General features: G+C 43.0%; 5 protein-coding genes, 2 long non-coding RNA genes and 1 pseudogene across 9 annotated transcripts in view; 4 read left to right on the top strand and 4 right to left on the bottom strand.

Annotated features, from left to right (window-relative positions):
• LOC115147125 (solute carrier family 12 member 2-like) overlaps positions 1-43,652 on the bottom strand; it is a 184,194-nt gene extending 140,542 nt beyond the window's left edge. The window contains exon 1 of the mRNA XM_065004603.1: positions 42,583-43,652. Within this exon, the coding sequence (XP_064860675.1) occupies positions 42,583-43,185 (603 nt within the window). The 5' untranslated portion in view covers positions 43,186-43,652. The remainder of the gene's footprint in view (positions 1-42,582) is intronic.
• A 7,167-nt stretch (positions 43,653-50,819) lies between these two features.
• On the top strand, positions 50,820-69,508 carry LOC115120765 (diacylglycerol O-acyltransferase 2-like; annotated as a pseudogene).
• Positions 69,509-99,790: 30,282 nt separating this feature from the next.
• LOC135562349 (uncharacterized) lies at positions 99,791-102,828 on the top strand. Of its 2 annotated transcripts, XR_010459867.1 has the most exons (3): positions 99,791-100,176; positions 101,278-102,323; positions 102,507-102,828. It is a non-coding gene; the product is annotated as an uncharacterized LOC135562349 (long non-coding RNA). The 2 variants fall into 2 exon arrangements; XR_010459866.1 differs by having other exon boundaries at positions 101,278-102,828.
• Positions 102,829-121,954: 19,126 nt separating this feature from the next.
• Positions 121,955-313,275, bottom strand: LOC115147124 (mitogen-activated protein kinase kinase kinase 1-like). The gene is given in 21 exon segments (XM_065004604.1): positions 121,955-125,805; positions 135,911-136,042; positions 141,693-141,835; positions 142,115-142,246; positions 142,687-142,849; positions 143,226-143,378; positions 158,635-160,009; positions 188,420-188,612; positions 190,339-190,430; positions 191,059-191,180; positions 193,188-193,430; positions 193,712-193,901; positions 206,590-206,671; positions 209,405-209,529; positions 210,464-210,615; positions 212,493-212,609; positions 216,804-217,004; positions 217,490-217,711; positions 237,108-237,258; positions 312,767-313,112; positions 313,115-313,275. Coding segments are annotated over 21 exon segments (4,626 nt in total). The 5' UTR covers positions 313,257-313,275; the 3' UTR covers positions 121,955-125,655.
• On the bottom strand, positions 203,566-206,583 carry LOC135562375 (uncharacterized). The gene is made up of 2 exons (XR_010459879.1): positions 204,635-206,583; positions 203,566-204,297 (listed from the first exon to the last, which is right to left on the bottom strand). It is a non-coding gene; the product is annotated as an uncharacterized LOC135562375 (long non-coding RNA).
• Positions 313,276-343,170: 29,895 nt separating the features above from the next.
• Positions 343,171-399,495, top strand: LOC115147123 (interleukin-6 receptor subunit beta-like). Its single transcript, XM_029689137.2, has 16 exons — positions 343,171-343,408; positions 350,176-350,250; positions 350,551-350,844; positions 360,124-360,265; positions 360,451-360,605; positions 360,695-360,849; positions 361,272-361,431; positions 361,619-361,701; positions 365,855-366,092; positions 375,924-376,124; positions 376,315-376,416; positions 377,369-377,512; positions 377,755-377,895; positions 381,123-381,219; positions 381,489-381,570; positions 396,706-399,495. The coding sequence occupies exons 1-16, from the start codon at positions 343,381-343,383 to the stop codon at positions 397,339-397,341; spliced, it is 2,733 nt and encodes a 910-aa protein (XP_029544997.2). The 5' UTR covers positions 343,171-343,380; the 3' UTR covers positions 397,342-399,495.
• Positions 399,496-419,585: 20,090 nt separating this feature from the next.
• On the bottom strand, positions 419,586-493,414 carry LOC115147122 (pro-neuregulin-1, membrane-bound isoform-like). Of its 2 annotated transcripts, XM_029689135.2 has the most exons (8): positions 491,976-493,414; positions 451,027-451,165; positions 446,696-446,754; positions 432,445-432,547; positions 432,083-432,209; positions 428,989-429,086; positions 425,016-425,216; positions 419,586-423,311 (listed from the first exon to the last, which is right to left on the bottom strand). In XM_029689135.2, the coding sequence occupies exons 1-8, from the start codon at positions 492,688-492,690 to the stop codon at positions 422,606-422,608; spliced, it is 2,148 nt and encodes a 715-aa protein (XP_029544995.1). In that variant the 5' UTR covers positions 492,691-493,414; the 3' UTR covers positions 419,586-422,605. The 2 variants fall into 2 exon arrangements, with proteins under 2 accessions (XP_029544995.1, XP_029544996.1); XM_029689136.2 differs by lacking the exons at positions 432,445-432,547; positions 446,696-446,754.
• A 75,382-nt stretch (positions 493,415-568,796) lies between these two features.
• On the top strand, positions 568,797-570,973 carry LOC115146979 (purine-rich element-binding protein gamma-like). The gene has a single exon (XM_065004565.1). It carries the CDS (start codon positions 569,027-569,029, stop codon positions 570,053-570,055), a length of 1,029 nt encoding a protein of 342 aa, XP_064860637.1. The 5' UTR covers positions 568,797-569,026; the 3' UTR covers positions 570,056-570,973.
• The last annotated feature ends 5,743 nt before the right edge of the window (positions 570,974-576,716 follow it).

Consider the following 576,716-nt stretch of genomic DNA (forward strand, 5'->3'; position numbering starts at 1 on the left):
TAAAGGGTCTGAATACTTATAGAAATGTATTATCAGTTTATCATTTTTTTATGCATTTGCAAAAATGTATTAACCTGTTTTTGCTTTGTAATTATAGGGTATTGTGTGTAGATTGATGACGATTTTTTTTTAAAGTACATTTTTTTAATAAGGCTGTATCATCAAAATGTGCAAAAGTCAAGGGGTCTGAATACTTTCCGAATGCACTGCATGTTTGTCACTGAATGACACCTAATATTAGATAAATGGAACCGGAGTGAACAAATAACATTTCGATAATTCATTAATGTATTTTATAAACAAGTTATGCAACTCCCAATGCCCCTGTGTGTAAAAGCAATTTCCCCCTTATACTAAATAACTGGTTGTGCTACTTATAGCTTGTTGATCGGTCTCTCACGTCGCTGTGGAGACATTTTTACCACTCTTCCATGCAGAACTGCTTTAACGTTTTGAGCTGCTTGTTTCAGGTCCTGCCACAACATCACAGTAGGGTTTAGGTTTGGACTTTCACTAGTTCATTTTAAAACTTCAAATGTGTTGCTTTTTTTGCCAGACATAACGTCCAAAAAGTTCAACGTTTGACTCATCTGTCCATAGAACCTTCACCCAGGAGTCTGAAGATTATCCAGATGCTTTTTTGGCAAGAATGAGTCTTTGGACTATATGTGTACCGTTATGTTTGGCGAAAACCAAACTGCATTCCACAGTAAGAACCTCATACAACATGGTCAAGCATGGTTGTGGTAGTGTGATGTTTGGGGATGCTTTGCTGCCTCAGGACCTGGATCATTGAAGGAACCATGAATTCTGCTCTGTATCAGAGAATTTTACACGTCAAAATGTAAGGCCATCCGCCAGTGAGCCGAAGCAGTGAGCATTCAGCAATACAATGATCCAAAACACACAATCAATTCTACATTAGAATGGCTGAAAAGTAAAACATTTAAAAGTTTTGGAATGGCCTAGTCAAAGTCCAGACCTAAAACCCATTGAGATGTTGTGGCATGACCTGAAATTAGCAGTTCAGCGACTCATGGGATTTTTAGCATGAAAGTAGTTCTTCATGAAAGAGTGGTCCAAAATTCCTACACAGCAATGTGAGAGAATGATCAACAACTACAGGAAGTGTTTGGTTGGAGTCATTGCAGCTAAAGGTGGACTGATAAACTACAGGAAGTGTTTGGTTGGAGTCATTGCAGCTAAAGGAGGCATAACCAGTTATTGAGTATAAGGGAGCAATTACTTTTTCACACAGGGGCATTGGATTTTGAATACCTTTGTTTATTAAATCAATAAAATAAGTATCAAAATGTTGTGTTATTTGATCACTCAGGTTCCCTTTATCTAATATTTGGTTTTGGTTGAAGGTCTAAAAATACAAAGTGTCAAAATAAAGAGAAAATCAGAAAGGGGCTTTTTCACGGCACTGTTGAATGTTAACAGATAGTGAATTAAATTAACCAATGATGATATATTGATAGAGCAGGTGGTCGGAGTGTCAATTACATTGAAGATGCTAATCCCTGTGCACATTATAGGCTAATTCTGTCCTAATTGAGCATTTCATGGGAACAATCATCCCATTATGGGCAGCAGGTAGCCTAATGGTTAGAGGCAGGTAGCCTAATGGTTAGAGGCAGGTAGCCTAATGGTTAGAGCGTTGGTCCAGTAACCGAAAGGTTGCTAGATCGAATCACCGAACTGACAAGGTAAAAATCTGTCGTTCTGCCCCCTGAACAAGGCAGTTAACCCACTGCTTCTAGGCCTTCATTGTAAATAAGAATTTGTTCTTAACTGACTTGCCTAGTTAACAAACCTCCAAACTAGCTTCAATGCCATATACAGTGCCTTGCGAAAGTATTCGGCCCCCTTGAACTTTGCGACCTTTTGCCACATTTCAGGCTTCAAACATAAAGATATAAAACTGTATTTTTTTGTGAAGAATCAACAACAAGTGAAAGTATTCGGCCCCCTTGAACTTTGCGACCTTTTGCCACATTTCAGGCTTCAAACATAAAGATATAAAACTGTATTTTTTTGTGAAGAATCAACACAATCATGAAGTGGAACGACATTTATTGGATATTTCAAACCTTTTTAACAAATCAAAAACTGAAAAATTGGCCTAATCAAGCATTGCTAAGAGATGCTGGCAAAAGCAGAAAAATGCTGTTTGAATGAATGCTTACGAGCCTGCTGCTGCCAACCACCGCTCTGTCAGACTGCTCTATCAAACCATAGACTTAATTATAATATAATAAAACACACAGAAATATGAGCCTTAGGTCATTAATACGGTCAAATCCGGAAACTATCATTTTGAAAACAAAATGTTATTCTTTCAGTGAAATATGGAACTGTTCTACAATGTGTTGGCGCCGACAGAGATGGCCGCCTAGCTTTGCGTTCTTAAGAAACTATGCCGTATTTTTGTATTATTTCTTATACATTGTTACCCTAGGAAATCTTAAGTCTTATTACATACAGCCAGGAGGAACAATTGGATATAAGAGCAACTTCAGATTACCAACATTATGACCAGAAGCGGATCCTGGACTTTCTGATGCGACGCCCCCAGGCCGTGCATGCCTGCAACTCAATCATCAAGTTTGCAGACGACACTACAGTGGTAGGCTTGATTACCAACAACGATGAGACGCCTACAGGGAGGAGGTGAGGGCCCTCGGAGTGTGGGGTCAGGAAATAACCTCACACTCAACGTCAACAAAACAAAGGAGATTATCGTGGATTTCAGGAAAGGGAGCACCCTCTTATCCACATCGACGGGACAGTAGTGGAGAAGGTGGAAAGTTTTAAGTTCCTCGGCGTACACATCACGAACAAACTGAAATGATCCATCCACACAGACAGCGTGGTGAAGAAGGCGCAACAGCGCCTCTTCAACCTCAGGAGGCTGAAGAAATTTGGCTAGTCGCCAAAAACACTCAAACTTTTACAGATGCACAAACGAGAGCATCCTGTCGGGCTGCATCACCGCCTGGTACAGCAACTGCTCCGCCCACAACCGTAAGGCTCTCCAGACGGTAGTGAGGTCTGCACGACGCATCACCGGGGGCAAACTACCTGATGCCATAGGAAGGCCAAAAAGATCATCAAGGACAACAACCACACGAGCCACTGCCTGTTCACCCCACTATACTCCAGAAGGCGAGGTCGGTACAGGTGCATCAAAGCAGGGACTGAGAGACTGAAAAACAGCTTCTATCTCAAGGCCATCAGACTGTTAAACAGCTTCTATCTCAAGGCCATCCGAGTGTTATTGGATGTAATAAATGTATCACTAGTCACTTTATATAATGTTTACATACCCTACATTACTCATCTCATATGTATATACTGTACTCTATACCATCTACTGCATCTTGTTTACATAACCTACATTACTCATCTCATATGTATATACTGTACTCTATACCATCTACTGCATCTTTATGTAATACATGTATCACTAGCCACTTTATATAATGTTTACATACCCTACATTACTCATCTCATATGTATATACTGTACTCGATACCATATACTGCATATTGTTTACATAACCTACATTACTCATCTCATATGTATATACTGTACTCTATACCATCTACTGCATCTTGTTTACATAACCTACATTACTCATCTCATATGTATATACTGTACTCTATACCATCTACTGCATCTTGTTTACATACCCTACATTACTCATCTCATATGTATATACTGTACTCTATACCATCTACTGCATCTTTATGTAATAAATGCATCACTAGCCACTTTATATAATGTTTACATAACCTACATTACTCATCTCATATGTATATACCCCACCTCTTTAAGGAATACCTAGGATAGGATAAAGTATCCTTCTCACCCCCCTTAAAAGATTTAGATGCACTATTGTAAAGTGGCTGCTCCACTGGATGTCATAAGGTGAATGCACCAATTTGTAAGTCGCTCTGGATAAGAGCGTCTGCTAAATGACTTAAATGTAAATGTAATATACTGTACTCTATACCATCTACTGCATCTTTATGTAATACATGTATCACTAGCCACTTTAAACTATGCCACTTTGTTTACATACCCTACATTACTCATCTCATATGTATATACTGTACTCGATACCATATACTGCATCTTGCCAATGCCGTTCTGTACCATCACTCATTCATATATCTTTATGTACATATTCTTATTCATTCCTTTACACTTGTGTGTAAAAGGTAGTTGTGAAATTGTTAGATTACTTGTTAGATATTACAGCATGGTCGGAACTAGAAGCACAAGCATTTCGCTACACTCGCATTAACATCTGCTAACCATGTGTATGTGACCAATACAATTGTATTTCTATCGAACAGGTGGCAACCCTAAGTCTAAATATTGCTGTTACATTGCACAACCTTCAATGTAATGTCATAATTATGTAAAATTCTGGCAAATTAATTACGGTCTTTGTTAGGAAGAAATGGTCGTCACACAGTTCGCAACGAGCCAGACGGCCCAAACTGCTGCAAATACCCTGACTCTGCTTGTACAAAGCGCAAGAGAAGTGACAATTTCCCTAGTTAATATTGCCTGCTAACATACATTTCTTAAACTAAATATGCAGGTTTAAAAATATACTTGTGTATTGATTTTAAGAAAGGCATTGATGTTTATGGTTTAGGTCCATTTGCGCAACGATTGTTCTTTTTTCACGAATGCGCGTTTGTTAAATCATCACACGTTTGTCGAAGTTGAAGTAGGCTCTGATTGGATGATAAATTAACAGGCACCGCATTGATTATATGCAACGCAGGATAAGCTAGTTAGCCTAGTAATATCATCAACCATGTGTAGTTAACTAGTGATTATGTGAAGATTGATCGTTTTTTGTAAGATAAGTTTAATACAAGCTAGCAATTTACCTTGGCTCCTTGCTGCACTCGCGTAACAGGTAGTCAGCCTGCCACAACAGTCCCCTCGTGGATTGCAATGTAATCGGCCATGATCGGCATCCAAAAATGCAGACTACCGATTGACATGAAAAGTTGAAATCGGCCATGCAGATTAAATCGGTCGACCTCTAGTCTCTAATCATTCAGGGGTCTTGAGTCCCTTGTAGAAACACAGTTCAGTCTAAGGAAGTGGTGACAAAGTACATCAGCGTATCGACATTCTAGTGTGTATGAGGAACATATTGTAGTCTAGACTAAAGACAATAATATTTGTATAGATTGGGGGGTAACAGGGCTAGGTGCCTGTGGATATGTGTGGGGACATTTATAGAATCCAGTTACCGTGCAAGTTAAACAAATTAATCTGTGTGTTTGAATCCGAACTCAGTCCTTAAACCTTGATTGCACATTTAATTCCCCTGACAGAGTGGGTATGGCCAATGAGTCAGACCAGTAAATCTGAATCCTGTTTTAACTCCCCATTTCCCTAGACGTTAGCATTTATGGAAAAACAGATCACATCTCTTGTTCCTTCAGACATTTAAAAAATGGTCAAGCTCTCCCTTGGGTGCTACGATAACAATTGCCCGTTCACTTTGGTATTCTACTACAGTATGTGTTGTGCAGACATATTTTGGTAGCTAGCTACCAAGGGAAGAAAATATCAAAAGTCCTAGGTTCCAGAGATATGTTAGCTATAGCCTAACAGCCTACAAATAAATAAAACAAATGTGAAGTTGTTTTAGGGCAAGGCAAATAATTTCAACAATCAAGTGCTGCTCGATGATAGAGGTGTAAAAAAGTTGTAAATAGTATAAAACTGAATGTTCTCATCTAAGGAATGGCAGCAACCACATTGAAAAGGGTAGCCTACTTCTACCCAGGCTCAAGTCCTAGACCTAACCAAGAATTTTGTATTATCCATGTTGCTAGGCAACGAGTGGTAGCAGCAGCCATTTGCATGCCACAGTCATGGAAGTTCAACAATAATCCCTTTTTTGGCATCAGCGACCTGAACAGCTAGATGAGGGACAATATTTTATTTTTTTAAACCACTAGCGCATGTCACTGGTTCCATTTTGCAACAATGTAATCAAGGTCTGCTGCTCTTGCATAACGCCACAGAGTGTAAAACAGGAGAACGACTAGACCCCTTGAGTGATGGAATGTGACCTCTCGGGTCTGGAGCACCCCAGGAGGCACTTTCTCATGTGACCATCCATCAGATTCATCTCTTTCAACATCATTTACTTGGGCCAAACTACTTCCCTATGCCTCTACCACTGATAACCAAGTTCGCAAAAGTCAAAAGAGTATGCACAAGAGAAATGCTCTCACTTGGGACTGAAGGGCCTACATTATATGTGGTCCGAAAGCAAACCAACAATCGTAATGCCATATAGACCATGAACTGAAACTCAAGACAAGCTGATTGAGATTTAGGGTCCAGTGTAAACCCTCTGGGTCTTGTGAAATTCCCAGCCTTGGTTTATTTTTCAAGCCCAGTGCAGGGAGGCTTGCGGGCAACCCCATAGGCCAACTTCCTCATTCCACATGTTATCTACCCTATCTGACCAATGTGACTGTAACTAGAGCCAAGGGGCGCCATCAACCATATTATCAGGATTAAAACTAAGGTGCAACAGAAATCCTCAATTCAATTGCATGTGTTAATTAAAATATTAGCACGACTAAACTATGTGGAATTGTTTTAAAAAGGTCATACCAAGAATGTTTTTGCAATTTGATTTGGAATTTTAAGACCCCTTGAAGTAGCTAGCAGGCTAAATCGCCGAGACCCCAACCAACCTCTCTACTCACTGGACCCTTTTGATCACTCGACTAAGCATGCCTCTCCTTAATGTCAATATGCCTTGTCCATTGCTGTTCTGGTTAGTGTTTATTGGCTTATTTAACTGTAGAGCCTCTAGTCCTGCTCACTATACCTTATACAACCTATTAGTTCCACCACCCACACATGCGATGACATCTCCTGGTTTCAATGATGTTTCTAGAGACAATATCTCTCTCTTCAGCACTCAATACCTAGGTTTACCTCCACTGTATTCACATCCTACCATACCTTTGTCTGTACATTAAACCGTGAAGCTATTTTATTGCCCCCAGAAACATCCTTTTACTCTCTGTTCCAGATGACCAATTCTTATTGCTTTTAGCCGTACCCTTATCCTACTCCTCTGTTCCTCTGGCGATGTAGAGATGAATCCAGGCCCTGCAGTGCCTAGCTCCACTCCTAGTCCCCAGGCGCTCTCTTTTGATGACTTCTGTAACCGTAATAGCCTTGGTTTCATGCATGTTAACATTAGAAGCCTCCTCCCTAAGTTTGTTCTATTCACTGCTTTAGCACACTCTGCCAACCGGATGTTCTAGCTGTGTCTGAATCCTGGCTTAGGAAGACCACCAAAAATTCTGAAATTTTAATCCCAAACTACAACATTTTCAGACAAGATAGAACTGCCAAAGGGGGCGGTGTTGCAATCTACTGCAAAGATAGCCTGCAGAGTTCTGTCCTACTATCCAGGTCTCTACCCAAACAATTTGAACTTCTACTTTTAAAAATCCACCTCTCTAAAACAAGTCTCTCACCGTTGCCGCCTGCTACAGACCACCCTCTGCCCCCAGCTGTGCTCTGGACACCATATGTGAACTGATTGCCCCCCATCTATCTTCAGAGCTCATGCTGCTAGGCGACCTAAACTGGAACATGCTTAACACCCCAGCCATCCTACAATCTAAGCTTAATGCCCTCAATCTCACACAAATTATCAATGAACCTACCAGGTACCTCCCCAAAGCCTTAAACACGGGCACCTTCATAGATATCATCCTAACCAACTTGCCCTCTAAATACACCTCTGCTGTCAACCAAGATCTCAGCGATCACTGCCTGCATCCGTAATGGGTCAGCGGTCAAACAACCTCCACTCATCACTGTCAAACGCTCCCTGAAACACTTCAGCGAGCAGGCCTTTCTAATCGACCTGGCCGGGGTATCCTGGAAGGATATTGATCTCATCCAGTCAGTAGAGGATGCCTGGATATTTTTTTAAATGCCTTCCTAACCATCTTAAATAAACATGCCCCATTCAAGAAATTTAGAACCAGGAACAGATATAGCCCTTGGTTCTCCCCAGACCTGACTGCCCTTAACGAACACAAAAACATCCTATGGCGTTCTGCATTAGCATCGAACAGCCCCCGTGATATGCAGCTGTTCAGGGAAGCTAGAAACCATTATACACAGGCAGTTAGAAAAGTCAAGGCTAGCTTTTTCAAGCAGAAATTTGCTTCCTGCAACACGAACTCAAAAAAGTTCTGGGACACTGTAAAGTCCATGGAGAATAAGAACACCTCCTCCCAGCTGCCCACAAGATAGGAAATACGGTCACCACTGATAAATCCACCATAATTGAGAATTTCAATAAGCATTTTTCTACGGCTGGCCATGCTTTCCACCTGGCTACTCCTACCCCGGTCAACAGCACTGCACCCCCCACAGCAACTCGCCCAAGCCTTCCCCATGTCTCCTTCTCCCAAATCCGTTCAGCTGATGTTCTGAAAGAGCTGCAAAATCTGGACCCCTACAAATCAGCCGGGCTAGACAATCTGGACAATTTCTTTCTAAACTTATCTGCCGAAATTGTTGCCACCCCTATTACTAGCCTGTTCAAACTCTCTTTCGTGTCGTCTGAGATTCCCAAAGATTGGAAAGCAGCTGCGGTCATCCCCCTCTTCAAAGGGAGGGACACTCTTGACCCAAACTGCTACAGACCTATATCTATCCTACCATGCCTTTCTAAGGTCTTCGAAAGCCAAGTCAACAAACAGATTACCGACCATTTCGAATCTCACCATACCTTCTCTGCTATGCAATCCGGTTTCAGAGCTGGTCATGGGTGCACCTCAGCCACGCTCAAGGTCCTAAACGATATCGTAACCGCCATCGATAAGAAACATTACTGTGCAGCCATATTCATTGATCTGTCCAAGGCTTTCGACTCTGTCAATCACCACATCCTCATCGGCAGACTCGACAGCCTTGGTTTCTCAAATGATTGCCTCGCCTGGTTCACCAACTACTTCTCTGATAGAGTTCAGTGTGTCAAATCGGAGGGTCTGCTGTCCGGACCTCTGGCAGTCTCTATGGGGGTGCCACAGGGTTCAATTCTTGGACCGATTCTCTTCTCTGTATACATCAATGTCACTCTTGCTGCTGGTGAGTCTCTGATCCACCTCTACGCAGACGACACCATTCTGTATACTTCTGGCCTTTCTTTAGACACTGTGTTAACAACCCTCCAGGCAAGCTTCAATGCCATACAACTCTCCTTCCGTGGCCTCCAATTGCTCTTAAATACAAGTAAAACTAAATGCATGCTCTTCAACCGATCGCTACCTGCACCTGCCCGCCCGTCCAACATCACTACTCTGGATGGCTCTGACTTAGAATACGTGGACAACTACAAATACTTAGGTGTCTGGTTAGACTGTAAATTCTCCTTCCAGACTCACATCAAACATCTCCAATCCAAAGTTAACCTCTTAAGTCGACCCTCTACTTTTTTGAACATTCTGTTAAAAATCGCGCAACATTTCAGCGCCCTGCTACTCATGCCAGGAATATAGTATATGCATTTGCTTAGTCTGTGTGGATAGAAAACACTCAGACGTTTAAAAAACTGGTTAAATCACTGCTGTGGCTTTACCAGAACGGCATTTACATCGAAAAGCACAGGAAAAACTGATCACTGAAAATGGGAAAATATATCCATGCGCTACTTGAACCCATTGATAAACGTGAACCACAATTAATTGACTGAGGTTGCAGTACCTACAGCTTCCACACGGTGTCTAGAGTCTTGTCATTTCCCTTCGAGTTTTTTCTTGGTCAAACACATACAGGACACCGTATCTCCTCCGGTCTAGGACCGGATATTTTCGTTGAGTTTCTAGCCGGACATTTTTCCAGACGGACAGCTAATGATCTTTACATCGCCTCCTGATGAATTTTATCGCTTATTAACGTTTACTAATACCTAAAGTTGCATTACAAACGTATTTCGAAGTGTTTTGTGAAAGTTTATCGTCGACTTTTTGAATTTTAAAAATGACGTTACGTTTGAAACGATGTTTTTTCGTTTATCACACAGTCTACATATAACGATATCTAGGCTTTATATGGACCGATTTAATCGAAATAAAGACCCAAATAGTGTTTATGGGACATCTAGGAGTGCCAACAAAGAAGATGGTGAAAGGTAATGAATGTTTTCTATTTTATTGTGCGGTTTGTGTAACGCCGAAATGCTAATTATTTTGTTTACGTCCCTGTGGGTCTTTTGGGGTGTTGCATGCTATCAGATAATAGCTTCTGCCGAAAAGCATTTTAAAAATCTGACTTGTTGCCTGGATTCACAACGAGTGTAGCTTTAATTCGATACCCTGCATGTGTATTTTAATGAACTTTTGAGTTTTAACTAATACTATTAGCATTTAGCGTAGTGCATTTGCATTTCCAGAGCTCTAGTTGGGACGCAAGCGTCCCGAGTAGAAGCAACAGGTTAAATCTAGAATTGGCTTCCTATTTTGCAACAAAGCATCCTTCACTCATGCTGCCAAACATACCCTCATAAAACTGACCATCCTACCAATCCTCGACTTTGGCGATGTCATTTACAAAATAGCCTCCAATACCCTACTTAACAAATTGGATGCAGTCTATCACAGTGCAATCCGTTTTGTCACCAAAGCCCCATATACTACCCACCATTGCGACCTGTACGCTCTCGTTGGCTGGCCCTCGCTTCATACTCGTCGCCAAACCCACTGGCTCCTATCATTGCTATGCAGACGACACACAATTAATCTTCTCCTTTCCCCCTTCTGATGACCAGGTGGCGAATCGCATCTCTGCATGTCTGGCAGACATATCCGTGTGGATGACGGATCACCACCTCAAGCTGAACCTCGGCAAGACGGAGCTGCTCTTCCTCCCGGGGAAGGACTGCCCGTTCCATGATCTCGCCATCACGGTTGACAACTCCATTGTGTCCTCCTCCCAGAGCGCTAAGAACCTTGGCGTGATCCTGGACAACACCCTGTCGTTCTCAACTAACATCAAGGCGGTGGCCCGTTCCTGTAGGTTCATGCTCTACAACATCCGCAGAGTACGACCCTGCCTCACACAGGAAGCGGCGCAGGTCCTAATCCAGGCACTTGTCATCTCCCGTCTGGATTACTGCAACTCGCTGTTGGCTGGGCTCCCTGCCTGTGCCATTAAACCCCTACAACTCATCCAGAACGCCGCAGCCCGTCTGGTGTTCAACCTTCCCAAGTTCTCTCACGTCACCCCGCTCCTCCGCTCCCTCCACTGGCTTCCAGTTGAAGCTCGCATCCGCTACAAGACCATGGTGCTTGCCTACGGAGCTGTGAGGGGAACGGCACCTCAGTACCTCCAGGCTCTGATCAGGCCCTACACCCAAACAAGGGCACTGCGTTCATCCACCTCTGGCCTGCTCGCCTCCCTACCACTGAGGAAGTACAGTTCCCGCTCAGCCCAGTCAAAACTGTTCGCTGCTCTGGCCCCCCAATGGTGGAACAAACTCCCTCACGACGCCAGGACAGCGGAGTCAATCACCACCTTCCGGAGACACCTGAAACCCCACCTCTTTAAGGAATACCTAGGATAGGATAAAGTAATCCCTCTCACCCCCTCCCCTGAAAAGATTTAGATGCACTACTGTTCCACTGGAGGTCATAAGGTGAATGCACCAATTTGTAAGTCGCTCTGGATAAGAGCGTCTGCTAAATGACTTAAATGTAAATGTAAATGTAATGTCATCTACAAGACCCTGCTAGGTAAAGTCCCCCCTTATCTCAGCTCGCTGGTCACCATAGCATCTCCCACCTGTAGCGCACGCTCCAGCAGGTATATCTCTCTGGTAACCCCCAAAACCAGTTCTTTCTTTGGCCGCCTCTCCTTCCAGTTCTCTGCCGCCAATGACTGGAACGAACTACAAAAATCTCTGAAACTGGAAACACTTATCTCCCTCACTAGCTTTAAGCACCCGCTGTCAGAGCAGCTCACAGATTACTTACTGCACCTGTACATAGCCCATCTATAATTTAGCCCAAACAACTACCTCTTTCCCTACTGTATTTATTTATTTAGCTCCTTTGCACCCCATTATTTCTATCTCTACTTTGCACATTCTTCCACTGCAAATCTACCATTCCAGTGTTTTACTTGCTATATTGTATTTACTTCGGCACCATGGCCTTTTTTTGCCTTTACCTCCCTTATCTCACCTCATTTGCTCACATTGTATATAGACTTATTTTTCTACTGTATTATTGACTATGTTTGTTTTACTCCATGTGTAACTCTGTGTTGTTGTCTGTTCACACTGCTTTGCTTTATCTTGGCCCGGTCGCAATTGTAAATGAGAACTTGTTCTCAACTTGCCTACCTGGTTAAATAAAGGTGAAATAAAATAAATACAAATATATACATATGTGTGACCAACCAGCTCGATTTGGTTATATGTAGCAACATAATGTTGTTGATCCATCCTCAGTCTTCTCCTATCACAGCCATTAAACTGTTTTAAAGTCACCCGAGTGGTTTCCTTCCTCTCAGGCAACTGAGTTAGGAAGGAAGCCTGCATCTTTGTAGTGACTGGGTGTATTGATACACCATCCAAACTGTATTTAATAACTTCATATTCAATGTCTGCTTTTCTACTTTTACCCATCTACCAATAGGTGCCCTTCTCTGCGAGGCATTGGAAAAGCTCCCTGGTCTTTGTGGTTGAATCTTTGTTTGAAATTCACTGCTCGTGGGGTACAGAGGTAGTCATTCCATGCAACCTATTATGCGACTTGTTTCGCAACCTTCTGGCTTTATTTTGGCTTGCCATAACAAAGGGGTTCAATACTCAGACATTTCAGCTTTTCATTTTTTTTTTATTACATTTTTTAAAAAATTATAAAGACAGAATTACACTTTCACATTATGTGGTATTGTGTGTAGGCTAGTGACACAAAATCTCAATTTAAACCATTTTAAATTCAGGCTGTAGCAACAAAAAACAATAACTCAAGGGGTGTGAATACTTTCTGAAGGTACTGTAGGCTACCTCATACCATGACTGGTTTATAGGAGTAGGCTATATTTCTGAAATTCCCTCCTAAGCTGCCGGCTGAGTGCAGAGCAGTGAGAGACTGAATACCATTGGAAAATAATTTATTTTATTCATTTTATCATATGGCTGCAGCTTCAATGGGTAATCTACACTTCTCTAATGTAAATCACAAGAGGCTACATCCCTAATGGTGGGGTGAGCACACAAACCCATTAACACAGTGATTTACTTTGATGGCTTACTGTTCCTGAAACAATCATCTTTGATCTGACTTTATGAGTGTCCAGATGAGAGAAAAAACTAGTTGAGATGCACCGTCACGAAGCGAAGATGACATTTTCTGGATTAACAAGCCAATTCAAATGTATTTAGCTGGATATTTACAAGAGGCAAAGGCGATTTTTCACAGGTTCTTTTTAGAGCGACATGCCACGGCGCCACTGGTTTAAGGCGACACAAGCAAGCGCTCTGGGAAATGGGAGGGGTGCAGGCAATGCTTTTATTGATTGGATTGTAGGAGCTGGGACAGTCGAGGTATGGAGACAAGTCAATCATGACTAAAAGCAACATGAATCATACTGGGTGAGGAGGTTCGGGAAAGTAGGGAGCAGCAGATCAAACCATTTACTGTTTCATGAATAATTTGTGGCTTTGCCTGACACCGACCTTAAGCTATTTGGTGAAATACAGTTGCGGACACTACATTCGTCTTGGTAGCTTTTCAATTTCTTAACGTTAACCAGATTGGGCATTTTCAAGTTGTTACACTTCTAGAATAAATACATGACTCTGCTTTGTGGGTAAATGCATTACTAACCGTTTGCTCTTTCTACCATTTTACATGAAGTAGCCTAATTCACTTCAGTTGTTCATGCGCAGTAATATGAATCACTTCTATGAGCCTGTGTATGATGAATGGCAAACACACTGCCTGTGGTGTGACAATTTATTACTTTAAGTGACAAGTGACACAATAGAGTCCATCATTGTGGCTGCACTAGGTTTATAGGGAGGCATATTTTGCCCCAGTAGACTGATAAGGAGCTTGGATCACAGGTAATGCAGTCCCAAAGACAATAAAGAGATCTAGTGACCTAAAGTTCTCTGTGGCAGAGTTCAGTTTTATTGTAACATGCACAAGTACAGTGAAATGCCTTTCTTACAAGCTCATTGCTAAAACAGAAAAAAGTCCAAAACATTTTTTTTCAGCATTAATTAAGCATTATCTGGTTATTTACTTCCAAGTGAAACATTGCCTATTTGATCATTAACAATGAAGTTATCCATTGCATTTGAATACAACTCTGTCTAGATATTTTCGTCTACCAACTTATATTGCTCTGGCTGGAGAACAGAGATCTGATTTGTCAACAGTGAATTACGCAAAGCTACTGATGGGTTCTGATATCTTGAAATATACTTATACCTTTCACTGAGGGGGTAATTTATAACATTTACATTATGTCCGGATATGTTATTGTTAGCCATCAGGGATCCTATGGTAGGAGGAAAGACAGCGTCTGGTACGAGTCAACATGATAGCCGTGAGTTGGGGAGGAGTGAGCACTTTGGGGTAGAGGTCAGGTCAGATGAAGTGAGGAAGAACAGATATCACTAAGGTTCTGTCTAGCAACAGATATGCATTGGCTGTTCAGATGTGGAGGAGGAGACTCAGCCTAGGAGAAAGGGTTTTGTTACGTTACAAATTGTTACGTTACAGCCTAGTTTTTTTCCTCTCATCAATATACCCCCAATGCCCTCTATTGACAAAGCAAAAACAGGTTTAGTCATTTTTGCAAATTTATTAAAAAAAAAAAAAACTGAAATATGACATTTACATAAATATTCAGACACTTTTCTCAGTATTTGTTTAACTACCTTTTGGCAGCGATTACAGCCTTGAGTCTTCTTGGGTATGACACTACAAGCTGGCACACCTATATTTGGGGAGTTTGATATGATTTGACTCTCCCACTCTTCTCTGCAGATCCTCAAACTGTGTCAGGTTGGATGGGGAGCGTCGCTGCACTGCTTTTTTCAGGTCATACTGGGGTTATTCTGTGATTGCTGAGGGAAATGTTTAATTGAATCCATTTTAGAATAAGACTAACGTAACAAAATGTGGAAAACGTCAAGGGGTCTGAATACTTTCCGAATGCACTCTATAATGAATAGCCTAATAGTTTATCAAAATATTAAGCTACACGTTGTGATCTGTTGCCTCAGGCTCATTGCTCAAAACAGTTTTTTGATGCTAGTGGTTGTATTAATTTGGGATCAATCGCATCCCACTGTGTTTAGAATATTTATTTCTATCACAGAATAGATCAACTTTTGTACGATGTGGTATAGTAGATTGACATAGGCTGGTGCTTTTGCTGTTCATTAGGTCTAATCATCTTGTTACTTGAAGAAAAGTAAATGGACTGTTCTTCTAATATCTTCCATATGCGCCTCAGAATTGTTTAAGGACGCAGTTGCATCCCCAATGTGTCGGTCTTCAATAGTAACCTGTGGTGAAAGACCCGATCACGTGACGGAGAGCCATGTGAGTGAGAAGTGCTTCAGTAGGCAGCCTGGAGAAGGGAATTATAATGATTACATTCAGCCCACGGGCACAACGGCCACAGAAGGCATGGATGTTTTAGGGGCATTACGGCCACACAAAAGGGGATGCTGCTGGGAAATGTTGAGGCATTATCAAGTGCTTGTCAAATTGAATGAGAGACTGATGAAGTGTGTACAGCCTGCACAAAAAAAAAAGCAGAGCTCATGCAACCTTTTTCAAATCATTAGAGTCGCAGTCATGCAGCCTTAATGTATAAATGTATAACAATCACAGTGGTCTAAGGCACTGCACCGCAGTGCCATTAGAGATTCTGGTTAGAGTCCAGGCTCTGTCGCAGTCATGCAGCCTTAATGTATAAATGTATAACAATCACAGTGGTCTAAGGCACTGCACCGCAGTGCCATTAGAGATTCTGGTTAGAGTCCAGGCTCTGTCGCGGTCATGCAGCCTTAATGTATAAATGTATAACAATCGCAGTGCCATTAGAAATTCTGGTTAGAGTCCAGGCTCTGTCGCAGTCGGCTGCGACCGGGAGACCCATGGGGCGGCGCACAATTGGCCCAGTGTCGTCCAGGTTAGGGGAGGGTTTGGCCGGCAGGAATGTTCTTGTCCCTGACACGGTTGCCAGGTGTACAGTGTTTCCTCCGACACATTGGTGCAGCTGGCTTCCGGGTTAAGTGGGCATTGTGTCAAGAAGCAGTGCGGCTTGGCTGAGTTGTGTTGTGTTTGAGGACACACGGCTCTCGACCTTCACCTCTTCCGAGTCCGTACGGGAGATGCAACGATGAGACAAGACTAAATACCAATTGGATACCACGAAATTGGGGAGAAATAGGGGTAAAAGTAAAGAAAAAACAATAATCGGAACATAACATTTGTATCACAACTAAAGTTACATAAATAACTAAATTAAGCATACAGGATTAACTGTTTCTTTGTTAACAGCTCAACACAGAATTGCCGCATGTGCACACTCCCTCAAATTGTATGGAGAAAATATCCTTTCTATTTTATTCAGCTATGTTCAATTGTATTCTTCATATTATAAAATAATATAAAATGCAACGGAATTCTGTCTGCTAAATGAACTAATGTAGCCCACAGCCATGTGGCATAACCAGATCAGGGTCTAACATAAGGATAACTATTATGTTATGTCTATTTCAGAAAAGCATACTCCACGTTTCTTTAGACCGGTCCAAAATAATCAATGCATTTATTGTGATGGTGTAGGCTAAATTACATGGCTATAGAAACAGTTTACTCCAAATGGAAAAATGTTTTTCAAGAAAAACAAGAGTTTCTATTGGACAAATACTACTTTGTAAACAATGTTTTAGTTGATATCTAGCCAGTTCAAATAATGACCATTATCAAATAGCTGACGTCTTAACTTTAGCTCATTTGGATTCATTGTTACAGGAAAATAACTCACAACAGCCAGATAATTTTTTAACTTGGACACTGTCTCATGGGCCTAACATTATATCCTAATTTGACTCTGGTGCAGGTCATCTGGTCCTTAACATTACCGCCTCTGGTAAACACACACTATATCAAATAGATTATGTTTGTCTGTCACATGCACACGATACAGAAGGTGTGAAATGGTTACATAGTATTTTGTTTAGACATGTAACGTAAACTCACCCCATTCCGTACAAATGTGCGCAATCGCAATATTCAAACGAAGCTTCAAAGAAAACGAATGGGACTGTAGCGACTGTGTTGACTTCAAAATCTGGGGTGTGAAATACGTTTCTTTTCATGTGTTGATCGACATGCTAATGGCTATATAGTATTGGAGAAACAGAACCCCCGTAACATCGTGATGTGTCATGTCATGTCGTAACATACAGCACGCTTATAGCATATTTCTGTCTTACAATCTCTCTCCACCAGATGTAGCACTTTTCTCATCCTTTAAAAACAAGAAATGGACAGTGACGGGGGTAAGGGGGGAAACCTAGTCATTGTTTGCGTCATCATTGCATACGATCATCATTCTCAAAGCCTCTGTTTACTTCTAAGATCACTTTAGCATCGCCCTAAAAACACGATTAAAATTCAACACAAACCTTCAAATAGGTATGTAATGACACATTATATGAAAACTATTATATGAAAGATCGAGTGAAAAAAAACTATTTTCCCACACAACATCTCTCCTTCTCACTATCACGCATTAGTGTCGCTTCCCCACCCGCCATTTTTAAAAAGACCCGACGGGGCTCATTGCCTTCTTGAATCATGCAGAAACGGACAGCGTGGTGGTCATGTAATTGATTCTGTTGGAAAGGGGAGAAAATGTGCTTTACAATGGTATTGACATTACAGTTGATCTGCAAGTATTACGTTTTTGTGGTGCTAAAATAAGATCAATTGTATGTGTTTAACACGATTTACAAACGTGAGTGAGTTTATGTTAGCTAGCTAGCTGAACAATAACCCATCACTACCCTCCATTAATCTACAGGTAGCTAAAGCTAACCAACGAGGTTCAAACTAACATAAGTATTCAGACCCTTTGCTATGAGACTTGAAATTGAGCTCAGGTACATCATGTTTCCATTCCCTTGATCATCATGTTTCTACAACTTCATTGAAGTCCACCTGTGGTCAATTCAATTGATTGGGCATGATTTGGAAAGGCACACACCTGTCCTTATAAAAAGGTTACAGTTGACAGTGCATGTCAGAGCAAAAACCATGCCATGAGGTCAAAGGAATTGTCCGTAGAGCTCAGAGACAGGATTGTGTCAAGGCACAGATCTGGGGAAGGGTACCAAAACATGTCTGCAGCATTGAAGGTCCCCAAGAACACAGTGGCCTCCATCATTCTTAAATTTGAAGAAGTTTGGAACCACAAAGACTCCCTAGAGTTGGCCGCCCGGCCAAACTGAGCAATCGTGGGAGAAGGGCTTTGGTCAGGGCTAACAGAGCTCTATGGTTCCTCTGTGGAGATAGGATAACCTTCCAGAAGGACAACCATCTCGGCAGCATTCCACCCATCAGGCCTTTATGGTAGAGTGGCCAGACGGAAGCCACTCCTCAGTAAAAGGCACATGACGGCCCGATTGGAGTCTGTCAGAAGGCACCTCAAGACTCTCAGACCATGAGAAACAAGATTCTCTGGTCTGATGAAACCAAGATTGAACTCTTTGGCCTGAATGCCAAGCGTCACGTCTGGAGGAAACCTGGCACCATCCCTACGGTGAAGCATGGTGGTGGCAGCATCATGCTGTGGGGATGTTTTTCATTGGCAGGGACTGGGGGACTTGTCAGGATCGAGGGAAAGATGAACGGAGCAAAGTACAGAGAGATCTTGATGAAAACCTGCTTCAGAGCGCTCAGGACCTCAGACTGGGGCGAAGGTTCACCTTCCAACAGGACATCGACCCTAAGCACACAGCCAAGACAACGCAGGAGTGGCTTCAGGACAAGTCTCTGAATGTCCTTGAGTGGCCTAGCCAGAGCCCGGACTTGAACATCTCTGGAGAGACCTGAAAATAGCTGTGCAGCTTACTGCCATACTTCTTCCTGTGCATCCTGGAAAATTGTGTTTTGCGCTTCGCCAGGAAGTACAGGAAAGATGTGCACTGGCTGACCCATGGGATGACTATAGGAAGCACTAACATGTGTCCTACAATTTGTCGTGTGGCATTGTGTAAGGAACCCGTGTGGTCATCCCCACTTGCTGTGTCGAGGATCAGGGACTGCTATCCTGATCATAGTACACTGGCTTCCTTCATGGACGTTGATGTGGGCAGATCCCTACAACAACCGCAACTGTACCATAGAGGCTCCCCAGGGGCTACTGCTGCCTGCCCCCACATCCATGTGAAGTGATATTCATTAGGGGTTTCCAGCTAAACATATTGTTCTTCTGATGTAATCAGCAATTGAAGAAAAAAAAATATTTAAAAAATACACGGACAAAACAAAAAAATATATAGTTCGGCACACAGAAACTATAGGCCATGAGTGACTTCAAATTTGTGACGTCAAATCTTTGTCTAGGACCCACAAGGTCCCTCAGGATAGATTTTGGAAAACTTCTTCTCATTAACCACAAGTCCAAATAAGACCATTCGGTATGTAGGCCCATAGCATTTCTCAAAATAAGTTAAGAACTGTACTAAGGGATTGATAAAATGGCTGAGAAATCGATGAATCAGGAAATCAGAATTTAAGTGTACATTTAAATCCTTTGTAAATCCCCTTCACAGTGGCCTATCATCAACTTGAAACTTGTTTGGGTCTTCAAATATAGTGGGCAAAAAAGTAATTAGTCAGCCACCAATTGTGCAAGTTCTCCTACTTAAAAGATGAGAGGCCTGTAATTTTCATCATAGGTACACTTCAACTATGACAGACAAAATGAGAAAACAAATCCAGAAAATCACATTGTAGGATTTTTAATGAATTTATTTGCAAATTATGGTGGAAAATAAGTATTTGGTCACCTACAAACAAGCAAGATTTCTGGCTCTCACAGACCTGTAACTTCTTTAAGAGGCTCCTCTGTCCTCCACTCATTACCTGTCTTAACCTGTTGAACCTATGGGGGCGCTGTGTCATTATTGGATAAAAAGACGTGCCCGTTTTAAGGGCAATATTTTGTCACGAAAAGATGCTCGACTATGCATGGAATTGACAGCCTTGGAAAGACAACTCTGACGTCTCCAAAACTGCAAAGATATTATCTGTGAGTGCCCCAGAACTAATGCATCAGGCGAAACCAAGATGAAGTTTCATACAGGAAATGCCCCAGATTCTGAAGGCGATGTGTTCCAATGTCTCCTTATATGGCTGTGAATGCGCCAGGAATGAGCCCGCGCTTTCTGTCTATTCCCCGAGGTGTCTGCAGCATTGTGACGTGTTTGTAGGCATATCATTGGAAGATTGACCATAAGAGACTACATTTACCTGGTGTCCCGCCCGGTGTCCTGTGTGCGTAATCTGTAGGTCCATGCGCGTTCCATTTCTTCAGAACAGAAAGTAAAATGCCACGATGGATTTTATCGTCGATAGATATGTGAAAAACACCTTGAGGATTGATTCTAAACATCGGTTTGCCATGTTTCTGTCGATATTATGGAGTTAATTTGGGAAAAAAAGTTTGCGTTTTAATGACTTTTATTTATTTTTTTCTTACCCAAACGCGATGAACAAAACGGGGCGATTAGTCGACACAAATAATATTTTTTGTAAAAACGGAACATTTGCTATCTAACAGAGTCTCCTCATTGAAAACATCTGAAGTTCTTCAAAGGTAAATGATTTTATTTGAATGCTTTTATGGTTTTTGTGGAAAATGTTGCATGCTGAATGCTAACGCTAAATGGTACGTTAGCCATCAATACTGTTACACAAATGCTTGTTTTGCAATGGTTGAGAAGCATATTTTGAAAATCTGAGATGACAGTGTTGTTAACAAAAGGCTAAGCTTGAGAGCAAATAGATTCATTTCATTTCATTTGCGATTTTCATGAATAGTTAACGTTGCGTTATGGTAATGAGCTTGAGGCTGTAGTCACGATACCGGATCCGGGATGGCTCGACGCAAGAAGTTAATGGCACCTGTTTGAACTTGTTATCAGTATAAAAGACACCTGTCCACAACCTCAAACAGTCACACTCCAAACTCCACTATGGCCAAGACCAAAGAGCTGTCAAAGGACACCAGAAACAAAATTGTAGACCTGCACCAGGCTGGGAAGACTGAATCTGTAAACAGCTTGGTTTGAAGAAATCAACTGTGGGAGCAATTGTTAGGAAATGGAAGACATACAAGACCACTGATAATCTCCCTCGATCTGGGGCTCCATGCAAGATCTCACCCCGTGGGGTCAAAATGATCACAAGAACGGTGAGCAAAAATTCCAGAACCACACGGGGTTGATGATCCAGAAGAAGATTGGGAGAATGTCATATGGTCAGATGAAACCAAAATATAACTTTTTGGTAAAAACTCAACTCGTCGTGTTTGGAGGACAAAGAATGCTGAGTTGCATCCAAAGGACACCATACCTACTGTGAAGCATGGGGGTGGAAACATGCTTTGGGGCTGTTTATCTGCAAAGGGACCAGGACGACTGATCCGTGTAAAGGAAAGAATGAATGGGGCCATGTATCGTGAGATTTTGAGTGAAAACCTCCTTCCATCAGCAAGGGCATTGAAGATGAAACGTGGCTGGGTCTTTCAGCATGACAATGATCCCAAACACACCGCCCGGGCGACAAAGGAGTGGCATCGTAAGAAGCATTTCAAGGTCCTGGAGTGGCCTAGCCAGTCTCCAGATCTCAACCCATAGAAAATCTTTGGAGGGAGTTGAAAGTCTGTGTTGCCCAGCAACAGCCCCAAAACATCACTGCTCTAGAGGAGATCTGCATGGAGGAATGGGCCAAAATACCAGCAACAGTGTGAAAACCTTGTGAAGACTTACAGAAAACATTTGACCTCTGTCATTGCCAACAAAGGGTATATAACAAAGTATTGAGATAAACTTTTGTTATTGACCAAATACTTATTTTCCACCATAATTTGCAAATAAATTCATTAAAAATTCGTACAATGTGATTTTCTGGAATTTTTTTCCTAATTTTGTCTGTCATGGTTGAAGTGTACCTATGATGGAAATTACAGGCCTCTCATCTTTGGGAGGGGAGAACTTGCACAATTGGTGGCTGACTAAATACTTTTTTGCCCCACTGTATTACCACTATGAACCATGTTGACTTTGGCATTGACATCTTAAAAAATAAGGAAACTATCAAATTCACATTTTTTACTATGTAACGCTAACACTTAAAAAGATCATAACACATTTTTACAAATTAATAAAAATTGAAAAGCTGAAATGTCTCTAGTCAAGAAGTATTCTACCCCTTTGTTATGGCAAGCCTAAATAAGCTGCCAAAGTTCATTTATTGAATAATTATGTAAATGAGATATTTCTGTATTTCATTTTCAATCAATCAATTTGCAAAATGTTCAAAAACATGTTGTTTTCACTAATTATGGGGTATTTTCTATAGATAGGTGAGGGGGTAAAATAGTGAATCCATTTTGAATTCAGACTAACACAACATTTGGAATAAGTCAAGGGGTATGAATACTTTCTGAAAGCACTGTATGACTCAGAACAGATAGTGTAGGGCTGCTCAAATGTTGGCCTATAGAGAAAATGCTGAGATACATATGGGAATAAAACAGGACACTAGGAGCTAAAAACAAGTACCAGTAAAATAGAGTTATGTACCCATGTCGCTCATCTGTTATTTATTCAAAACCATGAAAAAGGATTCAAATGTTCCCATTAAGTGAGCATTGAGTCTTGGCACATTTTGAGCGATGATTTTAAAAAAGCGGGCAAAGCAGAGTTGAATTCTACTAAATCTGCTCGGTGTGCCAGCGCTTCTGAAATTCACACCACCGTACGAGTCAGAGGACATCATCTACATGGGTGACGTAACACAAAGAGCAGCTTTCGACAACAAAGAAAAAGCCATCAGGATGATTAGCTGGGCAGAGGAAACTGTAGTTGGACGTGCCAAGGCAAAGATGGCCTCCAAAAACTGATGAAAGCAATCAGATTTCACACCAAGCAAAGTTGACCTCCGGAAAGGGAGACTTGGATAATGACGAATCAAAATAAAATAAAGAAGAATTGTGTGCACACAGCCGAAACAATATGATACAGGGCTAGGCCTCGTAGACATATGAAGCCACCATCAAATCTGCCTAATGATTTAAAAAAAAAAATTATAATAAAGGCTAATTAAAGAACAGGGAAGGGCCTGGGAAAAGTAAACAGAACTTCAAGGAAACCTGATGTGAGAGACATTTCTGGGAAGAGTGCTCAACCAAATCGTGTGTGCTGGCCTCAGTGGCCACTTCGTAATGAATGCTGTGGTTTATCAGGTGTCCAACAATTGACGAAACAACTCTCATCCAAAAACAAATAACACTCCAATTAACATCAGCATTCGTGGAGCGGCCTGTTCCCACACTGCAACCCCAAACTGCATTATAGAACAAAACACCCACTGCCTGCATCCCGCCCTTAGGTTCCAATTTGGCTTCGCTAGAGACAGCTTGGTTGGGTTCCATTTTATAGGTGACCCTTGTGCAAGGGTGAGCCAAGCCCATTTTTAAACAGGAAATTTGTATTTTTCCCCCTCATACCTGCCTAATACACTGAAAACAAAACCTGTCCAAACCCCTGTAATTGGCCAACAAGGTTTCACCTTGAGCTGAGTTTAAGACCGTCCCCCATTTTTCCTCCGCTTCATAATGAGACTCTACAGAAGTGCAATTAGCAGTCGCCATACCACAGCTCTACGGCTGTTGACAGGTGAACTTTGTGCAGAACTAGAGTTCTAGATGGATAACCATATACTGTACACTGTGTGTACAAAACACTACGATGCCTTGGAACGGGGTATGGTGGAAGGTGCCAGGCGCACCGGTTTGAGTCAAGAACCGCAACGCTGCTGGGTTTTTCATGCTCGACATCCTGTGTGTATCACGTATGGTCAACCACCCAAAGGACATCGAGCCAACTTGACAACTGTGGGAAGCATTGGAGTCAACATGAGCCAGCATCCCTGTGGAACGCTTGACACCTTGTAGAGTCCATGCCCCGACGAATTGAGGCTGTTCTGAGGGCAAAATGGGGTGCAACTCAATATTAGGAAGATGATCCTAATGTTTTGTACACTCAGTGAATAGAAGAGCTGCTTAGACGTCAGAGTGTGTGGAGTTAATGGTGGCTGCTGCCACACCAAAGCTCTCCAAGAGGATCTGGGAGCATCCCGTGTTGTGACGCAGTGACAGATGACAGTGTTGATTAAACGGGCAGACTTCCTGTTCATGTTTATTTGCGACCTCCCACAAGTGTACACACACACGACATTACTGCATCAAACTGTGCTAGACTACCCATATATGGTTGCACGCCCCAAATACATCCCAGCTGTATTTGCTGAATGCAACACTTTGATTTCATCAATGGAAACTAGAACTGGGCGAAAAGGACAAAAATCCATATAGCAATAAATTGCCTCAATTTGATAACGATAAATAGAACAATAGGTTTGTAACAATGTGCACCACAGCTTTTTTTGTATTACCCTTTGAACTACCACCTCCATGGTTGTAACCATCAATTGTCCCATTAACCATCTTATTTCATTTCAAACTTCTCAAGGCTACTCATCCTAATGACATCAGCAAAATTCCTGCAAGAAGTCATGATCGGTGTCCATTTTCAGTTTATAGTCCCAGCTCTAATGGAGAACAAATGGAATGTGTGTGCCCACTTCAATGTTCAAATTTGTGACCCGTTCCAGAAAAACTAAGCATATGTCGCGGGTCACTACTTCACAGGAGAGCCATTTGAATGTACTTTCTTCTTTTTTATAATCAGAAATGCCTTTCTCAAACATGTGAACTTTCATGTGCCTTAAGTTAATTTCACTGTGGTCCCAGTCGTTCGGTCCATGTCATCTTCTTGAAATCATGCACGAACTCGTGCAGCTGGTGATCAAATTCCTCCCGGAGATTGGTCAAGAGTTCATCCATGAAATCAGCTGTAGCTGCCAGGACCCTGTGGAGAGTATGAAAAGAGGGGGGGACATTATGAGTGTCTGGAGAGCAGTGTGCATGGTGAGGAAGAAGGTAAACAGAAGAGAGGAAAGGGGATCAAAGTAGTCTGAAATTATTTGTATTTATTTACCTCTGGGACAAGCTGGTGGGCTTGGCGCATGACGTTCTCCAGATCTTGAGATGTCTTCAAACATTTGCAATGCCTTTAATAGTGATGTGTCTAGGACCGAGTCTGCAGCTCCTTTGTCCCTTCTCACACCACTGCTGCTCTGTAGCATCGCTGAGGAGCAAGCCAGTGGAGTAGGTCTCCCTTCTCCTCAAATCCCTGCTACTGCTCTGTAGCATCGCTGAGGAGCAAGCCAGTGGAGTAAGTCTCCCTTCTCCTCAAATCCCTGCTACTGCTCTTTGGCATCACTGAGGAGCAAGCCAGTGGAGTAAGTCTTGGAGGTGGGCCCAAGATAGAGCTTCCCAGGTCCTGCATTGAGATCGTTTGTAATTCTGCACTGCAACTCAGTAGGCTGGCTGCAGAGGTAGTGCTTGGGGCTGGTGAACAGGCAGTACTGGGGCACAGAGAACAAAACCAGGTGCTGTCTCCATTCACTCGTGTATTTAGTACACATATCCAAAACATTAATGAACATCAAATAATCATTAACCGAGACTACAACATTTGAAACGTTTGAGCAGAGTATGCCTGGCCTAACGTTAGCTACTCAACTCTGCTCAAACATTTACACTAGCTGGACCTTACTACCAAACTGTGACTTGTGTTACCAATGTGGAAAGCTTATGATTTTCTTTCTATGACAAAATGTTTGATCAAAAGTTAATTTGGTTGGCTTGCACGAGTATGCTGCTAAGCTAGCTAGACACTAGCCAGCCAAGTAGCTAGCTCTAGCTGGCTAACTATTGTTAGCAAAACATGACTACTCTTTTTGTCGACAAATATAGAAAATACAACATACCCCATCCTTTCGTGAAGAAGGCACGTTGCTTTCAGTCTTACATGCTTCCCATGCCAGCAGCAACATTTCTGGATTAGCCTTTCCAACCGCAACTCCACTGCGGCCCTTGTTTCTTTGAAGAACTTGTTGCAAACCCTACCCCGCCTTTTCACACGTGCTTGGGTCAGACCCCAGCTTCTCCGCAATCTCCCTCCATGAATTGGCATTTACATTCTGCTCTTTGTATAATGCATGGCTAGAATCGTACTGGTAAAGGTACTTTTGTAACGTCTCGGTCAATCGATGCTCAAAGTTGTCGTTCGCCATGTTGAATCCACACTGAGTATTAGGCTGAATCGACAAGAAGCAAAAACTCACGTCACCCCTACAGTTGACCAAAAAAATTACTAGTGCCCGAACAGCGGACAAAAACCCTAACCAAACTCCAAAATGTAGTAAAATGTCATCATAACCAAATTGTTTCGGTTGGGGAGCATGTAGACACCTTTAGAAGGCTAAGAGAGTCCTGAGTACCAAGCCATTAGCGACCTGATGATTGTTAGGGAGTTGGGTACTACCAACGTATGGCCAGAGTGCAGAAGAGGAGTTTCCCGTGACTCAGTTACATGGAATTTTACTGCGGTTGACTAGTGGTGTGGCAGTAATACGGTCACTACAAGAGCCCATGGTAAGATTCATCTTGGTCTAACTATACTGAACAAAAATATAAATGCAACCATTTCAAAGACTTCACTGAGTTACAGTTCATATAAGGAAATCAATTTAAATGAATTCATTAGGCCTTAATCTATGGATTTCACATGACCGTCAGATGGGCTGTCATGGTTACACGTGGTCTGCGGTTGTGAGGCCAGATGGACATACTGCCAAAATCTCTGAAACAACATTAGAGGCAGCTTATGGTAGAGAAATGAATATAAAATTATCTGGCAACAGCTCTGGTGGACATTCCTGTAGTCAGCATGCGAATTGCGCACCCCCTAAAACATCTGCTGCATTGTGTTTTGTGGAGAGAAAAAAAGCACTTTTTTTACACCTCTTTTCTCCCCAATTTCCATCGTCTCATCGCTATAACTCCCCAACGGGTTTGGAAGGCGAAGGTCAAGTCATGCGTCCTCCAAAACATAACCCGCCAAGCCACGCATCTTAACACCTGCTCACTTAACCCCGAAGCCAGCCACATCAATGTGTTGGAGGAAACACCTTTCACCTGACGACCGAGGTCAGCCTGCAGGCGCTCGGCCCGCCACAGGAGTCGCTAGAGCGTGATGATCCAAGTAAAGCCCCCCCGGCCAAACCATCCCCTAATCCAGACGACACTGGACCAATTGTGTGCCGTCATATGGGACTCCAGATCATGGCCGGTTGTGATACAGCCCGGGATCGAACCCGGGTCTGTGTGATGCCCTCTAGCACTGCGATGCAGTGCCTTAGACCTCTCGGGAGGTCCTAAAACTGCAAATTTTAAAGTGGCCTTATTTCCCTCAGCACAAGGTGCACCTGTGTAATGATCATGCTGTTTAATCGGCTTCTTGATATGCCACACCTGTCACTAACAGGGACGTAAACAAATTTGTTCACAAAATTTGAGAGACAAGTTTGTGCGTATGGAACGTTTCTGGGATTTTTTATTTTTGCTCATGAAACCAAAACTTTACATGTTGTGTTTATATATATATTTTTGTGTATATCAAAATTCTCTTTCTGGTGCTCCTTACATTCTGTTTGGGGCCTAACATTTAAGTCGGGAGCAGTGCGTGTTTGTGGGAGAGAGTCAAGGCATTAACTGCAGTGTTTTCCCCTTGTTGGCACAATGCCATGCAGCTATGCATGTATATTCCTTCCTCACATTCCTCGATGCAGTATTCTATTATACAGTGAACAGTGTAAAGTTAAATTCAATATGTGTTGTATTGAGTAGAAGTGTGACTATCAGTGACAGGTTTTAGCGTAGCACAAGTGCATAACGTTTAGAAAACGTGAACAAGTGTCCGGGGGACGGGACGAACAAGATGCTAGGCCACTGAATCCCCCCCCCTTGGTATCACAATACTACTCGATATCGTGATACTTGGCCTGGTATCGTATCATTACTCAAATGTTGGTATCGTGACAACACTACTTACTTAGATAACTAGCAAGAATTAGCACATAATTATTTTTATGCTAAAGAAATCACAAAAAAAAATACATTTATTTAACTAGGCAAGTCAGTTAAGAACAAATTCTTATTTTCAATGACTGCCTAGGAACAGTGGGTTAACTGAATGGGTTAACTGAATGACAGATTTGTACCTTGTTAGCTCGGGATTTGAACTTGCAACCTTTCGGTTACTAGCCCAACACTCTAACCACTAGGCCACGCTGCCGCCTCTACACTCTAACCACTAGGCCACGCTGCCGCCTCTACACTCTAACCACTAGGCCACGCTGCCGCCTCTACACTCTAACCACTAGGCCACGCTGCCGCCTCTACACTCTAACCACTAGGCCACGCTGCCGCCTCTACACTCTAACCACTAGGCCACGCTGCCGCGTTCAGATCTAAAATACTTCTTATTGTAATTTCAGCACTCTGATCCGTAGCTACTTTTCTCTGTTACTTTTCTTGGTGTAGCCAGCCTACATTTATCTGCAAAATGCAAGATTAACTTTAAGCAAAACCTTAGGAAATGTAGCTGGCAACATTCCTTCTATGATATACATTAGAAACATGATAGTCATGCATCGTTTTTGCCAAAGATAGATGAAAAGGCTAAGCTCATTTACTTGTGTGGTTGCCAGCCAAATAGCGTTGAACTTGTTGCCATCTAATGAAAATGAAGCTGTCTGATGAATGTGTTGAACTCATGTATTTCCTGTGAAAGAAAACTGTAGCTGCCAAACTATTGAAGCAAAAAAAAAAACACAAAAAAACCGTGACTTTCAATTTAAAATGCGACCCGTCAATACACAGCTGGACTCACATGCTCCCGCTTTCACATGCTCCCGCTTTCACATGCTCCCGCTTTCACATGCTCCCGCTTTCACATGCTCCCGCTTTCACATGCTCCCGCTTTCACATGCTCACACTTTCACATGCTCCCGCTTTCACATGCTCCCGCTTTCACATGCTCCCGCTTTCACATGCTCCCGCTTTCACATGCTCCCGCTTTCACATGCTCCCACTTTCACATGCTCACACTTTCACATGCTCACACTTTCACATGCTCACACTTTCACATGCTCACACTTGCACATGCTCCCACTTTCTCCTGTTGTGCTTTTTACAAACACGTGACTGGCTCAACTGTTCTGGGGAACAACGGTAAGCTTCATAATGTTAAATAACGTGACAGGTGAAATGAAGAATGTGATCTGCTCTGTCTAAAGTAGCTACAAAAAACAATTTTGAAAGTTTTTCAATAAATTGTTTCAAATGGTATTGAAAAAACCATCCCCTTGACTATTTCCAAATACCCCGGTATACCGCCCAAGCCTAATGTGACCAAAATCGTCGCACTTAAAAGGCCATGTAATTTCAGAAGACTTATCATGTCAAATAAGGGAGTATCCAATCATTCAGAACATGATTAATTTGGCTGCATAGCATACAATTAAAAAATATATATAAAATGTTGAGTGGGGTGTCACATCACCTGGGGTGGTCTCCCCACCACCAAGGGCTTCCTAGTTGCGAGCATGGAAACGCCTGACTGGGAATTCCCTGGGGGACGCAACGCTCTATTAATTTGGCCACTTCTTAAAGAGAGTCCCTGCCGACTCAACACTCCACAGAGGAAGGGGGTCAAGACTTCGCACTACGTTAACTAACTGCCAAAGGGATTGGTCAGCGTCTAACAACATGAGCCAAAGGGAACACAAAAGTATTGGCACACAGCATCACCATCCAAAGAATGTATGAGAACAAAAGCCACATGCTGACATGATTGTAATTGCATTGTAACAGAGTGATGGCATGGGCATTTTGCAGACTTTGTACACCACTTGAACTTCATAGAAACACTCAAGAAGTTGTAATCAGAGCTATAAGGTAATTGCATCCAAAGGCTTTAAACATTGACAAAGGTTAGCCAATACCACAGGCTTACTTACTGTAAACTGTTCTCTTTTCTCTGGGCCGTGTTCAAATTGCATTAAAACATCTAACTGGGACATAAATAGATATTACAGGCAGACATGTCTACTCCATGCCTGGTCCCCCACTACTAAGGCCAAGAAGCCACACAGTACTGACTCATACTATAGTTGGAAGTTAGCTGGCCTGTTTGGGCTCTCGTCAACTTTGAGCCCCCAACTGTAGTTGCAATAGGAAGACGTCAATATATAACACCACAATCCACTTCCTGCTTGGCCGCCCGGCACTGAATAAATCTGCCCTGTCAGGGTTTCTACTCTGGCTGGTCAATATAACAAGTCGCATGCGGCTATTGCTGGGTAATGGGTTCAAGGCCCAATAAGAACAGTAAAGGCTACAATCTACCCCACCCCAAAAAAATGGGTGGCAGCAGCAATATAAGAAAAGGGCCACATTACAAATGCAGAATGATGTCCCTTTTTATTCATTTTCAATGGAATCTGCAACGGCCATTGGTTGCGTCACAGAGTTTGTGTGTGGAACGGAGCCCGTGTGCCTAGCAATGGTCAGGTAACTTTGCAGTCTATCACTTAACAAGTCCCCTTTTAGCAACACTAACGATGGCTAATTGGGTGACTGATGATTTCTGAGCAAGTCCACAGGCACAGATTGATTGGCTACACTGGAATTTCCATTTTGCGTTTTCAATCCTTAGTTCGCTCTACTGATAAAAGGGAAAAACATTTCAATGGTAGTAGTGGGACCTCGACTTTGAAGCGACAGGCACGAACTGACTGAATTTGAAAGCCGACTTTGAAGCGACAGGCACGAACTGACTGAATTTGAAAGCCGACTTTGAAGCGACAGGCACGAACTGACTGAATTTGAAAGCCGACTTTGAAGCGACAGGCACGAACTGACTGAATTTGAAAGCCGACTTTGGAAGCCCGACTTTGAAGCGACAGGCACGAACTGACTGAATTTGAAAGCCGACTTTGAAGCGACAGGCACGAACTGACTGAATTTGAAAGCCGACTTTGAAGCGACAGGCACGAACTGACTGAATTTGAAAGCCTCCTCTGTGGCACACAGCGAAAGAGGAAATCAAATATAGCAAAAAGGGGCCGGAATCATTGATGTTGATTGACTAGAACATAAGGCATGTGGACAATTATGTTATACTAGGAGTATCAATACAAGTCATTCTACGGTGGTAAAATATGTTTAATATAGTCCATCTGCATACAATAGGGCTGCTCTTCCAACTACATGGCATTGGACCATTAGGATGCTACTTTTCATTAAATCCATGGCTGTCTGAACACTGTCGCTCTCTTGATACCAATCGATGGAGCATAGGAGGGGTTGGCCTTACTTTATGCTATTTTAATTTTATAAAGTCTGTAATAGAGGTCGACCACTTATGATTTTTCAACGCCGATACCGATTATTGGAGGACCACAAAAAAGCAGATACATAAAAAACGTCCGATTTTAAATCGGTATGTATGCATGTACACACACACACACACACACACACACACACACGGTCCTCCAAAAATCAGTATCGGCTTTTTTTTGGTCCTCCAATAATTGTGTGTGTGCGCATGCATGCATACATACACATTTTATTAATTATTGGGAGGACCAAATAAAGCAGATACCGATTACAGTCGGACCATATATCTGCTATCTGAGCAGCTAACCGATCGCTGCAGCTGTACATAGTCTATCGGTAAATAGCCCACCCAATTTTACCTACCTCATCCCCATACTGTTTATATTTATTTATTTTTCTGCTTTTTTGCACACCAATATCTCTACCTGTACATGACCATCTAATCATTTATCACTCCAGTGTTAATCTGCAAAATTGTAATTATTCGCCTACCTCCTCATGCCTTTTGCACACAATGTATATAGACTCTTTTTTCTACTGTGTTATTGCCTGTTAATTGTTTACTCCATGTGTAACTCTGTGTTGTCTGTTCACACTGCTATGCTTTATCTTGGCCCGGTCGCAGTTGTAAATGAGAACTTGTTCTCAACTAGCCTACCTGGTTAAATAAAGGTGTTTCAACTAGCCTACCTGGTTAAATAAAGGTGTTCTCAACTAGCCTACCTGGTTAAATAAAGGTGTTCTCAACTAGCCTACCTGGTTAAATAAAGGTGTTCTCAACTAGCCTACCTGGTTAAATAAAGGTGAAATAAAACATTTAAAAATAAAATAATAAAAATACACACATGCATACATAAAAAATAATGACAATTACAACAATACTGAATGAACATTTATTTTAACTTAATACATCAATAAAATCAATTTAGTCTCAAATAAATAATGAAACATGTTCAATTTGGTTTAAATAATGCAAAAACAAAGTGTTGGAGAAGAAAGTAAAAGTAAAGTATTGCCATGTAAAAAAAGCTAATGTTTAAGTTCCTTGCTCAGAACATATGAAAGAGTCTTCAATATTCCCAGTTAAGAAGTTTTAGGTTGTAGTTTATAGGACACTCTCTATACCATTTGTATTTCATATACCTTTGAATATTGGATGTTCTTATAGGCACTTTAGAATTGCCAGCCTAATCTCGGGAGTTGATTAGGCTTGAAGTCATAAACAGCGCTGTGCTTCAAGCATTGCTAAGAGCTGCTGGCAAACGCAGTAAAGTGCTGTTTGAATGAATGCTTACGAGCCTGCTGCTGCCTACCACCACTCAGTCAGGCTGCTCTATCAAATCATAGACTTAATTATAACATAATAACACACAGAAATGCGAGCCTTAGGTCATTAATATGGTCAAAACCGGAAACTATAATTTTGAAAACAAAACATTTATTAATTCAGTGAAATACGGAACAGTTACCTATTTTATCGATCGGGTGGCATCCATAAGTCTAAATATTTCTGTTACATTGCACAACCTTCAATTTATGTCTTAATTATGTAAAATTCTGGCAAATTAATTACGGTCTTTACACAGTTCGCAACGAGCCAGGCGGCCCAAACTGCTGCATATACCCTGACTCTGCTTGCACAGAGCGCAAGAAAAGTAACATTTCCCCTAGTTAATATTGCCTGCTAACATGCATTTCTTGTAACTACATATGCAGGTTTAAAAAATATATACTTGTGTATTTATTTTGTGTATTGATGTTTATGGTTAGGTACATTTGTGCAACGTAAGTGCTTTTTCCGTAAATGCGCTTTTGTTGAAGTAGGCTGTGATTGGATGATAAATGAACAGGCGCCGCATTGATTACATGCACGTGACAGGTGGTTAGCCACGCAGTCTCCTCGTGGATTCCAATGTAAATCAGCCATAATCGACATCCAAAAAGGATGATTACGATTTGTTATGAAAACTTGAAATCTGCCTTGCCAATTAAAATCGGTCTACCTCTAGTCGCTAAGCTTCGGCTTAAGCCTTCTGTTCATACATGCAGAAAAATGTATCATCTATATTTATAGGCCTAGTCAAAGGCTAAATTCAATGTGTCAAAGTATATTTTACCAGTGTCCGGTTACTGACAACTGCCGATGTACAAATGCAGCATTTGGCCAAAATGCCACATGTTCAACTGATGCCGCCAGGACAAAAATAGTGACAAGTTCAACAATATGCTGACTAAGGCCGTTTGGAATAGTCGAAAACAACACTTCCTCGCTTTTTGCACATCTGAAAAGAGTTGGATTGGTGAAAGCAGTATAGGATGGACACCTTCCTTCACTTATTCATTCACATACAGATCAGTCATTTACCTACTTCAAGAAAGGGAGGAAAGAGGGACGTGTTCATATATTCAAAACAGGATGTCAAAATGTCTATGGTAATGTGTTGTGCTGCTGGGATACATATCAAAGCTGGGAAAAGGAGACGACGACCGCAGATCAAACAGTATAAACCAATAGTGGAAATTAAGGAGGGGAGGTTGCACTACTATAGTAGGAAACTGACTAGAATAGATTTTCAGTCTGGGAATGAATTAACCATTACTCCTCATGTAGTCTATTATATACTGGGTCACAAGAGCACACAATTTCCCAAAAAGGACACAGTAAAAGCTAGCATGTTGCAGGTTGTTGCTTTATGTGTTAAGCTGTTCGTTAAGTTAAATATACTGTTCCACATGTCTTATGAAGATCATAACTGTGTACTCTACATACAAGCTGTAAGGCTTACAGGTCCATATGGGAATAGTCTCCACCCATACTTGCAGTTAGAATGGACACCACAAGAACATTACAGAAAAAATATTACCCAAAATGTAGGGATTGAGAGGACATTGATGGAATGTGGGAACTAAAACACATCTGGAGATGTGGAGTCAAGACAGTTAAACTTGAGCGTCTTCCCTTGTGTCCGTCGGTAATGGCGCCCGCCTCCTTACCATGATGTCTGAGACATAACAGACCCTGGAATGTCAACATGGTTGCGTTGTTTTTTCTTCTCCGTCTTCCAATAAGTTGAACAGAACGATAAGGAGAGCTCAGGGCTGGCATGCCATCTCAATGCCAGGCGCATGCCAGGGAAATGGTGTCAATGCTAAGCAGAAATGCTCTGGAATTGAGAGCTACGTTTGTGGTATTATTAGAGGCGTGTTTCAAATAGAGAAGGATTTCCGTAGATTTGCTGACCAAATGAAAGGGCTGCCATTGTGGACACAAGCCAGTGTGCCTGGGATCGCTTTGTCATGGTAAACTGACTACATCAGTACTCTGCTAAACCCATAGGCTACTAGACATTAAAATGATATACATTTTAAACAATCACTGTCAAAATGTCAGATAAGGTACTCTAAATTAAGACAGGATTAACTATTTGAGAACATAATATTACAAGTTGTCTAACATCAAAAGCTGGAAGTGGGTGTGTCTTGACCGACCACACCAAAAGCCAAGCAAAATGTCTTCAAGCCAATAACAAATGCCAATAGAAAAATAACTTACAGCATAGCTTAACCAAAGCAACAATGATTTGAGTGACTAAGTATGAGTAGTGTACATCAGATGGCGTACATCAGAACAGATAAAAAATATCTTTGAACTTGCAGCTCATCTATCTATCCTCTTGGCTCCAAGAGACCTGCACACACACTGAGAGACAGGAAAAAGTTTCTCAGAAATAGGTAAACCAGAGGGCTGGTAAATACAGTTGAAGTCGGAGGTTTACATAGACCTTAGCCAAATACATTTTAAACTCAGTTTTTCACAATTCCTGACATTTAATCCTAGTAAAGCACATATCAAGGGCCACTCCGGCCCGCAAGAAGGTTTTTACGGCCCTGGGATGATCTTGATTTATTATTAGAACCGGCCCGCAGCAAGCCGGCAGCCCGCAGATCTTTTACACGCACCAATACTACATTTCCCACAATGCAAAGGTGGCACTGAGCAGTAGGCTGCTTCATTTCAATATTTATTGGCACAGCAGTCGTCAGCATCACAGCAAAAATTAACTTTCAGGATGGCAAAACGGAAGGTGGATACTGAGAACCGGGGTTTCAAACAAGGTGGAGTCGGAGTATATGTTCAAGGTAGCTGGAAAAAACCTGTGTGTCTTCTGTGTGGAGAAAACTGAAAGAGAATATAATCTGATGACAAAAACAAGAATCAGCCCGGCCATTTGGAACAAGTCGGGATTTCACTGGAAAAAAAACTGCAGATTAAAGTTTGGGGGACAAAAACAAGTTTGCCAAAAGGCAGAAAACGAGGCCTCAAATCTCTTCTGTCAAGGCCAGTTTTATTTTGGCAGAAGAGATCCATTGCCCGGCCATTTACGGAGGGGATTTCATCAAAAACTGCATGATTAAAGTTTTTGCCCAAAAAAAGGCAACTCTTTTAAATGTGATCTGAGCAGAAACACCAAGAGTAGACCAGTTGTCCATCAATCTAAAAGAGCAGCTTGTGAAAAAGGAAAGAATTGCATATTCCTTGGCTGTGGATGAGAGCACCGACATTTCTGACATTGCCCAGTTGTCAATTTTCATCCGCGGAGTGGACTCCAACCTAAAGCGTGACAGAGGAGTTTTGGCTTTTAACTACGGGGCATGATTTTGTATGAAGAGGTGTCAAGATGTGTAAATGAGATGGAGCTGCCTTGGGAAAAACTTGGGTTTGACAACCGACGGAGTCGATGTGTGGACACAGGAGCGGACTGGTGGCGAAGATACGGGAAAGATGCAAGAGGAAAACGCGACAGGTGAGCTGACAGCTTATCATATCATACACCAGGAAGCGTTGTGCGGTAAAGCCTTGAAAATGGAGCATGTAATGAGCATCATCACGCGCACAGTTAACTATCAGAGCCAAAGGTTTGAATCACCGCCAGTTCAAGGCATTTCTGACGGAGTTAGAAACGGAGCATGGTGATTTGCCTTAACAGAGGTGCGATGGCTAAGCCAGGGAAAGGTCAAAGATGTTTCGAGCTTCGTGAGGAGATTTGTCTGTTCTTGGACAGCAAAGGGAAAGACACAACACAACTCCGAGACGAAATGTTTCTGTGTGAAATGGCTTTTCTGTGTGACATTACGAGTCATCTGAATGCAATAAACTTGCAGCTGCAGGGTGGATCGTGTCATCTCTACAGTACAGTGAAGGCATTTAAAACCAAACTGACTCTGTGGGAGACGCAGATGCGGAAAGAAAATTTGAGCCACTTTCCCAGCTTTAAGCTCTCTACCAGTCGTTCCCAGCACACAGTTGGCTGATAAAATAGGTATGGCTGAGTCATTTGCTGACTTTGAAGCACAAAAAGCAGGTTGGAACTGCTTAACCCATTTGCTGTTGACGTGGAAAGCTCACCACCAAACCTCCAAATGGAGTTGATTGACCTCCAATGCAATGATGCACTGAGGGCAAAAATGCGGCAGTGGGTGCTGCGGAGTTCGCCCGTTTCCTCCCCGGCACAATGCCCCACGCATCCAGGCTGACGTTGTCTATGTTTGGCAGCACATACCTGTGTGAACAACTGTTTTCTTTGATGAACCTGAACAAAACATCACACAGAAGTCGACTTACTGCTGAACACCTCCACTCAATTCTGAGGATTTCTTCAGCTCAGAGCCTTACCCCGAACATTGATGAACTTGTGGAAAAGATGGGACACCACCAAGTATCACCCTCAACCTCAAACAAGTGAACATTACTGTGCAATCCCACATTTACTGCATGATTTTTACTTAGTATTTCAATCCACCATATTTTAAAATATTTCAAGTTTTAAAAGTTAAAATTTTTATTTGTTTTCACTGCATGTTACTTCTCCTTAAACAAAGTGTTGTTTTTGATTAATAGATTTTTGCACTTTATTTTTTGTATTTCAATCCAATTATATTTTAAAAATATTTCAGTTGAGTGGATGATAGAAAATTGCTATTATTGTTTTTCTTTGAAGTAAATTTAGCCCACTTTTGCTAAAATAGAAAATATAGTCTACTGATGGTGCCTTGAATACCGGTTTCTTTCATTTAATGTTCATGTTATGGGGATATTTATATAAAGGAAATTTGTCTTTTGTGTCTGTTGAAAATTAAAGATTACTGACAGAGCCATAAGAAAATATTGCTTTATTTATCTGATCATATTGTAATATATTTGTTAGGTTTTCAGTAGGTTCAATTAGGAGAACAGTCCGGCCCTCGTCTTGTAGCTGATTTTTTTTATTTGGCCCTCCGTCCATTTGACTTTGACACCCCTGTAGTAAAGGATCTGTCTTAGGTCAGTTGGGATCACCACTATCTTAAGAATGTGAAATGTCAGAGTAATGAGAGTGATGTATTTCAGCTTTTAATTTCCTTCATCACATTCCCAGGGGGTCAGAAGTTTACATACACTCAATTAGTATTTGGTAGCATTGCCTTTAAATTGTTTAACTTGGGTCAAATGTTTCAGGTAGCCTTTCACAAACTTCCCACAATAGGTGCAGTGATCTATGAGCTGCTCTGACAGCTGGTGCTTAAAGCTAACGAGGGAGGTAAGAGTCTCTAGCTTTAATGATTTTTGGAGTTTGTTCCAGTCATTGGCAGCAGAGAACTGGAAGGAGAGGTGGCCAAAGGAAGAATTGGCTTTGGGGTGACCCGTGAGATATACCCGCTGGAGCACGTGCTACAGGTGGGTGCTGCTATGGTGGCCAGTGAGCTGAGATAATGGAAGGGCTTTACCCAGCAGAGACTTGTAGATGACCTGGAGCCAGTAGGTTTGTCGACGAGTATGAAGCAAGGGCCAGCCAACAAGAGCATACAGGTCGCAGTGGTGGGTAGTATATGGGGCTTTGGTGACAAAACAGATGGCACTGTGATAGACTGCATCCAGTTTGTTGAGTAGTGTTGGAGGCTAGGCTACATGAGGTGTGATACTAACCTTACAGGACTATGGACTAGACTACATGAGGTGTGATACTAACCTTATAGGACTATGGGCTAGGCTACATGAGGTGTGATACTAACCTTACAGGACTATGGACTAGACTACATGAGGTGTGATACTAACCTTATAGGACTATGGGCTAGGCTACATGAGGTGTGATACTAACCTTAAAGGACTATGGACTAGACTACATGAGGTGTGATACTAACCTTATAGGCCTATGGGCTAGGCTACATGAGGTGTGATACTAACCTTATAGGACTATGGGCTAGGCTACATGAGGTGTGATACTAACCTTATCAAAACATATAGGCCTATGTGCTAGGCTACATGGGGTGTGTGACTGATTCGAAAAAGGCTTTGTTTCTTGCCTTATGCTGGGAATCATTCACAAGTGATTTGCTAATATTGTCACCCACCACAATATTCTTGATTTAATCTAGATCTTTAAATATACTAAATAACATGTGAAATTTGTTTTGATTTAGAATGGAACATTATCATGCACCAAATGAACCATGGGGGAAAACAAGTGCATCTATGCACTTAAATAGTGAATGGAGGATGCTTTTCCTGTGGTTCATTTTCATGCCAGCCAGGTAGGCTATACTCATGTTGTAAAGATAAACAATGCTTGATATTAGGAAAGTTGAGAAGTAAATATAGTAGGCCTAGCCTATAGAAAGCCGATGGGATCCTCCTCTTTTTAATAGAGGCCATCACTCGGATCTCTCACGCAATTGCATAGCCTATGAAAATGGTGCACCTCATATGAAGTTTTTGATTACATTTGCATTGATGTCAGAGTGATTAGAGGGACAATAGAGTGCTGAGTACCAGGCAATTAGCAAGTTTGGGTGGCTACTAATGACCATCAGAGCTTGGAGAGCCCAATTAGCGCAACTAAACGGTTACGTGAAATTTGACTGCCTTCATGACTCGTGACCGCCAGTGTGGCAGTAATACTGGTCACCTTAACAGCCCTAACCACAGGTGGACTCCAATCAAGTTGTAGAAACATCCAGCATGATCAATGGAAACATGATGCACCTGAGCTCAATTGAGTCTCATAGCAAAGGGTCTAAATACTTATGTTAATTTTTAATACATTTGCAAAAATGTCTAAAAACCTCTTTTCACTTTGTCATTATGGAGTATTGTGTGTGATGAGGTAAAAAAAAAAAGTAATACATTTTAGAATATGGCTCTAACGTAACAAAATGTGGAAAAGGGGAAGGGGTCTGAATATTTCCCGAATGCACTGTGTTCCCATGAAACTGTGATAAAAAAAATTGGCCATGCAGACGCAGCTGACATTTCACTGGTAAAACGTGAACAATTATCATTCACAAGTGACTGATGATGCCATGGCCCATTTTGAAGTTAGGCATGCCTAACTTAGTTACATTGTTTTTTTACCCTTATTTTACCAGGTAAGCTGACTGAGAACACATTCTCATTTACAGCAACAACCTGGGGAATAGTTACAGGGGAGAGGAGAGGGGATGAATGAGCCAATTATAAACTGGGGATGATTAGGTGGCCATGATGGTATGAGGGCCAGATTGAGAATTTAGCCAGGACACCGGGGTTAACACCCCAACTCTTATGATAAGTACCATGGCACCTGTTTAATGTCCCCCTACACCGGGCAATGTCCCCAATCACTGTCCTGGGGCATTGTGATATTGTTTTAGACGAGAGGAAAGGGTGCCTCCTACTGGCCCTCCAACACCACTCCCAGGAGCATGTGTGTGGGCATAGGCAGATGTTGCAATTGGAGGATGTATTGTATCCATATTCGATAATGGTGTATTCATCAATTGGCTAAATCTGTCAGTACAAACTTTGAGGGGGTGGTGCAAAATATTTTTGTTAATGTAGCCTACACTGTCCTGCAAAATAATCTTGTTATCAGCGATTGGGTATTTTAAATGTGGTCACCCTACTCAAGTGGGAACTGTCAGATACACAGACATATTGCTTGGTAAACAAATGTGTTTTTGCTAAGGCCTAAGTGAAACATCCTATTGATTGTCAATTCCTGTAGTGACTATTTCCTACTTTGTGAAAAAAGCGTTCACTCTGTTTACTGAACTGTGCGTTCTCTGCGCCGCTTAAGCTGACATCCAAATTAGAGGTTGACGGATTTAAAAATCAGCATTGGGCGATTAATTAGGGCCTATTTTTCCATAAGAATCGGTAATCAGCCTTTTTAGATGAGGATTACAGCCTATTACAATGCAATCCACGAGGAGACTGCGTGGCAGGCTGACCACCTGTTATGCGAGTGCAGTGTCAAAAGGACCTTGTGGCTGTAAGGAGCCAAGGTAAGTTGCTAGCTAGCATTAAATTTATTGTATAATAAAACAATCAATCTTCAGATAATTACTAGTTAACTACACATGGTTGATGATATTACTAGGTTAACTAGCTTGTCCTGTGTTGCATATAATCAATCAGTTCATTTATCATCGAATCACAGCCTACTTCAAATTCGTCAAATGGGTGATTTAACAAAAGCGTATTCACGAAAAAAGCACAATCGTTGCACAAATGTACCTAACCATAAACATCAATGCCTTTCTTAAAATCAATACACAGAAGTATATTTTTTCAGTTCCGTATTTCATTGGAAGAATAAACGTTTTGTTTTAGAAATGATAGTTTCTGGTTTTGACCATATTAATGACATAAGGCTCGTATTTCTGTGTGTTTATTATATTATAATTAAGTCTATGATTTGATATTTGATAGAGCAGCCTGACTGAGCGGTTGTAGGCAGCAGCAGGCTCTTAAGCATTCATTCAAACAGCACTTTACTGAGTTTGCCAGCAGCTCTTAGCAATGCTTGAAGCACAGCGCTGTTTATGACTTCAAGCCTAATCAACTCCCGTGATTAGGCTGGCAATACTAAAGTGCCTATAAGAACATCCAATAGTCAAAGATATATGAAATACAAATGGTATTGAAAGAAATAGTTAACACGTCATAATTCCTATAATAACTACAACCTAAAACTTAACGGGGAATATTGAAGAACTGGGAATATTGAACCACCAGCTTTCATATGTTCTCATGTTCTGAGCAAGGAACTTAAACGTTAGCTTTCTTACATGGCACATATTGCCCTTTTACTTTCTTCTCAAACACTGTGTTTTTGCATTATTTAAACCAAATTGATCATGTTTCATTATTTATTTGACACTAAATAGATTTTATTTGTGTATTAGGTTAAAATAAGTGTTCATTGTTCATTCAGTATTGTTGTAATTGTCATTACAAATATATAAATAAAAATTGGCCGATTAATCGGTATCGCTTTTTTTAGTCCTCCAATAATCGTTATTGGAGTTGAAAAATCATAAACAGTTGACCTCTAATCCAAATGCTCTGTTACCACACTATTCAAGTACAACGAATACGTGTATCCTATTCACAGAGTTTCTATGCGCAAAACTCCTTTCCACACATTGCCTTCTCACCAATGTTAGGCAAAATGAGCCACTAAACAATATAGGATTGACAGCAACAATGTCAAAATTAGAACTAAATACAGAAAGCTGGCTAGCAAAAAGAAAGTTGCCTTCAAGACAACTGCGAAATCGGAAGAAAAACAACGAGGTCAAATCATGACGTCGGTGTACTTCAGATCGGAAAGTCGTAGCTCTGGAAAGAGGTTTCCCGCCTCGGAATTCCGAGTTGCTTGACCATTCAAAACACATGTTCGCAGTCGGAGCTCGTTTTTCCCCCAGTTGTCTTGAACGCACGGAAGTCGGAGATGTCGCAGTTCCCAGTTGTTATGAACGCAGCACCTGTCCAAGCAGGCGCTATGGCTCTAGCTTCCGTTTCAAAAACATAAATTCGCGGTTGCTTACCTTGTCAAGTTCGTCGTGCAGCTCCGAAAGGGTGGGTCTTATCAGCTTGTCCCCCAGCGGAGCAGCACTTTGCCGGTAGAAATCTATGTTAGGCACAGCATCGATGGTGTTGTGGCCAAAAGTCCTCAGGTAGTAGGTGTTTGTATGGGTGTCGTAGTGGTAGTGATGCTGGCCTCCTGTCGAAGAATGCAGGCTGCCCTCGCTCATTACGGTGTCTCCATTCTGGAAGCCTTCAGCGGGCACTACTTCTGGTGGGCTCGCTCCACTGGGATCCATAAAGTTCACCACTCGGAACCGGCCTTTTGCCTCACCACCCGCCGCTGGCTCCGAACCTTCGGGGGTGGCTTTGTCGCCAGATGCAAGCGTGGAATCAGTGCTGGGCGTTTTATCAGCGGCGCTGGCTTTGTCGCCAGATGCAAGCGTGGAATCCGTGCTGGGCGTTTTATCAGCGGCGCTGGCTGCTTCAGCCACTAGGTCCACCTGGAACCGACTCGAGCTGGGTGTCGGGCCGGCGGGCTCCAAACCGGTATCCACGGTCAGTCCCTCATTTTCTGGCGCCTGTTTCTCTTCCTGAACGGGAGGCGTGGAGAATGGCGCTGACATTGCAAATATTACTGATGAATGGACGAGCTTGCAGAGACAAACCTAGCTAGCTAAATGTCCAGCACAACTCGTGTACAATAGCAAAGCTACACTGCTGCTAAAACCAAATTATTTCCGACATAAAGTTAGCGAACACTCCTGATAACACCCAAGTGGAGGAAGACCGTCTGGATATTCGCTCCAACAGAAACGCAGTGCATCCGAATTGAGAAAAGGTAGTCCAGACATGCGGAGAGCTACGAATGGAGAAGGATGGCTTGCTAGTTGCCTCACTAACGTTATATACACTACAGAGGAAAAAGGCATCAACTTTCAGCCCTGGCAAACGAATCTTCAAAACGCTTCACGGTACTCTCGCTTTCAGCACACTTGTCCGAAAGTGAATCAAATCCGCGGTGTTATGTTTTAGAGTGGATGCTGCATTGACCTTGGTGCAACTCCTCCTAGACTCCCGTTGCATCCTCACTGCAGTAAGGCATTCAGATACCGACTGGTAGCATGAGTTCCAAACGGGGGGTAAGAGCTCGCGAGATTTCAGCTCATCCTTTTTAAAAGGGGGAAGGCGTGTTATTTAAAATGTTTCCTTATGCAAATGATGTACCAGAAACAGTTAAAGTCTGTAGTTGCGGTGGAGAAACAGTTATGCAATCAAAAAAGCAACCAAAAAGATGACCATTAAATTAAAGTTGCCTACCATACATTATGATAGAAACTATTACAAGTTTGAAGTAGTGTCAATTCATACAGTGTAATTGACAGGATGTCCAGAAAAAAACGTCGAATTTTGCCTGATCTTATTGCTATGTAATACTTTGAGTCAGATACTTTTTTTCAGTTCAAAGTTACTTTAATAGTCAAACATATCATTATGGTGTAGTTAGTCATTTGTGGCTTATTTTTCCAATTTATTTTATGAAAAGATATACTACTTGGCAGATGTGCTTAGAACTTTTGATGGAATGCCTTTAATGTAAACAGTATGTGGAGATGAGATGTAGACAGCCCAGCCTTTCATTTTCTAAGCTCTTGTCATGATGTGTAGTTTTGTAGATAATGGTTTGTGCCTAAACTTTAAAACTCATCCACCTGTTTGTGATCATGACAATGGAGAGGGCATGTTGTAGCCTCTAGCAAGATAAAGATCTGTAGTATTACACTATGCCAATCAGTAATTGGTCTGTGTTTGGAGGTTGGCCAGGTCAAATGCACCATGTTGTACTTCTTGTTTTTCACCAACTCAATTAGGAGCGACCCTAAATGTACTGTACATCTTGAGGTTCATTGTAGTAACTTTTGTCCCAACAACAACAAAACTATTCAGATAATGGTTCAACTAGGCCTAATCTCTGTTGTTTGTAGTCTAGATACAGGAGAAACAAAAAGATCGCATTACTGTGTGTTTTCTTGTAGGCCACATTACTGATGCAAAAGGATCTTAGAGGGCTGTCAGGGGAGTGGCTGTCCAGGGCTCATTGTTGTGGGTGTGTTTAGTGTTACATGCATAGATCATATTTATATCAATGGATCGTCAGCAATGTGTCACCACACCACTAATTCCTGATTAGTCCCCTCCCTACAACACACTCTACCCTCTCCAAGCCAACCAAACATTTGTGGTAACACTTTACTTAAAGGTATAATGCATTTTCTGTGAACAATTGTTTTTAATTGGGCCACAAAGGCAACACAATTCATTAAAAAAAACAAAAATGTCCCTTTTTGAGCAACAAGTTCTTCAGAGCTCATATGATCTGCTGTTGACTTAACTCCAGCAGCTAATCCCCTATCTGCACTGCATGGTACACTGCTATCCTCTGTCCATCATTTGGCGATACTGTACAAGAATACAAGATTTCCACTTCAAAGGTCTGGAAGTCCACCTGTAGTAGGGTAGTTGGAGATCTTCCTGCTGCTGTGTGAGCAGATCTTGGCTCTTGGTACGGCAACATCTTTGCTCAGCAGTGTTAAGGCCAGAGGTCAGATCCACCAGTAAATTTATTCTCCTTATTACCCGGCTATTCTCTAATCCTGTTAATACAATTATTTACAGCCCAGGAGCTCATTACATTGAGACCAGTAGCCAGGCCAGGCAATGACAGCCACTCACTCTGTCTGCTAACTAGCTCAGACACTCAAATAAGTCTGCACTGGTCACACAATTGAATTATAACAAATTAGCTTTGGACGTTGAGGTGGGATGAGATACGTGCCTGTCAATTAGAATGCCACAGTGATGTTGGCTTAATACCCATAAAACTCAGCGGTCAAACACGGAAATGGTTCCAGTTGTTTTTTCACCATTAATTTTTCATTTTAGAAACATTTCAAATTAAGTCTGTTTGCTGTAGGCTTACCTTGGTGTGGCATTGTGATAACTGTATAAATCTCTCTCTGACATTTATCAGTATTGTAGCAACCCGCACAGACAGCTGTGTGTTAGGGTACTAGTGGGTTGTGTTGTATTTTCCAGTGTTCGCGGGGTCCGACATGCCAATCAACCTGCTATCTGCCAATCACAGGAATGCCTGGAATGTTCTGATGCCGGGTATCCTGGCGGTTGGCGGAGTGGTGTGGAGGGGGGTTGGGCAGGGGGATGGAGCATTGGTAGTTAAGACCAGGTTTAGCCATTGTTCTCACTCCTACGTCTGGGCTTCACAAGAGAAGGTTTGTGGGGTATCTTTCATTTATTTGGCGTGGGCTACGGCCAAACAGTAGCCTGTGTAAAGTTGGGGTAATAAACCATCAATTCATAAATTCAATTCTCAGTCTGGACAATTGTTCCTTTATGATCTAGTCAGGTCATTACAGTATATTTTGTCTCTATTTACTTTCAATTTTAAAATGCTAATTCGCATTAAAGTAGACATCATGCAAGACTATAAATCTTGAGTCATCTCTCTCCGCTCTCTCTCTCCCTCCCTCTCCATGCCGCTTTTCACACAGACCTAACCCCACCCTCTGTCACTCAAGGAGCGCATTTGTTGAGACATGAGTATGAGACACTTACATTCAGTCTGCATGGTCACTTCAGCACATGTAACAATGTGGATGACAACAGTGCTGTTTCCACTTTGCTTCTTAATATAAATCCACAAGCGTTCTATAATTAGTATTAGTACATCTGGAAACGCCTAGTAAGTATTTTCTTAACAAGTTGTAGCTAAGTCATGTTAGCCACTAATGCTAATCGCAATCTATGTACTGAGTCAGAGCAAGCGTAGCTAGCTATACAGCCTGATACCAGTGATGGTGGAGGCCTAAGTCAGCATGTTGTTTGTGCAAATGTATCTTCTAAATCAAAGTGGAATAGGCAAAGCATGAATATGTTAGCTTACATGAAGTAGTAGCTAAGAGAAAACATTTAATGTAGCCAAAGATGAACACTGCTACCCTGTCACAATAACTCCTCCCTGGCATTTTCATTAATTGTCATGTCAAACAATGTATTCAAAGTGCCCACTATTATCTTAGAATAATTATATTTTTGACATTATTCCAAAAGTTTCATCCAAGTGTTTTGATCGAAATTGCAAGGAAAGTCTCAATTGCAACATTTGGTTCAAAATAAGGCCTAGATTTTTTTGCTCATATCGTGCAGCTCTTCGTGGAAATGATCTTAAAAGACTACAGGAAATGCAGAAATCAGTTGCAGTGTAATTGAACAGTATAAAACAATCAGAATGGCGAGAGACTCATTGAAATCACTTAGAATGTATGTGTTGCCACCCTAACATCACTCACTACTCATAAAAGCAAATGTATATATTTTATTATTCATAAACATAAAATACTTTTGAAAATGTGGAAAATTCTGTGATATGATATTTTGGCCATATCGTCCAACCCTAATGGGTATAGCAACCAATGTTTTGGTATGCAATGCCTTCTTCAGGGTTTCATGGTAAATGCTTGAACCAGGTGATGGAGACAAACAGTGCAATTAGTTCAGCCAATGAACACATAGTCATAGTAATTAAGGTAATGAGGGATGAAAAAGTGGAACTGTTACACATAATTTACACCATGTCAAGATGTTGAATACATGGGGAAATTGACATAATCTTGGTAACATGATTAGAAATAGAATACATAATGTTATTATCAACAATTATTGTTACATTTCATTTACTTTCATATTTTTTTCATTATTTAATTTCATATTTTTGGTTCAAACAATGCATAAAGAGCATCATCAACATGAGGAACATGATATGCGGTGTGGGTTGAACTGTTAATAGAACGGACCTGAGATCAAATTCAATATTCAAACCACTAGGGGTCAGTGTTTTTAGGGAGGAGATTCAGTGGGCCTCCCTCTGTAGAAGGGTCTCAATGTTACCTCTCCTTGATGTGGTAAAATGCTCAATAGCTATGTATTTGAGGGAGGAGATAGGATGGTTAGCTTCAACAAAGTGGGCTGCTAGGGTCCGTCATGGTCTGGGACGGTGTGTCACAGCACCATCGGACTGAGCTTGTTGTCATTGCAGGCAATCTCAACGCAGTGCGTTACAGGGAAGACATCCTCCCTCATGTGGTACCCTTCCTGCAGGCTCATCCTGACATGACCCTCCAGCATGACAATGCCACCACCCATACTGCTTGTTCTGTGTGTGCTTTCCTGCAAGACAGGAATGTCAGTGTTCTGCCATGGCCAGCGAAGAACCTGGATCTCAATCCCATTGAGCACGTCTGGGACCTGTTAGATCGGAGGGGAGGACTAGGGCCATTCCCCCAAGACATGTCTGGGAACTTGCAGATGCCTTGGTGGAACAGTGGGGTAACATCTCACAGCAAGAACTGACATCTGGTGCAGTCCATGAGGAGGAGATGCAATGCAGCTGGTGGCCACACCAGCTACTGACTTACTTTTGATTGACCCCCCCCTTTGTTCAGGGACACATTATTCAATTTCTGTTAGTCACATGTCTGTGGAACTTGTTCAGTTTGTTGCAGTTGTTGAATCTTATGTTCATACAAATATTTACACATGTTAAGTTTGCTGAAAATAAATGCAGTTGAAAGTGAGAGGATGTTTCCGTTTTTGCTGAGTTAATATCAACACCTTTCTTGTCAATTTTGCTGATGTCAGTTGTAAGCAGCACATTTACCACTGCATTCATTCTGCACCCCAGGAGGAAATCAGGTGGGAGAAACAGAAGGTAACAAACACAGTCCAACACTTTTAGTAACTAAGTCTAGAAAAAGTGAAGGAAGCAGCATGTGGAAAATGGGTAAAGGTAGGGTGGATTTAAAGAGATAAGATGGAGAGTTCAAAAGTGTCTGAAGTTGAGGGACCATGGGACAGGCATAGCGTGGAATAAGTGGTAGCTAGAGGGATGGTTGGCCATGTGATAATAGAATATAGAATTAACATAAAATGGGGGTGCTGATCAGTTTCTGCACCCCTTTTAGGTCATTTTCACACAGATGAGAATCTTCCCGCTAGCCATGATTAGCTGAGTTAATGGATGGGCTGGACATGCCGAGAGATGAGTTCAGATTGATCTGCTTTGTAGCACACTTCTTGTATATAACATAAGCTGGTAAGTATGTAAGTAATCTTTTCTAACGCGGCTTTAAATAAAATACATCACGTAGAACTGCAAAAGTGTTGAGCTCCGCTTTCTGGAGGACTGAGTGTTGAAATAAGTGGAATTAGAGTATGATAGCTAAGGAGAATTCAGGTGTTTGATTGCAAATATGCAGAGGGAGTCGAAAAGAGAACACACAGAAGGCTGTTGCATTAAACACCTGTTTCCGGATTACATCTTCAAACTAAGGGCAACCATGGCATCCGTGACAGAGGGGGAGAAGGGTCCATCCATGTATACAGGTAATAGTCTAGCTAGCTACATTTTCAAATATGAAACGTTTCTGTTAGCTAGTTAAAGCGTACTGTTAGCTAGTGTTACGTGTATGATCTGTGTAGTAATATTATTGCATTGCTAGTTATAGCCTAATGTTAGCTAGCTAGCTACCATTGAACCTGGTTGGTTAGCTAGCTGTAGATTCATGTAGGGAAGTAACATTATGAGTTTGGATTATGGTTAATTGTTTAGCTAGCTAGCTGTGTGTTTAAACAAAAGATTCCACTATGCAAGTAACCATTTCACTACACCTGTATCCTGTGAATGTGACAAATACACTTTTTATTTGATATAGTATGTGTTTTCCAGGGTAGCCTAGTGGTTAGAGCGTTGGACTAGTAACCGAAAGGTTGCAAGTTCAAATCCCCGAGCTGACAAGGTACAAATCTGTCATTCTGCCCCTGAACAGGCAGTTAACCCACTGTTCCTAGGCCATCATTAAAAATAAGAATTTGTTCTTAACTGACTTGTCTAGTAAAATAAAGGTAAAATAAAAAATAAAAGTACAGACTCAGACGAGGAGACAGGGATAAGGTAGCCAAGGTATCTATTGAAAAGCAGGGGGAAATGGGGTGCAGGCCAGGGGGAGTTTGGGCATGTAGCAGGGAACCAGGAACTGAGGCTGTGGCCGGGGCAAGTGAAAAATACTCCCAGCGTATGTGGATATTTAGCACCCTAACAACCATTCATTCGGATTTAGAAATGTACATATTTAGGATTGTATGTTTTTGTCGTCTCTGTTGAAAGCGCCCGGTCCATCTGGTGAGGAATTCGACAAAAGTCTCTTGTTTCACCACCTGTCACGGCCGTCGAAAGAAGTGGACCAAAGTGCAGCGGACATTTTCCTTTTATTTAAAATGTCGCCAACAAAACAAACGAAGAAACAACCGTGAAGCTTACAGGGCTATAGTGCCACTAACAAAAGTCAACTACCCACAATCAAAGGAGGGAAAAAGGGCTACCTAATTATGATTCACCATCAGAGACAACGATAGACCCTGATTGAAAACCATACCCGGCCAGAACATAGCAACAAAGAAACATAGAAAACAAAACAGAATGCCCACCCCACATCACACCCTGACCTAACCAAATAGAGAAATAAAACGGCTCTAAGGTCAGGGCGTGACAGTACCCCCCCCCCCAAAGGTGCGGACTCTGGCCGCAAAATCTGAACCTATAGGGGAGGGTTCGGATGGGCATCTACCCGCGGTGGCGGCTCTGGTGTGGGACGTAGACCCCGATCCACCTCTGGCTCTGGTTCGGATGAGGCTTCGTGCCATGACTCATCACTGGAGGCTTCGTGCCATGACTCATCCCGGGAGGCTTCGTGCCATGGATCATCACTGGAGGCTTCGTGCCATGACTCATCCCGGGAGGCTTCTTGCCATGGATCATCACTGGAGGCTTCGTGCCATGACTCATCACTGGAGGCTTCGTGCCATGACTCATCACTGGAGGCTTCTTGCCATGGATCATCCCGGGAGGCTTCTTGCCATGACTCATCACTGGAGGCTTCGTGCCCTGGATCATCACTGGAGGCTTCGTGCCCTGGATCATCACTGGAGGCTTCTTGCCATGGATCATCACTGGAGGCTTCGTGCCCTGGATCATCACTGGAGGCTTCGTGCCCTGGATCATCACTGGAGGCTTCGTGCCCTGGAGGCCTGGCTCTGGAAGCGGACACAGGATACACTGGGCCGTGGAGGCGCACTGGAGGTCTCGAGCGTAGAGCCTACACAACCCGTCCTGGCTGGCACGTGCGGGATGCAGGCACAGGACACACTGGGCTGTGCAGACGCACTGGAGCCACAGTGCGCAGAGCCAGCGCAGGATATCCTGGGCAGTAGAGACATAGTGGCGGCCAGATGCTCAGTGCGGATGCTGCCTGTAATTCATAGCTTCTGGTTGGGGTATGTACGTGAGGTCACTGTGGGAACGACATCATCGGTGCACTTATTGATGAAGCCAATGACAGATGTGGTTCTCCTCAATGCCATTGGAGGAATCCCGGAACATATTCCTGACTGTGCTAGCAAAACAGTCCTGCAGCTTAGCATCTGCTTCATCTGGAATTATGGTCAGATTTGCCAAATGGGAGGGCGAGGGAGAGCATTGTATGCATCTGTGTGTGTGGAGTATAGGTGGTCCAGAGTTCTTTTCCCTCTGGTTGCACATTTAACATGCTGATAGAAATTTGGTAAAATTGTTTTAAGGATCCCTGCATTAAAGTCCTCGGCTACTAGGAGCGCCGCCTCTGGGTGAGTGTTTTCTTGTTTGCTTATGGCAGAATACAGCTCATTCAATGCTATCTTAGTGCCAGCCTCTGACTAAGATAGCATTGAATGAGCTGTCTTCCACCATAAGAACACATTGAATGAGCTGTCACACATGCAGCTAACTAAAATATATGGAAATGTCTGCTCTACCCAAAATTACAACCAACAAATTTCAGCATTACCTCAAAAATGGAAAAGGCAAGTGGATGGGAGAAAAATAACTTGTCTGTTGCATTAAAGACCAAAATTGGTTAAAGAAAGTTGCGATAAATAAAAATGCATACATAAAAAATTGACAGCTGTGCCATACAGATTGCAAAGTAGTAGGAAGACATTTTCAATGTACCGATTCCATGACACATGGTTTATGAATTGATACGCAAAATAACACAGAATTCAAAACAATATATATTATCGCAGATCCAGGAATGGTTGAAGTGCAACATTTACCTGGAGGTAACTCTGCAGATAGCACTACTGGGAGATTTTGAAAAGTCAGACAATCGAGCAATAATATAATAATACCTTTAGCAAATGTGTTGGTCTTTCATTTACAATCTGTAGAAACTACGACAATAGAAAGGTTCAGAACTTTTGTGAAACATCACAGCACAGTTGATAAATGTGACTCGTTTCAGGAAACTAGGCGTATGTCACAGGAGAGCCGTTTGAATGTAAGCTTTTTTTAATCAAAATGTGTTTGTCAGAAATGCCTTCTGGAACATGTGAGCTTCATGTGCCTTAATAACAAACTTGTATGCCATCTTTAAATACAATGCAATTGTTAAATTACGAGCCTAGTTGGTTTACCCACAGAAAATGGGAGAAACCTTCACGCTAGCCATGATTGGCTGAGATAATGAGTGGGCTTGACATGCGGATAGACGAGTTCAGATTGGTCCGCCATATTTGAGCTGGTCAGTATGTGTAGGTAATCCTGTCTAAAGGGGCTCTAAAAATATATATATATTATGTAGAACTGCATAAGCGTTGCTCTCCACTTTCTGGAGGACCGAGTTTTGAAATGAGTGGAGTATGATAGCTAAAGAGATGGAGAACATACCTGTCTCTGGATTACATCTTCAAGGGCAACCATGGTATCTGACAGGGAGAAGCATCCATCCATGATGTAAGATAGTCTAGCTAGCTGCATTTTCAGATATGACATGTTTTTAATTTCGACAAAGTTGTTTTCATTTCAAGTTAAAGTGTAATGTTAGCTATCTAGCTTTGTATCTCAGAGCCATTTGCTGAAAAGGATGGGACACCACCACGCAACACACCCTGTAACCTTTCTCACGCCAAGTCTCGTCCACCAAAATAGCTCTCTGCAGCTGCCACCACAACCTACATTTTCTGTGACTTAAGTTCCATCCCTGCAGTACAGTTGATAACTAATGCTATAAATGCAAAAAATCCAATGTTACTGAAGCATACATGTATATAATTTAGCCTATCCCTCTGTACTACACACACCACTCAGGATCCCACCCCCTTGACCCATCTTCCTCTACTTTCTTCAATGCCTCAGCATACGACAACTTCTGCAATACTTTAACCCTGGAAACCTCAACCTGCCTCTCTCGCTTCAGACATTTCTGATCCCCAGCCCTACAATTTACACATACCACTACTTTTTCCAGTACTACATATTTCTGTCTCATGCCCTTCTGCAAACTTCCCACACCTAGGAACCTCCCTCCTACCCACTGCTGCCACATAGGAACCTCCCTCCTACCCACTGCTACCACATAGGAACCTCCCTCCTACCCACTGCTGCCACATAGGAACCTCCTTCCTACACACTGATACCACCTAGGAACCTCCCTCCTACACACTGCTACCACATAGGAACCTCCCTCCTACACACTGCTACCACCTAGGAACCTCCCTCCTACACACTGCTACCACCTAGGAACCTCCCTCCTACACACTGCTACCACCTAGGAACCTCCCTCCTACACACTGCTACCACATAGGAACCTCCCTCCTACACACTGCTACCACATAGGAACCTCCCTCCTACCCACTGCTACCACATAGGAACCTCCCTCCTACCCACTGCTACCACATAGGAACCTCCCTCCTACACACTGCTACCACATAGGAACCTCCCTCCTACCCACTGCTACCACATAGGAACCTCCCTCCTACACACTGCTACCACATAGGAACCTCCCTCCTACACACTGCTACCACATAGGAACCTCCCTCCTACACACTGCTACCACCTAGGAACCTCCCTCCTACACACTGCTACCACCTAGGAACCTCCCTCCTACACACTGCTACCACCTAGGAACCTCCCTCCTACACACTGCTACCACCTAGGAACCTCCCTCCTACACACTGCTACCACATAGGAACCTCCCTCCTACACACTGCTACCACATAGGAACCTCCCTCCTACCCACTGCTACCACATAGGAACCTCCCTCCTACACACTGCTACCACATAGGACCCTCCCTCCTACACACTGCTGCCACATAGGAACCTCCCTCCTACACACTGCTACCACATAGGAACCCCCCTCCTACCCACTGCTACCACATAGGAACCTCCCTCCTACACACTGCTACCACCTAGGAACCTCCCTCCTACAAATTGCTACCACATAGGAACCTCCCTCAAACACACTGCTACCACATAGGAACCTCCCTCCTACCCACTGCTACCACATAGGAACCTCCCTCCTACACACTGCTACCACATAGGACCCTCCCTCCTACACACTGCTGCCACATAGGAACCTCCCTCCTACCCACTGCTACCACATAGGAACCTCCCTCCTACCCACTGCTGCCACATAGGAACCTCCCTCCTACACACTGCTACCACCTAGGAACCTCCCTCCTACACACTGCTACCACATAGGAACCTCCCTCCTACACACTGCTACCACCTAGGAACCTCCCTCCTACACACTGCTACCACCTAGGAACCTCCCTCCTACACACTGCTACCACCTAGGAACCTCCCTCCTACACACTGCTACCACATAGGAACCTCCCTCCTACACACTGCTACCACCTAGGAACCTCCCTCCTACAAATTGCTACCACATAGGAACCTCCCTCCTACACACTGCTACCACATAGGAACCTCCCTCCTACCCACTGCTACCACATAGGAACCTCCCTCCTACACACTGCTACCACATAGGAACCTCCCTCCTACCCACTGCTACCACATAGGAACCTCCCTCCTACACACTGCTACCACATAGGAACCTCCCTCCTACACACTGCTACCACATAGGAACCTCCCTCCTACCCACTGCTACCACATAGGAATCTCCCTCCTACACACTGCTACCACATAGGAACCTCCCTCCTACACACTGCTACCACATAGCAACCTCCCTCCTACACACTGCTACCACCTAGGAACCTCCTCCTACACACTGCTACCACCTAGGAACCTCCCTCCTACACACTGCTACCACCTAGGAACCTCCCTCCTACACACTGCTACCACATAGGAACCTCCCTCCTACACACTGCTACCACATAGGAACCTCCCTCCTACACACTGCTACCACATAGGAACCTCCCTCCTACCCACTGCTACCACATAGGACCCTCCCTCCTACACACTGCTGCCACATAGGAACCTCCCTCCTACACACTGCTACCACCTAGGAACCTCCCTCCTACACACTGCTACCACCTAGGAACCTCCCTCCTACAAATTGCTACCACATAGGAACCTCCCTCCTACACACTGCTACCACCTAGGAACCTCCCTCCTACACACTGCTACCACATAGGAACCCCCCTCCTACCCACTGCTACCACATAGGAACCTCCCTCCTACACACTGCTACCACCTAGGAACCTCCCTCCTACAAATTGCTACCACATAGGAACCTCCCTCCTACACACTGCTACCACATAGGAACCTCCCTCCTACCCACTGCTACCACATAGGACCCTCCATCCTACACACTGCTGCCACATAGGAACCTCCCTCCTACCCACTGCTACCACATAGGAACCTCCTCCTACCCACTGCTGCCACATAGGAACCTCCCTCCTACACACTGCTACCACCTAGGAACCTCCCTCCTACACACTACTACCACATAGGAACCTCCCTCCTACACACTGCTACCACCTAGGAACCTCCCTCCTACACACTGCTACCACCTAGGAACCTCCCTCCTACACACTGCTACCACATAGGAACCTCCCTCCTACACACTGCTACCACATAGGAACCTCCCCCTCCTACCCCCTGCTACCACATAGGAACCTCCCTCCTACCCACTGCTACCACATAGGAACCTCCCTCCTACACACTGCTACCACATAGGAACCTCCCTCCTACACACTGCTACCACATAGGACCCTCCCTCCTACACACTGCTGCCACATAGGAACCTCCCTCCTACACACTGCTACCACATAGGAACCTCCCTCCAACCTCTGCTACCACATAGGAACCTCCCTCCTACACACTGCTACCACATAGGAACCTCCCTCCTACACACTGCTACCACATAGGAACCTCCCTCCTACACACTGCTACCACCTAGGAACCTCCCTCCTACACACTGCTACCACCTAGGAACCTCCCTCCTACACACTGCTACCACCTAGGAACCTCCCTCCTACACACTGCTACCACATAGGAACCTCCCTCCTACACACTGCTACCACATAGGAACCTCCCTCCTACACACTGCTACCACATAGGAACCTCCCTCCTACACACTGCTGCCACATAGGAACCTCCCTCCTACACACTGCTACCACCTAGGAACCTCCCTCCTACACACTGCTACCACCTAGGAACCTCCCTCCTACCCACTGCTACCACATAGGAACCTCCCTCCTACACACTGCTACCACATAGGAACCTCCCTCCTACCCACTGCTACCACATAGGAACCTCCCTCCTACACACTGCTACCACATAGGAACCTCCCTCCTACCCACTGCTACCACATAGGAACCTCCCTCCTACACACTGCTACCACATAGGAACCTCCCTCCTACACACTGCTACCACATAGGAACCTCCCTCCTACACACTGCTACCACCTAGGAACCTCCCTCCTACACACTGCTACCACATAGGAACCTCCCTCCTACACACTGCTACCACCTAGGAACCTCCCTCCTACACACTGCTACCACCTAGGAACCTCCCTCCTACACACTGCTACCACCTAGGAACCTCCCTCCTACACACTGCTACCACATAGGAACCTCCCTCCTACCCACTGCTGCCACATAGGACCCTCCCTCCTACACACTGCTGCCACATAGGAACCTCCCTCCTACACTCTGCTACCACCTAGGAACCTCCCTCCTACACACTGCTACCACCTAGGAACCTCCCTCCTACAAATTGCTACCACATAGGAACCTCCCTCCTACACACTGCTACCACATAGGAACCTCCCTCCTACCCACTGCTACCACATAGGAACCTCCCTCCTACACACTGCTACCACATAGGACCCTCCCTCCTACACACTGCTGCCACATAGGACCCTCCCTCCTACACACTGCTACCACATAGGAACCTCCCTCCTACACACTGCTACCACATAGGAACCTCCCTCCTACACACTGCTACCACATAGGAACCTCCCTCCTACCCACTGCTACCACATAGGAACCTCCCTCCTACCCACTGCTACCACATAGGAACCTCCCTCCTACACACTGCTACCACCTAGGAACCTCCCTCCTACACACTGCTACCACCTAGGAACCTCCCTCCTACACACTGCTACCACCTAGGAACCTCCCTCCTACACACTGCTACCACATAGGACCCTCCCTCCTACACACTGCTACCACATAGGAACCTCCCTCCTACACACTGCTACCACATAGGAACCTCCCTCCTACACACTGCTACCACATAGGAACCTCCCTCCTACACACTGCTACCACATAGGAACCTCCATCCTACCCACTGCTACCACATAGGAACCTCCCTCCTACCCACTGCTACCACATAGGAACCTCCCTCCTACACACTGCTACCACCTAGGAACCTCCCTCCTACACACTGCTACCACCTAGGAACCTCCCTCCTACACACTGCTACCACCTAGGAACCTCCCTCCTACACACTGCTACCACATAGGAACCTCCCTCCTACACACTGCTACCACATAGGAACCTCCCTCCTACCCACTGCTACCACATAGGAACCTCCCTCCTACACACTGCTACCACATAGGACCCTCCCTCCTACACACTGCTGCCACATAGGAACCTCCCTCCTACCACTGCTACCACATAGGAACCTCCCTCCTACACACTGCTACCACCTAGGAACCTCCCTCCTACAAATTGCTACCACATAGGAACCTCCCTCCTACACACTGCTACCACATAGGAACCTCCCTCCTACCCACTGCTACCACATAGGAACCTCCCTCCTACACACTGCTACCACATAGGAACCTCCCTCCTACACACTGCTGCCACATAGGACCCTCCCTCCTACACAGCTACCACATAGGAACCTCCCTCCTACACACTGCTACCACATAGGAACCTCCCTCCTACACACCGCTACCACATAGGAACCTCCCTCCTACACACTGCTACCACATAGGAACCTCCCTCCTACCCACTGCTACCACATAGGAACCTCCCTCCTACCCACTGCTACCACCTAGGAACCTCCCTCCTACACACTGCTACCACCTAGGAACCTCCCTCCTACACACTGCTACCACCTAGGAACCTCCCTCCTACACACTGCTACCACCTAGGAACCTCCCTCCTACACACTGCTACCACATAGGAACCTCCCTCCTACACACTGCTACCACATAGGAACCCCCCTCCTACCCACTGCTACCACATAGGAACCTCCCTCCTACACACTGCTACCACCTAGGAACCTCCCTCCTACAAATTGCTACCACATAGGAACCTCCCTCCTACACACTGCTACCACATAGGAACCTCCCTCCTACCCACTGCTACCACATAGGACCCTCCATCCTACACACTGCTGCCACATAGGAACCTCCCTCCTACCCACTGCTACCACATAGGAACCTCCCTCCTACCCACTGCTGCCACATAGGAACCTCCCTCCTACACACTGCTACCACCTAGGAACCTCCCTCCTACACACTACTACCACATAGGAACCTCCCTCCTACACACTGCTACCACCTAGGAACCTCCCTCCTACACACTGCTACCACCTAGGAACCTCCCTCCTACACACTGCTACCACATAGGAACCTCCCTCCTACACACTGCTACCACATAGGAACCTCCCTCCTACCCCCTGCTACCACATAGGAACCTCCCTCCTACCCACTGCTACCACATAGGAACCTCCCTCCTACACACTGCTACCACATAGGAACCTCCCTCCTACACACTGCTACCACATAGGACCCTCCCTCCTACACACTGCTGCCACATAGGAACCTCCCTCCTACACACTGCTACCACATAGGAACCTCCCTCCAACCTCTGCTACCACATAGGAACCTCCCTCCTACACACTGCTACCACATAGGAACCTCCCTCCTACACACTGCTACCACATAGGAACCTCCCTCCTACACACTGCTACCACCTAGGAACCTCCCTCCTACACACTGCTACCACCTAGGAACCTCCCTCCTACACACTGCTACCACCTAGGAACCTCCCTCCTACACACTGCTACCACATAGGAACCTCCCTCCTACACACTGCTACCACATAGGAACCTCCCTCCTACACACTGCTACCACATAGGAACCTCCCTCCTACACACTGCTGCCACATAGGAACCTCCCTCCTACACACTGCTACCACCTAGGAACCTCCCTCCTACACACTGCTACCACCTAGGAACCTCCCTCCTACCCACTGCTACCACATAGGAACCTCCCTCCTACACACTGCTACCACATAGGAACCTCCCTCCTACCCACTGCTACCACATAGGAACCTCCCTCCTACACACTGCTACCACATAGGAACCTCCCTCCTACCCACTGCTACCACATAGGAACCTCCCTCCTACACACTGCTACCACATAGGAACCTCCCTCCTACACACTGCTACCACATAGGAACCTCCCTCCTACACACTGCTACCACCTAGGAACCTCCCTCCTACACACTGCTACCACATAGGAACCTCCCTCCTACACACTGCTACCACCTAGGAACCTCCCTCCTACACACTGCTACCACCTAGGAACCTCCCTCCTACACACTGCTACCACCTAGGAACCTCCCTCCTACACACTGCTACCACATAGGAACCTCCCTCCTACCCACTGCTGCCACATAGGACCCTCCCTCCTACACACTGCTGCCACATAGGAACCTCCCTCCTACACTCTGCTACCACCTAGGAACCTCCCTCCTACACACTGCTACCACCTAGGAACCTCCCTCCTACAAATTGCTACCACATAGGAACCTCCCTCCTACACACTGCTACCACATAGGAACCTCCCTCCTACCCACTACTACCACATAGGAACCTCCCTCCTACACACTGCTACCACATAGGACCCTCCCTCCTACACACTGCTGCCACATAGGACCCTCCCTCCTACACACTGCTACCACATAGGAACCTCCCTCCTACACACTGCTACCACATAGGAACCTCCCTCCTACACACTGCTACCACATAGGAACCTCCCTCCTACCCACTGCTACCACATAGGAACCTCCCTCCTACCCACTGCTACCACATAGGAACCTCCCTCCTACACACTGCTACCACCTAGGAACCTCCCTCCTACACACTGCTACCACCTAGGAACCTCCCTCCTACACACTGCTACCACCTAGGAACCTCCCTCCTACACACTGCTACCACATAGGACCCTCCCTCCTACACACTGCTACCACATAGGAACCTCCCTCCTACACACTGCTACCACATAGGAACCTCCCTCCTACACACTGCTACCACCTAGGAACCTCCCTCCTACAACACTGCTACCACATAGGAACCTCCCTCCTACACACTGCTACCACATAGGAACCTCCCTCCTACCCACTGCTACCACTAGGACCCTCCATCCTACACACTGCTGCCACATAGGAACCTCCCTCCTACCCACTGCTACCACATAGGAACCTCCCTCCTACCCACTGCTGCCACATAGGAACCTCCCTCCTACACACTGCTACCACCTAGGAACCTCCCTCCTACACACTACTACCACATAGGAACCTCCCTCCTACACACTGCTACCACCTAGGAACCTCCCTCCTACACACTGCTACCACCTAGGAACCTCCCTCCTACACACTGCTACCACATAGGAACCTCCCTCCTACACACTGCTACCACATAGGAACCTCCCTCCTACCCCCTGCTACCACATAGGAACCTCCCTCCTACCCACTGCTACCACATAGGAACCTCCCTCCTACACACTGCTACCACATAGGAACCTCCCTCCTACACACTGCTACCACATAGGACCCTCCCTCCTACACACTGCTGCCACATAGGAACCTCCCTCCTACACACTGCTACCACATAGGAACCTCCCTCCAACCTCTGCTACCACATAGGAACCTCCCTCCTACACACTGCTACCACATAGGAACCTCCCTCCTACACACTGCTACCACATAGGAACCTCCCTCCTACACACTGCTACCACCTAGGAACCTCCCTCCTACACACTGCTACCACCTAGGAACCTCCCTCCTACACACTGCTACCACATAGGAACCTCCCTCCTACACACTGCTACCACATAGGAACCTCCCTCCTACACACTGCTACCACATAGGAACCTCCCTCCTACACACTGCTACCACATAGGAACCTCCCTCCTACACACTGCTGCCACATAGGAACCTCCCTCCTACACACTGCTACCACCTAGGAACCTCCCTCCTACACACTGCTACCACCTAGGAACCTCCCTCCTACCCACTGCTACCACATAGGAACCTCCCTCCTACACACTGCTACCACATAGGAACCTCCCTCCTACCCACTGCTACCACATAGGAACCTCCCTCCTACACACTGCTACCACATAGGAACCTCCCTCCTACCCACTGCTACCACATAGGAACCTCCCTCCTACACACTGCTACCACATAGGAACCTCCCTCCTACACACTGCTACCACATAGGAACCTCCCTCCTACACACTGCTACCACCTAGGAACCTCCCTCCTACACACTGCTACCACATAGGAACCTCCCTCCTACACACTGCTACCACCTAGGAACCTCCCTCCTACACACTGCTACCACCTAGGAACCTCCCTCCTACACACTGCTACCACCTAGGAACCTCCCTCCTACACACTGCTACCACATAGGAACCTCCCTCCTACCCACTGCTACCACATAGGACCCTCCCTCCTACACACTGCTACCACATAGGAACCTCCCTCCTACTCTGCTACCACCTAGGAACCTCCCTCCTACACACTGCTACCACCTAGGAACCTCCCTCCTACAAATTGCTACCACATAGGAACCTCCCTCCTACACACTGCTACCACATAGGAACCTCCCTCCACCCACTGCTACCACATAGGAACCTCCCTCCTACACACTGCTACCACATAGGACCCTCCCTCCTACACACTGCTGCCACATAGGACCCTCCCTCCTACACACTGCTACCACATAGGAACCTCCCTCCTACACACTGCTACCACATAGGAACCTCCCTCCTACACACTGCTACCACATAGGAACCTCCCTCCTACCCACTGCTACCACATAGGAACCTCCCTCCTACCCACTGCTACCACATAGGAACCTCCCTCCTACACACTGCTACCACCTAGGAACCTCCCTCCTACACACTGCTACCACCTAGGAACCTCCCTCCTACACACTGCTACCACCTAGGAACCTCCCTCCTACACACTGCTACCACATAGGACCCTCCCTCCTACACACTGCTACCACATAGGAACCTCCCTCCTACACACTGCTACCACATAGGAACCTCCCTCCTACACACTGCTACCACATAGGAACCTCCCTCCTACACACTGCTACCACATAGGAACCTCCCTCCTACCCACTGCTACCACATAGGAACCTCCCTCCTACCCACTGCTACCACATAGGAACCTCCCTCCTACACACTGCTACCACCTAGGAACCTCCCTCCTACACACTGCTACCACCTAGGAACCTCCCTCCTACACACTGCTACCACCTAGGAACCTCCCTCCTACACACTGCTACCACATAGGAACCTCCCTCCTACACACTGCTACCACATAGGAACCTCCCTCCTACCCACTGCTACCACATAGGAACCTCCCTCCTACACACTGCTACCACATAGGACCCTCCCTCCTACACACTGCTGCCACATAGGAACCTCCCTCCTACCCACTGCTACCACATAGGAACCTCCCTCCTACACACTGCTACCACCTAGGAACCTCCCTCCTACAAATTGCTACCACATAGGAACCTCCCTCCTACACACTGCTACCACATAGGAACCTCCCTCCTACCCACTGCTACCACATAGGAACCTCCCTCCTACACACTGCTACCACATAGGAACCTCCCTCCTACACACTGCTGCCACATAGGACCCTCCCTCCTACACAGCTACCACATAGGAACCTCCCTCCTACACACTGCTACCACATAGGAACCTCCCTCCTACACACCGCTACCACATAGGAACCTCCCTCCTACACACTGCTACCACATAGGAACCTCCCTCCTACCCACTGCTACCACATAGGAACCTCCCTCCTACCCACTGCTACCACCTAGGAACCTCCCTCCTACACACTGCTACCACCTAGGAACCTCCCTCCTACACACTGCTACCACCTAGGAACCTCCCTCCTACACACTGCTACCACCTAGAACCTCCCTCCTACACACTGCTACCACATAGGAACCTCCCTCCTACACACTACTACCACATAGGAACCTCCCTCCTACCCACTGCTACCACATAGGAACCTCCCTCCTACACACTGCTACCACCTAGGACCCTCCCTCCTACACACTGCTGCCACATAGGAACCTCCCTCCTACACACTGCTACCACATAGGAACCCCCCTCCTACCCACTGCTACCACATAGGAACCTCCCTCCTACACACTGCTACCACATAGGAACCTCCCTCCTACACACTGCTACCACCTAGGACCCTCCCTCCTACACACTGCTACCACATAGGAACCTCCCTCCTACACACTGCTACCACACAGGAACCTCCCTCCTACACACTGCTACCACCTAGGAACCTCCCTCCTACACACTGCTACCACCTAGGAACCTCCCTCCTACACACTGCTACCACCTAGGAACCTCCCTCCTACACACTGCTACCACATAGGAACCTCCCTCCTACACACTGCTACCACATAGGAACCTCCCTCCTACCCACTGCTACCACATAGGAACCTCCCTCCTACACACTGCTACCACATTGGACCCTCCCTCCTACACACTGCTGCCACATAGGAACCTCCCTCCTACACACTGCTACCACATAGGAACCCCCCTCCTACCCACTGCTACCACATAGGAACCTCCCTCCTACACACTGCTACCACATAGGAACCTCCCTCCTACACACTGCTACCACCTAGGACCCTCCCTCCTACACACTGCTACCACATAGGAACCTCCCTCCTACACACTGCTACCACATAGGAACCTCCCTCCTACACACTGCTGCCACCTAGGAACCTCCCTCCTACACACTGCTACCACATAGGAACCTCCCTCCTACCCACTGCTACCACCTAGGAACCTCCCTCCTACACACTGCTACCACATAGGAACCTCCCTCCTACCCACTGCTACCACCTAGGAACCTCCCTCCTACACACTGCTACCACCTAGGAACCTCCCTCCTACACACTGCTACCACATAGGAACCTCTCCTAACCACTGCTACCACATAGGAACCTCCCTCCTACCCACTGCTACCACCTAGGAACCTCCCTCCTACACACTGCTACCACCTAGGACCCTCCCTCCTACACACTGCTACCACATAGGAACCTCCCTCCTACACACTGCTACCACATAGGAACCTCCCTCCTACACACTGCTGCCACCTAGGAACCTCCCTCTTACACACTGCTACCACATAGGAACCTCCCTCCTACCCACTGCTACCACATAGGAACCTCCCTCCTACCCACTGCTACCACCTAGGAACCTCCCTCCTACACACTGCTACCACATAGGAACCTCCCTCCTACCCACTGCTACCACATAGGAACCTCCCTCCTACCCACTGCTACCACATAGGAACCTCCCTCCTACACACTGCTACCACATAGGAACCTCCCTCCTACACACTGCTACCACATAGGAACCTCCCACCTACACACTGCTACCACCTAGGAACCTCCCTCCTACACACTGCTACCACCTAGGAACCTCCCTCCTACACACTGCTACCACATAGGAACCTCCCCCCTACACACTGCTACCACATAGGAACCTCCCTCCTACACACTGCTACCACATAGGAACCTCCCTCCTACACACTGCTACCACATAAGAACCTCCCTCCTACACACTGCTACCACATAGGACCCTCCCTCCTACACACTGCTACCACATAGGAACCTCCCTCCTACACACTGCTACCACATAGGAACCTCCCTCCTACACACTGCTACCACATAGGAACCTCCCTCCTACACACTGCTACCACATAGGAACCTCCCTCCTACACACTGCTACCACATAGGAACCTCCCTCCTACACACTGCTGCCACCTAGGAACCTCCCTCCTACACACTGCTACCACATAGGAACCTCCCTCCTACCCACTGCTACCACATAGGAACCTCCCTCCTACCCACTGCTACCACCTAGGAACCTCCCTCCTACACACTGCTACCACGTAGGAACCTCCCTCCTACCCACTGCTACCACCTAGGAACCTCCCTCCTACACACTGCTACCACATAGGAACCTCCCTCCTACACACTGCTACCACATAGGAACCTCCCTCCTACCCACTGCTACCACATAGGAACCTCCCTCCTACCCACTGCTTCCACATAGGAACCTCCCTCCTACACACTGCTACCACATAGGAACCTCCCTCCTACCCACTGCTACCACATAGGAACCTCCCTCCTACACACTGCTACCACATAGGAACCTCCCTCCTACACACTGCTACCACATAGGAACCTCCCTCCTACCCACTGCTACCACATAGGAACCTCCCTCCTACACACTGCTACCACATAGGAACCTCCCTCCTACCCACTGCTACCACCTAGGAACCTCCCTCCTACACACTGCTACCACCTAGGAACCTCCCTCCTACACACTGCTACCACATAGGAACCTCCCTCCTACACACTGCTACCACATAGGAACCCCCCTCCTACCCACTGCTACCACATAGGAACCTCCCTCCTACACACTGCTACCACATAGGAACCTCCCTCCTACACACTGCTACCACCTAGGACCCTCCCTCCTACACACTGCTACCACATAGGAACCTCCCTCCTACACACTGCTACCACACAGGAACCTCCCTCCTACACACTGCTACCACATAGGACCCTCCCTCCTACACACTGCTACCACATAGGAACCTCCCTCCTACACACTGCTACCACATAGGAACCTCCCTCCTACACACTGCTACCACATAGGAACCTCCCTCCTACACACTGCTACCACATAGGAACCTCCCTCCTACACACTGCTGCCACCTAGGAACCTCCCTCCTACACACTGCTACCACATAGGAACCTCCCTCCTACACACTGCTACCACATAGGAACCTCCCTCCTACACACTGCTACCACATAGGAACCTCCCTCCTACACACTGCTACCACATAGGAACCTCCCTCCTACACACTGCTGCCACCTAGGAACCTTCCTCCTACACACTGCTACCACATAGGAACCTCCCTCCTACACACTGCTGCCACATAGGAACCTCCCTCCTACACACTGCTACCACATAGGAACCTCCCTCCTACACACTGCTGCCACCTAGGAACCTCCCTCCTACACACTGCTACCACATAGGAACCTCCCTCCTACCCACTGCTACCACATAGGAACCTCCCTCCTACCCACTGCTACCACCTAGGAACCTCCCTCCTACACACTGCTACCACATAGGAACCTCCCTCCTACCCACTGCTACCACCTAGGAACCTCCCTCCTACACACTGCTACCACCTAGGAACCTCCCTCCTACACACTGCTACCACATAGGAACCTCTCTCCTAACCACTGCTACCACATAGGAACCTCCCTCCTACCCACTGCTACCACCTAGGAACCTCCCTCCTACACACTGCTACCACCTAGGACCCTCCCTCCTACACACTGCTACCACATAGGAACCTCCCTCCTACACACTGCTACCACATAGGAACCTCCCTCCTACACACTGCTGCCACCTAGGAACCTCCCTCTTACACACTGCTACCACATAGGAACCTCCCTCCTACCCACTGCTACCACATAGGAACCTCCCTCCTACCCACTGCTACCACCTAGGAACCTCCCTCCTACACACTGCTACCACATAGGAACCTCCCTCCTACCCACTGCTACCACATAGGAACCTCCCTCCTACCCACTGCTACCACATAGGAACCTCCCTCCTACACACTGCTACCACATAGGAACCTCCCTCCTACACACTGCTACCACATAGGAACCTCCCACCTACACACTGCTACCACCTAGGAACCTCCCTCACACACTGCTACCACCTAGGAACCTCCCTCCTACACACTGCTACCACATAGGAACCTCCCCCCCTACACACTGCTACCACATAGGAACCTCCCTCCTACACACTGCTACCACATAGGAACCTCCCTCCTACACACTGCTACCACATAAGAACCTCCCTCCTACACACTGCTACCACATAGGAACCTCCCTCCTACACACTGCTACCACATAGGAACCTCCCTCCTACCCACTGCTACCACCTAGGAACCTCCCTCCTACACACTGCTACCACATAGGAACCTCCCTCCTACACACTGCTACCACATAGGAACCTCCCTCCTACCCACTGCTACCACATAGGAACCTCCCTCCTACCCACTGCTTCCACATAGGAACCTCCCTCCTACACACTGCTACCACATAGGAACCTCCCTCCTACCCACTGCTACCACATAGGAACCTCCCTCCTACACACTGCTACCACATAGGAACCTCCCTCCTACCCACTGCTACCACCTAGGAACCTCCCTCCTACACACTGCTACCACATAGGAACCTCCCTCCTACACACTGCTGCCACATAGGAACCTCCCTCCTACACACTGCTACCACATAGGAACCTCCCTCCTACACACTGCTACCACATAGGAACCTCCCTCCTACACACTGCTACCACATTGGAACCTCCCTCCTACACACTGCTACCACATAGGAACCTCCCTCCTACACACTGCTACCACATAGGAACCTCCCTCCTACACACTGCTACCACATAGGAACCTCCTTCCTACACACTGCTACCACATAGGAACCTCCCTCCTACACACTGCTACCACATAGGAACCTCCCTCCTACACACTGCTACCACATAGGAACCTCCCTCCTACACACTGCTACCACATGCCCATAAGCTTGACACCTGTAACAACGTAATGCATTTGGCACAAAAACTCATTCGGATGTAGAAATGATCCCGTATATCACTTTGTTGTGCAAAGGCTAAACATCAAAACTCAAAAGAACAGACAATGATTATTTTGTTTCACCACAATGCAATTACCACATTCGGACACTGGGGAGGTTGAAAGGACACTTGAATGTACCCTGGATACCCCATAACACCACCACAATTTTGGAGTGAGGTTGATATGGTAGAAATTGTTTTTAGTACTGTCCAACACCCAGACGTGGATCCACCTGATATCCTCCATTACCAACCACCCTTCAAATTTTCATTATATCTACAGCTACTGTTGTTCTCATGTTATCATTATCTGATTAGAACGTGTTCTTGCTCTATCATACTGGGCACATAATGAGATACACAGATCTTCCACTCCCAGAGGTGTCCTCTTAAACAGATTATCTTCGGTTATGATACCAGTATTGTTACTATAACTTGCACTGTAAATGATTGTACATGACTGTTTTTCCAACGTGTTGGGTAGTGGAAGTGATAGTTATCTGCAGCCTCACTTGATCTGTGATCAAAGTGTGTTCATGCAGGGTACTATTGCTATCCGGACAGTTGTGCTTCTCCTAGAGTTACACTGTGAACAACTTTGGGAAAACCCCAGAAAAGGTTGCAGGGATAAAACAGGAAAAGATTTCCTGGAGAATATCAGTGTTCTGCTAACGGTCCCCTTTTTAGGTGTATCGGGTTGATGGTGTACCTTATGGTTACCTCTGTGGCTGCTGCCTTCTATCTACTTCATATGGCAGGTAAATGACCTGCGCACACCTAAAAGAGGGGGCAGAAACTGGAAAGTGTGGAAGTATGTTAGGGACTACTTCACAATTAAGTTGGTGAGGACTGGAGTTGGACCCAAACAAGTACTACATCTTAGGGTATCATCCATATCTTCTTGATGTGAAGGGTCTTGAGTCTTGGAGCCTTTGCCTCTTTCACCACTGAGGCCTGTGGTTTTCTGGCCGTCTTCCTTGGGGTGTGTTCCTGCCTCTGCATACTGGGTGTGCACTTCAAAATCCCCCTCTACAGGGAATATGTTTTGGTCACAGGTGGTTGTCCAGTCAGCAAGCCCAGTCTCAAGCACTTTTTGTCTAAAAGTGGGAAAGGCAATGAGTTGGTGATTATTATAAGGGGTGCTGCAGAGCCTATGTCTGCCTGGGGTCAATACTGTGGTTATAAAGCAGAGGAAAGGCTTCATCAAGGTGGCCCTGGAGTTTGGGACTGGCCTGGTGCCCGTCTACTCGTAGGGGGAGAACCATCTCTTCTACCAGGTGAACTTCTCAGAGGGCAGTGTGTATTGGAGGTTACAGCAACTCTTTAAGAAGATCATGGGCATTGCCAGCTGTCCGTTTGTGGCTGAACGCTGGTTTTAGATGCCTTACCACTGCCTATCATCATTGTCATGGGTAGTCTTATCCCAGTGCCAAAGCGGCCTTTCCCCACTCAGGAGGAAGTGGACCACTATCATGGCCTCTACATGGAGGCCCTGGCCAAGCTCTTCAATGAACACAAGACCAGCTGTGGACTGACAGCCATGAGCTGTTTGATCATATAAACCAATCATTTAGACTGTTCCCACAAGGCCAATGTGAATGACGTGATTTGTCATGGTGTCCTTCTCCACTTTAACGAACGCATTCCAGCTCAGGATCTGATCCAGTGATGTCCCAAGCATTAATCCCTGGATCCACCAAGCAGCATGGCTATTGGCTAATAGCTTTTCACTGCATTTACAGTAAGAAAGACTACAAGGGAACAGTTGCATGTGCTTTATTTGCAGCAATAATTTAACCATGAATCTACAGTGCCTTGCGAAAGTATTCGGCCCCCTTGAACTTTGCGACCTTTTGCCACATTTCAGGCTTCAAACATAAAGATATAAAACTGTATTTTTTTGTGAAGAATCAACAACAAGTGGGACACAATCATGAAGTGGAACGACATTTATTGGATATTTCAAACTTTTTTAACAAATCAAAAACGGAAAAATTGGGCGTGCAAAATTATTCAGCCCCCTTACGTTAATACTTTGTAGCGCCACCTTTTGCTGCGATTACAGCTGTAAGTCGCTTGGGGTATGTCTCTATCAGTTTTGCACATCGAGAGACTGAAAGTTTTTCCCATTCCTCCTTGCAAAACAGCTCGAGCTCAGTGAGGTTGGATGGAGAGCATTTGTGAACAGCAGTTTTCAGTTCTTTCCACAGATTCTCGATTGGATTCAGGTCTGGACTTTGACTTGGCCATTCTAACACCTGGATATGTTTATTTTTTGAACCATTCCATTGTAGATTTTGCTTTATGTTTTGGATCATTGTCTTGTTGGAAGACAAATCTCCGTCCCAGTCTCAGGTCTTTTGCAGACTCCATCAGGTTTTCTTCCAGAATGGTCCTGTATTTGGCTCCATCCATCTTCCCATCAATTTTAACCATCTTCCCTGTCCCTGCTGAAGAAAAGCAGGCCCAAACCATGATGCTGCCACCACCATGTTTGACAGTGGGAATGGTGTGTTCAGGGTGATGAGCTGTGTTGCTTTTACGCCAAACATAACGTTTTGCATTGTTGCCAAAAAGTTCCATTTTGGTTTCATCTGACCAGAGCACCTTCTTCCACATGTTTGGTGTGTCTCCCAGGTGGCTTGTGGCAAACTTTAAACAACACTTTTTATGGATATCTTTAAGAAATGGCTTTCTTGCCACTCTTCCATAAAGGCCAGATTTGTGCAATATACGACTGATTGTTGTCCTATGGACAGAGTCTCCCACCTCAGCTGTAGATCTCTGCAGTTCATCCAGAGTGATCATGGACCTCTTGGCTGCATCTCTGATCAGTCTTCTCCTTGTATGAGTTGAAAGTTTAGAGGGACGGCCAGGTCTTGGTAGATTTGCAGTGGTCTGATACTCCTTCCATTTCCATTTCAATATTATCGCTTGCACAGTGCTCCTTGGGATGTTTAAAGCTTGGGAAATCTTTATGTATCCAAATCCGGCTTTAAACTTCTTCACAACAGTATCTCGGACCTGCCTGGTGTGTTCCTTGTTCTTCATGATGCTCTCTGCGCTTTTAACGGACCTCTGAGACTATCACAGTGCAGGTGCATTTATACGGAGACTTGATTACACACAGGTGGATTGTATTTATCATCATTAGTCATTTAGGTCAACATTGGATCATTCAGAGATCCTCACTGAACTTCTGGAGAGAGTTTGCTGCACTGAAAGTAAAGGGGCTGAATAATTTTGCACGCCCAATTTTTCAGTTTTTGATTTGTTAAAAAAGTTTGAAATATCCAATAAATGTCGTTCCACTTCATGATTGTGTCCCACTTATTGTTGATTCTTCACAAAAAAATACAGTTTTATATCTTTATGTTTGAAGCCTGAAATGTGGCAAAAGGTCGCAAAGTTCAAGGGGGCCGAATACTTTCGCAAGGCACTGTAAATACCTCATTGATACACTGCATTTCATAACAAACAGAGACTGATTGTATGACTTAGGATTTATAACGAAATACTGTGCGTACATGTTGAATACAATCAGACTTTGTAATCCACCACCCCAGACCATGGTGGACCCTTCACCTCCAAATCGATCCCGCTCCAGTGTACAGGCCTCGGTGTAAGGCTCATTTCTTCGACGATAAACACAAATTAGACCATCACCCCTGGTGAGACAAAACCGCGACTCGTCAGTGAAGAGCACTTTTTGCCAGTCCTGTCTGGTCCAGCGATGGTGCGTTTGTGCCCATAGGCAACGTTGTTGTAGAGTATCTTCCCAATACACACAACAAACAAAAGCTGTGAGAAATGAACAAGAACATTTTTTTTTATATCACAAGTTACAAACAGACCCTGAGTTTTTTTTGTTGCCCTTTTTCATGGTATCCAATTGGTAGTTACAGTCTTGTCCCATCACTGCAACTCCAGTATGGACTCGGGAGAGGCAAAGGTCAAGAGCCGCGAGTCCTCTGAAACACAACCCAGCCAAGCTGCACTACGTCTTGACACAACACCCACTTAACCTGGAAGCCAGCTGCACCAATGTGTCAGAGGAAACACCGTACACCTGGTGACCATGTCAGCGTGCATTGTGCCAAGCTCACCACAGGAGTCACTAGTGCGTGATGGGACAAGAACATCCCTACCAGACAAACCCTCCCCTAACCCGGATGACGCTGGGTCAATTATACGCCGCCCCATGGGTCTACCGGTGGTGGCCGGCTGCGACAGAGACTGGACTCAAACCAGGATCTGTAGTGGCACAGCTAACACTGCCTTAGACCACTGCGCCACTCAGCAGGCCCAGGAACCTGAGGTTTTTGTCCATTGTACCTTCCCCACTCCCCTTCAATATCAGCACATATTGAAGAGACAAGACAAGGACGAAAATAAAGAAATGTTGAGAATGAAAGGTTTGCTTGGGTGTTCTAAAATGCGGTCCTCGATTTCAATGACATTGGTGAGGTGGGAAGAGAGGCTGCAACGGCTCTTTGCGTATTGCAGCACGGTTAAAACCAGTTGACATCATAACAGATTCAGCTGGAATAGGAAATGGTTTCCCCTCCACACACTCCAACACCATTATACATCTAGGGAGACCACTGAATTTGTGCCAGTGATCATTGTTTTTCCAACTGGAGACTCCTATTGGTCAATTTTTTTTAAAGAGCAGTCTGTATTTAGTGATGGATTAAATATTTGTCATGCATAGGCTTCCTACAGAGAGGCCTATAAGTGCATGGAAGATTTCATCTGGGGGGATAAAGTACATTTCCTTCCCAAGCAAAGTAGAAGGTTTGAGTCTGTAGAACTTCGTAGCTCAACACTTAAATGTCATAGAGATCTCTCCATATGCATCGAAGTCGTGTCTTTCATGTGCATTTTGCAGCTTGTTTCTAGCATAAAGCATTGTTATACAATGAGTTTACAAAACATTAAGAACACCTTCCTAGCATTGAGTTGAACCCCCCTTTTGCCCTCAGAACAGCCCCAATTTGTTGGGGGCATGGACTCTAACAAGGTTCGAAAGCCTTCCACAATTATGCTGGCCCATGTTGACTCCAGTGCTTCCCACAGTCGTTGGCTAGATGACCTTTGGGTGGTGGACCATTCTTGATACACACGAGAAACTGTTGAGCGTGAAAAACCCAGCAGCTTTGTAGTTCTTGACACAAACAGGTGCGCCAGGCACCTACAGTACTACCACACCCCGTTCAAAGACTAACATTTTTTAGTCTTGCCCATTCACCCTCTGAATGGCACACATACAAAATCCATGTGTCAATTGTCTCAACCCTTAAAAATCCTTCTTTAATCTGTCTCCTCCCTTCATCAACACTGATTGAAGTGGATTTAATTGAAGTGCCATCAATAAGGGATCATAGTCAGTCTATGTAATGGAAAGAGCAGGTGTCCTTAATGTTTTTTTATACTCAGTGTAGATCGCTTTATTTAATCAGAATCCTTTCGTTTTTTCAAAACCTCTAAGCTAACAAGGGCTATGTATGCATTTTTGCCATTTTTTTAACAAAAAAGTAGGCTATGGCATATCCTCACATAGGCCTACCCCCTCAATTCAGGCGCTGGTTTTAACTGAACACACCAAGCCATTCACAGACTCAGAGGTATTTAAGGAGTGGTGACATTATTGGAGGAATTGGCCTACACAGAACAGGCCTACCTCTACTAGAATCTGGCCTGTTGAGAGGTCATTAACTCTGATAAAGAGCCTTATCATGGACAATGAAACATGTTGGATGGCCAGTCCTTGCATTCATCTACGTTTGTTTATGTGTAACTGTTGTTTTTGTCACACTGCTTTGCTTTATATTGGCCAGGTCGCAGTTGTAAATGAGAACTTGTCCTCAACTGGCCTACCTGGTAAAATAAAGGTGAAAACAAACAAAAAATAGCTTTGTCTATGATTTTGAGATTGATTTAATTTCTCCGGCCTCATCCCTCAGGTTTTTACCGATGTGTTGAGTTCGAAGCTGATCCTAGATTAGCACTTAGCAATAGCGTCTACCTAGAGTGCTGGGTGGGCTTTCTGTCATCAGGGATAGGGCTCCTGAGTGGCGCAAATCAAATCAAATCAAATTTTATTTGTCACATACACATGGTTAGCAGATGTTAATGCGAGTGTAACGAAATGCTTGTGCTTCTAGTTCCGACAATGCAGTGATAACCAACAAGTAATCTAACTAACAATTCTAAAACTACTGTCTTATACACAGTGTAAGGGGATAAAGAATATGTACATAAGGATATATGAGTGAGTGATGGTACAGAGCAGCATACAGTAGATGGTATCGAGTACAGTATATACATATGAGATGAGTATGTAGACAAAGTAAACAAAGTGGCATAGTTAAAGTGGCTAGTGATACATGTATTACATAAGGATGCAGTCGATGATGTAGAGTACAGTATATACGTATGCATATGAGATGAATAATGTAGGGTAAGTAACATTATATAAGGTAGCATTGTTTAAAGTGGCTAGTGATATATTTACATCATTTCCCATCAATTCCCATTATTAAAGTGGCTGGAGTTGGGTCAGTGTCAATGACAGTGTGTTGGCAGCAGCCACTCAATGGTGGCTGTTTAACAGTCTGATAGCCTTGAGATAGAAGCTGTTTTTCAGTCTCTCAATAGCAGTCTAAGGCACTGCATCTTAGTGCTAGAGGTATCACCACAGACCCAGGCTGTGTCACAACTGGTTGTGATTGGGAGTCCCATAGGGTGGTGCACAATTGGCCCAGTGTCATCCGGATTAGGGCTTGGCTGTGTTCGGCCGCCATTCTAAATAAGAATTTGTTCTTAACTGACTTGCCTTGTTCAATAAAGGTGAAAAAAATAGGGCTGGGCAGCAGGCGCTGTGTCTAATATTGCTCTCAGATGGTTTCCCTCTGGTGTATTTCTGTCAGGGTGCTGGTCTAGAGGCAGGTGGTGGCTAGCCATGCATGCGGTCACTGATTTCATTGCTGAGCTGAACACGGATTACCGCTTCATGAGGGAAGTAGCAGGGTACAGGGAAGCAGCAGGGTACAGTAGAGCCGGGAGCTAAATTGCCTTGGTAGTCTATGAAAGTGGAGGGAAACTGACATAGTGTTGTTGATGTTTTTTTTATACATTGAGCATGGTCTGGATTATGTTTTCCATTTTCCTATTTTTTTTAAATGAAAGGGTCTATCAAACAAAAGTGATTTAGGATAATGAGGGAACTCTTCTCCACATCTCTCTCTACTGGTTGTCTTTGAACACGTGGAGCCTTGTCAGCATAACCATCTCTTTCACTATCATTCAACAACGATAAAAGGAGCATAAAAGACTGATCCCTCAATCCACTGGTGGGTTAGGGTTATATATATACTGTACTGGCTGTAATACATATGAATTATAACAAATTCATTATTAAACATGATCTATGACACTCAAGTGGAGTGCTGAAGCACTGCGTACTGAATTAATGGGGCTGTGCCATGGGGAAAATTAGCAGGCGCTTCCCAGTGGTTGACATGCATAACCTTTGCGGGATTCAGGAAGTCATTCCAGGAGCGGGGAGGAGAGTTGGTGGTGCACCCCTGCATTCTTGATCAATATTGCTAAGCAACAACACTTCACAGCCGAGAGAGTGAAGAAGCCAAAATGAATAATACATTTGTCTTGAGAATATACTCAGAGTAATCCGTGGGTAGAACACACTACTACAGTTAATAGGCACTAAGGGGGAATTCTGATCCGAGTTAAAACTTATTTGGGATAGGGGGCAGCATTTTCACTTGGATGAATAGCGTGCCCAGAGCAAACTGCCTCTTACTCAGTCCCAGATGCTAATATATGCATATTATTATTAGTATTGGATAGAAAACACAATGAAGTTTCTAAAACTGTTTGAATGATGTCTGAGTATAACAGAACTCATATGGCAGGCAAAAACCTGAGAAGAAATCCAAACATCCAAATCCTTGCATAACTTGGCAGAATTATTATCTTCCTCCTTAAAGCTATTACTCGTCTCATCACTATAGGCACCAAAAACAGGCTACCTAAGTACGGCTCTCAATCAGAGCCAACGATAGACAGCTGCCTCTGATTGAGAACCATACCAGGCCAAACACATAGAAAAAGAAAACCTAGACCTACAACATGGAATACCCACCCACATCACATCCTGACCAAACTAAAAATAGAAACATACAAAGCAATCTACGGTCAGGGCGTGACAGATTCACATCATCTTCTTCATGATTAGGTGTCTTCTAACACCTGAGAATCATTCATATTCTCTGGTGAAGATGATGAATTAGCAAACAATTGGAGTATTCTTGGAGTATTCTTAATTCTTAATTTCGTCCAATAACCTCTGCCAGACATACTTTTGAAGTCGGAAGTTTACCTACACTTAGGTTGGAGTCATTAAAACTTGTTTTTCAACCCCTCCAGAAATTTCTTGTTAAACTATAGTTTTGGCAAGTCAGTAAGGACATCTACTTCGTGCATGATACAAGTAATTTTTCCAACAATTGTTTACAGACAGATTATTTCACTTATAATTCACTGTATCACAAATCCAGTGGGTCAGAAGTTTACATACACTAAACTGACTGTGCGTTTAAACAGCGTGGACAATTCCAGAAAATTATGTTATGGCTTTAGAAGCTTCTGATAGGCTAAATTGACATCATTTGAGTCAATTGGAGGTGTACCTGTGGATGTATTTCAAGGCCTACCTTCAAACTCAGTGCCTCTTTGCTTGACATGGGGAAATCAAAAGAAATCAGACCTCAGAAAACAATTGTATGGTTCATCCTTGGTAGCAATTTCCAAATGCCTGAAGGTACGATGTTCATTTGTACAAACAATAGTACACAAGTATAAACACCAAGGGACCACGCAGCCATCATACCGCTCAGGAAGGAGACATGTTCTGTCTCCTAGAGATGAACATACTTTGGTGCGAAAAGTGCAAATCAATACCAGAACAAAAGCAAAGGACCTTGTGAAGATGCTGGAGGAAACGGGTACAAAAGTATCTTTATCCACAGTAAAACGAGTCCAATATCGACATAACCTGAAAGGCCGCTCAGCTAGGAAGAAGCCACTGCTCCAAAACCGCCATAAAAAAGCCAGACTATGGTTTGCAACTGCACATGGGGGACAAAGATTGTACTTTTTGGAGAAATGTCCTCTGGTCTGATGAAACAAAAATAGAACTGTTTGGCCATAATGACCATCATTATGTTTGGAGGAAAAAGGGGAAGGCTTGCAAGCCGAAAAACACCCTCCCAACCGTGAAGCACTGGGGTGGCAGCATCATGTTGTGTGGGTACTTTGCTGCAGGAGGGACAAAATAGTTGGCATCATGAGGAAGGAATAGTATTTGGATATATTGAAGCAACATCTCAAGACATCAGTCAGGAAGTTAAAGCTTGGTCGCAAATGGGTTTTCCAAATGAACAATGACCCCAAGCATACTTCCAAAGTTGTGGCAAACTGGCTTAAGGACAACAAAGTCAAGGTATTGGAGTGGCCATCACAAAGCCCTGACCTCAATCCTATAGAAAATGTGTGGGCAGAACTGAAAAAGTGTGTGCGAGCAAGGAGGCGTACAAACCTGATTCAGTTACACCAGCTCTGTCAGGAGGAATGGGCCAAAATTCACCCAATTTTTTGTGGGAAGCTTGTGGTCAGTTGTGGTCAGTAGTTGTGGTAAGTAGTTGGATGTTGTGGTCAGCTGTAGTGGTCAATAGTTGTGGTAAGTAGTTGTGTGGTTGTGGTTGGTGGTTGTAGTCATTAGTTGTGTGATTCAGTATTTGTGTATTTCAGTAGTTGTGGTTAGTAGTTGTGTGGTCAGTAGTTGTGGTCAGTAATTTTTTTGGTTGTGGTCAGTGTAATATTCATTTGTGTAAACATACTGAATTGTAATTGGATGCATTTTACCGCCATATCATACTGTGCTATGATTGGTTAAGACCACCCAGATGGCTAGGTCATGGTCAGTTGATCATGGTTGGAGACACGTGAAGATGCCAGTTGTAGCTAGCTAATAAAGAGTTACGTTAACAAATATCCTGTAGTACTGCATTTTATTATTTTGTACAAAGCGTGCAAAACAAGACAGTCAGTAGTTATGGTCGGTAGTTGTGTGCTTGTGTTTAGTAGGTGTGGTCAATAGATGTGGTTAGTAGTTTTTGTGGTTAGTAGTTGTTTGGTTAAGGTCAGTAGTTGTGGTAAGTAGTGGTCAGCAGTTGTGTGCTTCTGGTCATTAGTTATGTGGTTTAGTAGTTGTGTGCTCGGTAGTTGTGATCAGTGGTTGTGGTCAGTAATGATCAGTTGTTTTCGTAAGTAGGTGTGTGGTTTAGTAGTTGTGGTCAGTAGTTTGTGATTGTGATCAGTAGTTGTGGTCAGTAGTTGTGTGGTTCAGTAGTTGTTTATTTCATTAGTTGTGGTTAGTAGTTGTGTAGTTGTGGACATTATTTGTGTGGTTCAGTAGTTGTGTGGTTGTGGTCAGTAGTTGTGTGGTTGTGGTCAATAGTTGTGGTAAGTAGTTGTCTGTGGGGGCACTAGAGAGCGTGCTATGGCGTAGATGTGCTTTGCTAGAACTCCGCTCCATTTTGAAACAAATTAGTATTTATCTTAACCTCTCACGACCTATAACTTCAAACAAATATGACAAAGGGAAAAGGCACCAAAAAGGGAGCGCTAAACAAGATAATTTGAATGAGATAGACAACGAACCAATTTCAACGTCGCCAACCCACGAGGAGTTAGCTGAAGAGGCTAGCTTCCAAGAGTTCCCCACAGAGCCTACGCAAAGTGACATACTGGCTGCCATAAACTCACTAAGCAAGAAGGTGGACACAAGGTTGGCTGATATCTCAAAGAGTATTGGGACTTTGGCCGAAACTGTGAAGGCAACTCAGAGAAGGGTGCATGAGGTTGAGCAGACGACAGTCGATCACGAGGCCAGGCTACAGGACATAGAGAAACAGTGGGCAACGTTCAAAAATGACAACAAAACCCTGAAAGCCCGACTGGAAATGCTCGAGTCGCATTCAAGACGCCAGAACTTCCGAATATGTGGCATCCAGGAGGACACTGAGAAAGGGAAACCCACTGAATTTGTCTCGGAGCTGATACCGGCCCTGCTGGGGAGTGAACACTTCAAAACGGCCATCCTGATCGACCGCGCACACAGATCTCAGGCAACGAAGCCGGCCAAGGGCAGGCCACCAAGGCCATTCATTGTACGGCTGCACTATCCCCAGACCAGGGATCTCATCCTCAAGCTGGCTAGTCAAAAGTTCCCCCTTAACTTCAACGGAGCCAGGGTGTCTTTCTACCCAGATCTTACCTTGGAGGTGAGGAACCAACGGAAAGAGTATGATGAGGTACGCAACAAATGCAGGGCGGCCAACATCCGATATGGATTCCTCTTCCCAGCCCAGTTTAAGGTGACAGTCGAAGGATCAACACGTACGTTTGACAACCCAAAAGAGGCCGATCTGTTCTTGACAAGCAAGCTCCCTGGCTGAGGATACAGAACGGCTGTGTCAGCCGGCTAAATGACCAAATACAGGCCAGGAATATGTTTGGATTTCCGGCCTATGTCTTTTCGATTAGAAGATCAGAATTTGGGACTTATGATTGGTGAAGTGTTGTGGCTAATAAAACATTGTTTGGCACATCATGTTTTAGCACCACTCACCCCCTAACGTGAGAGTTAAGTGTTAAGTGTTATTTAATATTAGCGTATATGCGGAGCATCTACAGACGACGAGTTAATTCAAGCTGTATGTCTAGACACCCTAAGGTTTGTGTGTTAGCCAAGGAGTGCTTCGTTTGGGGAAGTCACTCAGTAAAGGGACGGGAGGGGGGATGGGGTCTGTGTTTTATGTTCACATTTATTATTAGTACAGGTGGCATGACAAGCTCCCGCACGGCGGGACGTTTTTCTTCTGAGTTTTGTATGACAGCAACAATTTGCTCTAAAATAAGAAATGCCACATAGTGACAGAGCACAGAGTAGACCAGGTGGAATAAAGATAGTCAGCTGGAACTGTAATGGCTTAGGGCATGTGGTGAAACGAGCTAATGTTTTTTCTCATCTTAAATCACTGGGTGCTGACATAGTGTTTCTTCAAGAAACTCATATTAAACGCTCCGCTCAGGCCAAGCTACGAGTCGGCTGGATCGGTCAGATATACCAGTCTAACTTTGATGCAAAAGCGAGAGGGGTAGCAATCCTGATAAGGAAAAACATTCAGTTTGTTTACTCATCCTCGATTTCAGATCCTAATGGTCGGTATATTATTGTGGCTGGTACACTGAATTCGAAACCAGTAACCTTGGTCAATTTATATGAACCCAACTTCGATGATCCATTATTTTTTCAAATGGTATTTAAGGACATCCCAAATATCTGGGATACAAGTGTTATTGTTGGAGGGGACTTTAACTGTCCGTTAGATCCTCTTTTAGATAAACAGCTATCAAGGTCACTTCAACAATCAAATGCCAGTGTCTGTCTAAATACATTGATGACAAACCTTAACATTGTCGATATTTGGAGACGGACGCGCCCAACAGACAGGGATTACTCTTTCTTTTCATCAGTTCATAAATCATATTCCAGAATTGACTATTTTTTGTTGGATTCCAAACTAATTTCAGCAGCTGAGTCGGTTACCTATCACCCTATTCTAATTACGGACCACTCTCCTGTGTCCATGGTGCTGAAACTCGACAACATGTCGACAGGTCGGCGACCGTGGCGCTTAGACGCATACCTGCTGAAAGATGAGGCTTTTTGTCAGTATTTGAAGGAGCAGATTGCCTTTTTCCTCGGAACTAACGACACAGGGATGTTGACGACTCCACCCTTTGGGAATCTCTAAAGGCTGTGATTAGAGGTTACATTATTTCTTATACATCAGAGAGGAAGAAACGCGCCAATACTAGGCTGAGAGAAATTGAAAGAGAGTTAGGGGAAGAGGAGAACGTTTTTAGGACGAATTCCTCATATAGAGTCCTTGAGAAGATCACAAAGTTAATATATGAATACAATACCATCCTTTCGAAACGGGTGGGCTCTTTACTTGCTAGAACACAACAAAGTTATTTTGAACTGGGTGACAAACCACATAAATTATTAGCAAGACAGCTAAGGCATGTACAGGCATCTAGAGCCATTCACAAAATAAAAGACAAGAAGGGTAAAATAGTAACAGATCCGCAGGATATTAATAAATGCTTTGCGCAGTTTTACTCAGAGCTATACCAATCAAAATGCGATGCTACTGATCCACAAACTATGGAACGCTTTCTCGCTGAATGTGAACTTCCTAAACTAGACAGGGGGGCAGCTTCTGCACTCGATGCAGGGATAACTTTAGAGGAAACTAACACAGTGATAGCACCATTTCCAAACAGCAAGGCCCTTGGGCCCGATGGATATGTAATAGAATTCTATAAGAAGTACTGCGCCAGTCTATCTCCACTTATGTTGTGAATGTTTAAACAATCCAAAGAAAATGCCAAACTCCCTCAAACACTGTATGAGGCTACAATAGCACTGATCTTGAAAAAAAGATAGAGATTCCATGGAGATGTCGTCTTGTCGCCCCGTGTCGTTACTCCCCATAGGAAACAAGGTGTTGACAAAGATATTGGCAAACCGATTGAAAACATATATTTCAGACATCATACACCCTGACCAGACAGGTTTTATCCCGGGCCGACATATATACTACAATTTGAGACGCCTTTTCAACGTAATGTATCACGATCATAAGGTTGAGGCAGTGGTAATAGCTCTTGATGCAGAGAAGGCGTTTGATCGGATTGAGTGGAAGTATATGATGTTGGTTCTGGAGCACTTCGGGTTCGGAAAGGAATTTATTAATTGGATAAGAATTATTTATGCACACCCAATGGCGTCCGTGGTAACCAATCCAGAAATGTCGCAGTCATTCCGCTTGTTCAAGGGGTGCCGACAGGGGTGCCCTATTTCGCCTGCTCTCTTCGCTATAGCCATGGAACCCCTTGCTACTCGCATTCGGGCATGTGCCGATATAGCTTATGTTAAAATAAAGGACACACAGCACAAAATGTCCCTATATGCAGATGATGTTCTTTTGTTTTTGTCCAAGCCTAAAACTTCTATGCCACCCTTACTTAACTTGATAAACACATTTGGCTCCTTCTCTGGCTACAAGATAAACTGGCAAAAAAACGTGAGTTGATGCCAATATCACAGCCTGTGCAATCTACCCCGTTTAGAACAGTGATGGACAAGTTCACAAGCCTTGGCATTGTAGTGACAAGAGACCTTGATCAGCTATTGAAAGTGAATTGGGACATGAAAATATATCAGCTTAAAAAAAATATAGATTTTTGGAAAACTCTGCCTATCTCCTTGGTTGGTCGTATAAATGCTATTAAAATGGTTGTCCTACCCAGGTTTCTTTACCTCTTCCGATGTCTACCCAATTTCATACCACAAAGCTATTTTAAGAAACTGGATTCAATAGTAACTCCATTTTTATGGGATAACAAGGCAGACAGAATTTCAAAGAAGCATTTATGCAAGTACAAAATAGAGGGGGGCTTTGGCCTTCCTCACTTTAAACTGTATTATTGGGCTGCTAATCTGAACATTGTGTCTTTCTGGAGGGAAAGTTTACCTGCGATGAGACAGAAGGATATGCCTGCATGGCTTTTGATTGAGCAGGCCTCCTGTCAACGTTCCTCACTCACTGCACTTGTTAATAGCCCATCATATGTGAATCATTGACAGCCCGATTTGCCTGAATCATGCTTTCCACCCCGCATTGGATGATGTGGTGTTTTCACAGTGGAGGGAGAAGGGGCTCACAACAATTGGTAATCTATACATAGATGGTCAGTTAGCTTCATTTCAACAATTACAGGGAAAGTTCAACATGCCAACAACACATTTTTTCAGATACCTCCAAATCAGGAATTTCGTAAGGACACATATCCCACAGTATGGCATGAAGCCAAATAGTCCTACATTAGATAGCTTGATCCTTGTCAAACCCCATTCAAAAGGGTCGGTCTCTAGACTGTATGATGTGCTACAGGCCCACATAGAGGTATCCACAGACACCATTAAAAGGGCTTGGGAACAAGAACTTGGGTCAGAAATCTCAGATGAGGACTGGGTAGAAGCTCTCAGGAATATAAACCACAGTTCAGTGAATGCCAGACACAACCTTGTACAGTTTAAGGTGATACACCGGTTACATTACTCAAAGGTTAAACTGCATAAAATATTCCCAGACACCTCACCACTGTGTGAGAGGTGCAAGCAGGATGAGGGGACGTTGACCCACTTATTCTGGACATGTCCTAAGTTACATGTTTACTGGGCTCTCATTTTTGATTATTTATCTAGAGCCTTTGATAGAGTTCTAGCCCCAGACAAATTGACCGCTCTGTTTGGTACAGTTGATGGGAATAATCACGAAGGGAAAGCTGTCTCTCTTTGTACTCTATTAGCCAAAAGGCTCATATTGCAATTTTGGAAACTAGAGACTGTACCTACCTTTGAAATGTGGTTACGGGATTTAGGGAATGTAATACATATGGAAAAGATTCGATACAATACCTCCAATAGAAGTCCAATGTTTTACACAATATGTCAGCCGATACTGGATAAATGGTCTAGTCCCGCTTCATAACTGGGTTGATGATCTGCTGCTCCTCTGTGCTGTACTCCACTCAATATCTATTTTTGGCTTAACTACACTGCTTGTAATGACTATATGCCGTCTTCTTATACATGTACCACCTAATAGGATTTAGTTTTATTTTGTGTATGTGTGAGTTAAGTTTTGTTTTGTCCTCTAAATTGGCCATCCCATTCAACAGTACAATGAATGTCATTGTTAGTATTGCTGTCTTTTTTATTTGATTTTTTATTGTAAAATAATAAACAAATTATTTTAAAAAGTAAAAGAAAGTAGTTGTCTGTAGTGGGCAGTCGTTTTTGTAAGCAGGTTTGTGGTTGTGGTCAGTTGTTTTTTTGTGGTTGTGGTCAGTAAATGTGGTCAGTAGTTGTGGTCCGTAGTTGTGGTCAGTAGTTGTTGTTTAGTAGCCAGTGGTTGATGTTGGTAGTTCTGGTAAGCAGTGGTCAGCAGTTGTGTGCTTCTGGTCGTTAGTTGTGTATTTCAGTAGTTGTGTGGTTGTGGTCTGTGGTTGTGGTCTGTAGTTTTGGTAAGTAGGTGCGTGGTTTAGTAGTTGTGGTCAGTGTTTTGTGATTGTTTTCAGTACTTGTGATCAGTAGCGGTCAGTAGTTTTGGGAAGTAGTTGTGTGATTGTGGTCAGTAGTTTTGTGGTCTGTGGTTGTGGTCAGTAGTTGTGTTAGTGCAGTTACTAAAACAGCTGTAGCATTAGATCCGTAGAATATATTTTTGTTCCACGAACAGATTTGAATCATAGAGAAGAAGACGAAGATGTCACACCCTCTAACTATTTGTCTAACTTGTAGAAGTGGTCAAGATTCCAGTTTTTACTTATTTTTCACCATAATTTGCAAATAAATTCATAAAAAATCCTACAATGTGATTTTCTGGATTTTTTTCCCTAATTTGTCTGTCTGTCATGGCCTCTCCCATCTTTTTAAGTGAGAGAACTTGCACAATTGGTGGCTGACTAAATACTTTTTTGCCCCACTGTATAGCAGAAAAGCTAATCATTGCATTTGTCATTTCAAAATTACGCTACTGCAATGCTCTACGCTCCGGCTACTCAGAGAAAGCACTAAATAAACTTCAGCTAGTATTTAGTATGGCTGCTAGAATATTTTTACTCCTGTGCTAGCCTCTCTACGATGGCTTGCTGAATTCAAGGTTTTACTGCTAACCTAAAAATGGACTTGCACCTACCTATTTTTGTGGGCTATACTCCATCTTGCCTTAGGGTAGTAAGTTGGTGGTCTGTAGATATCCCTTGGTTGTGTGGGGGCTGTGCTTTGGTAAAGTGGGTGGAAGTTATATCCTACCTGGTTGGCTCTGTCCAGGAGTATCGTCGGAAGGGCCACAATGTCCCCCGACCCCCCACGCCCCCCCGACTCCCCGTCTCAGTCTCCAGTATCTATACTACAATAGTTTATGTGCCGGGGGGCTAGGGTCAGTCTTTCCTATCTTGTGTAATGCTCCTTATCTTGTGTCCTGTGTGATCTTATGTATGCTCTCTCTAATTCTCCCATCTTTCTCTCCCTTCCCGGGGGGCCTGAGTCCTCGGACCAAGCCTCAGGAATACCTGGCCTGATGACTCCTGGCTGTCCCCGTCCCCAGTCCACCTGGTTGTGCTGCTGATTCAGTTTCTGCTGTCCTGCCTGCGGCTATGGAACCCTGACCTGTTCATCTAACGTGCTACTTTATCCCGTACCTACTGTTTCAACCCTCTCTCTCCCTCTCTACTGCACTTGCTGTCGTTGACCTCTGAATGCTCGGCTATGAAAAGTCAACTGACATTTACTCCTGAGGTGCTGACCTATTGCACCCTCTATAACCACTGTGATTATTAGTTGACCCTGCTGGTCATCTATAAACATTTGAAAATCTTGAACGATCAGGCCTTTATAGCCATGTACTCTTCTAATCTCCACCAGACAGCCAGAAGAGGACTGGCCATCCCTCAGAGACTCTTTCCTCTCTAGGTTCCTGCCCTTCTAGGGTGTTTTTCCTAACCGCTGTGCTTCTACATCTGCATTGCTTGCTCTGTGGGGTTTCATGCTGGGTTTCTGTATAAGTGCTCCGTGACATCTGCTAAAGTAAAAGGTGCTTTATACATTTGATTGATTGATAGATCCAGGACATCTAGTCAAAACCGTGCCTGAGGAAGGCCCGCAGCATCATCAAGAACCCCACACACCTCAGCCATGAGCTGTTCACTACCTTTCTGTCAAAACATGATGTCTGAACCAAAAGGCACAGAGACGAGCCATCAGACCTCCGAATACTAACCCTTATACTAATAAAACTAACCCTTATACTAATGAAACTTGAAACATCCATGACCACATTTTTAGGTTACTGTAACTAAATGTCTTCCTATGTAATCATAGAAAGCGTGCATGTTCAAGATAGCATGCAAAGGTCGCAAGTCTGTGGAGATCTTCATAATTGCAATAATAATCTGTGCAGAGTCTTGAACAACATTGATCACTTGCAATATGGACCTTTAATGGAACTGAAATCCAGGTCATTTGGTTGTGCTATTAAATGCAGCACAGTAATAACACCAAGTTGTTTAAATACAAAATATCTGAAATTTGTTAACTTTTTTTTGCAATTTTAAATGATTAAAAGTACAGGGATAACACATTTAGGTGATAACTAAACCAAAAAAGCTGACGTTTTTCCACTGAAATTTGGTTGAAAGCACAGTGATAACACACTGAGAATTCACCAAACTTCTGGTGGTCTTTTAGATGGTTGAAAGCACAGTGATAACACTGAGAATTCACCAAACTTCTGGTGGTCTTTTAGATGGTTGAAAGCACAGTGATAACACTGAGAATTCACCAAACTTCTGGTGGTCTTTTAGATGGTTGAAAGCACAGTGATAACACTGAGAATTCACCAAACTTCTGGTGGTCTTTTAGATGGTTGAAAGCACAGTGATAACACTGAGAATTCACCAAACTTCTGGTGGTCTTTTAGATGGTTGAAAGCACAGTGATAACACTGAGAATTCACCAAACTTCTGGTGGTCTTTTTGAGTGGGTGAATAGAGGTAGAAATCTCATTGATAAACGTCTCAAACCAATATAATACACATTTCCACGTTGAAATGACATTATGTGCCCAGTAGGAAGTAACTTAATTCAGCAGCTGACTGCATAATTCCATCAGAAAAAGATGTGCTGTATAAAATATGTGCTTCACTCACAATTACTTTTGGAAAAGTTGAAAGGTTGTTATTAAGATAGTTTGAACATGTTCAAATAAACACTTTCGTCTAGATAAAAATCTATGTAGAAAATGCAATAGAGAATTTATCTGATATTTCCAAATACACAGCAAAGAACAAAATAATTCAATGAAAAACCGACCAATTTTATGCAAGTGTTTTCGCCCTTTTCAGGTTAATGTTGCCGTCCTCACAAGTGAACGGCCCTCACAAGTGATGAATGATCCAAAACCAGCAAGTTGACTAAAGTATCATTCTCTGTTAAATGGTGAAACACACAATGTTCCTGTGAATGATGAATGATCCAAAACCAGCAGGTTGACTAAAGTATCATTCTCTGTTAAATGGTGAAACACACAATGTTCCTGTGAATGATGAATGATCCAAAACCAGCAGGTTGACTAAAGTATCATTCTCTGTTAAATGGTGAAACACACAATGTTCCTGTGAAAGAGGAAAATAAACGTAGGACTTTGCGTCCAGTCATTAAACATGGTTAATTGTTAGGAGTGCGAAAATGCACAGGGTTGACACGTATACAGCCCAACAGCCGGCAGTGAGAAAATGATCTCAAATCTCAAAAACACTGGCTGAACTCTGAGGACATCAAGGGATGCAAGTAGACTTGTATAGAAGAGCTCAACACTTTTTTTCTAACAATGTGCTGTGTGGCAACTGGCAACTATATTTTTTTAATTTGAAAGAAAAAAAGCAGACTTTTCTTTTCTATTATTTTCAATATAAATGTAGGTTATAAAACAACTTTGAAATGAAACTGGATCACATTGTAGCTAGGCATAATAAACCAGTAGCCTACACTATTTATTTAATGTAAAAGTGTTAAATCAAATAAATGGCACACGATTGAGGAATCTAAATGTGCTTAGCAATCTGCGTTGAAGCAATGAGCCGATGTTAGGAACATAATTATTGTAGACTTATGATTAATTTAATTTCCCACATCTCTGGCGCCGTCTAGCGGTGAATTTTGTGTCACACGGAACTGCTGTATGTCCAAGCCTATGGTCCAAATCAAATCAAATTGTATTTGTCACATACACGTGTTTAGCAGATGATATTGAGGGTGTAGCGAAATGCTTGTGTTTCTAGCTCCAACAGTGCAGTAATATCTAACAAGTAATATCTAACAAATCCACAACAATACACACAAATCTAAAGTAAAGGAATGGAATTAAAAAATATATAAACATTTGGATGAGCAATGTAAGAGTGGCATAGACTAGTAGAATAGGATAGAATACAGTATATTCAGTTGAAGTCAGAAGTTTACATACACCTTAGCCAAATACATTTAAACTCAGTTTTTCACAACTTCTGTCAACATTTAATCCTAGTAAAAATCCCCTGTCTTAGGTCAGTTAGGATCACCACTTTATTTTAAGAATGTTAAATGTCAGAATAATAGCAGAGAATTATTTATTTCAGCTTTTATTTCTTTCATCACATTCCCAGTGGGTCAGAAGTTACCATACACTCACTTAGTATTTGGTAGCCTTGTCTTTAAATTGTTTAACTTGGGTCAAACGTTTCGGGAAGACTTCCAAAAGCTTCCCACAATAAATTGAATGAATTTTGTCCCATTCCTCCTGACAGAGCTGGCGTAACTGAGCCAGGTTTGTAGGCCTCCTTGCTCGCACACGCTTTCTCAGTTCTGCCCACAAATTTTCTATAGGATTGAGGTCAGAGCTTTGTGATGACAACTCCAATACCTTGACTTTGTTGTCCTTAAGCCATTTTGCCACAACTTTGGAAGTATGCTTGGGGTCATTTTCCGTTTGGAAGACCCATTTGCGACCAAGTTTGAACTTCCTGACTGATGTCTTGAAATGTTGCTTCAATATATCCACATAATTTTCCTACCTCATGATGCCATCTATTTTGTGAAGTGCACCAGTCCCTCCTGCAGCAATTCCCCCCCACAACATGATGCTGCCACCCCTGTGCTTCACGGTTGGGATGGTGTTCTTCGGCTTGCAAGCCTCCCCCTTTTTCCTCCAAACATAACGATGGTCATTATGGCCAAACAGTTCTATTTTTGTTTCATCAGACCAGAGGACATTTCTCCAAAAAGTATTTTTTTTGTCCCCATGTGCAGTTGCAAACCATAGTCTGGCTTTTTTGGGGCAGTTTTAGAGCAGTGGCTTCTTCCTTGCTGAGCGGCCTTTCAGGTTATGTCGATATAGGACTCATTTTACTGTGGATATACAGTGGGGAGAACAAGTATTTGATACAATTCAAATCAAATGTATTTATATAGCCCTTCTTACATCAGCTGATATCTCAAAGTGCTGTACAGAAACCCAGCCTGAAACCCCAAACAGCAAGCAATGCAGGTGTAGAAGCACGGTGGCTAGGAAAAACTCCCTAGAAAGGCCAAAACCTCGGAAGAAACTTAGAGAGGAACCAGGCTATGAGGGGTGGCCAGTCCTCTTCTGGCTGTGCCGGGTGGAGATTATAACAGAACATGGCCAAGATGTTCAAATGTTCATAAATGACCAGCATGGTCAAATAATAATAATCACAGGCAGAACAGTTGAAACTGGAGCAGCAGCACGGCCAGGTGGACTGGGGACCGCAAGGAGTCATCATGCCAGGTAGTCCTGAGGCATGGTCCTAGGGCTCAGGTCCTCCGAGAGAGAGAAAGAAAGAGAGAATTATAGAGAGCATACTTAAATTCACCTAGGACACCGGATAAGACAGGAGAAGTACTCCAGATATAACAAACTGACCATAGCCTCCCCCCGACACATAAACTACTGCAGCATAAATACTGGAGGCTGAGACAGGAGGGGTCAGGAGACACTGTGGCCCCATCCGATGATACCCCCGGACAGGGTCAAACAGGAAGGATATAACCCCACCCACTTTGCCAATGCACAACCTCCACACCACTAGAGGGATATCTTCAACCACCAACTCATCATCCTGAGACAAGGCCGAGTATTTCCCACAAAGATCTCCGCCACGGCACAACACAAGGAGGGGCGCCAACCCAGACAGGAAGATCACATCAGTGACTCAACCCACTCAAGTGACGCACCCCTCCTAGGGACGGCATGAAAGAGCACCAGTAAGCCAGTGACTCAGCCCCTGTAATAGGGTTAGAGGCAGAGAATCCCAGTGGAAAGAGGGGAACCGGCAAGGCAGAGACAGCAAGGGCGGTTCGTTGCTCCAGAGCCTTTCCGTTCACCTTCACACTCCTGGGCCAGACTACACTCAATCATATGACCCACTGAAGAGATGAGTATTCAGTAAAGACATAAAGGTTGAGACCGAGTTTGCGTCTCTCACATGGGTAGGCAGACCATTCCATAACTATGGAGCGCTATAGGAGAAATCCCTGCCTCCAGCTGTTTGCTTAGAAATTCCAGGGACAATTAGGAGGCCTGCGTCTTGTGACCGTAGCGTACGTGTAGGTATGCACGGCAGGACCAAATCTGAGAGATAGGTAGGAGCAAGCCCATTTAATGCTTTCTAGGTTAGCAGTAAAACCTTGAAATCAGCCCTTGGCTTGACAGAAAGCCAGTGGAGGGAGGCTAGCACTGGAGTAATATGATCAAATTTTGGGGTTCTAGTCAGGATTCTAGCAGCCGTATTTAGCACTAACTGACTATGATACAGCTCACTTCACTACCAGAGATTACCCGGTGCTTTATCCGGGTAGCCGGAAAGTAGAGCATTGCAGTAGTCTGACCTAGGAGTAGCAAAAGGATGGATTCATTTTACTGCATCATCTTTGGACAGAAAGTTTCTGATTTTTGCAATGTTACGTAGATGGAAAAAAGCTGTCTTGATATGTTCGTCAAAAGAGAAATCAGGGTCCAGAGTAACGCCGAGGTCCTTCACAGTTTTATTTGAGATGACTGTACAACCATTAAGATTAATTGTCAGATTCAACATAAGATCTTTTTGTTTCTTGGGACCTAGAACAAGCATCTCTGTTTTGTACAAGTTTAAAAGTAGAAAGTTTGCAGCCATCCACTTCCTTATGTCTGAAACACAGGCTTCTAGCAAGGGCAATTTTGGGGCTTCACCATGTTTCATTGAAATGTACAGCTGTGTGTCATCCACATAGCAGTGAAAGTTAACATCATGTTTTCAAATGACATCCCCAAGAGGTAAAATATATTGTGAAAACATTAGTGGTCCTAAAACGGAACCTTGAGGAACACCGACATTTACAGTTGATTTGTCAGAGGACAAACCATTCACAGAGACAAACTGATATCTTTCCGACAGATAAGATCTAAACCAGGCCAGGACTTGTCCGTGTAGACCAATTTGGGTTTCCAATCTCTCCAAAAGAATGTGGTGATCGATGGTATCAAAAGCAGCACTAAGGTCTAGGAGCACGAGGACAGATGCAAAGCCTCGGACTGATGCCATTAAAAGGTCATTTACCACCTTCACAAGTGCAGTGTCAATGCTATGATCGGGTCTAAAACCAGACTGAAGCATTTCGTATACATTATTTGTCTTTAGGAAGGCAGTGAGTTGCTGCAACAGCCTTTTCTACAATTTTTGAGAGGAATGGAAGATTCGATATTGGCTGATAGTTTTTTTTATTTTCTGGGTCAAGGTTTGGCTTTTTCAAAAGAGGCTTTATTACTACCACTTTTAGTGAGTTTGGTACACATCCGGTGGATAGAGAGCCGTTTATTATGTTCAACATAGGAGGGCCAAGCACAGGAAGCAGCTCTTTCAGTAGTTTAGTTGGAATAGGGTCCAGTATGCAGCTTGAAGGTTTAGAGGCCATGATTATTTTCATCATTGTGTCAAGAGATATAGTGCTAAAACACTTGAGTGTCTCTCTGCCGATTTTGAAGGTTTTCCCTACTTATTTCTACATGTAGGTCTCCTGATTTAATAAACCCGATCGAACTTCTTTGGCATCAACTGAAAACATTAATCTGTAACTCTGCCAAGCCCACTAACAAAGATGACCTGGTGAAGGACATCAAGACGTTTTGGCTAGAGAAACTAACAATACAACAATTCAAGAAATACATTGATCATCTCAGCAAGGTTTTACCCCTGGGCTTGGAGCTAAAGTGCAGTGCAGCTAAAAATGTAGTTGACATATAGTTTAAATTAAACTGGTATATATTTTTATTTTTCACCATTTTCTTTAACTCATTTTGGTCTTCAATGCAGGGCCGACAGACATTGCAACAAACTTTATATGGCTTGTTTAAAAAACTACAATATTTTGGAGATGATTTTGTTTCAAATAACCGAAAGTGAGCGATTTGTAATCTGAGTAAAGGGAAAAAGGCCCTTCTTGAACATGGGGTTGGGACATGGGACATTCTTACTGATTTGTAAATAAAGCCAGCTTGTTATTTAGAATGATTTATTTGTTTTTAGAGGGAGAGATAAACAAAAGCCCAGCATGCCTATTTTTCAAAAATTGTCAGTCCACATGTCAAGTGAAATTCCCTCGTTGTATTTACCCAGGTTCTCTCTGAACTCCAGGACCACCGACTGTTTTTGGTGTTGTTGCCTGATGCAGAACTCTAGTTCCAGAGAAGAGACTCTCAGACTGAAAACACCTCCATTAATTGTCACAGTTTAGACTACCGATAGATCAGCATTCTAACTCCCCCTTGTGATAGTGCAATGACGGTGCAATGACAGAATGCCACCATCTTCCATAAGGAATAAGGCATAAGGAAGAACCACTGTAGTTACATGTTCAATGGTAGGCGACAGTCACACGGTGGTACTGCTGCCTAGGTTTATTTACATGCAGGCATCACGCAGACTTTAGTAAGGAGTTGGTATTAGGTCATGTCATGTCAGTCAGACGTTCAATGGTAGGCGACAGCCACACGGTGGTACGGTTGTCTCGGCTTAATTCTGGCACTTACCACTCCATGTACCCTCTGCTGCGAAAAGGGGACACAGTCTTCCAACTGATGGGGAAACTCATGCGTTATTTCTGCGTCATGCACCAATTCCTGTTCTTACTCCTATGAGCAGAGAAATATTCCTCAATATTAAAAAAACACAAGCTAATATCAGAGACGGTTGCAGACAATGATCAGCTAGAGGGACATCAGATTTTCAACATTTTGATGAATATTTATAATTATATCAAATATATGCAACACATTTTCCACCAACAGGTTTCTGTGCCAATGAACCACACAACCAATAAACAAAACATACCAACTTGGGCACTTCAATATCATGGTTTGCATTTTCAACACCACAAACTGTCAATCTGGACAAACAGAAAATACATCCCTCCCTACCTTGTAGGCTTACCTAGTATCGAAGGCTTGGCTTGACAATATTTGAATGTCATTAAACGTTTGTGTGTTTTGTCTCTTTGCCACTGCACAGTTTGGGTTGATTTATTTATTTTATTTGTCAGAAAAAAAGACACATATGTATGTATGTATATATATATATATATATATTTACATATATTTACATATATACATCATTTTAAAGTGACCGGGATTACACAATGAAGACTGGGACTTATTTCCATTGTGGTCCCTACATTTGGTGCAGCATATGCTACAGTAACAAAGGACTGAATGTGCATCTAATTGACACATCTCCATCTGTCTCTCGGGTGTCACCTTATTTTAACATAGCTACATGTATGGGCTTTTATGTTTTTCTGTCGTGTGTAATGTGCACACTCATTTGCACACTCATTTGGTCTTTTGGGGCTTGGCCTCATAAAATGTATTTTAATGTAGGGCTCATTAAATGTATTTAATGTAGGGCTCATCATGCTCAGGTAGCATCAGACTTTCATTTTTGTGCCAATCAAAGCTCTAATCAAATCCAGACAATATATGCTTTACAATTTTAGAATGACACTTTCGGTTTCTGCGGGAAATACCGGGATCGTTGCTTCAGCTTGTTCCAATTTAGAGAAAGAGAGCAAAAACCCGCCAATGAAGAGCCTAGCTTGGGGGGTGCTGAAGATGGCGGCGAGTCCAGATGAGATTTCAGCTTGCTCCGAGTAACCTTAACTTTTATCCCTCTAAAACTTACTTAAATGTAACAGAACTTGGCTTATAGTAAACACAATAGAGAACAACACTTAGTTGACCGCTAATTTGATCTGAAACTTTGAGAAATGGAAGAAAAAAATGTGCGAAAGAGCAAAGGGAGGAGAAGGCAGTTGCTAACTGAGCACTCATGCATTGGAGAAAAACCACCACCTGACTCATCAGGAGATGAAATGGAGGATTCTGGACATTCGGTTGATTCTGAAAAACCAGTCAATAGTCCTGCACCCAAAAAGACACAGAAAGAATTGTCTTTGCGCAAGAGACATCTGTAACCGCGTGGCACCGGACTTCCCCGATGGATATATGGATATGGCTGTGGATGTCGCTCATCGTATTGGGAAGAAACAAGATACCATCGTCAGCCGCTCGATCATCATCCAGTTTGCTTTTCGCACAGCGAGAGATGCAGTTTGGAAGAAAGCAAAGGAAAGCTCCTTTCTGAAAGAGATAAAGTTTAGATTCGGTGAGGACTTGACTGCAGCAGACAAGGCAACAAAGGCAAAATTGTGGCCTCTTGTACAACAGGCCCGAAATCAAGGAAAGGGTGGATACTACTACAGGTGGATACTACTACAGGTGGATACTACTACAGGTGGATACTACTACAGATGGATACTACTACAGGTGGATACTACTACAGGTGGATACTACAGGTGGATACTACTACAGGTGGATACTACTACAGGTGGTTACTACTACAGGTGGATACTACTACAAGTGGATACTACTACAGGTGGATACTACTACAGGTGGATACTACTACAGGTGGTTACTACTACAGGTGGATACTACTACAAGTGGATACTACTACAGGTGGATACTACTACAGGTGGATACTACTACAGGTGGATACTACTACAAGTGGATACTACTACAGGTGGATACTACTACAAGTGGATACTACTACAGGTGGATACTACTACAGGTGGATACTACTACAGGTGGATACTACTACAAGTGGATACTACTACAGGTGGATACCACTACAGGTGGATACTACTACAGGTGGATACTACTACAAGTGGATACTACTACAGGTGGATACTACTACAGGTGGATACTACTACAGGTGGATACCACTACAGGTGGATACTACTACAGGTGGATACTACTACAGGTGGATACTACTACAAGTGGATACTACTACAGGTGGATACTACTACAGGTGGATACTACTACAGGTGGATACCACTACAGGTGGATACTACTACAGGTGGATACTACTACAGGTGGATACTACTACAAGTGGATACTACTACAGGTGGATACTACTACAGGTGGATACTACTACAGGTGGATACTACTACAGGTGGATACTACTATGGTGTTACTGTTTATAAGGTAGCTCCTTCCCCACTGCAAACTGAGCGTTCTAGTTTTGAATTATGGTGTTACTGTTTACAAGTTAAGACCTCTGTAAATACATAAATGACGCAACCTTTTATAGAGGGTAGAGTTGAGATTGCATAGGATTTTTCTTTCTATTCAATAGATATGGACTTGAAGTTTATGACAATCAATGCCAGGGGGATACGAAACCTGTTGAAGCGAAAAGCTTTTTGTTGTTTTGTAAGGACTGCAACGCAGATCTTGTATTCGTTAAAGAAACAAGTTCATGCAAAGAGGACTATAATTATTGGAAAAATCAGTGTGGCAATGTCCTTTTTTTGGCCCACGGGACAAATCATTCAGCTGGGGTTGCAATTTTAGCACACAATTTCAAAGGGAAATTTTTGTTTACTCAAATGGACTCCAATGGACATTGGCTAGTAGTGGTCATCAACCACATGGACAGATTATTTGTGTTGTGTAATGTATATGGATACTGTTCTAGTCCTCCAAATAACTTATCTGTTTCAGTGAATTACAGTGTATACTGTTGTGACTTGAATAAGCCTTGTACCCCAAACTATCTATTTCCTGTAGATCTGTTGTTCTGTAAAATGTGTTACTTTTGTAAAATGGATTGCACAAAAAGTTATTATTGAGGAAACAAGACCGTATCACTCTCGTGATTATCTCTCCCCTTTTTCAGGGGCGTAACACCTGCACGGATCATAAAGTCATATGGTTGACTGTAAGAATGTGTAGTAATGATGGTAAGAAATACTCTGGTGGTTATTGGAAATTTTACGGCTAGCCTCGACAACATTCCGCTGAAAAGGCAGAGCGCGAAATTCAAAAATATTTTTTAGAAATATGTAACTTTCAGACATTCACAAGTGCAACAAGTGTCTTGTTAAATAACTCATTGTTATTGCATGATGATTTAAAAAATGTGGTTAAGAATCTAATTTATGTTTATTTGAGTTTAGCTACCTCTAATGCAGAATATGGGAAATATTGGGAACTGCTGAAATGTAAAATCCGCTCAGCCTGTAATACTTATGGAAAACAGCTTGCTTTAAGAACGAGATGTGAGGTATCTGAACTCTCCAAGACAATTGCGGATATCACAGAGATTGAGCATTTTGATTTTATTGAGAAAGCTAAATTGAATGATTTACAGGATAAACTAGATACATTGTATGAGGAAAAAGCCAGAGGAGCTTTCATAAGATCAAGAAAACAATGGCTTGAAAAAGGCGAAAAGAACAGTAGATACTTTTTTCATTTGGAAAAGAGGAGAGGGGAACTCAACACACTTTGGAAATGTAAGATCACTGAGGATAGAGAGTTGTCATCAGACCACTCAGATTAATGGGGTTACCACTGAGGATAGAGAGTTGTCATCAGACCACTCAGATTAATGGGGTTACCACTGAGGATAGAGAGTTGTTATCAGACCACTCAGATTAATGGGGTTACCACTGAGGATAGAGAGTTGTCATCAGACCACTCAGATTAATGGGGTTACCACTGAGGATAGAGAGTTGTTATCAGACCACTCAGATTAATGGGGTTACCACTGAGGATAGAGAGTTGTCATCAGACCACTCAGATTAATAGGGTTACCACTGAGGATAGAGAGTTGTCATCAGACCACTCAGATTAATGGGGTTACCACTGAGGATAGAGAGTTGTCATCAGACCACTCAGATTAATAGGGTTACCACTGAGGATAGAGAGTTGTCATCAGACCACTCAGATTAATGGGGTTACCACTGAGGATAGAGAGTTGTCATCAGACCACTCAGATTAATGGGGTTACCACTGAGGATAGAGAGTTGTCATCAGACCACTCAGATTAATGGGGTTACCACTGAGGATAGAGAGTTGTTATCAGACTTTACCACTAAGTTTTATGAGTATCTTTACTCCTTAGATAACAATTTGAGTGACTCTAAAGATCTCCTTGATTCTATAGAGAATGTTAATTCGGTTAGTGAAGAATTCAATCGGTCTTGTTGTCAAGATTTATCCATTATGGGCATCCAGTACGGGGTTGCTCAGATATAAAATAACACATCTCCAGGTTGTGATGGATTAACCTCTGGATTTTACAGCACCTTCTCTGAAGAAATAGCACAATTTTTACTTGAAACCTTTTTAAGGAGGCTATAAAGAAGGGAGAACTACCTGCCTCTTTGAAGCAAGGGGTTATTACTCTTATACCTAAACCACACACGGATCTCTTAAATATTGATCATTGGCATCCAATCACACTCCTACATAACGACTACACAATTATAGCCTTAATCTTTGCAAAAAGGTTAAAGTCTTGCTTGAATGATCTGATTGATGAACGTCAATCAGGGTTTATGAAAGGGCGCCATATGTCTAATAATCTGAGGCTGGTGTTAGACTTGGTTGAGTATTGTGATCTATTGGATGACTTCCCTGTTATCCTATTTTGGGATTTTCAGAAAGCATTTGATACAGTAAGTCACAATTTTATCTTTGATTGTCTTAAGCATTTGAAATTTGGTCAGTTTTTTGTTGCTATTGGAACTCTGTATAATGGTGGCAATAGCTGTGTCAAACTCTGTCATGGAACATCCTCAAGGTTTAACATTTACAAAGGAATACGACAAGGTTGTCCAATTTCACCATTTTTATTTTTGTCAGTATCTCAAATTTTATGCTCATTAGTTCATAAAAGTCCATTTGAAGGCATTACATTCCAGGCCAGAAAGTTCAAGATATCCCAACTGGCGGATGAACCCTCACTTTTTTTGAAAAATGTGTCACAAGCTAGATTATTATTGGATATAATGAAGCAGTTCTCCAAAATCTCAGGTTTGGCATTAAATCTTTCCAAATGTGAGATGTTTATTTTGAAAGGAGCTGTCAATCCAGCAGATTGTAACATCTCTGAAAAAGATACTGTAACCTACCTCGGTGTAAAGATCACCAAAAATCTTAAGGCTGTGAATGATCTTAATTTGAACCCTGTAACTGAATCTGTCCCCCAAAAATTATCCTCATGGTTAGGGAGGGATTTAAGTCTTCAAGGAAGGGTGCTTTTATCCAAAGCTGAGGGGCTATCTCGTGCATCCTATCTTTTTTCATCTATTGACATTCCAAATCCACTTGCTGTACCTTAGATAGGCTTTTGTACAACCTTATATTGAAAAATGAGCCACATAAGATTTAAAAAAATATGTTATAGCCAACAGGGTTTGTGATGGCTGTCTAAATGTCTTAGACTTCACGCTCTTCAATCAGATATCAAAGGTCAACTGGGTTAAAAGGTACATAAAAAATCCTCATAGTTTCTGGAATATTATACCTCATTTTGTTTTTCAGAAATTCGGAGGGCTTCATTTTTTACAACAATGTCCATATATTGTGGGTAAACTTCCTGTGAAACTGGCAGCTTTTCACAAGCAGGCTTTAATGTGCTGGGCTTTGTTGTATAAACACAACTTTTCACCTCATAAATGTTTTATGTGGAACAATGGGTCGATATTACATAGAAACAAGATGTTATTTAACCATAAATGCTTCTCGAAAAACATTGTCCTTGTCAGCCAATTAGTTAATATTAGTGGGAATCTATTTACACGGAGAGAATTTATGGAAAGGTACAACTTTGAGGTTTCAAGCAAGGAATATGACACTGTTATTAAAGCTAAACCTAGTGGGATAAAAACTTTACTTCAGAATAATGCATATTTTGGAATATCTCCGATTGTAAGCGATATCCAGGTGAATGGCATTGGTCTGCTAGATACGAAATTCAACAATAATTTATTAAGGGATATTTTCTACAGGAAGTCTATTCCCTCTGCGATATTTTGTTGGGCTTCATCATTTGATGTAAACTGGCGCCGTGCTTGGCTCACTCCACACAAATGTATGATAACCAATAAAGTAAAGGAGATCTTCTTTCAGATTATCCATAGATTCTATCCGTGTAATAGCTTGATTTCTAAATATATACCTGATGTTACCAGTGAATGCAGTTTTTGTGAGCTAGAAACTGAATCGATTGAACACTTATTCTGTCATTGTTTATATAGTGAAGTGTTCTGGACTGATGTAAAACTATATCTTGGCCTCAAATTGCATACAACCAGTGAAATGTCTAAGTTTGACATATTATTTTACTACACTGATTCCACATTTGAACATGAGTATGTCATAAATCTCTTTATTTAATTGGGAAAATCTTTCAAAAACAAATGAAAATGTATTGTAGCGACCCGCACAGACAGCTGTGTGTTATGTGTTAGGCTAGGAGGTGGTTGTGTTGTACTGACCAGTACCCGGTGTTCGCGGGGTCCGACATGTCAATCAACCTGCTATCTGCCAATCACGGGAATGCCTGGAATGTTCTGACGCCGGGCATCCTGGTGGTTGGCGGAGTGGCGTGGAGGGGGGTTGGGCAGGGGGGTGGAGCATTGGAAGTTAAGACCAGGTTTAGCCATTGTTCTCACTCCTACGTCTGGGCTTCACAAGAGAAGGTCACGATTGGCTTGTGGGTTATCTGTCATCTTTTTGGCGTGTGCTACGGCCCAAACAGTAGCCTGTGTAAAGTTGGTTTAATAAACCGTCAATTCGCAAACTCAAGCCTCTGCCTGGACAATTGTTCATTTATGATCTAGTCAGGTCATTACAGTATGAAGAAAAAGCTCCTTTTCTAAATTTTTAAAAACAAAACAAAACAAATACTTATGCTTTGCATGTTACTGTTAGTAAAATAAATACAAATTAAAAAATGTAAAAAAAGAGCCTAACTTGTTCCAATTGGTTTTAAGCCTATCATGTACCTCCGAAATTTTCGGAACATCACTTCGTCACAAAATCTTTTTTGGGCAGCCATTGATGATACCCGGTGAGTATATGAGGGAAATGTGCTTCATTTGCAATGAATGTAACATCGACGACTAAATGTGATGAAATATGACAGTAACACGTCTAGCCAACCGACTTGTTTGACTACAGGGGCTACCAAAAATGTCTATTTTAATGACGTTAGTGGATCGCTAGCAACTGTAAATATAGTATAGGGTGGCGCTGCGCAGGCATGTTAGCATTACCTAACAAGGTTTAAAATGCTCACAAACTTTATTTGACCGCTGACAACCCTGTAAAACCTTAGCTAACATTTATATCAACTCAAAGTTGGAATTCTATACTATTTAATTGACTATTTTCTTTCGTTTTTTGATGGCATGCGTTTGAAGTGTATGTATTTGAATGCATTCTATGCAATGTGATAACCTGATGGTCATTGGGGCGTCTTTCTCTGTAAACTGAAATAAACTGCATATGAAGTAATAATCAATTCGGACGCAGAGCTGGTCAAACAGCTGCTGGCAGAGGCATGTTTTTGATGTCACTATTAATTGACAAAGGACATTTGATACGTTTTGATATGTATTCAGTATCTGTCATCCTGCATGTAGCTGTCATCCTGCATGTAGTTGTCATCCTGTATCTAGCCGTCATCCTGCATGTATCTGTCATCCTGTATCTATCTGTCATCCTGTATCTATCTGTCATCCTGCATGTATCTGTCATCCTGCATGTATCTGTCATCCTGCATGTATCTGTCATCCTGCATGTAGCTGTCATCCTGCATGTAGCTGACATCCTGCATGTAGCTGACATCCTGCATGTATCTGTCATCCTGCATGTATCTGTCATCCTGCATGTATCTGTCATCCTGCATGCATCTGTCATCCTGTATGTCACGTAATCATGAGTTTCTTTTTTCCATCTTTTTTCCAGTTTTACTCTCAAACTTGACCAATAGTCATTTCATTCTTTTGTTACATCCTATTAATTATTCATATTCTTGTGGGAATGTTGGAATATGCTATTAATCTAATCAATGTAATCTAAATTTGTAATATGCATTCATTCATGCATGCGTGCATTTATTTTATTTATTCATTCATTCAACTTATTTATTTCTGTGTCACTGCAAAAGCCGTAGCCCTACAGGTCCCCTCCATCGCTCCCACGACCTCTGCCTCCAACTGACCAAGTCCCGGGCCCAGTTCCTGCCCCACTATATACCGCTGGTATCTCATGGCCACTGAGTACCTGGAATGCGGTCGGTGTAAGAAGAAGGTCGGGGGGTGGTCACAGGACCTTGTTAATCAGCTGGACTCTCGGCACCTCTGCCAGTTCCCAGCAATGTTGACAGTGCATCACAGACCTATAGCAAGCTGTGTGAAAGTCACAGCGAGTCCTGGATGCGGAGTTGTATACGGCACCTCGGCTAGTGCGAGCAGTTTCTGGCCTTGGGCACTGGGCGGCAGTTCACCGATCTGAAGGTCTGACCCAGGGGACCCCGCTGACGCACCCAGGTCTGGGCCATCCAGTCCCACCGCCCCTGAAGACAGAAACTCTCCTGTGGCCCCTGATCGCCATGATTCTCCTCACCCTGACCACTCCTCTGATTCAGGGTAATTATAATTGACCTTTTGTGTTGTATGACTCCGATGACTTCCCCCCCTTTCCCCTGTGGAATGTCCATGGTTCTCTCTTTGTTTAGCTGTCCATCTTCTGGGACTGACCCTGATCTCTGATCCTAGGCAATTTCCTCTTATCTGATTAGGTCATGGTTTCTAAATTAGCATACATTTACATTACATTTAAGTCATTTAGCAGACGCTCTTATCCAGAGCGACTTACAAATTGGTGCTTTCACCTTAAGACATCCAGTGGAACAGCCACTTTACAATAGTGCATCTAGGTATTTTAAGGGGGGGTGAGAAGGATTACTTTATCCTATCCTAGGTGATTACTTGCAGTAATCATTCACTAAACAGGACTTTAAAAAAACTACAGTTAACTTGAAATGTTACCAGGGCCTTGGTGGGGGTGAGGAACCGTCAGGGGCTGTCGGACCGCAGGGTAGACAGTCTGGTGGCGCTGTGGCTGGTGCTGCCAGACTTCGACAAGCAGCGCTTGATCTACCCTGCCCGACACCAGGAGAGGATCGTTCAGGGGCGGTTCAAAGCAACGAAGGTGAAGTCGTCCATTACCATTATTATTATTATAATAGAGTCTCGCCAACGGTATGTTGTTAGTGTTCATGTCCTCCACCTGACAATTATATTGCCTGCCGCTACATTAAATGCATATGAAGGTCAGGCGATGGCTATCATTATTTTTACCTTGTTCTCTAAATATTTATCTCCTCTGTTTCAGTTGCCTTCTCGGACTCAACTCGGCAAATTGGCCGGGCACCAGCCGTTTGGTCAGTCAGCTCTGTCAAATCCATCCGAGCGCCACAGTCTGCCGTCGTCAAGAAGAGCAGGTGGGCTCTCATTCTGGGAGACTGGCCATCAGGGAGGGATAAGCCTAGTTGGTGTTGTAATGTTAATTCCAATAAGAGGAATTATGGTGTGTTATTTTGTGTGTAGAGATTGCTGACATTATTTAATGTTTATTGGATTTACATTGCAATAATTCTCTTTCATCCTGTTTCCCAATGTAAACTCTGGTTCATCATTAAAACTCCTAGACTGGGCTTCTGTGTCTGTCATCACTCGTTGACCTGGTGCTCAAAGCACATGGCTGCTTAATATGCATTGTTGACACACACCCCTGCCCACTCCTCCTCTCACCCAGCAACCCCTCCCATTTACCCTCCTCCTTGGACTGAGAAGAATGGGCAATTTCTTAACTCTAGTCTTTAGCTTATTGTTTAGATGTTTGGTGCTGCTGGGTAACCATGATGTGCAGGCATAATCAAAGTGACACTGGACTAGTGTTAGCACTTGCCAGAGTTTTTAGCGTGTGGATGTCGATTAAGGCAGCACCTGTGATTCAGAGGGGTTGGGCTAAATGCAGAACACACATTTCAGTCGAATGCTTTGTTGTACAACTGACTAGGAATCCCCTTTTAGGGTGTTGTTAGGTTTCCATCCAATTGGCGACTGATTTTCATGTGAATATTCTAAATTTAGGAAGATTTGGCGCCGGACAACGCGCCAAGGTTTTTAGGTTACTCTCCTAAAACAATAATTTTCCAGTTTATGTCAGATTTGAGCACTAAATGCATCAGGGCATTTCGTAGGCTTAGGTGTTCACTGAATGATTTTAATCTTTAAATATATAGCCTATATAAAGGAAGAGAAATGTAGGCCTAGCCCAGAATATTTTGTATAAAGATAAGTATTATATCATTAGATTATAAGAGTAACTCTGGTAGACCTGATACATTCTTCAAGTTCAACTGTTGGAGCACCGGGGCACAATGCTTTCATATCATAGGCTTGTAGTAGCTAAAGCTTAATAATAACCACATATCCAAACGAGCTTCAATGCCCTCACCAACTTCAAACATCTGCTCTCTGAGCAGCTAACCGATCGCTGCAGCTGTAGTCTATCGGCAAATAGCCCACCCATTTTTACCTACCTCATCCCCATACTGTTTTTATTTATTTACTTTTCTGCTCTTTTGCACACCAATATCTCTACCTGTACATGACCATCTGATCATTTATCACTCCAGTGTTAATCTGCAAAATTGTAATTATTTGCCTACCTCATGCCTTTTGCACACAATGTATATAGACTCCCCTTTTTTTTCTTCCTTTTGTGTTATTGACTTGTTAATTGTTTACTCCATGTGTAACTCTGTGTTGTCTGCTCACACTGCTATGCTTTATCTTGGCCAGGTCGCAGTTGCAAATGAGAACTTGTTCTCAACTAGCCTACCTGGTTAAATAAAGGTGAAATAAAAAAATAAAAAATAAAAAGAGAAGGACAGTGTACCATCTAGCCATACGCCCAAGTGCTTGTATGAGGTGACTACCTCAAACTCTAAACTCGCAGAAGAAGTAATCACACCGGTGAGGAGAGGGGCATTCTTCTTACCAAACCACATGACCTTTGATTTGGAGGTGTTCTGAACAAGGTTAAGAGAAAGCTTGTTGGACACTGAGAAAGCTTTGTTGCAGAGCATTTAACTTCTCTAGGGTAGAGGGCAGCATTTGGAATTTTGGATGAAAAGCATGCCCAAATTAAACTGCCTTCTACTCAGGCCCAGAAGATAGGATATGCATATAATTAGTAGATCTGGATAGAAAACACTCTAACGTTTCCAGAACTGTTAAAATAATGTCTGTGAGTATAACAGAACTGATTAGGCAGGCGAAAACGTGAGAAAAATCCATTCAGGAAGTAGGATTTTTTGTTGTTGTTGGTAGTTTGTTGTAGTTTTCCATTCAATGTTTTCGCCGTAAAGCATTTTTTAAATCTACCACCGTGGTTGGATTCACAAGAAGTTCATCTTTAAACCTATGTAAAATAGTTGTATCTTTTCAGAATTGTTATAATGAGTATTTATTGTATTTGAATTTGGTGCTCTGCAATCTCACGGGATGTTGGCCAACACAAAATCCGGGGAGGGGCCAGTTGAGTATAAGACTGTATGATCTACTTCGTACTGCCTGAGCTATGTTGTTGATGTAAATTGAGAAGAGGTGGTCGCATCCGCGCTTCGGTCTGCAGGTTGTATAACTTTTTCATTACATTTCATTATAGTACAACGGTCTGATTTGTCTAATCTTAGCAATTTCCTCTTAGCTAGCTACATAGTCGTCGTTGTATCAAAGATAATTGCGTAATTATCGTATTTCGTCGTCTCCTATCTGTCCAACACGTTCACCGTCTACCGTAGCACTGTAGTACTATCACACTCAACTGAACGTCTTGATTAGTGTAGTGTTAGCTAGCTACATAGCTAGCTACATAGTTGTCTTTGCTGTCTTCGTATCCAAGATAATTGTGTAGCTTAGAGTGTGGAGTCTTAGAGTGATAATTGCGTTATTATTGTATTTCGTCGCCCTCCTATCTGCCTAGCAGCTAGCCAGCTAGCATACGTTCACCGGCTACCGTAGCACTGTAGTAACTATCACACTCAACCGAACGACTTGATTAGTGTAGTATTAGATAGCTACATAGTTGTCTTTGCTGTCTTCGTATCCAAGATAATTGTGTAGTTTAGAGTGTGTAGTCTTAGAGTGATTATCTTAATTCACCGAGGTTAGCTAGCCAGCTATTTTGTCGTCCTTAACGTAGGAGACACTCCTAGCTAGCCAACAGCCAGCCAACGTCTACTGAATAGAACTTTCGCATTCCGGTCGCATTCCGCGTCGCTCCACAGGTAGTATCACTTTTTCACTTCATTTCATTACAGTCCCAACGGTGTGATTTGTTTGATCGTAGCTAGCTACATAGCTAGCTACATAGCCGTCTTTGTTTCAAAGATAATTGTGTAGTCTAGAGCGATTTTCTAGGTTAGCTAGCCAGCTATTGTCGTTCTCCTACGCAACGTAACGTAACCAACACTGCTAGCTAGCCAGCTAGCTCCCGATAAGCAGCATTGTAGAAACTTCACACTCAACGGTACGACTTGATTAGGGTAGTGTCAACAACGCAGCTAGCCTACCCCAGCAGTACTCTATCATTTTAATCATTTTAGTCAATTAGATTCTTGCTACGTAAGCTTAACTTTCTGAACATTCGAGACGTGTAGTCCACTTGTCATTCCAATCTCCTCTGCATTAGCGTAGCCTCTTCTCTAGCCTGTCAACTATGTGTCTGTCTATCCCTGTTCTCTCCTCTCTGCACAGACCATACAAACGCTCCACACCGCATGGCCGCAGCCACCCTAATCTGGTGGTCCCAGCGCGCACGACCCACGTGGAGTTCCAGGTCTCCGGTAGCCTCTGGAACTGCCGATCTGCGGCCAACAAGGCAGAGTTCATCTCAGCCTATGTCTCCCTCCAGTCCCTCGACTTCTTGGCTCTGACGGAAACATGGATCACCACAGACAACACCGCTACTCCTACTGCTCTCTCTTCGTCCGCCCACGTGCTCTCGCACACCCCGAGAGCTTCTGGTCAGCGGGGTGGTGGCACCGGGATCCTCATCTCTCCCAAGTGGTCATTCTCTCTTTCTCCCCTTACCCATCTGTCTATCGCCTCCTTTGAATTCCATGCTGTCACAGTTACCAGCCCTTTCAAGCTTAACATCCTTATCATTTATCGCCCTCCAGGTTCCCTCGGAGAGTTCATCAATGAGCTTGATGCCTTGATAAGCTCCTTTCCTGAGGACGGCTCACCTCTCACAGTTCTGGGCGACTTTAACCTCCCCACGTCTACCTTTGACTCATTCCTCTCTGCCTCCTTCTTTCCACTCCTCTCCTCTTTTGACCTCACCCTCTCACCTTCCCCCTACTCACAAGGCAGGCAATACGCTCGACCTCATCTTTACTAGATGCTGTTCCTCCACTAACCTCATTGCAACTCCCCTCCAAGTCTCCGACCACTACCTTGTATCCTTTTCCCTCTCGCTCTCATCCAACACTTCCCACACTGCCCCTACTCGGATGGTATCGCGCCGTCCCAACCTTCGCTCTCTCTCCCCCGCTACTCTCTCCTCTTCCATCCTATCATCTCTTCCCTCTGCTCAAACCTTCTCCAACCTATCTCCTGATTCTGCCTCCTCAACCCTCCTCTCCTCCCTTTCTGCATCCTTTGACTCTCTATGTCCCCTATCCTCCAGGCCGGCTCGGTCCTCCCCTCCCGCTCCGTGGCTCGACGACTCATTGCGAGCTCACAGAACAGGGCTCCGGGCAGCCGAGCGGAAATGGAGGAAAACTCGCCTCCCTGCAGACCTGGCATCCTTTCACTCCCTCCTCTCTACATTTTCCTCCTCTGTCTCTGCTGCTAAAGCCACTTTCTACCACTCTAAATTCCAAGCATCTGCCTCTAACCCTAGGAAGCTCTTTGCCACCTTCTCCTCCCTCTTGAATCCTCCTCCCCTCCCCCCTCCTCCCTCTCTGCAGATGACTTCGTCAACCATTTTGAAAAGAAGGTCGACGACATCCGATCCTCGTTTGCTAAGTCAAACGACACCGCTGGTTCTGCTCACACTGCCCTACCCTGTGCTCTGACCTCTTTCTCCCCTCTCTCTCCAGATGACATCTCGCGTCTTGTGACGGCCGGCCGCCCAACAACCTGCCCGCTTGACCCTATCCCCTCCTCTCTTCTCCAGACCATTTCCGGAGACCTTCTCCCTTACCTCACCTCGCTCATCAACTCATCCCTGACCGCTGGCTACGTCCCTCCCGTCTTCAAGAGAGCGAGAGTTGCACCCCTTCTGAAAAAACCTACACTCGATCCCTCCGATGTCAACAACTACAGACCAGTATCCCTTCTTTCTTTTCTCTCCAAAACTCTTGAACGTGCCGTCCTTGGCCAGCTCTCCCGCTATCTCTCTCAGAATGACCTTCTTGATCCAAATCAGTCAGGTTTCAAGACTAGTCATTCAACTGAGACTGCTCTTCTCTGTATCACGGAGGCGCTCCGCACTGCTAAAGCTAACTCTCTCTCCTCTGCTCTCATCCTTCTAGACCTATCGGCTGCCTTCGATACTGTGAACCATCAGATCCTCCTCTCCACCCTCTCCGAGTTGGGCATCTCCGGCGCGGCCCACGCTTGGATTGCGTCCTACCTGACAGGTCGCTCCTACCAGGTGGCGTGGCGAGAATCCGTCTCCTCACCACGTGCTCTCACCACTGGTGTCCCCCAGGGCTCTGTTCTAGGCCCTCTCCTATTCTCGCTATACACCAAGTCACTTGGCTCTGTCATAACCTCACATGGTCTCTCCTATCATTGCTATGCAGACGACACACAATTAATCTTCTCCTTTCCCCCTTCTGACGACCAGGTGGCGAATCGCATCTCTGCATGTCTGGCAGACATATCAGTGTGGATGACGGATCATCACCTCAAGCTGAACCTCGGCAAGACGGAGCTGCTCTTCCTCCCGGGAAGGACTGCCCGTTCCATGATCTCGCCATCACGGTTGACAACTCCATTGTGTCCTCGTCCCAGAGCGCTAAGAACCTTGGCGTGATCCTGGACAACACCCTGTCGTTCTCAAATAACATCAAGGCGGTGGCCCGTTCCTGTAGGTTCATGCTCTACAACATCCGCAGAGTACGACCCTGCCTCACACAGGAAGCGGCGCAGGTCCTAATCCAGGCACTTGTCATCTCCCGTCTGGATTACTGCAACTCGCTGTTGGCTGGGCTCCCTGCCTGTGCCATTAAACCCCTACAACTCATCCAGAACGCCGCAGCCCGTCTGGTGTTCAACCTTCCCAAGTTCTCTCACGTCACCCCGCTCCTCCGCTCTCTCCACTGGCTTCCAGTTGAAGCTCGCATCCGCTACAAGACCATGGTGCTTGCCTACGGAGCTGTGAGGGGAACGGCACCTCACTACCTCCAGGCTCTGATCAGGCCCTACACCCAAACAAGGGCACTGCGTTCATCCACCTCTGGCCTGCTCGCCTCCCTACCACTGAGGAAGTACAGTTCCCGCTCAGCCCAGTCAAAACTGTTCGCTGCTCTGGCCCCCCAATGGTGGAACAAACTCCCTCACGACGCCAGGACAGCGGAGTCAATCACCACCTTCCGGAGACACCTGAAACCCCACCTCTTTAAGGAATACCTAGGATAGGATAAAGTAATCCTTCTCCCCTCCCCCCTTAAAAGACCTAGATGCACTATTGTAAAGTGGCTGTTCCACTGGATGTCATAAGGTGAAAGCACCAATTTGTAAGTCGCTCTGGATAAGAGCGTCTGCTAAATGACTTAAATGTAATGTAAATGTAAGAGCGTGGGCCTAGGATCATGCCTTGGTGAACACCCTTGGTGACAGGCAGTTGCTGAGACAGCCAAACAGATGTTTTGACTTTATACACTGCGCTCTTTGAGAGAGGTAGTTAGCAAACCAGGCCAAAGACCCCTCAGAGACACCAATACTCCTTAGCCGGCCTACAATAATGAAATGGTCTACCATATCAAAAGCTTTGGCCAAGTCAATAAAAATAGCAGCACAACATTGCTTAGAATCAAGGGCAATTGTGACATCATTGATTACCTTTAAGGTTGCAGTGACACATCCATAAGCTGAGCGAAAACAAGATTGCATACCAGAAAGAATACTATAGAGATCAAGAAAGCCAGTCAGTTGATTATTGACAAGTTTTTCCAATACTTTTGATTAATTCTTAGGGCTAGGCCCCTTTTTTCTACATTTCTTCCTGAATGACGTGCCCAAAGTAAACTGCCTGTTGCTCAGGCCCTGGCTTCACTTTGACGTTTGTTTAAATGTTAAAATAATGTATGAGAATATAATACAATAGATATGGTAGGACATAATCCAAGGAAAAACCAACCCCAATTTGTTTTTTGAGAGAGATCATCCTTTTACAATGGCAAGTATAAGGGCATACTGAATATTAGCTCCCTGGATGCAATTCCTATGGCTTCGACAGAGTGTCAGCAGTCTCTGTTCAAGGTTTCAGGCTTGTAACTTCGAAAACGAATAAGAAATATCAGTTTTAGTACAGGGACAAAGTCTTGGAAATTTGTGTTTGCGCGCCACGAAGACAGGACGCACCTGCTAAAATCGGTTTCCTATTGAACATACTTCTTTCTGTACAAAATATTATAGTTTGATTACATTTTAGGGAATCTGAGGAGTAAATAGAAATGTATTTTGACTTGTTGAAACAAAGTTTAGGGTTAGTTCTGGGCGACTTTAACCTCCCCACGTCTACCTTTGACTCATTCCTCTCTGCCTCCTTCTTTCCACTCCTCTCCTCTTTTGACCTCACCCTCTCACCTTCCCCCCCCTACTCACAAGGCAGGAAATACGCTCGACCTCATCTTTACTAGATGCTGTTCTTCCACTAACCTCATTGCAACTCCCCTCCAAGTCTCCGACCACTACCTTGTATCCTTTTCCCTCTCGCTCTCATCCAACACTTCCCACACTGCCCCTACTCGGATGGTATCGCGCCGTCCCAACCTTCGCTCTCTCTCCCCCGCTACTCTCTCCTCCTCCATCCTATCATCTCTTCCCTCTGCTCAAACCTTCTCCAACCTATCTCCTGATTCTGCCTCCTCAACCCTCCTCTCCTCCCTTTCTGCATCCTTTGACTCTCTATGTCCCCTATCCTCCAGGCCGGCTCGGTCCTCCCCTCCCGCTCCGTGGCTCGACGACTCATTGCGAGCTCACAGAACAGGGCTCCGGGCAGCCGAGCGGAAATGGAGGAAAACTCGCCTCCCTGCGGACCTGGCATCCTTTCACTCCCTCCTCTCTACATTTTCCTCTTCTGTCTCTGCTGCTAAAGCCACTTTCTACCACTCTAAATTCCAAGCATCTGCCTCTAACCCTAGGAAGTTCTTTGCCACCTTCTCCTCCCTCCTGAATCCTCCTCCCCCCCCTCCTCCCTCTCTGCAGATGACTTCGTCAACCATTTTGAAAAGAAGGTCGACGACATCCGATCCTCGTTTGCTAAGTCAAACGACACCGCTGGTTCTGCTCACACTGCCCTACCCTGTGCTCTGACCTCTTTCTCCAGATGAAATCTCGCGTCTTGTGACGGCCGGCCGCCCAACAACCTGCCCGCTTGACCCTATCCCCTCCTCTCTTCTCCAGACCATTTCCGGAGACCTTCTCCCTTACCTCACCTCGCTCATCAACTCATCCCTGACCGCTGGCTACGTCCCTTCCGTCTTCAAGAGAGCGAGAGTTGCACCCCTTCTGAAAAAACCTACACTCGATCCCTCCGATGTCAACAACTACAGACCAGTATCCCTTCTTTCTTTTCTCTCCAAAACTCTTGAACGTGCCGTCCTTGGCCAGCTCTCCCGCTGTATCTCTCAGAATGACCTTCTTGATCCATATCAGTCAGGTTTCAAGACTAGTCATTCAACTGAGACTGCTCTTCTCTGTATCACGGAGGCGCTCCGCACTGCTAAAGCTAACTCTCTCTCCTCTGCTCTCATCCTTCTAGACCTATCGGCTGCCTTCGATACTGTGAACCATCAGATCCTCCTCTCCACCCTCTCCGAGTTGGGCATCTCCGGCGCGGCCCACGCTTGGATTGCGTCCTACCTGACAGGTCGCTCCTACCAGGTGGCGTGGCGAGAATCCGTCTCCACACCACGTGCTCTCACCACTGGTGTCCCCCAGGGCTCTGTTCTAGGCCATCTCCTATTCTCGCTATACACCAAGTCACTTGGCTCTGTCATAACCTCACATGGTCTCTCCTATCATTGCTATGCAGACGACACACAATTAATCTTCTCCTTTCCCCCTTCTGATGACCAGGTGGCGAATCGCATCTCTGCATGTCTGGCAGACATATCAGTGTGGATGACGGATCACCACCTCAAGCTGAACCTCGGCAAGACGGAGCTGCTCTTCCTCCCGGGAAGGACTGCCCGTTCCATGATCTCGCCATCACGGTTGACAACTCCATTGTGTCCTCCTCCCAGAGCGCTATGAACCTTGGCGTGATCCTGGACAACACCCTGTCGTTCTCAACTAACATCAAGGCGGTGGCCCGTTCCTGTAGGTTCATGCTCTACAACATCCGCAGAGTACGACCCTGCCTCACACAGGAAGCGGCGCAGGTCCTAATCCAGGCACTTGTCATCTCCCGTCTGGATTACTGCAACTCGCTGTTGGCTGGGCTCCCTGCCTGTGCCATTAAACTACTACAACTCATCCAGAACGCCGCAGCCCGTCTGGTGTTCAACCTTCCCAAGTTCTCTCACGTCACACCCCGCTCCTCCGCTCTCTCCACTGGCTTCCAGTTGAAGCTCGCATCCGCTACAAGACCATGGTGCTTGCCTACGGAGCTGTGAGGGGAACGGCATGCTAAATGACTTAAATGTTAAATGTTAGATTTTCGGATTCTTTTCTCTGCATGTTGAACAGGTGGATTACTCAAATCGATGGCGCCAACTAAACTGACTTTTTGAGATAAAAAACAAAAGGACACTACATTTTATAGCTGGGACCCTTTGGATGACAAATCAGAGGAAGAGGAATATTTAATCGCTATTAGCGGGACGCCTATCCCAAAGCACCTCGAACTCAGTGACCATCAGCAGGGAAAAACTTTGTAGCGGGGCAGGGGAAAAAGAGGGAGAAGCATCGGGGATAGTCGCATTAGAAGGAGTAGGAGATGAGGAAATGTTGGACGAGCAACATGGCTGAGTCAAATAGGAATCCTGACTTATGAAGTGCTGGTTTAAAGAGCTCAGCAATGTGGTTCTTGTCAGTAACAACCACATCATCAACTTTAAGGGATATGGGCAGCTGTTTGGAATGAGACTAACGTGAGGTAAAAAATAATTAATCAGAAGACTAATTGATCAGATAGTAAAATATCTGAAAGTTGTATTAGGAAAATAATAACTTTGTAATCTGAATATTTTCCTTTGTGCCCCGACTTCCTAGTTAATTACAGTTACATGATTAATCAGTTTAATCACGCAATAATAATTAGAGAGTTATTTGATAAATAAGTCTTCAGTTTTATGATGCCAAAGACATGACAACACCATTGCGAATCCAATCTATCCAACAAGTATATGCTAATTTACATTTAATGACAGTAGGCCTATAAAAAAGGTTGGTCAATGGGAATCGCTGAATGTCATTAGCCACACTTTTTAGTGTTTTGTAACTGAGGTCTATTTCCCATTCATCAAGTGGTGTGAGTATACATGCAGTTTGGATGCTGGAATTATTTTGGAGTGGACGAACATGCTAACTTTTTGAAGTGATTTGTTTGACAATCAGATTAATATATTATGACTGGTTGTGTTCATGCCACATTAAAAGGGAATTATTTTTCACTGTTTAAATTTCGTCTTTATTACTAGGTCCATAAAAAATGTGTGCACGAGCTTGGTGCACTCAATACAGAGACCTTCGAATGTCATGGTGTAATTTTCAGTCTGCCCACAACTGATCCAAATCGAATGAAGCATTCAAGTCACAGGGCTTTTGCTCCATTATTCAAATGACATTTCACTGCAGCCTAGAGTAGAATGTTGTACTCACTTAAAAACAATAATGCAATGTTTTAATGTGTGGTACCATTGCTAGTAGTTAGCCTACCTCAGATCTGGACAAACTATGCATCTACATTTATTGTCATTGTGAATGGTGGATAGAGGGCAGGAAAGTACAGTTAGTATTAACAAGTTAGTACATGGAAAAGCGTAGTGCATAATGGAAGTACCAAAACACCTTGATATGGGGGAGGCACATGCAAGCAGATTAGGATATTTGGCTAGGATGTAGAAATTATATAGTAAAACCTGCAAAAGAGTGAATGTAAACCGGGGAAGAAACTCAGTACCTTCCATTGTGCCCAATAAAAAAAACACATAACCCTCCCCAAAGCGAAACAAATAGTTTGACAACCCATCTGTATTTTGGACCAACCTTCCCCCCACAGTAAATTTGGATCTTTCCCTTATCGTTGGGTATTGTACAAAAATGTTTAGTGATTTACTAGGAATGATGGTTGGTGACCAATCTGTGGTTTTATGGAATATTTCATTTTACACACAACCTGGTCTTGGAGCATTTCATATTATTCTGTACGTAAATCAGTGACACTCCATTTAGTATGATATGCTATGGTTCGTATGGTATGTTTCAATTTGTGGATGTCCATTCTCATTTCTTGTGATGTTATAAATTACAATTTGTATTGTATGTTACGAATTTGCAAATGTACAATACATTACGAAATCGCAAAACGTACAATATGTTATGAATTTGTGAAACGTATGATATGTTACAAATTTTAGCTAGGTGGCTAGCTGGCTAACATTAGCTAGGCTAGGGGTTAGGGTATGGAGTTAGCGTTAAGGTTAGGGTTAGGGGAAGGGTTAGCTAAAAGGTTTAAGTTTAGGCTTAGGGTTAGCTAATATGCTACGTAGTTACAATTTCTTTTTCTATTTTGCAAGTACAGTGAGGGAAAAAAGTATTTGGTCCCCTGCTGATTTTGTACGTTTGCCCACTGACAAAGAAATGATCAGTCTATAATTTTAATGGTAGGTTTATTTGAACAGTGAGAGACAGACTAACAACAAACAAATCCAGAAAAACACATGTAAAAAATGTTATATATTGATTTGCATTTTAATGAGGGAAATACATATTTGACCCCTCTGCAAAACATGACTTAGTGGCAAAAACCTTGTTGGCAATCACAGAGGTCAGACGTTTCTCGTAGTTGGCCACCAAGTTTGCACACATCTCAGGAGGGATTTTGTCCCACTCCTCTTTGCAGATCTTCTCCAAGTCATTAAGGTTTTGAGGCTGAAGTTTGGCAACCCTCCACAGATTTTCTATGGGATTAAGGTCTGGAGACTGGCTAGGCCACTCCGGGACCTTAATGTGCTTCTTCTTGAGCCACTCCTTTGTTGCCTTGGCCGTGTGTCAATTCAACATGACTTCTGCCAAGTTCAAAACAACTCAAAACTGGGAATATCAGACATCAGTGATTTCAAGACAACTGGGATAAAACTAGTCATCCAACTTGGAATTCCAAATCAGGACTTCGGGCCTCTTTCTTGAGCCCACAAGGAGGACTGCCGCGCCACCTTCCTGTTCAAGTGAGCACAGCACAACAAGGTGAGTCCAAAAATGGATTGTTTGCTGCTGTATATGTATACTGTAGCCAAGAAAGTAATACCGAGTGTATGTTTTTATTTTTATTGATTTATTTCACCTTTATTTAACCAGGTAGGCAAGTTTGAGAACAAGTTCTTATTTACAATTGCGACCTGGCCAAGATAAAGCAAAGCAGTTCGACAGATACAACGACACAGAGTTACACATGGAGTAAAACAAACATACAGGTGAGAAGGGAGGTAAAGGCAAAAAAGGCCATGGTGGCAAAGTAAATACAATATAGCAAGGACAACACTGGAATGGTAGTTTTGCAATGGAAGAATGTGCAAAGTAGAAATAAAAATAATGGGGTGCAAAGGAGCAAAATAAATAAATAAATTAAATACAGTTGGGAAAGAGGTAGTTGTTTGGGCTAAATTATAGGTGGGCTATGTACAGGAGCAGTAATCTGTGAGCTGCTCTGACAGTTGGTGCTTAAAGCTAGTGAGTTGTTGTGTAGTAAGATGTTAGTAGCCCATGTCCCTCTCTTCCCTCATGACTTAGCCTACTGTTCTGACTTGGTGGTGCACATGTAGCCTATAGTCTGCTTTAAAGGAATGTAATAATCTGTTCCCTGGACACCATTTGTGAATTGATCGCCCCCCATCTATCTTTAGAGTTCGTTCTGTTAGGTGACCTAAACTGGGATATGCTTAACACCCCATCAGTCCTACAATCTAAGCTAGATGCCCTCAATCTCACACAAATCATCAAGGAACCCACCAGGTACAACCCTAGCAGATGTTCTGAAATAGCTGCAAAACCTGGACCAGTACAAATCAGCTGGGCTAGACAATCTGGACCCTCTCTTTCTAAAACTATCCACCGCCATTGTTGCGACCCCTATTACCAGCCTGTTCAACCTCTCTTTCGTATCGTCCGAGATCCCTAAAGATTGGAAAGCTGCCGCAGTCATCCCCCTCTTCAAAGGGGGTGACACCCTAGACCCTAACTGCTAAAGACCTATATCCATCCAGCCCTGCCTATCTAATGTCTTCGAAAGCCAAGTTAATAAACAGATCACTGACCATTTCGAATCCCACCGTACCTTCTCCGCTGTGCAATCCGGTTTCCGAGCCGGTCATGGGTGCACCTCAGCCACGCTCAAGGTCCTAAACGATATCATAACCGTCATCGATAAAAGACAGTACTGTGCAGCCGTCTTCATCGACCTGGCCAAGGCTTTCGACTCTGTCAATCACCGTATTCTTATCGGCAGACTCAATAGCCTTGGTTTTTCTAATGACTGCCTTGCCTGGTTCACCAACTACTTTGCAGACAGAGTTCAGTGTGTCAAATCGGAGGGCATGTTGTCCGGACCTCTGGCAGTCTCTATGGGGGAACCACAGGGCTCAATTCTCGGGCCGACTTTTTTCTCTGTATATATCAATGATGTAGCTCTTGCTGCTTGCGATTCCCTGATCCACCTCTACGCAGACGACACCATTATGTATACTTCTGTCCCTTCCTTGGATACTGTGAGATTCAATGCCATACAACACTCCTTCCATGGCCTCCAACTGCTCCTAAATGCTAGTAAAACCAAATGCATGCTTTTCAACCGTTCGCTGCCCGCACCTGCCCGCCTGACTAGCATCACCACCCTGGACGGTTCCGACCTAGAACATGTGGACAACTATAAATACCTAGGTGTCTGGTTAGACTGTGAACTCTCCTTCCAGACTCATATAAAAAAATCTCCAATCCAAAATCAAATCTAGAATCGGCTTTCAATTTTGCAACAACGCCTCCTTCACTCACGCCACCAAACTCACCCTAGTAAAACTGACTATCATACGGATCCTCGACTTCGGTGATGTCATCTACAAAATAGCTTCCAACACTCTACTCAGCAAACTGGATGCAGTCTATCACAGTGCCATCCGTTTTGTTACCAAATCCCCTTATACCACCCACCACTGCGACCTGTATGCTCTAGTCGGCTGGCCCTCGCTACATATTCGTCGCCAGACCCACTCGCTTCAGGTCATCTATAAGTCTATGCTAGCTAAAGCGCCGCCTTATCTCAGCTCACTGGTCATGATAACAACACCCACCCGTAGCATAATATAACTCACAAACAGTAGCTCTTGAACCGTTCAAGCGACAGACACATCCTATAAAAAAAGCTAGCATGCACACCACACTTAATTAAGCTATTAACATGAAACCAACATCCAAATGTGCTGCCCCAACTTTGCTTGAGAAAATAGTTTTGATATTATTTCGGGTTTTTGAATTACAACAATACTTAAATGAGCTCCCAATGCATTTCAAAGGGAATAAAGTTGCCATAGACTGACAGTTGAAGTCGGAAATCCCTGTCTTAGGTCTGTTAGGATCACCACTTTATCTTAAGAATGTGAAATGTCAGAATAATAGGAGAGAGAATGATTTATTTCAGCTTTTCTTTCTTTCATCACATGCCCAGTGTGTCAGAAGTTTACATACACATAATTAGTATTTGGTAGCATTGCCTTTAAATTGTTCAACTTGGGTCAAATCTTTTTGGATAGCCTTCCACAAGCTTCCCACAATAAGTTGGGTGAATTTTGGCCAATTCCTCCTGACAGAGCTGGTGTAACTGAGTCAGGTTTGTGGGCCTCCTTGCTCTCACAAGCTTTTCAGTTCTGCCCACTTTTCTATAGGATTGAGGTCAGGGCTTTGTGATGGCCAATCCAATACCTTGACCTGGTTGTCCTTAAGACATTTTGCCACAACTTTGGAAGTACGCTTGGGGTCATTGTCCATTTGGAAGACCCATTTGCGACCAAGCTTTATAACGTCCTCATTGATGTCTTGAGATGTTGCTTCAATATAGCTACATAATTTTCCTTCCTGGTGAAGCCATCTATTTTGTGAAGTGCACCAGTCCCTCCAGCAGCAAAGCACCCAAACAACATGATGCTGCCACCCCTGTGCTTCACGGTTGGGATGGTGTTCTTTGGGTTGCAAGCCTCCCCCTTTTTCCTCCAAACATAACGATGGTCATTATGGCCAAACAGTTCTATTTTTCTATCTAGTTCTATCAGACCAGAGCATTTCTCCAAAAAGTATGATCTTTGTCCCCATGTGCAGTTGCAAACCGTAGTCTGTCATTTTATGGCGGTTTTGGAGCAGTGGCTTCTTCCTTGCTGAGCGGCCTTTCAGGTTATGTCAATATAGGACTCATTTTACTGTGGATATAGATATTTTTGTACCTGTTTCCTCCAGCATCTTCACAAGGTCCTTTGCTGTTGTTCTGTGATTGATTTGCACTTTTCGCACCAAAGTACGTTCATCTCTAGGAGACAGAACACGTCTCCTTCCTGAGTGGTATGACGGCTGCGTGGTCCCATGGTGTTTATATTTGTGTACTATTGTTTGCACAGATGAACGTGGTACCTTCAGGCATTTGGAAATTGCTCCCAAGGATGAACCAGACTTGTGGAGTTCTTGTCTGATTTATTTGGATTTTCCCATGATGTCAAGCAAAGAGGCACTGAGTTTGAAGGTAGGCCTTGAAATACATCCACAGGTACACCTCCAATTGACTCAAATTATGTCAATTAGTCTATCAGAAGCTTCTAAACCATCACATCATTTTATGGCATTTTCCAAGCTGTTTAAAGGCACAGTTAACTTAGTGTATGTAAACTTCAGACCCACTGGAATTAAGATATTTATTTCACTGTGTCTGTAAACAATTGTTGGAAAAATTACTTGTGTCATGCACAAAGTAGATGTCCTAACTGACTTGCCAAAACCACAGTTTGTTAACAAGACTTTTTTGGAGTGGTTGAAAAACGAGTTTTAATGACTCCAACCTAAGTGTATGTAAACTATTTTTAATGACTCCAACCTAAGTGTATGTAAACTAGTTTTAATGACTCCCACCTAAGTGTATGTAAACTAGTTTTAATGACTCCAACCTAAGTGTATGTAAACTAGTTTGAATGACTCCAACCTAAGTGTATGTAAACTAGTTTTAATGACTCCAACCTAAGTGAATGTAAACTAGTTTTAATGACTCCAACCTAAGTGAATGTAAACTTCCGACTTCAACTGTACATGAGGAAAATGTTGAAATGTGGGCGTGTATCTCCTAGCAACGCCAAACCAACGTTGAGATGTTCACACTGACCCAACTTATATTGCTTGTGTTTATTATAACTATATAAATGTTTATAAAATGTGCCTAAAATAACTCAAACAGTAACTCTTCAACCGTTCAAGCTGGAGACACTAAACCAACTTTCACATGTTCAGGCTATCCTAACCTCCAATTCTTAAAAACATGTATCAATTATGACTATATATATTTGCATAAAATGACTCACCAACATGAACTGTTATACCATTCTAGCTGGAGACACCAAACCAATTTTCTCATGTTCAGTCATAACTTCAAACGGGTCAGCTTTATGCAAGCCCAAACAGTTTGTGGGCACAGTTTGTCACTGCAATAGTGCAATGAATGTACAGTCGTGGCAAAACGTTTTGAGAATGACACAAATAATAATTTTCACAAAGTCTGCTGCCTCAGTTTGTATGATGGCAATTTGCATATACTCCAAAATGTTATGAAGAGTGTTGGGGAAGAATCAGAATTGGTTGGTAACATAGGTAAGATGTTTTATATTCATCATATGTTTGTAAGTTACTTCTCATCAGAATGTTATTTTTGTATAATACTGTGGCGGGGTTGCAGTATCTGTTCTATGTCAAGACTAAGTTACTTGGGCCGGAGAGAGGGGAGAGGTCAAGCGTGTATCTCTTGGCTCCACAATGTCTGTGTGCCAGTCAGTGTGTCTCTGTGATCTTGTCAAGATAGGATGGATTTGATATATGGCTGTTGATATGGAGGATTTGTTTATGGTTCTGAGTTTGAGGAAAGCACATAGTTTAGGAGACAAAGCTGAACGATGAATTATGCCGATGCTGTCTTATCCTGTGTGTGTCTTTGCTATAAAGGATCTCAGTTGAAATGTGGAGGGGACTCTCAGAGAATTCACTGATAGACACTGAATTGATCTGAGAGTCACAGGGTTGTGTTAGAGCTCATATAATTAAAGATGGACTTTGATAACTAACTCTGACTTGTGGGTGGTTTGCTCTCATGATTTGGTAAATAGAGGAAATTTCCACGACAAGAGTGATCATGCAAATTAACCGAACCCCCCCCCCCAAATTCCACTGCATTTGAGTCCTGCCACAAAAGGACCAGCTGACATCATGTCAGTGATTCTCTCATTAACACAGGTGTGTTAGGTGTGGACAAGGCTGGAGATCACTCTGTCATGCTGATTGAGGTCGAATAACAAACTGGAAGCTTCAAAAGGAGGGTGGTGCTTGGAATCATTGTTCTTCCTCTGTCAACCATGGTTACCTGCAAGGAAACTTGTGCCGTAATCATTGCTTTGCGCAAAAATGGCTTCACAGGCAAGGATATATCTACCAGTAAGATTGCACCTAAATCAACCATTTATCGGATCATCAAGAACTTCAAGGAGAGCGGTTCAATTGTTGTGAAGAAGGCTTCAGGGAGCCCAAGACAGTCCAGCAAGCGCCAGGACCTTCTCCTAAAGTTGATTCAGCTGTGGGATCGGGGCACCACCAGTACAAAGCTTGCTCAGGAATGGCAGCAGGCAGGTGTGAGTGCATCTGCACGCACAGTGAGGCGAAGACTTTTGGAGGATGGCCTGGTGACAAGAAGAGCATCAAAGAAGCCAATTCTCTCCAGGAAAAACATCAGAGACAGACTGATATTCTGCAAAAGTTACAGGGAATGGACTGCTGAGGACTGGGGTAAAGTCATTTTCTCTGATGATTTTCTCTGATGAATCCCCTTTACGATTGTTTGGGGCACCCGGAAAAAAGCTTGTCCAGAGAAGACAAGGTGAGCGCTACCATTAGTCCTGTGTCATGCCAAGAGTAAAGCATCCTGAGACCATTCATGTGTGGGGTTGCTTCTCAGGCAAGGGAGTGGGCTCACTCACAATTTTGCCTAAGAACACAGCCATGAATAAAGAATGGTACCAACACATTCTCCGAGAGGAACTTCTCCCAACCATCCAGGTGACGTTTGGTGACGAACAATGCCTTTTCCAGCATGATGGAGCACCTAGCCATAATGCAAAAGTTATAACTAAGTGGCTTGTGTGTAGATTGATGAGAAAAAAAATCTATAATTTCATACATTTTAGAATTTGGCAAAATGTGACAAAATATGGAAAAAGTGAAGGGGCTGAATAGTAAAAAAAATATATTGAACCTTTATTTAAGTAGGCAAGTCAGTTAAGAACAAATTCTTATTTACAATGACGGCCTACCCCGGCCAAAACATAAAGACACTGGGCCAATTGTGCGCCACCCTATGGGACTCTCAATCACGACCGGTTGTGATACAGCCTGGAATCTAACCAGGGTCTGTAGTGAGATGCAGTGCCTTATAATACTTTCCAAATACACTGTAGTTACTGTATGTGCATCTTTCCCCACCTCATCTCGGAAACTTGTGCGCCACCCTATGGGACTCTCAATAACAACCGGTTATGATACAGCCTGGAATCTAACCAGGGTCTGTAGTGAGATGCAGTACCTTATAATACTTTCCAAATACACTGTAGTTACTGTATGTGCATCTTTCCCCACCTCATCTCGGAAACTTGTGCGCCACCCTATGGGACTCTCAATAACAACCGGTTATGATACAGCCTGGAATCTAACCAGGGTCTGTAGTGAGATGCAGTACCTTATAATACTTTCCAAATACACTGTAGTTACTGTATGTGCATCTTTCCCCACCTCATCTCGGAAACTCAGTTGAGCAGGTTTGACTGAAAAGGACTCTGTCTGAAGTATATTTTTGTTTTGCTTAAAGAGAACCACTAACACCTTTTGTATTTGTATTATTTTTATGACAGGATAGGAGCAGAAGCAATGAAACAGAATAGAGGGAGAATAAATGTGTATGCAGGGGTTCCCACCCCCAGACTCCGGGCCCTGCCTGCTTCAGTAATTCATATTAAAGTGAATAATACTTGTCTGTATTGATAAATATAACACATGGTACATTGGCAAAATGACAGGAGGAACAAGACACTTTTCCCCAAATATTTTGTTTATTTACTATAAAATAAGTTCAAATTCATGATATAAAATGCTTCGAATAGGGTAAAGATTTGAATAATTAAAATATCTTGATATATTTTAACTTACAGGATATAGTTTCATTTTTTTTTATAACCCAGAGATTTCATGAGATTTTGCACGAAAAATGTGCTAATATAAGTTAGCCCTTAGCCCTGGAATTTTTGAAAAAGAGAAACCAAAAAACACAATAGTCAATAAAAAATAATATACTGTATATTTATATATATATTTAGAAAGTGAACTTTGGTAGAAGAGACTCTATAGGACACATGAGGTAGTGGAGACTGGAATAAAAGAGCAATAGACATTCTTTACAAATAAAAAAGTACCACCAAGTGGCATAGGAAACAGCATACAATTTCACACACACATTTCAAGCCAACTCAGATCCAAAAAAGGACATAAGATTACATCACATCAACATAAAATAAGAAAATATAATGCATAAAGACTAGAAAGCTGGCTGAGACACAGGTGGATAAGAGGAGGATTCAGAAGGCATTGAGAGATTATAATTCTTACCAGACATGACAAATTGAAATAACACTGACTAGCTTTTATGAATTTGACCGAAACAGATTTTTCTTCCAGTATATAAAAAAAACAAGAGTGCATAACTTTAAAGCTTTTAAAAATACATTGAAAGGTAAGATAAGAAAAATAACCAGAAGCAGGAACAAAAACTAATATTTATGGAAAATAGTGTGGTATAAAAATACAGTCAAGTACAATAATTTTAACTACCAAACTTCACATTTATTTACATTTAAGTCTTCAAGCTTGATCAGCTTATACTCCACATAAAGAAATATGATTAGTATTAAATATATACAATTGTATGCAACAAAAAAAAACAGTATTTTTGAAATTGTCTCAAACCATTGCCATTACGGGATTCGAACTCTTGAACCCTTTAAACTAGAGATTCAAATATAAAAATAGCAATTAAATGCATATTTCCAATTCAATATTTTTTTAAATTAAATTAATTAATTATCAGAATTTTACTTTCTTAACTGATTACAACGAGAACAACAACACTTGAAGAGTTATAGTTCATACAAGTAACACAATTTAGGATCATGCTTGAGAAAGAACTCTAATTAAAAAGAGAGAGAAAAAACATTTACAAGCAAAAAGGTCTAGCTTGAGTTCCGAAATATCACTTGACTCAAAAAACTACATTGAACAGCATTTATATTTATCAAATAGAAAATCCCCCATGGAAAAAAGAAGTTTGATAAAAACCTCAGATATATACGGATTTTATAACATATTAAAAAAGCAAATAGTTCTCAGATCAAAAATAACTGAATTGTTGTGTGACCTTCTACAACAGAATAGCACCAAAAGAATGGTAGATCAATATTGAAAATAGAGGTTTTGAAGGTTCATTAAATGATAAACAAATACACAAATATGCGTGACGCACACAGCGTAACAGCGAAAGTTAAGAGGCCGACGGGGGATTTCTTTTAACGCCGTGGCCCGACATTAAAACGTTGTTGGGAGACCTTACCTCCATACTCAACAGATGTCTCAATTTGTAAGGATAGTTTTGAAGAGAGAATAACATACAAAAAGCTAAGAAACATATCCGTTTTATATATATATATATATATAATATACACTGAGCATTCCAAACATTAGGAACACCTTATTTAACCTGTCTCCTACCCTTCACCTACACTGATTGAAGTGGATTAAACAAGTGACATCAATAATGGATCATAGCTTTCACCTGGTCAATTTGTAATGGAAAAAGCAGGTGTTCTTAATGTTTTGTTCACTCAATATAACAATTCTTGTTACATACACAGTACCAGACCAAAGTTTGGAAACACCTACTCATTCAAGAGCTTTTCTTTATTTTTTACTAATTTCTACATTGTAGAATAATAGTAAAGACATCAAAACTATGAAATAACATATGGAATCATTGTTAAATTGTTAAACAAATCAAAATATATTTTATATTTCAGATCATCCGCTCACCTACTCTGCGTCACGCAAAGACATGGCGGTTGGAACCAAAAATCTCAGATTTATCAGACTAAAGGACAGATTTCCACTGGTCTAATGTTCATTGCTCGTGTGTCTTCTTGTTATTGGTGTTCTTTAGTAATGGTTTCTTTCCAGGAATTTGACCATGAAGGCCTGATTCACACAGTCTCCTCTGAACACTTGATGTTGAGATGAGATGAGTCTTATTTGGGCAAAAAGGCAAATAACTCTAATGAACTTATCAGCAGAGGTAATTCTGGGTCTTCCTTTCCTGTGGCGGTCCTCATGAGAGCCAGTTTCATCATAGTGCTTGATGTTTTTTGCGACTGCACTTGAAGAAACTTTCAAAGTTCTTGACATTTTCCGGCTTGACTGACCTTCATGTTTTAAAGTAATGATGGACTGTTGTTTCTAATTGCTTATTTGAGCTATTCTTGGCATAATATGGATTTAGTCTTTTACCAAATAGGGCTATCTTCTGTATACCACCCCTACCTTGTCACAACACAACTGATTGGCTCAAACGTATTAAGAAGGAAAGAAATTCCACAAATGAACTTTTAACAAGGCACACCTGTTAATTGAAATGCATTCCAGGTGACCATCTCATGAAGCTGGTTGAGAGAATGCCAAGAGTGTGCAAAGCTGTCATCAAGTCAAAGGGGGGCTATTTGAAGAAAATATATTTTGATTAATTTAACACTTTTTTGTTTCCTACATGATTCCATACGTGTAATTTCATAGTGTTGATGTCTTCACTATTATTCTACAATGTAGAAAATACTAAAAATAAAGACAAACCCTTGAATGAGTAGGTGTTCTAAAACTTTTTATGTCTTTCATGTCTTAAAAACAAAAAAACAGTTCAGACAAATACCGGCATCATAAGCGTTCACATCCAGTGTTAAGCTTGCCAAACTAGCAAAGTTTCTGTTAGATATGTCAGTAATCCCTGAAACACTTAAGTGATCTTCATGATTATTCGACTAAGCTTGATGGCCCAACAGTAAAATGCACATTTTAACGGCATCTTTGTAGAAACGCAGTTATGCACAAAATCAACCGATTAAGCCGCTTCATTATGATTTTCTTCTGAGACTTATGACCAGACTATACAACATAAGTGATAAAAACCATCTTTACTCTATCGTCTTCCATTTGTGGTTCTAAGGACTTATTTTTGACTCACGGGTTAAAATGGAAATAACTTCTTGAAACCTTTGCGGCACTGCAAAATGGCTACGGAAGTGCTTAATGAACCATTTCATTACCAGAACAAAGCCTTGAAGAGCAATACAGACTACAGTATACCAACATGGCCCTGTGACTAAGAATGCACCATTTTCGTAGTAGAAATTTTGCGACTTGCTTTTTACATTTTGTGCTAAGATACAGCAGTTTGAGGCCATAGTAGAAGGGAGAGAGAGAGGAGGGCCCAGATACTACTGTCCATCCCAGGCCCTCCACTCTTGACTGGGGAGGGTCTGGGGTGCAAGGAAGGTGGTAATGGTAGCGGTTAGGGAGGTTGGTCTGATTGGAAGCGTTTAGAGGAGGAGAGAAAGCAGGCTTGGCTAGGCCTTCAGTAGTATTTCCATACGGACGCTTTGGGATAGGGAGGGTAGTGGACTGGGGGAGGATGTTGGGGACTACCAGTTGAGACGGAAGATGGGGTGCTTGAGGAGTTCCCTGGAGGGGGGACGGTCCGTGGGCTGCAGCTCCAGGCAGCGCAGGGTGACGTCCCTCAGGCCCACAGTCAGCTGGGGAGGGATGGAGGGTGCACAGGTGGCACTCGCAATCTGGGGGAGAGGGAGAGAGGATTTGAGGGTGAAGTAATGACACTGTAGAAACCCAATCAACCACAAGGACTTTGGATGAAAGAGGAAGGCCAATAGGGTGCTTTTTCAGCTATATATACAGTGGGGTCCCGAAATTATTGACACCCTTGATAAAGATGAGCAAAAATGACTGTATAAAATAAACAATTGAAATACTGAGCTATAGGGGGATCCCGTGACCCTTGAACGAGATTTCCGCATGAACTAAGAGCTCCGCACAATTAGTTTCCAATTCTTAATCTTACCCCCACTTCAAGTTAAAAACTCCATTAGCTTTAGTAAAAAAATCATGGAGGCTACAAAAGGCGACATTACAGGTGACATTTTTACCCAGACTCGACCAATAGCCGTGGAAAAAGCCTCCAAGAAACAGCTAGCTTCAGAAAAAGATAGTGCCATTAGCTAGGAGCAAGAGGACCCGTCCCCTCGCGAGGGCCAACAACTGCCAACCTCGCACTCTGTTGAAGATTCCTTTCGGAGCTAAGATCCCAACGTACAGAACTCAACATCAAATTAGATCAAAATTATCTCAGCTCAGAGTGATAGGGGGCAAGGTGACAACCCTGGAAAATGCTTTGCCTGACATCAACAACAAGATAAGCATCAACACGGGGCACCTGGATGAGGCAGAGGGGCGAATCCTATCCGTGGAAAAGTCACTGGCAGATGCCATGGAAACAATAGCATCTGCTAAAAAGAAAATAGAGCATCTGGAGGAGAAAACAGAGGATCTGGAAAATAGGGGGCGAAGGAATAATTGTGGCCAAAAAAGAAGAGCTAAACATTCCACTGATCCGCTACCTGCAAGACAAACTTCCTGAGTGGCTCCACCTGTCCACCGACAGGCCCATAGAACTGGAGAGAGCTCACCGAGCACTAAGGCCCCCACCAGCAGCCAGACAACCACCGTGCCCAATCACCATATGTTTCCTGAGATTCACCAACAAGGAACGAGTCCTACAGGCGACAAAAATCAACACCATTACAGTAGGTAATGTCAAACTCACCTTACACCAAGATCTGTCCGCTGGAATACGGCGAAAGCGCAGAGAGTTTGACGAGGTGAAGATATACTCCATTGACTGAGGCATCTTAGCCGACGACATATAGCCGACATCCAATGACCCACCCGCCCCGCCCCGCTAAATGTCATCATAGCCGTCTAATTTGAATTAATTTTGTTTTAGCTGAGAGAGGGATAGGCCCTATAGCCTAACCTAGGCCTACTAAACTTTTATCTTTATTTTCCCCCCTTTTCATTATTATTGGTAGTTATCATTTTCACATAGGCCTCCACCATTTATAGCCTATCGATTACGACACATTTACAGACCTAACAGGAGCCTCAATGTGTCAATTTTATGCCCATGGTCTTATCCTGTTGATATTTTGTTTTAATAAAAACAAACAACTTATCCTATAGATCCATCTTAATTTTAACTTCTTGAGCGTAGGGGGCAGTATTTTCGTTTTTGGCTAAAAAACGTACCCATTTGAAACGGCCTATTTCTCAGGCCCAGAAACTAGAATATGCATATAATTGTCAGATTAGGATAGAAAACACTCTAAAGTTTCCAAAACTGTCCAAATATTGTCTGTGAGTATAACAGAATTGATATTGCAGGCGAAAACCTGAGGAAAATCAAACAAGGAAGTCCTGAAAACTCTCTGTTCCATTGGATGCCTTGCCTCCAATTAAAGGGATATCAACCAGATTTATTTTCCTATGGCTTCCTCAAGCTGTGAACAGTCTTTAGACATAGTTTCAGGCTTTTATTTTGAAAAATTAGCGACAAAGAACCCATCGCGTCAGTGGATGGCTGGGTGCCAGCAGAGTTTTTCATGCGCAACAGCCATTTTCTCTCTCTCGCCTATGGAAGAAGCTACATTCCGGTTGGCATATTATCGATAATATATTGTAAAAACAACCTGAGGATTGATTATAAAAAACATTTGACATCTTTCTTCTACGCACTTTACGGATACTATTTGGAATTTTCGTCTGCGATGTCGTGACCGCTCGAGTCTGTGGATTTCTGAACATAATGCGCCAAACAAATGGAGGTATTTTGGATATAAAAATAATCTTTATGGAACAAAAGGAACATTTATTGTGTAACTGGGAGTCTCGTGAGTGCAAACATCCGAAGATCATCAAAGGTAAGCGATTTAATTGATTGCTTTTCTGACTTTCGTGACCAAACAGCTAGGCTGCTAGCTGTTTGTAATATTTTGTCTACTGAGAGAGATGTTCTTACATAAATGCTTGTTATGCTTTTGCCGAAACGCTTTATGGAAATCTGACACGCCAGGTGGATTAACTTCTAAAGGTATAGGGGGCAGCATTTTCACTTTTGGATAAATAGCGTGCCCAATTTCAACTTCCTGCTATTCATGCCAAGAATATAAGATATGCATATTATTAGTAGAGATTTGGATAGGAAACACTCCAAAGTTTCTAAAACTGTTTAAATCATGTCTGTGAGTATAACAGAACTTATGTAGCAGGCAAAACCCTGAGGACTAACCGTTCACATTTTTTTTTAGGTCTCTGTCTGTTCACTGAGATCTCATTGGCAAACCATATTTCTTAGGAACTTGTTTTCAGTTCCTACCGCTTCCACTGGATGACACCAGTCTTTGGAATTTTGAGGTTATTCATTTGTGCAATGAAGAAGTAGGGCCATCCTGGAAAAGGGTAACGCTGTTGAGAGTTGGCCAAGACTTGAAAACAGATAGATCAGTCTTCAATTTAATCAATTATTAACGTTTAAAAAAGTAACTACAAAAGTACTTTGAAATATTTTGGCAAAGTTTATAGGCAACTTTTGAAATATTTTGGAAACTTTTGAAATATTTTGCAGTGACGTTGCGCATTTTGGAAGCTGTTTTTTTCTGGATCAAATGCGCCAAATAAATGGACATTTTGGATATATATGGATGGAATTAATCGAACAAAAGGACCAATTGTGATGTTTATGGGACATATTGGAGTGCCAACAAAAGAAGCTCGTCAAAGGTAAGGCATGTTTTATATTTTATTTCTGCGTTTTGTATTGCGCCTGCAGGGTTGAAATATGCTAACCTCTTTGTTTACATGATTTAATGAAAGTTTGATTTTTATAGAATTGTTTTGAATTTGCTGCGCTGCATTTTCCCTGTTTTTTGCCCAAGTGGGACGCAACCGTCCCCTATACCATGAGAAGTTAACAACAAGCTTAGCTGTGGTTTGCTATATTGCACTTGTGATTTCATGAAAATTAATTTTTTTAGTAATTTAATTTGAATTTGCCGCTCTGCAATTCAGCGGATGTTGATGAAAATGATCCCGCTAATGGGATAGGTGTGTCAAGAAGTTTTAAGGATTTACTGCATAATTTATTTTATTTGGTCCAAAATTGTTCCCGTTTTTTGGAACACAGAATTGAGACTGAGCGTGGGGTTAATAGATCCAAAGGGATATGTCGAGTTGTTTGGGAACTCGGCTGGGGTGTTCAGAGATTGTTATTTTATGTACACCATTTACTTATCTTTTATATGATCACAGCTGTAACTATTATCCACCTTTACCCAGAGATAACTTTGACTAGAGTTCGATTACTAGTACCTTAAATCTACTGACATGGAACTGCCATGGTCTAGGTCATGCAATAAAATGGAAAAAGATATGTGTTCTTAAAAAGGAAAAAGCAAACATCACACTATTAAAAAAGAGACACACCTCTGTGATGCTGAACTTGCTAAACTCTGCAGAGCTTGGGTGGGAGAGGTGGATTTCTCGTCTTTCAAATCAAACAAACAGTAGAGGCACAGCCATTCTTATCCATAAGCATGTTCCATTCATAATTGACAAAAACATATCTGATCTGTGGGGGAGATTTATTTTGATAAATGGGTCACTGTATGGGCAACCATTTACTATCTTAAACATATACGCCCCTAACACAGATAGTCCTGCTTTCATGTCAAAAATTATAACCCTGTTCAATGAGCATTGTGTTTCCTTTGGAGTGGTGGCTGGAGATTTTAAATGTACCCTCAACCCAACCCTGGACAAATCATCTCAAGTCCCCACCACAAACTCAAGATCTGCAAAGATATTGAACTCTCTTACTAAAGAGATGGGAATGATAGGGCGGCAGGTAGCCTAGTGGTTAGAGCGTTGGACTAGTAACCGAAAGATGGAATCCCCGAGCTGACAAGGTAAAAATCTGACGTTCTGCCCCGGGAACAAGGCAGTTAACCCACTGTTCCGTGGCCGTCATTCTAAATAAGAATTTGTTCTTAACTGACTTGCCTAGTTAAATAAAGGTAAAATAAAAGAGATATCTGGAAAAAAACTAATAGCAAAAGTATCTATGGACTATACATACTACTCTAATGTTCATAACACCTACTCTCGTATACAGTTGAGGTTGGAAGTTTACATACAATTAGGTTGGAATCATTAGAACTTGTTTATCAACCACTCAACAAATTTCTTGTTAACAAACTATAGTTTTGGCAAGTCGGTTAGAACATCTACTTTGTGCATGACACAAGTAATTTTTCCAACAATTGTTTACAGACAGACTATTTCACTTATAATTCACTGTATTACAATTCCAGTGGGTCAAAAGTTAATATACACTAAGTTGACTGTGCCTTTTCTTTAGGCTTTAGAAGCTTCTGATAGGCTAATTGACATAATTTGAGTCAATTGGAGGTGTACCTGTGGATGTACTTTAAGGCCATACCTTCAAACTCAGTGCCTCTTTGCTTGAAATCATGGGCAATTAAAAATAAAATCAGCCAAAACCTCAGAAAAAAATGTGTAGACCTCCAGAAGTCTGGTTCTTCCTTGGGAGCGAATTCCAAATGTATGAAGGTACCATGTTCCACTGTACAAACAATAGTACGCAAGTATAAACACCATGGGATCACGCAGCCGCCATGGGACCACGCAGAGACACGTTCTGTCTCCTAGAGATGAACGTACTTTGGTGCGAAAACTACAAATCAATCCCAGAACAACAGCAAAGGACCTTGTGAAGATGCTGGAAGAAACAGGTCCAAAAGTATCTACAGCGGGGAGAACAAGTATTTGATACACTGCCGATTTTGCAGGTTTTCCTACTTACAAAGCAGGTAGAGGTCTGTCATTTTTATCATAGGTACACTTCAACTGTGAGAGACGGAATCTAAAACAAAAATCCAGAAAATCACTTGTATGATTTTTAAGGAATTAATTAGCATTTTATTGCATGACATAAGTATTTGATCACATACCAACCAGTAAGAATTCCGGCTCTCACAGACCTGTTAGTCTTTCTTTAAGAAGCCCTCCTGTTCTCCACTCATTACCTGTATTAACTGCACCTGTTTGAACTTGTTACCTGTATAAAAGACACCTGTCCACACACTCAATCAAACAGACTCCAACCTCTCCACAATCGCTAATACCAGAGAGCTGTGTAAGGACATCAGGGGTAAAATTGTAGACCTGCACAAGGCTGGGATGGGCTACAGGACAATAGGCAAGCAGCTTGGTGAGAAGGCAACAACTGTTGACGCAATTATTAGAAAATGGAAGAAGTTCAAGATGACGGTCAATCACCCTCGGTCTGGGGCTCCATGCAAGATCTCACCTCGTGGGGCATCAATGATTATGAGGAAGGTGTGGGATCAGCCCAGAACTACACAGCAGAACCTGGTCAATGACCTGAAGAGAGCTGGGACCACAGTCTCAAAGAAAACCATTAGTAACACACTACGCTGTCATGGATTAAAATCCTGCAGCGCACGCAAGGTCCCCCTGCTCAAGCCAGCGCATGTCCAGGCCAGTCTGAAGTTTGCCAGTTTGCCAATGACCATCTGTATGATCCAGAGGAGGAATGGGAGAAGTTCATGTGGTCTGATGAGACAAAAATAGAGCTTTTTGGTCTAAACTCCACTTGCCATGTTTGGAGGAAGAACAACCCCAAGAACACCATCCCAACCGTGAAGCATGGAGGGGAAACATAATTCTTTGGGGATGCTTTTCTGCAAAAGGGACAGGACGACTGTACCGTATTGAGGGGAGGATGGATGGGGCCATGTATCGTGAGATCTTGGCCAACAACCTCGTTCCCTCAGTAAGAGCATTGAAGATGGGTCGTACTGGGTCTTCCAGCATGACAATGACCCGAAACACACAGTCAGGGCAACTAAGGATTGGCTCCGTAAGAAGCATCTCAAGGTCCTGGAGTGGCCTAACCAGTCTCCAGACCTGAACCCAATAGAAAATCTTTGGAGGGAGCTGAAAGTCCGTATTGCCCAGCGACAGCCCCGAAACCTGAAGGATCTGGAGAAGGTCTGCAGTGTGTGCAAACCTGATCAAGAACTACAGGAAACGTATGATCTCTGTAATTGCAAACAAAGGTTTCTGTACCAAATATTAAGGTCTGCTTTTCTGATGTATCAAATACTTATGTCATGCAATAAAATGCTAATTAATTACTTAAAAATCATACAATGTGATTTTCTGGATTTTTGTTTTAGATTCCGTCTCTCACAGTTGAAGTGTACCTATGATAAAAATGACAGACCTCTACATGCTTTGTAAGTAGGAAAACCTGCAAAATCGGCAGTGTATCAAAGACTTGTTCTCCCCACTGTATACCGACAGTAAAACGAGTCCTTTACTGACATAACCTGAAAGCCCGCTCAGCAAGGAAGAAGTCACTGCTCCAAAACCGCCATAAAACGCCAGACTACGGTTTGCAACTGCACATGGGGACAAAGATCATACTTTTTGGAGAAATGCTCTGGTCTGATAGAACTAGATAGAAAAATTGAACTGTTTGGCCAAAATGACTATCATTATGTTTGGAGGAAAAAGGGGGAGGCTTGCAAGCCGAAGAACGCCATCCCAACCGTGAAGCACAGGGGTTGGAGCATCATGTTTTGGGGGTGCTTTGCTGCAGGAGGGACTGCTGCACTTCACAAAATAGATGGCATCATGAAGGAGGAAAAATATGTGGGTATATTGAAGCAGCATCTCAAGACATCAGTCAGGAAGTTAAAGCTTGGTCGCAAACGGATCTTCCCAAATGGGCAATTACCCCAAGCATGCTCCCAAAGTTGTGGCAAAATGGCCTAAGAACAACAAAGTAAAGGTATTGGAGTGGCCATCACAAAGCCCTTGACCTCAATCCTGTAGAAAATGTGCAGGCAGAACTGAAAAAGCTTGTTTGAGCAAGGAGGCCTACAAACCTGACTCAGTTACACCAGCTCTGTCAAGAGGAATGGGCCAAAATTCACCCAACGTATTGTGGGAAGCCTGTGGAAGGCTACCCGAAATGTTTGACATAAATTAAACAATTTGAAGGCAATGCTACCAAATACTAATTGAGTGTATGTAAACTTCTGACCCACTGGGAATGTGATGAAATAAAATTAAACCTGAAATAAATCATTCTCTCTACTATTACATTCTCTCGACATTTCACATTCTTAAAATAAAGTGGTGATCCTAACTGACCTAAAACAGGGAATTCTTACTAGGATTAAATATCAGGGATTGTGAAAAACTGAGTTTAAATGTATTTGGCTAAGGTGTATGTAAACTTCCGACTTCAACTGAACATGATGAGATTATTATGGACAGCCATGCATCAATCATCATGTCACCAGAATAAGATATTTATTGGAAAGGAGTGTGAAGCTCATTACCCTGTGAAGTTCATCATCATGTATTTAATCTGCAGACTAATAAACTGCATGCTTTCCAAAGTCATAGTGGGAGGACCAGACAATATCACTCTGTGGCTCCAATTTACTTCAATATGATGGTTGTTATATCAATATTTTTTATTTCTCGCATAAAAATTATCCCACCTTTTCTAGGGTATTTTTGGGGGTCAATATGTGGAAAGTTTACTGTCAAAATTGCTGATCCCATCAAGCTTGTCATGACATTTTATATCCGAAATGTACTTTACTCGCATAAAAAGGTTGGATAGAAACCTGGTTATTGAAAACCTGTGATTTGAATTGAAGAAAGGGGGATACCTAGTCAGTGGTACAACTGAATGGATTCAACTGAAATGTGTCTTCCACATTTAACCCAACCCCTCTCAATCAGAGAGGTGCGGGGGGCTGCCATAATCAACATCCACGTCCTCGGCAGCAGGGAACAGTGGGTTCACTGCCTTGCTCAGTGGCAGAACGACAGATTTGTACCTTGTCAGCTCAGGGATTCAATCCAGCAACCTTTCAGGTACTGGCCCAACGCTCTAACCACTAGGCTACCTGCCGGGCAGTCCATCAGCTCAGGCGAAGGATATCAAGGATCTGGAAAGACTCTGCATAGAGGAATGATCTAAAATCACTCACAATATGTTCTCAAATCTCATCAAATTCTGCCTGAAAGTGGAATTATGTGTAATTATGTTTTTCAATATGACCTTAACAATTATCTGTAAGGTCTCAGTGAAGCAGTACATTTTAAAACACAGATTCAACCACAAAGACCAGGGAGGTTTTCCAATAACTCGCAAATAAGGGCACCTATCGGTAGATGGGTAAAAATTTTAAAAAGCAGACATTGAATATCTCTTTGAGCACGGTGAAGTTATTAATTACACTTTGGATGTTGTATCAATACACCCAGTCACTACAAAGATACAGGCGTCCTTCCTAACTGCCGGAAAGAGGCCAATGGTGACTTTAAAACAGTTACAGTGTAATGGCTGTGACAGTAGAAAACTGAGGATGGATCAACAACATTTCAGTTATTCCACAATACTAACCTAATTGACAAAGTGAAATTGAAGGAAGCCTGTACAGAATAAAAATATTCCAAAGCATGCATTCTGTTTGCAACAAGGCATTAAAGTAATACTGCATAAAATGTGGCAAAGGAATTCACTTTTTGTCCTGAATACAAAGTGTTTTGTTTGGGGCAAATACAATACAACACATTACTGAGTACCACACCCCATATTTTCAAGTATAGTTATGGGTATGCTTGTAAGTCTTACGGACTGGGGAGTTTTTCAGGATAAAAAAATAAATGGAATGGAGCTAAGCACAGGCAAAATCCTGGAGGAAAACATGGTTCAGCTTTCCATCAGACTCTGGGAGATTAATGAACTTTTCAGCAAGAGAAAAACCTAAAACACAAGGCCAAATCTACACTGGAGTTGCTTACCAAGAAGACAGTGAATGTTCGTGAGTGGCAAAGTTGTTGTCTAGCAACAACCAATTTGACAGAGAATGAATACTTTTTTTTTAGAATAGTGGGCAAATGTTGCACAATCCAGTTGTGGAAAGGTCTTAGAGACTTATCAAGAAATATTCACAGCTGTAATCGCTGCCGAAAGTGTTTCTATTAAGTATTGACTTAGGTGTCTGAATATAGAATATAATATATAGATATTTCTGTATTTAATTTTCAATAAATTAGCAAACATTTTTAAAAACATGTTTTCACTTTGTCATTATGGGGTATTGGTGAGAGGAAAAACAAATATTTAATCCATTTTGAATTCAGGCTCTAACACAAAAAATGTGGAACAAGTCAAGGGGTATGAATGCTTTATGAAGTCACTAGAGTACTGTATGTCTTTTACAACTATACGTGAGTCTTTACAGCTATATGTGTGTACATCAATCAATATAAAGTAATGTTGTGACAGTATATCCTATGAATTATCTCAGTTCAGACTTACAAGCAGAGAGTGACAACTCCATCTAGTTGGGGAAAACACTGATTGTGCAGTTTTTTGTGTCGCATATTCAATGATAATGCTAATGACCAACAATATAATGTCGAGGTATAGGATATTTCTGGTCCTGAAGACAAATTGATCACATATCTAAGTGACTGGCCATGGTTTCCTTAAAATCTTAACTTTGTGGCTTTTATTATAACAATAATAAATGCCCTTTAGCAGACACTTTTATTCAAAGAGACTTATAGTCATGCGTGCATACATTTTTCACATTGGGTGGCCCCAGGAATCAAAGCCACAATCCTGACATTTCAAGCGCCATGCTCTACCAACTGAGCCATACAGGACCACACTAATTGTATTGACGGTACCTTGAATATGAGGGCAAGATGGTTGGAGTGTTTCTCTGCATTCCAGGGGGGCTTGGCACACGACATCTCGATGACGGCACAGCCCACACTCCACACATCACAGCTCCGGCCGTACTGCTGTCCACGTAGCACCTACAGAGTCAACCATACACTGAAGGTGTCAACATATGGACAAATACATTGTTTATTGAATTTAAGCATTTAATGCACGCACCCACTACACACGCACACTTAACTCTACTCCATTCATAGTCTTTAATGTGCAAATAGCAGCAGAATGGACTGAAATGGCCAAGCCATTGTTTTACAACACTTGACTGGGTGTTATTGAGGAGTGGCACAGTTACACAACAGACTTATTTTTGGTGGATGGACACAATGTCAAACCAAAGGATGTGACTCGGCCAACGAGTTAAATTTATCACGGAGCCTCCCATCATGTTTTGTTGGGTCTGTATTTAGTTGCTCTCTTTCTTCATTCTTTATCACGACTATGGCTTCAATTCCGCTAGCTGCTTGAAGCCACTGGACTTGTATGATCACCCGGCTACGCATGCCTTTCTCTAACGTCACCATGCCGTGTCGATTGCTGTTCTGGTTTGTAACTATTGTTTTATTTCACTGTAGAGCTTCTAGCACTGCTCAACACGCCTCGGCTAACAATTTAGTTCCACCCCCCACACACGTGTGACATCACCTGGTTTAAATGCTATTTCTAGAGACAATATCTCTTTCATTATCACTATATGCACAGGTTTACCCCCACTGCATTCACATCCTACTATACCTTTGTCTGTACATTATGCCTTGAATATATTCTACCGTACCCAGAAATCTGCTCCTTTTACTCTCTGTTCTGAACGTACTAGGCGTCCAGTTCTGTTAGCCTTTAGCCGTACCCTTATCCTACTCCTCCTCTGTTCCTCCAGTGATGTAGAGGTTAATCCAGGCCCTGCAGTGTCTACCTCCACTCCCATCCCACAGGCTCTCTCATTTGTTGACTTCTGCAACCGTAAAAGCCTTGGTTTCATGCATGTTAACATTAGAAGCCTCCTCCCTAAGTTTGTTTTATTCACTGCCCTAGCACACTCCACCAATCCGGATGTCCTAGCCGTGTCTGAATCCTGGCTTAGGAAGACCACCAAAAACCTTGAAATTTCCATCCCTAACTATAACATTTTCTGACAAGATAGAACTGCCAAAGGGGGCGGTGTTACAATTTACTGCAAAGATAGAGAGTTCTGTATTACTATCCAGGTCTGTACCCAAACAATTTGAGCTTCTACTAAAAATGTAGCTTTCCAGAAACAAGTCTCTCATCGTTGCCGCTTGCTATAGACCTCCCTCTGCCCCCAGCTATGCCCTCGACACCATATGTGATTTGATTGCCCCCCATCTATCTTCTGAGCTCGTGCTGCTAGGTGACCTAAACGGGGACATGCTTAACACCCAGGCCATCCTACAATCTAAGCTTGATGCCCGCAATCTCACACAATTTATCAATGAACCTACCAGATATAATCCCAAATCTGTAAACACGGGCACCCTCATAGATATCATCCTAACTAACTCACCCTCCAAATACACCTCTGCTGTTTTCAACCAAGATCTCAGCGATCACTGCCTCATTGCCTGCATCCGTAATGGGTCTGCGAGCAAAAGACCTCTCCTCATCACTGTCAAACACTCCCTAAAACACTTCTGCGAGCAGGCCTTTCTAATCGACCTGGCCGGGGTATCCTGGAACGACATTGACCTCATGCCGACAGTAGAGGATGCCTGGTTATTCTTTAAAAGCGCCTTCCTCTCCATCTTAAATAGGCATGCCCCATTCAAAAAATGTAGAACCAAGAATAGATATAGCCCTTGGTTCACTCCAGACCTGTCTGCCCTTGACCAGCACAAAAACATCCTGTGGTGTTCTGCATTTGCATCGAATAGCCCCCGTGATATGCAACTTTTCAGGGAAGTTAGGAACCAATAGACACAGGCAGTTAGGAAAGCTAGGGATAGCTTTTTTAAACAGAAATTTGCATCCTGCAGTACAAACTCAAAAAAGTTCTGGGACACTGTAAAGTCCATGGAGAATAAGAGCACGTCATCCCAGCTACCCACTGCTCTGAGGCTAGGAAACACTGTTACAACCAACAAATCCACTATAATTGAGAATTTCAATAAGCATTTCTCTACAGCTGGCTATGTATTCCACCTGGCTACCCCTACCCTGGTCAACTGCCTGGAACCCTCCACAGCAACCTGCCCAAGCCCCCACCATTTCTCCTTCACCCATATCCAGATAGCTGATGTGCTGAAAGAGCTGCAAAATCTGGACCCCTACAAATCAGCCGGGCTAGACAATCTGGACCCTCTCTTTCTTAAATTATCTGCCAAAATTGTTGCAACCCCTATTACCAGCCTGTTCAAACTCTCTTTTGTATCGTCTGAGATTCCCAAAGGTTGGAAAGCTGCCGCGGTCATCCCCCTCTTCAAAGGGGGAGACACTCTAGACCCAAACAGCTACAGACCTATATCTATCCTACCCTGCGTCTCTAAGGTCTTCGAAAGCCAAGTTAACAAACAGATTACTGACCATTTTGAATCACATCGTACCTTCTCCGCTATGCAATCTGGTTTCCGAGCTGGTCATGGGTGCACCTCAGGCATGCTCAAGGTCCTTAAGGATGTTATAACCGCCATCGTTAAGAGACATTACTGTGCAGCTGTATTCATCGACCTGGCCAAGGCTTTCGACTCTGTAAATCACCACATTCTTATTGGCAGACTCAACAGCCCTGGTTTCTCAAATGATTGCCTCGCCTGGTTCACCAACTACTTCTCTGATAGAGCTCAGTGTGTCAAATCGGAGGGCCTGTTGTCCGGACCTCTGGCAGTCTCTATGGGGGTGCCCCAGGGTTCAAATCTCGGGCCGACTCTCTTCTCTGTATAAATCAATGATGTCGCTCTTGCTGCTGGTGATTCTCTAATCCACCTCTACGCAGACGACACCATTCTGTATACTTCTTGCCCTTCTTTGGACACTGTGTTAACTAACCTCCAGACGAGCTTCAATGTCATTACAACTCTCCTTCCGTGGCCTCCAAATGCTCTTAAATGCAAGTAAAACTAAATGCATGCTATTCAACCAATCATCGGTCGCACCTGCCTGCCCGTTCAGCATTACTACTCTGTACGGTTCTGACTTAGAATACGTGGATAACTACAAATACCTAGGTGTCTGGCTAGACTGTAAACTCCCCTTCCAGACTCACATTAAGCATCTCCAATCAAAAATTAAATCTAGAATCGGCTTCCTATTTCGCAACAATGCTTCCTTCACTCATGCTGCCAAACATACCCTCGTAAAACTGACCATCCTACCGATCCTTGACTTCGGCGATGTCATCTATAAAATAGCCTACAACACTCTACTCAGCAAACTGGATGTAGTCTATCACAGTGCCATCCGTTTTGTCACCAAAGCCCCATATACTACCCACCACTGCGACCTGTACGCTCTTGTTGGCTGGCCCTCGCTTCATACTTGTCGCCAAAAACACTGGCTACAGGTTATCTTCAAGTCTCTGCTAGGTAAAGCCCCGCCCTCTCTCAGCTTTCTGGTCACCATAGCAGCACCCACTCGTAGCACACGCTCCAGCAGGTCTATCTCACTGGTCACCCCCAAAGCCAATTCCTCCTGTGTTAAATAAAGGTGTCGCCTGGTTAAATAAAGGTGTTTCCTTCCTGGTTAAATAAAGTTCTCTGCTGCCACTGACTGGAACAAACTGCAAAAATCACTGAAGCTGGAGATTCCCACCTCACTAGCTTTAAAAACCAGCTGTCAGAGCAGCTCGCAGATCACTGCACCTGTTCATAGCCCATCTGTATACAGCCCATCTATCTACCTCATTCCCATAGTGTATTTATTTATTTAGCTCCTTTTGCACCACAGTATCTCTACTTGCACATCCATACTGAATTATTGACTGTATGTTTTGTTCATTCCATGTGTAACTCTGTGTTGTTAAATAAATGTGCCTACCTGGAACTGCTTTCTTTATCTTGGCCTGGTTAAATAAAGGTCGCAGTTGCAAATGAGAACTTGTTCTCAACTAGCCTACCTGGTTAAATAAAGGTGTTCTCAACTAGCCTACCTGGTTAAATAAAGGTGTTCTCAACTAGCCTACCTGGTTAAATAAAGGTGTTCTCAACTAGCCTACCTGGTTAAATAAAGGTGTTCTCAACTAGCCTACCTGGTTAAATAAACCTGGTGTTCTCAACTAGTAGCCTACCTGGTTAAATAAAGGTGTTCTCAACTAGCCTACCTGGTTAAATAAAGGTGTTCTCAACTAGCCTACCTGGTTAAATAAAGGTGTTCTCAACTAGCCTACCTGGTTAAATAAAGGTGTTCTCAACTAGCCTACCTGGTTAAATAAAGGTGTTCTCAACTGGCCTACCTGGTTAAATAAAGGTGTTCTCAACTAGCCTACCTGGTTAAATAAAGGTGTTCTCAACTAGCCTACCTGGTTAAATAAAGGTGTTCTCAACTAGCCTACCTGGTTAAATAAAGGTGTTCTCAACTAGCCTACCTGGTTAAATAAAGGTGTTCTCAACTAGCCTACCTGGTTAAATAAAGGTGTTCTCAACTAGCCTACCTGGTTAAATAAAGGTGTTCTCAACTAGCCTACCTGGTTAAATAAAGGTGTTCTCAACTAGCCTACCTGGTTAAATAAAGGTGTTCTCAACTAGCCTACCTGGTTAAATAAAGGTGTTCTCAACTAGCCTACCTGGTTAAATAAAGGTGTTCTCAACTAGCCTACCTGGTTAAATAAAGGTGTTCTCAACTAGCCTACCTGGTTAAATAAAGGTGTTCTCAACTAGCCTACCTGGTTAAATAAAGGTGTTCTCAACTAGCCTACCTGGTTAAATAAAGGTGTTCTCAACTAGCCTACCTGGTTAAATAAAGGTGTTCTCAACTAGCCTAACCTGGTTAAATAAAGGTGTTCTCAACTAGCCTACCTGGTTAAATAAAGGTGTTCTCAACTGGCCTACCTGGTTAAATAAAGGTGTTCTCAACAACTGGCCTACCTGGTTAAATAAAGGTGTTCTCAACTAGCCTACCTGGTTAAATAAAGGTGTTCTCAAGCCTACCTGGTTAAATAAGGTGTTCTCAAACCTGGTTAAATAAAGGTGTTAGCCTACCTGGTTAAATAAACTAGCCTACCTGGTTAAATAAAGGTGTTCTCAACTAGCCTACCTGGTTAAATAAAGGTGTTCTCAACTAGCCTACCTGGTTAAATAAAGGTGAAATAATACATTTAAAAAATTTAAAATTCTGAGGCCAAATCTTTCTATCTTGTGTTTGGGGTAGGATATTTAAATGTCAATGGTTTCCGACCAAGATTTTATTTCGTGGCGAAACACAGCCGCCATTATGCAGGCCATTCAGAATCACGTGTCTGCTGGGGAACTGAACTAAAGTGGACCTCAGGGACCTCTTCAAAAAAACAGCCCCCACAGAAGGCTACAGCCTCTGTTTCTTCTTTCTCTTTCAGATCCTCTCCACAAACAGGATACAGAGGATTGAGAGGTTTTGATCTTAGGGCATTCGTTTAAGTGGCAGAATTTTCTAGCTTTATGCTCACAAGCTTCATGTCAGCCATCACACACAGTGTGTGTGTGTCTGAAATGCTCTGTGGCTCTGGTCAAAATTAATGCACTAAATGCCGGGAAGAGAGTGCTAATTCTGACACAGATTTAGTCTCTCTCTGTCATCCATGTTTACCTCGGGGGCCATGAAGGCGATGGTTCCCAGGAGTTGGCCTTGGAACTCCCCTGCTCCAGTGCCCTTAGAGGCCAGTCTGGCAGCAGCCCCAAAGTCGGCTATACGCAGCCTCTGACCTGTGCTGTCAATCAGCAGGTTGGCACCTGGGGGAGAGAGAGAGTGGAGATGGGGAAGGGTAGTTATTGAAGAGATAGGATGTCCTGACCAGTAAAAATCCCAAGCCCTTATTATAGTAAGCCCCCACAGTCAAAAGCTAAAACGTGGAACACATGAATGAGTTTGTTTGTGTCATGGGTCTAGCACATATGGGCTTGCCATCCCCCTTCCTTCAGCTCTGTGACAGGCAGCACAATTTCAGCAGGGATTTCCTGTGTGCTGGAGGTTGATTGTGTGTGTGTGTGTGTGTGTGTGTGTGCACTCACCTTTGATGTCTCTGTGGATGATCTGATTCTCATGGAGGTAGGCCAGACCTCGGAGCAGCTGCCCCGTGTAGTTGATGATCACAGCCTCCTTGAAGGCCCCGTACTTGTTAAGGAGATGGGACACACTCCCACCTGGACAGAACATAGAGAGGATAAACCATAGAGATAGAATTACTATAACCTAGTCATTCTATTTCTAAGGGAGGAACAGTGTGATTGTTATAGGAGGGAGGACAATGTTTCATAGTAGGAGGGATAGGGTCAGAAGTTACAATATCTACTATGACGTTAAACTTCTGGAATTTCTTAATTAGTTACATGAAGTTATTGCAGCTGATACATATTCATCCCATAACTTGAAAGTTCTCTCATTAGTAATACAAGTTCAATTAATACTATACATTTTCAAAAGTAAAAAAATAAATGATGAATGATCATGTCACAAAGTTACAAAGCAGGAAACAATAATCTATCAAATTATATTTAAAAAAACCCCATCTAAATCAAACTGGATTGATTTGAATTGAACAAAGGATGAAAGCGGGAAACGTGTCATCATCAAAGGCACTTACCTGCCATCCACTCTACCATCAGGTTGTAGTTGCTCTTCTCGCAGGTGGCCCCCAGCATGCGGATTATGTTGGGGTGGTTGAGGTGGGCCATCATCCGGATCTCCTCCCTCAGAGCCTCCACCACCTCCTCCTGCTCCGACGATGTGTTCCTCACATACGTCACCTAGATGGAGAGGACACACACACTCATGGGATGAATGATCTGGACATTCTCTTTAAGGGATACATCTCAGTTTGATGTCACTTGTTAAAATTGAATTAACTCTGAAATGGAATCCATAGTGCCTACCTAGAAACAACACCTAGCTCCCAATCCTAGACACTCCTGCAGATCTGAAAGAATTGAATCGGTATAGAAAATATGGTAATAGGTCCCCCTTGCCCTCTGAACGGCTAGGATGAATTTTCACAATATTGCTCATACCTATCCATTTCTATCATATCAACAGGAGTACATAGGGGTTGTTTGGAATTCATCATAGGAGAATCAGCCCTAGGATAGGATCTCTGATTGCCTTGTATGTGTCTCCTCTTCTCACCTGTTTGACTGCTAGCAAGGTGCCAGTGCCCACGTCCTGGGCCTGGTAGCAGGAGGAGAAGGCCCCCAAGCCAATCTGCTGGCCCTTCAGCCACTCGTGGCCCTCCCTGTAGGGCTGCTTTGCTTTGGTAAGGCCAGTCAGAGTCTCTGGGGTCTGGGGGACCATAGAAGACACCATGTCAGTATGCCATCCCATACCAGGGCAGGATACAATGTTGTGGAACACTCAGATAGATATTATGTAGATCAAACATGCATTTCTGACATGTAGCCAGGAATCAGGTCAGTTCTATTTATGACGTTTCTATCTGCAACGTTTCACGTCTGTCGACTGAACGTGGCCTGGGCCTATTGCCTATACACATACAATTAACTGCCAAAATAAAGAAACCCCAACATAAAGGGTTTTAACAGGGCGTTGGGCCACCACAAGCCAGAACAGCTTCGATGCACCTTGGCATAGATTCTACTAGTGTCTGGAACTCTATTGGAGGGATGCGACATCATTCTTCCACACGAAATTCCATAATTTGGTGTTTTGTCGATGGTGGTGGAAAACGTTGTCTCAGGCGCCGCTCCAGAATCTCCCATAAGTGTCCAATTAGGTTGAGATCTGGTGACTGAGACGGCCATTGTAAAAAATGGCCAGCTTCAGTCAGCTATTTAGTGCTTTCTACATAGGCAGTTCAGCCTCCTATTCACAAGACCCAAACTTCTTTAGTTGTTATTGGTCAAGGTCATGCCAGACTGCATTATGTTAGCCTATCAGCAGTTAGTATTCCTGGGACGTTCAGTGTAGCACGAGCAGGGCAGATGCCAGAAAAGTGCTTCAGTCAGCAACTTACTTTCACCATACTGACAGCATTTCATGTTTTCCATCCTACTAGTCTTTCTCCTGTGGTTAAAAATACTTTTGCTGTCTGATATGTTATTGTGCCTGCATCTTAAAGTGCCTTAAGATGTTTATGTCTCGTTGTTTTCGGAGTTCAATATTAACTATTGTTATAACTACCATTTGTATTGAGGGTGTTAGCTAGCTCGCGGTTTCACTAGCGTTAGCTCTAGGATTAACAATTTCATTCAGAATGTATTATGATTTAGCATGCTTATTAGCATTTACCCGTTTGTTAGCATTTCTCATGCATGGTGCTATGCTTGATTATTTTTTATATAGCTCATGCTATATTTAAGCAATAAAGCACGGGGGGTGGGTGTGGTATATGGTCAATATACCATGGCTAAGGGCTATTCTTAGGCAAGATGCAACACCTTTAGCTGTGGTATATTGGCCATATATCACAAACCCCCGAGGTGCCTTATTGCTATTAAAAACTGCTTACCAATGTAATGGCTGTCAGCCAATCAACATTCAGGGCTCGAACCACCCAGTTTATAATCTGGGTTATATTCGTAGACATTTTTACATTGCTGTATTTGCTATACAGTGCCTTGGGAAAGTATTCAGACCCCTTGACTTGTTCCATCTTTTGTTATGTTACAGCCTTATTTGAAAACTGATGAGGAAAAAAAATCCTCATCAATCTACACACAATACTGAAATATTACATTTATGTAAGTATTCAGACCCTTTACTCAGTACTTTGTTGAAGCATCTTTGGCAGCGGTTACAGCATCGATTCTTATTGGGTATAACACTACAAGCTTGGCACACCTGTTTTTGGGGAGTTTCTTCCATTCTTCTCTGCAGATCCTCTCATGGATGGAGAGCGTACCTGCACAGCTAATTTCAGGTCTCTCCAGAGATGTTAGATCGGGTTCAAGTCCTGGCTCTGGCTGGGCCACTCAAGGACATTCAGAGACTTGTCCAAAAAGCCACTCCTGCGTTGTCTTGGCTGTGTGCTTAGGGTCATTGTCCGATTGGAAGGTGAACATTCCCATAGTCTGAGGACCTGAGCACTCTGGAGCAGGTTTTCATCAAGGATATCTCTGTACTTTGCTCAGTTCATCTTTCCCTTGATCCTGACCAGCACCAGTCCCTGCTGCTGAAAAACATGACCGTAGGGATGGTGCCAGGTTTCCTCCAGACGTGAAGCTTGGCATTCAGGCCAAAGTGTTCAATCTTGGGTTCACTCGACCAGAGAATGTTGTTTCTCGTGGTGTGAGTCTTTAGGTGCCTTTTGGCAAACTCCAAGTGGGCTGTCATGTGCCTTTTACTGAGGTGTGGCTTCCGTCTGGCCACTCTACCATAAAGATCTGATTGGTGGAGTGCTGCAGAGATGGTTGTCCTTCTGGAAGGTTCTTCCATCTTCACAGAGAAACTCCAGAGCTCTGTCAGAGTGACCATCGGGTTCTTGGTCATCTTCCTGACCAAAGCCCTTTTCCTCCGATTGCTCAGTTTGGCCGGACGGCCAGCTCTAGGAAGAGTCTAGGTGGTTCCAAACTTCTTCAATTTAAGAATGATTGAGGCCACTGTGGTCTTCAATGTTGAAGACATTTTTGGTACTCTTCCCTAGATCTGTGCCTCGACACAATGCTGTCTCGGAGCTCTACTGATAATTCCTTCGGCCTCATGGCTTGGTTTTTGCTGTGACATGCTGTCAAAATGTGGAAAATGTCAAGGGGTCTGAATACTTTCCAAATGCACTGTATAAAGTAAAATATTGTTGGTTGCATTGGGAATTTGTGGGTAGTTGCCGATGGCTACAGCCCTGCATGCGCGCCTTGACGGTAGGGAACGAAGTGAGTTATTATATCAAAGGCACTGAGCTCTAGCTTACGGAGCCTGTTTACTAGTTAATTTATGTATGGCCTTATTACAATGTTATATGCTATCTTGTACTTTCATGTCATGCATATCAGTGCTACACTTGAAGTTGATTTATTCTTTCTTTTCAGAACCACAATCATTGTCAGTCACAATACAGACTCAGAGTGGTCTTGGATGTGTGTGTGTGTGTGTGAGTGGATCATCATTAAACCTTGTTCTGGACGGACATTGCTGAAGGATTTGTATTTATTATGGATCCCCATTCCTGTGGTCCATCAAAATTAAGGCAGTTATACAATTTACAAAACATTACAATACATTCACAACAGATTTCACAACAAATTAAGTGTGTGCCCTCAGGCCCCTACTCTACTACCACATATCTACAACACAAAATCCATGTGTATGTTTGTGTATAGTGCGTATGTTATCGTGTGTTTGTATGCATGTGTCTGTGCCTATGTTTGTGTTGCTTCACAGTCCCGCTGTTCCATAAGGTGTATTTTTATCTGTTTTCTAAATCTAATTTCACTGCTTGCATGAGTTACTTGATGTGGAATATGTAGTCATGTAGTCATGGCTCTATGTAGTACTGTGCACCTCCCATAGTATTTTCTGGACATTGGGACTGTGAAGAGACCTCTGGTGGCATGTCTTGTGGGGTATGCATGGGTGTTCGAGCTGCGTATCAGCAGTTCAAACAGACAGCTGGGTGCATTAAACATGTCAATTTCTCTCACAAATGCAAGTAGTAATGAAATCAATCTCTCCTCCACTTTGAGCCAGGAGAGATTTACATGCATATTATTAATGTTAGATTTCTATGCACATCTAAGGGCCAGCTGTGCTGTCCTGTTCTGAGCCAATTGCAATTTTCTTTGTAGCACCTGAAAAGTAGTCCAGGTGCGACAAAACCAGGGCCTGTAGGACCTGCCTTGTTGATAGTGCTGTTAAGAAGGCAGAGTAGCGCTTTATTATGGACAGACCTCTCCCCATCTTAGCTGCTGTTGTATCAATATGTTTTGACCATGACAGTTTACAATCCAGGGTTACTCCAAGCAGTTTTGTCACTTCAACTTGCTCAATTTTCACATTATTCATTGCAAGATTTAGTTGTTTAGGGGATTGGTCTCAAATACAATGCTTTTAGTTTTTTTGAAATATTTAGGACTAACTTATTCCTTTCCACCCATTCTGAAACTAACTGCAGCACTGTGTTAAGTGTTTCAGTCATTGCAGTCGCTGTGGTAGCTGACGTGTATAGTGTTGAGTCATCCGCATATAAAGACAAAGCCAGGGGCTGTAAAGCCATAACACATATGTTTTTCCAGTAGCAGACGAGCGATAAAGGCAAAAGCCGCAATGAAGTCTAACAAAACAGCCCCTACAATCTTTTTATCATCAATTTATCTCCGCCAATCATTAGAAATGTGTGTAGGCGCTGTGCTTGTTGAATGTCCTTCCCTATAAGCACGCTGAAAGTCTGTTGTCAATTTGTTTACTGTAAAATAGCATTGTATCTGGTCAGGTTATTGATGTCCTGATGCAGGTTTATAATGTTAGGGAGCAGCTTATTGATGTCCTGATGCAGCTTATTGATGTCCTGATACAGGTTATTGATGTCCTGATGCAGGTTTATAATGTTAGGGAGCAGTTTATTGATGTCCTGATGCAGGTTTATAATGTTAGGGAGCAGGTTATTGATGTCCTGATGCAGGTTTATAATGTTAGGGAGCAGGTTATTGATGTCCTGATGCAGGTTTATAATGTTAGGGAGCAGCTTATTGATGTCCTGATGCAGGTTTATAATGTCTGGGAGCAGATTATTGATGTCCTGATGCAGGTTTATAATGTCTGGGAGCAGGTTATTGATGTCCTGATGCAGGTTTATAATGTTAGGGAGCAGCTTATTGATGTCCTGATGCAGGTTTATAATGTTAGGGAGCAGCTTATTGATGTCCTGATGCAGGTTATTGATGTCCTGATGCAGGTTTATAATGTCTGGGAGCAGCTTATTTATGTCCTGATGCAGGTTTATAATGTCTGGGAGCAGCTTATTGATGTCCTGATGCAGGTTATTGATGTCCTGATGCAGGTTATTGATGTCCTGATGCAGGTTTATAATGTTAGGGAACAGGTTATTGATGTCCTGATGCAGGTTTATAATGTTAGGGAGCAGGTTATTGATGTCCTGATGCAGGTTTATAATGTCTGGGAGCAGCTTATTGATCTACTGATGCAGGTTTATAATGTTAGGGAGCAGGTTATTGATGTCCTGATGCAGCTTATTGATGTCCTGATGCAGGTATATAATGTTAGGGAGCAGGTTATTGATGTCCTGATGCAGGTTTATAATGTTAGGGAGCAGATTATTGATGTCCTGATGCAGGTTATTGATGTCCTGATGCAGGTTTATAATGTTAGGGAGCAGGTTATTGATGTCCTGATGCAGGTTATTGATGTCCTGATGCAGGTTTATAATGTCTGGGAGCAGCTTATTGATGTACTGATGCAGGTTTATAATGTTAGGGAGCAGCTTATTGATGTCCTGATGCAGGTTTATAATGTTAGGGAGCAGGTTATTGATGTCCTGATGCAGGTTTATAATGTTAGGGAGCAGGTTATTGATGTCCTGATGCAGGTTATTGATGTCCTGATGCAGGTTTATAATGTCTGGGAGCAGCTTATTGATGTACTGATGCAGGTTTATAATGTTAGGGAGCAGCTTATTGATGTCCTGATGCAGGTTTATAATGTTAGGGAGCAGGTTATTGATGTCCTGATGCAGGTTTATAATGTTAGGGAGCAGGTTATTGATGTCCTGATGCAGGTTTATAATGTTAGGGAGCAGATTATTGATGTCCTGATGCAGGTTTATAATGTTAGGGAGCAGCTTATTGATGTCCTGATGCAGGTTTATAATGTTAGGGAGCAGCTTATTGATGTCCTGATGCAGCTTATTGATGTCCTGATGCAGGTTTATAATGTTAGGGAGCAGGTTATTGATGTCCTGATGCAGGTTTATAATGTTAGGGAGCAGCTTATTGATGTCCTGATGCAGGTTTATAATGTTAGGGAGCAGCTTATTGATGTCCTGATGCAGGTTATTGATGTCCTGATGCAGGTTATTGATGTCCTGATGCAGGTTTATAATGTTAGGGAGCAGCTTATTGATGTCCTGATGCAGGTTTATAATGTCTGGGAGCAGCTTATTGATGTCCTGATGCAGGTTTATAATGTTATGGAGCAGGTTATTGATGTCCTGATGCAGGTTTATAATGTCTGGGAGCAGCTTATTGATGTCCTGATGCAGGTTTATAATGTTATGGAGCAGGTTATTGATGTCCTGATGCAGGTTTATAATGTTAGGGAGCAGCTTATTGATGTCCTGATGCAGGTTTATAATGTTAGGGAGCAGTTTATTGATGTCCTGATGCAGCTTATTGATGTCCTGATGCAGGTTATTGATGTCCTGATGCAGGTTATTGATGTCCTGATGCAGGTTATTGATGTCCTGATGCAGGTTATTGATGTCCTGATGCAGGTTATTGATGTCCTGATGCAGCTTATTGATGTCCTGATGCAGGTTTATAATGTCTGGGAGCAGGTTATTGATGTCCTGATGCAGGTTTATAATGTCTGGGAGCAGATTATTGATGTCCTGATGCAGGTTTATAATGTTAGGAAGCAGGTTATTGATGTCCTGATGCAGGTTTATAATGTTAGGGAGCAGGTTATTGATGTCCTGATGCAGGTTTATAATGTTATGGAGCAGCTTATTGATGTCCTGATGCAGGTTATTGATGTCCTGATGCAGCTTATTGATGTCCTGATGCAGGTTATTGATGTCCTGATGCAGGTTATTGATGTCCTGATGCAGGTTATTGATGTCCTGATGCAGGTTATTGATGTCCTGATGCAGGTTATTGATGTCCTGATACAGGTTATTGATGTCCTGATGCAGGTTTATAATGTCTGGGAGCAGCTTATTGATGTCCTGATGCAGGTTTATAATGTTATGGAGCAGCTTATTGATGTCCTGATGCAGGTTATTGATGTCCTGATGCAGGTTTATAATGTCTGGGAGCAGGTTATTGATGTCCTGATGCAGGTTATTGATGTCCTGATACAGGTTATTGATGTCCTGATGCAGGTTTATAATGTTAGGGAGCAGGTTATTGATGTCCTGATGCAGGTTTATAATGTCTGGGAGCAGCTTATTGATGTCCTGATGCAGGTTTATAATGTTAGGGAGCAGGTTATTGATGTCCTGATGCAGGTTTATAATGTTATGGAGCAGCTTATTGATGTCCTGATGCAGGTTTATAATGTTAGGGAGCAGCTTATTGATGTCCTGATGCAGGTTTATAATGTTAGGGAGCAGCTTATTGATGTCCTGATGCAGGTTTATAATGTTATGGAGCAGCTTATTGATGTCCTGATGCAGGTTTATAATGTCTGGGAGCAGGTTATTGATGTCCTGATACAGGTTTATAATGTTAGGGAGCAGCTTATTGATGTCCTGATGCAGGTTTATAATGTCTGGGAGCAGCTTATTGATGTCCTGATGCAGGTTTATAATGTTAGGGAGCAGGTTATTGATGTCCTGATACAGGTTTATAATGTTAGGGAGCAGGTTATTGATGTCCTGATGCAGGTTTATAATGTTAGGGAGCAGGTTATTGATGTCCTGATGCAGGTTATTGATGTCCTGATGCAGGTTTATAATGTTAGGGAGCAGGTTATTGATGTCCTGATACAGGTTTATAATGTTAGGGAGCAGGTTATTGATGTCCTGATGCAGGTTATTGATGTCCTGATGCAGGTTTATAATGTTAGGGAGCAGGTTATTGATGTCCTGATACAGGTTTATAATGTTAGGGAGCAGGTTATTGATGTCCTGATGCAGGTTTATAATGTTAGGGAGCAGCTTATTGATGTCCTGATGCAGGTTATTGATGTCCTGATGCAGGTTTATAATGTCTGGGAGCAGGTTATTGATGTCCTGATGCAGGTTTATAATGTTAGGGAGCAGGTTATTGATGTCCTGATGCAGGTTATTGATGTCCTGATGCAGGTTATTGATGTCCTGATGCAGGTTTATAATGTCTGGGAGCAGGTTATTGATGTCCTGATGCAGGTTTATAATGTTAGGGAGCAGTTATTGATGTCCTGATGCAGGTTTATAATGTTGGGAGCAGGTTATTGATGTCCTGATGCAGGTTTAGGTTATTGATGTCCTGATGCAGGTTTATAATGTTAGGGAGCAGGTTATTGATGTCCTGATGCAGGTTATTGATGTCCTGATGCAGGTTATTGATGTCCTGATGCAGGTTATTGATGTCCTGATGCAGGTTATTGATGTCCTGATGCAGGTTTATAAAGTCTGGGAGCAGCTTATTGATGTCCTGATGCAGGTTATTGATGTCCTGATGCAGGTTTATAATGTTAGGGAGCAGCTTATTGATGTCCTGATGCAGGTTTATAATGTTAGGGAGCAGGTTATTGATGTCCTGATGCAGGTTTATAATGTCTGGGAGCAGCTTATTGATGTCCTGATGCAGGTTTATAATGTTAGGGAGCAGGTTATTGATGTCCTGATGCAGCTTATTGATGTCCTGATGCAGGTTTATAATGTTAGGGAGCAGGTTATTGATGTCCTGATGCAGCTTATTGATGTCCTGATGCAGGTTTATAATGTTAGGGAGCAGGTTATTGATGTCCTGATGCAGGTTTATAATGTTAGGGAGCAGGTTATTGATGTCCTGATGCAGCTTATTGATGTCCTGATGCAGGTTTATAATGTTAGGGAGCAGGTTATTGATGTCCTGATGCAGGTTATTGATGTCCTGATGCAGGTTATTGATGTCCTGATGCAGGTTTATAATGTCTGGGAGCAGATTATTGATGTCCTGATACAGGTTTATAATGTTTGGGAGCAGCTTATTGATGTCCTGATGCAGGTTTATAATGTTAGGGAGCAGGTTATTGATGTCCTGATGCAGGTTTATAATGTCTGGGAGCAGCTTATTGATGTCCTGATGCAGGTTTATAATGTCTGGGAGCAGGTTATTGATGTCCTGATGCAGGTTATTGATGTCCTGATGCAGGTTATTGATGTCCTGATGCAGGTTATTGATGTCCTGATGCAGGTTTATAATGTCTGGGAGCAGATTATTGATGTCCTGATGCAGGTTTATAATGTTAGGGAGCAGGTTATTGATGTCCTGATGCAGGTTTATAATGTTAGGGAGCAGGTTATTGATGTCCTGATGCAGGTTTATAATGTCTGGGAGCAGTTTATTGATGTCCTGATGCAGGTTTATAATGTCTGGGAGCAGGTTATTGATGTCCTGATGCAGGTTTATAATGTCTGGGAGCAGCTTATTGATGTCCTGATGCAGGTTTATAATGTCTGGTAGCAGCTTATTGATGTCCTGATGCAGGTTTATAATGTCTGGGAGCAGGTTATTGATGTCCTGATGCAGGTTATTGATGTCCTGATGCAGGTTATTGATGTCCTGATGCAGGTTTATAATGTTAGGGAGCAGGTTATTGATGTCCTGATGCAGGTTTATAATGTCTGGGAGCAGGTTATTGATGTCCTGATGCAGGTTTATAATGTTATGGAGCAGGTTATTGATGTCCTGATGCAGGTTTATAATGTCTGGGAGCAGCTTATTGATGTCCTGATGCAGGTTTATAATGTTTTATTGAATGCAGGTTTATAATGTCTGGGAGCAGGTTATTGATGTCCTGATGCAGGTTTATAATGTCTGGGAGCAGGTTATTGATGTCCTGATGCAGGTTTATAATGTTAGGATGATGCAGGTTATTGAGCTTATTGATGCTGATGCAGGTTTATAATGTCTGGGAGCAGCTTATTGATGTCCTGATGCAGGTTATTGATGTCCTGCATTGATGTCCTGATGCAGGTTTATTGATGTCCTGATGCAGGTTATTGATGTCCTGATGCAGGTTTATAATGTCTGGGATGCAGGTTATTGATGTCCTGATGCAGGTTTATAATGTTTGATGTCCTGATGCAGGTTTATAATGTTATGGAGCAGGTTATTGATGTCCTGATGCAGGTTTATAATGTCTGGGAGCAGCTTATTGATGTCCTGATGCAGGTTTATAATGTCTGGGAGCAGCTTATTGATGTCCTGATGCAGGTTTATAATGTCTGGGAGCAGCTTATTGATGTCCTGATGCAGGTTTATAATGTCTGGGAGCAGGTTATTGATGTCCTGATGCAGGTTTATAATGTTGCAGGTTATTGATGCAGCAGGTTATTGATGTCCTGATGCAGGTTTATAATGTCTGGGAGCAGCTTATTGATGTCCTGATGCAGGTTTATAATGTTAGGGAGCAGGTTATTGATGTCCTGATGCAGGTTATTGATGTCCTGATGCAGGTTATTGATGTCCTGATGCAGGTTTATAATGTTAGGGAGCAGGTTATTGATGTCCTGATGCAGGTTATTGATGTCCTGATGCAGCTTATTGATGTCCTGATGCAGGTTTATAATGTTAGGGAGCAGCTTATTGATGTCCTGATGCAGCTTATTGATGTCCTGATGCAGGTTATTGATGTCCTGATGCAGGTTTATAATGTTAGGGAGCAGGTTATTGATGTCCTGATGCAGGTTTATAATGTTAGGGAGCAGGTTATTGATGTCCTGATACAGGTTTATAATGTCTGGGAGCAGCTTATTGATGTCCTGATGCAGGTTATTGATGTCCTGATGCAGGTTTATAATGTCTGGGAGCAGATTATTGATGTCCTGATGCAGGTTTATAATGTTAGGGAGCAGGTTATTGATGTCCTAATGCAGGTTTATAATGTCTGGGAGCAGGTTATTGATGTCCTGATGCAGGTTTATAATGTCTGGGAGCAGCTTATTGATGTCCTGATGCAGGTTTATAATGTTGGGAGCAGGTTATTGATGTCCTGATGCAGGTTATTGATGTCCTGATGCAGGTTATTGATGTCCTGATGCAGGTTATTGATGTCCTGATGCAGGTTATTGATGTCCTGATGCAGGTTATTGATGTCCTGATGCAGGTTTATAATGTTATGGAGCAGGTTATTGATGTCCTGATGCAGGTTATTGATGTCCTGATGCAGGTTATTGATGTCCTGATGCAGGTTTATAATGTTAGGGAGCAGGTTATTGATGTCCTGATGCAGGTTTATAATGTTAGGGAGCAGGTTATTGATGTCCTGATGCAGGTTTATAATGTTAGGGAGCAGGTTATTGATGTCCTGATGCAGGTTATTGATGTCCTGATGCAGGTTTATAATGTTATGGAGCAGGTTATTGATGTCCTGAGCAGGTTATTGATGTCCTGATGCAGGTTATTGATGTCCTGATGCAGGTTTATAATGTCTGGGAGCAGGTTATTGATGTCCTGATGCAGGTTTATAATGTCTGGGAGCAGCTTATTGATGTCCTGATGCAGGTTTATAATGTTAGGGAGCAGCGTATTGATGTCCTGATGCAGGTTATTGATGTCCTGATGCAGGTTATTGATGTCCTGATGCAGGTTTATAATGTTAGGGAGCAGGTTATTGATGTCCTGATGCAGGTTATTGATGTCCTGATGCAGCTTATTGATGTCCTGATGCAGGTTTATGATGTTAATGTTGGGAGCAGCAGGTTATTGATGTCCTGATGCAGCTTATTGATGTCCTGATGCAGGTTATTGATGTCCTGATGCAGGTTTATAATGTTAGGGAGCAGGTTATTGATGTCCTGATGCAGGTTTATAATGTTAGGGAGCAGCTTATTGATGTCCTGATGCAGGTTATTGATGTCCTGATGCAGGTTTATAATGTTAGGGAGCAGGTTATTGATGTCCTGATGCAGGTTTATAATGTCTGGGAGCAGGTTATTGATGTCCTGATGCAGGTTTATAATGTTAGGGAGCAGGTTATTGATGTCCTGATGCAGGTTTATAATGTTAGGGAGCAGGTTATTGATGTCCTGATGCAGGTTTATAATGTTAGGGAGCAGGTTATTGATGTCCTGATGCAGGTTTATAATGTCTGGGAGCAGATTATTGATGTCCTGATGCAGGTTTATAATGTCTGGGAGCAGCTTATTGATGTCCTAATGCAGGTTTATAATGTCTGGTAGCAGCTTATTGATGTCCTGATGCAGCTTATTGATGTCCTGATGCAGCTTATTGATGTCCTGATGCAGGTTTATAATGTCTGGGAGCAGATTATTGATGTCCTGATGCAGGTTTATAATGTTAGGGAGCAGGTTATTGATGTCCTGATACAGGTTTATAATGTCTGGGAGCAGCTTATTGATGTCCTGATGCAGGTTATTGATGTCCTGATGCAGGTTATTGATGTCCTGATGCAGGTTTATAATGTCTGGTAGCAGCTTATTGATGTCCTGATGCAGGTTTATAATGTTAGGGAGCAGCTTATTGATGTCCTGATGCAGGTTTATAATGTTAGGGAGCAGCTTATTGATGTCCTGATGCAGGTTTATAATGTTAGGGAGCAGCTTATTGATGTCCTGATGCAGGTTTATAATGTTAGGGAGCAGCTTATTGATGTCCTGATGCAGGTTTATAATGTTAGGGAGCAGCTTATTGATGTCCTGATGCAGCTTATTGATGTCCTGATGCAGCTTATTGATGTCCTGATGCAGGTTTATAATGTCTGGGAGCAGGTTATTGATGTCCTGATGCAGGTTTATAATGTTAGGGAGCAGGTTATTGATGTCCTGATGCAGGTTTATAATGTTAGGGAGCAGCTTATTGATGTCCTGATGCAGGTTATTGATGTCCTGATGCAGGTTTATAATGTTAGGGAGCAGGTTATTGATGTCCTGATGCAGGTTTATAATGTTAGGGAGCAGCTTATTGATGTCCTGATACAGGTTTATAATGTTAGGGAGCAGCTTATTGATGTCCTGATGCAGGTTTATAATGTTAGGGAGCAGGTTATTGATGTCCTGATGCAGGTTTATAATGTCTGGGAGCAGGTTATTGATGTCCTGATGCAGGTTTATAATGTCTGGGAGCAGGTTATTGATGTCCTGATGCAGCTTATTGATGTCCTGATGCAGGTTTATAATGTCTGGGAGCAGGTTATTGATGTCCTGATGCAGCTTATTGATGTCCTGATGCAGGTTTATAATGTTAGGGAGCAGCTTATTGATGTCCTGATGCAGGTTTATAATGTTAGGGAGCAGCTTATTGATGTCCTGATGCAGGTTTATAATGTTAGGGAGCAGCTTATTGATGTCCTGATGCAGGTTTATAATGTTAGGGAGCAGCTTATTGATGTCCTGATGCAGCTTATTGATGTCCTGATGCAGCTTATTGATGTCCTGATGCAGGTTTATAATGTCTGGGAGCAGGTTATTGATGTCCTGATGCAGGTTTATAATGTTAGGGAGCAGGTTATTGATGTCCTGATGCAGGTTTATAATGTTAGGGAGCAGCTTATTGATGTCCTGATGCAGGTTATTGATGTCCTGATGCAGGTTTATAATGTTAGGGAGCAGGTTATTGATGTCCTGATGCAGGTTTATAATGTTAGGGAGCAGCTTATTGATGTCCTGATGCAGGTTTATAATGTCTGGGAGCAGGTTATTGATGTCCTGATGCAGGTTTATAATGTTAGGGAGCAGCTTATTGATGTCCTGATGCAGGTTTATAATGTTAGGGAGCAGCTTATTGATGTCCTGATGCAGGTTTATAATGTTAGGGAGCAGGTTATTGATGTCCTGATGCAGGTTTATAATGTCTGGGAGCAGGTTATTGATGTCCTGATGCAGGTTTATAATGTCTGGGAGCAGGTTATTGATGTCCTGATGCAGGTTTATAATGTTAGGGAGCAGCTTATTGATGTCCTGATACAGGTTTATAATGTTAGGGAGCAGGTTATTGATGTCCTGATACAGGTTTATAATGTTAGGGAGCAGCTTATTGATGTCCTGATGCAGGTTTATAATGTTAGGGAGCAGCTTATTGATGTCCTGATGCAGGTTTATAATGTTATGGAGCAGGTTATTGATGTCCTGATGCAGGTTATTGATGTCCTGATGCAGGTTATTGATGTCCTGATGCAGGTTATTGATGTCCTGATGCAGGTTTATAATGTTACGGAGCAGGTTATTGATGTCCTGATGCAGGTTATTGATGTCCTGATGCAGGTTATTGATGTCCTGATGCAGGTTTATAATGTTAGGGAGCAGGTTATTGATGTCCTGATGCAGGTTATTGATGTCCTGATGCAGGTTTATAATGTCTGGGAGCAGCTTATTGATGTCCTGATGCAGGTTTATAATGTCTGGGAGCAGGTTATTGATGTCCTGATGCAGGTTTATAATGTCTGGGAGCAGGTTATTGATGTCCTGATGCAGGTTTATAATGTTAGGGAGCAGGTTATTGATGTCCTGATGCAGGTTTATAATGTTAGGGAGCAGATTATTGATGTCCTGATGCAGGTTTATAATGTTATGGAGCAGATTATTGATGTCCTGATGCAGGTTTATAATGTTAGGGAGCAGGTTATTGATGTCCTGATGCAGGTTTATAATGTTAGGGAGCAGATTATTGATGTCCTGATGCAGGTTTATAATGTCTGGGAGCAGCTTATTGATGTCCTGATGCAGGTTATTGATGTCCTGATGCAGGTTATTGATGTCCTGATGCAGGTTTATAATGTCTGGGAGCAGATTATTGATGTCCTGATGCAGGTTATTGATGTCCTGATGCAGGTTTATAATGTCTGGGAGCAGCTTATTGATGTCCTGATGCAGGTTTATAATGTTAGGGAGCAGGTTATTGATGTCCTGATGCAGCTTATTGATGTCCTGATGCAGGTTTATAATGTTAGGGAGCAGGTTATTGATGTCCTGATGCAGGTTTATAATGTTAGGGAGCAGGTTATTGATGTCCTGATGCAGGTTATTGATGTCCTGATGCAGGTTATTGATGTCCTGATGCAGGTTTATAATGTCTGGGAGCAGCTTATTGATGTCCTGATGCAGGTTTATAATGTTAGGGAGCAGATTATTGATGTCCTGATGCAGGTTTATAATGTTTCCCTCATTTACTCAAGCGTTTCCATTATTTTAGAAGTTACCTGTACATGCTACATGTTAGACTTTTTGGGCTTTTCTGGAGAGCTGGTGGGGGATACTATTTGTAAATCATGGTTTATTAAGCAATAAGGCTTGTTGTATATTGGCCATACACCACAACCCGAGTTGCCTTATTGTTATTATAAACTGGTTACCAACCTAAATAAAACAGTAAGCAAGTATTTTTGTGTCATACCCGTGGTATATTGTCTGATATACACAAGGCGGATATTCTGTTTCAACCAATCAGCATTCAGGACCCAAACTAACCAGTTTATAATACGGTTTAGCAGTCAACAGGTTGATATGTATGATATGATTCAGATGAAGTCTACGAGCTTTGGTGTAACAATGTTCCCTACTCATCTGCCAGTTATTATGTCTACTCAACCTTATATTGTTAAGTCTAAACCCTTATTGGTTAATTTGCCGGACCTGGACTAAGAAGCAAGCTTAATGAAGATTCTCAGTTCAAATTATTTTTTTGTCCAGTTTTACACTAAATCTGTGTCTGGGAAATTGGTCTTATAGGTACGTAAGTAACTGAGGGTGTTTTAATTAACTCACATCTGCCTGGACGATGATGCAGTCCTGGTCCTTGTCCACCTGTAGCTGCGGGATGACGGGCAGCGCATCCTGTGACTCCGACATGGCCATGACCACGGCCAGCGCCTCTTCCTCCTCCGCCTCCATCTTCTCCTTGCACTTCTGGTGCTGCGTCACGTCCTCACTGTACGTCCCCACAGCCCCCCCTCCCCCTGGCATGTCCCCGACTTGCTCTGGCGATAGCACGGCCACCTCTGACTGGAAGGTGACGGTGGTGGCATCGCCGGCTGCCGATATTGAGGTTTCCAGGAGGTCTTCCATGGAGGAATTGAGCTCGCCTGAGGCGTTCAAGGCGCATAACTTCTCTTCCACGGGGGTGAAGCAGCTGTCCTCGCTGGTGATAAGGGTGGTGGCTCCCCCCATGTGGCCCCCTGTGGAGAGGCCTTCGCCTCCGGAGGTGCTAGTAGAAAGGCTGGTCGACTCCCACTGGAGGTCCACCTTAGAGACTCTTGGGGTGGGTGGGGTGCAGAGGACCTTGGGCCCCTCGGGGGTGGTGGATCGGGAGGGCTTTGGTCTGTGGATCTTGCTGGAGGGGACGTGTCTATCCTGGGTGAAGCAGGGGGAGGGGAGCTGCTTCTCAGGGTCCTTGCTGCTATAGGGCTTCTGCTGGTGGAATATGCGCTGGGCGCCAGGGGAGCAGGAGGAGGCAGAAGATGCCAGCTTGCTGGGGCCGAAACTCTGGGGTCGGGGTTTGGGATTGCTGTCAGGGCCCTGGAAGGAGGTGGAGGGCGAGGGGAGGCTAGGGGCTTGGCTGGAAGAGGAGGAGTTCAGAAACTGGCTGAGGAGGCAGTTACGTGCCCGAACAGGGAGCTTTGGGTGCCCGGCATGGGCCCCACTGCACGCGGAAGCTGCCATATCGGGATGCCAGGTGCTAGTCGAAATGGCCGCTAACCTCTCAGTTATATCCTCAGGACTTGCCTCTACCTTGCCAAAGCAACCTCTCCCTCCCTTTCCACTGGCTAGCTGAATCGTATGCGTTGGTGTGTTGCTCTCGGTCATGTTGGGCGAGTTCTGAGGTGCGGAGGGCTTCAGGAAGGCGGCGCTGACCAGTTCATGTCCCTCACTGGCGCTGTACTCCATGATCTCCAGGCTCAGATTGAGGGCGTCCAGGATGTCCATCTCCTCTGCGATAGCGAGCAAGTGGCGGCGCATGCGGGCGTAGTGTGTGGAGCTGATGATGCTAAGCATGTCCAGGAGTTTGACGAAGACATGCGGCACTCGGGCCACCATGCGCGCGGCACTCAGGAAAATGCGGCGAGACAACTTACCCACCATGGAGTGGGAGTTGTCGGTGGACTGCAGCGCGAAGCTCAGCAAGGGAAGCAGCTTCTGATACCTGGAGAGAGGAGAAGGGCAACTTAAAAGACTGTGTCTCAAATGACTCCCTATTCCCTAGAAAGTGTACAATTTTTTGCAATAAATGCACTGTGTGAGATACAAATGTATGATTCAAGATAGTGTTATCCAGAATGGAGAGTGGTTATGAGCCTACATATTATTACTTGAAAAAAAGGTTTAGCATTTCCATAATGCTACCAACATTACAAATAGCCCAAACTACTGAATAACAAACTACAAATCAGGACACCATTTCTAATAAAGTTTGAGGTGTTTACTAAAAGGCCCAGATAATATATAATAGAACCTTAGGCGTTTGGCATTCCACATTTAGATAAATGGACCAGGTCAAGGCTATGTGTCAAAGGCTATGCACTCCAGTCTAAAAGGTCTTGACCTTGTTTCGGTGGTCGAGGATATACCAGGCTATACCTACTCAGTGGCCTTGTGGTTAGAGTGTCCGCCCTGAGACTGGGAGTTTGATTCCCAGCCAAGTCATACCAAAAACTGTAAAAATGGGACCCGGGGCGGCAGGTGGCGCTATTTTAACTCACATGTCCAATCACCATCTCCATGTCCATGTTTCAAAAGCCAATCATGTATAGCTTCTCATTCTTTGAAAGAAGGACACAGCCTCACACCACTCCATATTTCGAACAATGGAGGGGTGCGACGCTATTGGATGACTCTTTCAACCACTTGGGGAAAAAAGAGCGACGTCCAGACAGTGCACGATCGAGACAGAACTGTAGCTAGCTAGCTAGCCAACCTTCTCCAACTTTCTCTTGGACTATCAGATTAAAAACATGAATTGTACTGCAATGCTGATATTAACCACAGCCAACTTGTTTTCCAACAATATAATTTAAATTGTAACCTCTAACTTGTGGCTATCAATAGCTGCTACATAGCTTAGCTACCTGGCAAGCTAGCTAGCTAGCTAGCATGGTAACAGTATAGTACATTTACAGTCACTCTCTTTTTCATAGGTAAGAGAACTGTCCACGAAAAATATAATGCTATCTGCTAACATTACCATGGTTAAGTTATTGTCCATTTTAGTAAATGCTATTCAGCTAGCTAAGTTCATTAGCTATCTAGCTAATGTTTGCTATCTATGTAAACAACTTTGCTATCTATGTAAACAGGTCACACATATCATTCGGTAACGTTACAATAGCATTGACTTTCAATGGGGGGAGCTATCAACGTTTGTTTTGACTAGTTATTATGTGATTATGCCTGCTAAATTAGATAATCCTGTCACGCCCTGGCCTTAATTATCTTTGTTTCCTATATGATTTTGGTTAGGTCAGGGTGTGACATGGGAGATTTATGTGTTTTGTCTGGTCTAGGGGTTTTGTATGTTTATGGGGTGTTTTCTAGTCTAGGTGTTTATGTAAGTCTATGGTTGCCTAGATTGGTTCTCAATTAGAGGCAGGTGTTTATCGTTGTCTCTAATTGGGAACCATATTTAGGCAGCCATGTTCTTTGGGTATTTTGTGGGTGGTTGTCTTCTGTCATTGCACCAGATAGGACTGTTTCGGTTTTCACATTTGTTGTTTTATATTTTGTAGTGTTCTCGGTTATCGTCTATATTAAACATGTTGAACACTAACCACACTGCATTTTGGTCCTCCTCTCCTTCAACGGAAGAAAACCGTTACAAATCCTGTGCTGCTCAGTAGGTAGAGCATGGCGCTTACAATGCCAGCATGAAAAAAAAGTATGAAAATGTATGCACTCACAACTGTAAGTCGCTCTGCTAAATTACGTAAATGTAAATAATGCTTTGATATCCAGGTTGTAAACTTGTCAAGCCATAGCTACTGTAAAATGCCTTGCAGTACATTCAGAAAGTATTCAGACTCCTTGACATTTTTCACATTTTGTTACATTACAGCCTTATTCTAAAATTGATTAAATGTTTTTTAACCTCAAGGTACACACAATACCCCATTTATGTAAATATTCAGACCCTTTGTTCAGTACTTTGTTGAAGCACCTTTGGCAGCGATTACAGCCTTGATTCTTCTTTGGTATGACGCTACAAGCTTGGCACACATGTATTTGTTGCTGTGCGTTTTGTTGCCAACCTATTTTGCTACCTGACAACTTTACGGTTTTCACTTTTTAATTACCGTTCATATATTTATTTATTTTTTCCTCAACTTTTTCACTCCGGACGCTTATCTGGACACGATTCGTCAGGACCTCCAACAGCCGAAGCTAAGTAGTAACATTAACATGATGCCTTCTAATTGCAGCCGCTGTGCTCGCCTTACGGCGAGGATAGCTGTACTGCAAGCCCAGCTTCAGACGCAATCGTTAGGCAAGGGTAATTTCAGAGTAGGAAAGGATGAAACAGCGTCTGTGCCACCAGTAAGTACAGATAGTAGTATAAATCCCCTGGCACAGTCCCCGCAGCCGGACAACTTTCTCACGGTTTCTGGAAGGAAATTCTGTAGGAACGCTCAACCGGTGTCGCTCATTCAGCCGACAGAAACTTTCAACCGGTTTTCCCCATTAAGCAGCGGGTCGGTGTCAGAGGCCGAGCCTTCTCTTGTCTCTACTCCTCCCGTTACGGGGTCTGAGACGCCGAAGCTTCCCACCATTAGCTCTGACAAATTGAAAACTCTAGTCATTGGCGACTCCATTACCCGCAGTATTAGACTTAAAGCGAATCATCCAGCGATCATACACTGTTTACCAGGGGGCAGGGCTACCGTCGTTAAGGCTAATCTGTTTACCAGGGGGCAGGGCTACCGACGTTAAGGCTAATCTGAAGATGGTGCTGGCTAAAGCTAAAACTGGCGAGTGTAGAGAGTATAGAGATATTGTTATCCACGTCGGCACCGACGATGTTAGGATGAAACAGTCAGAGATCACCAAGCGCAACATAGCTTCTGCGTGCATATCAGCTAGAAAGATGTGTCGGCATCGAGTAATTGTCTCTGGCCCCCTCCCAGTTAGGGGGAGTGATGAGCTCTACAGCAGAGTCTCACAACTCAATCGCTGGTTGAAAACTGTTTTCTGCCCCTCCCAAAAGATAGAATTTGTAGATAATTGGCCCTCTTTCTGGGACTCACCCACAAACAGGACCAAGCCTGACCTGCTGAAGAGTGACGGACTCCATCCTAGCTGGAGGGGTGCTCTCATCTTATCTACCAACATAGACAGGGCTCTAACTCCTCTAGCTCCACAATGAAATAGGGTGCAGGCCAGGCAGCAGGCTGTTAGCCAGCCTGCCAGCATAGTGGAGTCTGCCACTAGCACAGTCACTGTAGTCAGCTCAGCTATCACCATTGAGACCGTGTCTGTGCCTCGACCTGGGTTGGGCAAAACTAAACATGGCGGTGTTCGCCTTAGCAATCTCACTAGGATAAAGACCTCCATTCCTGTCATTACTGAAAGAGATCATGATACCTCACATCTCAAAATAGGGCTACTTAATTAATGTTAGATCCCTTACTTCAAAGGCAATTATAGTCAATGAACTAATCACTGATCATAATCTTGATGTGATTGGCCTGACTGAAACATGGCTTAAGCCTGATGAATTTACTGTTTTAAATGAGGCCTCACCTCCTGGCTACACTAGTGACCATATTCCCCGGGCATCCCGCAAAGGTGGAGGTGTTGCTAACATTTACGATAGCAAATTTCAATTTACAAAAAAAAAATGACGTTTTCGTCTTTTGAGCTTCTAGTCATGAAATCTATGCAGCCTACTCAATCACTTTTTATAGCTACTGTTTACAGGCCTCCTGGGCCACATACAGCGTTTCTCACTGAGTTCCCTGAATTCCTATCGGACCTTGTAGTCATAGCAGATAATATTCTAATCTTTGGTGACTTTAATATTCACATGGAAAAGTCCACAGACCCACTCCAAAAGGCTTTCGGAGCCATCATCGACTCAGTGGGTTTTGTCCAACATGTCTCTGGACCCACTCACTGTCACAGTCATACGCTGGACCTAGTTTTGTCCCATGGAATAAATGTTGTGGATCTTAATGTTTTCCTCATAATCCTGGACTATCGGACCACCATTTTATTACGTTTGCAATTGCAACAAAATAATCTGCTCAGACCCCAACCAAGGAACATCAAAAGTCGTGCTATAAATTCACAGACAACACAAAGATTCCTTGATGCCCTTCCAGACTCCCTCTGCCTACCCAAGGACGCCAGAGGACAAAAATCAGTTAACCACCTAACTGAGGATCTCAATTTAACCTTGCGCAATACCCTAGATGCAGTTGCACCCCTAAAAACTAAAAAAAATTCTCATAAGAAACTAGCTCCCTGGTACACAGAAAATACCCGAGCTCTGAAGCAAGCTTCCAGAAAATTGGAACGGAAATGGCGCCACACCAAACTGGAAGTCTTCCGACTAGCTTGGAAGGACGGTACCGTGCAGTACCGAAGAGCCCTTACTGCTGCTCGATCATCCTATTTTTCTAACTTAATTGAGGAAAATAAGAACATTCCGAAATTCCTTTTTGATACTGTCGCAAAGCTAACTAAAAAGCAGCATTCCCCAAGAGAGGATGACTTTCACTTTAGCAGTGATAAATTCATGAACTTCTTTGAGGAAAAGATTATGATTATTAGAAAGCAAATTACGGACTCCTCTTTAAACCTGCGTATTCCTCCAGTTGTCCTGAGTCTGCACAACTCTGCCAGGACCTAGGATCAAGAGAGACGCTCAAGTGTTTTAGTACTATATCTCTTGACACAATGATGAAAATAATCATGGCCTCTAAACCTTCAAGCTGCATACTGGACCCTATTCCAACTAAAACTACTGAAAGAGCTGCTTCCTGTGCTTGGCCCTCCTATGTTGAACATAATAAACGGCTCTCTATCCACTGGATGTGTACCAAACTCACTAAAAGTGGCAGTAATAAAGCCTCTCTTGAAAAAGCCAAACCTTGACCCAGAAAATATAAAAAACTATGGGCCTATATCGAATCTTCCATTCCTCTCAAAAATTTTAGAGAGGGCTGTTGCGCAGCAACTCACTGCCTTCCTGAAGACAAACAATGTATACGAAATGCTTCAGTCTGGTTTTAGACCCCATCATAGCACTGAGACGGCACTTGTGAAGGTGGTAAATTACATTTTAATGGCATCGGACCGAGGCTCTGCATCTGTCCTCGTGCTCCTAGACCTTAGTGCTGCTTTTGATACCATCGATCACCACATTCTTTTGGAGAGATTGGAAACCCAAATTTGTCTACACGGACATGTTCTGGCCTGGTTTAGATCTTATCTGTCGGAAAGATATCAGTTTGTCTCTGTGAATGGTTTGTCCTCTGACAAATCAACTGTAAATTTTGGTGTTCCTCAAGGTTCCGTTTTAGGACCACTATTGTTTTCACTATATATTTTACCTCTTGGGGATGTTATTCGAAAACATAATGTAAACTTTCACTGCTATGCGGATGACACACAGCTGTACATTTCAATGAAACATGGTGAAGCCCCAAAATTGCCCTCGCTAGAAGCATGTGTTTCAGACATAAGGAAGTGGATGGCTGCAAACTTTCTACTATTAAACTCGGACAAAACAGAGATGCTTGAGGTCCCAAGAAACAAAGATATCTTCTGTTGAATCTGACAATTAATCTTAATGGTTGTACAGTCGTCTCAAATAAAACTGTGAAGGACCTCGGCGTTACTCTGGACCCTGATCTCTCTTTTGAAGAACATATCAAGACCATTTCGAGGACAGCTTTTTTCCATCTACGTAACATTGCAAAAATCAGAAACTTTCTGTACAAAAATGATGCAGAAAAATTAATCCATGCTTTTGTCACTTCTAGGTTAGACTACTGCAATGCTCTATTTTCCGGCTACCCGGATAAAGCACTAAATAAACTTCAGTTAGTGCTAAATACGGCTGCTAGAATCCTGACTAGAACCAAAAAATTTGATCATATTACTCCAGTGCTAGCCTGTCTACACTGGCTTCCTTTCAAAGCAAGGGCTGATTTCAAGGTTTTACTGCTAACATACAAAGCATTACATGGGCTTGCTCCTACCTATCTCTCTGATTTGGTCCTGCCGTACATACCTACACGTACGCTACGGTCACAAGACGCAGGCCTCCTAATTGTCCCTAGAATTTCTAAGCAAACAGCTGGAGGCAGGGCTTTCTCCTATAGAGCTCCATTTTTATGGAACGGTCTGCCTACCCATGTCAGAGACGCAAACTCGGTCTCAACCTTTAAGTCTTTACTGAAGACTCATCTCTTCAGTGGGTCATATGATTGAGTGTAGTCTGGCCCAGGAGTGGGAAGGTGAACGGAAAGGCTCTGGAGCAACGAACCGCCCTTGCTGTCTCTGCCTGGCCGGTTCCCCTCTTTCCACTGGGATTCTCTGCCTCTAACCCTATTACAGGGCCTGAGTCACTGGCTTACTGGGGCTCTCTCATGCCGTCCCTGGAGGGGGTGCGTCACCTGAGTGGGTTGATTCACTGTTGTGGCCATCCTGTCTGGGTTGGCGCCCCCCCTTTGGGTTGTGCCTTGGCGGAGATCTTTGTGGGCTATACTCAGCCTTGTCTCAGGATGGTAAGTTGGTGGTTGAAGATATCCCTCTAGTGGTGTGGGGGCTGTGCTTTGGCACAGGGTGGGGTTATATCCTTCCTGTTTGGCCCTGTCCGGGGGTGTCCTCGGATGGGGCCACAGTGTCTCCTGACCCCTCCTGTCTCAGCCTCCAGTATTTATGCTGCAGTAGTTTATGTGTCGGGGGGCTGGGGTCAGTTTGTTACATCTGGAGTACTTCTCCTGTCCTATTCGGTGTCCTGTGTGAATCTAAGTGTGCGTTCAGTACCTGCCACTGAAAAACATCCCCACAACATGATGCTGTCTCCAACATGCTTCACCGTAGGGATGGTGCCAGGTTTCCTCCAGACGTGATGTTTGGCATTCAGGCCAAAGAGTTCAATCTTGGTTTCATCAGACCAGAGAATCTTGTTTCTCATGGTCTGAGAATCCTTTAGGTGCCTTTTTGGCCGACTCTTAAGCTGTCATGTGCTTTTTACAGAGGAATGGCTTTCATCTGGGTACTCTACCATAAAGGCCTGATTGGTGGAGTGCTGCAGAGATGGGAGGACCTTCTAGAAGGACAAACATCTCCACTGAGGAACTCTGGAGCTCTGTCAGAGTGACCATCGGGTTCTTGGTCACCTCCATGGCCAATCTCCTGATTGCTCAGTTTGGCCAGGCGGCCAGCTCTAGGAAGAGTCTTGGTGGTTTCCCTTTAAGAATGATAGAGGCCACTGTGTTCTTTGGGACCTTCAATACTGCAGGATATTTTTTGGTACCCTTCCCCAGATCTGTGCTTCGACAACAATCCTGTCTCGGAGCTCTACGGACAATTTCTTCGAACTCATGGCTTGGTTTTTGCTCTGTCATGCACTGTCAACTGTGGGACCTTATATAAACAGGTGTGTGCCTTTCCAAATCATGTCCAATCAATAGAATTTACCACAGGTGGACTCCAATCAAGTTGAAGAAACATTTCAAGGAAGATCAATGGAAACAGGATGCACCTGAGCTATTTGTGGTATTTCTGTATTGTTTTTTATTTTTGCAAAAATGTCTAAAAACGTATTTTCTCTTTGTCATTATGGGGTATTGTGTGTAGATTGATGAGAACATGTTTTATTTAATCCATTTTAGAATAAGGCTGTAACGTAACAAAATGTGGAAAAAGTCAAGGGATCTGAACACTTTCTGAATACACTGTATATACTTACGTACTTGTTTATGAATTAAAATCAGTCAGACCATGATATAGCCTAGTTGATATAGCCTGTTGACTAATTTGCCATGGTGATTGATTAGCCTACTTGCTTGAATACCGAAAATGTTCCAATAATACCATGCATTCTTATAGGCTTACTATTTTAGCCCAGTTTACATTAGGTTTGACACGTATTGCTAGTTGTTCTTGTGGTAGTCATTCATCCTGCTAATTTCAGATGTCCAAAAAGCCCCACAAGTGAGTGGATGTCTCGCTTGCGGACATTTGCCACCACAGGGGATTGGCTTGCTGATGCGGGCAACAGGCCAGCTCCGAGGCAGGTATGACCTCTTTCAGAAGGTATATGGTAAATGGCAAAACATGCATTGGCCTATAACATTTGAACTGTGTGTTTGTAACGGATGTGAAACGGCTAGCTTAGTTAGCGTTGGTGCGAGCTAAATAGCGTTTCAATCGGTTACAAACATGTGTGCAGAGGGTCCCTGGTTCGCGCCCGGGTATGGGCGAGGGGACGGTCTAAAGTTATACTGTTACATTGATGCTGTTGACCCGGATCACTGGTTGCTGCGGAAAAGGAGGAAGGTCTAAAGGGGGGTGAGTGTAACGGATGTGAAACGGCTAGCTTAGTTAGCGGTGGTGCGTGCTAAATAGCGTTTCAATCGGTGACGTCACTTGCTCTGAGACCTTGAACTAGTAGTTCCCCTTGCTCTGCAAGGGCCGCGGCTTTTGTGGAGCGATGGGTAACGATGCTTCGTGGGTGACTGTTGTTGATGTGTGCAGATGGTCCCTGGTTCGTGCCCGGGTATGGGCGAGGGGACGGTCTAAAGTTATACTGTTACATGTTCATCCAGAAAACATGCTGTGTTACTAGAAATACCTGTCATTAAATGTAGGCCTTTACTACTAATGTAAACAGCAACTTAATTATAATATCTGGCCATCAAATTGTCATTGCATTTTGTAACAAAGTATACACAGTGTCAAAGTCCCAAGCTGTGATCTTGTCAACCAAAAAACAAAAGTTCCAGAGAGAGCTACAGTTCATCACCCTTTGACTCCTGGTTTCGGGTGTGGGGGATAGGTAGTGGGGTGAGCTGCTTGAGAGTGCTGTGAGATGGTGAAGTCGCCAGCAGGGGCCTTTCTGGTAACACTTTACTTGACACTTAGTGCCATCACACGTTATGACACATTCCTAACCATGTCATAATATGTCATGACACCTGACTTGGAGGCGAAATAAATGCACACCTGTTTAGGTGAGGTGCTGGCTAGCGGAGTAAAACACTTGAAAAAGAAAAGGAGGGCCGCACACTCTAGGAGCTCAGATGCAATAAATTAATAACCGACGTTTCGACAGACAAGCCCCTTAGTTCCAGTGAAGGGAAATCTTAACACTACAGCATACAATGACATTCTAGACGATTCTGGCCTTCCAACTTTGTGGCAACAAAACAAGGTCCATACAGAAATGGTTTGTCGAGATCGGCATGGAATAACTTGACTGGCCTCACTAATGCTCTTGAGGCTGAATGAAGTCCCCGCAGCAATGTTCCAACATCTAGTGGAAAGCCTTCCCAGAAGAGTGGAGGCTGTTATTGCAGCAAAGGGGGGACCAACTCCATATTAATGCCCATGATTTTGGAATGAGATGTTCGACAAGCAGGTGTCCATATACACATTACCGTTCAAATGTTTGGGGTCACTTAGAAACATCCTTGTTTTTTGTCCATTAAAATAACATCAAATTGATCAGAAATACAGTGTAGACATTGTTATTGTTGTAAATGACTACTGTTTTTTTAATGGAATATCTACATAGGTGTACAGATGCCCATTATTAGCAACCATCACTCCTGGGTTCCAATGGCACGTTGTGTTAGCTCATCCTAGTTGATCATTTTAAAGGGCTAATTGATCATTAGAAAACCTTTTTGCAATTATGTTAGCACAGCTGAAAACTGTTGTTCTGATTAAAGAAGCAATACAATTGGTCTTCTTTGGATTAGTTGAGTATCTGGAGCATCAGCATTTGTGGGTTCGATTACAGGCTCAAAATGGCCAGAAACACTTGGCCAAGTACTTTCTTCTGAAACTCGTCAGTCTATTCTTGTTCTGAGAAATTAAGGATATTCCATGCGAGAAATTGCCAAGAAACTATAGATCTCGTACAACACTGTGTTACTACTCCCTTCACAGAACAGCGCAAACGGGCCCTAACCAGAATAGAAAGAGGAGTGGGAGGCCCAACTGAGCAAGAGGACAAGTACATTAGTGTCTAGTTTGAGAAACAGACGCCTCACAAGTCCTCAACTTGCAGCTTCATTAAATAATAACCGCAAAACACCAGTCAACAGTGAAGAGGCAACTCCAGTTCCTCTGTCCAGTGTCTCTGTTCTTTTGACCACCATTTTTAATGGCCAGTCTGAGATATGTATTTTTCTTTGCAACTCTGCCAAGAAGGACAGCATCCCGGAGTCGCCTCTTCACTGTTGACGTTGAGACTGGTGTTTTGCGGGTACTATTTAATGAAGCTGCAAGTTGAGGACTTGTAAGGTAGTCAACAGTACATTTTCTGAAATTGACCATATTCAATTGTCATTGTAATTGAGCAGACATTGAACACACACGGAATTGTACCTACCCCAATGCTCAGTTACTGATGACTGGAATGTAGATTTCAGGAGCAGGACAAGACACCCTCTTTTTTGACTGATGACTGACATAAGAGAATGTACGTGATAAACATATCTGGCTTATACTGTATAATTATGATGGTCATAATGCTTCTTGACAGTGTCATAAAGTGTATTTACTTAGTCCAAGTAAAGTGACACAGGATGGTCATAATGCTTCATGACAGTGTCATAGAGTATTTTCTAAAAGTTATTTAAAAAAAACATGACTGTAAATAATGAATTACAACAACAACAAAGGATTTAAGAAACAAACTTTGAAATGAAAGGAATCTTCTTGTCAGGGAATGACATGTTATGACATATGACATGATGGGGGGCTTCAGAGATGTGTCTACGGATTTCACCCCCAGGAGGTCAAATTAATCAAGTTTATAGGCTAAAACTACATGCATTCTCTTTTCTGATTGACTGAAATTAGATACCATACTCTAGTGTTCAGCACCTACATCTCCGTTGTTGTTCAGACTCCTCCATTGAGGACTGCATTGAACTTGTTATCAATGGTAAATACGAAATTTTTTTGTCACATTTTTCGTCAACTACTATAGCTATGCTGCCATGATAGAACACTGATTCCGATAATCCTTATGACATGTGACTTGGTTTCCTCCTCTGTTCATTGTTACTATTCGGTTTTTCCTCTCTCTTTGGCAGTTCAATAAGCAAAGGTTTTGGGGGCCCTCATGTGTCTCTGTAACAGTACTCTTCTTGCGTTGTGTACGATCAGTCATCGACACGGAACTCCAACATGTAGCACCAGTCATGGAGATTTATTCTGATAGGAACAGCACAAAATTGCACGTCATGCAATGCACGGCTCACCATCCAACTCTGCACTCACGCACTGTACAAAATATATGAACCCCCCCACAAGACACAGTAAGTTTCTAGCTAGTACTGGTCTCCCTCTCTGGTAGTTATTCATCACCAGACACAGTAAGTTTCTAGCTAGTACTGGTCTCCCTCTCTGGTAGTTATTCATCACCAGACACAGTAAGTTTCTAGCTAGTACTGGTCTCCCTCTCTGGTAGTTATTCATCACCAGACACAGTAAGTTTCTAGCTAGTACTGGTCTCCCTCTCTGGTAGTTATTCATCACCAGACACAGTAAGTTTCTAGCTAGTACTGGTCTCCCTCTCTGGTAGTTATTCATCACCAGACACAGTAAGTTTCTAGCTAGTACTGGTCTCCCTCTCTGGTAGTTATTCATCACCAGACACAGTAAGTTTCTAGCTAGTACTGGTCTCCCTCTCTGGTAGTTATTCATCACCAGACACAGTAGTACTGGTCTCCTCTCTGGTTTCTAGTAAGTTTCTAGCACAGTACTGGTCTCCCTCTCTGGTAGTTATTCATCACCAGACACAGTAAGTTTCTAGCTAGTACTGGTCTCCCTCTCTGGTAGTTATTCATCACCAGACACAGTAAGTTTCTAGCTAGTACTGGTCTCCCTCTCTGGTAGTTATTCATCACCAGACACAGTAAGTTTCTAGCTAGTACTGGTCTCCTCTCTGGTAGTTATTCATCACCAGACACAGTAAGTTTCTAGCTAGTACTGGTCTCCCTCTCTGGTAGTTATTCATCACCAGACACAGTAAGTTTCTAGCTAGTACTGGTCTCCCTCTCTGGTAGTTATTCATCACCAGACACAGTAAGTTTCTAGCTAGTACTGGTCTCCCTCTCTGGTAGTTATTCATCACCAGACACAGTAAGTTTCTAGCTAGTACTGGTCTCCCTCTCTGGTAGTTATTCATCACCAGACACAGTAAGTTTCTAGCTAGTACTGGTCTCCCTCTCTGGTAGTTATTCATCACCAGACACAGTAAGTTTCTAGCTAGTACTGGTCTCCCTCTCTGGTAGTTATTCATCACCAGACACAGTAAGTTTCTAGCTAGTACTGGTCTCCCTCTCTGGTAGTTATTCATCACCAGACACAGTAAGTTTCTAGCTAGTACTGGTCTCCCTCTCTGGTAGTTATTCATCACCAGACACAGTAAGTTTCTAGCTAGTACTGGTCTCCCTCTCTGGTAGTTATTCATCACCAGACACAGTAAGTTTCTAGCTAGTACTGGTCTCCCTCTCTAGTTATTCATGACCAGCTAGTCTCCCTCTCTGGTACTGGTCTCTCCCTCTCTGGTAGTTATTCATCACCAGACACAGTAAGTTGCTAGCTAGTACTGGTCTCCCTCTCTGGTAGTTATTCATCACCAGACACAGTAAGTTTCTAGCTAGTACTGGTCTCCCTCTCTGGTAGTTATTCATCACCAGACACAGTAAGTTTCTAGCTAGTACTGGTCTCCCTCTCTGGTAGTTATTCATCACCAGACACAGTAAGTTTCTAGCTAGTACTGGTCTCCCTCTCTGGTAGTTATTCATCACCAGACACAGTAAGTTTCTAGCTAGTACTGGTCTCCCTCTCTGGTAGTTATTCATCACCAGACACAGTAAGTTTCTAGCTAGTACTGGTCTCCCTCTCTGGTAGTTATTCATCACCAGACACAGTAAGTTTCTAGCTAGTACTGGTCTCCCTCTCTGGTAGTTATTCATCACCAGACACAGTAAGTTTCTAGCTAGTACTGGTCTCCCTCTCTGGTAGTTATTCATCACCAGACACAGTAAGTTTCTAGCTAGTACTGGTCTCCCTCTCTGGTAGTTATTCATCACCAGACACAGTAAGTTTCTAGCTAGTACTGGTCTCCCTCTCTGGTAGTTATTCATCACCAGACACAGTAAGTTTCTAGCTAGTACTGGCGGGAATTCTTTACAACAAAATGCACAACAAATATTCTCCAAAAACCGCTGCATCTTATGTGTGATGTTCGAATAACATGTACAAACAATTGATATAAATTGTACATTTAAATCAACACTTGAGAGTATAAAAATCACTTTTGATGTACAGTGCATTGCAACCAACAACTTACCGCTGGTTTGGTGCTTGTTCACTGGGATGATTCTAACTGGAACATCCCCCCTTGTAAGCAAGCTACGCAAACCAGCCAATAAGATGCCATGTTGAGTAGGTGAAGGCAAGACAAACTCAAACCAAAAACCCATTGGCTTAACAATAAAGTGGCAAAGGGAATCACCAATATAACCCTGTTACATCTGCAACAAGACAAACCTTAACTTGGCAAGGACGCCTTCTCAGGAGAATAAAATACAGGCTAACCTGATTCGTAATGATCTGTTTAATTTTAACAGTATAACCTTAAATAATCTGAAATGAACTACGTATTCTTGACAGGACACAACATGTCTGTAAAGGGCTCCTGAGTGGCGCAGCGGTCTAAGGCACTACAGTCCCTGGTTCGATTCCAGGCTGTATCACATCCGGCCTGTGATTGGGAGTCCCATAGGGTGGCGCACAATTGGCCCAGCGTCGTTCGGGTTTGCCCTCCGTAGAATTTGTTCTTAACTGACTTAGCTAGTAAAATAAAAGGAAAATAAATATATGTCCGTAGCCTGAACAAGTTGTCTACAGCCTCTGAGTGTTCCTATCATATTAGTCTTGTTTTGCATTCTGCCTTTTTCATTTTCAGGAGAGCTGATTGTTGTGTGGACTACCTGCTCAGGAAGAAGGCCATGCAGGACATGGACCCTGGTTCGGAGGAGACACATTTTGAGGACTATGCAATGGACACCACAGTTGGCAGTCTTCTGGATGACTTCACCACCCCCGCTGCTGACTTCTCTGCTGCCAGCCCCACCCAGGCTGCTCCCACTAGAGTCCAACATGATTCATCCAGTACCTGGCCTGCTTCACCTACAGCCCAGTCTGCTGCCAGCCCCACCCAGGCTGCTCCCACTAGAGTCCAACATGATTCATCCAGTACCTGGCCTGCTTCACCTACAGCCCAGTCTGCTGCCAGCCCCACCCAGGCTGCTCCCTAGAGTCCAACATGATTCATCCAGTACCTGGCCTGCTTCACCTACAGCCCAGTCTGCTGCCAGCCCCACCCAGGCTGCTCCCACTAGAGTCCAACATGATTCATCCAGTACCTGGCCTGCTTCACCTACAGCCCAGTCTGCCAGCCCCCCACCCAGGCTGCTCCCACTAGAGTCCAACATGATTCATCCAGTACCTGGCCTGCTTCACCTACAGCCCAGTCTGCTGCCAGCCCCACCCAGGCTGCTCCCACTAGAGTCCAACATGATTCATCCAGTACCTGGCCTGCTTCACCTACAGCCCAGTCTGCTGCCAGCCCCACCCAGGCTGCTCCCACTAGAGTCCAACATGATTCATCCAGTACCTGGCCTGCTTCACCTACAGCCCAGTCTGCTGCCAGCCCCACCCAGGCTGCTCCCACTAGAGTCCAACATGATTCATCCAGTGCCAAGCCTGCAGCCACCAGTACCTGGCCTGCTTCACCTACAGCCCAGTCTGCTGCCAGCCCCACCCAGGCTGCTCCCACTAGAGTCCAACATGATTCATCCAGTGCCAAGCCTGCAGCCACCAGTACCTGGCCTGCTTCACCTACAGCCCAGTCTGCTGCCAGCCCCACCCAGGCTAATCCCACTAGAGTCCAACATGATTCATCCAGTGCCAAGCCTGCAGCCACCAGTACCTGGCCTGCTTCACCTACAGCCCAGTCTGCTGCCAGCCCCACCCAGGCTGCTCCCACTAGAGTCCAACATGATTCATCCAGTGCCAAGCCTGCAGCCACCAGTACCTGGCCTGCTTCACCTACAGCCCAGTCTGCTGCCAGCCCCACCCAGGCTGCTCCCACTAGAGTCCAACATGATTCATCCAGTACCTGGCCTGCTTCACCTACAGCCGAGTCTGCTGCCAGCCCCACCCAGGCTGCTCTCACTAGAGTCCAACATGATTCATCCAGTACCTGGCCTGCTTCACCTACAGCCCAGTCTGCTGCCAGCCCCACCCAGGCTGCTCCCACTAGAGTCCAACATGATTCATCCAGTACCTGGCCTGCAGCCACCAGTACCTGGCCTGCTTCACCTACAGCCCAGTCTGCTGCCAGCCCCACCCAGGCTGTCTGTCCAACATGATTCATCCAGCCCCACCCAGGCTGCTCCAGTACCTGGCCTGCTTCCACTAGAGTCCAACATGATTCATCCAGTACCTGGCCTGCTTCACCTACAGCCCAGTCTGCTGCCAGCCCCACCCAGGCTGCTCCCACTAGAGTCCAACATGATTCATCCAGTACCTGGCCTGCTTCACCTACAGCCCAGTCTGCTGCCAGCCCCACCCAGGCTGCTCCCACTAGAGTCCAACATGATTCATCCAGTACCTGGCCTGCTTCACCTACAGCCCAGTCTGCTGCCAGCCCCACCCAGGCTGCTCCCACTAGAGTCCAACATGATTCATCCAGTACCTGGCCTGCTTCACCTACAGCCCAGTCTGCTGCCAGCCCCACCCAGGCTGCTCCCACTAGAGTCCAACATGATTCATCCAGTACCTGGCCTGCTTCACCTACAGCCCAGTCTGCTGCCAGCCCCACCCAGGCTGCTCCCACTAGAGTCCAACATGATTCATCCAGTACCTGGCCTGCTTCACCTACAGCCCAGTCTGCTGCCAGCCCCACCCAGGCTGCTCCCACTAGAGTCCAACATGATTCATCCACCTGGCCTGCTTCACCTACAGCCCCTGCCAGCCCCACCCAGGCTGCTCCCACTAGAGTCCAACATGATTCATCCAGTACCTGGCCTGCTTCACCTACAGCCCAGTCTGCTGCCAGCCCCACCCAGGCTGCTCCCACTAGAGTCCAACATGATTCATCCAGTACCTGGCCTGCTTCACCTACAGCCCAGTCTGCTGCCAGCCCCACCCAGGCTGCTCCCACTAGAGTCCAACATGATTCATCCAGTACCTGGCCTGCTTCACCTACAGCCCAGTCTGCTGCCAGCCCCACAGGCTGCTCCCACTAGAGTCCAACATGATTCATCCAGTACCTGGCCTGCTTCACCTACAGCCCACAGCCCCACCCAGGCTGCTCCCACTAGAGTCCAACATGATTTCATCCAGTACCTGGCCCTCACCTACAGCCCAGTCTGCTGCCAGCCCCACCCAGGCTGCTCCCACTAGAGTCCAACATGATTCATCCAGTGCCAAGCCTGCAGCCACCAGTACCTGGCCTGCTTCACCTACAGCCCAGTCTGCTGCCAGCCCCACCCAGGCTGCTCCCACTAGAGTCCAACATGATTCATCCAGTACCTGGCCTGCTTCACCTACAGCCCAGTCTGCTGCCAGCCCCACCCAGGCTGCTCCCACTAGAGTCCAACATGATTCATCCAGTACCTGGCCTGCTTCACCTACAGCCCAGTCTGCTGCCAGCCCCACCCAGGCTGCTCCCACTAGAGTCCAACATGATTCATCCAGTACCTGGCCTGCTTCACCTACAGCCCAGTCTGCTGCCAGCCCCACCCAGGCTGCTCCCACTAGAGTCCAACATGATTCATCCAGTACCTGGCCTGCTTCACCTACAGCCCAGTCTGCTGCCAGCCCCACCCAGGCTGCTCCCACATCCAGTACCTGGCCTGCTTCACCTACAGCCCAGTCTGCTGCCAGCCCCAACCAGGCTGCTCCCACTAGAGTCCAACATGATTCATCCAGTGCCAAGCCTGCAGCCACCAGTACCTGGCCTGCTTCACCTACAGCCCAGTCTGCTGCCAGCCCCACCCAGGCTGCTCCCACTAGAGTCCAACATGATTCATCCAGTGCCAAGCCTGCAGCCACCAGTACCTGGCCTGCTTCACCTACAGCCCAGTCTGCTGCCAGCCCCACCCAGGCTGCTCCCACTAGAGTCCAACATGATTCATCCAGTGCCAAGCCTGCAGCCACCAGTACCTGGCCTGCTTCACCTACAGCCCAGTCTGCTGCCAGCCCCACCCAGGCTGCTCCCACTAGAGTCCAACATGATGCCAAGCCTCATCCAGTACCTGGCCTGCTTCACCTACAGCCCAGTCTGCTGCTGCCAGCCCCACCCCAGCCAACATGATTCATCCAGTACCTGGGCTACAGCCCAGTCTGCTGCCAGCCCCACCCAGGCTGCCCACTAGAGTCCAACATGATTCATCCAGTACCTGGCCTGCTTCACCTACAGCCCAGTCTGCTGCCAGCCCCACCCAGGCTGCTCCCACTAGAGTCCAACATGATTCATCCAGTACCTGGCCTGCTTCACCTACAGCCCAGTCTGCTGCCAGCCCCACCCAGGCTGCTCCCACTAGAGTCCAACATGATTCATCCAGTACCTGGCCTCCCCTAGAGTCAACATGATTCATCAGCTTCACCTACAGCCCAGTCTGCTGCCAGCCCCACCCAGGCTGCTCCCACTAGAGTCCAACATGATTCATCCAGTGCCAAGCCTGCAGCCACCAGTACCTGGCCTGCTTCACCTACAGCCCAGTCTGCTGCCAGCCCCACCCAGGCTGCTCCCACTAGAGTCCAACATGATTCATCCAGTACCTGGCCTGCTTCACCTACAGCCCAGTCTGCTGCCAGCCCCACCCAGGCTGCTCCCACTAGAGTCCAACATGATTCATCCAGTACCTGGCCTGCTTCACCTACAGCCCAGTCTAGAGTCCAACTGATTCCACCTGGCCTGCTTCACCTACAGCCCAGTCTGCTCCCACTAGAGTCCAACATGATTCATCCAGTACCTGGCCTGCTTCACCTACAGCCCAGTCTGCTGCCAGCCCCACCCAGGCTGCTCCCACTAGAGTCCAACATGATTCATCCAGCTTCACCTACAGCCCAGTCTGCTGCCAGCCCCACCCAGGCTGCTCCCACTAGAGTCCAACATGATTCATCCAGTACCTGGCCTGCTTCACCTACAGCCCAGTCTGCTGCCAGCCCCCCCAGGCTGCTCCCACTAGAGTCCAACATGCATCCAGTACCTGGCCTGCTTCACCTACAGCCCAGTCTGCTGCCAGCCCCACCCAGGCTGCTCCCACTGAGTCCAACATGATTCATCCAGCCTGCAGCCACCAGTACCTGCCTGCTTCACCACAGCCCAGTCTGCTGCCAGCCCCACCCAGGCTGCTCCCACTAGAGTCCAACATGATTCATCCCAAGCCTACCTGGCCTGCTTCACCTACAGCCCAGTCTGCTGCCAGCCCCACCCAGGCTGCTCCCACTAGAGTCCAACATGATTCATCCAGTGCCAAGCCTGCAGCCACCAGTACCTGGCCTGCTTCACCTACAGCCCAGTCTGCTGCCAGCCCCACCCAGGCTGCTCCCACTAGAGTCCAACATGATTCATCCAGTCATGCAGCCACCAGTACCTGGCCTGCTTCACCTACAGCCCAGTCTGCTGCCAGCCCCACCCACCTAGAGCAACATGATTCATCCAGTACCTGGCCTGCTTCACCTACAGCCCAGTCTGCTGCCAGCCCCACCCAGGCTGCTCCCACTAGAGTCCAACATGATTCATCCAGTACCTGGCCTGCTTCACCTGTCTGCCAGCCCCACCCAGGCTGCTCCCACTAGAGTCCAACATGATTCCCAGTAGCTACAGCCCAGTCTGCCAGCCCCACCCAGGCTGCCACAACATGATTCATCCAGTACCTGGCCTGCTTCACCTACAGCCCAGTCTGCTGCCAGCACCACCCAGGCTGCTCCCACTAGAGTCCAACATGATTCATCCAGTGCCAAGCCTGCAGCCACCAGTACCTGGCCTGCTTCACCTACAGCCCAGTCTGCTGCCAGCCCCACCCAGGCTGCTCCCACTAGAGTCCAACATGATTCATCCAGTGCCAAGCCTGCAGCCACCAGTACCTGGCCTGCTTCACCTACAGCCCAGTCTGCTGCCAGCCCCACCCAGGCTGCTCCCACTAGAGTCCAACATGATTCATCCAGTGCCAAGCCTGCAGCCACCAGTACCTGGCCTGCTTCACCTACAGCCCAGTCTGCTGCCAGCCCCACCCAGGCTGCTCCCACTAGAGTCCAACATGATTCATCCAGTGCCAAGCCTGCGGCCACCAGTACCTGGCCTGCTTCACCTACAGCCCAGTCTGCTGCCAGCCCCACCCAGGCTGCTCCCACTAGAGTCCAACATGATTCATCCAGTGCCAAGCCTGCAGCCACCAGTACCTGGCCTGCTTCACCTACAGCCCAGTCTGCTGCCAGCCCCACCCAGGCTGCTCCCACTAGAGTCCAACATGATTCATCCAGTACCTGGCCTGCAGCCACCAGTACCTGGCCTGCTTCACCTACAGCCCAGTCTGCTGCCAGCCCCACCCAGGCTGCTCCCACTAGAGTCCAACATGATTCATCCAGTGCCAAGCCTGCAGCCACCAGCACCTGGCCTGCTTCACCTACAGCCCAGTCTGCTGCCAGCCAACTCCACCCATGCAAAAACCTTCATTGGTTGGATGAGTGGCAACGCATCACTAGTTTCCATACAGACTCTGCTGTACTCCAGTCCGTTTCATCTTCTTTCTACAATTAGGGGCTTGATTCAATCAGATCCAGCATTAACCCACGTTTGCGCTTGTGTGTCACAAACCATTCCTTTCTTTCCCACTGGGCACACACAGGTTGAATCAACATAATTTCCACATCAATTAAATTAAATTATGTTGAACCAACGTGGAATAGACGTTGAATTGACGTCTGTACCCAATGGGATGTGATATACACTGAGCAAAAATATAAACGCATAAAGTGTATAAAGTGTTGGTGCCTTGTTTCATGAGCTGAAATTAAGATCCCAGAAATGTTCTGTACGCACAAAAAGCTTATTTCTCGCAAATTCTGTGCACAAATTTGTTTACATTCCTGTTAGTGAGCATTTAATCCACCTGACAGGAACCTGACAGGAATGGCATATCAAGAAGCTAATTAAACAACATGATCATTACACAGGTGCACATTGTACCGGGGACAATAAGATGTGCATATTTGTCACACAACACAATTCCACAGATGTCTCAGGTTTTAGGGAGCGTGCAATTGGCATGCCGACTGTAGGAATGCCCACTAGAGCTGTTGCCAGAGAATTTAATGTTCATTTCTCGACCCTAAGCTGCCTCCAACGTCGTTTTAAAGAATTTGTTAGTATGTCCAACCGGCCTCACAGCCGCAGACCATGTGTATGGCGTTGTGTGGGTGAGCAGTTTTCTGATGTCAACAGAGTGCCCTATGGTGGCAGTGGGGTTATGGTAAGGGCAGGCATAAGCGACAGACAAGGAACACAATTGCATTTTATTGATGGCAATTTGAATGCACAGCGAAACCGTGACAAGATCCTGAGGCCCATTGTCGTGCCATTCATCTGCCGCCATCAACTCATGTTTCAGCATGATAATGCAGGGCTAGGGCTGTACTACCGATGACTGCAGTAAAATTCCACGTGACCATTAAGTCATGGTAATCTCATTTTATGCACTCTGGACATGCCTTTGTAATACCCAACTTGCTAACTACCACCATCAGGTTCTAATGGCCTGGTCCTCGGGGCTCTATTGTCCCTCTAACCACTCTGACATCCATGCAAAATCCATTGAAAATCACAACAAACAATTAGCATCAAAACAGTAGGCCTATCATACTTTTAAAACTCACCTCACTGTGATGATACATTTGAAGAAAGAACTTGAATGGCATATTGAAACAGTGTAAAAGATGGTTGTTGTGGATGTTGTAACCGAAAGGTTGCAAGTTCAAATCCCCGAGCCGACAAGGTAGTTAACCCACTGTTCCTAGGCCGTCATTGAAAATAAGAATTTGTTCTTAACTGACTTGCCTAGTAAAATAAAGGTTAAATAAAAATGAAAAAGCCCAATACAAAGAAATGGACAGTGCTATTTAAGGTGATAATGAATTCAAACCATCTTAAATCTTAAAGTTTTTTGTTTTTCTGCCATGCATATTAGAGATTATGCATAGGCCCAGAGACTCAATCATGGACACTCTTACTGACAGTTGTCGATTCTTTGTATTGTTGTCTCTACCTTCTTGACCTTGGTGCTGTTGTCTGTGCCCAGTAATGTTTGTACCATGTTTTTGTGCTGCTACCATGTTGTGTTCTTACGACGTTGTTGTAATGTTGTGTTGCTACCATGTTGTGTTCTTACACGTTGTTGTAATGTTGTGTTGCTACCATGTTGTGTTCTTACCACGTTGTTGTAATGTTGTGTTGCTACCATGTTGCGTTCTTACCACGTTGTTGTAATGTTGTGTTGCTACCATGTTGCGTTCTTACCACGTTGTTGTAATGTTGTGTTGCTACCATTGCTGCGTTGTCATGTTTCGCTGCCTTGTTATGTCGTTGTCTTAGGTCTCTCTTTATGTAGTGTTGTGCTGTCTCTCTTGTCGTGATGCGTGTTTTGTCCTATATTTATATTGTATTAATAAAAATATATAAAAAATAATCCAAGGCCCCTGTCCCCGCATGAGGCCTTTTGCCTTTTGGTAGGCCGTCATTGTAAATAAGAATTTGTTCTTAACGGACTTGCCTAGATAAATCAAGTTTGTTTTTTTTACCTGAAAAGAAAACTGAATTAAAATGATAATTGTGCCATTATACAATACATAGCCTACAGCATATCACAGTAGAAGTCTGAAGTTTACATACACCTTAGCCAAATAAATTTAAACTCAGTTTTTCATAATTCGTGATATTTAATCCTAGTAAAAATCCCTGTCTTAGGTCAGTGAAGACCACTTTATTTTAAGAATGTGAAATGAGAGAATTATTTATTTCAGCTTTTATTTATTTCATCGCATTCCCAGTGGGTCAGAAGTTTACATACACTCAATTAGTATTTGGTAGCATTGCCTTTAAATTGTTTAACTTGGAGCAAACGTTTCAGGTAGCCTTCCACAAGCTTCCAACAATAAGTTGGGTGAATTTTGGCCCATTGCTCCTGACAGAGCTGGCGTAACTGAGTCAGGTTTGTAGGCCTCCTTGCTCGCACACACTTTTTCAGATCTGCCCACATATTTTCTATAGGATTAAGATCAGGGCTTTGTGATGGCCACTCCATTACCTTGACTTTGTTGTCCTTAAGCCATTTTGCCACAACTTTGGAAGTATGCTTGGTGTCATTGTCTATTTGGAAGACCCATTTGCGACCAAGCTTTAACTTCCTGACTGATGTCTTGAGATGTTGCTTCAATATACCCACATACTTTTCCTACCTCATGATGCCATCTAGTTTGTGAAGTGCACCAGTCCCTCCTGCAGCAAAGCACCCCCACAACATGATGCTGCCACCCCCGTGCTTCACGGTTGTGATGGTGTTCTTTGGCTTGCATGCCACCCCCTTTTTCCTCCAAACATAATGATGGTCATTATGGCCAAACAGTTCTATTTTTTTTTCATCAGACCAAAGAACATTTCTCTAAAAAGTACGATATTTGTCCCTATGTGCAGTTGCAAACCGTAGTCTTTTTTTTTATGGCGGTTTTGGAGCAGTGGCTTCTTCCTTGCTGAGCGGCATTTCTGGTTATGTTGATATAGGACTTGTTTTACTGTGGACATAGATACTTTTGTACCTGTTTCCTCCAGCATCTACACAAGTGTGCCTTTGCTGTTGTTCTGAGATTGATTTGCACTTTTCACACCAAAGTGCGTTCATCTCTAGGAGAAAGAATGTGTCTCCTTCCTGAGCGGTATGACGGCTGCGTGGTCCCATGGTGTTTATACTTGGGTTTTGTTTGTACAGATGAACGTGGTACCTTCAGGCATTTGGAATTTGTTCCCAAGGATGAACCAGACTTGTGGAGGTCTACAATTTTTTTTCTGAGGTCTTGGCTGATTTCTTTAGATTTTCCCATGATGTCAAGCAAAGAGACACTGAGTTTGAAGGTAGGCCTTGAAATACATCCACAGATACACCTCCAATTGACTCAAATTATGTCAATTAGCCTATCAGAAGCTTCTAAAGCCATGGCATCATTTTCTGAACTTTTCTAAGCTGTTTAACGGCACAGTCAACTTAGTGTATGTAAACTTCTGATCCACTGGAATTACTGTGATACAGTAATTTTTTATTTTTTCCCCCGTTATTTTACCAGGTAAGTTGACTGAGAACACGTTCTCATTTACAGCAACGAACTGGGGAATAGTTACAGGGGAGAGGAGGGGGATGAATGAGCCAATTGTAAACTGGGGATTATTAGGTGACAGTGATGGTTTGAAGGCCGGATTGGGAATTTAACCAGGACACCGGGGTTAAAACCCCTACTCTTACGATAAGTGCCATGGGATCTTTAATGACCTCAGAGAGTCAGGACACCCATTTAACATCCCATCTGAAAGATGGCACCCTACACAGGGCAGTGTCCCCAATCACTGCCCTTGGGCATTGGGATATGTTTTTAGACAAGAGGAAAGAGTGCCACCTACTGGCCCTCCAACACCACTTCCAGCAGCATCTGGTCTCCCATCCAGGGACTGACCAGGACCAACCCTGCTTAGCTTCAGAAGCAAGCCAGCAGTGGTATGCAGGATGGTATGCTGCTTAAATTATAAGTAAAATAATCTGTCTGTAAACAATTGTTGGAACAATTACTTGTGTCATGCACAAATTAGATGTCCTAAGCGACTATCCAAAACTATAGTTGCTGCTGGAAGGGGTGTTGGAGGGCCAGTAGATGGCACTCTTTCCTCTGGTCTAAAAAATAACAAGAAATTTGTGGAGTTGGTTGAAAAACAAGTTTTAATGACTCCAACCTAAATGTATGTAAACTTCCGACTTCAACTGTATGTATGATAGAAAAACATAAAACTCATTTAAGATGTTTTGGTAAATAATTGGTCTAGCCTATACTCCAAAATTTGAGTAATCGCTGTTGAGTGTGGACTGTATTATCGTATTTCGTTGCGAAAACATTGATGTTCCCGAACAGATAACACTTGGTTTCCCAAACTAAGCACAGGGTAGCTGCAGGAACAAGGTTGGAGAGAGACCGTGGCATAGCGTTTGGGAGAATCTCACCTATCGAGCAGCGAGAGCATGCTCTTCAAACAGTGGTTGATGCATGGAGTGAAGTAAGTGTTCTTATATTTATTTCTCAGCTGCTCATATTATATATTAAGCATATGCTCCACTATAAAACCCAAGTAGCCTACATAACAGACTGGCGGGAAAGCGTGCAGCCTCCTCCTCCTATAGTCACACCATGCAGCCCATATATGTTTTGATTTCTAAGACATTATAAGGTTTGTATCATTCACAACTAAAGTTGACAAATAACTCTAAATCTAGCATATAGGACTTGTTTCAAATGATCACTTATAGCAATATATAGCAACTTCATATGCGCGCAGTCAATCTGTAATGGGAAAAATATCCTTTCTATTTTATTCAGCTAAGTTCAACTATATTCATCTTACTATAAAATCAGATCAAATAAAATAATGGCATGGGAAGCATATCTTGTCAGCTAAATGAACAAGCCTACAGCCTATGGCATGGAGCCAGATAACGTAGGTCTAAGGTAGGCCAACACATGTTCTCTTCTTTGGAAATACATTCTTTTCATATCATAATGCTTCTTTAGATCTGACTAAAATAAATCATGGATTTGTTGTGATGGTGTATATTAAATTGATTTATTATCCTTTTTTAAAATGTAGATGTTGCAAAGGCACGCAACAGCGGCTTGTATGGCTAGAGGCCTGGAGATGGTAAACCTGTTTAAGTTAATTACTGTGAGACCAGCAGTCTTTTGCATGGCAATAACCGTCTGACAAAAATGTATGACTGCCACAGCCCTGTGCACGGCCCCATGTTGCAAGGATTTGTACACAATTCCTGGAAGCTGAAAATGTCCCAGTTCTTCCATGGTCTGTATACTCACCAGACAGGTCACCCATTGAGCATGTGTGGGATGCTCTGGATCGACGTGTATAACAGTGTGACCCAGTTCCCGCCAATATCCAGAAACTTCATTCCACAGGCCAAAATCAACAGCCTGATCAACTCTATGCAAAGGAGATGTGTCACGCTGCATGAGACAAATGGCGGTCACACCAGATACTGACTGGTTTTCTGATCCACACCCCTACCTTTTTATTTAAGGTATCTGTGGCCAACAGATACATATCTGTATTCCCAGTCATGTGAAATCCATAGATTCATGCCTAATGAATTTATTTAAATGGCCTGATTTCCTTTTAATAACTGTAACTTGGTAAAATGTTTGAAATTGCTGCATGTTGCGTTTATGTTATTGTTCAGTATATTTACAATTCTATCAGGTAATATGCAGTCCACAAGAAACCGCAGGAGATAATTGATCATTTAAGATACTAATTGCATAAACAAGGTAACAGGAGAATAGTACAGCAATAAAGAATAACACTTCTATATCTTATGATTATGCATTATCCAGAATCGTTCCATTATTGACTTAGGTGATCTTAAATTCACCAATGTGAAAAAGAACACTAAAGTGGTTGTTTAGAAATGTCAATTCTGGCTGAGGCGGGATTTGAACTGTGCACCTTTAGGTCCACTCTTCCCCTTCCTCAAACACAGGGAAAAATCTATTTTCTTGTTTTTCAGCTATCATAAAACATAATTAATAATAAACAGTTATATTATGAAGAAGAATTTTCCTCCTTTTTTCCTAATTGCTCCAAGATCGCTGTTGATAATGACAGACTGGTCATGACCCCACTCTCCGAGTGTGTCTCAGGGGGAGTCGGGATACGCAAATGTTTTTATCTCAAATTCACACATGTATAATACACACTTGTGCATGTGTGAAATAGAACAAATATAAGCACCCACCAAATTATTTTTGCAAGGTCACCAACTCAAGGCTGTGAGCTCAAGGCTACATGACGACATGATCAAAACAAAATATCACTGGGTGTCACGTTCTGACCTTTATTTCCTGTGTTTTGTATTTAGTTAGTATGGTCAGGGTGTGAGTTGGGTGGGCAGTCTCAGCCCAAAGAACATGAATAACCACCATGCTGCTTTTTGGTCCGCTTCTCCTTCACCACAGGAAAACCCTTACAGAATCACCCACCAACCAAGGACCAAGCAGCGTGGTAACGGGCAACGGCAAGAGCAGCAGCAGGAGAAGGAACAGAGGCAGCAGCAGCAGTGGGAGAGGCTGCACTACTTGGAGAAATGGACTTGGGAGGAGATTCTAGACGGGAAAGGACCCTGGGCAGAGCCAGGAGAATATTGCCGCCCCAAAGCCGAGCTGGAGGCAGCGAAAGCAGAGAGGCGGCATTATGAGGAGCTAGCACGGCAGAGCGGCTGGAAGCCCGAGAGGCACCCCCAAAAATGTCTTGGGGGGGGCCACAGGGGGAGTGTGGCAGAGTCAGGAGTCAGACCTGAGCCAACTCCCCCCGTTTATCGTGAGGAGCCAAGGAGGAGCTCAGAACCAGAGCTGGTGTTGGAGGTGAGCGAAGCAGAGACTGTGAAGGAGTTAATGGGGAGATTGGAGGAGAGAGATATGAGGGAGTTGCTGTGTTGGTGCATGAGACACGGAATTCGCCCGACGGAGCGTGTCGAGGATTTGATGACAGCTCTCCATACTCGTCCTGAGGTGCGTGCTAGTCGGCTGGTGAAGATGGTGCCAGCCTCACGCACCAGGCCTCCTGTGCACCTCCCTAGCCTTGCACGTCCTGTGCCAGCTCAGCGCCAGCTCAGCGCTACAGTGCGCCTAGCAGTGCTAACCGTGGCGGGCGTGGTTCTGGTCAGGCACCGTGCTATGCGGTGGTTCGCACGGTGTCCCCAGTACGCGTGTTTAGTCCGGTGCGCTACATCCCAGCTTCCCACATCTGCCGGGCTAGGGTGAAGATCCAGCCAGGGCGGTTAGTGCCAGCCCTGCTCTCAAGATCTCCACTACGCCTTCACGGTCCGGTCCATCCAGTGCCACCTCCACACACCAGCCCTCCGGTGGCAGCTCCCCGCACCAGGCTTCCTGTGCGTGTCCTCGGCCTAGTACCACCAGTGCCAGCACCACGCATCAGGCCTACAGAGCCTTCCTCCTCTCCAGTGCTGCTGAGTCTCCCGCCTGTCCGGCGCTGCTGCCGGAGTCTCCCGCCTGTCCAGCGCTGCTGCCGGTCTCCCGCCTGTCCGGCGCTGCTGCCGGAGTCTCCCGCCTGTCCGGCGCTGCTGCCGGAGTCTCCCGCCTGTCCGGCGCTGCTGCCGGAATCTCCCGCCTGTCCGGCGCTGCTGCCGGAGTCTGAGGCGCCAGAGCCCCTCAGCCCAGAGGCGCCAGAGCTTCCGCCCCTCTGTCCCGAGCAGCTGCACCTCTGTCCCGAGCTGCCCCTCTGTCCAGTGGAGTCATTGAGAGGGGTTGCCATGGTTAGAGAGCCACGGAGGCGGACAATGGGGTGGACTAAGACAATGGTGAAGTGGGGTCTGCGTCCCGCGCCAGAGCCGCCACCGCAGACAGACGCCCACCCAGACCCTCCCCTATGGGTCAAGGTTTTGCAGCCGGAGTCCGCACCTTTGGGGGGGGGTACTGTCACGTTCTGACCTTTATTTCCTGTGTTTTGTATTTAGTTAGTATGGTCAGGGCGTGAGTTGGGTGGGCAGTCTGTTTGTTTTTCTAGGTTTTGGGTATTTCTATGTTTTCGGCCTAGTATGGTTCTCAATCAGAGGCAGGTGTCATTAGTTGTCTCTGATTGAGAATCATACTTAGGTAGCCTGGGTTTCACTGTGTGTTTGTGGGTGATTGTTCCTGTCTCTGTGTTTGCACCAGATGGGACTGTTTTAGGTTTTCTCACGTTTGTTGTTTTTGTTAGTTATCTCATGTGTAGTTTCTTTATAAATTAAAGAACATGAATAACCACCATGCTGCTTTTTGGTCCGCTTCTCCTTCACCACAGGAAAACCCTTACACTGGGCACAATGCTCATCCCTGTGGCGCACCTCCACCTCTCCCCCTGAGACTCGAGTCATCAGCTACTGTAGGTGACCAACAAAGCTAGACAAGGACAAGGTCACCAACTCATGGCTGTGCGCTCAAGGCTATATGATATGACTATAAAATCACGGACCTCTCCCCCAGGGTCTGAGACTGGTGGCAGTCCCCTCCGGAAACTATGTGGGGGTAGAATTCGGCGGGGAACTCTAGCAGGAGCCTGTCAATCAGACAAAGGCGGCCCATTAGGGCCTGCCAGTTATTGGCCTCCGTCTGGGGCCCCAGGATGCAGTTCAGGACATAGTCCACCCCGCCAATACCGATGGACCCTGGGAGAAAGGTAGAGACGTTTACAATGAGTAGTCAGTTGGGTCTTTTTTAAATTTGTAAACTGTTGTTAAGACATGAGTTACAGTCACGTACAGTGCCTTGCAAAGTATTCATCCCCTTGGTGTTTTTCCTATTTTGTTGCATTACAACCTGTAATTTAAATAGATTTTTATTTGGATTTAATGTGAAATGGAAAAAAATACTTATTAAAAAAACAAAAAACAACTGAAAAGTGGTGTGTGCATATGTATTCACCCCCTTTACATATGTATTCACCCCATTTGCTATGAAGCCCCTAAATAAGAAGTCACATAATTAGTTAAATAAAGTTCACCTGTGTGCAATCTAAGTGTCACATGATCTGTCACATGATCTCAGTATGTATACACCTGTTCTGAAAGGCCCCAGAGTCTGCAACACCACTAAGCAAGGGGCACCACCAAGCAAGCGGCAAGAAGACCAAGGAGCTCTCCAAACAGCTCAGGGACAAAGTTGTGAAGAAGTAAAGATCAGGGTTGGGTTATAAAAAATTATCTGAAACTTTGAACATCCCACAGAGCACCATTAAATCCATTATTAAAAAATGGAAAGAATATGTCACCACAAACTTGGAGAGGACCGCTGACCAAAACCTACAGACCAGGCAAGGAGGGCATTAATCAGGGAGGCAACAAAGAGACCAAAGATAACCCTGAAGGAGCTGCAAAGCTCACAGCGGAGATTTGAGTATCTGTCCATAGGACCACTTTAAGCCATACACTCCACACCGTTGGGCTTTACGGAAGAGTGGCCAGAAAAAAAGCCATTGCTTTTAAGAAAATAATAAGCAAACACGTTTTGTGTTTGCCAAAAGGCATGTGGGAGATTCCCCAAACATATGGAAGAAGGTCCTCTGGTCAGATGAGACTCAAATTTAGCTTTTGGGCCATCAAGGAAAACGCTATTTCTGGCACAAACCCAACACCACTCACCACCCCGAGAATACCATCCCCACAGTGAAGCATGGTGGTGGCAGCATCATGCTGTGAGGATGTTTTTAATTGGCAAGGTCTGGGAAACTGGTCAGAATTGAAGGAATGATGGATGGCACTAAATACAGGGAAATTCTGAAACCTGCTTCAGTCTTCCAGAGATTTGAGACTGGGACAGAGGTTCACCTTCCAGCAGGACAATGACCCTAAGCATACTGCTAAAGCCACACTCAAATGGTTTAAGGAGATACATTTAAATGTCTTGGAATGGCCTAGTCAAAGCCCATACCTCAATCCAATTGAGAATCTGTTGTATGACTTAAAGATTGCTGTACACCAGCGGAACCCATCCAACTTGAAGGAGCTGGAGCAGTTTTGCCTTGAAGAATGGGCAAAAATCCCAGTGGCTAGATGTGTCAAGCTTGTAGAAACATACACCAAGAGACTTTCAGCTGTAATTGCTGCAATTTCACCCCCACAAAGTATTGACTTTGGGGGGGTGAATAGTTATGCACGCTCAAGTTGGATTTTTTTTGGTCTTATTTCTTGTTTGTTTCACTGTAAAAAATATTTTACATCTTCAAAGTGATAGGGATGTTGTGTAAATCAAATGGTAAGGCAACAAAATAGGAAAAATGCCAAGGGGGTTGAATACTTTCGCAAACCACTGTACATCAATTTGAGTAATATGGGGAGAGATAGTGCTATTTCCGCTGAACACTCAGCGAGGATAAATGGGATTTGTAGTTCTTACCTGCTTTGAGGATCTCTCTGCCCACGGCCAGCTCTCCTACCTGGGCTTTACACAGCTCCAGTAGTGTTGACACTGACAGCTGGCTGGTACGACTGGACATGACACAGAGAAACAACACTCAAAATGTATTTATGTCCATGCTAGACTGCTAATGCTTTTCATTAATTTTGAAATCATATTTTTTTTTACAGTTTGTAATCTCTCGTGAACAGACGACGTAAACATATCTGACCAGCGAGATTGTAGTTCTGGGTTAACAAAGACTACAAATTGTGCAATTGAGACATTGAAATGAGAATGTCATCTGTTAATTCATGTACTATCAACCTAATGAATACAGTATTATATCACAAGAAAAGGTGGTCATGTTTGAGTCAGTTCTTGAAGATGTATATCAAACAAATTCTAATCTGGACCTCAAAGCCAGTTCCACTGCTGATTTTCATTCGTCCCCTCTAATCAATGATTGATTTAGAGCTGGGACACCCGGTGGGTGCAATGAATTATAAGGTAGAACAGAAAAGAAGCTCTGGACCTCCTGGCTCCTATTTGAATACCCCTGATATACAGTACATCATACAGTATGATCAGTGGGGAGATCTAACAAGTGCATGTCATATTTTGTATTCCCCACCAGAGGGCACTAGCTACTAGCAGTTGCAGTGAACCCCTGACAGGCTCGTATATCTATCCCACTCGTTAGTTTGAGACGGACTTTACCTGTTGGCGTCGGCACATTTGACAAGGATAGTCTCCACCACGGGCCGGAGCAGCTGCTGCAGCCGTGAGCGCTCAGACACCAAGTGGCAGGGCGTGTACACCAGCATGGCCCGCAAGGTTTTCTACAGAAAGAGGACAAGAGACCAGGGTTCACATTTACAACTCAAACATAAAGTACCAATATTGTTACTGTGTGTCCAGTGTGTGGAAAGTTTAAAAGGAGATATGGTGATGTGTAGTGAAAAGCTTCATCACAAAATATTAGATGGGCTGATCAAACTAATGGCTGAGAACTTACTATCAAGCGAATTTAGTAGAGTCATTGAGAGTCATTGAGAAACACAAGACCTCTTGGAGCGCCCTAACATAACACTGTGGTTCGGTGGTGGGAGGATTGTACTTTTGACCCCGCAGAGTTACGACCCTGTCTATTCCTGTGACAAAATAGCTGCCTGGGCATGACCTCAAGGCCATTAGAGACGCCTCTGTGGCCTTGGCAGGAGGTGGAGACTTGGTGGTGCTCCGCCCCAGCCTGACTCCCAGAGAGAGAGAGAAGAGGCGTGGGAACTGGTGACTGATAGAGAGTTGCACTGGAACGCTGCCCAGAGACAGATTCAAAGTTCTTTCTCACTCTCCCTCTGCCAGGCAGGCAAGGTTACTCCTTCCTCCCCCTCATGCTTCCCTCCCTCTAACTACTTTGTCCCACTCACTCTTTCATGCTCACACACACAATGCACACTATCTCTCCCTGTCAACCCCATTTGCTCCAAGCTTCCCAGTCTACTCCACTCCCTCTCAACCCCCATTACTCCATGCTCCCGAGTCTACTCCACTCTTAGGAGACAGATAATATCAATAAACAAGTGTTTACTTCCAATAGTGAGGGCCACATCACATGGTACGAAAATGTAAGAAAATAAGTTCTTGAAATGTTGGCTCTGCTGTTTTCACTTGCTACAAGGTCCCAGGTAATGCACACGCAGCTAACGACTTTGCCCCGCGATGCGAAAGGCGCTCTTCAAACTCAAACAAAATAGAGCCTTTTCAAAGCAACAATTTAAGTCGATCTGGCCCACTCCAAATCTGGTGGTGCCCGTGGTATTCTTTGTCCACCCGCCATCACCACCATCCCCTCCTTTGTCTTGAAAGAAGAATACAGTAAACACCAAAGTCTGTCTGCTACTAAACACCATGGAAAACCCCCAAGAGGACAGAACTTTTTTTGTTTTCCATAACTGCTGCTCTGCTGAAGCAAAGTGCTTTGGGGAAATGTTGATTGTCCAGAGGGCCTGCATTTTTTAAAACACGCACCAAGAACTAGGATCCCGTGGGTCTAGGTTGGTAGAGCATAGCGCTTGCAACGCCAGGTTGTGGGCTCAATTCCCACAAGGGATAATTTTTTAAAAAGTATGAAAAATGTATGCACTCACTACAGTAGTCTGCTAAATGACAAATACTTTTAAAAAAAACTATTATTCAAAGAGACCAAGTAAATAAATAGCGAGAAAGACCTTTTTTTCTCGCTCAGTCTGTCCCTGGAGAATCCCTGCTGGTTTGACTCTGTTCAAACTTCCTGGATGTTCAGTGGACTTTAGAGCTAACCAGACTACCTTGTTGTTGAAGTGAACTTCAGCACAATTCAAGAGATAACTTGAATCAATATTGGGTGGGAGGGAGAAGGGCCAATGTTTGAACGCAGAGATCAGGTAGTGCGAATCAGCTAATCAAGTGAAGATATATTTGATATATGGGCCTCTCACTTATCAGGAACACGTATGAATATCAAAAGGCCCAGTCCAGAAACAACCACTAGATGGATCTACAACCATATTTCTTAGACATATCAAATTCTTTCCTTTGATCAAATTACAGAAGTTAGTTTGATTTTCTATCGTTTAATACATGGTGTCCCAATCCCAAGATTAGCTGTCATCATGGCATCCTAATAAAGATAAACTTTTGGGAATCGCTGGGCTCGGAGTTGTTTCTGGATGGGGCCTAAGACTTTAAAGGGTTCACAATGCTTTCCCTGACAGCTGGAGTATAGTACAGTTATAGAATTACACAGTAAAACTTGATTCTTAGTTTCACAGGATCTGGGGGGGTACAGTAATATTAAAGAGTCTCACCAGTGCGGCCACGTAGACCTTGTAGACAGGGTCAGCACACACCATGGAGAGGACGCTGCAGCATGACTCCAACACCACATCACCTGACACCTCTGTACAGCCCGCCCCGGCCCCCGGGCAGGAGTGCTCGCCATTGGCCAGGAGGAGCGCGCCACTGACGTCGTGCAACAGCCGCCGCAGGGCCATCTCCCGGATGTTCCAGTTCCTGGAGAACAGGCAGCCCACCAACTCCATGCCAAACACCTGGAGAGGAGGACACACACAAAATTATAACTACGAACGGAATATGGCACTGATCTGATACAGACATCAACTACATGTAAACCCTCTTGGTATGCAAAGGGATGAAGACATTTGGTTTTGTTTGCCTAATGTAATGGAACAATTCCAAAATGGAATGGAATAGTCACAAAATGCAAGCTCAAATGGTAAATAAAGTATTTGAAAGTATTGTACATATTTGTGTTTGATCCAGGTCTGGTCGACATTATTAGACCCCACATCTATCTTTCCACCCCTCTCACCTTGATCCAGGGCTCGGCCAGTTCTTTGTAGGTCTGGGGGACCTGCTGGACCCCGAATTGGGGCAGGGTGAAGTCCCCATCCTGGGACGATGACCAGCCTCTGGAGTCCCCCTCGCTGTGGGACGATGATGACGCCTGGGGATGACCCACCGCTGCAGTGTTCTCAATAGAGACAGAGGAGGGGTCATGGCTGCCGAGAAAGATGCCAAAGTCAGCCAGGTTTTAGCAACTTTTGGGGGACTTTTAAACATGGTGGCAGTAGAGTCAAGGTTTGAATTGGTATTTGAGTATTAGCATTTTCATGTTTTGAGCAACTGATATTACAAATAGCCTTGGTCAAGAATATGCTGATACAGGCACGGTTAGGAATATAGTTATACAAACCGGATGAAATGGGGGGAATTTAGTCAAAGGAGAGGACGGGTAAAATTCCCCTTTCAGCAGGCACCAAACTGGCACCAAACTGGCACCAAACTGGCACCAAACTAGTGAAAAAATCGGAATCCCTTCTTTCAAAACTCTGTCCTACCTGTTGGATTGGCACAAGGGTAATGTAACATTGCGGATCATTATCATAATGGCGGTTGGACATTTGTCAGCGAAAAACAACTGGTTAGGGTTTCAGTGCAGGGAAGAAGCGGAGAGGGTAACACAGACCCTTTCTGATTGTATTCATGGCTTGAGGGGGAAAAACAACAAGAACTGGGCTTCTATCATTTCATTCCCAGGTAGACGCACAAAACAAGGGCTGGTGTCTGGCTGTCTAGCTCATCTAACCGAGCCGTGGAGAGGATTCAGCTCACGACAAACCTACGAGTGCACACACAAACACAGACGCGCACACTCGTGCATAAACATGCATAAACACGCACACACTCACACACAGAGAGCCCGGGCACCAGCATAGGCCCTAGGTAAGCCCTGCTGAGCATTCTGTGGTACTTAAAGGTCAAAGATATGATTGAGGATAGTGTATTTAGCATACATGCATGTACTTATGGTACGGCCTGAGCCCATTCAGTGGTATGCAATATGATATATTTCTTGTTAACAAACTATAGTTTTGGCCAGTCCATTAGGACATCTACTTTGTGCATGACACAAGTAATTTTTCCAACAATTACTTCACTTATAATTCACTGTATCACAATTCCAGTGGTCAGAAGTTTACATACACTAAATTGACTGTGCCTTTAAACAGCTTGGAAAAGTCCAGAAAATGATGTCATGGCTTTAGAAGCTTCTGATTCAATTGGAGGTGTACCTGTGGATGTATTTCAAGGCCTACCTTCAAAATCAGTGCCTCTTTGCTTAACATCATGGGAAAATCAAAAGAAAACAGCCAAGAACTCAGAAAAATAATTGTAGACCTCCACAAGTCTGGTTCATCCTTGGGAGCAATTTCCAAACGCCTGAAGGTACCACGTTCATCTGTACAAACAATAGTACGCAAGTATAAACACCATGGGACCATGCAGGCGTCATACCGCTCAGAAATGAGACGCATTCTGTCTCCTAGAGATGAACGTACTTTGGTGTGAAAAGCACAAATCAATCCCAGAACAACAACAAACGACCTTGTGAAGATGCTGAAGAAAAAGGGTACAAAAGTATCTATATCCACAGTAAAACGAGTCCTATATCGACATAACCTGAAAGGCCACTCAACAAGGAAGAAGCCACTGCTCCATAACCGCCATAAAAAAGCCAGACTGCGGTTTGCAACTGCACATGGGGACAAAGATTGTAATTTTTGGAGAAATGTCCTCTGGTCTGATGAAACAAAAATAGAACTGTTTGGCCATAATGCCATCATTATGTTTGGAGGAAAAAGGGGGAGGCTTGCAAGCCAAAGAACACCATCCCATCCTTGAAGCATGGGGGTGGCAGCATCATGTTCTGAGGGTGCTTTGCTGCAGGAGGGACTGGTGTACTTCACAAAATAGATGGCTTCATGAGGTAGGAAAATTATGGGGATATATTGAAGCAACATCTCAAGACATCAGTCAGGAAGTTAAAGCTTGGTCGCAAATGGGTCTCCCAAATAGACAATGACACCAAGCATACTTCCAAAGTTGCGGCAAAATGGCTTAAGGACAGCAAAGTCAAGTTATTGGAGTTGCCATCACAAAGCTCTGAACTCAATCCTATAGAAAATTTGTGTGGCAGATCTGAAAAAGCGTGTGCGAGCAAGGAGGCCTACAAACCTGACTCAGTTACACCAGCTCTGTCAGGAGGAATGGGCCAAAATTCACCCAACTTATTGTGTGAAGGTTGTGGAAGGCTACCAAAAAATTTGACCCGAGTTTTAAAGGCAACGCTACCAAATACGATTTGGGTGTATGTAAACTTCTGAAAGAAATAAAAGCTGAAATAAATCATTCTCTCTACTATTATTCTGACATTTCACATTCTTAAAATAAAGTGGTGATCCTAACTGACCTTAGACAGGGCATTTTTACTAGGATTAAATGTCAGGAATTGTGAAAAACTGACTTTAAATATGTTTTGCTAAGGTGTATGTAAACTTCAGACTTCAACTGTATATAATGTTTTACAGTGGCTGGCTACATATCCCAGGAGTGGTGGTTTAGGTGGCAATTGCTCGGCCTCTGACCACAAGGCGGATAGAGGATAGTGCGTATGGCCCAGTACATCACAGGGGCTAAGCTGCCTGCCTGCCATCAAGGACGTCTACACCAGGCAGTCAGAGGAAGGCCCTACAAATGGTCAAAGACCCCAGCCACCACAGTCAAAAATCAAATCAAATCAAATTTAACAGTCATAGGACAAAAAGGTTTCTCAACAGTTTTTACCCCCAAGCCATAACACTCCTGAACAGGTAATCAAATGGCTACCTGGACTATTTGCATGCCATCAAGGACGCCCCCCCCGCAAACCCTCTTTTTAAGCTGCTGCTACTCTCTGTTTATCGTATATGCATCATCACTATAACTATACTCTCATGTACATACTTCTTCAATTGGGCCGACCAACCACTGCTCCCGCACATTGGCTCACCGGGCTATCTGCATTGTGTCCCGCCACCCACCAACCCCTTTTAAAATACTGCTACTCTCTGTTCATCATATATGCATAGTCACTTTAACCATATCTACATGTACTTACTACCTCAATCAGCCTGACTAACCGGTGTCTGTATGTAGCCTCGCTACTGTTATAGCCTCGCTACTGTATATATCCTGTCGTTTTACTGTTGTTTTATTTCTTTACCTACCTATTTTTCACCTAATACCTTTTTTTGCACTATTGGTTAGAGCCTGTAAGTAAGCATTTCACTGTAAGGTCTACCTACACCTGTTGTATTCGGCGCACGTGACAAATAAACTTTGATTTGATTTGTGTCTTTCTTCTCTTGGCTATAATGATTGAGAATTAAGATGTCTCTAATAGTGGTGTGGGGGGTCTAATTTGGGGCCTGATTCCTGAATCCCTACCCTGGGCTCAGTTGTTGGCTTTTATTAGATGTTACTGGATGGCCGCCGTTTTGCAAGCTCCGATACAACTTTGCTATTTTGTGAAATGTATCCGCTATAATTTTTTTCCAACTGACAAGTACTGTTGAACACCATAGTACCCTCCAAGCTCATCATTAAGATAAGGGGGGCCCTGGGTCTGAACCCCACCTTGTGCAACTGGGTCCTGGACTTCCTGATGGGCCAGCCCACAGGTGAAATAATGGTTAAATAAAAAAATGCAAAAAATAAAATAAGCATAGAGAAACAACAGTCCATCAAGACATGAAGGTCAGTCAATCCGGAAAATTTCAGGAACTTTTAATGTTTCTTCAAGAGCAGTCAAAAAAGCAATGAAGAGTATGATGAAACGGGCTCTCATGAGGACCGCCACAGGAATGGAAGACCCAGAGTTACATCTCCTGCAGAGGATAAGTTCATTAGAGTTACCAGACGTAGAAAGAGCACCCCTAAAAAATGCTTCACAGAGTTCAAGTAACAGACACATCTCAACATCAACAGTTCAGAGGAGACTGCGTGAATCAGGACTTCATTTAAAAAAAAATATTTCACTTTTATTTAACCAGGTAGGCCAGTTGAGAACAAATTCTCATTGACAACTGCGACCTGGCTAAGATAAAGCAAAGCAGTGCGACAAAAACAACAACAGAGTTACACATAAACAAACGTAGTCAATAACACAAAAGAAAATAAAAATAGAAAAATCTATGTACAGTGTGTGCAAATGTAGAAGAGTAGGGAGGTAGGCAATAAATAGGCCCTAGAGGCAAAAAAATAATTAGAATTTAGTATTAATACTGGAGTGATAGATGTGCAGATGATGATGTATAAATAGAGATACTGGGGTGCAAAAGAGCAAGAGGGTAAGTAATAATATGGGGATGAGGTAGTTGGGTGTGCTATTTACAGATTGGCTGTGTACAGGTACAGTGATCGGTAATTTAAAAAATGTGTTTTACCTTTATTTTACTAGGCAAGTCAGTTAAGAACAAATTCTTATTTTCAATGACGGCCTAGGAACAGTGGGTTAACTGCCTGTTCAGGGGCAGAACGACAGATTTGTACCTTGTCAGCTCGGGATTCGAACTTGCACCCTTTTTGGTTACTAGTCCAACGCTCTCACCACTAGGTTACCCTGCCGCCCCATAAGCCGCTCTGACAGCTGATGCTTAAAGTTAAAGAGGGGGATATAAGACTCCAGCTTCAGAGATGTTTGCTATTTGTTCTAGTGATTAGCAGCAGAGAACTGTAAGGAAAGGCGGCCAAAGGAAGGAGTTGGCGTTGGGGATGACCAGTGCAATATGCCTGCTGGAGCGCATGCTACGGGTGGGTGTTGCTATGGTGACCAGTGAGCTGAGATAAAGTGGGGCTTTACCTTGCAAAGACTTATAGATAACCCAGAGCCAGTGGGTTTGGCAACGGATAAGTAGTGAGGGCCAGCCAACGAGAGCATACAGGTCACAGTGGTGCGTAGTATATGGGGCTTTGGTGACAAAACGGATGGCTCTGTGATAGCCTCCAACACTCTACTCAGCAAACTGGATGTAGTCTATTTTGTAAATGACATTGCCGAAATCAAGGATTGGTAGGATAGTCAATTTCACAAGGGTATGTTTGGCGGCATGAGTGAGGGAGGCTTTGTTGCGGAATAGCATTTAAAAGCAGTTGGAGGCCACGGAACGAGTGTTGTATGGCGTTGAAGCTCGTTTGGTGGTATGTTAACACAGTGTCCAGAGAAGGGCCAGATGTATACAGAATGGTGTCGTCTGCGTAGAGGTGGATCAGAGAATCACCAGCAGCAAGAGCGACATTGTTGCTGCAGGGGATGCTGAGATGTAGGGGTAGCCAGGTGGAATGCATGGCCAGCCGTGGAAAAAGTATTCTTTAAATAATCGATTATCGTAGATTTATTGGTTGTGACAGTGTTTCCTATCCTCAGTGCAGTGGGCAGCTGGGAGGAGGTGCTCTTATTCTCCATGGATTTTACAGTGTCACAAAACTTTTTGGAAATAGCGCTACAGGAATCAAATTTCTGTTTGAAAAAGCTAGCCATAGCTTTCCTAACTGACTGAGTATATTGGTTCCTGACTTCCCTGAAAAGTTGCATATTGTGGGGGCTATTCGAGGCTAATGCAGAACGCCACAGGATGTTTTTGTGCTGGTCAATGGCAGTCAAGTCTGGGATGAACCAAGGGCTATATCCGTTCTTAGTTCTACATTTTTTGGAAGGGGCATTCTTATTTAAGATGGAGAGGAAAGCACTTTTAAAGAGCAACCAGGCATCCTCTATTGACGGGATGAGGTCAATATCCTTCCAGTCGATTAAAAAGGCCTGCTCCCTGAAGTGTTTTAGGGAGCGTTTGACAGTGATAAGGGGTGGTCGTTTGCCCGCGGATCCATTACGCATGCAGGCAATGAGGCAGTGATCGCTGAGATCCTGGTTGAAGACAGCAGAGGTGTATTTGGAGGGCAAGATGGTCAGGATGATATCTGAGAGGGTGCCCATGTTTACGGATTTAGGGTTGTACCTGGTAGGTTCCTTGATAATTTGTGTGAGATTGAGAGCATCTATCTTAGATTGTAAAACAGCAGGGTGTTATGCATGTCCCAGTTTAGGTCACCTAACAGTACGAACTCTGAAGATAGATGGGGGGCGATCAATTCACATATGGTGTCCAGGGCACAGCTGGGGGATGAAGGGGGTCTATAACAAGCGGCAATGGTGAGCGACTTGTTTCTGGAAAGGTGGGTTTTTAAAAGTAGAAGCTCGAATTGTTGGGCACACACCTGGATAGTATGACAGAACTCTGCAGCTATCTCTGCAGTAGATTGCAACTCCGCCCCCTTTGGCAGTTCTATCTTGTCGGAAAATGTTATAGTTAGTGATGGAAATTTCTGGATTTTGGTGGCCTTCCTAAGCCAGGATTCAGACACTGCAAGGACATCCGGGACACAGCAATTCAGACAGCTAGCAGGCAGGGGATAGTAGGCTAGCAGATGAGCCTGAGTGGGATGAAGCAACGGGAGAGCCTGTTGTAACCCCCTCGGACGGTTACGTAGGCAGACCAGTCATGATGGATCGACGGGGATCCGTGTCAGCAGCAAGCAAATTTATGGTCAAATTTCCGCAGAGAAGCCACTACTAAGGGACACCAATGAGAAGACAAGACCTACTTGAGCCACGAAACACGAGCAATGGACATTAGACCAGTGGAAATTTGTCCTTTCGCCTGATGAGTCCAAATTTGAGATTTGTGTCTTTGTGAGAAGCAGAGTAGGTGAGCGGATGATCTCTGCATGTGTAGTTCCCACCGTGAAACATGGAGGAGGAGGTATGATGGTGCTTTTCTGGTGATACTGTCTGTGGTTTAATTATAATTTAAGGAACACTTAACCAGATTGGCTACCACAGCATTCTGCAGCGATACGTCATCCCATCTGGTTTGCTTTTAGTGGGACTATCATCTGTTTTTCAACAGGACAATGACCTAACACACCTCCAGGCTGTGGAAGGGCTATTTGATCAAAAATGAGAGTGATGGAGTGCTGCGTCAGATGACCTGGCCTCCACAATCACCCGACCTCAACCCAATTGAGATGGTTTGGACCGCAGAGTGAAGGAAAATCAGCCAACAAGTGCTCAGTATATGTGGTAACTCTTTCAAGACTGTTGGAAAAGCATTCCAGGTGAAGCTGGTTGAGAGAATACCAAGAGTGTGCAAAGCTGTCATCGAGGCAAAAGGGTGGCTACTTTGAAGAATATAAAATATATTTACATTTGTTTAACACTTTTTCAGTTAGTACATGATTCAATGTGTTATTTCATAGTTTTGATGTCTTCACTATTATTATACAATGTAGAAAATAGTCAAAATAAAGAAAAACCCTTGAATGAGTAGGAGTGTCCAAACTTTTGACTGGTGCTGTACATTCGGAGGCTGCTTTCTGGCAGCCAACGATTTTAATTCTGCGTCATTATGACATGTTATGCCCAACTTCCATAAACCTGTCTCCTTCGCCACTAGGGGCAATAAAGTTAAAGCTTAGGACTCTGGGTCTGAACACCTCCCTCTGCAACTGGATCCTGGACTTCCTGACGGGCCAGCCCCCGGTGGTGAGGGTAGGCAGAACCTCAACATGGGGGCACAGAGGGTTGTGTGCGCAAGGCTCCACTCCGTTGACGTATTGTACGTGTGTGCGTTCACGTGGGTGGAATCATTATTTGTTTCAGCGGACTCTTTTCGTTTCGTTCCACCCAGAGAGGAAGTCAGCCTTGTGTAGTGTACAGTATATCCACTAGTGGGCTTGGGGAGCCAGAGTAGCTCACCAAGCAAGAAGGGCTGAGGCACTCTTCTTGACTCGGAAAGTATTCAGGCCCCTTTACTTTTTCAACATTTTGTTACGTTACAGGTGTATTCTAAAATTGATTAAATCAATATTTTTCCTCCTCAATCTACACACAATACCCTATAATGACAAAGTGAAAAAAGGTTTTTAAAAATGTTTGCAAATTTGTTAAACACCAAAACGAAATTAATATTTTACATAAGTATTCAGACCCTTTGCTATGAGACTCGAAATTGAGCTCAAGTGCATCCTGTTTCCATTGATCCTCCTTGAGACGTTTCAACAACTTGATTGGTGACGACCTGTGGTAAATTCAATTGATGAGACATGATTTGGAAAGGCACACAAGTTTCTATATAAGGTCCCACAGTTGACAGTGCATGTCAGAGCAAAAACCAAGCCATGAGTTCGAAGGAATTGTCTGTAGAGCTTTGAGACAGGATTGTGTCGAGCCACAGATCTGGGGAAGGACACCGGAACATTTCTGCGACATTGAAGGTCCCCAAGAACACAGTGGCCTCCATCATTCTTAAATGGAAGAAGTTTAGAACCACTAAGACTCTTCCTAGAGCTGGCCACCCACCAAAACTGAGCATTCTTTTGAGAAGTGCCTTGGTCAGGGAGGTGACCAAGAACCCGATGGTCACTTTGACAGAGCTCCAGAGTTCCTCTGTGGAGATGGGAGAATCTTCTAGAAGGACAACCATCTCTGCAGCACTCCACCAATCAGGCCTTTATGGTAGAGTGACCAGACGGAAGCCACTCCTAAGTAAAAGGCACATGACGGCCCGATTGGAGTTTGCCGAAAGGCACCTAAAGACTCTGAGACCATGTGAAACAAGATTCTCTGGTCTGATGAAACCAAGATTGAACACTTTGGCCTGAATGCCAAGTGTCACGTCTGGAGGAACCTGGCACCATCCCTATGGTGAAGCATAGTGGTGCATCATGCTGTGAGGATGTTTTTCAGCGGCGGGGACTTGTCGACTAGTCAGGATCGAAGGAAAGATGAACGGAGCAAAGTCCAGAGTGATCCTTGAGGAAAACCTGCTCCAAAGTCTTCAGGACCTCAGATTGGGTGTGAATGTTCACCTTCCAACAGGACAACGACACTAAGCACACAGCCAAGACAACGCAGGAGTGGCTTTGGGACAAGTCTCTGCATGTCCTTGAGTGGCCCAGTCAGAGCCTGGACCCAATCGAACATCTCTGGAGAGACCTGAAAATAGCTGTGCAGCGACGGTCCCCATCCAACCTGACAGAGCTTGAGAGGATTTGCAGAGAAGAATGGGAGAAACTCCCCAAAAACAAGTGTGCCAAGCTTGTAGCATCATACCCAAGAAGACTGGAGGCAGCAATCGCTGCCAAAGGTGCTTCAACAAAGTACAGAGTAAAGGGTCTGAATACTTATGTAAATGTGAAATTTAAGCTTTTTATTTTTTTATGCTTTACGACACTACTCTTTAGCCACAAAAGCAAACATGCCCTTGAATGAGTAAGTGTGTCCAAACTGATACTGTATGTTCTCTTCTTCTGGTTGATTATGTCATGTTGTGACTTACACACTTGGTTTTGCTGTTTTTCTTATTCACACTTTACCAATCACAATAAAGAGTACTACAATGACAGTCACTTTTTGGGAGGCTAGACCGTCAAGACATTGACCTAACCTTGTGTTATGTGTAGTGGCCTTAAAATGGGGACTTTTCTGCTATGGTACATGGGTGAGAATGGCTGTCCAGCTGTAGACAACAAGGCTAGACCTTCGAGACATTAACCTCATCTACATAACAAGGTTGTACATGGTCATGTGTAGTGTCCTTTCAATGGAGACCTTAGTGCTTTGGTACATGGGTGAGTGTCCAGCTGTAGACATTAAGAGCAGACCCCCAAAACATTAACCTCATCTAGACAGCTCATGTACAAAGCAGTACAAGTTTACTGAGTGACTGATTCAAAACAGTAATATTTTCTGCCACAAGTCAAAATAACTAGACAAATACATTTGCAGACCTTTTAGATATTTATTTACCATCACAAGAGGAAATGTAAAAAAAAATGTGATAAAAGGGGAAATAAGAGAAAAAAACACAAAAGTAAATACCAGCAACATGTGAATGAGGATGAAAAAACGGCACAAAAAAATACCCACTACCCTGGTTCGAATCCAGGCTGTATCACAAACGGCCGTGATTGGGAGTCCCATAGGGCGGCGCATTATTGGCCCAGCATCATCCGGGTTTGGCTGGTGTAGGCTGTCATTGTCAATAAGAATTTGTTCTTAACTGACTTGCCTGGTTAAATAAATGAAAACTGGGTGAGACAAACAGGAGATGTTGATCAGCAGGACTAGACACCGTCCATGGCACCATGATGTCGTAGACAGACTTTACTGGACTGCTGCTGTTTCTGGAACTCCTGCTGACGTTTCTTCAAGTCATCCACCTGCTGCATCATGTCAGTGTCCGAAGGACCCTCAGCTGTCTTCCTCTTCCTGCCACTGGAGCTGGGTCAGGGAGATGGGGCGGAGGTTGATGGAGTTGCAGGGCAGAGAGCAAGGGTGCGCCTGGACGGTGGGATGGGTGATGGTGAGAAGGGCCTGGGTGTTGGGTAGAGGGGCCTGAGAGGTGATGAACCAGGTTGGGGAGATGATGAATCAAGGGGCGATGAACCACCGGTAGATTGGCCCTCAGGGCTCAGCTCTGTCTCTGGACTGTCCAACACACCACCACCCTCCAACACCTACAAGCAGATGGTGAATACATTAGAATACTGTGCAAGAAATCTTAAAACATGTCCATTGGCTCCTTTGAGTTAAAATGTTTACCCAAAATAGCTGATTTCATAAACATCTCAATCTAATTAGCACACACCACAGTGCCTGTGTCAGATGTTTGAACTAGCCCTACTAATCATTATGATAACAACACAGGCACTGAATATTTCCCACTCACAATTTCTCCCATCCAGAAAAGAGCTAATTTTACATGTTCTAACTAGGTCTGCTAAACATAAGATCCCAAACACACACACTGTACAAATAGACTTGTATGTATGACGATGTATGACGAGTACATACCGTATCGGGCATATTGGTGTCTGTCTGACGATATTTCACGTGAACAATCCTGTTGTCTGACAAACGGTGGGACGCACACACCAGTGGCAGCCCCACTCCTCATCTCCTTCACCCTTTTCAGATTGTGAACATACTGGCTCCAACTCTTTTTCAATCTTTCTTTGACATCAGTATTGGTGTTCAAATTTCGTGAAATCTCCCTCCAACTGTCGTCTTTTGCATGCTTGTCCAAATACAACCCCATCGAAGGGTAGTAAAGGTTCTCTTATTGTCTCACCAGCTTGCACAGACGCTCCTCAAAACTGGACAGACATAATTACGCTTAGAAAATCTTTTTTAAAAAAAGCACAAAAAAGGAAGCTTGAGAGTAGTAGAAGCAAAGTAGAAGAATGTTCATTGGTTCTGAGTTTATACTAGAAATGATACTGGAAAATATGTGATGTAGACACAGGGGCAGGACTTCCGTTGCAAAAGTCACTTAGTACTGCCCCTCCGTCATCGCAAGGAATGATGTGTCGGGTCTCAATTTCCAGGTAGAAAAAAACTGTGTCAAATGACGAAGCGTATAACAAGGAGCCACCCCTTTTGTGATGGAAAACGACATTGCAACACTGCACTACGCTCCATCAGCACTGTTTGTGTTTGTCTGTAGACCCCTTTAGTCCCCTTCTGTACTCCCTGTTCATCCACGACTGCGTGGCCACGCACGACTCCAACACCATCATCAAGTTTGCTCACGACACGACGGTGGTAGCCTGATCACCGGCAACGATGAGACAGCCTACAGGGAGGAGGTCAGTGGACTGGCAGTATGGTGCAGGAACAACAACCTTTCCCTCAACGTCAGTAAGACCAAGGACTGCCAGTCCACTGACCGCTCCACTGCAACCCCTCCACTGCAGCCCAGTGGGTCGAAAGCTCAGTCGTTAAGAAGGCGCGACAGCACCTCTTCCCCTTCAGGTGGTTGAAAATGTTTGGCACCCTCAAATCCTCAAAAAATGGTACAGCTGTACCATTGAGAGCATCTTGACTGGCTGCATCACCACTTGATATGGCAATAGCACCACCCTCGATCGCATGGCGCTACAGAGGTTGTTGTGTCAGCCCAGTACATCAATGGGGCAGAGCTCCCTGCTATTCAGGACCTCTAAATCAGGCAGTGTGAAAGGAAAGCCTGGAAAATTGTTAAAAGACTCCAGCCATCCAGGCCATAGACTGTTCTCTCTGCTTCCGCTCAACAAGCTGTACCAGTGCATCAAGCCTGACACCAACAGGCTCCTGAACAGCTTCTATCCCCAAGCCATAAGACCACTAAATAGCTAACTAAATTGCTAACAAATGGCTACACAGACTGAGTTGACTGTAATGACACACTGTTAGCTATGTGAGGTCTAGTCTAATATAGCCTAGTGTCATGCTAAAATGCTAATGTAATGACACACTGTTAGCTATGTGAGGCATAGTCTAATATAGCCTAGTGTCATGCTAAAATGCTAATGTAATGACACACTGTTAGCTATGTGAGGCATAGTCTAATATAGCTTATCTCACCGCTAAACACTCAAGGCTCTTTCCTGTCTCTAGGCTACTGTGCGCCATTGACGTAGCCTACAATAAATCCATCACAGGTTTGAGTGCACTTCCACACTAAATGCTCTAGTTTAAATCATTAACACTTTGTGAGCATACAGTATAAATAGCTTATAAACCATTTAATAGTTAGCTAACTTTAAGTTAACCATAACTCGCATTCAGCTCGCATGAGATTTGCAAAACGGAAAAGCTGTTCTGACATCTCAGACTGAGGCAGATGTTTCCTTTCCTCCCAGAAACAAATATAGTGAAGCCGCTTCCCCCGCCTTTCACACAACCAGCAGGTAGGCTGCTGAATTCATCCCCCACTCCAGGAGTCTTGACCAGGAGTTCCTAGATCTGAGACAGCGTCTTAAAATTACCTGTAAAAATCATGGGACTTCCACTTGGTTCTACAGAGGGGGCAAATGAGCGTCTCGTGGTTCTGCCGGCATTCCTCAGCCCCTGCGAGACACAGACAGAGAGATGGACAGAGAGACAGACAAAATTAGCTCTAGACCCAGTTTAGATAGGGGACAATGCACTGACTGGCTGTCAAGGAAGTCAAGGCTCCGATAAAATGGAGCAAAAATTAGACTGTAGTTTTTAGAGAGAAGAGAAGGGCCAAGGCCTCGGGATGAACATATCAGATTTATATCGAGGGGGCTGTATAGTGCTGGAAGTGTGTGTGTGTGTGCAGGAGGAAATGGTACAGGAGTACCTGGAGGGGTGCATTGCATGTGTGTGTAAGGTGAATGCCCTATGCACTGTTTAACCTGAAGGAGGGAAACGAGGTACAACACAGCTATGGGGAGTTTGCACACTAGTGCCCTCTACTGAAGGACAATAGAATCATGCCTGCAAGGCCAATGAACACCTTGTCTCACCGGAAGCCCCGCCTTACACAGATGATAAACCCGAGGCAAGTATTCATTCCTTCAATTCTTCACCAAACCCAGAACTGGGACGGCGTGGGGCCGAACAGGTGTTGTACCTCATTTGCCTCCTTCAGCGAACAGTAGTTGTATGAGGTAGTCACATGGAATGTATTTCAATTAACAGGTGTGCCTTGTTAAAAGTTCATTTGTGGAATTTCTTTCCTTCTTAATGTGTTTGAGCCAATCAGTTGTGTTGTGACAAGGTAGGGGTGGTTTTCAAAAGATAGCCCTTTTTGGTAAAATACCAAGTCCATATTATGCCAAGAACAGCTCAAATAAGCCAAGAGAAACTACAGTCTATCATTACTTTAAGACATGAAGGTCGGTCAAACTAGATCATTTCAAGAACTTTGAAAGTTTCTTGAAGCGCAGTTGCAAGAAGCATCAAGCGCTATGATGAAACTGGCTCTCATGAGGACCGCCACAGGAAAGGAAGACCCAGAGTTACCTCTGCTGCAGAGGATAAGGTCATTAGAGTTAACTGGCTCTCATGAGGACCGCCACAGGAAAGGAAGACCCAGAGTTACCTCTGCTGCAGAGGATAAGGTCATTAGAGTTAACTGGCTCTCATGAGGACCGCCACAGGAAAGGAAGACCCAGAGTTACCTCTGCTACAGGAAGACCCAGAGTTACCTCTGCTGCAGAGGATAAGGTCATTAGAGTTAACTGGCTCTCATGAGGACCGCCACAGGACAGGAAGACCCAGAGTTACCTCTGCTACAGGAAGACCCAGAGTTACCTCTGCTACAGGAAGACCCAGAGTTACCTCTGCTACAGGAAGACCCAGAGTTACCTCTGCTACAGGAAGACCCAGAGTTACCTCTGCTACAGGAAGACCCAGAGTTACCTCTGCTACAGGAAGACCCAGAGTTACCTCTGCTACAGGAAGACCCAGAGTTACCTCTGCTACAGGAAGACCCAGAGTTACCTCTGCTACAGGAAGACCCAGAGTTACCTCTGCTGCAGGAAGACCCAGAGTTACCTCTGCTACAGGAAGACCCAGAGTTACCTCTGCTGCAGAGGATCAGGTCATTAGAGTTAGCAGCCTCAGATAAATGCCAAAATAAATGCTTCGCAGAGTTCAAGTAAGAGACACATCTCAAGATCAACTGTTCAGAGGAGACAGCGTGAATCAGGCCTTCATGGTTGAATTGCTGCAAAGAAACCACGACTAAAGGACACCTATCAGAATTGACTTGCTTGGGCCAAGAAACACGAGCAATGGACATTAGACCAGTGGAACTCTGTCCTTTTGAGATTTTTGGTTCCAACCGCCGTGTCTTTATGAGACGCAGAGTAGTAATTACAATTAGCTAATTCATATTGTGGTTTATGTCAGCCAGGAGTTCTCTAAATATGACCAGTTGTGTTATGTCTTTCCTCAGTTAGTGCTAGGACTAATGTAGCCTACATTTGACGGTTTGGATAATTGTGTTATGCTGTCACCACTTCTGTCAATGTCTCAACATTTCATCCAAAAATAAACTGGTTACATTCAGGACATAATGTTGTAAGGACTGTGTTTGTGCTAAATGTTTCTGTGAAAAAACAGTGTGGCCAGATCAAACGCTGACACCCTTTTGTTGGTACGTGTCAAACAGTTAAGAGGAGATGACCACTCCACTGAAATTTCAGTGTAAACTCTCTGATATGAACTGAAGCCATGTGTCTCATGTGCCCTCTCATCCATTGGCACATTGAATGTTTACTTTTCAAGCATTGTAAGTAGCCCTGTCAATTTTCTCTCATTACTGTATGTAGAGTCAATCACATACACAAACACAATCACATTATTAAAAATCAATGTGATTTTAGTCCTGCTTGGACTAGCTCATTCTTAGTTCTTTTGTCTAACTGTGTTGATGTTTTTGCCTTCTCAGTCAAATCCTGTCCTGCCCTCAGTGGAAGAGTAGAGCTCTTCTCCAACACCATCCGTCCATGATGAGCCTGTCCTGCACTGAAGCCTCTGAACACCTCAACCCCTGTCCTGCACTGAAGTCAAGCCTCTGAACATCTCAACTCATGCCTCATACCCTCATTTTATCACTGCTGTGATCCCTTCCCAATACTATAAGTAGCCCTCATTCACACTCCCATAATATGTTACTATATGTATCTTTATTAAATGTTTTAGGTTAAAATAGTTTGAAACACACTTTGTCGTCTTTGTGCGGTGCACGCCTATACCGTGAGTCTCATTCTCCTCAATTTGTCAAGTCACCAGCCTCCACCGTTTTTGATAGTGTACAGTTGTACTCACAGATGGACATGCAGTGGTGGTGCAGCTTGTTCCTGCAGCCCTCCTCACACACAGTCAGACTCTCCTCGTCCAACATGTCCAACAGACAGATAGGACACATCTGCTCCTCCTCATCCTTCAGACTACTGACAGAGAGGGGGGAGAGAGGGAACGATGGATAGAAAGAGAGAAATTGATTAGGGGAAAGAAAGAGGGATGAAGAAAGACATGGGAGATAGGGACAAAGGGAGAGAGAGCGAGAGAGAGAGAGCACGAGAGAGAGAGAGACAGAGAGACATAGAGACAGAGAGACAGAGAGAGAGAGAGAGAGAGACAGAGAGACAGAGAGACAGAGAGAGAGAGAGAGAGAGACAGACAGAGAGACAGAGAGAGAGAGACAGAGAGACAGAGAGAGAGAGACAGAGAGACAGAGAGAGACAGAGAGAGAGAGAGAGACAGAGAGAGAGACAGAGAGACAGAGAGAGAGAGAGAGACAGAGAGAGAGAGAGAGAGAGAGAGAGAGAGAGAGAGAGAGAGAGAGAGAGAGAGAGAGAGAGAGAGAGAGAGAGAGAGAGAGAGAGAGACAGAGAGACAGAGAGACAGAGAGACACAGAGAGACAGAGAGACACAGAGAGACAGAGAGACAGAGAGAGAGAAAGAGAGAGAGAGAGAGACAGAGAGAGAGAGACAGAGAGAGAGAGAGACAGAGAGAGAGACAGAGAGAGAGAGAGAGAGAGAGAGAGAGAGAGAGAGACAGAGAGAGAGAGAGAGACAGAGAGAGAGAGAGAGAGAGAGAGAGAGAGAGAGAGAGAGAGAGAGGTACAGGGGAGAGAAACATTCAGAGACAGAAAGACGGAAAAAGAAAGGAAAGATACAAAATTAGCCAGTAACATTTTTGGTTCTCCAAAGAATCAGTGTACTGTTAATGTAAAAATCTAAACATCTATCAAAACATGTATCAAAATACAACTTGGACGTATTCAAGGGCCTTCTGGCAAAATAGGTTTTACAGTACAACATCTAAACCTGGTGTATCTGTGTGCGATTGACTGTTCATGTGCGTGTGTGTGTCTACTCTACCTGCTCTCGTTGCTGGAGGCGCTGGAGGTGCTGGATGGACAGGACGTGTGGGGGTTAGACATGCGCAACACAAACTTCTGGATGGTGTTGCGCGATGGCGCCTTGATGCGCGAGCTGCGGCGATTGTGATACTTCTGGAACAAGCTCTCCACCTGGACGACGTGGAGACAATGATACAGTTAGATGCTGATCTTGGGTCAGTTTAGCATTTTCCCCACTTGTGATTAAGGCTAGGATTGGGGCAGAGGAAGAAGATCCTAGATCTGTCCCTAGTGGAAACTTCACCCCGGAGCCAGTTTACCATAGAGGTCAATCTTAAACATCATGAAGTATCTACGTATATCTAATGTGCATTCAATACAGTGCAAGTCACTGAAGGTTATCCTCAATGTAAATGGACATATGCGACCCGATTCAGGAAACTAGATGTATGTCACAAGTCACGACTTCACACAAGAGCCGTTTGAACGTAAAAAATATATTTTTTAATCAAAATGCATTTTTTGGGCAGAAATGCCATTCTCGAACATGTGAACTTTCATGTGCCGTAATAACAAACTTGTATGCCATTTGTAAATACGAATAAAATTGCTAAATTACGAGCCTTGTTGGTTAAGCCACAGAAAAAGTCAGCAACCTTAACACTAGCCATGATTGGCTGAGCTAATGAGTGGGCTGGACATGCCGAGAGAGGAGAGATGATTGGTCTACCAAATAGAGAACTTCTGTCTATTTGAGCTGGTCAGTCTGTTGGTAATCATGTCGAACACAGCTTTTTTTAAAAAGTATTGTGTAGTGGAGCTGCTTTGCTAAGTGTCCACTCTCTGGAGGATCAAGTTTTGAAATCAGTGGAGTTAGAGTTGGATAGCTAAAGAGAAAACCGGATTACATCTTCAAACTAAGGGCAACTCTGGCATGGCATCCATGACAGGGAGACGCGTCCATCATGCATGATGATGTATACAGGTAAGATAGTCTAGCATTAGATAGCAGAATTTTTAGATATTACATGTTTGTAATTTTGACAGAAAGTGGCTTCATTTCAAGTAAAAGTGTACTGTTAGCTAGCTAGCTAACGTTAGCTGGCTGGCTCACTAACTGATGTTATTATTCGTATTCCAGAGCTGTTTGCTTTGCTAGTTAGAGCCTAATTTTAGCTAGCTAACATTGAACCTGGTTAGTTAGTTCCCAGCATATTCATGCAGTGTATTTTAACGGCATGATTTGGCACTATGTTCATTGTTGTATAACTAGCTAACGTTAGCTGGCTGGTTCGTTAGCCAACGTTACGTGACGTGTGTTATTTTACACATTGTTTACCTAGCTAGGTTCATTGTTTAACTAGCTAGCTACATGTCTTAAGCTAATGTGGACATCACGTGTTGAATACGGCCCGTGTCAGTAAACGTCTGCAAAAAAGAGTAATGAGATTGTTGCCAGCAGAGCTGGTTAGGCTGTTTTCATGTTATCCATAGGTAAACAAATCATTGGCCAGAGCGTCAAGTGTGCGCTCGAAACAAGATGGGTGGGGCTACACTTTAAGAGGGTGTGAACGATGCTGAATGGGTGTAGACAAAGAAGAGCTTTTCACTAGGTACCAAAACATTCAAAGGCCATTGAGTTTACAAGTTTATCAACTTTCAAAGAAGAATTACTTTCCCATTGTTCCCCAACAATGATATATGTATGATATACCATTTTGTAGCTCTGAGTCTCTACATTAATCCAATGTAAAAAAAACACAATTTCAAATGTTGCTACATAAGACCGAATTCAGGTGGTGAGTCACATATTCTAAAGTGGACATATTTTGGCTCTTAAGTTTTTAGAAAATTGGTCATTACATACAATGGGTTCAACAAATCATGTATACCCCTTTCACACTATTGTGCTGACCCGAACCATACTGTGCTGGCACGGATATTGGCTTTCCACATTGTCCTGTCCAGCACAGTTCAAGCACTATGGTGGATAAGGGGAATTATACAGATTGGTTAGAGGGCATGTCGGTTGGTTGCTGGAAGGTTACCTCAAAGTTTTTGAGGCTTTTCCTCCAGAGCAGGGGGTCTGAGGGTTCCAGCTGGAAGACTCTGAGCATGACGAATAGGACGTGGATACAGAATGCTCCTCGGCCACAGCTACAGGTCTACAGAGAGAGGAGAGGATGAACGCAGACCGGGGGTTACTCACGAATGTGTGTGTATATACATACAGTGGTCACATACACACTCCATTATGGTCGCATGCACGCACTAATAAATTGCTACACAGACACACAAGCACACACAGAGATGCAAAAACACACACATCTACAGCAACTTCCCTTTTTCGACAGAACACTCAGTCAAAAATCACTCAGGAGCCCAATTTAATCTACATCTGATTAAGAATCATTGGGTGCGTTCCAAATGTCACTGTAGTCCACATATAGTGCATCACTTTTGACAAAGGTAGTGTAAACCTTTAGTAAGAGGCAATGGAGCTCTACATCAATCCATCTCTATAGTAGCAAATGGCTGGGTAAAAAAAACAAGCTGGCCAATGTACAAGTAAAGTAAATTCTTAAGGGATACTTCAGGATTTTGGCAATGAGGCTCTTTATCTACTTCCCCAGAGTAAGTGGAACTCATGGATATCTTTTTTTATGTCTTTGCAAGCAGTTTAAGGAAGTTGAAAACTAGCGTTTACGCAAGCTAGCATGCTAGTAGATACCATAGACTTCTAGTCAGTGTGTTAACGCTAGTTAACATTGGCTCGCAAACTACATTTTAACTTCCTAAAATACATAAAAATGGTATCCATGACTTCATCTGACTCTGTGGAAGTAGATCCAATAAAATAAAATATTAATTGTCACATGCGCCCTTACAACCTTACCGTGAAATGCTTACTTACAAGCCCTTACCCAACAATGCAGTTCAATAAATATAGTTAAGAAAATATATACTAAATAAACAAAAGTAAAAAGAAAAGAAAAAGTAACAATAACGAGTCTATATAGAGGGGGTACCAGTACCTGTTAAGGAGCTTTTTGGACCTAGACTTGGCGCTCCGGTACCGCTTGCCTTACGGTAGCAGAGAGAACAGTATATGACTTGGGTGACTGGAGTCTTTGACAATTTTTTGGGCCTTCCTCTGACGCCGCCTAGTGTAAAGGTCCTGGATGGCAGGAAGCTTGCCCCAGTGATGTACTGGGCCGTACTGTAGCGCCTTACTGTCAGATGCTGAGCAGTTGTGATACCAGGCGGTGATGCAAACGATCAGGATGCTCTCGAAATAACTTTTTGAGGATCTGGGGACCCACGCCAAATCTTTTCATTCTCCTGAGGGTGTTTTCGTGCCCTCTTCACGACTGCATTGGTGTGTTTGGACCATGATAGTTCATTGGTGATGTGTACACCAATGAACTTGAAATTCTCGACCTGCTCCACTACAGCGCCGTCTACGTGAAGGGGGGACTGTTCAGCCCTCCTCTTCCTATAATCCACGATCAGCTTGTTTGTTTTGATCAGATTGAGGGAGAAGTTGTTGTCCTGGCACCACACTGCCAGGTCTCTGACCTCCTCCCTATAGGCTGTCTCATCGTTGTCAGTGATTAGACCTACTACTGTTGTGTCATCAGCAAACTTAATGATAGTGTTGGAGTTGTGCTTGGCTACGCAGTAGTGGATGAAAAGAGAGTACAGGAGGGGAATAAGCATGCACCTTTGAGGGGATCAGCGTGGCAGATGTGTTGTTGCCTACCTTTACCACCTGGGGTAAGGAAGTCCAGGAACCAGTTGCAGAGAGAGGTGTTAAGTCCCAGGGTCAGTGATGAGCTTAGCTTAGTGATGAGCTTTGTGGGAACTATGGAGTTGAATGCTGAGCTGTAGTCAATGAACAGCATTATCACATAGGTGTTCCTTTTGTCCAGGTGGGAAAGGGCAGTGTGGAGTGCGATAGAGATTGCATCATCTGTGGATCTGTTGGGCGGTGTGCGAATTGGAATGGGTCTAGGGTTTCCGGCATGATGGTGTTGATGTGAGCCATAACCAGCCTTTCAAAGCACTTCCTGGCTACCGACGTGAGTGCTATGGGGCGGTAATCATTTAGGCAGGTTACCTTTACAGACTAGGTCAGGGAGAGGTTGAAAGAAGACACTTGCCAGTTCGTCCGTGCATGCTTGGAGTACACATCCTGGTAATCAGTCTGGCCTAGCAGCATTGTGAATGTTGACCTGTTTAAAGGTCTTGCTCACATCAGCTACAGAGAGCGTGATCACACAGTCGTCAGTAACAGCTGGTGCTCTCATGTACGCTTCAGTGTTGATTGCCTCGACGCAAGCATAAAAGGCATTTAGCTCGTCTGGTAGGCTCGCGTCACTGGGCAGCTCGTGGCTGGGTTTCCCTTTGTAGTCCGTAATAGTTTGCAAGCCCTGCCACATCCGACGAGCATCAGAGCCGGTGTTGTAGGATTCAATCTTAGTCCTGTATTGACGCTTTGCCTGTTTAATGGTTCGTCTGAGGACATAGTGGAATGTCTTATAAGCTTCCAGGTTAGAGTCCTGCTCCATGAAAGCGGCAGCTTAAGCTCAGTGCAGGGGTTGCCTGTAATCCATGACTTCTGGTTGGGATTGGGGATGACGTTGTCGATGCACTTGTTCATGAAGCCGGTGACTGAGGTGGTATACTCCTCCTCAATGCCATTGGATGAATTCTGGAACATATTTCAATCTGTGCTAGCAAAACAATCCTGTAGGGTAGCATCTGCATAATCTGACCACTTCCGCATTGAGCGAGTCACTGGTACTTCCTGATTTAGTTTTTGCTTGTAAGCAGAATCATGATCAGATTTGCCAAATGGAGGGAAAGCTTTGCATGCGTCTCTGTGTGTGGAGTAAAGGTGGTCTAGAGCTTTTCAAATTCTGGTTGCACATGTTACATGCTGGTAGAAAAGAGGTTACACTGCATTAAAGTCACCCGGTGCTAGGACCACCGCTTCTGGATGAGCTTGTTTGCTTATCGCCTTATACAGCTCGTTGACTGCGGTCTTAGTGCCATCATCGATGTGTGGTGGTAAATAGACAGCTATGAATAATATAGATGAGAACTCTATTCGTAGATAGTGTGGTCTACAGCTTTTCATGAGGTATTCTATCTCAGGCGAGCAATAATTCGCGCACCAGCAGACATTGACAAATAGACATACACTCCAGCCTTTCGTCTTACCAGACGTAGCTGCTCTGTCCTGCCGATGCACGGAAAACCCAGCCAGCTCTATATTATCCTTATGAAACATAAGATATTACAGATTTTAATGTCCCGTTGGTAGGATAATCTTAAATCGTAGATCGTCCAGTTTGTTTTCCAACGATTGCATGTTGGCCAATAATACAGAGGGTAGTGGTGGTTTACCTACTCGTCGACTAATTTTTACAAGGCACCCCACTCTCTTCCCCCTTTTTCTCCATCTTTTCTTCACGCTAATGACAGGGATTTGGTCCTGGTCTTAAGCAGTATATCCTTTGCGTCAGACTCATTAAAGAAAACATCTTTGTCCAGTTCAAGGTGAGTAATCGCTGTTCTGATGTCCAGAAGCTCTTCTTGCTCATAAGAGACGTAGAAGAAACATTATGTACAAAATAATTCGGAGCCCGTAAAACAGCAGCTATCCCTACCGGCGCCATTATAACAATGGAATAAAGGGCTTCATTCCAAGTGTCCCTTTAAAACTAAAATCTATTGCTGTAAATGCAATTTGGTAAAAGTTGGGGTCTTGTTGCAGCTTAGCCTCAATCTTGCCAGACAGTTGGAATCTCGCAAACTTGCATCAGCTAAATCAAACTGACACAAAAGGCCCAATTCCAACTAGCTACTTATACATTTGAAATAACTGCATAAGCATAATAGGCAATACGGTGACCTTGTCTTCTGATAGGCTAGGTGGAATTTATGTAATATTAAACACCCATCCAATCATTTTATTACCTAGAGGGTAGAGGGAGTTGATTTGAAATTGAGCGTGAGTCTTTTAATTCTGTCTAATCTTTTTTCATTGGTCTGGGTGGACTGCGAGCACTTCTTACCTGTGAGCCAATGAATAATTCTGTCTAATCTTTTTTCATTGGTCTGAGTGGACTGCGAGCACTTCTTACCTGTGAGCCAATGAATAATTCTGTCTAATCTTTTTTCATTGATCTGAGTGGACTGCGAGCACTTCTTACCTGTGAGCCAATTAATAATTCTGTCTAATCTTTTTTCATTGATCTGAGTGGACTGCGAGCACTTCTTACCTGTGAGCCAATGAATAATTCTGTCTAATCTTTTTTCATTGATCTGAGTGGACTGCGAGCACTTCTTACCTGTGGGCCAATGAACACCCTGTATTTGTTGTCAGGGCTGTCTCCTCCAATCAGGAAGGAGTTTGGGCCTATCTGCTGCAGTAGGTAGAGGCGGGCCCTCATGACCTTGTTGACACGGCGACTAGTCTCCTCGGGACTGTAAGGGGAGAATCCATCTGGGGAGGGCACCCGGCGAGGGGGGGTCACCCTGCCACTCTGAAACTACACAACAACAAATCAACAATAACAAAATTACATCAACATTAGATCAAGACAGCCTCAGAGAAAAACTAGTCTTAATCCTCTCCCATTCATAGTTATTGTCTAATAAATAGTCACTTAGGACTTAACAATTCTTCAAACCCAAAGTGAAGAGGGTTAATATCTAATCAGTGGTATATTATTATAAAATGTCTTGCATTCTCATGTTTCTTTAACTCACATCATAGTTCATCGTAGTTCTTTTATTTTTTTAAATCTATATTATTATCACTGCATTCTTGGGAAAGAGCTATGAAGTCAAGGTAAGAATTTCCCTATACTGTTTTACATCTGTTGTATCCCGTGCACGTGGCGAATAAACTTTGAAACTTGAAACTATATGTCTATGCATTCTCAAATACTATGAAGTACACTTAAACACATAGCTGATGTTCTCATATGTGTGTGTATGCATGCTACGTATGTGTGTGTGTGTGGCTACTCACTGGCACGGGCGAGGCCCTCTTCCTGTGCACCCCTGGGGACTCAGGCTTCCCGCAGGCCCTGCCAGAGGAAGAGGAGGAGGAGGAAGAGGGGTGTCCAGGGGAGGGGCTGCGGAGGCCACCGATCTGCTGGGGGGAAGCGTTGGTGAGCGTGTTGGATTCATCCTCGGCCCCCTTGCAACCTGCTTCGCTCCCGTCTGGTCGCAGGGGGACGGGCTTCACCACCTGAGGGGGAGGGAGGGAGAGAGAGGGGGAGTGGGATGTCAGTATGTGGTTTGGGGTTAGGCCAAATGAGGGCCAAATGACAGATTTCCATTACAGTGGCTAAATGCAAAATCTGGTCAAAACCCTATTCCCTAGCCACTCCTGTAGATCTTAGAGAATTGGCAAGGTGGAAGCATTATGGTGACATTCCACCCAGCCAATCTGAAGGCAAGATGTAGCTATATTACCATAATACTTACCATGAGGATACCATATATTAGGGACACCTTCCCAATATTGAGTTGGTCGGTGCATGGACACTACACGGTGTCAAACGCGTTCCACATGTTGACTTCAATGCTTCCCACAGTTGTGTCAAGTTGGCTGGATGGCCTTTGGGTGGTGGACCATTCTTGATACACAAGGGAAACTGTTGAGCGTGAAAAACCCAGCAGCGTTGCAGTTCTTGAGACAAAGCAGTGTGGCTGATACTGACTACCATACCCCGTTCAAAGGCAATTAAATATATATTTTGTCTTGCCCATTCTACCTCTGAATGGCACACAGGGGCCAGACTAGAGGTCAATTTAGAAGTCAGCATCTGTGTCTGCTGTGAAAGACTGTGTCACGCCCTGGTCTTAGTATTCTGTGTTTTCTTTATTATTTTGGTCAGGCCAGGTTGTGACGTGGGTTTATTTATGTGGTGTGTTTTGTCTTGGGGTTTTTGTTGGTATTGGGATTGTGGCTTAATGGGGTGTTCTAGCATAGTCTATGGCTGTCTAGAGTGGTTCTCAATCAGAGGCAGGTGTTTATCGTTGTCTCTGATTGGGAACCATATTTAGGCAGCCATATTCTTTGAGTGTTTCGTGGGTGATTGTTCCTGTCTCTGTGTTAGTTTGCACCAGCATAGGCTGTTTTGGTTTTCATGGTACGTTTATTGTTTTTGTATTGTTCGTGTTTATTCAGTTATTAAACATGTATCAAAATTACCACGCTGCATTTTGGTCCGACTCTCCTTCACCACAAGAAAACCGTGACAGACTGGCTGCAATTTAATAGTGCAATTTCCAGAGTTGGAAAATGTCCAATGTCTGCTAGATTTCACTTAGTCATGAAAAAAAATCCTTATTTCAAAGCAAAAACCGTATCATATCAGTCTTTAGTAGAGTAGGGAATATTTGATAGTCGCTTGTATGTCACGCCCTGACTATAGTTTGCTTTGTATGTTTTGTTTGGTCAGGGTGTGATCTGAGTGGGCATTCTATGTTGTATGTCTAGTTTGTCTGTTTCTGTGTTTGACCTGATATGGTTCTCAATCAGAGGCAGGTGTTAGTCGTTGTCTCTGATTGGGAACCATATTTAGGTAGCCTGTTTTGTCATCGTGGGTGATTGTCTGTTACGTTGCATGTTTGCATTATGTTTCATTAGCAGTCACGTTAGTTTGTTCAGTTTACTTCGTGTTTTTCGTCATCCATTAAACAATGCATTGACACCATGCTGCGCTTTGGTCCGTTTCTTACGACGATCGTGACATTGTATCTATAATGAAAAAAACATGACGAGAAAAATAACCTCAGTCTAATGGTGACACCTCATTGCTCATTTACAAAAGGCATTGCTATGCAGACGACACACAATTAATCTTCTCCTTTCCCCCTTCTGATGACCAGGTGGCGAATCGCATCTCTGCATGTCTGGCAGACATATCAGTGTGGATGACGGATCACCACCTCAAGCTGAACCTCGGCAAGACGGAGCTGCTCTTCCTCCCGGGGAAGGACTGCCCGTTCCATGATCTCGCCATCACGGTTGACAACTCCACTGTGTCCTCCTCCCAGAGCGCTAAGAACCTTGGCGTGATCCTGGACAACACCCTGTCGTTCTCAACTAACATCAAGGCGGTGGCCCGTTCCTGTAGGTTCATGCTCTACAACATCCGCAGAGTACGACCCTGCCTCACACAGGAAGCGGCGCAGGTCCTAATCCAGGCACTTGTCATCTCCCGTCTGGATTACTGCAACTCGCTGTTGGCTGGGCTCCCTGCCTGTGCCATTAAACCCCTACAACTCATCCAGAACGCCGCAGCCCGTCTGGTGTTCAACCTTCCCAAGTTCTCTCACGTCACCCCGCTCCTCCGCTCTCTCCACTGGCTTCCAGTTGAAGCTCGCATCCGCTACAAGACCATGGTGCTTGCCTACGGAGCTGTGAGGGGAACGGCACCTCAGTACCTCCAGGCTCTGATCAGGCCCTACACCCAAACAAGGGCACTGCGTTCATCCACCTCTGGCCTGCTCGCCTCCCTACCACTGAGGAAGTACAGTTCCTGCTCAGCCCAGTCAAAACTGTTCGCTGCTCTGGCCCCCCAATGGTGGAACAAACGCCAGGACAGCGGAGTCAATCACCACCTTCCGGAGACACCTGAAACCCCAACTCTTTAAGGAATACCTAGGATAGGATGAAGTAATCCCTCTCACCCCCCCTTAAAAGATTTAGATGCACTACTGTTCCACTGGATGTCATAAGGTGAATGCACCAATTTGTAAGTCGCTCTGGATAAGAGCGTCTGCTAAATGACTTAAATGTAAATGTTAAATGTTGAGTGTGACACAGTAAGCAAAGCACATATGTACTGTATGTGGTGTTCTGTGATGTTTGTGTGTATCTGTTTGTATACTTCATGTGTGTAACATTCCTGCATGTGAGTGTATATTTATATGGACATAAGTTTATGCATAAGGATTAATATGTTAATGTGCGGAAATATGAGGGCTTACATTTATATGCCTTTGGACGTAGATATTTATACAGTGGGGCAAAAAAGTGTATAGTCAGCCACCAATTGTGCAAGTTCTCCCACTTAAAAAGATGAGAGGCCTGTAATTTTCATCGGTACACTTCAACTATGACAGACAAAATTAGAAAAAAAAATCCAGATGAATTTATTTGCAAATTATGGTGGAAAATAAGTATTTGGTCAATAACAAAAGTTTATATCAATACTTTGTTATATACCCTTTGTTGGCAATGACAGAGGTCAAATGTTTTCTGTAAGTCTTCACAAGGTTTTCACACACTGTTGCTGGTATAATTACATTTAGAGGATTGGAGGACTCTAAATGAATATCCTAAGGGGCATTTTCCATTAGGATCTGCGAGAATATCTAAGGGACTTTTATATATTTATTAATAATGCTTTGTTTAAAAAACAATATTTTGGAGATTTTGTTTTCATTTAACCTAGAGTGAGCACGAAAAAGGCAATTCTTGAACATGGGGTGAGACATTCTCACTAATTTGTAAATAAAGCCAGCTTGTTATTTAGAAATATTTATTTCTGGAGAAACCTAACTTGATTATTTAGAAGACATGACTTGCTTATATTCATGAAGACGATAAGCGATTGGCAAAGGCAATCTGTAATCTGCTGGCATCACAGCACAACGTCAACATCGCTCTAATTACAGACAGAAGACAGTTGAAGTAAACTTGTGTGGACTTATGGACAGGCTCGGTAAGAAATGGCTTTATTTACAAATTAGTTAACCTAGAGTGAGTGAGAAAAAGGCCATTTTTGAACATGGGGTGAGACATTCTCACTAATTTGTAAATAAAGCCAGTTTGTTATTTAGAAATATTTATTTCTGGAGAAACCTAACTTGATTATTTAGCAGACATGACTTGCTTAAATTCAGTTAACACATATCTTAAGAATATCATGGAATATTTTTACATTTTCGTTTCTCCATGCTTGTCTCAGAGCAGCGCGGAACGGTGCTGAAATACTTCCACAGTGGGGAGGCTATGTATTCTGTGCCCACTCGTGGTATCTCTCTTCGGTTATACACTCTTGGAATAGCAGAACGGTCCAGCCCTTGCTGTGCCTGGTGAGCAGTTGGTTAAGTTCTATTGTCAGAAGAGGAATGGAAATGTCAGGGTGAACCGAAGACCTGACGAACCCGCCACATATGTTGACTCTGCCTGTCGGAGGTGGAGTTCTTGAGCTCACAGTAGCGCCTGGCATGGATTTTGACTCCATCTCGTTCCTCGCCCTTTTCAACGCGTGAGTTAGTCAATGATTCCAATGATTTTTCTGACAAACAAAAAAACTTTACACCCTGCTGCGTTATGCGTTATGCTGCCACCCCCGTGCTTCACGGTTGGGATGGTGTTTTTCGGCTTGCAAGCCTCCCCCTTTTTCCTCCAAACATAATGATGGTCATTACGGCCAAATAGTTCTATTTTTGTTTCATCTGGCCAGAGGACATTTCTCCAAAAAGTACAAGCTTTGTCCCCATGTGCAGTTGCAAACCGTAGTCTGGAATTTTTATGGCGGTTTGGAGCAGTGGCTTCTTCCTTGCTAAGCGTCCTTTCATCTTATGTTGATATAGGACTCGTTTTAGTGTGGATATAGATACTTTTGTTTCCTGTTTCCTCCAGCATCTTCCTTTGCTGTTGTATGACAGCTGCGTGATTTCTTTAGATTTTCCCATGATGTCAAGCAAAGAGGCACTGAATTGGAAGGAAGGCCTTGAAATACATCCACGGGTACACCTCCAATTGACTCAAATGATGTCAATTAGCCTATCAGAAGCCATGACATCATTTTCTGAGGCACAGTCAACTTAGTGTATGTAAACTTCTGACCAGTGGAATTGTGATACAGTGAATTATAAGTAAAATAATGTCTGTAAACAATTGTTGGAAAAAGTACTTGTGTCATGCAAAGTAGATGTCCTAACCGACTTGCCAAAACTATAGTTTGTTAACCAGAAAATTGTGGAGTGATTGAAAAATGAATTTGATTGACTCCAACTTAAGTGTATGTTATCTTCCGAATTCATCTGTAGCTAGCTAGCTAGCTAAGCAAACAACATGTGTCATTTAGCTTGCTTCATTAGAGATTAAGCTTATGGAAAGAGCTTGACGTTGGCAATTCCTCGTCCTGATAAAGTTGTCAGTCGGACTTCTGCCATAGATGACAAGCAAATTCAAAGTATGTGTGACCGACCGCCTCGATTCGGTCTTATGTAGCAAAATTTGAAGTTGTGTTTTTTACATTGGATAAAAGTAGATAGTGTATATAGTGTCACACACTACAGGGAAGGAACAATGGAAACAATGGAAAGTAATTCTGCTTTGAAAGTTGATAAATTTGAAATCTCACTTTTAAGAAAATGGCCCTTGAATGTTTCGTTGCACCTACCAGAGAGCACCTCTTTGTCGACACCCATTCTGGATAATTCACACCCTGTTAAGCTTTAACCCCACCCATCTCTTTAAGGATTCACATGTCAGGCCATGTAATAACAACCAAATATTTCAATACTAAAGGCAAACTAAACTAAAGTGTGGGTAAAATAAATCAGCCAAGACCTCAGAAAAACATTGTAGACCTCCACAAACCTGGTTCATCCTTGGGAGCAATTTCCAAACGCCTGAAGATACCACGTTCATCTGTACAAACAATAGTATGCAGGTATAAACACCATGGGACCACACAGCCGCCATACCGCTCAGGAAGGAGACGTGTTCTGTCTCCTAGAGATGAAAGTACTATGGTGCGAAAAGTGCAAATTAATCCCAGAACAAGAGCAAAGGACCTTGTGAAGATGCTGGAGGAAATAGGTACAAAAATATCTATATCCACAGTAAAACGAGTCTTCTATCGACATAACCTGAAAGGTCGCTCAGCAAGGAAGAAGCCACTGCTCCAAAACTGCCATACAAAAGCCAGACTACGGTTTGCAACTGCACATGGGGACAAAGATCATACTTTTTGGAGAAATTACCTCTGGTCTGATAAAACAAAAATAGAACTGTTTGGCCATAATGACCATCGTTATGTTTGGAGGAAAAAGGGGGAGGCTTGCAAGCTGAAGAACACCATCCCAACCGTGAAGCACGGGGGTTGCAGCATCATGTTGTGGGGGTGCTTTGCTGCAGGAGGGACTGGTGAACTTCATAAAATAGATGGCATCATGAGGGAGGAGAGTTAGGTGGATATATTGAAGCAACATCTCAAGACATCAGTCAGGAAGTTAAAGCTTGGTCGCAAATGGGTCTTCCAAATGGACAATGACCCCAAGCATACTTCCAAAGTTGTGGCAAAATGGCTTAAGGACAATAAAGTCAAGGTATTGGAGTGGCCATCACAAAGCTGTGATCTCAATCCCATCGAAAATTGGTGGGCAGAACTGAAAAAATGTGTGAGATCAAGGAGGCCAAGAAACCTAACTCAGTTACACCAGTTCTGTCAGGAGGAATGGGCCAAAATTCACCCAACTTATTGTGGGAAGCTTGTGGAAGGCTACCCAAAACCTTTGACCCAAGTTAAACAATTTAAAGGCAATGCTACCAAATACTATTTGAGTGTATGGTAACTTCTCACCCACTGGGAATGTGATGAAAGAAATAAAAGCTGAAATAAATCATTCTCTCTACTATTATTCTGACATTTCACATTCTTAAAATAAAGTGGTGAGCCTAACTGACCTAAAACAGGGAATTTTTACTAGGGTTAAATGTCAGTAATTGTGAAAAACTGAGTTTAAATGTATTTGTCTAAGGTGTATGTAAACTTCCGACTGTACATGCTACGTTCACTTACAGTTGAAGTCTGTACCCCTCCGTTTGACGCCGGCAGTGCACCGGCTAATTCCGTCCAAGCCCTCCTTGACTCCAAGCGCCTGGGTGGTCACATCCACTACCTGGTGGATTGGGAGGGGTACGGACCCGAAGAACGGTCCTGGGTCCCTTCCCAGGACATCCTCGACCTAGCCATAATCCTGTTTTTCCACCGAAGCCACCCAGCTCCACGCCCCCTGCTCAGCTTTCCACTGGTCAGAAGTTTACATACACTAAGTTGAATGTGCCTTTAAACAGCTTGGAAAATTTCATGGCTTCTGATAGGTTATTCGGGATCATCTGTTCACCTACTCTGTGTCTCACAGAAATCTCATATTTGGACTCATCAGACCAAAGGATAGATTTACACTGTGTGTTTCTTGGCCCAAGCAAGTCTCTTCTTCTTATAGGTGTCATTTACTAGTGGTTTCTTTACTAGTGGTTTCTCTGCAGCAATTTGACCATAAAGGCCTGATTCACTGTCTCCTCTAAACAGTTGATGTTGAGATGTGTCTATTACCTGAACTTTGTGAAGTATTTATTTCGGCTGCAATTTCTGAGGTAGGTAACTCTAACGAACTTATCCTCTGCAGCAGAGGTAACTCTAGGTCTTCCTTTCCTGTGGCGGTACTCATGAGAGCTAGTTTCATCATAGCGCTTTAGGGTTATTGCGGCTGCAATAACAGCCACACCACATCATGTCTTAAAGTGATTCTAATCGACAGGGCTGTAGTGGAGCAGGTTGAGGGCTTCAAGTTCCTTGGTGTCCACATCAACAACAAACTAGAATGGTCCAAACACACCAAGACAGTCGTGAAGAGGGCACGACAAAGCCTATTCCCCCTCAGGCAACTAAAAAGATTTGGCATGGGACCTCAAAAGGTTCTACAGCTGCAACATCGAGAGCATCCTTACTGGTTGCATCACTGCCTGGTACGGCAATTGCTCGGCCTCTGACCACAAGGCACTACAGAGGGTAGTGTATACGGCCCAGTGCATCACTGGGGCTAAGCTGCCTGCCATCCAGGACCTCTACACCAGGCGGTGTCAGAGGAAGGCCCTAAAAACTGTCAAAGATCCCAGCCACCAGTCATAGACTGTTGTCTCTACTACCGCATGGCAAGCGGTACCGGAGTGCTAAGTCTAGGACAAAAAGGCTTCTCAACAGTGTTTACCCCCAAGCCATAAGACTCCTGAACAGGTAATAAAATGGCTACCCTGACTATTTGCATTGTGTGTGTGTCCCCCCCCAACCCCTCTTTTACGCTGATGCTACTCTCTGATTATCATACATGCACAGTCACTTTAACTATACATTCATGTACATACTACCTCAATTGGACCGACCAACCAGTGCCGACCAACCGCACATTGGCTAACCGGGCTATCTGCATTGTGTCCCGCCTCCCACCAACACCTCTCTTACGCTACTGCTACTCTCTGTTCATACTACCTCAATCAGCCTGACTAACTGGTGTCTGTATGTAGCCTCGCTACTTTTATAGCCTCGCTACAGTATATAGCCTGTTTTTTTTTACTGTTGTTTTATTTCTTTACTTACCTATTGTTCACATAATACCTTTTTTGCACTAGTGGTTAGAGCCTGTAAATAGGGCTATCTTGTGTATACCAACCCTACCTTGTCACAACACAATTGATTGGCTCAAACGCATTAACCCAGACCAAGGCTCCACAGTCTTTCTCTCTCTCCTCGATAGACATTCGATAGAGGCAGTTGGGAACTCGCTAGTGAGTGTTGCAACTGAGGACAGAAGATTGTTACACGCTATGTGCTTTAGCACTCTGCGGTCCCGTTCTGTGAGCTTTTGTGGCCTACCACTTCGCGGCTGAGCTGTTGTTGCTCCTAGACGTTTCCACGTCACTATAACAGCACTTACAGTTGAACAGGGCAGCTCTAGAAGGGCAGAAATGTGACAAACTGACTTGTTGAAAAGGTGGCATCCTATGACTGTGCCACGTTAAAAGTCCCTGAACTCTTCAGAAAGAACATTTTACTGCCAATGCTTGTCTATGGAGATTGCATGGCTGTGTGCTCAATTTTATCCACCAGTCTGCGACAGGTGTGGCTGAAATAGCCAAATCTACTAATTTAATATATATATATATATTTTTCTCTTTAAAATCTCAAACCTAGACAAATATCTTATTCCCCAAACAATTGTGGGGACTCCCATCACCTCAAAAAAAAAACATTTTGGGGGGGTCTGCTGTATCTCGGGCTCTGCAGTAGTCACATTGTTTCCTTTCTAACAGTACTAAGCATGTGTTAGTAGGAATTATAGTTTTAAAACCAACATTTATTTCATGAGAGTAGTATACAATAGTATGCGTCGTTTAGAAAATACCACCAGAGGGGGTCAGAGTTTAACAGCTTACAAACATACAGTGCATATAAATTCTTCAGATTCATTATTTTACACAATATCTTATCACAGCCCCGGCAAACTCTGTTTGGTCTATGCGTTTGAGCCAATCAGTTGTTTTGTGACAAGGTAGGGGTGGTATACATGATTCCATATGTGTTATTTCATAAGACTCCTGAACATCTAATCAAATGGCTACCCAGTCTTTTGCATTGCCCCCCACACTGCTGCTAGCCACTTTAATAACTCTAACTACATGTACATAATTACCTCAATTACATCAACACCGGTGCCCCTGCATATTAACACATTGACTCTGTACTGGTACCCCCTGTAATATAGCCCCACTATTGTTATTTACTGCTTCTCTTTAATTCTTTGCTATTCTTATCTCTAACTTTTTGTTGTTGTATTTTCTTAAAACTGCGTTGTTGGTTAAGGGCTTGTAAGTAAACATTTCACTGTAAGGTTGTATTCGGCGCATGTGACAAATACAATTTGATTTGATTTAACTTCTTTGGGATAGGGGGCAGCATTTTCACTTTTGGATGAATAGCATGCCCAGAGTGAAATGCCTCCTACTATGTCCCAGATGCTAATATATGCATATTATTATTAGTATTGGATAGAAAACACTCGGACGTTTCTAAAACTGTTTGAATGATGTCTGTGAGTATAACTCATATTGCAGGCAAAAACCTGAGACAAAATCCAAACAGGAAGTGGGAAATCTGAGGTTTGTAGTTTTTGAACTCAGCCCCTATCGAATTCACAGGGGGATATGGGTTATGTCGCACTTCCTAAGGCTTCCAGCGGCATTGTACAACACCGATTATGTCAGATGGGTATTGCGTCTGCTATACAGATATAGGGTTACATAAGGAGGCCAACTAGATGTCATCCGTCTTTAGAACGTTGTTTCAGGCTTCTCATGTGAAGGGGGGCCGGATGGGAGCTGTTTGAAAAAGGGGTCTGCCAGCAGCCTCGTTCTCAGTCACGCGCATTTCACATGAGAGGTATCTCTCATTCCATTGCTTTTATGATTTGATTTGATTAGATTTTCTACAGACAATGGAATTCTCCAGTTAGAACATTATTTAACATTTATGATAAAAACATCGTTAAAGATTGATTCTATACTTAGTTTGACAAGTTTCTTCGACCTGTAATATAACTTTTTGTCCGACTGGACCTGAACGAGCTTTTGGATTTGTTCACCAAACGCCCTAACAAAAGAAGCTATTTGGACATAAATGGACATAAATTATGGACATTATCGAACAAAACAAACATTTATTGTGGAACTGCGATTCCTGGGAGTGCATTCTGATAAAGATCATCAAAGGTAAGTGAATATTTATAATGCTATTTATGACTAATGTTGACTGCGCAACATGGCAGATATTTATTTTGGTTGGTTTGGGCTCTGAGCTCCGTTCTCAGATTACGCTTTTTCCGTAAAGTTAAAAAAAAAATCTGACACAGCGGTTGCATTAACCTCTTACTCCTACCCGACACGCAGGCGTCCCATCTAGACATCTGGAAATGCAAATGTGCTACGCTAAATGCTAATAGCACTCGTTAAAACTCAAACGTTCATTAAAACATTTACATTTACATTTAAGTCATTTAGCAGACGCTCTTATCCAGAGCGACTTACAAATTGGTGCTTTCACCTTATGACATCCAGTGGAACAGCCACTTTACAATAGTGCATCTAGGTCTTTTAAGGGGGGTGGGGGGGGTGAGAAGGATTACTTTATCCTATCCTAGGTATTCCTTAAAGAGGTGGGGTTTCAGGTGTCTCCGGAAGGTGGTGATTGACTCCGCTGTCCTGGCGTCGTGAGGGAGTTTGTTCCACCATTGGGGGGCCAGAGCAGCGAACAGTTTTGACTGGGCTGAGCGGGAACTGTACTTCCTCAGTGGTAGGGAGGCGAGCAGGCCAGAGGTGGATGAACGCAGTGCCCTTGTTTGGGTGTAGGGCCTGATCAGAGCCTGGAGGTACTGAGGTGCCGTTCCCCTCACAGCTCCGTAGGCAAGCACCATGGTCTTGTAGCGGATGCGAGCTTCAACTGGAAGCCAGTGGAGAGAGCGGAGGAGCGGGGTGACGTGAGAGAACTTGGGAAGGTTGAACACCAGACGGGCTGCGGCGTTCTGGATGAGTTGTAGGGGTTTAATGGCACAGGCAGGGAGCCCAGCCAACAGCGAGTTGCAGTAATCCAGACGGGAGATGACAAGTGCCTGGATTAGGACCTGCGCCGCTTCCTGTGTGAGGCAGGGTCGTACTCTGCGGATGTTGTAGAGCATGAACCTACAGGAACGGGCCACCGCCTTGATGTTATTTGAGAACGACAGGGTGTTGTCCAGGATCACGCCAAGGTTCTTAGCGCTCTGGGACGAGGACACAATGGAGTTGTCAACCGTGATGGCGAGATCATGGAACGGGCAGTCCTTCCCCGGGAGGAAGAGCAGCTCCGTCTTGCCGAGGTTCAGCTTGAGGTGATGATCCGTCATCCACACTGATATGTCTGCCAGACATGCAGAGATGCGATTCGCCACCTGGTCGTCAGAAGGGGGAAAGGAGAAGATTAATTGTGTGTCGTCTGCATAGCAATGATAGGAGAGACCATGTGAGGTTATGACAGAGCCAAGTGACTTGGTGTATAGCGAGAATAGGTCAAAACACACATGCAGGGTACTGAATTAAAGCTACACTCGTTGTGAATCCAGCCAACAAGTCAGATTTTTAAAATGCTTTTCGGCGAAAGCATGAGAAGCTATTATCTGATAGCATGTAACACCCCAAAAGACCCGCAGGGGACGTAAACAAAATAATTAGCATAGTCGGCGCTACACAAAACGCACAAATAAAATATAAAACATTCATTACCTTTGACAATCTTCTTTGTTGGCACTCCTAGATGTCCCATAAACATCACTATTGGGTATTTTTTTCGTTTAAATCGGTCCATATTTGGATATAAATATGAACTTTACCGAACAAAACACATGTATTGTGTAACATGAAGTCCTATGAGTGTCATCTGATGAAGATCATCAAAGGTTAGTGATTAATTCTATCTATATTTGTGGTTTTTTGACTCCCCTCTTTGGCTGGAAAAATGGCTGGGTTTTTCTGTGAGTTGGTGGTGACCTAACATAATCGTTTGTGGAGCTTTCGCTGTAAAGCATTTTTGAAATCAGACACTGTGGCTGGATTAACAAGAATTTTCTCTTTAAAATGGTGCCTAATACTTGTATATTTGAGAAATTTGATTAGGAACCCCAGTCCTAGACAGGTTAACAATGGTTGAGAGAATGCCAAGCGTGTGCAAAGCTGTCATCAAGGCAAAGGGTGGCTACTTTGAAGAATCTCAAATTGAAAATATATTTGTTTAACATGTTTTTGGTTACTACATGATTCCATATGTGTTATTTCATAGTTTTGATGTCTTCACTATTATTCTACAATGTAGAAAATAGTAAAAATAAAGAAAACTTCTTGAATGAGTAGGTGTTCAAACTTTTGACTGGTACTGTTTATATAAATAAAGGGAGATAAGCTTAGGCCTAGCCCCAGAGAGATAGAGAAATTTACCAGCGGCATTGTACAACACCGATTATGTCAGATGGGTACTGCGTCTGCTATACAGATATAGGGTTACATAAGGAGGGTTAACTCATGAATGTTTAATCAAAATATTTTGTATAAAGATAAGCAATAATAAGTATATTATTAGATTATAGGACTAACTAGGAGTAACTCTGGTAGGCCTAAAACATTCTTCCTCACCTCAAGGTCAAATGTTGGAGTCAGTTGGAGTGTCGATAAAGCTTAATAATAGCCACACCACACCAAACCTTCACAAAAGATTCTTAACTTTATTGGGGTAATTTTCAAATGAAGTCAAGCCATTGTTTATATGTAAAAAAAATAACTGGTTTCAATTAATAAATAGGCTTACAATAATAACAATGATATACAATAATAATAAAATGAATTATTATAAATACGTAAATAAAAAAATGTAAGTTCCAAAATTGCATCCTACCTGAATTGCGAGTTGCACACTACATTTCTTCCCATCTTAGTCCACTACAATAAAAGAGGATATTACTCTTGTACACTTTTTCACTGTAGGCATAAGCCTGCTCTTTTTCATCTAACATTTGTTTAACAAAAAGGCCTCCATCTTCGTAATCAACAGTAACCTAGACCAAGGCTCCACTCTCTTTCGCTCTCTCCTCGATAGACGATAGACATTAGACAGACAGCCTCTCCGGGCCATTGCTGGCTCCAATTTTATTGGATTGGTTTCAGAAAAAAGCATAGACCAAGGTTCCACTCTCTTCCTCTCTCTCCTCAGCAGATGCCCGCAATGAGTGTGAGTGAGAATGATGGTGAAGCGCAAATTCGGGCTGAAGGCTATGATAGACAGCCTCTCCTGGCTACAATTTCATTTAATCGTCTTTTTTGCAATTATGCCTACCGGCTAATGGAAAACCTGGTGTGTGTGTGTGTGTGTGTTTGTAGGCAACCTGTCCCTCGGAAGCATAGTCTAGTAGCCTACTGACATTACAAGAATGTCTATGGCTATGAGACATTTTAAATTAGAGAAGAATGGATGAACCTTTTCAATGCTTGTTAAGGATACTATAGTTTCACATTGGATTTATTAGCCTCTTAGAACTCCTGCTCTATACTGCCCCTGTTGGAGAAAGTGCGTACCCATAGTAAACTGAAAATATTTTTACCCAAAATTGCTAATATATGCATATTTTTTTATTATTGAATAGAAAACACTCTAAAGTTTCTAAAACCGTTTAAATTATGTCTGTATGTAAAGCAGAAGTCTCAGGAGAGCCATTCTCCCAAACACTCTGTCAACAATGGAAAAGTTGGGTCTACTTTGACGTCATCGCCAACACCCTTCCCAGGCAGCTACGGATCCATGAACAGTCTCTGTCAGTTCAGCGCGATGTCTGCTTTCAAATGGCGTGTTCACTGTGAGAATCGCACGAGCCCTGCACCTTTGGCGCGTGAAATTCCGCGTGTCCCTCTCAAAACCGGGCACTCTATTGCACGCGACCGATTTGGAGTATGTCTTTTTCCAACATGCAGCATTCGAAGCCGGTTTGTCTGTTAGCGCTGTCCTTTGTTCTACATGCTAAAAACATCATAAAGCTCGATTTTGCACATCGTTTGACCAGTTTAATCGACATATAATATGTAAATTGGAAGTTTTAATGCGCAGAGTGCTGGACCAGAAGTCATTTTTGATGCATTCCAGCTGAAGCTGTTAGCATATGCTAATACAGGGACACACAACGTGAAACCAAATGATGTATTGGGTAAGTATGACTCCTACGTCTTCTGATGGAAGAACATCAAAGGTAAGGGAATATTTATGTGGTTATTTTGGGTTTCTGTGGACTCCAAACGTACTGCTAATATCGGAGCGCCGACTCCTAGTATAGCCAAGTGAACGATGTCTGTAACGTTAAAAATAAATGTAATACAGCGGTTGCATTAAGAAGAAGTGTATCTTTGTAACTATATGTAGAACATGTATATTTAGTCATGTTTATTGCTTGTTATCTGACGTTATCTGTCGGAGCTATCATCATTTCTCCTGACATTTGAGTAGCATGTTTTTTTTTTAAATGTTGTCAACCGAGATTTATGGATATTATATAGCATATTATTGAAAAAAAATTAAATGTACTGTGTAACATGTAATATTACTGTCATCTGATGAAGATTTTCAAAAGGTTAGTGAATTATTTATTTTTTAATCCTACTTTTAAATGTTATTTTTTCTGGGACAAAATGGCCGCCGCTTGCCTTTTATTTCGGTGGTGATCTAATATAAATATGTGCTATGTTTTCGCCGTAAAACATTTTAGAAATCTGACTTGCTGGGTAGATAAACAACTTGTTTATCTTTCATTTGAGCTATTTTACTTGTTTATGTGTGGAGGTTAAATATTTTTAGGAATATTTTTTCGCATTGTGCGTTATGCTAATGAGCTTGAGCCCTAGTCACGAACCCGCATACGGTATTGGTGGACTATGAGGTTAACTACAAAAAGGTATGACGTGTTATGATTTTAATCTGGTGCCATTCTGCACAAAAAACAAACAGAAAGGAAAGATATAACCCCTGATTCTTGCAATAGCTGCCTGGTATTGTGATGCAAACATATCATTGTAAATTCAAATTTGAATTCTAATGATGTTAATTGATGTGGCTCATACAATGGAATGCATTTTAAGTTGAATCAACAAATCACAGCACATATTTTAGGGTGTCCAATCAAAAATGCATCTGTTTAAAATAAAATGTTAATTGTGTCGATAATCCTCTAAGAAAACCAATGGTCCAAAACCTCACGTCTCTATCATAATTCGTTCAAAACTTGTTGAAGATTTTACCCTTGTAGGATGGTCAAAATTAGAGTGACTAAATAAATGGATGACAGAGAAAAAATGTGGTTATAATTCAGGAAAATAGCATTGCGTCAGTTAGGTTGGATGCTGTGTGAGAATTAAGGCTACTTGACAAGCTTACCATTGTACTCGTCGTCTTTCTTCTCAAATCTGGAGGACATAAAACATAAAACAATATCGATTTTGAGACCTGACGTAGTATTTTCATATTTTATACTGAACAAAAATATTAACGCAACATGTCAACCCATGCTTCATGAGTTGAAATGAAAGATTACTGAAAACTCTCAAATTTTGTGCATAAATTCGATTACATCCCTGTTAGTGAGCATTTCTCCTTTGCCAAGAAAGTCCATCCACCTGACAGATGTTTCATATCAAGAAGCTGATTAAACAGCAGGATCCTTACACAAGCACACCATGTGCTGGGGACAATAAAAGGCCACTCCAAAATGTTTTGTCACACAACACAATGCCACAGACGTCTCAAGTTTTGAGGGCACGTACAATTGGCATGCTGACTGCAGGAATGTTAATTTCTCTACCATAAGCCACCTCCAACGTCGTTTTAGAGAATTTGGCAGTACGTCCAACTGGCCTCACAACCGCAGACCATGTGTATCCACGACAGCCCAGGTCCTCCACATCCGGCTTCATCTGCGGGATCGTCTGAGACCAGCCACCTGGACAGCTGATGAAACTGTAGGATTGCACAATCAAATAATTACTGCACAAACTGTCAGAAACCGTCTCAAGGAATCTCATCTCAAGGAAGCTCACCAGGGTCTTGACTTGACTGCAGTTCGGTGTCGTAACGACTTCAGTGGGCAAATGGTTACCTTCGATGGCGACTGGCACACTGAAGAAGTGTGCTCTTCATGGATGAATCCTGGTTTCAATTGTAACGGGCAGACGGCAGGCAGCGTGTACGGCATCATGTGGGCGAGAGGTTTGCTGATGTCAACGTTGTGAACAGAATGCCTTATGGTGGCTGGCGGTGGGGTTATGGTATGGGCAGGCATGAGCTACGGACAACGACCACAATTACATTTTATCAATGTCAATTTGAATGCACAGAGATACCATGACGAGTTCCTGAGGTCCATGGTCATGCCTTTCATCCTCAGCCATCACCTCATGTTTCAGCATGATAATGCACAGAGATACCATGACAAGATCCTGAGGCCCATGGTCATGCCTTTCATCCTCAGCCATCACCTCCTGTTTCAGCATGATAATGCACAGAGATACCATGACGAGATCCTGAGGCCCATTGTCATGCCTTTCATCCTCAGCCATCACCTCATGTTTCAGCATGATAATGCACAGAGATACCATGACGAGATCCTGAGGCCCATTGTCATGCCTTTCATCCTCAGCCATCACCTCATGTTTCAGCATGATAATGCACAGAGATACCATGACGAGATCCTGAGGCCCATTGTCATGCCTTTCATCCTCAGCCATCACCTCCTGTTTCAGCATGATAATGCACAGAGATACCAGACGAGATCCTGAGGCCCATTGTCATGCCTTTCATCCTCAGCCATCACCTCATGTTTCAGCATGATAATGCACGGCCCCATGTCACAAGGATATGTACACAATTCCTGGAAGCTGAAAATGGCCCAGTTCTTCCATGGCCTGCATACTAACCAGATGTGTCACCCATTGAGCATGTTTGGGATGCTCTGGATTGACGTGTACGACAGCATGTTCCAGTTCCCGTCAATATACAGCAACTTTACACAGCCATTAAGCAACATTCCACAGGCCACAATCAATAGCCTGATCAACTCTGTGTGAAAAAGATGTGTTGCGCTGCATGAAGCAAACGGTGGTCACTCCAGATACTGACTGGTTTTCTGATCCACGCTCCTACCTTTTTTGTACGGTATCTGTGACCAACAGATGCATATCTGTATTCCCAGTCATGTGAAATCCATAGAGTAGGGCCCAATGAATTTATTTCAATTGACTGATTTCCTTATACGAACTGTAAATCAGTCAAATCTTTCAAATTGCTGCATATTGTGTTTCTATTTTTGTTCAGTGTAGTATACTCTGTTCATATTAATTTAAAGTTCCTGTTCTTTTTCGAAGACTTCTCACAAAAACACATGCATGTCTGTGAAATCTGTGAGCACTGAGTGTACCCCAAAGGTTTTTATTTCCAAAGCCTTTTACATTGAATTCAGCAATTGCCATACTAATCTTGCTATTTGCGACCCGTGGCAACAACGACCACAAAATATAAAATCCTCAAAAGTTTTGGCGATTAAAACTGCATCTCATCTGTCAACACGTCACTGTCAGCTCGTTGCTTATTATCGGCTGTATTAGGTTAGAAAACCAAACTTCTTGGATATAATGTTCATGATATGTTAGAGAAAGATCCCATTGAACAATTCAAAACATGAAGAATCATATTTGTCTTGGTAAAATGTATTTTATAACATAAGTGAAATGTCATTACCAAAACGTGTTTTCACCAACTCTGGGCAGAGAGGATGGACACCCTACATTGATGGCTAGACGTACTTTCACTTCCTGCATTGCTCCTTTGGGTACACTCACAATGGCTGCCAGTCCACCCTTTATGGCATCATTGATTTGAACACAGTCAGGAGTGAAAGAGGAGAAAAATGTGCGTCCCCCAAAAAACGATTTGCTATTCGAACGATTAGTACGGAGACACGCAGTCATTTTAGGTTCTCATTGTCACGTGCACAAATGCCTTTATTGTACCAAACCCAACACTGCAGTAATCAATATCAATGTAGCATTAAAAATAACATAAGGTAGAACAAAGAAACCTAGATACAAGGTCATTTCCAATACCATATTTACAATGTGCAATCTACAAACAATACGCCATAATGGCAAAGCGACGGTTTAGATTTTTTTGCAAATGTAAAAAAAAACAAGAAACATAAATACCTAACTTACATAAGTATTCAGAACCTTTGCTATGAGACTCGGAATTGAGCTCAGGTGCATCCTGTTTCCATTGATCATCCTTCACATGTTTCTACAATTTGATTGGAGTCCACCTGTAGTAAATTCAATTGATTGGACATAATTTGGAAAGGCACCTGTCAATTTTTTTATTTCTTTATTTTACCTTTATTTAACTAGGCAAGTCAGTTAAGAAAAAAATCTGTTCAGGAGCCTGTTGGTGTCAGGTTTGATGCACGGTACCGCTTGCTGTGTGAAAGCAGAGAGAACAGTCTATGGCTTGGGAATTGAAGCTGTTCAGGAGCCTGTTGGTGTCAGACTTGATGCACGGTACCGCTTGCTGTGTGAAAGCAGAGAACAGTCTATGGCTTGAGTGGATGAAGTCTTTAAATATTTTACATGCCGTCTGATAGAGGTCCTGGATGGCAGGGAGCTCGGCACCAGTGATGTACTGGGCTGTCCGCACCACCCAAAACCAACTGATCAGGCCTACCAACCTTGTGTCGTCAGCAAACTTGATGGGTGGGTCTAGGGTGTCTGGGATGATGGAGTAGATATGTGCCATAACTAGCATTTCAAAGCACTTCATGATTACAGATGTGAGTGCTACAGGGCAGTAGTTATTGTGGAATGAAGCCTTAAGAGTTTTTGGGAACAGGAACGATGGTGGTCATCTTAAGACGTGGGGATTACAAACTGGGACAAGGAGAGGTTGTAAATTACAGTGAATATGCCTGCCAGCATTTCTGTGCATGCTCCCTGGAATACCATCCAGCACTGCGGCCTTGCGAGTGAGATCACCCAGTCCTCTAGGTCGGCGGGGGCCCTCATGCACGGTACGGTGTTGTTATTGTTGAAGCGTACATAAAATGCATTGAGTTGGTCTGAAAAAGATGCATCGTTGGGCAGATCATGGCCCTGTGTGTGTGTGTGTATACGTGCATGTGAGTGTGTCTGCATGATCGCACATGTGTTTGTGTGTCAGGTTACAGCAGCTCACCACGGGGCCCCTCCTACTGCGTCTCTCCAGCCATTCGTGCTTCCAGTTGGGCATGCAGGTAGCTTTGAGTTTCTCCCGGATCATCCTGTCCTCAGGGCGGTCCTCAATCTTCTGCAGACCTCGCAGGGTGTCTTTACTCTCCATGTCGCAACTACACAAAAACCACAGAGAAAGCATAGTTAAACAATACACTCTACAGAGTGGGCATAATGTGCTAGTGTAGGGATGTGGTATGGTGAACCATGCTTGCATGATGAGTAACCTTGTCTAAGACCTGAAAACTTGGATTTTGGGAAGCTAACACATGTTGTGACTAAAGAGCCCGCAGAGAGAGCAGAGGAAGAGAACTCTACAGAGTATGACTAACCTTGTCTAAGACATGAAGATTTGCGTTAGCTCCCTGAGCTAATGCCTAGGCTTTGGCTCAAAAGGCTACCAAAGGGAGAGGGAGTAGAGTAAGATAATACGTGGTCTGCCATGCTACACGTCCAAGTCTCATTCATGGGGTTCGTATAGACCAGGGGTGTCAAAGTCAAATGGACGGAGGGCCAAATAAAAAAATCAGCTACAAGACGAGGGCCGGACTGTTCGAATGTTCATTGAAAAATTTTTAAATGACGCATATAGTCTAGTGAACCTAATTGAACCTACTGAAAACCTAACAAATATATTACAATATGATCAGATAAATAAAGCAATATTTTCTTATGGCTCTGTCAGTAATCTTTAATTTTCAACAGACACAAAAGACAAATTTCCTTTATATAAATATCCCCATAACATGAACATTAAATGAAAGAAACCGGTATTCAAGGCACCATCAGTAGACTATATTTTCTATTTTAGCAAAAGTGGGCTAAATTTACTTCAAAGAAAAAACAATAATAGCAATTTTCTATCATCCACTCAACTGAAATATTTTTAAAATATAATTGGATTGAAATACAAAAAAATAAAGTGCAAAAATCTATTAATCAAAAACAACACTTTGTTTAAGGAGAAGTAACATGCAGTGAAAACAAATATTAAATTTTAACTTTTAAACTTGAACTGAGTAAAAACTCTAAATATGTGATTGCACAGTAATGTTCACTTGTTTGAGGTTGAGGGTGATACTTGGTGGTGTCCCATCTTTTCCACAAGTTCATCAATGTTCGGGGTAAGGCTCTGAGCTGAAGAAATCCTCAGAATTGAGTGGAGGTGTTCAGCAGTAAGTCGACTTCTGTGTGATGTTTTGTTCAGGTTCATCAAAGAAAACAGTTGTTCACACAGGTATGTGCTGCCAAACATAGACAACGTTTGAGCAGCCTGGATGCGCAGCTGGGGCATTGTGCCGGGAGGAAACGGGCGAACTCCGCAGCACCCACTGCCGCATATTTTGCCCTCAGTGCATCATTGCATTGGAGGTCAATCAACTCCATTTGGAGGTTTGGTGGTGAGCTTTCCACGTCAACAGCAAATGGGTTACCGAGCAGTTCCAACCTGCTTTTTGTGCTTCAAAGTCAGCAAATCGGCGTCGAAAGTCAGCGGCAAGCATACCTATTTTATCAGCCAACTGTGTGCTCGGGAACGCACTGGTAGAGAGCTTCTCTTTCATGGTCTGGCAGCTGGGAAAGTGGCTCAAATTTTCTTTCCGCATCTCGTCTCCCACAGAGTCAGTTTGGTTTTAAATGCCTTCACTGTACTGTACATATCAGAGATGACACGATCCCGACCCTGCAGCTGCAAGTTTATTGCATTCAGATGACTCGTAATGTCACACAGAAAAGCCATTTCACACAGAAACATTTCGTCTCGGAGTTGTGTTGTGTCTTTCCCTTTGCTGTCCAAGAACAGACAAATCTCCTCACGAAGCTCGAAACATCTTTGAAGCACCTTTCCCTGGCTTAGCCATCGCACCTCTGTGTGATAAGGCAAATCACCATGCTCCGTTTCTAACTCCGTCAGAAATGCCTTGAACTGGCGGTGATTCAAACCTTTGGCTCTGATAAAGTTAACTGTGCGCGTGATGATGCTCATTACATGCTCCATTTTCAAGGCTTTACCGCACAACGCTTCCTGGTGTATGATACAATGATAAGCTGTCAGCTCACCTGTCGCGTTTTCCTCTTGCATCTTTTCCCGTATCTTCGCCACCAGTCCGCTCCTGTGTCCCACATCGCAGGTGCTCCGTCGGTTGTCAAACCCACGAGTTTTTCCCAAGGCAGCTCCATCTCATTTACACATCTTGACACCTCTTCATACAAATCATGCCCCGTAGTTGTGCCATGCATAGGACGTAAAGCCAAAAACTCCTCTGTCACGCTTAGGTTGGAGTCCACTCCGCGGATGAAAATTGACAACTGGGCAATGTCAGAAATGTCGGTGCTCTCATCCACAGCCAAGGAATATGCAATAAAATCTTTTCCCTTTTTCACAAGCTGCTCTTTTAGATTGATGGACAACTGGTCTACTCTCTCGGCAATGGTGTTTCTGCTCAGACTCACATTTAAAAAGAGTTGCCTTTTTCTGGGCAAACTTCGTCACAAACTTTAATCATGCAGTTTTTGATGAAATCCCCCTCCGTAAATGGCCGGGCTGATTTAGCGATCTCTTCTGCCAAAATAAAACTGGCCTTGACAGCAGCCTGGCCTTGTGATTTGGCTTTTTGAACAGAGCCTGTCGAGATTTGAGGCCTCGTTTTAATTCCTCTGCCTTTTGTAGCCTTTGTTCCATGTCCATATTCTTGTTTTTGTCCGCGTGTTTCGTTTCATAATGTCGTCTCAGATTATACTCTTTCAGTACCGCCACACTTTCTCCACACAGAAGACACACAGGTTTTCCAGCTACCTTCGTGAACATATACTCCGACTCCCACCTTGTTTGAAACCCCGGTTCTCAGTATCCACCTTCCGTTTTGCCATTTTTGATGGGTATCTGAAAGTTAATTTTACTGTGATGCTGACGACTGCTGTGCCAATAAATATTGAAATGAAGCAGCCTACTGCTCGGTGCGTCACCTTTGCATTGTGGGAAATGTAGTATTGGTGCGTGTAAAAGATCTGCGGGCTGCCGGCTTGCTGCGGGCCGGTTCTAATAATAAATCAAGATCATCCCAGGGGCCGTAAAAAACCTTCTTGCGGGCCGGATGTGGCCCGCGGGCCTTGACTCTGACATATGTGGTATAGACAGTGGCAAGTGAAATTCAATAACTTAAGGACCATCAATTTGTAATCATTCCTATTATGCAATTGTTTCTAGTCACCACCAGATGGCAATATATCGCCACAAAAAACTATTCATCACTACCAAGTTCTACTCTAACATATGCTTTACTTCTTATTTACTACCTACATGATTGGTAAGTCAGTACTGATGATGTTGACTTTTATGATATTCCTTATATGAACTAACTCAGTGAAATCTTTTACATTGTTTCATGTTTATATTGATGTTTAGTGTAAATAATAATATGAAATTGTCTTTAATGGCTATTATAATAAATGGTGTCCATGTCAGGATAACCAAAACATTTCTTGATTAAAGACTATCAGAAAGAATGTTGGTACTTATTTATTTTGATCAAAGCCATGAATGACTGAGTCACTCAGCTTTATGTAGGTGCCGTCAACTTGATTATTTAGCAGACATCACTTGTTTATATTTAGTCAACACATACATCTTAAGAATATCATGGAATATAATTCAACGTTTTTGTTTCTCTTAGAATAAAAAACCTTAGTGTAACAACAGTTTTAAGTAATACTGAAGAGTAGAAACAAAATAAGTGTATTTTTCAGGGTGTGCGCGTGCAGGACAGAGGAATAGCAACACTATTGTTATAAATTCAATCACCTTCTTCATCCTCATCATTCAGTTCACTGACATTTAATTTTGAAGCACAACTATCAATTTTTATTTTGTTAATGTTGCCCATTCATTGTCAGATAGAGACACATCAGCGCCTTGGGACCCAAAAGCGTAATCAGTGCTCTACCTCCACCTTGTGGTGATTTAGAGCAATGAAGCAGTGATGCAGGGTGCCATACTAAACCACAAATGACCTCTAAATGCCGCAGCATAATCTCAAAACTTTTAGTTGAGCAACCACTGTAGCTGATGGGATACACAAGCTAAATTCCTTGCCCATTGACGACAGTTTTATCATAAATTCAAAATGGACTGGTGTTCCAACAACGAGCTGCTGTTTTGGAATAATTGTGTCCTGTCTATTTTCCGCTTAGGCCACTTTGTGAACTGCTATTATTATATATATTTTTTTTATTTGATTTAACTAGCTAAGTCAGTTAAGAACAAATTCTTATTTACAATGACGGCCTACCCCGGCCAAACCCTAACCCAGACGACACTGGGCCAATCGTGCGCTGCCCTATGGGACTCCCAATCACGGCCGGTTGTGATACAGCCTGGAACAGAACCAGGGTCTGTAGTGACGCCTCTAGCACTGAGATGCAATGCCTTAGACTGCTGCAGTACTCGGGAGCCTTTGCATTTAGAATTGGTTAGCCTAGGCTATAACACCCCTAAACATAGACAGGTTCCACACTGAAACATTAGTTTGATAAAGACAAAAAGCTCATTTTAAATCAGAATCATTAAGCCTAGGCCTACTCACCAAACCAGATGTTGTGGCCATAATTCATCACCATGCAGTGTTCAATGTGGAATTCTTCATCCATTTTAAAAATTCAAAAAGAACAGACAGAATAAACTAAATCCAACGTCTGCATATCGAAAAGAAGACTGTCTTTCAACTCGCCAAATTGAGCCCAGTTTCAAATGATGACTCTTTTGAGAAGAACTGTTCCAGACGCGATATGCGCATCACTTCGCAGTGGCAACTTTATTTCATTTAGAAAAATATTCTGTTCAATTTTATTCTGTTATCTTACATCATGTTTTTTTTTACTATAAAATAGGTGTCTTGACTGTGATACGGGCTCGGGAAATAAGAGGGTCTTGTCTGCTAAATTAACAAAGCAAGGCTGTAATCGCAGCAAAAGGTGGCGCTACAAAGTATTAACTTAAGGGGGCTGAATAATTTTGCACGCCCAATTTTTCAGTTTTTGATTTATTAAAAAAGTTTGAAATATCCAATAAATGTCGTTCCACTTCATGATTGTGTCCCACTTGTTGTTGATTCTTCACAAAAAAATACAGTTTTATATCTTTATGTTTGAAGCCTGAAATGTGGCAAAAGTTCGCAAAGTTCAAGGGGGCCGAATACTTTCGCAAGGCACTGTAGCTGATGACACAACAGTGATAGGCCTGATCACCGACAACAATGAGATCAGGAGGAGGAGGTCAGAGACCTGACTGTGGTGCAAGGACAACAACCTCTCCCTCAACGTGATCAAGACAAAGGAGATGATTGTGGACAAAAGGAAAAGGAGGCCCGAGCATGCCCCCATTCTCTTCGACGGGGCTGTAGTGGAGCAGGTTGAGAGCTTCAAGTTCCTTGGCATCCACGTCACCAAAAACGACAAAGCCTATTCCACCTCAAAAGACTGAAAATATTTGACATGGGTCCTTAGATCCTCAAAAGGTTTTACATCTGCACCATCAAGAGCATCCTGACGGGTTGCATCACTGCCTGGTATGGCAACTGGTCGGCCTCCGACCGCAAGGCACTACAGAGGGTAGTGCATACGGCCCAGTGCATCACTGGGGCCAAGCTTCCTGCCATCCAATACCTCTATACCAGGCGGTGTCAGGAAGGCCCGAAAACTGTCAGACTCCAGCCACCCTAGTCATAGACTGTTCTCTCTGCTACCGCACAACAAGCGGTACCAGAGTGCCAAGTCTATGTCCAAGAGGCTTCTTAACAGCTTCTACCCCAAAGCCATAAGACTCCTGAACATCTAATCAAATGGCTACCCAGACTTTTGCATTGCCCCCCACGCTGCTGCTACTCTCTGTTATTATCTATGCATAGCCACTTTAATAACTCTACCTACATGTACATAATTACCTCAATTACATCGACACCGGTGCCCCTGCATATTAACACATTGACTCTGTACTGATACCCCCTGTAATATAGCCCCACTATTGTTATTTACTGCTTCTCTTTAATTATTTGCTATTCTTATCTCTAACTTTTGTTGTTGTATTTTCTTAAAACTGCATTCTTGGTTAAGGGCTTGTAAGTAAACATTTCAACTGTTGTATTCGGCACATGTGACAAATAACATTTGATTTGATTTAACAGTGGTTGAGAGATTGCCAAGCGTGTGCAAAGCTGTCATCAAGGCAAAGGGTAGCAACTTTGAAGAACCTCAAATTGAAAATATATTTGTTTAACACGTTTTTGGTTACTACATGATTCCATATGTGTTATTTCATCGTTTTGATGTCTTCACTATTATTCTACAATGTAGAAAATAGTAAAATAAAATAAAATCCGTGAATGAGTAGATGTGTCCAAACTAGTGACTGGTACTGTAAACCAACATGTCATACATACCCTCTAACTTTTTGTCTAAGTTATTAAAAAAGTGGTCAAAGTAAAACTGAAAGCGTGAACCACGGCTTTTAACCAGGGCAAGGTGACTTTGAAACATGACCGAATACAAACAGTGTAGCTATTCCCTCCGCAAGGCAATCAAACAAGCTAAGCGTCAGTATAGAGACAAAGTAGAGTCACAATTCAACGGCTTAGACACAAGAGGTATGTGGCAGGGTCGACAGTCAATCACAGATTACAAAAAGAAAACCAGCCACGTCGCGGACCAGGATTTCTTGCTCCCAGACAGACTGAATCACTTTTTTGCCCGCTTTGAGGACAATACAGTGCCACTGACACGGCCCACAACCAAAACCTGCGGACTCTCCTTCATTGCAGCCAACGTGAGTAAAACATTTAAACCTGTTAACCCTCGCAAGGCTGCAGGCCCAGACGGCATCCCCAGCCGTGTCCTCAAAGCATGCGCATACCAGCTGGCTGGTGTGTTTACGGACATATTCAATCAAACCTTATCCCAGTCTGCTGTTCCCACATGCTTCAAGAGGGCCACCCTTGTCCCTGTTCCCAAGAAAACTAAGGTAACTGGGCTAAATGACTACCGCCCCGTAGCACTCACTTCCGTCATCATGAAGTGCTTTGAGAGACTAGTCAAGGACCATATCACCTCCACCCTACCTGACACCCTAGACCCACTCCAATTTGCTTACCGCTCAAATACGTCCACAGACGACGCAATCGCAACCACACTGCACACTGCCCTAACCCATCTGGACAAGAGGAATACCTATGTAAGAATGCTGTTCATTGACTACAGCTCAGCATTTAACACCATAGTACCCTCCAAACTCGTCATCAAGCTCGAGACCCTGGGTCTCGACCCCGCCCTGTGCAACTGGGTACTGGAATTCCTTATGGGCCGCCCCCAGGTGGTGAGGGTAGGTAACAACATCTCCACCCCCCTGATCCTCAACACTGGGGCCCCACAAGGGTGCGTTCTGAGCCCTCTCCTGTACTCCCTGTTCACCCACGACTGCGTGGCCATGCATGATTCCAACTCAATCATCAAGTTTGCGGACGACACTACAGTGGTAGGCTTGATTACCAACAACGACGAGATGGCCTACAGGGAGGAGGTGAGGGCCCTCGGAGTGTCGTGTCAGGAAAATAACCTCACACTCAACGTCAACAAAACAAAGGATATGATTGTGGACTTCAGGAAACAGCAGAGGGAGCACCCCCCTATCCACATCGATGGGACAGTAGTGGAGAGGGTAGTAAGTTTTAAGTTTCTCGGCGTACACATCACGGACAAAATGAATTGGTCCACCCACACAGACAGCGTTGTGAAGAAGGCGCAGCATCGCCTCTTCAACCTCAGGAGGCTGAAGAAATTGGGCTTGTCACCAAAAGCACTCACAAACTTCTACAGATGCACAATCGAGAGCATCCTGTCGGGCTCTATCACCGCCTGGTACGGCAACTGCTCCGCCCACAACCGTAAGGCTCTCCAGAGGGTAGTGAGGTCTGCACAACGCATCACCGGGGGCAAACTACCTGCCCTCGAGGACACCTACACCACCTGATGTCACAGGAAGGCCATAAAGATCATCAAGGACAACAACTACCCGAGCCACTGCCTGTTCACCCCGCTATTATCCAGAAGGCGAGGTCAGTACAGGTACATCAAAGCAGGGACCGAGAGACTGAAAAACAGCTTCTATCTCAAGGCCATCAGACTGTTAAACAGCCACCACTAACATTGAGTGGCTGCTGCCAACACACTGACTCAACTCCAGCCACTTTAATAATGGGAATTGATGGAAATTGATGTAAAATATATCACTAGCTACTTTAAACAATGCTATTTAATATAATGTTTACATACCCTACATTACTCATCTCATATGTATATGTATATACTGTACTGTACTATATCATCTACTGCATCTTTATGTAATACATGTATCACTAGCCACTTTGAACTATGCCACTTTGTTTACATACCCTACATTACTCATCTCATATGTACAGTGGGGCAAAAAAGTATTTAGTCAGCCACCAATTGTGCAAGTTCTCCAACTTAAAAAGATGAGAGAGGCCTGTAATTTTCATCATAGGTACACTTCAACTATGACAGACAAAATGAGATAAAAAAATCCAGAAAATCACATTGTAGGATTTTTAATGAATTTGTTTGCAAATTATGGTGGAAAATAAGTATTTGGTCACCTACAAATACTGTACTCGATACCATTTACTGAATCATGCCTATGCCGTTCTGTACCATCACTCATTCATATATATTTATGTACATATTCTTTATCCCTTTACACTTGTGTGTATAAGGTAGTAGTTCTGGAATTGTTAGGTTAGATTACTCGTTGGTTATTACTGCATTGTCGGAACTAGAAGCACAAGCATTTTGCTACACTCGCATTAACTGCTAACCATGTGTATGTGACAAATACATTTGATTTGATCAAAACGTTGTACACAAGCAACTCAAGCGAGACCAGTCTGCACGTTTAAAGTTTGAACGCCATTTCTAGTTGAAACAGTGTAAGAGGAGTAGTGTGCTAAAAAGTAATAATAATAAAAAGTATGTAGAAGATTTAAGCTGGGGCTTTTGATTTGCAAGCCCCACAATTAGTAGTCAACCGCTTGGTTTGGCTTGGCTTCGCCTAAATAACAGGAGTAAACATTTGCATAACAAGTCAGATAATAAGTTGCATGGACTAACTCTGTGCTCAATAACAGTGTTTAACATGACTAGCCCATCTCTGTACCCCAGTCATACAATTATCTGTAAGGTCCCTCAATTGAGCAGTGAATTTCAAGCACAGATTCAACGACAAAGACCAGGGATGTTTTCCAATGCCTCGCAATTGGTAGATGGGTAAAGAAAAAAGCAGACATTGAATATCCCTTTGGGCATGGTGAAGTTATTAATTTACATTTACATTTAAGTCATTTAGCAGACGCTCTTATCCAGAGCGACTTACAAATTGGTGCATTCACCTTATGACATCCAATTAATTACACTTTGGATGGTGTATCAATACACCCAGTCACTGCAAAGATACAGGTGTCCTTCCTAACTCAGTTGACAGAGAGGAAGGAAACCGCTCAGGGATTTCACCATGAGGCCAATGGTGATTTTAAACCAGTTACAGAGTTAAATGGCTGAGATGGGTGAAAATGAAGACAAAGTGAAAAGGAAGCCTGTACAGAATAAAGATATTCCAAAACATGCATCCTGTTTGCAATAAGGCACTAAATGTAATACCGCAGAAAATGTTGCAAAGAAATTAACTTTTTTTCCTGAATACAAAGTATTATGTTGGGGCAAATCCAACACAACACATCACTGAGCACCACTCTTCATATTTTTAAGCATGGTCGTGGCTGCATCATGTTATAGGTATGCTTGTCATTGGCAAGGACTAAGGAGTGTTTTAGGATAAAAAGAAAAGGAATAGAGCTAAGCAAAATCCTAGAAGAAAAGCTAGTTCAGTCTGCTTTCCACCAGATACTGGGAGACAAATGCACTTTTCAGTAGGACAATAACCTAAATCCCAAGACCAATTATACATTGGAGTTACTTACAAGACAACATTGAATGTTCCTGAGTGGCCTAGTTACAGTTTTGCATTAAATCTGCTTGATGGCAAGACTTGAAAATGGCTGTTTAGCAATGATAAACATCCAACTTGAAAGAGCTTGAATAATTTTTTTAAGAATGGGAAAATATTGTACAATCCAGGTTTGCAAAGCTCTTAGAGACGTAACCAGAAAGACTCACAGCTGTAATCACTTCCAAATGTGATTCTAACATGTATTGACTCAGGGGATTGGATACTTATCTAAACAAAATGTAGTGTTTTATTTTTCATTAATAAATACAAATTGTTCAAATTTTTCTTCACTTTGACATTCGAGGAGTTTGTTTAGATCGTTGACAAAAAATGACAATTAAATCCAAAAGATATGAACCAATCAAGAGGTGTGAATACTTTCTGAAGGCACTGTATTCAATATGCAATATAGGAATTAGGATTTGTTATATGTAATGGTAATAAATTAAACCTTGTCGTGCACTGTTGGAATAGGTCTATAGATAAATGTGTACATATTTATTTCCAGTGCGGGCCGTGTTTTCTAAAAATACAGTAAAACTATTTTTTTATGTCCATCCCTAATCAAACGTGATGAGGGGAATCACTTTCGCATGATGAACCACTTACCATAACCTCTATGATCTGAAGACTTGAGTTAGCTCCCCAAGCTAGTGCCTAGGCTTTAGCTCAGCAGGATTACACAGTCTTGTCACACTGGAAACCCCGGTTTAAATGCAGTTGATCACACTACCATACATTGCTCTGCTGAAAGAGTCGATCTCCAATGTGCTGGCGATAAACTCTATTAAAGGGAAGTTCTAAACTAGTACAGAAAAGTAATTCCGCTAAAACACTTGACTACAAAAAGATTCCACTTTTCACACTGTAGGCTGACTTCACTCCATCTCACAACAGACTGTATGCTTCTGTTTTGACCGTGTAAATGTATGATTGGAAAGTGTCACAACATGAAGCATTATCAAAAATCCAAATGCATCTCAAATGAACTACTTACAAGACATCAATATCTACTCTCGCAAACATACTGTTTTGGGAATCTACATAAACATTAAAGTGGCATTATTTAAAGTGGCATTGTTTAAAGTGACTAGTGATGCATTATTAAGTGTCCAGTGATTGGGTCTCAATGTGGACAGCAGCCTCTCTGAGTTAGTGATGGCTGTTTAGCAGTCTGATGGCCTTGAGATAGAAGCTGTTTTTCAGTCTCTCGGTCCCAGCTCTGATGTACCTGTACTGACCTCGCCTTCTGGATGATAGCGGGGTGAACAGTCAGTGGCTCGGGTGGTTGTTGTCCTTGATGATCGTTTTAGCCTTCCTGTGACATCGGGTGCTGTAGGTGTCATTGAGGACAGGTAGTTTGCCCCCGGTGATGCGTTGTGCCGACCGCACCACCCTCTGGAGAGCCTTGAAGTTGAGGGCGGTGCTGTTGCCGTACCAGGCTGTGAAACAGCCCGACAGGGTGCTCTCGGTTGTGCATCTGTAGAAGTTTGTCAGTGTTTTGGGTGACAAGCCAAATTTCCTCAGCCTCCTGAGGTTGAAGAGGCGCTGCTGTGCCTTCTTCACCACACTGCCTGTGTGGGTGGACCATTTCAGTTTGTCTGTGATGGGTACGCCCAGGAACTTAACATTTTCCAATTGCGTCATCTGTGGACCTGTTGGGGCGGTATGCAAACTGAAGTGTGTCTAGGGTGGCCGGTAAGATGGCAGTGATATGATCCTTGACTAGCCTCTCAAAGCACTTCATGATGACAGAAGTGAGTGCCAAGGGGCGGTAGTAATTTAGTTCAGTCATCTTTGCCTTCTTGGGTACAGGAACAATGGTAGCCATCTTGAAGCATATGGGGAAACCAGACTGGGATAGGGAGCGATTAAATATGTCTGTAAACACACCAGCTAGCTGGTCTGCGCATATCTGAGGACACGGCTAGGGTCAGCAGCCCTGCGAGGGATAACATGTTTAAATGTTTTACTCACGTCAGCCACTGAGAAGGTGCGGGGGGGCTGCAAGTCTTTGTTAGCCAGCCGCAATGGTGGCACTGTATTATCCTCAAAGCAGGCAAATAATGTGTTTAGTTTGTCTGGAAGCGTGACGTTGGTATCCGTGACGTGGCTGTTTTTGTTTTTGTAGTCCGTGATTTCTTTTAGACCCTGCCGCATACGTCTCGTGTCTGAGCTGTTGAATTTCGACTCCACCTTGTCCCTGTACCGGCATTTCACTTGTTTGATTGCCTTGTTGAGGGAACTACACTGTTTATATTCAGCCATATCACCAGACCTCTTTCCATGGTTTTCAGTTTTTCGCGAATGCCATCATCCATCCACGGTTTCTGGTTAGGGTAGGTTTTAATAGTCACAGTGGGTACAACATCTCCAATACACTTATTTATAAACACACCCACGTGTCAGCGTTCTCTGAAGCTGACTGGAAAATATTCCGGGTGATCAAAACAATCATGGAGTGTGGCTTCCGATTGGTCAGACCAGCGTTGAATGGTTCTTGGCACTGGTACATCCTGTTTGAGTTTCTGCCTATGAACCGGGACGAGCAAGATGGCATCGTGGTTGGATTTGCCGAAGGGAGGGCGGGGGAGGGCTTTGTGTGCATCGCGGAAGTTAGAGTAGCAGTGGTCGAGAGTATCAGCCCTACGTGTCGTGCAATCAATATGCTGAAAACATTTAGGCAACATTTACTGTATCTCAAATTTGCTTTGTTAATATCCCCAGCTACAATAAATGCAGCCTCCGGGTATATAGTTTCCAGTTTACATAGAGACCAGTAAAGCTCCTTGAGGACCGTCTTGGTGTTCACTTGAGTGGGGATGTACACAGCTGTCACTATAACTGACGAGAATTCTCTTGGTAGGTAGAATGGCCGTTATTTGATTGTAAGGAATTCTAGGTCGGGTGAGCAGAAGGAATTGAGTTCCTGTGTGTTGTTATGATCACACCATGAGTTGTTAATCATAAAGCATACACCCCTGCCCTTCCTCTTCCCAGAGAGGTGTTCATCTCTGTCGGTGCGATGCATGGAGAAGCCCTGTGGCTGGACCGATTCAGACAACATATCCTGAGAGAGCAATGTTTCTGCGAAACAGAGAATGTTACAATCTCTGATGTTTCTCTGGAAGGCAACCCTTGCTCAAATTTAATCTACCTTGTTGTCAAGAGACTGGACATTGACGAGTAGTATACTCGGGAGCGGTGAGCAATGTGCCCGTTTACGAAGCCTGACCGGAAGACCTTCTGTGTCGCCGTTGTTTTTGGTCAGCTGCTGGGATTAGATCCATTGTCCTGGGTGGTGGTCCGAAGAGAGGACTGCTTCGGGAAAGTCGTATTCCTGGTCGTAATGTTGGAAAATTGGCTTTGCTCTTGTATCCAATAGTTCTTCCCGGCTGTATGTAATAAGACTTAAGATTTCCTGTGGTAACAATGTAAGAAATAATACATAAAAAATAAAATTCTGCATGGTTTCCTAAGAACGCGAAGCGAGGCAACCATCTTTGTCGGCGCCATTTTATTATTTTGCATTGTAGATATGTGGTAGTGGAGTATGGGCCCGAGGGCACACACTTAATGTGTTGTGAATTCTGTAATCAATGTATTGTAATGTTTTTCAAATTGTATAACTGGCTTAACTTTGCCGGACCCCAGGAAGAGTAGCTGCTCCCTAACCAAAACGTCACCGTGAGATCCAACACGTTGCTGGCACCAGTGAGATAATGGACGGAGTGAGAAAATCACAGCGCTGATTACACAAATTATTGCAGTTGATATGCAGCCATTGTCAACAGTAGAGGGTGTCTGTTTCAATGCCCTAATGGCAAATCTAGAACCAGACTAAAAGATGCCATGTCGGAAAAATGTCACGGCCCGGATGGAGAAATTGTACAATGATTGCTCTGCAAATACAAAGCGTGAGCTCTCAAAACACTATACGTGGTGTTAACAACAGATTGATGGACGTCTATGAACACGCTGTCAAACATCACTGCAACGAGCCGTCACATTGATGAGAAGTGGGACATGAAGTCCCATGTACTGAGAACATGGAGGAGAGGCACACAGCAGAGAAGCTAAAATGGCATTAACTACCATCGTTGCGGAGTGGGTGGGAGACAGCAGTAAGGTGAGCGCCGTCTGGTACAAGAACCTACTGTTTGAGCCATCTTGCCCAAACAGAATGAGAGCATTCGGAGGCCTATATGGGCCTTATAAACTCTGGGGGCTCCACGTGTATTATGTTAACTAATGTATACTTCCCAATACAACCCCAGAGCAAACAAATCCTCCTCCTACCCCTGGCCAGTCTGTGTTTAAGGCTGTCGGGTTGGAGTGCTTCAGAACAAATATTCCGCCTCACAGAGGAGGATGTTATGTTAAGGAGCCACAGCAGTCTGAGCCCGTTAGATTTACAGTACATCATACAAATGGGAACTGACAGTATTGTTCGCTGCACTCCCGATGCTGCTTTGTGAATGAGCGTCCCCCTTGGACCCCTTTCAGGTCCAAACACTTTGCCTTAAAGACTTGGAGTCTTTTTCCATTGGCTGGACTTGGAGGTGTGGACTGGTCACTCATTAGGTCAAAAGTGCATGAATCTTGCTCAAATCACTTCTTCAAATGTAAATTCTCAATTTCATTTGAACCATAGAAAAAGTTTAAAAAAGTTTAAAAAAGGACAAAGTCCCTAGAGCTACTAACTCCTTGAACAAACAAAAGGCCATTGGTGACCATTCAAGACCTCCCACTTGGGAAAATTACAAACTCATGAGAAAAAAAATACCACATCTAGCTGAAACATCAAAAGTCTCTCACAAAACTGTTATCATTGGTTGTTGGGCCGATGATTCAAATTGGAGGGTAAAAATCTTAAATCAATTATATCAGCCTTTCCTCTGAGAGGGAAAATCGCTCCATTGGATACCGTTGTTTGCCAGATCTCACTGCAATGGCTGGTCAAAAGTAGTGCACGATCATGGGAATAGGGTGCCATTTGGGACGCATCCCTTCACTTAATGAGTGGAGTGAACGACCCAGCGAGGTGGATCCCTCATCCTGAAAGGAACTCACCCAGTGGGCTAAGCTTTCGGCTCCACATGTCCGTGGGGAGTCACACGCAGACCAGGGCGAGCTGCGGCAACTAGTCATCTTTAATTTACATTCTGATCAATGGCTCTACCCCCTTTGGCCTTTTCTGTTAGTCGATTGAATAGGGGGTTCGACTTGACGTGGCAAAAAATGTCTGTTGGTTCGACAATAACAAGTGGTTGGTTGGTTGGGGGGACAGGAAGTCTTCCTGTTCTGAGAATTGAAGAGTCATTTGAAGTAGAAGATATTGCAACAAGGAAGTGGACTGGGGTTTAAGGAGCGGCAGGTGGCCTTGCGGTTAGAGGTTAGAGCATTGGGCCAGTAACCGAAATGTTGCTGGATTGAATCCCTGGGCTGACAAGGTAAAAATCTGTCATTCTGCCCCTGAACAAGGCAGATAATCCACTGTTCCCGGGTAGACCGTCATTGTAAATAAGAATTTGTTCTTAACTGACTTGCCTAGTTAAATAAAGGTTAAATAAAATAAATAAATATGGGGCAAATGTTTATGTGAGGTTGATGGTTTGTAATTGTTAGTGAAATTGCTTCAAGGATCAGAGTCAGATGTACTCGTGGATACCACATTTATGTTTCGCGAGCCAATGCTATCTAGTGTTAGCACAATGACGAAGTCTATAGGAACAGCTATCATGTTAGCTGTTCCTAAAGACTTCCAGTCATTGTCCTAATGCTAGTTAGCAATTGCGCAAAAGCTAGAATGCAACTTCCATCAAACTGCAAATAGTAAAAATAACAATGGTATCCACAAGTTCATCTGACTCTGGGAAAGTAGATGAAGGCTAAATCCAGAACTATCCTTTTAATGTGTAGGCTTAACCTTTTGCGTGTAGGGGCAGTATTTTTGTTTTTGGCTAAACAAATACCCATTTGAAACTGCCTATTTCTCAGCCCCAGAAACTAGAATATGCATATAATTCTCAGATTATGATAGAAAACACTCTAAAGTTTCCAAAACTGTAAAAATATTGTCTGTGAGTATAACATAACTGATATTGCAGGCGAAAGCCTGAGGAAAATCCAATCAGGAAGTGCCTCTTATTTTGAAACCTCTCTGTTCCTATGCAAGCCTATCCTCCATTTAAAGGGATATCAACCAGATTCCTTTTTCTATGGCTTCCCTAAGGTGTCAACAGTCTTTAGACATAGTTTCAGGCTTTTATTTTGAAAAATGAGCGTGAAGGATCACATTGCGTAAGTTGATAGGTTGGGGCTCTCAGAGTGAGTTTTTGCGCAACCGAGTAAAGCGGCCATTGTTCCTCCCGCTGTTATTGAAAAACCTACACACTCGGTTGATATATTATCGAATATATATTTTAAAAACAACATGAGGATTTATTATAAAAAACATTTGACATGTTTCTGTGGACATTATGGATATAATTATGGATAATAAAGTCTGCTTTGTCGTGACTGCTCTTTCCTGTGGATTTCTGAACATAACGCAACAAACAAACGTCGGTATTTTGGGTATAAAAATAATCTTTATGGAACAAAAGGAACATTTGTTGTGTAACTGGGAGTCTTGTGAGTGCAAACATCCGAAGATCTTCAAAGGTAAACAATTAATTGTATTGCTTTTCTGATTTTCGTGACCAAGCTTCCTGATGCTAAGTGTACATGATGTTATGCTATGCTATCGATAAACTTACACAAACGCTTGGATTGCTTTGTATAATTTCAAAATCTGAGACGACAGGTGGATTAACAAAAGGCTAAACTGTGTTTTGCAATATTGCACTTGTGATTTCATGAATATGAATATTTTTTAGTAATATTATTTGACTGTTGTGCTCTGCTATTCAGCGGTTGCTGACGAAAATGATCCCGCTAACGGGATGGGTAGCGCCAAGAAGCTAAGGCCCGCACAGACTGTACGATTTTAACTATGTTATGCCATGTTGGACATCTTGGCTCATTCAGTGTGACGTGTGACAGGGTCTAGGTGTGCCGCTTAAGCTTTTCACGTTTGAGTTCCAAATATCTCTAACGGTCGCCACAGTGTGAGTATTTGTATGTGCGTGATGTTGTCAGAATGCATTCACTGTTCCAAAACGTGATTGTTATGTAACTGGACAGTCAGCCTATAGATAATTAGCAGGGCAGCGCAGGCTGTTTCAACTTGTCAATTTCAAATGATTTTCAAACACGTTTTATTTTCCAACATCAGTTTTAATTTAGGTGTGTTCCGCCTCCTCATTAACCCACATAAGAAGTAACCCATTTCAACTTTGTGGTCAATTTATTTTTGAGGCTTTACTGAGCCGGTCATCAAGCACTTCCCCAGTGCGCATCTCTAGTCAGACAAACTTTTTTCACACATTTTCTTCTTAAAACCTGTTAGGGCTAGCCCTGATTACTGCCCCTTCTGGAGGAATTGGGTACCCATATAAAACATGATACATTTTTGTCAAAAGTTGCTAATATATGCATATAAAAAATATTATCGAATAGAAAACACTCTAAAGCTTCTAAAACCGTTTAAATTTTGTCTCTATGTAAAGCAGAAGTGTCAGGGCATGCATTCTCCCAAAGTCTCTCTTGTAATGGAAAAAGTTGGCACCACTTTGACGTCATCATATACGCACTTCCCAAGCAGGTACAACCCTGGGAAGAGTCTGTATGTGTTCAGCGCGAAGCCTGCTTTCAATGAGGCGTGTCACTGTGAGAATCGCGAGCGTGCCGAAAGGTCTCGGTCACGCCAAAAAAAAGTGTACGCCTATGCACGCTCTGCAACTTTTCTCTCTTTTCCTCAGGATCGATTGAACAACGTGTGTGTGTCTGTTCGCCCTCACGATGCCTGTGTACCTTTATAACATGTTAAAGCTTAATTATGAACACAGTTTGACAAGTTTACTCGACATATAATATGTACTTTCGACGTTTTGGTGCGCATCCACTTGAAATTTGCCTACATTTCGACCGAAATGTGGCTAGTTTGAGAACCGAAAGACACAGACTTGAAAACTGAACGCTAATTTGGTGAGTATAATCCCTTCCAGGTCTTCTGATGGAAGAACAGCAAAGGTAAGGGAATATTTATGTGTTAATTTTGGGTTTCTGTCGACTCCAAGATAGAGGAGTCATAATGCTAATGTGGGAGCGCCGACTCCCTATTATAGCCTAGTGAACGCAACCTGTAACGTTAAAAATAAATGTAACACAGCGATTGCATTTAGAAGAAGTGTATCTTGCTATACATATGTAAAACATGCATATTTAGTCAAAGTTTATGATGTGTATTCCTTGTTAGCTGACGTTATCTGCCGGAGCTATTTCATTTCTCCTGACATTGCAGTAGCATTTTTTGAACGATGCGTCATTGTAAACAGAGATTTATGGATATATATAGCATATTATTGAAAAAAAAATGAATGTACTGTGTAACATGTTATATTACTGTCATCTGATGAAGATTTCAAAAGGTTAGTGAAATGATTTTTCTTTTAATCCTGCGTTTGTTGATTGCATATTTTTTCCTACTTGGCTATGCTAATGAGGTATGTCTGCAGTGGTGGTTGGACATAAATATGTGCTATGTTTTCGCCGTAAAACATTTTAGAAATCTGACTTGCTGGGTAGATAAACAACTTGTTTATCTTTCATTTGAGCTATTTTTCTTGTTAATGTGTGGAGGTTAAATATTTTTAGGATTATTTCTTGCGTTCCCTGCGCCACATTACAGCTGAGGGGGTGTGGGGGGGGTTCCCAAATGGGAACGTGTATCCCCATCAGGTTCTTAAGGTATAGGGGGCAGCATTTTCACTTTTGGATAAATAGCGTGCCCAATTTCAACTTCCTGCTACTCATGCCAGGAATATAAGATATGCATATTATTAGTAGATGTGGATAGAAAACACTCAGAAGTTTCTAAAACTGTTTGAATCATGTCTGTGAGTACAACAGAACTTATGTAGCAGGCAAAACCCTGAGGACTAACCGTTCAGAATTGTTTTTGTTTTTTAGGTCTCTGTCTGTTCAGTGAATTCTCATTGGGAAACGGTATTTCTTAGGAACTTGTTTTCAGTTCCTACCGCTTTCACTGGATGTCCAGTCTTTGGAATTTGGTTAAGGTTATTCATTTGTGCAATGAAGAAGTACGGCCATCTAGGAACTGCGTAACACTGAGAGTTGGCCAAGACTTGAAAAGTAGCTTGGTTTGTTGTCTTCCTGTTTTGAACACAGATAGACCCGTCTTCAATTTGATCGATTATTAACTTTTAAAAATGCCTAAAGTTGTATTACAAAAGTAGTTTGAAATGTTTTGGCAAAGTTTACAGGCAACCTTTGAAATATTTTGTAGTGATGTTGCGCAATTTGGAAGTTGTTTTTTTCTGGATCAAACGCGCCAAATAAATGGACATTTTGGATATATATGGACGGAATTAATCGAACAAAAGGACCAATTGTGATGTTTATGGGAAATATTGGAGTGCCAACAAAAGAAGCTCGTCAAAGGTAAGGCATGTTTTATATTTTTTTGCTGCGTTTTGTGTAGCACCTGCAGGGTTGAAATATGCTACCCTCTTTGTTTACTGTTGTGCTATCATCAGATAATAGCTTCCTATGCTTTCGCCGAAAAGCCTTTTTTAAAATCTGACATGTTGGCTGGATTCACAACGAGTGTAGCTTTAATTTAGTATCTTACATGTGTGATTTAATGAAAGTTTGATTTATATATAATTTTACTTGAATTTGCCACGCTGCATTTTCCCTGGATTTTGGCCAAGTGGGACGCAAGCGTCCCCTATACCATAAGAAGTTAATTATCGTTTTCATTACAAATAATAACTTTGGACGTGCGTTCCTATCAAAGTAAGTGCCATAGTTTCTGTATATTGTGTTGTCGTTTCTACAACAGCATACCCGTATGTATGGAGCAAAATGTATTTACTGTTCTAACCACGTTTTCAAGTACTGGTGACAAATCATGCATTCCAATTAAAAACATTTTAAACTGAATTGTCGTAAGTAAGCATTTCACTGTAAAGTCTATACCTGTTGCATCCGGCGCATGTGACTAATACGATTTGAATACTTGCATAGATTGCAATGGACACATACAGTACCAGTCAAAAGTTTGGACACACCAACTCATTCAAGGGTTTACCGTTATTTTTTATTATTTTCTACATTGTAGAATAATAGTGAAGACATAAAAACTATGAAATAACACATATGGAATCATATTTATATCCACGGTAAAACAAGTCTTCTATCGACATAACCTGAAAGGCCGCTCAACATGGAAGAAGCCACTGCTCCAAAACCGCTATAAAAATGCAAGACTACGGTTTGCAACTGCACATAGTAAAGATAGTACTTTTTGGAGAAATGTCCTCTGGTCTGATGAAACAAAAATAGAACTGTTTGGCCATAATGGCCATTGTTATGTTTGGAAGAAAAAGGGGGAGGCTTACAAGCCGAAGAACACCATCCCAACCGTGAAGCACGGGGGTGGCAGCATCATGTTGTGGAGGTGCTTTGCTGCAGGAGGGACTGGTGCTGCAGTGATGCCTCTTGTATTTATGAGAGGTATGTTGAATGATCCGAGCTGTCTGTTTGAACTACACAGCTAGGACACCCATTCATACCCCATAAGACATGCCACAAGAGGTCTCTTCACAGTCCCCAAGTCCAGAACAGACTATGGAAGGCGCACAGTACTAAATAGTCATGCAACTCTTTTCCACATCAAGTAACTCATGCAAGCAGTATAATTAGCTAAAAAACACCTTATGGAACATTGGGAACTGTGAAGCAACACACACACACACACACACACAATAGCACACGCACTATACACACACGCACTATACACACACGTACACATGGATGTTGTACTGTATACAGTTGAAGTCAGAAGTTTACATACACTTCGGTTGTCATTAAAACCCGTTTTTCAACCACTCCACAAATTTCTTGTTAAACTATAGTTTTGGAAAGTCGGTTAAGACATCTACTTTGTGCATGACTCAAGTACTTTTTCCAACAATTGTTTACAGACAGATTATTTCACTTATAATTGTCACGCCTTGGTCTTAGTATTTTGTGTTTTCTTTCTTTATTTGGTCAGGCCAGGGTGTGACATGGGTTTATTTTTGGTGTGTTTTTGTATTGGGATTTTAGTAGGTATTGGGATTGTGGCTGAGTAGGGTTGTCTAGGAAAGTCTATGGTTGCCTGAGGCGGTTCTTAATCAGAGGCAGGTGATTTTCGTCTCTGATTGGGAACCATATTTAGGCAGCCATATTCTTTGAGTGTTTCGTGGGTGATTGTTCCTGTCTCTGTGTTTGTAGTCACCAGATAGGCTGTATAGGTTTTCACATTTTCCGTTTGTTGTTTTTGTATTGTTCGTGTTTTTTTTCTTCATTAAAGATGTATCGAACTAACCACGCTGCATTTTGGTCCGACTCTCCTTCAACGGAAGAAAACCGTAACAGAATCACCCAACACAAGAGGACCAAGCGGCGTGGTGACAGGCAGCGGCAGCAGGAGCTACGAAGTTTGGAGTATACGACGTGGGAGGAAATAGACAGGTGGGCGGTCGACCCAGAGAGAGTAGCGGAGCCCGCCTGGGATTCGCTGGAGCAGTGCGAAGCAGGTTATCGGAGAATGGAGTTGGTGAAGCAAGCATGACGGCGCGGACGGAAGACCGAGAGTCAGCCCCAAAAATGTATTGGGGGGTGGCTCATGGAGAGTGTGGTAGAGTCAGGGTTCAAACCTGAGCCAACTCCCCCTGTTTATCGCGAGGAGCAGCGATCACAGGACCTCTGGACGTGGGAGGAGATATTGGACGGAAAAGGACCCTGGGCACAGCCTGGAGAATATCGCCGCCCAAAGAAGAACTGGAGGCAGCGAAAGAGAGGCGCTGGTATGAAGAGGCAGCACGGCGACACGGATGGAAGCCCGAGAGTCAGCCCCATAAATTTATTGGGGGGCTCAGGGAGAGTGTGGCAGAGTCAGGGTTCAGACCTGAGCCAACTCCCCCTGTTTATCGTGAGGAGCCAAGGAGGAGACCAGAACCAGAGCCGGTGTTGGAGGTGAGTGAAGCAGAGACTGTGAAGGAGTTAATGGGGAAAGTGGAGGAGAGAGTTATGAGGGAGTTGCTAGGTTGGTGCTTCAGGTACGATATTCGCCCGACGGAGTGTGTCGGGGATTTGATGGCACCTGGGTCAGCGCTCCATACTCGTCCTGAGGTGCGTATTAGTCGGCTGGTGAAAATTGTGCCAGCCTCACGCACTAGGCCTCCTGTGTACCTACCTAGCCTTGCACGTCCTGTGCCAGTCCTGCTCTCAGGCTCTCCAGTACGCCTTCACGGTCCGGTCCATCCTGTGCCACCTTCACACACCAGTCCTCCGGTGGCAGCTCCCCGCACCAGGCTTCCTGTGCGTGTCCTCAGCCCAGTACCACCAGTGCCAGCACCACGCACCAGGCCTTCAGTGCGCCTCGCCTGTTCAGCGCTGCCAGAGCCTATCTCCTCTCCTGCGCTGCCGGAGCCTCCCGCCTGTTTAGCGCAGCCAGAGCCTTCCTCATCTACAGCGCTGCCGGAGCCTCCCGCCTGTTCAGCGCAGCCAGAGCCTTCCTCCTCTCCAGCGCAGCCAGAGCCTTCCTCCTCTCCAGCGCTGCCGGAGTCTCCCGCCTGTTCAGCGCAGACAGAGCCTTCCTCCTCTACAGCGCTGCTGGAGTCTCCCGCCTGTTTAGCGCAGCCAGAGCCTTCCTCCTCTACAGCGCTGCCGGAGCCTCCCGCCTGTTCAGCGCAGCCAGAGCCTTCCTCCTCTACAGCGCTGCTGGAGTCTCCCGCCTGTTTAGAGCAGCCAGAGCCTTCCTCCTCTCCTGTGCTGCCGGAGTCTCCCGCCTGTTCAGCGCTGCCAGAGCCTTCCTCCTCTACAGCGCTGCTGGAGTCTCCTGCCTGTTCAGCGCAGCCAGAGCTGCCAGCCTGCATGGAGCAGCCTGAGCTGTCAGTCTGCATGGAGCAGCCTGAGCTGTCAGTCTGCATGGAGCAGCCAGAGATGTCAGTCTGCATGGAGCAGCCAGAGCTGCCAGTCTGCATGGAGCAGCCAGAGCTGCCAGTCTGCATGGAGCAGCCAGAGCTGCCAGTCTGCATAGAGCAGCCAGAGCTGCCAGTTTGCATGGAGCAGCCAGAGCTGCCAGTCTGCATAGAGCTGCCAGTCTGCATGGAGCAGCCAGAGCTGCCAGTCTGAATGGAGCAGCCAGAGCTGCCAGTCTGCATGGAGCAGCCAGAGCAGCTAGATCCGCCAGAGCAGCTAGATCCGCCAGTCAGCCAGGATCCGCCAGTCAGCCAGGATCCGCCAGTCAGCCAGGATCCGCCAGTCAGCCATGATCTTCCAGATCCGCCAGTCAGCCAGGATCCGCCAGAACCACCAGCTAGCCAGGATCTGCCAGAGCCAACTACCTGCCTGAGCTTCCTCTCAGTACTGGGCTTCCTCTCAGTACTGGGCTTCCCCTCAGTGCTGAGCTTCCCCTCAGTGCTGAGCTACCCCTCAGTGCTGAGCTACCCCTCAGTCCCGAGCTACCCCTCAGTCCCGAGCTTCCCCTCAGTCCCGAGCTTCCCCTCAGTCCAGTGGGGTCCTTGGTGAGGGTTATTAGGCCAAGGTCGGCGGCGAGGGTTGCCAATCAAAGGACGCGTTACAGGCGGACTAAGACTTGGTTGGAGTGGGGTCCACGTCCCGAGCCGGAGCTGCCACCGTGGACAAACGCCCACCCGGACCCTCCCCTATGGGTTTAGGTGTGCGGCCGGGAGTCTGCACCTTGGGGGGGGGGGGGGGGGTTCTGTCACGCCTTGGTCTTAGTATTTTGTGTTTTCTTTATTTATTTGGCCAGGCCAGGGTGTGACATGGGTTTATTTTTGGTGTGTTTTTGTATTGGGGTTTTAGTAGGTATTGGGATTGTGGCTGAGTAGGGTTGTCTAGGAAAGTCTATGGTTGCCTGAGGCGGTTCTTAATCAGAGGCAGGTGATTTTCGTTGTCTCTGATTGGGAACCATATTTAGGCAGCCATATTCTTTGAGTGTTTCGTGGGTGATTGTTCCTGTCTCTGTGTTTGTAGTCACCAGATAGGCTGTATATGTTTTCACATTTTCCGTTTGTTGTTTTTGTATCGTTCGTGTTTTTTTTTTCATTAAAGATGTATCGAACTAACCACGCTGCATTTTGGTCCGACTCTCCTTCGACGGAAGAAAACCGTAACAATAATTCACTGCATCACAATTCGAGTGGGTCAGAAGTTTACATACACTAAGTTGACTGTGCCTTTAAACAAATTGGAAATGTCATGGCTTTAGAAGCTTCTGATGGGCTAATTGACATCACCTGAGTCAATTGGAGGTGAACTCAGTGCCTCTTTGCTTGACATCATGGGAAAATCAAAAGAAATCAGCCAAGACCTCAGAAAAAAAATTGTAGACCTCCACAAGTCTGGTTCATCCTTCAGAGCAATTTCCAAATGCGTGAAGGTACCACGTTCATCTGTACAAACAATCGTACGCTAGTATTAACACTATGGGACCATGCAGCCGTCATACCGCTCAGGAAGGAGACGCGTTCTGTCTTCTCGAGATGAAAGTACTTTGGTGCGAAAAGTGCAAATCAATCCCAGAACAACAGCAAAGGTCCTTGTGAAGATGCTGGAGGAAACAGGCACAAAAGTATCTATATCCACAGTAAAACAAGTCTTATATCTGCTGTTTGGGGTTTTAGGCTGGGTTTCTGTACAGCACTTTGAGATATCAGCTGATGTACGAAGGGCTATATAAATAAATTTGATTTGATTTGATTTATTTATATCGACATAACCTGAAAGGCCGCTCAGCAAGGAAGAAGCCACTGCTCCAAAACCGCTATAAAAAAGCCACTGCACATGGGGACAAAGATAGTACTTTTTGGAGAAATGTCCTCTGGTCTGATGAAACAAATATAGAATTGTTTGGCCATAATCACCATCATTATGTTAGGAGGAGGCTTGCAAGCCATAGAACACCATCCCAACCGTGAAGCATGGGGGTGGCAGCATCATGCAGCATCATGTTGTGGGGGTGCTTTGCTGCAGGAGGGACTGGTGCACTTCACAAAATAGATGGCATCATGAGGCTGAAAAAATTACGTGGATATATTGAAGCAACATTTCAAGACATCAGTCAGGAAGATAAAGCTTGGAAGCAAATGGGTCTTCCAAATGGACAATGACCCCAAGCATACTTCCAAAGTCGTGGCAAACTGGCTTAAGGACAGCAATGTCAAGGTATTGGAGTGGCCATCACAAAGCCCTGACCTCAATCCTATAGAACATTTGTGGGCAGAACTGAAAAAGTGTGTGCGAGCAAGGAGGCCTACAAACCTGACTCAGTTACACCAGCTCTGTCAGGAGGAATGGGCCAAAATTCACCCAACTTATTGTGGGGAGCTTGTGGAAGGCTACCCGAAACGTTTGATCCAAGTTAAACAGTTTAAAGGTAATGCTACCAAGTACTAATTGAGTGTATGTAAACTTCTGACCCACTGGGAATGTGATGAACTAAATAAAAGCTGAAATAAATAATTCTCTACTATTATTCTGACATTTCACATTCTTCAAATAAAGTGGTGATCCTAATTTACCTAAAACAGTGAATTCTTACTAGGATTAAATGTCAGGAATTGTGAAAAACTGAGTTTAAATGTATTTTGCTAAGGTGTATGTAAACTTCCGACTTCAACTGTAACTTATAATGACATAAGGAACCAAATGAGGGTTTCCATCAAATTAAAAATCATTGCAGAGTAGATGTGATGTAATGAAGAAATGTCATTATGTCACAAGCCAAAATATAATCTGCTTTTATTGACCTTCCCAGATCTTTTATTGACCGTCCCAGATCTTTTATTGACCTTCCCCGATCTTTCCAAATCAATTAATGTTGATTCAACTCTTTGACTGCTAAATCTCCTTCGCACATGTGAAATCTTTGCAAAGAAACACTTGGATGAACTTTAAGGCCATTTTGTGGTAATTGTCGTTATTATGTGCCAGGTATTAAGACTACAAACCATTATAATTGGTATATTTGAGGGATTTACTGGTCATTTCAATAGTATTGGGTCTATGTTACTCATTGAATTGAAGTTGTGGGCAGAAAGACGCTCAAGTATTGTGAACTATTTTAACTCCCATTGAAATGTATATTTTCCCTTAGGAATTGGCTGATGTATTTTGTGGATTTGGCGCACTACATGTTAATATTTTAATAATAGACATGTAAGTGTGAAGCAGAGAGGGAAAATCCTATGGAGGTTGTGACGACCCTCCCACTCTTGTCTGCTGTAGTCTGTCTTTGTTCTTGTTTCCTTATTAGGATGCCGGTGGGCGGAGTGCAGAGGGTCGTCAGCTACATGGGAAACACCTGGGCCAGGTGACTCCCAGGATAAATAGACCTCTTCCACATTCATGGAGTAGACTCTCTCCATGCAGACACCTTTGTAGATTGTGTTGTGGTTCTTGGTGGCCTTTTGTTTGTTTGCTTTGGCACCTTTCAACACCCTGCTTTATCACATTCATGCATGCAAAACACTCACTTACACTACTGATTACTGATTACACACACCATTGTATATTATATTTAGTTAATAAATATATGTTTTGCTACTCCTTATCTCCACGTTGTCTCCCTTTGTTACGGGCTTTGAGCCGGTTCGTGACAAGTGGGGGCTCATCCGGGATATTTGAACTATTGTTTTGGGAGACCGTGAAGGTACGTGTTTGGTTTGCATATTTTGTTTGAGTTTGATAGGCCCAGTATTGGTTGCCTTTGTTGTTTGGTTTGTGTGCTGTGTTGGAGAGAGTATAATGGTTAGTTTCCAGGCCCTGCCTAGCCTGAACTCTTGTTCTACTTTCTGTTGGGACGTCAGTCTGAGGTGAGTAATCTGCTGTGTACCTCGGTGGGAGATTTGGGTAGGGTAGTGGAACTTGCTACCCGGAGCTATAGCCTTTTTCCCCTGATAGGTTTAGCGACGTGTTTCATTTTTTGGAATATGTTGGGCATGGTTAATGTTTGTTATTTTTGTGTGGTGTCTGTGGACTGAGCAGTTGTCTCGGGGGCACATCCGTGGCTTGGTGGAATTTGCCAGCATGCTGGGGAGTTCTATTTCCTTGCCAGCGGGCTACAGTGCGTAAATTCCCACCGCAAATCTGCACGAAGACTAGGGTTGAGTTATTGTAGGTTTTGGGGAAGCTCCGTATCTCATCTCTCTTCTGTGGTGCTCAGGGTGATTGTCAATTCTCGGGTTGTGGTCTGGTGTGCTCAGCAGAAGGGAAGAGCGAGAATTTTTTTTGTGTGTGATTATGGCGTCTTATGTAGATAAGTTTATTCGCTCTCCATCAGAGGAATTGTTAGATTTAGGTACGAAAGAACAGCTGTTAAAGGTTGCGGAATAATGATAAATAGTATAGTGATAAACGTCTAAAGAATTATATTAGGTTGATATTGAAGGCCAATCTGATGGAGAGTGGTATTCTTGAAGTTACCACCGGGCCAGCCTCTGCTGAGGATTTGTCATCTCCCCATAATGTTACAATGGCCATTCCATCGGTTAGTGCTAGTAGCCTTCTTTTTGAACAGCAGAAATAACTGCTTTTGTTACAGCTGGAGCATGATCGTGAGAAGAGGGAGCATGATCGGCAGCATGATCGTGAGAAGCTAGAGCATGATCGTGTAAAATATGAAAAGGAATTGGCATTTAAACAAGATATGGAGCGTGCTAAAATCAAGTTGCAACAAGAACGTATAGAGTTGGTTAGGGAAGGAAAGATCTCAGGGGAGAGTTTGTTTTGGGAAGGTGACCCAGATTTACCTGGGGGTAGTTCCGCTTTTGGTCGTGCCCCAGAGACATTTGATATTGTTGGGAACTTACGGTTATTGCCTCGGTTTAATGAAAGGGACCCCGAGACATTCTTTTCGTTGTTTGAGCGGGTTGCTGACGCTAGGAGTTGGCCTGATTCTGACCGCACTTTAATGTTGCAGTGTGTGCTGACTGGTAAAGCGCAGGAAGCATATTCAGCTCTTAGTGTACACGACAGTGCCAGTTATGATAAAGTTAAAACAGCTGTGTTACAGATTTATGAATTGGTCCCTGAGGCTTACCGCCAACGATTTAGAACTTTAAAAAGGGATGATAACCAGACTCATGTTGAGTTTGCGCGACAGTTATCTTTACAGTTTAATCGCTGGTGTTCCGCCTCTGCAGTTGTGACTTTCCAAGGGCTGTGTGATCTGATTATGTTAGAGCAATTTAAGGACACAATTCCTGATCGTATTGCCACGTATATTAATGAACAGAAAGTAAAGAAGGTTGCTGAAGCTGCGGTTTTGGCGGACGAGTATGTGTTGACTCACAAAAGTGTCTTTGCAGAGCCCCGTATTCGGAAAGAGTGGGGGCGTTCGGATAGATTTGGGCTTCGCTCACCGAGATACTTTGGTTCTCGGGCAGAGTTCTATTCAACTAGGGTTGAACCTGACTCCCATGGTAAAGCTGACTTTGGGCAGGAGTGTCACTACTGTCAAGGTTCAGGTCATTGGAAAAACGAATGTCCACTTCTCAGGTCAAGGGGTGCTTACGCTAAATCTAAGCCTACTGCGTTAGCTGCACCTGTTCCACATCAGTTTATTCATGACTCATTACCTCAGGCCCAGGAGAATGTGAAAGTCCATATTGATCCAGACTATTTACCTTTCATTACGGAAGGTTTTGTGTCTATGTTAGGAAGTAAAGACCTTGTGCCAGTGAAGATCCTGAGAGACACAGGTGCCTCTGAATCATTTGTGTTGGAGTCTGTGTTACCCTTTTCTGCTGAGACTGATTCGGGAATAGTGTTCTAATTAGGGGAATAGGTTTGAACACTCTGTCAGTTCCATTGCATAAACTGATGTTGGATTGTGGGCTGGTGAAGGGTGAAGTTGTTGTGGGTGTGCGTCCTTCGTTGCCTATTGAGGGTATCGATGTTATCCTTGGGAATAACTTGGCTGGTGAGCGTGTATGGCCTGTCGTGTTTCCATCTCCAGTGGTTTCCACTAAGCCGTCATTTGTTGGGATTCCTGATGAGAGTGTACAGAGTTTCCCAGAGGTGTTCTCTGCGTGTGCAGTGACACGTTCTATGAGCCGTGGCGAACTGGTCACTGCGCCGACTGATGATAATAATACAAAGTATGTCACTGTTTTCCCTGTTATCCCGTTATCTGTAACCCGCTCAGATCTAATCAATGCGCAACGGGATGACCCCACGTTGGAAGAGTTGCGTGATCAAATTGTGCCTATAGAACAGTTGGGAGATGTCGCCCATGGCTATTTTCTCCAAGAGGATGTCCTGATGAGAAAGTGGGTGTCTCATGATAGTGTTTTTCTGGGGAGGCAATTAGTCAGGTTGTTGTACCAGTTAAGCTTCATGAGTTGGTGTTGGAAACTTCTCACAGCGACGTTGCTGGACATATGGGGGTGAGGAAAACCTACAATCGCATATTAAGACATTTCTTTTGGCCTAGATTAAAGAGGGATGTTTCTGATTTTATCAAAACTTGTCACACCTGTCAATTAACTGGTAAGCCTAATCAAGCTATTAAAACAGTACCATTGTTTCCTATTCCTGTACTCAGCCAACCTTTTGAGTATCTGATTATTGACTGTGTGGGTCCTCTGCCTCGTTCTAAAAAGGGTAGCAGTTACCTGTTCACTGTGATGTGTCAGACCACTAGGTTTCCTGCTGCCTATCCTCTCCGATCTATCACGACTAAATCGGTGTTAAAAGCTTTGACTCAGTTTCTCTCATTGTTTGGAATCCCAAAGGTCATTCAGAGTGATCAAGGATCTAATTTTACCTCTAATCTGTTTGGTCAGGTTCTTCAACAGCTCCATATTAAACACAATTTGTCTAGCGCCTATCACGCGCAAAGTCAAGGAGCACTGGAACGTTTCCATCAAACACTTAAGTCTTTGTTGAGAGCTTATTGTACTGAGATGGATAAGGATTGGGAGGAGGGGTTGCCTTGTTTACTGTTAGCCGCTAGGGAAGTTTCACAGGAGAGCACAGGTTTCAGTCCAAATGACCTTGTGTTTGGACATAGGGTGCATGGACTTTTATCTGTTCTCCAGGATGACTGGAAGTTTCCCGAGCCTCCTCAGTCCTTGTTATCATATGTGTGTGATTTCCGGCGACGGCTGTACGCCGCTGGTGAAATGGCTAAAGAGAAGTTATCATCTTCACAGGAGAGGATGAAGGGCATATTTGATCGCCGAACTGAGCCTCGTCACTTTAGTCCAGGTGACCAGGTTCTTGCTCTGCTGCCAATTGTTGGTTCTCCTTTTCAAGCCAAGTTTCAAGGTCCATATACAGTGGTGCGCCAGTACACTGAGCAAAATTATCTAGTTGCCACTCCAGAACGGAGGAAAGCACACCAGCTGTGCCATGTAAATCTGTTAAAACCCTATTATGCACGTTCCTCTGAGACTGAACAGTGGGATTCTACAGAGGACGGTAAAACCTGTTCTTTTGGCTGATACCGTTGTTTCCTTGGGTTCTTGTCGTGCTAGATCTGTGCATGAGGAGGAAGATGTTCCTGGTCCTGACGATTGTATATTGCAGGGTAGATTGAAAAATTCAGAAACACTGGATATTTTAGACAGTCTTCTCACTCACCTACCTGTTGATGGGCGGAAAGAGATGGTTGGTCTGATTCAGAGATTTCCAGGTTTGTTTTCTGATACACCTACACGTACAAACTTAATAGAACATGATATTGACATTGGAGGTGCTGACCCCATTCGTCAGCGGTTCTATAGAGTTTCTTCAGAGAAACTACGTTGTCTGGATGCTGAGGTCAAGTACATGCTGGAGAGTAAGATAGCAGAGCCTTCTTTCTCCAGTTGGGCTTCTCCCTGTATCTTGATCAGGAAACCGGATGGAACAAACCGTTTTTGTACGGACTACCGTAAGGTAAACAGTGTCACAAAGCCAGATTCATTTCCTCTTCCTCGGATGGAGGACTGTGTTGATCAAGTCGGTGCAGCTAAGTTTGTGAGCAAATTTGACCTGTTAAAAGGCTATTGGCAGGTGCCACTGACGAGTAGGGCACGTGAAATCTATGAATCGTTGGAAGTGACTATGAATCGTTGTGAGTTGTAAAAATTAAGAAGGACCCTGATGTTCTTTTCGTTGGAGCTTGTAGCTGTTGGTCTTTTGTGCCATGTTCCTGAATGTTTACGTGACTGACCATTGTTTCGGGTTGTCATGTTCTATCTTTCCTGTCTGTTCCCTCCTGGTCTTGTGTTCTTCTTTCCTCTTAAAATATTGCTTCCTATGCATAAAGGTTGCTGAGGTCTGGGGAGGAGGAGGTTGGTTGGTGCAGGTGGAGGTGTGAACACATAACCCCTCGTCAATTTGGGACGCAGAGGCCTGTGTCAATTTGGGACGCAGGGGCCTGTGTCAATTTGGGACGCGGGAGGCTGGTATGTTGTTCCGGGGTCCTTGTTGGTCCCCGGTTTTATGGGGGGGAATGTGACGACCCTCCCACTCTTGTCTGCCGTAGTCTGTCTTTGTTCTTGTTTCCTTATTAGGATGCCGGTGGGCGGAGTGCAGAGGGTCGTCAGCTACATGGGAAACACCTGGGCCAGGTGACTCCCAGGATAAATAGACCTCTTCCACATTCATGGAGTAGACTCTCTCCATGCAGACACCTTTGTAGATTGTGTTGTGGTTCTTGGTGGCCTTTTGTTTGTTTGCTTTGCACCTTTCAACACCCTGCTTTATCACATTCATGCATGCAAAACACTCACTTACACTACTGATTACTGATTACACACACCATTGTATATTATACTTAGTTATTTAGTTAATAAATATATGTTTTGCTACTCCTTATCTCCACGTTGTCTCCCTTTGTTACGGGCTTTGAGCCGGTAATAATAGACATGTAAGTGTGAAGCAGAGAGGGAAAATCCTATGGAGGTTGGTATTAAAAATACAGAGTAATATTGTTTGGGTAGACTCAAATGAAAACAATGCCTTGTAATAATGTGAATGGAAATATGTTATTAGTGGTTTTGGGATAGACTTTAATAATGGCATGTCTGCGGGTGAAAGTGAGTCGTGCTCGCTGGGCTATATCAGGTTGTAAAGGGACGCAGGGGGACATTTGAAGCAGAGGTCTGAATAGTTGAATCGGAAATGTTCTTTGACAGTTTCTGATTATTGTTGCTAGGTTTTGTAGATTAGGTAACACTTGTGAATTTGAGCAGGAAGGTAATGTCATTTAAAACCATTACGTGGAACAGTGGTTTCCATTACGTGGAACAGTGGTTTCCATTACGTGGAACAGTGGTTTCCATTACGTGGAACAGTGGTTTCCATTACGTGGAACAGTGGTTTCCATTACGTGGAACAGTGGTTTCCATTACGTGGAACAGTGGTTTCCATTACGTGGAACAGTGGCAAGTATCCAAAGTAAATGTTTAGTACTGAATATTGAGCTGACTACGCAAACTTTTTGAAGGTCCTATATTTGTTAAAACAAGTTTTAGATTTTGACTAAATCAAAGAAACTGGTTAACATGATAGAATTAACAGAAAGGGGCTCTTGGATCGTTATCTTTAGGTGTCTATTCCTCGTAATGGGACACTATATTATCTGATGGGTTTTGAGAAGGATTCTTTCTTCCAGGACTAATGGAAGTCCACTACAGTATGCTACACACTACTAGTGTTTCAATACCATGTCTGATTTATTGTGTGGGGTTATTTTATTTGGTTTCAGTGTATTTTTCACGGGTTAGAGCCGGGTATGACGTTTTATTTTCTGAGTTTTATTTGATTGTGTATTCTTTTGATAAGGAATGTGCTGAAGAAACTGTAACCTGGGATACGAAATGTATGACATGTTTGACTGTTTTTAAATAATTAATCTAATACAGAAAGAAACACTTATTTGAAGGGCTTGAATGACCTCCGACCTCTGTCCTGACTTTCTAGTGTGGTTTGATCGCACTCACTGGAAAGCCGAGAGATGGTTGGTTGATGATTTAAAGTAATTTGTTATACTGATTTGAAGGTCATTTATAATACTGATAATTACAGAGAAGTTCATAATTAATAGTTAAGTGTGATTTGGACCACGAGATAGAACTGTCTCTAGTCTATTTTTCTATTCCTTAAATCAGTTATGGGTAAAAATGTTACTTTATGCCGTTATTATGGGAAGTAATTCTAATTTGACTTTCTTATTTGAAATTGTTTTATTTTTTAACCAGTAGAGTTTTTACCCAATCACTATGTGAGTCATGTGTCAAAATGAGGGAACTACTTCCTTTGAGGTTTTAGGATTTAAGTTTATAACACCTCGAGTGATATATAGAAGTGTATCGATGTCAGGTGTGCTCCCTCTCTAGCCTCTAGGTCACCAGGTTGCTTGTTATGGCACACACCTGTCACCATCATCACGTGCACCTGCGCGTCATCAGACTCACCTGGATTCTATCACTTCCCTGATTACCTTCCCTACATATGTCACTCCCTTTGGTGCCTTCGCCAGGGCGTTATAGTTTATGTTCTTGTGTCAGTTGTCCGTGGTTCTTAGTTTGTATTATGTTGTGTTTATTTCTTAACACTCACTCCCTGAACTTGCTTCTCGACTCTCAGCGCACATCGTTACAACTGAGTGATACATATTGTTGCGTTGTTTGTTTTGTTTCGATACAAATCTCACCAGTATGGGTCTGCTTGATGATCAAGATTACCCCCGAAGGATTAGTCCTCTAACTTCCTGACTCTGCGATGATGTTGACAGTGTGAAAGAGGCCCGAGTTGGAATTCCGAGTTGGATCGTTCAATAATATTTCTTCCAGTCGGAGCTCGTTTTTTTTCCAGTGTCCCTAGTTGTCTTGAACGGGGCATCAGATTGTAACCATGGTACCTCAGGGTTGCCAGCTCAGACCCTCCTTTCCAGAGACAATTCTTTAAATCATGTATGGGAACTTGCTGTTGTGAATGCAGTTCGACAGTTGAGCCTTCGTGCTATCAACCTTGTGCTATCTTACAGACAACGAATGACCTTTTACACACTATCTGCTGACTGACACGTATACAAAAAGGGGTTGTATGTATTTTTTCTATAAAAGCATTGAACCAGCACTGTTCGTTGAGCTTTTCAACTATGCACTGTTGAGTGGATAGTTGATTCTCCATTTTTGCTAATCTTATATTAAAGTGTTTGAAAGAATCTGCAGTCTCTCTTCCCTTTGATTAGATATTCCACGACAATGCTAAATGTTATGTTAATTATCGGTCAGTTACCTTGAGACCAACAGTTATTTGCTTGACAATCACCGGCTGACAAAATTATGTGACCGCCACAGCCCTACGTCTGTCAGTCCAAATATGTTATAACAAAACGAGGTGAAGGGATGGTTCACTCGACTGACATATGGTGCTTTCAAGAAAACTGGGAACTCATAAAAAAATTACGTGGTCAAATCATGACATCAGTGAACTTCAGGTTGGAAAGTCAGAGCTCTAGAAAGAGGCCCGAATTGGAATTCCGAGTTGGATGACCATACAATGATATTTCTTCCAGTCGGAGCTCGTTTTTTCCAGGGTCCATAGTTGTCTTGAACGCGGCATCAGATTGTAACCATGGTACCTCAGGGTTGCCAGCTCAGACCCTCCTTTCCACAGTTGTATATTTATTTGCTTATACACTTCTCCTGTGTTTGCCTCCCATTTATTGATAAAATCCCCATCATAGTAATATTTCCTGCATCCTATCCCTCCCACGATACTTTCCCCCATTTCTACCCCCAATGGACTTGAAAATCCCCAACAAATGAAATGACCCCCCAAAATGGTTTCTTCCAAATCTGGCAACCATGTTTAGCTTTCACGCTAAAGTTAGGGTGATAACATTTTGTTTTGTGATTTGTCAAAAAACTGTAAATGACTTGTCAAGTCATGTGCTCCGGTTCATGTATACACTGTGAAAAGTACATAGAAGATTTGTAATATGAAAGCTGCCAAACTAAGTTTATTAGTTTAACTATTTAACTATTATTTATTTTTCAGGTATTGGGCGCAGCCATCTTTGAATTTTACTTTGTTTATTTGCGTCTTATAGTAAATGGCATTCTGGGAATCGGGAGTTTTCATTTGTCAAACATAAACAAACATGGCTGCCACCATAAAGAATTTAGCTCCAGTTAGTTTAGCAGACAGCATCTTTTGTCTAAACAATATTACATTCCTCCCTTGTGCTCACCAGAGATGTGGTACATTGTAAACAAGTTGTTAGGTTGCGGACCCCGATGTCTCTGTTTTGTTTTAGTGTCACCTGTTATTTAGACTGGATGGTTTATGGAATGAGTTTAGATGTGGACGTGTTCAGTATGATGCCTAGAAGATGATGTTCGCATTTATCTTTTACAATAAAAGATGAAATTGAGGAATAAAGTTGTGAAGACCTTTTATTTCCCATCAGTAAAAAACATTGTTTAGATGCTTTTCAGACAACAATGCTGTTTAGACGAATTTGTTGCATCATACATTATGTTGCTACTGTTCCAATCCCATATTTGCGACAGTACACTGCAGGGACCACTCAACAATGATCATGAATATGGGATCATACGCGTCAAAGGGTTAAGTATCACTATGTGCAGTCGTAGGCTCTAATAAAGTTCTGGCAGTGTCAGAAATGTCAAGCCCTATCGTGTAGTGTGGCTTGTGTTACAAGCCGATCCCAGTGACTGACCAATAGCAACACGGACGGCACTGAGTATGCACACAATAATACAATCATTGTGAATTGTAGATTAATATAATAATTTGATTTGCAAGAATAAATATTTCCCTAATAATATAAAATCCGGCTACCTGATGGGATTTTGATAAATGCACAAAATCACATATCAAAACTAATGTTCTACCACAGTGAGAAAATGTTATTTTTGGGAATTTGATTCTGATTTATATAAAGTTTGTATGTTAAAACTATTTCTAAGATGAGTACTTTTTGTAACATTCTCTGTTTCACGGAAACATGTCTCACTCGGCATACGTTATCAGAGTTGGTACAGCCACCTGGTTTATCCTGAGGCTGCATTTATTGTAGCTGGGGATTTTAACAAGACTAATCTGAACAACAAGGCTCCCTAAATGTTATCAGCATATCGAATACGCGACCGGGGCTGTTAACAACCCTGGATCATTGTTACTCTAACTTCCGCGACGCATACAAAGCCCTCCCTCGCCCTCCATTCAGCAAATCTGACCACGACTCCATTTTGTTTCTCCCAGTCTAAAGACAGAAACTAAAACAGGAAACAACCGTGCTCAGGTCTGTTCAACACTGGTCTGACCAATCTGATTCCACGCTTCAAGATTGCTTCGATCTTGTGGATTGGGTTATGTTTCGGATAGCGTCGGACAACAACATTGATGTATACGCTGATTCGGTGAGTGAGTTTTTTAGCAAGTGCATCGGTGATGTTGTACTCACAGCGACAATTAAAACCTTCCCCAACCAGAAATCGTGGATTGATGGCAGCATTCGCGCAAAACTGAAAGCGTGAACCAAGGCGACCGGAAACATGACCGAATACAAACAGTGTAGCTATTCCCTCCGCAAGGCAATCAAACAAGCTAAGCGTCAGTATAGAGACAAAGTAGAGTCGCAATTCAACGGCTCAAACACGAGAGGTATGTGGCAGGGTCTACAGTCAATCACGGACGACAAAATGAAAACCAGCCCTGTCGCGGACCCCGATGTCTTGCTCCTAGACAAACTAAACTTCTTTGCTCACTTTGAGGACAATACAGTGCCTCCGACACGGCCCGCTACCATAACCTGCAGGCCCTCCGTCACTGCAGCCAACGTGAGTAAAACATTTAAATGTGTTAAACCTCGCCATGCTGTCGGCCCAGACGGCATCCGTAGCCGTGTCCTCAGAGCATGCGCAGACCATCTGGCTGGTGTGTTTACAGACATATTCAATCAATCCATAACCCAGCCTGCTGTTCCCACATGCTTCAAAAGGGCCACCATTGTTCCTGTTCCCAAGAAAGCTAAGGTAACTGAGCTAAATGACTATCGCCCGGTAGCACTCACTTCTGTCATCATGAAGTGCTTGAGAGACTAGTCAAGGATCATATCACCTCCACCCTACCTGACACCCTAGACCCACTCCAATTTGCTTACCGCCCCAATAGGTTCACAGACGACGCAATCGCAATCACACTACACACTGCCCTAACCCATCTGGACAAGAGGAATACCTATGTAAGAATGCTGTTCATCGACTACAGCTCAGCATTTAACACAATAGTACCCTCCAATCTGGTCATTTAGCTCAAGATCCTGCGACTTGACCCCACCCTGTGCAACTGGGTCCTGGACTTTGACGGGCTGCCCCCTGGTGGGGGCCCTCGGAGTGTGGTGTCAGGAAAATAACCTTACACTCAACGTCAGCAAAACAAAGGAGATGATGGTGGACTTCAGGAAACAGCAGAGGGAGCACCCCCCTATCCACATCGACGGGACAGTAGTGGAGAAGGTGGAAAGTTGTAAGTTACTTTTCGTACACATCACGGACAACCTGAAATGGTCCACCCACACAGACCGCGTGGTGAAGAAGGCGCAACGACGCCTCTTTAACCTCAGGAGGCTGAAGAAATTTGGCTTGTCACCAAAAACACTCACAAACTATTACATATGCACAATCGAGAGCATCCTGTCGGGTTGTATCACCGCCTGGTACGGCAACTGCTCCGCCCACAACCGTAAGGCTCTACAGAGGGTAGTAAGGTCTGCACAACGCATCACCGGGGGCAAACTACATGCCTTCCAGGACACCTGCACCACCCGATGTCACAGGAAGGCCAAAACGATCATCAAGGACAACAACCACCCGAGACACTGACTGTTCACCCCGCTATCATCCAGAAGGCGAGGTCAGTACAGGTGCATCACAGCTGGGACCGAGAGACTGCTTCTATCAGACAGCTTCTATCTCAAGGCCATCAGACTGTTAAACAGCCATCACTAACATTGAGTGGCTGCTGCCAACATACTGACTCAACTCCAGCCACTTTAATAATTAAAAAGTGGATGTAATAAATGTATCACTTTAAACAATGCCACTTTATATAATGTTTACATACCCTATATTACTCATCTCATATGTATATACTGCACTCTATACCATCTACTGCATCTTGCCTATGCTGTTTGGCCATCTCTCATCCATATATTTATATGTACATATTCTTATTCGTTCCTTTACACTTGTGTGTATAAGGTAGTTGTTGTGAAATTGTTAGGAATTTTTTGATTACTTGTTAGATATTACTGCACGGTCGGAACTAGAAGCACAAGCATTTCGCTACACTCACATTAACATCTGCTAACCATGTGTATGTGACCAATAACATTTGATTTGATTTATGTTTTTCCACTTCACTCACACATGAACACTGAGGGAGGCTTGCGCTGCTGGCACAGATCAAATACTCCACTGCTGCTGACGTAGACTATGTCGGCTGACGTAGACTATGTCGGCTGACGTAGCCTCAACAGCCAATCGCAGAATGTGACGACAGAACTAAAGCAAAATGTACAATCTGGACAGGTTGATATGAAGATTTTTTATTTGGTAACATCGCACAGTGTGACATGTAATAGTGTGGGAAGGCCTTTAGCTACCATGTATTGTGTTTTTAGTCTGTGGATGACATGTTGGTCGCAAACAGAGGGGGGCTCAAGTGTGCTGCCTTGAAAGTTGTAGCCTATGGACTAGTGGGAAGCCTTGTGTGTATTTCATGAGTGGCAGTGAGTGAGTGGGGACAATGAAACCAGATAGCAGGAATTTACCATCTTTCCTCTGAATAAAGGGTTGGCGGTGTGGCCATCGCCTCGCCTCTCAAATAACAGCTATCCCACAGTGCTGTGGTCCAGGAACAAAGGGGCATTGTGGGGCTGTGCAGGTGGGACGTGGAAGGGCCAGCAGGCTGGGAGTCTATTTCACTCACATACACACACGCACACAGCGCCAGGCTCGCTGGGCACACACACTTTCTCATGAGCCTCTGCACTCCCAAAACGGGTTACTTGTTCACTGCTGGAGGAGACAGCGGAGTCACTGCTGCTTAATGGAGGATAATGGCAGACGGCGCCTGGTGTTTCTGGTCAAAACAAGGCTGAGGAGACTCAACAACAACTTTAAACACCACTTCAAAACGGACACGGCATAGCTAACCTTTCAGACAAAACAAAAAGCAGCAATTGAATTTGGCCTAACCAAAAAACATACATTTAAAAGGGAAAGAAACATATGCACATGACTAACTGATGCAACGAAAAGGTCAACTGTTCGGACTAATGTACACTACCGTTCAGAGGTTTAGGCTTGCTTAGAAATGTCCTTGTTTTTGAAAGAAAGGCTAATTTTATGTCCATTAGAATAACATCAAATTGATCAGAAATACAGTGTAGACATTGTTAATGTTGTAAATGACTATTGTAGCTAGAAACGGCTGATTTTTTATGGAATATCTACATTGGCGTACAGAGGCCCATTATCAGCAACCATCACTCCTGTGTTCCAATGTTAGATGGCCAGTGTTATTGCTTCTTTCATCAGGACAACCGTTTTCAGCTGTGCTAACAAAATTGCAAAAGGGTTTTCTGATGATCAATTAGCCTTTTAAAATTATAAACTTGGATTAGCTAACACAACGTGCCATTGGAACACAGGAGTGATGGTTGCTGATAATGGGTCTCTGTACGCCTATGTAGATATTCCATTAAAAATCTGCCATTTCCAGATACAATAGTCATTTCCAACATTAACAATGACCTTAGTGTGGGGGGAAGGAGGTAACTTAACTTCAGCCGTATTACAGCTGGCTGGCATCATCACCATGCAGTGAGTGATCTAACTCCACAGACCACCTAAGCGAGCAACCAATGGTGAACTAATGGATCCTGGGAGATGTCCTCGACAGACCAATAAAAGTTGACCTGAGATCTGAGGCAATGTTTCTATTATAATTTGGGAACCAACGGTAGTGAACCAGTTAGACAGCTGAAACGGAACTGAAAAAGGCAATGCAAATCCCCACAACAACTTGTCAAGTCATGAGACTAAACAACTTGGTGGGGGTAGTTTTAAGTGGATCGTAAATTGGGATGACGTTTTAAATGAGTGCTTCCAAATCAATCAATGTGATTTAAGCCACTTTGCTGATGAATCTGGCTGCTTTTAGACCCATTAGTCTTATTAATGCTGATTCAAAGAACATCAGCAATGTAAACAGCCAGAAAAAAATTCAAAGCAGGATTCTGTCCATCGTTTCCATGGTGAGAGAATCAGCCATGGACTAACTATTGTGACAAAGTGCGTCAGTGTTCCCAATAGAAGACAGCACACAAGACAACACCCACTGAAACACAGTGGAATTCTGCCTCACTGAATGTTATCTTCATCATCAGGTAGCCTGCCCACACATATTCCCCTCTATCTAGATGATGGGAGTGCACGTGAGTATGAACATTTTAGCATCTATCACAAGTCACTCTTTCTCTAGAGAAACAACAGGTCCGGGGGAATAAACCCATTGACATATCATTCCAACACATTCAAATGGCCCGTCTGAACTAGACAAACATGAAAATCTATCGTAATTTGTAATAACCTCAGCTGAGGGGACATTTCAGATGTCGTGTTGAAGCTCTATCTTCGGCGTTAGTTTCCTCGCGGGCAAGCAAACAAAACAGCAGTTTAGGTCAGAGAGGGGAAATAAATCCAAGCAGATATCTTGCAATATACATGCCTGACAGACTGAAACTGGTCAACCAATATCAAGAGGAGCGATTGCCTACTTCCGCTTCCGATCACGTGGACAGGCGAGGGAAAAAACAACTGCATGACCTGAGATATTTCACAAGATTTTGAAAGATGCATTCCACAAGCTGCCGGTTTGAAACCATACACTGCCACCCCTGTCAATTCAGATAAAGGGTTGGTAAGATAGGTAGAGCAAAAATGATTGAGGGCCTCAATAGCAATCTGATGCAAAGAGAGAAAAAACAGGATTCCCTGCCTCAGACTTTTTTAATGGATTTACTACAGACAGAGGTGATGTCATTGGGCGGAAATGCTATCCGATGGGTACAGTTGAAGTCGGAAGTTTACATACACCTTAGCCAAATACATTTAAACTCAGTTTCACAATTCCTGACATTTAATCCTAGTAAGAATTCACTGTCTTAGGTCTGTTAGGATCACCACTTTATTTTAAGAATGTGAAATGTCAGAATAATAGTAGAGAGAATGATTTAATTCAGCTTTTATTTATTTCATCATATTTCCAGTGGGTCAGAAGTTTACATACACTCAATTAGTATTGGTAGCATTGCCTTAAAATTGTTTAACTTGGGTCAAACGTTTCGGGTAGTCTTCCACAAACTTCTCACAATAAGTTGGGTGAATTTTGGCCCTTTCCTCCTGAGAGAACTGGTGTAACTGAGCCATTGTTTGTAGGCCTCCTTGCTCGCACACACTTTGTCAGTTCTGCCCTAAACTTTTCTATAGGATTGAGGCCTGGGCTTTGTGATGGCCACTCCAATACCTTGACGTTGCTGTCCTTAAGCCATTTTTTTCCACAACTTTGGAAGTATGCTTGGGGTCATTGTCCATTTGGAAGACCCATTTGCACCCAAGCTTTAACTTCCTGACTGATGTATTGAGATGTTGCTTCAATATATCCACATAATTTCCCTCATGATGCCATCTATTTTGTGAAGTGCACCAGTCCCTCCTGCAGCAAAGCACCCCCACAACATGATGCTGCCACCCCCATGCTTCACGGTTAGGATAATGTTCTTCAGCTTGCAAGCATCCCCCTTTTTCCTCCAAACATAACGATGGTCATTATGGCCAAACAGTTATATTTTGTTTCATCAGACCAGAGGACATTTCTCCAAAAGGTATGATCTTTGTCCCCAGGTTTTGGCTGGGGACAAAGTCTGAGGTCTTGGCTGATTTATTTTAATTTTCCCATGATATAAAGCAAAGAGGCACTGAGTTTGAAGGTAGGCCTTGAAATACATCCACAGGCACACACCCAATTAACTCAAATTATGTCAATTAGCCTATCAGAAGCTTCTAAAGCCATGACATCATTTTCTGGAATTTTCCAAGCTGTTTAAAGCCACAGTCAACTTAGTGTATGTATACTTCTGACACACTGGAATTGTGATACAGTGAATTATAAGTGAAATAATGTGTCAGTAAACAATTATTGGAAAAAATTACTTGAGTCATGCACAAAGTAGATGTCCTAACCGACTTGCCAAAACTATAGTTTGTTAACAAGAAATGTGTGGAGTGGTTGAAAAATGAGTTTTAATGACTCCAACCTAAGTGTATGTAAACTTTCGACTTCAATTGTACGTGAAAAAAAGTGGTTTCCTAAAGATGATACAACAAACACAACCACGACTTATTAAGGCCAAAATCATGAAAAGGTTTGAGCAGAGACATATCCGCACAGACTCATTTTGTTCCTCTCTGACATAAACTGTGGTTTTGTTTGCTCGCCTGAAGAGGTTTGGGTCCAAATCCCTGGTTGGGAATGTAACTGGGTCACCATGCAAGAGGTAAAAGCTGAGTTCATGTCAAATATTATGCAAAACAGGACACTGGACAGAGTCCAGAGTGTACCTTTCAGGGCCCCCCCTTTGGAGACTTGAAGAACCAACTAACCTCTAGAAACATTGACTTTCTGCTGAAATTACCACAACATGGATATCTTGACTACAATAGATTGCCCTCCAGTGCTCTTTTAATGCTCTGAAAACAAAATATAATCCAACTTGCTATTAATATACAGTATGAATCAGCATACTTGGTGCAGAGCACTTAAAGATGCACATCATGGAAGTCATAATATATTTCCCAATGTCTCATCTCATGAAACCACACAAATCCTTATTTTAAGGAAAATAATGAATTTAGCCTCTCAATATCTGACATCAATTCACAGTTGAGAGGTAATGCCCAACTATGCTTGAGTAATGGCAGGTCTACCCATTTAATAGCAATTTAGTTTGTTTCTCAATATTTTTCTAGCCGAGTTCTCTAGTTTTAATTTGAAACAAATACAAGAGTAGAAATCTACCAAATGTTGGACTAAAGCTGTGACCTTGCCTTTGAAAGATCTCTCTATTCCATAATCACATTAACTCACCGGGTATTCACTTTCTTTAGATCTTATATTTGGAAATAATCTGAAGCTTTCATTTGAGTGTTGCTAACTTCTGAATGTAGTGCTAGTAAGGTCTCGCCTGCTAAATGTGTCTGATAAACTTCCAATATACAATTTAAAGTCACAAAAGTAGCAACACAATCAGTTTATCTGAGTCATTCCACTACAGCTGACACAGGTGGCAAGTGGGAGCTTTGTGTGCCCATTGCTTTGTGTGCCCATTGCTTTGTGTGCCCATTGCTTTGTGTGCCCATTGCTTTGCTCTGGAATGTAGATGGAATGCAGAGAAATTCCTCCCACCCAGATTCTTTCAGACCGCTCGGCCACACCTTACCTCTCACAGCGGGGGAATCCCCACTAACCTCACCTGGGAGCCCTCAGCATTCTCATCAACACACAAACCAGGCCAATGTGCCTGCTGGGGGCTCCAATTCTCACAACCGAATACATTTAGTGCTCTCTTCCCCCCAACGTATCAGTGTGATTGTGCGCAGTGCCCTGACGAGCACACATTAATGGCCCACTAGCCAGTGCCCTGACGAGCACACATTAATGGCCCACTAGCCAGTGCCCTGACGAGCACACATTAATGGCCCACTAGCCAGTGCCCTGACGAGCACACATTAATGGCCCACTAGCCAGTGCCCCCCACTAGCCAGTGCCCTGACGAGCACACATTAATGGCCCACTGAAAGTGGAGCATGGCCTCCAAAGGGGAGGGTGCTCATGAGGCAGGATGAACACGGGTTTTTAGGAAGGGGGGGTTGGCTGGCTCAATCTCATTCTCTCTCTCCCTTTTCAAACAAGGCTTGGACAATCCCAATGCAAGTGTCAAAGGCAGGTAGAGGACACTATAGAAGGAATTCCAATGACAGCTGCAAAGAGAATAACTATGCAAAGTAGCTATTTCCTAGCTGGAAATGCAGTCAACATGGCTCCTGGTGGCGTAGAACACATAAACCCAAGCCACAGAGAACTACGAGAACATCAGTTCTCCAAACAATGCTAAAAGACTCAAATCTCAAGGTCTCTGGAACATTCTAGACAAAGACACACACAACCACCAAACAAACTTGTGCTCGATGCCCTTTTGAGGGCCAGCATTGGTCTAAAGTTCACAAAAGCCATAATGTCTCTCTAATGAGACTCCATGGTTTCTTTGTTCAATGTTACACGGTGTAGTCCCACTTGCATGTTAATTTCACAAACAAAACATGACTTCCATGACTTCCTCTGCCGTGCATTCTAGTCATACCGGAGCTAAAGTAGACAGCTGCCGGTATCTTATTTATCTGACCTGCAAACCTGGTAAGTGTTACATCACTTTGCTGCCTCAGAAGTACAGTGGCCACAAAAGTGCAAACCTAGCAGGCATAGGTCATTTCCCCAAGTTAATAAATACTTTCAGTGGATACATAAATAGTACAAAGTTCGTAAAACCACGTGCCTCGTTCTGTGGATTTCAAAGGCGTTTCAGTTAATTGACGTTTTCTTATTAGACTGTCACAATTAATGGGCCGGCCGGCCTTGACCGTAATTCTTCAACCGACTGGAAAGCTATTGGACAGACACAATGGAAATTGTCTTCAGCAAACTGTGTAATCCCGATATAACTCATTACACATTGTTCATACCGCAAGACAGCCCACGCATCCACCATTTACAATCTGAACATCCAAGTGTGTCCCAAGTGTGTTAAAGGGGTCTTAAGGGGTCTGTCTACACAGAATAAGCAAACGGAGCGTAGCGCAGTGTTGCAATGTCGTTTTTCGCCACAAAAAGGGGTGGCTCCTTGTAGTGCGCTCCAACATTTGACGTACTCCTGTGCCACATGAAAATGTTATCACGCTGTGTCATCCCTTCTGTAGCCGTTGGGGAAGTCTTGTGTAGACAATGAAGCTTTCTTGGTTCCTTGATCTAATCTATAGGCTATGCGTCAAAGTAGCCAATTTTGCATTGATAAACAAATATAATCTCAGCGACTGTTCAAACAATAAACCAAACAACATTGTAGATTTGTTAGAATCCATCCAAAAAAATGTATTTTGTTTAAAAGTAATAACTAGAGAGTTCAGGCTACTAGTAAATACAGCTGCGAAATATGTGCTTTTTCTCCACGACCAAAACATGATAACATTCTATTTTTAGTTGATATGGGAGTGAATACACTCAAGCAGCATTTTAAACTGGGATAATGTTACAGGTTACACTGGCAAGTATACAAATATTTGCCAGGGCATATGATTTAATTATGAATGTGATTATTTCCCACAGAGCTGTGGGGAGCTAAAAGGCTATCTAGCTTGCTATGTTTTTAGCCTAGCTAAAGCCAGATACAGTGGTTCCTCCTTTAAAATTTGTGTCATACTGCGGAGACTGCGTGCTGCCTCAGCATTCTGTGGCACGTCATTTAATTCTCAGTCATTTTTTATGTTACTGCAAGTTATTGCTAGTTTGACCACCAGAGGGCATCTTTGACAATATTTGGTAGTCTTCCTTATTGCAGAGACGCGGGAGACCGGGGTTCAATCCCCCAATGGGGAGGAAGGAGTAGGTTGTCCTTGTTCTTAACTGATTCCATATGTGTTATTTCATAGTTGTGTCTTCAATATTATTCTACAATGTAGAAAATAGTAAAAATAAAGAAAAATCCTTCAATGAGTAGGTGTATCCAAATTTTTGACTGGTACTTGCTTAATTAATTTGATTAATATTATGGTGTTTCTATTCCATGAAAAAAGAAAAACACACTGGGTAAATTCAGACAGTTTCGCTCTGGTTTATATTATTTGGTTTATATTGCCCATTCATTGTCAGTTAGAGACAGTAGTGGATTGGGACCCAAAAGCACAATCAGTGCTCTAACTCCCCCTTGGTCGTTAAGGAAAATCTGGTCTGTGATAAACCCCTGTCTTTTCACGCCTAGCTCGGCTATTAGACTATTCTTTAGTAAAGGTTGAATAGTCTATTGTTCAGCTATTAGCACCCTCCCAAACTTGCAACAAATGGATGTCTTTTTGTCGAGAGCAAAGCTTTTTTTATTTTCAAGTCAAAAATAAAAAGTAAAAAACAAACAAATGTTTTCAATCAAATATTTCGTAATAGAGCGCAAAACTTTATGCATTTTATTCCCCAAAATATTTTCAAAACCAAAAATGTACTTGAAAACAAAACTAATTTCGCTGTCAACCACCCTCCATTTTGGCCATTTTTTGAGTGTCAGTTTGGCTACAACCAATACTGTTCAGCCTTTCTTTCCGACACAAAGGAAGTCATAGTGGACACCTACGAAGAAGGACTGTGTGATGATGGCATCTCAGGTAACCAGCACTGGGCGTTCTTCCGTCTAACTTTTTCATAGCTAGTAGTTAGCTCCTACGATTCAGTGTATATTACATACATGCATACCGTAGAATGATAAATCATGCAATTATTATTCTCAAGCTATCCAAAGCATTCAGCTACGAACGCCTGTTCTCGCCGTTTTCAGTTGAATTAATCTAACTTTATTTCATGGCAACTCATAAGCAGGCTATGTCCTATGTTTCATAGTCGATATATAATCAGATTTCATGACAGTGTAACGGTTAGCTTTATTTACAGAAGGATAAAAGAACACAATATGTCTGTCACGGAATGCTATTCTGATATGTCAGATGAAGAGTTAGACCAGAAAGTCAGGACCATTAAGGCAAAGATGTCCCATGAGGGCATTAAAATGGTCAAAGGAAGTCTCAGAGCGATGGGCCATCGTGTACAATGGCGAAGAGGCTTTGCAGCGTGTAGATGGCGCAGGTATCATTGCCAGAATGATCCATTGCATTGCTCGGCAAAAATACTCTGATCCTGCTCCCCTGTGTCTCGTCCACATTGATACAAATCATAAATTGACAAGGTACTAAGATGTATAATGTCTGCATCAAATCTAAGAAGTTATTTTAACTTTTTTATTCTTACTTATTTGTAGATGTCACGATCTTCGTATTGAGTAGACCAAAGCGCAGCGTGGTGTGAATGCATGATTTTAATGATTGGACGAAAAAACACCAAGTACACTAAAACAAACTAACAAGACGACCGTGACCGCTAAAGAAACTGAGTGCTAACATGCAACATCACATAGACAATAACCCACAAAATACCCAAAGAAGATGGCTGCCTAAATATGGTTCCCAATCAGAGACAACGATAAACAGCTGCCTCTAATTGAGACCCAATCTAGGCAACCATAGACATACATAAACACCTAGATGGTAAACAACCCCATAAACCTACAAAAAAAACCTAGACAGTACAAAAACACATACATCACCCATGTCACACCCTGACCTAACCAAAACATATAAAGAAAACAAAGAATACTCAGGTCAGGGCGTGACAGTAGACATATTTTCAATGATGTATGAAATTGGAGTTGTTCTTCATCAACTGGTAATACATAAATAATGATACAGGTTAATCATTCACTTTTAATTCCAATACTTCTTTTCAAGATACAACATTTTTAATTTAATTCTACCTTTATTTAACTAGGCAAATCAGTTAAGAACACATTCTTATTTTCAATGACGGCCTGGGAACAGTGGGTTAACTGCCTGTTCAGGGGCAGAACGACAGATATGTACCTTGTCAGCTCAGGGGTTTGAACTCGCAACCTTCCGGTTACTATTCCAACGCTCTAACCACTAGGCTACCCTGCCGCCCCATTGTCATCTTTAGCGGTATAGATGGATTTTCAAGGAAAATGTTGTACATGGATCCGGTCTCACATGCACAGTTTGGAAGAAGTTGACCTTGACCTGTCGAATTCTATCCACCTCTTCTGTGTGGAATGTGTTCCTACCTCGTCTGCGGGCAGATCTGCAGCATTTCACAGAGAGTTGGAATAATCACCCTTTAAATACAGAGGCGAACCTGACGCCTCACCAGCTGTGGCATATCGGAATGCTCCAAACACCTGTGCACATTCTTGTTTTTGCCTTGGCACTACACAGCTGATTCAAATGATCAAGTCATCATCAAGCTTCAATTGGTATTTATGTCTAATAATGACATTATCTTCTATTGTTTGTCATCGTGTGTCTGTTTTTCAGCATAAAGTACTCTGTAGCCACTTCGTGTGAACACCAGGTGAGACCACACACGCACAATAACAGTCTCTCTCCTTCACTTCATCCCTCTCCCCCTTCTACCTAAATCCTCTAGGCTATATCAGCTGTGTCGGTGAACCCCTCCCACATTTGAACTGGCTGACATAGAGGGCAAAGCATGATCATAGGTGAGAGGTCACTTGGTTGGGTCAACAGGAAGTATTATTAAAAAGAGATGCTTTACATTGAAATACAGACAGAGATGTAGTAGTCCCAGAGTTAATGATCCAAGGTCAGTTTTGCATTTCACCTCCTGATGATTATGATGACTGAAAAAAAACAAGGCTTAATCATGCTCTCTCTCTATCCACCTGTCTCTCGTCTGCAGGTATGATTTGAGGTGAGAGAGGAAGCCAGTCCGGTCATCACCACCACACCCGCTCTTAAGATAACCTTCGGGCTGACTGGGAGCCCAGTCAGTTAGTGTCTCTAGGAGTGTCTCCTAGAACACTATGTAATTGTGATGAACTGAGAGAATATTAGGGTAGCCCTGTAATTCATTAATCATATGTTGTCTGCCTCTGTTCTTACCTCTCTCCCCACCTCCTCTTTCTTACTCGTTTTATAATGAACATCATATGTGCATTGAAGTACAGAGTGAACTTGTATTTATAATATAACATCACAATTATCATAATTATAATGCATTTATGTATTTATAACACCTGGATAATGGACTTCTTTCAATAAAGCGTTTCACATTCTCCACTAGTTGAAATGAAGTGTCTCATTGAAATACTATCCTGTGTCCTCAGATTAATGCAGATGAAGGGAGTTAGATATGCATTGTTTTCTTTCTGTATATATGAATTACAAATCAATCATGTTTCTAGTCTATTGCATAGTTACAATGTGTAATCATTGATGTCCCAGGAGCAGGAGCAGTAAACACTGTTGAAGTGTATAATTGTAACATGCAGACACAGCGTCATTCAACGAATGGAGTTTGAAATGACTGATAAAGAATGTCTCAGATTTATACCTGAACCGCACCTTTATTTGCCAAGGAAGAGTACATTATCAGTGAATATATTCAATGTCCAGGCTACAATGTGGGGATCTCATGCCTGGTAATAACTACAGTACATTATCAGTGAATATATTCAATGTGGGAATCTAATGCCTGGTAATAACTACAGTACATTATCAGTGAATATATTCAATGTCCAGGCTACAATGTGGGAATCTAATGCCTGGTAATAACTACAGTACATTATCAGTGAATATATTAAATGTACAGGCCACAATGTGGGGATCTCATGCCTGGTAATAACTACAGTACATTATCAGTGAATATATTCAATGTCCAGGCTACAATGTGGGGATCTAATGCCTGGTAATAACTACAGTACATGTGTATATAGGACTTGCATCCTTGGCACAATAAAGTTATTATATTCTACTCAATCCATAGGCTTCATTAATGCCATTCAGACTTGAAGTTGATACAACAACTATGATAGCTGAGATTCTTAGGTTCTGAACTAATATTCATACCAATCTAACGTTTTAGGGTCCATACACAGATCGGCTACATACTGTAGCAAGCTACAGATCCATAGGCAAACAGATTGGCTACATACTGTAGCTAGCTATACATCCATAAGCATACAGTTATTTTTATTCTCCACTACACATTAAGCAAGTAAATAGTTAGCTAACGTTAGCTATGTTACTTAAGCTGCTTTACACGGCAAGGCAATTGTACATTCAATTTGCAATAAATGCTTTAATGTAAACTTACTCACTTTTGTACATCGCCTTGGGCCGTACAACTGACCTTATTTTAGCGCCCCAAAAACGTAATACTTCCAGATCAACTGTAATGTTAATACCATTGTAAAGCACATTTTCTCCCCTTTCCAACAGAATCAATTACATGACCCCCTCGCTGCACGTTTCTGCATAATTCAAGCAGGCAATGAGCCCCGTCGGGTCTTTTTAAAAATGGCGGGTGGGGAAGCGAAACTAATGCGTGATAGTGAGAAGGAGAGATGTTGTGTGGGAAAACTGTCCAACTTTTCACCATATAGCCTCTAAAATATAAATAAAACACTATAAAGAGTTTATATAATGTACCTATTTGAAGGTTTGTGTCGAATTTGAATCGGGTTTTTAGGGCGGTGCTAAAGTGATCTTAGAAGTAAACAGAGGCTTTGAGAATGATGACGCAAACAATGACTAGGTTTCCCCCCCTTACCCCCGTCACTGTCCATTTATTGTTTTTAAATGATGAGAGAAGTGCTACATCTGGTGGAGAGAGATTGAAAGACATAAATAAGTTGCTTTTTGCGTGCTGTACGTTACGACATGACACGTCTAGATGTAACAGAGGGTCAGTTTTTTCAACTTTTCTCCAATACTATAGGTCCATTACCATGTCGATCAACGCTTGAATGGAAGCGTAGTTCACAACCCACATTTTGAAGTCTACCCAGTCGCTACAGTCCCATTAGTTTTCTTTGTAGCCTTGTTTGAATGTTGCGGTTGTGCACATTTATATGGAATGGGGTGAGTTTACGTTAGCTAGCTCGATTCTTTACATCCACTGTTTCCCAAGATGACAGCCTGGTTTGCTAGTTTTCTCAGTAGTCCCTAAAACATTAAACAACACGAATTACAAGTCATACTGTACTCATGTCATTACACCAGCTAGCTAGCTGGCTAATGTTAGCTAGTCAGTTAACTTGCAAAGTCGCAATTTTCGTAATTTAACTTTATGATAAAAGAATATGCACAATCGTTTGTCTCTACATGAACTAACATATTCCTCTCAATTGTATGTTTTTAGCTTGACTCGTTATGATGTTATAACTACTTACATCTGCTTCCCCCATAATGTTTTGTCAGCCATCTTTGCTGAAGAAAGTCACCAGGAAGGGGTGGCTCGCATCAAATTCATCATTGGAACCACTCGATATGATTGGTCATATAAAAACCGTGGGACCCAAATGCATAATGAGTGCTCTACCTCCCCCTTGTGGTGGTCTGGAGCAATGAAGCCGTGACGCTGGGTTCCCCTAAGTCCCACGGTGTAAGCTCGCAACTTTTAAAGGAGGAACCACTGTAGCTACTACTAGCAAGGAAATGCGACCCTTTCTTGTTTTCACAAAATCAAGACAAAAATAAAATACGTTGCCATTGCCCCCTTGTGAATGGGAGTGGGACCGTCAAGGATATCATGTTACCAAAAGGTGTCCCCGCTACTCCAAAAATCCCACTCCACCCACGTGCCTGCATGCACACATAGATCAGCGGAATGGAGCCTGTAGTAACCTTTATTCTGAAGCTGGATAACTGTGCATATAGCAGAGAAGCTAGTATGGGAGTCTGTAGATATAGTTCATGAACTGCCCATGACCTTTCCTCATTTATATTGGATGAGATACTGGCTGCTGCAGTCATTATCTCTCTGAGATCATGTTTGGAGCTGCTGTCCTTGTGCACATCAGGATCCTCACAGGAGAGGAAAGCTAACAGGGGGAAAACAATGGAGCTCGCACAGGGCCCATAGGGGTACATGCATTAAACGCAAAGCACAAAACACTTTAACAAATGTCCAAACACAAAAACCCAGAACCCCATGGGAGCCCCTCAGGGCAAGGGTGGCTACTACATGGGGCAGTGGTTGACACCCCCCTATCCTCTAACTATCCATCTTTCTTTCATTCTCCCTCGCTCGCTCCACTCACCCGTCCTCACAGTGAGCAGAGGCAACAGCAGCAGCACATTTCACAGGATTTCAGCAGGCCCTCCCCAGTCACATGTGAGAGCGACTCGATTCATGGGAGAATCTGGGCCAAATCTACCCAGAGAATTACATGCATGGCCTCTCCTCTAGCACTACTGACAGGGAGGAAGAGAGAAGGGAGAGAAGGAGAGAAAGAGAGAGTGCGGGAGGGAGGGAGAGCAATATGCAAGGTTGGCACTGCAGTAGAACTGCAAAGTTCTCTTCTCTGTGGAGCGGTAGATAAGTGAGGCTGATGGTCAGAGGCTATCAGAAGTTGTTTTTGACTAGGCTACCAGGTAACAGCTCTATCGTAAGACAAGATAGTATCTCGCTAAGAAACTCAGAGCCTCTAACAACATGTGTAATCTCTTCCAAGACTCATTCAAACTGGCTCGTGGATAGTTGAAAAAAAAGTGCTTCCCTCGCTGTCGTCAAAGGCAGGGACACTCAAATGAGGGTGAAAAGATGAATAACGCAGCAGCATTCAGCCAGGCACAAGCCAGCGTTTTCAGCAATCTGCTTGAGGAAACGTGGCTTGAAACAAAACAACTTGATCTGGGGGAGTGTGAGGAGGCCAAGGCAGCTGCCAACATGAACACACTGTGGAAGAAAGCATTTCCAAGCCCTTCTATAAACAGCTTAGGCTGTAACTAATGAGGGGTAAAGTAGAGTCAAGGGACCCTCCTCGTTACGTGACAAAAGGGGCTTGGAATCAGAAGAGAGGGCCCCACAATGTATGCCTTTGTCCATTGTTGATCTGCCAGCTACCCCCCTATGGACATACATGGAGCATGTGTCTGGGAGAGGACCAATTAATTGGCTCTGACACCGTCTTGTTTACAAGCATATCGCCCATGGCAAAACCCAGAGGGGATCGGGAGTGAAAATAACAATCTATCACCCAAGCTACTATTAGAACTTTCAGTTTATCAACGATGGGCGTATAACTGTGAGAATCGCGCGCTCACGAGACGTTCAGCGTGCCAAAACGTCCCGGTGACGCAAAAAAAGTTTCACCAATCGTAATAACATGCTAAGCTTAATTATAAACATAGTTTGACAAGTTTATAAATATAATGTGTTGAAACACAAGAGTAAAATTATACTTGTCAATCTGGGCCAGAACAGCCTCTGCAATGAAACACAAGAGCTATTTATCCAATTTTTCTGATATTACACGATTCCCCACTGAGGTTACAGTAGCTTTGAGCGCTTAAATTTCTCCCAATTATGTATGCCTCCACTGATCACTTTTTGGATCTCACACGCCAGTCACTTGAATTTGTATTTTATTTTAACCTTTATTTAACCAGGCAAGTCAGTTAAGAACAAATCCCTATTTTCAATGATGACCTATTGCATAACAGTAGGTTACAGTGGTGTCTTGTTCGTAAAAATGACAGACTTTTTTACCTTGTCAGCATTTTTGATTCTGGGATTTTTGATCTTGCAACCAAAGGATCATTTGATTACTAGTCCAACGTCTTCTCACCACTAGGCTGCAACCTGTCCAACGCTGTCACCACCCTGACTGCCCTGACGCTGTTTTTGACTTGGGGTTCACAATTCCTATTCCGTCACCCTCCTTACTAGAGCTACTTTTAGGCCCTAATTAATCCCTTATTAAGGTAATAAATTAAAGTTCACGTGTTACTTGGTATGAATACATCATATAGTCATATACACTGCTCAAAAAAATAAAGGGAACACTTATACAACAGAATGTAACTCCAAGTCAATCACACTTCTGTGAAATCAAACTGTCCACTTAGGAAGCAACACTGATTGACAATAAATGTCACATGCTGTTGTGCAAATGGAATAGACAACAGGTGGAAATTATAGGCAATTAGCAAGACACCCCCAATAAAGGAGTGGTTCTGCAGGTGGGGACCACTGACCACTTCTCAGTTCCTATGCTTCCTGGCTGATGTTTTGGTCACTTTTGAATGCTGGTGGTGCTTTAACTCTAGTGGTAGCATGAGACGGAGTCTACAACCCACACAAGTGGCTCAGGTAGTGCAGCTCATCCAGGATGGCACATCAATGCGAGCTGTGGCAAGAAGGTTTGCTGTGTCTGTCAACGTAGTGTCCAGAGCATGGAGGAGCTACCAGGAGACAGGCCAGTACATCAGGAGACGTGGAGGAGGCCAACAACCCAGCAGAAGGACCACTACCTCCGCCTTTGTGCAAGGAGGAGCACTGCCAGAGCCCTGCAAAATGACCTCCAGCAGGCCACAAATGTGCATGTGTCTGCTCAAACGGTCAGAAACAGACTCCATGAGGGTGGTATGAGGGCCCGACTTCCACAGGTGGGGGTTGTGCTTACAGCCCAACACCGTGCAGGACGTTTGGCATTTGCCAGAGAACACCAAGATTGGCAAATTCGCCACTGGCGCCCTGTGCTCTTCACAGATGAAAGCAGGTACACACTGAGCACGTGACAGAGTCTGGAGATGCCGTGGAGAACGTTCTGCTGCCTGCAACATCATCCAGCATGACCGGTTTGGCGGTGGGTCAGTCATGGTCTGGGGTGGCATTTCTTTGGGGGGCCGCACAGCCCTCCATGTGCTCACCAGAGGTAGCCTGACTGCCATTAGGTACCGAGATGAGATCCTCAGACCCCTTGTGAGACCATATGCTGGTGCGGTTGGCCCTGGGTTCCTCCTAATGCAAGACAATGCTAGACCTCATGTGGCTGGAGTGTGTCAGCAGTTCCTGCAAGAGGAAGGCATTGATGCTATGGACTGGCCCACCCATTCCCCAGACCTGAATCCAGTTGAGCACATCTGGGACATCATGTCGCTCCATCCACCAATGCCACGTTGCACCACAGACTGTCCAGGAGTTGGCGGATGCTTTAGTCCAGGTCTGGGAGGAGATCCCTCAGGAGACCATCCGCCACCTCATCAGGAGCATGCCCAGGCATTGTAGGCAGGTCATACAGGCACGTGGCGGCCACACACACTACTGCGCCTCATTTTGACTTGTTTTAAGGACATTACATCAAAGTTGGATCAGCCTGTAGTGTGGTTTTCCACTTTATTTTTGAGTGTGACTCCAAATCCAGACCTCCATGGGTTGATAAATTTGATTTCCATTGATCATTCTAGTGTGATTTTGTTGTCAGCACATTCAACTATGTAAAGAAAAAAGTATTTAATACGAATATTTCATTCATTCAGATCTAGGATGTGTTATTTTAGTGTTCCCTTTATTTTTTTGAGCAGTGTATATTTTATTTCAGACAATTCAAAGCAAGGTCCCCATACGCATAAATGGCCAGCTATAGTTATGCGACTCAACTCCTTTGGATAGAACAGAGTTGGCACAACTTGTTTTTTTTCTCTCTCACAATTTACCACAGGTGGACTCCAAGTTGTAGAAACAAAACATCTCAAGGATGAACAATGGAAACAGGATGCACCTGCAACAAATTCTAAAAACTTGTTTTTGGCGTAATGGGGATATTGTGTGTAGATTGTTGAAGATTTTTTAAAAATGTAATCCATTTTAGAATAAGCCTGTAACGTAACAAAATGTGGAAAAAGTCAAGGGGTCTGAATACTTTCCAAAGGCACTGTATATTCAGCAAATGACTCTAGCCTCTCTCACCTCCACAAGCCTCCAGAACACTCACATAATATTTCATACGCTTTCTTCTTATTTCCTTACTTGCTGCTTCAGATTTGAAGGACTGTGTAGTATCAGTGCCATGCGTCTACTGAGGGCCTGCAAGAGACCCATTGTTTTAACTGGTAATCTGACCCTGTTTAGGCAGGAACCCATGTGCTTACTTTTTACATGTACTCTCCAGCTTGCCTCGTCCTGCTGCTAACTAAACAGAATCTGGGAGGGGCGACCTTAGGCCTGCCAACACGCCTAATGAGGATGGAAATATCCAGGCCTTTTGTTGGCGGCCTCCAGCTCTTAGTGTTGAGCTAACCTGGGCTTTAAACAGCCGGTTCTGGTGACTGTGGGGAGGCCCGGGAAGGCTGGTTAAACAAAATGTAAACCCCACCAAACCTGAGGAGTCCAGTGCTACCGCTGGGGCAGGGCTACTGACTACCAGGCTTCGCTCTCTCAACGACGCATGACCTTTGGAAAGGTTATCAGATAAAAACGTAGTTAAAGATTGCCATTAAATTTAGGCTTGGGCGGTATCCAGATTTTCATACCGACCTTGTGCCATACCAGGATATTCGGCAATACTGGATTTGAAAACAAGGGCCGCTGTTTTCAAAACACACTGAGGATATGTAATCCGAAGGTTAGCAATGCTAACAAGTACATGTAAAATCCCATAGAGAATGCTAACTAAATGATAACGAGCATATTGCAAACTATTTTATACAGTCTCTGGCCTAAACTATACAAGTGTACAAGTACCTGAAAAATGCTACTCACAGTTTTCTGCATGCACAAAACAAACTGACAGCAAGGAAGAAGCTAACCACTTAACTAGATAGCTAACTAGCTATTAAATGCACAACTGGAGAGCATTTAGCACGTTTTAGACAGCTAACGTAATAGTTATAAGATATCCAGCTGGTAAACATTTATTTGTGAATTTAGTACTGTAACTAGATCATCTGGCACGTGCAACACAACAGTGAGTGACTCACAAGGCTCCGGTCTCTGGTCGTTGAGTGCTTGTAAACATACACCACGTGACTGGGGACTGCCAGTGAGCTTCATAATGACAAATTATGTGACAGGTGAAATGAAGAATGCAATCTTCTTCATCTACTAACATATGTGACCTGTTTCAGGAAACTAGGCGTATGTCGCGAGTCACTACACAGGAGAGCCGTTTGAATGTAAACTTTTTTTTTAAAGTTTTGGGCCGATTTGCCTTCTCGAACATGTGAACTTTCATAATAACACACTTGTGTGCCATCTGTAAATACGAATACACATGTTAAATTACGAGCCTAGTTGATTAAGCCACAGAAAAAGTCAGCAACCTTCCGCTAGCCATGATTGGCTGAGATAATGAGTGGCCTGGACACGGCGAGAGAGGAGTTTGGATTGGTCTGCCATATAGCCTGCTTCTGTCTATTTGAGCTGGTCAGTATGCGTAGGGTAATCCTGTCTAATGCGGCTTAATTTTTTAAAATTGAGTATTAAAACTTAACAAAATACTCCCGTATGCAAGTATCCATTTCAATAGAACATCACTGCAACACCTTTTTCAGAACACTCTCGTCTGAGTGTAGCAGAGCGCAGAATAACTGATGAATTTACAAACGCTCAACACTGGTTGAATATGGCCGGTGTCAGTAAACGTCAGCAAAAAAGCATAATTCAGTTGTTGCCAGGAGAACAGTTACAGTCACCAACGCTCAGGATAACATGAAAACAGCCTAACCAGCTCTGGTACGGCGAATAAAATGGTCAGAGTTTGGGTGGGGGCTGAAGTTTAAGATGATTCTTATGGCATTGCACACGGCCAGAGTGTCTTGACACAACAACGGGCCAAGCAAGCTATACATGCAAAACTTTTAATGAAAGGGGTTGTAGTCGGACGTGAAGCATTCATCCATGTATACGGAAAAGAGTCTGGCTACAGTTTAAGATATAAGTTTCAAACTATAAAGTTATTTCATTGCAAGTTAAAGCTTACTGTTAGCTAGCTAGCTGACGTTAGACTGTTGGCTCGCTAGCAAACATTACGTTTATGATCTGTGTGTAGTAATACTATCTCAGAATACCATTTCGCATTGATAGTTATAGCATAATGTTAGCTAGCTAACATTGAACCTATTTTGTTAACTTTAGCTAGCTATGACAATCGGTTTGTATTGCTAGTACTCTATGAATTGGGATTATGATTCCTTGTTTAACTAGCTAGCTAGCTCCATGTATAAACAAAATACCCTAAGTTAAAGCTTACTGTTAGCTAGCTAGCTGACGTTAGATGGCTGGCTCGCTAGCTAACATTACATTTATGATCTGTGTGTAGTAATATTATCTCAGAAATCTATTTGCATTGCTAGTTTTAGCCTAATGTTAGCTAGCTAATGAGCTAACATTGAACCTATTTGGTTAACTTTAGCTAGCTATGACAATCGGTTTGTATTGCCAGTACTCTATGGATTAGGATTATGGTTAATTGTTTAGCTAGCATGTCTAAACAAAACACTCCACTTCGCCAGATGATTACATGACCCATTAAGTTAGCCAGGTGTGTCTGAAGGTGATTATGGCTATCTATTGTATAATAATGCCAAAATAGGACACAAACACTGTGGTGGAAAGCTGCTGTCATCCCATGTGACAAAAGCAGCAGTGTGGCGTCTCTACAAGGAATCGATGTCAAACATAAACAACACGTTTTCATTATCTAATTGACCTCCAACATGATTGGCACTACTTTTATTAATCTCACATTATTTCTGTATTTTACAGAGTTACGTGTTGTCAGGCTGTGTGTTATCATTTTAACTTCCAGTTTCCAAGATTATGTTTCTGTATGCAGTGCTGCTGCTCCGCACATTTGTAGATAAGTAAAACTTGACTGACAATGATGCATCAAAAAATGATATTGATACGATTTACATTAACTTATCTTAATGTTCTTTTGTTGTTTGCAGGTGCACTATCCTTCTGACCCGATGCAGCCAGGTCCCATCTACTTTTTAACTCCTCACAACTAAAGTGGCCAAAACAAGAACAAGTCTGTGCTCTGGTATTGTGCCCGGTGGACCATGCAAAAGCTACATCACAGTCTGGACCTTTACTTCCTGATCACAGGCCACATCAAGTTGCCCAGTGCTTCAGCCTCATCAAGCAACGCTTCAGAAAGACCAGAGTGAACACTTTGTCTGAGATTGCTGGTGTTGTGAAGGACAGCACTGTGACAGGGGTCAACATCCCACAGCTGGTTGGACTGGAGGATGGTACGGTGTTGGTGGAAAGCTATCTGCTAGCAACAACACCTGACTCCGTACTTCAGGCCGTGGCCACAGATCAAGCAGTACCAGCACTTCAGGTGAATATCATTTTCATTGCATTGTATGAGGTTATTCTTAAACTTAGGAGGTGAATTGATGTGATTGATTTGATGTTGTGCAAGGATGTAATGTCTTCTACATTTGTTTTGTTATTTCCTGTTTTACAGCTTTGACGCTCCGGAGCCTGGTGTTGTTGTCGCCACCTGGTGTTGTTGTCGCCACCTGGTGTTGTTGTCGCCACCTGGTGTTGTTGTCGCCACCTGGTGTTGTTGTCGCCACCTGGTGTTGTTGTCGCCACGGAGCGTTCGGTCTCAGTCGGGACCAGGTTTCAGTTGCTGTGCAACGCTGACATCCATCCTCCCATAGATGGTCTGCTTGTACAAGCACCACCTGGACTGGACACAGCTAGACAAACTTATCTTTTTGAGAAGATCAGAGAGTTTTGCTGACGAAGAGGCTATGGACAACACATGCCCTGCGCCAAATTCAAGGGCAGGACAGAAACAAGCTCTCCAAATAAAGATTCCCTGCGTGGTTCGGACGGACCAGTCATCAGCACTATCTGCAGTGCCTCTATTCACATGACTCTCCTAACACACGCTATACGTTTCTGCATTAATTTTTGTATCCTACTGCTTAGCCACTTTACCCCTGATTGTTATAACTACCTGATCTATCACTGATATTGTTCTTGTTCTTATAAATAATGAATATTATTTTATTTTATTTACACTATTTATTTCTGATATTGCTACTATGCAAGTAACCATTTGGCTGTTCTGTTTACACCTTCTGTAGAGACCATCCACTTGGCAAGATGTGGTTGGGGGTTATAGCATTTCTTTCACATGACCCGAATGGGAAAACGTATGAGTGAGCAATTGAAATAAGAGCAAGATCAAACGAGCAGTATCAAACATGTTTGCAAATATATTTGATACAGATGTTATTAAAAATGTCTGGGGTAGCTAGTTAGCTTGAGCTTGGTACCATCCTAACTAGCACAAATGCAACCAGCCTGAAAACAAAGACCAGTAGAAACTGCAGTTATTTTCAATATTCTCAACAATGATTTAGGAATCCATGTGACTAAGTATTAACTAGGTAGCCACTTGTTATTCTCCTATTCATTAAAATATATAGCTAGCCAGCTACCCTGTTGCCCAAAGCTAATTTTATAAGCAGCTAGCTAGCTTCAACTGGCAAGTGAGGCTCGACCGGATCAGGTATTTTTTCACCTTTATTTAACCAGGTAGGCCAGTTGAGAACAAGTTCTCGTTTACAACTGCGACCTGGCCAAGATAAAGCAAGGCAGTGTGACAAAACCAACAACACAGAGTTACACATGGGATAGACAAAAGTACAGTCAATATCACAATAGAGAAATGTGTATACAGTGTGTGCAAATGAAGTAAGGATGTAAGGCAATAAATAGACAAAGGTGGCGAAGTCATTACAATTTAGCAATGAACACTAGAGTGATAGATGTGCAGATGAGGATGTGCAAGTAGAAATACAGGTGTGCAAAAGAGCAGAAAAACAAAAACAAATATGGGGATGAGGTAGGTAGTTGGTTGGATGGGCTGTTTACAGATGGGCTGTGTACTTGCAGGGATCAGTAAGCTGCTCTGACACCTGATGCTTAAAGTTAGTGAGGGAGATATATCTCCAACTTCAGTGATTTTTGCAATTCGTTCCAGTTATTGGCAGCAGAGAACTGAAAGGAAATGCGGCCAAAGCAGATTTTGGCTTTGGGGATGACCAGTGAAATATACCTGCTGGAGCGCATGCTACGGGTGGGTGTTGCTATGAAGACCAGTGAGCTGAGATAAGGTAGAGCATTACTTAGCAAAGACTTATAGATGACCTGGAGCCAGTGGGTTTGGCGACGAAAATGTAGCGAGGACCAGCCAACGAGAGCATACCTGCTTTGAAGAGGGGGATAACCGCGGCCGCTTTCCAATCTTTAGGAATCTCAGACAAAATGAAAGAGAGCTTGAACAGACTAGTAATAGGGGTTGCAACAATGACGGCGGATAATTTTAGGAAGAGAGGGTCCAGATTTTCTAGCCCAGCTGATTTGTATGGATCCAGATTTTGCAACTATTTCAGAACATCAGCTGTCTGGATTTGGGTGAAGGAGAAGCGGGTGGGGCTTGGGCCAGTTTCTGGGTGGGGCTTGGGCCAGTTGCTGCGGGGGGTGCAGAGCTGTTGGCCGAGTTTGGGTAGCCAGGTGGAAAGCATGGCCAGCTGTAGAGAAATGCTTATTGAAATTCTCGATTATCGTGGATTAATCGGTGGTGATAGTGTTTCCTAGCCTCAGTGCAGTCGGCAGCTGGGAGGAGGTGCTCTTATTCTCCATGGACTTTACAGTGTCACAAAACCTTTTGGAATTAGTGCTGCAGGGTGCAAATTTCTGTTTGAAAAAGCTAGCCTTTGCTTTCTTAACTGACTGTGTATATTGGTTCCTGACTTCCCTGAAAAGTTGCATATCACGGGGACTATTCGATGCTGGTGCAATATCCCACAGGATGTTTTTGTGCTGGTCAAGGGCAGTCAAGTCTGGGATGAACCAAGGGCTATATCTGTTCTTAGTTCTACATTTTTTGAAAAGGGCATGCTTATTTAAGATGGTGAGGAAAGCACTTTTAAAGAACAGCCAGGCATCCTCTACTGATGGGATGAGGTCAATATCCTTCCAGGATACACGGGCCAGGTCGATTAGAAAGGCCTGCTCAAGAGGAGTTTTAGGGAGTGTTTGACAGTGATGAGCGGCGGTCGTTTGACCATGGACAATAACGGACGCAGGGAATGAGGCAGTGATCGCTGAGACCCTGGTTAAAATCAGCAGAGGTGTATTTAGACGGCAAGTTGGTCAGGATGATATCTGTGAGAGTGCCCATGTTTACAGATTTAGGGTTGTACCTGGTAGCTTCCTTGATCATTTCTGTGAGATTGAGGGCATCTAGCTTAGATTGTAGGACTGCCGGGGTGTTAAATATATCACAGTTTAGGTCACATAATAGCACGAACTCTGAAGATAGATGGGAGGCAATCAATTCACATATGGTGTCCAGGGCACAGCTGGGAGTTGAGGGGGGTATATAACAAGCGACAACAGTGAGAGACTTATTTCTGGAGAGATGGATTTTTAAAAGTAGAAGCTCAAACTGTTTGGGCATAGACCTGGATAGTATGACAGAACTCTGCAGGCTATCTCTGCAGTAAATTGCAACTCCGCCCCCTTCAGCAGTTCTATGTTGACGGAAAATGTTGTAGTTGGGGATGGAAATCTCTACATTTTTGGTGGCCTTCCTAAGCCAGGATTCAGACACGGCTAGGACATCAGGGTTGGCGGAATGTGCTAAAGCAGTGAATAAAGCAAACTTGGGGAAGAGGCTTCCTATGTTAACCTGTTGCTCCTACCCTCTACTTTTTTGAAGATTTTGTTAAAAATCGCGCAACATTTCAGCGCCCTGCTACTCATGCCAGGAATATAGTACGTTCATATGGTTAGAATGTGTGGATAGGAAACTCTCGGACGTTTTTAAAACTGGTTAAATCACGACTGTGGCTATTACATAACGTGCGTTACATCGGAAAGCGCAGGAAAACCTGATCACAGAAAATGGAAATAAATATCCTTGCGCCACTTCAAGCAATTGTTAACAGTGAGCCGAATTAGATAAGACCGAGCATTCAACTCCCACAGCATCCCCATGTTGTCGAGTATCTTGTGAATTTAATCATCTTTGATTCTTGGTTGAACCGAAAGAGGGGCACCGCACCTCCGGTCTCCGCCCAGATCATTCCGGAAGAGCTCTCTCCTGAAATTTTTTCCAAGACGACAGCTAATGATATTTACATCGCCACGGATGATTTTTATCGCTTATTAACGTTTACTAATACCTAAAGTAGCATTACAAACGTATTTCGAAGTGTTTTGTGAAAGTTTATCGTCTACTTTTTGAATTTTAAAAATGACGTTACGTTGTGAAATCGCTGTTTTTTTCGTTTATCACACAGTCTACATATAACGATATCTTGGCTTTATATGGCCCGATTTAATCGAAATAAAGACCCAATAGTGTTTATGGGACATCTAGGAGTGCCAACAAAGAAGATGGTGAAAGGTAATGACTGTTTTCTATTTTATTGTGCGGTTTGTGTAACGCCGAAATGCTAATTATTTTGTTTACGTCCCCTGCTGTGCTTTTCTGTTGTAGTGTATTGGTGCATGCTATCAGATAATAGCTTCTCATGCTGTCGCCGAAAAGCATTTTAAAAATCTGACTTTTTGCCTGGATTCACAACGAGTGTAGCTTTAATTTGATACCCTGCATGTGTATTTTAATGAACTTTTGTGTTTTAACTAATACTATTAGCATTTAGCGTAGCACATTTGCATTTCCAGAGCTCTAGTTGGGACGCAAGCGTCCCAACTAGAGGCAAGAGGTTATCATGCATGAACCCAAGGATTTTACAGTTACAGAAGTCAACAAATGAGAGTGCCTGGGGACACACAGGGCCTGGGTTAAACTCTACATTACCAGAGGAACAGAGGAGGAGTAGGATGAGGGTACGGTTAAAGGCTATAAGAACTGGTTGTCTAGTGTGTTGGGAACAGAGAATAAAAGGTGCAGATTTCTGGGAGTGGTAGGATAGATTCAGGGCATAATGTAAAGACAAGGGTATGGTAGGGTGTGAATACAGTGGAGGTAAACCTAGGCATTGAGTGAAGATGAGAGAGGTTGCATTTCTGGAAGCACCAGTTAAGCTAGGTGAGGTCTCCACGTGTGTGGGGGTGGGACAAAAGAGCTATCTAAGGCATGTTGAGCGGGACTATGGGCTCCGCAGTAAAATAAAACAATGAGAGCTACCCGAAACAACAGTATACAAGGCATATTGACATTAGAGAGAGGCATAAAGCAATCACAGGTGTTGATTGGGAGAGCTAAGACAGAAAGGGGTAAGACAACAACGGATAAACAGCTAAGACAACAACAATGCGATGAATGGGCAGAGAGGGTCAGTTAGCTACACACAGGGCCTGAGTTCGAGGCTGGGGCCGACAGATAAACAAAATGAAGTACTGTGTTAATGAACAGTCCAGCAGGCATCAGCTGTGTAGCCAATTGATCATAGGGTCCAATGAGCAGCAATAGATGAAACAGGGAGCTGTTCGTTAGTCGTTACTACACTAGGCAAGCGGGAGACACAGCATTCAGAAAGCTAGCGGGCTGGAGCAAGCAGATGGGTCTTCACTGACATCCATGACACAGAGATTCCGGTTGAGAGCACCTCAGCAGAATGTCAGCAGACCGGGTCGTGATGGATCGGCGGGGCGCCGTGTCGACAAAGGGTCGAGGCCAATTGGCAAGAGAGGAATTGTAGTTGGTGTACTTCGTTGGCTTGCCGGGAGATGGGCCTAGCTCAAGGCTAACTGGTGCTTGCTTCTAGACAGGGACGTTAGCCACAATAGCCACCCGGTAACTAGCTGCGATGATCTGGTGTAATGGTAGAGCTTGTGGCAGGAATCGGGTGATGTAGTGGAGAAAAGCAGTCCATCACCAACAAACTATAATGGTCCAAACACACAGAAGACAGTCGTGAAGAGGGCACAACAAAGCCTATTCCCCCTCAGGAAACTAAAATGGGTCCTGAGATCCTCAAAAGTTTCTACAGCTGCAACATCGAGAGCATGGTTGAATCACTGCCTGGTACGGCAATTGCTCAGCCTCCGTCCGCAAGGCACTACAGAGGGTAGTGCGTACGGCCCAGTACATCACTGGGGCTAATCTGCCTGCCATCCAGGACCTCTACAACAGGCGGTGTCAGAGGAAGGCCCTGAAAATTGTCAAAGACCCCAGGCAGTGGGTGTTGAAGTGTAGCAAGACAGCCCCTACAATCTTTTTATATCATCAATTTCTCTCAGCCAATCATCAGTCATTTGTGTAAGTGCTGTGCTTGTTGAGTGTCCTTCCCTATAAGCATGCTTTAAGTCTGTCATCAATTTGTTTACTGTGAAATAGCATTGTATCTGGTCAAACACATTTTTTCCAGAAGTGTACTAAGGGTTCGTAACAGGCCGATTGGTCAGCTATTTGAGACAGTAAAGGGGGCTTTACTATTCTTGGGTAGCGGAATGACTTTTACTTCCCTCCAGGCCTGAGGGCACACACCTTCTAGTAGGCTTAAATTGAAGATGGTGTAATACTCTGGGTGCCGTGGGAGTCAAATGCAGGAGACAGAGAGTGCAATGCTGTGCTCTTTAATGCACCAACGCACCACAGGGTCACAATAATAACGGCCCCAAACACGGGGAATGAAAAATGTACAACTGAAAAATGCACGACCAGGAACAAACACGTTCCTCTACTACAGAGCCGAAGGTTACAATGATTAATCCCGCACAACAGACAGGCGGGCCGGCTGTCTAAAGAAGCCCAACTAATCATCACAAACAGGTGCTACCAATAAACATACAAGGAGGGGAAGGAAAGACAATCAGTGGCAGCTAATAGGCCGGTGACGACGACCGCCGAGCGCCACCCGACCGGGAAGGGAAACCACCCTCGGTCGGACTCGTGACAGATGTGGCAATATTGTCCGCTATTATCCTCAGTCATTTCCATCCAGATTGTCAGACCCCGGTGGATTGTCGTTGTTGATAGACAACAATAATTTGTTCACCTCTTCCACACTGACTTTACAGAATTCAAAATATACAATACTTGTAATTTCAAAATTTGGTCAGATATTCCTGGATTTGTAGTGACAGTGTTTGTTGGTGGCATGTCTTCCCTTAATTTGCTTATCTAGCCAATGATATTACTAGTTTAACTAGCTTGTCCTGCGTTGCATATAATTAATGTGATGCATGTGCTTGTTGCTTGAAGCACAGCGCTGTATATGACTTCAAGCCTATCAACTCCCGAGATTAGGCTGGCAATACTATAGTGCCTATAAGAACATCCAATAGTCAAAGGTATATGAAATACAAATGGTATAGAGAGAGATAGTCCTATAATAACTACAACCTAAAACTTCTTAACTGGAAATATTGAAGACTCGTGTTAAAAGGAACCACCAGCTTTCATATGTTCTGAGCAAGGAACTTAAATGCTAGCTTTATTACATGGCACATACTTTACTTTTACTTTCTTCTCCAACACTGTGTTTTTGAATTATTTAAACCAAATTGAACATGTTTCATTAGTATGTATTTATTTGAGACTAAATTGATTTTATTTATGAATTATATTAAGGTAAAATAAAAGTGTTAATTCAGTATTGTTATAATTGTCATTATTATAATAATTGTCATTATTACAAATATATATATATAAAACAATCGGCCAATTAATCGGCATAGGTTTTGTTTTGGTCCTCCAATAAATCGGTATCAATATCAGCATTGAAAAATCATAATCAGTCAACCTCTACTCTCAACCATACAATTTTCAATTCCTCATCAATCCAAGGGGATTTAACAGATTTTACAGTAATTTTCTTAATGGGTGATTGTCAAGTGCAGCACCTGGTTGTTCCTCATTACACACCACAGACCAGCAAATATTCTTTACATCATCAACATATGAATCACTACAAAACTTATTGTATGACCTCTTATACACCACAGTATATTCGGCCCAGCCTTTGGTACTTTGGTTTTTCTAGATATGGCTATTATATTGTGATCACTACATCCTATGGATTTGGATACTGCTTTAAAGCAAATTTCTGCAGCATTAGTAAAGATGTGATCAACACATGTTGATGATTTCATTACTGTGCTGCTTGTACTTGAATTTTTTGGGCTGCAATCGGAGGTGCAGTAAACTCTAATGAACTTATCCTCTGCAGCAGAGGTAACTCTGGGTCTTCCTTTCCTGTGGCGATCAGCATGAGAGCCAGTTTCATCATAGCGCTTGATGGTTTCTGCGACTGCACTTGAAGAAGCTTTCAAGGTTCTTGACATTTTACGGATAGACTGACCTTCATGTCTTAAAGTAATGATGGCTTGTCATTTCTCTTTGCTTTCTTAAGCTTTTCTTGCCATAATATGGACTTGGTCTTTTACCAAATAGGGCTATCTTCTATCAACACAACGGATTGGCTCAAATGCATTAAAGAAGGAAGGAAATTACACAAATGAACTTTTAATTCACTTTTAATTGAAATGCAGTCCAGGGGACTACCTCAAGAAGCTGGTTGAGAAAATGCCAAAGAGTGTGCAAAGCTGTCATCAAGACAAAGGCTGAAGAATCTCAAATATAAAATATATTTAGATTTGTTTAACTTCTTGGTGACAGGGGGCAGTATTTTCACGACCGGATGAAATGCCCAAATTCAACTGCCTGCTACTCATCCCCAGAAGATAAGATATGCTTATGTGATTTGGATAGAAAACACTCTGAAGTTTCTAAAACTGTTTGAATCATGTCTGTGAGTATAACATAACATATTTAGCAGGCGAAACCCTGAGGACAAACCATTCAGATTTTAGGGGGGGGTTTCATTGGAAATCCAGATTTCTAAAGGACCTTCTTGCAGTTCCTATCGCTTCCACTGGATGTCAACAATCTTTAAGAATTGGTTAAGGTTTTTCCTTTGTGTAATGAAGAAGTACGGCCATCTTGAACGAGGGTCACTTGAAGTGGACTGTTAGAGGCGCATGACCAGAAAGCTACAGTTTGTTTTCCTCCTGTATTGAACACAGATCATCCAGTCTTCAATTTTATCGATTATTTACATTAAAAAAATAACTAAAGTTGTATTACAAAAGTAGTTTGGAATGTTTTGGCAAAGTTTACAGGTAACTTTTGAGTTATTTTGTAGTCACGTTGCGCAAGTTAGAACCGGTGTTTTTCTCGATCAAACGCGCCAAATAAATGGACATATTGGATATATATCAACGGAATTAAATCGAACAAAAGAACCATTTGTGATGTTTTTTTTTTTTTTTTTTTTTTTCACCTTTATTTAACCAGGTAGGCTAGTTGAGAACAAGTTCTCATTTGCAACTGCGACCTGGCCAAGATAAAGCATAGCAGTGTGAACAGACAACACAGAGTTACACATGGAGTAAACAATTAACAAGTCAATAACACAGTAGAAAAAAGGGGAGTCTATATACAATGTGTGCAAAAGGCATAAGGAGGTAGGCGAATAATTACAATATTGCAGATTAACACTGGAGTGATAAATGATCAGATGATCATGTACAGGTAGAGATATTGGTGTGCAAAAGAGCAGAAAAGTAAATAAATAAAAACTGTGGGGATGAGGTAGGTGAAAATGGGTGGGCTGTTTACCAATAGATTATGTACAGCTGCAGCGATCGGTTAGCTGCTCAGATAGCAGATGTTTGAAGTTGGTGAGGGAGATAAAAGTCTCCAACTTCAGCGATTTTTGCAATTCGTTCCAGTCACAGGCAGCAGAGTACTGGAACGAAAGGCGGCCGAATGAGGTGTTGGCTTTAGGGATGATCAGTGAGATACACCTGCTGGAGCGCGTGCTACGGATGGGTGTTGCCATCGTGACCAGTGAACTGAGACAAGGCGGAGCTTTACCTAGCATGGCCTTGTAGATGACCTGGAGCCAGTGGGTCTGGCGACGAATATGTAGCGAGGGCCAGCCGACTAGAGCATACAAGTCGCAGTGGTGGGTAGTATAAGGTGCTTTAGTGACAAAACGGATGGCACTTTGATAAACTGCATCCAGTTTGCTGAGTAGAGTGTTGGAAGCAATTTTGTAGATGACATCGCCGAAGTCGAGGATCGGTAGGATAGTCAGTTTTACTAGGGTAAGCTTGGCAGCGTGAGTGAAGGAGGCTTTGTTGCGGAATAGAAAGCCGACTCTTGATTTGATTTTCGATTGGAGATGTTTGATATGGGTCTGGAAGGAGAGTTTGCAGTCTAGCCAGACACCTAGGTACTTATAGGTGTCCACATATTCAAGGTCGGAACCATCCAGTGTGGTGATGCTAGTCGGGCATGCGGGTTGCAGGCAGCGATCGGTTGAAAAGCATGCATTTGGTTTTACTAGCGTTTAAGAGCAGTTGGAGGCCACGGAAGGAGTGTTGTATGGCATTGAAGCTCGTTTGGAGGTTAGATAGCACAGTGTCCAATGACGGGCCGAAAGTATATAGAATGGTGTCGTCTGCGTAGAGGTGGATCAGGGAATCGCCCGCAGCAAGAGCAACATCATTGATATATACAGAGAAAAGAGTCGGCCCGAGAATTGAACCCTGTGGCACCCCATAGAGACTGCCAGAGGACCGACAGCATGCCCTCCGATTTGACACACTGAACTCTGTCTGCAAAGTAATTGGTGAACCAGGCAAGGCAGTCATCCAAAACCGAGGCTACTGAGTCTGCCGATAAGAATATGGTGATTGACAGAGTCGAAAGCCTTGGCAAGGTCGATGAAGACGGCTGCACAGTACTGTCTTTTATCGATGGCGGTTATGATGTCGTTTAGTACCTTGAGTGTGGCTGAGGTGCACCCGTGACCGGCTCGGAAACCAGATTGCACAGCGGAGAAGGTACGGTGGGATTCGAGATGGTCAGTGACCTGTTTGTTGACTTGGCTTTCGAAGACCTTAGATAGGTAGGGCAGAATGGATATAGGTCTGTAACAGTTTGGGTCCAGGGTGTCTCCCCCTTTGAAGAGGGGGATGACTGCGGCAGCTTTCCAATCCTTGGGGATCTCAGACGATATGAAAGAGAGGTTGAACAGGCTGGTAATAGGGGTTGCGACAATGGCGGCGGATAGTTTCAGTGTTTTGTGTCGCGCCTGCAGGGTAAAATATGCTTTTCTCTCTTTGTTTACGGAGGTGCTATCCTCAGATAATAGCATCGTTTGCTTTAGCCGAAAAGCTTTTTTGAAATTTGACATGTTGGCTGGATTCACAACAAGTGCAGCTTTAATTTGCTATTTGTATGTGTGATTTAATGAAAGTTTGATTTTTATAGTAATTTATTTGAATTTGGCGCTCTGCATTTTCCCTGGCTTTTGGCTTTTGGTCCCACATATCCCAGAGAGGTTAACACTTTTGTGTTATTTCATAGTTCTGATGTCTTCAGTATTATTTTACAATGTAGAAAATAGTTTTAAAAAATAAAGAAAAACCCTTGAATGAACAGAGTGCATATAAAAATAGGGTCTCGATTTTTTTGATCTTCAGCAGAACTGAGGCCTAACCTCCACAACATTTCATGACTTTCATGAAATGTTCATTTCATGAACATCTAGAGCTTTAATTAATCATTGACCTTGTCCATGCTCCTTGACTTACAGCACGGGTTAATGAAAGAAGGGAACCGATTCATGAATTAAAAAAAAAAAAAAGACATTGAATATCCATTTGAGCATGATGAAGTTATTAATTACACTTTTGATGGGGTATCAATACACCCAGTCACTACAAATATACAGGCGTCTTTCCCAGCTCGTGAGAGGAAAGAAACCACTCAGGGATTTCACCATGAGGCCAATGGTGACTTCAAATCAGTTACAGACTTTAATAGTTGTGATAGGAGAAAACTGAGGATGGATCCACATTGTAGTTACTCCACAATACTAACCTAATTGACAGAGTGAAAATAAGGGAACCTCTTATTAGAATGCAAAACATGAAATCTAAAGCAATAATGCAAAACATTTGACAAAACAATTAACCTTTTCTCCTGAATATAAAGTGTTATGTTTGTGTACAACACATTACTGAGTACCACTCTCTATATTTCCAAGCATAATGGTGACTGCATCATGTCATGGGTATGCTTGTACCATCATGGCCAAAAGTTTTGAGAATGACACAAATGTTCATTTCCACAAGGTTTGCTGCTTCAGTGTCTTTAGATATTTTTGACAGATGTTACTATGGAATACTGAAGTATAATTACAAGCATTTGATAAGTGTCAAAGGCTTATATTGACAATTACATGAAGTTGATGCAAAGAGTCAATATTTGCAGTATTGACCCTTCTTTTTCAAGACCTCTGTAATCCGCCCTGGCATGCTGTCAATTAACTTCTGGGCCACATCCTGACTGATGGCAGCCCATTCTTGCATAATCAATGCTTGGAGTTGGTCAGAATTTGTGGGGTTTTATTTGTCCACCCGCCCAAGTATCCTGGCCATGGACCCAAAATATCGATGTTTTGTTCCCCGAGCCAGTTAGTTATCACTTTTGCCTTATGGCAAGGTGCTCCATCATGCTGGAAGAGGCATTGTTCATCACCAAACTGTTCCTGGATGGTTGGGAGAAGTTGCTCTCGGAGGATGTGTTGGTTCCATTCTTTATTCATGGCTGTGTTCTTAGGCAAAATTGTGAGTGAGCCCACTCCCTTGGCCGAGAAGCAACCAGACACATGAATGGTCTCAGGATGCTTTACTGATGGTATGGCACAGGACTGATGGTAGTGCTCACCTTGTCTTCTCCGGACAAGCTTTTTTCCGGATGCCCCAAACAATCGGAAAGGGGATTCAGAGAAAATTACTTTACCCTAGTCCTCACCAGTCCAATCCCTGTACCTTTTGCAGAATACCAGTCTGTCCTTGATGTTTTTCCTGACAGAAAATGGTCAAATTCGCAACTTATCAAGAGAACATCCCTGGTCATCCCTACTGCCGCTGATCTGGTAGACTCACTAAACACAAATGCTTTGTTTGTAAATTATGTGTTGCAATGTGACCCTGGCTATCCTTAATAAAAAAATTAAAAGAATGTTCAATTATTTGTACTTTTACTTTTGATACTTAAGTATATTTTAACAATTACATTAGTATTTTACTGGGTGACTTTCACTTTTACATGACTCATTTTCTATTAAGGTATCTTAGAATTGAGTACTTTTTCCACCACTGCATGACATAGACTGACCAGTGAATCCAGGTGAAAGCTATGAACAAGCTATGTCACTTGTTAAATCCACTTCAAATCAGTGTAGATGAAGGGGAGGAGACAGGTTAAATAATAATTTTTAAGCCTTGAGACACAGATTGCGTAAGTGTGCCATTCAGAGGGTGAATGGGCAAGACACAATATTTAAGTGCCTTTGAACGGGGTATGGTAGTAGGTGCCAGGCGCACCGGTTTGAGTATGTCAAGAACTGCAATGCTGCTAGTTCTCACGCTCAACAGTTTTCCATGTTCATCAAGAATCGTCCACCACCCAAGGGACATCCAGCGAACTTGACACAACTTTAGAAAGTATTGGAGTCACTGTGGAAAGTATTGGAGCCGGGGGGGCGGGGGGGGGGTTGCAACTAAATATTACGAAGGTGATCTTCATATTTTGTACACTCAGTGTAAATGCTATGCACAATTTCAACATTTTATTGAGTTACAGTTCATTTAAGGAAATCAGTCAATTGAAATGAATTCCTTAGGACTGAATCTATATATTTCACATGACTGGGCAAAGGCGCAGCCATTGGTGGGCCTGGGAGGGCATAGGCCAAACCCACTTGGGAGCCAGGCCCAGCCAATCAGAATGAGTTTTCCCCCACAAAAGCGCTTTATTACAGACAGAAATAGTCTTCAGTTTTATCAGTTGTCCAGGTGGCATATATCAGATAATTCTGCAGGTGAAGAAGCCAGATGTGGAGGTCCTGGACTGGCGTGGTTACACACATAAATCATGCGGTTGTGAGGCCGGTTGGACGTACCGCCAAATTCTCAAAAAAATTACGTTGGAGGCGGCTTATGGTAGTGAAATTAACATTCAATTCTCTGGCAACAGAGAATGCCAATTGCACTCCTCAAAACTTGAGACATCTGCGGCATTGTGACAAAACAGCACATTTTAGAGTGGTCTTTTGTCCCCAGCACAAGGTGCACCTGTGTAATACTCATGCTGTTAAAGCAGCTTCTTGATATGCTACACCTGTCAGGTGGATGGATTATCTTGGCAAAAGGAGAAATTCTCACTAACAGGGATGTAAACAAATTTGTGCACAAAATTTGAGAAAAAGCTTTTTGCACGTATGGACAATTTCTGGTATGTTTTATTTCTGCTCATGAAACATGGGACCAACACTTTACATGTTGCGATTATATTTTTGTTCAGTATAGATTATATTATTAATATTTACATTCATGCACTTCAAAATTAATTGTCTAACTTTGTACCAGAAGCATTTAACAGCTGGGCACTCCTTGGGCTGTTTACAATCCAGGTGTGCAAAGCGCTTAAGAGACTTAGCCAGAAAGACTCAGATGTAATCACTACCAAAGGTGATTCTAACATGTATTGACTCAGGGGTGTGAATACTTATGTAAATGAGACATTTCTGTATTTCATTTTCCAAAAAATGTGCTAAAATCTCAAAAAATGTGTCTTTACTTCGTCATTATTCTGTATTATTATGTGTAGCAATGGGTGAGAAATGTCATGCATTTTGAATTCAGGCTGTAAACAACAAAATGTAGAATAAGTAAAGGGTATTAATACTTTCTAGAGGCACTGCATTTGTCAAATGGCAGTCAAGCATCGATCATCATATCACCAGAATAAGACCCTCGATATTTATTGGGAAAGGAGCATCAAGCTCATCACAATGCACTTTCACCACCCTGTGAAGTTCATCGTAACTTATTTCATTTGTTGCCTAATAAACTGCACGGTTCCCGAGTTGTAGTGGGAGGACCACACACCATATCATCGGGTGACTCCAAGTTTACTTCCATATGATGTAAATGATGTCAATATTTGAACACAAAGGCGTTTCCACCACCATCACATCATTTCACAGACAAAAAGATCCCACCTTGTCGAACAAACAAATGATCCGTCAGCATTAATCAAATTGTATCCAATCTTCCTGTTTCCATCACAGCTGCTGTTGTTTTTTTTATACAGCATGACTTAACTCGCATGAAAACTGTGGATGGAAACGGGGTTAGTGAAATGACCAACATTTCTGTATGCTGCTTACAATTATGAATGCTGTTGTGTTAATTTGTAATAATACAGAAATGTCTAACTGTTCTGTATATTTCATTGTGTTGTTTCTAAAGGATCAGCGGAGAAAGGACTAAAGGTCAACCTGGAAACGATTGTGTCAGAAAAGGTTTTTGGGCCTCTGCGGTCCAGTAGTGGGTCTGGGTGAATGGGGTTCAGTTGTTTGTTGGAATTCTACATTTGTGCTGTGAGGGGATACTGATGTTTTGCCTTGGCCCATTATCCCGGACAAGAAACGCCACAATGGAATCCAGCTCTCTTTCCATCCATTTCTTTAGCTTACAACATCCTATTCATCTTTTATTATATGCACAGTTCCAAAAGCCAACGTCTCATGTTGCAACAAATTGTCGTCTCACAATCTTTATTTTCTAAAAAGCTGTCATTCATCCAAGGCGACTCTTGTCTTTCTCATGTGATTCTGTTCAATGATCTATGCACTATATATCACTCATTAACCGAGGCTCTTCATTCTGTAAAGGTACACAGAATTTACATTTTCAGTGAGCCTAAGCACCTGCATGCCCTGTAAATTAACCGGGAACCATAACTGACACTAAGATGTTGATTGTTAAACACTACTCACAAAAATAAACACCTAGAAGCTGACTCATTTTTATGACAACCATTACAAAACAAGGAGTAAATGAGTAACATTATTATGACAGGTCACATTGTTTTTGAGAGATATATTGTAGTGTGTGTACATGTATTTGAATGGTAGAACATTGCATAGCAAAGGATCAACAGTAGAATTGAAATAGCGGCTTAATGTGACCTGCTATAAATCTGAGTTTGTCATACATAAATGATTTAAATCCAAAATGTTTATAAATAAAACAATTGTATTTAAATATTGTTTGCTTTTCACCTATGTTCTCAGTGTAATGACATTTACATGTCTTACTCCCAGACAACCAATTGCTAGTGCAACCTAGTGCTGCTATGGCACATCTGTAAATAGGCAGTGAAAAGTATCACTTTTGCCTCTATAGTTTACACAAAAAGTTATACTGGGTTAGAGATGGAGCATTTCAGACCTTAAATTATCCTGTCTTGGAATTGGGATATGCGTTTGAATAATTATAATATATAAATAGTATACATAAGAAGCATTATCATTATTAATTAATCATGTATAAACCGATAAAACGTTTACTGTCACGCTTTACAGTAAAGACGCACTTTACTTCAATAAATGGAAGTTAAGATGAGGAAATCTCACAAATCAATTTAAAATTGTGCAACAAATTACAAGCTGTTATGTCTGCAACTGACAGAATGCAACCAACAAAGTATTAATGATCATCAAAAATCCATGCACAAGAGCCAATCTTAAAAACCTTACCTATTTTGTGATGCGCTCACTTCTATTGAAGTTCGGGTAGCACCATTATCGGGATTGAGATGGTCGCTGCTGTTTTTTAAATAAGTGTTCAACAATTCCTGAGCGTCTGTAGACAAACTAGTAATTGTTTTATCTGAGACAGGGTGATCGGTTAGTGAGTTGCTCTGCTGAATGTAGTGAGTTTGCTCTAATAAAGTAGCCTGCACCGCACCAGGCGAGGATATAGACAAGTGCAGCTGCACTGATATCGGGGCCGTCCCAGTCTCGGGAGACAGGAGCAGCGACTCAGGCTTATCCAGATCCACACTTCGGACTTTCAGTAGCTCTTTACGTCTCCATGGCGAGGTTTCCCGACACTACTCTTCGCCTTACCGGGACAGCTTGGAAGACCAGGAGTGCTTGAGTTTCCCTGAGGACCACTTCCAACGTTTGTGCCGTTATTCGACTCATACATTCCCGACGACGAGGTCCGGCTCCCCGCCGTCGCCATTTCCTGTCGTGGAGTTGATCACTTATTAGGTTCTATGGAAGAGGGGAAGTAGGTAATTGGGGGAGGGTCGGGTGGGAGGAGCGATAGAACAGTGATAGAACAGTGATATTTCGCATAAAATGCGCATAAATTGGCGTATTTTGAGTAATTTTAGGCAATGACTGAATCTCATCTAAAATGTTAGATCAACTTTCAAAGAAGGTTGACAATTAATGATAAGTGACTCGTGTTTAAGGCTGTCATGATGTGATACGACTTCAAAAGGCTTAAAACAATGACTGAGAATAATGTTGTAGATTTATTTTAAAACTGCAAAGAAAGTTAAACAGTAAATAGTCACAAACCATTGGCAGCTGAAAACACCCAGGGCACACTAAGGTTTAAAGACATTGGATAATTCGAGACACTGAGGTATAATAACAGCTGGAGACAGCATCCAAGATGTCCGACCGTTGTTTTAAGGTAATCTACTCAGGCTTGCACACCCTGATTCATGGTTCAACTATATCCAAATTGCATCAGGTTGATACCTGTGTGCAAAGAGAGCAGAATTATGTTATCCAAAAACATGACAAACATTGGCTGTGAGTGATGGAAAAAAATTGTACTCATCGATAATTATTTGAATAATTCAATGGATGTTTTGTGCACAAAGGTGATGACTAATGTGTCTCAGTAGGAATTTTCATATCTGACTTCTCTATGTGGCCATCTATGGAAATTGTCTTTCTGGGCCTGGCGTCAGTTTTAAACTGCAGTACCGAAGCAAAACTATAGGAGCAGTTCAAACAGTGCTTCTACACCGAAACCCTGGCCTCTTGGGTCAAGCGGATCACTTTTGTCAAGACTTAAACCAACATCTTTTCAAAGTGTGTTGCATTGTGTGCATAAACATTGTCTGACTTGACTACATGCAGAGAGGAAGATGAATAGAGGTCCACCTCGGTGGAAAATCTGTCTCCCTCCAGCAGGTGGCGTTTTTTTTAATCATCGTTTCGTCCACCAAGCAAGGAGTTTTTGTATGGAGTTCAATGAGAGAGTTTATTTGCTACGTAAGGTTTATTTGATCGAATAGACGTTTCGTACTGCTTACGTTGTTACGAGTGTACTGATATAAGTAGGACCTGTGATGGCTATGCATATTCATGGCATGAGGCTAGTAGCATAGCATCTCTCTCCGTTGAATACAGGGGTTGACGTCAACCCGAATATTCAAAAAAGGATTACAATAGTGAGATGTATCCACCAATCCAAAGAAAAGATAGGCGGGAGCTAGACAGCCCACCGTGCCGCTTTGTGGACAACGATTCCCATTGTTAGGAAGGAAAGACAATCTTTGCTACAAGTCGACTGCATGACCTTTACAACAACCATGTGATCTAAAGTTATGAACTGTTGACTGCAGTTGACTGGACATTTCTGCAGTTGTTCCTCACCAACTGCAACATGAAGTCGGAACCAAAGCAATATGGGAGACAACCTTCTGCTTTTTCACATGCTCATAAATGGTTGGTGTCGCCACCTATGATTGGTTATTATTGATGCATGTTTACTGTTTTGGGTGGATAACTTTTTAGAGCTTAAATACATATTCATCCTTCCATCCTTCCAATGTAATTACGTAGGCCTACATGTAATCCAAATTTCGAACATAAATAAATGAAATATCCGTCAACAATATAGCTAATATATTTATCTAGATGTTACTGTGATGTGTCCCATGTTAAAGCCTACAATTGGTCTTGTCTGTAATATTGTTCTCACCAAACAAATTCCAATGTGTTCATTGTCTATTAAGTGTGAATAAAATGTTAGACATATTGTAGGCTACACATCGGTTATGTTGGGGGATTTCTTCACTGGCAATTTTAGAAGCTTAATTTGTGTGTAGGAAACCGGCCTGAGTAATTACCCCAGACACCAGTCGTGGGGTTAATACCAAGTGCATTTGACTGCTTGGTATATTGGTTGGCATATTGTTTACCCGGTAACTTATGTGAACTGATGTACATGTATAATCGAATCCTTTTCTTATTGTTTACCCAGTAACATACAGTGCTTTCGTAAAGTATTCAAAACATCTTGCATTGTTTTTGTAAATAAGGTATTTCTGTTTTTAAAATGTCTGAAAACCAGTTTTTGCTTCGTCATTATGCGGGGTAAAGACAAATGTTATCCATTTTAGAATAAGGTTGTAACGTAATAAAATGTGGAAAAAGTCAAGGGGTCTGAATGCTTACCGAATGCACTGTATATAGTCGAATCCTTTTCTGTACAATGAGTGTTTTGTCCTTCATAGATTCAATTGACATGCTTGACATTCTTACTGACAAAAGCAACATGAACATTGAGAATTAAAGAAATATACTGCAGTTTGTAGTGACGCTAACATACAATCAATTACCACACAGTAAGAATATTTGTGGACTCCATGTTGAACAATCACAAATAATAATGAGGAAGAGCATATCCCATATGCTGCAAAAACTCCTACGGTATATGTTCACATTCTAGTAGCCTATGCACTCACTACCTGGCTTTGTTTTGTATTTACAGCTGAAGTCGGAAGTTGACATACGCCTTAGCCAAATACATTTGTTGTGTCTTTGGCATCATTAAGCTGAAGATTAGTCTTTATCACTACAAAAATCTCTGAAACTGGAAACACTTATCTCCCTCACTAGCTTTAAGCACCAGCTGTCAGAGCAGCTCACAGATTACTGCATCTGTACATAGCCCATCTATAATTTAGCCCAAACAACTCCCTCTTCCAATACTGTATTTATTTATTTTGCTCCTTTGCACCCCACCCGATTATTGACTGTGTTTGTTTTATTCCATATGTAACTCTGTTGTTGTGTGTGTCGAACTGCTTTGCTTTATCTTGGCCAGGTCGCAATTGTAAATGAGAACTTGTTCTCAACTTGCCTACCTGGTGAAATAACATTTAAAAAATCTGTAATTAGTATTTTTTTCTCTCTCTCTCTCATATAGATACCAGCCCAAGATCTTTCTAATACAGTATATATATTCTTTCTAATACAGTATATATATTCTAATATATACATACTGTATTAGAAAGATCTTGGGCTATTATCTAATTTCCTTATCAGGATATTCATTCCTTGGGCCATGTTGATTAAGTTCAGCTTAGTGTAGGAGAAGTGGAATTTCGACAGCATCCACTTCATCAACAATAACAAAGGCGAATGCCATGTCTGCCATTGTCGGGTTTCCTAGAATCATCAGAAGTTATCCGAATTGCTGTCAGTGCATACAGTATGTACCTCCCCCAACTTTACCTGTCGACTTCCGTCTACAGTCGGCTACTATCAGTTTAACACTCAAACATGCCCAATCAACCTACACACTGCTTCTTCTTCTTCGTGTGGTTTTACGGCAGACTAGATGCTTTGTTGTGTATTTCAGACTTTTCACAGGTCAGAAAGGGAATTACACATTTTGTTCTCAAAAAAGGGAAAAGGGGGAAAAAAAGAAATCTAACCCTAAATCCTGTACAGTGCCTTCGGAAAGTATTCAGACCCCTGGACTTTTTTCAAAATTTGTTACGTTATTCTATAATGTATTACATTTTTTTCCCTCATCAATCTACACACAATACCCCATAATGACAAAGCAAAACTGTTTTTTAGGAATTGTTGCAAATGTGTAAAAAAACTGTCACCTTTACATAAGTATTCAGACCCTTTGCTCAGTACTTTGTTGAAGCACCTTTGGCAGCAATTATAGCATCGAGTTTTCGTGGGTATGACGCTACAAGGTTAGCACACCTGTTATGTGGAGTTTCTCCCATTCTTCTCTGCAGATCCTCTCAAGCTCTGTCAGGTTGGATGGGGAGCGTTGCTGCACAAATATTTTCAGGTCTCTCAAGAGATGTTCAATCGGGTTCAAGTCCGGGCTCTGGCTGGGACACTCAAGGACATTCAGAGACTTGTCCTGAAGCCACTCCTGCGTTGTCTCGGCTGTGTGCTCAGGGTCGTTGTCCTGTTGGAAGGTGAACCTTCGCACCAGTCTGAGGTCCTGAGCGCTCTGGAGAAGGTTTTCATCAAGGATCTCTCTGTACTTTGCTACGTTCATCTTTTCCTTGATCTTGGCTGATCTCCCAGTCATGCCATTGAAAAACATCCCCACAGCATGATGCACCACTATGCTTCACCATAGGGATGGTGCCAGGTTTCCTCCAGACGTGACGCTTGGCATTCAGGCCAAACAGTTCAATCTTGGTTTCATCAGACCAGATAATCTTGTTTCTCATGGTCTAAGATTCTTTAGGTGCCTTTTTGCAAACTCCAAGCAAGCTGTCTTGTGCCTTTTACTGGGGAGTGGCTTCCGTCTGGCCACTACCATAACGGCCTGATTTGTGGAGTGCTGCAGTGATGGTTGTCCTTCTGGAAGTTTCTCCTATCTCCACAGAGGAACCCTAGAGCTCTGTCAGAGTGACCATCGGGTTCTTGGTCACCTCCCTGACCAAGGCCCTACTCCCCCGATTGTTCAGTTTAGTTGTGCGGATAGTTCTAGGAAGAGTATTGGTGATTCCATTCTTCAATTTAATGTCCAATCAATTGAATTGACCATACGTGGACTCCAATCAAGTTGTAGGAACATCTCAAGGATTATCAATGGAAACTAGATGCACCTGAGCTCAATTTTGAGTCTCAGAGCAAAGGGTCTGGATAGTTATGTAAATATTTTTTTTTTACATTTGCAAAAATGTCTAATAACCTGTTGTTGCTTAGTCATTATGGGGGATTGTGTGTAGAATGCTGAGGATTTTCATTTTTACAATTTCATAATAAGGCTGTAAAGAAACACAATGTGGAAAAAGTCAAAAGGACTGAATACTTTCCGAAGGCACGGTATATACCACTATCCCCAACAAATCCACCACCCCTTCCCACTACTTTGACCCTAACAGTTCGTACACCAGGCAACATGGCCACTCCCAGTTCCTGAGGTTCAAGGACAAGGTAGCTGTTCTGGACAGAGCCAAGAACTTGAGAGGAACCTATATCTTCCTTAACAAGGACGATCCTGAAGCTGTGCACCAGAAGAAAAAAGAATATCCCAGCCATGAAAGCTGCCACAGCGTGTGGGGACATTGTTTACATCATCTATGAAAGGCTAAATGTCCGACCTCCCTCCCAGAAGCCTGGAAGAGATGAGAGAGCCAAGCATATGGGTTCATAGCTTCAACCCCGCTGCACACACACACACACACACACACACACACACACACACACACACACACACACACACAAATTGATTAATGGACTGCTGAATGTATATTTTTTTCTCTTGTTTTGTTTTCTCTTTTCCATATTATGTTTATATTTAATAAGCTACACAGGAAATTGCTGAAAATAGCTCATATTAATATATGTAGCCTTAGAAATAAGGTTCATGAAATCAATAACTTGCTAACATCAGATAATGTTCATATGTTAGCCATTTGTAAGTCTCACTTAGATAATTCATTTGATGATACAAGGATATAACATCTATAGAAGAACTTTGTTCTAAAGCTGTATCCACACACATTGGACGGTGGCTATATCCAGGAAAGCCGAAGTTCCGAAAGATGGCCCTAAAATAGTGTATAAATCAAATAAAATGTTATTTGTCACATGCGCCTATAACAACAGTGAAATGCCTACTTACAAGCCCTGAACCAACAATGCAGTTAAGAAAATGCATCAAAAAAGTAAGAAATAAAAGTAAGAAATATTTAAAGAGCCGCACTAAAATAGCAATAGCGAGGCTATATACAATCGTGGCCAAAGGTTTTGAGAATGACGCAAATATTAATTTTCACGAAGTTTGCTGCCTCAGTTTTGTATGATGGCAATTTGCATATACTCCAGAATGTTATGAAGAGTGATCAGAGGAATTGCAAATATTTGCAAAGTCCCTCTTTGCCATGCAAATGAGCTGAACCACAAAAAAACATTTCCACTGCATTTCAGCCCTGCCACAAAAGGACCAGCTGATATCATGTCAGTGATTCTCTTGTTAACACAGGTGTGAGTGTTGACGAGGACAAGGGTGGAGATCACTCTATCATGCTGATTGAGTTCGAAATAACGGACTGGAAGCTTCAAAAGGAGTGTGGTGCTTGGATTCATTGTTCTTCTACTGTCATCCATGGTTACCTGCAAGGAAACACATGCCATCATCATTGCTTTGCACAAAAAGGGCTACACAGGCAAGGATATTGCTTCCAGTAAGATGGCACCTAAATCAACCATTTATCGGATCATCAAGAACTTCAAGGAGAGCGGTTCAATTGTTGTGAAGAAGGCTTCAGGGCACCCAAGAAAGTCCAGCAAGTGCCAGAACCGTCTCCTAAAGTTGATTCAGCTGCGGGATCGGTGCACCACCAGTACAGAGCTTGCTCAGCAATGGCAGCAGGCAGGTGTGAGTGCATCTGCATGCACAGTGAGGCGAAGACTTCTGGAGGATGGCCTGGTGTCAAGAAGGGCAGCAAAGAAGCCACTTCTCTCCAGAAAAAACATCAGGGACAGACTGATATTCTGCAAAAGGTACAGGTATTAGACTGCTGAGGACTGGGGTAAAGTAATTTCCTCTGATGAATCCCCTTTCCGATTGTTTGGGGCATCCGGAAAAAAGCTTGTCCGGAGAAGACAAAGTGAGCACTACCATCAGTCCTGTGTCATGCCAACAGTAAAGTATCCTGAGACTATTCATGTCTGGGGTTGCTTCTCAGGCAAGGGAGTGGGCTCACTCACAATTTTACCTAAGAACACAGCCATGAATAAAGAATGGTACCAACACATCCTCCGAGAGCAACTTCTCCCAACCATCCAGGAGCAGTTTGGTGACGAACAATGCCTCTTCCAGCATGATGGAGCACCTTGCCATAAGGCAAAAGTGATAACTAAGTGGGTCAGGGAACAAAACATCGATATTTTGGGTCCTTGGCCAGGAAACTCCCCAGACCTTAATCCCATTGAGAACTTGTGGTCAATCCTCAACAGGCGGGTGGACAAACAAAAACCCACAAATTTTGACAAACTCTAAGCATTGATTAGGCAAGAATGGGCTGCCATCAGTCAGGATGTGACCCAGAAGTTAATTCACAGCATGCCAGGGCGGATTGCAGAGGTCTTGTAAAAGAAGGGTCAACAATGCAAATACACTGAAGCAGCAAACTTTGTGGAAATGAATAATTGTGTCATTCTCAACACTTTTGGCCACAACTGTACATGGGGTACCGGTACAGAGTCAATGTGCGGGGGCACCAGTTAGTCGAGGTAATTGAGGTAACGTGCATGTAGGTAGAGTCATTAAAGTGACTGCATAGATAACAGAGAAAAGCAGCAGCGTAGAGGGGGGCAATGGAAACAGTATGGGTAGCCATTTGATTAGATGTTCATGAGTCTTATGGCTTGGGGGTAGAAGTTGTTTAGAAGCATCTTGGGTTTATAGGGCCTTCCTCTAACTCTGCCTGGTACAGAGGTCCTGGATGGCAGGAAGCTTGGCCCCAGTGATGTACTGGTCAGAGGCCGAACAGTTGCCATACCAGGCAGTGATGCAACCAGTCAGGATGCTCTCGATGGTGCAGCTGTAGACCCTTTTGAGGATCTGAGGACCTATGCCAAATCTTTTCAGTCTCCTGAGGGGGAATAGGTTGTCATGCCCTCTTCACGACTTTCTTGGTGTGCTTGGACCATGTTAGTTTGTTGGTGATGTGGACACCAAGGAACTTTTAGATCTCAACCTGCTCTACTACAGCCCCGTAGATGAGAATGGGGGCGTGCTCGGTCCACCATTTCCTGTAGTCCATAAACATCTCCTTTGTCTTGATCACGTTGAGGGAGAGGTTGTTGTCCTGGCACCACATGGCCAGGTATCTCACCTCCTCCCCATAGGCTGTCTTATCGTTGTCAGGCATACCACTGTTGTGTTATCGACAAACTTAATGATGGTGTTGGAGTCGTGTCGGGCCATGCAGTCATGCATGAACAGGGAGTACAGTAGGGGACTGAGCACGCACCCTGCGGGGGCCCCATGTTGAGGATCAACGTGGCAGATGAGTTGTTACCTACCCTTACCAGCTGCGGAAGCCCGTCAGGAAACCAGGATCCAGTTGCAGAGGGAGGTGTGTTTGTCCCAGGGTCCTTAGCTTAGTGATGAGCTTTGAGGGCACTATGGTGTTGAACACTGAGCTGTAGTCAATGAATAGCATTCTCACATAGGTGTTTATTTTGTCCATGTGGGAAAGGGCAGTGTGGAGTGCAATAGAGATTGCATCATCTGTGGATCTTTTGGGGCGGTATGTAAACTGAAGTGGGTCTAGGGTTTCTGGGATAATGGTGTTGATGTGAGCCATGACCAGTCTTTCAAAGCACTTTAAGGCTACCGACGTGAGTGCTACGGAGCGGACTTGTTTAAAGGTCTTACTCACATCGGCTATGGAATGCGTGATCACACAGTCGTCCGGAACAGCTGATGCTCTCATGCATGTTTTAGTGTTACCTGCCTCAAAGCACGCACAGAAGTAATTTAGCTCGTCTGGTACGCTCATGTCACTGGGCAGCTCGCGACTATGCTTCCCATTGTAGTCTGTAATAGTTTGAAAGACCTGCCACATTCGACGAGCGTCAGAGCCGGTGTAGTACAATTCAACCTTATTACTGTATTGATGGTTCGTCGGAGGGCATAGCAGGATTTCTTATATAAACTTCCGGGTTAGAGTCCCGCTCCTTGAAAGCGGCAGCTCAACCCTTTAGCTCAATGCGGATGTTGCCATGGCTTCTGGTTGGGGTATGTACGTACGGTCACTGTCGGGACAACGTCATCGATGCACTCATTGATGAAGCCAGTGACTGATGTGGTGTACTCCTCAATGCCATAGGAAGAATCCCAGAACATATTCCAGTCTGTGCTAGCAAAACAGTCCTGTAGATTAGCATCTACTTCATCTGACCATTTTTTTATTGACCGTGTCACTGGTGCTTCCTGCTTTAGTTTTTGTCTGTAAGCACTAATCAGGAGGGTAGAATTATGGTCAGATTTGCCAAATGGAGGGCGAGGGAGAGCTTTGTACGCGTCTCTGCGTGTGGAGTAAAGGTAGAGTTGTTTTCCCTCTGGTTGCACATTTTACATGCTGGTAGAAATGAGGTAAAACGGATTTAAAGTCCCCTGCCAATAGGAGCGCCTCTGGATGAGTGTCTTCCTGTTTGCTTATGGCCGTATACAGCTCATTGAGTGCGGTCTTAGTGCCAGCATCGGTTTGTGGTAGTAAATAGACAAATACGAAGAATATAGACTAAACATTTCTTGTTAAATAGTGTGGTCTACAGCTTATCATGATATACTCTACCTCCGGCTAGCAAACCGTGAGACTTTCTTCGATTTTGTGCACCAGCTGTTGGTTACAAATATGCATAGACCGCCACCTCTGGTCTTACCAGAGGCTACTGTTCTATCCTGCCGAAAAAACCCTCCAGCTGTATGTTTTTCATGTCGTTGTTCAGCCACGCCTCGGTGAAACATAAGATATTACAGTTTTTAATGTGCCGTTGGTAGGATTTACACTACCGTTCAAAGGTTTGGGGTGACTTAGAAATGTCCTTGTTTTTGAAAGAAATGTCCATTAAAATAACATAAATTGATCAGAAATACAGTGTAGACATTGTTAATGTTGTAAATGACTATTGTAGATGAAAATGGCAGATTTTTTATGGAATTTCTTAATAGGCGTACAGAGGCCCATTATCAGCAACCATCACTCCTGTGTTCGAATGACACGTTGTGTTAGCTAATCCAAGTTTATAATTTTAAAAAGGCTAATTGATCATTAGAAAACCCTTTTGCAATTACATTAGCACAGCTGAAAACTGTTGTCCTGATTAAAGAAGCAATAAAACTGGCCTTCATAAGACTAGTTGAGTATCTGGAGCATCAGCATTTGTGGGTTCGAATACAGGCTCAAAATGGCCAGAAACACTTGGCCAAGCACATTCATCTGAAACTTGTCAGTCTATTCCTGTTCTGAGAAATGAAGGCTATTCCATGCAAGAAATTGAAGAAAGAAACCTAAGATCTCGTACAGCGCTGTGTACTACTCCCTTCACAGAGCACCGCAAACTGTCTCTAACCAGAATAGAAAGAGTGGGAGGGCCCGGTGCACAACTGAGCAAGAGGACAAGTACATTAGAGTGTCTAGTTTGAGAAACAGACGCCTCACAAGTATTCAACTGGCAGCTTCATAGTACCCGCAAAACACCAGTCTCAACGCCAACAGTGAAGAGACGACTCTGGGATGGGCAGACTTCCTCTGTCCAGTGTCTGTGTTCTTTTTCCCATCTTAATCTTTTCTATTTATTGGCCAGTCTGAGATATAGCTTTTTCTTTGCAACTCTGCCTAGAAGGCCAGCATCCCGGTGTCGCCTCTTCGCTGTTGCCATTGAGACTGGTGGCATACCCTCTCATACCGCCTCAATTAGATTCTTGGTTTTAACTTAACAGCCCTTCACTGACACAGAGGTAGGCTATTTAAAGAGCGCATGGTAGGTGGAGGAATTGACTTACAAATCGTTGGATTTAGCAGCCTTTAGCCTAATTCCTTCTGTCAAACAGGTAGGCCTACCTCATCTTTCTTAAATAGGAAGAAATAGGCTCCAACACAAAGCCCTCTTTTTGTTCATAAAGTCTAATTAAAGTTAAGACCATTTAAATGAATTATGCCTACTTGAATTTGCCTACTTTCAACACCATGAGCTGTCCATTTCCGATTGATTGTGCCGCTTCTGTTGCTTCAAGTTTTATTGTTATTTAATTATATTCCAATAGGCTACATTCGGTAGGCTACCCGTTAGCCTATCCATTGTCACATAATGAAAGGTGTGAAAACCAATAATAGTCTACTATGTTTCCCTGGCTGAGTTGATCTGATTTACGCCATCTGTTGATGGACAGATGTAGGCCTACTGAACAAACTGTACTCCAGTGTGGATGCTCATCCACGTTTTATAGTTAGGCTAGGTATAATTTGTCAATATACTGTGGTTGTGTTTTTTGGTGTGCAATGAAAGCCTGTATTGTGTGGCTTTAATATTTAATTTCATAAAGCTGTCAAGATTTTTATGCATTTAGGCCTGGACTACAGGAGAAAGAGGGAAGAGCACGCCCCCATCCACATCAACAGTGCTGTAGTGGAGTGGGTCGAGAGCTTCAAGTTCCTTGGCATCCACATCACTAAGGACTTTACATGGTCCGCACACACCTGCACAGTTGTGAAGAGGGCACAACAGTGCCTCTTCCCCCTCAGGAGGCTGAAAAGATTTGGCATGAGCCCTCGAATCTTCAAAATGTTCTACAGCTGCACCATTGAGAGGATCTTGACTGGCTGCGTCACTGCTTGGTACGGCAACTGCACCGCCTGTAACGCGTATGCTAATAATCGGGAAGCAAGTACAAGGAGTAAATGTAATAAATAGGTGCAGGTGTGTGTAACAATGGTGACAGGTGTGCGTAATAATGAGTAAACTGGCGACAACGAGCACCAGAGAGGAGGAGCAGACGTGACACCGCCCTGGACTGCAAAGCGCTACAAAGGTTGGTGCGGATGGCCCAGTACATCACAGGGGCCGAGCTCCCTGCCATCCAGGATCTCTATATCAAGTGATGTCAGAGGAAGGACCTAAAAATTGCCAAAGACTTCAGCCACCCATGCCACAGACTGTTCACTCTGCTAAAGTCCGGGAAAACGGTACCGGAGCATCAGCTCTCAGACCGACGGGCTCCGAGACAGCTTTTAGCCCCAAGCCACAAGACCGCTGAATAGCCATACGACTGCTAAATAGTTAATTAAATGGTGACAGAGACAATCTGCATTGACCTTATCTTGCACTGATTATATACACACTCAAGACTGTACACTGAGTTCACAAACATTAGGAACACCTTCCTAAAACTGAGTTGCACGCCCCCCTTTTGCCCTCAGAACGACCTCAACACGTCAGGGCATGGACTCTACAAGGTGTCGAAAGCATTCCACAGTGGTGTTAAGTTGGATGGATGACCTTTGAGTGGTTGACCATTCTTGATACACACGGAAACTGTTGACTGTGAAATACCCAGCAGCGTTGAGACACAATCCATGTCTCAATTGTCTTAAGGCTTAAAAATCTTCTTTAACCTGTCTCCTCCCCTTCATCTACACCAATTGAAGGTAACATCAATAAGGGATCATAGCTTTCACCTGGTCAGTCTGTCATGGAAAGAGCAAGTGTTCAGAAAGAAAGAGGAAATATTTTGTACACTCTGTGTATACAATCACTGGTTCTTCCTTTAAAAGATGTGTCATACTGCAGCCCAGCTTGCGGGGTGTCACAGAATTCTATAGAACGTTATTTATTAAGTGTCAGCCATTGTTGCCAGAATGGCGTAATTTACCACAATCTGCCACCATCTACCACAAATGGTCACGGCATAAGCTCAAAACACTCATACACAGTAATCAAATCAAATTTATTTATATAGCCCTTCGTACATTAGCTGATATCTCAAAGTGCTGTACAGAAACCCAGCCTAAAACCCCAAACAGCAAGCAATGCAGGTGTAGAAGCACAGTGGCTAGGAAAAACTCCTTTTTCCAGGAAGAAACCTAGAGAGGAACCAGGCTATGTGGGGTGGCCAGTCCTCTTCTGGCTGTGCCGGGTGGAGATTATAACAGAACATGGCCAAGATGTTCAAATGTTCAGAAATGACCAGCATGGTCGAATAATAGTAAGGCAGAACAGTTGAAACTGGAGCAGCAGCATGGCCAGGTGGACTGGGGACAGCAAGGAGTCATCATGTCAGGTAGTCCTGGGGCATGGTCCTAGGGCTCAGGTCAGTTGAAACTGGAGCAGCAGCATGGCCAGGTGGACTGGGGACAGCAAGGAGTCATCATGTCAGGTAGTCCTGGGGCATGGTCCTAGGGCTCAGGTCCTCCGAGAGAGAGAAAGAAAGAGAGAAGGAGAGAATTAGAGAACGCACACTTAGATTCACAAGGGACACCGAATAGGACAGGAGAAGTACTCCAGATATAACAAACTGACCCTAGCCCCCCCGACACATAAACTACTGCAGCATAAATACTGGAGTCTGAGACAGGAGGGGTCAGGAGACACTGTGGCCCCATCCGAGGACACCCCCGGACAGGGCCAAACAGCTACTCTGTTATTATCTATGAATAGTCACTTTAATAACTCAGCTACTCTGTTATTATCTATGCATAGTCACTTTAATAACTCTACCTACATGTACATATTACCTCAATTACCTCGACTAACTGGTGCCCCCACACATTGACTCTGTACCGGTACCCCCTGTATGAAGCCCCACTATTGTTATTTACTGCTGCTCTTTAATCATTTGTTATCCCTATATCTTACTTTTGTTGTTGGTATTTTCTTAAAACTGCATTGTTGGTTATTAAGGGCTTGTAAGTAAGCATTTCACTGTAAGGTCTACTACACCTGTTGTATTCGGTGCATGTGACAAATACAATTTGATTTGACATTCATATCCATATCCACCCAGTAACATAATGCAATTCTGTTACTGGGTGTAAACTCAAGGTGTCATTATAAGGGCACAAGGTGAGACCCAAATGCAGACACAGGAGGCAGATGGTTGAGCTCCGATATTTATTATAACAAAAGGGGTAGGCAAAAGGCAGATCGGGGACAGGCAAGAGTTCATAAACTGGGTCAGAGTCCAAACAGTACAAGGGGATAGGCAGGCTCGAGGTCAGAACAGGCAGAGTGGTCAGGCAGGGAGGTTCGGCGTCAGGACAGGCAAGGGTCAAAACCAGGAGGCCTAGGAAACCACAGAGACTGGGGAAAAAAGGAGCTAGGAAAAATGCTGGCTGACTTGGCAAAACAAGATGAACTGGCACAGAGAGACAGGAAACACAGGGATAAATACACTGGGGATAATAAGCGACACCTGGAGGGGGTTTGGGACAAGCACAAGGACGGGTGAAACAGACCAGGGCATGACAGTCATGTCATAGCTAATACCCCATTCTTCTGCAGACATCTTTGAATCTTAATTCGAGCAGATATGTAAAGTTTTGGAAAACTTACATTAAAATCTGAGGGAGCTTATGCTAAAATTCTGTTACCAAAGTTTGTATCGGCACAATTTTTCTAGTAAATGTGTTTTTGTCAAATGTTCAGTGTAAATTTAAAAAGTAGTTATTGTGAAACTTTAAAATCAATGGGTTTTGTTTGGCATATATTTTAAGTGAAAAAGTCTCAGTGCATTTGAAGTCTCAGTGCATTTTCGTTACAATGGAACTTCCAGAACTAAAGTTTAAAGCAAATCTTTCGTACAAACAATTGATGATGTAATACTAAAGATGCCAACAAGACCTTATTATACCTCTGAAAAAAAAACTTGTTCTCCATCCTAAATGGCACCCTATAAACCTATACAGTGAACTACTTTTGACTAGAGCTGCCTGGGCAATAGTTCAAAAGTAGTGTATAGGGATATAGGGACAGAACCTTAAGCTGTTGTTGGGAGAAAACAAATCCAAGCATTCTGGTTCAGTTGAAGATTAGTTTGTCAGACTAATCGCCATGTAGAGCCCTCAGAGCTTAAACAACATGGTGTCTGTCTGAGGGAATGGAGTCTTGGCCTGCGTCCCAAAAGGCACCCTATTCCCTATTTCGTGCACTATTTTTGACCAGATCCCATAGGTACTGTATGGAGGAGGACCTGACTGACTGCTGGGTTTAAATCCTATTCACAGGTCTGCTGGGAATGGAGCATTAGCTATGCCCATGGCTGAGAAAACTCACAGTCATGTGGTTGAGAAACAGCCTTTTGCAGAACAAGGGCAGCCTACTCCAGTAATTAGTCTGTTGCTATCCCAATAATCCTATTTCCATCTGTGCATGGAGGCTGGATGTTTAGTCATCTTTCAGACAGGATTTGTAATATTAATTGATCTCTTTGTAGAGAGCTGTGTTATAAAATATGTAACTTTACTTTAAGGTTCTTTATGTACCCTTTAATACCAATCAGGTGGTTAAAGCGTTGGACTAGTAACCGAAAGGTTGCAAGTTCGAATCCCCGAGCTGACAAGGTAAAAAAATAACCCATTGTTCCTTGGCTGTTTTGGTCTCTGAGCACCGTACTTAGATTATTGCACGGTGTACGTTTTCCGTAAAGTTTCTTTGAAATCTGACACAGAGGTTGCATTAAAGAGAAGTTTATCTAAAGTTCCATGTACAATAGTTGTATCTTTTATCAATGTTTATTATGAGTATTTCTGTGAATTGATGTGGGTCTCTGCAAAATCACCGCATGTTTTGGAACTACTGAACATAACACGCCAATGTAAAATGAGATTTTTGGATATAAATATGAACTTTATTGAACAAAACATACATGTATTGTGTAACATGAAGTCCTATGAGTGTCATCTGATGAAGATCATCAAAGGTTAGTGATGAATTTTATCTCTATTTTGGATTTTTGTGAATCCTCTCTTTGGCTGGAAAAATGGCTGTGTTTTTCTGTGAATTGGTGGTGACCTAACATAATCGTTTGTGGTGCTTTCACTGTGAAGACTTTTTGAAATCAGACACTGTGGCTGGATTAACAAGAATGTTATCTTTCAAATGGAGTAAAATACGTGTATGCTTGAGGAATTTTAATTATGAGATTGTTGTTTTGAATTTGGCGCCCTACACTTTCACTGGATGTTGGCGGGGTGGGACGCTACCTTCCCGAATATCCCAGATGTTAATATGAGTCTAGAAGGAGAGTTTACAGTCTACTCAGACACCTAGGTATTTGTAGTTGTCCACATATTCTAGGTCAGAACCGTCCAAGGTAGTGATGCTTGTCGGGCGGCCGGGTACAGGCAGCGAACCGTTGGAAAGCATGCATTTGGTTTTACTAGCGTTTAACCTGTTGCGACGAGCAATCCCGTATCCGGGATCCTATTTATAGCCTCAAGCTCATTACCATAACGCAACGTTAACTATTCATGAAAATCAACACTGTCATCTCAGATTTTCAAAATATGCTTTTGAACCATAGCTAAACAAGCATTTGTGTAAGAGTATTGATAGCCTAGCATAGCATTAAGCCTAGCATTCAGCATGCAACATTTTCACAAAAACAAGAAAAGCATTCAAATAAAATCATTTACCTTTGAAGAACTTCAGATGTTTTCAATGAGGAGACTCTCAGTTAGATAGCAAATGTTCAGTTTTTCTAGCGCCAGTTTTGTTCATCATTTGTATGAAAAAACCTGTATCCAGGAGTGTAATTATTCTGCAAGCTCATTAGCATAACGCAACGTTAACTATTCATGAAAATCGCAAATGAAATTAAATAAATATATTAGCTCTCAAGCTTAGCCTTTTGTTAACAACACTGTCATCTCAGATTTTCAAAATATGCTTTTGAACCATAGCTAAACAAGCATTTGTGTAAGAGTATTGATAGCCTAGCATAGCATTAAGCCTGGCATTCAGCATGCAACATTTTCACAAAAACAAGAAAAGCATTCAAATAAAATCATTTACCTTGCAAATGTTCAGTTTTTCCAAAAAGATTTGTTCATCACATTTGGGTAAGAAAAAAAACGAAAATTAAGTCATTACAACGCAAACTTTTTTCCAAATTAACTCCATAATATCGACAGAAACATGGCAAACGTTGTTTAGAATCAATCCTCAAGGTGTTTTTCACATATCTATCGATGATAAATCATTCGTGGCAGTTTGGTTTCTCCTCTGAAGAAATGGAACGCGCATGGACCTGGAGATTACGCAATAATTTCGACGCAGGACACCGGGCGGACACCTGGTAAATGTAGTCTCTTATGGTCAATCTTCCAATGATATGCCTACAAATACGTCACAATGCTGCAGACACCTTGGGGAAACGACAGAAAGCACAGGCTCATTCCTGGCGCTTTCACAGCCATATAAGGAGACATTGGAACACAGCGCCTTCAGAATCTGGGGCATTTCCTGTATGAAATTTCATCTTGGTTTCGCCTGTAGCATTAGTTCTGGGGCACTCACAGATAATATCTTTGCAGTTTTGGAAACGTCAGAGTTTTTTCATTCCAAAGCTGTCAATTACATGCATAGTCGAGCATCTTTTCGTGACAAAATATCTTGTTTAAAACGGGAACGTTTTTTTATCCAAAAATTAAAAGAGCGCCCCCTATCTCGAAGAAGTTAAGAGCAGTTGGAGGCCATGGAAGGAGTGTTGTATGGCACTGAAGTCTGCTGATAAGAATATGGTGATTGACAGAGTTGAAAGCCTTGGCCAGGTCGATGAAGACGGCTGCACAGTACTGTCGTTTAATCGATGGCGGTTATGATATCATTTAGGACCTTGGGCGTGGCTGAGGTGCACCCGTGACCAGCTCAGAAACTGGATTGCACAGCGGAGAAGGAATGGTGGGATTCGAAATGGTCAGTGATCTGTTTAGTAACTTGGCTTTCGAAGACTTTAGAAAGGCAGGGCAGGATGGATATGGGTCTGTAACAGTTTGGGTCTAGAGTGTGTCCCCCTTTGAAGAGGGGGATGACCGCAGCAGCTTTCCAATTTTTAGGGATCTCGGATGATATGAAAGAGAGATTGAACAGACTAGTAATAGGGGTTGCAACAACAGCGGTGGATAGTTTTAGAAAGAGAGGGTCCAGATTGTCTAGCCCAGCTGATTTGTATGGGTCCAGGTTTTGCAGCTCTTTCATAACATCTGCTGTCTGGATTTGGGTGAAGGAGAAGCTGGGGAGGCTCGGGCAAGTAGCTGCGGGGGGGGGGGGGGGGGTTAGCTGTTGGCCGGGCTCGGGGCAGCCAGGAGGAAAGCATGGCCAGCTGTAGATAAATGCTTATTGAAATTCTCGATTAGCATGGATTTATCGGTGGTGACCTTGTTACCTAGCTTCAGTTCAGTGGGCAGCTGGGAGGAGGTGCTCTTGTTCTTCATGGACTTTACAGTGTCCCAAAACTTTTTGCAGAGAGCTACAGTATGAGAATTTCTGAACAGTTGCATATCGCGGGGATGATATTCGATGCTATTGCAGTCCACCACTGGATGTTTTCGTGCTGGTCAAGCGCAGTCAGGTCTGGAGTGAACTAAGGGCTATATCTGTTCTTAGTTCTACATTTTTTGAAAGGGGCATGCTTATTTATGATGGTGAGGAAATTACTTTTAAAGAACGACCAGGCATCCTTGACTGGCGAGATGAGGTCAATATCCTTCCAGGATACCCGGTCAATTAGATTAGAAATGCCTGCTCGCAGAAGTGTTTTAGGGAGCATTTGACAGTGATGAAGAGTTGGCAATGATCGCTGAGATCCTGATTGAAAACAGCAGAGGCTGTACCTGGTGCGTTCCTTGATGATTTGTGTGAGATTGAGGGCATCTAGCTTGGATTGTAGGACTGCCGGGGTGTTAAACATATCACAGTTTAGGTCACCTAACAGAACGAACTCTGAAGATAGATGAGGGGCAATCAATTCACATATGGTGTCCAGGGCACAGCTGGGAGCTGAGGGGGGTCTATAACAGGCGGCAACAGTGAGAGACTTGTTTCTGGGGAGATTCATTTTTAAAATTAGAAGCTCGAACTGTTTGGGCATAGACCTGGATAGTATGACAGAACTTTGCAACTCCTCCCCCTTTGGCAGTTCTATCTTGACAGAAAATGTTGTAGTTTGGTATGGAAATCTCAGAATTTTTGGTGGCCTTCCTAAGCCAGGATTCAGACACGGCAAGGACATCAGGGTTGGCTGAGTGTGCTAACGCAGTGAGTAAAACAATCTTAGGGAGGAGGCTTCTGATGTTGACATGCATGAAACCAAGGCTTTTTCCATTACATTACAGTCAACAAATGAGTGCCTGGGGACATGCAGGGCCTGGGTTTACCTCCACATCACCCGCAAAACAGAGGAGGAGTAGTATGAGGGTGCGGCTAAGGCTATCAAAACTGGTCGCCTAGAGCGTTGGGGACAGAGAATGAAAGGAGCAGATTTCTGGGCATGGTAGAATATATTCAGGGCATAATGTGCAGACAGGGGTATGATGGGGTGCGGGTACAGCGGAGGTAAGCCCAGGCACTGGGTGATGATGAGAGAGGTTGTATCTCTGGACATGCTGGTTGTAATGGGTGAGGTCACCGCATGTGTGGGAGGTGGGACAAAGGAGGTATCATGGGTATGAAGAGTGGAACTAGGGGCTCCATTGTAAACTAAAACAATGATAACTAACCTGAACAACAGTATACAAGGCATATTGACATTTGAGAGAGACATACAGTAATCACAGGTGTTGAATTGGGAGAGCTAGCTAAAACAGTAGCTAAAACAGTAGGTGAGGCTAATCAGCTAGCACAACAACAGCAGGTAAAATGGCGTAGGCTAGGCAGGGGGGGGTCGGTTTAACTACACACAGAGCCTGAGTGCGGCTGGGGCCGACAGATAAAACATAAACAAGCAGAATGGAGTACCGTGATTAATGGACAGTCTAGCATGCATCAGCTATGTAGCCAAGTGATCAGTGTCCAGGGGGGCAGCGGTGGATGGGGCAGGGAAGCTGGACTGGCGAGTGTTATCCAGGTTAAAAAACAGTTAGCAGTGGCTAACAATGACTAAATAGCTTGTAGCTAGTTAGCTGGTTAGCTTCTGGAGGTTCTTGAGTGTGTTCTAAAAATAAAAAATAATAGCGATTCCGTATCACATTGGGTGAGGCAGATTACCGGAAGGTATAAACAAATAAAAAATCGAAAGAGATAGAAAGTAAATATGGGTCCAGTGAGTGTTTGGGACGCGGCGATTCAGACGGTTAGCAGGCCTGTGCTAACAAGCTAACAGTTAGTAGGCCAGGGCTAAACAAGGTAGCAGTTAGCGGACCGGGGCTAAACAAGCTAGCAGTTAGCAGGCCGAATTTGCAAGCAAGGAGATAGCAAGGGCTAGAAAGTTAGCCTTTGGGGGACGTTGCGATGGGGTGAGTCTGTTTATTCCTCTTCATGCGGTGACATCGATAGACCGGTCGTGGGTCCGGATATTGTAGCCCAGGAGTATGCTTCGGTGGTAGCACAGGAGCTCTGGCCGGGCTAGCTTCAAGCTAAGTGGGTGGAAACGCTAGCCAGGAGTAATCATCCGGGGATTGCGGTTAGCTAGATAGCTAGTTGTGAAGAATCCAGCTGAAAATGTTCCGTTTGCGGTGGGAATCCGGTGGGAATCCGGGAAAAAATAATAGGTCCGTTATGCTCTGGTTAGAGTCGCGTTGTTCGAACTGGCGAGAGCTTTCCGAGCTAAAGGTTAGCTGAAGACCGCTAGCAATGGTTTGCTGACTGATAGCTGGTAGCTAGCTGGTAGTTAGCTGGCTAGCTTCAGTTGAGGGGTTCCGGATCCAAAGTAGATATAAGTACTTTAGAAGAAAATAGCTACATTGGGTGAGGCGGGTTGCAGGAGAGTATTTAGAAGTTGAGGTTTAACAAAATGTTTTAAAAGATATGCGAAGAAAAATATGTTAAAAATATAGAAAAAAAACGATATATACAAGGGACACGACACGACAAGACGTTCGACTGCTACGCCATCTTGGGATACGCGAGGGTGAAAAACAACAAGATTTGAAAACTGAAATGTTGCTTTGTGTGACTTAAAACCTGACAGAAACTGCTACACTTATAAACAGTTAATTCTAGACCTCAAACAACCAAGTCAATTCAGATATCAACCCAGTAATATACAGAGAGGCCCACCCTAGTTGTTTATGGCAATTTTGGCTACTTTTACACAAGCCGCTCCCTCTGACATTAGACCCCGCAAGAAAACAGGACAGTGTCTTAAAATCCAAGAGGGACAATAGACTTTTTGGGTTGTAAAATCAAAAATGCTTATTTGTTTTGGCAAATACTAGGTAAATAGCATCTGAAATAGGGTTATAAAATGAAGTGTTATGGAAAACTTCTCGAACTGATCCAAGTTTGGCTCAGCAGAGATGTCTTGTGTGTTACCACAGATACAACAGAGAATCATAACTAGAATTATAATACAATAACCAAATGATACGCTAGATAACAATGCCATCTGTGGTAGTACCCGGCACTGTGCTCAAGCTTTTAGTGTTAACATTTGGGATGATACTGGATTATGTTGGTGGTCTAGAGTTTTTTCCCCCCTCAGTACTGTGATAAAAGACACGATGTGTGGTGTTTGATGGAGTAGTGGAGCACACAAGCTCAGCAGTTGAAGAGTTAAATATTAAAATAATTATTGTGGTTGCTCTGCACTGAGACTTTAACATGAGGTGTTAACATGCTCAGAAATGTGTTACAACTGTCATCTCACAATGTGTGCGACAGGCACTCATGTTACGTGAGTTGGTTTGAGAAGCACTTCTATCTTAAGAGGGAAGATGAACATTCATGTTGTCTCACATCTTGATCGCACCATGACTTTGTTTTGAAAAGTATGCCATGTGAACCTCCATTTGACGTTTGGGTGTGTTGGACAAATGGCAGACAAGCCAAAGCTTATGTGTGTTAGACAAAGAGGGCAAAGAAGCTGAAATGAGTGGCATTGTACTTGCCCTTACTGGCAGTCAGGAAAAGTGAAGAGCTTATATTGAGGAACCAAAACACACATATCCAATTAACTTCATTTGCACATGTAGTTCATCATTGTCATCTCAGTATGTGAAGAGTAGAGCCAAGTACAATGCTTAAGCTACAGCGTCAATGACATGCCTGGGTATGCGCTTCGTTCTAAAGACATAGGCTGTTTGGACAAGGCTGCCTAAATATGATCCCCAATCAGAGACAACGATAGACAGCTGCCTTCGATTGGGAACCATACCAGGCCAACATAGAAATTACAGAACTAGAATACCCACCCTAGTCACACCCCGACCTAACCCAATTAGAGAATTAAAGGCTCTCTAAGGTCAGGGCGTGACACATACGTATAATATGATACAGCCACCACCATGTTTGAAAATATGAAGAGTGGTACTCAGTGATGTGTTGTGTTCGATTTGCCCCAAACATAAAACCTTGCATTCAGGACACAGAGTATATTTTTTGGGCCATATTTTTTGCAGTTTTACTTTAGTGCCTTATTGTAGCAGGATGCATGTTTTGGAATATATTTTCTCTTATCACAGCAATTAAACTCTAACTGTTTTAAAGTCACCATTTGTCTCATGCAGTTTCCTTCCTCTCCGGCAATTGAGTTAGGAAGAACGCCTGTATCTTTGTAGTGACTGGGTGTATTGATACATCCAAAGCCTAATTAATAACTTCACCATACTCAAAGTGATATTCCATGTCTGCATTTATTATTTTAAAATCTACCAATAATATTTGCGAGTTATTGTAAAACCTCCCTGGTCTTTGTGGTTGAATCTGTGTTTGAAATTCACTGCTCTGAGGGACCTTACAGATAATTGTATGTGTGGGGCACAGAGATGAGGTATTCATTTAAAAATCATGTTAAACATTATTGTTGCAAACAGAGTGAGTCCATACACTTATTATGTGACTTGTAAATAACATTTTACTCCTGGGGCCCTTGTTAAGGTCAACTGCATCATGAACTTTAGAGTACCAGGACATTTTAGCCACAAACAGGATTGCCGCAAGTGGATCATCAAGTAAGACAATAACTAAGCAATAATCAAAATCCACAAAGAAATTGTTAATTTGCCGCAAAATCAACATTTTGCAATGGCCATCTCAGTCTCCGGACTCCCCATTGAAAACCTGTATTTTGAATTGAAGAGGGCAGTCCATAAGAGCAGACGAAGGATATCAAGGATCTGCAAAGATGCTGTATTTTAAAATATCTATGAAAGTGAAGTAATACAATAAGCTTTGTCTCCATCAAAACAATGAAATAACACATATGGAATCATGTAGTAACCAAAAAAAGTGTTAAACAAATTAAAATATATTTTAGACTTTAGATTCTTCAAAGTAGCCACTCTTCGCCTTGATGACAGCTTTTGGTTACTACATGTTTACATATGTGTTATTTCATTGTTTTGATGTCTTTACTATTATCTACACTGTAGAAAAAAAGTAAAAATAAAGAAAAACCCTTAAGTGAGTAGGTGTGTCCAAAATATAGAATATACTTGCAGTGAAGCCGCTCAACAACTACATCACATTAGTCATCTAACAGACTCCCATCCAGAGCGACACACAGAAGCAACCAGGGTCAACGCCCTGCTCAAGGGCACGTCGACAGATCTCCCACAAAGTCAAAAACGGGGACCTGAACCAGCGATCCATCAGCCACCGACTCAACCGCCAGCCCTCCAAGATCCCCCACCCACAGTTCCCCAAGAGCTGCACCTCAACCATCGAAGACCCCCCCCCCCCACAGTCCCTCCCTCAAGAAAATTTATAAATTATAATAATTTTAACAGATTATTCCAACCCCACCCTAACAATACACCAACAACAAAGAGAAAAAAAGAGAAAGACAAAGGAAAACAGAAAACAAAAATGCAAAAAAACAACAAAGACATCAAGGACAACAAAAATCATAACAACAAGAGCAACTGAATATGTTTGAGTTAATGTATGGCATTATTTACCTGTGTGTGTGTCCGTGGATGTGCACATGTGTGCATTTGAATGAGAGTGTGTGTTTATGCATGTGTACAAACACCTGCACGGCATCAGCCTCAGGCTGGAAAGTTCTGTATTTATTGTCTTAGTCAACCTTGTGTTCTGTTTCGTTGTGTTCTTGAACATAGCCCTGTCTTTCAATTTTGTTCATTGATTTCACCTGTGTTAGTTACTCACCTGGTCTCATTAGCTCCTTATTTAGTTCAGTTCATTCTGTTTGTGCCTTTATCGTTTTGACTCTACTAAGCCTTTTCCAAGCTCGTTTTGTGAGAACCAGTTATAGCCTTCAGTCCTAGTTTTGATTCACCTGCCTGTTTGCCTATCTGTGTATGACCATTGACTGCCTGTGACCACGATTCCTGCCTTCTGAGAAGGCGAAATAAACACCTGCCGTGCTCTGCGCGTGAATCTACACCTTTTTCTCCCTGAGTATTCATTACACAGGCAAACCGCCATTAGCTGTAAGAACACTGCCCCTCAGTGTCATTCAAACCTATGTTTTATTTTGACTTAATTTTTTTATACTTTAATCTTTTACTATCATTCGATGGTTGAATGCCCCAAATATTCAACATTTTGTTGGTGGCAAGAATCCTATACAATAATTTTTGCTGAAAGGCATGAAGTCTTGAATCTTGCGTCATTTTATATACAGTATCAACTCATACAACCTGTACCATGGAAGCGGTAAATCAAACATCTCTTCCCAACTATTATTCTGTATGGCACAGATGATCTGGAGCCAGTGGGTCTGGCGACGAATATGTAGCGAGGGCCAGCCGACTAGAGCATACAGGTCGCAGTGGGTGGTAAAAGGTGATTTGGTAACAAAACGGATGGCACTGTGATAAACTGCATCCAGTTTGCTGAGTAGAGTGTTGGAAGCCATTTTGTAGATGACATCGCCGAAGTCGAGGATCGGTAGGATAGTCAGTTTTACGAGGGTACGTTTGGCGGCGTGAGTTAAGGAGGCTTTGTTGCGAAATAGAAAGCCGATTCTAGATTTGACTTTGAATTGGAGATGTTTAATAGGAGTCTGGAAGGAGAGTTCACAGTCTAGCCAGACACCTAGGTATTTATAGTTGTCCACATATTCTAGGTCGGAACCGTCCAGGGTGGTGATGCTGGTCGGGCGGGCGGGTGCGGGCAGCGAACGGTTGAAAAGCATGCATTTGGTTTTACTAGCGTTTAAGAGCAGTTGGAGGCCACGGAAGGAGTGTTGTATGGCATTGAAGCTTGTGTGTGTGTGTAGTTACTATTAATTTAATGTGGAAATGGCCATGCAATAATTCTGTATGCAATCGGACATGTTGATTATTTGTTGATTATTAAAGACAAAAATAATTGATCTGACTCAGTCAGGCAGCTGCCTTCCCAGGGGAGTGGCCAGTCCCAGAAGAAGGAGGGCAAGTTCTGCATGCACAACCAGATCTTCTCTTGCAAGAGGAAGAAAGAGCACCACGCCGCCGGCCACAGAGAGCTGGGCCGCGGCAGACATCTGAGGGAGGAGACTGCTTGGCGGACTCCTCCTCGGCCAAGGAGCCGGGAGACGAAGGACCCAAAGTCAGAAAACGGCCTTCGGTGGAAACGGGGCAGAAAATCAATCCATTCGAAATCTGCACAGCGAAGGACAGCCTCACATATGGATGCAAAGTCTTCCGCCCATCAATCTGAGCACATCTTTGTTGGTCAGCTCCCAGAGTGCCGTTCAGCAGAGTCAAGCCACAGGGCCGATGGTCAACCACTTTGTCCACCGCTCTCGGAAAAGCAGGAGCGAGCATGACTTGTTTGATGGTAGGTCGAAGGGACAATCGTTGGTCAGTCAGTCAGTTCTGTACAGCACTTTGTGACATCAGCTGATGAACCCTTTCCCTAACCCTGACCCTGATGACATCAGCTGAAGGGCTTTATAAATACATTTGATTGATTGATCATGCCTAGAAGATCAAGTCCAATCAGTCTATTTTGGCCCACAAATCCTATTTTGGCCCACACCCCCTTTAGAAAGGCTATTATACAATGGATGTCCTCTGCCCACACCAAGTCCCATACATACAGAAGAATGAACAAGGTAGGATGAGTTGTCTTAAATCGTAAACATATCAACTTGTGGGGCATTCACATGATGTATCAAGTGAGTCATCTAACAGTCCTTTCACCAGAGAAAAGCACCAGGTAGCGATAAAGCCACATCCTGCTAAGATAGCTACACTTGGCTTCACAATTCACACCTTGAGTCTGCTTCAATTCAAAACCAGTAGGCCTAAAACATTATTTTGCAAGGGAGTGCTGCAAGTGAAAATGTGTGAACTTCTATGCAGTTTAGTTTAGATAACGAGGGAACATAACATTCGATTTTTTCAGTTTTAAAATGTATGCCGAACAAAAAACATTGATTTCAAAGTAAAACAAACATACAACTCTATTGACAAGGATTTCTTCAAAAAATGGCCACAGAAAATGTTACAATACTAAGGAACAGTGCAGATGGAAAGTTTCGTAAAAGAATGGCAGTGAAATCTCCCTCACTTTATGTGACCAAGTTTTTCAAAAAGTCTTATATATCTAGTCTGAATTGAGGCCTCCTGAGTGGTGCAGCAGTCTAAGGCACTGCATCGCAGTGTTGAGGTGTCACTACAGCCTGGGGTTACACAGCCGGCCGTGACTGCGAGTCCCATACGGCAGTGCACAATTTGCTCAGCATCGTCCGGGTTAGAGGAGGGTTTAATGTGGTATAGTGGACCTGATTGGGACTTGGCTGGGTTAGCTAGCAGCAGGCTATTTTTGTTGGAATCTTGTCAGGTGTTAATGAAGTTTGGCAAATATAAGTGTAAAGCAAATATACAAATTGGCTCTGAGTGTATAAATTATTAATTAAATTATGCCTCTGCGTATTGGACACAAAATGTACACTACATGACCAAAAGTATGTGGACACCTGCTTGTCGAACATCTCATTCCAAAATAATAGGCATGGAGTTGGTCCCCCCTTTGCTGCTATAACAGCTTCCACTCTTCTGGGAAGGCTTTCCACTAAATGTTGGACCATTGCTGCAGGGAGTTGCTTCCAATCAGCCACAAAAGCAATGAGGTTGGGCGATTAGGCCTGGCTCGCAGTCGGCATTCCATTTCATCCCAAAGGTGTTCAATGGGGAGGAGGTCAGGGATCTGTGCAGGCCAGTCAAGTTCCTCCACACCAATCTCGACAAATAATTTATGTATTGATCTCGGTTTGTGCACGGGGCATTGTCATGCTGAAACAGGAAAGGTCCTTCCCCAAAAGTTGGAAGCACAGAATTGTAGCATTAAGATTTGGAAGTAAGGGGCCCAACCCAAACCATGACAAACTGCTGTTCCTCCTCCACCAAACTGTACTGTTGGCACGATGCATTGGGGCAGGTAGCGTTCTCCTGGCATCCGCCAAACCCAGAATTGTCCGGCGGACTACCAGATGGTGAAGCATTATTCATCACTCTAGAGAACGCTTTTCCACTCCTCCAGAGTTCAATGGCGGTGAGCTTTACACCACTCCAGCTGACGCTTGGCATTGTGCATGGTGATCTTAGTTTGGCCATGGAAACCCATTTCATGAAGCTCCCGACAAACAGTTATTGTGCTTCCAGAGGCAGTTTGGAACTTGGTAGTGAGTGTTGCAACCGAGGACATTTTTACGCGCTTCAGCACTCAGCGGTCCCATTCGGTGAGCTTGTGTGGCCGAAATGTTTTCACTTCACAATAACAGCACTTACAGTTGACAATGGCAGCTCTAGCAGGGTAGAAATTTTACGAACTGACTTGTTGGAAAGGTGTCATCCTAATATGGTGCCACGTTGAAAGTCACTGAGTTCTCAGTAAGGCCATTCTACTGCCAATGTTTGTCTATGGAGATTGCGTGGCTGTGTGCTCAAGTTTATACACCTGTCAGTAACGGGTGTGGCTGAAATCACTCATTTGAAGTAGTGTCCACAAACTTTTGTATATATAGTACAGTGGGGCAAAAAAGTATTTAGTCAGCCACCAATTGTGCAAGTTCTCCCACTTAAAAAGATGAGAGAGGTCTGTAATTTCCATCATAGGGACACTTCAACTATGACAGACAAAATGAGAAAAAAAAATCCAGAAAATCACATTGTAGGATTTTTAATTAATTTATTTGCAAATTATTGTGGAAAATAAGTATTTGGTCACCTACAAACAAGCAAGATTTCTGGCTCTCACAGACCTGTAACTTCTTTTTTAAGAGGCTCCTCTGTCCTCCACTCGTTACCTGTATTAATGGCACCTGTTTGAACTTGTTATCAGTATAAAAGACACCTGTCCACAACCTCAAACAGTCAACTCCACTATGGCCAAGACCAAAGAGCTGTCAAATGACACCAGAAACTAAATTGTAGACCTGCACCAGGCTGGGAAGACTGAATCTGCAATAGGTAAGCAGCTTGGTTTGAAGAAATCAACTGTGGGAGCAATTATTAGGAAATGGAAGACATACAAGACCACTGATAATCTCCCTCGATCTGGGGCTCCACGCAAGATCTCACCCCGTGGGGTCAAAATGATCACAAGAACGGTGAGCAAAAATCCCAGAACCACACGGGGGGGCCTAGTGAATGACCTGCAGAGAGCTGGGACCAAAGTAACAAAGCCTACCATCAGCAAGGGCATTGAAGATGAAACGTGGCTGGGTCTTTCAGCGTGACAATGATCCCAACCACACCGCCCGGGCAACGAAGGAGTGGCTTCGTAAGAAGCATTTCAAGGTCCTGGAGTGGCCTAGCCAGTCTCCAGATCTCAACCCCATAGAAAATCCTTGGAGGGAGTTGAAAGTCCGTGTTGCCCAGCAACAGCCCCAAAACATCACTGCTCTAGAGGAGATCTGCATGGAGGAATGGGCCAAAATACCAGCAACAGTGTGTGAAAACCTTGTGAAGACTTACAGAAAACGTTTGACCTCTGTCATTGCCAACAAAGGGTATATAACAAAGTATTGAGATAAACTTTTGTTATTGACCAAATACTTATTTTCCATCATAATTTGCAAATAAATTCATAAAAAAATCCTACAATGTGATTTTCTGGATTTTCCCCCTAATTTTGCCTGTCATAGTTGAAGTGTACCTATGATGAAAATTACAGGCCTCTCATCTTTTTAAGTGGGAGAACTTGCACAATTGGTGGCTGACTAAATACTTTTTTGCCCCACTGTATATATTAGCTGTTAATTAACAAAACCCAGGCTGTAGTGAAACCTCAATATGACTAAACTCAAAAAGGGTTGTATGCCACAGTAAATTGCTCCTGACTTTTCAAACATTTGCTAATAAACAGCATCCTATTTGTACACATTTATACTGTACTTGGTGGTGGAAACTCTACAATTCAACTTATGCACTGTGTACTGTTTGATTTTCATGCACTTTTGAAATTGAGACTGTCATGTGACTGTTTGGCAAAAATGAATAAAATATGAAATTTGTATTTTTGGCTGCGTTCTGATATTTTTCAGTTGTCAGGGAGAGGAAACAGAAGTTGGTCTATGCTTGATCAACTTAATTATCCTGAACATCATAAACATTTATGATTCAACATTATTACTATTCTGACTGCACCCCTTTTCTCTTTTCTCTTAAAGACATCCTGGCAGAGAGCATTTTTTTTGTACAATTAAAAGCAAGCATATTCATTGTGGTAGTGTGACATTGGTGACCGTTGTGATATAGTTACTAGAATCGGGTAACTGTCCTTACCTGAGACCTGAAGACTTGTGTTAGCTCCCCCAAGCAAGCTCATACCCAAAGGCTTTAACTCAGCGAGCTGCTACAGTCTAGTGGTTGGAGGCCCGAATAGACAGTAGCAGGTCACATTTAGTCAGGTGAGTCATCACCTCAACATGCAGGGCATTTGTTCACACATGAAGGAGAAACAGGGTAACACTGTCCTGCCATTAACCCACTTCATTTATACCATTTTCCATAGCTTACTCTGTTTTTGGTTCGGATATTTATTAAACAACGCATCAAACAGTGCTTGTTGTTGAGCTTGTTGCGTCAGGTACATAATGATTCAGCAGCAGACAAAGCATTCAAACCAAGCTCCGTCATGGCCTGGCACACATTGGAGCATTTCGCGCAAGTGGGTGCAGATATACTGGAAAACAGTCAGGCGAAACAATCTAGCGTCTTGATTGGTTAGTACATTGTGTGACAGACGATTCTCCTGGCAAATCAAAAGAGCAGCAATTCTGCGCAGATCTCTAAACAAGTCGTTGACAAACGAGACAGAGACTTAGATCAGTCGTTTGTAGCTAATTTATATTTTTATTATTTGCATTGCAAGGGAAGTATTGGAACTCGTGGTTATGCAATATACTGGAATTGGGAAAGAGAAGACAGACAATTTTATAGTTTAAGCTGAGTGATGTGAAATCTACATGTCTTTACGCAGCTAACGTTAACTAGCTAGAAAACATGAACCCAACAAGTAAAGATATGAAAGGTGAGTGTTTTTGTTGTCATAACATGTCGGGCCCTGTTTAACAGGCTGTTACGGACGTGTTTTCCTGGTTTTGTTGAATATAGTCGACTAGGGGTACTGCAAATACGACATTCCCGTGTTGTTTGTGTTTCCCGGAATTGGAAATTGATCAATCTTTTTTTTTTCTCAAAATGTCCGTGCTAGCTACAGTAGCTAGCTATTTAAAATGATCAGTAATACTTATTTTATAGCTCTTTATCAATCTGATGGAGGTAACGTTATATAGCAAGCGTCAGACAGCGAGATAAGATTGTCTTTCTTTTGAAGTAGCTAGTCATATTTTTTTGTTGGTTTCATTGGGATTCTCAATACTACATGGCAATAGCCGGCGCCAACAGTTTTAGGCTGGACACATGACATTTAATCTTATAAAAACGTGTTCATCGCTTCAGCCATGGAGCCCAGTTAAATAATATTACCCATTGGCCCAGCTGTATGCCGTAGTTTTTAAATAATCGCGAAATAACAGGCCTTCTTTTAGGGTGGTGCCAACTCCTACTAGTTATATTGATTATGGTGGCACGAACTCACTTTCCCATAGTTACACTTCCCGGTATGTTGGCAATGAGACCAACCCTGGTTAAAATAATAGGCTTACCTCGTGTAACTTATTATTAACAAGGTTACGGCTACTTGGCGAGCTCTTTGTTTGTCTGTGTATATGCATTGCTAGCGATGGCTGGGGTATGCCCATCAGACGTTAAACATTTTCTGGCCATGGTTCACCAGATGTCTCTTCAGAAAAAGGTGTAAAACCTAAACAAAATGCATGTTCCTGACCTATTTTTCAAGATGTGGCAGATTTAAAAAGCCAGAATACATTTTTTAAATCAAGAAATAACCTTTTTCTAACGATTTTTTGTTTGGAATTACTGCTGGGTAATTTAATATGCGTCAATCTAAAATCGTAGGGAGTGAATACTGCGCAGATTCACTGAGTTGCAAACGAATTTCATTGATTTGTGGATCTGACGCAGTTGCTACCTCAGTACACACAAAGCCACAGGCAGGAGCAACAGAGCTATAAACCATACTCTTTTTTTTTTGCCTTATAAACCCTAAACCTAACAGTCAATCAAATGTATTTATAAAGCCCTTTTTACATCAGCAGATGTCACAACGTGCTATACAGAAACGTTAACCCTACATATAACCTATTATCCTTAACCCTAATTCTAGGGTAGGGTAGCCTATAATACTTTTAGAAAATATTTTAGTAATAATATTATCATAATAAATATCATATAGTACTAAATAGCATTTAGATTATTTTGTTAATCAAAATCTGTCTAAGCATTTTGCTGTTTTTTGTTGTTATTTTTTTAAATATGTACTATTGCAAGGCAGAAGACGTGATAAACAAACCACATTTTATGTTTTATCATTCAAATGTAGTTTGAACTCGGTGACCTAGTAACCTCTGGAAGTCCAGGAATTGGTATGGGGCAGGTTTGAGACTGATCTAAGGAATTAACATCACAAATATACTATTTCTCAGTTGCCTCACCAATGTCTTTATGTGAATTAATGACTTGCTAAATATTTCCCATAGACTGCAGCATAAGACTACAAAGAATCAGTTATAGGTTACAAGCAACCCTATAATTCATATGAAATAGCATGCAACCAAAGACTATATGTCTCATATTTTTCTAAAATGGTCACTCATTACTTTACAGTTAGCTATATATTGTGTATTAGGCCTGTGTTGCTTTTGGGAGAGCAAGAAAATAGTGACCATAGCAGGTATTGAACCCCGGCCAAATATTCAGTAGCCAATATTCTCAACCCTGGTACACAGACATGATAAAAATCATCTTAATATCTCTTATTGAGAGTAAACGGCCTCGGAATAGAGAAGACATGTGCATCTTTAAGCCTGCCAATAAATGCATCATGCAACCCTCGCGAGAAGGCAGTGTGCCCTGACGCCACAACCTTTTTGGCGGAGCTTGTTGAGTTGGCTACTTGTTCGAGAAGGCAGAGCGGGTCGACGCTGGTTGATGAATTTTAAAAGACATTTTTGTCGACCAGAGGTGACTGAATTAATGTTCAGGCTTATTGATAAGTTATAGTAATTAATTATAATATCAAAACATGAGCATATAAACAGTTAATAATAAACATGAATCATCATTATATTACTTCACAGTAATCTGGGATATAATAAGCGCGCAGGGGAGTGGTGAATTCAGGGAGAGAACTAATCTTCTGAAATTTAATTTGTGGTCTTATGCTGCCGTTGGAATTATTTAGCAACTGCAGTAGTGCTGAATAAAGTGTATCCTTACTAAAGTAGTAATTACTCAGAATTGCAAAATATAAAATGTTCTAGTTCATTTGATCACGTACAACCATAAATAACAATTTCTAGCATAACAAACAATGAAACTGACACAAACCAGAAACACCTACATTTAGTTAATTATACAAATATTTGTATTTATTTAGATGGGTGACATTATCTGCCAAAGTAACACCCCTTAACATATAAACACAGACACTGAAAATGAGCTTTAAAAAAAAAAAACTGGTATCTCTCAATAGAGCCTTTGCTGAGCAGTTTGTTTTCAGGAGTGGTCTGCCTGCCATTAAATTTTTTATTTTTTATTTTACCTTTATTTAACCAGACAAGTCAGTTAAGAACACATTCTTATTTTCAATGACGGCCTGGGAACAGTGGGTTAACTGCCTGTTCAGGGGCAGAACGACAGATTTGTACCTTGTCAGCTCGGGGGTTTGAACTCACAACCTTCCAGTTACTAGTCCAACACTCTAACCACTAGGCTACCCTGCCGCCATGTCATCAGAGAAGGAGATCTGTGAATAATGATAAGGTAATAAGTTATTGCCACGCTTTCACATAAACTAGGCCTCTATGTTTACATTTGAGCCATTTAACAGACTTTCTTAGCTAGCTACTGTTTGTTCATAACTAGCAATGCATAGTTTTTGTGTTTTATAACTAACTTAGCTCTCTAGTAGTAGCTTTATCATTGGTTCCATTTCCTATATTTCCTACTAGTGGGAGTAGTCAGTGAGGCCCTCATAAAACTAAACAGTTAAGTCACTACTTATTGGTAAAGTACTGAATACAAAATAAAATCTGGTGAACCCATGTGCCAGTGATATGGGTGCATGCCTACCCAATGAATTACACAACACAAATAGGCTACACAGCTGTTGTTGTTTTACAGTAGTTAGTGATGCACCGATATTACATTTTTGGCCGATACCGATATTTTCCTTGCCAAAAGACCTGATTCTCAATTTTTATTTAATTTAAAAAATAATGTTTTTAAGCATTCTAGTACAGTTAAATAGTTAAAACACACACATATGTGGACACAGCAGTGTCACTACAGTTCCTGGTTCGAATCCAGGCTGTATCACGTCTGGCTGTGATTGAGAGTCCCATAGGGCGGCGCACAATTAGCCCAGCGCCGTCCGTGTTTGGCTGTAGTAGGCCGTCATTGTAAATAAGAACTTGTTCTTAACTGACTTGCCTTGTTAAAGGTTACACACACGCACACCATACTGACCAAAAAGTTATTCAGTTGGCATTTACATATTTCCCCATTTCCAGTAAAACATAATCAAAACCTATTTCTTTCACTTACTTGCTGTGCTGTTTCATTTGTTCAGTTGTTTCATTCTCAACCAGGACTTCTATGGAACACCGTTGGGTCTTTGCATGTCAACAAAGACGTGTCAAATAAGCTTGTTGACCAATCAGGACCTGAATATGACTTCACATCACATAATAATTTAACGTGTTCATACATTTTTTTACGTATTTATTACATATTGATTACACTATCACACGTAAAAAAAAAGATGGCTCATGGATGCAAGCAATGTTCTTCCCCCAAAACATAGCAAAATGACAATCTGTTTCAGTAGATATAGTTGGCTAGCTAACTATAAGTGTCATCTAAAATGACCTTCATTTATAAGACGGTTCTTATTGATTAATGGTGGTCGGACCCATCTATGTGAACCTAAATCATGATAATAATTAACCACAATTGACAGTAATTGACAGTGATGAATACAAATACTTATTCAGATGTTTCAGAGTCCCGCAATAAGAGCTACTACGCTAATGTTCTCTGGGTGTCACTGAGTAGACTGATACCCCATGTTATTGAGCCACAATCAATAGGTAAGGCTGTACAGTGAAATAAGTATTCTCCCTCTTCACAGTTGTGTTCTGTGGGTAGACTGATACCCCATTTCATTGCTTCACATTCCAACCTTGTTTAACATTATCTAGTCTAAATATGGCATGATTCCACTAATTGTAACCTTCTGCGTCACTTTCAAATAGGTGCTTTTTATTTTGAAGGCAAACTGCAAATTCCACTATTGTGCCTAACCCTTATTGTGGCTAGCTTCACAACACATTACATGGTCCGGTTGAGCATCACTAGCCAGATGAAGCTAGCTGGCTTCTTACAACGTTAGCTTTGGGCAACAGGGTTAAGTAGCTGGCTAGCTATTTATTTTCATGATCTGAAGTTAAATTTCAATAGGCGAACAACAAGTGGCTACCAAGCTAATACTTACTCACAAGGATTGCTAAGAATAATGAAAATGACTGCAGTTTCTGCTAGCTACCCCAGAAGTTGCGGTCAAACAAATAATGCTTCATTACTAACACGGTATTTCAAACACATCATTTGCAGACTTCTTTGTACAGCTTTGACAGTACTACTGATAGTAGTGGTGGCGCTTGGCTTGCATGCTTAAATTCAGAACACACAACATTCTATAATAGAACTGTTATTTGACGTGTCAAATTAAAAGCATATTTATTGCGTCAAATAGTGTTATTGTCAATTTAGTGTTTTTTTGACGTGTGTCTTTTTTGACACGCAAAGACCCAAGCGGCGTTCCATACCATGGTATGTCGTGAAGCTAATAGCAGTGACGCTACTACTGTGTAACTCCGGTAGGGCAACATCTGAAAAATAGCGCAGTTGCTAGTGTGTACCGGTGCTCGACCAGTTGCGAAAGCCAACATGACCCACGACAGAGAATGGTTGATTGTCGAGGGCAATGAATGCCATTATCTTGGCATTAATGGGTTTCACCTTTGAGTTGTGTCTCTGAAATTGTTTTACTCTTTCAAATGACTGCTGGACTTGTTGACTGCTCGATGCAGACATTGTGGGCTAGGTTAGGAATGCTGTGTTGCACATGTAGCGCAAACATTTTACATGGCTATGTACCTACATTACATAGGTATGCACGTTAGCTTTGGCATCGGTTTTCCACATCGGCATTAAAATAGACATCAGGCCGATAACTGATGCTGGCATTTTTAGCTATTTTCGTCCGATTCCGATATATCGTGCATCCCAAACTGTAGCAGCTATGGTGTTATGACAGTGTTCCTCCAAAGCTTTATTTATTGTATTTTGAAAATAAGCTGCATAATAATATTCTGTAGTGATATGACTAGCTTTGCTGACACATAGCTACAAAAAGTCCTACATGCAAGAGGACTGTCCTTGAGGAAATGAGATGTTCACAAGGTTTTGTAGCTACCTACCTTCAGTCAGCATTTAAGTGTTGGGGAAGCTGCTCTGAAAGCTACCAATTACGTCACACTAGAAGAAGTTAAGCTACACTGCAATATGCAACTTTTTGAGTGACCTGAACAAATTCACATAGAATTGTGTGTTATAGATCTGTCATTCTCATTGAAAGCAAGCCTAAGAAGCTGTATATCTGTTCTATGTGCGCTATTTATAAACATCCGGTTCTTAAGTTTTGTTTTTGCGTCTTTAGTTTTGTACACTAGCTTCAAACAGCTGAAAATGCAATGTTTTGTGTTATTGAAAGTATATTTCTGTGGTTTAGATGGTAAAGTGATTCTCTACACTATACGTGCTTGTTTTGTCACATAAACTGAAATTCAGCGACCTATTTGAATTTTAACAACCAGGAAATGGCGGAGTGATTTTGGCATAGTGCATCTTTTAAAGTAGATCACTACATCCAAACTACTTTGATACATTTTGGTGTCTAAATCTGAAATGTCATAGACCACAAATTGAAAGACTGATCACTCTGGAGTCAGATGTTAACAGAATTTGTAATTTAGTCTATTAAATCCAAAAACTATGTTTCAAGTTAGAATTTGGCAGGTCTGATGCCTACTTCACCCATATTTTCTGTTGTACTTAGCTACACCATTACCTGGCAAAAAACACTGAAAACACTGCAAATGTTATTTTGTTTAAAGGGATACTGAGGGATTTTGGCATTGAGTCCCTTTACTTCCCCAGAGATGAACTCGTGGATAAAATGTTTGTCTATGCTTGCGGTTTTCAAGGAAGTTGCTAATTAGCGCTGGTGCAATTGCTAACTAGCATTAACGAAATGACTGGATGTCTATGGGTATATGCTAGCAGATACCCATAGACTTCAAGTCATTATGCTAACCCTGGTTAGGGGCTCGTGAGACTACCTCTAACCTTCTGCATACTGGACAGAGAGAGACATAAAAATGGTATCCACATGTTAATCTGACTGGGGTAGTAGATCTCAAAGTATCTCTTTAACTACCACCACGCTACTGCAAAACGTAGCTAACTACATGTAGTTCCACTAGTAATTTAATTGCTCTCCAACACTAGCAATTAATTGGGTGGGAAATGGTTTGAGATAAAATGTAGGCTAGGCTTGGCGAGTCTGTGAATTTGTGAATCTTCCCTCAGGCATCATGGACAAGTCATCATACCGTTTGCTGCAGCTTCTGTCCTTGGCATGGCTGGCCTGTAGGCCCACCTGTAGTAAGTGTACCACTACATTTCAATAACAATTGTTATTAAGTGCTGCTTAGCAGGCGCACTTTTCCACAGCGACAGACAGTCTGATATGTTTTGATTCAACCTCTCTGTTGCACATAAACCCTAGAATGAGCTGTCTTCTTCCTTTAAGTTGCTGTGCTTTAATGATAGTGAGCTTTGTACTGACCCTAGTGATATGTTTCCAAATAACCATGAAAACAACCACATATGGACTTTTCCCTCTGTGTAAAATTCAGCATGCATTTCCTAGTAGCATTGACTTGATACATGGGTTTTCTCTAGGTTCTATCACCACCTATGGAACAATAATCCCACAATCTCCATCGGTGGAAATTGGAAAGGAATTCACCGCCACATGTGTGCTCTACAAATCTGCTAAAGCCACAGCGGAGGACATCTACTGGAAGTTGAAAAACGTCACAGTGCCCAAAGAGCAGTACACTAAGATAAATGACTCGGCTGTTAGCGTGACCATCACCATCACCAATGAAATGGCCAACTGGTTACTTTGTGAGACGAAAGGGTCTCCCTTAAACCGAAATCAAGTAATCCATGGGATTCTATTGACCAAAGGGTGTAAGTATGCCTCCAATGATTTCACATCAACTTTAGGTTATTTCATATCAAAAGAAAACAAAAATGTCCACGCAAGTATTTTCCTCTAATATCTCCATTTAAATTTAATTTCTGAGTAATTCATTTGGATACAAGTGCAAAAATTTCATACAGAAATACAGTGAAAATGTATCCAAAGGTCATGCCTTTGTACTGATATTCACGAAAATGTAACGTACACATTCATAACTTTTATTTTTTACATGCACTAGTACAGTGAAATGTCTTGCTTGCTCTTTCCCAACAATGCAGTAGTACTATTAAAAAGTAAAGTAGAACAAAAGAGTAATAGAAATAAGAAGAACAATAAAGTAAGGAAGCTATATAAAGGGTCAGTGCCAATACCATATTTACTAGGGGTGTGCCGACATGGCCATACTCATGTTCGTTATCGTATCTGTAAATTGACAGTTGACAATCGGATCACATGATACTCGTGATTGGAAAAAGAAACTGAAGTGTTTTAATATTCCTAAGTATATGTTTGTAAAATACCTCCCTGGGGCCAAGCTTCCTGCTGTCCAAATCAAATTTCTTTATATAGCCCTTCTTACATAAGCTGATATCTCAAAGTGCTCTACAGAAACCCAGCCTAAAACCCCAAAACCCAGCCTAAAACCCCAAACAGCAAGCAATGCAGGTGTAGAACCAATGTGGGGTGGCAGTCCTCTTCTGGCTGTGCTGGGTGGAGTGGAAACCTAGAGAGGAAAAACTCGGGTGGAGATTAGAAACCTAGAGAGAAAGGCTAGAGAGGAAAAACCGGGTGGAGATTATGAAGAAACCTAGAGAGGAACCAGGCTATGTGGGGTGGCCAGTCCTCTTCTGGCTGTGCTGGGTGGAGATTATAACAGAACATGGCCAAGATGTTCAAATGTTCATAAATGACCAGCATGGTCGAATAATACTAATCACAGTGAACAGGTCAGGTTTCCATGGCCACAGGCAGAACAGTTGAAACTGGAGCAGCAGCACGCCCAGGTAACAAGGATTCATCATGCCAGGTAGTCCTGAGGCATGGTCGTAGGGCTCAGGTTCTTCTTCGAGAGAAGGAGAGAATTAGAGAGAGCATACTTAAATTCACACAGGACACCGGATAATACAGGAGAAATCCAGAAATAACAGACTGACCCAGCCTCTGACACATAAAGTACTGCAGCATAAATACTGGAGGCTGAGACAGGAGGGGTCGGGAGACACAGCGTCCCCATCCAATGATACCCCCGGACAGGGCCAAACAGGCAGGATATAACCCCACCCACTTTGCCAAAGCACAGCCCCCACACAACTAGAGGGATATCTTCAACCACCAACTTACCATCCTGAGACAAGGCTGAGTATAGTCCACAAAGACCTCCGCCACGGCACAACCCAAGGGGGGGCGCCAACCCAGACAGGAAGATCACATCAGTGACTCAACCCACTCAAGTGACACACCCCTCCTAGGGACTGCATGGAAGAGCACCAGTAAGCCAGTGACTCAGCCCCTGTAATAGGGTTAGAGGCAGAGAATCCCAGTGGAAAGAGGGGAACCAGCCAGGCAGAGACAGCAAGGGCGGTTTGTTGCTCCAGTGCCTTTCCGTTCACCTTCACACACCTGGGCCAGACTACACTCAATCATAGGACCTACTGAAGAGATGAATCTTCAATAAAGACTTAAAGGTTGAGACCGAGTCTGCGTCTCTCACATGGGTAGGCAGACCATTCCATAAAAATGGAGCTCTATAGGAGAAAGCCCTGCATCCAGCTGTTTGCTTAGAAATTCTAGGGACAATTAGGAGGCCTGCGTCTTGTGGCCGTAGCGTACGTGTAGGTATGTATTGCACGACCAAATCGGAAAGATTGTTAGGAGCAAGCCCATGTAATGCTGTCACGTGAACTTTCTATCCCAATGATAATAACTTATAATCAATAGCTCTGACCAATCCTAGAGGTTTGTAAGACCATGTGTATAATAATAATTACACAAAGATTCGGCCAAAAGGTTAGTACAGTTTATTCAGAGAACGTTCTAAAGTCAAGAATACAAAACAATTAATTTTATACCGACTTCTCACACACACACATTCACCCAACCATACGCACACACATTCACACAAACATACGCACACAATGTCCTGCTACGCACACACTGTCTCACTACCCAGCCGACAGAGATTAGGGAGACCTTGAGCCGTACTCCCCGTTCTCTCCCAAGTCTCTAGTCAGGTCGGCGCCAAATTTTGCTCAGACAGTCTGTCTTTAAAATACCATAAAGACCCACATTAGCTATATTGTTTTACCCTAATTCTGACTAGAACTACACATTTATTGATTATAATTTTATACATTCTAATGAGTTCCATACAATTATATGGTTTCAGGGTGGAATATTCTAATCATTCAATTAACAGATAAATCCCATTAACAAATACTTTGTAGGTTAGTAGTAAAACCTTGAAATCAGCCCTTGCCTTAACAGGAAGCCAGTGTAGGGAGGCTAGCACTGGAGTAATATGATCACATTTTTTGGTTCTAATCAGGATTCTAGCAGCCGCATTTAGCACTAACTGATGTTTATTTAGTGCTTTTTACCTAAAGTAACAAAAATATGGATTCATTTTTCTGCATCATTTTTGGACAGAAAATGTCAGATTTTTGCAACCTTACGTAAATGGAAAAAAGCTGTCTCTGAAACAGTCTTGATATGTTCGTCAAAGGAGAGATCAGGGTCCAGAGTAACGCCGAGGTCCTTCACAGTTTTATTTGAGACGACTGTACAACCATTAAGATTAATTGTCAGATTCAACAGAAGATCTCTTTGTTTCTTGGGACCTAGAACAAGCATCTCTGTTTTGTCCGAGTTTAAAAGTAGAAAGTTTGCAGCCATCCACTTCCTTATGTCTGAAACACAGGCTTCCAGTGAGGGCAATTTTGGGGCTTCACCATGTTTCATTGAAATGTACAGCTGTGTGTCATCCGCATAGCAGTGAAAGTTAACATTATGTTTTCGAATTACATCCCCAAGAGTTAAAATATATAGTGAAAACAATAGTGGTCCCAAAACGGAACCTTGAGGAACACCGAAATTTACAGTTGATTTGTCAGAGGACAAATCATTCACAGAGACAAACGTATCTTTCCGACAGATAAGATCTAAACCAGGCCAGAACTTGTCCGTTTAGACCAATTTGGGTTTCCAATCTCTCCAAAAGAATGTGATCGATGGTATCAAAAGCAGCACTAAGGTCTAGGAGCATGAGGACAGATGCAGAGCCTCGGTCTGACGCCATTAAAAGGTAATTTACCACCTTCACAAGTGCAGTCTCCGTGCTATGATGGGGTCTAAAACCAGACTGAAGCATTTCGTATACATTGTTTGTCTTCAGGAAGGCGGTGAGTTGCTCGCGCAACAGCTTTTTCTAAAATCCAGGACCTCTATAACAGGAGGTGTCAGAGGAAGGCCCTAAAAATGGTCAAAGACTCCAGCCACCCTTGTCATAGACTGTTCTCTCCGCTACCGCACGGCATGTGCTACCGTAGCGCCAAGTCTAGGTCCTAAAGGCTTCTCAGCAGCTTCTACCCTGAACAGACTCCTGAACAGCTAATCAAATGGCTACCCAGACTATTTGCATTGCCCCCCCCCCACCCCTCCCGTACGCTGCTGCTACTCTTTATTATCTATGCATAGTCAGTTTAACTCTACCTACATTTACATATTACCTCGACTAACCAGGTCCCCGCCCACATTGACTCTACCGGTACCCCCTGTATATAGTCTCCACATTGACTCTACCGGTACCCCCTGTATATTGCCTCCACATTGACTCTACCGGTACCCCCTGTAGATAGCCTCCACATTGACTCTATACCGGTACCCCCTGTAGATAGCCTCCACATTGACTCTACCGGTACCCCCTGTATATAGTCTCCACATTGACTCTACCGGTACCCCCTGTATATAGTCTCCACATTGACTCTACCGGTACCCCCTGTAGATAGCCTCCACATTGACTCTATACCGGTACCCCCTGTATATAGCCTCCACATTGACTCTATACCGGTACCCCCTGTATATAGCCTCCACATTGACTCTGTACCAGTACCCCCTGTATATAGCCTCCACATTGACTCTGTACCAGTACCCCCTGTATATAGCCTCCACATTGACTCTGTACCAGTACCCCCTGTATATAACCTCCACATTGACTCTGTACCAGTACCCCCTGTATATAGCCTCCACATTGACTCTGTACCAGTACCCCCTGTATATAACCTCCACATTGACTCTGTACCAGTACCCCCTGTATATAGCCTCCACATTGACTCTGTACTAGTACCCCCTGTATATAGTCTCCACATTGACTCTGTACCAGTACCCCCTGTATATAGCCTCCACATTGACTCTGTACCAGTACCCCTGTATATAGTCTCCACATTGACTCTGTACCAGTACCCCCTGTATATAGCCTCCACATTGACTCTGTACCAGTACCCCTGTATATAGTCTCCACATTGACTCTGTACCAGTACCCCCTGTATATAGCCTCCACAATGACTCTGTACCAGTACCCCCTGTATATAGTCTCCACATTGACTCTATACCGGTACCCCCTGTATATAGCCTCCACATTGACTCTGTACCAGTACCCCCTGTATATAGCCTCCACATTGACTCTGTACCAGTACCCCCTGTATATAGTCTCCACATTGACTCTGTACCAGTACCCCCTGTATATAGCCTCCACATTGACTCTGTACCAGTACCCCCTGTATATAGCCTCCACATTGACTCTGTACCAGTACCCCTGTATATAGCCTCCACATTGACTCTGTACCAGTACCCCCTGTATATAGCCTCCACATTGACTCTGTACCGGTACCCCCTGTATATAGCCTCCACATTAACTCTGTACCGGTACCCCCTGTATATAGTCTCCACATTGACTCTGTACCGGTACACCCTGTATATAGCCTCCACATTGACTCTGTACCGGTACCCCCTGTATATAGTCTCCACATTGACTCTGTACCAGTACCCCTGTATATAGCCTCCACATTGACTCTGTACCGGTACCCCCTGTATATAGCCTCCACATTGACTCTGTACCGGTACCCCCTGTATATAGCCTCCACATTGACTCTGTACCGGTACCCCCTGTATATAGCCTCCACATTGACTCTGTACCGGTACCCCCTGTATATAGCCTCCACATTGACTCTGTACCGGTACCCCTGTATATAGCCTCCACATTGACTCTGTACCGGTACCCCCTGTATATAGCCTCCACATTGACTCTGTACCAGTACCCCCTGTATATAGCCTTCACATTGACTCTGTACCGGTACCCCCTGTATATAGCCTCCACATTGACTCTGTACCAGTACCCCCTGTATATAGTCTCCACATTGACTCTGTACCGGTACCCCCTGTATATAGCCTCCACATTGACTCTGTACCAGTACCCCCTGTATATAGCCTCCACATTGACTCTGTACCAGTACCCCCTGTATATAGCCTCCACATTGACTCTGACCGGTACCCCTGTATATAGCCTCCACATTGACTCTGTACCGGTACCCCTGTATATAGCCTCCACATTGACTCTGTACCGGTACCCCCTGTATATAGTCTCCACATTGACTCTGTACTGGTACCCCTGTATATAGCCTCCACATTGACTCTGTACCTGGTACCCCCTGTATATAGCCTCCACATTGACTCTGTACCAGTACCCCTGTATATAGCCTCCACATTGACTCTGTACCGGTACCCCTGTATATAGCCTCCACATTGACTCTGTACCGGTACCCCCTGTATATAGCCTCCACATTGACTCTGTACCAGTACCCCTGTATATAGCCTCCACATTGACTCTGTACCAGTACCCCCTGTATATAGCCTCCACATTGACTCTGTACCGGTACCCCTGTATATAGCCTCCACATTGACTCTGTACCAGTACCCCCTGTATATAGCCTTCACATTGACTCTGTACCGGTACCCCCTGTATATAGCCTCCACATTGACTCTGTACCGGTACCCCCTGTATATAGCCTCACTGTTGTTGTTTGCTGCTGCACTTTAATGATTTTTTTTACTTTTATTTTTTACTCCATATTTTTTAAAAACTGCTGTTAGTTAAAACCTGTTAGGGCTAGCCCTGAATACTGCCCCTTCTGTATATAAACCTCCACAATTAAAAATTGTTATTAGGAAACACTCTGCTTATAAAACCGTTTAAATTTTGTCTCTAGCTAAAGCAGAACTCTCAGGGCATGCATTCTCCCAAAGTCTCTCTTGTAATGGGAAAATTGACTTTACGTCATTGTTTACACACTTCCCAAAGAGCTATAACCATGGAAACACGTTCTATGTCTTCAGCGTGAAGCCTCCACATTGAGGCCTCTGTACGTTCAGCGTACCAAACCCTGTCACCAATATAGCTCTTTCTCCACATTGACTCTGCTAATCCGCCCTCACCGATTGCTGTAGACCTTTATAGCTAAGGCTTAATTATAAACAGTTTTGACTCTGTACCGACGTTTTGGTGCGCCCCTGTATATAGTCTGAGAACGGAAAGACACAGACTTGACTCTGTAACTTGGTGAGTATTAACCCTTCCACCTTCTGAAGCAAGAACAGCCATGGTAAGGGAATATTTAGTCTTCATTTTGGGTTGCTGCCGACATTGAGTCAGCATGCTACTGAGAGCGCCGACTCTCTATTATAGCCTAGTAAACGCCAAATGTAACGTTAAAAATAATTGTAACATAGCAATTGCATTTAGAAGAAGTTTATCTTGCCATACATATGTAAAACATGCATATTTAGTCAAAGTTTATGATGTGTATTCCTTGTTTGCTACGTTATCTGCCGGAGCTATTTATTTCTCCTGACATTATAGCATTTTTTCATGCATAATTGACAGATATTTATGGATATATATTGCATATTATTGAAAAAAATGAATGTACTGTGTAACATGTTATATTACTGTCATCTGATGAAGATTTCAAAGGTTTGAAATTATTTTTCTTTTAATCCTGCGTTTGTTGATTGCATATTTTTTCCTACTTGGCTAAGCTAATATATGTATGCAGTGGTGGTTGGACATAAATATGTGCTTGTTTGCTGTAAAACATTTTAGAAATGATTTTTTTACTTTTATTTTTTGAGCCATTTTTAACATTCTGTGGAGGTTATTTTTTAAAACTACAGCTCAGGGGGTTAGTTAAAGTAGCCCTAACAGGTTGGCTTGTAAGTAATCATTTCACTGTAAGGTCTACACCTGTGCATGTGACAAATTAAATTTGATTTGCATGTTCTCACTACAAAAAAAGCTGTTCTACAATGTAGAAAATAGTCAAAATAAAGAAAAACCCGTGTTCAAACTTTTGACTGGTACTGTATATTATATTATTATATTATATATTATTATTATATTATATTATTTAGTGTATGTTCTGTAAATACGAGATTAAATCATTAATATTCTGATGGGTGAAAAAAATGTGCCTATCACTTGTGAATGATGCCCAGCATAAGGCCAGAAACAATGCATACCTTTTTTTTGTAGGCCTTTGTAAGCCCATAGGCCTACATGTTTTGATGAGGGTTATTTAGACTAAAGTGGCCAAATAATTTTCTTAACATGAAGCACATTCATCTGCTTTCCAATGGGTGTAGAGCATAAGTTGCATTCATATGCAGCCCGTGAGTTTCAAGTTTGGGGAAGATAATTTTCACCATAAAAAAACACCTTTATAATAAAAGCATTACATGCATTATTGCATTTCCGGTCACTTTTGATATTTGTGTTTTCCTGCTAATGGAACATTTGCTCTGCTGAGCTTATAATGTGAAGAAATAGCCTAATAGTTTATGAACATTTTAAATGGTCTGCATCAGCCTCATTGCTTAAAACAGGTGTTTTGATGCCAGTGGTTGCATTAATTTGGTCATTCTATCGCATCCCACAACTGTCCCAGACTATTTTAGGAATATTACTTTGCATAGAATAGGTCAACGTTTGTACTATGGGGGATAGTAGATTGACGTAGGCCAGTGTTTTTGCTGTTCATTAGGCCTACTACTCATCTTGTTGGCTGACGAAAAGTAAATGTGGACAGTTCTTCCAGTATCTTCAATATGCACCTCGGAACTGGATAAGGACGCGTGCAGTTGTGTCCCCGGTGTGTCTATCTTCACTTGTAGCCTGTGAGAAAGACCCGATCACGTGACGGATAGCCATGTGAGTGAGAGGTGCTTCGGAGCGTGCAGGGAGAAGGGAATAATAATTATTACATTCAGCCTAAGGGCACAATGGCCACTGACTGAAAAAGGCCTGGATTTTTGAAGGGGGCATTACTGCCACACAAAGGGGATACCGCCGGGATATTCAAGGCATTGTCAAGTGCTTGTCAAATTGTGAATGAGAGACTGATGAAGTGTGTACAGCCTGCACTAAAAACTAAGCAGAGCTCATGCCTTTCATGCAACTTTTTTCAAATCCTCATTTGAGTCGCATCATGCAGCATTATACTATATTTAAAATGAAAACATAGAGCCCAACATATGTATCACAACTAAAGTTACAGAAATAATTCTAAATTAAGCATATAGAAGTACTTGTTTCTTTAACCACTCAACACAGAATAGCCGCATGAGCGCCCTACTTCAAATCGTTTGTGGAAAATATAATTTCTATTTTATTCAGCTATGTTCAATTGTATTCTTCATACTGTTAAATTCTAAGAAAATATTGTTTAATAAATGAACTATTGTAGCCCACAGCCATATGGTATAGCCAGATCAGGGCCTAACATAAGGACAACTGAGAGTATGCTATTCTGTTCTTCTGAAAATAGACTACATTTTGTTCCTATCATGGTTCTTTAGACCTGTCTAAAATAAATAATGGATTTATTGTGAAGTTGTAGGCTATATTATATGGATGTATTAGACTTAAATTAGACTTGATTTGATGTTCAGGTACCACTTGCCATGTGGAAGCAGAGAGAACAGTCTGTGGCTGGAGTCTTTAACAATTTTCCGGTCTTTCATGGTCACACTGAATAACCCTAAAGCTTTCTCAGTGTCAGGTTTGGGTTCAATTCAGTTTTCAATTGAGGAAGTGAATTTCAATTTACTTCCTGAATCGAAATGAGTTTTGACCCTATCCTGCTCAGTGCAGTAGGTACATAGCCGTTGGTATGTTTCTCTGACATGAAATAATGGCAGCTGTTTGGTTTATTGGTCAGATCCCCCTGAGAAGCCTGTGAATCTGTCCTGCATGGCTGTCCAGTCTGGCCGAAAGATTTCCTCCAACGTCACGTGCACATGGCAGCCTGGGACAAGAGACGAAATTCTGAAAACCACTTATACCTTGTTTGGCAGTCTAATGTGAGTGTCATACATAAGGTTAGATACATGGTGAATACCAACATTATTTTTTAAATCGGTGAATGGAAAACCTGGCTTCAGTTCTGAGAACCCCTAAATATCAAGGTTCTTAGATAGTGTATGTGATTTGTTAATTACTGATTTCTGATCGATTAACAATGTAGATCGTTGTTGTGTTTATTCAGTGTCTCAAATAAGAGCAGCAAAGCTCACAGAAGCAGTGGATACATCGACTTCGGCACCTTTCCAAGCTTCATGCAACTTGCTATGTGGGTAGAAGTTGAAAACAAGTTGGGGAAGGTTCGATCTGACATTCTGGATATATATGCTGCTGATTTGGGTAGGTGGAGTGCAATGTATTTTCTGATTGCCCTTGAGGTTATTACAATGATTATCACCTCCCCCATAATGGTTTGTCCTGTTTTGCAGTGAAAACGAATCCCCCATCAGATGTCAATATTCTTTCCGAGAATAACTTTTCCAGGACTCTCTTAGTGAGTTGGAAGCACCCTATCCATGTAACCTATGTTACGCTGAAATACAACATCAGGTTCTGCACTGTGGGCTCTGGAGACTGGACTGAGGTAAATAGACACAATCACAATACATGTTAAAAGGATATTCTTTAGACCTCAGAAGTAGACTAATGTTGATATGTCCCGTGCCATTTGTTGTAACCTCAATCCCAAAATGAAAGGATAAGCATCATATCATTTCCTGGTAAAGGGATATGGTATGATCTACACAACCGATGGCATTGGGTGTGTATGGCATGGGCTTGACGTTCGACTTGTTATAAGGTGTGTAAACATCTGGCAAATGTTGGAGTGAAATCTCTCTTTAATGTTAAAAGCCATCTATCCTATCCTTATTCTGATAGGTGTTATCAACAGTGAATCAAACATTCTACTTGTATTGTTGGTGTTGCAAATTCACTGTAATATGGCACATTGTTGCCCTCTCGACTCCATTTGTCATTCTATCCATTTAATTGACTCTCTTTTAGGTACCCCCAAATGACACTGAAAGCTACAAGGAGTCTTTCCGTCTTCAGTACCTCAAGCCGGACACGGAGTATGTAGTGCAGGTGCGATGCATTCATCATAGGGGCTATGGCTATTGGAGTGACTGGAGCGCTAACTCTACCGCCAGGACCCCAGAGGACAGTGAGTAGCCATGACAACAAGCATATAGCATTCTATTGTGTTTCATTTAGCATGTTAAGCTGTAGAACTCATATGTGAAGTCAGTGTATGAGTGATTGTGATCCAGGTAGCTAGTCTATGGACGGCTCAGTTTGTCATATCTCAGATGGCTGAGTTATATCGATTTTTGGCTCTGTTCTTTGCCCAGAGCCTACAAGTAAGCCAGACCTATGGAGAGTCGTCATTCCCAGCCAAGTCAAAAGTGAGCGGAGAGTGCAAGTGATGTGTAAGGTAATGAAGGCCATACTGAAAATAGAGTGCCACAGTGATGTCTTCATAATACCCATAAAACGTAGTGGTCAAACACGGAAATGGTAGCAATAAAAAGAAATCGCCATCATTTTGGGTGTAGACCTCACCGTGAAATACTGACTTACAAGCTCTCACTGTGTGCGTTCCTATGAATGGAACAGTCCTCCACATGTTGGTAAGTATTGGGCCAGCAACCTTCACCTGTCAGCGACAACCGCTTTCACGGGCTCCTCATTTGTACAAATACAGAAGGTAACCCACTTCATTACTTTGATGACCCAACTGTGAAACATCATTTATGTAAACTGACATTTTGTTGCTTATTTCCTACTTTTTAGATGTGAAATAGAACTGTAAACTCAGCGTTCAGGTTGGTTCCACCAGGCTTATCATAATCGTGTGTGTGTGTGTGTGTGTGTGTGTGTGTGTGTGTGTGTGTGTGTGAGAGACCAGTATCTTTGAGGGGCTATGAGCTGATCTACGCTGCTTAATTTCTTGCCTTCTCACCAACGGTTGTCAATGGGGAGAACAGAATTTGGTATGTTTAGGCTGGCCTGGTAACTTCAACATAGAATAGGTGATATCTGACATAAACAGATACTAACTACCATTAGAAATAGGACAGTGACTGTATGTGTGTTCAAAGATACCTGTATGGAGCACGACTTGCCAGATGATGTGATGGAGTCCGGTGGGCTTGATGCTGATGTCTGAAATGGAGACACCTTGCCCTCAGCAATAAAATGTCACTTTATTGTCTTTTGATATTTATTGAATCAAATGGTACTATCAATGGACCTGTGTATTCTTCAAACATATCAGGGAACTCCTTTCTTAGGCTCCATGGGGTCCTGTACACCATATAGGAAGGTTTGATGACTGACATGTTCTGCAAGGTAGCCCCTGCCCCACCAGACGAAATGCTGATGGGTACAGTATATGTATTGGCGATGAAAGAAAAGTGTAATATTTGCACATTGTTATATTGCCAGAAAAGAATTTAAACAGTTATGTGAAAGATGGTTTATTCTCTGGAACTGTTACACTTGGAAGTTATCAAGACACTGATCTCACATCTGTAGTTATTGAACTTTAGCTGGACCCATGAGACGTACTGTCATACCCAGGATGGAGTGTCATGCACTCCACATCTGTAGTTATTGAACTTTAGCTGGACCCATGAGACGTACTGTCATACCCAGGATGGAGTGTCATGCACTCCACATTTGCTGCCACCTGACTGCACATGTCCTTAAACTGTATTATATAGATGGAAGGGACTTCATCCCCCACTGGAGAGTAGAAGACATAACCTCATCCAGAGAGTTAGACAGCCACATCCTTAGATTTGGGCAAGTAATACCACAGAAATGCCATTCTGGTCAGACAGCTGAAGTTGTACTCCAGACACAACTGATTTTGATTAGTTAGGTGAAGTGTAGGCATAGTCTTTAAGCACAATATATTTACAGCAGAAAATGTTTTGTGTTTGTAACATGAACATGTCCAATTATTATAATTTTTTTAGGTGATGTATTTACTCTCAAGGTGGGTGACGTTTGTCCACATTTAGCCCACACCTGTAGGCGTATTAGTTCTGGGATTTTGTCTCCCGGGAAAGATAAACAGCGGACATAAGGACAGACGAGACAAAACTAGCCAGTTTTAGAATTGTGTTGTAGGACAGCTTGAGCTGATTTTAAACTAGCAGTAGTTGATATTGTTTCCACAGTAACATGTATTTATATTTTGGTATTTGGTCTTTTTTTTAGGATTCCCATTAGTAGCTGCTCTTCCTGGGGTCCACATGAAACATGACATAATTTTTTTTCTTTTTACCTTTATTTAACCAGGCAAGTCAGTTAAGAACAAATTCTTATTTTCAATGACGGCCTAGGAACAGTGGGTTAACTGCCTGTTCAGGGGCAGAACGACAGATTTGTACCTTGTCAGCTCGGGGGTTTGAACTTGCAACCTTCCGGTTACTAGTCCAACGCTCTAACCACTAGGCTACCCTGCCGCCCCATAATACAGAACATTAATAGACATACAGTTGAAGTCGGAAGTTTACATACGTCTTTTAAAACTCGTTTTCAACCACTCCACAAATTTCTTGTTAACAAACTATAGTTTTGGCAAGTCAGTTAGGACATCTACTTTGTGCATGACACTGCATGTCATTTGTCCAACAATTGTTTACAGACCAATTATTTCACTTATAATTCACTGTATCACAATTCCAGTGGGTCAGAAGTTTACATACACTAAGTTGACTGTGCCTTTAAACAGCTTGGAAAATTCCAGAAAATGATGTCATGGCTTTAGAAGCTTCTGCTAATTGACATAATTTGAGTCAATTGGAGGTTTACCTGTGGATGTATTTCAAGGACTACCTTCAAACTCAGTGCCGCTTTGCTTGACATCATGAGAAAATCTAAAGATTTCAGCCAAGACCTCAGAAAACAATTGTAGACCACAAGTCTGGTTCATCCTTGAGAGCAATTTCCAAACGCCTGAAGGTATTGTTCATCTGTACAAACAAGAGTACGCAAGTATAAACTCCATGGGACCACGCAGCCGTCGTTCCACTCAGGAAGGAGACGTGTTCTGTCTCCTAGAGATGAACTTACTTTGGTGCGAAAAGTGCAAATCAATCCCAGAACAGCAGCAAAAGACCTTGTGAAGATGCTGGAGAAACAGGTACAATCTGTATTGGCCACCCATTCTATATCACAGTAAAACGAGGAATATATCGACATAACCTGAAAGGCCGCTCGGCAAAGAAGAAGCCACTGCTCCAAAACTGCCTTAAAAAAGCCAGACTATGGTTTGCAATTGCACATGGGGACAACACCATCCCAACTGTGAAGAACGGGGGTAGGAGCATCATGTTGTGGGGGTGCTTTGCTGCAGGAGGGACTGGTACACTTCACAAAATAATTGGCATCATGAGGCAGGAAAATTATGTGGATATATTGAACCAACATCTCAAGACGTCAGGAAGTTACACCTTGGACGCAGATGGGTCTTCCAAATGGACAATGACCCCAAGCATACTTCCAAATGGACAATGACCCCAAGCATACTTCCAAAGTTGTGGCAAAATGGCTTAAGGACAACAAAGTCAAGGTATTGGAGTGTCCATCACAAAGCCCTCAATCCTATAGACAATTTGTGGGCAGAACTGAAAAGGCATGTGCGAGCAAGGAGGCCTACAAACCTGACTCCGTTACAGCAGCTCTGTCATATGCCTTTTATACATAACACCTGACATGAAGTAAAGATTCAATTATTTATTAATCAATGCCACAAAACTGGGACATTGAAAAGAAACCATAATTACATTGTGAGAGCGCACAGATTTTTCTGCTTTTCCATTATACAAATTGGACCAGCACAAATGACACAATGTAAACAGCATATTGTGATTTTTGGTGGGTGAGTTACAAACGAGTGATTCCTCACAAAACCCAGACATTAAAGGACTGGTTTTCACAAAATGTAATCCAAAACCCAGACATTAAAGGACTGGTTTTCACAAAATGTAATCCAAAACCCAGACATTAAAGGACTGGTTTTCACAAAATGTAATCCATTGAAGAAGTGTCCTTTGGGGAAGAAGGATTGTTAGCGTATACTGAACAAAGCCCTAATATATGGAAATAAAGACATGTATCTGTTGGTCACAGATACCATTAAAAACAAAAGTACCTTTGTGGATCAGAAAACCAGTCAGCATCTGGTATGACCACCATTGGCCTCATGCAGCGCGGCACTTCTCCTTCGTATAGAGTTGATCAGGCTGTTGATTGTGGAATGTTGTCCCACTCCTCTTCAAAGGACAGGTGAATATATTCATTAAAGTCACCATGTCTGAGAGAGATTTACATGGTTCTCAATACGTCACGCTAGCCCTATATGAAATACCTTATTTGAAAAGGTTATAAAATCCCACATTTTAAAGTGTATGGTGAAAAAATTATTGGAACCATTTCCGTGTGTGACAGCTAAGTTTTATGGGTATTACTGTATGACTCACACTGTGGTACTCTATACTACTGATGTATTATCCATATATGGCTTGAATAATAACAGGTGATTGGTTGTTGCCTTCTTCTTTTCCCTGCTACAGGATCCAGTGGAGTCCAATGGAAGGATACGGGGCTACAGCATCAAGATCCAAGATGGAAACTGGGAGACGGTGGCGGTCAATGACTCTGACCTGGATTCTAGGTCGCAAGAGAGGAAAATTATCCCCCTTTACCAGATTCCCTGGTCTGACAAAAGAAGAGGCCTCATTGAATTGAAGGCCTGGAATTCTGTTGGCGAGTCTCCCCAAGCGTCTTTGATCATCCCAAAATTGACACAAGGTATGTTGACACTATGCACTATACACTATGGTGTTACAATCTTACCAATGAAGTAAGATATACTGAACAAAAATATAAATGCAACAATTTCAAAGATTATAGTTACAGTTCATCAGTCAATTGAAATAAATGTATTAGGCCCTAATCTATGTATTTCACATGACTGGGAATACAGATATGCATCTGTTGGTAGGGGCATGGATCAAAAAACATTCAGTATCTGGTGTGACCACCATTTGCCTCATGCAGCGCAATACATCTCCTTTGCACAGATTTGATCAGGCTGTTGATTGTGGACTGTGGAATGTTGTCTTATTGCTGTGCGATGTTGCTGGATATTGGGGGGAACTGGAACACGCTGTCGTACACGTCAATCCAGAGCATCCCAAACATGCTCAATTGGTGACATGTCTGTTGAGTATGCAGAAAGTGGAAGAATTGGGACATTTTTAGCTTCCAGGAATTGTGTACAGATCCTTGCGACATTCGGGCCTTGCGTTATTTATTTTTATTTCACCTTTATTTAACCAGGTAGGCCAGTTGAGAACAAGTTCTCATTTACAACTGCGACCTGACCAAGATAGAGCAAAGCAGTGCGGCACAAACAACACAGGGTTACACATGGGATAAACAAACATTACAGTCAATAACACAATAGAAACGTCTACATACAGTGTGTGCAAATGTAGTAAGATTCGGGAGGTAAGGAAATATATAGGCCATAGTGGCTAAATAATTATAATTTAGCAATTAAACACTGGAGTGATAGATGTGCAGAAGATGAATGTACAAGTAGAGATACTGGGGTGCAAAGGAGCAATAATAAATAAAATAAATAAATAACAGTATGGGGAGGAGGTAGTTGGGTGGGCTATTTACAGATGGGTTATCTACAGGTGCAATGATCGGTAAGCTGCTCTGACAGCTGATGCTTAAAGTTAGTGAGGGAGATCTAAGTCTCCAGCTTCAGAGATTTTTGCAATTCGTTCCAGTCAGTGGCAGCAGAGAACTGGAAGGAAAGGCGGCCAAATGAGGAATTGGCTTTGGGGGTGACCAGTGAATCATACCTGCTGGAGCGCGTACTACGGGTGGGTGTTGCTATGGTTACCAGTGAGCTGAGATAAGGCGGGGCTTTACCTAGCAAAGACTTATAGATCACCTGGAGCCAGTGGGTTTTGGGACGAATATGAAGCGAGGGCCATCCAACGAGAGCATACAGGTCGCAGTGGTGGGTAGTATATGTGGCTTTGGTGACAAAACGGATGGCACTGTGATAGACTACATCCAATTTGCTGAGCAGAGTGTTGGAGGCTATTTTGTAAAGGACATCACCGAAGTCAAGTTTTACGAGGGTATGTTTGGCAGCATGAGTGAAAGATGCTTTGTTGCGAAATAGGAAGCCGATTCTAGATTTAATGCTGAAACATGAGGTGATGGCGGCGGATGAATGGCACGACAATGGGCCTCAGGATCTCGTCACGGTATCTCTGTAAGCTTTTCGTTTATATGGAACATTTCTGGGATCTCTTATTTCAGCTCGTGAAACATGGGATCAACACTTTACATGTTGCGTTTATGTTTGTTCAGTGCATATCGTCGCTCTCTGATGGAAATATCTCCAAAAAGGCCATTTTTCAGGAAGAGAAAGTTATCTCAACATTGATGGACACAGCATCACAAAAGTTCATAACGACTGCATTCTGGGTTAGATATTCCCACCTCACTAAACAATTGCTGTTTTACAACAACAAAAAATTATTGGGAGTTACGAGTGCATATTATATGTGGAGAACATGTCGCCCTTTTTGCTTTAATTCTCCAAGATTGTTTTATCATGTGAATAATTTATAGACTGTTCCGATGAACGGTACTTTACAATGGTTGCATTTGATATAATAACTCACTTCCTACCGTCAAGGCACACACACAGGGCTGTAGCCAAAGGCAACCACCCCCAAAATTCCTAATCCAACCAACAATATTTAACTTTATACAATGCATTCGGAAAGTATTCATTACATTTACATTACATTACATTTAAGTCATTTAGCAGACGCTCTTATCCAGAGCGACTTACAAATTGGTGCTTTCACCTTATGACATCCAGTGGAACAGCCACTTTACAATAGTGCATCTAGGTCTTTTAAGGGGGGTGAGAAGGATTACTTTATCCTATCCTATTCAGACCCCTGGACTATTTCCACATTTTGTTACATTACAACCTTCTAAAATTGATTTATATTGATTTTTCCCTCATCAAACTACACACTTCCTCCTAATGACTAAGCAAATGTATAAAATAAAACGATCACATTTACATAAGTATTCAGACCCTTTACTCAGTACTTTGCTGAAGCAATTTTGGCTGTGATTACTGTCTGAGGTCCTGAGCACTCTGGACCAGTTTTTCATCAAGGATCTCTCTGTACTTTGCTCTGCTCATCATTCCCTAGATCCTGACTAGTCTCCCAGTTCCTGCCGCTGAAAAACATTTTCACAGAATGATACTGCCACCACCATGCTTCACCATAGGGATGGTGCCAGGTTTCCTCCAAACATGATGCTTGGCATTCAGGCCAAAGAGTTCAATCTTGGTTTCATCAGACCAGAGAATCTTGTTTCTCATGGTCTGAGAGTCTTTAGGTGCCTTTTGGCAAACTCCATGCGGGCTGTCATGTACCTTTTACAGAGGAGTGGCTTCCGTCTGGCCACTCTACCATATCGGCCTGATTTGTGGAATGCTGCAATGATGGTTGTCCTTCTGGAATGCTCTCCCATCTCCACAGAGGAACTCTGGAGCTCTGTCAGTGACCTTCGGGTTCTTGGTCACCTCCCTGACTAAGGCCCATCTCCCACGATTGCTCAGTTTGGCCGGGCGGCCAGCTCTAGGAAGAGTCTTGGTGGTTCCATACTTCTTCCATTTTAAGAATGATGGAGGCCGCTGTGTTCTTGGGGACCTTCAATGCTGCAGATTTTTTTGGTACCCTTCCCCAGATTTGTGCCTCGACACAATCCTGTCTTAGAGCTCTATGGGAAATTCCTTCAACCTCATGGCTTGGGTTTTGCTGAATTTACCACAGGTGGACTCTGATCAAGTTGTACAAACATCAAGGATCAATGGAAACAGGATGCACCTGAACTCAATTTTGAGTCTCATAGAAAAGGGTCTGAGTACTTATGTAAATATTTATATGTAAAAATGTTTATACATTTTGCAAATATTTCCAAAAACCTGTTCTTGCTTTGTTGTTTTAGGATATTGTGTGTAGATTAGCTGAGTTTTTTTTGTATTTAATCAATTTTAGAATAAGGCTGTAACATAACAAATGTGGGAAAAGTCAAGGGGTCTGAGTACTTCCCGAAGGCACTGTAAACTCCATAAATAAAGTTGTGTAGTCATCTTTTATGAGTGTATAGAAGGTAAATGCTTGATCTGAATTAAAACCAGCCTGTCTGCTTACTTTACCCTTGCCTGACGACTCACCCTGAATTTAATTCGCTGCTCAAACCTATATCGCTACATACATTCAGTATGAATCTGCCATCCACAAGTCGTTTTTTGTAACTTCAAAATGAGGGGTATTATACAAAACAACAATCTTCATTTGGATCGTCTTTAACCAGAGTATCACATATATGGGCCAGCTCTGGCTCAACCCATCAGTTTCTGGGACCAATCAGTGGTCAGCTTTCTAGAAATTTTAGGGGAGGCAAATCCAGAGAAGAAACAAGATGAATTAAATCTCTCGACTGATCTTTGTGTGTACAAAAGCAGAATAATACCACTCTATCTTTGAAAACTGGACCATCCATTTCTTTGTGACGTAAAAGCTAGAGGATCAATAACTGTGATCAATGGTTGAAGTGTCTCTATCAGGCTACACATTGTGATAAGCCGATAAACCCCATTATGTTATACAGCCTATTCACCTTCAGTTGACTTTCAATAGCATTAATAAAAAGTGTATTTCACTGTCAAGTGCATCAGTGGAGGCTCCGTAGAGGAGGAAGGGGAGGACCATCCTCAGTGAATTTCATGAAAATAATGAAACATTAAAAAAGTTAACCTTTTTTGATAAAACTATACTAAATACGTCACCAAATAATTGATTAAAACGCACTGTTTTGCGATGGTCTAGAGTAGGCTCAACAGCACTCTGTAAGGTAGCACCATGGTGTAGCTGGAGGACAGCTAGTTTCTCTCCTCCTCTGGGTACATTGACTTCAATACAAAACCTACGAGGCTCGTGGTTCTCACCCCCCTTCCATAGGCATACACAGTAATTATGACAACTTCCAGATGACGTCCTCCTGGCAGCATGAATTGTCATGTTGTCCACTTGATCAAAGGATCAGAGAATTAATATAGTACTGAAAGCACCACATTTGCCAGTTCTTGCTGTGATGTGTTACCCCACTCTTTCACCAAGGCACCTGCAAGTTCCCTGACATTTCTGGGTGGAATGACCCTAGCCCTCACCCTCCAATCCAACAGATCCCAGATGTGCTCAATGGGATTGAGATCCGGGCTCTTCACTGGCCTTGACAGAGCACTGACATTCCTGTCTTGCAGGAAATCACGCACAGAATGAGCAGTATGGGTGGTGACATTGTCATGCTGGAGGGTCATGTAAGGATGAACCTGCAGGAAGGGTACCACATGAGGGAGGGGGATGTCTTCCCTGTAACGCACAGTGTTGAGATTGCCTGCAATGACTACAAGCTCAGTCCGATGATGCTGTGACACCCAGACCATGACTGACCCTCCACCTCTAAATCTATCCTGCTCCAGAGTACAGGCCTCGGTGTAACGCTCATTCCTTCGACGATAAACGTGAATCCAACCATCACCCCTGGTGAGACAAAACCGCAACTCGTCAGTCAAGAGCTCTTTTTTCCATTCCGGTCTGGTCCAGCGACGGTGGGTTTGTGCCCATAGGCGACGTTGTTGCCGGTGATGTCTGGTGAGGACCTGCCTTACAACAGGCCTACAAGCCCTTAGTCCAGCCTCTCTCAACCTATTGCAGACAGTTTGAGCACCGATGGAGGGATTGTGCATTTCTGGTGTAACTCAGGCAGTTGTTGTTGCCATCCTGTCCCTGTCCCACAGGTGTGATGTTTGGATGTACCGATCCTGTGCTGTGCCGATCCTGGGTGAACGGATAGTCTCTGCATGTGTGTTTCCAACCCTAAAGCATGGAGGACTAGGTGTTCTGGTGTGGGGGTGCTTTGCTGGTGACACTGTCTGTGATTTATTTAGAATTCAAGGCACACTTAACCAGCATGGCTACCACAGCATTCTGCAGCGATACGCCATCCCATCTGGTTTGGGCATAGTGGGACTATCATTTGTTTTTCAACAGGACAATGACCCAAAATACCTCCAGGCTGTGTAAGGGCTATTTGACCAAGAAGGAGAGTGATGGAGTGATGCATCAGATGACCTGGCCTCCACAATCACTTGACCTCAACCCAATTGAGATGGTTTGGGATGAGTCGGACAACAAAGTAAAGGAAAAGCAGCCAACAAGTGCTCAGAATATTTGGGAACTCCTTCAAGACTGTTGGAAAAGCATTCCAGTTGAAGCTTGTTGAGAGAATGTCAAGAGTCTGCAAATCTTTCATCAAAGCAAAGGGTGGCTATTTGAAGAATATCAAAATATAAAATATATTTGGATTTTTTTTTAACACTTTTTTGGTTACTACATGTTTCCATATGTTATTTCATAGTTTTGATATTTTCACCATTATTCTACAAATACAGAAAAACATTTATTTTTTTTGAAAAACCCTTGAATGAGTAGGTGTTCTAAAAATCTTCAACTGGCAGTGTATATCTACTCAAATTTCAATCGGCTGGCCTTATGTCCTGCTCAATAAATTAATACTGACCGAGTCTACACTCTCCTTGTACGCGAGAGACAGAGTACGTTTAGCCCAATGCCCTATCTCTTTAATTTCGATAATTGTCTGGATTGTGTACTAGCACTCAAAATGTAATCACTAAGCCTGGAAATTGAATAACTAATCCTACACCGACTATGTCAGAATAACAACACGACTGCAACCTCCATATCTTGTTTAAAACCCTTATGGTGTATAACATAATCTGGGTGTATAATTTAAACTGCTTTTCAGTTTCATATTGGCTGAATGCAACATGAAGGCCTCGTTCTATCTTAGATTCCTCGCACGGCGCATCAATATGTTGTGATGTTGGTACCATTAAATGTGATGAAAATGATTTTAACAAATCAATTCACTATGTTTAATGATAACATTTACATGAGCAACAACACCATGGAAAAATGTGTTTAAATCTGCACCAGCCCTAGACTCCATGATGAATCAGTGATACACAAATTGTCTTAATTATTTATTTACTAGCTTTAATAATCACACAGAATTACATAAACACCAACACAGGAGAGATTATACGTTGGTTACTAACACGATGTAATAAAAGGTTTCTAGTGGACTAAACCGATATGGCTTGTTACACAACGAAAGGGGGGAGAAGAAGAGACAAAGGAATTCAACTATCGTACATACAGTTGAATAATACGCTCAGTGTAAATATAGATATTTAGCACCCTAATAACAACCGCTCATTCGGATTTAGAAATGCAACACATATTTACGCTTGAATGTCTTTGTCGTCTTGCTCTGTTAAAAACACCTGTTCAGTTTGTGGAATCAGTCGACTGAAAGTGGTTGTCCACCAGAGGTCACCAAGTCCTTTGTAGTCATAGCTTCTTGGTGTCGGACTGTCTGATAGAACGTATCTTCCAGAGGTGTACCACACGGTGTTCAGCTGGCCTTATCCTTCACTCTGTTTAGAATAGATACCCTAGAGATACTTATAGTGGTGAGAGGAAATTGTTCTTTGTCTCTCGTCTTCGGTCAAGTTCCCTAGGCTAACAGTGCATAACCAGCTGCAGACGGACTGTTCCTGTGTAGTCTTCTTCTTCTTCTTCTTCTTCGAGAGAGAGTTTCAGACAGTCTCCACGTTTTCTGGTTTGGTAGAGATTTTCTTCTTCTCTGTTGAAAGTGTCAGAGTTTCTAACCATTTCGTACCTTTCAGCTCACGTGGACGGTCACGCTGGTCTAATGTAAAGTCTAACCATTTTACTCGTCCGGCTTACTGTCCATATACTGGTTTGTAGAGATTTCAACCATTTCAACATGTGGATGGTCCTTTCGTTCTCTGCTCTAATGTACATTTAGTTTGCGGCCCTTTTATGCCCTCGCCTTGGAGGGTGCTTCTATCACGTTGCCACAAGGTCTGTGCTCATGTGGTTACTGACTGGGTAAAACAATTCCCTCTAAAATCACATTCCATCTTCTCACAAATAGTTGCATATTTAATCATATAAGTTCCTCAACATTTCTATGTAAATCTGATAACTGGGATGTATACATTTGTAGAGTTACAGTTCTTTAGTTATACCGACCGTCCTTATAGACATCACAAACAACAAATTATTTGAAGTGATTATTGTTTCGAGCTCCATCAACCGTTTACCACATTATTTGTGTCAGGAATATTGCGTCATTATCCACTTTAGGATGTTGAAGTTTTGTTGTGAGGAATCTCCTTGTAACAAAAGGGTTCTTTAACAAATAATCTAAAGTAAAAAATTATAAAAAGTAACGTAATAACAATAACATATACAGGGGGTACCGGTACCGAGTCAATGTGGAGGCTATATACAGGGGGTACCAGTAGAGTCAATGTGGAGGCTATCTACAGGGGGTACCAGTACAGAGTCAATGTGGAGGGTATCTACAGGGGGTACCAGTACAGAGTCAATGTGGAGGCTATATACAGGGGGTACCAGTACAGAGTCAATGTGGAGGGTATATACAGGGGGTACCAGTACAGAGCCAATGTGGAGTCTATCTACAGGGGGTACCAGTACAGAGTCAATGTGGAGGCTATATATAGGGGGTACCGGTACCGAGTCAATGTGGAGGCTATATACAGGGGGTACCGGTACAGAGTCAATGTGGAGGCTATATACAGGGGGTACCAGTACAGAGTCAATCAATGTGGAGGCTATATACAGGGGGTGGAGGCTATATACAGGGGGTACAGAGTCAATGTGGAGACTATATACAGGGGGTGGACCGGTACCGAGTCAATGTGGAGACTATATACAGGGGGTACCGGTACAGAGTCAATGTGGAGGCTATCTACAGGGGGTACCAGTACAGAGTCAATGTGGAGACTATATACAGGGGGTACCAGGGGTACCAGAGTCAATGTGGAGGCTATATACTGGGGTACGGTACAGAGTCAATGTGGAGGCTATATACAGGGTGTTACGGTACAGAGTCAATGTGGAGACTATATACAGGGGGTACCAGTACAGAGTCAATGTGGAGGCTATATACAGGGGGTACCGGTACAGAGTCAATGTGGAGGCTATATACAGGGGGTACTATATACAGGGGGTACAGAGTCAGAGTCAATGTGGAGGCTATATACAGGGGGTACCAGTACAGAGTCAATGTGGAGACTATATACAGGGGGTACCAGTACAGAGTCAATGTGGAGGCTATATACAGGGGGTACCAGTACAGAGTCAATGTGGAGACTATATACAGGGGGTACAGAGTCAATGACTATATACAGGGGGGGAGGCTCTATACAGGGGGTACCGGTACAGAGTCAATATGGAGGCTATATACAGGGGTACCAGTACAGAGTCAATGTGGAGGCTATATACAGGGGTACCGGTACAGAGTCAATGTGGAGACTACATACAGGGGGTACCAGTACAGAGTCAATGTGGAGACTATATACAGGGGGTACCAGTACAGAGTCAATGTGGAGGCTATATACAGTCAATGGGGGCTATATACAGGGGGTACAGAGTCAATGTGGAGGCTATATACAGGGGTACCGGTACAGAGTCAATGTGGAGACTATATACAGGGGGTACAGAGTCAATATGGAGGCTATATACAGGGGGTACCGGTACAGAGTCAATGTGGAGACTATATACAGGGGTACCGGTACAGAGTCAATGTGAAGACTATATACAGGGGGTACAGAGTCAATGTGGAGACTATATACAGGGGGTACCGGTACAGAGTCAATGTGGAGACTATATACAGGGGGTACCAGTACAGAGTCAATGTGGAGACTATATACAGGGGGTACCAGTACAGAGTCAATGTGGAGGCTATATACAGGGGTACCAGTACAGAGTCAATGTGGAGACTATATACAGGGGTACCAGTACAGAGTCAATGTGGAGACTATATACAGGGGGTACCAGTACAGAGTCAATGTGGAGACTATATACAGGGGTACGGTACAGAGTCAATGTGGAGACTATATACAGGGGTACCGGTACAGAGTCAATGTGGAGACTATATACAGGGGGTACCGGTACAGAGTCAATGTGGAGGCTATATACAGGGGGTACCTGTACAGAGTCAATGTGGAGGATCTAGGTTTTACATTTAGATTTAAAGAAAATGTACAACTAAAGGGTGCATTTTTTTACTCCTCCCATTGACTTGCCAAACCCTGGTCTGGTCTGCCGTGTCTGCTTCACAAGCATTCCCAGAAATCTTGCAATGTTGTGCTTCTGGGTTTAGAAAGTGATATTATATTTATCTTATCCATCTAGCTAGCTTGGTTTAGCTCTGTTCATATATTTATACGAATGTGTGTCAGGAGCGACTACAGTATATTGATGTAAACGGTTCACTGATGTCATGTGTTCTGCATATTTGTGTTCTTAAAGCGTTGTAGTTTGGCATTGAGATGCTCATATCATGGTGTCACGTTGTATTTGTGTGTGCTGTGTATTTCAGAGCCCCCTTCGGTGGAATGGCTCAGCTGGTTTACCCAGCAGGGGAGGCTGTGGGTGAAATGGCAGCCCCCCAATGTGACGGCCACAGGGGAGCCCTACAGGTCCGAGGTGACGGAGTACATACTGGAGTGGGTGTCTGTCAGTGATGGCGCTATGGACTGGCAGAGAGAACGTAGGCATACTAGGATGGCAGCCATTAAAGGTAAGAAGGAGACACACATGCTATGTTTTTACTGAGTATTGTCTTGTAGTTTGGCTATAAACTCTTTGGTTGTCTTTCTGCTGGTTTTGATGACTCATCCCTAATGTTGACTATATTGGTAAACGGGTCACAGGGATCAAATAAATCCAAACGTTATTGTACTGACTTATGTCTAATGTTCCCAATCAAGGTAACCTTCAGAAGTTCAATCGCTACAATATATCTGTGTATCCCATGTACTCTGGGTGGACTGGGAAGCCATTGACCATAGCAGCCTTTCTGGAACAAGGAGGTAAGAAATAGTAGTAGTCACTGAACTACTGTAAAGTATACACAGTATTTGCTGTGTAATATACCTATAGTGGTGTTTTTTCCGGACACAGCTTAAGACTATTCCTGGACCAAATGTATTTTATTTTATTATTTGACCTTTATTTAACCAGGTAGGCTAGTTGAGAACAAGTTGTCATTTATAACTGCGACCTGGCCAAGATAAAGCAAAGCAGTGCGACACAAACAACCACACAGAGTTACACATGGAGTAAAACAAACATACAGAAAAAAAGTCTATGTACAGTGTGTGCAAATGAGGTAAGATAAGGCAATAAAATAGGCCATAGTGGTGAGGTAATTACGATATAGCAATTAAACACTGGGGTGATAGATGTTCAGAAGATGAAGGTGTAAGTGGAGATACTGGGGTGCAAAGGAGCAAAATAAATAAATACAGTATGGGGATGAGGTAGATTGGATGGGCTATTTACAGATGGGCTATGTACAGGTGCAGTGATCTGTGAGCTGCTCTGACAGCTGGTGCTTAAAGTTAGTGAGGGAGATCCAAGTCTCCAGCTTCAGTGATTTTTGCAGTTCGTTCCAGTCATTGGCAACAGAGAACTGGAAGGAAAGGAGGCCAAACGAGGAATTGGCTTTGGGGATGACCAGTGCAATATACCTGCTGGAGCGCGTGCTGCGGGTGGGTGCTGCTATGATGACCAGTGAACTGAGATAAAGCGGGGCATTACCTAGCAAAGACTTGTAGATGACCTGGACCCAGTGGGTTTGGCAACGAGTATGAAGCGATGGCCAGCCAACGAGAGTGTACAGGTTGCAGTGGTGGATAGTATATGGGGCTTTGGTGACAGACTGCATCCAATTTGTTGAGTAGAGTGTTGGAGGCTATTTTGTAAATGACATCACCGAATAATGTTAATAACATATTTGTTCACCTTTTCTGGTTGATGCAGCTCCGCTGGAGGGTCCCTCTGTGAAAGTGAGGCGGACAGGGAAAAACGACGCTGAGCTGGAGTGGATGGAGATTCCACTGGACAAACAGCGAGGGTTCATCACCAACTACACCATCTTCTTCATCACAGGGGGCAAGGAACACTGTAAGGAATCACACCTTGTAGACATTACTACACAATCATACCTCTTTATGAATGTGTTTCTTTGGCTATAGTTGGACCTTTACTGCTATTTGAAAATACCAGTAAGTATTTGCAAGTATTGGTATTTGTAAGTGCAGTACTTGTAAGTACAGTATATGTTTTTTGTTGTTGTCCAAACTAAACATTTACAGCTGCAATAAAATTTTAAAAAATGGTACAAATGTATTTTTATTTTTTTTCAGCAATAGTTGTCTCTACCGACACCTACTCTTACACTGTGAAGCACATGGCCAGCAACAGCAAGTATGTGGTTCGGGTCATGGCATCTACAGTACAAGGCTCTACAAACAGCTCGGACCTGTCATTCAATACTCTGATGTATGGTGAGTGAAGCATTGTTAACGGGACACTTCATGATATAAGGTATACAGTATGTATAGAGTGTGTATATGGTGCATTCTGAAATTATTCACACCCTTTGACTTTTTCCACATTTTGTTACATCAGACTTATTCTAAAATGTATTACATTTATGTTTTTCCCTCAACAATCTACACACAATACCCCATAATGACAAAGCAAAAACTGAAATTTGTGTAAGTTTACTACAAATAAAAACCTATTACATTTACATAAGTATTCAGACCCTTTACTCAGTACTTTATTGAAGAGGCGGCAGCCTAGTGGTTAGAGCGTTGGACTAAGTAACCAGAAGGTTGCTAGATCGAATCCCAGAGCTGACAAGGTAAAAATCTGTCGTTCTGCCCCTGAACAAGGTAGTTAACCCACTGTTCCTAGGCTGTCATTGTAAATAAGAATTTGTTCTTAACTGACTTTCCTAGTTAAAAAAAAAAAGCACCTTGGCAGTGATTACAACCTCAAGTCTTCTTGGGTATGATGCTACAAGCATGGCATGCCTGTATTTGGGGAGTTTCTCACATTATTCTTTACAGATCCTCTTAAGCTCTGTCGGGTTGGATGGGGAGCGTCGATGCACAGCTAATTTCAGGTCTCTCCAGCGATGTTAGATCGGGTTAAAGTCCAGGCTCTGGCTGGGCCATTCAAGGACAGTCAGAGACTTGTCCTGAAGCCACTCCTGTGTTGTTTTGGCTGTGTGCTTAGGGTCGTTGTCCTGTTGGAAGGTGATCCTTCGCCCCAGTCTGAGGTCCTGAGTGCTCTGGAGCAGGTTTTCATCAAGGATCTCTCTGTACTTTGCTCCGTTCATCTTTCCCTCGATCCTGACTAGTCTCCCAGTTCCTGCTGCTGAAAAACATTACAACAGCATGATGCTGCAACCATGCTTCACCGTAGGTGCCATGTTTCCTCCTGACGTGACACTTGGCATTCAATCTTGGTTTCTCATGGTCTGAGAGTCTTTAGGCGCCTGTTGTCAAACTCCAAGTAGGATGCCTTTTGCTGAGGACCTGTGCCTCGACACGATCCTGTCTCGGAGCTCTATGGACAATTCCTTTGACCTCATGGCTTGGTTTTTGACCTGACATGCACTTTCAACTGTGGGACCTTGTATAGACAGGTGTGTGCCTTTCCAAATCATGTCCAACCAATTGAATTTACCACAGGTGGACTCCAATCAAGTTTTAGAAATTTCTCAAGGATGATCAATGGAAACAGGATGCAACTGAGCTCAATTTCAGTCTCATAGGAAAGGGTCTGAATACGTAAAAACCTGTTTTCACTTTGTCATTGTAGGGTATTGTGTGTATATTGATGAGGAAAAAATCTATGTAATTCATATTAGAAAAATGCTGTAATGTAACAAAATGTGGAAAAAGTCTAGGAGTCTGAATACTTTCCGAATGCACTGTGTATATACAGTACCAGTCAAAGGGGTTAACACATATGGAATCATGTAGTAACCAAAAAAGTGTTAAACAAATCAAAATATGTTATTTTAGATTATTCAAATGAGCCACTCTTTCCCTTGATGACAGCTCTGCACACTCTTGGCATTCTTTCACCCAGCTTCACCTGGAATGCTTTTCCAACAGTCTTGAAGGAGTTCCAAAATATGCTGAGCACTTGTTGGCTGCTTTTCCTTCACTCTGCAGTCCAACTCATCCCAAACCATCTAAACTGGGTTGAGGTCGGGCGATTGTGGAAGCCAGGTCATCTGAAGCAGCACTCCATCACTCTCCTTCTTGGTCAAATATCCCTTACACAGCCTGGAAGCGTGTTGGGTCATTACTGCAGAATGCTGTGGTAGCCATGCTGGTTAAGTGTGCCTTGAATTCCAAATAAATCAAGTGTCACCAGCAAAACACCATCACACATCCTTCATGCTTCACGGTGTGAACCACATATGTGGAGATCAGCCCTTCAACTACTCTGCCTCTCACAAAGACACGGCGGTAGGAATCAGAAATCTCAGATTTGGACTCATCATACCAAAGGACAGATTTCCACCGGTCTAATGTCCATTGCTCATGTTTCTTGTACCAAGCAAGTCTCTTCTTCTTATTGGTGTCCTTTAGTAGAGGTTTATTTGCAGCAATTTGACCATGAAGGTTGATTCACGCAGTCTCCTCTGAACAGTTAATGTTGAGATGTGTCTGTGACTTGAACTCTCTGAAGCATTTATTTGGGCTGCAATTTCTGATGCTGGTAACTCTAAGGAACTTTTCCTCTGCAGGAGAGGTAACTCTGGGTCTTCCTTTCCTGTGGCAGTCCTCATGAGTGCCAGTTTCATCATAGTGCTTAATTGTTTTTTGTGACTGCACAGAGTTCTTGAAATACCTTCACATCTTAAAGTAATGATGGACTGTAGTTTCTCTTTGGTTATTTGAGCTGTTCTTTCCATAACATGGACTTGGTCATTTACCAAAAAGGGCTGTCTTTTGTATACCACCTCTACCTTGTCACAACACAACTGATTGGCTCAAACACATTAAGAAGGAAATAAATTCCACAAATGAACTTTTAACAAGGCACACCTGTTAATTGAAATACATTCCAGGTGACTACTTCATGAAGCTGGTTGAGAGAATGCCAAGAGTGTGCAAAGCTGTCATCAAGGCAAAGGGTGGCTACTTTGAACAATCTCAAATATAAAATATATTTTGTTATTATTATTATATTATATTATTATATATTATGTTTAACACTTTTTTTCTTACTACATGATTCCATGTGTTATTTCATAGTGTTGATGTCTTCACTATTATTCTACAATGTAGAAATGTGTAAAAATAAAGAAAAGCCTTTGAATGAGCAGGTGTGTCAACTTTTGACTGGTACTGTATATACAGTATGTTCCATCCTAGAACTTTTCAATATATTTCCATATATTTGGTATTCCAGTAATACATTTTCATATTTTGTAATGTGTCCCAGTAAAGCTTTTTCAAAGTAGCAGTCCTGAACACCCAATGCTCCAAATACACTCCGCAGTCGCTACTTCAACCTATTCATTGTGCCCTTCTGTCATTTCTCCTTTTAGTTGTAGTCTATTGTAGTTGTACTGTTACTGTACCTCCAACCTGTGTTTGTCCACCGTTTCTAGAAGGACATTTTTCCTGACCAACATGGTCGACTTTAAGGCATGTTCCTAGCTTCCCAATGTCCATTCCAGTTCTGTGTGTCTATCCCTCAGCTCCCGGGCAGATAGAGGCCATTGTGGTGTCTGTGTGCATCAGCTTCCTGTTTTCCGTAGTGCTGACCATGCTCTGCTGCATTTACAAAATGGACTCGTAAGTCTCAACTACACTCTTGAATTGTATGAAGTAGAATGTCTCTACATTTTACATTTGGATGTTTACAATGGCTGAAGTGTGATGTTCAATTGTAAGAGCATTTACTCAGATTTGAGTAACACAATTAATATACATTAGTATAAAATACTATAATTTGACGACACAATATAGCTCAGTATTTTAAATATTTATTGTATACAGTCATTTTTGCTCATCTTTATCAAGGATGTCAATAATTTCGAACCCCACTGTTGTTTTCTATGTAGGATAAAGAAGAAGATCTGGCCACCGGTACCTGACCCCTCCAACAGCACTATCGCTAAATGGTCTCCTGATTTCACATCCAAGGTAAGTTTTAAGTGCCTCCTGTGCTAGTCAAAGAGGATGTTTACGTAAGATAAGATGGTACTTTATTTCTAAAACTTTCTAGTACAACTCACCTGCTGAGCCACTTGTCAATTAAGTTTATCTGTGTTGCTGAACTCTCAAAAGATGTATTGCTCCTATCTGCTCTCCACTGACAGTAACATCCACGTCGTTCCACCACAAAAACCAGATCGACACCCACCATCTCAGATTGTTCTAATATCGTTTCGGTTGTTAGAAACAGAAGATTATTTTGTTGAAAAATAATTTGATCTCTGAGAAATTAAGCTGATTGATTGCATCCAAATTGGCCATTTATATTAATAGAATTCATATAATATTCAATACATATTTACATTTACATTACATTTAAGTCATTTAGCAGACGCTCTTATCCAGCGACTTACAAATTGGTGCTTTCACCTTATGACATCCAGTGGAACAGCCACTTTACAATAGTGCATCTAGGTCTTTTAAGGGGGGGGGGGAGAAGGATTACTTTATCCTATCCTAGGTATAGTACCTATCATCTAATTTGGACCAGGTTTCCTAACTATGAGTAAGACAAGTAGTATGGAGCTGCACCTCGGAGTATTGTTTATTCATCCTATCCTAGGTATAGTACCTATCATCTCATTTGGACCAGGTTTCCTAACTATGAGTAAGACAAGTAGTATGGAGCTGCACCTCGGAGTATTGTTTATTCATCCTATCCTAGGTATAGTACCTATCATCTCATTTGGACCAGGTTTCCTAACTATGAGTAAGACAAGTAGTATGGAGCTGCACCTCGGAGTATTGTTTATTCATCCTATCCTTCATCCAAACTTGCAATGCCTCTCATTCATAATGTGATATTTTATAAGTGTGTATGGCAGAGTCATCAGTTGGACTCAATGGTATTTCTCCATTTGTCTACTTTGCCTTTAAAATATTCATTAAAGTCATTTGTCATGTCGTTTTGTAAAAAACATACCCTTTGATTCAAGAAAGGAGGCAAACATGTTTGAATACCTACCCATTATAACATTCTCCATATTTTTTTTCCCTCACCCTTGACTTCATATATTTTGTGCTGATAATATCCTTTCTTTTTACCTTGGTCTCAAGATTTCTTAAATGTACAATAACTTTGCTAACCCGACAGAGTGCCAGATCTATCTGCTTCCTTTTTGGCATCATTACGTTGAAGCATTACATTTCTCAGCTCATCATCAATCCATGGGGCTCTGTTTGACATCACAGTGCGTTTTCTTAATTGGGCATGCTTATCAACAATACAATACAACAATATGCTTATCAACAATACAATACAACAATATGCTTATCAACAATACAATACAACAATATGCTTATCAACAATACAATACAACAATATGCTTATCAACAATACAACAATATGCTTATCAACAATACAATACAACAATATGCTTATCTACAATACAACAATATGCTTATCTACAATACAACAATATGCTTATCAACAATACAATACAACAATATGCTTATCAACAATACAACAATATGCTTATCAACAATACAATACAACAATATGCTTATCAACAATACAATACAACAATATGCTTATCAACAATACAACAATATGCTTATCAACAATACAACAATATGCTTATCAACAATACAATACAACAATATGCTTATCAACAATACAACAATATGCTTATCAACAATACAACAATATGCTTATCAACAATATCAACAATATGCTTATCAACAATACAACAATAATACAACAATATGCTTATCAACAATACAACAATATGCTTATCAACAATACAACAATATGCTTATCAACAATACAACAATATGCTTATCAACAATACAACAATATGCTTATCAACAATACAACAATATGCTTATCAACAATACAATACAACAATATGCTTATCAACAATACAACAATATGCTTATCAACAATACAATACAACAATATGCTTATCAACAATACAACAATATGCTTATCAACAATACAATACAACAATATGCTTATCAACAATACAATACAACAATATGCTTATCAACAATACAACAATATGCTTATCAACAATACAATACAACAATATGCTTATCAACAATACAACAATATGCTTATCAACAATACAATACAACAATATGCTTATCAACAATACAATACAACAATATGCTTATCTACAATACAATACAACAATATGCTTATCTACAATACAACAATATGCTTATCAACAATACAATACAACAATATGCTTATCAACAATACAACAATATGCTTATCAACAATACAACAATATGCTTATCTACAATACAACAATATGCTTATCAACAATACAATACAACAATATGCTTATCAACAATACAATACAACAATATGCTTATCAACAATACAATACAACAATATGCTTATCAACAATACAACAATATGCTTATCAACAATACAATACAACAATATGCTTATCTACAATACAACAATATGCTTATCAACAATACAATACAACAATATGCTTATCAACAATACAATACAACAATATGCTTATCAACAATACAATACAACAATATGCTTATCAACAATACAATACAACAATATGCTTATCAACAATACAATACAACAATATGCTTATCTACAATACAACAATATGCTTATCAACAATACAATACAACAATATGCTTATCAACAATACAATACAACAATATGCTTATCAACAATACAATACAACAATATGCTTATCAACAATACAACAATATGCTTATCAACAATACAATACAACAATATGCTTATCAACAATACAATACAACAATATGCTTATCAACAATACAATACAACAATATGCTTATCAACAATACAATACAACAATATGCTTATCAACAATACAACAATATGCTTATCAACAATACAACAATATGCTTATCAACAATACAACAATATGCTTATCAACAATACAATACAACAATATGCTTATCAACAATACAACACAACAATATGCTTATCTACAATACAACAATATGCTTATCAACAATACAATACAACAATATGCTTATCAACAATACAATACAACAATATGCTTATCAACAATACAACAATATGCTTATCAACAATACAACAATATGCTTATCAACAATACAATACAACAATATGCTTATCAACAATGCAACACAACAATATGCTTATCAACAATACAACAATATGCTTATCAACAATACAATACAACAATATGCTTATCAACAATACAATACAACAATATGCTTATCTACAATACAACAATATGCTTATCAACAATACAATACAACAATATGCTTATCAACAATACAATACAACAATATGCTTATCAACAATACAATACAACAATATGCTTATCAACAATATCAACAATACAACAATATGCTTATCAACAACAATATGCTTATCAACAATACAATACAACAATATGCTTATCAACAAACAATACAACAATATGCTTATCAACAATACAATACAACAATATGCTTATCATACAATACAACAATAATACAATACAACAATATGCTTATCAACAATACAATACAACAATATGCTTATCAACAATACAATACAACAATATGCTTATCAACAATACAACAATATGCTTATCAACAATACAATACAACAATATGCTTATCTACAATACAATACAACAATATGCTTATCAACAATACAATACAACAATATGCTTATCTACATACAACAATATGCTTATCAACAATACAACAATATGCTTATCAATACAATACAACAATATGCTTATCAACAATACAATACAACAATATGCTTATCAACAATACAATACAACAATATGCTTATCAACAATACAATACAACAATATGCTTATCAACAATACAATACAACAATATGCTTATCAACAATACAACAATATGCTTATCAACAATACAATACAACAATATACTTATCAACAAACAATACAACAATATGCTTATCTACAATACAAACAATATGCTTATCAACAATACAATACAACAATATGCTTATCAACAATACAATACAACAATATGCTTATCAACAATACAATACAACAATATGCTTATCAACAATACAATACAACAATAATACAATACAACAATATGCTTATCAACAATACAATACAACAATATGCTTATCAACAATACAACAATATGCTTATCAACAATACAATACAACAATATGCTTATCTACAATACAATACAACAATATGCTTATCAACAATACAATACAACAATATGCTTCTCAACAATACAATACAACAATATGCTTCTCAACAATACAATACAACAATATGCTTATCAACAATACAATACAACAATATGCTTATCAACAATACAATACAACAATATGCTTATCTACAATACAACAATATGCTTATCAACAATACAATACAACAATATGCTTATCAACAATACAATACAACAATATGCTTATCAACAATACAATACAACAATATGCTTATCAACAATACAATACAACAATATGCTTATCAACAATACAATACAACAATATGCTTATCAACAATACAATACAACAATATGCTTATCAACAATACAATACAACAATATGCTTATCAACAATACAATACAACAATATGCTTATCAACAATACAATACAACAATATGCTTATCAACTTATGCTTATCAACAATACAATACAACAATATGCTTATCAACAATACAATACAACAATAATCAACAATACAATATGCTTATCAACAATACAATACAACAATATGCTTATCAACAATACAACAATATGCTTATCAACAATACAATACAACAATATGCTTATCAACAATACAATACAACAATATGCTTATCAACAATACAATACAACAATATGCTTATCAACAATACAATACAACAATATGCTTATCAACAATACAACAATATGCTTATCAACAATACAATACAACAATATGCTTATCAACAATACAATACAACAATATGCTTATCAACAATACAATACAACAATATGCTTATCAACAATACAACAATATGCTTATCAACAATACAATACAACAATATGCTTATCAACAATACAATACAACAATATGCTTATCAACAATACAACAATATGCTTATCAACAATACAATACAACAATATGCTTATCAACAATACAATACAACAATATGCTTATCAACAATACAATACAACAATATGCTTATCAACAATACAATACTTATCAACAATACAATAAAACAATATGCTTATCAACAATACAATACAACAATATGCTTATCAACAATACAATACAACAATATGCTTATCAACAATACAATACAACAATATGCTTATATCAACAACAATATGCTTATCAACAATACAACAATATGCTTATCAACAATACAATACAACAATATGCTTATCAACAATACAATACAACAATATGCTTATCAACAATACAATACAACAATATGCTTATCAACAATACAATACAACAATATGCTTATCAACAATACAATACAACAATATGCTTATCAACAATACAACAATATGCTTATCAACAATACAATACAACAATATGCTTATCAACAATACAATACAACAATATGCTTATCAACAATACAATACAACAATATGCTTATCAACAATACAATACAACAATATGCTTATCAACAATACAATACAACAATATGCTTATCAACAATACAATACAACAATATGCTTATCAACAATACAACAATATGCTTATCAACAATACAATACAACAATATGCTTATCAACAATACAATACAACAATATGCTTATCAACAATACAATACAACAATATGCTTATCAACAATACAATACAACAATATGCTTATCAACAATACAATACAACAATATGCTTATCAACAATACAACAATATGCTTTATACAATACAACAATATGCTTATCAACAATACAACAATATGCTTATCAACATACAATACAACAATATGCTTATCAACAATACAACAATATGCTTATCAACAATACAATACAACAATATGCTTATCAACAATACAATACAACAATATGCTTATCAACAATAATACAACAATATGCTTATCAACAATACAATACAACAATATGCTTATCAACAATACAATACAACAATATGCTTATCAACAATACAATACAACAATATGCTTATCAACAATACAACAATATGCTTATCAACAATACAATACAACAATATGCTTATCTACAAACAATACAACAATATGCTTATCAACAATACAATACAACAATATGCTTATCAACAATACAATACAACAATATGCTTATCAACAATACAATACAACAATATGCTTATCAACAATACAATACAACAATATGCTTATCAACAATACAACAATATGCTTATCAACAATACAATACAACAATATGCTTATCAACAATACAATACAACAATATGCTTATCAACAATACAATACAACAATATGCTTATCAACAATACAATACAACAATATGCTTATCAACAATACAATACAACAATATGCTTATCAACAATACAATACAACAATATGCTTATCAACAAACAATACAACAATATGCTTATCAACAATACAATACAACAATATGCTTATCAACAATACAATACAACAATATGCTTATCAACAATACAATACAACAATATGCTTATCAACAATACAATACAACAATATGCTTATCAACAATACAATACAACAATAATCAACAATACAACAATATGCTTATCAACAATACAATACAACAATATGCTTATGCAACAAACAATACAACAATTATCAACAATACAACAATATGCTTATCAACAATACAATACAACAATATGCTTATCAACAATACAATACAACAATATGCTTATCAACAATATCAACAATATGCTTATCAACAATACAACAATATGCTTATCAACAATACAATACAACAATATGCTTATCAACAATAACAATACAATACAACAATATGCTTATCAACAATACAATACAACAATATGCTTATCAACAATACAATACAACAATATGCTTATCAATACAATACAACAATATGCTTATACAACAACAATACAACAATATGCTTATCAACAATACAATTCAACAATCAACAATACAACAATACAACAATATGCTTATCAACAATACAACAATACAACAATATGCTTATCAACAATACAATACAACAATATGCTTATCAACAATACAATACAACAATATGCTTATCAACAATACAACAATATGCTTATCAACAATACAATACAACAATATGCTTATACAATACAACAATATGCTTACAATCAACAATACAATACAACAATATGCTTATCAACAATACAATACAACAATATGCTTATCAACAATACAACAATATGCTTATCAACAACAATACTTATCAACAATACAACAATATGCTACAACAATATCAACAATACAATACAACAATATGCTATCAACAATACAATCAACAATACAATACAACAATATGCTTATCAACAATACAACAATATGCTTATCAACAATACAATACAACAATATGCTTCTCAACAATACAATACAACAATATGCTTATCAACAATACTATAAATCATTTCACAAACACACTCCGTGCCATTTCAGGATCATCCTCACTACACACTTCCAGCCATTGCACATTCTTAACCTCATCCACACATGGGTCCTGATTGAACCCTCTATAGGACCTTTGGTAGATTACTGTACCTTAGGGCCTTTGGTAGATTACTGTACCTTAGGGCCAGCCTTTTGGTATTTTGGTTTTTCTAGTGAGTGCCATTCAGCCACAAGAGCATTGGTGAGGTCGAGCACTGATTAGCGATTAGGCCTGGCTCGCGTTCCAATTCATCCCAAAGGATGGGGTTGAGGTCAGGTCCAAGCTTTACACCACTCCAGCCGACTTGGCATTGCACATGGTGATCTTAGGCTTGTGTGCGGCTGCATGGAAAAACATTTCATGAAGCCATTGACGAACAGTTCTTGTGCTGGCATTTCTTCCAGAGGCAGTTTGGAACTTGGAAGTGCGTGTTGCTGATTTTCACACTCTTCGTGCTTTCCACTTCACAATAACTAATCTAAAGAAGGCCAGTTTTTTTTATTGCAGTTTTCAGCTGTGCTAACATAATTGCAAAAGGGTTTTCTAATGATCAGTTAGCGTTTTAAAATGATAAACTTGAATTAGCTAACACAACGTGCCATTGGAACACAGGAGTGATGGTTGCTGATAATGGGCCTCTCTACGCCTATGTAGATATTGAATTAAAAATCTGCCTTTTCCAGCTACAGTAGTAATTTACAACATTAACAATGTCAACACTGTATTTGTGATCAATTTGATGTTTTTTAATGGACCTTTTTTTTGTTGCTTTTCTTTCAAAAACAAGGACATTTCTAAGTGACCCCAGACTTTTGAACAGTAGTGTGTATATATATTTCCTGAGCTTTCTTACATCTCCTAAATATAGGACCAATATATTCCACTTCTCAAATGCATTGTTTCAGTTCTCTAAATTCAGATTAGAAAAACCAGAGAGAACGTCCTGGTACTTTGCCAGCCAGGAAAGGTAGAAGAGAACGGATAGAATCAAACGCTCACCGTGGTAAACAGAAAGGTCCACTCATGGGGTTGGCATGATAAGCTTAGATCAACTGGTCACTCAATGTAGAGGGGATGAAGACGCGGTAATGGGTGCTGTGTGTTCCATCTCCTCTTGGAGTTTTTCGATACACTTTATCCTGAATTATGCTGAACTTCTCATTGAAGCGACTCTCTCTCTCAAGTCTTCAGACAGACGCACCACAATTGATGATCACCCTGATGGCGGCATCATTCTGCCGTGCTCTCCACACACTCATCATCCAGACACTTGGCGGTAGTGTAAGTGCGGCACAATGGAAGACAAACATTCACAGCCTCTGTAATCCAAGAAAAGGCATCTGGTACAACATTCCGTTTTCCTTTGCGATACTCAATGATGAAGTCAAACCTCTGAAGTCTGATAGACCAGTGAATAAGATGGCCGTTGGTCTTGCCTGATGCCAGAACCCACTGCAGAGCAGCGTGGTCTGTGACAACTGTGAAGACCTTCGCCTCCAAGTAGTCCATTTCTCCAAGGCCTAGACCACAGCGACGCACTCCCTTTGTCGTTGAATAATCCCTCTCGGCTGAATTAAGGGTGTGACTTGCATAGGCAAGAAATTATTCTGTTCCAGGTCCAGTTTGATGAGCCAAGACTGCTGCAAGTCCTGTTTACTTGCATCTGTGTACATGATGAAGTGAGCATTCAGGTTAGGAGGTCCAAGCACTGGAGGAGTGTTTGAATGCTTTAAATGCACTTTGGCATGCAGGGGTCCATTGGAATTTCAGCCCCTTCTTATGGTGGTTGAGTGGTTCAGCAACCTTTGAAAAGTCAGGCACTAACCTGTGGTACCATCCAGCCATACCCAGGAAGTGCTGAACAGCCTTGAGGGATGTGGGAATTGGGAACTCCGGCAGTCTTGTCCTGACTAGCGGGATCCATTGCCACCTTACTGAAGATGGATGCTCCTACCAGAGATTCCAGTATGTCATTGATGTCCGGTAGAGGGTAGACATTACTTTCTGTAATCTACACAGAATTGATGCTCTTGAGCTGTTCATTGAGGGGGACAGCCTGTACGGATGCTGCTTAATGGGGACTTCATGCTGGGTATAGATGTTGTGTTTGAAGACAGTTGTGTGGCCGGGTGTAAGTGTACAGATTTCACCTGGGAGAGTTGCCACCTCTCGTCATCCAGGGGGGGTGTATGGCCTTAAGCAGGGTGATAGCCGGGTTCTCTGGCATCACTGTTGGAACTTGTTTTTGTCTGTCTTTTCTTTGTATTTTCTCTGTCCTTGTCTTCCTTGTCTTCTACTTGAGCTAGCCAGGTGAGTAAGGTAGCAGGATCCAGCCTGAAATCCGTGCATTTCCAGGTTGAGATGGATGAGGCCGGGAATGCTCCAGGCCAAGGACTACAGCAAATGCAAGGAGGTTAATAATAACATCATGCAGCTTTATTTTCATATCAATCCAGCCCAAAGGAGTGGTAGGTTCTCCATTGGCCAAATAGAATAGTCCTTCCTCCCAGGTTCTCCTCGTGAGGTAATGCCCTATTTCGCCACAGGGCTCCTACATCAAGGTGTAAGTTGCTCTTGTGTTGATTATGGCCTTCCATAACAGTCAGAGGAACCGATAGTTGTTGCGGAATTGGAAGAAGACCGCTAGTTGTGCTGTCTGAAGGCTTCATGGTGGGCATTGAGGCCGACCCTTCGGTGATAGCCGGGTTCGCTGGCCATAGAGGGGGCAAGAACCTGGAGCATGTTGGACTTTACTCCTCCAGCACATCACTGGACTTTGGTCTTGGATCTTGGGCACAAACGGCTAAGATGGTTTAGCCCCAGTAGAGCTGTTGGGATACCGGGATGAGGGAACAGGGTTTTGAGTTTGGAGGTAGTGCTTCCAGTCCTTCTCAAACTGAGTCCCAAGACACCAGATCATCCACATTCTGTACATATTCCCGAAGTTGACTGACAAGGCGGGGTACCATGTTCTTAAGAAGGAGAATGAATGATAATCTCCTGCTCACTAATGTCAGCCTTCCATCTCCTACATATAACTCGATAGGAGAAGCCAAAGTCCCGGTTTGGCTCTGCTTCACCCTGGACTCCGACAAGTTCATGCTCATAGAGAGGGTTAGAATCGTTTATGAAACTCCTCCCAGGTTGACACATGTTCACCAGCTATCTCCCACCAGTCTCTTGCTGTACCATGGAGAACAATGTGGAGGGTAGCAAGAACCTCCAAGTCAGTAAGGGGCAGGATAGAAAGGAAATCATTACACTCCGATAGGAGAAACAGTGGATCAACATCCTCTTCTGGGCTGCCAAAAGTGGGGAAAAGTAGTTTTATAGGGAGGGAGCGCTCTAGAGGAGGCATGACAGTGGCAGAGGGAGTTCTGTTGTTTAACAGTATCTTCAGAGGGGTTTTTGTAGTACTACCTGTTCCTATTCCCTTAATGGCAGAGCCTGAGGCAGAGGTAAACCCTGAGGGAGGTACAGAGGATTTGTCCAGAAGGGAAAGCACTGCATTACCTCCTGGTGCAGCTCCTCCAGTTGAAGGTCTGTGGCTTTTTCCATCTCATTACAGGTCTCCTTTTGAGTCTGTTCAATCAAAAATAATAGTTCCCCTCAGAGAGTTCTTCATAACCTCTTTCAGATAAGAACACACTCCCTTCACAACAGAGGCTGACTCCTCTGCTCTCTGTTTTTGTTCCTCCTCAAGGTAGATTATGACTAGATTGTTTTGAAACTTTGCATTTTCCATTGAACATCCTGCTTCAGAGAAACTAGCAAATATTTCTTTCTCTGAGCAGTTTGTTGTTGGTTTTCCTCCATTTGACGGGGGAGGTGAGCCAATCTCGGCAGCACATCTTTCTGATCAGCCTCCACACTTTCACTGAGTTTGCGAATGGAATTCCCCTGCATTGTCAAACTATGGTTGGTGTGTGTCCATTGTTGTTCCCTTTGTCCAGTGAGCACAGAGACACCTCTCCCAGTCTGTCTGGGCAAGGTAACAGGAAGAGGTTGAGGGGAGGGTAATGGCGGAGAAGTAATAGCTGAGCCTGAAGCCTAAGAATAAGGACCAGTGCTCTCCAACTCCATTACACCATCGAGTCCTTCCACATAATTTCCATTAGGTGTGTCCACATTGACACAGTATGGGGTTCCAACAAAAGACATGATTCAGCTTTGTGTGGGTGGTGTCATGGGTGCTTTTCTTTTCAAGCCCCTGTTTGGGCTCCAATTCTGTAGCGGTATTGTTAGAGGGGGGTAAAGAGAGATTTTGTTCGGGCGCCAGGCAGGTATTAACCCTGTTGAAAGGAGAAGAGTAGGCTAGATGGAGTACCACTACCAGACAGACACATCAGCAGAAGAGACTGCCTAGAGTGTAGCCTGTTGGCCAGAAAGCCAGTGGAGAGAAAAGATAAGACACACCATATAAAAACACACATCAGCACAGGGGTAACCCCACCAATAATAACTCATACAATAATAATGGCAGAGCAATTTAATTGCAACTTCATAGAAACAATTGACAAGAAAGAACCCAGTCATCAACATTCTAGGATTTCCAGTGTAGTGTATTACCTATATAGTGAGGGGGGTATGAATGGGTGTGTGGGGGTGTGAGTTCATAGACAAAACAAAGGCCTTAAAATGTCACAAATGTTAATAGTCCTTCACAATATCAACTCTTATGCAAACTTCCTTTAACTAAAATGTTACACCAACTACAACTGGCAGGGGACTAATAGTCCAACGACACTAAACATCAACGCATACGAAAAAAGAAAGTCTGCTGCAGTGAAAGGCACTGGAGGGATGGAGGGGAAAAGGAGAGCGAGAGGGGGGGGTCTTAGCTGTTGACTTCAGGCTTGCAGTTGCACTGTCTGTCCATCTTGATACACCTGATGGTTTGTTTTTCAAAGCTTGGCAACAATGTTTCTACTGCTTGGCCTCCTGAGTGGTGCAGTGGTCTAAGGCACTAGCTGTGCCACTAGAGATTCTGGTTAGAGTCCAGGCTCTGTCGCAGCCGGCCGCGACCGGGAGACCCATGGGGTGGCGCACAATTGGCCCAGTGGCGTCCGGGTTAGGGGAGGGTTTGGCCGGCAGGGATGTCCTTGTCCCATCGCGTACCTGCGACTCCTGTGGCGTGCCGGGCGCAGTGCAGTCACAGTGTTTTCTCTGACACATTGGTGCGGCTTCTGGGTTAAGCTTCTGGGTTAAGCGGGCATTGTGTCAAGAAACAATGCGGCTTGGTTGTTGTTGTGTTTCTGAGGACGCACGGCTCTCGACCTTTGCCTCTCCCAAGTCCGTACGGGAGATGCGAGACAAGACTGTAACTACCAATTGGATACCACGAAATTTGGAGAAAAGGGGGTAAAAGTAAAAAATACTACATGTGAACAGTGACAGGAGCGGTCCCAAAAGATTACAACCATGACCTAGGGTGGTAACACCGCAGATTGACTTAAACACTTTACAACTAAGCACGCTGAAAATAAACAAGACTTCTGTAGAGTTACACGCACTGTCCAACTGCTGTGCCAACCAGGAGCTCCACACAGAGAGCCTGAAGAGCTGTTTATTTATTTCCTCCTTCCTGACTGCTGATGAGCTCTTAAAGTGGCAGCGCACATGCTGATGAGCTCTTAAAGTGGCAGCGCACATGCTGATGAGCTCTTAAAGTGGCAGCGCACATGCTGATGAGCTCTTAAAGTGGCAGCGCACGGCTCCGTACGGATTTCGCCGCAAGTTGTATTGGTTCCGTGATCTCTAAGTATGAGGTCAAAGAGGGGTGAAATGTAACCGAGATGGTTCGATGAATCAGGCTCTTTTGACGAGTAACATTACCGGAGACGTGAAGACTTGTGTTAGCTTCCAGAACGGATCCCTTTGGGCTTTAGCTAAGTGGGCTAACACAGTCTTGTGACATGCAGGAGACCTAGTTCGAAAGAGCAATATTAAATCGGGAGTGGAACGTCTATCCTTATGTCTATGACAGGGCTAATCAACTGTATTCTTATGGTACATTTACATTACATTTAAGTCATTTAGCAGACGCTCTTATCCAGAGCGACTTACAAATTGGTGCATTCACCTTATGACATCCAGTGGAGCAGCCACTTTACAATAGTGCATCTAAATCTTTTAAGGGGGGTGGGTGAGAAGGATTACTTTATCCTATCCTAGGTATTCCTTAAAGAGGTGGGGTTTCAGGTGTCTCCGGAAGGTGCTGATTGACTCCGCTGTCCTGGCGTCGTGAGGGAGTTTGTTCCACCATTGGGGGGCCAGAGCAGCGAACAGTTTTGACTGGGCTGAGCGGGAACTGTACTTCCTCAGTGGTAGGGAGGCGAGCAGGCCAGAGGTGGATGAACGCAGTGCCCTTGTTTGGGTGTAGGGCCTGATCAGAGCCTGGAGGTACTGAGGTGCCGTTCCCCTCACAGCTCCGTAGGCAAGCACCATGGTCTTGTAGCGGATGCGAGCTTCAACTGGAAGCCAGTGGAGAGAGCGGAGGAGCGGGGTGACGTGAGAGAACTTGGGAAGGTTGAACACCAGACGGGCTGGTGGCCTATTTCTTGAATGGGATCATAATAGTTTATAGCCAAATAATAGTTTATAGCCAAAACGGTTCAAACACTACAGCCAAATTCATAGGAAGAAAATAAATTCTACATGCCACATTTGCTTCAGAAACCGCCAGAAACATCTGTTTACCACTGTGAGCATTTAATTGTATCCGGTTCTTCTCTACTTTTCCTAGCTGGCAAAGTCTCAGCATGTTGTCTCTGGTTTTGAATCTGAATTTGAAAACTGAATTGGAATGCATACACAGACAATGAATGTAATATCTACCATATTGAAACTGAATATATAAATATTGGATTTGAATATTCAATTCAATTTAAATACATTTAAAACTGAATTGCAATATTCACTTAATTCAGTTTCAAATCATGAAATACAAGTTCAGTGTGTTAATTCAACGATTCAATTTGTGCATTACAAATTCAATATCCTAATACAAATGAAAAATAATGGAATACAAATACAATTTCTGTTGGCACTGAAATTGCTCTAAACTGTTCTATGTGCTCTATTTCTATGCTATTTCTAAGTTTTGTTTTTGTGTCTTACTTTCTGTTTTCTACACCAGTTGAAAATACAATATTTTGGAAAATATATTTCACAGTGGTTTAGATGGTACAATGATTCTCTACACTTGACTTGCATGTCATGGTACATGAACTGAAATTAGGCGAACTATTAGAATTTTAGCAACCAGGAAATGGCGGAGCAATTTCTGCGTAGTGCATCTTTAAGGAAACACTGTGGGCTTGTTACAATACATAAATCATGACGGATTTGACGAATATACACTTTGGTTCACCTTCAACAATTCTGATCTAATAATCTGGTCAATGGAAATTCTGTGCTCTTTTGACTGCATCAAAAGGCACATGTTGCTAAATGCAGATGTGTCCAGTCATTTTACCATTTCAGTCTTTTTTTCAGCGTATTGTAACATAGATGTGAAATGCACTTCAAAGAGAACTTGACTTGACTTAACCCTCCCTTTTTGTTCCAGGCTGACACTCCTAAGGAGAGCGAGCTGGGTGACGTGAGTATTGTAGAGGTGGACGTGTTCGACAGGAAGTCTCTGTGTGAGGAGGACAAGGCAGGCCTGCCGCTCAAAAAGGACAAATACCTGTCAGAGGAGCATAGCAGCGGCATCGGCGGCTCCTCCTGCCTGTCATCACCTCACCAGAGCGTCTCAGACAGCGACGAGGGTGGCGACGAGGGCCAGACTACAGCCAGCACCGTCCAGTACTCGTCGGTGGTGGCATCCTGCGGCTACAAGGGCCAGACCCCCTGCCCTCTCCCCCAGTCCGGCTCGTCCCAGACGCCCAGCTTCACCCGCTCCGAGTCCACCCAACCCCTGCTGGACAGCGAGGAGCACCCGGAGGGCCCCGAGTCACAGCGCTACCTGCGGAACCCCTACTTCGGGCGCTTGCCTGGGGGGAACAATTGCGACAGCGGAGACCTGGAGGACTTGAACCAGATGGAGATGAAGAAGCAGAGGTTGGCTTTGCGCCGGTTCTGCCCCCTGGAGGAGGACTTTCAGCAGACCACACCCACAGAGGAGGGTCAGTCACCTGACGGACAGCCAGGCCCTGACCCTAGCTACATGCCTCAGCTCAGCGGCTACAGGCCTCAGTGTTAGGAGGTCGTATGGAGACTTAGTTCGAGGTTGTCACACTTCATGTACAGTGACTCTTCCTCTGCGCCTTTGTTCATTTCACTTTTGTTCCAAACTTTGTCAGCCTATTATTTTTGCACTTACCCAAATGGCAATCATGAACTTCATGTGGGCATCTTGACGTGACTTGTTAAATCTCTTTGAAGTGGATGATATAGTTTGCCTGTATGTCGAGGTTTTATTGTTTTAAGATCCTAAAAAGGAAATAGATGCCTACGTGCAGACCCGTTTATTTTCAGTTAATTACTGACCTAGGTAGTTTGCGTCACCCATTGACCTCTTAAGAAAAGTCCGTAGCCTAGATGTGGACCCCTATTCTCTAAGCCGGCCAAGTTTAACTTTGAATGGACAAAGTGTGATGACTCATCATTCCAAGAAAGAAGACTTGAAGGAAGCGAAAAGGTGATGCTAGCCAATACAACAGGACCCTCTTGACCCTCTTGAAATTCAGAAAGTATTCATACCCCTTGACTTGTTCCACATTTTGTTACATCCTAAATTCTAAAAGGATTCAATATAAACATTCTCACCAATCTACACACAATACCCATAATGATATGATTTACATAAGTATTCACACCCCTGACTCAATACATGTTAGAATCATCTTTGATTGACAGCTGTGAGTCTTTCTGGGTAAGTCTCCAAGAGCTATGCGCAGCTGGATTGTACAAGTTAGTTGTTGTCGTTGCTCGACAGCCATTTTCAAGTCTTGCCATAGATTTTCAAGCTAATTTAAGTCAAAACTGTAGGCTACACAGGAACATTCAATGTCATCTTGGTAAGAAACTCCAGTGTATTTATGGACGTTTGTTTTAGGTTATTGTCCTGGAGTAACTACAATGTTGTTGAATCATCCTCAGTCTTCTCCTATCACAGCCATTAAACTCTGTCATTTAGGTTAGTAATTGTGGAGTAACTACCATGTTGTTGATCCATCCTCAGTCTTCTCCTATCACAGCCATTAAACTCTGGTAGAAAGGACGCCTTTAACTTTGTAGTGACTGGGTGTCTAGATCCACCATCCAAAGTGTAATTAATAACTTTGCTCAAAAGGATATTCAATGTCTGCTCTTTTTTTTTACCCATCTACCAATAGGTGCCCTTCTTTGTGATGCACTGGAAAACCTCCTTGCTCAACTAAGGGACCTTACAAGTAATTGTATGTGTGGGGTACAGAGTCGAGGTCGTCATTCAAAAATCATGTTAAATACTTATTGCACACAGTGCGTGCATGCATCTTGTGACTTGTTCAGCCAAGTTTTACTCCTGAACTTTAGGTTTGCCATAAAAGGGGTTGAATAATTGGCTCAACATTTCAGCTTTTCATTTTTTATTCATTTGTAAAAAATGTAAAAAAAACATTGTTCCTCTTTGAAATTATGGGCTATTGTGTGTAGGCCAGTGAAATACGATCTCAATTTAATACATTTTAAATTCAGACTGTAACACAAAATGTGGAAAAAGTTGAGGGGTGTGAATACTGAAGGCATTGTATGCTACACTAGTAGGTGTATGGTTAATGACATATCTTTCCAGATAGAAAAAACTGTTTGACAAATGTGCATTTTTGCCTTTTCACAATGCCTTATTGACTTTGCGTCATGAATGGAATGAAGAAATGCTATGCAATTTCCCTGCCCATCAAAACTTATTGTTCGAGGTCAAATATAGAGATATTACTGTTGCATTATTATTATATACTGAAAAGGAAGTTTTTGTATAATTTGTTTCTGGGAAATGTTTTTCATATTCATTTTTGTGTTGTCGTGAATTTTCTGAAGACTGAAAAGTGCAGTATATTTTGTTAATTTGTTTGAGATTCTTTTGTTTGGAACATACATACAGATCTCAACAGGACAAACTCCAATATTTGTTCCTACAGAGAATATGCTCAGAAAGGGATGTTGCATGTACAGACTGTTTAAATATTGCTACATTGAGGGTTATAAAAAAATATTCTTCCACCATCACTCAGTTAACACTACTTTTCCACATATACGGGAAACAAACATAGCCTAGTACTTCACTGCATGCCACCAGAATACATGTGCCCTTTTTGGAGCATGGTTTGTGAATGTGTGACATTATACAATATGAAATAAACCAAAAGTGTTATCCATGTGAACTAATAATTGACTACGCTTCTAAGTCAGCATATCTTTATAGAGCTTTATTTTCAGTGAGACTTTCAACATTAATAGAACAGAATATATTAGTCCATCGTACAGGGAGGAAGTAGCAGTTCACAACACAATATTGTTTTGGTGTCAGTCCATTATTTAGGGTCAAGTGTTGATAAAAATATATCGACTCTATTGGGGTATATCAGCTTTAATATTGCAGATTGTGAATTCCATCATTTGTCTGCATCATTTCCAAAAAACCTTTTTCCCCCTGAATATATCAAATATATATTTAATACATTTTCCTTTATTTTCCCCTGACAAGATCGGTTAGTTTTACATAATATGTCCCATATGTAACGCTCGTCGTAGGTGGAAGAAGAGGAGGACCAATGCGCAGCGTGGTAAGTGTTCATATTTTTAATAACGTAATGAACACTGAACAAAATAAAACTACAAACGAACAGTCCTGTATGGTGTTGAAAAAACACTGAACAGAAAATAATCACCCACAACTCAAAGGTGAAAACAGGCTACCTAAGTAGGGTTCTCAATCAGGGACAACGATTGACAGCTGCCTCTGATTGAGAACCATACCAGGCCAAACACCGAAATCCCAAATTATAGAAAAAAGAACATAGACTGCTCACTCCAACTCACGCACTGACCATACTAAAACAAAGACATAACAAAGGAACTAAGGTCAGAACATGACAACATACTTCAACTGTGGATCCCCAGGCTATGTTTATTACGGAAATTCTTATTACGGAAATTCTTTTTTTGTGTGCTGCTCACAGTCCCAACAGGCAGACCACAGACCTGGACTGATGAGTTTGTGTTCAATGACTCTGTGAATTATATTTTTCTAAAGAACAGCATAGGGTCAAAACAAGGATGAGCTTCATGTTTCTCTAGTCATTGCATGTGTCCCAAAATGGCAGCCTATGCTTTATATAGTAAACTACTTCTGACCTGAGCCCTACAAAAGTAGTGCACTGTAAATGTATTAAGGTGCCATTTGGGCTGCAGCCAGTGACTCAGAGACACTATTGTGCAAGATACTGAAGTAGATTCGTTTTTCAGTCAACACACTTGCTTTCTGTTCTCCAGAAGGGCGCAGCATCTGGTTTGCTTATGGCGGAATACAGCTCATTGAGTGCGATCTAAGCGCCAGCATCAGTCAGTGGTGGTATGCAGACAGTTACGAAAAATACAGATAATGTCATCGTTCAGCCAGGACTCCGTGAAGCATAAGATAGCATAAGACAGTTTTGAATGTCCCTTTGGTATTTTGGGCGGCAGAGTAGCCTAGTGGTTAGAGTGTTGGACTAGTAACCGGAAGGTTGCAAGTTCAAACCCCCGAGCTGACAAGGTACAAAGCTGTCGTTCTGCCTCTGAACAGGCAGTTAAACCACTGTTCCCCGGTAGGCCGTCATTGAAAATAAGAATTTGTTCTTAACTGACTTGCCTAGTTAAATAAAGGTGAATAAATAAATAAAATATGTAAGGCCTCTTATTTGATCAGTCTAGCTGCTCGATACTACCTTACACCTTGAGAGCTTTTTCCCTCTGCGCCATGATGGGAGCTTGTTGGTGTTCTGTAAGGACATGGCGCTTTTTCCCTCTGCGCCATGATGGGAGCTTGTTGGTGTTCTGTAAGGACATGGAGCTTTTTCCCTCTGCGCCATGATGGGAGCTTGTTGGTGTTCTGTAAGGACATGGGGCTTTTTCCCTCTGCGCCATGATGGGAGCTTGTTGGTGTTCTGTAAGGACATGGGGCTTTTTCCCTCTGCGCCATGATGGGAGCTTGTTGGTGTTCTGTAAGGACATGGGGCTTTTTCCCTCTGCGCCATGATGGGAGCTTGTTGGTGTTCTGTAAGGACATGGAGCTTTTTCCCTCTGCGCCATGATGGGAGCTTGTTGGTGTTCTGTAAGGACATGGAGCTTTTTCCCTCTGCGCCATGATGGGAGCTTGTTGGTGTTCTGTAAGGACATGGAGCTTTTTCCCTCTGCGCCATGATGGGAGCTTGTTGGTGTTCTGTAAGGACATGGCGCTTTTTCCCTCTGCGCCATGAAGGGAGCTTGTTGGTGTTCTGTAAGGACATGGAGCTTTTTCCCTCTGCGCCATGATGGGAGCTTGTATGTGTTCTGTAAGGACATGGCACTTTTTCCCTCTGCGCCATGATGGGAGCTTGTTGGTGTTCTGTAAGGACATGGCGCTTTTTCCCTCTGCGCCATGATGGGAGTTGTTGGTGTTCTGTAAGGACATGGAGCTTTTTCCCTCTGCGCCATGATGGGAGATTGTTGGTGTTCTGTAAGGACATGGAGCTTTTTCCCTCTGCGCCATGATGGGAGCTTGTTGGTGTTCTGTAAGGACATGGCACTTTTTCCCTCTGCGCCATGATGGGAGCTTGTTGGTGTTCTGTAAGGACATGGCGCTTTTTCCCTCTGCGCCATGATGGGAGCTTGTTGGTGTTCTGTAAGGACATGGAGCTTTTTCCCTCTGCGCCATGATGGGAGCTTGTTGGTGTTCTGTAAGGACATGGAGCTTTTTCCCTCTGCGCCATGATGGGAGCTTGTTGGTGTTCTGTAAGGACATGGAGCTTTTTCCCTCTGCGCCATGATGGGAGCTTGTTGGTGTTCTGTAAGGACATGGAGCTTTTTCCCTCTGCTCCATGATGGGAGCTTGTTGGTGTTCTGTAAGGACATGGCGCTTTTTCCCTCTGCGCCATGATGGGAGCTTGTTGGTGTTCTGTAAGGACATGGAGCTTTTTCCCTCTGCGCCATGTCCTTACAGAACACCAACAAGCTCCCATCTTAACACTTTGACAACTTCCCCAATCAACTATTTTATCACAGCCGTCAACTTTATTGGACTCATCGCCCCAACTCCCCCTTCCTCCCTAAACTTCAGAATCACTTTATGCTCCTCCTCACCTCCATGCTCCCCTCACAACTGATCTTGCCATCACTATCTCCTACCATCTCTGACCCAGTCACAGCACAGCACAGCCATGCCGAAACGCCGCCACACCGAGTAAAGTTGGATTGTTTGTTTATCAACAATTGATCGCTAGCCACAGCTTTCAGCCTCTACCTCATCCCATGTCCTCCTATAGTTCTCTCAGGCTGCTTTTACACAAGCAGCGCAATTCTGATCTTTTTTCAACTAATTTCTCTTTTGAGCAATCAGATCAGGTCTGGAAAAGATCTGTTGTGATTGGTAAAAAGAGCAATTAGTGAAAAAAATATCAGAATTGTCTTGCCTGTGTTAGCCTATTGGAGTTGGCCACCCCTGCAATTAGATCAATATTCATACAACAGAAAAACATTACAAAAGGAGAATGAGCGATGACCCCCAAACTCCCAGCCATCTAACCATGCCATTGAAAATGACTGTATATTCTGTCCTTAATGCTGCAGTACTATCAAATATGACTTTACCTGGCCAGGAATGCATGACTTACTTTTAGAAATAGCTGGGAGCACAAGGATGATTGACAGGACTGTTGCATCCTTCTCTGGCTCTTGGCACAGACAATAATGACATGCCATGTCTTTCTCAAGTTGTGTAAAGATTAAATATTGTTGAGTTCCCTCTTCTGTAAGTGGGGGAAAACTATTTCACTATATCTAAACTAGGATATACATATTAAATAAGAAACATGTCTTTCATTCAACAGCACAAATACTTAAATTGATAAAAATATCAATAAATCAAATGTATTTATAAAGCCCTTCTTACATCAGCTGTTGTCACAAAGTGCTGTACAGAAACCCAGCCTAAAACCCCAAACAGCAAGCAATGCAGGTGTAGAAGCACGGTGGCTAGGAAAAACTCCCTAGAAAGGCCAGAACCTAGGAAGAAACCTTGAGATGAACCAGGCTATGAGGGGTGGCCAGTCCTCTTCTGGCTGTGCCGGGTTGAGATTATAACAGAACATGGCCAAGATGTTCAAATGTTCATAAATGACCAGCAGGGTCAAGTAATAATAATCACAGTAGTTGTCGAGGGTGCAACAAGTCAGCACCCCAGGAGTAAATGTCAGTTGGCTTTTCATAGCCGATTATTCAGAGTATCTCTACCGCTCCTGCTGTCTCTAGAGAGTTGAAAACAGCAGGTCTGGGACAGGTAGCACGTCCGGTGAACAGGTCAGGGTTCCATAGCTGCAGGCAGAGCAGTTGAAACCGCTTCCGTTCACCTTCCTTTCCATTCACCTTCACACTCCTGGGCCAGACTACACTCAATCATATGACCTACTGAAGAGATGAGTCTTCAATAAAGACTTAAAGGTTGAAACCGAGTCTGCGTCTCTCACATGAGTAGGCAGACCATTCCATAAAAATGCCAGCCTGCCAGCATAGTGGAGTCTGCCACTAGCACAGTCAGTGTAGTCAGCTCAGCTATCACCATTGAGACCGTGTCTGTGCCTCGACCTAGGTTGGGCAAAACTAAACATGGCGGTGTTCGCCTTAGTAATCTCACTAGGATAAAGACCACCTCCATTCCTGTCGTTATTGAAAGAGATCATGATACCTCATATCTCAAAATAGGGCTACTTAATGTTAGATCCCTTACTTCAAAGGCAATTATAGTCAATGAACTAATCACTGATCATAATCTTGATGTGATTGGCCTGACTGAAACATGGCTTAAGCCTGATGAATTTACTGTTTTAAATGAGGCCTCACCTCCTGGCTACACTAGTGACCATATCCCCCGGGCATCCCGCAAAGGTGGAGGTGTTGCTAACATTTACGATAGCAAATTTCAATTTACAAAAAAAAAATGACGTTTTCGTCTTTTGAGCTTCTAGTCATGAAATCTATGCAGCCTACTCAATCACTTTTTATAGCTACTGTTTACAGGCCTCCTGGGCCATATACAGCGTTCCTCACTGAGTTCCTATCGGACCTTGTAGTCATAGCAGATAATATTCTAATCTTTGGTGACTTTAATATTCACATGGAAAAGTCCACAGTCCCACTCCAAAAGGCTTTCGGAGCCATCATCGACTCAGTGGGTTTTGTCCAACATGTCTCTGGACCCACTCACTGTCACAGTCATACGCTGGACCTAGTTTTGTCCCATGGAATAAATGTTGTGGATCTTAATGTTTTTCCTCATACTCCTGGACTATCGGACCACTATTTTATTACGTTTGCAATTGCAACAAATAATCTGCTCAGACCCCAACCAAGGAACATCAAAAGCCGTGCTATAAATTCACAGACAACACAAAGATTCCTTGATGTCCTTCCAGATTCCCTCTGTCTACCCAAGGACGCCAGAGGACAAAAATCAGTTAACCACCTAACTGAGGAACTCAATTTAACCTTGCGCAATACCCTAGATGCAGTTGCACCCCTAAAAACTAAAAACTTTCTCATAAGAAACTAGCTCCCTGGTACACAGAAAATACCCGAGCTCTGAAGCAAGCTTCCAGAAAATTGGAACGGAAATGGCGCCACACCAAACTGGAAGTCTTCCGAGTAGCTTGGAAAGACAGTACCGTGCAGTAACGAAGAGCCCTTACTGCTGTTCGATCATCCTATTTTTCTAACTTAATTGAGGAAAATAAGAACAATCCGAAATTCCTTTTTGATACTGTCGCAAAGCTAACTAAAAAGCAGCATTCCCCAAGAGAGGATGACTTTCACTTTAGCAGTGATAAATTCATGAACTTCTTTGAGGAAAAGATTATGATTATTAGAAAGCAAATTACGGACTCCTCTTTAAATCGGCGTATTTCTTCAAAGCTCAGTTGTCCTGAGTCTGCACAACTCTCCCAGGACCTAGGATCAAGAGAGACGCTCAAGTGTTTTAGTACTATATCTCTTGACACAATGATGAAAATAATCATGGCCTCAAAACCTTCAAGCTGCATACTGGAACCTATTCCAACTAAACTACTGAAAGAGCTGCTTCCTGTGCTTGGCCCTCCTATGTTGAACATAATAAACGGCTCTCTATGCACCGGATGTGTACCAAACTCACTAAAAGTGGCAGTAATAAAGCCTCGCTTGAAAAAGCCAAACCTTGACCCAGAAAATATTAAAAAACTATCGGTCTATATTGAATCTTCCATTCCTCTCAATTTTTTTTAAAAGGCTGTTGCGCAGCAACTCACTGCCTTCCTGAAGACAAACAATGTATACGAAATGCTTCAGTCTGGTTTTAGACCCCATCATAGCACTAAGACGGCACTTGTGAAGGTGGTAAATGACATTTTAATGGCATCGGACCGAGGCTCTGCATCTGTCCTCATGCTCCTAGACCTTAGTGCTGCTTTTGATACCATCGATCACCACATTCTTTTGGAGAGATTGGAAACCCAAATTGGTCTACACGGACAAGTTCTGGCCTGGTTTAGATCTTATCTGTCAGAAAGATATCAGTTTGTCTCTGTGAATGGTTTGTCCTCTGACAAATCAACTGTAAATTTCGGTGTTCCTCAAGGTTCCGTTTTAGGACCACTATTGTTTTCACTATATATTTTACCTCTTGGGGATGTCATTCGAAAACATAATGTTAACTTTCACTGCTATGCCGGATGACACACAGCTGTACATTTCAATGAAACATGGTGAAGCCCCAAAATTGCCCTTGCTAGAAGCATGTGTTTCAGACATAAGGAAGTGGATGGCTGCAAACTTTCTACTTTTAAACTCGGACAAAACAGAGATGCTTGTTCTAGGTCCCAAGAAACAAAGAGATCTTCTGTTGAATGAAGGACCTCGGCGTTACTCTGGACCCTGATCTCTCTTCTGAAGATCATATTAAGACCATTTCAAGGACAGCTTTTTTCCATCTACGTAACATTGCAAAAATCAGAAACTTTCTGTCCAAAAATGATGCAGAAAAATTAATCCATGCTTTTGTCACTTCTAGGTTAGACTACTGCAATGCTCTACTTTCCGGCTACCCGGATAAAGCACTAAATAAACTTCAGTTAGTGCTAAACACGGCTGTTTATCTAAAGTTTCATGTGCAACACTTGTATTTTATAATTAGTATTTCTGTAAATTGATGTGGCTCTCTGCAAAATCACCGGATGTTTTTGGAACTACTGAACATAACGCACCAATCTCTATTTCTGATTTTTGTGACTCCACTCTTTGGCTGGAAAAATGGCTGTGTTTTCCTGTGACTTGGCTCTGACCTAACATAATAGTTTATGGTGTTTTTGCTGTAAAGCCTATTTGAAATCTGACACTGTGGTGGAATTAACAACAAGATTACCTTTAAAATGGTATAAAATACTTGTATGGCTGAGGAATTATGGTTGAGGAATGTTTTTGTTTCTGTTGTTTGAATTTGGCGCCCTGCACTTTCCCTGGCTGTTGTCATATCAATCCCGTTAACGGGATCTCAGCCCTAAGAAGTTTTTAAGTCATACCCCAGATTCTCAATTTGATTGAGGTCTGGGCTTAGACTAGGCCATTCCAAGACATTTAAATATTTCTCCTTAATTAAACCACTGGAGTGTTGCTTTAGCAGTATGGGTTAGGGTCATTGTCCTGCTGAAAGGTGAACCTCCATCCCAGTCTCAAATCTCTGGAAGACTGAAACAGGTTTCCGTCAAGAATGTACCTGTATTCAGCGCCATACTTCAATTCTGACCAGTTTCTCAGTCCCTGCCGATGAAAAATGAGAGGTGATGAGGATGATGAGAGGTGTTGGATTTGCGCCAGACATAGTGTTTTCCTTGATGGCCAAAAATCTCAATTCTAATCTCCTTTGACCAGAGTACCTTCTTCCATATGTTTGGGGAGTCTCCCAAATGCTTTTTGGCAAACACCAAATGTTTATGCTAATTTTTTTCTTTAAGCAATGGCTTTTTTCTGGCCACTCTTCCGTAAAGCCCAGCTCTGTGGAGTGTACGGCTTAAAGTGGTCCTATGGACAGATACCCCAATCTCCACTGTGGGTTATCTTGTGGGTTATGTGGGTTATCTTTGGTCTCTTTGTTGCCTCTGATTAATGCCCTCCTTGCCTGGTCCATGAGTGCCGGTGGGCGGCCCTCTCTTGGAAGGTTTGTTGTGGTTCTCCGTGGGTTGTTCAAAGTTTCTGATATCTTCTCCACAACTACTTCCCTGACCTGTTTGGAGAGCTCCTTGGTCTTCATGGTGCCGCTTGCTTGGTGATGCCCCTTGCTTTGTGGTGTTGCAGACTCTGGGGCCTTTCAGAACAGGTGTATATATACTGAGATCATGTGACAGATCTTGTGACACTTAGATTGCACACAGGTGAACTTTATTTAACTAATTATGTGACTTCCGAAGGTAATTGGTTACAACAGATCTTATTTAGGGGCTTCATAGAAAATGGGGTGAATAAAATGGGGTGAATACAGTCGACCCTCTACTTTTTTGAACATTCTGTTAAAAATCGCGCAACATTTCAGCGCCCTGCTACTCATGCCAGGAATATAGTATATGCATTTGCTTAGTCTGTGTGGATAGAAAACACTCAGACGTTTAAAAAACTGGTTAAATCACTGCTGTGGCTTTACCAGAACGGCATTTACATCGAAAAGCACAGGAAAAACTGATCACTGAAAATGGGGAAAATATATCCATGCGCTACTTGAACCCATTGATAAACGTGAACCACAATTAATTGACTGAGGTTGCAGTACCTACAGCTTCCACAGGGTGTCTAGAGTCTTGTCATTTCCCTTCGAGTTTTTTCTTGGTCAAACACATACAGGACACCGTATCTAATCCGGTCTAGGACCGGATATTTTCGTTGAGTTTCTAGCCGGACATTTTTCCAGACGGACAGCTAATAATCTTTACATCGCCTCCTGATGAATTTTATCGCTTATTAACGTTTACTAATACCTAAAGTTGCATTACAAACGTATTTCGAAGTGTTTTGTGAAAGTTTATCGTCGACTTTTTGAATTTTAAAAAATGACGTTACGTTTTGAAACGATGTTTTTCGTTTATCACACAGTCTACATATAACGATATCTAGGCTTTATATGGACCGATTTAATCGAAATAAAGACCCAAATAGTGTTTATGGGACATCTAGGAGTGCCAACAAAGAAGATGGTGAAAGGTAATGAATGTTTTCTATTTTATTGTGCGGTTTGTGTAACGCCGAAATGCTAATTATTTTGTTTACGTCCCCTGTGGGTCTTTTGGGGTGTTGCATGCTATCAGATAATAGCTTCTCATGCTTTCGCCGAAAAGCATTTTAAAAATCTGACTTGTTGCCTGGATTCACAACGAGTGTAGCTTTAATTCGATACACTGCATGTGTATTTTAATGAACTTTTGAGTTTTAACTAATACTATTAGCATTTAGCGTAGCGCATTTGCATTTCCAGAGCTCTAGTTGGGACGCAAGCGTCCCGGGTAGAAGCAACAGGTTAAAAATCGCTAACGTTGCGTTATGCTAATGAGCTTGAGGCTGTAGTAACGATACCGCATGCGGGATGGGGCGGACTAAGAGGTTAAGCCACTGGTTTTGGAAAATATTTAAGACAGAGGCCCTGACCTTAGAGATCGTTTTTATTCTCTATGATTGGTTAGGTCAGGGTGAGACTCGGGTGGGAAAGTCTATGTTTTCTATTTCTTTGTTTTTGGCCGTGAGTGGTTCCCAATCAGAGGCAGCTGTCTATCGTTGTCTCTGATTGGGTATCACATAAAAGTTGACATTTTCCTTTTGGGTTTTGTGGGATCATCGAATAGTCCCCGCGATATGCAACTGTTCAGGGAAGTCAGGAACCAATACACGCAGTCAGTCAGGAAAGCTAAGGCCAGCTTCTTCAGGCAGAAATTTGCATCCTGTAGCTCCAACTCCAAAATTTCTGGGACACTGTGAAGTCCATGGAGAACAAGAGCACCTCCTCCCAGCTGCCCACTGCACTGAGGCTAGGTAACACGGTCACCACCGATAAATCCATGATTATCGAAAACTTCAACAAGCATTTCTCAACGGCTGGCCATGCCTTCCGCCTGGCTACTCAACCTCGGCCAACAGCTCCGCCCCCCGCAGCTACTCGCCCAAGCCTCTCCAGGTTCTCCTTTACCCAAATCCAGATAGCAGATGTTCTGAAAGAGCTGCAAAACCTGGACCCGTACAAATCAGCTGGGCTTGACAATCTGGACCCTCTATTTCTGAAACTATCCGCCGCCATTGTCGCAACCCCTATTACCAGCCTGTTCAACCTCTCTTTCATATCGTCTGAGATCCCCAAGGATTGGAAAGCTGCCGCAGTCATCCCCCTCTTCAAAGGGGGAGACACCCTGGACCCAAACTGTTACAGACCTATATCCATTCTGCCCTACCTATCTAAGGTCTTCGAAAGCCAAGTCAACAAACAGGTCACTGACCATCTCGAATCCCACCGTACCTTCTCTGCTGTGCAATCTGGTTTCCGAGCCGGTCACGGGTGCACCTCAGCCACGCTCAAGGTACTAAACGATATCATAACCGCCATCGATAAAAGACAGTACTTTGCAGCCGTCTTCATTGCCAAGGCTTTCGACTCTGTCAATCACCATATTCTTATCGGCAGACTCAGTAGCCCGGAGCCTGCAGTGATGATCCATGGCACGAAGCCTCCAGTCATGATCCATGGCCCGGAGCCTGCAGTGATGATCCATGGCACGAAGCCTCCAGTGATGATCCATGGCCCGAAGCCTCCAGTGATGATCCATGGCCCGAAGCCTCCAGTGATGATCCATGGCACGAAGCCTCCAGTGATGATCCATGGCCTGAAGCCTCCAGTGATGATCCATGGCCCGAAGCCTCCAGTGATGATCCATGGCCCGAAGCCTCCAGTGATGATCCATGTCCCGAAGCCTCCAGTGATGATCCATGGCCCGAAGCCTCCAGTAATGATCCATGGCACGACGCCTCCAGTGATGATCCACGCCCTGACAGTAGCCCCCTCTATTTTTGGTTAGGCCAGGGTGATACTCAGATGGGAAAGTCTGTTTTTCTTTTCTTTGTTTTTGGCCGTGTGTGGTTCCCAATCAGAGGCAGCTGTCTATCGTTGTCTCTGATTGGGGATCACATATAGGTTGTCCTTTTGGGTTTTTTGGGATCTTGTTTTCTTTCTTTTTGCCTGACAGAACTGTTCGCTTTCGTTTTCACGTTAGTTATTTTGTTTGAGTGTTTTTGAAAATGAAAAGTTCTTCGGGATAGGGGGCAGCATTTTCACTTTTGGATAAATAGCGTGCCCAAATTCAACTTCCTGCTACTCATCCCCAGAATATAAGATATGCATATTATTCGTAGATTTGAATAGAAAACTCTTTGAAGTTTCTAAAACTGTTTGAATCATGTCTGTGAGTATAACAGAACTAATGTAGCAGGCAAAACCCAGAGGACAAACCATTCAGATTTTTTTTGGGGGGTCACTGACTATTTTTCATTAGGGAACCAGATTTCTAAGGGACTTGTTTGCAGTTCCTACCGCTTCCACTGGATGTCCCCAGTCTTTAGAAATTGGTTGAGGTTATTCCTTTGTGTAATGAAGAAGTACGGCCATCTTGAATGAGTGTCACTTGAAGTGTACTTTCTGAGAGAGGCGTCTTCCTGTACTGAACACAGACAGTCCCATCTTCAATTTGATCGATTATTAACGCTTAATAAAACTACCTAAAGTAGTTTGAAATGTTTTGGCAAAGTTTACAGGTAACTTTTGAGATATTTTGTAGTGACGTTGCGCAAATTGGAAGCTGTGTTTTTCTGGATCAAACGCGCCAAATAAATGAACATTTTGGATATATATCGACGGAATTAATTGAACAAAATGACCATTTGTAATGTTTATGGGACATATTGGAGTGCCAACAAAAGAAGCTCGTCAAAGGTAAGGCATGATTTATATTTTATTTCTGCGTTTTGTGTCGCGCCTGCAGCGTTGAAATATGCTACTCTCTCTTTGTTTACTGTTGTGCTATCATCAGATAATAGCTTCTTATGCTTTTGCCGAAAAGCCTTTTGGAAATCTGACATGATGGCTGGATTCACAACGAGTGTAGCTTTAATTTGGTATCTTACATGTGTGATTTAATGAATGTTTGATTTTTATAGTATTTTATTTGAATTTGGCGCTCTGCATTTTCCCTGGCTATTGGCCAAGTGGGACGCAAGCATCCCGCCTATCCCAGAGAGGTTAAAACCATGAACACTTTCCACGCTGCACTTTGGTCCACTCCAACCATTACAGAGACAAAGGCTTTGAGGTAGTGGTCCTCAAACACAAAACATTGGTTTAATATTTTATTTTTAAAAAGTACTTAAGATTTTCATGGTGTTTACATAAATTGAAAGCAATTCATCAAGGGATATATCAAGATGTGATTGACGGGAAATTTCGTCCTGGTTTCTAGCCACATAGCTAATCATCAGTGTGTATGTACACTCAAAGTATGTGTGCATTTTTTATTTGAATTAATTTATGTTGAATAAAATAGCGGTATCAATGCTTAAAGGCAAACAGATGTTTGACCCCATATTGAAGACAACATATATAAATCGGGACAGAGAAACACAATGGTTCCAAAATATAACATTTCCACACTTTTCAAATATATACCAACGAAATTGTGAGGCCGTTGGTAAAATGGAATAAATGCAGAGTCAGGCGCAGGACACAGTTCTGAGTAATAATCCAAGATTTACTCAATAAATGGTAAGATTCCAACAAGGAACATGTACAATAAACTAAAGCATGAACACCGAGAACCCACATGACAAACAATAACGCACAAAACAGAGAAGGAAATCAGAGGGTTAAATAATGAACATAATTAATGGAATGGAAACCAGGTGTGTAAATAATCAAAACAAAACAAACATTAAACATGGATCAGTGGTGTCTAGAAAGCCGGTGACGTCGACCGCCGAACACCGCCTGAAGAAGGAGAGGGACCAACTTCGGCCGAAGTCATGACAGTACCCCCCCCCCCCTTTACGCGTGGATGCAGCAACGCGCCGACACCGGCCTTGGGGACGACCCGGAGGACGAGGCGCAGGGCGATGCGGATGGAGGCGGTGAAATTCCTGCAGTAATGATGGATCTAGGATGTCCTCCACCGGCACCCAGCATCTCTCCTCCGGACCATACCCCTCCCACTCCACGAGGTGCTGAAGGTCTCTCGCCCGACGTCTTGAGTCCATGATGGCTCGCACAGTATACGCCGGGGGCGGAGGAACCTCCCGCACCTCAGACTGCTGGAGTGGACCAGCCACCACCGGCCTGAAGAGAGACACATGGAACGAGGGGTTAATACGATAATCAGGGGAAGTTGTAACCTATATCAAACCTCGTCCAATCTCCTCAGGACTTTAAATGGCCCCACAAACCGCGGATCCAGCTTCCGGCAGGGCAGGTTTCGGGTCGAGAGCCAGACCCGATCTGCCTCACTGTGGTGGCGGTCGGCACTCGCCTTCTGTCGCCTGATGGCCCGTTGTAAACGCACATGAGCAGCGTCCCATGTCGCCTCTGAGTGTCAAAACCATTCATCCACCGCAGGAGCCTCAATCTGGCTCTGATGCCAAGGTACCAGGACCGACTGATAACCTAGCACACACTGGAAAGGAGATAGGTTAGTGGAAGAGTGGCAAAGGGAATTTTGGGCCATCTCCGCCCAGGGGATGAAAACCGACCACTCCCCCGGCCGGTCCTGGCAATAGGACCGCAGAAACCTACCCACAACCTGGTTAATTCTCTCTACCTGCCCGTTACTCTCAGGGTGAAAACCTGAGCTGAGGCTAACCAAGACCCCCAGGCGCTCCATAAATGCCCTACTGACTTTAGATGTTAACCTCTTCAACCTATGGGGGCGCTATGTCATTATTGGATAAAAAGACGTGCCCGTTTTAAGCGCAATATTTTGTCACGAAAAGATGCTCGACTATGCATGGAATTGACAGCCTTGGAAAGACAAAACTCTGACGTCTCCATAACTGCAAAGATATTATCTGTGAGTGCCCCAGAACTAATGCTACAGGCGAAACCAAGATGAAGTTTCATACAGGAAATGCCCCAGATTCTGAAGGCGCTGTGTTCCAATGTCTCCTTATATGGCTGTGAATGCGCCAGGAATGAGCCCGCGCTTTCTGTCTATTCCCCGAGGTGTCTGCCCGCCCGGTGTCCTGTGTTGAAATTATTGCGTAATCTGTAGGTCCATGCGCGTTCCATTTCTTCAGAAGAGAAAGTCAACTGCCACAAAGGATTTTATCGTCGATAGATATGTGAAAAACACCTTGAGGATTGATTCTAAACATCGGTTTGCCATGTTTCTGTCGATATTATGGATTTAATTTGGAAAAAAGTTCGCGTTTTAATGACTTAATATTATTATTATTATTATTTTTTCATTACCCAAACGTGATGAACAAAACGGAGCGATTAGTCGACACAAATAATATTTTTTGTAAAAACGGAACATTTGCTATCTAACTGAGAGTCTCCTCATTGAAAACATCTGAAGTTCTTCAAAGGTAAATGATTTTATTTGAATCCTTTTCTGGTTTTTGTGAAAATGTTGCCTGCTGAATGCTAGGCTTAATCCTATGCTAGGCTATCAATACTGTTACACAAATGCTTGTTTTGCAATGGTTGAGAAGCATATTTTGAAAATCTGAGATGACAGTGTTGTTAACAAAAGGCTAAGCTTGAGAGCAAATAGATTAATTTAATTTAATTTGCGATTTTCATGAATAGTTAACGTTGTGTTATGCTAATGAGCTTGCGGATAGATATACACAATCCTGGATACAGGTTTTTTTCCGTAGCCAAACGTGACACAGAAAACGGAGCGATTTGTCCTAAACAAATAATCTTTCAGGAAAAACTGAACATTTGCTATCTGAGAGTCTCCTCATTGAAAACATCCGAAGTTCTTCAAAGGTAAATTATTTTATTTGAATGCTATTCTGGTTTTTGTGAAAATGTTGCCTGCTGAATGCTAACGCTAAATGCTACGCTAAATGCTACGTTAGCTATCAATACTGTTACACAAATGCTTGTTTTGCAATGGTTGAGAAGCACATTTTGAAAATCTGAGATGACAGTGTTGTTAACAAGAGGCTAAGCTTGAGAGCAAATAGATTAATTTCATTTCATTTGCGATTTTCATGAATAGTTAACGTTGCATTATGGTAATGAGCTTGAGGCTGTAGTCACGATACCGGATCCGGGATGGCTCGACGCAAGAAGTTAATTGGGGTCCCCGATCAGAAACTATATCCTCAGGCACCCCGTAGTGTCGGAATACGTGGGTGAACAGGGCCTCCGCAGTCTTTAGAGCCATAGGGAGACCGAGCAAAGGAAGGAGACGGCAGGACTTAGAAAACCCATCCACAATGACTAGGATCGTGGTATTACCCCGTGACGGGAGAAGATGCGTCACGAAAACCACCGATAGGTGTGACCACGGTCGTTGTGGAACGGGAAGAGGCTGCAATTTCCCTCTGGGCAGGTGTCTAGGTGCCTTACACTGTGCGCACACCAAGCAGGAGGAAACACAAACCCTCACGTCCTTAGCTAAAGTGGGCCACCAGTACTTCCCAGCAAGACAGCGCACTGTCCGACCGATAGATGACCCGAGGAGGATGACCCGAGGAGGGTGACGTGTGGGCCCAACAGATCAAACGATCACGGACATCCAACGGAACGTAAAGACGCCAAACTGGACACTGTGGCGGAGTGGGCTCTGTACGTGACGCCCGCTCGATGTCCGCGTCCACCTCCCATACCTCCCATACCACCGGTGCCACCAGGCAAGAAGCAGGAATTATGGGAGTAGGCTCTGCGGACTGCTCCTCCGTGTCATAAATCATGCCTCAATGTTCTGGGAATCTGGGAGTCTCCTAGCTGCCCAAATGTACTCCAGATTGCGGTGGTCAGTCCAAATTAGGAAAGGGTGTCTAACCCCCTCAAGCCAATGTCTCCACGGTTTCAGAACCCTAACAACAGCTAACAGCTCCTGGTCCCCTACATCATAGTTTCGCTCCGCCGGGCTGAGCCTCTTCGAAAAGAAAGCGCAGGGGAGGAGTTTAGGTGGCTGAGAAAGCACAGCTAAAGAGGGATCAGGATGAGCCAACACGGGAGCCAAGGTAAACAGAGCCTTCAGTTGACAAAATGCCCTGTCCGCTGACCACTGCAGTCACACCGGTCCCCCCTTCAGCAAGGAGATAATGGGAGCCAGTACCTGACCGAAACCCCGGATAAACCTCCGGTAGTAGTTGACAAACCCTAAAAACCGCTGCACCTCCTTTACCGTGGTAAGATTCGGCCAATTACGCATGGCTGAAATGCAGTCATTCTCCATTTCCACCACTGACGCGGAAAAGCGGTACCCTAGGAAGGAGGTAGACTGTTGAAAGAACAGACATTTCTCAGCCTTGACATACAGGTCATGCTCCAACAGTCGACCAAGCACCCATGCGCACCAGAGACACATGCTCGGCGCGTATAGCGGTGTATATCAGAAACTCATCAATATACACCACTACACCCTGCCCGTGCAGGTCCCTGAAAATCTTGTCTACAAAGGATTGGAAGACTGATGGAGCATTCATCAACCCGTACGGCATGACGAGATATTCATAGTGCCCAGAAGTAGTGCTAAATGCCGTCTTCCACTCATCTCCTCCCTTAATATGCACCAGGTTGTAGCCGCTCCTGAGGTCCAATTTTGTGAAGAAGCGCGCCCCGTGTAATGACTCATACTGGCTATGAGAGTGTGATGACGTTGCTCTCTTTGAGTACAGCGAGCACCATCCCCCGCTCTCTGCTTCTACAACCAGACTGCTGTGGGCAGAGTGAGGAAGACCCTGCCCCATGGACACACAGTTATAGAGAGTCGTTTTTCATGGAGACAAAGGAAATCCCTCCACCTCACAGAACTTGAGGTACGAACAAGTTTCATGTTCCGGAGAAAGTGTAAAAGATCGGTGACGAATCCAGCTACGAACTGGTCCGTTTGTCACAACTTGGGAAGCTCAAGAGAGACAGTGTGGCCACATTACCATAACGCTGTTTACATAATAGCCTCAGATATGAGGTTTACATCTAATTGTTGTATAAGATGAATGAGGATGATATTGTTTGTATAATGGTGTAATATGATTGTGCACAGTTTAATGAAGAAAAATACAATTCCCTTTTGATTTGAACTAAATCAGAGGACCGCTCCTGAGCCCAGTTAGGTTCAGACATCCTGGGACAGCCCTTTCTGCCATTCCGAATAAAAACCAACTTTGAGAAATTATCAGCAGACCATGTTTTTCTCCATTAGGAGGGGGACTAAAGGTTGCAGACCATTGCTGGATCTTTCAACCATACCACGTGGTTAAACTCTTAGACTAGATCGATACCGACAGAATAAGAACAAGTCTTTGATATTGATTACTAGTCTGCAGCTAGGAATCCGGTATCATTGAACGCAAAGAACGACAACCGCCGAAACATCCATTCTATTACGAATGCCACTTTGAACTATCCCCTCTAACCAAGACAGAGAGAGAGAGGGAGAGAGATGGACAATTCTACAAAAGAAAGATTTTTCACCAGCGATCAAGACCACACACTGAGCGTAAATATATATATATTGATTTCAATTGTTCCCAAATGAGTGAGCGTTCATGTGTAAGGATTAACATTTCAATTGTTATAATTATTAACTATGTCGTGACTTCTTGGTAAAACCCCCACTCCCCTTTTGTCAAACAAGCCGCCATGCCGGTTCAGCCCACTAGGGCACATTCTATCATTTCATGTAACCATATTTACGGTTTGTTTATGCATTTCTGTGAATTACTTAGTTAGTAATAAATAAATGATTTAAGACAATTGATGTATGGGATGACTCATAGTGAAGACTGGGTTCGTGCAGATAACCAACAATTTATGAAGTTTGGAATGAGACTAACGTGAGGTAAAATAAACAAATCATTAATCAGAAGACTATTGATCAGATATGAAAATATCTGAAAGGTTATATTGGGAAATTATAACTTTGTAATCTGAATACTTTCCTTGGTGTCCCAACTTCCTAGTTCATTAAAGTTACATGATTTTTCAGTTTAATCGAGTAACTAATTACAGAGAATCTTTGATAAAAACGATGTCTTCAGTTTAATGATAGTAAAGACACGACAAGAGGTAGTGGGTAACTGTATTTTATAGTGATCTGATTCAAACCTCGATAGTCAATACACGGGTGCAAACCTCCATCCTTCTTCACAAAAAAGGAACTCGAGGAGACAGGTGAAATGGAAGGCCGAATGTGTCCCTGTCCCAGAGATTCGGTGATATATGTTTCCATAGCCACCGTCTCCTCCTGTGACAGAGGATACACGTGACTCCTGGGGAGTGCATCGCCTACCAGGAGATTTATCGCACAATCCCCCGGTCGATGGGGTGGTAATTGAGTCGCCTTCTTTTTACAGAAGGTGAGTGCCAAATTGGCATATTCAGGAGGAATGTGCATGGTGGATACCTGGTTTGGACTCTCCACCGTGGTGGCACCTAAGGCAACACCTACACACCTCCCTGAACACTGACAGGACCATCCCTTGAGAGCCCTCTGTTGCCACGAAATAATAGGACCATGAGAGGCCAACCAGGGAAGGCCCAACACAACAGGAAACGCAGGAGAGTCGATCAAAAAGAGGCTAATTATCTCCTCATGTTTCTTCATTATCATACGTAGTGGAGCTGTGACCTCCCTGATTAGCCCCCAATGGACGACTATCTAAGGCATGTACAGGGAAGGGAACATCAACAGGAACAATAGGATTCCCGAAACTAAGTGCAAAGGTACGGTCAATAAAGTTCCCAGCTGCACCTGAATCTACTAGCGCCTTATGCTGGGAAAGCTGGGACAACTCAGGAAAGGCAACATTCAACCACGTGTGCAACAGGGAGCTCTGGGTGAGGTGTGTTCCTAATCACCTGAGATGATTCACCAGTGCTCCGCTGCCACCTCGATTACCTGGAGAACCTCCCCAGCACCGACCAACTCCCTGCGAACGTCCTCGCGTAAACTACACCTGGTCGATCAGGGCCTGCTCATTCCATCCTGTGCAGGCGGCTAGAGTTCTAAAGTCCAGAACTCTTGTGCGCTCCTCATCCCTTGTCTTAAATGGAACAAGCGTTCCCCCACTGCTCTCCCCTCAGTTGGATGATCGAAAACCGGGCGTGATCTTCGTAATTGTCCAACGTCAGTCCTTCTTCTCTCCAGATAGTGTTGGCCCAGACTAGTGCTTTTCCAGTCAGACAAGAGATGAGGGCGCTCACTCTCTCGCGTGCTGAAGGAGCTGGCTGAACAGCTGCCAGGTAGAGCTCCAGCTGGAGAAGGAAACCCTGGCACCCGGGAGCCGTACCATCATATGCTCCCGGGAGTGAGAGTCGAATCCCACTTTATTCTAATGATGTAGGAAGTGTAGATATCTGGGTCGGTTGTTGTGGGAGCTGGGAGTGTGCTGAAGGGGGGAGTGGAAAACCCTCTCTCTCCCATCGGTCCATGGTTTGCAGCACGTGATCCATGGCTGTATCGAGACTCTGTAACATGGTCGCCTGCTGCTGAACACGCTCCTCCATTGGGAGAGGAGGGCTGGCTGTACCTGCTGACTCCATAATATTGGTGCATTACTCTGTGAGGCCGTTGGTAAAATTGAATAAATGCAGAGTCAGGCGCAGGACACAGTTCTGAGTAATAATCCAAGATTTATATATAATTTATATAACATATAATTTAGGGGGGAAAGCCTTCATAACATAGTGTCATGCTAATGCTGGCGACAAGCAGATTGAACTGTCGATTATTATGAGGAAATTACCATTTGGAAATAATGAATCTTCATGGGTTGGTGATGTGATCATGTAGTAAAGTAGTAAAAATCTGTCTAGTTACCTATTCATTATAGTGATACATTATTGGTGACAGTCTTCGGCAGGCCATGAATACTCATTCCACCCATACCTCATGTGGTTCCTGTCTAGCATGACTCCTAAATGTATCCTTGGAATATAACATACATATTATATAATAAAATATGTTAATGTTGATGATATTACACAGAGATAAGTCGGACAGCTGAAAACAAATATATACTGTATTCACACAAAATAACAGATAGGATAATGTAACATCCAAAATGTTTACATTGTCCAAAAAGTTTAGGAGGACAAAAATGCAGAAATTGACTAGCATACTAAAACACAATTGAAACAAATGAAAAAGCTTTCGCTATGTACCTTATTGGTGCTTTATCATTGATCCCCAGAATGCACTACCCACAGATGTGTTGTTGAAAGACTGAGTCATATATTCAATCATTCATTCAGTACATATCTCTACAATTTGGACTTGCAAGTCATGAGATGTGGCTATAGTGAGAGCAAGAATCGTACAGAGTATTGCTTAACCAGAGATTACTAAATACATCTATTATATAGAACGCAATACACAGAATAATGGCAAGGATGTACATAGTGCATTCAGTAAATGTCCCAAGATACTAACCGTTACACAATTTACACAATTATTTTTATTTTATTTGATTAATTCTTCTAAACTCAGCAAAAAAATAAATGTCCCTTTTTCAGGACCCTGTCTTTCAAAGATAATTCGTAAAAATCCAAATAACTTCACAGATCTTCATTGTAAAGGGTTTAAACACTGTTTCCCATGCTTGTTCAATGAACCATAAACAATTAATGAACATGCACCTGTGGAACGGTCGTTAAGACACTAACAGCTTACAGCTGACACTATAAAGAGACCTTTCTACTGACTCTGAAAAACATAAAAAGAAAGATGCCCAGGGTCCCTGCTCATCTGTGTGAACATGCCTTAGGTATGCTACAAGGAGGCATGACGACTGCAGATGTGGCCAGGGCAATAAATTGCAATGTTCGTACTGTGAGACGCCTAAGACAACGCTACAGGGAGACAGGATGACAGGATGGCAACTGAGATCCTTTATAGCAAAGACACACCCATCTAAACTCACATGACAAATAACATATCTTAGGAACATTACACAAAGCAAGATTTTACTTTAGAGAGGAGTATCCCATAGCCAGACAGCATTGGCTATAAATTATCATTCAGTTTGCCCTCTTAGACTAAGTTCTTAGCTCATTCTTGGTACCACTTAGTACCAAAACATTACCTCATCCAATGGCATATATCAATTGTCAATTGTAGATACTCCCATATCAAACACACTCCCTCCTGGACAAGAGGTCATATACTAAATCAAGATAAGGGCAACCTCAGAGGGGACGTGTAATAGTTACAGACACATTCCCATAAGAAGACAAGCCTGACCTCTCCCCTCTCTGGGCCCCTAGTGACTAAGCCCTAGCAGAGAAGGGATGACTGCAAACTGCCAACAGTATTATCAAAAAGAAGACATTCTAATGACAAATATCTCACATAAGCATTATTATATAAATAAAACATGTTATTTATCAATGTTACCTAACTAATTCTGATTCTGCTACCACACCATGTGTAACAACACCTGCACAGGGTCGGTACATTCGAACATCACACCTGCGGGACAAGTACAGGATGGCAACAACAACTGCCCAAGTTACACCAGGAATGCACAATCTCTCCATCAGTGCTCAGACTGTCCACAATCGGCTGAGAGAGGCTGGACTGAGAGCTTGCAGGCCTGTTGTAAGGCAGGTCCTCACCAGACATCACCGGCAACAACGTCGCCTATGGGCACAAACCCACCGTCGCTGGACCAGACCGGACTGGCAAAAAGTGCTCTTTATTGACGAGTAGCAGTTTTGTCTCACCAGGGGTGATGGTCAGATTTGCGTTTATCGTCAAAGGAAGCCTGTACATTGGAGCGTGATCGATTTGGAGGGGCAGGATCCGACATGGTCTGGGGCGGTGTGTCACAGCATCATCGGACTGAGCTTGTTGTCATTGCAGGCAATATCAACGCTGTGCATTACAGGGAAGACATCCTCCTCCCTCATGTGGTACCCTTCCTGCAGGCTCACCCTGACATGTCCCTCCTCAATCCCATTGAGCACGTTTGGGACCTGTTGGATCGGAGGGTGAGGGCTAGGGTATTCCCCCCAGAAATGTCCGGGAACTTGCAGGTGCCTTGGTGGAAGAGTGGGGTAACATTTCACAGCAAGAACGGGCAAATCTGGTGCAGTCCATGAGAAGATGCACTGCAGTACTTAATGCAGCTGGTGGCCACACCAGATACTGACTGTTACTTTTGATTTTGACCCCTCTTTGTTCAGGGACACATTATTCCATTTCTGTTCGTCACATGTCTGTGGAACTTGTTCAGTTTATGTCTCAGTTGTTGAATCTTGTTATGTTCATACAAATATGTAATCATGTTAATCAGATTACACATTCAATATTCTTCCCAGGTGATTGACTTGGTAATTAATGTGTTATTGGCCAACAGGCCAAGAAAAGCATAAAAAAATACGAATCAAATTTTATTTTACCATTTGAGTCAACCAAAAGTGAGTGTGGAAATCTTGAAATAGTGTATAATATTTTGGTGCTGTGTTAGGTGAACACTAAATACTTTGTTGTATGCACCTCGGTAAGTAGACTATGACTGCATTCATGTAAATGGGGAGAAATGACACTTGAACACATAAGCAACACCGCAGATTCAGTAGAATAACATTGTATTGAGCTTACAGTGAGTAGTTCATACAGGTAATGCATAGTGCTGGTGGATTATTTTGTTTTAAGGGTCAGGTTGAAATGCCAACAGCGAGAAGAAAATTATGAATATATGGACCAGAGTCATGATGCAGTTCCCTTAAGCACATCAAATGGAAATTAAAGGCACCATTAATATTTTTCTCCATTGAAATACTCTGAACCATTGGTATATAGTAGTGTATATGGCACTTTCTTTCATGACATGAGCATATTTGTACACGTTTCTATCTATTTATAAAATACTTTATTCACTACTTCACTAAAATAAATGTTGTCTTTCTTTCTTTTTTTGTGCAAATATTTAATTTATAGAAAATAAAAGTTTAGTAGTGACTATTATTTATTTTTGAAGTATTTGAAGTATTTTTCTAAGCGATATTTACTTTTTTGACATTATACAGCAATTGGATCTTGGTTGGCGATGATGCTGGATAACCTGGCTTGCAGGTCATCCTGTGGGGGGAGTCGGCGTGCTGGGTAAGTTCTGCAGCTGTCTGTGAGTGGCTCCACACCTACAGCCATGTAATCCTGTAAACTCAGGAAGGGCGTGTCCTCTCCCACGCGATAGTCCTCCTCCGTGTCGCTCTCCGAGCTGCTCCTCGCCGTACTGCTGACTCGGTCGTTGGACTCCGTTTTGTGGCCCGCCGTGTGGCCATTGGGCTTTGTGCTATTGGCACAGCGGCCATTGTTGTTTTTTGTGAGTTTTTTAGGGAGGCTTTGCGGGGGAACGGTTGGTACCACAACCGTGGCGGCGATCGCCTCGCACTCCTGCGTTGTCTCGTAGCTGTCGTTCTCGACAATCCTCAGCGGGCTGGGCGGGGGGCTGTGGGCCTTATGGCCATAGTTGTAGTGGGCACAGTTCCTTTTGGACTGGCTGTGGTGGTGGTCGGGGCGCGGTGGCTTGTCACGGGGCCACAGCGTGGTGGTGAACAGCAGGGGGTCCTCCTCTTCGCCAGTGGGGCTGACTGCCACCGAGGGGACTGAGGTGGCCAGGCTGGACTGTGGGGCCGAGATCTCAGAAGGAGGGGAGGGCGGGGTCACGGGAGAGAGCAACTCCACAGGAGACAGGCGTGTTGGGGTCGTCATTGCTGATGCATACCTGACAGACAGGACCAAAAGAGAAGCCACTATCGATTAGGAACATAAAAGTGAGAACACACAACTGTATGCATGGACACCACTTATTAGGGACACATGCTTTTTAGCTAACATAACTAAATCCATAGCATTACATTTTGTTCCCTATAGGTACAGTCAAATCCTCAAGTGCACATCCGATGAGCGTAGGCTCCTTTACTGAAGTGCAGTGCAATTCACCAGTCTCCACTCAAATACTTTATTTTTTACATTCCTCTACTCTTGTTCAGGATACACATTCATTCCCGATCCATTTCATCAAGGAGGTATAGAACTGTATAGGCCTTTCTCTTAGTATGTGTGGGGAGGACAGAGACACAGATGTGAAGAACACTGGATCATTTGTCTCCGTCTGCCCCAGCCAGTCCTTAGAGTTATGTGCACAGATGGGTTCTCTCTGACTCAGTGTGGCCTGTGACCTTTGCTGCACAGCTCGACTGACAACACGGTTACACCTGCGCTCATCATTGGTTTACTAATGAGTATTTATGAAGTCATCATTGTCCATTAGGTTTGATCTAGGAGGGACTGTTTGTGAAGTCTAAATATAGGTGTCATGTGTCATCTCCGGCCTCTACGTCACCAGGCTGCTCATTATGGCGCACACCTGTCACCAGCGTTACTCGCACCTGCACATCATCAGACTCAGCTGGACTTCATCACCTTCCTGATTATCTTCCCTACATATTTCACTCCCCAGGTGTTATTGTTTCTGTTTCCTGTCTGTGCATTGTTCGTGTTTCAAATCAAAATCAAATCAAATGTATTTATAAAGCCCTTCGTACATCAGCTGATATCTCAAAGTGCTGTACAGAAACCCAGCCTAAAACCCCAAACAGCAAGCAATGCATGTGTAGAAGCACGGTGGCTAGGAAAAACTCCCTAGAAAGGCCAAAACCTAGGAAGAAACCTAGAGAGGAACCAGGCTATGAGGGGTGGCCATTCCTCTTCTGGTTGTGCCGGGTGGAGATTATAACAGAACATGGCCAAGATGTTAAAATGTTCATAAATGACCAGCATGGTCCAATAATAATAATCACAGTAGTTGTCGAGGGTGCAGCAACTCAGTACCTCAGGAGTAAATTTCAGTTGGCTTTTCATAGCCGATCATTAAGAGTATCTCTACTACTTCTGTTGTCTCTAGAGAGTTGAAAACAGCAGGTCTGGGACAGGTAGCACGTCCGGTGAACAGGTCAGGATTCCATAGCCGCAGGCAGGAACATTAGTTTCTTATTTTACATTATGTTGTGTTTATTTATTAAAACACTCCCTGAACTTGCTTCCAGACTGCACATCGTTACAATAGGACAGCTCATAGGAAACCTTTAATAATTAAAAAATAACTATTTAATTCAGAAGAAAGAAAATGATAGCATGGCAATGGAAATACCACAAATATTGGATTAAATCTTGGTTTACTGTATATTTATAAACAAAGTGCCATGATATATAAAATGAATGTTATTCCCTAAACATGATATCACATATAAGTTCTAAAATATACCTTATTCTTAAATGGATATCTCTAATTAACTCAGTGTCTGCCACTTCTTAATGACCTATCAGTAGTCACAAACCCTCAATTAGTTGTATTGGCTGAAGGGAGGTTATTGTGTGTAAAGCAGCACGTAGCACCATTAGCTACATTAGGGCATCTTTCTCCTACCTGTCTCTGAACGGCGAGTCCCTGGAGGAGTCTGGCGTGTCTCGGGTGTTCTTTAGGTAGACACTCAGGTCTCTGGCGCCGCCCGTGGCGTCCAAACGACCCCGGTGGATGGGCGTGGCGTGCCGGCTGTTCTCCATTGATGACATCACCAAGACAGAGCAGCTGTGAGAGAAGGCACTCTCGCTGCGGCAGTTGCTCCAGCTGAGGGGAGACAGAGGAGAATGAAGAGGGTAGACAGAAGAGGGGAATTAATTGCTTCTCTTAAATGGTGCATAACACTGGCTGCTTCAGACACTGATGTAAACACGTTAAAACATGTCTATTGCAAACCTGGGTTCAAATACTTTTAGAAATAATTTCAAATACTTCAGCTGGGCTTGATTGAGCTTGCCCGGCTTAATGGACCAATAGAATAGTCCCAAATCTGCTAAAACTGCCGTTCTTACACTCCAAGCAGGCTAGAACAAAACCACAAAAGTATTTAAAGGATTAAAATAGCACTTAAAGTAGTTTGCAATATCAGTGGGCTTAGTGATGAATGAGCCATCTGATTCAATAAATGAAGGAGCAGAGCTGGCTTTTTCCCCCAAAATGTAATTTAAGGTGCCACAAAGCTTTTTACTATCATTCTTTATATTGTTTCATGGTGTAGTTTCTTTTAATTTTTATTTATTTTCGTCACAAGTAAATTTGCCAGTCAGTTGGGCTGCCAGACTTAATTGCCATACCTTTTGCCTCATCCCTCTCAACCATACCATTTTTCAATTTCTCATCAATCCAAGGGGATTTAACAGTTTTTATAGTCATTTTCTTAATGTGTGCATGGTTATTAGTGACTGGGATAGCAGCGTCTGGTTGCTCCTCATTACACACCACAGACCAGCAGCGTCTGGTTGCTCCTCATTACACACCACAGACCAGCAGCGTCTGGTTGCTCCTCATTACACACTACAGACCAGCAGCGTCTGGTTGCTCCTCATTATACACTACAGACCAGCAGCGTCTGGTTGCTCCTCATTATACACTACAGACCAGCAGCGTCTGGTTGCTCCTCATTATACACTACAGACCAGCAGCGTCTGGTTGCTCCTCATTATACACTACAGACCAGCAGCGTCTGGTTGCTCCTCATTATACACTACAGACCAGCAGCGTCTGGTTGCTCCTCATTACACACACAGACCAGCAGCGTCTGGTTGCTCCTCATTATACACTACAGACCAGCAGACCAGCAGCGTCTGGTTGCTCCTCATTATACACTACAGACCAGCAGCGTCTGGTTGCTCCTCATTATACACTACAGACCAGCAGCGTCTGGTTGCTCCTCATTATACACTACAGACCAGCAGCGTCTGGTTGCTCCTCATTATACACCACAGACCAGCAGCATCTAGTGGCTCCTCATTACACACCACAGACCAGCAGCATCTGGTGGCTCCTCATTACACACCACAGACCAGCAGCATCTGGTTGCTCCTCATTACACACCACAGACCAGCAGCGTCTGGTTGCTCCTCATTACACACCACAGACCAGCAGCGTCTGGTTGCTCCTCATTATACACTACAGACCAGCAGCATCTGGTTGCTCCTCATTACTCACCACAGACCAGCAGCGTCTGGTTGCTCCTCATTATACACTACAGACCAGCAGCATCTGGTGGCTCCTCATTACACACCACAGACCAGCAGCGTCTGGTTGCTCCTCATTATACACTACAGACCAGCAGCGTCTGGTTGCTCCTCATTATACACTACAGACCAGCAGCATCTGGTGGCTCCTCATTACACACCACAGACCAGCAGCATCTGGTTGCTCCTCATTACACACCACAGACCAGCAGCGTCTGGTTGCTCCTCCTTACACACCACAGACCAGCAGCGTCTGGTTGCTCCTCATTACACACCACAGACCAGCAGCATCGGGTTGCTCCTCATTACACACCACAGACCAGCAGCGTCTGGTTGCTCCTCCTTACACACCACAGACCAGCAGCGTCTGGTTGCTCCTCATTACACACCACAGACCAGCAGCATTATACACCACAGACCAGCAGCATCGGGTTGCTCCTCATTACACACCACAGACCAGCAGCATCTGGTTGCTCCTCATTACACCCCACAGACCAGCAGCGTCTGGTTGCTCCTCCTTACACACCACAGACCAGCAGCGTCTGGTTGCTCCTCCTTACACACCACAGACCAGCAGCGTCTGGTTGCTCCTCATTACACACCACAGACCAGCAGCGTCTGGTTGCTCCTCATTATACACTACAGACCAGCAGCATCTAGTGGCTCCTCATTACACACCACAGACCAGCAGCATCTGGTTGCTCCTCATTACACACCACAGACCAGCAGCATCTGGTTGCTCCTCATTACACACCACAGACCAGCAGCATCTGGTTGCTCCTCATTACACACCACAGACCAGCAGCGTCTGGTTGCTCCTCATTACACACCACAGACCAGCAGCGTCTGGTTGCTCCTCATTACACACCACAGACCAGCAGCGTCTGGTTGCTCCTCATTACACACCACAGACCAGCAGCGTCGGGTTGCTCCTCATTACACACCACAGACCAGCAGCATCTGGTTGCTCCTCATTACACCCCACAGACCAGCAGCGTCTGGTTGCTCCTCCTTACACACCACAGACCAGCAGCATCTGGTTGCTCCTCATTACTCACCACAGACCAGCAGCGTCTGGTTGCTCCTCATTACACACCACAGGCCAGCAAATATTCTTTACACCATCAACATATGAATCACTAAAAAACATATTTTATCAACTCTAATACACTATATTAGGCCCCGCCTTTGGAACTTTGGTTTTCCTAGATATGGCTATTATATTGTGATCACTACATCCTATGGATTTGGATACTGCTTTAAAGCTAATATCTGCAGCATTAGTAAAGATGTGATCAATACATGTTGATGATTTAATTCCTATGCTGTTTGTAACTACCCTGGTAGGTTGACTGACAGCCTGATCCAGGTTGCAGGAACTGGTTACAGTTTGATTTTTTCCCTGAGTGGGCAGCTTGATGAAAGCCAGTCAATATTTAAATCACCCAGAAAATATACGTCTCTGTTGATATCACATCAAGCATTCACACATCAAGCATTTCACACATGTTATCCAGATACTGACTGTTAGCACTTGGTGGTCTATAGCAGCTTCCCACCAGAATGGGCTTTATGTGAGGCAGATGAACCTGTAGCCATATTACTTCAACAGTATTTAACATTAGATTGTCTCTACGCTTTACAGGAATGTGGACCTGAATATAAACAGCAACATCGCCTCTGTTGGCATTTCTTTCTTTCCGGTAGATGTTATAACCATGTTTTGCTACCACTGTATCATCAAAGGTATTATCTAAGTGAGTTTCAGAGAGTCAGAATATGAATGTAATCTGTTACAAGCAAGTTATTGACTTCATGAACCTTGTTTCTCAGGATACATAAGTTAAAAGTTTAAATTCTGCATAATGGCACCGCATTTCATAAGCTGTACTGTGGGAAATTGATATGTTGACATCCTTCAGTTTGCTACCATATGACTGGTTTCACGTCTCCATCGATTATAAGGTAAAATATATCTAAAACAAGTGTCATTTATTTATACAACTCCCTTATCGAAACGGATTACTCATTTACCTAGCTCTTATCAAGTTGTAAATTACCGTGCATGGAGAATGGTGTATTTATATCGGAAAGCATAAAGTAGGTGCTATTTCCACTTGGAACCGGTAGATTGACTAGATGTTATTTATGGTTTCCTCGCGTGTAAAGGTGGTGGAATTCTAAGGGCATTAAGTGAAGGTCAGAATACGGCGTATCTGTAGACACACTCTCTTTATTCAATTTCAAGCGCTATTGCTCATCTCTTTTTAAAAGCAAACGACTTTCACAGATGGGAGGAGAGGAAGGAAAGGAAAAAGGAAAAAGCTGTCGTGTAGGGTTACCTTTGACTGGAGGTGTGGGTGACCGTTGTCGATTGATGCACTGATGATGTGTACTGGCTCGTGGAGAAAGACATTTCCGTTTCCTTCACGAGTAGATGCTGTGTGGGCAATGCATTTTTAGACACAAATTGCTATAAGAAGGGAAACGGAAAACAATCAAAAGAAGCGTCAATAGTATGAAATCACGTTCACATTATGAAACGTGCAGAGCCTGTAGCTCTATGTACTCTGAAACAAGTCAACAAAAATATATACAGTGCCTTAAGAAAGTATTCAAACCCTTTTTGACTTTTTCCACATTTTGTTGTTTAATAGCCTGAATTTAAAATGGAATTAATTGAGATTGTGTCACTGGCCTAAACACACAACAGCCCATAATGTCAATGTTGAATTTTTTTTTTCGAAAGGAAGGAAACCTCTCAGGGATTTCACCATGTCACTTTAAAACAGTTACAGAGTTTAATGGCTGTGATAGGAGAAAACTGAGGATGGATCAACAACATTATAGTTACTCCAAAATACTTACCTAAATGACAGGATGAAAAGGAAGCCTGTACAGAATACAAATATTCCAAAACATGGATCCTGTTTGCAATAAGGCACTAAAGTTAAACTGCAATAAATGTGGCATAGAAATTAACTTTATGTCCTGAATACAAAGCGTTATGTTTAGGGCAAATCCAACACAAAACATCATTGACTACCACTGCATCATGTTATGGGTATGCTTGTCATCGACAAGGACTAGGGAGTTTTTTAAGGATAAAACTAAACGGAATAGGGCTAAGCACAGGCACATTTCTAGTGGAAAACCTGGTTCAGTCTGCTTTCCAACAGACACTGGGAGATAAATTCACCTTTCAGCAGGACAATAACCTAAAACACAAGGCCAAATGTACACTGGAGTTGCTTTCCAAGAAGACATTGAATGTTCCTGAGTGGCCTAGTTACAATTTTGACTTAAATCTATGGCAAGACTTGAAAATGGCCGTAGAATTTAAAAGAATAATAATGTACCAATATTGTACAATCCAGGTGTGCAAATATTGTTATCCACAGCTCTGACAAATTGAAAACCATAGTCATTGGCGACTCCATTACCCGCAGTATTAGACTTAAAACGAATCATCCAGCGATCATACAGTTTACCAGGGGGCAGGGCTACCGACGTTAAGGCTAATCTGTTTACCAGGGGGCAGGGCTACCGACGTTAAGGCTAATCTGTTTACCAGGGGGGCAGGGCTACCGACGTTAAGGCTAATCTGAAGATGGTGCTGGCTAAAGCTAAAACTGCTGAGTGTAGAGAGTATAGAGATATTGTTATCCACGTCGGCACCAACGATGTTAGGATGAAACAGTCAAAGGTCACCAAGCGCAACATAGCATCAGCGTGTAAATCAGCTAGAAAGATGTGTCGGCATTGAGTAATTGTCTCTGGCCCCCTCCCAGTTAGGGGGAGTGATGAGCTCTACAGCAGTCTCACAACTCAATCTCTGGTTGAAAACTGTTTTCTGCCCCTCCCAAAAGATAGAATTTGTAGATAATTGGCCCTCTTTCTGGGACTCACCCACAAACAGGACCAAGCCTGGCCTGTTGAGGAGTGACGGACTCCATCCTAGCTGGAAGGGTGCTCTCATCTTATCTACCAACATAGACAGGGCTCTAACTCCTCCAGCTCCACAATGAAATAGGGTGCAGGCCAGGCAGCAGACTGTTAGCCAGCCTGCCAGCTTAGTGGAGTCTGCCACTAGCACAGTCACTGTAGTCAGCTCAGCTATCCCCATTGAGACCTTATCTGTGCCTCGACCTAGGTTGGGCAAAACTAAACATGGCGGTGGTCGCCTGAGCAATCTCACTAGGATAAAGACCTCCTCCATTCCTGCCATTATTGAAAGAGATTGTGATACCTCACATCTTAAAATAGGGCTACTTAATGTTAGATCCCTCACTCCCAAGGCAGTTATAGTCAATGAACTAATCACTGATCATAATCTTGATGTGATTGGCTTGACTGAAACATGGTTTAAGCCTGATGAATATACTGTGTTAATTGAGGCCTCACCTCCTGGATACACTAGTGACCATATCCCCCGTGCATCCCGCAAAGGTGGAGGTGTTGCTAACATTTACGATAGCAAATTTCAATTTACAAAAAAAATGAGCTTCTGGTCATGAAATCTATGCAGCCTACTCAAACACTTTTTTATAGGTACAGCTAAGAAGCCTCCTGGGGCATATACAGCGTTCCTCACTGAGTTCCCTGAATTCCTATTGGACCTTGTAGTCATAGCACATAATATTCTAATTTTTGGTGACTTTAATATTCACATGGAAAAGTCCTAGCCTCCCTATACTGGTTTCCTGTTAAGGCAAGGGCTGATTTCAAGGTTTTACTGCTAAACTACAAAGCATTACATGGGCTTGCTCCTACCTATCTTTCTGATTTGGTCCTACCATACATACCTACATGTACGCTACAGTCACAAGACGCAGGCCTACTAATTGTCCCTAGAATTTCTAAGCAAACAGCTGGATGCAGGGCTTTCTCCTATAGACCTCCATTTTTATGGAATGGTCTGCCTACCAATGTGAGAGATGCAGACTCGGTCTCTACCTTTAAGTCTTTATTGAAGTCTCATCTCTTCAGTAGGTCCTATGATTGACGTAGTCTGGCCCAGGAGTGTGAAGGTGAATGGAAAGGCACTGGAGCAACAGACCGCCCTTGCTGTCTCTGCCTGGCCGGTTCCCCTCTCTCCACTGGGATTCTCTGCTTCTAACCCTATTACAGGGGTTGAGTCAATGGCTTACTGGTGCTCTTCCATGCCGTCCCTAGGAGGGGTGCGTCACTTGAGTGGGTTGAGTCAATGACGTGGTTTCCTGTCTGGGTTTTCTTCGACTTTGACAGAGTGTTTTGTATAGCTCATTGACAAGAAAAGACAATTAAATCCATTTTAATCCCAATTTGTAACACAACAAAATGTGGAAAAAGTCTTGGGCTGTGAATACTTTCTGAAATCAATGAATATTTGAAAGTTAGCGAGAGAGTTGCTTAGTCACCATTATAAGATGTAAGCTAGCTACGTGAGTGACTTACATTGACAAACTGGACGTTTTCAAGTGAAGGGTTATAAATCGGAGGTCCATTAGCCATACTTGCCATGGTGTTTCTCTCATTTCGTAGGCTCTGCCTCAGAAGATCATGGAGCTTTTTCCTCTGCTTTCTGTGCACGTAAAGACAAACTGCATTGTGAGACTGACCAGCCATTTAGCCAATCCAAAAACCAGAGGGATGACAGATTTTGTCAAAGGTTGACATCAGAGGTTGTGATCGACCAAAACAAATATTTAAATGTTCAAATGTGCAGGCTATTACCTCAGAGAAAACTACAAATTACATAATAAGGATACTAGTAAATAATGATTTTGAGTTTAGCATAAAAATGTGACGTGAATTACTTTGTTTTGCAGTAGGCAACCACACACATGATTCCAACCACTAGGAGTGCAATGCAGATTCCTGTTATTGTTAATACACGTTTCTGATACAGCTCCTCCGCTTCTGGAAAAGAGGACAACGCATACTTAAAACTCCACAACATGCAGGCCTTACTGTTACACAAACCAAACTCTAATTGGAAATCCCAAGGGAAACAAACAAATGTGTTTTAGGTTATGGATTAGGGTTATACATTCACAGAAACAAACAAACCGGGGCAAAACGTTTTAGAGGAATCACGTTGGCATTATTCATGGCATTTCTTTCTGCAATGTTAAACAATGTTTGTCTACTGAACGTGGCCCAGATATAACATTGTATAGTGGCTGTCGACCGAGACAGAGGAAATCGAATACATTGATCTGAGGAGGCAGTTCTGCTGAATCGAGGAAGTGAGGAAGTGTTAGTTCAAGGTCGGGCTCAGTAATCATGACTAGGCAAACCACAGAAAATGCATTTTCCACAATGCATTCTAACCAGACCAGGTGTTCCTAATACAACAGATGCGTACTGTATATAAGATATTGTTATTCATCAAGACAATTAAAATCACTCCTTTGTGTAATGTTAATATTCTAATAGTACAAACAGTGCAACATTGTTTGTTCACAGGACCCAGCGCTTGGAATTATGGAATAATTATGTTTCAAAATATTTAGAGGTTACAAGTCACCAGATTAGGGGGATCAAGTGAAGTGAGTAACAAACTGTTCAGTAATCACACCCAGTTTGTTTCTACTCCGTTTTTGAAAAATTGTTCGGTTTGCCTCAGTATTACGTGTCCTGTGAACAAATGATGCTAGAAACAATCACTTTTTTTAAATGAAGAACAATTATTTGGTCAATTGTTCAGAGTGAACATCAAGATCCCTTAAAAGACCTACAGCAAAAACTGACACCACTGATGAGACAAGGGGAGGAAGCATGAGAGGACAGGAAAACAAAGGGAAACATACAGTACATCCGCACGGTACAGTAGCAAATAGGACGACAGGAAAGAAGGAGATGAAATGAATGGGTCGCGAGGGAGGATGCTGTCAGCATAGTTGGCATGACATGCTAAATACTGGTTGGAACAGAGGAGGGATCAGGGGAGATGCAAGGAAAAGGCAAAAGCAAGAGCTGAAGGGATCTGAACACACAGCATAAACACACTGCAGTCTCTCTGGGTACCTACACTATCTAATGTGTGTCTGACACAACAACAAGAGATAGTCTACTGTAGCTCAAACGTTTGAATGAGTCTAATGTGAGTATATGGTGGACATTTTAGAACCTAATGTGTGTTGGTATTTTGAGGACCTGCTCGTCGTTTGTTTGTATTTGTGCAGGTTAATTTGACTATGCACTAACACATTGATGTTTTCGAGAAATGTATAATAGGTGTCATTACTAAGCATTTTAGATGCTGGCTACACCATGCGGCTTCGAATTTGAGTGGAACTATATGACATTAATCACATTGCCATTTTTAGGTACACTTCAACTATGACAGACAAAATGAGAAAAAAAATCCAGAAAATCACATTGTAGGATTTTTTATGAATTTATTTGCAAATTATTGTGGAAAATAAGTATTTGGTCAATGACAAACGTTTATCTCAATACTTAGTTATATACCCTTTGTTGGCAATGACAGAGGTCAAACGTTTTCTGTAAGTCTTCACAAGGTTTTCACACACTGTTGCTGGTATTTTGGCCCATTCCTCCATGCAGATCACCTCTAGAGCAGTGATGTTTTGGGGCTGTTGCTGGGCAACACGGACTTTCAACTCCCTCCAAAGATTTTCTATGGGGTTGAGATCTGGAGACTGGCTAGGCCACTCCAGGACCTTGAAATGCTTCTTACGAAGCCACTCCTTCGTTGCCTGGGTGGTGTGTTTGGGATCATTGTCATGCTGAAAGACCCAGCCACGTTTCATCTTCAATGCCCTTGCTGATGGAAGGAGGTTTTCACTCAAAATCTCACGATACATGGCCCCATTCATTCTTTCCTTTACACGGATCAGTCGTCCTGGTCCCTTTGCAGAAAAACAGCCCCAAAGCATGATGTTTCCACCCCCATGCTTCACAGTAGGTATGGTGTTCTTTGGATGCAACTCAGCATTCTTTGTCCTCCAAACACGACGAGTTGAGTTTTTACCAAAAAGTTCTATTTTGGTTTCATCTGACCATATGACATTCTCCCAATCTTCTTCTGGATCATCCAAATGCTCTCTAGCAAACTTCAGACGGGCCTGGACATGTACTGGCTTAAGCAGGGGGACATGTCTGGCACTGCAGGATTTGAGTCCCTGCTGGCGTAGTATGTTACTGATGGTAGGCTTTGTTACTTTGGTCCCAGCTCTCTGCAGGTCATTCACTAGGTCCCCCCGTGTGGTTCTGCGATTTTTGCTCACCGTTCTTGTGATCATTTTGACCCCACGGGGTGAGATATTGCGTGGAGCCCCAGATCGAGGGAGATTATCAGTGGTCTTCTATGTCTTCCATTCCCTAATAATTGCTCCCACAGTTGATTTCTTCAAACCAAGCTGCTTACCTATTGCAGATTCAGTCTTCCCATCCTGGTGCAGGTCTACAATTTTATTTCTGGTGTCCTTTGACAGCTCTTTGGTCTTGGCCATAGTGGAGTTTGGAGTGTGACTGTGTGAGGTTGTGAACAGGTGTCTTTTATACTGATAACAAGTTCAAACAGGTGCCATTAATACAGGTAACGAGTGGAGGACAGAGGAGCCTCTTAAAGAAGAAGTTACAGGTCTGTGAGAGCCAGATATCTAGTATCTTGTTTGTAGGTGACCAAATACTTATTTTCCACCATAATTTGCAAATTAATTAATTAAAAATCCTACTTTCAAAATCCACCTTTTTTCTCATTTTGTCTGTCATAGTTGAATTGTACCTATGATGAAAATTACAGGCCTCTCTCATATTTTTAAGTGGGAGAACTTGCACAATTGGTGGCTGACTAAATACTTTTTCCCCCACTGTATATAGCGTGAATGTATGTTTATTATTCTATAACAAATATGGTATGGTATGGCTGGATGATCCCTTCATTGGCACAAGGAAACTGACTGGAGATGAGGGGGGCAGGCTCAAGCTTCTAGTCCTACGTCTGCAAACTAAAGAGAAAGGAACTATCCATACCCATAAATTCAATCCCAAGATGTTCTGCCAATGCAGACACGTGACAAAAAGAAAAGAGAGGTATTTTTCAGATGAGGTGTTATTCAGAACTATAATGCTCACAAAATGATTCTACAGAGAATAGAATAATGCATTATAACTGACTATTTCACCTTATAGAATAATTATATAATTATTCTAGAAGAGGGTTTCCCAAACTTGGTCCTGGGGCCTCCCATAGGTGCATGTTTTGTTGTTCGCCATAGCACTACACAGCTGAACAAAACATGCACCCATGGGAGGCCCCAGGACCAAGTTTGGGAAACCCTCTTCTAGAATATCCACTCTATTATAGTCTAACAGCTAACTAAGTAACTAAGATGATGTTACCACAATTAGGAAAAGTGATCAAACACCTAAACCCATCGAATAAATGAGTTAATCAAAAATGCATTAAAATGTATCCATCTAATAATCGCTACCATGAGAGGAACTTTCTCAGTGCAGTGGCATGCACATGCAAACATCACTTTGCTTGCATTACCAATGGTAATGTCACTACACTGTCAATCAGGCAGGTTTACGGGCACTAGGTTAGGGCATTAGTCGTTCAATGTTAAACACTACGGCATGTCTTACACCTCTCACGATGTGTGATGATCATGTACTATTTCGATTCCCAACACACACTAATTCAGATCTACAAAGTCAATTTTGCCGTCATACCAAATTCTAATTTGCCATTACTCCGATCAACAGCCATGCCTGTTAAATATGTTTAGAGGAATACAAAAATCATATATACAGTATATATACAGTGCATTTGGAAAGTATGCAGACCCCTTCACTTTTGACATATTTTGTTACCTTACAGCCTTATTCTAAAATGGATAAAATTCCAATACCACTGTTACGTACTGTGATGTACTTCCTATTCTCTCTTCGACAATGGGCTACAATGGTTAATAGCTGTGTTATCAAAGGAGCTGTGATGTGATTATAAAGTTGTGTATAAACTGACGCAATGAGGTAGTATAGGAACAGAAGGCATATTTTTCCCTGAGTAAATCTGACTAATATTCAAACATCTTGTTGGGCCCTTAAAAACGATGCAAAACATAAACACATGGCTGTTCTGCACTTGTGAACCCTCAGCTTAGAAGCTCCAAGGCACCGTTCATATGACTGTCCCAGTAACGCTGCTCTGAAAAATGTATAGAAATTCAGCTAATACTTTAGAAATGGGATTAGATTTAGTCCCATTATGCCAATGTGAACAAAAAATGTTTTTGTACCCTATCCATGTTCTCTACTCAAAATATGGTTAGTGACAACAATAACAACCACTCTGTTCTTGGTCAAATTCTATGACTCATCTCATTGTTAACAAATATCAATGTCCTGCTTTCACCGTGTGTAACATGACAGCTGACTGAGTTTCAAAGTGTTTGCAACTTTCCCTACTTGGTCACGGGCAACTGTGACGCCTCAGGAGAGTACAGAGTACTATCAATATCAACAACATCTTCAACTACTCTCGCTGGGTCAAACAAGGACTAGTCAAATCAGAAGAAAAGGACTCCTTCCTGAATACTACTCTGAACAGACCCTAACATATACCTCCATTTTGAGTAGCGTACCCTCGACCCACAGCAGCCCTTGTCAGGAGGTCCGTTTGTCAGCAAGGGGTAAATGATTGTGCTCTCAGCTCTTCTGAACTGCTGTCGGAGCCGTCTTCATGTCTGTCCCCTCCGACCCCTCCGACCTCAGCAAGCATGAAAATATATGACTATTTTGGCAACAGCCATATGGAGACATTGGCTGTCCCCCCTTTGGATAATATTTCCTGATTGTCAAGGATAGGGCTGCATCCATCCTTTCTCGGCCTATACTATGCACACACAGCATTCGTAGCTCCTCCTCATCTACAGCATCCCTCCTCCTCCGTAGCAGTGAGTGTCTCTTGTTACATTGCTGGCAGCGTGCCCTCCTTGCAGCTCCAGGGGTTCACGGACATGGTATTTTTCCCTGGCTAGATAAAGGCCTCCAACTGGCCGCGGGAAGAGGTTTGGGGGTGGGGTGTGCTGAGAATTTTTGGTCCGCTAATAAAGTAAAGTCCCAGTGCACTTCTTTTTTCTAAATAGTACAATCATTTACATTTATATTTCTTGGGGTTCTGTTTTTTCAGGGGGTGCTGCATCATCCTCAGCATCCCTACTACCCACGGCTATGCCAACTAGGGGGAGGAGTAGTGGGCCACGATGATTAGAGGAATAGATAGCGACAGCAGCATTCCTTTGATTAGCTCCTCAAATTCATTCGCTGTCATCTCAGGGAGAAGCAAAATACAACTCGCTCTGTTCCTTTGCTTCCTCCACACTCCGATTACATCTCAATAGGCATCTTTTTTTGTTCCACCTCGTAGATGAAAGCATGGTTTTATTGCTGCTGTTTTGCCAGGCAATGACATGTATTCATAGATACTCAATAAACATTTGAAATGATCAAATAATGTATCTTCAGTCTCTCTCTGTGTTTTCATAATTTTCCATCAATTTGCAAGTGGCTGAATTTCACCAGAGAAATCATCTGAGCGAGGGAAACAGCGCCTCTCTGTCTCAGTATAAGAATGCTGTTCATTGACTATAGCTCAGCCTTCAACACCATAGTACCCTCCAAGCGCATCATTAAGCTCGGAGCCCTGGGTCTGAACCCTTCCCTGTGCAACTGGTGAAGGTAGGAAACTGAACCTCCACTACGCTGATCCTCAACACATGGGCCCCACAAGGGTGCGTGCTCATCCCCCTCCTATTCTCCTTGTTCACCCATCACTGCGTGGCCATGCACGCCTCCAACTCAATCATCAAGTTTGCGGACGTCAGGGCCTCCCGAGTGGCACAGTGGTCTAAGCCATTGCATCGCAGTGCTAGCTGTGCCACTAGAGATTCTGGGTTCGAGTCCAGGCTCTGTCAGAGCCGGCTGCGACTGGGAGATGGGGCGGCGCACAATTGGCCCAGTGTCGCCCGGGTTAGGGGAGGGTTTGCCCTGCAGGGATGTCCTTGTCCCATCGCGCACTAGCAACTCCTGTGGCGGACCGGGCGCAATGTGTGCTGACACAGTCGCCAGGTGTACAGTGTTTCCTCCGACCCATTGGTGCGGCTGGCTTCCGGGTTAAGTGGGCATTGTGTCAAGAAGCAGGGACACACGGATCTCGATCTTCGCCTTTCCCGAGTCCGTACAGGAGTTACAGCGATGAGACAAGACTGTAACTACCAATTGGAAACCATGAAATTGGGGAGAAAAAGTGGTAAAAAAAGTTTGCAGACAACACAGCAGTGGTAGGCCTGATTACCAACGTTGAGACAGCCTACAGGGAGGAGGTGAGGGCCCTGGCGGAATTTAGCCAGGAAAATAAACTCAACGTCAACAAAATGAAGGAGCTGATCGTGGACTTCAGGGGGTTTGGCCAGCAGCGATGCTCTTGTCCCATCGCGCTCTAGTGACTCCTGTGGTGGGCCGGGCACACTGCATTCTCAACATGGGGGCCCTCAGGGGTGTGTGCTCAGTCTGTGCTCCCTGTTCACTTATGACTGCACGCCCAGGCACAACACCAACAATGATAGGCCTGATCACCGACAACGACGAGACAGCCTATGGGGAGGAGGTCAAAGACCTTGCCATGTGGTATCAGGACAACAACCTCTCCCTCAACGTGATCAAGACAAAGGAGATAATTGTAGACTACAGGAAAAGGAGGACCGAGCACACCCCCATTCTCATCGATGGGGCTGTAGTGGAGCAGGTTGAGAGCTTCAAGTTCTTTGGTGTCCACATCACCAACAAACTCACATGGTCCAAGCACACCAAGACAGTGGTCAAGAGGGCACGACAAAACCTATTCCCCCTCAGGAGATTGAAAATGTGGCATGGGTCCTCAGATCCTCAAAAGTGTTACGATGAGCGAAGGGGGGGAACCCAAGAGCGGACTCAGAAGATGTAGCCGGGATGAATGCACAAATAGGTTTATTGATCACAGAGAAATGGGGAGTGCAGAACCGGGGTAGCTAAGATGAGTTGCAAAAACCAGGATTGTAGAGTTGGCTGAGTAGAACAGGGGAACAGGTCCTGAGGGGAATCCAAGGTAATGGTGGTGAGTGATATCCAGAGCAAGGTGGTTGGTGGTGAGATGTGGAACAGGAGACAGGAGACAGAGACAGAGCAGTAACTACAAGGAGGGGACAAAAATGGTGTAAGGCAGGGAAACGAGCAAAGCAGAGCAACAGGATCTTAAGAATAAACAAAAGACTGATACTGACTGAGCAGAGATTACGATCTGGCAGAGTGGAATTGGCAGGAATGGGTATTTGTAGAGGTCTTGATTTATGGAACGAGTTGCAGCTGATAGAGATCTGCTTTGACTCCAGCACACATGTCTCCAACCACACCATCACACACAAATAGAAAGGGAGGGGTAGAGAGAGAAAGAGTGTACTGGAGCGAATAGCTGCAGGTAAAGCATATACTGGATGACCACTAGGGGGTGTGGCAGGAGTAGATGTGACAAAAAGGTTCTACAGCTGCACCATCGAGAGCATCCTGACTGGTTGCATCACTGCATGGTATGGCAACTGCTCGGCCTCCGACCGCAAGGCACTACAGAGGGTAGTGTGTATGGCCCAGTACATCACTGGGGCCAAGCTTCCTGCCATCCAGGACCTCTATACCAAGCGGTCAGAGGAAGGCCCTAAAAATGGTCCAAGACTCCAGCCACTGGTACTGGAGTGCCAAGTCTAGGTACAAGAGGCTTCTAAACAGCTTCTAGCCCCAAGCCATAAGCCTCCTGAACATCTAATCAAATGGCTACCAAGACTATTTGCATTGCCCCCCCCCCCCCATCTTTTACACTGTTGCTACTCTCTGTTATTATCTATGCAGTCACTTTAATAACTCTACCTACATGCACATGTTACCTCAATTACCTCGACTAACTGGTGGCCCCGCACATTGACTCTGTACTGGTACCCCCTGTATATAGCCTCGCTATTGTTATTTTACTGCTGCTCTTTAATTATTTGTTACTATTATTATTATTATTTTACATTTTTTAACTTCATTGTAAGTAAGCATTTCACTGTAAGGTCGGAGCATGTGACAAATCAAATTTAATTTGACTGCCTGTCTTTCAGAACACCTACATCACGGCCTGTTCACCCCGCTATCATCCTAAAGGCGAGATCAGTACAGGTGCATCAAAGCTGTTTCTATCTCAAGGCCATCATAATGTTATATAGCCATCGCTATCCGGCTACCACCCGGTTACTCAACCCGGCACCTTAGAGGCTGCTGCCCTACTGTATGTACTGTACATCGACATGGAATCACTGGTCACTTTAATAATGGAACACTAGTCACTTTAATAATGTTTACATCATTTTTTACTAATTTCATATTTACAGTTGAATTCAGAAGTTTACATATACCTTAGCCAAATAGATTTAAACTCAGTTTTTAATGTATAAATTCCCTGTCTTAGGTCAGTTAGGATCACCACTTTATTTTAAGAATGTGAAATGACAAAATAATGCCAGAGAGAATTATTTATTTAAGCTTTTATTTCTTTCATCACATTCCCAGAGGGTCAGAAGGTAACATACACTCAATTATCATTTGGTAGCATTGCCTTTAAATTCTTTAACTTGGGTCAAACGTTTCGGGTAGCCTTCCACAAGCTTCCCACAATACGTTGGGTGAATTTTGACACATTCCTCCTGACAGAGCTGGTGTAACAGTCAGGTTTGTAGGCCTCCTTACTCGCACATGCCTTTCAGTTCTGCCCACAAATGTTCTATAGGATTGAGGTCAAGGCTTTATGATGGCCACTCCAATACCTTGACTTTGTCCTTGAGCCATTTTACCACAACTTTGGAAGTATGCTTGGGGTCATTGTCCATTTGGAAGACCCATTTGCGACCAAGCTTTAACTTCCTGACTGATGTCTTGAGATGTTGCTTCAATATATCCACATCATTTTCATACCTCATGATGCCATCTATCTTGTGAAGTGCACAAGTCCCTCCTGCAGCAAAGCACCTCCACAACATTATGATGCCACCCCCGTGCTTCACGGTTGGGCTGGTGTTCTTCGGCTTGCAAGCCTCCCCCTTTTTCCTCCAAACATAACGATGGTCATTATGGCCAAACAATTCTATTTTTGTTTCATCAGACAAGCGAACATTCCTCCAAAAAGTATGATCTTTGTCCCCATTTGAAGTTGCAAACTGTAGTGTGGCTTTTTTATGGCGGTTTTGGAAAAGTGGCTTCCTTGCTGAGCTGGAATTGCTGTTGTTCTGTTGACATTCTGTTGTTCTGTTGACATTCTGTTGTTCTGGAATTGATTTGCACTTTTCGCACCAAAGTACGTTCATCTCTAGGAGACAGAACGTGTCTTCTTCCTGAGCGGTATGACGGCTGCGTGGTCCCATGATGTTTATACTTGCGTACTATTGTTTGTAAAGATGAACGTGGTACCTTCAGGCGTTTACTTCCAAGGATGAACCAGACTTGTGGAGGTCTACAATGTTTTTTCTGAGGTCTTGGCTGATTTCTTTTGATTTTCCCATGATGTCAAGCAAAGAGGCACAGAGTTGGAAGGTAGGCCTTGAAATACATCCACAAGTACACCTCCAATTGACTCAAATGATGTAAAATAGCCTATCAGAATCTTCTAAAGCCATGACAATTGGAATTTTCACCTGAATTTTCCAAGCTGTTTTAAGGCACAGTCAACTTAGTGTATGGAAACTTCTGACCAACTGGAATTGTGATACAGGTACTTATAAGTGAAAACAATTGTTGGAAAAATGACTTGTGTCATGCACAAAGTAGATGTCCTAACTGACTTGCCAATACTATAGTTTGTTAGCAAGAAATGTGTTGAGTGGTTGAAAAATGAGTTTTAATGACTCCAACCTAAGTGTATGTTAACATCAGACTTCAACTGTATATACCGTATTCTAATGTATTTTAGTCAATGCCACCCTGACATTGTTCATCTTAATATTTAAATTCCATTCTTTTACTTTTAGATTTCTGTGTATTGTTGTGAATTGTTAGATACTACTGCACTGTTAGAGCTAAGAACACAAGCATTTTTGCTACACCTGCAATAACATCTGCTAAATATGTGTATGTGATCAATAAAATTTGATTTGATTTGTAGCCAAAGTATCTGATGCCTGTCGTTAACAAAAGAGTATAAGATGTTGCCGTTGTAGCATTTGATTGATTGATGCCAGCAAACACTTGGCCTCCCTTCAGCTAAGCTCAACTGGGGGTTGTCCTGGTGCAGCAAAATGTCCCCCAAGTGTGGCTAGTTTGGTTTTGGCTTCACACCAATCAAATCACTTCCTAAGAAAAAATGTAATTTCAGAAAAACATGTCTGTGATGGTGAGTCCCATAGGGCGGTGCACAATTGTCCCAGCGTCATCCCGGGTAGGCCGTCATTGTATATAAGAACTGACTTGCTTAGTTAAATAAAGGTAAAATAAGTCATAATAATAATTTAGAGTTATTAACGTAACTTTAGTTATTCTACAATTGTTGGGCTATATGTTTTGATTTTTAATACATTCAAAGGCTGCATAATGAGACAAATGATTATTTGAAAAAAGTTGCATGAAAGGCATGAGCTCTGCCTTGTTTTGTGCTGTATAGACTTCATCAGTTTCTCGTTCACAATTTGACAAGCACTTGATAATGCCTCAAATTTCCCAGCGGCATCCTTTTGTGTGGCTGCAATGCCCCCTAAAAAAATCAGTGTCCGTTTTGCCTTTGGGCTGAATATAGTAATAATAATTCCCTTCTCCCTGAGTGCTGCATGCTATGAAGCACCTCTCACTCACATGGCTCTCCATCATGTGATCGGGGCTTTCTCACAGGCTACAGGTGAAGACAGACACACCGGGGATTATCATAAATGACCTCAAATGCAATTATGCATGTAGTGCTTGTATTATGAAGGGTGATTTTTATGGAGAAATTCATCTTCCCCAAACTTGAAACTCACGCCCTGCTTATGTATGCCAGTTAGGCTCTACACCCCTTGTAAAGCGGATTAATGTGCTTAATCTTAAGAAGTAATTTTGTCCACTTTAGTTGTTAAACAAACACGAGGTGTGTGACTGTGATTAGAAAATTAGAAAAAAGTAATTATGTCTTGCCTTACACTGGGCATCATTCACAAGTGATAATATATCATTCACAAGCGATAATATATCATTCACAAGTGATAGGCTAATATTGTCACCCATCTGATTATTCTTGATTTAATCGTGTCTTTACATCTACTAAATTATGTATGTGTGAAATTTGTTTTGATTTAGAATGGACCGTTATCATGAGCCTGTCTCGAAACAGGGGCAGGGGTTAAAATGCATGTGCATGTCAACTACGCACTTAAATAGCGAATGGAGGACGCTTTTCCCGTGATTCATTTTCATGCCAGCCAGGTAGGCCATACTCCTGCTGTAAAGAGAAGCAATGTGTTTAACATTATGAAACTTGAGAAATCAATGTAGTAGCCTAATTCTATAGAAAGCTGATGGGATCTTCCTCTTTTTATTAGAAGCCATCACTCTGTTTTCTCACGCAACTGCACAGCTTATAGTAATGTTGCGCAACATGCTAATACGAATGACCATCAGCAGCAGCATCAGAGCTTGGAGAAGCCTCATTACCGTGACTAAATGGTCACATGGAATATGACTGCCTTCATGACCACCGGTGTGGCGGTAATACGGTCACTGTTACAGGCCTATGTGTGACTGTTGTCTTTTTGTTGTCTCAGCATCATTGTATATCATGGTGGTGTATGAACGAATGGGTTAAAGCTTGCTAATACTTTGGCTATCGACATGTCTCTAGACAACTGGAATGTGACAAGTGTTGCTGGTTCAAATTATATTTCATTTATACTCCTGTTGAATGTCTGTAGACCGTCGCTGCGACTGTCCGTTTCCTTGTTGCAGGCAGATTTTAAAAAGTTCAACTTTGAACCTGTCGCTGCGTCCGTTGTCATGGTTACCTGACTAAGTCAGCAACGAGACAATGCTCAAGTTTTAAAATCCTCATGTAGAATGCCCTACTTTTATTTCATCACAAAGTAAGCTATTTTCTTTAATTTGGTCACCATTAACTTGTAAATAATGATATTTTTGTGAGTTTATTTTCCTGTAATAATCAATAAAAATGTTCTAAAGTTAAGATGTTGTCAGCTATGATATGGTCATTATTTGAACTAACGTTAGTTAGCTAGCTAACAAGAGAGTTGCTTTAGTTGCCTGGTTTGCTAGATTGACATATACTAAATACATTTTTAAATGGAAGGGTTTATTGGTGTTAAAATACACCAGTTATGCTATTTTGGACCACCAGGGTGCTGATGTCGTGCAGCCTGTCGTTTTTGTGTTTATACTTTTTTATAATGTCAACGACAAGTTTGATGTCGGACGACAATAGAATGTTCATGATGTCACTGCGCCAACTGTCTACAGACATGTCAATAGACGAAGTATAAATCACCCTTTATAGAGCAAACAACTAAATGATCAAAACACAGGCTGTAATATGGCTTTTTAACTGGCTTGGCTTCCTCAGTGATTTTACCCACGCACCGCAACTGTTGCCAGGTAACCTATGGTAATTGGACAGTAAGGTGAGTGGGTAAGTCACAGTGATAGAGTGCACTGGGGCCGTTGCCTGGGCGGCTGCCTCTCTCCCTCTCTTGCCTTTCCATGACATCAAAGAGGTCTCTGTTCCGGTTTTTACAGTGCCTCCATAATCCACAATGACCCCCACCCACCTCCCAGAAGTGTTATTGCTCTTCTGATTATAAAATACATTGCAGGTTTAGGTTGTTTCCTTTCAAAGGCAGTAAGTAGTGATATAGAGCTTTTTTAGTACAGCAAACAACACTGTCCCCTGCCTCCTATTTGAAGGTTCAAGTTTGGAAAGTTGAATATCCATAAGTTTGAGTATTCATTTCCCCATCTTTCTTCTATTATTGTTCCATTCAATCATGACATAACTAACACAATATAAGGAAACTATAATGAACTGCTTTAAATTTCATCCAACTCTACAAAACAAGGCCAAAAGAATGGACATGCGAGAAACAGGTAACGGTGACTAACCCCGATCCGTACACATTTGCGCAACTGCAGCATTTAAACGAGGCTGCAATGAAAACTAATGGGACTGTAGCGACTGTGTTGGCATCAACGTCCGGGGTGTGAACTAAGTCTGGATTCAGTGTCGATTGACATGGTAATGGACCCATAGCACTGGAGAAATAACTGACCCCGCTGACGCTGTACTTTATAGTGTGACGTGTCACAACGTGCTGCGTGCATTATTCCACTCTGTGCCATACAGCCTCTTTCCAAAACAAGAAATCATCAATGGTGAGTGGAAAGGGAATTACTTGTGAGTTCATCAATAGTTCATTCAATCCATTGTTAGTTTTTGCGTAAACACTGCGAGCCATCATGACTCTCAAAAACTGTGACAGCCACAGTTAAATTGTGAAGATAAATTTAGCGCCCCCTTGAAAACCATATTCAAAATCGACACAAACCTTTACATAGGTATGTAATGACACATTATATAAACTCTTTATGTTGTTATATTTACATTTTAGAGTTAATAAGTTGGGCGGGTGAAAAATGCCGTTTCCCCATACGACATATCTCCCCTTTCACTATGACGCAGTAGCGTTTGCTTCCGCACCCACCATTTTTAAAAAGATGATCATGCAGAGATGGGCATCATCAAGGTCTCGTCATTGATTTTGCTGGAAAGGGGAGAAATTGTGCCTTACAATGTTATTCATATTACAGTTGACCTGGAAGTATTATGTTTTTGGGGCGCTAAATTAAGGTCAAATGTATGGAACATCGCAACGTACAAAAGTGTGTTAGCTACCGTTATGGGATACATACAACATTTAAAAAATGAAGCAACAGGAAGTAGCACTGATTGAGCATGCTCCAATCACAAGCACAGACAGGGAGAGAAAATAGACGTACTGTAGAAGCTGGCCATTACGTAGTTTTGACAGCGATCACCAGTAAATTCATTTGGACACCTGAGAGGGAAACAAAAAAGTCACAAACAGAAGACAAGGAAGAAGAGAAGATGAGTTTACACCAGATCTACAGAAGACTCACGTGCATCGCTGGTGTTGTCAAGGAGACTGATATGTCTTGCAACCAGTTCTGTTTGCGAAAACATATGTACTTGAGAGAAAAGTTTCAATCAATGTCTTATTCAACAGGCCTCGAAATTCAGCAAATGTTTGGCTCATGCATTCTGATTCCAGGGAGATTTAATTAAAACTTCTTTGGGCTAGGGTCCTTTTTTTCTAAATTTCCACCTGACTGACGTGTCCCAAGTAAACTGCCTGTTGTTCAGGCCCTGAAGCCAGGATATGCATATAATTGGTACCTTTGTAAAGAAAACACGTTGAAGTTTGTAGAAATGTTAAAATAATGTAGGAGACTATAACACAATATATATGGTAGGAGAAGATCCAAAGAACAACCAATCGGATTTTTGTTTTTTTGAGAGCCCATGCTCTTACAATGGAAAGTATATGGGCATAATGAATTATATCTCCCAGGATGCAGTTTCTATGGCTTCCACAGGGTGTCAGCAGTCTATGTTCAAGGTTTCAGGCTTGTTCCAAAACGAATGAGAAATATCAGTTTGATTTTAGCAGGTGGGTTCTGTCTTCATCTTGCGTGCATACACACATTTCCAAGACTGTATCCCTGTACTAAGTTTCCTATTGAACATACTTCTTTCCGTATGAAACTGTATAGTTTGATTACATTTTAGGTTATCTGAGGAGTCAATGGAAATGTATTTTGACTTGTTGAAAGTCTAGGGGTAGATTTTCAGATTCCTATCTCTGCATGTTGAACGAGTGGATTACTCAAATCGATGTCGCCAACTAAAATGACTTTTTGGGATATAAAGAAGGATTTTATCTAACAAAACGGCACTACATGTTGTAGCTTGGACACTTTGGATGACAAATCAGAGGAGGATTTTCAAAAAGTAAGTGAATATGTAATCGCTATTTGTGAATTTGTGAAACCTGTGGCGGTGGAAAAATATTTTGATGTGGGGCACCGTCCTCAAAGAATCGCAGGGCATGTTTTCACTGTAATGCTTACTGTAAATCGGACAGTGTAGTTAGATTAACAAGAATTTAAGCTTTCAACCAATAGACACTTGTATGTACCTAAATGTTTAATATCCATAATTTTTTACGATTATTTATTTGAATTGTGCGCCCTCCAGTGTCACCGGAAGTTGTCCCGCTAGCGAGACGCCTTAGCTGTGGACTCCATGCCTGAATAATTGTCTGATTATCAACCTCTTTTGATCCATCAAGAAAGGAAATCGAGTCAGGATGAGTGTGTATGTGTGTCTATTAGTAATTTGTATGCCGTTCTACTCCACTCCATACACACACACACACACACACACACACACACACACACACACACACACACACACACACACACACACACACACACACACACACACAACAAATTGTCTGGATGTATTGGCCGTCTGGCTCTGGGAGAGACAGTGATTGGAACTTTGGAACTGACCAATGCTCAGTTTTTTTTTAAATCTGCCTTTTTTGACGATTCTTCGTTTGTAAGTTGTTTGTGTACTGAAGCGGGAATTAAGGTGTGGGTTAGGGGCGAAGACTGGCAGATCATCTGGTGTCTGATGACAAAGCAGGAGGCTGAGTAATGTCTTGCTAAGGAAGAGATTGTGGAGTGAGATGCAGAAAGAATCCAACAAGCCAGTCCAGCTGTGATTCAGATCTGACAGGGTCTGCTGGGCAAGGCCATTGTCTCAGAGGCAGAGAAAGAAAATGGGGATAGAGAGAGGGGAACGTGGGAGTGGGATGGAAAATAGCAGGAAACTGATAGGTGTAGGTGTTGCTGGTATGTATGCTGGTTTACCCAGAGGTCAGTGACCATTGTCAGGTAGAGTACAGTAGGACGTAATTCGAATGTACTGCCGTTTCAAATAACCGCATGGCTAAAGAAAGACATTCGTATTGGCTATGAATATTTACATTTAAATATGACTAGTTAAATACATATTAAATAAAATAAAACATATAATTTGCTATAAATGAATTGAGGAGGGGGTCAGGATGGAAAGCGTTGCTTCCATGATGTTCTGACCCTTCCACACTGTGTGCCTGTTACAGAATCCGTGCTCCGACTGTTCAGGCTTCAGCGAATCGGGCTCCACAGGGACCCCTGGCAGACAGGTTATTTTTGTAGATAGAGTTATTTCTGAGGGAGACCGAGAGGTTATTTTTCTCCCCTCCCTTCCAGTGACGGCATGCTGCATCATTTACTGAAAGGAAACAAAATATCCCGGAGACAGCAGCATTTTTGCGCTTAGTCACTGAAGTATTTAATACGAAACTCAATCTGTCGGTGGACGGTAAGAGTCTGTCTTATGTATGTATTGGATGGCCCAGACCCAAAGTGTATCCTTGGCAATGTCAAGCCTTGTGTCAGGCACAAAGAGGGAGGAGCTGCAGTGATTTTCTTGCTGCTGCAATGGAAGCAATAATACCATGAGCTATCACCACCTCACCATGTCTTTTGAAAACTACTGGATGTTCTAACCACAGATGTAATGATGTAATATACAAATTGGGAAATGCTGTAGATAATTAGGAAGAGTTTACAACCTCGGAATGTTTCTAAAGGGTCAATCCACTTTGCTTTACAGACCACAGTGTACTTAAATGCCTTAGTGGTCAATTGGTCTGGATAATACATGATTTTACCTCAGATGGATTTTATATGAATGACAATGATGGAGAATGTGGACAGGACAGCAGAGAGGTGATTATCTTGTCAAATATAGATGTCAGCGATGTATGCTGTTGCTTCTCATACGAAGCGTGTAAAGAGCATGCCAGCTTGTTTGCTGCTCGGGATGATTCGCTACTCATGTGCCTTGAGCTGAGTACTCAAACTCTCAGAGACTGAGTCACAGAGGTTCAAGCCACAGGGGGCACTGGGAAAGCACATCAAGCCCCATCCTGCCTTGGTCTCTCATCGGCTCTATTGCTTGGATCAGGGCTGAACACTCTTGACAACAAGAGTGCGATGCTGGAGCATAAATCAATGTCCTACTGTAAGAACACGGCTGATCCTGACATCAGCACAATGTCAGCACAGAGTCATGTTCAGTAGGACATGTGACGGAAAACAATTTAAAACGTTTCACAACAACAAACTAAAATGACCGTTTCTTATTGGACAAGTCCAGGTAGTGCCTCCCTATTACAGTCTGTTTAGTTACATTTGGTGCCTAATGAACATGACCCAGCTCTAAGGTTACAAAGTGAACAATGAAATGGGGAAGAATACAGAAAGAAAATCTCATAAATGTAACATAGCCCCAGATTTGGGGTTCGTTTTTCTTAAATGGAGTGCAGCTGTTGGGCTGTTGCGATGAAAGGAGCCGGCATTAATAATGTAGGGGGGCAAAGGAGCATGTGGATAGGGACCTCCACCTGCTCAGCTCTCCATGCTCTCCCTGTTGCTTAGCCCAGTTAGAGTCATGCAAAGCGTCCATTAGAACATGCTGCCCTAAAAGACATAGGGATCCTCCCCACCTAAAAGACTCAGCTCTCCATGCCCTCCTGTCCATTGCTTAGCCCAGACATTTAGAGTCGGCTGCCCTAAAAGACATTTCAAAGCGTCCATTAGAACATCCTCCCCTACGGCTGCCCTAAAAGACATTTCAAAGCGTCCATTAGAACATCCTCCCCTACGGCTGCCCTAAAAGACATTTCAAAGTGCAGAGGCAGTACATATGTACACCGCCATGATGTCTTGTGCATTCACTTTCATCTCTGCTCAGGTCTTTGGATTGTTTAATGATTTACTCCAAAAACATTCAGCTGACACCTTTGCTTTACTGTAAAAAATACTTTGCACTTTCCTCTAAACTAGGCACAGTTTGGGCCTAAAAAGCTCTGGGGCCTAATTTAGCAGGCATACATGGGGCTAGACATACCGCATTCTAAAAGATCATGACTTCAAACATGATAGATGGTAAATGTTATGACTGCATCTACTGTATCAGCATGTGCTACTTCTTGACATGTACAAAATAGCAAAGTAGTGTGCTGAAGTCGGCACCGGCACATTCTATAATGATACATCACGGAGCACAATTAAATATTTAGAAACAGCAGCTTTAAGCCATCAGGAATTGTATTAAGCATAAAGTCAAACATAGTCTGCATAGTATAGTACAGTGTGTGGTGTGGATGGTGTTGTGTTTCATCATGTCCTACCTGCAGAGGAACTTGGACCTGCCAGGGGTGATGTCCAGGGTGAAGCACTCCCCTCCGTTTACGCAGTAGTTTTTCTGGCTGTCACTACAGCGCGTCATGTGGCTGGAGTTCTTCACCACAGCGGTGGTGCTGGTGGCAGCTGCAGGAAGATACCAGGGATTAGCAGGAAATGGATCCAGTCATCCCAGTAGACCCCTGGGGAGTGTTCAGCTGAACGCTAGTGCTTAGAGAAAGCTACTGTGGCCTCTCTGTACGCTCAGTGTACTTCCATGATTTATACCCGTGCCCTTTGTTACAACGCAAAATTAATGGCAAGAGATATAGTAAACCGAACCCACAAAGCAAGGATTTGCTTATTGATTACTGCTATCCTTGACAGTAAATATATCAATAAAATGCTTTATCGCACATACGCCTTTACAACATAAAGATGTACATATATATTTACAAGAAATAAAAGACACCTCTTGCGGTAGAGCGATCATTTCAACAACTCAAATATAAATGTACCATTCCAGAGCTCAATTGTGTGAGAGAAGACCTGAAACAATGATGAAGCAGTGATATAACTCAAATATTAATAAAACATTTACAACTCCTTGCTGTCTAAATAATGACTTCAAACCTAAAGTCAATTCAGAACGGTTATCTTATCTTCAATGAACCAGCTTTGGAGCAGTGATGTTTCTGAAAAGTCTCAAGACGTGGAGACGCATTTCCCCTTTTCTGCCCATTGGAGCAGCTCAGGCCAGTGCCGTCCAGTGAATCAATAGGCTGGAGCTCTAAGCACTCTGTCGGCTGGAGGTCTCTACAGCCTCTCCCCACAGCCTGTCCACCCCAGTCTGCACTGTGTGAAAGCCCATAAACATTTTAAATAAGCATTTACCCCCCTAACCCTCTATCTCATCCGGATGTCACTTCTTGCATCAGAAGCCTTTGCGCATCGGAAATACAATGGATGCAACTTCCGGCCGAAAAGATGCCAGAGCTCAATGACTAGGGGGTTGAATGAGTTATCTTGCAAAACAAATCTACTTCCTGGCATGGATGGAGGCTCTAGTCGGTTTGACAGTGTTTAGGACAAAAAAACATCCAGTCCTGGGCCGTGAACCACCCACCGGGCCCTTTCAGGCTCAGAGCACCACAAGGGCAGGAGGAATATACTTTCACATACATCATTTTGGCTTAAAACCACATTTTGGTCCTGGCTAATTCCAGCCGGACGAGGTGAGAATTGTTGCATACTTTACTCTTTTTTAATGCCAATGTGACTGGTTTAGGCCTCATTGACGATTCCGACGTAGTGCCGTGCCTGTGTCTCCTTCCTGACAGACAATCGAGTTAACTCATAGATTGTTGTTGAGATGACGCAATGATTTCATAGGTCACAGACACCATCAGGTTACATTTTGTACTGAGAGACATTACCTTTTGACTAAATGCAATTCAATCTCTAGGGGCCATACTGTTGTTTCCCAGTAAACAGCCAACACTGGTTGAATAATTGACAATGCAACAGATTGCTTATCTCCCACAAATCGAATTACTTGCTATGCCACCGTTAAATCAATCAAAAGTCTGCATCCTACTCTTCATTCTAAAAAACAAATGTAAGCTCCCCTCTGCATGCAGATAGACGGTAGCTAATATATGGGGAACAATCTCTCCTCACAGACGCCAATGCAATTACACTAGGGCTTAAATAAGGGACAAGTTTAAGTAATGACACACTCAACTAATCATGAATACCAACCATTCCAACGATATGACCCTCAGACAGCCTTCCTCACTTTTTCAAATCCACCAACTTCCAGGTGCTAAATTGTAGGGCAGTTTATCTATTAGAAATGTTGAGCCTTTTCAGCACTGCAACTAAAAGACTGGCAACTGGCCTACCTACGATTGCTCTGCTAGATAAGGGTAATTGCCCAGTGAGGAAAAAATAAACACATCTGATTGCCATTACTGACGTTTTCAGCTTTCAGTTTTGTTTGGGACCTTTCAAAATGTCAACCAGCTATTGATACAACAAATGTGTGTGGTGAATAAGAAACCCAAAACTGGGGAGCGGAGACACTGCTTGATGGAGTGTCTCGTCCTTCTCCTGCATGGGCTGGTGGTGGATTTTTGCCGACCCAACAGCCCATTGCAGCTTACCGTATGCTTCCCAGTCAAAACAGTTCACGCATATACACTATATGTACAGTTGAAGTCAGAAGTTTACATACACTTAGGTTGGAGTCATTAAAACTAGTTTTTCAACCACTCCACAAATGTCTTGTTAACAAACTATAGTTTTGCCAAGTTGGTTAGGACATCTACGTTGTGCATGACAAGTTATTGATACAGATTATTTCACTTATAATGAACTGTATCACAATCCCAGTGGGTCAGACTTTTACAGGCACTAAGTTGACTGTGTGTTTAAACAGCTTGGAAAATTATGTCATAGCTTCAGAAACAGTGCCTCTTTGCTTGACATCATGGGAAAATCAAAAGAAATCAGCCAAGACCTCATATTTTCTTTTGTAGACCTCCAGAAGTCTGGTTCATCCTTTGGAGCAATTTCCAAATGCCTGAATAGAATTCTATTCATTGACAATGTGACAGGTTAAAGGACATATTCATAGCCTGTTATACATTGAAAAGTATGAGTTCAAAGCTTCCTGATGCGCGTTTTAGATTTGAGGCAAAAAGTACTGTTTGCATCCCAGGAGTCAGAATCAGGGCTTAAGTATGACCCTGCTCTAGTCCAGAGCATGTGTTTACACACAGTCCTTACGGGTCTCCAGAGTGACAGTATCAGGATAGACATGCAGCCTCTCCTGCTAGAGAGCGAAACATCAGATGAGGTTTTGCTAGAGAAGCTTAACATTGCTTGTGCTAATGAGAGAGAAAGACGAAACAAAAAGCGGTTTAATGCCCCACAGCCTGCTACAACTGTAAGTGTAGTCCAGTTAGAGGATATGCAATCTGCAAAGTGTCCTGTGAAGGAAGCCAAAGCTACGATACCCGCAGAACTGTTAACAGAGTTAGCTGAACTTAAGACAGGTGTAGCTTCTCTAAAAGGTCTCAGTGCAGAGATTGCTCAGATTAAGGAGACATTACAGCAGCCTATGTTTCAGTCACAGCCTTGTGCCTATGCCCCACCCCCAGTTAGGAGGCCAGATAGGGACCCCCAGCCACCTGTTTCCCAGCAGCAGTATTACAGCAACTACAGTCGGTCCCAAGCACTTGACCCTGCACAGCATCAATACGCACCTAACCGGTATACCAACCACTCTGCTCAAGCTCCAAGGAGGTGTTTTGTCTGCCAGCAGGCCAGAACAGATGCACGCTGCACACTGCTTCCGATGTGGAAGTGGAGGACATTTTCAAGCTGGATGTAAAATCCGGGGAGCCAGGCCATCAAGGGAGGCCCCTTTAAACGGAAACGGGTTACCGCTGAGGGACGAGTGTTAACCGTAGCTACCAAAAAGTCCCAGAAATGTGCAAATTGTGCCAGAGAAGAGTCATTTGAGAACCTGAAACAACGTTCATCATGTAAAGAGACACTGTACTGTTCCAAAGTATGTCAAAACCAACATTGGACTAAACATAAGAAAAAATGCACTCACCTGAAAATTGACTCTACCAGTGAAAGGTTTTCCTGCACAGAGAAAATGCCCACTCCTTACCATCCCTAGCTCAAGGTTGCCACCCCGTAAGGTCACCTCGCTAGTCGGCAGACAGTGCCTTATTGAGTGTCACCTGAATCTCCACCACCTCCAAGCTTTATGGGACACAGGCTCTCAGGTATCGGTCATTGATGAACGATGGAAAGAGGAATCTCTCCCAAACGCAAGGCTGAGAGATGTTTCAGAAATCCTGGACTCACCTGATGATCTAAGGTTGACTGCAGCAAATGGGACTGAAATGCCGTACCTGGGATGGATTGAAACAACTTTTCGTCTAGCCTCTGAAACTGACCAAACAAAGGAACTGATCATCCCAGTGCTGGTAATGAAAGGCTGTCACCTATCTCATCCCATCATAGGTTTCAATGTTATCGAGCACATCTTGACAATGACCGAAAAGACTAAACGATACAGTACAGTAAAAACAGCTTTCCCAAGCCTCAAAAGAAACAAGGTGAGAGCTTTTATACAGGCTGTTAGCGCAGAACAGACAGATGAATACGCAGTGAAAACCAAGAAAGAGAAGGTTGCTGTACCAAAACACAGTAGCATTCAGATTGAGTGCCGTGTAGCTTCCCAGCCTTTCAAAGATGACATGACAATGCTTTTCCAGCCAGACCTGAACCCGCAGTGGCCAGATGACCTTGAGTTCTTTGACACACTAGTCAGAGTCAGTAAAGGTGTTTTTCCAGTTATCCTGCTTGAGGTCTCTAACCCCACTGACCACGACATTGCCCTGCTAGGACGCACAATCATCGGTACAGTACAAACCATTATGACTGTGTTACCTGCCCAAGTCTTTGAAAAAACTGTCACCTCAGCCACAGTGAATCACACCAGCGTTCAAACCCCATGTACTGCTACTGAACAGTGGGATCCACCAGTAGATTTAACTCACCTAACCGAAGAACAGAGAGAGGTTGTTAGGCAAATGCTTAGAGAAGAGTGTCACTCCTTCTCCAGATCAGACAATGACATTGGCTGCATTGAACGATTGAAAATGACTATTTCTCTAAAGGACTCTGAACCAGTAAAGCGCACATACATGTCAGTGCCCAGGCCACTGTATCAGGAGATGAAGGGTTACATTTATGACCTACATAGTCCAGGGCTGGGTTAGGAAGTCAAACTCTTCATATTCCTCACCTGTCGTGTGCGTTCAGTAAGAAGGACGGGACCCTCCGGTTGTGTATAGATTACAGAGATCTGAACAGAAAGACACATCCCGACCGCCAGCCCATCCCTCGGGTCCAAGACATCATGGACAGTTTAGGTGGTAATTCCTGGTTCTCCCTCTTAGATCAGGGGAAAGCGTATCACCAGGGGTTCATCTCTGAAGAAAGCAGACCACTGACAGCATTTGTGACACCGTGGGGACTCTATGAGTGGATACGTATGCCATTCGGCCTCATGAACGCTCCTGCAGCTTTTCAGCGGTGTATGGAGGAGTGTTTGGAAGGGCTCCGGGATAACATCTGCATTCCTTATCTGGACGACACGCTAGTTTTCAGTAAAACATTCAACAGCCATGTGAATGATGTGCGAAAAGTTTTGCAGCGTCTCAGAGAGTATGGCATTAAACTCAAACCAAGTAAGTGTGATCTCTTTAAACCCCAGGTCCGTTATTTGGGCAGAATAGTGTCTGCAGAGGGCAGCCGAGTTGACCCAGCCGATTTTGAAGCAGTAAGAGCATTGAAAGAAATCAGACCAGAGACTGTGGGCCAGCTCAGAAAAATGCTTGGTTTACTCACTTACTACAGACAGTACATCAAAGACTTTTCTAGGAGTACCAGCTGCCTGTATGACCTCCTGAAAGCAGATTCAGAGAAATTACCTGACCACCCACGGAAAACAAAAACAAAGAAAGTAAGTCATGTGGTGCCCTCAAACAAGCCAATCCTGTGGACTGACCAGCATCAACAGGCACTTGAACAGCTGATTGAGTGTTTGCTTCACCCACCAGTTTTAGGTTTCCCTGATTTCACTCAGCCATTTGTTGTACACACTGATGCGTCACACCAAGGCTTGGGAGCAGTTCTTTATCAAAAGCAAGAGGGGAAGCTTAGGGTCATTGCTTATGGCTCTCGAACCTTAACAGCAGCTGAGAAGAACTATCACTACCACTGAGCAAGCTAGAATTTCTAGCTCTAAAATGGGCAATCACTGATAAGTTCCATGACTATTTGTACTATGCTCCCACCTTCACTGTATACAGCGATAACAACCCGCTCTGCTACATTCTGTCTACTGCAAACTGAACGCAACCACTTCCAGGTGGGTTGCAGACTTGGCTGATTTCCACTTTACAATAAAGTACAGGCCAGGCAGAGAGAACGGTGATGCAGATGCTTTGTCAAGGATGCCACTGGATGTAGAGTCACTGATGAGAGAATGTTCTGAGGAGCTTCCACCAGACACCATCGCCGCCACGATACAAGCAGTTGAGGTACAGAAAGAGGCTGTTGTACCTTGGTCATTTTCAGCTGCATCTATGTCAGTATCAGCTGAAGGTGAGACAACCACTGCAACAACCAGCTCGATCCCAAAAGATGGGATTAGAGAAGCACAAGAATCTGATCCAGTCATCCGTCCTGTGCTCAATTTCAAACTGTCGGGTTCCAAACCGCCAGTTAAAGAGCAAAAGAAATTCAGTCCAAAGACAAAATGCCTATTCAGAGAATGGGACAAATTGACAATAGACAGTGATGGCATTTTGTACAGAATCACTACAGCCCGCAAGCAGTTAGTTCTACCAGAGCAGTACAAAGGTAAAGTGATGGAAGAGTTGCACAATAACATGGGACACCAAGGTACTGACCGCACTGTATCACTAGTACGTGACCGCTTCTTCTGGCCATATATGCAATCTGACATCGAGAACTATGTGACTAAAACTTGTAGCTGTGTCAAGCAGAAAAGGCCAGCCCATGCAACAAGAGCTCCTCTGACAAACATTGTGACAACACAGCCATTTGAACTGGTATGTATAGACTTCCTTCATCTCGACAGATGCAAAGGGGGATATGAGTACATCCTCGTGATTGTTGATCATTTTACACGTTTCACTCAAGCCTACGCCACCACATCAAAGTCAGGTAAAACTGCTGCAAATCTCATCTTCAATGATTTTGCCCTGAAGTTTGGGTTCCGTCCCGCATCCACCATGACCAAGGGGGAGAATTTGAAAATCAGTTGTTCCATCAGTTAAAGAAACTCAGTGGCATGGCGGGGTCCAGGACAACACCCTATCACCCGATGGGAAACGGTCAAGCGGAACGCATGAACAGAACATTGTTGCAAATGTTAAAGACACTAACTGAGACACAAAAGTCAAATTGGAAGGAGTCACTGAACAAACTGGTTTATGCCTATAACTGCACCCGTTGCGAAGTGACTGGCTATTCACCATTTTATCTTCTGTTTGGGAGATCACCCAGGCTTCCAGTTGATATGCTCTTTGGATTGTGCACAGAGGCAGGTTCCAGTAACCAGCGAGAATACGTGGAGAACTGGAAACGAAGGATGGAAGAAGCATACGCCATTGCAAATGAAAATGCTCAGAAAGCCGCTGAAAGAAGTAAGAAGTACTATGACACTAAAGTTAGGAGTTCAGTGCTACAGCCTGGCGAGCGAGTTCTGATTAAAAACCTGACACCAAGAGGAGGACCAGGAAAACTCCGTAACTATTGGGAAGATACAATTCACACAGTGGTGAGACAAATGGGTTCAGACCTGCCGATTTATGAATTGAGACCAGAAAAGGGTAGGGGACGCTCCAGGGTCCTGCACAGAAATCTGCTCATGTCCTGTGACCACTTACCTTTTGAGACACAACCAGAAATGACCAAAGTGGACAAAAGTCACAAAACGAGGAGACACCAGCCTGCATCACAGACTCTAGATTCTGATGAAGACAGTGGGGATGAATATGACCTTCATCATGAGCCGCTACAGGTTCCCACATCTCCTACAGTACCTGAGGAGAGGAATGCTGAACCAGCGAGAGAGTGGGAACACAGGCCCCCAACAGTGAACGGACAGTTGCAGTGCCAGTCCCTGATACGCTACCAGCACAGCCTCTTGTTGAAAAGCGGCTGGAGGAGACAACAACAGTTAAAGACCTGCCTGCTGAGGAGAGTAACTTGCCTGCTGAAAATTTGCCTGATGATCGTCCACCAAGTGCCTTTCCTTCATATACTGATGCTTCTGAACCTGAGGAACCAGCCTACCAGCTGCCACAAAAGAGAGACACCCTCCAAGACGTATCACCTATGATCAGCTTGGTATCCCTTCCTGCTACAGTATACAGCCACAGTTGTTCCCTGTCTACTCTGCACCAGGACTGGTTCCATGGCTGCCATCACTACAGCAATGTTACTTTCAGCCACCTTACATGTATGGGCTTCAGCAAACATGAGGCTACAGAGTTGACATGTTTGACCATGGACTACTGTCAGATTTCACAGACTGTCAAAATAGACAATTTACAGACTATGCATATAGATCATTAAAATTGATGGACTGTTGATCAATAGTATGAGAAAATACTGCTTATGTTATATAGCTGGTCAACAGATATGGACTGTGAATATAACTTGTTAGTTATATTTGAACTGTGACCCGTGACTTCTGCTCAAGTACTACCTTACAGAAGAGGATTTTCTAGGTCCAGTGCATACGAACTGTTGAAGAAGACAATGTTGGTAATGTTGGGACAACATTTATTTTGTCGGGGAGAGTGTGACAGGTTAAAGGACATATTCATAGCCTGTTATACATTGAAAAGTATGAGTAAGTTCATAGTATGTGAGGATCTTAAAACATCTAAGGTTAAAATATGCATTCAGTATTAGTTGATAGAGATTGATAACATTCATATAATTGTGTTAAAGTTCAAATCTGTCAAAGGGTACGAATTGTGAGAGTAATGTGTAAACGTTATATTGATTACTTTATTTTGTGGTGCCTAAAAGTGTTAATCTGTGATCTACGAAATGCTTTTAATCTATGAGCCGGAGATCGATTGCTCTGGTCTCCACCCATATTCCTGGGGAAATTCGCGGTCTATGTTTTAAGATCCTCACATACTATGAACTTACTCATACTTTTCAATGTATAACAGGCTATGAATATGTCCTTTAACCTGTCACAACAACAGCTCAGCGTTCAACACCATAGTGCCCTTAAAGCTCATCACTAAGCTAAGGACCCTGGGACTAAACACCTCCCTCTGCAACTGGATCCTGGACTTCCTGACGGCACGCCCCAGGTGGTAAGAGTAGGTAACAACACATCTGCCATGCTGATCCTCAACACTGGGGCCCCTCAGGGGTGCGTGCTCAGTTTTTACTCCCTGTTCACTCATGACTGCAAGGCAAGGCACGACTCCAACACCATCATTAAGCTTGCAGACGACACAACAGTAGTAGGCCTGATCACCGACAACGATGAGACAGCCTGTAGGGAGGAGGTCAGAGACCTGGCCGTGTGGTGCCAGGACAACAACCTATCCCCCAACTTGATCAAGACAAAGGAGATGATTGTGGACTACAGGAAAAGGAGGACAGAGCACGCCCCCATTCTTATCAACGGGGCTGTAGTGGAGCAGGTTGAGAGCTTCAAGTTTCTTGGTGTCAACATCACCAACAAACTATCATGGTCCAAACACACCAAGACAGTCTAGAAGAGGGCAAAAAAAAGCCTATTCCCCCTCAGGAGACTGAAAATATTTGGCATGGGTCCTCATATCGTCAAAAGGTTCTACAGCTACACAATCGAGTGCATCACTGACTGGCTGCATCACTGCCTGGTATGGGAACTGCTCGGCCTCCGACCGCAAGGCACCACAGAGGGTAGTGTGCATGGCCCAGTACATCACTGGACGCCACTTCCTATCATCGAGGACGTCTATACCAGGCAGTGTCAGAGGAAGGCCCTAAAAATGGTCAAAGACTCCAGCCACCCTAGTCATAGACAGTTCTCTCTGCTACCGCATGGCAAGCAGTACCGGAGCGACAAGTCTAGGTCCAAGAGGCTTCTAAACAGCTTCTACCCCATAAGACTCCCAAACAGCTAATCAAATGGCTACCCAGACTACTTGCATTGACCCCCCTTTACACTGCTGCTATTCTCTGTTTATTATCTATGCATAGTCACTTTAACTCTTCACTTTAACTTGACTAAGCTGTGCTCCCTGTAAATAGCCTTGCTACTGTTATTTTACTGCTGCTCTAATTTTTTACTTAACACTTATTTTTCTTAAAACTGCATTGTTGGTTATGGGCTTGTAAGTAAGCATTTCACTGTAAGGTCTACTACACCTGTTGTATTTGGCGCATGTGACAAAAAAAAGGTGATTTGATTTGATATATACTTATATCTGGAAACACTGTGCAGTTACTTTAATGACGTGAATGAATTAGCTAAATCTTCTCTGCAACTTTTGTTAGGACATACATGTTTAACATAGCGCCAGTTCTCCCTCCCAATGCCAGACAGACGTTTCAACAAATGGCTAGTTTAGAGCAGTTTTGGGCTAACAACTAGGATCATTAATCAAGCAGAGTAAGGGGTGCTTAAAATTGCGACCCAAATAGCACACTATTCCCTACATAATGCACTACTTTTTACCACAGCTTTGGTCAAAAGTAGTGCACTATATTAGGGAATAGGGTTCCATTAGGGACACAGTCATAAATTATGTTTATTATTTTATGTTGAATAATAGTGTGACTGGCCATTATGGGAAACCGAGTGCACAAAACTACAGAGTCAAACTTTTAATGAGGCACCACTAACGCTTTGTTGAGTGTCCTGTATATAATGGCCTTGAAAGTCACTGCCTGAATCATCGGCGTGATCATCACTGATCAATTATGGTTTATTTCAAGGGAGTCCTTTGGGTGGAACACGTGCACACACACACAAACACAGGACAAATACACACAAACCTGTCTCTGTTTGGGCAGCAAGGTCACTCTCTCCCCTGTAGGGCTGTGTGTTTAGCAGTGTGTTCCTTCTGATGAGGACGGATGGCTAGCAGGCCAAGTGTGACTCTCTGTGTGCATGTATGTGTAGCCTGGGCTGTCAGATGATTCATATCCCCATGGCTGTGAAACAAACTACCTCAGTCCAGACCAACGCAGGCAAGTGGCAAGTAGAGAGAGACACCGCTGACAGTGGACTTGCGAGATACCAGACATAAGGACATTTTTTGTAGCAGGTTAGTAGAACTTACTCAGCAAGTTTGGATAATTAACATAGCAGGTAAGGAGACTGAGATTAAGGTTAAGAAAAGGGTTAGGATTAGGGAAAATCCTCTCCTAACCTGCTACAAAAATCACTCTGTATGTGTCCCCTCAATCCACCGCATCCACCGATGTAGGCCCTCCCACATCTGTTTGTCAGACCAGAAGACATCTCGAACATCAGTCTACTCATGAAAACGTCTGTAGTGTCCAACCGCTTGGTCTACAAACTAATACCACACTTCTCACGAATACAATATTGTTCTCCGTTTCAGGTTCTTACTGTGGAATGTACAGTCGTGGCCAAAAGTTTTGAGAATGGCACAAATATTTATTTTCACAAAGTCTAATGCCTCAGTTTGTATGATGGCAATTTGCATACACTCCAGAATGTTATGAAGAGTGATCAGATGAATTGCAATTAATTGCAATGTCCTTCTGTGCCAATTAACTGAATCCCCCAAAAACATTTCCACTGCATTTCAGCCCTGGCACAAAAGGACCAGTTGACATCATGTCAGAGATTCTCTTGTTAACACAGGTGTGAGTGTTGACGAGGACTGGGCTGGAGATCACTCTGTCATGCTGACTGAGTTTGAATAACAGACTGGAAGCTTCAAAAGGAGGGTGGTGCTTGGAATCATTGTTCTTCCTCTGTCAACCATGGTTACCTGCAAGGAAACATGTGCCGTCATCATTGCATGGCACAAAAAGGGCTTCACAGGCAAGGATATTGCTGCCAGCAAGATTGCACCTGAATCAACCATTTATCGGATCATCAAGAACTTCAAGGAGAGCGGTTCAATTGTTTCGAAGAAGGCATCAGGGCACCCAAGAAAGTCCAGCAAGCGCCAGGACCATCTCCTAAAGTTGATTCAGCTGCAGAATCGGGGCACCACCAGTGCAGTGCTTTCTCAGGAATGGCAGCAGGCAGGTGTGAGTGCAACTGCACAAACAGTGAGGCAAAGACTTTTGGAGGATGGTCTGGTGTCACGAAGAGCAGCAAAGAAGCCACTTCTCTCCACGAAAAACACCAGGGACAGACTGATATTCTCCAAAAGGTACAGGGATTGCACTGCTGAGGACTGGGGTAAAGTCATTTTCTCTGATGAATCCCCTTTCCGATTGTTTGGGGCACCCGGAAAAAAGCTTGTCCGGAGAAGACAAGGTGAGAGCTACCATCAGTCCTGTGTCATGCCAAGAGTAGAGCATCCTGAGACCATTCATGTGTGGGGTTGCTTCTCAGGCAAGGGAGTGGGCTCACTCACAATTTTGCCTAAGAACACAGCCATGAATAAAGAATGGTACCAACACATCCTCTGAGAGCAACTTCTCCCAACCATCCAGGAACAGTTTGGTGATGAACAATGCCTTTTCCAGCATGATGGAGCACCTTTCCATAAGGCAAACGTGATAACTAAGTGTCTTGGGGAACAAAACATCAATATTTTGGGCCATTTTGGGCCATGGCCAGGAAACTCCCCAGACCTTAATCCCATTGAGAACTTGTGGTCAATCCTCAAGAGGCGGGTGGACAAACAAAACCCCACAAATTCTGACTATGCAAGAATGGTGCTTGCCTACGGAGCTGTGAGGGGAACGGCACCTCAGTACCTCCAGGCTCTGATCAGGCCCTACACCCAAACAAGGGCACTGCGTTCATCCACCTCTGGCCTGCTCGCCTCCCTACCACTGAGGAAGTACAGTTCCCGCGCAGCCCAGTCAAAACTGTTCGCTGCTCTGGCCCCCCAATGGTGGAACAAACTCCCTCACGACGCCAGGACAGCGGAGTCAATCACCACCTTCCGGAGACACCTGAAACCCCACCTCTTTCAGGAATACCTAGGATAGGATAAAGTAATCCTTCCCACCCCCCCTTAAAAGATTTAGATGCACTATTGTAAAGTGGCTGTTCCACTGGATGTCTTAAGGTGAACGCACCAATTTGTAAGTCGCTCTGGATAAGAGCGTCTGCTAAATGACTTAAATGTAAATGTAATGGGCTGACATCAGTCAGGATGTGGCCCAGAAGTTAATTGACAGCCTGCCAGGGCAGATTGCAGAGGTCTTGAAAAAGAAGGGTCAACACTGCAAATATTTACTCTTTGCATCAACTTCATGTAATTGCCAATTAAAGCCTTTGACACTTCTGAAATGCTTGTAATTATACTTCAGTATTCCGTAGTAAAATCTAACTAAAATATCTAAAAACACTGAGGCAGCAGACTTTGTGAAAATTAATATTTCATTATCATTATTTAATTATTATCATTATATTAGTGTCATTATCAAAACTTTTGGCCACGACTGTAGTGTTTGGATTCCGCTAGTTATAAATGGGACCCATGTCATCCAAAAGGTTATACTTTTGACTCATCTGTCCATAGAACATTCTTCTAAGAGTCTTGATGATTATCCAGTGTTTCCAGGAGCTTTTAGCAAACTTAAATCAACTTGTTGAACGAGATGGGTCCCATCATGTCTGGCAAATAACACTGCATTCCACAGTAAGAACCTCATGATCTTATTATTCGTTACTCAGAGCTATTTGCTTGGCTAGCTATAGCCTAATGTTAGCTAGCTAACATTGAACCTGGTTGGTTAGCTACCTGCAGAGCTAGCTAGCTACATGTCTTAACAAAATATGTACATAAATTCAATCTGGCCATCTACTCCGATTTCAAAGCACTCTCTTCTGAGTGTGCCAGAGATTGCAGAATAACTGACGAATTTATGAATCCTGAAACCCCTGTTAAATATGGCCGGTGTCAGTAAATTTAGACAAAAAAACGCAATTAAATAGTTTCCAGCAGCACAGTTAGTCACCAACGCTCTGGATAACATGAAAACAGCCTGACCAGCTCTGCTAGGGCAAGTAAAATGGTCAGAGTGGGGTGTTCTCCCATTACGTGTCTAGAAGTAGCTTGCAAGCTAGCCAGTTAGCTCAGGTGCTTGACTGCCGTTGTGAGGTCAGAATGTTCGGATCAACCCTACTAATCTGCCAGAGCGTCCGGTGTGCACTCTGAATTTACGACAATCTCAGAGCACAGTTGCAGGCACCAACGCTCTGGATAACATAACAGCCTAACCAGCTCTGATAGGGCGAGTAAAGTTGTCGGAGTGGGGTGTTCTCTCATTATGTGTATGGAAGTAGCTAGCGAGCTAGCCAATGTTAGTCAGTTAGCTTGGGTGCTTAACATAACAGTCTAACCAGCTCTGCTAGGGCGAGTAATGTTCAGTGAGCTGTTCTCTCTCACTTAGATGTCTGGAAGTAGCTTGTGTAACAGTTTTGCTTCTGACCCTCTCCTCGCCTCTACCTGGGCTCAAACCAGGGACCCTCTGCACACATCAACAACTGACACCCACGAAGCATCATTACCTATCGCCCGACAAAAGCCGTGGCTCTTGCAGAGCAAGGGAAACAACTACTTCAAGGTCTCAGAGTGAGTGACGTCACCAGTTGAAACGCTATTAGCGCGCACCCTGCTAACTAGCTAGCCATTTCACACCTGTTACACTAGCAAGTTAGCTTGGGTGCTTGACTGCTGTTAGTACATTCGGATCAACACTTAAAGAGATGGGTGATGCTAAAGCTTAAGAGGGTGTGAACGATGCTGAATGGGTGTAGACAAGAAGGGCTCTTCAATAGTATTACCAAAACATTCAAAGGCCATTTTCTCAAAAGTGAGTTACAAGTTTATCAACTTTCAAAGCAAAATTACTTTCCCATTGTTCCTCATCTGTAGTGTATGATATACCATTTTGTAGCTGTGAGTCTCTACTTTTTTCCAATCTAAATGTGTAAAATACCTTTTTGATTGTACTGATTATGATGAGCTAATGCTAAGCTATTTACCGGCAATGTGTGGCATCATGTTGGTTACAATGCATTCTGATTGTCACGTAAGCATCTATCAGACCAAAGATTTTATAACAAAACGAGGTGAAGAGATGTTTCCCTCGACTGACTTATGGAGCTTTCACGACAACTGGGAGCTCGTAAGAATACGAGATCAAATCATGACATCAGTGATCTTCAGGTTGGAAAGTCTGAGCTCTAAAGAGGTGAGAGTTCCCGGGTTGTAATTCCGAGTTTGATGACCATTCAAAATAATTTTTCCCAGAAAGAGCACTGTTTTTTTTGAGTACCCAGGTGTCTTCAACACAGTAATATGCTGTCTCAACATCAACAGTGAAGAGGCAACTCCGGGATGCTGGCCTTCTAGGCAGAGTTCCTCTGTCCAGTGTCTGTGTTTTTTTGCCCAACTTAATCTTTTATTTTTATTGGCCAGTCTGAGATATAGCGTTTTCTTTGCAACTCTGCCTAGAAGGCCAACATCCCGGCGTCACCTCTTCACTGTTGATGTTGAGACTGGTGTTTTGCAGGTGCTATTTAATGAAGCTGCCAGTTGAGGACTTGTGAGGTGTCTGTTTCTCAAACTAGACACTAATGTACTTGTCCTCTTGCTCAGATCTGCTCCGGGGCCTCTTTCTATACACTCCTCTGTATACTCCTCTTTCTATTATGGTTAGGGACAGTTTGCTCTGTTCCTTGAAGTGAGTAGTACACATCGTTGTACGAGATCTTCAATTTCTTGGAAATGTCTTGCATGGAATAGACTTATTTTCTCAGAACAAGAATAGACTGATGAGTTTCAGAAGAAAGTTATTTGTTTCTGGCCATTTTGAGCCTGTTATCGAACCCACAAATGCTGATGCTCCAGATACTCAACTAGTCTAAAGATGGCCATTTTTATTGCTTCTTTAATTAGCAATAGTTTTCAGCTGTGCTAACATCATTGCAAAAGTGTTTTCTAATGATCAATTAGCCTTTTAAAATTATAAACTTATTAGCTAACACAATTGATTAGCTAACACAATTCGCCATTGGAACACAGGAGTGATGGTTGCTGATAATGGACCTATGTACGCATATGTAGATATTCCATTAAAAAAATCAGCAGTTTCCAGCTTCAATAGTCATTTACAACATTAACCATTTCTAATCTGTATTTCTGATCAATTTGATGTTATTTGAATGGACAAAAAATATTGCTTTTCTTTTAAAAACAAGGACATTTCTAAGTGACAACAAACTTTTGAACGGAAGTGTATGATTTAGGTCACCGGCTAAAATAATAGTTCCTGTCTTGAATTGATCTAATCTATATATCTAATATAGCTTCAATTCTATCTAACAACATCAGATTTCCCCCTAGTGGGATATGCAATGAAATCAATGTATATTTGTCAAGATGTAAGGTAAAACATTGGAAAATGGCCTTCTTGGTCCATATGCTGGAATTTTGGGGAAAATGGTGTATTGTTATTTGTCAATATGCCTACACCTCTGCTGTTACTACAGTAGGTGGAAGCATAGACCTCTACAACCCAGCTCCTCAGACACAAACCGACACATATACCCACTCACACCCTCTCGCCCACACATACACACCCATAGAACAATTGACTTACATGCTATATTTCCCCTTATATTTTCCTTTCAGTGTCCATATATCTCATTGGCATCGGCTAATGCTATCGTTTCTTCCTAGAGAAGAACAGGTCACTGAATGGAAAACATAGTCATTGTGGATGCTGTTTCAAAGCCAAACACAACAAAATGGACAGTGCTTTCTAAGGTGATGATTAATTCAAACCAGTTAAGATGTTGTATGTAAACACCAATACACATATTAGAGCTTCTGCATACGCATATGTCTATATACCACCCCAACCAACCCCCCCACCCAAAACAACATAATTAAAATGGTGATTGTGCCATTACATACAGTACCAATAAAAAGTTTGGACACACCTACTCACTCAAGGGTTTTTTTTTTCTTTTCTACTTTGTAGAATAATAGTGAAGACATGAAAACTATGAAGTAAGACAGGGAATTACATAGTAACCAAGTGTAAAACAAATCCAAATATATTTTATGAATGAGATTCTTCAAAGTAGCCACCCTTTACCTTGATGACAGCTTTGCACACTTGGCATTCTCTCAAACAGCTTCACCTGGAATGCTTTTCCAACTGACTTGAAAGAGTTACCACATATGCTAAGCACTTGTTAGCCTCTTTTCCTTCACTCTGCAGTCAAACTCATCCCAAACCATCTGAATTGGGTTGAGGTCAGGTGATTGTGGAGGCCAGGTCACCTGATGCAGCAATTCAATCACTCTCCTTATTGGTCAAATAGCCCTTACACAGCCTGGAGGTGTGTTGGGTCATTGTCCTGTTGAAAAACAAAAGATAGTCCCACTAAGCCCAAACCAGATGGGATGGTGTATCGCTGCAGAATGCTTTGGTTGCCATGCTGGTCAAGTGTGCCTTGAATTCTGAATAAATCCCAGACTGTTTCACCAGCAAAGCACCCCCACACCAACACACCTCCTCCTCCATGCTTCATGGTGGGAACTACACATGCAGAGATCCTCAGTTCACATATTCTGCGTCTCACAAACACACGGCGGGTGGAATCAAACATTTCTAATTTGAACTCAGACCAAAGGACAGATTTCCACCTGTCTAATGTCCTTTGCGCGTGTTGCTTGGCCCAATTAGTCTAATTTTCTTATTGGTGTCCTTTAGTAGTGGTTTCTATGCAGCAATTTGACAATAAAGGCCTGATTCATGCAGTCTCCTCTGAATAGTTGATGTTGAGATGTGTCTGTCACTTGAACTCTGTGAAGCATTTATTTGGGCTGCAATTTCTGAGGATGGTAACTCTAATGAACTGATCTTACATTATTCCATATGTGTTATTTCATAGTTTTGACATCTTCACTATTATTCTACAATGTAGAAAATAGTAAAAAATAAAGAAAATCCTTGAATGAGTAGGTGTGTCAAAACGTTTGACTGGTACTGTACATACAGTATACTGTATTTATAGATTGAATTTGTATTACTGTTACAGTGCTATTTGCTTTGTTAAAATTGGATTCCTTCTGACATTTCATGATACATTTTTTTTTTTAAATGTTTATTATTCATGTACTTGTTTCACATTTTACTGTGTAACAATCAGCTCGAATTTCAAACCATGCTACAAATAAAAGTTCAAAGAACTTACAGGATCAGTCTCACCGAATTGTTGAGGAAGAGGGAAATCCAGGCTGGTGGATTTTCTTACATCATCTCAATGTTCATGGCATCCTCCAAAACAAACACAATCCACAAGAATGAGCAACAATTATCACCTTGAATGGTTAAATCTATCCTCTTTATACAAATGGAACCAGGTACACACCAAATACTACTCCTCCCTTAAAGGGATAGTCCAAAAATATGACAATTAACGGCCATCCTTGCTTTGCTCAGGCAAATAAACGCAGTCAGAACTGGCAAATACATAATATACCGTAACAGCATTAAAATACACAAAGGTTTACCCTTTGAATGTTTTTAAAACTTTAAAGCAGACACAAGTATATGTCTATGTGCCTATCACCTCACACTTGTGGCTGTGTCACAACTGCATTGTTAGGTGCTAGTAAGCATTTCGCTGCACCCATTATAACATCTGCTAAACTGTGTACACGACCAATAAACTTTGATTTGATTTGGGACCTAAAACAGAGTGAAATATAAAGACAATTTAATATTATTCTCATGTATATCAAAATCTATTTTAAAACTGCTTTAGAGAGTAGTAAGACAGACATCTGTTCCAAGATGGCGTAGCAGTCGGTCCCGTCCCGTGTATACAGTTGAAGTCGGATGTTTACATAAACCTTAGCCAAATACATTTAAACCCAGTTTATCACAATTCCTGACATTTAATCCAAATAAAAAATCCCTGTAGCCACTTTATTTTAAGAATATGAAATGTCAGAATAAAAGTAGAGAGAATTATTTATTTCAGCTTTAATAGTTTACATACACACAATTAGTATTTGGTAGCATTGCCTTTAAATAGTTTAACTTGGGTCAAATGTTTTGAGTAGCCTTCCACAAGCTTCCCACATTAAGTGGGTGAATTTTGGCCCATTCCTCCTGACAGAGCTGGTGTAACTGAGTCAGTTTTATAGGCCTCCTTGCTCGCACACACTTTTTCAGTTCTGCCCACAAATCTTCTACAGGATTGAGGTCAGAGCTTTGTGATGGCCAATCCATTACCTTTGTTGTCCTTAAGACATTTTGCCACAACTTTGGAAGTATGCTTGGGGTCATTGTCCATTTGGAAGACCCATTTGTGACCAAGCTTTAACTTCCTGAAGGATGTCTTGAGATGTTGCTTCAATATATCCACATCATTTTCCTACCTCATGATGCCATCTATTTTGTCCTTTCCTTTGCTGGTTTTGCTGAGTGGCCTTTCAGGTTATGTCGATATAGGACTCCTTTTACTGTGGATATATTTTTGTACCTGTTTCCTCCAGCATCTTCACTAGGTCCTTTGCTGTTGTTCTGGGATTGATTTGCACTTTTCGCACCAAAGTACGTTCATCTCTAGCAGACAGAATGCGTCTCCTTCCTGAGCGGTATGACGGCTGCGTGGTCCCATGATGTTTATACTTGCGTACTATTGTTTGTACAGATGAACGTGGTATCTTCAGGCATTTGGAAATTGTTCCCAAGGATGAACCAGACTTGTGGAGGTCTACAATTTATTTTCTGAGGTCTTGGCTGATTTCTTTTGATTTTCCCATGATGTCAAGCAAAGAGGCACTGAGTTTGAAGGTAGGCCTTGAAATGCCTCCACAGGTACACCTCCGTTTTGACTCAAATTATGTAAATTAGCCTATCAGAAGCTTCTAAAGCCATGACATAATTTTCTGTAAATTCCCAAGCTGTTTAAAGGCACAGTCAACTTAGTGCATGTAAACTTCGATGCTAATGCAGAGCACCACCCGATGTTTTTTTGCTGGTAAAGGGCATTCAAGTCTGGGGTAAACCAAGGGCTATATCTCTTCTTAGTTGTACAGTTTTTGAATAGGGTGTGCTTATTTAAGATGGAGAGGAAAGCACTTTCGAAGAGCAACCAGGCACTATTTCCAAAAGGTTTTGGGACACTGTGAAGTCCATGGAGAATAAGAGCACCTCCTCCCAGCTGCCCACTGCACTGAGGCTAAGAAACACTGTGAAGTCCATGGAGAATAAGAGCACCTCCTCCCAGCTGCCCACTGCACTGAGGCTAAGAAACACTGTGAAGTCCATGGAGAATAAGAGCATCTCCTCCCAGCTGGCCACTGCACTGAGGCTAGGAAACACTGTCGCCACCGATAAATTTATGATTATCGATAATTTCAATAAGTATCTTTCTACGGCTGGCCATGCTTTCCACCTGGGTACCCCTACCCTGGGCAAACATCTCAGTACCCCCCCTGCAGCTACTTGCCCAAGCCTCCCCCTTCTCAAATGACTGCCACGCCTGGTTCACCAACTACTTCTGAGATATAGTTCAGTGTGTCAAATCGGAGGGCCTTTTGTCCGGACCGTTGGCAGTATCTATGGGGGTGCCACAGGGTTCAATTATGGGGCTGGGTCTTTTCTCTGTATATATCAATGATGTCGCTCTTGCTGCTGGTGATTCTCTGATCCACCTCCATGCAGACCACACCATTCTGTATACATCTGGCCCTTCTTCAGACACTGTGCTAACAAACCTCTAAATGAGCTTCAATGCCATACAACACTCCTTCCATTGCCTTCGGCGATGTCATTTACAAAATAACCTCCAACACTCTACTCAGCAAACTGGATGCAGTCTATCACAGGGCCATCCATTTTGTCACCAAAGCACCGTATACCACCCACCACTGCGACCTGTATGCTTTCGTCGGCTGGCCCTCGCTACATATTCGTCGCCAGACCCACTGGCTCGAGGTCATCTATGCGTCTTTGCTAGTAAAGTTCTGCCTTATTTCAGCTCACTGGTCATGATAACAACACCCACCCGTAGCACGGGCTCCAGGAGGTATATCTCACTGGTCATCCCCAAAGCCAACACTTTCTTTGGCCGCCTTTCCTTCCAGTTCTCTGCTGTCAATGATTGGGTATGAATTGCAAAAATTGCTGAAGTTGGAGACTTATATCTCCCTCACTAACTTTAAGCATCAGCTATCTGAGCAGCTAACCGATTGCTGCACCTGTACACAGCCCATCTGTAAATAGCCCATCCAATCTACTTACCTCATCCTCATATTGTTTTTATTTACTTTTTTGCTCATTTGCACACCAGTATTTCAACTTGCACATCATCATCTGCACATCTAACACTCCAGTGTTAATTTGCTAAATTCGAATTACTTCGCTACTATGGCCTATTTATTGCCTCCTAAAGCCATTTTCACACGCTGTATATCGACTTATTTTTCTATTGTATTATTGACTGTATGTTTGTTTATTCCATGTGTAACTCTGTGTTGTTGTTTGTGTCGCACTGCATTGCTTTATCTTGGCCAGGTCACAGTTGTAAATGAGAACTTGTTCTCAACTAGCTTACCTGGTTAAATAAAGGTGAATGATTTGTCACAAATAGAATGCTTTTAGTTTTAGAAATATTTAGGACTAACTTATTCCTTTCTACCCATTCTGAAACTAACAGCAGCTCTTTGTTAAGTGTTGCAGTCATTTCAGTCGCTATAGTAGCTGATGTGTATAGCGTTGAGTCATCCGCATACATAGACACAGTGGCCTTAATCAAAGCGTTAGTAAAGATTGAAAAAATCAAGGGGCCTAAACAGCTACCATGGGGAATTCCTGCTTCTAAGCCTCTTCTATGTTTGAGAGGCTTCCATTTAAAACACCCTCTGTGTTCTTTTAGAAAAGTAACTCTTTGTCCACATTATAGCAGGAGGTGGAAAGCCATAACACATAAGTTTTTCCAGCAGCGGACTATGATCGATAAAGTCAAAAGCTGCACTGAAGTCTATAACACAGACCCCACAATAATTTTATCATCAATTTCTCTTAGCCAATCACCAGTCTATGGACAATAAAGTAGATGAGCTCAGGGCGAGGATTTCCTTCCAGAGAGACATCAGGGACTGTAACATACTGTTTCACGGAATCATGTATATCCTGTATTATATTCTGCTGTATTTTAGTCAAGATCACTCTGACATTGCTCATTCTAATACTTAAATATTTCTTACTTCCATTTTTCAACTTTTTGATTCTGTGTACTGTTGTGAATTGTTAGATACTACTGTTGTGAATAGTTAGATACTACTGTTGTGAATTGTTAGATACTACTGTTGTGAATTGTTAGATACTACTGTTGTGAAATGTTAAATATAAAGTTGTGAATTGTTAGATACTACTGTTGTGAATTGTTAAATACTACTGTTGTGAATTGTTAGATACTACTGTTGTGAATTGTTAAATACTACTGTTGTGAATTGTTAGATACTATTGTTGTGAATTGTTAGATACTACTGTTGTGAATTGTTAGATACTACTGTTGTGAATTGTTAGATACTACTGTTGTGAATTGTTAAATACTACTGTTGTGAATTGTTAGATACTACTGTTGTGAATTGTTAGATACTACTGTTGTGAATTGTTAGATACTACTGTTGTGAATTGTTAAATACTACTGTTGTGAATTGTTAGATACTACTGTTGTGAATTGTTAAATACTACTGTTGTGAATTGTTAGATACTACTGTTGTATATTGTTAAATACTACTGTTGTGAATTGTTAGATACTATTGCACTCTTTCCGCTACACCCGCAATAACATCTGCTAAATATGTGACCAATAAAATGAGATATTATTTGATTTGAATGAAGTATATGGATAAATTGTAAAAACACAACCATACTAATTTAACAAGTGCTCTTGCTATTTCCTCATGTAGAATAATGAGAATCCTATTCCAGTCAGCACCCCGGTGTAATGACTTGGTTAAAGGGATAGTTCACCCAAAAACCACATGAGTACATGCATCCGTAATGTCGCTTGTCAACATTGCAGGCTGGCTGTGGTGGTGTGATGATGTGGGGTGTGTTTACATGGCACACACTGGGCTCCTTGATAAAGTGTATTCATCTGCCAATTGATTTTTCCAACAGGATAATGCCCCATGCCACAAGGCTAGGATTGCCCAGGAATGATTCCACGAGCATGACAGTGAACTCATTTTACTGCAGAGGCCTGCCTAGTCACCAGATCTCAATCCAATTGAGCATCTGTGCAATGAGATGGAACGAGCTAGTCAGAAAAAAGATACACTACCAGCCAACTTGACACAACTGTGGGAAGCATTGGACTCTACATGGGCCAGCATCCCTGTGGAACGCAGTTCGACACCTTGTAGAGTCCTTCCCCCAGACAAATTGAGGCTGTTCTGAGGGCAAAGGGGGTTGCAACTGAATGTTAGTGTTGTACACTCAGTGTAAATGGAATCCACACTTCAAAACAAGGACTTCAAGGATCTTTGAAGAGTTAAGTAGAAACGTGCACCTTTTTTATTTTTATTTTATTTTACCAGGTAAGTTAACTGTGAACACATTTCCAGTAATGACCTGGGGAATAGTTACAGGGGAGAGGAGAGGGATGAATGAGCCAACTGGAAGCCTGTAAACAAAGAGAATAGAGAGTGTCCTCCAGAGGAGTGTTCAGATGGTTACTAATGACATCGGGGAGACTTTTAATTGCAGTGTCTGCTCCACAGGTGTTGTGGGCACAGAGGCGACTCGTATGGGGAATTAGCGAGGAGCTAATCAACAAGGTGGGAAAGAGCCTAGCAGAGCACAGTAGAAGTAGGAAGACTGGGCGTCACACACAATATTAACCTTGATTGTTTGTCCTGCTCTGTCTACACAGCTATCCTGTAATGACAAATAAGAGGACTCACCAACCATTATGGTGAGCAGGGGGCTATTACACAGAAGAGGCCTGTTGTTGAATGCCACTTACAGGTGTGTCAGAATCGCCGGAGAAACGTCACTTCTCGACAGGTTCTGCCAAGCATATCTAATGATAGTTTAAATTTTATCGCAATTATAAACCTTGAATCTGCGTTTCAAACAAGCAGACTGAGTGATTCAGGCTCGCGGGTGGCGCTGCATCTCAGTGCAAGATGCGTCACTACAGTCCCTGGTTCAAATCCAGGCTGAATCACATCCGGCCGTGATTGGGAGTCCCATAGGGCGTCGCACAATTGGCCCAGTGTCGTCCAGGTTTGGCCAGGATATGCTGTCATTTTAAATAAGAATTTGTTCTTAACTGACTTGCCTAGATAAATAAAGGCATAATAATAATAATAATTCAACCACTCAGCTCTTCTCTGATAGGGGGAGAGAGAGAGGAGGAAGCATGTGAGAGAGATGTTGTAATTGATGGAGTTTCCATAATCGACTACCCTAGTGGTTTTTACTGTCTCACTATAATCACTGATAATGTTACTCCTAATGGCCGACCACATTTATTGGCATTTTAATGTCTTATTCTTTATTGTGGCACTGCAGCGGATGAAAACGCATCGATATTTTGGCATCTTTTTGTCAGAGAGGGCATTTCATGCTGGCGCTCGGTGAGACTTTATGGGTCAGTAAAATACGTAAGTCTATTCCCTAGCTGTCTGTTTTATGATTGCCAAAACACTTCAATATTGTGTGGAGTAGTCCAGCAGTCATGTAAGAACTGTATCAAGGTATGGGATGTGCAGGGGGACTATGTGGGAAGGGACATGTTCACATTGGCATATGAGACAGTAATGAAACTGACATGATGGCTGTTGGCCACACTGTCCATTAAGTGAACGTTATTTATAATAAGGGTTACATGGAGAAAATCAGACCTCTCTGAAATAAAAATGGATGGCCCTCCCTTCAGCAAAATATATGTAACCTAAACCCCCCCTGAACACTTGAAAAAAACAAGTGACCCTCTCCTATACCCAAAATAATTATTAAAACAGAGTGGAAAGCAGAGAACATGCTTACCATTTACCCTGACTTCTTGGACAGATATGCCGTTTTAAAAACGGTTCTTTGTCCTGTAAAAATGACATGGCAACGCAGGACTTCTGATAGCACACAGGGCTGCGGGAAAGAAGGTTGTGTTTTTTTTTACCTTTATTTAACTAGGCAAGTCAGTTGTTTACAATGACAGCCTAGGAACAGTGAGTTAACTTCCTTGTTTCGGAGCAGAACGACAGATTTTGACTTTGTCAGCTCAGGGATTCGATCTAGCAACCTTTCGGTTACTAGCCCAACGCTCTAACAACTAGGCTACCTGCTGCCGCGTTCACAGACCACCGTGGACAAGAATAGGGTTGGAAACATCTCCTTTATATTAAAATCATTGCATGAATCTACCATTGTATTTGCAGGTCCAGAAAAAAATTGCCTTTCATAAACATTTCATGCAATTCTACGTAATTTTACATATTAGCAGAATATTTAATGACCTAAATTACAGGCTAAAACTGGACAGAGACATAGGCCTGTGTTCATCTTATTTCTTAAATGCCAAACCAGTGTGTTGTTGTTTGCAACGAAACTGTCGTTGAGAGTTTTAAAACGGCATATCTGTCCAAGAAGTCAGGGTAAATGGTAAGCATGTTCTCTGCTTTCCACTCTATGTTAACAAATAATCAAATCTGAGCAGTCATTAGGAATCTGAGCATGGTACTTTCAAAAGTTAGACCTACCTTTCCACCCCAGACAGAGAGTAGGCCTACAGACGCAGAAAAATGTGAGCTTAACTGGCTTCTCTTCTTCCATGGCTTAACCCAATGATGGAAGGTCACAAGTATTTCCCTGAATGCTGTCTGGGTTTTAACATCTTCTATTGTACATAAATTGAACAACTTAATGAATTGATAGTGACAGAATTAGATTAGTTCCCAAGCAAAGTCCATTCTTTGTATAATCGGCTATAGAAGGTTGTAGCTCAGCCTATGAATGTCAAAGAAACTAAACAATTATATCCTACTATGCATCGGAGTCACATCTTTCCCCGGTGTTTTACTAAGTGTTTTGAGCATAAAACATAATTGACCAAAGCGCTGTTTAGAAAAGACAATACTGTGCAGCCGTATTCATCGACCTGGCCAAGGCTTTCGACTCTGTCAATCACCACATTCTTATCGGCAGACTCAACAGCCAAAGTTTCTCAAAAGACTGCCTCGCCTGGTTCACAAACTACTTCTCAGACAGAGTTCAGTGTGTCAAATCGGAGGGCCTGCTGTCCGGTCCTCTGGCAGTCTCTATGGGGGTGCCACAGGGTTCAATTCTTGGGCCGACTCTTTTCTCTGTAAATATTAATGATGTCGCTCTTGCTGCTGTTGATTCTCTGATCCACCTCTAAGCAGACCACACCATTCTGTATACTTTTGGCCCTTCTTTGGACACTGTGTTAACTAACCTCCAAATGAGCTTCAATGCCATACAACTCTCTTTTCGTGGTCTCCAACTGCTCTAAATGCAAGTAAAACCAAATGCATGCTCTTCAACCGCTCACTGCCCGCACCTGCCCGCCTGACTGGCATCACTACTCTGGACGATTCTGACTTAGAATATGTGGACGGTAGTCATATGGCATACCTTCTCATACCCGGTAAATTCTAGTCCTGGTTTTAACTTAACAGCCCTTCACTAACACGGAGGTAGACTATTTAAAGAGCGCATGGTAGGTGGAGGAATTGGACGACAAATCTATGGATATAGCAGCCTATAGCCTAATTTCATCTGTCAAACAGGTAGGCTTGCCTCTTATTTCATAAATAGGAAGAAATAGGTTCCAACACAAAGTGTTAGTGTTAGTAAAGTCTACGGTTGAAATGAATTATGCCTACTCAAATTGGCCTACTTTCAGCACCACGAACTGTCCATTTTTTGATTGCTTCAAATTTCAGCACCACAATGTAAATTACTTCAATCTGAATTATTGTGAGGTCAATAACTCTGATAAATACATCATTGGCAAGAAACATTGTTTTATTAAAATCAATTACAGTAGTAGCAAGCTATCAAAGTTAATCTCTGTCCTCCTCATCATCACGCTCTCATCTTCAAACGGAACAGAACGTAGGCTAGTCGGTGCGCAAGATATTGTATTTTTTGGAATAGACTTAACCCCGCCCAAAATCTGAACAATTATTTGACTCTCCTCCTACTCTCCTCCTGAACTGCCTCTGTAGGCCTACACAGTATTGGTTAGGCAGCACAAAAAAGGTTTGATCAGTGAGAGCAGAGCTGTCCGCGGCTCAGGGCTGGATTATCCATTGCAGTGTGTACATATTTTTTTTTAAACTGCACTGTCGGTTAGGGGCTCGTAAGTAAGCATTTCACTGTATTCACTGAATACCTATTGTATTCGGCGCATGTGACAAATACAATTTTATTTTATTTGATGTAGTTTTATTTACACCATCCCAGCAGCGCAAAAGACTAGGAAGTACATTTTCGTAGAAATATGACTTGTGCTTGCACTTTGCAGCCTCTCAGAGATGAGGGGCGGCATCGGGCACACATCGATATAGCTTAATAAGCAACTAATTATAAAACACTGAGAAATATTGACATTTCATCAATTACAAATTACATGACACCCCCCTGGACTACATAAAAAAATATTAAACCCTCCCCTTGACTGAAATTGAAAAAGCATGACCCTCCAGGTCCCATTTCTGTCAATTTCAATCCATCTCTTACAGTGGCACTCCACAACTGAGCCATTGTCTCTTACTGGCAACACTGAAGGCAGAAATACAAGTACTGAAATCTGAATCAAAGGTTATGAAAGGTTATGACAAAGGTACAGTGATGTAGCTTTTCCATTTCCCTTTTGTTGAGTCGCTGATAGAGCCTATATCTTCTGGCCAAGGCTTTGGTGTTACATATCAGGACTATGTTCCACTGTGTGACAATCAAAATTCCTTCAGAAGCTATGACTTTGAGCGCATTGGAAGAAAATTGATTTAGGAGGCCGATCCAAGCCCTTGTTTTACCATTGGTTCATATAATGATTGACAGGTGAGATAAGTAGTAAGGATTGGCTAAGGACCTCCAATTCTTACCCATTTAATTATCTTAAACATCTTCTTTATCATGAACTTCACCTCAGAGAGAAAAAAGAGTTTGGTGAAAGCCCAGAATCTACTATTTACAGTTACATGACAGGTGAACCCTAAAAATATCCAGCGGAGAACTTTGAAAAGATCTGTCCTAAATACAATCTCTTCCTGCCAGACACAGTTGGTTTTAAACCCTCTTCTAGCTGTTCTCTGCATTATTTATTTAGGGGAGACACTGCATGTTTTCCAAACCGGAGACACCTCAGAGCGAGAAAGTCTTTCCTATCTGTGAGATAAAAAGTCACTCAGGGTTGAGAATAGGTATTTATGGGGTTACCTAGGGTTCAGCGCTGGGCCAACCTGATGGCTCATCATTAGGTAATGGACCTTGTTTGATAAACAACACAATGGATACACTTTCATCAGCAAATAAGTGTATTAATCACCAAAAGGAACCAATGTTTTAAGTGGATTATTCTCAAATTCTGCACTGTACTCTGGCATCTGTTCACATATAAATGATCGTTAGGTAAAAAATAATGTACACATTTTCTGAAGTAGAATTCTGTCATTCAGAGTGTGATCATTTGATTTGTACCGACGTCAGCCAAACCTGAGGGGTTCGAAATGGCCAGACACAGAATAGGTGAGGCTTTTCAATGAGAAGGACTTGGAAGACATACTGTTTTTGAATTTCCTGAGTCACTAAATGGGGACCAAAGGAACGCACACAGAGCCATTACAGAATAGTGGTGGTACCTTAATCAATGGCAAAACATTTGAGCGTAATTAAATGAGAGACTCTCGCCTTCGTCATAATGAAAATGAACCCCTTGGCCCCATTCAAATGCTCCTTATCGCTAACCGGTTGAAGTGTAAAGATTATGGTCCTTGTTTCATTGAAGTAAAACTTCCTTAATTGATTTCCAAATTAAATGATGGCCTTCTGTCTCGGAACGTTTGTCAAAATCAACCATTGGACCATCAAACACAATAGATAAAACCCAGCTGACCTTGCGGTCGTAGGCCGAGCAGTTGCCATACCATGCAGTGATGAAACCAGTCAGGATGCGCTCGATGGTGCAACTGTAAAACCTTTTGAGGTACTAAGGACCCATGCCAAATCTTTTCAGTCTCCCGAGGGGGAATAGGTTTTGTCGTGCCCTCTTGATGATTGTCTTGGTGTGCTTGAAACATGTTAGTTTGTTGGTGATGTGGACGCCAAGGAACTTGAAACTCTCAACCTGCTCCACAAAAGCCCCGTCGAGGAGAATAGGGGCGTTCTGTTATGGATTTGATGAATAATGGTTAAACAATGTATACATTTAACTAGAACTATATCTAATTTAATTCTACCCTGCTTTACTATATCTGATTTATAATGTTAGTTCATAAGAAAGAGGTTATGTAGCATGGATAAGGAGTAATTAAAACATAATAAAACCATTCCAACTAGGTTGGAGAGGAATGCATGTGTGTGTCTGAAGTAAGCAAAGAGGAATAAGAGAGAATAAATACTATTGACTAATTGACACATTTTTAATAGACTGGTCTCTGTCTATGTTATGGATTTGATGAATAATGGTTAAACAATGTATACATTTAACTAGAACTATATCTAATTTAATTCTACCCTGCTTTACTATATCTGATTTATAATGTTAGTTCATAAGAAAGAGGTTATGTAGCATGGATAAGGAGTAATTAAAACATAATAAAACCATTCCAACTAGGTTGGAGAGGAATGCATGTGTGTGTCTGAAGTAAGCAAAGAGGAATAAGAGAGAATAAATACTATTGACTAATTGACACATTTTTAATAGACTGGTCTCTGTCTATTTTATGCAAATAAGGATCTTACAAATTCTTAGAAACCGACAGAGTGATTTTAATTGAATTGGTTAATGAACAAATATAGGAATTATAAAATTTCCTTGACACATTCTCAGTCCTCCTTATCCTGTATCCACAATCATCTCCTTTGTTTTGATCACGTTCAGGGAGTTTGTCCTTGCACCACACGATCAGGTCTCTGATCTCCTCCCTATAGGCTGTCTCATCATTTTTGGTGATCAGGTCTACCACTGTTGTGTCATCTGCAAACGTAATGATGGTGTTGGAGTCGTGCCTGGCCATGCAGTCATGAGTGAACAGGGAGTAGAGGAGGGGACAGAGCACGCACCCATGAGGGGACCCGTGTTGATGATCAGTGTGGCGGACGTGTTGTTACCTATCGTTACCACCTGGGTGCAACCCGTCAGGAAGTCCAGGATCATGTTGCAGAAGGAGGTGTTTAGGCCCAAGGTCCTTAGCTTAGTGATAAGCTTTGAGGGCACTACGGTGTTGAAAACTGAGCTGTAGTCAATGAATAGCATTCTCACATAGGTGTTCCTTTTGTCAAATTGTGAAAGGGCCGTGTGGAGCGCAATAGCGATTGCATCATTTGTGGATCTGTTGGGGTGGTATGCAAATTGAAGTGGGTCTAGGGTTTCTGAGATAATGGTGTTGATTTGAGCCATGACCAGCATTTCAAAGCACTTCATGGCTACAGACGTGAGTGCTATGGGTCGTCAGTCATTTAGTTAGGTTACCTTAGTGTTCTTGGGCACATGGACAATGGTGGTCTGCTTCAAACATGTTCGTATTACAGACTCAGACAGGGAGATATTGAAAATGTCAGTGAGGACACTTGCCAGTTGGTCAGAGCATGCTCGGAGTACACATCCTGGTAATCCATCTGGCCCTGCGGCCTTGTGAATGTTGACCTGTTTAAAGGTCTTACTCACATCGGCTGCGGAGAGCGTGATCACACATTCATCCGGAACAGCTGATGCTCTAAATCATGTTTCATTGTTACTTGCCTCAAAGCAAGCATAGAAGTAATTTAGATGGTCTGGTAGTCTCGTGTCACTGTGCAGCTCTCGACTGTGCTTCCCTTTGTAGTCTGTAATAGTTTGCAAGCCTTGCCGCAGCCGACGAGCATCGGAGCCGTTATAGTATGATTCGATCTTTGTCCTGTGTTGATGCTTTGCCTGTTTGATGGCTCGTTGGAGGGCATAGCGGTATTTCTTATAAGCTTCCGGGTGAGAGCCCCACTTCTTGAAAGAGACAGCTCTACCCTTTAGCTCAGTTTGGATGTTGCCTGTAATCCATGGCTTCTGGTTGGGGTATTACATACTGTCATTGTGGGACAACGTCATCGATGCACTTATTGATGAAGCCAGTGACTGATGTGGTGTACTCCTCAATGCCATCGGAAGAATCCCGGAACATATTCCAGTCTGTGCTAGCAAAACAGTCCTGTAGTTTAGCATCTGTTTCATCTGACCTCTTTTTTATTGACAGAGTCAAGGGTGCTTCCTGCTTTGTTTTTTGCATGTATGCAGGAATCAGCAGGGTATAATTATGGTCAGACTTTCCAAATGGAGGGAAAGAGAGAGCTTTGTACGCATCTCTGCGTGTGGAGTAAAGGTGGTCTAGATTTGTTTCTCTCTGGTTGCACATTTAACATGTTGATAGAAATGAGGTAAAACGGATTTAAGCTTCCCTGCATTAAAGTCCCTGGCCACTAGGAGCGCCACCTCTGGATGTGCTCGCACTCATTGAGTGCGGTCTTAGTGCCAGCATCGGTTTGTGGTGGTAAATAGACAGCTACGAAGGATACAGATAAACTCTCTAGGTAGATAGTGTGGTCTACAGATTATCATGAGATACTCCACCTCAGGCGAGCAAACCTTGAGACTTCCTGAGATATCGTGCACCAGCGGTTGTTCACAAATATACACAGACCGCTACCCCTTGTCTTACCAGAGGCTGCTGTTCTATCCTGCCATACAGTGTACTGTATAACTCACCAGCTGTATGTTATTTATGTCATCGTTCAGCCACAACTCGTTGAAACATAAGATATTACAGTTTTTAATGTTCCGTTGGTAGGATATACGTGCTTGTAGTTCATTATCGAGCGATTGTACATTGGTCAATAGTACCGATGGCAAAGGCAGATTAGCCACTCGTCGCTGGATCCTCACAAGGCACCCCGAAGTCCTTCCGTGAAACCTCTGTCTATTTCTCCTGCGAATGACGGGGATGGGGGCCTATTCCGGTATCTGGGGTAAATCCCTCTCATCCGACTCATTAAAGAAAAATGACTCATCCAGTTCCAGATGAGTAATCGCTGTTCTGATGTCCAGAAGCTCTTTTCGGTCATAAGAGACGGTAGCAGCAACACTATGTACACAATGAGTTACAAACAACATGAAAAAACAAACAAAATAGCACAGTTGGTTCAGAGGCTGTAAAACAGCAGTCATCCCCTGCGGCACCATCATCATACTCCTGTTAAAGCAAAAACCAAAACGTGCATCCCTTGGGTTCCCAAGGACCGAGTTTGGGAAATGCTGCATTATTTGGTGAAGCTGTATACTTACGCAAAATGAAACCACAAAGGCAAAAATGTGTGTACTGATTTATGGTGCTGTCAGGTGGTAGCTACGTCACCTTGACTGGTTTATCATTGATCTTTACAAGACAATGTGAGAGAAAATATTCAACTAAGTTTTGCTATTGATATCTAATTTTAAGTCAATGGGAAGGTAAAATTAAATCACAGCCTAGATTAAGGAAGAAGGATACTTCCAATTCAAGACAAAAAATAATTTCGCAGGGTCATGGAGAACACAGTTATTTTACATTTTAAATCGAGAGAAACTTGATCTAGGTAAAAAATGTCAATGCAGTCAAAATAATTTTCAAGTGAAATTATGAAGCTTCTTTCTTGTTATAGAGCTAGGCTTATGCCAACTTATGAACTAGCTCAGTTGAAACAAACTAATGCCCTGGTGCATTGTCAAGGAAAGTTCACTGAAGGAAAATAAATCCCATGTCACAGTGGTCATTTTATTAGACCCACTTATTCTCAGCCTTCCCTCTTCCAGTTCTTTCACTTCAGCAACTACTGCTTCTTGTCATTACAATATGTTGTATTATTAATGTTAATGTAACCATGCCTTTTAGCATCAGTGGGATACAACAACCCAATATAATAATATATCAAACTGCCCAGTGTAACGGCTTTCTTCCGTCGAAAGAGAGTCGGACCAAAATGCAGCGTGGTGGTTACTCATGTTCTTTCATGAAATAGAACGATACATGAAATAACTAAATAAATATACAAAACAACAAACGGAACGAGAAAACCTATACAGCCTGTCTGGTGCTAACTAACACAAAGACAGGAACAATCACCCACAAAACACACAGTGAAACCCAGGCTACCTAAATATGGTTCCCAATCAGAGACAACGAGAATCACCTGACTCTGATTGAGAACCGCCTCAGGCAGCCAAGCCTATGCTAGACACCCCTACTCAGCCACAATCCCAATGCCTACAAAAACCCCAATACGACAACACAATAAACCCATGTCACACCCTGGCCTGAACAAATAATTAAAGAAAACACAAAATACTAAGACCAAGGCATGACACCCAGCAATCATGACCCCATTGGCATCATGTGAGTATTCTGTGGGCAAGGTGGGCAGGGGCTAGCCCACACCGGCCCAACACGGGCGAGCCCAGCAAAGGCTAGCCCACACCAAGCCCACATCAGCCCAACACGGGCTAGCCTACAACAGCCCAACACAGGCTAGCCCCCACCAATCCCACATGAACCCAACACGGGCTAGCCTACAACAGCCCAACACAGGCTAGCCCACATCAATCCAACACAGACTAGTCTACACCAGCCCAACACGGGCTAGCCCACATCAATCCAACACAGACTAGTCTACACCAGCCCAACACGGGCTAGCCCACATCAATCCAACACAGACTAGTCTACACCAGCCCAACACGGGCTAGCCCACACCAATCCAACACAGACTAGTCTACACCAGCCCAACACGGGCTAGCCCACATCAATCCAACACAGACTAGTCTACACCAGCCCAACACGGGCTAGCCCACACCAAGCCCAGCTATTACATAATATAGGAGGCGACAATTCATTAAAATAATTTGGCTTTTCCCACCTCCCTTTTGTGCAACCGTTACTGAGAAGTGTCATTCCAATTTAAGGCATAGATTGAATAAGATCAAGCATAACCTGTGATAGCAGACACCCGCATAGCGGATATTTTGGCAGTGTCGGAGGTGGAACTAAGGTGAGCAGCATTGTCATGAAGTGTTATAAGTTCAAAACGAGAAAGTGTAGGCTAAATATAAATAATTACGCTCAAAATGAAAAATAATTCAACTAAATAAGGAGGATTTCTATAATCCTAACTGAGGTGTAGATTGCATCTCACATTCCAGTGTTCGAACTTGTAAACAAGGCTGTGTGGAATTTCTGACTCCCACATTGCCACATTGCCAATGTCAATGTCTGCTTTATGCCAGGAGTCTCTTGTGGATTTGACAGCTCTAACACAGTTCCACTTTCGACACCCCCAAAACAACAACTACTCGGATGTTGGCTAAAGCGGATCTGATTGAATCAAGCCCTAAGTGTTCTGTTGTGTGATGCCAATTATTTTGACTCTTGAATCTTGCCAATGAGGAAGTCTTAAACAAGTGCATGTGACATGAAAAACTGAACAGTTTATTTTCAAAAAATATACTGTATGTATGATAGCAACAACTTGGTTGTCTTTCTGATACAATATAACGCATTCACTGAATATCTTTCAAGCGTAAAGTGATACAATTTATGCATTGTAATGAAAAAATTATAAAAATCTACGGAAAGGTTCATTGGCCCAATGCGGGCAGCCTACATGGGGCCAATATTTTAGCCCACATTGAGTCCACACCGTGCCAATGTGGGCATGTTTGCTGGGTGAACACTATAGAAGCCTGTACAATCTCTAAGCATTGTGATCATGGAGGGGCGCATTGTGCTATATCAGGTATTTTCTATGAGCCACTATGATTAATATATGTAAATGGCTCTATCACAACAAGATGGCTTCCTATACCTACTGCCTTTATTGAGTTCCGGAAATTTATGGGGAATAGCTCATTAGCTTGGCTTGAAATAAATGTTCTACTGTGCTGCTGTAAATGCTCTGTTTCCTGAAGAGAATGTGTTGAGAAGATAGCTGAAGGGGTTATTTACCCAAGTAATGGCTTTATAAACAGAACAGGGAAAGACCATTGGGTGTGTATGTGTGTTATCTGTCAAACTGAGGCAGAGGCCCCCCTGTTCTGTACACTCCAAAGCCCATTTTTGCTGAGACAAGGTAATATTTAATAGGAATATCGAACTCTAAATTATACAGAACTCGAGTGAAGAACTTAAATCACCTTAATGCGGCTACCCACATGAAAAAATGGTATAGTATACTACGGTGACACTACGGTATCTTTGACATAGAAGTGGAGGCTTTTTCTGGAGAAATACTAAAAGAGCACATTTTCCATAACCTGTAGGTACTGTAGGACTGGGGTCTGACCGGATAGTTCAGAACTTCTGCTGTTTTCTATAACCTGTATGGAACACAATATGGTCCAAACTTGGAATGTAGGTTTCTCACTTATCCCAATTTGTGCCACCCATATGGAAGAGGGGAATGGGCAGGGTATATGTACATTTGAAACTATACTATTTACCATAGTTAAAAAAGTGTAGTGTTTTTGCAGACACAGTATTCTACAGTCTACTACAACGTTCTACAGTAGGTACAACACATGCTCGAGGGATACTACAGTGTGTAGTATAGTATTCTACAGTCTACTACAACGTTCTACAGTAGGTACAACACATGCTCGAGGGATACTACAGTGTGTAGTATAGTATTCTACAGTCTACTACAACGTTCTACAGTAGGTACAACACATGCTCGAGGGATACTACAGTGTGTAGTATAGTATTCTACAACGTTCTACAGTAGGTACAACACATGCTCGAGGGATACTACAGTGTGTAGTATAGTATTCTACAGTCTACTACAACGTTCTACAGTAGGTACAACACATGCTCGAGGGATACTACAGTGTGTAGTATAGTATTCTACAGTCTTTTTTTGTATATATCATTTTATATTCACTATGAATTAAAGATAAAAAGAGACTGTACATTTCCCCCCTTTTTGTTCCCCTTTGACCTCCTTCCTCCCGTCCCGTCCCCCATAATGCCTCCAAACACATTTAAAAAGGGAAAGTCATTGAGTTACATGTTATAAAACAAAACAAAAGTATACAACAATGTTACTTCAATACAAGCCAAAATGTAATAGCCTAGCAATCAGGTGATCTTATAGGCCTATATAGCAGTGACCTCAAGGGGTGGGGGTGGGGCCAAGAATACTAATCTGGAGGAAGTGTTTGGAGCTGTTCAAAATAGGATATCATCAAGTCCCAGGTGGACGTGCACAATTAGGTGGTTGACCCTCGAATGGCATACATCATTTTTCCAAATTTTAGAAACAGCATCAGATCTTTGAGCCAAAGAGAGGCTAAGGGAGGACTGATAGATTTTCAACCCTTTAAAACGCTTCTGCTGGCTAACAGGGAGGCAAAGGTCAGAGAAGGATTGTTTTTTGCTACTCCAAAAATAGCCATTTCTGCACTAGGCTGCAACTTTCAATCAAATGCTTCAGAAAGGCTTTTAAATATAGTGAACCAATAGTCTGCCAGATGAGGAATTTCTTTGAAACCGCCTCATGCCAATGACTCCTTATATGGCTGTGAATGAGCTACGAATGAGCTTACGTTTTCCACGTTTTCCCCAAGGTGTCTACGGCATTGTGACGTCTTTTTAGGCCTTTCCATTGAAGAATGGCTGTAAGGGACCATATATAGCATGTGGTCACATGGTGTCTCCCGCAGAAAATCTTGCGTAAAATACTGAGGTAGCCATTTTTCCAATCGCTTCTTATATATGTTAAAAACACCTTGAGGATGGATCCTAAACAACGTTTGTCATGTTTCTGTCGATATTATGGAGCAAATTTTGAAAAAAGTTTGGCGTTATAGTTGCAGCATTTTTCGGTTGATTTCTCAGCCAAGCATGATGAAGAAACGGGAGCTTTTTCGCCTACAAAAATAATCTTTTTGGAAAAAAGGAACATTTGCTATCTAACTTGGAGTCTCCTGAGTGAAAGCATCTGAAGTTCTTCAAAGGTAAATGATTTAATTTGGTTGCTTTTCTTATTTTCGTGAAAATGTTGCCTGCTGCCAGCAGAGCCTAGCATAGCATTATGCCATGATAAACTTACACAAATGCTTGTCTAGCGTTGGCTGTAACGCATATTTTGAAAATCTGAGATGACAGTGTTGTTAACAAAAGGCTAAGCTTGTGTTTGAATATATTTATTTCATTTCATTTGCGATTTTTTTGCGTATTCATGTCCGCTGCGTTATGCTAATGCATTTGAGGCTATGATTACGCTCCCGGATACGAGTTTGCTCGTCGCAAGAGGTAATTAAGCCTCTTCTTGTTGTAAAAATACATTTCAATATAAATGTGACGTTAGCTAGTCAGATAGTAAACAGTCAAGTGTGTCCAGCCAGCTCCCGCTAGCCAGCCAAATTGATTGTGATGTATTATAGCTAACGTTGCCATTAATCTCAGTCAAATAAAACTAAATGAAATAAATCGGTTTCTCCCGGAACAAGAAAAATAAACATTGTTTTCACGTGAAAAGTAATATCCAAGTGGATGTCATGAAAATCAGTCCATTGCCAGCTAACAAAGTAGCCATTCACATATACCTCCCGCCATGTCTCGCCAGCTGGGTCGCTTCTTCTATCAACTATACTCTTCGCTCCGGACATAGAATGCTTTAGCCTCGGCCACTGTGTCAAAAATGAGGGTCTCTCCCTTGCAAAAGATACGAAGATGGGCAGGGTGTAGGAACTGAAACTTTATCCCCTTCTTGTAGAGACAGGTTTTTAGGTTCTTGAATTCAGCTCTTTTCTTCATGATATTGGCACTCATGTCCAGGTAGAATCGTATATCTTGGCCATAGAATTTTGGTTGATGCTCCTTTGCCCAGCACATTGCCCGTTCCTTGTTTTGGTAATGATAAAAGTAGGCTATGATCGCCCTAGGCCGCTCCCCTGAGTTGGGTTTGGGGGTAAGGGATCTGTGCTCTCGGTCGAGCTCTGGCGGTTTGTCCTGTTACTCACCAGCATGTCAGAGACAAATTGACTCCAGGCTCAATTCCCTCCATGATGCCAATGATCCAGATCTATTCCCTTTTGGCATAATTCTCCAACGAATGTACCTTGGAAAGTAGAGCTGTGTTGTCCGTTTTCATATGAGAGACAGCTGCTTCTAGCTCAGCAATCCGCTCGGTGTTGTCAGTGGAGAAACCTTCTAGTGTTGTGAGGCGTTGCCCAAACGTGTTGACCGTTTCTCGAAAGGCATCAATGGAAGTTTGGAGAGGTGCCAGTGAAGTGATGAGGAGACAAGCCATATTCTCTTTTAGGCTTCTTTGTTTAGCTAGCTCAGCTACAAGTGTGGTCATAGTAAAGGCCTCCAACTCTGCATCAGGATTGGCCACGGCAGCCATGTTAGGCATTCGAGTAGTTGGTTCGACCTTCAACAATATGTTGGTTGTAGCAGTTCTTTTTTTCTTTTTTTTTTAAGAATATAACCAACTGATACATCTACATAAAAACAGTGGCATGTAAAATTAAAGTTTAAATAGGGACCTCTGTCAAACACGTCTTCTTAGATCGAACGACCGGAGGTCTCCCAGTATACTACAGTCTATTACAGAATTGTATAGTAAGTACTATAATATTCTATAGTAAACTGTAATATTTTTTCATGTGGGTAAACCAAATTGGCAAGGGAATTGTGACAATGGAATTAGACATTTCTCAGTTCAACACAAACTGTAATGAAATGCAAATTTGACTACTATTAGGAAATACCAATTAGGGAAAAGGAAGCGCATTAGAGGGTGATTAAGAGGGTGCACCAATTGTATTAATATATGTTACAGTCAACTAGCCCGAGCATGCCATGTACTTGCAACATTGAGTGATTGTTGTATATATATATTTTTTTGCAGAACATTTACAGGTGTGTTGTAGGTCGCCGACAACACCAACTGTCTCATACACACATGCAGTCATAGGAATGTCGGACACAACTTTGATACAGCTCTCCACAGATTGATATGGCATCCATACTGGCTTATTCGTTAGCTTCCTTCACATTTTCTAATTTGCTCAATATGTCAAATAATGCAACAAATCACTAACACGTTCACTTCCTGGTTGGACAGCTGACCTGCTCTCTGGGTATTGATTTGGTCTGGGATTACCAAAGCAGCAGATCACATTTCCAATTTAAATCCCCAAATTGATCATGTAGCTTAAAAAAAGGGGTGAGTGTCTTGCCTCACAGCAGCCCTCAATTTGACTAATGAATGCAGACACACCACCTGTGTCTTTCAATTTCTAAAATGTGCCTCTGCTGTGGTGGAACACGCCAATAAATTCTATAAACGTCATCAATGCATGAGTTACGAAAAACTTCAATCGATGCGAGGCATTCATAGTTTCTGAGCGAAGCTGCACATACAGTATTAAACTTTCATCTGTGCTGATGATTGGCAGATTTCACTGCCAATGCTTTTGTTTCATCAGGGGTGTGTCAAAAACACAAGGAAACCTTCCCATCTCTCTGCTCACTAAGCCAAGCACACACGTCAGCTATTATTAACCAAATATCCTGCCTTTCGAACAGATGTCCATCTATAATCTACTCATCACATCTCCAACAGGCAATTGTCAAGTGTGAATTAATTACACTGAAAATCTAATTTGCATGAGGAAATGCATCAAGGGCAGGCAGCCACAAAAACACACAGCTAAACCACAAGAGTCAAATACAGATGTAGGATTTTGATTTGATCACTCTTTTGTTGCTAAGAACATTTTGGACTAAAAGTTAAAATCCTGTTGCTGCAAGATTATTTTGCTGAGACAATACTAGTCAAATTAAGATGAGGACAGGTGAGAAAAACATATGAAATCTCGTAGGGAATGGGGAATAACGCTGCAAGAGGACAGAAGTGCTGGTAGAGTCAGCAGCTTCCCAGCAGTTCTAACTCTGGCGGCTCTCAAAGTCATGGTAGATAGCATTACCGGGATTGTATTTCTCTGTGGCTCAGAGGTGGAGGGGGAATCAATTAGCCTCCAGCAGGCTCTGACATTGAAATGGAGCATCGGCCTGGCAGGAGGAAGTCTCTCCGTCACCACAGCATTTAGTTTTAGGAAGTCGTGCATCATCACCTAATGATTTGTCATATGAAATGGAAATCATGCACGGCTAGCATTGGGGGCCCTTGTGCTTATTTCAAATATGCAGATGAGAACATGTTTTGGTGAAATTGACATGACAGCATAGTATTAAAATGCTTGTGACTAACTGTATGGAATGTGGTGTGTGGAACTGTAAGGGGCGTGTTTGTGCAGTAGTAGATCGTTTTTTAGTTTATAGTTGGTTGTTTAGTACTAATAGCCTGTGGTGGTTTCGAAAGGGATTTTGTTTCTTGCGCACACCCAGGTAGGTTGGTAATTCTTCTGAGGCTTAGTCATGGTAACTTGCGCTACACAGCCAAGTCACAGCATGTCTGCTTTCAGACAGAGAGCAACAGACATTATCATTCTCCGCATAGAGTTGCATAATAGGAAAAAAAGAATGTTTTAAAAACAACATGTAGAAGTAGTGGCCTTTTCAGGCTGCGTATTGTACACTGGAGGATTGTATGCAAACTATTTCTCTGAATGGTATCACATGAATATCTCCTTTCTGTCTGTACCCAGTATGCTGATGTTTGATTTCAACATCAACTGACAGTAGATTTCCTTCATCTGACTACAATATCTGGTTCCCTTAAAAGAAACATGCTTTACCCTAGTGAATATCTGTGAGTTTGTCTTTATCCGACATTAAACTTCAGAATCCTTTCTTGTCTAAACTTCCTGAACATATTTACTGAAGATGAGCGTAAACTAAAACTGAGAGGAAATGAAAATACCACATGGTGTCATTGGAAATACAAAATGTGGCGTACTTACAGAATTTAGGGAGAACAACGTCATTAGATTCCACAGTAGTTTGGGTGTGGGGGGTTGGTGTTCCCTTTTTCACTGGTTTTGGGGTGTTAGGGGGTCCAGGTTGCGTGGGCGGGTCTGTGGGGTACATCAATGCAGAAGTAGGGCTGTACTGAGTCACTCTGGGGGACTGGGGTATAAAGGGTCCTCCGGTGGGTTTCCCCTCTACTATGACCTCAGGTTGTCCTGTGGTGGTGGTCGTCGGCATGGGGACAGGGGAGGGGTAGGGAAATGACACTGGCAGATCCCGTGTGGGGTCAGAAATGATGATGAAGGGGTTTTGTTCCATGCGATCAGGGTCCAGGTGGGTGGGCGGCTCATACTCAAAGATTTTGTCCACAAAGACCCACTTGAGTCCGGCGGTGCAGAGGGCCAGGCTGAGCAGGCAGGCCAGGATGGGGAGGATGCAGATCTTCTCCGAGCGCAGGCAACTGCGCACCTGTTCCATCTCTATGCACACACAGCAGGTCCCTGCCAAGCCCAATAATCCCAGGGGCCCGGCTCGACCGCCATCGCAATTGTCCCCGCCTCCCTCTGTGCCCTCTTCCCCGCACTCTCCACCTGCCGCAGCCCCCTCCGGCGCCTCCTCGGAGGCTCGTCTAGGATCGGTGCAGGACGCTGATCCGAGAGGGACAACCAGCCCGGCGGAGGAGTCCTCCGCCTCCACACTCTCCGCCATCCTCCCTCTCTCTCTCTTAGACAGAAGGATCTCTGGACTCAACTCAAAGCACACAGCAGCTGGCTGTGGCGGGTACTGTAAAGTGTGTTGTCCATTATCAGATCGCCATGGTGGGGGTTGGGTGGGAGATGAAGAAGGAGGATGCTTTTCAGAGCCGTGCGGGGTTTACCTTTTTAACGTCTGGTAAATAAACCGATAAGACTTGCGTGACAGGGAGAAAGATTTCTTCACAGGTTCACTCTCTCATGGGAAATGTATTCACAAAACAAGTCCTGAAATAGAAGCATCAGATTCAGCTCAGCTTAGATGCACAACAAAAGTAGCCCAGAAGACATGATCCAGTTGAGTTCAGTGCATTTCGCTGGGTGGAATCAATAGACGCTCACTCAACTGAGGACAGCTGCTGTGTAAACGCTACGGGCAGGATGCGGCTCTAGTGGCTGGGACAGATCAAGCAGGCACTGCGGTGGCAGGAGTGACATGCTGTCTGTCTGTCTGTGGTGTTCAAGCAGCAGCCGAGAGGGGATGAATCATCTCAGCAGGTCCAGAGAAACAGATCATTAGTGGAGAGAGAGAGACGCACAATGCGGAAGGATTGCCAAGTCAGGATATTCCCGTTTTCTTCCTCTACACACCCCTCCTCTCCCCTTTAGCCACTCTCTCTCTTCTTCTCTCTCTCCCACTCACTCGGTCTCTCTCTGTTTGATATGTCCACTCACTCTTCCCAGGCTGCTCCCAGTCTGAATACAAAGCATACAGCTAAACAAGTTTGTACTTGATCCAATTATGAGGAATGGCAACGAATCACAGGCAAGCAGACGGCTCAGGCCTCTCTCTCTTCCTCGCTCTCTCTCTCTCAACCTCTCAGACTAGAACATTGATTATGCTAATACAAAAATGGGTATGTTTTTTTTTTGTCAAGGGGTGGGAGCCATTGAAATAGACATATGTTCCGCCCCAAGGGGATTGAGCTATTGTTTTATGGCTCTTCTCAGATATCGTCCTTCATTTGGAGTGAATGACAATTAAAGGAAAAATCAGTGAAGTAATATTTCCATTCAAATAACCAAATAGGGAACTTTCCATTAAAATAACCCAATAGGGAGTCACTCATTATCAAAACACAATTCAATTTTGTCATAGTTTACCATGCCTAATTGTTCATAATAAAGAGGCAAATTTCATCGCTAGCATGATGTTCTTCTTTTCTCAAAATTCAATATGACACATATGCATGTTTTGAGCGTGTCTGTGTGGAAATAAAAGCTTAGACTTCTGACATTTGGGCAATTCAGTCAAAACAAAAAAGGGATTGGGACATAAATGAGCTAAATCTGTCTTAAAATCTTAAATCAAAATTTATTAGCACTAAAAGAGTCTCTTCCCACAGGGAATCCTTACCTTCAGATGGGTAAAACTAATTTCCATAATACTATTCTTTAGGGAACTACTTTACTTCATACATGTATTACTACACCAAGTTATTCAAAGGCAATATGTTCATACATGTTACTTTAAGTTAAGAAACCGTATTGGATGGGCTGAATAGTAATAGCGAGTACAATTTCTTGCTAATCCATGGGACACAGAACCAGCTCAACTTCTCATCATTCAGAAGCATAGCTCAGATATGCACAGCACCATGAATGCTCTATTTATCACAGGAGGTTGGTGGCACTTTAATTGGGGAGGACTGGCTCGTGGAAATGGCAAGTGGAATCAGTGAAACGGTATCAAATGGTTTCCATGGGTTGGTCGCCATTCCTTTCGCTCCGTTCCAGAAATGATTATGAGCCGTGCTCCCCTCAGTAGCCTCCACTACTATTTACTACACCTCTGTAGAAAATCCCTGTCTTGTTTGTCACACAGCCCATGCGTATTTGCTTTGGCCCTCAAATCCCATCTGCCACAATGCAAAGAGGATCCGGGATTATTACTGGTCACAAAATCCACACTTTTTCATGGCTGGTTTTAAGCACAATATCCTAACGATCCTGAGCAGCACGACAAAGATGTCCCCCTGGTGAGCTGTTAAGCTCTTCCCCCCTGTGCAAATAGGCTGGGAGGACAATCCAAAGACTGCGGTCTGAGTGAGCAAGCGAGGGGGAGTTTAACCAGGAGGAGGACCACAGTCAGAAAGGTCCAGTCAATGCCACACTTCCCGTTGACACACAAATGACTCTTTTCAATCATCAAGAGGAATTAATACCGGTAATGATATCTTTGGGTCAGTACAGTGGCCTCCTGTCAAGTGACTGTTCTCATCCTCTGGATCTGGGTGTCTGTATATTAAACTTTACAGTACATCTATGCCATTTAAAACAGAGGTTTGATCAAAAGAGGTATACTTTATTTGATAGCACCTCATGCCTAGGATCAAACACATTAGCGTAAAGGCCCAGTGATTTGAATTATGCATGATGAGTCACTGCAAGTAATGGAGAGATATTTGGTATGGAGACCGCTCTGCAAACCAATGGATGTCTATGAAATACATTTAATTTGGCAGGCAGGGATACCTCATCGAATTCCACAAATTGTCTAGGGGCTCAATAGCTTTCAAGATGATACAGATCTTACGATGGAGGAAGGAAGGGGGAAGCTAATGTGTGTGACACTGAACAAGCATTAAAGCGTGCGAGATGAAAGACGCCAGAGAGGATACATTTTTTTTTATCTGACATCAAACAAGTACAATTTCAAGGGTAGTAGTGAACTGTAGTCACATAAATTGAGAACATGGTAAAACTTCAGGAATATCTAAAGTGACGAAAATTCCAGGAAATTACTTTGACATACTGAATCCCAAGAACAGACTGGCAGCAGTTGCAGTAAGGTTAAATCAATGAAATAAATGGAGTCACGTTACCCTAAACCTAGTCAACGTCTAATGGTGAAGCCAAACGGGTGTTGCCAAATGTGCTTGGATTGCCAGATACTACACTTATTAAGGTACAACCAATGGTGTACTGTATATGCTGTAAACCCTGGATTGCTGATGCAATGTTTTGGCCAATGAGACGCTTTAAAGCCACCAGTCAGCCATATTGGCCCTCCTCAGAAAGCAGACCTCCATAGGAATGAATAGAATTCTACAATACTTCATTTAAATGTTTCAAGGACTTAATTACATGTATTTAAGTATTTAGTTGTAGTGGGGGTGTAATATTAGTACTTTCAAAAAATGATACTTTAAGGAAAATGTTTATTTATTTATTATTTGTATGTTTAGTTTACATAATATCATGTTAAAGTGTGCATTAAGGTGTCTGTAATAGAATAGATGTGGCAAAAACAAATGTAGACATTAATTAAATCCTTCAAATAGTTTCCTAAATATTTTTTTACAATGTGGAGGAGGGCCAAGATGGAGGCGTGGTGTCTTCAAAACAGCACCCCCTGTCAGTCATCTAGGGTATGTATAAATTATTGGGTACAACAATGTTTGGTTATGGTCGACGTATCCAACAATGTTACGGGCAACAAATGTTTTAATAATCCGCTGTTGATCAGAAAGTAATAAACATTAAAATGCTGTTTCTGAACTTGATCAAAGGCCAAAGGTACACTGAACAAAAATCTTAAACGCAACATGTGAAGTGTGAGCTCAAATAAAATATTCTTTCATATGCACAAAAATAGTATTTCTCTCAAATGTTCTGCACAAATTTGTTCACATCCCTGCTAGTAAGAATTTATCCTTTGCCAAGATAATTCATCCACCTGACAGGTGTGGCATATCAAGAAGCTGATTAAACAATGTTGTTTTAGATAATTTGGTAGTACATCTAACCGGCCTCACAACCGCATGTGACCACACCAGCCCAGGACTTCCACATCTGGCTTCTTCACCTGCGGGATTGTCTGAGACCAGCCACCTGGACAGCTGATGAAACTGTGGGTTTGCACAACTCTAGAATTTCTGTCAGATAACGTCTCAGGGAAGCTCATCATCCTCACCAGGGTCTTTACCTGACCTCAGTTCGGAGTAACCGACTTCAGTGGGCAAATGCTCACCTTTGCCACTGGCACGCTGCAGAAGTGTGCTCTTCAAGATGAATCCCCGTTTCAACTGTACCTGGCAGATGGCAGCGTGTATGGCGTCTTGTGGGCGAGATGTTTGCTGATGTCAACGTTGTGAACAGAGTGCCCCATGGTGCCCGCGGGGTTATGGTATGGGCAGGCATGATCTACGGACAACAAACACAATTGCATTTTATCGATGGCAATTTGAATGTAGAGAGATACCGTGACGAGATCCTGAGGCCTATTGTCGTGCCATTCATCTTCCACTATCACGTCACGTTTCAGCATGATAATGCACAGCCCCATGTTGCAAAGATCTGTACAGTCCTGGAAGCTGAAAATGTCCCAGTTTTTCCATGGCCGGCAAACTCAGACAACTTTATGTGAAGATGTGTCACCCTGCACAAGGCAAATGGTGGTCACACCAGATGCTGACTGGTTTTCTGATCCACTCCCCTACCTTTTTTTAAAGTACAGTATCTGTGACCAACAGATGCATATCTGTATTCCCAGTGATGTACAATCCATAGATTAGGGCCTAATTTATTTATTTCAATATACTGATTTCCGGATATATGAACTGTAACTTAGTCAAATCTTTGAAATTGTTGCATTTATATCTTTGATCAGGCTTAATATTTATAACACCCTGTGGAATCTGTCATCACCAAACTTTCAAGTATCCTAGTTAATATTGGTTTACCTAACGCTTGGATCAAAAATTCTCATCTAAGAAGTAATTGTGTCTGCTACAACTATCAAGAGATGTTCATTCTGAAAATCATCAATGTGCCTCTGTAACATTAGATGAAAAAGGACACCCTCGCTTGTGGTAATTATTCCTCCAGCTAAATAGGAACACGTTTATTTCCTTTTACATGCAGTCGTTTACAGGAAGTTCAATCCATTATTTATGGTAGAGGATAGGAGACAGATGGACCTGACCTACAAAACCCTACCGTAGATTTTAAAGTGAGACAGATTATCTGCCTATTGGCAGGAAGAAGGTTACGAGTGCATTAGGAGATGATAAGGCACTTTCTTGGCAAAAACAGCCAAGCATAACTTGTATTAACAAATACTGGACAAGGTCTAAGAGGAGTCAGGCTAGAAGTCAATAATTCTTTCACGGGCTACCTGATACAGTACGTTAATTGTAGGTGGGGGGGCGTACAGGTTGTCACCAATTTATTCATGTGCAATTTGTCCAAATGTTTTTTTTATAGGTGTGACATCATTACGTCCACCTGTTTTTAATCGAAGCAAGATAGTTAAATGGAAACGCGTCCAATTGTTGCATCTATTTTCTATGCGAACCTTCTAAATGTCGACAAAAACAATCACTGGGGAAGTTCATGAAAACATAGCTAGTGAGGTTTAAAGAAATAGAGGCCGATTTTAATCCTGCCAGAGCGCTGTATCATTGGCACGGACGAGACAGCACTTAGGGCATGCTGTAGCTAAGCTCCCTGTCGAGTCATTACATGGTGGAATATACAGTCGTGGCCAAAAGTTTTGACAATGACACAAATATTAATTTTCACAAAGTCTGCGGCCTCAGTTTGTATGATGGCAATTTGCCATACAAATGAACTGAATCCCCCCAAAACATTTCCACTGCATTTCAGCCCTGGCACAAAAGGCCCAGCTGACATCATGTCAGTGATGCCAGCAGCATACTACCCTGCATACCACTGCTGGCTTGCTTCTGAAGCTAAGCAGGCTTGGTCCTGGTCAGTTCCTGGATGGGAGACCAGATGCTGCTGGAAGTGGTGTTGGAGGGCCAGTAGGAGGCACCCTTTCCTCTGGTCTAAAAAAATATCCCAATGCCCCAGGGCAGTGATTGGGGACACTGCCCTGTGTATGGTGCTGTCTTTTGGCTTTGCACAAAAAGGGCTTCACAGGCAAGGATATTGCTGCCAGTAAGATGGCACCTAAATCAACCATTTATTGGATCATCTCCTAAAGTTGATTCAGCTGTGGGATCGGGGCACCACCAGTACAGAGCTTGGGGCACCACCAGTACAGAGCTTGGGGCACCACCAGTACAGAGCTTGGGGCACCACCAGTACAGAGCTTGGGACACCACCAGTACAGAGCTTGGGGCACCACCAGTACAGAGCTTGGGGCACCACCAGTACAAAGCTTGCTCAGGAATGGCAGCAGGCAGGTGTGAGTGCATCTGCATGCACAGTGAGGTGAAGACTTTTGGAGGATGGCCTGGTGTCAAGAAGGGCAGCAAAGAAGCCACTTCTCTCCAGGAAAAACATCAGGGACAGACTGATATTTTCCACAAAGTTTGCTGCTTCAGTGTCTTTAGATATTTTTGTCAGATGTTACTATGGAATACTGAAGTATAGTTACAATGATTTAATTAGTGTCAAAGGCTTTTATTGACAATTACATGAAGTTGATGCAAAGAGTCAATATTTGTAGTGTTGACCCTTCTTTATCAAGACCTCTGCAATCCGCCCTGGCATGCTGTCAATTAACTTCTGGGACACATCCTGACTGATGGCAGCCCATTCTTGCATAATCAATGTTTGGAGCTTGTCAGAATTTGTTGGTTTTTGTTTGTCCACAAGTTCTCAATGGGATTAAAGTCTGGGGAGTTTCCTGGCCATGGACCCAAAATATCGATGTTTTGTTCCCCGAGCCACTTAGTTATCACTTTTGCATTATGGCAAGGTGCTCCATCATGCTGGAAAACGCATTGTTCGTCACCAAACTGTTCCTGGATGGTTGGAAGAAGTTGCTCTCGGTGGATGTGTTGGTACCATTCTTTATTCATGGCTGTGTTATTAGGCAAAATTGTGAGTGAGTTTGAGATTGGGAGTGCCCACTCCCTTGGCTGAGGAGCAACCCCACACATGAATGGTCTAAGGATGCTTTACTGTTGGCATGACACAGGACTGATGGTAGCACTCACCTTGTCTTCTCCGGACAAGCTTTTTTCCGGATGCCCCAAACAATCGGAAAGGGGATTCATCAGAGGAAATGACTTTATCCAAGTCTTCAGCAGTCCAATCCCTGTACCTTTTGCAAATTAATATTTGTGTCATTCTCAAAACTTTTGTCCACGACTGTATGTAGGGGGCTTAAAAATGTAAAGATTGACCACTGCATAGTCCCAGCCTCGGATCCATGCCCTGACTTTGATGTGACAAAAAAGGAGCAGTTGAGTCAATTACACGGGAAAGAATTAAGGAGAGGCTGGGTGTGTGTTAGTGCCGTGGCTCTCTGTCTTCGCCTCCCCCTGTCCGCCAGCCTGGTGCCTCTGGTAAAGCCTCATTTGTTTCTCAGTTAAAAGACCTCTGTGTGCGACAGTCAGACACATGCACACACTCCGCCCCGTCCCACTAGTGCCTGTAATGGAGCTATGGGCAGGAAGTCAATGGAGGAGAGGGAGAAAGAGGGAGCTCCATTATTATTAGTGCTACGTGCACTGCGTATCATTATTTACCGTGGGAGAGTACATTGAGAGCAACAACTGAAGCAAACAAAGAGATAAAACCTTCGTGGCTTTCGAGTGTTTATCTCTCGCTTACAGTTTCTTGACTGATCTGTGAGAAAATAGCAAAAATGCTTTCTGATCCTCAAACATCAGAATTCAAATGAACTACAGAGGTGACAGAAGAAACACTGTCATCTAAATTATACAATGATACAAAAGACAACCCATAGGCAACACGTCAAATTAAATTGGCTTTTTTTATTTTTTATATTTCAACTTTATTTAACCAGGTAGGCAAGTTGAGAACAAGTTCTCATTTACAACTGCAACCTGGCCAAGATAAAGCAAAGCAGTTTGACACACACAACAACACAGAGTTACAACATGGAGTAAAACAAACATACAGTCAATAATACAGTAGAAAAATAAGTCTATATACAATGTGAGCAAATGAGGAGAGATAAGGGAGGTAAAGGCAATAAATGGTGGCGAAGTAAATACAATATAGCAATTAAAACACTGGAATGGTACATTTGACAGTAAATTAGTGTGCAAAGTAGAAATAATGGGGTGCAAAGGAGCCTAGTTAATAAATAAATGCAGTAATGGTAGAGGGAGTTGTTTGGGCAATTTATAGATGGGCTATGTACAGGTACAGTGAACTGTGAGCTGCTCTGACAGCTGGTGCTTAAAGCTAGTGAGGGAGATAAGTGTTTCCAGTTTCAGAGATTTTTGTAGCTCGTTCCAGTCAATGACAGCGGAGAATTGTAAGGAAAAGCGGCCAAAGGAGGAATTGGCTTTGGGGGTGACAAGTGAGATATACCTGCTGGAACGTGTGCTATGGGTGGGTGCTGCTATGGTGACCAGCGAGCAGAGATAAAGCGGGACTTTACCTAGCAGGGTCTTGTAGATGACCTGGAGCCAGTGGGTTTGGCGACGAGTATGAAGCGAGGGCCAGCCAACGAGACCGTACAGGTCGCAGTAGTGGGTAGTATATGGGGTTTTGGTGACAAATGGATGGCACTGTGATAGACTGCATCCAATTTGTTGAGTAGGGTGTTGGAGGTAATTTGTAAATGACATCACCGAAGTCGAGGATTGGTAAGATGTTCAGTTTTACGAGGGTATGTTTGGCAGCATGGGTGAAGGATGCTTTCTTGTGAAATAGGAAGCCAATTCTAGATTTAACTTTGGATTTGAGATGTTTAATATGAGTCTGGAAGGAAAGTTTACAGTCTAACCAGACACCTAGGTATTTGTAGTTGTCCACATATTCTAAGTCAGAACCGTCCAGAGTAGTGATGCTGGACGGGCGGGCAGGTGCAGGCAGCGATCGGTTGAAGAGCATGCATTTAGTTTTACTTGTATTTAATAGCAGTTGGAGGCCACGGAAGGAGTGTTGTATGGCATTGAAGCTCGTCTGGAGGGTTGTTAACTTCTTGAACCTCTGGGGGCAGTATTTCATTTTTGGATGAAAAACGTTCCCGTTTTAAACAAGATATTTTGTCATGAAAAGATGCTCGACTACGCATATAATTGACAGCTTTGGAAAGAAAACACTCTGACATTTCCAAAACTGCAAAGATATTGTCTGTGAGTGCCACAGAACTAATGCTACAGGCGAAACCAAGATGAAATTTCATACAGGAAGTGAGACAGATTTTTGAGGCGCTGTGTTCCAATGTCTCCTTATATGGCTGTGAATGCGCAAGGAGAGAGCCTACACTTTCTGTCGTTTCCCCAAGGTGTTTGCAGCATTGTGACGTATTTGTAGGCATATCATTGGTAAATTGACCATAAGAGACTACATTTACCAGGTGTCCGCTCGGTGTCCTCCGTCGAAACTATTGCGTAATCTCCATTTTGAACAGAGGCGAAACCAAACTGCCACGAGTGACTTATCATCGAATAGATATGTGAAAAACACCTTGAGGATTGATTCTAAACAACGTTTGCCATGTTTCTGTCAATATTATGGAGTTAATTTGGAAAAAAGTTCGCGTTTTAACACAGTATCCAAAGAAGGGCCAGAAGTATACAGAACGGTGTCGTCTGCGTAGAGGTGGATCAGAGACTCTCCAGCAGCAAGAGCGACGTCATTGATGTATACAGAGAAGAGAGTCGGCCTGAGAATTGAACCCTGTGGCACCCCCATAGAGACTGCCAGAGGCCCGGACAACAGGCCTTCAGATTTGACACACTGAACTCTGTCGGAGAAGTAGTTGGTGAACCAGGCGAGGCAATCATTTGAGAAACCAAGGCTGTTGAGTCTGCCGATGATGATATGGTGATTGACAGAGTCGAAGGCCTTGGCCAGGTCAATGAAGACGGCTGCACAGAATTGTTTCTTATCTGTGGCGGTTAAGATATTGTTTAGGACCTTGAGCGTGGCTGAGATGCACCCATGACCAGCTCTGAAACCAGATTGCATAGCGGAGAAGGTACGTGGGATTCGAAATGGTCGGTGATCTGTTTGTTAACTTGGCTTTCAAAGACATTAGAAAAGCAGGGTAGGATAAATATAGGTCTGTAGCAGTTTGGGTCTAGAGTGTCCGCCCCTTTGAAGAGGGGGATGAACGCAGCAGCTTTCCAATCTTTGGGAATCTCAGACGACACGAAAGAGAGGTTGAACAGGCTAGTAATAGGGGTTGCAACAATTTCGGCAGATAATTTTAGAAAGAAAGGGTCCAAATTGTCTAGCCCGGCTGATTTGTGGAGGTCCAGATTTTGCAGCTCTTTCAGAACATCAACTGACTGGATTTGGGAGAAGGAGAAATGGGGAAGGCTTGGGCGAGTTGCTGTGGGGGTGCAGTGCTGTTGACCGGGGTAGAGGTAGCCAGGTGGAAAGCATGGCCAGCGATAGTAAAATGCTTATTGAAATTCTCAATTAAAGTGGATTTATCGGTGGTGACAGTTTCCTATCCTCAGTGCAGTGGGCAGCTGGGAGGAGGTGCTTTCATTCTCCATGGACTTTACAATGTCCCAGATCTTTTTTTGAGTTTGTGGTGCAGGAAGAAAAATTCTGCTTGAAAAAGCTAGCCTTGGCTTTTCTAACTGCCTGTGTATATTGGTTTCTAACTTCCCTGAAAAGGTGCATATCACAGGGGCTGTTCGATGCTATTGCAGAACGCATTAATTGCAGACATAGCCATCTCTACTCCCAGAAACAAGATAGGAATTACTTTGCATTATACAGTTTGAGAGAAAGTAAACCTATCGAGGAAAAAAAATGACTAGAGAGAATTTGGGAGTGAGCTGACGTTTTGTGGAAGTGAAAAGCAATAGTGCCATCAATAACGCTCATAACATGAAAGACAAACTTTGAGCAAATGCTGTGAGGAAATGCAATTTAGTTTAAAATGTTTGCCATTCTTACAAATGTCACCTTTTGTGAAATGAGATAAGTAGAGAGAAGTGTGCAGACGAGAACTGCAGGACTGGAGCAGCAGTCTTTCATTCATTATGCAGTGTTGGGAGGTACAGTAAAGTCATTCTCGTTCAGAGCCCCTTTCCCAAATTGAGTGGGAGATACTTGAGGAGTTGATGTGACTGAGACTGCAGCAAGCAGTGCTCCAATAGTATAGGACAGTCATAGCCCATGCAGATGCTGGGTGATTATGCCTGCTCTAAAGCCACGGTTGGTGAAAGCAGGGCCAACGGTGCTAATACTGTTAATCTCTTTGGCTTTGTCATTTTGTCACATTCTCAAAATGGGGCTGCGTTTGGTCATCTTGGTCTGTCAAACGGGAGTATGTCAACAGCCAAAGAGAGGAAAACAAATGCTATAGCAGGGATGTGTAGGCCTACTCTGTTCACCCTGACAGTTGTGACTACTCTGTAAGTATAAGTAAAATTGTTCAATTATGAGCCCAGTTGGTTTAGCCAAAATTAAAGACAGGAACCTTCCCACTTGCCTTGAATGGCTGAGATAATGGATGGGCTGGACATGCCGAGAGATGAGTTCGGATTGGTCTGACATGTAGCACACTTCTGTCTACAACATATAGCTGCTCAGTATGTGTAGGCAATCCTTTCTAACACAGCTTTTTTGAAAGATAACATGAATAACTGCAAAAGTGTTGCTCTCCACTTTCTGGAGGACAGAGTATTGAAATGAGTGGAATGCCCAGTGGAAGCAGAGTATGATAGCTAAGGAGACGGAGAAAATTCTGGTGTTTGATTACAAATATGTGGAGGGTGTCGAGAAGAGAACACACAGAAGGCTGTTGTATAAAACACCTTTTTGCGAAATACATCTTCAAACCATGGCATCCGTGACAGAGTGGGAGAAGCATTCATCATTGTATACGTATAAGAGAGTCTGGCTAGCTACATTTTCAGATATTTTTCAAATTTTGTCAGAAAGTAGTTTTCATCAAGTTAAAATGTATTGTTAGCTAGCTAGCTAATGTTAGCTGGCTGGCTTGCTAACTAACGTTACGTGTATGATCTGTGTAGTAATATTATTTGCATCTCAGAGCCATTTGCATTTCTAGTTATAGCCTAATCTTAGCTAGTTAGCTAACACTGAATCTAGTTGGTTAGTTACCTGCATATTCGTGCATAGTAGTAACGTTATGAGTTGGGATTATGGTTCATTGTTTAGCTAGCTAGCTACATGTCTAAACAAAAGACTCCACTTTTCAAGGTACAGTGTTTATTCTTTTAAAAGTTTTGAGCTTATGCTGCGACCGTTAGTGGTAGATGGTGGCATTCTGTCATAGCACCACACTATCACAAGGGGGAGTTTGAACGCTGATCTATCGGTAGTCTAAACTGTGGCACAAATTGACTGTTCGTAAAATTGACAGCTGTGCCATATAGACCGCAAAGTAGTTGGGAAGACATTTTCGATTTACCGATTCTATGGCACATGGTTTCTGAATTGACAAGCAATTTTCCGTTCCTCCTGAAAGTCATAATATTAAAAACCGTCAAATGCACTCTCTCCGTCGCCAGTACGCACTTTAAACATTTGGATAATAAAGCATTTAAAGCATATTGAAGATAGAAGCCCCCTCTTAATGAGTTCCAAGAGATGATCTGTTATCCAACTGTGACGTGTACTCCCGCTCTGGCCTCTAGGTCACCAGGCTACTCGTTGTGGCGCACACCTGTCACCATCGTTACGAGCACCTGCTCGTCGTCAGACTTACCTGGACTCCATCACCTCCCTGATTACCTTCCCTATATATGTCTCTCCCTTTGGTTCCTTCCCTATATATGTCTCTCCCTTTGGTTCCATCCCTATATATGTCTCTCCCTTTGGTTCCGTCCCTATATATGTCTCTCCCTTTGGTTCCTTCCCTATATATGTCTCTCCCTTTGGTTCCATCCCTATATATGTCTCTCCCTTTGGTTCCATCCCTATATATGTCTCTCCCTTTGGTTCCGTCCTTATATATGTCTCTCCCTTTGGTTCCGTCCCTATATGTGTCTCTCCCTTTGGTTCCGTCCCTATATGTGTCTCTCCCTTTGGTTCCTTCCCTATATATGTCACTCCCTTTGGTTCCGTCCCTATATGTGTCTCTCCCTTTGGTTCCTTCCCTATATATGTCTCTCCCTTTGGTTCCTTCGCTATATATGTCTCTCCCTTTGGTTCCTTCCCTATATATGTCTCTCCCTTTGGTTCCTTCCCTATATATGTCTCTCCCTTTGGTTCCTTCCCTATAAATGTCTCTCCCTTTGGTTCCTTCCCTATATATGTCTCTCCCTTTGGTTCCTTCCCCAGGCGTCATTGTTTCTGTTTCAGTTTCATGTCTGTGCGTTATTCGTGTTTCATTTATTGATTAAATCACTCACTACCTGAACTTGCTTCCAGACTCTCAGTGCACATCGTTACAGAATGATACCTCAACTAAGGGAGTGTTTTTTTTGTTTCGGTGGGAATAACGTCAAGACCGGGATCCGCTACAGGCTCAACTTACTATATTACATATTGGATCACAAAAATATATAACTTTTACATTAAAACCTCTTGCTCCTACCTGGCACACAGGCGTCCCATCTAGAGATCTGGAAATGCAAATGCGCTACGCTAAATGCAAATAGTATTAGTTAAAACTCAAACGTTCATTAAAATACACATGCAGGGTATTGAATTAAAGCTACACTCGTTGTGAATCCAGGCAACGAGTCAGATTTTTAAAATGCTTTTCGGCGAAAGCATGAGAAGCTATTATCTGATAGCATGTAACACCCCAAAAGACCCGCAGGGGACGTAAACAAAATAATTAGCATAGTCGGCGCTACACAAACCGCACAATAAAATATAAAACATTCATTACCTTTGACCATCTTCTTTGTTGGCACTCCTAGATGTCCCATAATCACTATTGGGTCTTTTTTTTCGATTAAATCGGTCCATATATAGCCTAGATATCGATCTATGAAGACTGTGTGATAAACGGAAAAAAATAGCGTTTCATAACGTAACGTCATTTTTTAAAATTAAAAAAGTTGACGATAAACTTTCACAAAACACTTCGAAATACTTTTGTAATGCAACTTTAGGTATTAGTAAACGTTAATAAGCGATCAAATTAATCACAAGACGAAGTATATTCTATAGCTGTCCGTCTGGAAATACTGCCTGGGTAAATCTCAACCAAAATATCCAGTCGGAGACCTGAAGAAAAAGCCTATCTCTTGTTCGTTTGACCAAGAAACAAAGACTAGGCAAATGACAAGACTGTTGACATCGTGTGGAAGCTGTAGGTACTGCAACCTCAGCCCCAGTTAATGTCGATCGCCTATAACAATGGGTTGAAGTGGCGGATGGATATATTTTTCCATTTTCAGTGATCCGATTTTCCTGCACTTTTCGATGAAACGCACGTTCTGTTATAGTCACAGCCGTGATTTAACCAGTTTTATAAACGTCTGTGTGTTTTCTATCCACACATACTAATCATATGCATATACTATATTCCTGGCCTGAGTAACAGGGCGCTGAAATGTTCACTCCAATACATTTTAATAGAAAGTTAGCAAAAAAAGTCCTGCTGCCATGAAAAGGAAAATACCTGTCTATTTGTGGAAAAATCACCCTGATTAACTCTTTAGTCATATTACAGTTGACCTATTTGCTTATGGTTTTGTCATCACCTAGCGACCTATTTAAATTATATGAGCAAAAAATATTACATTTGATTTCACTGTACCGTTTACACCTTCTGTATCCTTGGCACGTGACCGTTTACACCTTCTGTATCCTTGGCACGTGACAAATAAACGGACAAGCTAGAAACAAAACAAAACATTGTTTAGAAAGTAGCTTTTAGCTAACTGGTTTACTCAACATATACTACATTCATTTTCAAATGGATGGGTTTATTGGTGTTCAAATATATCATTTATGCTATTCTGGACCACCAGGCTACATGAACCTACAAACATTTTGTTAATGGGATTTATCTGTTAATTGAATGATTAGAATATTCCACCCTGAAACCATATAATTGTATGGAACTCATTATAATGTATAAAATTATAATCAATAAATGTGTAGTTCTAGTCAGAATTAGGGTAAAACAATATAGCTAATGTGGGTCTTTATGGTATTTTAAAGACAGACTGTCTGAGCAAAATTTGGCGCCGACCTGACTAGAGACTTGGGAGAGAACGGGGAGTACGGCTCAAGGTCTCCCTAATCTCTGTCGGCTGGGTACAGTGTGTGCGTATGTTTGTGTGAATGTGTGTGCGTATGTTAGTGTGAATGTGTGTGAGTATGTTAGTGTGAATGTGTGTGAGTATGTTAGTGTGAATGTGTGTGAGTATGTTAGTGTGAATGTGTGTGTGTTAGTGTGAATGTGTGTGTGTATGTTAGTGTGAATGTGTGTGTGTGTATGTTAGTGTGAATGTGTGTGTGTGTATGTTAGTGTGAATGTGTGTGTGTGTATGTTAGTGTGAATGTGTGTGCGTATGTTAGTGTGAATGTGTGTGTGTATGTTAGTGTGAATGTGTGTGTGTTAGTGTGAATGTGTGTGTGTATGTTAGTGTGAATGTGTGTGTGTTAGTGTGAATGTGTGTGTGTATGTTAGTGTGAATGTGTGTGTGTATGTTAGTGTGAATGTGCGTGTGTGTATGTTAGTGTGAATGTGTGTGTGTATGTTAGTGTGAATGTGTGTGTGTATGTTAGTGTGAATGTGTGTGTGTATGTTAGTGTGAATGTGTGTATGTTAGTGTGAATGTGTGTGTGAGTATGTTAGTGTGAATGTGTGTGCGTATGTTAGTGTGAATGTGTGTGCGTATGTTAGTGTGAATGTGTGTGTGTTAGTGTGAATGTGTGTGTGTATGTTAGTGTGAATGTGTGTGTGTGTATGTTAGTGTGAATGTGTGTGTGTATGTTAGTGTGAATGTGTGTGTGTATGTTAGTGTGAATGTGTGTGCGTATGTTAGTGTGAATGTGTGTGTGTATGTTAGTGTGAATGTGTGTGCGTATGTTAGTGTGAATGTGTGTGTGTATGTTAGTGTGAATGTGTGTGCGTATGTTAGTGTGAATGTGTGTGTGTTAGTGTGAATGTGTGTGTGTATGTTAGTGTGAATGTGTGTGTGTATGTTAGTGTGAATGTGTGTGTGTGTATGTTAGTGTGAATGTGTGTGTGTATGTTAGTGTGAATGTGTGTGTGTATGTTAGTGTGAATGTGTGTATGTTAGTGTGAATGTGTGTGTATGTTAGTGTGAATGTGTGTGTGTATGTTAGTGTGAATGTGTGTGTGTATGTTAGTGTGAATGTGTGTGCGTATGTTAGTGTGAATGTGTGTGTGTATGTTAGTGTGAATGTGTGTGTGTATGTTAGTGTGAATGTGTGTGCGTATGTTAGTGTGAATGTGTGTGTGTGTATGTTAGTGTGAATGTGTGTGAGTATGTTAGTGTGAATGTGTGTGTGTATGTTAGTGTGAATGTGTGTGAGTATGTTAGTGTGAATGTGTGTGTGTTAGTGTGAATGTGTACGTATGTTAGTGTGAATGTGTGTGTGTGTATGTTAGTGTGAATGTGTGTGTGTATGTTAGTGTGAATGTGTGTGTGTATGTTAGTGTGAATGTGTGTGTGTATGTTAGTGTGAATGGGTGTGTGTATGTTAGTGTGAATGTGTCTGCGTATGTTAGTGTGAATGTGTGTGTGTGTATGTTAGTGTGAATGTGTGTGAGTATGTTAGTGTGAATGTGTGTGTGTATGTTAGTGTGAATGTGTGTGAGTATGTTAGTGTGAATGTGTGTGTGTATGTTAGTGTGAATGTGTGTGAGTATGTTAGTGTGAATGTGTGTGTGTTAGTGTGAATGTGTGCGTATGTTAGTGTGAATGTGTGTGTGTATGTTAGTGTGAATGTGTGTGTGGTAGTGTGAATGTGTGCGTATGTTAGTGTGAATGTGTGTGTGTGTGTATGTTAGTGTGAATGTGTGTGTGTATGTTAGTGTGAATGTGTGTGTGTATGTTAGTGTGAATGTGTGTGTGTATGTTAGTGTGAATGTGTGTGTATATGTTAGTGTGAATGTGTGTGCGTGAGAAGCCAGTATTAAATGAATTGTCTTGTACAATAGACCAGAGCTCTCTCGTAAATAAACTTTCTGACTATTGTAGCTGGGCCTCTGTCTGATTCATTTCAACCAGTTTCTTACAAATTCTGGGTTTCAGGCTGAGTAGTGAATTGAGTTTAGTGAATTGAGTTTGGGTTTATGAACATAGAAAACATAATTCTCGTAACACATTCACAAATCACAAGAATGGCTTCAGATCAAAGTCTATGTTGAGACCGAAGGGAGCAAGAGTCTTTAAATTAAAAGGCAGCCTCTCGTTTCAATAACAAGAAATTGTCGAGGTCACCCCCTCTCCAAGGGAGGATGACATGTTGGATGTAACGTAGGGACATGTCACCCTCCCTAGGAGTGGCTGCCTGGATCTTTAATTTAAAGACGGTCTCAACGTAGACTTTGATCTGAAGCCATTCTTGTGATTATTGTGATTTTTGCTATTGTAAATGTTAGTAGGCTTATGTAGCCAAATTGTATCTATGATCGTACGCTAATCCATTTATGTTTTTTGTATGCTATTTTAATATATGAGAATTAACCAATGATATCAGATCACACCCGGCCATGATTACAGACACCTGTTTGTCCTTTGACACCATGTAAACTAGTCACCCCAAAGTGTTTGTCATTATAACCTCATGAAGACAGTTTGATATTAGGTTATAAAATGATTACATCTGAGCTCCTAGTGTGCGGCTCTCCTTTAATTATTCAAGTGTTCTATTCCGCTAGCCAGCACCTCAACAGGTGTGCGTTTCCTTTGCCTCTGAACTGATTACTAAAATAATGCAATGAAAAGTCCCTAGTTGACTAACCTGATATGAAGGTTGGTTACACAATGAAAGTGGTGGGGAAACAAAGACAGGGAGAAGGAGAGACAAAGGAATTAAACTATCGTAAATGTGGATATTTAGCAGCCTAACAACTGCTCATTCGGATTTAGAAATGCAATGTACATATTTACGCTTGTATGTCTTTGTTGTCTCGAATTGCCCGATCCGTCTATGATGAATAGTTTGACAGAAAGTCTCTGGTTGTGTAAGTCTCTGGTTGTCCACCAGAGATCACCATGTCTTTAAACGTGTACCCACCGCTCCATGTTTTCTGGTCTAATGTACATTTTTTATGCCCTTGCCTTGGAGGGTGATTCCATCATGTTTCCACAATGTCTGTGCTCACGTGGGCGTGGTTACCGACTTGACATTATTATTGTTTGGATCCCCACCAACTATTTCCCACATTATTTATGTTAGGAGTAATGTTTCAATGTCCCATTTTTTGATGTTACAATACTGCAACGTGTCTCTCTGTTGTAACACTCAGACATTCCATTCTCCATACCACATTCTTTTGGAGAGACTAAGAGACTACACTGACAAGTTCTGGCCTGTTTTAGATCAATATTTTTGCACTTTATTTATCCATCGTACATATATAACTTTATTTGTTCCCCGAAAATGGTGATTAACTCACCACAGGTTAATGAGCAGGGTGTGCTTGAAAGGATGCACATAACTCTGCAATGTTGGGTTGTATTGGAGAGAGTCTCAGTCTTAAATCATTTTCCACACATAGTCTGTGCCTGGAGGCAGGGCATGAAAGGGATAACGAATCCAGTTGTTTGTGTCATCCATTTCGGGAAAGTACCAGCGTAATTGCGCACCAAACTCACTCAGGTGCTTTGCAATATCACATTTGACAATGTTCGTAAGCTGGAGTTCATTTTCACACAAGAAATCATACAACGATGGAAAGACCTGGGTGTTGTCCTTGTTAATGCAGACAGAAAAGAGCTCCAACTTCTTAATGATAGCATCGATTCTGTCCTGTACATTAAATATAGTTGCAGAGAATCCCTGTAATCCTAGATTCAGATCATTCAGGCGAGAAAAAACAACACCCAGATAGGCCAGTCGTGTGAGAAACTCGTCATCATGTAAGTTGTCAGACAAGTGAAAATTATGGCCAGTAAAGAGAACTTTAAGCTCGTCTCTCAATAAAACTAAAACGTGTCAATACTTTTCCCCTTGATAATTGAGGAAAATAAGAACAATACAAAATGTATTTTTGATACTGTCGCAAAGCTAACAGTAACAGTAACACTCTTCACGAGTCCGGGTTGGAGCGAGCGGTCGCATCCGCACTTCGGTCCGCAGGTAGTATAACAGGTAGTATAACTTTTCATTACATTTCATTACATTTCATTATAGTACAACGGTTTGATTTGTCTAATCTTAGCAATTTCTTCTTAGCTAGCTACATAGCCGTCATTGTATCAAAGATAATTGCGTAATTATCGTATTTCGTCGTCCTAACGTAGTCTACACTGCTATCTGCCCAGCAGCTAGCCAGCTAGCAAACGTCCACCGTCTACCGAATAGCAGCACTGTAGAAACTATTACACTCAACTGAACGACTTGATTAGTGTAGTGTTAGCTAGCTACATAGTTGTCTTTGCTGTCTTCGTATCCAAGATAATTGTGTAGTTTAGAGTGTGTAGTTTTAGAGTGATTATCTTAATTTACCGAGGTTAGCTAGCCAGCTATTTGTCGTCCTTAACGTAGGAGACACTGCTAGCTAGCCAACAGCTAGCCAACGTCTACCGAATAGAACTTCCGCACTCAACAACCGGTCGCATTCCGCTTCGCTCCACAGGTAGTATCACATTTTCATTTCATTTCATTACAGTACAACGGTTTGATTTGTTTGATCGTAGCTAGCTACATAGCTAGCTACATAGCCGTCTTTGTATCAAAGATAATTGTGTAGTCTAGAGCGATTTTCTAGGTTAGCTAGCCAGCTATTGTCGTTCTTTTAACGCAACGTAACGTAATCAACACTGCTAGCTAGCCAGCTAGCCCCGAATAGCAGCACTGTAGAAACTATTACACTCAACGGAACGACTTGATTAGTGTAGTGTCAACAACGCAGCCACTGCCAGCTAGCCTACAAAGTCAACAACGCAGTCACTGCCAGCTAGCCTACTTCAGCAGTACTGTATCATTTTAATCATTTTAGTCAATAAGATTCTTGCTACGTAAGCTTAACTTTCTGAACATTCGAGACGTGTAGCCCACTTGTCATTCCAATCTCCTTTGCATTAGCGTAGCCTCTTCTGTAGCCTGTCAACTATGTGTCTGTCTATCCCTGTTCTCTCCTCTCTGCACAGACCATACAAACGCTCCACACCGCGTGGCCGCGGCCACCCTAATCTGGTGGTCCCAGCGCGCACGACCCACGTGGAGTTCCAGGTCTCCGGTAGCCTCTGGAACTGCCGATCTGCGGCCAACAAGGCAGAGTTCATCTCAGCCTATGCCTCCCTCCAGTCCCTCGACTTCTTGGCACTGACGGAAACATGGATCACCACAGATAACACTGCTACTCCTACTGCTCTCTCTTCGTCCGCCCACGTGTTCTCGCACACCCGAGAGCTTCTAGTCAGCGGGGTGGTGGCACCGGGATCCTCATCTCTCCCAAGTGGTCATTCTCTCTTTCTCCCCTTACCCATCTGTCTATCGCCTCCTTTGAATTCCATGCTGTCACAGTTACCAGCCCTTTCAAGCTTAACATCCTTATCATTTATCGCCCTCCAGGTTCCCTCGGAGAGTTCATCAATGAGCTTGATGCCTTGATAAGCTCCTTTCCTGAGGACGGCTCACCTCTCACAGTTCTGGGCGACTTTAACCTCCCCACGTCTACCTTTGACTCATTCCTCTCTGCCTCCTTCTTCCCACTCCTCTCCTCTTTTGACCTCACCCTCTCACCTTCCCCCTACTCACAAGGCAGGCAATACGCTCGACCTCATCTTTACTAGATGCTGTTCTTCCACTAACCTCATTGCAACTCCCCTCCAAGTCTCCGACCACTACCTTGTATCCTTTTCCCTCTCGCTCTCATCCAACACTTCCCACACTGCCCCTACTCGGATGGTATCGCGCCGTCCCAACCTTCGCTCTCTCTCCCCGCTACTCTCTCCTCTTCCATCCTATCATCTCTTCCCTCTGCTCAAACCTTCTCCAACCTATCTCCTGATTCTGCCTCCTCAACCCTCCTCTCCTCCCTTTCTGCATCCTTTGACTCTCTATGTCCCCTATCCTCCAGGCCGGCTCGGTCCTCCCCTCCTGCTCCGTGGCTCGACGACTCATTGCGAGCTCACAGAACAGGGCTCCGGGCAGCCGAGTGGAAATGGAGGAAAACTCGCCTCCCTGCGGACCTGGCATCCTTTCACTCCCTCCTCTCTACATTTTCCTCTTCTGTCTCTGCTGCTAAAGCCACTTTCTACCACTCTAAATTCCAAGCATCTGCCTCTAACCCTAGGAAGCTCTTTACCACCTTCTCCTCCCTCCTGAATCCTCCTCCCCCACCCCCTCCTCCCTCTCTGCAGATGACTTCGTCAACCATTTTGAAAAGAAGGTCGACGACATCCGATCCTCGTTTGCTAAGTCAAACGACACCGTTGGTTCTGCTCACACTGCCCTACCCTGTGCTCTGACCTCTTTCTCCCCTCTCTCTCCAGATGAAATCTCGCGTCTTGTGACGGCCGGCCGCCCAACAACCTGCCCGCTTGACCCTATCCCCTCCTCTCTTCTCCAGACCATTTCCGGAGACCTTCTCCCTTACCTCACCTCGCTCATCAACTCATCCCTGACCGCTGGCTACGTCCCTTCCGTCTTCAAGAGAGCGAGAGTTGCACCCCTTCTGAAAAAACCTACACTCGATCCCTCCGATGTCAACAACTACAGACCAGTATCCCTTCTTTCTTTTCTCTCCAAAACTCTTGAACGTGCTGTCCTTGGCCAGCTCTCCCGCTATCTCTCTCAGAATGACCTTCTTGATCCAAATCAGTCAGGTTTCAAGACTAGTCATTCAACTGAGACTGCTCTTCTCTGTATCACGGAGGCGCTCCGCACTGCTAAAGCTAACTCTCTCTCCTCTGCTCTCGTCCTTCTAGACCTATCGGCTGCCTTCGATACTGTGAACCTCTCCACCCTCTCCGAGTTGGGCATCTCCGGCGCGGCCCACGCTTGGATTGCGTCCTACCTGACAGGTCGCTCCTACCAGGTGGCGTGGCGAGAATCTGTCTCCTCACCACGTGCTCTCACCACTGGTGTCCACCAGGGCTCTGTTCTAGGCCCTCTCCTATTCTCGCTATACACCAAGTCACTTGGCTCTGTCATAACCTCACATGGTCTCTCCTATCATTGCTATGCAGACGACACACAATTAATCTTCTCCTTTCCCCCTTCTGATGACCAGGTGACGAATCGCATCTCTGCATGTCTGGCAGACATATCAGTGTGGATGACGGATCACCACCTCAAGCTGAACCTCGGCAAGACGGAGCTGCTCTTCCTCCCGGGGAAGGACTGCCCGTTCCATGATCTCGCCATCACGGTTGACAACTCCATTGTGTCCTCCTCCCAGAGCGCTAAGAACCTTGGCGTGATCCTGGACAACACCCTGTCGTTCTCAAATAACATCAAGGCGGTGGCCCGTTCCTGTAGGTTCATGCTCTACAACAGCCGCAGAGTACGACCCTGCCTCACACAGGAAGCGGCGCAGGTCCTAATCCAGGCACTTGTCATCTCCCGTCTGGATTACTGCAACTCGCTGTTGGCTGGGCTCCCTGCCTGTGCCATTAAACCCCTACAACTCATCCAGAACGCCGCAGCCCGTCTGGTGTTCAACCTTCCCAAGTTCTCTCACGTCACCCCGCTCCTCCGCTCTCTCCACTGGCTTCCAGTTGAAGCTCGCATCCACTACAAGACCATGGTGCTTGCCTACGGAGCTGTGAGGGGAACGGCACCTCAGTACCTCCAGGCTCTGATCAGGCCCTACACCCAAACAAGGGCACTGCGTTCATCCACCTCTGGCCTGCTCGCCTCCCTACCACTGAGGAAGTACAGTTCCCGCTCAGCCCAGTCAAAACTGTTCGCTGCTCTGGCCCCCCAATGGTGGAACAAACTCCCTCACGACGCCAGAACAGCGGAGTCAATCACCACCTTCCGGAGACACCTGAAACCCCACCTCTTTAAGGAATACCTAGGATAGGATAAAGTAATCCTTCTCACCCCCCCCCCTTAAAAGATTTAGATGCACTATTGTAAAGTGGCTGTTCCACTGGATGTCATAAGGTGAATGCACCAATTTGTAAGTCGCTCTGGATAAGAGCGTCTGCTAAATGACTTAAATGTAAATGTAAATGTAATCTAACTAATAAGCAGCATTCCCCAAGAGAGGATGGCTTTCAATTCAGCAGTGAAAAATGTATGAACTTCTTTGAGGAAAAAATCATGATCATTAGAAAGCAAATTACGGACTCCTCTTTAAATCTGCGTATTCCTCCAGAGCTCAGTTGTCCGGAGTCTGCACAACTCTGCCAGGACCTAGGATCAAGGGAGACAATCAAGTGTTTAATACTATATCTCTTGACACGTTGATGAAAATAATCATGGCCTCAAAACCTTCAAGCTGCATACTGGACCCTATTCCAGCTAAACTACTGAAAGAGATGCTTCCTGTGCTTGGCCCTCCTATGCTGAACATAATAAACGGCTCTCTATCCACCAGATGTGTACCAAACTCACTAACAATGTCAGCAATGAAGCTTCTCTTGAAAAAGCCAAACCTTGACCCAGAAAATATTAAAAATCTAATCGGCCAATATCGAATCTCCCATTCCTCTCAAAAAAAATGAAAAACTGTTGCGCAGCAACTCACTGCCTTCCTGAAGACAAACAATGTATACGAAACGCTTCAGTCTGGTTTTAGACCCCATCATAGCACTGAGACTGCACTTGTGAAGGTGGTAAATTACCTTTTAATGGCGTCAGACCGAGGCTCTGCATCTGTCCCCGTGCTCCTAGACCTTATTGCTGCTTTTGATACTATCGATCACCACATTCTGTTTTACCTCTTGGTGATGTCATTCAGAAACATAATGTTAACTTTCACTGCTATGCGGACGATACACAACTTGTACATTTCGATGAAACATGGTGAAGCCCTAAAATTGCCATCCCTGGAAGCCTGTGTTTCAGACATAAGGAAGTGGACGGCTGCAAATGTTCTACTTTTAAACTTAGACAAAACAGAGATTCTAGTTCTAGGTCCCAAGAAATAAAGAGATTTTCTGTTGAATCTGACAATTCATATCGATGGTTGTACAGTCATCTCAAATAAAACTGTGAAGGACCTCGGCGTTACTCTGGACACTGATCTCTCTTTTGACTAACATATCAAGACTGTTTCAAGGATAGCTTTTTTTCATCTACGTAACGTTGCAAAAATCTGAAACTTTCTGTCCAAAAATTATGCAGAAAAATGTATCCATGCTTTTGTCAGGTTAAACTACTGTAATGCTCTACTTTCTGGCTTCCCGGATAAAGCACTAAATAAACTTCAGTTACTTCAGCTGCTAAACACAGCTGCTAGAATCTTGACTAGAACCAAAAACATGTGATCATATTACTCCAGTGCTAGCCTCTCTACACTGGCTTACTGTTAAGGCAAGGGCTGATTTCAAGGTTTTACTGATAACCTACGAAGAATTACATGGGCTTGCTCCTGCCTATCGTTACGATTTGGTCCTGCCGTACATACCTACATGTACGCTACGGTCACAAGACGTAGGCCTACTAATTGTCCCTAGAATTTCTAAGCAAACAGCTGGAGATAGGGCTTTCTCCGATTGAGCTCCATTTTAATGGAATGGTCTGCCTATCCATGTGAGAGACGCAGACTCGGTCTCAACCTTTATAAAGTCTTTATTGAAGATTAATCTCTTCAGTAGGTCCTTGATTGAGTGTAGTCTGGCCCAGGAGTGTGAAGGTGAACAGAAAGGCACTGGAGCAACGAACCGCCCTTGCTGTCTCTGCCTGGGCAGTACATTTTATAAAGACTTCTGATTCAGTGAGAAATGCAGAGAAAGAGAACTTCACCGAGCAATAGTGCGTGAATGGAAGAAAAGGGGTCGTCGTCACGTTAAAAGTGAGAAAGATAAATTAAAATGAAAGATAGCAGGAAGAAAAGCAGCTATATATAACTCTTCAGAACAAATTAACATAGGATGAGATGCAGAGGAGTGCTAGTGGGATTGTAAAGCGTCAAAGCCTTCTTACCCATGGTGAATATGCAGGCACTGATGGAGAAAATAGATCAAAGCAAGAAAGCCAAACACATTCTACTCAGCGCATTTGTTCCATCTAGATCTATGGGCTTAAAGAAGCAATCTCCCTCTTCAGCTCCCATGTTGCACAACCGAGCACCAGCAGAGAGACATAACATTCCCAAGAGCAGACAAACCCCTCTGACAACCCTGAACAGGGACTTGGCACAAGGAAAAAACACGAGGCTAATAGTGTGCTTATGTAGAGATCCCACTAGAGACTCCTTTCCCTGACCAAGTTAACCTCCGCTCATTTGGGCCTATTCAAACCATACTCGGAATCATAGACATTAGTTTTCCCTGTGTAATCGAATGGATTACAAATTTAAGAGATTAACCTTCTATATCCTGTCAAACGTAATGCACCGAGGAATATTTACAATGGTCCTAGCATGGCAGAATTACAGAATATTCATTCTGCCACCAGGAAGTTCCCCTGACCTCACCCGGCCAATGGGATGAACTCAATATCCACCAGCCAACAGTCATGGATGTCTAGATGTTTTTAGCAGCTTATGAAAACATGACATGTCTATGGTTTTTTCATTAATGGAGTAATGTCTAAATGCCATTGATATGACATTGTCTGTTTGCATCGCAGAAAGGCCTTCTCCTAGTGCGACTGGTGTTATTTATGACCAACCACCCTGATTCGGTCTTATTTAGCTAAATTTGAAATTGTGTTTTTCACATTGGATAAAATCAGAGACATACAATTACAAAATGTGACTCGATTCAAGAAACCAGGCGTATGTCGCAAGTCACGACTTCACAGGAGAGCCGTTTGAACATACAAATATTTTTTTTATCAAAATGCGTTTTTTTGGGTCAGAAATGTCTTCTCGAACATGTGAACTTTCATGTGCCTTAATAACAAACGTTTATGACATCTGTAAATACAGATACAATTGTTACATTAAGAGCCTAGTCGATTTAGCCAAAGAAAGACAGGAACCTTACCGCTAGCCATGATTGGTTGAGATAATGAGTGGGCTGGACATGCCGAGAGATGAGTTTCAGATTATTCTGCGGTGTAGCATCTTGTGTCTATAAAATGAGCTGCTCTTTATGCGTAGATAATCCTTTCTACTGCAGTTTTTTAAAGATATAGCGTTAGCCATGGAGAACTGCAAATATGTTGCTACTGCCCTCAATAGCATCGCTGCCCTTAATTTATCAGGTTTTTGGGAAAAAGTTGTGATGAACTACTTTCTAACGTTAGCTGAGGTTAGATGGCTGGCTTGCTAGCTAACATTAATGAAGTGTATGATGTGTGTGTAACGTTAGTGATGTTTTCTCAGAATGCCATTTCGCATTGCTAGTTATAGCCTAACATTGAACCTATTTGGTTAACTTTAGGTAGCATGAAAATCAGTTTATATTGCTAGTTTTTCTGTACAGCACTTTGAGATATCAGCTGATGTACGAAGGGCTATATAAATACATTTGATTTGATTTGATTTGAGTTTAAGTTTGCTGTTAGCTAGCCAGCTGATGTTAGATGTCTGGCTAGCTAGCTAACATTATGTGCATGAAGTGTGTGTAGTGAAAGACCAGAGTGAACACTTTGTCTGAGATTGCTGGTGTTTTGAAGGGCAGCACTGTGACAGGGGTCAACATCCCACAGCTGGTTGGACTGGAGGATGGTACGGTGTTGGTGGAAAGCTATGGCCTGTAACAACACCTGACTCTGTACTTCAGGGCGCTGCCACAGATTAAGCAATACCAGCACTACAGGTGAAAATAATTTTCATTAACTTATGTATGGAATACTATGTGATAAGTGCGTGTGTAACAGTATATAGAGTATGCTAATGTACTGGTGTGAAGGCATTTGGGCAGTGGTCAAAAGTACTTAAGTAAAAATACTTTAACATACCACTTAAGTCATTTTGGAGGGTATCTGTACATTACTTTACAATTGATATTTTTAGCAACTTTTACTTTTACTTCACTACATTCCGAAAGAAAATATGTACTTTTTACTCTATACATTTTCCCTGACACCCAAAAGTACATTTTGACAGGACATTTGTCCAATTCACACACTTTTCAAGAGAACATCCCTACTGCATCTGATCTGGCAGACTCACTAAACACAAACGCAATGTTTTTAAATGATGTCTGGGTGTTGGAGTGTGTCCCTGGCTATCCGTCAAATGTATTTTTCTAAAATAAAAAGATAAATACATTTTGCTGTCTGGTTTAATAAGGAAATTGAAATGATTTATACTTGTACTCAGGTATGACAATGTAGTATTTTTCCACCACTGGATCTGGCTGGGGGTTAAAGTGTTTCTTTCACATAACCCATCAATTCAGACAAATGTGTCTGGGTAAATATTTATATCTGGACCCTTTCTGTTTACCTGGATTTTTTCCTTATTGTGGACTTCTACCAAACGTTTACGTTCAAATGGCTCTCCTGTGAAGTATTGATCTGCGACATACACCTGGTTTCCTGAAATGAGTCACATTTGACATGCTATCTCTCCACACAGTCCAACATCTGGTTAGTGGAGGTCCATGTGCTCCAGACTTGTCTTGTAGCATTAACGGAGCAAAGCTTAGATTAGGATGCCCTGATAGTGATCCCTCACCATATTGAGATGAGTTGTGTTGTCAACGATGCTGGAATGGAGATGTGTGAAAAAGGAAACACTCTTTATGAACAATGGGCGTATATCTATCACAATGCAATAATGTCAATGTTCCAGACAACATGTTGTCTGACATGACAGAGTGACACAGTCTGCTCTCCACAAATGCTTCAAGATGTCCACCATTGATCCTGTACCCAAGAAAGCGAAGGTAACTGAACTAAATGATTATCGACCCATAGCACTGTCATCATGAAGTACTTTGAGGATCATATCACCTCCATCTTACCTGACACCCGAGACCCACTGCAATCTGCCAACCGCCCCAATAGACCCACGGATGACGCAACCGCCATCGCACTGCACACTTCCCTATCCCATATGCACAGGAGGAATACCTATATATGAATGCTGTTCATTGACTACAGCTCAGCATTCAACACCATAGTACCCTCCAAGAACATCATTAAGCTCGGAGCCCTGGGCCTGAAACCTGCCCTGTGCAACTGGGTCGGGTACTTCCTCACGGGCCGCCTCCAGGTGGTGAAGGTAGACATCGACACCTCCACTAGCTCCACTACACGGATCCTCAACACAGATGCCCTACAAGGGTGCGTTCTCAGCCTCGTCCTGTACTACCTGTTCACCCATGACTGCGTGGCCATGCACACCTCCAACTCAATCATCAAGATTGCAGACAACACATTACATTTACATGACATTTAAGTCATTTAGCAGACGCTCTTATCCAGAGCGACTTACAAATTGGTGCTTTCACCTTATGACATCCAGTGGAACAGCCACTTTACAATAGTGCATCTAAATCTTTTAAGGGGGTGAGAAGGATTACTTTATCCTATCCTAGGTATTCCTTAAAGAGGTGGGGTTTCAGGTGTCTCCGGAAGGTGGTGATTGACTCCGCTGTCCTGGCGTCGTGAGGGAGTTTGTTCCACCATTGGGGGGCCAGAGCAGCGAACAGTTTTGACTGGGCTGAGCGGGAACTGTACTTCCTCAGTGGTAGGGAGGCGAGCAGGCCAGAGGTGGATGAACGCAGTGCCCTTGTTTGGGTGTAGGGCCTGATCAGAGCCTGGAGGTACTGAGGTGCCGTTCCCCTCACAGCTCCGTAGGCAAGCACCATGGTCTTGTAGCGGATGCGAGCTTCAACTGGAAGCCAGTGGAGAGAGCGGAGGAGCGGGGTGACGTGAGAGAACTTGGGAAGGTTGAACACCAGACGGGCTGCGGCGTTCTGGATGAGTTGTAGGGGTTTAATGGCACAGGCAGGGAGCCCAGCCAACAGCGAGTTGCAGTAATCCAGACGGGAGATGACAAGTGCCTGGATTAGGACCTGCGCCGCTTCCTGTGTGAGGCAGGGTCGTACTCTGCGGATGTTGTAGAGCATGAACCTACAGGAACGGGCCACCGCCTTGATGTTAGTTGAGAACGACAGGGTGTTGTTCAGGATCACGCCAAGGTTCTTAGCGCTCTGGGAGGAGGACACGATGGAGTTGTCAACCGTGATGGCGAGATCATGGAACGGGCAGTCCTTCCCCGGGAGGAAGAGCAGCTCCGTCTTGCCGAGGTTCAGCTTGAAGGTGGTGATCCGTCATCCACACTGATATGTCTGCCAGACATGCAGAGATGCGATTCGCCACCTGGTCATCAGAGGGGGGAAAGGAGAAGATTAATTGTGTGTCGTCTGCATAGCAATGATAGGAGAGACCATGTGAGGTTATGACAGAGCCAAGTTACTTGGTGTATAGCGAGAATAGGAGAGGGCCTAGAACAGAGCCCTGGGGGACACCAGTGGTGAGAGCGCGTGGTGAGGAGACAGATTCTCGCCACGCCACCTGGTAGGAGCGACCTGTCAGGTAGGACGCAATCTAAGCATGGGCCGCGCCGGAGATGCCCAACTCGGAGAGGGTGGAGAGGAGGATCTGATGGTTCACAGTATCGAAGGCAGCCGATAGGTCTAGAAGGATGAGAGCAGAGGAGAGAGAGTTAGCTTTAGCAGTGCGGAGCGCCTCCGTGATACAGAGAAGAGCAGTCTCAGTTGAATGACTAGTCTTGAAACCTGACTGATTTGGATCAAGAAGGTCATTCTGAGAGAGATAGCGGAGAGCTGGCCAAGGACGGCACGTTCAAGAGTTTTGGAGAGAAAAGAAAGAAGGGATACTGGTCTGTAGTTGTTGACATCGGAGGGATCGAGTGTAGGTTTTTTCAGAAGGGGTGCAACTCTCGCTCTCTTGAAGACTGGAGGGACGTAGCCAGCGGTCAGGGATGAGTTGATGAGCGAGGTGAGGTAAGGGAGAAGGTCACCGGAAATGGTCTGGAGAAGAGAGGAGGGGATAGGGTCAAGCGGGCAGGTTGTTGGGCGGCCGGCCGTCACAAGACGCGAGATGTCATCTGGAGAGAGGGAGAAAGAGGTCAGAGCACAGGGTAGGGCAGTGTGAGCAGAACCAGCGGTGTCGTTTGACTTAGCAAACGAGGATCGGATGTCGTCGACCTTCTTTTCAAAATGGTTGACGAAGTCATCTGCAGAGAGGAGGAGGGGGAGGGGGAGGAGGATTCAGGAGGGAGGAGAAGGTGGCAAAGAGCTTCCTAGGGTTAGAGGCAGATGGTTGGAATTTAGAGTGGTAGAAAGTGGCTTTAGCAGCAGAGACAGAGGAGGAAAATGTAGAGAGGAGGGAGTGAAAGGATGCCAGGTCCGCAGGGAGGGGAGTTTTCCTCCATTTCCGCTCGGCTGCCCGGAGCCCTGTTCTGTGAGCTCGCAATGAGTCGTCGAGCCACGGAGCAGGAGGGGAGGACCGAGCCGGCCTGGAGGATAGGGGACATAGAGAGTCAAAGGATGCAGAAAGGGAGGAGAGGAGGGTTGAGGAGGCAGAATCAGGAGATAGGTTGGAGAAGGTTTGAGCAGAGGGAAGAGATGATAGGATGGAAGAGGAGAGAGTAGCGGGGGAGAGAGAGCGAAGGTTGGGACGGCGCGATACCATCCGAGTAGGGGCAGTGTGGGAAGTGTTGGATGAGAGCGAGAGGGAAAAGGATACAAGGTAGTGGTCGGAGACTTGGAGGGGAGTTGCAATGAGGTTAGTGGAAGAACAGCATCTAGTAAAGATGAGGTCGAGCGTATTGCCTGCCTTGTGAGTAGGGGGAAGGTGAGAGGGTGAGGTCAAAGAGGAGAGGAGTGGGAAGAAGGAGGCAGAGAGGAATGAGTCAAAGGTAGACGTGGGGAGGTTAAAGTCGCCCAGAACTGTGAGAGGTGAGCCGTCCTCAGGAAAGGAGCTTATCAAGGCATCAAGCTCATTGATGAACTCTCCGAGGAACCTGGAGGGCGATAAATGATAAGGATGTTAAGCTTGAAAGGGCTGGTAACTGTGACAGCATGGAATTCAAAGGAGGCGATAGACAGATGGGTAAGGGGAGAAAGAGAGAATGACCACTTGGGAGAGATGAGGATCCCGGTGCCACCACCCCGCTGACCAGAAGCTCTCGGGTGTGCGAGAACACGTGGGCGGACGAAGAGAGAGCAGTAGGAGTAGCAGTGTTATCTGTGGTGATCCATGTTTCCGTCAGTGCCAAGAAGTCGAGGGACTGGAGGGAGGCATAGGCTGAGATGAACTCTGCCTTGTTGGCCGCAGATCGGCAGTTCCAGAGGCTACCGGAGACCTGGAACTCCCGTGGGTCGTGCGCGCTGGGACCACCAGATTAGGGTGGCCGCGGCCACGCGGTGTGGAGCGTTTGTATGGTCTGTGCAGAGAGGAGAGAACAGGGATAGACAGACACATAGTTGACAGGCTAGAGAAGAGGCTACGCTAATGCAAAGGAGATTGGAATGACAAGTGGACTACACGTCTCGAATGTTCAGAAAGTTAAGCTTACGTAGCAAGAATCTAATTGACTAAAATGATTAAAATGATACAGTACTGCTGAGGTAGGCTAGCTGGCAGTGGCTGCGTTGTTGACACTACACTAATCAAGTCGTTCCGTTGAGTGTAAAGTTTCTACAATGCTGCTATTCGGGGGCTAGCTGGCTAGCTAGCAGTGTTGATTACGTTACGTTGCGTTAAAAGAACGACAATAGCTGGCTAGCTAACCTAGAAAATCGCTCTAGACTACACAATTATCTTTGAAACAAAGACGGCTATGTAGCTAGCTATTTAGCTAGCTACGATCAAACAAATCACACCGTTGGGACTGTAATGAAATGAAATGAAAATGTGATACTACCTGTGGAGCGAAGGGGAATGCGACCGGAATGCGAAAGTTCTATTCAGTAGACGTTGGCTAGCTGTTGGCTAGCTAGGAGTGACTCCTACATTAAGGACGACAAATAGCTGGCTAGCTAACCTCGGTAAATTAAGATAATCGCTCTAAGACTACACACTCTAAACTACACAATTATCTTGGATACGAAGACAGCAAAGACAACTATGTAGCTAGCTAACACTACACTAATCAAGTCGTTCAGTTGAGTGTGATAGTTACTACAGTGCTACGGTAGACGGTGAACGTTAGCTAGCTGGCTAGCTGCTGGGCAGATAGGAGGACGACGAAATACGATAATTACGCAATTATCTTTGATACAAAGACGGCTATGTAGCTAGCTAAGAAGAAATTGCTAAGATTAGACAAATCAAACCGTTGTACTATAATGAAATGTAATGAAATGTAATGAAAAGTTATACAACCTGCAGACCGAAGCAGACCGAAGCGCGGATGCGACCGCTCGCTCCAACCCGGAATGTGTACACCACAACACAATTATATTTCACAAGGGAAAACCTGGGTTCAAGGATGGGCATGAACCCTTCTCTTCACAGCAGCTGTAGAGGATAGGGGCAAACAGGGAGAGAGGGCTTTGGGAGTTCAGGAGGCAGTCGCCTGTCCTGCTGCTGTCTAATTAGTGCAGAGATAGCAGGGTCACAATGGTAGGCCTGATTACCAACAACGACGAGACAGCCTACTGGGAGGAGGTGAGGAAAAAAACACCCCCCCATCCACATCGAAAGGGAAGCAGTGGAGAAGGTGAAAAGCTTCAAGTTCCTCAGCGTACACATCACTGACAATCTGAAATGCTTCACCAACACAGACAGTGTGGTGAAGAAGGCATGCCTCTTCAAACTCAGGAAGCTGGAGAAATTTGTCCTGGACCCTAAGACCCTCACAAACTTTTACAGATGCACCGTTGAGAGCATCCTGTCGGCTGTGTAACCCCTGGTACGGCATCTGCACCGTCTGCAACCGCAGGGCTCTCCAGAGGGTGGTGCCGTCTGCCAAATGCATCACCGGGAGCACACTGCCTGCCTTCCAGGACATCTACAGCACCCGGTGTCACAGGAAGGCCAAGAAGATCATCAAGGACCTGTTCATCCCACTATCATCCAGTAGGTCAGTGCAGGTTAATCAAAGCTGAGACTGAGAGACTGAAAAAAGCTTATATATCTCGAGGCCATTAGACTGGTAAATAGTCATCACTAGCTGGCCTCCACCCAACAACCTAGTTGTCACGGTCACCAGACGGCTACCACCCGGTTACTCTACTCTGCACCTTAGAGGCTACTTCCCTATGTACATCAATTTAATAATGTTTACTTACTGTTTTACCCATTTCTCACACACACACACACAGTAAAAAGTTGACACACTTACTCATTCAAGGTTTTTTTTCCTTTATTTTGACTATTTTCTACATTGTAGAATAATAGTGAAGACATCAACACTTTTGAAATAACACATACGGAATCATGTAGTAAACAAAAAAAGTGTTTTAGATTCTTCAAAGTAGCCACACTTTGCCCTGATGACAGCTTTGTACACTCTTGGCATTCTCTCAACCAGCTTCATGAGGTATGGAATGTATTTCAATTAACAGGTGTGCTTGCTTAGGTTAAATAGTGGAATTTCTTTCCTTCTTAATGCGTTTGAACCAATCAGTTGTGTTGTGACAAGGTAGGGGTGCTGTACAGAAGATAGACCTTTTTGGTAAATGACAAAGTCCATGTTATGGAAAGAACAGCTCAAATAAGCAAAGAGAAAAGTCAGTCTATCATTACTTTAAGACATGAAGCTCAGTCAATATGGAAAATGTCAAGAACTTTGAAAGCTGTAACTTAGAATAGAGATAATTCTCGAATGATACAACCTAATCTTATGAAATGTTTTGGTGAATATGACAGATTTGATTACAATGTCTAAACGATTTGAGGAAATGACCAACATGCATTATACATACTGTGTGGCCTTCCAATGCTATGCCGACATCTATAATCAAGCCTCATCAATTCCCAGCTACAATTGGCTAATGCAGGTCATTATGTCCCAGGAAATACTGAGAAATGGCTTCCTTTCAGGGTAAACAAATGAAAAGCCCCGGCGAACACAGAGGAGGGTCTGCATGGACGGGCTAATGATGGCCTGTGGTTTCAAGTTGCAAGAAAAGGGCTACTTAAATGGAAAACCTTGAGGGGAAACTACTCAGACATAAGTACCACAAATCAATGGAGTGTTGAATCAAGGCCTGCATATTCATTATGAAGTAATAGAGGAGAACATATGACGAAGTTTATTCATTGGAGGGAGATGACAGCTCTAGCTGATCCAATCCATGGAGTATCTAGTTGACTGCATTATTTAGTTCCTTAAGACATCAGCTGACATTTTGTTCTTGGCATTGTCAAATCAAATCAATCAAATCAAAATGTATTTGTCACATACACATGGTTAGCAGATGTTTAATGTGAGTGTAGCGAAATGCTTGTGCTTCTAGTTCCGACAATGCAGTAATAACCAACAAGTAATCTAACTAACAATTCCACAACTACTGTCTTATACACAGTGTAAGGGGATAAAGAATATGTACATAAAGATATATGAATGACTGATGGTACAGAGCAGCATAGGCAAGATACAGTAGATGGTATCGAGTACAGTATATACATATGAGATGAGTATGTAAACAAAGTGGCATAGTTAAAGTGGCTAATGATACATGTATTACATAAGGATGCAGTCGATGATATAGAGTACAGTATATACGTATGCATATGAGATGAATAATGTAGGGTATGTAACATTATATTAGGTAGCATTGTTTAAAGTGGCTAGTGATATATTTACATCATTTCCCATCAATTCCCATTATTAAAGTGGCTGGAGTTGAGTCAGTGTCAGTGTCAGTGTGTTGGCAGCAGCCACTCAATGTTAGTGGTGGCTGTTTAACAGTCTGATGGCCTTGAGATAGAAGCTGTTTTTCAGTCTCTCGGTCCCAGCTTTGATGCACCTGTACTGACCTCGCCTTCTGGATGATAGCGGGGTGAACAGGCAGTGGCTCGGGTGGTTGTTGTCCTTGATGATCTTTATGGCCTTCCTGTAACATCGGGTAGGGCAGGTAGTTTGCCCCCGGTGATGCGTTGAGCAGACCTCACTACCCTCTGGAGAGCCTTACGGTTGTGGGCGGAGCAGTTGCCATACCAGGCGGTGATACAGCCCGCCAGGATGCTCTCGATTGTGCATCTGTAGAAGTTTGTGAGTGCTTTTGGTGACAAGCTAAATTTCTTCAGCCTCCTGAGGTTGAAGAGGCGCTGCTGCGCCTTCTTCACGATGCTGTCTGTGTGATTGGACCAATTCAGTTTGTCTGTGATGTGTATGCCGAGGAACTTAAAACTTGCTACCCTCTCCACTACTGTTCCATCGACGTGGATAGGGGGGTGTTCCCTCTGCTGTTTCCTGAAGTCCACAATCATCTCCTTAGTTTTGTTGACGTTGAGTGTGAGGTTATTTTCCTGACACCACACTCCGAGGGCCCTCACCTCCTCCCTGTAGGCCGTCTCGTCGTTGTTGGTAATCAAGCCTACCACTGTTGTGTCGTCCGCAAACTTGATGATTGAGTTGGAGGCGTGCGTGGCCACGCAGTCGTGGGTGAACAGGGAGTACAGGAGAGGGCTCAGAACGCACCCTTGTGGGGCCCCAGTGTTGAGGATCAGCGGGGTGGAGCTGTTGTTGCCTACCCTCACCACCTGGGGGCGGCCCGTCAGGAAGTCCAATACCCAGTTGCACAGGGCGGGGTCGAGACCCAGGGTCTCGAGCTTGATGACGAGCTTGGAGGGTACTATGGTGTTGAATGCCGAGCTGTAGTCGATGAACAGCATTCTCACATAGGTATTCCTCTTGTCCAGATGGGTTAGGGCAGTGTGCAGTGTGGTTGAGATTGCATCGTCTGTGGACCTATTTGGGCGGTAAGCAAATTGGAGTGGGTCTAGGGTGTCAGGTAGGGTGGAGGTGATATGGTCCTTGACTAGTCTCTCAAAGCACTTCATGATGACGGAAGTGAGTGCTACGGGGCGGTAGTCGTTTAGCTCAGTTACCTTAGCTTTCTTGGGAACAGGAATAATGGTGGCCCTCTTGAAGCATGTGGGAACAGCAGACTGATATAGGGATTGATTGAATATGTCCGTAAACACACCGGCCAGCTGGTCTGCGCATGCTCTGAGGGCGCGGCTGGGGATGCCGTCTGGGCCTGCAGCCTTGCGAGGGTTAACACGTTTAAATGTCTTACTCACCTCGGCTGCAGTGAAGGAGAGTCCGCATGTTTTCTTTGCAGGCCGTGTCAGTGGCACTGTATTGTCCTCAAAGCGGGCAAAAAAGTTATTTAGTCTGCCTGGGAGCAAGACATCCTGGCCCGTGACGCTGCTGGTTTTCTCTTTGTAATCCGTGATTGACTGTAGACCCTGCCACATACCTCTTGTGTCTGAGCCGTTGAATTGAGATTCTACTTTGTCTCTATACTGACGCTTAGCTTGTTTGATTGCCTTGCGGAGGGAATAGCTGCACTGTTTGTATTCGGTCATGTTACCAGTCACCTTGCCCTGATTAAAAGCAGTGGTTCGCGCTTTCAGTTTCACGCGAATGCTGCCATCAATCCACGGTTTCTGGTTAGGGAATGTTTTAATCGTTGCTATGGGAACGACATCTTCAACGCACGTTCTAATGAACTCGCACACCGAATCAGCGTATTCGTCAATGTTGTTATCTGACGCAATACGAAACATATCCCAGTCCACGTGATGGAAGCAGTCTTGGAGTGTGGAGTCAGCTTGGTCGGACCAGCGTTGGACAGACCTCAGCCTGGGAGCTTCTTTTTTTTGTTTCTGTCTGTAGGCAGGGATCAACAAAATGGAGTCGTGGTCAGCTTTTCCGAAAGGAGGGCGGGGCAGGGCCTTATATGCGTTGCGGAAGTTAGAGTAACAATGATCCAAGGTTTTTCCACCCCTGGTTGCGCAATCGATATGCTGATAAAATTTAGGGAGTCTTGTTTTCAGATTAGCCTTGTTAAAATCCCCAGCTACAATGAAAGCAGCCTCCGGATAAATGGATTCCAGTTTGCAAAGAGTCAAATAAAGTTTGTTCAGAGCCATCGATGTGTCTGCTTGGGGGGGGATATAGCACTTTCACTTGAGAGGTAGCTGTCATTCCATTACTTCTCTACAGACATAGGAATTCTCCGGTTGGAACATTATTGAACTTTTATGATAAAAACATCCTAAAGATTGATTCTATACTTAGTTTGACAAGTTTCTTCGACCTGTAAATATAACTTTTTGAACGTTTTGTCCGAATGGACCAGATCGCGCTTTTGGATTTGTTTACCAAACGCCCTAACAAAAGAAGCTATTGGACATGAATGGACATAAATGTTGGACATTATCGAACAAAACAAGCATTTATTGTCAAACTGCGATTCCTGGGAGTTAATTCTGATGAAGATCATCAAAGGTAAGTGAATATTTCTAATGATATTTATGAATAATGTTGACTACCCAACATGGGGGATATTTCTCTGGCTGGTTTGGACTCTGAGCGCCGTTCTCCGATTATGCTTTTTCCGTAAAGTTTTTTTGAATTCTGACACAGTGGTTGCATTAAGGAGAAATGTGTCTATATTTCCATGTCTAAAAATTGTATTTTCATCGACATTTATAATGAGTATTTCTGTGAATTCATGTGGCTCTCTGCAATATCACTCCATGTTTTGGAACGACTGAACGTAACACGCTAATGTAAAATAAGATTTTTGGATATAAATATGAACTTTACCGAACAAAACATACATGTATTGTGTAATATGAATTCCTATGAGTGTCATCTGATGAAGATCATCAAAGGTTAGTGATTAATCTTATCTCTATTTGTGCTTTTTGAGACTCCTCTCTTTGGCTGGACAAATGGCTGGGTTTTTCTGTGAGTTGGTGGTGACCTAATATAATCGTTTGGGGAGCTTCTGCAAAGCATTTTTGAAATCACTGTGGCTGGATTAACGAGAATTCTATCTTTAAAATGGTGCCTAATACTTGTATGTTTGAGAAATTTGATTTATGAGATTTCTGTTGATTTGTATTTGGCGCCCTGCAATTTCATTGGCTGTTGGCGAGGGGTTCCGCTAGCGGAACGGGGTTCCGACAGAGAAGAGCGCCAACTTCTTAATCTTAGCCTCAATTTTTCAGAGAGTCCCTGTAAACCTAGATTCAGATAATTCAAGGGAGAAAAAACATCACCCAAACAGTCCAGTCGTGTGAGAAACTCGTCATCATGCAAGCGGTCAGACAAGTGAACATTGGTCAGTAAAGAAAACTTTAAGCTCGTCTCTCAATTCAAAACGGATCAATACTTTGCCCCTTGATAACCAGCACACTTCTGTATGTTGTAAAAGCGTTACACGGTCACTGCCCATTTTATTGCATAGTTCAGAAAATACACAAGAGTTCAGGGTAGGGGCCTTGCTTTAACAAAGTTAAGCATTTTCACTGTAGTGTCCAAAACGTCTCGCACTCCCTAAGCAGCAAGAGCCTTTCGGTGGATGCTGCAGTGGACCCAAATGGCATCGGGAGCAGCTGCTTGCACGTGCATTACCACTCCACTATGTCTCCCTGTCATGGCTTATGTGCCATCAGTACAGATAACAACATATCTTGACCACCAAAGTCCATTTGATGTCACAAAGCTACCCAGTACTTAAAAAATATCCTCTCCTGTTGTCCAGTTTCCAGTGGTTTGCAGAAGAGGATGTCTTCCTTAATTGACCCACCACAAACGTAACGGACATATACCAGGAGCTGTGCCAGGCCTGCCACGTCTGTTGACTCATCCAGCTGTAATGCATATAATTCCGTGGCTTGTATGCAAAGCAGTAATTGTTTCAAAACATTTCCTGCCATGCCACTAATGCGTCGGGAAACAGTGTTGTTTGATAAAGACGTTGTCTGTATAGTTTTTTGCAGTGTCCCAGCCATATTTAAGCATTGTCCCAGCCATATCCGTGGCAGCAGGAATAATGAAGTCCTCCATAATAGCATGGGGCTTGCCTGTCCTAGCCGCTCAGTAGCTCACCATATAACATGCTTCTAGCCCCTTCTTATTAATGGTATCTGTTGCTTTTATACATGTCTTACTAATCGTCTTAATTCTCACTCAAAAACTCCTGTGGCTTATTTTAAAATGGGCATGTTCTGTTTCTAAATGTCTGCGCAAGAGTTCTGAGATAGTACTTTTGCACATAAAACACACTGTGGCTGAGGAAAGGAACTCCTCCCAATATAAGTGAACCCCAAATCAATGTAATTCTCATCATATTTGCACCTCATCGATGGTCCAACGTCCCTGTCTGTTCGGTGCTTTCCCGGGTAAGGGGGCAGTAGCTTTTCGGCTGCATCAGACTCACAACTGTCAGTGTCCATGCTAGCAGGCCTAACAACAAATGTAGAATTACTGATGCTAGCATTGGATGTGCTCGTGGAAGCAGAACAACTTGTGTTGTCAACAGGTGCAAGTGTAGTTCTGCTGGTCATATCAGTACTACCAGTAGAGCTGGTATGTGTCTCTATGGACGCGGGCCTTTCTTTTTTTTAACCATTCATTTTAGAGCAAACGGAATGAGCAGCAGCTACGTTTGGCTCCATAAGGACCGTTAGTGCAATTCCTGCGAAAGAGTAACGGTTAATGTTCATTATTTGACTAGGCTACCTGTATTTGACATTGTGTTGTTATTTCGCTGAACACTAGATGTAATTTTATTTTTGGCAGTGAAACGAGGCATCTCAGGTGAGAATCACATTTCTATTTGGCTTACCCCCGACGGCATTGCGCGTACCCCCAGTACCCCAGTTTGGGAATACCTGTAATAGCTGATGATACAGTATGTGACACAGTATGTTCTCACTGATGTGCTCATGTGTTGCCAGCCCTTAGGCTGCCAGTCAAATCTGTGTGTCAATAGGCCCAATGTGAGTAGAGAACGAGACGTCCCTCCAAAACCTGACATGACAAGATACTGCATATCACATGCCACTGCCAGCAACATAATAAAGAAAGACACAATGAGTGCTGAATGCTGAGTCAGTCTTCCAGCTGTCCACATTGAGCAGGGCTAGTCGTGTTTGGCATCAGCTGCTTCCCAGAGCTCCTTCCGCTTGACCTTGCTGTGCTTATGCCTCAGACAAGAGGTGGATGAAATTGCTTTTTTCTCTCCCTTGGCAGCTGTTCAGAGAAGTACTACTGGCTAATTGAAAAAAAGTGATTAAGTGGCAGCTTTAAACTGGCCCGCAAACTGATCACTGTTGCAATGTTGCAAAATTGCGGGAAGTAAAGGAGAGGATGTAGACTTGGAGCCAGCGTGGGCCCGAGCATTACTCAGCTGCAATATTAAAGGCCCCAGGGTTTTTCTCTATCAGCCAGAAGTTGATCAACATCAGAGTTTTTTGGCGAGAAGGCAGAGCACATAATGAATAAGTGCTCCAGGGCAGAACAAAAGATCTGACTCTGCTTTTGGAAAGTTACATTGTTGGCACAGCCAGAGTTTATACCTGTATCCCTAGTGATGCTGCAGTATTTATCTGGACACCACAACTCATAAAACTTGTCGTGAAATCAAACTCTTGCATGTTCAGACTTACCTGTGGTAATGAAGCCGTTAACAACAGCTTACAATAAAGGCCCTTTTATCTTGGATTGGTAAGGGATATGCCATAGAAAGTGGTGTCTATTACCACCAAGCAGCAAAGTCAGGCTAGAAACTGTAAAACTGCTGTCCACTATTGATTAAAAAAAACACAGGGTGAAGAGTTCTTTCCCACAGAGCAACCATAGCCTCGAAGTCATAGCCTTTTAATATGTCGCTTTATGAGGAGTGGACAAAGCCACTTAAAGGTCATTAACTCTAACCCTCAAACACATTTCCAGTCTGGTTCTGATGAGGGAGACCTCAATGCCACTAATTCAGTTACAAAGCCCCCATGACCACAACACATCCATTCTCACATACTACCTCTTCAGTTAGTTGTCATGACATTATTAAGGTTAAAACATTGTATATGAATGGTCTTATCATGGAGGACTGTCATGTTACCGATGGTGCTGATTTTTCCCAAGTTATTGAAGGCTTCGCATGTGTAGGAGCCAGCATGTGTAATGGTGGCTTTCCTGAAGTGGAGCTTGGAGACTGTCCCTCTGTAGGAGACAGAAACATAGGGAATGAAACATTTTTCAATGAGCATGACCAGAGCCTTCCATCTACATACAGCACATAGAGGGACCGGAGCAAGCCAATTCTATTATGTGTTCTTTTAAAATAACTCAGATGATATGAAATCAGTTGAAATTTGAAAACATTCCTGGGTTTAATTTGTTGATACTGGGGTGGCAGGGTAGCCTAGTGGTTAGAGTGTTGGACTAGTAAATAAATGTAGGCTATTTTTGCAGTCGATTCTGGAAATTGTTTATTTAAGTTTCAATTATATTATTTGATTATCTAAACAATATTTAATGTAATGTCACGGTTTTCATATGGTGAAGGAGAGTCGGACCAAACTGCAGCGTGTAGATTTCGATCCATGTTTAATAAAACAACGTAACACGAATCAAAACACAAACTTAACAAAACAATAAACGTAATGAAAACCGAAACAGCCTAAACTGGTGCAAACTAACACAGAATAAGGACATCAAGACACTAAGAACAATCACCCACAATACAACCAAAGAATATGGCTGCCTAAATATGGTTCCCAATCAGAGACAACGATAAACACCTGCCTCTGATTGAGAACCACTCCAGACAGCCATAGACTTTCCTAGAACACCCGACTAAGCTACAATCCCACTAACATACACACCAAAACCCCCAGACAAAACACACCACAATAGAAAAACTCCATGCCACACCCTGGCCTGACCCAATACATAAAGATAAACACAAAATACTTAGACCAGGGCGTGACATGTAAACATTGTTTTGTTATGTCGGCTACAGGCTTTCAGTTGGTAAGAAAAGGCTAATTAGAAGGTTCTTTTTCAAAGCGATTTGAGTTGTCACTAGGTATGTTGCCACATGTGTAATGAAAACTGACAATATAAGATACTGTCACGCCCTGACCATAGTAAGCTGTTTATTCTCTATGTTGGTTGGGGTGTGATAGTGACTAGGGTGGGTCATCTAGGTTTTTGTATGTCTATGTTGGCCTGATATGGTTCCCAATCAGAGACAGCTGTTTATAGTTGTCTGATTGCGGATCATATTTTAGGTAGCCATGTCCTCATTTGTGTTTGTGGGATCTTGTCTACATTGAGTTGCCTGAGTGCACACCAGTAGCTTCACTTTTCGTTTATGCTTTATTGTTTTGTTTTGGTGAGTTTCAGTTTATAAATATAAATAAATATATGGAACTCTATTCACACTGCCCCTTGGTCTCACTCATACGACAATCGTGACAGAAGATCCCACCAAAAATGGACCAATCAGCATGTACAGGAGGAGTGGACTTGGGAGGAGATCCTGGATGGAAAAGGACCCTGGACGCAGGCCGGGGAGTATCACCGTCCATGCACCAGATCTCCTGTGCGCCTCTTCAGCCTGGTATGTCCTGTGCCGGTTCCTCGCACTCGCCATGAGGAGCGTGTAGTCAGTCCGCTGCCAAAGAAACCCCAATATACTTTTGGGGGGGGGAGTCACATGGAGCTGGCGGTTGAGCAGCGGAGAGTGCCAGAGCCTGTGTAGGAGTCGGAAGAGGAATTCCATGAAAGATTCCGGAGAGAGGTGGTAGCGATGAGAATTCTGCAGCACACTCGTCTTGAAGTGCGTGTCCCCTGTCCGGTACGTTCTGTGCCAGGTCCCCGCACTCTCCCTGAAGAACCAGAGACCATCAGGGAGGCGATGGAGAAGTTGGGAGAGAGAGAGAGGAGAGAGATGATGTACAAGTATATTCTGCTAACATTCGACCAGAGGATCCAGTTAGCAGTCTGGTGAAACCTGTACCGGCTCCACAAATCTGGACTCTAGTTTGCCTCCCCAGTCCGGTACGTCCTGTGCCTTCTCCCAGCACTCGCTCGGAGGTGCGTGTCACCAGTCCGGTGCCACCTGTACCGGCTCCACACACTAGGCCTCCAGTGCGCATTCACAGTACAGAGCTTCGGGCGACGGTTCCCAGTCCAGAGCTTCTGGCGACGGTTCCCGGTCCGGAACCTCCTGCGACGGTCCATGGTCCGGAACCTCCTGGGACGGTCCACGGTCCGGAACCTCCTGCGACGGTCCACGGTCCGGAACCTCCTGCGACGGTCCACGGTCCGGAACCTCCTGCGACGGTCCACGGTCCGGAACCTCCTGCGACGGTCCACGGTCCGGAACCTCCTGCGACGGTCCACGGTCCGGAACCTCCTGCGACGGTCCACGGTCCGGAACCTCCAGCGACGGTCCACGGTCCGGAACCTCCAGTGACGGTCCACGGTCCGGAACCTCCAGCGAGGGTCAACGGTCCGGAGCTTCCAGGAAAGGCGCCTTCCTCTGCACTGGTGTCCAGTCCAGCTCCATGGCAGGAGCCTTCCTCTGCGCCGGTTCCCAGTCCAGGCACGGCGGCCAGCCCAGCTCCATGGCCGGAGCCTTCTTCTGCGCCGATGCCCAGTCCAGGCACGGTGTCCACCCAGCTCCAGGGCCAGAGCCCTCCTCTGCGCCGGTGCCCAGTCCAGGCACGGCGTTCAGCCCGGCGCCATGGTCAGATCTGGGTCTTGGGGGGGGCTACGACCCGCACCGGAGCCGCCACCGACACTAGTCACCCCCCCATTTGGTTTCAGGTTTTGCGGCCGGAGTCCGCACCTTTGGGGGTACTGTCACGCCCTGACCATAGAGAGCCCTTGTTTCTCTATGGTGTAGTAGGTCAGGGTGTGACTAGGGGGTAATCTAGTTTATAATTTCAATGTTGTGTTCGATTCCCAATTAGAGGCACCTGGTAATCGTTGTCTCTAATTAGGGATCATATTTAAGTAGCTATTTTTCCCACCTGTGTTTGTGGGATATTGTTTTGTGTTTGTGCATGTGCACCACGTAGTCACGTTTTAGTTGTTTGTCTATTTTGTTTTGTTTAAGTTTCTCTTTGTATTCAATATGTGGAACTCAACATCCGCTGCGCTTTGGTCCCGTTCTTATGACAACCGTGACAGCAAGTCATTACTCTATTCTTTAGAACCACATTGTGTCAATTGCATTCATTTGTTTTCTAAAGTATGTCATTTTGAGACGATTTGAAAATAGGACGCTGCCCCTTTAAGACAAACGTTCCAAAACAGATATCAGCACAGACACATTTTGTAGCTTTCTTTTTGCAGACTTTCAACAGTAGCCAGTGTATTGCTAGTATGTTCACTATTGAAGGTTTTCAACATGAATTAAATATATTTTTTCTCACCCATCTACACACTAACCCATAATGACAAAGTGAAAATGTTTGGCATTTTTGCAAATGTATTGAAAATGAAATACAGAAATCTCATTTAGGACTGTATTCGGTCCCGCTTTAAATGACATGCAGCTTATAAAGGCTTCATGAACACTACATGAATGTGTTCTAAATAGCCATATGTCATGCTTTATAAAGAGGTCATAAATGTGGCATAACTGTGTGAAATAACCACCTATGTCAAATGACATGCAGTTAATTCTGAAAAGTATTCAGACACCTTGACTTCTTCCACATTTTGTTATGTTACAGCCTTACTCTAAATTGTATTAAATTGTTTTTTCCCCCCTCATCAACCTACACACAATAGCCCATAATGTCAAAGCAAAAACAGGTTTATTTTTCAAAACTGAAATAACATTTACATAAGTATTCATACCCTTGACTCAGTACTTTGATGACGCACCTTTGGCTGTGATTACAGCCTCGAGTCTTCTGGTGTATGACGCTACAAGATTGGCATGCCTGTATTTTTGGAGTTTCTCACATTCTTCTCTGCAGATCCTCTCAAGCTATGTAAGGTCTGAAGGGGAGCGTCATTGCACAGCTATTTTCAGGTCCCCAGAGATGTTTGATTGGGTTCAGGTCCTGGCTCTGGCTAGGCCACTGAAGGACATTTGAGGCTTGTCCCAAAGTCACTCCTGCATTGTCTTGGTTGTGTGCTTAGGGTCGTTGTCCTGTTGGAAGGTGAACCTTCGACCCAGTCTGTGGTCCCTGAGCGCTGTGGAGCAGGATCTCTCTGTACTTTGCTCCGTTCATCTCTACCTCATTCCTGACGAGTCTCCCTCATTCCTAACGAGTCTCCCTCATTCCTGCTGCTGAAATACATCCCCACAGCATGATGCTGCCACCACCATGCTTCACCGTAGGGATGGTGTCAGGTTTCCTCCAGATGTGACGTTTGGCGTTCAGGCCAAAGAGTTCAATCTTGGTTTCATCAGACCAGAGGATCTTGTTGGTCATTTCTTGACAACCATTTTCAGGTCTTGCCATAGATTTTCAAGCAGATTCCAATCAAAACTGTAACTCTAACTCAGCCACTCCCGTGTAGATTTGGCCTTGTGTTTTAGGTTATTGTCGTGCTGTAAGGTGAATTCATCTCCCAGTGTCTGGTGGAAAGCAGATGGAGCCAGGTTTTCCTCTAGAATTTTGCCTGTGCCTCATTACGTTTCTTTTCTATCCTGAAAAACTCCCAGACCTTAACGATTACAAGCATACTCATAAAATGATACAGCCACCACTATGCTTGAAAATATGGAGAGTGGTACTCAGTAATGTTTTGTATTGGATTTGCCCCAAACATAACATTACCACTGTCACGACTTCCGCCGAGGTTGGCTCTCCTACCCGTTCGGGCGGTGCTCGGCGGTCGTCGTCACCGTCCTACTAGCCACTACCGATCCCTTTTCGTTTATCTGTTGGTTTTGTCTGATTGGTTGCACCTGTGTGTTGTTTAGTTAATTAGTGTCTGTATATATTGTAGGTTGTCCCACCCTTGTTTTGTGCGGGATTGTTTATGTTGTCATTATTTTCGTCTATCGGTGTTTTTGTGTTTCTTATTCTCCGGTTACTCTGTTATCCTGTGTTGGATAATTTCACCCTGTGTGTGTTTGGGTTCACCGTGTTTGTTTTGTTCAACGGAGAATAAACTTTATATCGCTATCTGCTCTCTGCGCCTGATTCCACCCACCTTGATTAGACGTGACAACCACAAGTGGACTCCAATCAAGTTGTCGAAACATCACAAGGATGATCAATGGAAACAGGATGCACCTCAGCTCAATTTCGAGTCTCTTAGCAAATGGTCTGAATACTCATGTAAATAAGGTATTTGTTTTTTTATTTGTAATACATTTTTTTTTGTAAAATATATTTATTGGCATTTTTTATTATTTTTTTATTTTTTTACAATTTAACATTCATCAAAATATGACACAGATAATGTCCCATTATTCCTTCCACCTACACAAAACACCATGCTACATGGGAGCACATCGTGCAAAACGCTTCCCCCCAACACATGAACACCCCCCTCCCTCCCCTCTACTGGTATTAGCTTCACTGATTAACAACAAAAAAGAAAAAGCGTGCCCTTTACATTCAATGCTAGAAAATAAATTATTCATCGGAAAAACAAATAATAATAATAATATATTAAGGAAGAAAGTAGTAACGAGGCAACTAAGGTGACATCTCTAGAAACTGCTGAAAGTCCACCCAGAGATCAGTAAATTCTAAGGGTTTATTAACTGGTTATGGCGGCAATCCCAATACCGGGATCGATATGACAACTACCAGTGAAAATAGAGGGCGCCAAATTCAAACCACAGAAATCTCATAATTACAATTCCTAAAACAAACATGTGTTTTATATCAATTTAAAGGTAATCTTGTTGTGAAAAGTGTCCGATTTCAAGTAGGCTTTTCAGCGAAAGCACTACAAACTATTATGTTAGGTCTCCACCAAACCACAATAAGCACAGCCATTTTCCAACGAAATATAGCATTCACGAAAAACAGAAATAAAGATAAAACTAATCACTAACCTTGAATTATCTTCATCAGATGACACTCACAGGACTTCATGTTACACAATACATGCATGTTTTGTTTGATAAAGTTCATATTTATATACGAAAAATCGGAGTTTACATTGGCTTATTAGATTCACTTGTTCCAAAAACATCAAGTGATTTTGCATAGCCACATCGTTTCAACAGAAATACTCATCATAAATGTAGATGATAATACAAGTTATACACATGGAATTATAGATATACCTCTCCTTAAAGCAACCGCTGTGTCCGATTTTTTTTTAAGTTTACGGAAAAAGCAACACATGCAACAATCTGAGACGGCGCTCAGAACAGACGCCAAATTAGCCACCATGTTGGAGTCAACAGAAACCTGAAAATACATAAATGTTTCCTTACCTTTGATGAACTTCATCAGAATGCACTCCTAGGAATCCCAGGTCCACAATAAATGCTTGATTTGTACGAAAATGTCCGTTATTTATGTCCAATGAACTACTTTGGTTAGCGCGTTTGGTAAACAATTCCAAAGTCACAAAGCGCGTCCACTATAACGTGACGAAATGTCCAAAAGTTCCGTAACAGTCAGTAGAAACATGTCAAACGATGTACTGAATCAATCTTTAGAATGTTGTTTACGTATATCTTGAATAACGTTCCAACCGGAGAATTAGAATGACTTCAGATGAGCGATGGAACGCAGGTCCTTCATCTGTGAACGCGCCTGGTGAAAGCATGGTCAACTCGTGGCAGTGGTGACTATTTCCTGTGTCATTCGACCCCCCTTCACATCAGAGTCAACAGACAAAGTTCTATTGACTGTTGACATCTAGTGGAAGGCGTAGGAAGTGAAAACTCATCCATATCTCACTGTAATTTCAATGAGAGCTTGGTTGAAATTCTGCCACCCCCAGAAAAAACTAAACAGGAAGTGGAATTTCTCAGGTTATTGCCTGCTATATGAGTTATTTTATACTCACAGACATAATTCAAACAGTTTTAGAAACGTCAGAGTGTTTTCTAGCCAATACTAATAAAAATATGCATATATTAGCAACTGAGACTGAGGAGCTGGCCGTTTACAATGGGCACCTTTTCATCCAAGCTACTCAATACTGCCCCTGCAGCCATAAAAAGTTGAGTAAATTGTACATCATTTTTTCAGATGGAATATAGGAAGATGGTTCTTTTAGCCACATCTGCTTGCTTGGCGGAGTGTCACTCTTCCATATAATAGCTGTGCATTTATTGGCTGCAATGACTGCCAATTTAATGAATCTGGTTTTGCTACAAATATTAACTGGTAGAACAGAATCATCTCCAAGAAGGATCTAGAGTGATACCGTCATATTAGTGACCTGTGATAATTATAAACTCTGAATAATGTCTTTCCAATAATTGCTTAGTTCAGGGCAGGACAAAAACATATGCATAAGTGTGCCCACTCCCGTTTTACACCTTGGTCAAGAAATGTAATATTTAGAATTGATCTTGTACAGTGTCTCTGGTGTAAAGTAGACCCTATGTAAAATATTGAATCGCATTAACTTGTGCCTTGTGTTAAATGAAAGACGCTGAGCATGTAAAAAGAGCTTTCCCCATTTCTCATCCTCAAAAATGAGACCAAGGTCGTCATGCCACTTCATGCAAGCTTTCTGTCACTCCCTGACCTTAGTATTAGTGTCTATTAGGTGGTAGTGTCCCACCTCAACAACACCCAGTGAAAGTGCAGGGTGCCAAATTCAAAACAACAGAAATCCCAAAAATAAAATTACTCAAACATACAAGTATTTCACACTATTTTAAAGATAAACTTGTTGTAAATCCAGCCACAGTGTCCGATTTCAAAAAGTCTTTACGTTGAAAGTACACCAAACGATTATGTTAGGTCAGTACCTAGTCACAGAAAAACAGCAATTTTTCCAGCCAAAGAGAGGAGTCACAAAAAGCACAAATAGAGATCAAATTAATCACTAACCTTTGATGATCTTCATCAGATGACACTCATAGGACTTCATGTTACACAAAACATGTATGTTTTGTTTGATAAAGTTCATATTTATATCAAAAATCTCAGTTTACATTGGCGCGTTACGATCAATAGTTCCAAAACATCCGGTGATTTTGCAGAGAGCCACATCAATTTACAGAAATACTCATAATAAACATTGCTAAAAGATACAAGTGTTGTGCATGGATTTTTAGATCCACTTCTCCTTAATGCAACCGCTGCATCAGATTTTAAAAAAGCTTTACGGAAAAAGCACACCATGCAATAATCTGAGTACAGCGCTCAGAGAACAAAACAAGCCATACAGATATCCGCCATGTTGGGTAGTCAACATTATTCATAAATAGCATTATAAATATTCACTTACCTTTGATGATCTTCATCAGAATTCACTCCCAGGAATCCCAGTTCCATAAATGTTTGATTTGTTCGATAAAGTCCATCATTTATGTACAAATACCTCCTTTTTGTTCGCGCATTTAGTACACAATCCAAACTCACGACGCGCGGACAAGTTCAGGCGAAAGTTCAGAAGAAAAGTCATATTACAGTTCATAGAAACATGTCAAACAAAGTATAGAATCAATCTTTAGGATGTTTTTATCATAAGTCTTCAATGTTTCAACCGGAGAATTCCTTTGTCTGTAGAATTGCAATGGAACGCAGCTACCTCCTACGTGGGAGCGCGTGATCAGCTCATGCCACTCTGGCAGACCTCTGACTCGTTCAGCTCCCATTCCCCCCTCCTTCACAGTAGAAGAATCAAACAAGGTTCTAAATACTGTTGACATCTAGTGGAAGCCGTAGGAAGTGCAATATGACCCCATAGACACTGTATATTCGATAGGCAATGATTTGAAAAACTACAAACCTCAGATATCCCACTTCCTGGTTGGATTTTTTCTCAGGTTTTTGCCTGCTATATGAGTTCTGTTATACACAGACATCATTCAAACAGTTTTAGAAACTTCAGAGTGGTTTCTATCCAAATCTACTAAAAATATGCATATATTAGCAACTGGGCCTGAGTAGCAGGCAGTTTACTCTAGGCACCTTATTCATCCGAGCTACTCAATACTGCCCCCCAGTCCCAAATAAGTTAAACCACACCCTCTCCACTGACTAGAAGGCTAGTGAATTGCTTTGCAACGCTTGCAGTTAGCCACTGATTCCTTCCAAACAACTTATTGTTGAATTTGCGTTTTCTAACTTGTATTATGTTGATGGCCGATGAGCACCGATTCATTTTATTTATAAGTTCTCTTCATTTGACAAGGATTGAAAAGGATTTGCCAGTAGATTGTTGACTTCATTCATGAAGATGACTGCTTGCTAGCTAAGATTTTGAAAGTATGATGGTGACATGATCAGTCCAATCAAAGCTACGGTAGATATAACGTGTTTTGATGTCATTTTATCTGTGGCCAATGACCTTGAGCCTTCTTGGATGGGTAATTCTAATGTAAATCTGTCAGCACCTAAGGGGCTTGAATTTTCAAGGTCTCCCTGGAGATTTGGCAGTGACGTAGTGTCCCCCATGAGTGACAGAACACTGAGCCTATGGCGGCGCAATTAGAGAACATTTCCAACCCTTACGCTCTGTATTTTGCGCAGGCTGCCGCACCACCACAGAAAGCACTGCAATACCTGCATTTTTGGAGCTGCCGAACTGAAGAAAGCTAAAAAGAGACCATTTTTGTGCGCGGGTTTATTCACTCAAATATACTTTTTTTTATTCATTGTTTGCAAACTGATATGTGACACGTATTAATGCAAAACAGGAAACAAAAAAGCTGTTTTGGTGAGACCAGAGGGAGGGCTGACATGCTGACTTTTGCCCCTGTCTGAAAACCTGATAAGGCTTTGGCAGGAGAGTGGAGTGAGGGAGGCATCCGGGGTGGAAAAAAGAGTGTGTCTCCTCCAGGGGTGAAAGTAACGTGGTCCGGTACGGCGTACCTGTAAAACATGAGCCTATCACAATAACTAAAACAAAGCCTACAGTTTTCTTGACAATTAGATCACTTTTTATCATTACTGCATGGTAATGATAAATGGACTTGAAAACGAGATGTGGTTCAAGAAAAACACTGATATTTTGCCATGGCAGAGATGAGTGGCTGACACCGAAACGAGCGCAGACAGCAGTGGAAGAATACATTCTAGCCTAATGACAATCAAAAAAAAATGTCTCTTTCCATTCACTACTGTTTGGAGGCTGGGAATATGTTGTGAGTGGATGAACGTATGCAGGTAGCCTCGTAAAGGAGCCCTTTGATTGTTTGACAGTCAGATGAAAACATCACGACTGGTTGTGTTTATGCCACAATTAAATGAAATATATTTTAAAAGTTAAATGAGAAATCTTTACGACTAGACCCACAGAGATCTTATGTAATTATTCTATATTACATATTCTATATGTAATTATTTGATTAGGTCCATAAAAATGTTTGGTGCAAGCACGTGCACATATAGGAGGTTGAGTACCGGGAACAAATTAATTATACTTTCACCCCTGGTCTCCTCCATTTTCTCATGTGAGCATGGTCATGCAGTGAGATCCTGCACAGATAATAGGGTTTGCCTTAACCTCTTGAACCTATGGGGGCGCTGTGTCATTATTGGATAAAAAGACGTGCCCGTTTTAAGCGCAATATTTTGTCACGAAAAGATGCTCGACTATGCATGGAATTGACAGCCTTGGAAAGACAAAACTCTGACGTCTCCAAAACTGCAAAGATATTATCTGTGAGTTCCCCAGAACTAATGCAACAGGTGAAAACAAGATGAAGTTTCATACAGGAAATGCCCCGGATTCTGAAGGCGCTGTGATCCAATGTCTCCTTATATGGCTGTGAATGCGCCAGGAATGAGCCTGCGCTTTCTGTCTATTCCCCGAGGTGTCTGCAGCATTGTGACGTGTTTGTAGGCATATCATTGGAAGATTGACCATAAGAGACTACATTTACCTGGTGTCCCGCCCGGTGTCCTGTGTGCGTAATCTGTAGGTCCATGCGCTTTCCATTTCTTCAGAAGAGAAAGTAAACTGCCACGATGGATTTTATCGTCGATAGATATGTGAAAAACACCTTGAGGATTGATTCTAAACATCGTTTGCCATGTTTCTGTCGATATTATGGAGTTAATTTGGAAAAAAGTTCACGTTTTAATGACTTTTTTTCCCTTAACCAAACGTGATGAACAAAACGGAGCGATTAGTCGACACAAATAATATTTTTTGTAAAAACGGAACATTTGCTACCTAACAGAGTCTCCTCATTGAAAACATCTGAAGTTCTTCAAAGGTAAATTATTTTATTTGAATGCTTTTATGGTTTTTGTGGAAAATGTTGCATGCTGAATGCTAACGCTAAATGGCACATTAGCCATCAATACTGTTACACAAATGTTTGTTTTGCAATGGTTGAGAAGCATATTTTGAAAATCTGAGATGACAGTGTTGTTAACAAAAGGCTAAGCTTGAGAGCAAATAGATTAATTTCATTTCATTTGCGATTTTCATGAATAGTTAACGTTGTGTTATGCTAATGAGCTGGCGGATAGATTTACACAATCCTGGATACAGGTTTTTTTTCGTAGCTAAACGTGAAGCAGAAAACGGAGCGATTTGTCCTAAACAAATAATCTTTCAGGAAAAACTGAACATTTGCTATCTGAGAGTCTCCTCATTGAAAACATCTGAAGTTCTTCAAAGGTAAATGATTTTATTTGAATGCTTTTCTGTTTTTTTGTGTAAATGTTGCCTGCTGAATGCTAACGCTAAATGCTACGCTAAATGCTACGTTAGCTATCAATACTGTTACACAAATGCTTGTTTTGCAATGGTTGAGAAGCATATTTTGAAAATCTGAGATGACAGTGTTGTTAACAAAAGGCTAAGCTTGAGAGCAAATAGATTAATTTCATTTCATTTGCGATTTTCATGAATAGTTAACGTTGCGTTATGGTAATGAGCTTGAGGCTGTAGTGACGATACCGGATCCGGGATGGCTCGACGCAAGAAGTTAACACAGCCCTGCCTTTCCACTGCTGCAACATTTCGGAGAGGGGAAGCAGTAGCAAATGTTGAATCCGAAGAGAGAGCCACATGCCTTGCACACTATCCTCCTCAGCCTCCAGGGCTGTGCCTTAGGTTAGCCGACGCTTCTTACCACTCTTAGGAGGGATAGAAGGGTGGATCCTTGCTGCTATAGTGTAAGACTGCTTCCCTACAGGTTTGGCCTGGTTCAGGAGCCTGAGTCTTCGGGGACTGAGTGCACCGGGGGCTTGTTGCCCCCTCCCAACTGTGAGGCTGTGGCTAGATGCAGGAACAAACGGGCTGCCATGGGGCCCGGGTTTGCGGGGCAGGCAGAAGTTAATGGCTTCAACTTCATTTTTGCGCATGTCACACTTCTACCGCATGGCAGTGACAATGGGAGCAAACAACTTCTTGGGTGTCACAGGGGCATCCAGAAGGTCCACTTTCTCTTTGTCTGTTAAGCTGGATAAGCTCAGCCAGAGTGCCCTTCCTCCCACCACTGATAGGCTCATGGTAACACCACAGCCTTGGATGGCACTACCGGAGGAACGGAGGCTAAGGTCTCTTACCAAGCGTCTGGAGCCTCCGAGTCCAGTTGCTTCCCCACCTCCTCCAGTAACCAGTAGATCAGCCTGATAAGCCAACAATTAAAGAGGTCAGGTTGAGGGCTCTAATTGCAGTAAATCATTCTGCCTTTCAATGGAGTTAAGCGCTGGTGTTGTTAGTGACATGGTGCGAGGGGCTGAGGTGGTGAGCCAGTGGCGGCTGCCAAACCCAAATTCCATAATAATGTGCATGTCCAGACTTGGGGTACCCTTAGAAAACATCTGGGGAGCAGTTCCTTTAACAGGGTTGTGGGGGACTGGAGACTTTTCCCGTCATACAGGTCACTTGACTGGTCCTGATCCCCTACAGAAGACAGCCACTCGTCATCAAGTCTGACCTGACTGGCTCTCAGAGCAGTCAGGTCTGCGGACCTGAGAGGATGGGAGAATGGGGTCGTCAGTCCTCTCAATTTCTGTCAGATTGATCCCATCGTCATCCCCAACTTCGCCTGATGACAGTGAGGGAAGGGAGTCGAGGCCATCCATGACCTCACTCCAACTCGGCTCATTCGTGGTGAGCTGATCCTCCGCAAGGGGGGCTAGCAAGATTTTGGCAAATTATGGCCTCTTCAGACCTGTTCTAGTACGTAGTGTTCACAGAACCCGGGGTCCTCGAGCGCCTCCTGGACATGTTCCCTACCCAAGCAATTAAAAGAGAGTAGGAATCTTCCCCCGCTATCATGGAGCTGCAAGCACAAGAACGTGGATGTTTGAGTGCTGGGCTAGGTTTGTCCTAGGATGGGATAGCAGTGGACATTGCGAGGTACACAGCTTACTAAGGGGAATGAGCAACGCCTGTTGTAAGAACAGCATACAGATGGCGTAAGCTAGCTAGTTAGAAGCCCTGCGGCTGGTGGCTAGCAAAAGAGAAGCTAGTGTAAACGGCTCATCAAGCTAGCTAGTTAGGAGACCTGCGGCTAACAGCTATCAATATTAAGCACAATATAAAGCTATAGCCACGAGTCTAGTGGGGTGTTAGCTAGCTAGCAGCTACCTTGTGGTGAAGGTGTGCCATGGCTAGTTCAGTGCTGGCTGAAGGAAACTAAGTGAACAAGTTATTTTCAGAGAAAATGCACAAGCGACCAATGGTGCCGTGAAGGCAGAGGGTTAGGGTTAGGGTTACTTGTACTTGTTTATTGTTTACTCCATGTGTAACTGTGTGGTTGTCTGTTCACACTGCTATATTTTATCTTGGCCAGATCGCAGTTGTAAATGAGAACTTGTTCTCAACTAGCGAACCTGGTTAAATAAAGGTGAAATAAAAAATAACACAAAGGGTGAACATAGGTTAATAAATCTTCTTAGGGATAGGCGTCCCGTCAACAGTACAGTTGAAAATCACACAGTGCCTTGTGTCAAGATTGCAGATTTTAGAGAAACAACAAATGTCGGTACATATGTGTCTTCTATCGGCTGAAAGCTTACATTCTTGTTAATATAACTGAACTGTCCAATTTACAGTAGCTATTACTGCATAAAATACCATGCTATTGTTTGAGGAGAGATCTTAACAACAAAACACTTTGTCCACCGCGATAGGTTTGATAAATTCACCTCTGAAGGTGCAATGTGTACTTACATTCTGAAATCTTGCTCTGATTTATCACCCTAAGGGTCCCAGAGATAACATGAAGTGTTGTTTTGTTAGATAAAATCATTTTTCATATCATAAAAAGGTCCATATAGCATGCATGATCGATTTTGTATTTCCACTCATTCAATTTGCAAAGAAAGGAATCTGTGAAAATCTAACCCTAAACGTTGTTTCAAGCAGTCAAATCATGTTTGTACGTATTCCTCCGGGATCCTAGAACATAACCAGACTTCACTATATCATTAGGGGTTTAGTATATCCTATAGGACACCAAATTTGGTCAGAGAGCGACGCCTTCATGGCACGCCGATGACACAGTCTTCACTTGATCGACTGTAACTTTGTCAAATAAGCTAAATCAAAGTCCAAGTATACAGATTTGATGATATTCTTGCAGAAAAATGTAATGTGAATGTAAATGTCTCCGTCACAATTTGCCCAAATGTACCTGGGTGGCTTCACACTAAATGTCATGTAGTTTGCTCATACTTCAAGTTATCCTTCTGAAGCTTTGCACATACACATACATACACCATTTTTTTTTATGTCTTTGTATTTTCTTCTACCAGATCTATTGTGTTATATTCTCCTACACTCAATTTACATTTCCACAAATTCAGTGTTTCCTTTCAAATGGTACCACAAATATGCATATCCTTGCTTCAGGGCCTGAGCTACAGGCAGTTAGATTTGGGTCATTTTAGGTGAAAATTTTAAAAAAGCGGGCTATCCTTTAAAGATATTATCAAATGCATGAATAACTTCTAATGTTGTTTCTCTTCAAATGGATATAGAATACAAGTTATTCATTTGTTTGATAAGATTAAAGATTCTCTCAGGGGACCCTGTCTCCCTGCTTGCTTCAACGCTTCCGGTTTCTGTGTATCTCATTTGTCTTCATCATTACAGCCCACTATTCTCTGTAAAGAAAAATTATTTTTTTATGAGAACATAAAGTAGTCCATCTTTTGTTTATAGCTAGCTTAATTTCAGTCAACTGCTCCTGCTGAGGTCAGGCTCCGTTCAACGTTAGCTTCTAGCTTCATACTTCTAGCTGGCTAGACATCTGACTGAAATATCAGTGACTATTTTACCAATTTTACACTCATTCATTCTGAGAGTCAGGGTTTTTGTGTTTGGGGAGGGATGTCTTGACACAGCAGGAGGGATTAAAAAGAATTCCCACTGTCAGCAGCGTTTCTCTGCCACTTGCCACTGTAGGTCTGGGCTGAGATACACTACCGGTCAAAAGTTTTAGAACACCTACTCACTCAAGGGTTTTTTCTTTATTTTTTTGTAGAATAATAATGAAGACATCAAAACTATGAAATAACATATATGGACTCATGTAGTAACCAAAAAAGTGTTAAACGAATCAAAATATATTTTATATTTTTTTATTTTGGGAATTATTACGTGTTACTGTCACGCCTTGGTCATTGTATTTTGTGTTTTTTTTCATATGTTTGGGTAGGCCAGGGTGTGACATGGGTTTATATGTTATGTTTCGTATTGGGGTTTGTATTATTTGGGATTGCGGCTGATTAGGGGTGTGGTATAGGCTTGGCTGCCTGAGGCGATTCTCAATTAGAGTCAGGTGCTTTCGTTGTCTCTGATTGGGAACCGTATTTAGGCAGCCTGAGTTTCGCTTGGTATTTCGTGGGTGTTTGTTCCTGTCTCTGTGTAGTTCACCAGATAGGCTGTATTTAGGTTGCACGTTCTGTTTGTTGTTTTCATAGTATGAGTTATTTCATGTACCACGTTTTCTTTCATTAAAGTACATGAGTAACCAACACGCTGCATTTCGGTCCGACTCTCTTTCCACAAACGAAGAACGCCGTTACAGAAACACCCACCACTCATGGACCGAGCAGCGTGTAAACTGACAGCGACAGCTTGAAAAGCAGCGAAAGGAGGACGTTATGGACGGTAGAGGCATGGAGTATACAACGTGGGAAGAAATCGACAGGTGGGCGGCCGACCCAGAGAGAGTGCAGGAGCCCACCTGGGATTCGCTGCAGCAATGCAAAGAGGACTACAGGCTAATGGAGTCAAAAAGGAAAACACGGCGACGCAGAGCGAAAACCGAAAGTAACGGGGGAGAGCGCAGAGAGAGAGTAGCTGAGTCAGGAGTCAGACCTGAGCCTACTCTCCCTGTTAATCGTGAAGAGCAGTTGCAGTGGGAGAGGCTGCACCACTTGGAGATTTGGACATGGGAGGAGGAAATTAGACGGTAAAGGACCCTGGGCTCAACCTGGAGAATATCGCCGTCCCAAGGAAGAAATAGAAGCGGCTAAAGCGGAGAGGCGCAGGTATGAGTAGGCAGCACGGCGACGCGGTTGGAAGCCGGAAAAGCAGCTCGAAAAAAATATTGGGGGGGGGGGGGCTAGAAGGGAGAATAGTTATGCCAGGTAGTAAACCTGCGCATACTCCCTGTGCTCACCGTTGGGCTAGAGAGACCGGGCAGGCACCGTGTTATGCTATGGAGCGCACAGTGTTTCCAGTGCGGGTGCAGAGCCAGGTGCGGCACATACCAGCCCTTCCTATTGGCCGGGCTAGAGTGGGCATCGAGCCAGGTAAGCTTGGGCAGGCTCGGTGCTCAAGAGCTCCAGTGCGCCTGCACGGTCCGGTCTATCCAGAGCCACCTCCACACACCAGTCCTCCGGTAGCAGCTCCCCGCACCAGGCTTCCTGTGCGTGTCCTCAATCCTGTAGCACCAGTTCCAGCACCACGCACTAGGCCTCCAGTGCGCCTCGCCTGTTCAACACAGCCAGAGCCTTCCTTCCCTTCTACGCTGTCGGAGTCTCCTGCCTGTTCAACACAGCCAGAGCCTTCCTTCCCTCCTACACTGTTGGAGTCTCCCGCCTGTTCAGCGCAGCCAGAGCCTGTCTCCTCTCCTGCGCTGTCGGAGTCTCCTGCCTGTTCAACACAGCCAGAGCCTTCCTTCCCTCCTACGCTGTTGGAGTCTCCCGCCTGTTCAGCGCAGCCAGAGCCTGTCTCCTCTCCTGCGCTGCCGGAGCCTCCTGCTTGTTCAACACAGCCAGAGCCTTCCTTCCCTCCTACGCTGTTGGAGTCTCCCGCCTGTTTAGCGCAGCCAGAGCCTGTCTCCTCTCCTGCGCTGCCGGAGCCTCCCGCTGGTTCAGCGCAGCCAGAGCCTGTCTCCTCTCCTGCGCTGTCGGCGTCTCCCGCCAGTTTTGCGCAGCCAGAGCCTTTCTCCTCTCCTGCGCTGCCGGAGTCTCCCGTCTGCCCAGCACCGCCGGAGTCTCCCGTCTGCCCAGCACCGCCAGTGCTCCCAGTCTGCCCAGCGCCGCCAGTGCTCCCAGTCTGCCCAGCGCCGCCAGTCTGCCCAGCGCCGCCAGTGCCGCCAGTCTGCCCAGCGCCGCCAGTCTGCCCAGCGCCACCAGTGCTCCCAGTCTGCCCAGCGTCGCCAGTCTGCCCAGCGTCGCCAGTCTGCCCAGCGCCTCCAGTCTGCCAGGATCCGCCAGAAGTGCCAGTCAGCCATGATCTTCCAGATCTGCCAGACAACCAGTCTCTTCCAGATCTGCCAGACAACCAGTCTCTTCCAGATCTGCCAGACAACCAGTCTCTTCCAGATCTGCCAGACAACCAGTCTCTTCCAGATCTGCCAGACAACCAGTCTCTTCCAGATCTGCCAGACAACCAGGATTTACCGGAGCCTACTACCTGTCTGAGCTTCATCTCAGTACTGAGCTTCCTCTCAGTACTGGGATTCCTCTCGGTCCCGGGCATCCCCTCGGTCCCGGGCATCCCCTCGGTTCCGAGCTGCCTCTGTCCCGAGCTGCCCCTCTGTCCCGAGCTGCCCCTCTGTTACGAGCGGCTCCTCAGTTATGTGGGGATCTGGGTGAGGACTATTAGGCCATAGTCGGCGGAGAGGGTGGATTATCCCAGGACGCGAAGGGGAGGAACAAGGACATTAATGGAGTGGGGTCCACGTCCCGAGCCAGAACCGCCACCATGGACAGACGCCCACCCGGACCCTCCCTATGCTCTTGAGGTGCGTCCGGGAGTCCGCACCTTAGGGGGGTTCTGTCACGCCTTGGTCATTGTATTTTGTGTTTTTTTCATATGTTTGGGTAGGCCAGGGTGTGACATGGGTTTATATGTTATGTTTCGTATTGGGGTTTGTATTATTTGGGATTGCGGCTGATTAGGGGTGTGGTATAGGCTTGGCTGCCTGAGGCGATTCTCAATTAGAGTCAGGTGCTTTCGTTGTCTCTGATTGGGAACCGTATTTAGGCAGCCTGAGTTTCGCTTGGTATTTCGTGGGTGTTTGTTCCTGTCTCTGTGTAGTTCACCAGATAGGCTGTATTTAGGTTGCACGTTCTGTTTGTTGTTTTCATAGTATGAGTTATTTCATGTACCACGTTTTCTTTCATTAAAGTACATGAGTAACCAACACGCTGCATTTCGGTCCGACTCTCTTTCCACAAACGAAGAACGCCGTTACAGTTACATCAGTTTGCAAACAATGTGAGTGAGTTAATAAAGCAGCATACAAACATGGTCTCTTTTTTTTTGCTTTCTTAAAGCAGCCCAAAATGCAGATGCTGTCAATCCAGCATGATTTCTGCCATGCTAAAAACAACTTAACTAAACAATCTCCAACTGGAAAAAAACATTTTGAACCGTCATCCAACTCGGAATTGTAACTAGGGCCTCTTTCTAGAGTTACGACCTGAAGATCACCGTCATCATGATTCGACCTGGTCTTTTTCAGAGTTCCAAGTGGTCTTGAAAGCACCATAAATCCAGAGAATACCAGACATTGATGACAAAATTTTCCCACGAAGGACGCGCCACCTTCCTGTTCAGGTGAGTACTGCACAACAAGGTGAGTTCAAATGTAATGTACACTGCTGCATAAATTATATAATATGTCAGGCAGATATGTACACTTAGTATTACTTTCTTACTTACAGTATATGGTGTGTAGTAAACTGTTAGTAGCCCATGTGCCTCACCCTAATTTGGTCTATTTTCCCCTCTTAATTTCGCCTACTGTTCTGACTTGGTGGTGCACATGTAGCCTATAACCTGTTTTAGATAAATGTAATCATTGAATATTGTAAGAGCTTTCATTGTCTGCTTATAACCCCTTTATTTATCCTATGTTTCTGACTTGGTGTACAGGAAGAACACTGTAAGAATGGCCCATATTCTGTCGCTGTACATTTCAAAAGTGCTGAACAAATAGTTATACTGACTACGTTCGTCCTAGCTCGCTCATTAATGTCTTCATCGAAATTACTGATTGCCTTGTATCCGCTTGTCGTCCCATCATGTCATAGTTTGTACATCTCAATTGTCAGTATAACCACATTTGTTTAAGCAAGTCATCCATATCAGATATGTATCATTAAAAGTCAGTAAATGAGGCTGAATGAACTGTTTCACTGCCAGACAAGGCTCCGCTGATAGTCAGGTGTAGCAGTTGTAAAGTTGTAAGGACCGAAGCTGGAGATGAAAAGCAGGTCAACATATAATCAGGAACAAACAGGTAACAAGACAGGCACAGCGTTGGCACACAGACATACAGTTGAAGTCAGAAGTTTACATACACCTTAGCCAAATACATTTAAGCTCAGTTTTCACAATTCCTGACATTTAATCCTAGTAAAAATTCCCTGTCTTAGGTCAGTTAGGATCACCACTTTTTATTTTTAAGAACGTGAAATGTCAGAATAATAGTAGAGAGAATGATTTATTTCAGCTTTTATTTCTTTCAGCTTTTATTTCTTCCATCACATTCCCAGTAGGTCAGAAGTTTACAAACATTCAATTAATATTTGGTAGCCTTCCACAAGCTTCCCACAATAAGTTGGGTGAATTTTGGTAAGGTTTGTAGGCCTCCTTGCTCGCACACACTTTTTCAGTTTTGCCCACAAATTTTCTATAGGATTGAGGTCAGGACTTTGTGATGGCCACTCCAATACCTTGACTTTGTTGCCTTTAAGCCATTTTGCCATAACTTTGGAAGTATGCTTGGGGTCATTGTCCATTTGGAAGACCCATTTGTGACCAAGCTTTAGCTTCCTGACTGATGTCTTGAGATGTTGCTTAAATATATCCACATCATTTTCCTACCTCATGATTCCATCTATTTTGTGAAGTGCACCAGTCCCTCCTGCAGCAAAGAGCCCCCACAACATGATGCTGCCACCTTTGTGATTCACGGTTGGGATGGTGTTCTTCGGCTTGCAAGCCTCCCCCTTTTCCCTCCAAACATAACAATGGACATTATGGCCAAACAGTTCTATTTTTGCTTCATCAGACCAGAGGACATTTCTCCAAAAAGTACGATCTTTGTCCCCATGTGCAGTTGCAAACCGTAGTCTGCCTTTTTTTATGGAGGTTTTGGAGCAGTGGCTTCTTCCTTGCTGAGCGGCCTTTCAGGTTATGTCGATATAGGACTCGTTTTACTGTGGATATATATACTTTTGTACCTGTTTCCTCCAGCATCTTCACACAGTCCTTTGCTGTTGTTCTGGGATTGATATGCACTTTTCGCACCACAGTACGTTAGTCTCTAGGAGACAGAATGCGTCTCCTTCTTGAGCGGTATGAGGGCTGCGCGGTCCCATGGTGTTTATAGTAGCGTACTATTGTTTGTACAGATGAACATGGTACCTTCAGGCATCTGGAAATCGATCCCAAGGATGAACCAGACTTGTGGAGGTCTGCAAAAACAATTCTGAGGTTTGAAGGTACACCTTCAAATACATCCACAGGTACACCTCCAATTGACTCAAATTATGTCAATTAGCCTATCAGAAGCGTCCAAGCCATGACATTTTCTAGAATTGTCCAAGCTGTTTTAATAAGGCACAGTCAACTTAGTCTATGTAGACTTCTGACCCACTGGAATTGTGATATAGTGAAATAATCTGTCTGTAAACAATTGTTGGTAAAATTACTTGTGTCATGCACAAAGTAGATGTCCTAACCGACTTGCCAAAACTGTAGTTTGTTAACAAGAAATCTGTGGAGTGGTTGAAAAAACAAGATTTAATGACTCCAACCTAAGTGTATGTAAACTTCCAAATTCAACTGTATTAGTGCATTAGGATATATAGGTAATAGGGTGCCATTTGAGAAGCAGCCATATTGTTCCATGGGTTTTATCTATCTCTCTTCTGCCACATATCAGTCATGTTTTGGTTGTCGAGGACACAAAGGGCCTATTTTACAACCACAACGCTGGGCTGTAATCTGTCCAGGTCGAGCAGAGCGGAGGCTACAGAGGTTTTCTGAGTTCATTTGGAAAAGGAGATGAAAGACAATGTATAAGCCGTTTGTGTTTGATATCTATAATAATTGTTGTGGGATACAGTATCAGGAAACTTATGTAGCAGAGATGCAGAAGCCTATATAGATGAAAACATGGTTTTGTTCACGTCATTGTCGCTCATAGATGGGCAACACTGCCATCTAGAGTGCAACTACGGTTAATACAAGAGCTGAGATGAACCTACAGACTCAAACAACCCATCATCAGGCTATCAAAAATTACATGGATAATGCCATGATCCGATTTTACAGACAGTGCAGAGAAATGCAAAACAACAATACATCATGTTGAGAGACAGATCTTTTCTACAACCTTCTCTGATATATTTATTTTACTAGGCAAGTCAGTTAAGAACAAATTCTTATTTTCAATATCAGCCTAGGAACAGTGTGTTAACGACAGATTTGTACCTTTTCAGCTGGGGGATTTGAACATGCAACTTTTTGGTTACTAGCCCAGCGCTCTAACCACTAGGCTACCCTGCCGCCCCATATATTAATGATCAATTATCAACACTCAGGGTGGGGACATACAGCAAATGGAGCGCAGTACCATCTCATCAGCGCTCGACGTCACCGGCCTACTAGCTGCCACTGATCCCCTTTTCTGTTTATTGGATTCACCTGTGTTTGTTTTAGGCTGATTGGTTGGGCTTTATTTACCAGCAGGCCCGCCTGTGCGGGATTGTTCGATGTACGTGTGTACACGTCTGTGTGTTACGGTTTTCCCATGTGGTTGGGCTTTATTTACCAGCAGGCCCGCCTGTGCGGGATAGTTCGATGTACGTGTGTACACGTCTGTGTGTTACGGTTTTCCCATGTGGTTGGGCTTTATTTACCAGCAGGCCCGCCTGTGTGGGATTGTTTGATGTACGTGTGTACACGTCTGTGTGTTACGGTTGTCCGTGTGTTTGGGTTTTTTACTGGACTGTTTAAGTCCCCCGTGTTTGGGACATTTGTTTTGGTTGGCGTATGTTCACCGTTGTTGTGCATTAAAAGTTAGCACTACCCTGAACTCTCTGCTTCCTGCGCCTGACTTCTCACCCACTACACCCCGGGCGTTACAATTTCTTGTTTGTTTTACAATAAAAAATATTTTTCATCTTCAATGGGGTAGGCATGTTGTGTAAATCAAATGATACAAACCCCCAAAAAATCCATTTCAATTCCAGGTTGTAAGGGCAACAAAATAGGAAAAATGCCAGGGGGGTGAATACTTTCGCAAGCCTCTGTATATGTGTGTGTGTGTGTGTATGTATGTATATACATAATCATTTTATGCAGCTGCAGAGTTTTAAAACAGCTTGAGTGTTGTTGCTATAAATCAGTGTGCACGCGAGCACGTTCTGTCTTTCTCTTTCCATCAATTCCATTCAAATTGCATGCAAAATAGATCATGTATATATTAATCTTGAACGGGATTGAGTGTACAAAACATGACAGACTGACCAGGTGAAAGCTATGATCCCTTGATGTCACTTGTTAATAACCTTTTGTGACTAGGGGGCAGTATTTTCATTTTTGGAAAAAACTGGATATTTTGTCAGGACAAGATGCTAGAATATGCATATAATTGACAGCTTAGGATAGAAAACACTCTAAAGTTTCCAAAACTGTAAAAATATTGTTTGCTATCAACCAGATTACTTTTTCTCCGTATTCCCCAAGGTGTCTACAGCATTGTGACGTAGTTTTACGCATTTATGTTGAAGAATACCCGTAAACGGCTACATTGCGCAACTGGTCACCTGATGGCTCCCAGAGTGATTCTCGTGTAAAATACAAAGGTAGCCATTATTCCAATCGGTCCTACTGAAAAATCAATTGTCCCGGTGGATATATTATCGAATAGATATTTGAAAAACACCTTGAGGATTGATTATAAACAGCGTTTGCCATGTTTCTGTCGATATTATGGAGCTAATTTGGAATATTTTTTGGCGTTTTCGTGACTGCAATTTCCGGGCGATTTCTCAGCCAAATGTGAAGAACAAACAGAGCTATTTCCCCTACAAAAATAATATTTTGGGAAAAAAGGAACATTGGCTATCTAACTGGGAGTCTCGTGAGTGAAAACATCCGAAGCTCATCAAAGGTAAACGATTGAATTTGATTGCTTTTCTGATTTCCGTGACCAAGTTACCTGCTGCTAGCTGGACAAAATGCTATGCTAGGCTATCGATAAACTTACACAAATGCTTGTCTAGCTTTGGCTGTAAAGCACATTTTGAAAATCTGAGATGACAGGGTGATTAACAAAAGGCTAAGCTGTGTCTCAATATATTTCACTTGTGATTTTCATATCTGTTGTGTTATGCTAATTAGTGTCAGTCAATGATTACGCTCCCTCATGCGGGATGGGGAGTCACTATTAAATCCACCTTTATCAGTGTAGTTTAAGGGGAGAAGACAAATTCTTATTTTCAATAAACAGGAACAGTGGGTTAACTGCCTGTTCAGGGGGAGAACGACAGATTTGTACCTTGGGGATTTGAACTTGCAACCTTTCGGTTACTAGTCCAACGCTCTAACCACTAGGCTACCGTGTCGCCCCAAAATGTGTATGTGTTCAGAGTTTGAATGGGCAAGACAAAAGATTGAAGTGCCTTTTGAATGGGGTATGGCAGTAGGTGCCAGCCGCATAGGTTTGAGTGTCAAGAAGTGCAACGTTGCTGGGTTTTTCATGCTCAACAGTTTCCCATGCGTATCAAGAATGGTCCACCACCCAAAGCACATCCAGCCAACTTGAAACAACCCTGGGAAGCATTGGAGACATGGGCCAGCATCCCTGTCGAAAGCTTTCTACACCTTATACATTCCATGCCCCGACAAATTCAGGCTGCTCTGAGGGCAAAGGGGGGTGCAACTCAATATTTGGAAGGTTCCTAATGTTCAGTACACTCAGATGTCCTAGCCTACCTCTTTTATAATACAGTCAATGTAATGTTAGCCTTATATTGTTGCTAATTGATGATGGGTTAATATGCATAAGCTTCTACCTTGCAAAAGTATTCAAACCACTTGGATTTATTCACATTTTGTGTTACAAAGTAGGATTCAAATATATTTAATTTTTTTTTTTTTAAGATCAATAGAAATTAAATGACTTAAATATAGTTGTTGCATAAGTATTCGGCTCCCTGAGTCTACATATTATAAATACCGTTGGCATCTGTAATGGCTTTCGTCTTCCTCTTCTGAGGAGGAGTAGTAGGAAGGATCAGAGGACCAAAATGCAGCGTGTTATGTATCCATAATGTAATTTAATGAGAATGAATATAGAATACAAAAAGAACAAGAGAAACAAAATGAAAACCAAAACAGTCCAGAATGGTGCAAACACAGAAAGGGAAAATAATCACCCACACTACACAGGTGGGAAAATGCTACCTAAGTATGATTCTCAATCAGAGACAACTAACGACACCTGCCTCTGATTGAGAACCATACCAGGCCAAACACAAAAACACCGCATAGAAAAAGGAACATAGACAACCCACCCAACTCACGCCCTGACCATACTAAAACAAAGACAAAACAAAAGAACTAAGGTTAGAACGTGACAGAATCGATAAGTTGTAAGTCTTCTTGGGTAAGTCTATAGCTTTGCACACCTGGGTTGTGCAATATTTCCCATTTATTATTTTCTAAATTCTTCAAGCTCTGTCAAGATGTTGAGGATGATAGATTTTCCAGCAGTTTTAAGTCAAAACTAACTTTCACTGTCTTCTTGGTTAGCAACTCCAATGTAGAGTGAATTCTGAAAGTGTTCCGACCCTTCCCTTCTTTCTACATTTTGTTACGTTACAGCCTTATTCTAAAAAAAAAAATCAGAAGTGTTCCGACCCTTCCCTTCTTTCCACATTGTTACGTTACAGCCTTATTAAAAAAAAAATCAGAAGTGTTCCGACCCTTTGCTATGAGACTCGAAATTGAGCTCAGGTGCATCCTGTTTACATTGATCATCTTTGAGATATTTCTACAACTTGATTTGAGTCCAACTGTGGTATTTTCAATTGTTTGGACATGATTTGCAAAGGCATACACCTGTCTATATATGGTTCCAAAGGTTGACAGTGCATGTCAGATCAAAAACCAAGCTATGAGGTTGAAGGAATTCTGTAGAGCTCCGAGACAGGATTGTGTCGATACACAGGTCTGGGGAACGGTACCAACGAATGTCTCCAGGATTGAAGGTCCCCAAGAGCACAGTGGCCTCATTCATTCTTAAATGGAAGAAGTTTGGAACCACCAAGACTCATTCTAGAGCGAGCCGCCCGGCCATACTGAGCAATCAGGGGAGAAGGGCCTTGGTCAGGGAGGTGACCAAGAACCAGATGGTAACTCTGACAGAGCTTCAGAGTTCCTCTGTGGAGATGGGAGACACTTCCAGAAGGACAACCATCTCTGCAGCACTCCGCCAATCAGGCCTATATGTTAGAGTGGCCAGACGGAAGCCACTCCTCAGTAAAAGGCACATGACAGCCACCACCATGCTTCACCATAGGGATGGCGCTAGGTTTCCTCCAGATGTGACGCTTGGCACAAAATAATCTTGGTTTCATCAGACAAGAGAATCTAGTTTATCATGGTCTGAGAGTCCTTTAGGTGCCTTTTGGCAAACTCCAACATGGCCTTTTACTGAGGAGTGGTTTCTGTCTGGCCATTCTACATTTACATTTACATTTAAGTCATTTAGCAGACGCTCTTATCTACCATATAGGCCTGATTGGTGGAGTGCTGCAAACATTTTTTGGTACCCTTCCCCAGATCTGTGCCTCGACACAATCCTGTCTCGGAGCACTATGGGAAATTTCTTCAACCTCATGGCTTGGTTTTTGCTCTGACGTGCTCTGTCATCTGTGGCTCTTTTCAGGTAAATATGTCTTGTTTTTAGGTTTTTGGACTGTCATGTCTCTTCTAATATGGCAAAGAAAATCACTAGCTAGCTAACAAACAACTGTAATGATGCTTTTGAGAACAAATTCTCTTTGTGAATTTTTGTTTTGTTTTCAATAAACATTGGAAAAAATATAGTTTACATATGCAATCTAAGCCAGCCCGGTGTGTTTTGCACACGCGTCGGTTTTATTTCACCTTTATTTAACCAGGTAGGCTAGTTGAGAACAAGTTCTCATTTGCAACTGCGACCTGGCCAAGATAAAGCAAAGCAGAGTGACACAGACAAAAACACAGAGTTACACATGGAGTAAACAATAAACTAGTCAATGACACAGTAGAAAAAATAAAGTCTATTTACAGTGAGAGGAGGTCGGCAATAAATAGGCCATATGAGCAAATAATTACAATTTAGCAGATTAACACTGGAGTGATAAATGAGCAGATGATGATGTGCAAGTAGAGATGGTGTGCAAAAGAGCAGAAGAGTAAATAAAATAAAAACAGTATGGGGATGAGGTAGGCAGATTGGGTGGGCTATTTACAGATGGACTATGTACAGCTGCAGTGATCATTTAGCTGCTCAGATAGTTGATGTTTAAAGTTGGTGAGGGAAATAAAAGTCTCCAACTTCGGCGATTTTTGCAATTCGTTCTAGTCACTGGCAGCAGAGAACTGGAAGGAAAGGCAGCCAAATGAGGTGTTGGCTTTGGGGATGATCAGTGAGATATACCTGCTGGAACGTGTGCTACGGGTGGGTGTTATCGTAACCAGTGAACTGAGATAAGGCGGAGCTTTACCTAGCATAGACTTATAGATGACCTGGAGCCAGCGGGTCTGGCGATAAATATGTAGTGAGGGCCAGCCGACTAGAGCATACAGGTCGCAGTGGTGGGTAGTATAAGGTGCTTTAGTGACAAAACGGATGGCACTGTGATAGACTGCATCCAGTTTGCTGAGTAGCGTGTTGGAAGCTATTTTGTAGAGGACATCGCCAAAGTCGAGGATCGGTAGGATAGTCAGTTTGGTTGCTAAACAACCAACTCGTCTAAACAATCAAAACATGGATATTTATATGATTACTATGATAAAGGTTTGTGCCCCATAAAGCTCCACGTCACACATTTACCAACATCATTTATGCAGAACATACACTGAGTGTACAAAACATTAGGAACACCTTCCTGATATTGAGTTGCACCGCTTTTTGCCCTCAGAACAGCCTCAATTTGGATTCATGGATTCTACAAGGTGTCAAAAGCGTTCCACAGGGATGCTGGCTCATGTTGATTCCAATGCCCCCCACAGTTGTGTCAAGTTGGCTGGATGTCCTTTGGGTGTTGGACCATTCTTAATACACATGGGAAACTGTTGAGCATGAAAAACCCAGCAGCGTTGCACTTCTTGACACACTCAAACCTGTGCGGCTGGCACCTACTGCCATTCCCGTTTTCAAAGGAACTTAAATATTTTGTCATGCCTATTCACCCTCTGAATGGCACAAATGCACAATCCATGTCTCAACACTTAAAAATCCTTCTTTCAACCGGTCTCCTCCCTTTCATCTGGATTTAACAAGTGACATCAATAAGGGATCATAGCTTTCACCTGGTCAGTCTGTCATGGAAAGAGTAGGTGTTCCTAATGTTTTGTACATTCAGTGTATTTCACATTGTCTTTTTATATTATCCACATCTTTATGAATACAACTCCACTGATTACAATCTCTCTATAGATATATAACAGATCTCAACAGGTGATTTTAAATAGGTATCTGTGTTGGTACTGATTTTTCACAGTAGAGCAGTGGTACTCATTGCACGGGCAATGAGATTTGCGTCTCGCAGTGATTTTCCTATTTTCCATTCATAAAACACAACAAAGACACAATTATAATTCAATGTGGCCTGAATCACTTCATTGAATATATCTATTGTTCCCTGGGTGGCAGATAGATGGCAGTATAGCGCAGCTGTTGAACAGAAAGGCCTAAGTAGAATGTTTTCCCGAAATAGAACGAAACTTCTCAGCTATAGCGACCAACACATATCAGTTTGCTGTTAGCTAATTCTGCAGTCTGGTCGACATGGATCAATTTATTGTAAAAAAGAAACGTAAATCTATTGACAATGAAAATGAGGGGGAAGAGCAGGAGAACGTGACAGCTATGAATGAACAACCACATGAGAACCAAGAAAGTCAGGAAGATTGAGGCGGGGAAATGCAGCTGGAAAACGTAGCTAACATGTCAAATTTTGCTCCTTTTTTGCTCCGGTGGCTAAGAGAAGGAATGCAGGAAGCATTATATGCGAGGCAATCATAAACCAGGCGAGGCAATCATTTTAATGTCTCTTATCGATGGTGGTTATGATGTCGTTTAGGACCTTGAGCGTGGCTGAGGTGCACCCATGATAGCGGAGAATGTACGGTGGGATTCTAAATGGTCGGTAATCTGTTTGTTAACTTGGCTTTCGAAGACCTTAGAAAGACAGTGTAGGATAGATATAGGTCTGTAGCAGTTTGGGTTTGGAGTGTCACCCCCTTTGAAGAGGGGGATGACTGCGGCAGCTTTCCAATCTTTGGGAATCTCAGATGATACAAAAGAGAGGTTGAACATGCTAGTAATAGGGGTTGCAACAATTTCATCAGATCATTTTAGAAAGAGAGGGTCCAGATTGTCTAGCTCGGCTGATTTGTTTGGGTCCAGATTATGCAGCTCTTTCAGAACATCTATCTGGATTTGGGTTGAAGGAGAAATGGTGGGGGCTTTGGCGGGTTGCTGTGGAGGGTGCCGGGCAGTTGACTGGGGTAGGGGTAGCCAGGTGGAAAGCATGGCCAAGCCTTAAAGAAATGCTTATTGAAATTCTCAATTATAGAGGATTTATCGGTGGTGACAGTGTTTCCAAGACTCAGTGGGCAGCTGGGAGGGGTGCTCTTATTCTCCATGGACTTTACAGTGTCCCAGAACTTTTTTGAGTTTGTACTACAGGATGCAAATTTCTGCTTGAAAAAGCTAGCCTTAACTTTTCTAACTGCCTGTGTATATTTGTTCCTAACTTCCCTGAAAAGTTGCATATCACGGGGGCTGTTCGATGCTAATGCAGAATGCCACAGAATGTTTTGTGCTGGGACCATACATGAGAGTACTGTTTAGTCTTCAATTAGCTGTTTAATATTTTTCAGTAGTTTCTCTTCAACATCAGCTCAGGTAAATTCCTGTAAGTCATGTTTGAATTTGTCAGGGGGAAATAGTTAGCTAATAGTTACAGCAGAAGAAAACAGTGACATGAGTTCATATCCTTCCAACATGTTCTTCTTACAAATACAGCTTTTATTCCTTAGTAAGCTAAATTGTCAGTGTTATCAGTTAAGAACAAAAAGGCCCGCACTCTGTTGAAGCTTCCAAATTCACTGCTTTATTGAGAAAGTTTCATGTTTAAATGTTTTGGTACCTACTGGAGAGCTCTTCTTTGTCAACAGCCATTCAGCCTTCGTTCACACCCTCTTAAGCTTTATCCCCACCCATGTCTTTAACGGTTGATCTGAGGGTTCTGTCCTAACAACAGCAGTGAAGCACCCAAGCTAACGTTGGCTAGCTTGCAAGCTACTTCCAGACACAAATGAGAGAACAGCTCACTGACCATTTCACTCGCCCTAGCAGAGCTGGTTAAGATGTTTTTATGTTATCCAGAGTGTTGGTGACTGTAACTGTGCTGCTGGCAACAATTTACTCTTTTTTTGCCAACGTTTACTGACACCGGCCATATTCAACGGGTGTTGCGCGTTCATAAATTCATCAGTTATTCTGTGTCTAGCTACGTCTATCAACAGTTGTCGCAGTGACATTCTATTACAATTGTTACTTGCATAGTGGAGTCTTTTGTTAAGACATGTGGCTAGCTAGCTAGCTAAATAATTAACCATAATCCCAACTCATGACGTTACTACCCTGCATGAATCTGCAGATAGCTAACCAACCAGGTTCAATGTTAGCTAACATTAGGCTATAACTAGCAAAGAAAATGGCTCTGAGATACGAATGATAAGATCATACACATAACGTTAGCTAGCAAGCCAGCCAGCTAACGTTAGGTAGCTATCTAACAGTACACTTTAACTTGAAATGAAAATGTCTTTCTGTCAAAATTAGAAACATGTAATATCTGAAAATGTAGACTCTTACCTGTATACATCACGGATGGACTTTTCTCCCTGTCACGGATGCCATGGTGTCCCTTAGTATGAAGATGTAATCCAGAGACAGGTGTTTTCTCCATTTCCTTCGCTATCATACTCTAATTCCATTGATTTAAAAATGTGCACTTCCAGAAAGTGGAGAGCAACATTTATGCAGTTCTACTACGCAACATATTTTTTTTAAAGGCCGCGTTAGACAGGATTACCTACACATACTGACCAGCTCAAACAGACAGAAGTAAGCTATATGGCAGACCAATCCGAACTCATCTTTCAGTATGTCCATCCCACTCGTTATCTCAGCCAATCATGGCTAATGGGAAGGTTGCTGGCTTTTCTTTGGCCAAACCAACTACAGTAGGCTCTCTAATTTAACTATTGTATTCATATTTACAGGTGGCAAGTTTGTTATGAAGACACATGAAAGTCCATATGTTCCAGATGGCTTTTCTGCCCCCCCAAAAAGCATTTTGATAAATAAAAACGTTTATGTTCAAATGGCTCTCCTGTGAAGTAATGACCAGCGACATGCGCCTACTTTCCTGAAATGAGTCACATATCATACACTGCTCAAAAAAATAAAGGGAACACTTAAACAACACAATGTAACTCCAAGTCAATCACACTTCTGTGAAATCAAACTGTCCACTTAGGAAGTAACACTGATTGACAATAAATTTCACATACTGTTGTGCAAATGGAATAGACAACAGGTGAAAATTATAGGCAATTAGCAAGACACCCCCAATAAAGGAGTGGTTCTGCAGGTGGTGACCACAGACCACTTCTCAGTTCCTATGCTTCCTGGCTGATGTTTTGGTCACTTTTGGATGCTGGCGGTGCTTTCACTCTAGTGGTAGCATGAGACGGATTCTACAACCCACACAAGTGGCTCAGGTAGTGCAGCTGATCCAGGATGGCACATCAATGCGAGCTGGGGCAAGAAGGTTTGCTGTGTCTGTCAGCGTAGTGTCCAGAGCATGGAGGAGCTACCAGGAGACAGGCCAGTACATCAGGAGACGTGGAGGAGGCCGTAGGAGGGCAGCAGGACCGCTACCTCCACCTTTGTGCAAGGAGGAGCAGGAGGAGCACTGCCAGAGCCCTGCAAAATGACCTCCAGCAGGCCACAAATGTGCATGTGTCTGCTCAAACGGTCAGAAACAGACTCCATGAGGGTGGTATGAGGGCCCGACGTCCACAGGCTGGGGTTGTGCTTACAGCCCAACACCGTGCAGGACGTTTGCCAGAGAACACCAAGATTTGCCAGAGAACACCAAGATTGGCAAATTCGCCACTGGTGCCCTGTACTCTTCACAGATGAAAGCAGGTTCACACTGAGCACATGTGACAGACGTGACAGAGTCTGGAGACGCCGTGGAGAACGTTCTGCTGCCTGCAACATCCTCCAGCATGACCGGTTTGGCGGTGTGTCAGTCATGGTGTGGGATGGCATTTCTTTGGGTGGCCGCACAGCCCTCCATGTGCTCGCCAGAGGTAGCCTGACTGCCATTAGGTACCGAGATGAGATCCTCAGACCCCTTGTGAGACCATATGCTGGTGCGGTTGGCCCTGGGTTCCTGCTAATGCAAGACAATGCTAGACCTCATGTGGCTGGAGTGTGTCAGCAGTTCCTGCAAGAGGAAGGCATTGATGCTATGGACTGGCCCGCCCGTTCCCCAGACCTCAATTGAGCACATCATGTCTCGCTCCATCCACCAACGCCACGTTGCACCACAGACTGTCTTAGTCCAGATCTGGGAGGAGATCCCTCAGGAGACCATCCGCCACCTCATCAGGAGCATGTCCAGGCATTGTAGGGAGGTCATACAGGCACATGGAGGCCACACACACTACTGAGCCTCATTTTGAGTTGTTTTAAGGACATTACATCAAAGTTGGATCAGCCTGTAGTGTGTTTTTTTCCACTTTAATTTTGAGTGTGACTCCAAATCCAGACCTCCATGGGTTGATAAATTTGATTTCCATTGATCATTCTAGTGTGATTTTGTTGTCAGCACATTCAACTATGTAAAGGAAAAAGCATTTAATACGAATATTTCATTCATTCAGATCTAGGATGTGTTATTTTAGTGTTCCCTTTATTTTTTTTGAGCAGTGTACATTCACTCGGTACAATATTTTATCATCTGTTCAAAACCTTGAAAACCGGGACATTTTGAAACAGTTGATTGAATCAATAGAATAATTTTGCATATAGCGCAACTAAAACAATATGACTTAGTCGATATTCACGTAATAATAAGGAATTTCCCTTGACAACACACGGAAATTGGAGGGAAAAAAGTTATTTCCAATCGACTCCCATTGTAAAAAAAAAGTCAACAGAAATGTAAAAAACATGTCGAAAAGTTGGTGTGTATTCGGCATGGGAAATGTGGGGACCAGTTCTCCAAGTAGGCTACACGTAGCTATGTGTGAGGAACACATTTCATCACAGGTAAGAAATGTTACTTGTTTAGTATAGTCCGTTTGTAACTACACTCGTAACTTGTAGCCGTATAGTTGTTGGTTTTGGGTAGCTTATAGATATACAGTGGGGGGAACAAGTATTTGATACACTGCCGATTTTGCAGGTTTTCCTACTTACAAAGCATGTAGAGCATTTTTATCATAGGTACACTTCAACTGCGAGAGACGGAATCTAAAACAAAAATCCAGAAAATCACGTTGGATGATTTTTAAGAAATTAATTAGCATTTTATTGCATGACATAAGTATTTGATACATCAGAAAAGCAGAACTTAATATTTGGGACAGAAACCTTTGTTTGCAATTACAGAGATCATACGCTTCCTGTAGTTCTTGACCAGGTTTGCACACACTGCAGCAGGGATTTTGGCCCACTCCTCCATACACAAATTTGAGGGATTTATAAAATTGGGTAGTTTAAAGATGCACTTCGCAAAAATCGCTCCGCCATTTCCTGGTTGCTAAAATTCTGTTTCTGTGACAAAATAAGCAGTCATTGTGTAGAGAATCATTGTACCATCTAATCCACTGTGAAATATATTTTCCATAACCAAAAATATTGTTTCTTCAGCTCTTTGAAGCTGGTGTACAAATCAGAATGTAAAAGGGTGGGAAGTATAGAAATAGTGCACATAGAACAGACCTAGCGCTTCTTAGACTTGCGTTCAATGATAATGAAAGCTGTATAATCTGCTAAATTGTAATTATTTGCCTACCTCCTCATGCCTTTTGCACACAATGTATATAGACTTTTTTTCTTTTTTTTCTACTTGTTAATTGTTTACTCCATGTGTAACTCTGTGTTGTCTGCTCACACTGCTTTGCTTTATCTTGGCCCGGTCGCAGTTGTAAATGAGAACTTGTTCTCAACTAGCCTACCTGGTTAAATAAAGGTCAAATAAAATAAATAAAATAACTCACAACTCAAGTCTATGTGAATTTGGTCGGGTTGGCCAAAAAATGATATATTGTAGCTTTAATGTTGTGCTAACTAGCACTTACTCACTCATGTGGCTGCTAGCACCATCATGAAAGGCGGCATGAAGGAAGCTCTATTACGTGAGAATGCTGGGGAGCAGGCAATGTTGAAAAGTAATCATTAAACATGTTGTACATTTCTTTTCTTAAATGTAGTTTTGTAATTGACTAAAACAAGCAGGTAACAAGAAAATTATGTTTGAAATTTTTTTAACATTTTTGCTGTGGGCCAATGGTAACCACAATTTGATTTCCCCACCTTTTCTCAAATACCGACGGGGACTATACTGGTGGTCAGCGCACTGCTCTATATTTTGTCAATCAATTACCATGTGCCTTCCTCTACTTTATTAATGTTGAAAAGATTGGTAGGTAAGCCTTTATATTTTCCTTGACAGCATCTTTGTCCCCGGCGACAACGTTATCGCAGCTATCTACCTTTATAAAGGCAGTTCTTTGCAGTAAATTCGCTTGCTGTGTCAAATGAAACTGTACTACTCAAACTAGGATTAGGTTGTCTCTTTAAACTGTGGGATTTCACTACTGGAAGGGGGAGAGAGTTGGATGTGTTCATCAATCTACCGCTACCAAAGCAGGTCGTCACTAGTTATTAACAAAGCCACAACATCATAAACCCGCCTATTTCTAAAATCTATATTCTTGAAATGCGATTTTAATCCTTAACCATGCCAATAACCGTATGCCTAACCCTAACCTTGAATTAAGACCCAAACGCTATTTTTGTATTATTATTTTTTACGATAAAACCAATGTTGACTTTGTGGCTGTAGTAACTAGTGGAAACCACCGAAGCAGCGCCCTCTGAAGAGACTGTCCGGGAGAACTGTCAGACGCAGGAAAGGGGGTAGCTAGGTAACCAGTCTTGCCAAGGGTTGCGATGAAAATGGCACCAAACAGTACTAACGCTTGACCTTTAAATCCGGACGCAGAAACTCGATCAACTGAATATTCCTGTCAGGTAGCGGCCATTTCAGGTCATTTCAAATGTAGCCTACTACAGTAATAAACGGTCTGTCTAGCGAAACGAATAAGGTTACATGAAAGACAGCATGTTGGCTGGTAGTGGCAGGCAATTTGTCGTGTGCTTAACTGTGTTGGAAACGAAATAATGATGTCTGAAACAACATATTCAAGAGGGATGGAACGAGACAGAGGAAGGATTACATCAGATTCAATGGCGAGAGGCGCATATCCTCAACAGTATGTTCACCCTGGCAGTCAGCAGCAGGGCATAGACATTCAGGAGCTTGCCTCTAAACGTGTCGACATCCAGAAGAAACGGTTTTATTTGGATGTAAAACAAAGTGCACGGGGCCGATTCCTAAAAATTGCAGAGGTTTGGATTGGAAGAGAACGTCATGATAACATCAGAAAAAGCAAATTAACGCTATCCATGTCAATGGCACCCGATCTACGTTATTGCCTGGGGGACTTCATTGATTATTACGCTCATATTGGGTTGAGAGGTGGCCTGGTACCACGGCCAGAAGAGCAGAGCAATGGCCAGGGCCGCCCGCACGATTCCCGCAGAAAACCGCAGGATCAACACGCAGCATCAGTGTCTCCCACTGGCTCTGCGGTGTCGGAGGAACATACTCATCGCGTCCTGAAGAGTGAATTCATTGAGAGAGACAATAGAAAGTACTATTTGGACCTGAAAGAGAACCAGCGAGGCAGGTTCCTCCGCATCAGACAGACTGTCAGCAGAGGACATGGGGCCATCGGTTACTACGGCCAGGGCATCGATCAAACCATAGTGTTGCCGGCTCAAGGGCTAATCGAATTCAGAGATGCACTGTCGCAGCTGATTGAAGACTACGGCGATGATGATGCCACGGAAGAGCTTGGAAGAGGCAATGGGAACCATGAAGAATCCACCGAGTTTCCCGAGGCAGCATCATTCCGAGTGGACAATAAGAGGTTTTATTTCGACGTTGGTTCCAATCGGTATGGTGTCTTTTTAAAGATTAGCGAGGTAAAACAGCCATACAGGAACACCATAACGGTTCCCATGAAAGCCTGGGCCAAATTTGGAGATAATTTCATTAGGTATGAGGAAGAAATGCAGCGGATGTTCACCTGTCACAAGGAGAAGAGGACAGAGACTCGCGAGGACGTTGGAGAACAAGATGATTGACAATGGCATTATATGGCTGTAAGAGGTTTCTAGTGATGGTGGGTTAAAACAGGAATGGAAAAAGCTAAACATGACAATATCCTAGAACATATGAAAATTTATTATTTAATGTACCTCTATTAGGCCTATGTCTCTGGTCAACTAGCACTTTTGCTTTGTTCATGGTCATTCCTGTTTCAATCATACATTTCGATTATGGCATCCGTTTTGAAATTGGTGCAACAGGACGTGTTGCCTATTGACAAATGAAAAATTATATTCAAAAGGCAAAATGATGATATAGGTAATTTATGTGAATCAAATCTCTTTTTTTCATTGTGGTTGACTGAGTGAAATGAAAGTACGTGTGCGCATGTGATTGTCTGATTGAGAAAAAAAAGGTGAGACATGAAAGTGTCCACGTCCTGTCCCCCACAATCATTGGTAGGGGGTTAATGTTAGATATACTGCTGAATGCTAGACATGATATTGTTGTTTAAAACAGTAACAATTTGTGTAGGTAGCGCTTCATGATTTCATTTTATAGAATAAGGGACCGTTTGGTTGAGGGTTCGCCGACCATCACGGACGAGCTCAAACTCCCTGCATATGTCATTACTCTGTAATCAGAGCCGGCTGCAGACAATTGTCAACTAGGGGGAAATCCGATTTTCAACATTTTGATGCTATATTTATAATTATATAAAATATATGCAACGATTTTTCATTAACAGGTTTATGTGCCAAAGCACTACACACAACCAATAAGCAATTCAGAACTACATACCGAATACCGACTTCGAGCACATCATCATGGTTTGCGTTTTCAACACCCCATTCAAATAGAGTATGTCAATCCGGACAAACAGGGACTACATCTTTCCATACTCAGTATCGATGGCTTGGTTTGACAATCTCTGAATGTCTTCACTTTTTGCTATTTTGTAACAGATGTCTTTTTCCATTCATCGAATGGCTGGTGTGCAGTTTGGATGCTGGAATTATATTAGAGTGGAGTGGATGAATGTGCGCAGGTAACCTACAGGAGATTTTTGAAGTAGCCTAATCAGATTAAAACATTGTGACTGATTGAGTTTATGCCATACATAAAATACATTTTTAAAGTTAAATTACAAATATTTAGGCTATATTGAAGCGTTAGGTTCAAGGTCGAGAAATAGCTGCTCGTGTGGAAAAGGAGATACAACGCACATGAAGGTTTCCTGAATAACTGGGCCTGCTAGAAGCATAGGCCCATGTGGCTGCACTATTTAAAACGACTCAGGAGAATGATGATCAGCAATAGAAATTCAAATACAGCCTGACTGTCCTGCACGATGCCTTTCTAGACCTTATAATCTGCTGAGAGTGCAGCCTGACTGTCCTGCACGATGCCTTTCTAGACCTTATAATCTGCTGAGAGTAGACGTTCAATTAACTGCTTTTATTCAAATTACATTATTACTTGTACTTTCTTGAAAATCATCATTCAAATATTAAATGCATTGCGGTGTTGTAGGCTAGTTTAGGTAGGATCATTTTATTGTCCCTAAGGCCATACACATGTAATTAACTGTATAAAGAGCCAGCAATACAATAAAATAAAACCTAATTGAAAGATAAAATAAAAGGTGTACCCCGTGTAATAATACTAAACAACATTTGTAGGCTACAACACCTAGCGACCTCACCATGATATTTGAGCCTTTGGGGATTGTAGTGAACAGTGGGGCAGGGAATAGAACTCAGATACCTGGCATGACAGACAAACACCATATGCATCGTGTCAATAGGGTTAACCCACTTGCTTGGAATTGTAATATGGCACATATAGCAAGGTTTGCTACACTGCCCCCTCCTTCCTCGAAGGCACATCCCTGTGCTTTGACTACTCAGCCCCCTAGCATGTCTGAGCCATCGCATAGCCGCCATCCCACTTTTGACACTAGTGTAGCAAACGGCAGGACAAAGATGTAAAACCGGTGCTGTGTTCGAATACCCATACTAACATACTGTATACGACATACTTAATGATTATATACTATTAGTTCATTTTAGTATACTGTAAGGGACCAGGGCTTGAGTCCCAGTCAGGGTACCCCCTAATCCACTATATTGGTATCAGCCAGGTGTTGCAGCCTTTCAGTTGAATGTACTAGCGCTTTGCCTGTCTACTGGAAGTTGATGCTGTTGCTATGCAACCTCTTGCTCGCTTGTTAGCATAACACATTACTAGCTAGACATTTTACGATTTCGGGTGTGTTCGTAAATTCAATATGGAGTGACAGAGAGCGCTCAGAGTTAGCTCTGGGCATTCATAAATCCAGAGCTTTGTCATGTTCATTTGTAAATCCAGTGTTTTCAATCTCGGAGGCCACACTGGAAGCTCTGAGGAGTAGGGTTGAACTGAGCGTTCTGCCCTCACAACGGTAGTCAAGCACCCAAGCTAACTGGCTAACGTTGGCTAGCTTGCTAGCTACTTCCGGACACAAATGAGAGAACACCTCACTCTGACCATTTTACTTGCCCTAGCAGAGCTGCTTAGGCTGTTTTCATATTATCCAGAGCGTTGGTGACTGTAACTGTGCTGCTGGCAACAATTTAATTACACTTTTTTTTGCCAGAGGTTTACTGACAGCGTTTGTAAATTCTATGACCAATAAGCATACTATATTCTCATTTCATGTCACGAATAGTACGGTTAGTGAGGTTAGTATGAGTATTCAAACACAGCTATGGTCTTTTACAAGTTATTTAATGCATTTGACTGTGTAATTTATTAGCATAGTATTTGTGCTGAGTGACTAAATGAAACTTCGGTTTTCAAACAACTAATTGATGTCAGTTCAGTTATTTAAATTACATTTTTTATTTCTTTCTGTGAGCTTGATGTGCAGTTTCTGTAAAGATAAATCAGATCAAGTCTGAACTGTGCGATGTAGTAGGGAGTTGTAGTTTCCAACGGGCCAATATTCTACATAGTTTAGAGCTGGAAACATGGTAATTAACTACAATGACCATAATCCATTGGATGCCCACTTAAACTTGTTTGGTCTGTGCGGAGCAAGACAGAGATTGAGAGGAGGGAACATGCCTTCAAGAGGTATAAAAAGCAGTCGCTTAGTGAGCCTGAAAATACATGATCTAAGTGATTGATAGTTAGTATTCAGCAGTAATAAAAGTATGCATTATTTACTTTGAAGAACTACTAAAGTAGTGATTTTGTCAGCAGCTCTATTTGAGGACTTAGAATTAAATAAAAGTAATCAAATAAAACAAATATTTTATTAAAGTAATGTGATTAAATGATGGTTAATTATGTGATACGCAGTAATGGACAGTCACTACCATCATGGGACTTTAAAAAAAAAACAACGATTTCTGTGTTACAGCATTCAGCCCACATATTGCATAGTGCATTTAATGTCCATGATTCTTTTTTAATAATGGAACCGAAACCAAACCGACCTCAAAAAGCACTAATCGCTCAGCACTACATATTAACAAATTAAAACATAATATCTCCTCACATGGATTTTTGATAATCTGCCCTACTATATTTTTAGTTTCAAGTCATGCTGACACTTGTGGTGCTATAGAAAGGAGCACCGCTCCTAACACAGATCATCTTTATTGATATAGGCTTTGTTGCCTACTTGTAATAGTCTCAACACATGTAGAGGCTGGTTAGACCGCAGACAATTGAAAAATGTGCCCTTGTCACATGCCCAAATGAGGTCTTTAAAAAAGACAGGTGATATTCTGTTACAAACTTCCTTCACATCTAATTTGTTGACACATTTTAGACCCCTGGAGCTTTATTAGACCATTTTTATCATTTAGGGGCTGTCCAGGAAACAGCACCATAGACTTATTGCCAGATAAGGTGATGGGGCTGATATGTTCAGTGACATAAAATGTCCTATGATGATGACCTAATCCATACACCTCTTTAGTCTAAACATCTCTTCATATGTCTGAGTGCCAGACAAACGATCTTGCAGTACTAGTAAGGACTTAACATCTTGCTTAAACAGGGCTTCAATTCAAATGGTTTGTTTTAGTTTTAACTAACGTTCTGTGCCGAAACTCCAATTTAACCTTTCCTTTGCATCTGGTGACAAAGGATGTATGAAATAGTCTGACGTTCATATTTCTTAGTTTTCTTTTTGACTACAACTCCCTAGCAACTATGCCCCTTGTGTTACAGGGACTATAAAACAGCGATTCTTCTGCAGAGCTGAAATTGACCAATTAAATTTGCTGTACATTTAGCTCGCCATATGTTTGTTCTGCATGGAAGATCCATTGAGGAGAGATGAACCAAATATAACAGTCAGAATGCCTCATACTCATGCTACTCTGTGTTAAGACATATTGTAGTTTCCACAAGAATGCAGTTGACTGAATCTCAAGGGAAGAGGTACTGTGGATATGATATAAAAAAAGGATGGGTCAATTACAAAAAAGGCCAGGTTAAAAATCACTGCCTCTAAAACAAAGCTTGATATTATGATTTTTGATATCTTAAAGACATATAGTAGTTTCCTTATGAATGCAGTTGACTGCATTTCGAATCTCAAGGGAAGAGGTACTGTGTATATAATTAAAAAAAGAGGCAATGACAATAAAAGAGGGGGTTAAACTTGATTATGATTTTTTTTCTATCTTAAAGACCGGTGTTTTTTTTTATTTTGTATTCTTAGAGGTGGCAATCCAAACTTTTTTATTTATAAAAAGAAATCACCTTTATTTAACCAGGTAGGTCAGTTGAGAACTGTTCTCATTTACAACTGCGACCTGGCCAAGATATAAGCAAAGCAGTGCGACAAAAACAACAACACAGAGTTACACATGAACAAACGTACAGTCAATAACACAAAAGAAAAGAAAAATAGAAAAATCTATGTACAGTGTGTGCAAATGTAGAAGAGTAGGGAGGTAGGCAATAAATAGGCCCTAGAGGCCAAAAAATTATTAGAATTTAGTATTAATACTGGAGTGATAGATGTGCAGATGATGATGTATAAATAGAGATACTGGGGTGCAAAAGAGCAAGAGGGTAAGTAATAATATGGGGATGAGGTAGTTGGGTGTGCTATTTACAGATTGGCTGTGTACAGGTACAGTGATCGGTAAGCTGCTCAGACAGCTGATGCTTAAAGTTAGAGAGGGAGATATAAGACTCCAGCTTCAGAGATCTTTGCAATTCGTTCCAGTCATTGGCAGCAGAGAACTAGAAGGAAAGGAGGCCAAAGGAAGTGTTGGCTTTGGGGATGACCAGTGCAATATACCTGCTGGAGCGTGTGCTACGGGTGGGTGCTGCTATGGTGACCAGTGAAATGAGATAAGGTGGGGCTTTACCTAGCAAAGACTTATAGATGACCTGGAGCCAGTGGGTTTGGTGAGGGCCAGTAGTGAGGGCCAGCCAACGAGAGCATACAGGTTGCAGTGGTGGGTAGTATATGGGGCTTTGGTGATAAAACGGATGGCACTGTGATAGACTACATTCAGTTAGCTGAGTAGAGTGTTGGGGGCTATTTTTTAAATAACATCGCCGAAATCAAGGATCGGTAGGATAGTCAGTTTTACGAGGGTGAGTTTGGCGGCATTAGTGAAGGAGGCTTTTTTGCAAAATAGGAGGCCAATTCTAGATTTCATTTTGGATTGGAGATTCTTAATGTGAGTCTGGAAGGAGAGTTTACAGTCTAACCAGACACCTAGGTATTTGTAGTTGTCCACATATTCTAAGTCAGAACCATCCAGAGTAGTGATGCTAGTAGGGCGGGAGGGTACGGGCAGCAATCGGTTGAAGAGCACGCACTTAGTTTTTCTAGCATTTAAGAGCAGTTGGAGGCCACGGAAGGAGTGTTGTGTGATGTTCACATATGGTGTCCAGGGCACAACTGGGGAGGGAGGGTCTATAACAAGCGGCAACGGTGAGAGACTTGTTTCTGGAAAGATTCATTTTTTAAATTAGAAGCTCAAACTGTTTGGGTATAGACCTCATAGCCTGGTTCCTCTCTAGGTTTCTTCCTAGGTTTTGGCCTTTTAGGGAGTTTTTCCTAGCCACCGTGCTTCTACACCTGCATTGCTTGCTGTTTGGGGTTTTAGGCTGGGTTTCTGTACAGCACTTTGATATATCAGCTGATGTAAGAAGGGCTATATAAATACATTTGATTTGATGATGAGAGGTTTTTGTCTCTAGAGGCACCATTTAAGCCAGGTGCAGTCACCGCGTGTGTGGGTGTGTAACATAAGGGCTAGCTTAGGCATATTGAGCAGGGCTGGAGGTTCTACATTGAAATAAGACAAAAATTACTAACCAAAACAGCAATAGACAAGGCATATTGACATTAGGGAGAGGCATAAAAAAGAAGTGCATGAAAAGCACAAGGTTTTTCAGTGTGTTTTATTTGAATAATCTATTGTGTGGTATGGAAATTCCATTTGAATGATTTCATTTATTCTAACAGGACAAGTTTAACAACTCATTCTAGAAAAATCATTCAAAGCACAACTTTCCTTCAAAATGTGTTTGTTCCCACATGTTTTAATTTATATCAATATTTTAGAGTGCCCAGTGATTTTGTGTTTCAGATTAAGGCTTTAATGATGATCACAGAACCTTTGGGGCACATTTTTCCTGCATCATGAATATCTCTAAAAACAAAGGCCTTTT

This window comes from Oncorhynchus nerka, linkage group LG19, assembly GCF_034236695.1.
Source record: "Oncorhynchus nerka isolate Pitt River linkage group LG19, Oner_Uvic_2.0, whole genome shotgun sequence".
NCBI lineage: Eukaryota > Metazoa > Chordata > Actinopteri > Salmoniformes > Salmonidae > Oncorhynchus > Oncorhynchus nerka.

Bases quoted from the DNA above. Each gene is read 5' to 3' on its own strand.
- LOC115146979 (XM_065004565.1), top strand. From the start codon at position 569,027: ATGATGTCTGAAACAACATATTCAAGAGGGATGGAACGAGACAGAGGA.
- LOC115147122 (XM_029689135.2), bottom strand. From the start codon at position 492,690: ATGGCGGAGAGTGTGGAGGCGGAGGACTCCTCCGCCGGGCTGGTTGTC. The intron at 432,548-446,695 runs GTACGTCTATTT...CCTCTTTTCCAG, and splicing joins CGTAATGGCCAGCTTCTACA to AAGCGGAGGAGCTGTATCAG. The intron at 429,087-432,082 runs GTAAGTCACTCA...TTGCCCACACAG, and splicing joins AAAACGTCCAGTTTGTCAAT to CATCTACTCGTGAAGGAAAC.
- LOC115147123 (XM_029689137.2), top strand. From the start codon at position 343,381: ATGAACCCAACAAGTAAAGATATGAAAG. The intron at 366,093-375,923 runs GTATGTTGACAC...TGTGTATTTCAG, and splicing joins CATCCCAAAATTGACACAAG to AGCCCCCTTCGGTGGAATGG. The intron at 381,220-381,488 runs GTAAGTCTCAAC...TTTTCTATGTAG, and splicing joins TGCATTTACAAAATGGACTC to GATAAAGAAGAAGATCTGGC.